Source organism: Ursus americanus, chromosome 17 (genome assembly GCF_024610735.1).
Source record: "Ursus americanus isolate L20-20 chromosome 17, mUrsAme1.1.p, whole genome shotgun sequence".
In the NCBI taxonomy this organism is placed as follows: Eukaryota; Metazoa; Chordata; class Mammalia; order Carnivora; family Ursidae; genus Ursus; species Ursus americanus.
Window position 1 is genome coordinate 21,450,427 of NC_142143.1, and position 574,266 is coordinate 22,024,692.

The 574,266-nt window shown below is 39.9% G+C and overlaps 4 protein-coding genes, 1 long non-coding RNA gene, 2 other non-coding genes and 1 pseudogene across 17 annotated transcripts; 5 read left to right on the forward strand and 3 right to left on the reverse strand.

The window, feature by feature from the left end:
* Window positions 1-60,053: 60,053 nt before the first annotated feature.
* On the forward strand, window positions 60,054-431,533 carry LOC123780713 (ankyrin repeat and sterile alpha motif domain-containing protein 1B). The gene is made up of 12 exons (XM_087868839.1): window positions 60,054-60,386; window positions 123,928-124,026; window positions 152,530-152,682; window positions 349,810-349,917; window positions 351,960-352,139; window positions 370,870-370,944; window positions 377,229-377,357; window positions 379,219-379,290; window positions 395,148-395,234; window positions 403,127-403,264; window positions 419,679-419,846; window positions 430,027-431,533. Exons 1-12 carry the CDS (start codon window positions 60,183-60,185, stop codon window positions 430,132-430,134), a joined length of 1,521 nt encoding a protein of 506 aa, XP_087724965.1. The 5' UTR covers window positions 60,054-60,182; the 3' UTR covers window positions 430,135-431,533.
* Window positions 431,534-441,458: 9,925 nt separating this feature from the next.
* Window positions 441,459-521,354, reverse strand: APAF1 (apoptotic peptidase activating factor 1). 8 transcript variants are annotated; one of them, XM_087868836.1, is made up of 30 exons: window positions 521,216-521,353; window positions 520,507-520,629; window positions 520,189-520,231; window positions 518,576-518,712; window positions 518,111-518,289; window positions 517,726-517,918; window positions 516,867-517,064; window positions 506,809-506,992; window positions 504,469-504,581; window positions 504,236-504,367; window positions 502,279-502,517; window positions 501,717-501,884; window positions 500,428-500,559; window positions 496,757-496,870; window positions 496,098-496,282; window positions 492,570-492,696; window positions 491,263-491,388; window positions 488,811-488,942; window positions 485,355-485,480; window positions 477,396-477,557; window positions 472,464-472,592; window positions 469,873-469,998; window positions 467,467-467,586; window positions 465,070-465,186; window positions 462,676-462,801; window positions 455,643-455,762; window positions 455,197-455,322; window positions 450,320-450,445; window positions 448,310-448,456; window positions 441,459-444,096 (listed from the first exon to the last, which is right to left on the reverse strand). In XM_087868836.1, exons 5-30 carry the CDS (start codon window positions 518,246-518,248, stop codon window positions 443,950-443,952), a joined length of 3,753 nt encoding a protein of 1,250 aa, XP_087724962.1. In that variant the 5' UTR covers window positions 518,249-518,289; window positions 518,576-518,712; window positions 520,189-520,231; window positions 520,507-520,629; window positions 521,216-521,353; the 3' UTR covers window positions 441,459-443,949. The 8 variants fall into 8 exon arrangements, with proteins under 8 accessions (XP_087724962.1, XP_087724959.1, XP_087724958.1 ...); XM_087868833.1 differs by lacking the exon at window positions 521,216-521,353 and adding an exon at window positions 520,749-520,858; XM_087868832.1 differs by lacking the exon at window positions 520,507-520,629 and having other exon boundaries at window positions 521,216-521,354.
* LOC123780533 (small ribosomal subunit protein eS7 pseudogene) lies at window positions 473,500-475,978 on the forward strand (annotated as a pseudogene).
* On the forward strand, window positions 518,634-518,706 carry TRNAK-CUU (transfer RNA lysine (anticodon CUU)). The gene has a single exon. It is a non-coding gene; the product is annotated as a tRNA-Lys (tRNA).
* Window positions 521,355-521,487: 133 nt separating the features above from the next.
* IKBIP (IKBKB interacting protein) lies at window positions 521,488-542,678 on the forward strand. 3 transcript variants are annotated; one of them, XM_045779458.2, is made up of 3 exons: window positions 521,488-522,006; window positions 528,964-529,081; window positions 532,977-535,499. In XM_045779458.2, the coding sequence occupies exons 1-3, from the start codon at window positions 521,831-521,833 to the stop codon at window positions 533,784-533,786; spliced, it is 1,104 nt and encodes a 367-aa protein (XP_045635414.1). In that variant the 5' UTR covers window positions 521,488-521,830; the 3' UTR covers window positions 533,787-535,499. The 3 variants fall into 3 exon arrangements, with proteins under 3 accessions (XP_045635414.1, XP_045635415.1, XP_045635413.1); XM_045779459.2 differs by lacking the exon at window positions 532,977-535,499 and adding an exon at window positions 541,390-542,678 and having other exon boundaries at window positions 521,512-522,006; XM_045779457.2 differs by having other exon boundaries at window positions 521,831-522,006; window positions 532,950-535,499.
* Window positions 542,679-548,325: 5,647 nt separating this feature from the next.
* On the reverse strand, window positions 548,326-554,001 carry SLC25A3 (solute carrier family 25 member 3). Of its 2 annotated transcripts, none has more exons than XM_045779785.2 (7): window positions 553,845-554,001; window positions 552,188-552,309; window positions 550,719-550,898; window positions 550,144-550,325; window positions 549,335-549,507; window positions 548,748-548,858; window positions 548,326-548,666 (listed from the first exon to the last, which is right to left on the reverse strand). In XM_045779785.2, the coding sequence occupies exons 1-7, from the start codon at window positions 553,999-554,001 to the stop codon at window positions 548,506-548,508; spliced, it is 1,086 nt and encodes a 361-aa protein (XP_045635741.1). In that variant the 3' UTR covers window positions 548,326-548,505. The 2 variants fall into 2 exon arrangements, with proteins under 2 accessions (XP_045635741.1, XP_045635739.1); XM_045779783.2 differs by lacking the exon at window positions 552,188-552,309 and adding an exon at window positions 552,482-552,606.
* On the reverse strand, window positions 549,580-549,827 carry LOC123780974 (small nucleolar RNA SNORA53). Its single transcript, XR_006776565.1, has one exon. It is a non-coding gene; the product is annotated as a small nucleolar RNA SNORA53 (small nucleolar RNA).
* LOC123780721 (uncharacterized) lies at window positions 553,902-573,402 on the forward strand. Its single transcript, XR_006776493.2, has 3 exons — window positions 553,902-554,038; window positions 557,654-557,764; window positions 571,306-573,402. It is a non-coding gene; the product is annotated as an uncharacterized LOC123780721 (long non-coding RNA).
* The last annotated feature ends 864 nt before the right edge of the window (window positions 573,403-574,266 follow it).

Sequence of the window (574,266 nt, forward strand, 5' to 3'; positions counted from 1 at the left end):
AGCACTATTTTTAATAGAACCAACTGGGGAAGGTGGGTAGTAGAATACGTTAGCATACAAGCACCCTGTTTTGTCCAAATTAAGAGAAGACTTATTTTTATTATATTTTATATAACACTTCACTGAGTAACTTTTTTTTCAGATAGATTAAATCTAAGAAATCCCTTAATAATAGAACAGCTATATAAAAATGTGAATTACAGTAATTGTTAGGCTAGCATGAGTTAATCTCTATCAAGAGATAGTGTTTAATCAACCAAACAATTGTGTTCTTAGCACAATAGATACTAAAATTTATTTAACACCATTCATTCCAAATAGTCATTAAAAACTAAAATAACCTACATAATATAGATTTTGATCACTAGAATAGGGCTGAGATTTTCTGGTTTTGAAATTATAAGTAATATTCACATGTGAAATTAGGTTTATCTTAAATATGAAATAGTTGAGTATTACTCTGTGGCCTAATATTTGTCTATGATGTATCAATAACTATAACTGGCACATTGTTTTCAATTCAACAAATATTTAAGCTTTCTAGAAGAGGCCTAGAGCAGTGAGCAAGCACAATCTCTCAGTTGTACTGGAATACTTTCCATAACATCTTTCGTATATGATCAACCAACATCTGCTCCCATATGTCCCATGATAAGCTCACTACTTTCAGAGACAATATATTCTATCACCAGAAAGCTCAAATTGTTAACAACTTTATTTTTAGACATAGGTTTGAATAAGCTATCTAGCAATTACTAGTATTGTTGACCTGGGAAAATCATTTCATCAGCCTAAACCTCATTTCTTCATATAGAAGACAGCTATAACAAATAGTATCTACCTTCCCTCAGCATCATTGGGAAAAATCTGATGAATTACTACATGAGAAAGTAATTAGCTACATTCCTAGCACATAGTCGACTATACTGGATGATATCTCCCCTCTGACTTCTCTTTTCCCTTCTATCTATTTTCTCTTAAAATTTTTTTTCCAAAGAAACAAAGGGTGGATGGTGGCCCACTATTTATTTCTAATACATATATGTACCTTCAAGATATGGATGATATTTTTAATAGGGTATACTTCTTACACATTCACCATAAAGCTGGAAAGCAGCTGCCAAGGATCTTCTTTGTAAGATACTTTAAAAATACTAGTTGAGCCACTTCTATATAAATATCAGTGCATTTTACAAAGTTTACCATTAACAACTTCATAGTCTGGGAAGAGAGTAGGAGATATAGGGAAAGGAAAATTCTTCCTCTGCCCTTCAAAGTCTTCCAACTGGACTAAGAATTAAACTTCCGTAAGACGGATTAATAGGAGGGGGAAAAAAATCAACGTTTTACTACATGTGCATGGAGGCCCAAAACTGAAATTGAGACTTAAAGAAATGACCAAGGCAGGCAGCTTTATACTTTTTAGACAGAGACAATAAATTTGTGAAGAAGTGACAGGATAAAGAAAACAGATGTTTGGGAACTTTAATAAGGAATTCTAAGCAGAATTTTGGTTGAGGTAGTTGATCAGTAAAAGAGTAACAAGGTTTGTTTCTACAGTTTTTCTTGGCTTTGAAGTTTCTATCTCTGGTGATAAGGATCTTTTTTTACTTCTCAGAACAGGGCCGGGTACCTTCCATGTGGGAGATTTCTTTCTTGCTTTCAGGGCAACAGGGGATGGTCTGAGTGTTCTTGTACCAGCTGTTTCCCAAGTAGCTCCAGTTCAAACTAATCAGGATGCTATTGTGGTACATTTTGGGCAGGCTGCCCTGGGCCCCTACAGAGGTAAAAGTAATTAAGACTAATTCGAAATATAGCTAATAGACCTTCATAAGTTATGGATCATCATAATGATTGCTTTTAAATACAAATTTGTCTTCCTAAAACATAATGAAGAATTAACTGATAAACATGGATACCCATGAAAAAATTTTATAGTTTATACTGGTTGTTTCTATGATACACTGTCCTGATAACCAAAGGCTTCTCTTCTACTTATATTTTTGATACTCAGATATAAACTTCTAGAGAATTAGGAAATGAAATGTTTTATAAGTTTAAGAACAATGGTACCCAACCCTATCACTGATAGGAATGTATCCTAAGGAAGCAATAGGACAAGAGCAAAATAGAGATGTTCGTCTCAGCATTGTTTATGATCCTTCCAAATTAAAATCAAACCAAATCACCATTTATATAAAATTCATAAAATGAGTTACTGTAATTCTCTATGATCAAATATTAAATATCTAATGAAAAATGACATTAGTACTATATTTATTACCATGGAGATATAGCCATAATTTATTACAAGTGAAAAGAGTAGATAACAAAGTAAATTATAATCCCATTTTTTAATATACATGCATGAAAAAGATCTGGAGGATAGATGCAAAAATGTTAACTGTGAATGTCTCTGGGTAAACTTATCAGTGAGTATTATTTTCTTCTCTCCTAAATTTTCTGAAGTTTTTACAGTGCACATACATCACTTTTATGTTTAATGTCTATACCTTTCAATTAAAAAACTGTATGTCAATTTAATAAACAAATACAATGATAAACAAATTATAATTTATATAATAGACACATATAATTACATATATACAAACATTTATATGTGAAACATAAAATGTTATAGCCATCAATGTAATAATAAAAGGTTTGCCAAGTAAATACTATTAATGAATACATGATTAAGTCTTTTGTCAGTTTTGAGTTAAAATAAGTGTTTCTGTGGCTTTCGTTTAATTTATTTTCTTACGTTACTGCAAAAACTATTTAAGTACACAAATTATTAAAATCTTACTAAACAAATCCCTGATCAAAATGATTTTTTTAATGTCCATTGTCAGTCTGTGTGCATATTCTAGTGACACCCTAGTCCTTGTCTATGTGCACACTGAATTTCTACATATTCATTTTCACATATTTCACAAAATTCTATTTTCCTACATTTTTTTCTTACCTCTTGCTTTATCCCTCTTGTGAATATCCAATGTTAGCATGGTATATATGCTTCTACTCTTTGCTCCAAGTTCATGCTATCACAAACAGATAAGTGATAGGTAGATACATAGATGATAGATAGATAGCTATTGCTTGTGTTTTAAAAACAAGAAATCATGCTATATATATTTCACTGCAACCTATTCTTCTCGTTCAACAATAAATCATAGCTTTACCTTACTTTTATAATCAGTGAAGTAAATAACCTGTGAAACAAAATTGCACTCGTAAAGTTCACCCTCAGAGCGGAAAATTGCTCTGATCGGATTGCTGCCCCAACCTCTGCCCTCACTTGCTCTGTGACTTGGAAAACAACACCTCACACTGAGCCTCAGTTTCCTAATTTGAAAATTAAAAGGTAGGACTAGATCTTTTCCAACTCAATAATTCCATGACTCATACTCTCATCTTCCATTTTATGGGTTGTGCTTTGGCAGACTATCCTTCTTTAAAGCTTTCCACTTCTTAATTTCTTAAGGACAAATGACCAATAAATCTCAAGTATGTGTATTTCAACTAGGTTCTTCTCAGAATGTTGCCAGATCCTCATTTTATACTGCTTCTTAAATACATTAACATAGTAAATTCATAATTTAATTGATACAGGTGTGTAAGATATTTAAATTCTTTGTTTTTTTGTGCAAAAGTGATTTTCTCCTAAGCATCTCAGCTCTTTTAAAAAACCTTATCTTATGCTGATTTGTAGGAGACTTAAATGACTCGCTGAAATCATGCGTACATAAGTGATGCAAATGGGAGTAAATGCAGTATTTCCGATACTATACTTTGCTTCCTTCTGAGTCCACTAAGCTTCTTATAAGAATTTTTATGCCAAAAAAAAGTGGTTAGCATTTCAATAGTGTATACTTTTCATTGGGTTGCAGCTACTGACCAAGTCCTCACAATGGCTTATTTCGTACCCACTGACTGGGCCTGACTGAAGTGTAGTTGAGTACCTCCCTTCCCCACAGGGTCCTGAACTCTGGCTTGCCCCCAAATCTAAGCAAGTACTAAAATGCAGGGCATCTTTAAGAGTTCCTTCAGAATCAGCTGACAACAGAGAGAAACATATCCTATTATACCACTCTGTTCATACCCTCTGCTCAGCTCCACCTGCTTGCTCCTCAAAGTTCCTAGAGTCTTGCTTTACCCTTCCCTATTAAAAAAAAAAAAAAAAAAAGCCTTTTTCTGTTTGGTTCTGAGATGCCTGAAATCCTGAGGATTCTCCCCATTGTAATAATCTTTTTAAGTTTCTCCTTGCCTAAGTCTGGATTTATTTTTATTTGACAGCACAAAAAATTTCTTAGGTCTTCCTGGTTCGCCTTGTGCTTCTCAGCCAGTTTTCTTTTCCTCTGTTGCTATTAATCAGACCATAAAGGGTATTTCCCCAGTGTTGATCCTTAGGGACTATATACTAACTGATTTTCTCTGTATAGCCATTGTTTTGAAAAATGGGTACATGCTTCTATGTGCGTACATGTGTAGGACATGTGGATTATACCTACAACAATCAGAATTGTATATGTGACATAATTATAGATGTGAGATATCTACAGATGGATTTCTTTATCAATTTCTGATACAATTCTGTATCAACCAGGAATTTTCTAAGAAAATTATCTCTTATCTATTCATATCATACCAAGTCTTCGTAATAATAAAACATAAGTGAAATACTAAGGCTTTTTAAATAAAAGTGCAACATACAATAGCAAATACCTTCCACTTACTGTTGCTTACATATGAAAGGCTCATTATAGTGACATTGAGCCTTTATTATAAAAATAAAAGAAAGATCATCTTCTTTTTTTTTTTTAAAGACTGAATAATATTCCACTCTAGGTATATAACACATTTTCTTTATCCATTGATACACTGATGGACATTTAGGTTGTTTCCATAGCGTGGTTGTTGTGAATAATGCTGCAATAAACATGGGAGTGCAGATACCTCTTTGAGATCCTGATTTCAGTTCTTTTGGATAAATACCCGGAAGTGGGATTGCTGGATCACATGGTGGTCCTAGCTTTAATTTTTTGAAGAAATTCCATACTGTTTTCCAGATCGGCTCCACCACTTTACATCCCCACGAGCAATGCACAAGGTTCCCCTTTTCTGACATCCTTGCCAACACTTGTTATCTTTTTTTTTTTTTTAATAATAGCCATCCTAACAAGCATGAGGTGATACTTCATTGTAATTTTGGTTTGCATTTTCCTGATGATGAGTGATCTTGAGCATCTTTTCATGTACCTCTTTGCCTGGAAGACATGATGCTAAGTGAAATACGCCGGACACAGGACAAATACTGCAGGTTTCACTTACGTATCTTAGTCCATCAGGCTGCTCTAACAGAATACCACAGACTGGGTGGCTTATAAACAACAACAATTTATTTCTCACAGTTGTGGAGACTGGGAAGTTCAAGATCAAGGAGCCAACAAATTCATGAATGAATTTAGAGAGCCCACTTCCTAGTTCATGCAGCCATCTTTTCACTGTGTCCTCACATGATGAAAGGGGGCCAGGGAGCTCTCTGGGGTCTCTTATAAGGGCACTGATCCCATTCATGAGGGCTCACTTCCCAAAGTTTCCACCTCCAAATACCATCACACTAGGGATTTGATTTCAACAATTTTGGAGAACACAAACATTCAGTCTATAGCATATGAGGTACCTAAAACAGCCAAACTCATAGAAACAGAAGATAAGAGTGGCGCTTGCCAGGGAATTAGGGGAGGAGGAATGGGCAGTTGCTAATTCAACAGGTATAAAATTTTAGTTTGCAACATGCAGAAGTTCTAGAGATCTGTTGTGCAACAGTGTGCTCTACAGTTAACAATACTGTATCGTGCACTTAAAAATTTGTTAAGGGGGCATAGATCTCATGTTAAATGTTCTTACCACAATAAAAAACAAAAACAAAGAATAAAGCAAAGAAAACAGGACTTTATTACCCTTATTACCCTGTGCATTCACAACACAAACGTCTGCTGCTTGAGCTTCTCAAGCATTTATTTTTTTTATATAATATTTTTTATTATGTTAGTCACCATACAGTACATCCCTAGTTTTTGATGTAAATTTCCATGATTCATTACTTGCGTATAACACCCAGTGCTCCATGCAATACGTGCCCTCCTTAATACCCATCACCAGCCTATCCCATTCCCCCACCCCCCACCCTGCTGAAGCCCTGTTTGTTTCCCAGAATCCATAGTCTCTCATGGTTCATTCCCCCTTTCTCAACATTTAAATAAGCCATTTGTACCTGGTATACTTTTGTTATTTTTTTTCCCAATGGAGTAAATGCTCCTATTCATACCAATGTTACTTAGAGTGGGCCTCTATATATTTATATTCTGCCTATCTTCAAAAAAGACTTGAGAAGGCTTACAATAGAAGATATAATTACAGTAAAATAAGACCCCATCAAAGCAATAGTAAAAGATATGAACCAGATAGTTTAAAAGAGAATTTTTAGATGAGAGAAAAAGGAAAGAAAATATTCCAGAAAACCTAAGGAGAATGACTGCAACTAAGCACACAATTTGGCTCTAAGCTCCTTGGCAAGCCAAGACTGAAGTGCGCTACAGAGCTGTCATTATAAAGAAAATATTATCAAGATATATAGAGAAAGGAACTCTTTCCTAGCTTGAAACTCTGGAAGGTATTTCCCCCTTGGATCATTTTATAAAAGATAGCTAACTAGATTAGGAACAACCCTACCATTAGGGGGAAGGGGAGCATTCTAGCTGTGACTTATACATAGCCAGGTGGGCAGTGATAAGGTAGTGCCTCTGTGAAGACCCTTTTACAGGGGACTTTTAGCTTTCTCCATGACATAAACAAGCACTAGTTCTAAAATACCAGTGTTGTTTTTCCTTACCCTTTCAAAAAAGGCCCTCTTTATTTAACCTGTTCTGTGGGTCAGTAACTTGAGTATCAGGATTTCAGGGGTACTTAATAAAATTACAGCACTAAAATTTCTCATGACAGGTGGGGGAGTTATTAATCATATGTGGAAGAATATGAAATGTGGTGTCAGAAAATGTAAGTTACGGTCACAGTTCCATTTCTTACTGTCTGCATGACCTTGGACAAGTTACTTTATCATTTGAAGCCTTCATTTCCTTCTTCTTCACAATAAGAATAATAGATTTCTACTTATTATAATTAAATGGGATAATTTGCATGAAAGCACTTATAAACTGCAAAGGTCTGTTAGTTATTATTATGTTGCCTTTCCAGAAATCTCTTTACCTTTAAATTAGAGGTCATTATGGTCATTTTTCTCTCCAGGCAGTTGAATGCAGTTTTTAAGCACCTGGTAACATAGTTGCTTTGTATTCATGCATAGACCATTCACCCTCTGGAAGGTTTCTAAAAACAAAACAAAGCAAAAATTAAAAAAAAAAAAAAACAGCAACAAAAAAATAGGCTTTTCTTCTTTTTTTTTTTTCTTAAAGATTTTATTTATTTATTCGACAGACATAGAGACAGCCAGCGAGAGAGGGAACACAAGCAGGGGGAGTGGGAGAGGAAGAAGCAGGCTCCTAGCGGAGGAGCCTGATGTGGGGCTCGATCCCATAACGCCGGGATCACACCCTGAGCCGAAGGCAGACGCTTAACCGCTGTGCCACCCAGGCGCCCCAATAGGCTTTTCTTCTTGAAGAAGTGACCAGTAAAATAGATTTTCTAGTTCATTTTTATATATTAAAGAAAAATGTGTTTACTCTATGAACAAAACAAATAAGGCCATTTCCCCCACTAATAAAAACAGGAACAGAGAAGAATTCCAGGACAATGAACAAAGACCACGTGTGTATGCATTCTTACAGCATAATCGTTAGGTTTGACTGTAGTTCAACTTGTAGTACCATCAATCTCTCCTCAACAAATTTGATAAAGGAGGCAGTAAATTATTTTTTAGAAGATTATGCTAACAACCAGTTGGTTGTGTGTAATCGGGAGCTTAGAGAGCCTGAAGGGAGACAGGTGACTATGCTGCTGTCACAGTCATCCAGACCCAAGAGAAAGGGACAACCTAGACTTAACAGTAGTAGCTGTAGGAAAGGGGAGAGGGGAGTCTGTGAGAGATGTCTGTTATTTACAGATACTTATCCCTTTCTAAGTCAGCAATTACTTGGAAAGTCTCCTGGAAACTGTGAGGCCTCTTGCAGGAAAAATGCAAATACACTTTAAAAGAAAATAATTTCCAATCCCTCCCACATACATATGTGTATATATGCATAGATTGGTGTTTTGCACACACACACACACACACACACACATCCACCTTGAGAGAGGAAAAATGCTTGTAGACAAAGAAAACACAGCATTAATGAAGAATTATCAGTTTCTAAAAGATTTTCCTAATTCCTGAGAGTACTCCAGATTCTGGATTTCTGGAGTTGAAGGTCTTCATACCTATGATCAGGGCTAAAAATATCACCAAAATCTATCAGAGAATGATGTAGAGTCTCTCCTCCACTTGGGAAGATATGAGCATGAGAGCAACAGCAGTTCATATCTTAAATAAACATCAGCCGTAGTAGATTTGGGAAAGGGTTAAATGAAACATTTCAGATTATGAGATGTCAAATAAGAGAGTTTTAGTGTGTATAGGTGTGGGATCTCTAATATAAATTTAAGATACATTTTATCTGCTCACATATTCTTGAATCACACATAATTTTCTGCACATTTTTTGATACAATGATAGGTACACAGGACATGGGGTTATGTGAGGCTGACCCTGTGTGCTAACAATGATTTCCATAAACTTGTGTGTCTCTTAGATCTTGGTCACATATATTCTCAGCTTTAAAATTCTAAGCTGGAGAAAACTAAAAATGTTCATCATTTTCTACTTTTATTTTTTTTTAACCTGAGAAATTTTCTCCATAAAGATTTTAATTTGTGTTTTTTTAGTAGATAATGTATTTGATTCATGATTTATAAATAAGAAAGTGTAAATGATATATAATATTCAGTGAAGAAAGTCTCTCTGTAGTACCTATGACTTCAGATTCCCATTTCTCCTTTTCATATGCAACCACAGTGTCAGGTATATCCTTTCAGGGATATTTAATCAAAACACGAGCAAATATGATTATATATTTTCCACTTTTACTTCTCCCTTTTAAGCTAATTAACAAATAGTACCATACTCTACACACTGTTCTTCATCTTGCTTTTTTAATCTATTGATTTTAATTAATGAAGATCTTTCCATAACAGAAAATAGAGCACTACCTACTATTTAATTGTATGAAAGTACCATAATTTATTTCACTATCTCCTATATTGCTTCTGGTATATTGTTATTATAAGCAATGCTGTAATGAATAACCTTGTTTATATTTTAGATGTGCAGGTATATATATGATGGATACATTTTCAGAAGTTAAATTACTGTTCAGGTCTTATGTATATTTGTCCTTTTGATAAGTATTGCCAATTTGCCCTCCTTAGGGGTTATAAATATTTACCCCATCACCAGCAATATATGGGAAAGTCTTATGTCCTGATCAATAAAACATGTTATCAAACTTTTGGACCTTTGCTTATTTGGCAGATGAAAAATAGTATCTCTGTGCCATTTCTCATATTATGAGTGAAGTTGAGCTTCTTTTCATATGCTTATGTTCCATTTGTATTTACTTTTCTCTCTGAACTACCTGTTCGTACCCTTTGCCCTTTTTGGAGATGTTGTTGGCCTATTTTTATTGATTTAAAGGAGTTCTTTGTCATTAGGCATACAGCCCTGTGTATGTGTTATGAGTTACAAAGATCTTCTCCAGTTCTGCATTTGTCTTGTGTCTTATGGTGATTTTTGCCATGCAGATTTTTAAAATTGTTTTATAGTTGACTTAATCAAGACTTTAAAAATTAATGGTTTCAAAGTTTTGTGTTATCATTAGAAAGGCTTCCCTCACTTCCACATTATCAAAGAATCTTCCTATAGTTTCTTCTAGTATTTTATCATTTTGTTTTTTCTACATGTGCTCCGTATGTAATTTTCTCTTATGTAAGGAACGAGGTATGGATCACACTTTATTTTTATAGATGACTACCCAATTGCCCTTACATCAATTAATGAATTAATCGTCCATGTGGTCCTCACTGATTTGAGATGCACATTTATTATATGCCTGACGCCCAGTGATATTTTGGTTCTTGTTTACTTTCTATTGTGTTCCCCTCCTGTATCTGTATCTATTCACATGTCAACACCACATGAATGTTAGTTCTGTTTCTAGAGTCCATGTGCTTTCCTACCTAGCAAATTCCTGACAGTATTCTAATGCTGTTTAAGTGTTTGAAAAACTACCCACCATCTCTCTGTTTCTACAAGGTTTAAAGATGCCTCATTTAACCTGAGAGGGCATGTGAAGGACCCTGGTTCTGCAGACTCAGACATTAGCCAGAATTTTCCTTCTAACTGACAGCTATGCTCAAAGATTGACTTCTTAGAAGCTTTCTAAATAGGGGCAAGATCCCAGCACACTTCCAGGGTCTTTAGAGGCTGAGATGGCTGGTCTTCACCTGGAGTTTTATTGAAAAAATGAGGGGTCTCCTGGAGAATTGAATTGACTGTCATTGTGAGAGGAATCTTTCTCTGGACTTTATCACAAAAGTCTGTCACTTTGGGCCTTTGTCCAGTCTTCCCAAAGCCCAGCCAACCTCTGAGAGATGAGCACATATTGTGACTTCTCTGCAATGACTGTAATTTATCTTCTGCTTGAATCTGAGACACACTCATCACTCCCTACAACCCATTGCCTTCATACTCCCTTATTCTAAAGCAAAATCTTGTTTATGTGTTGGCTGGCTGGCAGGGAGGACAAGAGACTTCTTTTATTCTTCATTTCTACTTTTATATCAGCACCATTCTTTATGCCTAGAAACATCTGTTTCATGGTTGGGTTCTACCTGCTGATTGTAGTGTCAAAGAAAAATTGCACTGGATGAGGTTAAGGAAGACTTTATTCAGACTGTTGCAATGGGAGGAAGAGATTGAATTTAACTCCCCTGAGAGTTAAAGGTGGGAGAGTTTTTAAGTGCTGGGGTGAGCTACTAGAAAAGTACTGAAAGACAGTTATGGGGAAAGGTTGGTCAATGTAATTAGGTCATCTGTGTTTGTTAATTGATGATTATTGAAATTAGGCTCCTACCCTCCCACAAGCCTGGGAGAGTGGCTATATCATTCTGATGACTACATTTCAAATGGATGGTTTTCAGGCCCTTGGGAAGACTTTCCTTGGTTGTAAAACCAGCAAGAATCTTGGAGAAAATTTACATCTCAAAGAAACAGAGAAATTATTTACAGTTGTAAGTTTTCTAAAGGAATTCTCTAAGAAAATGGAGGTCAGGGGCCTATGATGAGTTAGAAATCCGTCTAAAGTTTAGTCAAGCTGAGGGGACATTAACCCACATTAACTATTCACTAATAACTCATTCTGCCTGTAACTATCAGATCTCTAATGGAGATTCACCCTCTTCCTTGAGAGTATCATCTGATCACTTAGGACACTATATTTGTCAACCAAGCTGGGTTAGAGGAATCACACTGCTAAGGACAGTGGTTTCATATGATTTCATGTTTATGAGTGTTTACATACATAGGCCAGAAAATGCCTGTGTGGTGCAGGTACTCACCATGCTATAGTATTTTATACCATGTTTCATAGGACTCTTATTCTGAATTATAAGAGTAATAATTAACTTTTTAGGAGGCACTTAATATAAGCCAGGTACTGCTGTATGCACCTTACTTGTATTAATTCATGTAATCCTGACAAATACTCTATGAAGTAGTTATTCTTCCACTTTCCAGACTACAGAACAGAGGAACAGAAATTAAGAAACTAGCCCAAGCTCACTTACACAGGAGCAATGGGATTTAAACCCACTCTGATTCCAGAACCCAAGATTTTAACTTCTATGTTAAACTGCCTTGCTTTCTAATCTTTCAAGAGTTTGGCCAGGGTGCTGGGGCAGTATTTTCCATTAAGAATTTCTCAGGAGGTGATATAATGGGGTAAACGGCAAGATCTTAGAGTTTAGCTGGCCTTCTTACTTCTGAGCCTGTGGGCAGCAGGTCAGAACCAGTGACTACAGAGTCTCCCTGGCCTGAACACCACTGCGGCAGGCACTTGCCAGAGAATCCTTTAATGGCCTGTTCTATGAATTAGTAATCAGATATTTTCCATAAAGCACTGTGAAAGAATTCAATAAAGACATCTAGGGAAATTAAAATAAGCCATTTTACTCTGTATGAATTCAGAGGACTTAGGGAGAAACATCTGTCAAGGTCAGGGAAATAGAAGAATGCTGGGGGAGGAAAGGTGAGAAAAAAGATTTTTTTTTTTAATCCAAAAAGCAGAAGTTAGAAGGAGAGCATTTTTTTTTTTTTTTTTTTCCTGAACAGATTTGAAATGTTAATCTTTGCATCCTGGTGTTAATGTGGATCGTAGAGCAGGATGCTGGAGAGGCCCTTCACCTCTCTGGAGTCTGTGTACCTGTGCCAAGATGATATCACTATGGATTCCCTTTTCTTTTTTTCTTTTTTTTTTTTTTTCCATCACGCCCTCACCTTTGGGCCCTTGTCTTGTCACCAGGCTGGGCAATAATGTATATAGAGGGAAAAATATAAATTAGATTTTAATCAAAGATCCATTACTTATTAGGTGAGGCATCTTGTGCAAGATACTTATCCACTCTGAGTCTCCGTTTTCTCATCTGTATAATGGGGATAACTCTTTTTAGAGTTGTAAAGATTGGAAATAATGTCTAAAAAGTGCTACTTATGCAATAGTCACTCAACGGTTTATGAATATTAGTATGTTTCAGTGAGCTTCTTCAATCATCAGCTGAAGAGCTCAGAGCAAACCAGGATAAGATTGAAATCAGGGACCAGGTCTATTTCCTGTGGGTATAGAAACATTGTCTGTAGACCTTGTGGTGGTTGGTGATGAAAAAAAAGGATCACATAGGCAAGGCAAGGAAAAGACAGTTTATGGTTATAGTCAGTATCAAGTTCAACTTAAGGACGTTAAAGATCTTAAGAGGAGATAGGAAGCATAATAGAAAATTCAGGTAGTCAGAGCGAACATAAACCAGATTTTGAGAAACAATTTCCATGAAAAGCAGGACTAGCAGGGAAGAGGACCAGCAGCTGCAAGGCAACTAGATTTCAAGATGTAGTAGGTCCTCAGAATAGGAGCACAGGAATGTAGGTCCAAGGAACCCCTTTATAAGATTGGCACACAGGGGTAAAGAGTCTCAGGGAGAGAGAACAATGAGAGGACAGGACCTTGAAAGTAAAGAGGTTAGCATAACTTTTTTGGTTGCTGTAACTGAGAGACTCAACATAACAGTGGCTTAAACAAGATAAAAATGTACTTCTCTCACGTTGAAGTTTGGATCAGTGGTCTAAGGTGATACGGCAAAAATCATCCAAAAGCATCAAGGACCATGTTCTTTCTGTCTTGTTTTCTGCCACCTTTCATACATAGCTTCCATCTTTGACTCAAGATAATGTCCTCAGCTTTCACCGTCCCTCCCACTCTCCCAATAATGACAGGAAAAGAGGACTACATTGTCATTTTAAGGACACCGCCCAAGGTTGCACACCTCATTTCTCCTCACATACTGTTGGCCAGAACTTAGTTACGCAGCCACACCAAACTGCAAAGGAAGCTGGATGTAGTCTTTGGTGGGGCAGCCACAAGCCCACAAATTCTGTTGCTATTATTTAGAATTATTAAACTTTTATCTATACCATGGACATCAAAACAGAAGTCCAGTTATGAATCCCAGGATCCATGATGTTGTGTCAAACCATGCCTTGTTAAAGGAGATAAGTCAGAGCCTTGCCAAACACTATGTTTCCATTAGTATTTAGAGGAAACCTACAAGTCTCCACCAAGACTTTGGGCTCTACCATACCTCCTGGTCTGTCATTTTATTCCTATTCTATTAAGTGATAGCAAAATTAAGTTGTAAAATACACATTACTTTCTTGAAACTATAAAATCAACCAGTAAAGAAAGCTATAGATTTTTTAAAGAAATGTGTATTTTTTACTTTCTAGTAAAAAAAAAAGAAAAAGCTAACACTAAATATTTACAAAGTCTTGCAAAATGAAAGAAATGACTTAATAAAGCTTGCAGAATACCAAATGATTCGCCACATTTATGAATTTTACTCTGTCCGGAAGACCTAATAATATGCCCAGAGTCCCAGTGCTAGTAAGTGGTAAAACCAGAATTTAAACTCAGCCCTGTATAATGCAAAAGTAAAGCTTTTCCCGTGCACATTTAAACATTATTATAAGCTGCATCGGAGAAAAACACCAATTTGACTATGACACACACTATTTTATCACTTATAATTTTTATTTTATATTTATTAAAAGAGCTCTAATATATTTAGGCATCTTTAAAATCATATATCATTCTTGGGCATACATACAAAGGAAAATATAAGCAAGTTAAATTGCTTCAGATTTTTCTAAAAACATCTTGTGTCCAGATCTGACTCTTCTGAATAGATTCAGTTTTGACTCAGTCATTGGGGTCCAGGCTTTTCCATACAGTATTGTCCTCTGTGCCACCAAGAACTTTGGTGATGAAGCATTTCCTAAAATAAACTATAAAAGAACTAAAAACTTGGGCTTTTAAGTTGGTTTTGCAATTATATAATGCTAGTCTACCCTTCTTGCCCATTTGGGAAAATTCTGACGCTGGTGCATTTGATGACCACACAGGCAAACACAAGGACAGCTAACTATGCTGACTACTGTTGGGCCAACAATGGCTATACAATATCAATTTTAAGCCACATTCCAATTACTGAGTGTTCAAATGTTAAAAAAATAAAAGTGCGTCTTAGAATTTATGAAACAATACTTCCATGTGGTTCTTTAACTGTATTCAGGGGGGTGCTGTGGTACTTACAAACAGTTCTGCTTGCTTACTTAGGTTTAGAGTCCCTCTCCCAATCTGCCTAGGACGCATCTCCTCAAGCCCCCGAAAACCATTTCTTCCTAGGTAGTTCAAAGGTAATCTTCATTAGGTGAGTCTCAGTGGAATTTTCCCCACAGCCCAATTCCTAAACCTGGCAACAAGGTTTCTAGTCTTCCCTGATGCTCTGAGAGTTTCCACAGTTGAGACTTGCAGGCCTCTGAGATAGGCGGAGAGGAGGCAAAAGGGGAATTCAGGGCAGGTAAGTGATGTATTGCAGAAAGGTTGAGAGAAGCAGTTTGGGCTGAGAGGGTGGCGAAACAAGCAGCTGAAACGACCTGCTGCCAGACTGCCAGTGCCTCCTGGGAGCTCAGCTCTGGGCAGAGAGAAGCAGATGCTGAAATGGCGCCATAGCCATCGGAAATCCTATTAGAGGAAACAGGTCACTGGCAGGCGTAATTGGCCTTTTGTGAAGCTGCAGGAGTGGGAAACGAACCTCAGGAAAGTGACAGAAAAAACAGCAGAAACTTCCATAGAACCTGCTGAGCGGTTCAAAGACAGAACATAGGGTGATGGGGGGAGAACGCGAGATCTGGAGCCAGACAGACCTGGGTGGGAATTCCGACTCGGGCACTCACTCTCAATGCAGTTGTGCATAGGGATGCTGATCTTTGAGCACTGCTCATTTGCCTGCTCTAAAAATGACATAGCCATCATCACCATGTCACCAGGACGACTAGAGGTGAGACTGGGAAGTAATGTAGCACCGAGCAGGCACTCAGGAAGTCCAGCACTTTTCAGTGTCATCTGCCTGAAACAGGAAGTCTAGAGATACCCACGTGCAGCACTAGGCCCTGAAAACATCGAGGGGAGTCTCTCATTCCTTGAAAACTGGGAATTATCTTTAACCCTTGAAAATGATAAGTTTGTATAATTTTATATTTGGTTTCCAAAGCAACCATCAATGCAAAGGCCACATAAGTAGAAATCCATATCAGTTCAACAAACATTTACTGAATGCTAATTATGTGCTAGGCCCTGGACTAGGTTTTGCAGATTGAGCAAACATGAGCCAGACAAGAAAAAATACAAATGCCACGGGCAAACCAGTGTTAACAGAAGGAGTAAATACTTCTGCCAACATGCATGGTCAGAGTAGGCTTGTATGGGGGGCAAGTGAGCTGCTGGAATTTGAAGCTTAACTAGGCTTTTAACTTACAGATGAAGATATATATGCACATACAAAGGCATGGAAAAGTGTAGAATAAACATAGGAGATTGTTGGTTGGAATTTGAAATAATAGGAACAGAAGATGAAAATATAGGTTGGAGCCTAACGGTGGCAACCCTTTCATTCCCAGGCTTGTCTTTTTCAGGAGGCAGAGCTAGTGCAGGTTTCATCATCGGAGCAGTGTTTGGGAAGAATTAATCTGGCAGCAGCGTGGAAGAACTGTGGCCGCCCATGTGTGCAAATGCCACATTAGACAAAATCAGTATGCAGAATGGACTTTTTTTCTTTTCTGCTTGCTTGTTTTTCCCTGTAGCATGAGGCTCTGAATTGTACTTTATGGCAGATTCGATTGCCTGGGAACTACAGAGAAAGCCAGCACTTTGCCTTAGGTCTTCTTGGGAAGATGCACATTGGGGTGAATGTTTCTTGTCACTTCACCAAGAGGTTTGGGGTTTGCCTGGCAGAAAAAAAACTGTCAGCCTGGGTTGCTAATCCCTCAGGAAAAGATGAATAACAAAGCAGAAGAGCTCCAGGTCTGCTCTGACCCAAGGCAGTAATTCAGCCTCATTACCACTTCAATGGGCCAGTCAACAAAAATTAGCATGGCTTGCCCTCCACTGGATGTCGTCTGTTCTCCTTTGTTCTTGGGTTTCATACAGCTACAGAATCCAGAGATGAGAATGATCAGCCAGCAGGCAGAACCGCGGGATCCTTCCTGGTTAAAATAAGATAGTATCTGTCCTTGGAGATGAACTCAATCCAGAAGGAAAGTCATTTCAACCACAAACATTTCTAAGAATTTACTGTATGCAAAGAATGGTGAAGGGCAGAAGGAATCTAAGAGGACTTTTCCGTTCTCAGGAAGATTAAGGCTTAATTTAGGGAAAAGAGTTGTACTGGAATAACAATGATACAAGATAGTGTTTGACGAAATCTCATGGGTTACACATAATGGAGCTTTAGGAGTCCAGAGGAGCAAGATTTCACTTATTGGTGGTGCTCAGTACAGAAAGAGGAAGAATATGGAGGAGATAAAATTTTAAACTGTGACTAGTCAAAGGAAGCGGTATAATCGACTTTACAGTCAGAATGACCTGGATACAGCTTTCTGCTAACATTGCTACTAGCAGTGTGAACCTGGAAAATCATTTAGTTTCTCTGCCCTTCATCTATAAAACAGTGATAGCAATCATCTATTTCATAGACTTCATGTGAGGATTCAAAAAAATAATGCATGTAATGTGCTTACTTATGAAGAACTTGACTTGTAGTAAATTAACATTAATAGTTGGAGTGTTATTTTGTTATTGTTGGATAAAGCTCCACAAATAAGAGCAATTTATTCTGAAAACTAAAATCACAGACATATCAACCACCTAAGTAGTCCTTGGAAGTCCTGAGGGACCCAGATGGTCCTGGGGGACGCAGATACTGATGGATCTCCTGAGACTAACAGCATCTAACATCTGGAGGTTTTCCTCTGCCTATGAGAAGTTTCTACCACTAAACAGCTATATAGCCTCAGTCAAATCACACACATGCACACACACACACACACACACACACCGTCTGCCATGGCAGTCTGTCAGTTACTTCTTCTTAAAATGAGGAGAATAGGCCTTTATTTGGAACCACATGGAACCACAAACAACCCTGAAGAGCCAAAACTACTTTAAGAAAGAACAAAGCTGGAGGTATCACAGTCCCTGATTTCAAACTACACTACAAAGTATACTAGTCAAAACAGTATGGTATTGTCATAAAAACAGACACACAGATTAATGGAACAGAATAGAGTCCAGAGATAAACTCAGGCATATACGGTCAATTAATTAGGACAAAGGAGCCAATACAGTACAATGGGGAAAGAACAGTCTCTTTAACAAATGGTGCTGGGAAAACTGGACAGCTATATGCTAAAGAATATCTTACACCTTATACAAAAATGAACTCAAAATGGGGGCTCTTGGGTGGCTCAGTCGGTTAAGTGTCTGACATTTGATTTTAGCTCAGGTCATGATCTCAGGATTGTGAGATCTAGCCCCGTGTTAGGCTCTGCACTGGGTGGGGAGTCCCAATTAACTGAAAATGGATTAAAGCCTTGAGTATAAGATCTGAAACCATAAAACTCCTAGAAGAAAACATAGACAGTAACTTGACATTGGTCTTAGTGATATTTTTTTGGACTGACTCCAAAGACAAGAGAAGCAAAAGCAAATATAAACAAATAGGACTATAGCAGACTAAAAAGATTTTGCACAGCCAAGGAAACCACCAACAAAATGAAAAGACAACCTACTGAATGGGAGAAGATATTTGGAAATCATATATCCAATAAGAGGTTAATATCCAAAATATATAAAGCACTCTTATCACTTAATAACAAAGAAACAAACTATCTGTTTAAAAGATTGGTAGAAGACCTGAATAGGCATTATTCCAAAGAAGACCTACAGATGGTCAACATACACATGAAAAGATGCTCAACATCACTAATCATCAGGGAAATGTAAATCAAAACCACAATGAGATATCACCTTACACCTGTCAGAACAGCTAGTATCAAAAAGATAAGAAATAACAAGTGTTGGCTAGGATGTGGAGAAAAAGGAACCCTCATACACTGTTTTTGATGTGAAGTTCCATGATTCATTACTTGCATATAACACCCAGTGCACCATGCAATACATGCCCTCCTTAATACCCATCACCGGCCTATCCCGATCCCCCACCCCCCTCCCCTCTAAAGCCCTCAGTTTGTTTCCCAGAGTCCATAATCTCTCATGGTTCATTCCCCCTTCTTTTTACCCCCCCTTCCTTCTTCCCTTTCTTCTCCTACCAATCTTCCTACTTCTTATGTTCCATAAATGAGTGAAACCATATGATAATTGTCTTTCTCTGCTTGACTTATTTCACTTAGCATTATCTCCTTCAGTCCCGTCCATGTTGCTGCAAATGTTGTGAAACCGTTCTTTTTGATGGCTGAGTAATACTCCATTGTATATATGGACCACATCTTCTTAATCCAGTCATCTGTTGAAGGGCATCTCGGCTTCTTCCACAATTTGGCAATTGTGGACAATGCTGCTATGAACATTGCGGTGCATATGGCCCTTCTCTTCACTACATCTAAGCACAGTCTCTTAAGATTCAGTTACACATCTCTTAAAATGGGGGAAAGTAGGCCCTAAGAGTCATAGGGGAGACTATTACGGCTGGAAAGGCTTTAGATCATCTACCCAATCCTTTTATTTGAGGAAACTAAAAGCCAGATAATTTAAACAATTAGTCTGTGATTTCCTGACTCCTAATTCAGTTTTTTGTACATTATTTCTTCAGGGGGGACGATGAGGAGCCAGACTTCATCTAGTCACAATTATCAGCCAGAAACTACTAATTACCCAAGTTGAAAGCATGATTTAAAATAATAAAGTTCTAGGGGCGCCTGGGTGGCATAGCGGTTAAGCATCTGCCTTTGGCTCAGGGCGTGATCCCGGCGTTATGGGATCGAGCCCCGCATGAGGCTCCTCCGCTATGAGCCTGCTTCTTCCTCTCCCACTCCCCCTGCTTGTGTTCCCTCTCTCGCTGGCTGTCTCTATCTCTGTTGAATAAATAAATAAAATCTTTAAAATAAAATAAAATAAAATAAAATAAAATAAAATAAAATAAAATAAAATAATAAAGTTCTAGGGGTGCCTGGGTGGCTCAGTTGGTTAAGCATCTGCCTTCGCCTCAGGTCATGATCCCAGGGTGCTGGGACTGAACCCCGCATTGGGGTCCCTGCTCAGTGGGGAGTCTGCTTCTCCCTCTTCTTCTGCCTGCTGCTCCCCCTGCTTGGGTTCACTCTCTCTCTCTCTCTCTCTCTCTCTCTCTCTGTCAAATAAAGTCTTAAAAAAATTTTTAATTAAATAAATAAAATAGTGGTTCCTTTGTAATATGGGAATATATTTAAAAAATAATAATAGTAAAGTTCTAAAGCAGTCCTCAGTTATAAAATGTCCTAGGGCCGTGGACTATGGAAAATCAAATATTCTTAAGAGGAAGGAACAGTGGACATAAAGCACACTTTCTTTTCCTCTCCAGTGGTATTCTATAAGTGAGGAATCATAAACTCATAGAGGTCAGGTAATTTGTCCAGAGTCACACAGCTAAGAAGTTGCAGAGCCACACTTAGAACCCAGTTCTTCTGCCTTCTAAACAAGAGTTCTTGCCATTATATCCCTTCCTCTTAGAACAACTGATTCTAAAAACAGGGAAAAAGATGGTAGATGTAGAAGATGTTTATGACATTTCATTGCCTTGGCAACGGTGTATCAAATTCAAGCACTGTGAGTCACCTGGTAATCCAAACCCCTGCGGTGTCTCTGCTTTTAGGTTTTAGAAGGGGAAATTGTCACATACAGCCATACAGATTACCACAAAGTACTTAAAAGAAAGGGAGGCCTGTAAATGCAGGCATGCGCTTGAGTGGCTCCCTGTTGCTATTACACTTATTTAGGGCTTTCAGGTGGCTGAAATCATTGTGCATAAATGATTTACCATATAACATAAAACTGAAAGCTTGATCTATGGGAATGCAATGTAGTTTTCGGATGAAGACTTCATTTCACTCACCTCAAAATAACTCCCAGTGTTTGCCTCCGAGACCCATTGATTTATGTTATCTCTTGCTCTGTAACAGTTCGGATTTGTCACACTTAGCAAAGTAATTTGGTTTCCTACAGGTTTTATTCTGTTTTATAGACGCAAGAGAATATTTTGTGTTTGGTAGCATGAACACATGTCCTAAAAATTTTAGCCAGCATCTTTAGAAGGGTATGGATTTATTTTTAGCCATATGCCCCCATCTGAAAAGTTTATGCTGTTAAACATTGATATTACTTGAAAAGTTATGCCCAAGGCATATTGCTTCTTCTTTCCTACCTAGGAATTGAAATGCTTATAAAGCTTACTGAAAGTTTACCAGGTCCCTGGTTTATATCTGTTATGCAGTAACTAAGAGAAATAGATTTATTTTTTCAATCAACCATACAATTTTATTAAGCAACTAATATTGCCTTGCATTATTCAAGACGATTTGGTGACATTGGATTGCACAAGATACGCTCCTATAGTTCCAATTCTGTTTTAACATAGTGTTACTCGGTACTTACAGAATGACGGAAATCACATTAATAAGACTCAACACCTGCCTTCAGGTTGTTCACAGTCTATCTGGGGAAACACTCATGAAACAAATTCCTCAACGTTTTAATATGGTCTGATTAACATTCAACAATATGGTAAGTTCTGTGAAAGAGATAAATATAGGCTATGTTCTAGAAGTCCAGAAGAAAGGACCGAGTAGAACCTGAGAGCATAAGGCAGGGCTCCTGAGGGAGGGAAAGCCGGCGCTCAAGTTTGAGGAGGGAAAGATTTGGTCAGATGTCGAAGAGTAAGAGAAAGCTCTCCCAGACAAAGGGACCAGGATGATTAAAGATGATTTCCAGAAATTAAGTATTGTTGGAAACACAAAGTGCAAAACAGGTAGGACCCTGATCATCAAGAATTAGTAACACTTTGCTTTGCTAAGGAGCTCAGGCCTACCATATCCTAACGTCCTCTTTCAACCTGAGTGTATAGTACAGGTTTACAAGTTACTCAATTCAAGGTAGTTGTTATATTAGAGGCCCAGTGTATTATGCCTTTGAGTATTCACATCCCAGTGTAGTTCTCTCACCTTGAATCTGGGTTGGCCGTCTTTCACCAATAATGTGGTACAAGTGAAGGGTTTTAGTTCTGGGGCTAAGCCTTATGTCCTAGGACTCTTGAGGGCTCTGAAGTGCTGTGTGAAGAAAGCCATCTAACCTGCAGAGAGGCAATGTAGAGAGGACACAGGACACATAGAGAGAGAAGCCTAAGGCCACATGAAAACACAGAAAGCACAACTTTCCCAGTGATCCCGCGGCACTAGCAGCTGAATACATCCACATCAGTGACCTCCAATAACACCAGTACAAGAACTGCTTGGTTGAGCCCAGCCCATATTGTAATATACTGATGAAATACAATGTTTATTGTTTTAATCCTACAAGATCTGGGGTTATTTGTTATACAGTAATAGATGACTGAAAACAAAATGTATCTTAAAAGTCATACAAATACTATACACATTTAGTAGTATAAGAGGTGTCTGTGAGCTAGAGAAATTATTACCTTCCCAATTACCATTTTATTCTACCATTTTGTTAACAAGTAAGAATTTTTACTAGTTGAGGATTCAGTATAGAATAGAATGCTTCCAAATTCCAAAGCAAGAGTGAACTAATTGCCTGATGTTCGAGTACTGAGTTGAGAGTTAATCATCGTTTTAGTCACATGTACTTTCTCTATTAATAGAGAGATAGGGCTTTCCACTAAATAGCCAGTGGGTGCACACATCACAAAGAACCACAAAAGGATTATGGATGGCAAATCCCTGAAATGAGTTCTGCCGCACTCCCAGAGGATGAGCAGAAAGGAGGCTGACGGTGGTCATCTAACTGACCGTGAGAATTAGGCACTTGGCCAGTTGGATTGTTATTTGCTGTATCCAGTTACATTCATAGTCATATTGCTGTCAAGCAAAGTCAAAGCAGAGAAGGAGAAGAGTAAATCCAAAGAGAGGCTAGGGATTGACTGTCTACTGTTCAGTTGTCATAACTGTGAAGAAATATGCTGACCCTATTTTTATTTAGAATTAGAAGAAGCCACAATTACTCTGTTGAGTTCTTACTACACTATTAATTATTTGTAGTTGAAATTAAAACTTCTTCTACGTTTGACTCCTAGCACAGTACCTGGTACATGGTACTTGCGTGATAGGTATTAGTTGATTCGAACAAATGAATGAATGATAAATGAATGGATGAATAAGGTTCAAACTTTTACAACCTTCCTATTCCAATTGGCAGTGTTTATTGTATTTTATGGTTGTTAATAAGTACCTGTTTACTGAGTAATTGGAAATAGCTAGCCAATAGCTAGCCAATAGCTATCCTTCAGATAAAAAATTTTAGCGTAAACTGTAGATAAAGCCTTCCTCTCTTTATCACCAAACTCATGTGATTTGACTGTGGTAAATATTTGTTTTTCTTTGTTGAACTCTTTACTGAGGAAAAATATTTACTACTTGGCTTCTTTTGCAGCAAAAGAGAAGGGAATATATACATGCAAAATTTTTTATGCAAATTTTCTGCACACCTGAAAAATCACCTAAGTGAAAATACCTAAGTAATGGCATAACACTAAAATAACTTTATTTCTAAGGACTAGGTCTCTGAAAATATAATAAATTTATTCAACTTCTCCAGAAATAAGAAGCTTTCTTTAAAGTACTAAATCAATACTCATCATGATAGCTTGATAATAACACAGTATGTTCCGTATTAATCATTTTCCAACATATCCACCTACTGGTGAGTTAAGAGTATTTATTTATTCAGTGCTCATGGGAAACTTGACTGTATCTTCAGAGTTCCTAGTTTTACTTTTCTACCCAAGAAATAACATGTTTCAAAGACATCCTGTCGCTCTCATGGACTGTGAATACTTACTCTGGCTCTCTGACTACATTTGTTAATCAATAACATCTTATCATAGTCGGAATATGATAAAATTCTTACAATGACCTATAAGACTCTGCATGATCTGGCTCCCAGCTACCTCCCCTATCCATTTCTTACTATTCTCCTTTTCTTTACTCTGCCCCACAGCAAAGGCCTTCTTATTGTCTTCAAACACTAAGCTCACTGCCACATCAGGCCCTTAATATGCTGTTCCTACTGCCTACAACAACACTTCCTCCAGGTAGTCCCATGACTCAACTTCCATTCAGATGTCTTTTCAAATTGCACTTTGGGAGAGGCTGTCTCCTTCTAACTTTCTTTGTTAAGCCATAGCTCTTAACATTTTATGGGTTATAGATTCTTTTGAGAATCTGATGAAAGCTAAAGCATCTCAGAAAAAAGTGTGATTGCCTACAAAATTTTGCATATCATTTTGGGAGCTTTACTGACCACTTGAGGCCTTTCCAAATACCTCTTTAGAATCTGTAAATCTAAGATTAAAACCCTAATCTAGAGGTAATACCAATTAAGTGTTCTATTGCCACTAAATTCAAAACCCAGCCCAGAACAGGAACCAAGTAGCAATTCCCTGAGCTGTTGAGAGTCCTGACTTCTACAGATATTCACCTAATTATTTTCTTCTGAGCATTTCCTGGCACCTTCAAACATTCAACAAATGCTTATTGAATGCATAGGTGCCTTGGCTTGATCAAGAAAGAAAAAGAACAGGGGCGCCTGGGTGGCACAGCAGTTAAGCATCTGCCTTCGGCTCAGGGCGTGATCCCAGCGTCATGGGATCGAGCCCCACATCAGGCTCCTCCGCTATGAGCCTGCTTCTTCCTCTCCCACTCCCCCTGCTTGTGTTCCCCCTCTCGCTGGCTGTCTCTATCTCTGTCAGATAAATAAATAAAATCTTTAAAAAAAAAAAAAGAAAGAAAGAAAAAGAACAAAGATTTCTGTGCTTATGGAGCTTATATTTATTGCCTGACCCTAAGAACTGCCTAGAATCTTCACTCTGTTGTAAAATTGTACCTCTTTTACTCTCCAGTGACTTACCTGAATTTAAACAAGCTGAGGAAATAACACTGGGTCTTGGCTGTACCCCCATTAGCTCCTGCTACCATCCCTGCAGAGGTCAGTAACTTCCCCACCTATGTGTAGAACAAAGGGAAAAAATTACTTCGATAGACACTTATAAAATTAAAGTACTAATGACACGATGACAAAAAAATAATAATTGAAACCAGTCTGCCATTCCTGCCTAGAAGGACTGAAATCTACCACATGGCTCTACTACTTCAGGATACTAAAGACAACCATCTAGCCATTCTACTGAAACAATCTTACAGCAAGGCTACAAAAATTCTCTAATTGACTTGGGAACAAGGAGAGCAGTAAACCTGGAGGTAGGTATTTAGATTGAGGTGAAAAAGTTTGTCAGAATCATAAACATTCTACCTAATTCAAAATTTACCGTATTAACAGGAAGCATTTCAACTGTAATGTGTTATCTGCTCAGAACTGAATAAATTAAACTAGAATGCAAGTCTTTTTCTACTGTTTGTGCCCCAATCTTGGCCTCCTGCAGAAGCAACTCTCTGTAGAATCAGTGTTTCATTTAATTCATCTTCTTTAGGGCATTAACCAGAGTGCATCTGTGTTAATCCAACAGCCAAGGGACACTTCTGGTCTGTGACTGTGTCACAGCTTTCTGTTTCCACAGTTAGGCCTGTGCTGTTCTTCCTTTGACCTTCGTCATCACTCTCTTTCTCCTACCTCCTCCCCCTCCCTGCCTAACACATCCTCTCTGATGCTTTAGATGAGATGACATCAAGGCACTTGCTCTGTGATAGTCACACTTAGAGCAGCAATCATAGAGACACACTGAGTATGTGTCTGTCCACAGCCTCCTTAAAATAGGAAAAATAGGATGAGCCACAGGAAGATGAGACCTGAAAGATGGCAGGTAGCTTTTATGCCTTCTCATTTTATTTTTTTCAGGAAAATAGAAAAGCCCAAAAGTTCTGTTTCTCTCCTGAACCTTATCAAGAGACAGACTGACTGTGTGCCATGTCTTACTCATTTTCTGCAGTTACATTACAAATTTCACCATCCATACAAATTTCACCATCTCTGTTTCCAGAGAAACAGAGCCAGCAGGATACATACATACATACACACACACACAGAGATATGTATCATATATTATTTTATTATTTGTTATCCTATTTTATAATATGTAGCATATATAAATACATTCTCTACATATCATATATATACAGTTGGCCCTTGAAAAACATGGGTTTGAACTACATGGGTTCACTTATAGGTAAAGTTTTTTCCATAAATACAGTACATTGCTGTAAATGTGTCATCTCTTTTTTATGACTTTCTTAACACTTTCTTTTCTCTAGCTTATTTTATTGTAAGAATACAGTATGTAATACATATAACATACAAAATATGTGTTCATAAACTCTTGATGTTACTGGTAAGGCTTCCAGTCAACAGTAGGCTATTAGCAGTTAAGTTTTTGAGGAATCAAAAGTTATATGTGGATTTTTGACTGCCTGGGGGATCAACAACCCTAACCTAACGCCCATGTTCTTCAAAGGGTATATATGTATATGCATGTGTGTATATGTGCATACACACACACACACACACACACACACACACACACACACACTCCACTGGGGCACCTGGGTGGCTCAGTCAGTTAAGCATCTGCCTCTTGATTTTAGCTCAGGTCATGATCTCAGAGTTGTGAGATCAAGCCCTGGGTCAGGCTCTGCCTGGGTGTGGAGACTGCTTACGATTCTCTCTCTTCCTCTCCCTCTGCTCCCCTGCCCACCATCTAAAATACATATGATTGGAAGATAGATAGAATAGTTTTATTATAAGGAAGGAATTGACTCATGCAATTATGGAGGCTAACAAGTCAGAGAGCTGTAGTTGACAAGCAAGAGAGCCAGGAGAGCTGATGTATAGTTTCAGTATGAGTCCAAAAGCCAGCAGGTTCGAGACCCAAAAAGAACCAATGTTTCACTCTGAATCTGAAGGTCATAAATGACCAGTGTCCCAGCTCAACAGTCAGGCAGGAGTTCCCTCTTAGCCTTTTTGTTTTTGTTTTATTCAAGTCTTTGGTTGATTGGATGAGGCCCACCCAGGTTAAGAAGGGAAACGTGCTTTCTTCAGTCTACCCATTCAAATATTGATCTCACCCAGAAACATCCTCACAGATACACCCAGAATAATGTTTGGTCTGAGTAATGCCTGGGCACCTTGTGGACATGTCAAGCTGACACATAAAATTAACCACCACACCATCCAACTTCACATGCTTCAATGGCAGAAAAGAATCTGGAGACAAGGGAGGACATGGTCAGTTCTTGTCACTGATTGCTGGTCACTGAGAACTGGCAATGGAGTGTCAAGGCTGGCACTTTTTTTTTTGGTATAAAATCCAAAAGAAGCAGATGTGCCCTGTTATCTTTCTTCTGCTCTGAGACTATTCAGTTTAATGGTTTGGAAGGCTAAGGTGACAGTAAAAGGATAAGAACACTTTTTTAAAAATCCGTAGCTAACAATATAAGGAAGTGCTTAATGGAAGTTTTTGTCTTTATATTCTATATTGCAAGTGGTATGGTAATTCTCTGTTGCTGCATAACAAACTATCCCAAAACTTAGTGACTTAAAACAATAGACTTTTATTATCTCTTGCAGCTTCTGAGTCAGGAATTATAGGGCAGCTTAGATGAGTAATCATTGTTCAGGATCTCTCATGAGGTTGCAGTCCAGAAACTGGCCAGGGATGCAGTCATCTGAGAGTTTGGCAGTTTGGTGCCAGTTGCTGCTGGGAGGTCTCCTCCATGGGGCTGCCTGAGCATCCTCATGACATAAAGCTCTTTCCCAAGAATGAGAAATTCAAGAGTGAGGTGGAAGCAGGAATGTCATTTATGATCTAGCCTTAGAAGTCATACATTGTCACTTTGACAAAGTCCTTTTGTCACATAGGCTAGCCCTAGTTAGTGTTAGAGGGGAGTACCCAAGGAAGTGAGTTGAAGGAGGCAAGAATCATTTGGGGACCATCTTGCAGTCTAGCTCTACATAAATGTATCGGTCACATTCTAGGTGAGAACAGTAGGTATTATTAATTAATGCCATTAAAGAAAAGACCACATTTTCCAAGTTCATTGATGTATATAGGATCCTATCCAAAGCCTTGCTACCTCAAAAAAGATTATGATCAATTTCTTACTCCCAAATTTATTAGGTCAGCCACTGACATAGGAGGAGATTATATTAAGTAATTGAGACAAAATTTTCTTGTAATAAAAATGTACCTGCTTCCTTCAATGTATTTGAAAATGTTCCTAGTATTGATTGATTTCCAACATGTTTATGTTGATGCAAGTTATATCTAGAATGCCATATTCATTTTCTCATTTTGCAATATGTTGGAGATTTTCCAATTTCCAACTCTTTTGCATTCCTATGTAAATGTCAAAGTTAAATAATCAATGTGATGACTTTTCATGCATTCACCAACAGTTATTAAAATGTACTATGTGCCCAACATTGTTTAACCTGTGGTATACATTGAGGAATAGGTTAAAGTCGCTGGCCTAAAAGAAATTTACAGTCCCATGGAAGAGATGTACCTATTCTAAGACAATTTCAATACAGTATGTTAAATACCATAGTAGATGTATGCACAAAGGACTCTGTGGCCGTAGTGAAGAGGTACTCACATCTTTCCAGAGGCTGATAATAAGGAAGGCTTCAGAGAGGGGTAACACCTGAGTTACATTTTGAACAATGGTAGTTCACCAAATAGACTGGGATTGAGTGGGATAGGTCAGTAGGGAAGACATTTTACATGAAAAGGCCAGAATATGCAAAATAAGAAAGTGATGGGGTTCAGGACATGCTATTCCAAAATATGGTGCCTTGGCATATTGAGTGTTTTAAACTGAAGGAGTTTGAGAAAACAACAGAAGTAGGAAGGTCACTGACCTTCTCTGCCCTTACCTTTCTTCTTTGAAACAGATCATATGCCCTCTGGGTATAAGGAGCATCCTAATGTCTGAAGACAAAGGGATATTTTAAGAATACTAACCAAAAAAAAAAAAAAAGTCCTTAAAAACAGGCCTTGTTAAATTTCTCCCAGGTCACTATAATTACCTCATACTTTTAAAAAAAGATTTTATTTATTTATTTGAGAGAAAGAGAGAGCATGAGCTGGGGGAGAGGCAGAGGCAGACTCCCCGCTGAGCAGGGAATCTGATGCAAGGCTCCATCCCAGGACCCTGGGATCATGACCTGAGCCAAAGGCAGATACTTAACTGGCAGAGCGACCCAGGTGCCCTACTTCATATTTCTTAACATACCATATTCCTCCACAACTATACACAGGTCTGTTTCTTTGGGTCTTCACTTCCTTATGAAGGCTCCTGCGTCATATAAAATGTATGTTAAATAAACTTTCATGCTTTTATTCTATTAATTTTCTCCTTTGCCAGTTTTCAGACCCTGAGACGGACCCCAAGAGGGTCAAAGAAAACTTTTTCCTCCTCTACAAAAGCATGAAATAGCATGGCCTGTGTATTAGTTTTCTATTACTGATGTAGCAAATTACCATAGACATGGTGGCTTAAACAATATAAATCTATTCTTTTTCAATTCTGGAATAGGTCCAAAGTCTGACACAAGTCTCACTGGGCTAAATCAAAATGTCAGCAGGACTGTATTACTTTCTGGAAGTTCTAGGGAAGAGTCCATTTCCCTGTATTTTCCAGTATCTTCCCACATTCCCACATTCTTTGGTTTGTGGCCCTCTCCCCCCCATCTTCAAAGCCAGCAATGGTGGGTCAAGTCTTTCCCACAATGCCATCTCTCTGTTTCTCTGATCTGGGAAAAGTTCTCCACTTTTCAGGACTCATGGATTAGATTGGGCCAATTGGATAATCCGGGATAATCTCCCCATTTCAAGGTCCTTAACCTTAATCACATCTGCAGCATACCTTTTGTCATGTAAGGTAACATATTCACAAATTGCACGAATTATTAGGGTGTGGACATCTTTGGGGGCCACTATTCTACCTAGGGCAGCTTATTCAGAAAAGAGCCAAATAGGCTGTAGAGTTCTTGGGAGTAAATGGCAAAAGATTAGGCTAGAAAAGTAGGCAGCAGCCAGTGCTAGAAAATCCAAGAGTGTTAGGCTAAGGGAACTAAATATTACTTTGTATTACTTTGTATAAGGGTTATTTGTGTTTCCATTTATGCAACATTCCTCGGCCCTTTCTTTTATTAATAGTGTCCCCGTTTTCCTTTGTAGAACTTCCCCGTGGGCATTCCACATACTGTGGTTTTGATCAGGCTGCCAATCATAGTGTATTTCCCCCCTATCCACAGGATTGGATGTGGGACTCAGGCTTGTCTTCTTGGCCTTTGTAATTAGTCCAATGTGTAGACATATTAATCCAGACTTTGCCTTGGATTTCAGATCCTGGAAGAGCAAGTATCTCTTTTGGCTTCGAGGTTGCTAACTGGGATGATATAAAAGCCTGCAATTATCTGTGGCCTTGCCCTCTCATTTCAATCACTGAGAGGAAGCTCATCTGCTTGTAAGAGATGCAACTACCTAAGAGATAAAAGAAGCAAGAAATAGAGATTTTAGGAATGATTTAAATTCCTGGACCTGGAACTGTCCATTTCAATGGGTCACTTGCAACTAAGAGTCCTGAGTAACTTACCTTACATGCTGTGAGAACTCTGTAAGGATGAAAGCAATGGAGTGACGTGGTCAGGTTTGCAATGAACAGAATGGCTTGTAGTAAAGACAGTCATTGCAGTCTTCCAGGTGACAGCTGATATGTGGTTCAATTAGAACAGACAAGCCACTGGAGCGAGAATTCTAGTATGGGGTGGCCAACAATGTCAAATGTTTCAGAGAACAAAAGCAAAAAGCAGCCATTTGATTTGGCAATTGAGTGGCAATTATTGGCATCCTTAAAAAGAGTTGCTTAAATGGGCTAGTAGGAGTTGAGCTGTAGGAGATTGAGGAGCATTGTTTAATGCTTTAAACAATATTTTTATTGTTATATTTGATTATTAAAGTAAATAATTTTCATTGTAGAATATCCAACAAATGTATAAATAAAGAAAATAAAAATGACCAATAACCTCATTAACAATAACTACTACAGATTTGATCATTCCCTTCCAGATAATATGATTCTGCATTTATCACTTATAATTCCATTGTTAACAATTCCTCTTATCATTAAATATCCTTGAAAACGTGACTTCTGTTGCCTGCACATTATGCCCTCAAATGTGGATGGTCAATTCTATAGATATCTTTGAACATAAATTATAAGATTATAATAGTAAATTATGGTAGAATAACTTTAAAAAAACCATTGCCCCTTTTTGTGCCTTAAATTTGTACCCCCCAATCAGTGCACTAGTAATTCTATTTCAAGTTCATCTTTATTTTAAGGAGGATTTTTTGAAATTACCAATTGCATGTGCATTTTTACTATCATGAGCAATTGGCTTTCCCTCTCCCTCTACTGAAGGAGCAAAGTGTGTCATTTAGCTCTCTTTTGTTCCTGAAATAGTAAAAGAATTCTTTTTTTCTGTTTCCTTTTATGTCTCTTAGATGTGGCATCCTGTTTCCTACTGAGCTTTTTTGACCCAACTCCTACAAGCTTTTGCTATTTCTCTGTGATCTCCTCAGGAATTTGCCCTACATTCCACTTTCTATGGCATTTCCATTTGTGCTTCATCTCCCTGTTAAGTTCTTTCTTAAGGAACTTTTATAATCCTTGCCAATTGTTTCTCATTGCAAATGTAACAGATTGTGTGGCTGCACTTTTGGAAGTGTTTTGCTTGATCCAGTCAAAACCAGCATTTTTTACCATATCAGCACTTGACACTCTGACATTCTGTTATTAGAAGTTCATGTTTAAAAGCACCAAAAAGGTAGATGCTCAGAAGAGATTTGTATATACAAAGAAACTAATATTTTTTATTATGGTATTAGAGTTCTGTACCTTCTCTGACTAAACGCTGTATCTACTAGAAGCCTACAATTAATAAAATTAGCAAAATATAAAATCCGTGGCAAAGTACCGGTCATGATTCCACCTTTAATGTTTCCTTAGATAACTAAGAATTCAATAATATAGTAAAGATTTAAATAAAATGCAGCAATTAAAGCATTTAAGGAGCAAAGTATGACGGCATTTCATTCCACACCCTTTTTTCCACTAAAAGTTCAAAAATTCACACATTTTCAAAGTTTCTCCTATAGATTTACCAACACGACTTTTTAAAAACTTTTCTTTGTGGGAAATTTCAAGTATACAAAAGTAAAGAGAATACTATTATGAACACTCATGTACCCATCACCTAGCTTAAAGGCCTATCAGTACATGACCAATCTTGTTTTCCTCTATACCAACCATTCACTCCCTATACACACCCAGAATCATTTTGAAGAAAATTTCACACATTATACCATCTTATCTGCTGATACATTGTATATAACTCTGAAAGAGGACTTAAAATATAACCAAAATACCCTTTATCACACCTAAAGAAAAATCAAGCAATAATTCCTTAATATAATTCAAGATCCACTTGATATTTAAATGTCCCCAGTTGTCTTAATTCATTTTTTAATCTTTAGTTTGTTGGAATCGGGTTGCTGAGAATGTAAATATATTACAAGTGGTTGATAGGTCTCTTAGGACTCTTTAAATGTATAAGTTCACTACATTTCTTTTTACTTTGTTCCTTGAAGTTTATTTGTTGATAAATAAAAGACATCTCTCAATATAAAACTCCATTTTAAAAATAATTAATTCCCTGTTTAAGCTAAAGGCAGTGCCATACAATAAAATGTGTGAAGGAAAGGGTGGAATCTGTCTTCACTACTGAAATCCTAGCATCTAGCACACTGATGGGCACTTTGAGGTCATCAGGAAATGTCTAAGCTCATTTCTGTTGAGTATAAAATTCACTCACTCATTCATTCATTCATTAAACAAATATTTATTGAAGACTTGCTTTATGTTAGGCAAATATATGTATTTATATGCTTATCCAATACAGACATCAATTTCAAATGTAGCTTAGGTCTTTAAGAGGTTATAAATAAGAAATATTCCCATGAATAGATGTATTCTGACTAATCTTATCTTTAAAAAATTTATTATATCACATACAGAGCCTGAAATAAATAATAAAGGGAAAATCTGTCTTCTTACACTGGTTCCCCAGAGAGTCAGTGGCTCAACAGAGAAAACTGGAAGAAAATAGGAGTAATTCATCTACTATGTGCTAAGTACCTATAATTATTATACACAAGGATTAAACATATTGAAGATATTTATAATTTATTCCAGGTGTAAGATAAGCAATGAAAACCAAAGGAAAAGTAAAATCTGAAGAACTAGGAAAATACATCCGAATTTGATGACATGGTGTCTGAAAGATAAAAGATAGGAAAGAGTAAGGGTTAATTCTGAAATTTCTAGCTTTCGATACTAGAAGAGTGAAGTAGTATATGCAATTATTATGTAAAGTAACACATAAAAACCTTTCAAAATATTGCACCCTAATCCTATTTATTATATTGAATAATAAAAATAAGACAGAAAACTTTTTAATGATTTTTAAGAATAGAACTATTAAAATAATTTGGTAATCTTTTATGTAATAGTCACTATAATCTGTAGCCATAGAATTTAAGCAGATGCAATTTTATACACAGATGGTTTATGTCACACTTTAGTTTGGGTAAAATATATTTAAATACATTTTCCAATTATTTAAAATGTGATATTACAAGCACTCCTTTCTAGCATGCCTGGTGCAGTGGTTAATCTTTTGTTATTGGAAATGAGCCCATTTATATTTGTAAAATGCTAAAGAAAGAAATAATTATGCACCCAACTCTGGTTTTTAGGAACAGATTTTGTAACTTTAATAATGTATTGAATAGGACTGAACTTATCTACCAGATAATACAAACTTGTTAATTAGAATGAGTCATAAATAATTGAATTGATGTGCTGCCAACAGCTTAATAGCCTGGAGAAATAAATAAACTCTCACTAGATAATCTATATATCTTATTGATTTATTGAACCCCCCTCAAAATATTTCAAAGTTAGTAGGAAAATCATAAAAGGAAAATTTCAAGTCATTTTGGCATTTTTAACCATAAAATTCCTGTCAAAGTTGATGGATGTTCCTCAGGATTACGGAGTACCATCTTAAATATCTACTGTTGCTATGATCTTATTACATAACATTCCCTTCGCTCCCAATAGAACGTGAGCCTATTTTAAAATGTATAAAACAATTAACATTATCAATATTATCACCACTGAACTATATCATCTTTGTGATAAAAGGTCAGTTTTAGTTCATTATATTCATTTCTTCGAGGCTTAACATACATTGGAGAGACTTTTATATATTGTTTTCAAGCTATTTTTATTGTACATTAAAAAAAAATTGGGGGAGGGCGCCTGGGTGGCTCAGTCAGTTAAGCATTTGCCTTTGGTTTATTTCATGATCTGGGGGTCCTGGGGGTGAGCTCCCTGCTGAGCTCCCTGCTTCTTCCTTTCCCTCTGCCTGCTGCTCCCCTTGCTTCTGCTCTCTCTCTCTCTCTCTGTCAAATATATAAATAAAATCTTTAAAAAAAATAGAAAATTCAGAGATAGTTTGTCCTGGTTTACATCCTCTGGGTAGCTCTCCCACCCACGATCCTCTCAAGGCAAGGATATAGCTCTGGGGTTGTGAGAAGAGAATGAGGTCAGAAGTAGACTGAGGATTGAGAATAGCTTTACAAACGGTAAGTTTTGATTTGGCAATCCCTCTGCCTGCCGCTCCCCCTTCTTGTGCACGCGCGCTCTCTCTCTCTCTGTCAAATAAATAAAATCTAAAAAAAATGTAAAAGTTTAAAAAATTTAAAAATAAAAATAAAAAAATTTATCATTTGACTGTAGTTGACACACAATGTCATATTAGTTTTGGGTGTACAATGTGGTGATTTAACTTCTCTATATGTTATGCTGTGCTCACCACAAGTGTAGCTGCGATCTGTCACCATACAATGCCATTACATTATTGTACATATTTTAAAATGGCGTAATAACCTAGGGCCCTTATGAAGAATCAAAGTCAATGACCTCATTCTTTCTAAACACACAGTCTTAGTGATGCTACAATGCACTGTGTGTCACTGATCTCATTCTGATGTGATTATTGGAACAAACATGTCAGGTCACAGCTACATGTTGGACATACTATTATTCCTTCTATTTGATGGTTTTTGTATAAATACAATCACTGTACTTTATATCTGCTGAGCACTCTTCAGCTGTCCAATTTATAAAATATGTGTATTGGAAAGCATGTACCAGCTACTAAGCATAGTAGTTATATGAATTATTTCCATTCAACCACAGAACAATCCTGTGACATAAGCATAATTTTTAAACTTTATGTCCAAGAAAAGGAACCTAGTCTCGGGATGGCTAAGTAATTTGACTAAGATCACACAGCTAGTAAGTGGGAGAAGAGATTCAGGTTTGTCTAACTTTATTCTTCCCGTCATTCTCTCATAAGACAAATGTTTATTGAGGATACGCTGTTTACAATGTTTTGCACTAAGTCTTGATGGAATTAAAGATGAAATCTTGGAACCCCGAATCTTAACACCATTGTTGTCTACAGGTGTTCCTCCTGATAATACTTTAAAATAGACAAAATAGGCATTACTCTCCATAATCTATAGACCAGAAAGCATAAGGTCACATAGTAAGTGACTTTTAGAACTGGGATTGGAATCTGGAACTCTGACTCCAGGTCCAGGTAACTTTTCTACTCTGAATTTGGGGCTCTAAATTGTTTGTTCTGGTCATATTCTATGCTTGAGCTCAAATAGAGCGAAACTATAAAACCTATCTAATCCCCTACGCCAAACTCAAGTCTCACATCCTCCATGAAACGTTCCCCTCTCTCGCATATTGTCTCCCATTTCTTTAATCTTCAATGGTTTGATAAGGCATTGATGTAGATTCTTAACATATTTCTTAACTGTTTTGCTAATTAATGTACGCTTAGAGCCCCCATGAAATTATAATCTAAATCAGAAAATACACTTACTTGTGCCTTATTTATCATGGTGTTGAACACAGTGTTTACTACAAAGGTAAAAATGGAGTACTTGTTTAATGAATGATCAGACTCTAAACAACAGGTGAATTAATACTCAAATGATTGAAAACTATTCTCTGTTCCTTAGAAAACCCCCATTTGAAATGGTAAGGCCCCTTTTACTTCAAGACTATGCCTTTTAGATTTGATATTACAAATAGAATGTATGTTTACAAGCACTGTATTTTGATATATTTAATTTTCTACTGACTTTGGCCGTTAACTTCTCTTGGGTAATATCAGGGATAAATTTCCCAAAATGTGCTCCATGGATCATTAGTCCTTCAAGGTGCTCTGATTAAAAAAATATATATATATGGAGGGTAACTTTTGGCCATATAAGGTCTGGACACATCAGTGCTAGATGCCCCTTCTTGGAGACTGATAATGCAAATCAGTATTTCAAGGTTTCATAGAATGTCTTATTATTATCTTAACTATATTAAAGTAACCTGTCTAACTTCTCTTATCCCTGTTTTTCCCAAGTTACTTGACCACTGGATCCTTTTTTATATCACTCCTTTTATTTTCTCATAGAACTTTAAAAACCTTGACAAACCTTGTGTTAGCCCCTATCCAATGGTCAAGTATTACCTACAATGCAGTTTCTTCTATGTGCCCAACATCTGGATCATCCATAATAGCAGCACTGAGTGAAGTACTGATGATGTCATCACTGTCTCTAAGTCCTTCAGTTCTGGGTGCAGCCACTTCCTGTTCTTTCCAAATATTTCATGTAATTAATAACTAAAACTTTCTCTTGAGAAAAAGTCTTTCCTTCCCTCACTAGAAAAGTTACATTTGTTTGGATCTGCAAATTTCAAATTAGTCAATATCATCCTAGACATGAATGTTTTCTCTTGTGAAGGCCACCTTGATTTCTTTATACATTTAAGTTAAAACCAAAGGAAAATACTTCTGTTCATTAACCTGCTGTTTACAGTCTTTCACATGAAGGCTGTAAAAGCCAGTTCTGTTTGATCATTGTCCAAAGGAAAGCTGAAATCCCCTAGAACAATAAGCCTGAAGAAAGAAAACCTAGATTTCAAGTTCAGTAGGTAGTTGGAGCTGTGGAAAGACAATACACAAGTCTGAAAAGTGATAAAGTTTTGTTCCAAGAGCAGGACATTGGGAATAAAAAAAGTCAAGGTTTCCTTCAACTCAGAAACTCTTATTCCTCGCTGCTTTCAATTCCATTCAAATCAAGAAACACTCACCATACCTAAGTGATAGAAAGATGAGGAAAACATTTTCTTTCCCTCAAAGAATGCCCCCCCCCCATCACCACCAATTTCAGGTATTAGCTCTGGTCTTGGGAAAATTAAAGGCATCCAGTGACCAGCTTTGGTTGTCTAAGAAATAAACCTCCAGCAATGAGTCTGTATACATTCAGCTATTTGGGAAAAGTACTGTTTAGAACTTTTGTTTAGAAAGTTTTTCTAATGAAACTGAAGTTATATATCTGATTCCCGTAATCATTTATTCATTGAAAAATATGCGTTTGAATGAAACAAAAATATATACCCACTTTGTGCAAGGCACTCTATCAGACACTACTGGGACAAAGAGATGATTAAGACATGGCTTCCATCATTCAGGTGTTTAGAGCTGATGAAAGATGTAAAATACATACATAAATACTACACAGTATCAAAAGTGAAGAGTACTATGTAAGAGGCACAAATAATGTACTGTGGGAGTTTATAGGAAGAAGAAATTATTCCTACTAGAGTGTCCCAGAAGGCCTTACAGAAGACGTGGAGGAAACTTGAAGGACCAATAGAATAAAACCATGAGGAAATTGGAAATGAGGTTGCAGGTAGCCACATGATACAAAAGGTAGAGAGGATAGCATTAGCAAAAAGAGGGACACAGGAAGGCGTTCTCTTAACATGGATAGAAGGGAATATAAATGAAGTTGGAGTAAATCAAGCCCAAATAATAGAGAGCCTTGAAGCCATATAATGATGATAATGCTAATAATAAATAACAATAGTCATAGTAGTAATATACTAGCACATGGATTTACCATATGTCAAGCAAGATTCTCAGTATTATTTAATCTCTCAATCCTATAGGATAAATACTCATTATTTAGATTCTTCTAATTTTGTAGGTGAGGAATTGGACCTACAGACAGATTTGCCTTATAGTCACATAGGAGTTTGCTCTTTACTTCTTGAACTTAGAAAAATTGCTAAAGGTCAATGCTAGGTAAGCTGTTTCATGGCCCTAAACCACCCTCCAGTTACAAAATGCTATTAAAATCGAGGGCAGGAAGAATGCACAATTTTATTCTAGAATATATACCAAGTTAAAATAGATAATTCTACTGAGATTAGGCATATATTCTTACTAACTTATGTCTTGTGATCACATTTAGTTAATCCATAACATGCATTTGATTTAGAGGATCACTGTGGTTCGTAGAGTGAACAGTGCAATCTAAGTTTCATTTTATTATTGCGAACCTCTTTCCTACATTATCTTTGTTTTTGGTATTTTTTTGTCATGCTAAAGCATTATTTTTATTATCCTCGTATGAAGTTAGTAATTGATAGTTCAGAGGATTGGGAATGAATTGAAGAGATATCTGGTTTTGGATCCACAACTGAGCTAGCTTTGGCCTTGACAGGATTTCATAAACCTTTTTTTCCCTATTGTTTTACTCAAAGCACATTGAAAACTACAAAAATGCTGTTGTCATCGTTGTTTTATTACATGAATGGTCCTAAGTTACTTATCTGTGACCCATTAGGTGAACTATGAGTACATAGTTATTCTCAATTAAACCATGTTTGGTATAGTCCATAGCAGAAGTCCACCTTTGTCAAAACCAAAAGAGAAGAAAATAGAAGCTCAAGGTAAAATACTAGAGTCTATCCTTGAAAGCAACAAAAACCCATGAAATAAAACATACATATTGAGATTAAAAACATAGATACGTTCATGTAAGATTTCAGGCTCTGAACCTAAAAACAGGAAAGACAGGAATATTTTCACATATTAATACCACCGCAGTAGAATCTGGGCAGACTTTGCTAAATATTCATGGGAACTTAAAGATGTTATTTGACTGCTAGAAGAATCCAACATTGAACAAAGTGTTCTGTGGACACTGTAGAAAGCAACATGTTGGAAATTGTATTTCTATATGATTTCTTAAAACAAAATGAATGGGACTATAGCAAAGCAGTACCACAAAACAGTGATTTTTCTAATATTAGCTGGCCACGTAAATGCTACTGAGATGACTTTGTATTTTGTTTTTCAAAATTTGTTTTAGAGTCCAGAGGTATTGAGAAAAAGGCTTCCTTCCCTGGCCACCAATTTCCTTAGATCTATCAACAATTAATTGTTGTTTTATACAGAGAGTAAAATACTGTTCACAAGACCAAAAATAAGAAATGAAACTATTATTTTATGATGTATCTTGGACCTTAGAGCTCAGCTTGGCTAAGCAAAAGTGTATTTTCAAAATATAAAACTTTTTTTTATGCTTGCAAAACGTATAGGGGATATACCCAAAAATCCAAGGGAAATTCAAGTTTTAGGTACAGGTTGATCTGAGTTCTCAGAAGAGTTTATTGGAACCCAGCCTCTTTCCCTTTTCTCAACTCTGTGCTCCTCTAATTAGGCTCCTTTCTTAGGTTCCAAAGTGGTATGAATAAGACTGCTAACACAACCAACCCTACATCTTAACAACTGTATGCGGGGAGGGCGGGGGGGGGGGAGGTGGATTAACACAATTGTCTTGTTTTGAGTTTAATTTTATTGTCCTGAATTGGGTCATGCGCTCAACCCTAAGTGAAATACTCTGGCTGGGGGAACATAAGTGGCCAGATGTATTAGTTATCTATTGCTGTTTGTTATACAAACTACCACAAAATTTAGCAGCTTAAAACAACACAATTTTTTTTTAATCTGATGTTTCTGTGGTCAGGAATCTGGGCATGACTTAACTGGGTTCTTCTTCACACTTTCTCACAAAGCTTCAACCTAATATGTTGGCCAGAGCTGGGGATTCAACTGAAGAAGGATCCACTTTCAAGCTCACTGACATGATTATTGGCAAGATTTAGTTCCATTTAGGTTGTTGGGCTGAGGGCCTCAGCACCTAGCTGGTTGTTGGCCAGCAGTTTTCCTCAATTCATTGCCATGGGCCTCAACATAGCAACTTGCTTCATCAAAGCCATCAAGGGAGAGGGTTTCCTACTAAGGTGGAAGTCAGAATTTTTGTAATCTAACCATAGAAGTGACATCGCCACGAATGTTGAGGTATTCTGTTGGTTAGAAGCAAGTTATTCAAAGGGACGATTGCATAAAGCCATTAATACTAGGAAAAAACCATGAATGGGGCCAGCTTACAAGACACTTACCATAACATGTGGCCATCCCTGAAGATAGTGTGCAAGAAACTGGGAGTGAGTGAGGTGGTAAGGGCCCCTGGGAAAATTGGGGTCATTATTAGAAGGCAAGGGATGCTACATGGTGAATACAGCTGTCTGTGACAGATTCCCTGGTTTGGCTCTGAGTTGTATAGAATACAGAAGAGAAAGCTCTTTTTCTACCTCCATGACTTTGAATCATTATGGATCTCAATGTTTATTTTAAATTACCTAATTATATGTTTGCATTATGGGATAAAGGTGTTTTGGTCTGTTAATTCAACATTTCTAAGCCAGTTCTATTCCTTTTTTATTTTGGATTTATATTATAGTTTTCAGCCAATGGCTCTATATGAAATAGATTAAAATTTCTGTATGTGAGGTTGCTGAGATTATCTTAAATGTGAAGGATTAGACACAGTCTTCAGGTTTAAATTCTCTCAAAACCCATCTCACTTTACCTAAACATTTTGTGGTTGCTGGGGAAAAAACAAGTCTTTAGCCCTGAATTTTCAGGTTTTTAGTAGAAAATGGAAATAGGTATTAACCTGGAGATTAAAAATATTTGGGGGAGGGAGTTTCTGTTTTATAGAAATCATAGATTTAACAGTTGACTTTATCAAGAAAGTAAACAGATCTCTTTCACAAAAGCTATTTACCCTACCCATGAGATTTCAGAATAGTTAAAATTGTCAGGTTAAGATGAATAGATGAATTCAGTGTCTCATCTGTTTTCATACTTAATCATGATGCATTTGTTAAAGAGTGATGAGTGTTAATTCTGACCCAGAGTTTGAGAATTCTTTCAAAATCATGGATTTCATAGATTTTAGACAGCACGTGACTGACTTGGCAAGTTGATTTTTTTGAAATTTATGACTGGATAGTCAATTATTGTTAATAATATCATATGTATCATGTTTATTATAGATAAATACTTATAGCTAAAAATGTACAGCCAATATGTATTGTTACCGCAAATGTTTTTATTATTATTTTCGCTATTATTTGTTCAGTTCATGCTTTATGTCAATTACCATTTAAGCACTTTTCGTAATTATCAATTCTTTTCATCTTCAGGGTAATCGCTTTTTTTTTTTGAAGTCATGTATTAATTTCCTTTTCACCACTTTGTAATGCATGCACAGAACGCTTGGAATTTGGGTATGTCTTTCTGGCAATCAAAGAGTTTATTTACTATGACTATCAATTAGACAAGGTCTTCTCTATGGGAAGAATCAACCCCATATCTAACTTCTACAGATGAGGGATAGCAGACTAAGTTCCTTTCACAAGAAATTCACTCAGTCATTGAACCAGGGCTTACTCTGAAAGTTTCTAAGAGACTGAGGACGTTTGGATTCCCCTCTACTTTAGAGACTGTCCCTTAAAACATTTACTTGTGTCATTTTGTCTATTTTCTCTACAAGAGGGAGAGCCTTACAGGTTTCCTGTATCTCCCTATTCCAGTTTCCTCCCTGCATTATTCTCTCTCTCACATCCTCCCAGATGATGTTTGTGTAATAAAAATTTGATCACATCTCTCTGTTCTTGAGAAAGAAAATAGTTACTCTTTTTCATGGCAAACAAGTTCCTTGATTACCTGTCTCCTGCCTATCTATCTTGCCCTATTTCCTGTGTCATTCCCCTCATTAGGCATGTATATATAACTTTTGAATTCCAGAATAATGAATCATTTTAATCATATTTTATTCAAGCATACTTTTCTCTCATGCTATTTCCTCTGCCTGGAATGCCATTGCATTAGGATTCTCCAGAGAAACAGAATCAATAGGATGAATGGATGGATGGATAGATAGATGGATAGATAGATAGACAGACAGACATAGATAAATACAAAAGAGGAGATTTATTATAGGAATTGGGTCACATGATTATGGAAACTGAGTTCTACAATCTGCCATCTGCAAATTGGAGAACCAGGAAACCTGGTCTAAGTCCAAAGGCCCAAGAACCCGGAGTGCCAATGTCAGGGTGCAGGAGGAGATGGATGTCTCGGTTCAAGTAAATCCACCCTTCTTCTGACTCTTTGTTCTAATAGATCCTCAACAAATTGTATGATGCCCCCACATGTTGGTGAGGGTGGTCTTCTTTATTCAGTCTACAGTTTCAAATGCTAATCTCCTCCAGAAACACTCTGACGGTTATACCCAGAAATAATCATTTCACCAGCTCCCTGAGCATCCCTTAGCCCAGTCAAATTGACACATAAAATTAACCATCAGATCCATCTTCCTTTTATTTGCCTCTCAAACTCCGGCTAAATCTTCAAATCACAGATCAAATGAACTCCTCCGTAAGCTCTCTACCCAACCCAAATTAAGCATCCTTCCTTTCCTTCTACATTTTATATATCTTGTATACATCCATTATAGCATTCATCATCTGCATGGTAATTTTCTCCCCACTAGCTTCTAAGATCTTGGAGAGCAGTACAGTTTCCCTTTCCTCCCTGGGCCTAATACAATGACTGGCACACAGGAGGCCTCAAAGACTTAATGCTGTAATTAGCTTCTTCTCAAAGAAGATTCAAACATTTGCCAGAAGCCTTAAAAGAAGGAAAAAAGAGAATGAAATCAACGGAATTTCTATTTTTTTCCAATCAGGTATGGCCTATATATATGTATTTTTTGTTGTCTGCCAGAAGATTTTAGCATTTTAAGCTTAAATTTCACTTCCTATTTTAGATCATACCCCAGCGCATAAGTTGTCAGATCTGTTTTGTAAAGGCTGGTATTTCTTAAGTGCTTCATGAAGTTTTTAGTTCAAAATAAAATTTAAGGCCTTGGGGAAAATGTAATCTGAGCTCCTGACTTCCCTTAGCATTTAAACACCAGAGCATGATCTTGGAGTATTTTCCTATTTAAATCTTGGCTTTATGATCCAGAACTCTGTTGACCCACAACATTCCATAATTCCTAAAATGACTAATCCCTTTCCTTCTTCTGTTTTCTGCCACCTTTGCTTTGCATTTCTCTCTTTGTATTTCAGAATGGTTGTGTTTTATCAGTGGAAGAAGCATTGTTCTTATTGCATTGTCTCTGTTCCTGCTAATTTTCATTGTCAATTTTTCTCCATAAAGAAATAGATACGTAGATTATGATTCTCAGCTCAGAGGACATTTAGGATTGGAAAAATGAGATACTGATACTTCTCAGTTAAAAACAGAATTGTCAGGATCCTTCTTATACTATCCTACAGGAATGAGCATTGTTTACTCCTAGCTTTTACACCTGTATTACAAGATCTAAAAGACAAGAAAACAGCCTCATATAGACTCTAACACTATAGTTATTAATTGAATGTGCAATTTCTCTCCCAAATGTGAGCATAGTTTTCTTCAGAATTTCAATGGGGCTTTTTTACCAGTGTCTTCAAAAATGACCAATCTTTATTTGACATGTGTTGGAATAAATAACTAATAGTGCCTTTTGTTGATTACAAAGCTGGAAGTCAGAATTACCCTTTCTTGCCATTCCTTGCTCTACCTTTCTTCTCTTTCACCTTTTGATGCATGTGAAGACCTGGCTGTTGGTGCATGTTAGATAAGATAAAGGCCCTAATGACATCCTGGGTTTGGGGAGTCTGGTCACAGTACAGTGCAATGGGCTTTCCTCTGTTGGCCAAACTGCACACCCTCAAAACAGAGAGAACTATGTGAGGAAAAGCACTGATGGCTCAGGACCAGTTCCTTTGATTCAGAGACTGAATGAACAACACAAGTATATATTCTCCTGACAGAATGGATATCCCTACCATTTCATTAGCTCTTTATAGTTCACACTGATTTTTCATATATGTTATTTCATTTCTGCTTCAAACAAAACCATAAAATAGGTGGAGTGAAATGTCAGTCTCACTTTCCCGATGAAGAATGAAGCCCCAGAAACTTATCCAAGCAGAACAGCACTCTCTTTACTGTTCCACGATCCATCTCAAAAATAGAAACAACAAATATTTACACAATAGAGAGGAGACAAGACGCAAACCCAGGCTGACTGGCTCCAGGACCGTGTCTACACCACCCCACTGCACCCCCGCTTATCTGAGGCAGCGTCTTCCTGGACACACAGCACAAGCATCCGTGCTTTGCAGAACAGACAGGCTGAGCCCCCAAGGTGGAAACAACACTGAAGCTGCCTTCCCTTAGAATCACAGAAAGGCCCTTTGTTAGAGTGAAATAAAAATATCCAAGTGATAGGATTTACCCTTCTTTCACCTTTCATTATTCCCCCCTACTTTATCCTCATTGCTTTACACTTGAGAAGCTAAAAATAATGAATGCAAAGTGATGGGTGAAAAGGAGAATAAACAGGAAAAACTGGAAAACCCTTCTAAAAAAACTTGCTGGAATGGGTGTGGGTGAACATTCTCCCTCCTGAAAAGGACATGTTTCCAATCCTGTGCATCTGGAAGCGAGAAGCAGGCTAGAGTAGCAGCTAAGAGCTTCAGCTCTGGAGGCAGACTACAGGCTCTAGTCTAATTGGGCAACTTTGAAAACGTATGACCTTTCAATATCTTATTTTCCTTCCCTGTAAGAGGAGATGATAACCATAGTATGTCCTGGGGTTGTCATGAGAATAATACGAGCCAATACGTGTAGAACATTTAGAACCTGACCACGGTAAATGTGTGTTTGCTTTATTTTATATAGTGAGATATTTCAAAGGCCTGACACTGCAGGTACTCAATAAATATTAGCTCCCTTCCTTTATATATGGTTTAGACTGCTGGAAAGACACAATCTTTGAAAAGTATGTGCCGTATGTCAGTTACCTTGGTGCTAGGATAAACAGGTATTTCTTACATTTTGGGAGGTTTCTCTCTCTCTCTCTCTTTCTTTCTTTCTTTCTTTCTTTCTTTCTTTCTTTCTTTCTTTCTTTCTTCTTTCCATTTTAATTTTTGTCAGGAGGCTCTTCTCTATCCCTTCCTAAATGCCATTTTCCTACCTAACGAATTTGATAACTGCTGCCTCTGCCTGATCCTTTTACCCACCTTACCTGTTTCATCAGTTCCACTGAGTAGCACCTATTGAAACAGATAGTGTGTTAGGTTTTTCTTTTGCTCCTGGAAACTGTAGTCACTTAAGGGGTTTTCTCTAATTCATTTCTCCACTCCCTACAGTCACAGTAAGAAGTCATGTTTCTAAGTTTTAATTCTTCTCATATCAAATGACATTTTCTAAGTGGTAAATCAGTTTCTCCACTAGCCTATAAATTGTGTAATGCAGGGATGTTCAAAGCCATATCCCCACTGCCTAGCAAAATGCTTGGAACGAGAGGTACTTTATCATATTTGTGGAAGAAATCTGTCAGTGCTGAAGGAATGCATAAATTATAGAAAGACGTATCCTCTTACCCAATTAACTAGAACCTAATTAAGAGATGTCTGAAATTAATCAGAATATCAATTGCCTTGTACTTTGAAAGAGAAAATCAGAAACCCAAACTGATATCATGTATTAATTTAATACTATATCCTAGAGTAAGTACACATTCATCTCAATCTCCTAAGCCCTTCATGGCTACGCAATATACAGTGAGAACAGTTAAGAACATGTCAAAATTAAACTAGGACTCCACCCTCCCAGTATCACTATGCCATTTCAGTATAGAAGATACCAGCCTTTAAACTTACTGCCTCAAATTCTCTTTTACTAGATGTCAGACTGTCTTACTTCCTCACTACATTCCAGTCTGCGTCCAAATTTCACCTTTTCAGAGAGGCGTTCTCAGACAAATCTATCTATAAGTAACTTCCCTCCCCATTATTCTTTATTTCCTTTCCCTACTTTATTAGTTTAACTTTTTTTAAGCTAAATTTATTCAGGTATCTCCTACCTACAGCAAACTGCACAAATTTAAAGTGTACGGTTTGATGTATGACAAGTGGATGTACATTGAAACCATCACCGCAATCAAGAAAATAAATATCTGTCATCTCCAAAAATTTCCTATCATTTTTTAATCCCTCCCATTCCCCCTTCTCCCATTCCCAGGTAGCCACTGATCTGTTTTCTATCACTAGAGATAAATATGCATTCCCTAGAATTGTATGTAAATGGAATCTTACAGAATGTAGTCTTTTGGGGGGAGCCTGGTTTCTTTTACTCTGCAAAATTATTTTGATATTCGTCCATGTGTTGCATTCATCAACTGTTTGTTCCATTCTATTGCTGAGTAATATTCTATTGTATGAATATACAACAATTTCTTTATTTATTCACTTGATGATGAATATTTAGGCTGTTTTGAGTTGTTGGCTATTACAAATAAAGCTGGTATGAACATTCAGGTACAAGTCTCTAGAGCATATGCCTTCATTTCTCTTGGGTAAATACCCCGCAGTGGAATGGCTAGGCCATATAGTAGATGTATATTTGACTTTTTGAGAAATTTTCAAACTATTTCCCAAAGCGGTCATACCATTTTACATTCCCACCAACAGTGTCTGAGTGTCCCGTTGATCCACATCATTGTCAACATTTCGTGTGGTCAGCCTTCTTAATTTTAGACACGCTAATAAGTGGTATCGCATTATGGTTTTCATTTCCATTTTCCTGATGTCTAGTGAGGTTGAACAGTTTCCTATGTGCTTATTCAAACATCTGTGTATCTTCTCTGGTGAAGTGTCTGTTCAAATCTTTTGCCCATTTTAAAAAATGATATTTTTATTATGAATTTTGAGAGTTCTTTATATTTGCAATACAGTCTATGATTTGCAAATGTTTTCTTCCAGTCCACAATTTTGTCTTTTCATTCTCTTAATGATGCCTTTCAAAGAGCAAAATTTTAAAATTTTGATTAATTTTAATGATCATACTCTCTTTTGGAATTGTGCTTTTGGTGCCTAACCCAAGTGCAAGACTTTTCCTAATTTTTTTGTATTTTTTCTTCTAGAAGTTTCAGGATTTTACATTTAGGCCTATGATACATTTTGAGCTAATTTTTGTATATGGTGTGAATATGGATTGAAATTCATTTTTTGTGTATGTAAATTCCTAGTTATTCCAGCATCATTCATTAAAAAGTCTCTCCTTTCTCCGCAGAATTGCCTTTTACTTTTATCAAAAGTCGATTGATTCTCTGTGTGTCAGTCTGTTTCTAAACCATCTATTCTGTTCCACTGATCTGTTTATCTATCTTAACACTAATACCTCACAGTCCTGATGACCATAGCCTTCTGATAGGTAAAGTCAAGTAGTATGCCTTCTCCAACTTTGTTCTTCTTCAAAGTTATTTTGGTTATTCTTGGTCCTTTGTGTTTTCATATAAATTTTATGAGAAGCTTGATAATTTACACATGCACACACACATGCGCCCACATATACACAAGCCTCCTGGGATTTTGATTGGGATTGCATTAGATCTATAGATAAATTTGGAAAGAACTGACATGTTAACAATGTTGAGTCCTCCAATCCATGAATACAGTGTATCTTTCTATTTATTTAGGTCTTATATGATGTCTTCCAGCAGTGCTTTGTAATTTTAAGTATACAGGTCTAGAACATCTTTTGACAGATTTATTCCTTAATATGATTTTTTAAAATTTCAAGTTCTATATGTTTATCAATGGTACATACAAATACAGTTGGCTTTTGTACATTGTTTTCCGCAACATTGATAAACTCACTTATTCCAGTAGCTTTTGTGTGGATCTCATAAGATTTTATACATAGAAAATCATACCATATGTGAACAGAAATGTCTTCCTTCCTAATCTGGGTGGATTTTATTCCTTTTTCCAGATTTATTGTTCTGGTTAGAACCTCCAGTACAATATTAGATGGAAGAGGTGATAGTGCACTTCCTTGCCTTATTTCCTGATCTTAGCAGGAAAGCATCCGTCTTTCACAATTAAGTGCAATGCTAGCTGTAGGTTGTTTATAGATGCCTTTTCTCAGGTTTGAGACATTCCTTTCTCATTTGTTGAGTTCTTATGAGCAATAGTTGTTGGCTTTTGTCAAATGTTTTTTTAATGCATCTACTGAGATGATTTTTCTTTACTAATTAATATAGTGAGGTGCATTAATTGATTTTTTAATATTAAAAAAAGATTTGTATTATTGGGATAAACCCAACTTGGTCGTGTTGTACTATCTTTTATGTATTATTGAATATTATTTCCCAAGATTTTATTTAGAATGTCTACATCTATATCCATGACAAACATACGTCTACAGTTTTCTTTTCTCAAAATGTTGTCTGACTTTGGTATCAGAGTAATTATGACCTCATATAATGGGTTGGCAAGCATTCTCTTCAATTTTCTGAACACCACATCAAAAACTAATGATGTACTATACAGTGGCTAACTGAACATAATAAAAAAAATTTTTCTGGAAGAGTATGTGTAGAATTGTTATTATGTCTTCCTCATATGTTTGGCAGAATTCACCACTGAAGCCATTGATGAGGCTTAGAGTTTTCTTCATGAAAGGTTTTAACTATAAATATAATTAGTAGGTAAGAGATATTCAGTTACGAAGTTCTTCAGGAGTGAGCTTTGATAGTTTGTGTCTTTCAATAAATTTGTTTGTTTCATTTTAGCTGTTGCATTTATTGGTACAAAGTTATTAATAATATTTATGATCCTTTTTAGTATCTGTAGATGCTGTAAGACTGTGACTTCTCTCATTCTTGATATTGGTAAATTGTGTATTCTCCTCTTTTTTTCCTGATTAGCCTGACTAGTTGTCTTATCAATTATTCATTATCACAAATAAAAGCTTTTATTTTCATTGATTTTTCTTTATTGATTTTCCTGTTTTCTATTTCATTTACTTCTTCTCTAATCTTTATTTCCTTCTTTCTGCTTGCTTTTGGTTTTATTTTTTCTCTTTTTCATATTTCTTAAGGTGGATGCTGAGATTATTGATTTGAAATATTCTTTTTTCTAATATAGACATTTAATGCTTTAAATTTTTAAGTACCACTTTAACTACGTCTCACAAATTTTAATACGCTGTACTTTTTTTATTCAGTTCAAAATATTTTCTGAGTATATGAGAAAGTATTTTAACAAAACCATAAACAAATGAAGAGAAAAATCTCAGGATGAAAAAGGTTATGAGTATATGGAACAGTGGTGACCAGTGAGTCTTCACAATAATTAAATCCAAATTGATATGGGTAGACACATTGGAAGTGTTCAACATAAATATTCAGTAAGAGCTCATTATATAGAACAAATATGCTATAAGGAAAATTCTAGTAATAGTCTAGAACAATATTTTCCAAATGATTAACAACAAAATGTAAGAATTAGTTGGGAATAGGACATATTGATAATGGTAAGGAATTCTAGAAATTACAACATGTGATTGTAGGAAAGAAAGAATCGAGAAAAGAAGATATTATGAAAACTTATCTTACTGGAGTAGGAAGGAAAAAGAGTTATGGAAAGGGAAAGAGTTAGTATCTTATTTTCAAGTAATCCTAGAAAAGTATGTCTGATAGAGAAGGGAAAGATACAGTAACTATCAATAGAGAAGAATCACAGAATCTAGAAGTTAAAAAGAGAAAAACAGAATGAATAGAAATGTCACCAGACCAACAAAAATTTTAAAAAGGAAAATGAGGAAATAACAGTGTACATAAATATAGAAAATAAGATGGAATGATTAAAATCAAGCATGGCTGTCATTATCCTAAATTGTACTTGTCCATTAAAATGCAAACCACTGGAGTGCCTGGGTGGCTCAGTTGGTTAAATATCTGGCTCTTGATTTTGGCTCAGGTCAAGATCTCAGGGTCCTGAAATTGAGCCTGTCTGGGGCTCTGAGCTCAGCGGGAAGTCTGCTTCAGGGTTCTCTTTCTCCCTCTGCCCCTCCTCCTCCATTCGCTTGCTCTCACTCTCTCTCTCTCTCAAATAAATAAATAAGTCTTTTTAAAAAATGCAAACCACTGGACTATAGTTTTTTAAATTCCAGGTTAAAACATAATTACAGTTATAGGCTATTTATAACAGGCACATTTTTTAAGATGATAATTTTAAAAGTTAAAAATAATGGGGAGACACCAAAAACATGATTCATAAAAGTAAAAATTGACAAATTGGACTTCATCAAAATTAAAAACTTTAGCTCTGCAGGAAACTCTGGAGGAAAAGATAGACTACAGACTAGGAGAAAATATTTGCAAATCAAAAATACAACAAGTGACTTTATCTAGAATATATGAAGAATTTTCAAAACTTAGCAGTACAAAACCAACCAATCCAATTCAAAAATAAACAACAGACATGAGCAGACATTTTACCAAAAAGGATATACAGATGGCAAATAAGCACATAAAACTATGGTTAACCTTATTAGACATGAGGGAAATGCAAATTAAAACCACAATGCAGTATCACTATGCACCTATCAGAATGGCTAAAATTTTAAAAATAGTGATAACACCAAGTTTTGGTGAAATGTGAAGAAACAGGATCTCTTGTGTGTTGCTAGTGGGAATATAAAATAATATAATCACTTTGGAAAAAAATGATAATTTATCATAAAACTAGACATGTACTTACCAGATGAGCCAGTAATTGCACTCTTGAATATTTATCCCAGAGCAATGGAAACTTATGTTTACACAAAAACTTGTACACAATGTTTATAACAGCTTTATTTGTAGCAGGTGTAAGGGTAGAAACAGCTGAAAAGCCCTTTAGCGGGTGAATCATTAAGCAAACTGTGGTATATCTATATCATGGAATGTTACTCTGAAATAAAAAGCAAAGAGCTATTGATACACAGAGTAACTTGTATGGATTTCAAGAAAATTATGCTGAATGAAAAAAAGCCAATCCCATACATACTGTATAATTCCATGTATATAACATTCTTGAAATGACAAATTGATAGAGATGGAGAACAGATTAGTGGTTGCCAGAAATTAAAGAGCAGGAAAGGGAGGGAGAAGGCTATGGGTATGAAAGGACTGCAGATCCTTATGATGGTGCTGTCTTTATTTTGACTGTGGTGATGTTCACACAATCTACATGTGTTATAAAATTGTGTAGAACTAAACACATAGGCACACGCAAATGAGTGCATGTAAAACTGGTGAAATCTGAATAAATCAATGAATTTTATAAATGCCAACTGCCTGGTTGTGATATTGTACTATAGTCATACAAGATGTTAAGATTGGGAAAAAATGAGTAAAGCCTATACAGAATCTCTTTCTTAATAGTTTTTATAACTGCCTGTGAATATATGATTATCTCAAAATAAAACATTTTAAAAAAGAAAATGGAGGGATATCTAGAGATAGAGAACTGAATAAAGAATGGTGTATCTACACTGTGGACTATTATGTAGCTATTTACAAGAATAAATTACAGCTTATCACTTACTTGGTGGAATTTCCATAAGGCTTTGTTGAATGAGAAAATAAGTTCCCAAAAAGTAAGGGTAATATGATTCTCTTTTTATGAAACAAGGCCTACAAATATGTGTGTGTATTTGTACATGTGTGTCTGTGATAGATTTGGCAATGGATAAATATATGTCAAGACACACACTAGTTTGTTAACATGAATTACCTTGAGGGAAGGATGGATGATACAGATGGTATGGGCGACCTAGGGGAAGGCATAACCAAAGAAAATGGAAAAAGAAGAAAAACTAGAGCACTAAAATACCAATATATAAAACAATAATAAATTATATGTATATGCAATTTGTGTATTTTGTGTTCTTGTAACTTTTTAAGAATTATTTTTGTTTATTTCATTATTCAATAATTGAAAATTTGTTAAGACATAATTTACATATTACTCAATCCACCCATTTGAAGTGTATAATCCGGTGTTTTTTTTTTTTTAGTATATTCACAGAGTTGTACAACTATCCCCAGTTAATTTTAAAACATTTTTATCACCCTAAAAAGAAATGTCACATCTATTAACAGTCTCTCCTCTTTTTCACCCAGTACTCCTTCTCCAGCTCTAGGCACCACTAATCTACCGTCTGTGTCTATAACTTTGCCTATTCTAGATATTGCATGTAAATGGAATAATATAATTTATGGTATATTTTGGCCACTTTCATTTAGTATAATATTTTCAAGGTTTAGCTATGATTTAGCATCTATGAGCACTTCATTTCTCCTTATTGCTAAATAATATTTTATGAATATATCTCATGGTATTTATCCACTCAAGTGTACAACCTTGCCCATGAGCAGTTGTCCTGGTATGACAGTGGTTATAGGAGAGTTTTCTGTTTCTTGTTCCCTAATCATTCTGTAAAGCTCTCTGCCTCATTTGGTCTCACACCTGGATATTATGCTCCACTAATTGCCAGCTTATTATTCCTTTATTTTTGACAGTTCTCTATGATAAGAGTTGCTCCAGAGTCTGGTCCAATTAAATTTGGTTAGGAGTACTTCTTGAGGCCAGTCTTTGAAGTTTGTTCTGACCCCAGGAGGCCATTTCTTAACTGTCTCTTCCTGGTTCTCTAAAACTAGCTGCCCTACTGTTTAGCCTGTAGTCCTAGTGTCCTTTTAATTGCTTACCATAAAAATCTCCATTGTTTTTAACAATGCCCTTAGGCTTGAACTTCCTCATACTGTTTCAAATAAAGTCAATTTCTTGGAGAGAGATTTAGAGCTCTCTGCACTTAAGGACTGACCTATTTATGGACTGACATATTATGACTAGTTCCCTTTGGCAGAATCATTGGGCCACTGTTCTGGGCAATGGGCAAAGGTGGTAGTCTCTGGTCTTCTCATCCTCTCAGCTCTTGCCCTTCTGGGCACGGGACCTCAGCTCTTATAAGCAAGCTGGGTTGAGGGCAATCAGGACCCCAATATTCCTACCCTTTCACAACTGTGATGGAACATATAAAATGGGGGCTATGTAGAGGAAAGGAGCCCATGACCTCTCAGTCACACTCAGCAGGAATTTAATCTCTGAGCCTTGGAGTCCAGTAGAATTAGAAATGTTGCTGGCAGGGTTGCCTGGGTGGCTTAGTTGGTTAAGTGTCTGACCTTTGATCTCAGCTCAGGTCTTGATCTCAGGGTTGTGAGTTCAAGTCCCTCAATGAAGCCTACTAAAAAAAAAAAAAAAAAAAGGAAAGGAAAGAAAGAAAGAAATGCTGCTGGCCTATCCCTTTTGATAAGATATCATATCCTTTGGATGGGAGCTGAGAGGGAGTCTCATCTCTTGGGCACAGCCACTCAGAGTGGAGTTTCAAGTTGAGCTGGGAGAGAGAGGAGAAAAGGAACATGTTATGGCTCAAGTGCCACAGACTCTATTCTTACCAAGTTTCAGTAGATTTTCTTGAATAAATATGTTTTTCATCCTCTGTATATTCTTAGAACAATTTGCAGAGACTTAAAAGGTTGTTTTATTATACAATATTCAGCAGTTACGTCTGTTATGTGGAGGGTAAGGTCCATGGAACTTTTCACATTGCCATTCTGAAAGTGGCACCTCCAGATTATTTTTTTAAAAGACTGTGCCAAAGAAAATTCCTGGTTTCATTACGTACTCTGAGTTTCAGTTTCCTTATCTGAAATGGGGCTCATAATCCCTATCACACTGCTAGGACATAGTATCTCTAAATAACTATTAATTTATGTTTTCCCTCCATTTATCTCACTCCGGGGATTCAGAGAAGTTCTAGTTGAATAAAGTTGTCTGCCCAATAATGTATTGTTATGCTTGAAAAAGTTTAAGACTCCAAGAAAGTATTTCAAGTAATACTTGAGGTGAGAAATATACTTAACCGCTATAAAAGTGATCTTCAGACTTCAATCAGGGTCCTTTTAGAGGTTTGGCTCATGAGAAAATACTTTAACAAAACCTCAAACAGTATGACTCAAGATCTCATTCTTCTTCCTCTCTCTCCCTCACCACCTCACCCTACCCAGCTCTCTCCCTACTCATTTCCCTCCTGCGTTATAGCTTTTCACTGACACATGAGAATTACTGAATAGAAACTGAATGACTGAATAAAGAATAAAATTTAATTTATACAAAGATTTGTAGTGATTGGTAACTAGTATTGTCTCCAACCTGTATTTGTTTTTTAAAAATTGAAGTATAGTGACACACATTGTTACATTAATTTCAGGTGCACGACATAGTTATTTGACAACTCTATACGTTATGCTATGCTCACAAGTGTACCTACCATCTGGCACCATATGACACTATTACAATACCATTGACTCTATACCCTAAGCTGTGCCAAAAGCCTGTATCTCCCAGGCCCCTTCACCCATTTTGCCCCTCCCCTCTGACATCAGTTTGTTCTCTGTATTTATGGGTCTGTTTCTGCTTTTTATTTGCTTGTCTCGTTTTTTAGGTTCCACATGTAAGTGAAATCATATGGTATTTGTCTTTCTCTGACTTACTTAACTTGGCATAATACCCCCTAGGTCCATTCATGTTGTCACAAATGGCAAGATCTCATTCCTCCTTATGGCTGGGTAATATTCCATTGCACATCTTCTTTATCCATTCATCTACCAGTGGACACTGGGGTTGCTTTCATATCTTGGCTATTGTAGATAATGCTACAGCAAACATAGCAGTACATATATCTTTTTAAATTAGTGTTTTTGTTTTCTTTCAAATTACTGGATCATATGGTAATTCTATTTTTAATTTTCTGAGACATCTCTATATTTTTTTAGTGGCTGTACCAATTTACATTCCCACCAACAGTGTATGAGGGTTCCTTTTCCTCTATATCCTTGACAACCCTTGTTATTTCTTTTCTTTTCAATACTAGCCATTCTGAAATGTGTGAGGTGATATCCCATTGTGGTTTTAACTTGCATTTTCCTGATGATTAGTGATGTTAAGCATCTTTTTATGTGTCTATGACCATCTGTATGTCTTCCTTGGAAAAATATCTATTCAGGCTTATTTATTTATTTGACAGAGATAGAGACAGCCAGCAAGAGAGGGAGCACAAGCAGGAGGAGTGGGAGAGGAAGAAGCAGGCTCATAGTGGAGGAGCCTGATGTGGGGCTCGATCCCATAACGCTGGGATCATGCCCTGAGCCAAAGGCAGACACTTAACGACTGCGCCACCCAGGCGGCCCCTCTCTGCATATTTTTTAAACAGGTTTTTTTTTTTTTTTAGTGTTGAATTGTTTAAGTTCTTTATATATTTTGTGTATTAACCCTTATGAATATATCATTTGCAAATATCTTCTCTCATTCACTAGGTTGCCTTTTTGTTTTGTGTATGTTTCCTTTGCTGTGAAAAATCGTTTTATTCTGGCATACTGCAAATAGTTTATTTTTGTTTTTGTTTGACTTCCCTAAGGAGACATATCTAGAAAAACGCTAAGGCAAATGACAAAGAGATTACTGACTACGTTTTCTTCCAGGAGTTTTATGGTTTCATGTCTCAAATGTAGGTCTTTAATCCAATTTAAGTTTATTTTTGTGTATGGTATAATAAAATGATCCAGTTTCATTCTTTTGCATGTAGTGTCCAGTTTCCTATTTGTTGAAGAGACTATCTTTTCCCCATTGTATATTCTTGCCTTCTTTGTTGTAGATTAATTGACCATGCAATCGTGGGTTTATTTCTGAGCTTTCTATTCTGTTCTGTTGATCCATGTGTCTATTTTTGTGCCAGTCCCATGCTGTTTTGATTATTGCAACTTTGTAGCATATCTTGACATCCAGGTTTGTTCTTCAAGATTGCTTTGGCTATTCAGGTCTTTTGTGGCTCCATACGAATTTTTGTATTATTTGTTATAGTTCTGTGAAAACTGTTATTGGTATTTTGTTGCATTAAATCTGTAGATTGTTTTGGGTAGTACGGACATTTTAACAATAATAATTCTTCCAATCCATGAGCATGGAATATCTTTCCATTTGTTTGTGTCATCTTCATTCCTTTCATCAGTGTTTTATAGTGTTCAGAGTATAGATTTTTCAATTCCTTGATTAACTTTATTCCTAGGTATTTTTTTTAGGGGGGTGCAATTGTAAATGGAATTGCTTTCTTAATTTCTCTTTCAGCAGAGAAATTCTTTGTTGTTAGTGTATAGAAATGCTACCAATTTCTGGATATTAATTTTGTATCCTGCAACTTTACTGAATTCATTTATTACTTCTAATAATTTTTTTGGTGGAGTCTTTAAGGTTTTTCTATGTATATTATCATGTTGTCTGCAAATGGTGACAGTTTTACTTCTTCCTTACCAGTTTGGATGCATTTTGTTTCTTTTTCTTGTCTGATTGCTGCTAGGACTTCCAGTACTGTGTTCAATAAAAGTGGTGAGAGTGGATGTTCTTGTTTTGTTCCTGATCTTATGGGAAAAGCTCTCAGTTTTCCACAACTGAGTATGATGTTGGCTGTGGGTTTGTTATATATGGACTTTATTATGTTGAGCTATATGTTCCCTCTAACCCCACTTTGTTGAGAGGTTTTTTTTTTTTTTATCATGAATAGATGTTGTATTTTGCCAAATGCTTTTTCTGCATCTATTGAGATGATCATATGGTTTTTATCCTTAATTTTGTTAGTGTGGTATATCACGTTGATTGATTTATGGATATTGAACCATCATTGTGTCCCAGAATAAATCCCACTTGATTATGGTGAATGATGCTTTTAATATATTGTTGAATTCAGTTTGCTGATATTTTGTTGAGGATGTGTGCATCTAAATTCATCAGGATATTGGCCTGTATGCAAGCCATGTTTTTATAAAGCAGTCTGGAGGTTGAAATAACTCTTCTCCCTCTCTCTCTCTGTTTATTAAGAAATGAAAATCCTATGAAAGCTATTTCCAATGCCATTGATTCATTCATTTAACAAAGATGATTTAATACCTAGGCTGTGTGTGTGTGTGACACTCTTCTGGGTACTTGGTCCCTAATATGCATCTTAAGAGATGAGATAGGATTTTAGGACTTTAGCATATGCCTTACCAAGCCAAAACATTATTACTATATTTGCATAGTCTTTTTGTAGCCTATACACCTGCTGATAGTTCAAAATGATCAGAAGGATCAGTGTGGATGTGACCTTAGGAAAGGCTGTAATTAATTCCACCTCATACCAGCTTTAGAGCTGGCCAAAGACAAATAGTACCTTGTTTTTAACTTTTTATACAAGTAATGTTGAGAAACCAGAGCCCCTTAAACTGCTGCAAACTTTTTGAGCTTCTTAAAAGATCTAGAACCAATCAGAAATAAATTATAACCAGGTGAAAAAGAGGATGAGGATGTTAAAAATCCAGACCTGAAAATTCTATTTTAAAACCTACCCATTGTCTTTTAAATGAAGAATTAAGAGACTTGGGATAGAAATTTTTTAATGAAATGTTAAACCTGAAACTAGAATTCCATGTAGTTTGGATTATGAAATGAAAATTACATTATTTGGTTTAGCAGGTGCATACTGAATCCTTACTACAGGCAGTATTAACCACACATAGTTCTATATTGGAGAAATAAGTCTTGTACACAAATAATTACAATATTAGAAAATATTTATTCTAAGAGAGGTTCTAAAAATGCTATTTAAAACAGATTTTTAAAAAGCATTTATCCCTGCTGGGAGGGATTATGAAAGATTAAAGGAAATGTCATCTGATCCAAAGCCAATGAAGGGGCAGAAATGTGGGGACATAACAAAACCAACCCAAGTATGTTACAGGCTGCCTTTAGAGACCAGCCAGAAACCCCCCCTGACTGGAGTACTGGGGAAGAAGAAATAAATGTAGACGATTTGTAGCAGATCATGGAGACCCCAAAATGTCATTAAAGGAGCTGGGAGTTTATTTTGAAGCCAACTGAAAACCATGGAAGAGTTTTGAAACAAGGCATAATTATCAAAACTATCCTAGAGAGATTAGTCCAACACCCATGTATAAAATAGATTTTAAAATATCAGAGATAGGAAAACCAATATAGACACTATTGTTGCATCAGGTCACATGGGCCTAGACATCTTATAAGATAGCAGAATCAAAGTAGATGGCCGTTCCACAAACATGAAAAAGGAAATAGAATCCAGGGAATGGATGCAAAACACCCTGGTGAGGAATGACTAGAACTTGAGAATGCATGTCAGTCCGTGAAAGAGGGAGTCCAAGATGTTTTGAAGTTCAATGTCTGTGTGCCAGGGAGGCTGACAAAGTTCTTAAAAAGAGAAAGATAAGGTTTGGAGAAAGAAGAAAAATAAGGTTTCATTTATTTAATAAATATTTATTGAGCACTTACTATGTGCCTGGCACTGTTCTGGGGGGATGAGAGTTATCTTTGATTTTTAAAACACTTTATGTAGAAAAGGCACTGTTCCCACTGTTTCAGTTAGAGCTGGAACGAGTGAGTAAGAGTCAGGTAGGGAGTAAAAGATCTAATAAGTGGAGTCTTCCTGATAAGGAGTAAGAGCTCCATTCTAGGCAGTATTCAAGCATAAATCGGATAATAATCTTCTGAGCACCCTGTGACAAGGGATTTCTGCCTTAAGAGAGAGATTAGACTAACCCTTCTTAAAGTTCTCTCCCAATCTTAAGTAAGAGTCTATTCTTTCCTATGATTTAGTCCTATGGGTTCTATTATTTTTTCTATGGGTTCTATTATTAATCTCTGGTTTCTCTCAATTATTAAATAAATTACCCAATCTGTCTGCCATTCAGTAAAACTCACACATTTGCATCTGTTATTCTTGAATTATTTTTGGTTAGGGCTCTTCTTCTTTATTAAAAATCTCTACCCAGTGATGTTACCTTTATAGCTAATTTAGAATGCTAACCCTGGTAGACTGGGTTATAAATATCAGAGGGGAAAAGGATTTCTTGTGCCTAATAATATTTTTGTTTGGGAGAAGCCCTGCAAATGAGAAATGAATTATCTTGACTTCAAGATCGCGATGCAGTTTCTGTATTTTGCAGTAATTCAGAAGGGAAAAAATTATTTCAGAGAGGTTCATTTTGATACAGCATGTTAAAGAAAGAGAATAATTATTCTCCAAGCCCTGCAAAGCTTTAGATCAGAAACATTTTATCTGTGCTGCAGTTAGAAAAGAAGAAAGGAAAGAGAAGAAAAAGAGAGGAAAAAGGAAACCTGTAGTGAGCTCCGCTATAAGCTATAGTTAAAGCTTTGCATTTCCTGGTGTCTTTTGAAACGTAAAATTCCACAACAAATAGCCCTGTAACGTATAACCAGGATGAAGATTCAATTCAGATTTAAGCACTTTGGTTTGCTTTTGAATCTTGCTATTTTCTGCATTTGTTTTGACTGCTCTCATCATTCAGGATTGACGCTTGGATGGGTGTGTAGGAGGAAGCAGCAGCAGCAGGCTTACAGCTTGCAGACAAAAAAAAATCTGCCTTATCTGATGGCTATTATTGAAAATGCGAGGTGTAGCCTGGGCTGGGTAATGAAGGGGAGCGAGCGAGGGGGAGCAAGGAGCATGGAGCTGCATACTGATGAGTGTAGGAGTACTTGATAAAAAGAATTCTGGCTGCTGGCCGTGCCTTGCTCATTGTGGAGTACTCCAACAATCACATAGAACGCAGACCAGCCTAAGCTGACAGCTTGATATGCCTTCTTCTGCTGCTTGGTTTTGGGGGCTGTATGACGTACTGGTCGGTAGTAAAGATTAATATGTAAGAAATGTGGAGCTAGGATCAAGTCATACTCCACAGCCTGCCTGGCAAACTATGTTTTACTTCTGACTTTGCTCTCTCGCTGAGAACATTAATCTGTCAAGCTGGCGGGCTCCTTTGATAGCAACTTTCCCAGGAGCATGATGTGGCAATGCCACCTCTCAGCCCAGGACTACCGCTATTACCCAGTGGACGGCTACTCCCTGCTTAAACGCTTCCCTCTTCATCCTCTTACAGGACCCAGATGCCCCGTCCAAACAGTGGGACAATGGTTGGAAAGCATTGGGCTACCTCAGTACGAGAACCACCTGATGGCTAATGGATTTGACAATGTACAGTTTATGGTAAGACGCTCTCTGTGTCCACGGAGCTGCCTTTTGTCTGTCTTTGCTTCTTATGTGTCTTACACGGCTCAGAGGCAGCCTGATTTGCACTAAAACCGGTCAATTTATATATGTAACTGCATCAGAAAATCGGATGCCCTTAGGACGGAACTTACTGTGTACATATAGACACTTGCTGAAAAATGAGATCTATAGGCATCCATATACATATGTATTATGTGAATGAACCGGTGAGAGTACTATTTATAGGCAGTGAAAGAGGATTAACATTTATATTCTCCCTGTCATTCTTTGTGTGATTTTTATAAATTTGTCATCTCAGAATACCCAGTTAGATTATAGCACTCTTCAGTTAATTCTAGATTCCTAAAACATGTTCTTTCATTCGAGCATCAGCATTTAGTGATTAATTAGACTATTTGTTATGTTTACGGGGTGAAGATTATTTTTTTTTCCTGATAATTGTTCGATAAGCAGTTTAAATTATGTGGACGACCTTTAGTTTGTTAGCAAACCGCTTCAGATGGTCAATTATGGAGAGCATTCACTTACTTACACATGCTGATTGAAGAGCACTGAAGTGTTATTTATTACTTTAGATAAAAAAGCAAACACTTCCATCAACTACCTGTCAGTATTTAGAAAGAGAGGCTGGTGGGCTAAGTATATTCATGTACTTCTGAATACTGGTCTGCATGCAGTCTAAAGCTGGTGTGCAAACTTCTCACTGTGATGAATATAGGTGAGGAAGGAGGGTGGGGAGATGTGCAGACCCATAATACAGCTTTCTAATCATTCATATACCTCCCCCAGTGCTCATCAGTTTCCCTTGTTAAGCTACGTCACAGTCCTTATTACCTTTCCTTGCTTTTAAGTTCTCATCACACGTATTACTGATCCCTAAATTTAGACAGAGCTGCATAATCTGGTCATGTAGCACACACATGGCTTGCAGAAATAATTAATAGCTATTTCTAAATAAAATGCTGGGGCAGACACCTGAAGCTTATTAATGCCAGAATTGATAACTAGATATGAGGGTTAGTTAGGTTTTTTTATTTCCACTTGAGATTATTTTTCTCCAAGCTTGACTTGACTATTACAGATTTAAAAATTAGTCAAATTGTTAAACTTCTGCCTCTTTTCCTAAAAAGTGTATGCTCCATGAGCTTTTGTAAAAAGCTATATAAATGTAGGAAGACATAAGAGTCCTAAGTAACTATATACATAGAACTCTCTATGGACCTGCTTTTTACATATCCCTTTGTAAAAAGGGATATGCAGCTATTGTTATTTTTCTCATGTTGAAGAGAACTGTCACAGATTAGACAGACAAGATATCGTGGGTATTGAAATAGGAAAAAAGTGAAATTTCTTCAGTTGCTATGACAGCCTTAGGACACAGAGCAGATTTAGGACAGACTTAGGACACTAAGCAGAGAACACTAAGAATTCAGGGAACTATCAAACAGAATGAAAGTCTTTTCGTGGTTATTTATATTTAGTGCACATTTTGATGTCTTTATTCTTTCTCTCTGTCTCTGCCTGAGATAAGACTTTCTCATCCCCACTCCTCAAACCTTTGTCCAAATTTATTCTGGTCCCATGAGAATCTAGGTAGGTCTTTGGATTCTCTAGATTATTTGGCTACTTCCAAATATTTTAATTCAGCATAATTTTCCTCTGAATATTGGACACAATTGAGCAAATATAACCCCTTTTTGAAAGCCCAAAACTGAAAGGTTAATCAAACAGTTTTCAAATAAGCATTTCGAGGTCGTAAAACAACATTCAGGAATGAATTATGTATAAGTACTCCAAAATGTATCTGGGAGGCAAAAATCCTGGGTATATGTGAAAAAACCAAGGTCTGAGCTTCTCCATAGATTATGGTCTTTATTTTTGCAATTCTAAGTTTTATATATAATTTTCCAGGAAATGAGAAAACATAGTTAATTCAGATGAGTCAATCAAATACTTTCTTCGTGAGACAGAATTAATTAAAAAAAAAAAACTTTGATCATTTAGTGGAGTTAATATGAAAATTGAGCAAACCATAAAATAGTCTCATCAATTATTGCTTTGTATGCTGCTATACATTATTTATTTGCTACTGGTATCATAAAAATTAGTTTCTACCTTTATAAAAATTATTTATTGATTTCCAAAGTCTTATTTATTTAATTATGAATTTAGTTGAAGTACACTAATATGATCAGCCCACTTTAAAAACAGATTTCATTAATGGGGTGAAAAATCTTTTAGACCTGCTTAGTCTCCACTCAGTATCATATTCTAGCTTTTATTTTTCTTGAAGCACATTCTGACCTGCATTTATTCATCCTGTTGCCTAAGCAACAAGCACCACACTCCCATTAACTGTGATGTAGTGCAGGTCTTATTAGCTTTTTAGAACAAGACAGTAGAGACATCAAAAGCTGATAATTAATGTTGCTTGAAACTTCATTGTACATCCATGCATAGATATACTTTATTTAGGAAACAGTCTCAATAGTTAATTTTTCATTTAATCAATATTCCATTAATGAATGTTTTAAAGGATCCCTATAAGTGACTTTCAAAGTATTTATTGAAAGCTTTAAAAAAATTTTTACTAACTCTGTTCTACATACTCTCACACATAAATACAATATATGGATGATTTATTCACAGGGCTGTGATTAACCTTAATAAAGATTTCTTACATCAGTTCCTAGACATAGAAAAGTAGGACCTCCATTTATTTTTGCATATCTATCAATTATGGCTTCCCCTTTGGGCTCTTAATATTTATCCTTGATTTTACTGCTGTGTAAATTTTTTTTCAGTATCTGAACATCAGAATTCCAAACTTTTTCTTTATGTACCTGGTCCTGGTTTGCTGATGTTTGTGCACACGGTTCTGACTTTCCTGTATCCTTAAATATATAAAATAAATGGAAATTGATAAAATTTAAAGACTAACTACAAAACTACATCACGTTACCTAAGACTTTGGGAGAGTTCGATCTATGTTGTAATCAAAACTCCTTCAACACAGAATCCTTCGTCTGAAGACTTATCCAAGCCCTACTTACCTGTTCATGCCCTCTGAAGTCATATGTGGTCAGCTCCCTCCTAGTGAGACATGTGCTACTCACTAGCCTCTGGGAATGCTGCCGGGTCCTAAAATATGTCTATGTTTCGACATTACTTTTTTTTTTTTAAACCAAGGAGTTTAGATATGAAGTGTTTAGTATACAAAACATACGTGCTTCTTTATTTCCTTATTAGATATGTTTCTATCATCGTCTCTTTTTTCCAAGTCTGATGACTGCTTCCTAAATTTTAAGTCGCAAACTCTCTATTCTTCTCTTGATGACTGGTCATTTGTACTCTCCTCTCCCACCCTGGACAGTGATTTCCTTTCCTTCCCCTCTTTTTTTTTTTTTTTAATCCTCAAACGTCTAACTCAATTCCTGCCTTGTTTATGTAGCTTTCCTTAATGACTCTAGTCCTCTGGAGCCTCTCTTTTCTCTGCACTCATGTAGTGGTTGTATTTGGTATGAGAAATTACATTTGGCATGCCATTATTCACTCTCTAGAATTAGAAGTTAAGTTTTCGCTCATATATATCTTGTCTCTCCCACTAGACTAGAAACTCTTCAAGTCCACATTCTGTGTATTCAATTCTCTGGTTATTCTCACAACTCCGAGCGTAATTCTGTGCACATAAACATCACCCCGTAACAACTGGATGCACGGTAGACTTTTGTAGTTGGATCTCCAGCCTCGTTTTTAGATTGGAAGCCTTGTTTTGCCAGTGGAACGTGGAGCATTACTACCCTTCATTCATTTATGCAACAAACTCTCCAAACATTTCATACATGCTAGGAACTGTGTTAATTCCTGAGAATGTAACAGTGAACAATCCATGATCCTTGACCTCTAGCAGGTTACAGTGTTGCTCTCAGACCTATCAGATTATTTGCATGACATTAGACACTCATTCCTTCATGTGTTCACACACACAGGTACGCACATATGTTCTATCACAGGGCTCTTGCCCCTCATCCTTTTATATAATCACCATCCCTCAGCATGTTACTTACTAACAATTGTTTTCTTCAGCAACAAATTACAGTAGGCAATGGAAGCGATAAAATCTATCATAGCAGGGAGTAAAGTAAGATAAAGATACTGATAACAACAAAACACTGACAGTGTTATGGTAGATTTATGGTCCAAAAACTGAATTAAAAAGTTTATATTTTCGGAGGAGGACTGACTCATAGCCTCACCAGGATAACTAGCTGACAGTTATATTTGTAAACTCTAATCAAAAAGGGGGAAGAATGAAATTATGCCAACTCTTTTTTTTTTTTTTTTTTTAGCATTTCCTGTGTTTCTAGCAGTTGCCATCTAGGTTGGCTTAGGATGCTTTGACCATTATTAAGATGTCCAAAATGCATTCTTTACAGAGTAAAAACTAAAATGATTCCAGGAGCCCTATGTGATTTGGCATTTTTGTACACTTGGGTGGGTAGCATTCATAAAGGACTTCCTGAAGGTCAGAGTGACACTGAAGAGTGCAGCCACAGAGCTCTTGGAAGTCATCCATTTGGACAAAAGATTTAAGGAAGATTGATCATATAAGTATTTAGTTGAAATTTTCTTTTCCATTTTTGTGGTGCATTTTACATGCTAATGTACTTACTTCTTTCCTCTTGTATATAACTTTTCTGTAATAAGAGCACCATTTGCAGTTGACCTGATAAAATGACCTTTTAAGCATCTTAGCAGCATGTCATGATCCAAGAAAGAAGTTAAACTTGTGAAGCAGAAAAATATATTGTCCCTAAAGGGTAAGCCTAATAACCCTCGAGATGATTTCTTGTTTCAAACATTGCTTAAGAAAATTTTATAAAGTTACTGAGATTTAAAGGTCCAAGAGAAAAAATACCTGCCACACTCCTCACACCATCCTATTCTGAAGCAGTCTGGGCTCTGAAGTGGGCGGCTTTCCAGTGAACATGCAGCTATCATTTTACAAACTCAGTCTAGTCGTTACACATGCACTTCTGCAACAATTACAACAACAACAACTATATATATATATATTTTTTTTTTCAACTACGGGCATTTAAAATCTGTCGTCACCCAAAAGTCAACGCCGAGAGGGAGTCATTCTTTATCTGGACAACAGCTTAATTACAAATGTAATAGGCAACAGCCTCGCAGTGGTGTGAGAGAGAACTCAAGTAAGACTTCTCATTTCCACTGTCTCGCTTCTCTATGATTCGGTTTACTCATCTGTAAAATCAATCTAATGAGGGATCTAGGAGAAATGTTCTTTGGACTTGCTATTTAATATTTTGAGCTCTTTAAAGTTGCAGGGTACAATATTGGTGCTGGCAGAGCTGTTAATTGTTCTTGTAGATCTCATTAGCCTTTGGAAGGACACTGATTGCTTGTGCAGTGGAAAGTCAGAAATGAGGGCATGTTCAGGGATGACCATCTTAGAAGAATGGCTTTCAGAAAAAAACATTAGCTGCAGTTCTAATCTGGTGATAGCGAGGAGGCCTTTTCTTCCATCTGGAAGTTACTCCAGTTACATTTTTAAGCATTAAAATAAGCTGCCCCATTTTCTAATAACGCAGTACTACAACTCCCATTACTAACTCACGCTCACATGAATTGGCCTTTAATTTAGTCATGTAGCACATTTGCATAATTTCATCTCCAGTATTGCTTTAAATGACCAGCGATTTGGGAAGGGGAATTTACTTCATGAAATAGAAAACTTATTCAAACTGCTGAATTATGGACTAATTTTAAGAAATCCAGCCACGATCAAATTTTTTGCTTCTTTAAAAAGACAGATCTCTCAAACAAGTGTTCACAAGCAATGACCTCCCATTTCTCACTTCTAGTCACCTCCTTAACCCCTATAATCCTGTCTGCTTCCCAGCTCTTCTGCTAAAATTGTTCTCTCTGAAATCAGCTCTGACCTGCTTCTTGCCAAATCCCAGCCCCCTTTCTTCTCACTTCATTTCTCTTGCCCTCTTTACAGTGTCTTATTTTTACCCCTCACTCATTGATATTCACTCCCTTATTGATATTTATTGGGGTTCTGTGACATTACACTGTCCTTTCCAATCATTCCCGTTCTCTGATTCTTCTCCTGCCTCTAAATGTGCATGGTGCTCTACTTGTCCATCCATTAGAGACATTGTTAGTTCTCATGGATCCATAGCTGTGCTACTCTCCCTCTTTCTACCTGGCTTCCAATGCGGCTCAACTACTCATAAACATTTCCATATACATCTATGCATGCAAAGCATTTAGCTCAGACTTGGCATAGAACAAATGCCCAACAAATGTTAAGTATTACTGCAGCTAGAGTGCTCTTTCTAAAGCACACGTTTGCTTTAGCACTGCTCTGCTTAAAATAATTCAGTGATTCTCAATTACCTATGGGAGATTATGTTTCCAAAATCCTTACTATGGCTTTCATATGCAGGATCCTTTATGACCTGCCCGGCCCCAATTTATTTTTCAACCTCCTCTGTTACCATTTTATCTCTACAGTTCTAGAGAACTGTGTCTTTACCTTTCACTGCCTGGCCTTTTGCACATGCTGCTCTCTGCCAAGAATGACCTTCCTTCCCCTCTCAACTCCTCTTTATCCTTCAGTTCTTAGCCTAGTTGTCACTTATTTTAGCTGTCACTTCTTCCCTGGCCCTCCAAGTATGGGTCAAGAACCTTCTTCTGGAGTTCCCTTTCTTAACTACTTATTTCGCTGTGTCATATCACCTATTTACTTGTCTACCCACCCCCACCACTTCGCCCACATGCAAGTAGTAGAACAGGGGTCAGCAAACTTGTTCTCTCAAGGGCCAGATAGTAAATATTTTTAGGCTTTGAAAGTGGTCTCTGTTGCAACTATTCAACGTGCTGTTGTAGTATAAAAGCAGCCATAGACAATATGTAAATAGTGGATGTGGCTGTCTTCCAATAAAACTTTATTTACAAAAGCAGGCAGATTTGGTCAAAGAGCCATAGTTGCTGCTCACACACTTGATTCTTTTTAACTCCTTGAGAATTGGAAATATGTTTTGACCCTCTGTATCTCCAGGGACAACTCATCACTTACACATGGAAACACAGTAAATGTTTGATGAAAGAAAGAAAGAATAAAGCAAATAAGGATGAAGGAAAGGAAGAAAAGAAAGAAGGAAAGAGAAAGGGAGTGAAGGAATCTGGCAGGTGGCTACAGCAAGGTTCCTGAAGGCCTGTTTGGTTTAAAGAGAACTTGGTCAATAGCTGAAGATATTCCGAGCAAGAGCCAGCCTTCAGGAGTCTTATAAGAGCTGGAGAGGGTGTTTTCGCTTGAATCCATCAGACGGGAGTGTATTTTCGGCAAGAGCACTGCACAGGCATAGGAAGTAGAAAAACACAGCTGCAAAGGGAGCCGATTGTTCACTTTCTTTGGAACTCCTTTCTCTTCCTTCTTCACCTAATTGTGCTGCATTGTTCATGATTCAGCTTGAGCATCACTTCCTCCAGGAAGTAATTCCTTATACCACCCTGTCATCTGGCTGGCATAATCACTCTCTCTCTCTGTGCACCCCTGGCACCCCGCCCTTAGCCCTGTGCTAATCTCTGTTATATTGCATTGCAATTATATGCTCAGGTGTCTGCTTCCAATCCTGGAAAGTGAGTTCCTTTAGAGGCAGAGATCAGGTCTTATTTATCTCTGTATTTCTAAAGCTTAGTGCAGTGCCTGGCACATAGTAGCCTCTGATAAAGACTGATTGGATGGATTTAAAGTTCAGTTCGGTTTCATATAAATTATTCCATGTAATTCTTACCATATCACTGTCAATAAGTATTACTTTTCCCATATTTATAAAGAGAATTATTATTATATATTCATAAATGAAACTCAACAAGTTTCAAAAAAAATTGCTCTTCATCACCTGGATTTCAAAACCAAACCTCTTTGATCTAAAGGTCCCTGCTCAATTCACTACGACCACATTATTTCCTCATTCCTCCCATCACTCATTCAGCAAATGTTTGGAGAGCCCCTGTTAAATTGCAGACATTGACGAGGACACCAGCCCTGCCCTTGAAGCACTCCCAGTTTGTCATACTTCTGGTCCTTTGAGGAACTTCTTTATCCTACTTCTTAATTTTCTACCTCGTCCCTACTACTTCTCAAGAGGGCCTCTGCTCTAATCACACTGGAACACTCACTGCCAAATATATACCTTTCCTTTTTTCATAATTCCCCTCCTACCTAACATAACTTGTCTCCTCCAAACTGTCTATTCAAGAAAGACCCATTCCTCAAGGTCTTGCCCCCCCCCCCCACCTCTTCTGTGGAGCCTTCTTCTGCTGGTCTGGACCCTGCCCACCTCTCCAGCTTCATCCTTCACCCCTCTTAAGCTCTAACCATGTTGAATTATTGTAGTTCTACAACCATGCCATACTTAATCACAAATCCATGTCTTTGCACACACTGCATCTTATACACACTATTCTCTGCGCAGAACATTCCCTTCCTGCACTCATCCTTAGCCTGGGTAACTCTGACTTCAAAAGCCCAGCATAGGGTTTCTTCTGGGGAGGCTTTTACAAATTCTGTTGTGGTATTACTCAACTATCCTTCGCTGGCCTCCCATGGCACCCTATATACACCTGTAATGGAGCAGTCTTATCATACAAGGCTGAATTATCTGCTTCTTTACCTTACTCCTTCCCCTGAGAAAAAGAACAGTGTTTTGTTCAGTACTATTTTCCTGGCACATAATAGGTCCTTGTATAGCTTGCTAGGACTGCCATAGCAAAGTGCCACAAACTGTGTGGTTTAAGCAACAGAAATTTATTGTCTCAGCTCTGGAGGCCAGAAGTCCAAGATCAAGGTGTTGGCAAGACTGGTTCCTCTGAGGGACGTGAGGGGAGGATCTGTTCTAGGCCCTCACTTGCCAGTAGCTCTGTATTTTCACATCATCTTCTCTGTGTGTGTGTCTGTGTCCAAATTTCCTCTTCTTATAAGGACACCAGTCATATTGGATTAGCCCCCCCCAATGACCTCATTTTTAACTTGATTACCTCTGTAAAGACTTTGTCTCCAAATAAAGTCACATTCTGAGGTACTGAGGGTTAGGACTTCAACATATGAATTTAGGAGGAACACAGTTCAGCCCATAGCAGTCCTTAATAAATGCATGTACAGGAGTATCCTTTATTATCCATCCTGTTGCCAAGCACAGTCCATAATGGTCACAAAATAAATATTTGATTAATTGAATTAAGCTCAATCTATTTGAGGTTTATATGAGATTTAAAATGTTCAAAGAATCTGATGTTGTTCTTTCATCAATGATAAATGCAGTCTCCCTGATAGCTTACAGTTTTGCACGCATGGGTAATTGTATACAAGGTCATGCTGCTAGCTAATATGAGAAGCAGCAAGACCAGAACCAAGAACTTCCTGCCCCTCTAGCCTTACACTCTTTCCATTTTACATTGCAGCTCTGCTGGCCCCTAAATAAATCACATTTCCAGGAAATATCCATTTGTTTGCCATCCTTATGTTTGATAACTATTTGGTAGGAGAGCCCAATATGACCAATTTAATAAAATAAGTACTGTTTAACAAAAACTTGTTATATATGTTTTTTACATACATTATATTTACCTCTCCCACAAATGTTATGAAGTATGTATTACTATTCCAGATTTACCAATTACAAAACTTAGAGAGAAACCAAATATCTGGTCCAACGCACTTAAGCTTCAAACCCAGGTCAATCTGAGTCCAAAGGGAAAAAAATTTTTCAATAAGATTTGCTGGGTCAACATAATGTAGGTGAGCTGAGAAAGGTGTGGGCTCTGAACAAACAAAAGTAGCATAAGCATTCCTTGTGTTTGGAGGGATGATTCAGAGTACCAAGAAGAGAGATGGGAGAGAAGAAAAACCTTGCCTCATGCAGAGATTAGGAAGTCTAAGGAAAGTCTAAGGTAGTCTAGGAAGTCTAGGAGGTCTAAGGAAGACTAAGGAAACTTCCAACTATACACAGGGTTATAAAAAAAAAAATGGACCTCCAGGTCAAGTCTGTCCTCAGACTATGAGACCATCTAAGTGGGGGTCATTCCATGAATACAGGAGATACTGCATCAAACAGGGGTAGTGTTTGTGGAAGACATGATTTACCCTTCAGTATAATCTTTTCTAAAGTGTAATGGGTTGTCATTATGAATTGCTTATGTATTATTATCCTCCAGAAAACTCAAGCTAAAGAGACACAGAAATAATACCTTCTAGGTCATTGCATACTTGTGGCTGACTTCATCCCAGACTTCCTAATCTGAGAATGTACCACACACATCAAAGATATTGGAAACTATCCATTCATTTAAGAGCGTATGATCTAAGAGCGTATTGAGAAACAAGAGCCCTTATGACTCTACTTAGAAGTTATAGAGATGTATTAGGAGAAAAGAAAAATACAATGAATAATTAATATAGGCCTCTGAATATCAGGTCATTGATTTCTGCCCCTTGAGTCCACAGAATTAAATTTCAGATTGTTAAACTTTTACCTTCTGTCAGACTGAGCAAAGATGATTAGGATTCATATCCAAAGCATTGTGGAACATCTTGTGTTTACAAGCCAATGTCTGTTTAGATGGTTGGCAAAAAGAATTAGGTTTCTCCTTCCAGAGTTTCGAAGGAGATCTGGGAATAACAGGCCTAGAATCCAGAGTGTCTCAAGTTTATTTGACAGGAGTTATATTACACACTCTTTTATCAGGAAGGAGTAATCCTGTAAAGAAGGATCTGCGCATTTAGTATTCATCAGGCCTGTAACTATGACCCATACAGTTATCTGCTAGCTTAGAACAAGTGAAAAGAAAATACAGGCTGGCCAACATTTACTCCAGAAATACCCCCTCTTAAAAAAAAAAAGAAAAAGCAAGCAGAAGATCATTCATATCAATTCAATCATTTGAGAACTGCTGGATAAATAATAATGAGGTTCTTTTGGGGGGAAATGGAATGGAGGGTATGTTATACAGTCAAAAAATGTAATCCACTTATTTCCTGATAATTAATTATGACGTACTAGCAATGAGAATACCATATTTAAATTCCTATTGCACTTTATAGTCTTTAAACTATTATACATATATTATCTCAATTAATCCAGGAGACTAAATAAATTCTATTCTCAGTTCTAGCATAAGTGGTGTGACATTGGGTAAGCCTTCTTTTCTGCAATCTCTGAACAAGCTCAGATATAACCTATTTTTTTTTCAAAACCCTCCCTTAATCCTATGTCTATTCTAGATTCTCTTCTTCCCGTCACAACCAAGCTTCTCCAAAGAAATGTCTACACTTGCTGGCTTGCTCTTCAATAGTCAGGCCTTGATACATTAGCCTTTGTTAACATCCTGAAATTATTTATAACTGGTGACTAATGAACTCTTAATTCTCCAAGTACACTATATTCTTTCCAGTCCTTATTTACTCCATCTTTCTGTGGTCTTTGTTTTTGTTGACCACTTGTTTCCTCCCTGGCTTCTGTATCCATGGCATCTCCTGCCCTAGTAGTCACCCCTTCTCTGGGACTTCCCTGCCTCTTCCTGTCCCCTAGGGTTTAGCCCTTTTCATCTCTTCTCTCTTACTCCACACATTCACCTTAGGCGACTTCACACTCAACAAAGTCAAAAATTTTCTACTTCTATATTGTATCGACACCTCAAATTCAAAGTGTCTAAAAGTGGAAAGATATTTCCCCAAAATTTTTTCCATGAGAAAGTGATCAATTGACTAGAATGGTGATGAGAGATCAAGTGAAGTGAGACTAGAGAAAGAGCCACCAATTTGGCAACATAAAAGCCACTGGAGAACTTGACAAGAGCACATTCAGTGGAGTAAGAGGTACAGAAGCCATAATGCATTGCGTTAAGGAAGTACTAGAGTGCACAACTATTGAAGGAAGCTTTGCTGAGAATGAGGACACAGAAATAAGCAAGTAGCTAAGGGTGATATGGAGGTCAAGGGGAGGTTTTTTTAAACAGGAAAGATTGGAGTCATGTTTGGCTATGAAAAGGAATGATCAGATAGAAATGGAGATACTGATATTGGAGAAGAAAGAAGGACTGAGTGAATGAAAACTGTGAGAGGATTTGAAATCCAGAGATAAGTGGAGGAATTGTCTTTGATGGGGATGTTCCTATTATAATAGTAAGGAAGACAGAAGATGGGTACGTAATGATCTTTATAGAGAGTGATGAGAATATGAAGGTATATTTGCTCTAGTGGTTTCTATTTTCTAGTGAATTATGAGACAAGAATGTGGAAGATTTGAAGATAGAGGAGACATAGAGTCATTTCAGAAAGTGGGCAAGAGAATTTACTAGGAAAATTGAGTAAAACTGCAGGACCATGTCAAGGGTTTGTTTGAGATTTTTAATCATTATGTTCGGTAGGAATTGCAAAGACTACTGCACTTTAAGGTACAGGATTGCTTTCATAGTCTGGCTCCTTCTAGTTGGTGTGAGATCATGGGCTGGTCACTTAACCTCCATGAGCATCAGTTTCCCAAGTGCAAACCTAATTTACAAGGTTGTGGTGAGAACCAGATTAAGGCTAGCAGTGTGCTTTCAGTAGGAATGAATCATGAGGGTGACTGTTCCATTTAGCTGGCAAGCCACTTTGGAATTACTGACAGCACAATGATACACAGAAATTGCCATAAGGCTTCATTGCTCTTGCCTTCATAATACACTGGATACAAGGAAAACGCTTACTCGAATTATGCTAGTAACACCAAAACACTTACAACCCACCTATCTCATGACCTTATATCAAATAACTCTGGAGGATGTTAGAAAGTTATGTCACCTTAATTCACTCTTACTCACCACAGACCCTGGTTAATCAACTGTACATATACTCAAAGAACTGAGCCTTTCTGGCTTAGCGGCCATGCAGTAGTGCGTGCTGTTGGCAGAGTACCGTGGGCTTCCAAGGAACTAGACTGCATTTAGGACTTTCCCTAAGAAACATACTCAAGGACACCCACCTGCTCACAGCAATAAGATGTTCCCTTAAGTAAGGTTGATCAAATTGTGATAATTAATTTTTAGGAGTATATTTAAATATTCAAGAGTCTAGTAGCTTTGTCCTCAAGTATCCCTAACCTAAACTTGCATTCAGAATGTAAAGTATATGAACAAATACTAGGAAGTATATTAATAAACATAGATTATGAAGATTATAGCATTTTAAAATATAAATCTATGTGTTTAAAACCTGCATCTTTTATCCTTTAACATGTGTTAACAATAGAAAGTGGAAAGTAGGTAAGCATTTGTGAGGGGGCTCCCAGGAAAATCTTTTTGAATGGATTTCCTGGGAGACTTATCCATTCATTCCTAAGGAAATACCTATTGTATACCTACTGTACTCATCAAACTGTGCCAATTGTGGCAGAGACTACAAAGAGGCATAATAGAGGCTCCTGTTAAAGATCCTACAGTCTTCTCAGGGAGCGGAGACTGGCCTAAGTTTGCTAAATAGCTGTACACACTCAAATAGCAATAAAGGACAACAGTGTAAGTGTTTTCACAGCATAGGACATAACCATGGGAGAAATAAATGTTAGAATCTATGAATTTCTATGAGCCCTGAAAAGGAGAAGATGTCTGTGAGCCAGAGTGGTCAGGGAAGCTCTCTGAAGGAAATGGGCTTGGATAGGATTTGTGTAAACAGAGAAGAATGGGGCCAATGATATAAGGTTGAATGAAATCATAAGCAAATGTGGTGAGATTGCAAAATGCATGTAGTGTTTGAACAAAAGAAATACTGATCTGGCACAATCCTAGGGTTCATGTAATATCTCTGTGAATGAAAGTGCTACCTACCTGTGAAATCATGGTTCAGATGTTACTCATGCACCATATGGAAAGACAGCTTAATGATCCATCCTATTTGTGCCCAGATAAGCTCACCCAGATGGCAGCACACACGAGCACATCGCACATACAAACAGCAAAGGAGGATGAGCGTAGAAACATCTGCCTGACTGATTGGCCTTCTATTTCCAGGTAATACTGAAGAAAATGGAGTTACTTGAGTTATATTAACTGTTTCTCCAAACAAGCGCATCAGAGGGCTAGTATGCTGTCGCAAAGAAACAACAAATCTGTGTTCAATAGTTTCATATCATCTGGAATACCCTCCTATCCTCCAAAACTAAATTTATTCACCTGTTAGATCCTTTGCTTCTTCAAAGGTATTCCCTTCTTTATGTTACCAATATCTAAAGACGTCATCCTCACTTGCACTTTGGAACCATGACCACTGCAAAAATACCTACCAATCTCCTCATCTCTAGAACTCAGCTTGTTTCAAAGATTCCAGTAATTCAAATGAAGAAGCATTTGCTTAGCTGCCACTTTCACATGCCAGACGTTATCCTGAAGCTCCTAAACACAGACTGATCATAATAATGATGATAATAATAATGATAATAATTATAAATGCTTATATAACACTTATATTCTAGGCACTGTTCTAAGTATTTTACATGTATTAACTACTTTAATTCTTTTGGAATGAATAACATACCCAGCCCCTCCTCTCTTGAAACTTACAATGTACTGGAGAAACAAACATGAAAACAGACAGATTACTTCAGCACGACAACTGATTGGAACTATAATTCAGAGTAGAGTAGAAGCATCAAAATGAGTAGCTTAGGCAAGGCTCCACAGAAGGGGTCAGATTTACACTAACTCTTGATGGATTGGGAAGATTCGCAGCCTGACAAAGGCTGAGTGATAGAGCAACCTTCAGGCAGATGAAACAGCACCTAATTAGCATAGAGGCACATAAGAGGACATCCAGAGGTTTGGGTGCAGTCGGGATGCAGGGGGCAAAAACAAAAGGAGGCAATACATAAAACCAGAGACGTCAACATGGGCCAGATCAGGGAGAGTCCATTTTTTTTCCAATCCAACTTGGATCTCCAGGACCTTGTCTGTGTAACCAAGAATATGTTTATTTATTTCTGTCTTTTGATACGTATGAATCTCTGCATCTTCAGCTCCTTTTAGTTTTATGTGCCTTGAGGAATGGTCATTGCAGGGTCTTCTCTTCCCTTGTCACCCCCACAGAACCTCCCAGTGAGCACTCAATGTCAGTTGACTGACTGGCTAATCACCAGCCTATGGTTGTAGGTGATTATCTGTGCTGCCTGGGAAGGCCGGGTCCAGAGATAGTAATTACATTGGCGTCAGTGGCAACTTCTGGTGTCAGAGATCCCGTTAGAAATCATTTTATTGATACTAATTCAGAAGATTGTTCTCCAGCTCAGGGAAAACAGTGCACATTAAAAAGCTGTAATCAGAGGTTACCATTTCAATAGCAGTCTTCAGAGCCAAAGTCTAGATGCAGAAAATTAAGGCTCCTCAGCTTCCTGTTACCCCACAACCAAGACAATGACAGTACTAAATAGGGTCTTCCTCGTGTCTTAGAGAGCACTCTTTGAAATGAGAAAGGAAGAGGCTTGGCAAAGGGATGAGCAGGTGCCCATGACTGGTTAATTATTTGATTTATCACCTCACCCTCTTCCAAGAAGGTGGTTTACACTAGACACAAGAACAGTTTAAACACCTCCATTGTAGCAAGGGAATTTAGACAGATGAATTGACAGAAAAAGACACACTTTTAAAATTTTTTGAAGTTATGTATATATATAACATCAAAACAAATGTACAGTGTTTATTTTTTATTTAGATTTCAGAAATAAACTTTTGTGATGCCTAAAAAAAAAAAAACAAATAAAACTTAAATGCAAACAATGTCCTATATCTTCTCCCCCTTCCTAACCTCACTTTCCAGAAACAAATACCTTAAACATTTCTGTGCTTAGTGCTTCTGGAAATTATCTCCATATGAGATGCATATATCCTTAGTTCTCACTCTAGACATCATTTACTGACAGAGTAAATGACATGGGAGGTGAGGATTTAGCTCATTTATACCATCATTTTTTCTCTCTCCTACCTGCCTGCATCCCTAGTAGAGGTGCAAACTGAATCTTGGTCCACAAAGTCAGGTGCTATGAAATATCACTTTTAAATGTAGTAAATCAGCTTAGTTTTGTCTTCATGCTAGAGCTAGTATAAAATTCCACCACCATCAGTATTGGCTTCTAATGTCTTCCCATGATACTAGAGACCCAAGTGTTGCTAGGTAAATAGAAAAAATGCTTTGTGGTGGTCCCTGCAGAAGTCTTCATTGTCCAAGCTTGCACTGGTGCCATGAAGTACAGTGTTTCTCTGTCTCCATGCCCCCCATGGGATATGGGAATATTTATCAGGGATGAAAACCCCATTCCTAGGCTCCTACTCCCACCCTGATGAGGGTGGGCATCAATGATCATGGCCACACACCATTCACACAGTGAATGGAACATGAGAATTATCCTAGCATTTACCTCTTATTTATTTTTAATATGTGTTTTCTTTTTCCTGTCATTTCTGATTACTTTTCCTTTCTCTTTAATTTCTGCCTTTATTTGTCCTTAGGTTTTTACAGTCTCCACCATACTGCCTATTTTTCTGACCTACTTTTTCTTAGGGACCCCTTTCCCCAGCCTTCCTGTCCGAAGCTGCACTTGTTCTCTGGGACTGTCTCATAGTCATCATTCTGGAACTCCATTGCACTCTTGAATTGAATCCATTGTTTCTTGGATGTTTCCTCTCTCTTGATTTGATTTCCTCATACTGCTGGAGCATATACTCAAAATAACTTTAACAAAAAGAAATAGCTAAAAAATACATGACAGGTGAATTTCTGAGCCTTGTGAAGCTAAAAATGCCTGTATTCTGCCCCCGTCATTGATTAATATTGTGGTTTAGTGTGTAATTCCAGGCTGCATCTAATTTTTCTCAGAGCTTAAAAGACATTGCTCCTTTGTCTTGTTGCATTTGATGTAGTTGTGGAAAAGTCTGATGTTGATTCCTTTACAGGTGACCTTTTTCCCTCTCAGAAGTTTTTAGGATCTTCTCTTCATCCTTGGTGTCCTGATGTGTCACTAACTTGTGACTGAGTGGGTGTCTTTTTCATCCTGTTTCACACTTGTTAGGCGCTTTAAATAAAGATACATTCTGGGAAATTCTCTTCTATTATTTATTTGGTAATTTCTTCCTTTCATGTTCTCTATCGCCTTTTTGCAGACTTTTACTAGCCAGGTATTAGGCTTCCTCAGTTGTTCCCGCGTGTCACTTATCCTAACATTTACCATCTCTTTCTATTTTATCTTATACTTTGAGTTCAATCTCTAAATTGATTTTTTTCCAAATTGACTTTTTTTTAACTTTGGCAATAATACATTTAATGTCTCGAAGCCCTGTCCTCTTCTCTATTCCTTTTTCATGGCACTCTTTTCTTTTTCCTTACATATAACATTGTTTTGAATCTGTCAAGGGATACCCTTTAGAGGATGGTCATTTTTATTTTGAAATTCTCTCCTTGAATTATCTGTAGACTTAGTCTTTCTGTTGTGCTTTGTTTTTAGCTTAATCTTTCTCAGTCGTACCACAGGCTATCCTTCAATGACTGGTAGCTTGTGGTTTTCTGTTCACATTTCAGGAAGAAGCAGTGGAAAGGATAACGGGAAGCTCTGCACACATAGGCACATTTTTTTGACTTCCAGGCTTCACTCTGTAGTGAGCAGAGTGCCCCTGTAATGATCAGGGTGTCCTAAATACCACCACACTAACTGCTCTTGTTCTCTGAAGAAAGGTTTTTCAGATATCTTTAGAGAATAAGCATCTCTTTTCTTCTTGGCCTGAGGAGAGAGAGAAATGCCTGGTGGGAGGAGGGGGTGGGCAATGAGTGTTGGGGGGAGGGAGGCAGCTGTTCTATACACAAGTGGTTATTAATTTGTCCCCATTTTCTGTCCACTTCTCAGTCTCTTCTTTCACCCTACCCTCCTTCTCTCATGCTGAAACCTCTGGGGTTCCAATGAGCAACCTGGGTTCCTTTTCTGATTCAGGAAACACCCCAGGCTGAGGCTACCTCCACTTTAGTGCACCATTCAATGCTTTTCCATGCTCTTTCTGACTTCTGGATACTTATTGAAACCTCTCATACTCCTATAGCTTTTCTCCAGTATCTTCATAGTTGTGAGATCATGAGGTTTTTATTCCTTTTCAGATTTTTATTGGGGCCTAAGAGAGGGGAAAAAAAGAGAAAAACCAATGGGCTTAGTATACATCTTGAAATAGAAGTCAGAGGGCATAGTCACACATTCTCACTTTATTCATTAAATGACACCAAGCAAGGAAAAAACAGTTGCCTCTAAAAAGCCATAATAATAGCATGAAGCCACAGTTCCTAGCAGAGCCTGGATATTTCTTCCACGGAGAAGGAGCACAGTGCCGTGATGAAAGGGATAGACTCTGCCTAGATTCCAAGCCCAGCCCTGAGACTTACAAGTCATGTGATCTTGGGTAACTTTCGTATTGGCTCTGTCCTTCAGTTTCCACGTGTGGAAATAGGTATGACAATAACTGTATATTAATCCCATTGACTTCAGGTGAGGTTTATTAGTCCATCCATGTAAAGCACTTGGAATAGCAAGCTCAAGTGTTAGTTGTCATTGTCACTATTATCGTCCCAGTGTCAGGACAAGGAGCCACTGCAGTAATATCATATCCTTCTAAGATAGCAAAGTCAACTTTAAGGCATCTCTAGTTAAGTCACAAGTTTTCTAGCTTTTCTTGTCTTGGAATCTTGATGGAAGTGATGGCACAAGCACTCATTCAAAAAATATCAGTGGACCACTATAAACGTGATGGTGGACATGGACTATTATCTTTGCAGCAACCTCTTGAATTAAGGAGAGAGAAAAGAAATGAGAGGTTATGAGGCCAACAGTACTGTGCTATATGGGAGAGGAAATGAGCAAGTATCATAGGAGGGTTTTTTGAAAGCTCAGATGAAGTTGTTTGAAGGAAAGGGATGGTTCCCATTTTCATGATGAAAGGGCTAGAACTGAGTGTGGCGATGACACCAGGTGCTCAGGTTCATGTTACCATGATAACTTCTACTGAGCAGACATGAAAAATTGAAATAAACAACGAAACCATATAACAATGCATGGTTTGCCATGAATTTTGGCTTAAATTTCCAGCCCCAAGCCCTCTTTGAAATACCATTCCTCAACCTCAAACAGTGGTAAAAACGAAACAAAACTACCTCACCTACTGTGAGTGGCCGTTCAGTGTGCTTTATTCTACTAGAACCCCACAACAACTTTTTGGAGTAGATAATAATAATTCTCTTTTAATAGATGAGCAAACAGAGGACAAACTCAGGCTCAGAAAAGATAAGTAACCCATGACTGTTAAGTAGAGACACCCATTTACAAGGCCAGGTACATTTTCATCGCTTTTACTTTTTTAATATATTATTATTTAGCTGTAACAGCCCCCCCTTTTTTTGCATTACACTTATTGCCTTCCACTACTCACCTTTGAAATAAAAATCAACTATTCCCAGTTTTAGACCTAATCTAACCCCTCAATCATTCACTATATTTAGAATTCTGCATTACTTTTTCTAAGTCTTTCCTCCCGTTTCTTCCTCCTAGCTCATGTTTTTAACCAGTGTGATTTCTTCTTGCCAATGCACCTTCCGCTTGGGTCTCCCTGTCCTTCTGTCCTCTGAGGGCTCCTCATCTGGCTTCTTTCTGCCCAGCTCTCACCTGGGTGCTCCCCTTTCCCTCATTCTGCAGCCTCTAGAGAGGCCCACATTTCACCTCCTCCTCTCAGCCCCAACACTAGTTGCAGTTCAGCATTTTTGCTTCCCACCAACATTTTCTGTTGCTATGGAAACCAAGAGGCAGTTCTGGAAGGAGGGGGAGTCTTGGAGCGCAGTCACTGCTGGCCTTGGTGTAGGAGGGAGATGGTAGGCAGCTGGGGTAGGGGGAGGAGAAGAGGAGAGTCTAGAGAACTCAGGATCCGAACCCAACCAGTTTCTGATGGAGAAAGGGACTTCTCCACTCCCTTGATGAGATAAAGAGAAGGCAGGGGGAGAGCAGCCCTGTGCTGGGGCTCGCTTAGCAGCTGCATCTTTCGGATGGTTGAACAGAAGGAGGCTGAGTGGGCGGCCCCCCATGGTGACAGAGCCTGGTTCCCAGGCTGCTTGTAATCTGTCCTTAATTTGCCACTGAGGAAGTTAACTTTATGTAGGTAGCTAAGAAAAAGGAAGGCTCAGGGGAGCCTTCATCACAGAAAATAAATATGCTCCCATTATAAATGAAGTAACAGGATAATGTACAGTCTCAGAAGATGATGAGACAGGGAGAAATGGCCTGTGTCTAATGAAAAGTTTAAGCTAAAAATTAGGAGAAAGAGCTTTACAGAAATGGTTGTTCTGCAAAAACAACTGAGACAAAGTAGAGAGCATTTTCACTGGCACATAATTTAGTCCATGGTTTTAAGAAGTGTATTATTTGAGCTTGGCAAAAGACCTGGAACTCTCAGACTTTGTCATAAATTTGAAGACTAGGATTTCAATATATACTGTGCAATCAGTTTTGTGCCAAAGGGAAGAAATGACTGAGAACTAGAATCAAAAAGTCAGTAAGGTGGACCTGGAAGTGAATTTACCTGAATAAGCATTAAGTTAGTTAAGAAAGCAAAACTAAAAGGACTCATGAAATACCATATAACATATCACTCATTCTTGAAACCAACAACTGTTTTTGAGGGGTTTATTGTGTGTCTGGGACCATACTAGACCCTAGAGACTGGAAGAGCAGGTGGAGAAGCAGGAGGGAGCATAAAACATAAATGAATGAGTAATGGCCACTGGTTTTTCTGGAGCTCCTGACTGAGTGGAAGAGACAGACTCATCATAAACACAATCTTACAACACAGTGTAGCTACTTTTCCACACAGGTGCCTTCCAAATGCTGTGGAACATCATGAAGGTCTTGCTTACCTGACTGGGGGAAGGAGGGAAGATTTCACAGAAGTGGGTCTCTGAACCAGTCCTTAATGAATGAATTGAAGGGATCAGCTGGCCAGAAAACCCAGGAAGAATTTCTGGGCAGAGGAATGAGCATATATCAAGGGCCATGAAGATATGACTGTGCAGAGCATGTTGAGAAATACAGGGATGTCCCTGGAGGCTCAGTGTGTATGTGTCAGGGATGGGAGAGGCAGGAAAGGAGGTTAAAGAGATAAATTAGGACCAGATCACCAGCCCCTCAAATGCCATCTGATGGGGTTTAAACTTAATTATGTAAAAAATGCTAGGAGTAGCACAGTGTCCTGATAAGATTTGTGTGTTAATACTCTGACTTGAGTGGCAATATCAAGGATAGAGGGAGGGAAAAGAAGGACTTTTAGCAGGAGAACTGTTAGGGGACGTGAAAAGTCACTGCCTATAGTAACGGACAAAAGGAGATAGATCAGATTCTGGAATATTGTGACAGAAGAATGGATGAAACATGGTAAAATTTGACTTTGGGAGGGAGAGAGAGGAATCAAGAATGACTGAGGCTTGGAAGTATAAATTCAGCCTCAGCAAGTAAAATTCCTTTTACAAAAATATGTTTGCCACCACCTAATCTGGGTTCACATCCCATTTCTTCAAGAGCTGCAGGGAAAAAAAGTCAATTAAATTTTACTCTACCAGCTTCCCTACCACATGGTTCCTAAATATAAGATTTATCTTTTGTGTTTCACAAAGCAAAATCACATGCTAAGATACAAAAGTGGAACAAATTGCTGAAGATTATTTTTAAAGTTCTTAAGCAAGTGGCAACCATCAGTCTAACCTTGATGTGCCATTTAAACACATGACACTGTGGCAAATGGCAGAGGTCATATAGTAGCATGGGTAAAACTACACAGTGGATTGACAGAATTGATATGTAACCAGCCAGAGATTTTTTTAAAGGTATTATCATGTCCCTCTAAAATTAACCATGACTCAAATCACAAATTGGATAGTAGGTATTACTTGCAATTTACTCAAATAATAAACACAAGAATAAATCTTGGGCGAGCAGTCATCCTGTTCGTGTGCACCTAGAGTTTAAAGTTTTTGCGTTTTTCATTTTTGATGCAGTCATCACTTCAAACCCAAATGTTATAACAACATCTTTGGAAATGCTGAGGAGATGAATGATGACAGGTCATCTTAAGTGGGGTGATCAACACCACTGGAATCTTCTTCCTTCCTTAACCAGGCAGTATTGCCTTGTTTATCTCATATGCAAGTTAGGCAGATGCACTTAAACCAGGTTTAAACCAGTTTTTGAGACTGACAGCAAGATAGAGCACAAGAAGGAGAGAGAACTGCCTTCCAGGTTGTCTGCTCCCAATTTGGGTTCTAAATTTGAGCATACCTCCTCCTCACCACAGGTGGAATAACCACCTCTCCATCTCAAGATCGAGCCTTGCCCCTCCACCCACTCTCAAGTTCAAGCCATACATAAAGCTGCAGATAACTAAACTCTAACCCACTTTACATGACTGCACATCAAACAATTCTTGCTGCTAAGCTGGGCCTGTTGCAGGGCCCCTGCTCTCGCCACTGCGGTGGCCCTGTCTCATTTGTCTCATTCCTGAGCCTCAGTCTGAGCCTCCCTCCTTGAGTCTTGCTCTGTCCTCCATGTCACGTGGCCCATTCCTACTTATCAAAGGTTTTAACCAATGGTTTGCTTTGAGTTAAATGACTGAGACCCTGCCACCCATTGACAGAAATATGCCCTTCAGCCTGGATCTAGGAGGTTCCCTAGAATCCCCTTTGCCACTGGGGAGGGAACACCACCCACATGCATGCACTCGAATGCTTCTTTATCTTAGGCTGCCAGTTGGAACTATCTGCCTAAACTGTGTTTCGCTACTGGTATACTCCCCTCGGGCACCATGCTCTACCCTCAGACTTGACCTTCTGCAGCTACGACTGCAACTGAGTCAGTTCCTTGGCCCTTGTTCTATCCCAGGAGGATGAAGGCTACCTTTCCAGTCCCACCTGACCCATCCTGCTACAGTACCTGTTCATGCCCAGAAGCATCCAGACATATGGCATTCTGCTCTTTAACCATCCTCCCAGCTCCCAGCCAGAGAGTGGCTCTGTTCTCCGGGACATTCCATCTTCTGGCTTTCTCAGTCACCTCCAACTCCATTTCTCCAGATTGTTACTACACAATGCCACTTCTCCTAAGCCTCAGAACTTTTCTTGTTTTCTTGGATCTTGTCTCTGTACTCTCATTCCCTTCTACTGCTAACAGTAGCAGGATTGGATTACTTCCACCCAACAGACTGGAAAATTTCTCATAATGCCAGACCACACGCTGACATTGAGTGGCTGAGAACCAGGTCAGAAAATCAAGTGTTGAAGATTTGTTTCAACCAATTTAAGAGGAATGTACAGATGAACAGGCCAGTTCCTGTTTATTGACTGGAATCTCAGGAGCCATTCAAACAGGGTCAAATAAGCTGTCAGTTGAGGCTAAGGGCTTCACCACAATTCTAAGCATGCATAGCAGCATTCTAATAAGAAATAATGCTTAGATAAAGGCTTCCTTCCCTATTGCCTGGTTGTCTGAATCAGGATTTTAGACGACCTCATTCATGGTCTGTGTCCTAATTTCACCAACCATGTGGTTGAGACAGGACACTAATGATGCTCTCTCTTCATATGGCAAGCTACAATACTATTTATAGAATGTTGATGTTTGAACTAGGCTTGTTCAGAATCCATTACAGTATGCAGCTACTGTGTGGTTTTTAACTGATTAGTAGCATAAGGTAAGAGAATAGTATGCACATTTTATAGTTGAAAAAAAGGTTCAGAGAGGTTGAATAACTTGCCCAAGATCATTCAACCAACTGGTGAAAAGAACTTAGGATTTCTTTGTAGGTGATGTTAATTTTTAGTTTTCAGTGTATGTTTCCAACATAGCATCTTTTTATAATATATTTTATAAGGGTCTTTTCAAATAAATTGTGTTCATCCTTACCTCAGCAAAAGAAGATTCAGTTTTATAAAAGGAAGCATAATCTGTGGAGGGAAATGGTAGATGTGGTCAAAAAAGAAAGCCTCTCAACCCTCTGCTGAGAGAAGTATGGTGTAGACTATGACACCTAGAAGGCATGCAGACATCCATGTATGGGATGGCCAGGTCTTCAATATTCTTAAAGAGGATATAAGGCTGGCTAAGTATTTCTAAGACTGCATGACCCTTTGTGCAGCCAGGTTTATTGACTGGGCATTGCCAATGAATTTCCTTCAGAGAGACAAATGATCTCTTACTGGAGGTAAACTTTTCAGAGTGCTGTTATGTTTAAAGGGAACACCATACTTTTATAAGTCTTCACTGGATAAGGCATCATGTACCCTTTACTTTTCTGATTCTAGGGATTTTCCCTCTAGAAACTCACAGCTAACTGTTTTCTTTTTTGTGAATGCTGATAAGTGATGAGAATCTTTTTGGATCATTGTTACCATCCCAGAATCAAGAAGCATCAGCATTATTGCTGTCAAACTTTAAAAAACAAGTGAGGTGTGTGAGAGAAGTACTTGCAAATGGGATGGTGCTAAATAGTGGACTAAGATGTCATTTTGCCGTTGCCATCTCTGTAAGCATCTCCAGTGCAGGCCTTCTCCTACATGAACCTTTCTCCCATCATAGTCAGCATACCAACCTCAATGTGATATTTTACAGGCAAATTATTCAGTCTGCTAAGGTGGGAGTTTGCCTGTGGGCTTGCTGAGGGTGCCTTGGAGGATTGATATCTTTCAGCAGAAAGTTGCAATTCCACTTTCAAGAAATAACCTCGTCTTACAGCACATGTCAAGTATATGGATTCTATGCCATAACCATCTCCCAAGGTTAGGGGTTTGTTTTGTTTTTTTTTTCTAATTCAGTTTTCATTATGACTCAAGCCTTAGCTGAATGTTTATTTTTCCCCAAAATGTTTATTGGATCTGCTAATATACCTACGATGTCATCATCCACTCACGCTGTTTACACTTCGTTTAGACCAAAAGGGGCTAGAATCTTAGTCTCTTAGAAGGGAATTTGGAGGTGATGTAGAATGATCCCCTTATAAATTTCTTTATACATAAGGAAACCAAGGCACAGAGTGTTTGTGATTTTCCAAAAGTCACACAGCTACTCCAAACTCCTATTGGAAATAGAAGGGTATAAATAAAACTTTAAATAAATGCAGAACTGTAATAGAAGAGCCCAGGCATCCTGAAACTTTGTTTGGTATTCTTTCCCCTTCCCCTGGGCTGCTTCATGTGCCCTGGGGGTGTGGCAGGATACAAGGATGTAAGCGAAGTCATTAGACAAATTGTGACCTATCTTTCCAGTGCATCAGTTTTGCTCAGTGATTCAAAGCAGGGTAAGCAAGGTGGGAGAAGGAGTGGAAGCTATTATTTTTGTGTAAAGGAAAATGGGTATTTTATGGAATTGAATATAAAGTTTATTTAAATGTTAAAATTAAAACTAAAACGCCGTACTTTAAAGAAATTTCAAGTTTGCAGGTTACACCCTCAGACATGCCCTTTCCTCATCTGCTGTCCTGAGGTGCTCATTTTCGTCCCTCTGGCAGTGGGAGTACCTGAGTAGGAAAATTGGAAAGCACTTTGTGGTACCATGAAGCTTACTACTTAGAATAATTAACCTGAAAATAGGTGCCTAGGTCATATATGTTCTCTTCTCCTAAAATTCCAATACTGTTTGCAATGTTTTCATAGGACCCGTAAAGCCTGGGGCCACAGTGAACCACAACCAGATGTTCCAATTAACTTTCATTGAATTTCTCAAGCTATTATATGAAAAAGACATCAATTCAGGAGCTTTTTTTTTTTTTTTGTCTTTTATGTGGTGTCAGAAAGTATCCTAGAATCTTTCCTGTCTTCTAGTTTTCTTTTGTGTTCGTGATATTATGTAGAGAGCAGGTCTATTCTTTTTCTCTTTATAGACAGAAATATCCTTTTAAAGATACTGAAAGTATCAGGTTGACATTAAATTTCTTTTTAAAGAAAAGATCCCAGATTTCTTCTTCTTATCCATCACATGCTACCTTTTAGTAATTTGGTTCCCAGCAGCCCCACCTCCAGGATCCTGAATATGAGAAACTCTACCCTTGATTCCCTCTTCTTTACCTTACTCCAGATCAGTTAGTCACCAAGTATTCTTGATTTTACCTCTGAACATTTCTCAATTCTGTGACCATTAACTTTATCTGTGCAGCCACAGCACCAAATCATGCTCAGAACTCTTACCTGGGTCTAATCAGTAGTTCGATCCAGGACATGTCAATGCATTAGAGGAACGAAGGTCTTGAATTAGCTTATAGTTACATGGTAGGCCAAGCATCAGCATGCCATAATGAACGGGGCCCAGAACAGAGCCCTGGGTATATTTCTCAGACATTACCATTGCTACATTAAGTGTGAATGACTAAGTTGTAAAAATACTTCTTCCCTCTCTTAAGAAAATGACCTCCTTGATAACAGAAACCACATTTTATTCTTTTCTGTGTTCCCAGTACTTAGCTGTATATCTAATACATGATAGATGCTCATTTAATTTTTTTGAATGGATGAAAGAAATCCATCACATTTAAATGGCCCCTCTTGCCTACTCAAAGGTTTCACTGTTTCCCCTCTGTCCTGCATCATCATATTTTCCCTCTCTGTTGATTACCCCCATCAGCAGGCAAACATACCTTACTTAATAGGTCCTAACTTGAATTTTAAAACTCTCTTTACCCTGCATTGCCTCAGCTACTGCCCCATTTTTCAGCTCCCTTTATAGCAAAAATCCCTCAAAAGATCTGTCAGTGGTCACTACCTCCCCTTCTGTCTTGTACAAGAGATGGTTCTCCTGGGGCGCCTGGGTGGCACAGCGGTTAAGCGTCTGCCTTTGGCTCAGGGCGTGATCCTGGCGTTATGGGATCGAGCCCCACATCAGGCTCCTCTGCTATGAGCCTGCTTCTTCCTCTCCCACTCCCCCTGCTTGTGTTCCCTCTCTCGCTGGCTGTCTCTATCTCTGTCGAATAAATAAATAAAATCTTAAAAAAAAAAAAAAGAGATGGTTCTCCTTATCACACTACCAAAACTGCTCTAAAAACAGTCACCAATGACTTCTTCATTGCCAATTCTTGGTCCTCATTTGATCTGGCTTATCAGTAATATTGACTCAACTGATAAACTCTTCCGTTTTGAAATAATTTTCTTTCAATATCCGGTTATCTCTTGCTTTTTCTACTTTGCTAGCCGTTTTTCCTCATTGTTTCTTGTTGGACTTCCCTCATCTTTCCCACCTCTAGCATTGGAGGGTCGAAGGCTCAGTCCTTTGTCTTCTTCTCTCTATCCATGTTCGCTCCCTGGTTGACCTCATTCAGCGCCATGGCCCTGTATTCTATCTGTACGCTGATGACTCTCAAAATTATATTTTCAGACCAAACTTCTCCTCTGACCTCTGAAATCTATGAAGGATTTTTTTATTTTTATTTTATTTTATTTTATTTTTTTAAAGATTTTATTTATTTATTTGACAGAGAGACACCCAGTGAGAGAGGGAACACAATCAGGGGGAGTGGGAGAGGAAGAAGCAGGCTCCCAGTGGAGGAGCCTGATGTGGGGCTTGATCCCAGAACGCCGGGATCACGCCCTGAGCTGAAGGCAGATGCTTAACAACTGCACCACCCAGGCGCCCCATATGAAGAATTTTTTTTATGTATCTAATTGTCTGCTTGACATATTTACTTAGATGTCTCACAAAAAATCTCAAAATTATTATGCCCAGAAGTCCATTCTAGGTTCAACTTTAACAAACACACACACACGCACACGCACACGCACAAGCATGCATGCCCACACTCACATGCACACCCACACATAGATGCTTGTGCTTGCTTTTATTTTCAGTCTTTCCTGAAAAAAAAAATTATCTTCACTTTTCTAGAGCTCAAGATAAAAACCTTGGAGTCATCTTTTGACTCATTCTTTTTCTCCTGCCTCCTGTGTATTCCATCAGCAATTCCCACTGGCTTTACTTCCAAAGTACGTCTAGAGCTGCTGACTTCTCACCATTTGCCCTGCTCTAAGCCATCAACACCATACCCTTTCTATTATTGTACTAGCGTCCTTGCTGGTCTCCCTCCCATCTGATTTCCTGCGGTCTCTTTTCCATACAGAAGCCAAAGTGTTCTTTCCTAAAATGTAGATCAGATCTTGTTCCTCCTCTGCTCATGATCATGCATGGGTTTCCCACCTCAGAATACAATCTAAAATCCTTAGAATGGCTTCCAAGACCCTGTGTGAATAGGTTCTCCCTTCATTTTCTGATTTCATCACCTAACATTCTTTCTCTGAGTACTCCACTCCAGCCACCCAGGCCTCCTTGCTGGTCCAAATCCTGCCAAGCACACTCCCACGCAGGGCCTGTGCACTTGCTCTCCTTCTTATTGAAATGGTCTTCCACAAGTTATGTACAACTTTTACTTGACTTGTCCAAATCTTTGCTCAAATATCACCACGTCAAGAGGCCTAATGTAGCGCTTCTCTCCTGCCCTGCTTTCTTTGTCTTCATGGTCCATGTTACCCTATCTATATCCCCACACATATATTTATTGTTGCTTGTTTAGTGTATGTCACCTCTCTACCCCTCACACCTGACTGCAATCACTTTTCATTATTTTTTATTTGTTTTGTTGTTCTTGTTTTACTGCTTTATTTTATCCCTTATACCTAGAACAGTCTGGCATATGACAGTCATTCAATAAATATTTTTGAGTGCATGAACAAGTTGCCTGGAAAAAGGGCCCATGTATGGAATTTTGTTGCTAATGTAAACTTTTAAATCCCCTACCTTGGCTTTATTAGTACCATGCTTTAAATGACTGAGCTAACAGGCCCGGACAAGGTAATAATATTTCTCAGTTTAAAAAAAAAAAAAAATCTCAGAATGCAGATTGCCAAGACTGCTCAGAGGACTCCTGGTTGTTATAGCAACTCTTAAAATCAGACAAGTTGGCAGGCAGCACACGTTTACAAAAACGTATTTACAGAGCCTCCTAAACATTTTTCTAAATTGATTAGACATGCATTTTGTTTGTTGTCTCATATTAGGAGTTATTCATGTTGCATACACAGTAAGTTAGGGTACCCTGCAATATACCCTAGAAAGAGATGTTATTAGTTATTCTGAATACTCACATCACTGCATCAACTAACTAAAAACTGAATGGAAGATAGGAAAAAACCTACTGATTAAAAATCCTTTAAGATTCATGTAAAAACAAGAAAATGCCTCAGAGTTATAACAAACTAAGCAAACAAATAACCCCAATAAAATTTTATGTTTCGTTTCTTAAGGAATTTCTCCCATTTTCCCTGGATTGATTTTCCTTTTCCAAATCCTCTATTCAACATGTTCTTTTTTTTTTTTTTTAAGATTTTATTTATTTATTTGACAGAGGGACCGCCAGCGAGAGAGGGAACACAAGCAGGGGGAGTAGGAGAGGAAGAAGCAGGCTCCCATCGGAGGAGCCTGATGCGGGGCTCGATCCCATAACGCCGGGATCACGCCCTGAGCCGAAGGCAGACGCTTAACCGCTGTGCCACCCAGGCAACCCTATTCAACATATTCTTGAGGAACATTTTGATGTAACGTCAAATATGGAAGGGAACTTATATTTATTGTATATCTATTAAGTCTCAAGCACTGAGTTTTCCATATATCATTTTATGAAATTTTCACAATGTTATCCCCATTATGCCCAAGGCTTAATTAAAGAGACTAAATAATTTTCTCAGGATCACAGAATTGTAGTAATGGCACTCAAACTCTGGTCTGTCTGACTCCAGTGAGTTATATTTCCACTGTTTCACACTGCCTCACAAGCTTTAAAATATTACAGAAATCATCCTAGTTACCTATAGAACCTGGGGTACGTTTGCTAGGATAGTCCTAAGACCTCACCAACTTTTGGTCAAGTCTGAAAATGATGTTAAGAACTCCAGGATCAAAGGAACAATGCCCACCACCCACATCAGCTCAGCAGTGACCTCAGGAAGCAAATCACCAAGTAAAACTGTTAGTTACCCTTACACTTTGTGGTTCATTGAGTTAAACACGCTTCGTTTGTCAGCATCTCCATAAAGGGAATGAAGGGATAATTCTTTTCATTCACTTCTTGCCGGCCCTTAGCAACATGCTCAGTGAGCAGCGCCATCCAGCCTGTGGAGATAGTTATTATTAACTTTCCTCTCAACTGCCAGGGTACGGCACTGCACGTCCCACTGATCCTGCTTCCACAAAGTTCGCAGTAAATAAACTGGGTCAGGCCATACGCCTTTTCCTCATGACGTGTCACTTTTCTCTCATTCCACATTATACAAAATGCAAGGCCTTTAATGCAGAAATAAACATTCAAAGCTGTGCCTTTGATACCAATTTTATTTAGTACATTTGGGACTTATTCCACGACCTCAATACTTCTTATCCTAGATCATCACATTAACCTTCCAACTGAACTCCCCACCTTCAGCCTTTTCTCTCCAGCATTCATCCTCGCACTACCCTGGATTCACCCTATAAAACATAGCTATGATCCTATCAGTCTCCTAATCAAAACACCTATTACTCATTACTTATTAAAAAAAGTCTAAACTTTGAGTCTGGCGTTTAAGGCCATCCTGATTGGACGGGGGATATATCAGACATCTGATTCTTCAGTTGGTATATCAGACCCCTGTATCTCAAATTGGTTTAGTCATCCTTGCCTTGCTAAGCCTGTACATGCTTTATGAGGCTGTACATTGCACACCATGTCCAGGGACAATCAGTTCCATTCCTAAGACTTTAATGACCACCAATGCCAGGTAATTCCCAAATCTGTAATTTCATACTAGTTCTGTCTTCTTCACGCCAGATCCATTTTTCTATGTGGATGTTCTTACAGGTACTTCAAACCCATCACTCCAAAATCAGCTTCTTCTCCTGCAGTTTCCATGTCAGTGAATGGCACCACTATTTTTTTCAGTCATTCAAGCCAGAAACCTGAATGTCAACCTTGTCTCCATTCTCTCCTCATGGCATTTTCACACTCTGCTTTTTACTATCTGTGAATCGATGTTATTTCTTTTTATCTCAACAAGAATGTTAAATGAGTCCAGGAAACGTGTCTTGTTTACCATTAAATCTCTAGGGCCTACGTCAAGCCTTGCACATACAGGTTCTTAAAATTTTGCTGGTAAAAAGCAACGATAAACCCATAAATCCATTTCTTATGTATTTATTATGTTCACAGATATTGCTATTTTTTAATTATTAGTAAATTAAGAATGTATGAGTGAAAGAAATTAAACAAGAAACACTGAAATAACAACATTGGTATTGCTACATTTTAAAAAATGTACTTAGGGAAAAACAAGGCATTTACGTCAGACTTTGACTCACTGTACCTACGTGTCAATTCCAACTTATAAGTAGGTAGGGCTGACAATGGAAGAGATTTTACAAAACTGTCAGCAAGTGATGCTTAACATTGGAAGGATGCTTTAATAGCTCTATTCTCACCTGCAGCAGCCCCCACAGAACCAAAAAAAAAAAAAATCAAGAGTTTGGGAGTCTGGTGAAGGAATATCAGCAGTATTCTGATATTAACTCTATGGTTGGATCCTCAAAACTTGTTAGTTTCTTGTGGCTGCTGTAACAAATTACCACAAACTGGAGAACTTAGAGCAGAAACGATTTATTCATGTCCAGTACTGGAAGTCAGGGGTCTGAAATCAGTTTCACTCGGCCAAAATCAAGGTGCGGACAGGGCTTCTCTCCCCTTGGAGGCTCTAGAGGAGAATCTGTTCCTTATCTCTTCTAGCTTCTGGTTCCTATTGGCATTCCTTGACTTGTGGCTGCATCACTCCAATTTCTGCCTCCGTGGCCACATTACCTCCTTCTCTTCTGTCTGTCAAATATCCTTCTGCCTCTACAAGGATACATGTAATCAACCCAACCATATAATCCAGGATAATCCCCTCATCCCAAAATCCTTGACTTAATCACATCTACAACATCCTTTCTCCAAATAAGGTAGTATTTACCAGTTCCAAGGATTAGGACCTGATACTTTTGAGGGTCCTGCTCAGCCTACTGCAGAAGCTGAAGCTTTATGTAAGTGCTGGCTTAAAGTAAATGCCCAGTGAATGAATGGTGGTTGCTGTTATTTTGTTGTTGTTGTTGTTGTTGTTGCTCCTACCGTTGTTATCCTGAGACCAAAAATTTGGATCCTGAGCTTCTGGACAAGCCATGAGAATCCCAGGAAGTTCTTCAGTCCTGCCAGCCCTTGACTCCTAATAGTAAAAGATCAGTGAATTCCAAATTGAATATTTGTCCAAAATGTCTGATTTTTTAGTGTTAAAGGTGCCTGTAATCATTTCTAGCTGCTCATTCATTTTCTTCTATCCCTTCTTCATGTGTATGTGCAGTTACTTTTCATAGTGAACCAGAAATATGCATAGTACTTAATCTGAGCATATGAATAGCAGCTCATCAGCAGTCTGATGGGTGGGTGGGCACACAACATTGAAACACATAATATTATATTTTAATTTGCTAAGTAGAATATTAACTTCATTTCTGAAACCTCTTTATGAAAGTGAAAAGACTTGAGTTAGTTACTGAATTTAGCACTAGGCACTGTATAGTCACTCTTTCAGGGAAGGGTGCTATATAAAGCTGCATAATAAAAAAAAAATCACTGCATTAAGATGTTCTCATATGCAGTATAACCAACTTCATTCCTTACTGAGATATGCCAACTTACAGAAAATTCTCAAAATTTTAATGTTATAAAGTCATCTAAATACTTTTGCTTCCTTTTTGGACGAGATAACAGAAATTTTATAATCTAAACCTGATCTAGTATATGTTATATGCATATTATATGCATTCATATTTTCCAGACAACCACTAGATTTATATTGTATAATAATTAAAATAGATATTTTAAAAGATAGCTCTTCCTAGAATTTAATGTTTTAGTATTTGAATCCTAGTACATATCAACTTAGAATCTGGGGTTTTCTCTACAAAGATTAAGTTACATTTGTCTACTTAAATCATGTTATTTAAAAATCCCTGTATCTGAATGTTTATTTTTAAAACTCCACTGTGTAGAAAAAATAAAGATAGGAGTAAAGATAACAACAACCAAAAAAAGACAGATTCTAACCAGAAGAAATTCAAAATATCGTGGGCGAAATATTTATATGAGCAATAGCAATAGTAGCTAAAATTTAGTGAGCACTTGCTCTATTGCATGTACTAAGGGCCTTATTACACTAACAATATATTCACCACAACCGTTTTACATAAATACTATTATTACCTTAGAAAAATTGACTTAGAAAAATTGAGTGACTGGTCCTAATAAGGAGTAGATGTAAACTTTCAGAGTCCATCCCGAGCCAATAGTTTAGAGCGGCTCTAGTGTCCACAACATGGAAGATCCAAACAGGGTCCAACTGGAGCACCAATGAGGAAGCAATTAATTTTGCTCCTGGAAACCAGGGAATACTCTAAAAAAGAAGTTATTATGATGTATCTTTGAGGCTACCAACAGCAACAACACTTATGAATATTTATTATCTGTGAAATATTATTCTAAGACTTCACACTTACTCAACTCACTCAACCCTTAGGGCAATTCTGTGCAATAGAGACTATGGGTATCCCCATTACAATAATGAGTAAATTAAAGGACAAAGAGATCAAGTAACTTATCCAGAGCCACAGATCAGGGAATAGTAGAGCCAGGATTCCCACAAATGCAGTTGGGCTTCAGAGCCATCATTATTAGCCTCCCTGCTAAAGAGCTGAACGAATGTTGAACATTAACATTTTGAAGTCACAGTTGTTGTTTTAAATATTTTGATTTAATTATTCTATTGTTCAACCATTATCACAGACAAAAATATTTTCCAACATAATTCTTATAGAGGTTATGATGAATCATCTAACCACTATGATTTTTAATTTCCTAATCAGTAAAATAAAATGATATCTATCTACCATAGGGTTATTATGAAGTTTCAATATATACATAAGTGTATTCTTTACAAATTGCAAAGCATGCACAAAATATTACATACAAATTATCATTCCACTCACTAGGCATGAAGGCAAAAACTTTAGAAAACCAAAAGCATGTTTAGGAAATTGGAAATCTTAAAACTCAAGAGTCTATGAAGGGGGATCATTATAACTGGAACTGAAGGTCACCTCTTGAAGGATCTCAACTGTCATGCTAAGAAGTTTCTTAATTAGAATATGAGAATAAATCAAAAATTTCTGACCAGAAGAGATACACATTCTTATTTATGCTTGAAAAATAATGGTTTGGGCAATAATTAAGAATCAGAGAGCATGGAAAGAGAGAAGTTCAGTCAAGAACCTCCTACAAAAGTGTAGTTGAGAAAGGGTGGGGCTAGAACAAGGTATGGCAGTGGATGGAAAGAAAAGAACATGTCCAAGATATTACAGATATAAGATACACGTGACTCCATGGTGTGGAGATTGAGGAAAGAGAAGTAAAGATATTCAGAAGTTTTGTCTTGGCAATCGAGTGTGTTTCAGGAAAAGAATCTAATCATATTTGTTTAGCCCACTCATTCATTTAATGAGTATTTATTGAGTAACTCCTAATGCTAGCATTGTTCCAGGTAGCAATATTATGTTATCTTTTTTCATCCTCATTGACAACTTTTTTACTAATCCGTTCAGTTAGGAAGTATTCTGAGCACTGTGTTTTGTGTCGGGTACAAATGAACACATACTTAGAGAGTATAAGTAACTAACCCAAGTTGACATATCGCATAGAGTCAGGAGAGTTAGGAGTCTAACTTATTTATCTGCCTCTTTCTGCTCCACCCCAGTTGTGTAGGGCAGATACTAGGTTTCATTTCAGACATGTTAAGTTTGAGGATTTTGTGGGAAGTTGGAAATGGTGATTTCGTACTCGAGAAAAAAAATCAAGACACAGAATTAGTACTTGATTCTATATTCATGATAGCTTAAGGTTCGTCTGGTTCTAAAACCTTGCATTAAAGGAGGAATTGAAATATATTCTGAAGATGTGTTTTTAAGGGGCCAACTAAATTGGGAAGTAATCTAGTGCAGATTCAGGGTTTCATATAAGGTTTTATTTTACCAACTTCTCCAGGCAGGAAATTATCTGATATCTGTGAGTCCGGTGATGGTGAGAACTATGTCTTACTTATTTTTGTATCCCAGCATCTATAACAGTGCTTGGTATATAAGGTGCAACCAACAAATGTTTGGTGAATGAATGAAAGACTGAGCAAAGAAATAAATGAAGGAATAGAGCAAACAGGATGATGTAGAAAGAGCACATGGCTGGGGTGGGAGAATTGAATTTCCTGTGATTATGTATGTGACCCCTATTTACTCATTCTTAAAATGGTTGATCATAATACCTGCTGTACCTACCTCCTGGGGTTGTGTGAGAGTCAGATGAGTTAACTTTAACAAGTAACAAGCATTTATGGTGCATCTTTTATGTACCAGGTAGTATGCCGGGAACGGGGACCTTCCGAAGATGAATGATTCCTGCCTTCAAGGAACTCACAATGGGAAAATAAATGCAACTAACAATAATTTTTAAAAAGCAAGGCTATGGTCAGTGGGCAAAGGGAAGAAGAAGCCTCTATTTATGTACATAGTATCAGGGAAGCCTTAAAAGAGAAGGTTGCCATGGGAGATGTAAAAAGTATGAAGCATCACCCAAATGTAAAATAGTTGTATTTTCAAATTCATATAGTTATGATCATACACACATTTTAACTATTTTAATTCAGACATTCCAGGGTCTAACCAGTGCACCTAAGAAGATTTTCCTAAGACGCATCAATTCTCAGCATGGGCATAAGGAAAATGTTGTGATTCTGATGCCAGAAGCCCCAGGTTGAAGTTTTAGCTCCATTGCAGAGTTGCTTTGCTACTTACACAAGCATATTGCATGAGCCTCTATTTCCTCTTCTATAAAATGGGGTTAGTAATGGCTATTCTGCTTAATGAAAATCAAAGTAGATACACTATATGAAAGCACTGTGCAAGTTTTAGAATGCCATATGATACAAGATGTCATGTAGGGGAAAATGCTAACCTTTGTAAACATGCTTTTATCACCGATTTAGGGCTATAATTGCTCAATATTTCCAGTAAATCAATCAAACGCTAATAAATCCTAAATCTATAACTAAACTTATTGTCGAAATTATCCCCAAGCATGATGATCTGATGCTATTGACACAAGACATGAGATCATATTACTGCCACCATCATCTTGTTGCCATGGTAACCATAGCAGGCTGGCAAGAAAGCTCCCTGACAGTTGAATTGGAAAGAACAAGAAAATTCAGCCCACTTCCTGCATTAAATGAATTACAAGTACGTGTAAAGAAAGAAAAGAAAATTGCTAACCCTTAATCAACTGCTTTTATTTTTTTAGTCTTATAAGGAATACAGAGCAAGTAGGGGACCTCGCTTTCCCACACACTGGGTTCCAGCACTTTCATAAGGTTGGAAGGTGGCATTTAGGTACTGGCTAAAAAAAAAAAAAGAAAAAAGAAAGAAAAAAAACCTTAAAATACACATTAGCTTATATAATAGTCTCTCTCAAGCTTGTGCAGTATTAAGCGGTGGCTGAGTCAAGCCTCTTTCATGTCTCTGGATTCAGAGCCAAAATAGAAAGCTGTGAGGACACTAGCAAAAGTATCCTTCCAGCCTGAGAAATAGAAACGATACTTTAAAGAAATACCTTTTAATATTATATAAACCAAATAGTGAAGACCTGGAAAAGAAGACTCACTTGTTCTTTTTTTTTCTTCTTTTGATTTTTTAAAAAAAATTATTACTGAAGTATAGTTGACACGCAACTTACTTTTTCTTTCATTTACAAGTCTTTGATACCATTAGAAAATGACATTTTAAATATACTCAATACACTTGAAACTGAATGTTATGCAGGTGGAGGGAATATTTCTATACTCAGGTTATCATTTTAAAATTCAGTGTTGTTCAGAGAACATTTTCCCAGCTCTGGCCATGAGCCAAATGCTGAGGACACCAGATGAATATAAGACATGATTCTTGTCCTGACCATTCTTCTGCGGGCACAGATGTGCAAGCAGATAGCTTCCGGGCAGTGTGCTGTGGGCAGTGATGGACGGCAGTTTGTGCAGGGTGCTCCTGGAGCGCAGAAGAAGGACATCTCAATTCTAATGGAGAGTCGAAAAAGGCCACCTGGAGAAGGAGATGCCTGAGTCAAATCTAGAAAGAAGTATAACGTGGTCATCAGTACAGTGAAGCAATGGCAATTTTCATTGTCTTTATTGGTTTCTTTCCTCTTGAAATATTCAAGGTGCAAAAAGCTGCCCCCTAAAAAGTAAAAATTCATAGCCTACTCAGGTAAATCTAGCATCCTTATTAATGACAAAACTCATATTTCTGGAAGAACATTTTAGTGTTCTCATATTTCTCAGAAGTGCTATTATTTTTCAAACCAAAAAAGAGATGCTTCCTTCTTTATATTAATGTATAAAAACAAAATGAATTTTTATTCTTTACTTTTAAGCTCGACCCAGTGGCACAAAAGAAATGAGCATTAAAAGGGTAAATGAATAAATGGCCTAGAATGATGATAAATATTTTAGAACTCTTCATAATATAATTCTCCAATCAGTGCTCCCACTTCTGTCTCTACAGCAGAAAATGTCAGTTTTCATCCAAGAAACTCTTGGCACGGTTTCTTGGCTGCTTTTGATATCAGGCAGGATATATTTCTATGATAGAATTTATTCCCAACTGCAGTAGGCTTATCTGATTTTATAGTGGCAATTTTACACCTTCTTAAAAATCCAATTCGTTTTAACCTGGGCTGATAGCACCACTCAGTGAGAGATAATTGACCAGTACCCCTGCGGTAAGGAGTTCAAATCTACTCATGAGCTCATGCCTTCACGTTCAGTTTCTCATCCATCTAAAGATACCTGACCAGGTTTCAGTTTTGCTGTCAGAGAACTTTAAAAGCAATGCAAAACGACCACCTACATAAACAGTAATGATGCGGGCATCTACCCTGGACTCAGGGCTGGCTCTCTTTCTTATGTTTACGTTAATGGTCATAAATCCTGCATGTGACTTCAAGTTCTGCCACTAATTAGTTATTTGGGTTTTAGCCAATGAGTTACCTTCTCTGGGCTTAATTTTCCTCACCTCAGAGTAGGGATCATACCACCGCACAGGGTGGCTGTGAGGGTTAAATGAGATTAGTATCAAAGTATTTCACCACCGTGAGAGGGCTGTACGTGGTCCTGGTCATGTCACTGTAGATGGAAGCATCAGTCCACCAGATGCTTTAGTGTGTTGGTTAAGAACACGAAGGCCCTGGGCTTCAGTGTTAGCTCTGGAACTTCCCAACTGTGTAAATTTAGTCATACCACCTTACCTCTCTGTGCCTCAACTTTCCCTTTTTAAAAGGGAGATACATGGATTAAGCAATGAATAAGTGGTAAATAACATTATTAACATTTACACATATTTTAAATCTTAAAAACAACCCTGCAAAGTAGGCAACTTTATCTCTGTTTCACAAAGGATGAAACTAAGGATGAAGAATCATTTCCTTACAAATAAAGGGTTGGATAAAGAATTCAAGGTCCAGAGAAGAGAGGATAACTTCCCCAGGCATATAGGCAGGAAATTGTCAATTGGACCTCTGTCTTTGGTATGTGTGTCTTTAAAGTCCATGTGCTCCCTTACCATGTTCTTTTTTTTTTTTTTTTACCTGTGATGTAACTTTATTTGGATAGAAAAAAACAAGTAATAGAAGTGAAGTCAGTGATTAAAATTCCAGTTTTCTTACTTTTGAAAGTTATATTCTTTTTATAAAATGAAGCCTATTTTCTATGACTCAGTATCACTACTTTCCTTTTTTTAATTTAAATTCAATTAACCAACATATAGTACATCATTAGTTTCAGACGTAGTGTTCAACAATTCATCAGTGGCATATGCCACCCAGTGCTCATCATATCATGTGCCCTCCTCAGTGCTCATCACTCAGTTGCCTCATGCCCCCACCGACCTCCCCTTCCGCAACTCCCTTACCATATTCTGCTACATCTAGCTCAGGGCCTGGCACACAAGGAATTCCATCTATTCATTTACTTTGTTAGTTGCACTGCGCTAGGCAAGGTAACCTTGAAGCTAGCTAAGCCTGCAATAGGAATTACTTAACTTGAACCAGTTAGCTTTCTTTGTCTTTCTGTAGAAGCAGGTGTCCTGAGAGGTAGAGGCTGGGAAAATTCTGATGGCTGAAAAAAATGTAAGGTCCAGAGGTTGGGAAAATTCTATAGCCTGGCCGGCCAATAGCAGCCCTGAGGTATCAAAGAGAGAGGAAGAAGCTGAAGACAGACCACTAGCTCATAGTTCGGCCTTGATTTCTACGTATGTGACAGGAAGATTTTCCTGCTTGATGACAGGAACGCCCTTTTTGAAGCCATTTTCTTCCCTTCCTCTTTCTCTATGACTGATCAGTGCCATATATCTCACATTCACATCCCTTTTGTCCATTCCATGACTCTAGTTTCTCCCCTGTGCTCGCTTAGCTTCTGAATTCCTTAGAGAAGTGCCCATGGAATGTCCTACTAAAAAATGATCCTTTGCTCTTTTACCCTTTTCCTGTCAAATATCCTTTCAATTCCCTCCTTATCCTTTTCAATGTTTTATGTATTTCTATTTATTCATTCATTCATTTATGTATTTGGGGGGGGCAGAGGGAGAGTGAGGGAGAAACCCAAGTAGACTCCATGCTGAGTGTGGAGCCTGACATGGGGCTCAATCTCACAATGCTGAGATCAGACCTGAGCTGAAACCAAGAGTCAGACGCCCAACCAGACTGCACCACCCCGGCGCCCCCTTTTTGATGTTGTTGTTTTTTTTTTTTTTTTTAAGATTTTATTTATTTATTTGACAGAGATAGAGACAGCCAGCGAGAGAGGGAACACAAGCAGGGGGAGTGGGAGAGGAAGAAGCAGGCTCCCAGTGGAGGAGCCCATGTGGGGCTCGATCCCAGAAGGCCGGGATCACGCCCTGAGCTGAAGGCAGACACTTAACGACTGAGCCACCCAGGCGCCCCCGCTTTTTGATGTTTTAAACTCTGCTTCCTACTTTTTTTCATCAACCATTCTTCCACTCACCTACTTTCTTACCTGTTTTCTTTTTAGATCAAATCCTATTGCAATGTTCATACATAAAATTGTAAATTTTAGAAGCATAAACCAACAAAACAAAATGAACATTGCTTCCTTTTTGTACTTATAATCTTGTCTCTGATCTAGTTTATTTTTCCAATATTAGTACCCAACTCAATGACCATGATCATTCAACATTTTTCTATATTCTTTTGCATGCAGAGCTCTTTTTCTTGGAGCCCAATTCCCAAAAGCAAATTTTCTAGGTTAGATCATGCTTTCAGACACTTATTTATTCATTCTTCATTGTTTATTGACTATCTACTATATGTTAGTTACTGTGCTAACCACTGGGGATATTACATAGACTAAGACAGTTTCTATCCCCAAGGCACACAGTCTAGTGGGAGAGATAGAAACCTGGACCACTGGCTAAAATGCATTGTGATCAGTGCATGGAAGCTTGCACAAAGTGCATTTTCTGTCATAGTGGGTTATCTTCATAAGCTGAATCTACTGGAGCTATTTCAGAATTGTCATCTACCATGACAGTGCAATGGAAAAAAATATTGGAGTATAAGTCATAGGGGTTATAAATGCTGCTTTTGCAGTTAAGGTCTATGCAGTTAATGACCTTGCCAGTCCTCCTATCTCATCTATAAGGAATGAACCAATTCTTTATTCTCTCTACTCTTCCTGGGAGGTCTGGAGAAAGTATCAATGAGATAGAGATACAGAGATAGGCATATCCAGGATCTTAAAGGATGGATTAAGTATAATGTTTCTATAGTTAAACAGTATATATTTTGAAGTCATTTTGGGTTTTCATTTTTCCTCCTCTCGCTTCTGTGATCTAGATATCTGTTGTTTATCTACTCAGACCTCGCCGTGCTTTTCTGGAAGTACTTTCTTGCAGGAATACTTTTTTCTTTTTTTTTTAGTGTGGCCTCAAAGAGGAAGAAACTGATTGCCAGGACAATGATGGCTAACCTGCAACTGAGCCTGTGTTAGAACCCACTCAGGTGTTCCAGTCTACAAGCCAGGCCTGGCAGGCTCCATTTTGATGCAGGCTAATGTTATTAGCTGCTAGCTTCAACTGAACCCTCTGAGTATAAAGATTATTAACATTGCATAAGGCATTTCTGTTTTCATTATCCCATACTTTGGTCTAATATTACAAAAAGGAATGCCAGGTGTTCTTTCTATAGAAATAGATATCCTCGAAGACAGAGCCTGTGAAGTTAGGGGTTGTCAAGTAGATCTAGCTAACATTTTAATTTTTGTTTCATTTATAAGTCTGAGGCAACATGGTCAATGTTCCTAACCTTTCACTGGGTATTCCCATTGGCTTCTCTGTGCAGGAGTATGCCAGTTTCCCATTCATATCACTCTTACAGGAAATCATTTACTCAAATAGTTAGGGTATAACTGCTATCCCTCAAAAATAAGAAACAGCTCCTGAGAAACAATGGGGCTGCTATTCATCGTATTTTCCAACATGTTAATTTATTTTAATATCCCAAGTTTAACTTTTTTAGCTACTATGTCTGTCATTATGAGGTAGCAGAGGTGGAGGGAACACTACAGCAAGAGCAGTTATCTGGATCACCATCCTTGCTCTAAGAGTTATTCTTAACATAGTCAGGGCCAAGCCAGTTAACTTACCAGTCTTTGCTTTCCACTGAAATAATATAACTGAAAGCTGAATTTAAAAATGCTCTGCAGCATATAAGTTACGGTTTTAACTATTACTGTCAATGAACCATTAAGTTTTAACACTCCAGAGACACCTTTGGAAACCGGCAACAACTTTAAAGGCACTTTTACCCAGCCCTACTGTACATACTATTTCTGTTATCTAATTACATGGGCTCAGCACTTTTAAAATATCTTTTAAGAAATAATCCAAAATGTGATTTAGAAGCATACACTGCCTTAGGCTACTCAAATGTAAGAGGATGAGAATCCTCTAACCCTTGTCCCAATCTTGGATTTTAACAATGAACCAGTAACCTTTCAGTGCCTTTCCCAGTTAGCTTTTGGAGCACATAGTGGCATTTAAGCAATGAGTACATTTAATGCAGTCCTTTCTAGCAATTCCAGGATATATCTTCCATTACACCATCATGGCAGCTGATGATTCTAAAGAAGACGTAGTGGACTTTGGCTGTGGAGAAACTAGAGTAAAGGGGAATTTCTTTATCTGGGAAATAAGGCTACCAGTAGTAATTGATCCTCTTGCAGTGCCTGTTGGGAAAATAACAAGAAGCATCTGTATTGAAGTAAAGATCTGAGCTCTTGCAGAAACTCCTGGTAATGGATCTGTGAGAGAGAATTCCTCACCCCAAGTCATAGCTTATCTCAGGGGTATGAATATGTTTGTACAGAGCTGTATTCTCAGCCACCACTCGCCTTATTGAGGGCCAATTTCAAAGCTGGGTCTTGATCTGAACCAACCTCTTCAAAATGGGGTCACCACCCATTCTTTCATTCCTAGACACTAAGTTCTATAAGAACAAGACCCACGCCTGATTTTCTTAACATCTCTGTCTCTAGGGCCAAAAATGGTACCAGGCAGTAGAAAGTGAAATTTTATGGTATGACTAAAATAAATGCCTCAGAGCAAAGGTTTGTATTGCCTGTGATCTTGCGTTGTCTGTGGAACACTAGAGCTACACCTCTTAAGGCTTTCTAAAATGGAATCTAGCTTTCTGATTTCTTTGTATTTTGATGTCACATTTATTTTCTAATGCTTCCTGCTCCAGAGGAACTTACAAACTAAAGATGATAGTATGTATAGACAACCAAGCAGATATTTTGAATGCTCCTGGGGGACAGTATAGAGAGGTGACCCTTAAGCTGTCTTAGTGTTTTCCCTCCAGAAGTGTAATTGCATAGAGGTCCTCAAAAATATAATAATATCTACTTCAATTTCTACTTACTTAATTTAAGAACAGAAAGAATAAAAATACTTTTTTAGATGGTCTACCATTACTTTTTTACATGATGAATCTAGGGCTTTGCATCCAACTATTTAAAGATTCAAATTTCAGAGAGGGAGACAAACCATGAGAGACTCTGGACTCTGGGAAACAAATTGAGGGTTGCAGAAGAAAGGGGAATGGAGGGATGGGGTAACTGCGTGATGGGCATTAAGGAGGGCACGTGATCCGGTGAGCACTGGATGTTATATGCAACTAACGAATCATTAAACACTACATCAAAAAATAATCATGTACTATATGTTGGCTTATTGAACTTAATAAAAAAAATAGTAGAGTCAAAAATACCCCCCCAAAAAGATTCAAATTTCTAAGTGTTCAGATTTACAAATAAAACCACACAAAGCCATGATTATTTAACAAATATTCACTGAGCAGTCGCTGTATGCCAGGCACTGTGCTCCAGCTGGGGATAAAATAATGAGCAAATCACCAAAAGATGTTCTGCCGTTATGCAGCTAACAGGGTAACAGGGAGACAAGTTAGTAGATGATGCTACTTTGCAAAAGCGTTTAACCAAGTGGAAGCAAATCAATCAAGAAATTCTGGAAGAAATAATGGAAAGGAACTACTTAAGCAAATAGGTTAAGATAGTAGAGAGAAGGTGAAGAGAAAGAAGGAAAGGCTTCCAGGCACAAAGAGCAGCATTGCAGGGCCAAGGAGAGCGAGGACATCCAACCTTCAATAAACCCCAGGTAATACCATTTAATTCAATGTAACAACTATTTGGTATCCACTATTTGTCTAACCCTCTGCCAAGCACCATGAAAAGTATAAAAGATGCATGCTACTATGGATCTTTCCTTAGAGGATATATGAGCTCATGGGTCGCCCAAAACTGAAGGTCTGAAATATTAAGAACACTTGATCATATAGGATAAATTGCCAAAATCAGGCCTAGAGGATAAAACGTGGTGAAGAACAGATAATAATATTGCCTGGGGCTGATTCTAGAGAAATGTGTTACAGAATATCTAATAAATTATATTCATTATTGCTGTTTGCCATTTAGTGTCTTATAAAAAGTAAGATCAACAAATAATTTCTGAGCACTTACTTCACCTTGCTCATTACCTCCTCCCATCAACACACACACACACATGCACCCCCACACACCCACCCCCACACACACTCATATTTAATCTGTAACCAAGTTGCCCTTATTTTACCTTTATCATCTCTTACCTAAACTATCTATCACAAACCTCCAGTTATAAATTTAAAAGTCTTGGGGATGTAAGGTTCAGCATGGTGACTATAGTTAATAATACTGTACTGCATATCTGGAAGTTGCTAAGAGAGTAGATCTTAAAAGTTCTCATCACAAGAGAAAAAAAACTTTTTTGAAACTATGTACAGTGACTCATGTTAACTAGACTTAGAGTGGTGATCATTTTGCAATATATACAATTATCAAATCAATATGTTGTACACCTGAAACTAATATAATGTTATTTGTCAATTTTATCTCAAGGGAAAAAGAAAAGCTTTTTCATAGATCTACTGACCTCAAATCTTCTTTTCAAATTCACCCTCAATCCTGCTGTCAGTAATCTTTTAAAAACACATATTTAATAATCTTCTCTGCCTAAACACCTTTGAGAACCGCCAGGTTCCCTATAGAGTAAATGCTGTGTCATCAACATGTCATTTAAGCTCTCTCATTCTCCGGTTCCAGACTGCATGTCCAGCTTCGCCCTCTGCCTGTTTCACCCTGCCTTCAGGCCATGGTCTGCCACAGAATGCCTTCTGCCTGTTAAAATCCTATTCACACCAAAAGCCCATTCCTGATATTTATTAGTGTTTATGTACTGGTGTTAATCACAAGTACATACATATTAGAATGCCTTACTGGATTTTGCATCCTTAGAAGACAGAGACTGTTTTATCTTCCTTAACCCCTAGTGGCTACTAAGTAAGTGTCTAGTAAGGATTGGATTAAATTGATGGACTTCAGAAGATATAAATGTGTATCTGTATATGCACATGTATATCTATCTATCTATCTATCTATCTATCTATCTATCTATCATCTATCTATTTATCTATCCTCCAGGAATTTACAATCCATTAATTGTAGTAGGTAGCTATTACTTATGGTGCATTGTCACTACTAGAACAGTTGCCAAAAAAGAAAAAATAATGACCTGCCCTTCAGGGATTTATACTTAGTAGAAGAATGATATGAATGAGTCAAAGAGATGAAGAAGATGAAAAGAAGACAACTTTTATAAAAAGGCATCAGGGCAATTGGTTGGTTGATTGAATCCTTTTCTTGTTCTAAAAAGTATTTAAAATAGCTTATAAAATAACATAAAAGATATCAAATAACTTAAAAATATATGTGTAAGATGAAAGTAAAGCAGAGATATGGGCTATCACATGAGTTGGACCTTCAAAGATCAATAGAATTTTTGATATTGCGAGAAAAAAATTGAGGTGAAGATGAGGACATAAATTGAAAGAGGAGAGATGCCGTAGGCATTCGCGATGGATAAGCTCAGACCACTCACAAGACGGGGTGTCTTGTAAGACTGAGGGATGTGAAGGTAAGATTGGAGACTTGGAGGATAGTCATCAAGGAATTTTTATATGAACCCCCAAGAGAAAGAATTGCCATGCGAGTGTGGTCCATCAGTAGTTAAATGATGTGAATCTGTAGAAAATTCATTCGGCACAGTTACCTAACTTTTCCCACCAGTTTTGCAGCTCAGTTTGAGGAGTAGAGACAGCCTGAGGAATTGACATGTGTCAATGATGGCAGAAGTATGGGAGTGTAGGCCTGCAGGGTCCTCGCCTCCCCCACCAACCCCTTCCTCCAGGTGCAGAGGATGCATTCTCTTACTCAAGGCCTGCCCTGCCCCCTCCATGAATTTCCTCCTCCTCTCCTGTGTCTCAAACTTTCCCTCTCCACTGGTATTCTCTTCCTTCTGCCTGGAAACTTGCTTAAGTGTCTCCTATTAGGAGAAAAAAGAAAGAAAATGAAGCAACTCTCCCTTGATCTTGCTCCTTTTCCAGCTGTGCTCCAAATTCTCTCCTCCCTTACTCGTTCAAACTTCTCAAAAGAGTAGTCTATATTCACTGTCTCTGCTTTTCTTACTTCACAATCCTCTCAGATCCAGCTTTTGTTCCCACGGTTCTCCCAAAAAGACTCCTCCTGTGATCCCTCATTGGCTGTTCTATATTACTAAATCAAAGGAACTTTTCCACTTCCTCTAGGATCTCTCTGCCATATTTAACAGCTGGTTCATGTCCTCATTTGTGAAACTCTTTACCCTTTTGGTTTCCATGGCAACATACTCTCCTTTTCCTCATTACCTTTGTCTTCTTCTTCCCTCCTTCAGGGTGTCTCCCATGGGTGCTTTCCTCCATCTCAAAGTTGCCACCTAGACTCTGGTCACCTCCAAATCGACAACTCAAGCCCTCTCCCCCAGCCTTCACCCTCACCTAACTGCCTGCAGACACCTCCACCTGTCAGTTCCATAGCCCCTAGTTCCCCACTCCACCTCCAAAGTCTTTCCCTCCTTCTGAAGTCGTTTCTCACCTAAATCCTTAACCACCAGTCACCTCAAAAAAGAGACCTGACAATCACCCATGTTCCTCCCTTCCACTCACTTCTACATTTAATCAATAATCAAGTCCAACCAGTTTTAACTCTTTAGTATTTCTTTAATTCGAAGCCATCCTTGCTACTACTGCCCTAGTTCAGACCTCCATTGTCTCTTGTATTATTGTTGCAAAAGCTTTTTAAACAGGCTCCAGCTTCTCACCTCCAGTTTTATCCCTTCAAATTCACACTTCAAATAGCCACTGGTGTATGTTCTCTAAATTGTAAATCCAGCCATCTCATTTCTAGGTATAAAACCATCCATTCAGGGGCGCCTGGGTGGCTCAGTTGGTTAAGCATCCAACTCTCGATTTTGGCTCAGGTCCGACCCCATCGGTCGTGACATTGAGCCCTGCGTGGTACTCTCCAGTGAGAAGGAGTCAGTTTGGATATTCTCTCCCTCTGTCCCTTCACCCACTCAGGCTCACTCTCTCACTCTCTCATTCTCTCAAATAAATAAATAAGATCTTAAAAAAAATTATTCACAAACTGCCCAGAGCTATAGGATGAAGGCCACCTTAGTGTCCTAGTTGACAAAGCTAGCTACTTGATCTCTCCCTGATTAACAGTAAACTACTTGCTGTTTTTCACTCTCACTACACTGTTTGTTGTCTCAGTGCCTTCGTTCATGCTATAACCCATCCATACAATGTCCTCTCCTCCCTGCCTCTGCCATTTTTCTATATCCTGGCTAACTTTTACTAATCACTTAGTAGGTAATAGAGATGCCATCTGCCCCCAAAATGTCTTCCTTGATTCATGCCTATGCCTTCAGAAATCTTTTTTTCTGTATAGCCATGATTATTGCACTTGCTGTCACAAAACATAATTATTTATGTGCTGTCTTCCTCCCTGTTCCGCCCTCATTGACTGTGCTCCTTTAGGAGAGCGAGCATCTTAGTCACCTTTGAATTCTCAATGCCTAACAAAGTATGTGCAGCATGATAAACACTCAGTACATGTTATGAAAGAATAGTATAAATAAATGTGAGATCGAGAGAATAAGTGAATGAATGAATGAGTGAATGAATGAATGAATGAATAAATAAATAAATAAATAAATAAAGGAGACCCAGAAGACCAGGCAAATTACAATTATTTTTATAATTTTAAGCCAATCTCTAGAACTACAAATGGAAACTATATCTAGTTAATGTCTAGTGAAGCATTATCCTTGGGAAGGTTAAACGACCTCCATAGTTTCAAAAAGGATGATTCCCATTTCTCCTTTTCTACTTTCTTAAAAAGATAAAGATAAAGCCACAGATAACTGGATAGAGAGTAAGCTGTTCATGGGTCAGTCCAACCATGCTTCCTAACTTGAGCGTACAGATACTCCAGATATACCTGTGGAGTGATGCAGGCACCAGGTGATTATGCAGAACTTATGCACTGGGAGCATGCCCAACTACATAGTTTGTACGACCCAGTGCAATATGAAAATATACGACCCCTCACTAAAAAAGCGGGAGTAGAAGTGCCATCAAAATTACATAAAGGCTTCTTCCTTTCTTCCTTGTGATTTTCCAAACTTGCTATGGTGTTTTTTATTTACTATTTAGTATTCTGAGTAAAGAAAAATAAAATTTTTTCTTATTAGCATGAATTTTGCCATTTATTTTTATATTGTGAAATGCCAATTTTGTTTTTATTTTTATTTTTTTAAGATTTTATTTATTTATTTATTTATTTATTTATTTATTTATTTGGCAGGGGGAGTGGCAGGCAGAGGGAGAGGGAGAAGCAGGCTCCCTGCAGAGTAGGGGAAGCCTGATGTGGGACTCGATCCCAGGACCCCAGGATCATGAACTGGGCTGAAGGCAGTCGCTTAACCAACAGAGACATCCAGGTGCCTGAAATGTCAATTTTAAACACAAATATCAAAGTATTTAATTTGTATGTAAAATCACCAAAATCACACAGCTTCAGTTTCATAGCTTTAATCCAAAGGGTGACTTGAGCTGGCCAAAAGAGACAAATACAAACCAAACTCAGGAAGGTTGAAGGTTGGAAGGAAGGAAGAAGATTTCCAGGCAAGGGAGAGCTCCCAGGTACAAGATACTTGCAGGGAGTGCAGACCTCACAGGCACCTAGGACCCTGCATCCTAATGTAGACACAAGTGCCTCACTGCAGAGCCTGATATCTGCTGAGCCCCACCTTCCAAGAGCCCTGTGACCAATGCCCAGCACCTTGAACTCGGCAGGGTCTGGGGAAGTCAAGCTAGGCATCTCTTTTTCCTAAGGGCCCATCATTTGAATGTATGGGAGACAGAGGACCTCCAAAGATTTTTAAATCTCTGTGTCAGGACATGCTTGGTACCTGGACCAAGGATAAACTTTGGTTCACTGCCCACCAGACATGCCATGGTACTGCCAGTCAGTGGGGGAATAAGGGACAACGCACCCCACCCTGAGGTGCCATAGAGTATGAATGCCTAATCCCAACCCATCCTGTGCCAGTGCCCACAGCCCTGCTGGAGGTAGAGAGCAGGGCATCAGCAATTTTAGGACCAGGTAGAGAGTGGGGGCCAGGCGGGGCCCAGGGCTAGTGAGCCTAGGAAGCAGTGAAGAGCTTTTCAGTAGAACCCATCTCTGAGTCATGGTGAAAAACCCAACACATACTCCATTGTCCCATCAGTCTTCACTTACAAAGTACATGGTCAAAGAAAAAATGCTAAAACATTTCAAGACAGCAACCACAAAGCATTAAAACCCCAAGCACAGGGCCCTTCTGAGCCTGGGGCCCAGCGGGATGCTCAATTAAGCGGCTTGTCCGTGGCCAAAAAGCTAAGTAAATGGCAGAGCTAGGAATAAAACCTACAGTTGTTTTCCCACCACACATGCTGCCTCTTTCAGAATAGACTATTTCTGGCAAAAACAACATGAAACTAGAAGATTTACAGCTCTATGTTCTTAACGAAAAAAATGGGGAAAAAAGTAGTCCTAGCAGGCATACTTTATTTTTAGCAATATTACTTTATAGTTTATGAAGCAATTCCATAAACATTATGTACCACGTCCCTAAAAGGTAGGCGTCATTGGTATCTCCATTTTACAGATGAAGAAAGGAAGCTTACTTGCCCAGAGTCAGTTAGCTATTAAAAAGCAAAAATGCAATGTGAACCCAGGAGCTCCAAATTCCATCCTCTTTATTAATCTCCAGTTCCTCAATAGAGATAGTGGGAAAGGGAGCTGATGCAGACCACAGGGCTAGTACAGAGAAACTACCCCCATCTGATCTCTGTGAGGCGATTCCATGAGGAAGACACTTGTCTGGACACTATGGAATGTGGGGGCATCTGGTTATCTGCTCCCATCATCCCCTTTATTGGCACCTCAGTTGTCACAGCAGCTCTACCACTTCCTGTGTGATCTCAGTCAAGTTTCTAGTTATCTCTCAACTTCAATTTTCTCATCTGTAAAATGGGAGTATTAATATTAATATCTATTTCATAGAATTGTTCTGAAGATTAAAGTAGTGTCTGGCCCACAGTCAACACCCAATGAATGTTGCCAGTCATTATTATTATTACTATTGTTGTTATTATTATTAATTCAGTGGCTGCAGCTGGCTAAACCCAACCAAGTCTCTGTCCTCTCTCATCATTATATAAATGTTTATTAATACCCAACACTCATTTAAAGAAAATAACTTCCCCCAAACAAGGAGAAATATTCTTCAAACAATATGAGTATATGAGTAGATTTACTCCTAGCTAGAACCTCCAGAACAGATGCTGTGTTAAAAAGGAACATCTGGTCCAATTTTATCATTGTTCAGTTGAGAAAATAAAGTCCCAAGGAAGTTAAAAGACTTTTCCAGGTTTACACAATTCATTAGTGATAAGTCAGTACTCCTAATTCAGTGCTCATTTCCAATGAATGTTGCTTCCATAAGACTAAACATAACTACATTGCTTTATTGCCTTGAAATATACCTCTGCTTTCATAATGCAACATGCTTATGAGAACTGTATATTCTTATTATTTTATTCATTGTAATTGACCCTGATGATCATTCTAATGATTATTATACCATGGGTAATGGTTTAAGTTCATCATGCTCCTTGTACACATAAACTGAAGGCTATACCAGTATTATTTTCACAGTGTGTTCTCTTTTTCCCTGTCGGAAAGGAAATATTTTTGAGCCATATGGGATCCTAATTCTCTGAATGCTTTTAGATTATCAGATGTCTCAACTGACAGTCCTGGATGGAAATCAAATCATGAGAATTTTCAAAACTGAAAAAAATTAAGAACATTTTGGTGTTATCATGTACCGGAAATTCCATCTTTATCTTTTCTTCAATTAGGAAAAAAAAAAATCAGACATCCTGAATATTAGAATTTTCAGCTCAAACTTTTCAACCCCTTTGCTACAAACTTACTTAGTGATCCTTAGACTGGATATTTTTATAAACTTATGGTTTATGTTTTTTGCTTAGTATTCATTCTTTCAAGTTTTTATTTTATTCAAAAGTTCCCCAAAATTTAGGTAATAGGGAAGATGCAAAGATGCTTAAGTCATGATCATTTCTCCCAAGAATTTTGCTATCCAATGAAGAATGTAGGACATATAACATCAAGTAGAAAGAAATAAGAAATTCTATGGCCTATTTAGAATCTTCTTTAACTTAGACAAGATACGTGCATTTTTAATAATGCTCAAATTAATACGAAGGAATTTGTGATGGTTTTGGTACCAGTGAATATTTTGGAAGTAAAACTCAAAACTTCTCTCTTTAATTAGAAAAATTAGACAAGGGGACATTTAATAATATTCGTCATGAGAAAGTGTGTCTCCCTTTCTCCTATATCTTGTTCTTGTTTACTGAAGAAAATGGTAGGAGAAAATGAGAAAAGAATATCCTTCATACAGAGAACATGGGTGTTTGTGTGCCTTGCACAAATTTTTCCTTTGTATTCAACCTAAGGCCAAATGGTGGAGCTACACAACTCTACAACAGCCCAAAGGACTCTTCTGAGTTGTGATTTCACTCAGCATTCTTTAACCCCTTGGTTGGGTTAGCCTCCTGCCTGTCTAACCCACAGTGACCATCTCCTCATACTAAATTCCAGTGTTGTTTCATGTCAGTCCATTCGAGGTGCTATAGCAAAATACCATAGACTGCTTGGGTTATACACAGCAGCAATTTATTTCTTACAGTTCTGGAGGCTGCAAGTCCGAGATCAAGGCACCAGCAGATTTGGTGACTGATAGGGGCCCACTTCCTAGTTCATAGATGGCCATTTTTTTTCTCTGTGTCCTCACATGGCAGAAGGAGCAACAGTGCTCTCTGAAGCCTCTTTTATACAGCACCCATTCCATTCAACAGGGCTCTACCCTCAAGACCCAACCACCTCCCAAAGGCCCCACTTCCAAATATCATCACATTGGGAATTAGGTTTCAACATATGAATTTGGGAGGGTCACAAACATACAGTGAGTTTTCTCAACACCACATTTTTTATATAAAGCAAGCCAAAACAAAGTTTTCATGGGGGAGAAAATCTTTTCTACTGAAGACATTTCAAGAAAAATGCCTTCAAGACCAAAACTAAAATCAAAAATAAATGTGGGGAAAAGTCAGGAATATTTGTTCAACTGTTTCAATAGGGTAATCACCATTCACCACCTGCCAAAGGCATTCCAAGTTACCAAGGACCTAACCACAAACTTTGACATCTCAAGAGTTCAGGGAAAAGTCACACACTCGGGCCAACCTAACAAACCCCCCAAATGTTCTCACTGTTTCTGCTCTGTTAAGATTATAATGTGTTCAAGTTTTAAGTGTAAAAATTCTTTCCTATAAAAACTCAAATTTATGTAAAAATGTGCTTCCTTTAGAACCACAATGACTATACAATCTCTGGATGCCTGTCGTCTTCAATTAGAAGCTAAAAGCCACTCCCAGATTTAAAATCTGTCAACTCTATGGACACTTTGGTAATTTCACATCCAGTAAATGTGAACAGAAACCAAAATCCATAGGAAATAAATTCCGTCAAGTAATTATTTCTGTGAGATTTCATAAGTTTAAGTCAAAATTAGAACAAACAAATCTATAGATGGACACACACACACCCTCCCAATTTTGTTCTGATAACTTTCATTCTTTCTAATATCCTTCTCTACTCCTCTTTGTGGTTATCACACTCAGGTCTGTCTAAGGTAAATTGTGAATACCCTGCTGTCTCCGTTATGACTTCTATTACATGCCATACTCCACATCCTCATCATTATTTCTCCTAACAACAGATCAGCACTGGCCAGAGCCACTTGCATGCAAAATATGGAGACAACTTTAAATAACTTTTCTTATTTAGAGACTAACGCTCCCATAATTCATGCTTGCCTGCTTACAGATATCCAATAGGGTTATTTGTTTTTGGTAGTTAACTGACTGTGAACCCATCTCTGTCACTGTACATGAACAATGACCAAACTTGTCAAGGGAAAGTGCACAGCCACTTTCTAATGGACATACAAGGATACCAGGTGAATTCCTCCTTCTTTATCAGAAAAGCAAAAGTTTTTCCAGAAGTGCCCCAGTGGGCAAATTTTGTCACATGTCCACCCATAGCTTCGAGGGAGGTTAAAACATTTCATTTCTCCAGCCTCCATAATGGAAGATAGAAAGGGAGAAGGGGATCTGCTTACCAACAATGTCTACAACTTAGCAATAGAAATGCTGAGTCCATGGAGTACGGATGTGTACATTTTAACAGGTATTATTCAATCTCTGTCCACAGTTGTATCAATTTAGACACTATATCAAAGGCCATTCTGACTTTTGTCTTTGCCATCTGGCTTTTCTTTTTGATTGAAATGAAAGATTATATTTAGCTTGGAAATTTGACTCCCCAGTGAGGCCAATTCCTGTGGTTCTCCAACAGGTCCTATTTCATCCCATTTTCCTCAGATTTCAGTGTCTCCAGGCTATCGTTTCAATTCAGCCTGTTGAGCTCAAGTTCCATGTCACCCAATTCCTCCATCCATTCTTCACACCATAGCCAGAGTATAGTAAAAAATATATATATATAAGTCAGTTTATGTCCTTCAGTGTTTTCCATTGCACTTAGAATAAAATCAAAGCCCTTATCAGGATCTCTGTTGTCTATGCCCTGTTTCCCCTCCAGGGTCCTCTTCCCCTATATTTAGTCTCATTAGCCTTCTATCTATTCTATCTATCTATTCCTAGAATCTACCTGGCTCTTTTCCCACCTCAGTGCCTTTTACCTGCTGTTCCTTCTACAATGCCCTTCTAATGGCTCTTTCTGTGGTTTGGTTGCTCCTTTTAATCCCTCATGTCTCAATTTACATGTCACTTTCTCAGAGAGGCTTTCCTGACCATTCTTTCTCGCAGAAATCTCCTTTGTATTTTTTTTTTTTTTACCACAGCACTATATTAATTTTCCTTAGAGCAGTTTTTACTAGACATGTGAACTTGGGTAAATTATTCGCTTCTCTGTGTCTTCAATTCTCTATTTGTAAATAAGGGTAATAACTGTACCAAACTCAGAGGGTTTTGTAGGCAATAAACAAAATAAAGCCTTAATATTTCTTGGCCTATATAAAACTTGCTAAATAATAATTACTTGCATTATTTTTGTTTTGTTTTGTTATTTTCCTGTTTTTCCCACTAGACTATAAACTCTAAAAGCAGAGGGACATTGTCTGCTCTGTTCTCAGTGTGTCTCAGGACCCAGCCCAGTGCCTGGCACATAGTAAGTGTTCACAAAATATTAGGTGAACAAATATATGTTGACCAAATGAATTAGTGACAAGTCCTACCTCAGTGGTAGCTCTGATTGTGGATTGGACTCTACTAGCTCATTTCCAGTGTTTAGTCTTCTGTAAGGCTGCCAGATTAAGCAAATAAAAATATACAATCCTAGGTAAATTGGAATTTCTCTGTTTTATCTGGAAACCATACTTTCCTCACTACCACCTTCACCCTTAATAAGCGATACTTTCACTCTCTCGTTCTCTCCTTCCCTGCCTTTCTTTTCTTTGGTCCTCTCCTCCTACATTTATTTGACTATTTCTGAATATAGTTCAGTTTCAGGTAACCTCATCATCCTTAAATCTGTAGATATCCACTCCGTGAGGACAACCATCTCTTTGATGGATTAATGAGTCACCTTTATGACCAGTCTCCCAATTCCCACAGGACTAAATTATCCACCTTCACTGTGACAGGCTCCTTCAGTCTGGATAGCCTTCTCAGGGGACTGCAACAGACTCTTTTCTCCAGATTCAGAACATGTTAAGTTAGGGACACAAATGTCCTTAATACATTCACAGGCATTTTCTACCTTATCGGATAATTTTTAGACATCCTGGCTTTGAAAGAGACCTAAAGAAAAGAAATCCAACATGGCCTTTCCTAGTTGACCAGAGAGATAGTTTGACAAGGCTCTACAGAAGAGCTGAGAAGCACCAAGTCGATGCCATACTGTTATTTTCCACCTCTCAGCACAGTCCTGGCTCAGAACATGAGAAGTTACTTGGTGCTTTAGCCAGACTCTGTCACTTATATTAACATGCTTGGCTCTGGATTGCACTAATGCAGTTGGAAGAACTAACTGCTTAACCTTTCAGAAGGTAAATAATTTATTTGAAATAAAATGTGTTGGAGAAACCATGGCAGTTACTCCCAGTGGTCTGTCAGTATATATGTAAGGCTGTGGTGAAAATAGCATCACAGGAGTTATTTCTTGGCACGTTACACATCCATTGACTGGAATCTCCAACCAGAAAATGTCCTCTACTGAACATTTGGTTCCTTTACTGTAGCAAAGAAACATGAGTGTCACAGTCCGAAAGAATAAAACACTGATCCCAGATCCGTTGTATTTTAACTGTATGAACTTGCTAGATGGTTTCACAGCTCTGGGACTCACTTTCCTTGTCTGTGATATGAAGGTATTGCGTCCTATCTTATAACCCTGTAGAAAGGTTTCTAAATAAGGTGAACAAAGTACCTGGTACTCAGTGAGTGCTCAATGGCTGCTAGTTAACATTAATCATTTTAGGCACTTTTTTCTGCTTCATCCTGTGTGGCTGTATTGGTTATACTCGGGAGCAAATTACCTTTGTTTCTCCAGAGAGGATCACTTGCAAGAGGAGCCTGTTGTAAATACAGAGGTGCCATGTTCCTCTTCTGTTAAGAGCAGGGTGTCCAAATTAACCTAATTGCTGCTCATTTTTCTCTTATGAGGCACTGGGGAATGTTCAGCATATTAGATAGAAGAACAAAACTCAGATACCTGCCAAGATTATGTACGGCCTACCCAAGGAAAAAAATTTTTTTCAACTTCACAGCTTGTGATTGGAAAAGGACACAGGACAGCTGCTAACTGTTTTCATCTCCACTTTTGGCATGTTCTTCTAATAGCTCTCCTGTCACAGTCTGCAGCGCAGTGGGAACTAAACGAGTAGGACTGAGGTGTCCCCCCAGCCCCATCCCTACCCCCTGCTCAGATTCAGCTATTGGGAAAGACCATTTAAAGCATTTAATATCCGCCCTACCCCTTTGGGAATGGTGTAACCCAGCTAGACACCACGCATCAGAAGAAAGAGGGAAGTTAAAGCTTTGCAGTTAGTTAGGGAATGTTTAGAGTAGAAACCCCCCCCCCCAGGTCTCTGCCAGCCCTGATTGCATGATTCAGTGCACAGAGAGGACTGGAGCAGAGGAGGGAAGAATAGGTCAGACAGCTTTCCAAATTCTGTTCTATAAAGAAAGATTCATTTTTACTCAAACATTGTGAAATCAAACATTGTAAAATATATTGGAACACTTGCTTTCAAATGTGAATTTCATGTGGCTCTAAAGCAAAATGCTAATGGTTTAGGTCAAGTCACATTTTTTTACTGAAGCTTTTACCTCCTACGCTAACCCCACTGGAGGCAGTATGGGGTAATAGTTACGAGAAAGGCTCTTAAGCGAAGGGAGCACATTAAGTACCTACCTCAGAGAGCTATGGTGAGAATTACATAAGATAATATATCTAAGGCATTTAGAACAGGGCCTGGCTGGGACACCTGGGTGGCTCAGTCAGTCAAGCATCTGCCGTCAGCTCAGGTCATGGTCTTAGGGTCCTGAGATCGAGCCCCACATCAGGTTCCCTGCTTAGTGGTAAGTGTGCTCTTCCCTCTCTCGCTCTCTCTCTCTCTCAAATAAATAAATAAAAATATTCAAAAAATAAAAATAAAAAAACCAGGGCCTGGCACAGAATAAGAACTCAGTAAGTGTGTAATTTACTTTATGCTTACACCAACTGCTATTAGTGTGAAAATTGAAAGAAGACAGTAGGTGTTCATAAGCTTCATATTTTCATATGCATGTATCCAGAAAAAATGTAAGAACATACAAATAAGTTTTGTTCACAACCTCATTTCTTCTTGTAGGACTGGTGGATTAACATCCTTAAAAATGAATAGGCTTCCTCTTGTATTTGTAACTTTTGACAAAGCAGTACAAATTACTGTATAAATGACTTTGAAGTCTTATACATATTCGTAATTCTAAAATCTATATGAACACACTCAAATGAATTAGAATTATAATTTATGAAATCATCAAACCTTGCTCAATGCTTTAACAAATAAACACCTGATTACTGAAATTCCCTCCCTCTCTCTCTCCATAGCTTCAGAACAAATGTTTCAAAGGGGAAATAAGCTTGAAAAATAAAGAGGGAAAAACTGGTAGTATAAAACTCATTATAATCATGTTAGTTATAAATACTAATCTTAAAAAATAATTCTAAGATATAGCTTATTTATTAAAATACATACTTTACATATATAAGATGCTCTCCAACTTATTGCTCAATAATGTGACATTTATTTGAGTCAATAATCCATGTGGCCTAAAGAATCTAAGAAACTCTCTTCATAAGCTAAGAATGTGAAAATCTAGTTAAGCTGTGACTAAGGAATTCCATTGCATTAGACAGAATATTTTCAAATGGAGGGCTAAGATAGGTAAAGAAGTATACTGTTTTCTTCCACTGTCATTTCATTCATGTAAGAGAGGGAATTGAAATTGGAAGAAGAGCACACACACAAAATTTTTTTAATTTAAAAAAATAAAATAAAATTGGATGAAGCACATCATCCATTATCTGATTACTTATGGTAACCTATGTTTCCATCTGATGAACGAAATAAAGCTTTCCAACACTAATAGGAGAATTATAAATCTGGGACCTATCCCAATAGTTACCATCCTAATCATGCAGAAAAGACTGGCATTCAGTTTACTTGTAAGTTGATATCAAATTGACTCAAAACCTTTACAGAAGCTAAGAGGTACATTATTCCAAGAATATTGTATATAGGTTTATGCCACCACATCATTTATGCTGTAAAAAGTATTAAAAATAAACTAAAATATGTGTTTCTCCATGTGTGAGTTTGCAAGATCTTGCTATCATTCTATTATACAAATATTCTATTTTAAATATTTCAGGCCACACAAATTGTGGAGAAGAATCTAGTTTAGTTAATTATAGAGCAAAAGAAATTTTCTCCAAATTGACAGCATCCTCTCGATTTTTTCAGTCTTGGACTGAAGAGAGAGAATAAGTAACATCCAACTTAAGCTTATATTAAAAAGAAACAAGTTCCCTATGGTCCTTAAATATGTTTCCCTAGCATCTGTAGGGATTTATTATATATAATATGCAACGTGAAGGAAAGTTTGCTAAATAAATATGATATACAATGAGGTTATGAAAACAAAAGGACTTTTCAAGCTGGAGTTCTGAGAGACAGAAGTAATCAGTTTAGATGTATTTGAGAGATGATTTCAATAAATAGCTGTTATATTTCTCATGGAGCATTGAGTACAAAACACTACTTTTTATTCTATTTGGTCATCTTGTTAGTTTATCACAGCTGAAAAAAAATCCAATAATATAAAATATTCTCCCTGGGGTCAGAGAAACTTCAGTTTTCAGCTCTCAGAGCATAAAATGTGTTATTTTTCCTCATTCCATGATTTAAGACCCCCTGAATTAGCTATTTCTTGTCAGTAAAAGAACAGTTATTCTAAAAAATACTGTCTTGGGCCTTTGATCCTTCTAGTAAGTCATTAACTAAGCAACTTTATCTATTGATTGTTATTCCCTAAGTGTCTTGTACAATGTGCCTGGTAGTGTGCTAAGAAAATAAGAAATTACTCCTTGATTTGCTTTGTCATTTTGATAGCATAGATTCCTAGACCCATAAGAAAGAAACACTAAAACACTAATGAAAATAGAACTGCTACTAATTTGTTTTAATGCCTGAAAAATTAGAGGAAGATATGCTAAACATCCTTAATTTTATGTTCATGAACTTTGACTAAGAAACACATCAATTATATCCTAAGGATGACTCATGAGTATTTCCGACTCCCTGTCCTGATTCCCTATCAGTCCCTATTTTTTTTTCCTATCTGTGTGATTCAACTATAGTTTCAATGTCTTTAGTTGTGGAAAGTACTGTCTAATAGAATTTTCTTTGACGACAGAAATATTCTCTATTTGTGCTCTCCAGTACCGTAGCCACCAGCCACATAGGGACCACCCATTTTTGAAATCCGGTTTGAAAAGAATCAAGTAGACATGCCAATTGAGAAGTCTTTCTCAATATTTGGCAGAGATACTGAATGGAAGTTGGCGGGGGGGATGAAACTTATTGCAATGGGTTGAGGAGTAAATGGGAGATGAGGAAGTAGACACAGGATGTGTCCTGGGGATGAGAGTGCAGTGTAGTGGTTGATTAAGCAGCAGACACACACATAACGGAGCTCTACTCCAAAAACCTCTGATCTGACAGTCATGTAAAAAATGAATGGAGGAGGGAGAAAGCTAGAGTTTACATTCAGCTATTATTGAGGCGGGGGTTGGGGGGAAAGGATAAGCTGAGATTTTCTAACATTTAGTGAAAGCAAGTCCTAACATGAGAATAAATTCCAGCTCCCCAGGAAGAATGGAAATGTTTATTGTCTTTGATGGCACATGTTACCCAACTGCAAATGAAACGGTTAGTTGTAAGATTTGAAATATTTGATTCTTCTCTGAAAAGCTGTAAGAATCCATGATATTACAGAATGAAGGTATTCTGTCATTTCTTTTAATAATATTGGAAATTCCTACCTTATACTGAGATTAATTTGTCCCAAAAAAAGTGCATTCTTGTATTTCTCTATAATTACAGTTGACCCTTGAACAATGCAGGTGTTTAGGGTGCTCACCACCCCCTCACCCCAGTTGCCCCATGCAGCCAAACAACTGCATATAACTTTTGTCTCCCCAAAAATTTAACTAATAGCCTACTGTTGACAGGAAGCCTTACTAATAACATAAACAGTTGATTAATACATATTTTGTATGTTATGAATATTATATACTGTTTCTCACAGTAAAGTTAAACTAGAGAAAAGATAATATTATTAAGAAAGTCATAAGGAAGAGAAAATAGATTCGCAGTGTACTATATTTATTGAAAAAAAAGTCAAGGTATAAGTGGACCCATGTGGTTTAAACCCACGTTGTTCAAGGGTCAACCATACTTCTTAAAGCTAACTTTAGGTTGCAAGTTTTGAAACAATAAAATGTAACTGCAATATAAATGTAGCTTCAAATTATACAATCTATATTTACACATACATTTATGTATGTAAATATACTAATCAAAAGTTGGAAATGACTGAAATCATTGCATTTTAGAACTGAATGAGTATTCATTGAACTGCATTTTATGAGTGAGGACCATGAGACCTAGAAATAATATATGACTTAGCTAAGTTTACCCAAACAAGATTCGGACCCAGATCTTTAGACTCCAAGCCTGGTGGTGTTTCAAAAAAAGACTGGTTAGATGATGCACAGGATATTTTTGGTATCTCTATATATTGCAATAAGAGAAAAAGTAGAAAATTTCTAACAGCATGCCTCATTGGGGACAGTGAATCCTTTTCTTTGCATTTCCACAATTAGTACCATTTCCCCTTGGGTACATTCTCACCATTTGCACTGTGCTTCCCAAATTTTCACTCATTTTTCAGAAGTGTTTGATAATTATTCCATATGCTAGGAAATTTGACCCAAAGAGAAGATGTCTAACTTCCCCACAATTTTTTCAAACAGGTTCTTCCTGCTGAAGGTAGAGAAGATGGTACATTGGTAGTTTAGAGGCAGAACAGTGGTTTTAAGGATTTAATCCTTCAAATCATTTCAGTGTTCGAAAACTGAAATCAAATTTTCATCATTACCTATAGATAGTAGGTTTCTATAATTACTGAAGCAGAAGACACGCTGACAGAAGAGAAACACAGACACACCAAAGAATGTCTGTGAGCTGATATTGTGGGCTGCTAATTTAGCCCATGGAAAACCTGATAATAGTCTAACACATAGGTGGACAAAGTTTTTTGTTTCTCAGTGTTTGGTTTTTTTTTTCTGTTTTTGTTTTTTAAGATCCTTTTAACTCCTTTTGGAAGCCCTTTAAAGACTAAAAATCAAATACAGAATGGTATCATATATCCTACTCATGACATACTGGTCCATTTCTGAAAATAATAATGCTTTCTCAAAATGAAGCCATTTATATTCTTAGCCATGCTCTATTGTGTGCACAGAGTAATTTCTTGAGACCAATGTTTCCTGTGGCATTTTGCCAAGACTGGCTTTATTTGTTTTTCATTAGGCTTTTCATTATCATGCTGCTATATACCTGGATCATTCTACCTCCTCTGAGAAGGCTGGGGTAGCTTAAGCATAGGAATGATACGATGAGTAGGTGGGATGTTTTTGTCCCGTGAATGCACATTTTAAATCTCTAGCTATGGTACCATTCTTATGGCTTTAATCTTTCTAAGAAGAATCAATTATCCATTTTATAGTGTAGTCTGATAGTAAATTGTTGACATTCATCTATTCTGTCCCTGTACAGGGAAAGATATTAGTCTCACTTTGTACCACATTAGATTGGCCCATCCTCCTTTATTACATCAGGAAAAGGCATCATGATTTACCCTCATTGCCCAAGCCTGGAACTATTGTGTGTTCTGCATTTCTCCATCATTCCACGTATTCAGTCACTCAGTCAAACTTCTTGATAGTTTCAAACCCACCCATCTCTTTCTATCTCCCATGACCGCCACTACCTCAGTCTAAGCCCACATCATCTCTAGAACAACTGCAGTAGCTCCTAATGTCTCCATCCTCCCAGGATTGCCCTAATTCACTCTCTTTTGCTTTAAATATCTGTCAGTACCCATTGCTCTCCATAAGTATTTGTTCTGCAATTTTTGCTCATAAGTGTTTTTGTTATAAATTAATAAGACAGTTTGATTTGTTCAGAAAAGGAGTGATCTGAATTCTGAACTTCTCTATAGACCCCTCAATTTAAAGGGAAACACTAGCTTACAAGCTACAAAAGACTAAAATTAAGGGACAAAATAAGCAATCTATAAATTTCTATATTAGAATATTAAAGGCATAAAAAAATCATTGAAATCAAAGAAATTCAGGACTAGACTGGTCCTTGGAGGTCATGTGGCTCAACTTTGTCATTTTATAGGTAAGGAAACTGAGGCCCAACCACTAAATTGCTCTAAAACTAAACTAAATTGATCTTTCTAAATTTGGAATCTCATATGTAACTCCTGTTCTTAACAATCTGTCCATGGCTCCCTGTTATGGTCAGGATGAAGTCTGAATTCTCCAGCCTGGCGAACAATGTGCATGTAGTCTGGCTTCGGCTTACCTTGCCAGCCTTATCTTTTGTTCCCCTCTCCAGCTCATTCAAGAACCCAGTGCTTCCGAGTATGCTATGTTCTTTCTCACCCATGGGACACTGTACATAATTTCCCTTGTGTCCTTCCTCTGTTGAGTGCTAAGTCCTAACCATGCTTCAGATATCTGATCAGACATCATCTCCACTGAAAACACACCCCAGGTCCTCTTGGGGTTCCCAAGCGTGTGTCACCACATAGTACATTCACAGCATTCTACCTGCCTTTGAAAATCTGTTTCCATCCCTGGACTGGAAAGAATAAAGATACTTGTGGGCAGAGACCTGCAAATTATTCATTGTTGTATCCCCATATCTTGATCAGATGTCTGGCATTCAGTATTTTAAGATTAATTATTAATTCCCACTTTTAACCCACCTAGTATCTTTCAATTTTTTAATCAGTCCTCCTCTCACAATCTGTTTTCAGGGGAAGAAAAAACTGATTTGTTCATGTCAATGTATAGGTAGATCACTGAAGATCCTAACTGGCAACTCTTCTCAGAAGATTTACATTTTTATGGGAACAGAGTTTTAGGTTACAGGAATGAATCCCCAAAGCAAATAACTGAACCATAAATAGTAAGCCATGAGAGCATTTCTGAGAGGAAGGAAGCTTTCCCAGAACCTTCAACTCAGTCACATAGGTGACCTCCTAATTGCCTTCACCCTCACAGAAGAATGACTGTTTTGGTTTGTAAAAATCAGCTCACTTGTTGGTTATTTTTCTTTGCATTAAATAAATCATTATTTACCCGTAGTAAAAATACCTGATTTAACTTGTAACATTTCTGGGTTTGTTTCAGGGAAGCAATGTTATGGAAGATCAGGATTTGTTGGAAATTGGAATCCTTAATTCTGGGCACAGACAAAGAATTCTACAGGCAATCCAGCTCCTTCCAAAGGTAAGCAATGCTTTCTTAGCCTGGCCCTATGTACAGCAGTCTTCAGTATAGATGAGAAAGAGCTATTAGTACTTAGGACAACATCTCTACATATTGATGCAACTCCCAAAAGCAGTTCTTCTTAGGTCCAGTGAAACATTCAGACTTGTAAGACTGCTGTGGGCCAAACTTGGCTTTAGGTTGAAGAGAGGATGTCATATAGGAAACACCACTGACCAGCAGGGCACCTTCAGGGCTTCTCTTCAGTGCGAGTCCTTATATTGGTACAAACATCAGCCCAGGCCTCTCAGGTGACGGCTCAGGTACAAAAAGACAAGATCAATATTGGGTGGGCGTGGAAATGTTCCTGAATTAGAAGTCTCATGCCCCATGAGAGGTATTATCTCTTGTACAACTCCATAGACTTAGCCTCCAGGGGCAAGAAATCTGCCTAATCATCACTCAAGGAAGACCAAAGTATCACATCCCCATCAGGTTTTTATAGTTTATGTATAAATCCTCCCAGTCTAGATGCAATTTGCCAACCAACATGTCATTTGAACTGTAAGCACTATGTTACCTAGCAACAGTGTTGACCTTCTGTTCCCGGATAAGGTTTCATAGAAGCCTAAAGCAAAAGGTAGGATCTGAGCCCTGGTCTTCAAGGTATGTCAGACTCTAACTGATAAGGAAAAGAAAAGCATTTCAGGGAGCAGCAGAAATCATATAAATATAAATATAAATAGCCAAAAGTATTAAGGGAATAGTGATTCTGCATGATTTAAAATGCAGTGGGATTTGCACAGCAATGTGAATGTCCTCAATCATTGCCATTAAATTGTACACTTAAAAATGGTTAAGATGGTAAATTTTCTGTTTGCCATTTCACCACAGTTTTTAAAATATTTTTTTTAAAAAGGAAAAAAAATCCAGTGTGATTAATACAATTAGAGAGTAGAGAGTATGATCAGAGATAAAGCAGAAAAAGTAGGTTGGGTCACTCTGTGTCAGGCTAAGGAATTTGAAATTTGTTCTGTAGGCACTGGGGAACAGACATGACTGGACTACTTTAGGCCAGTCAGTTTTGGAAGCAACATACAATAGGCGTGAGAAGGAGGGAAAGTTGAAGTAGGGTCAACCAGCTGGGAAAAGATTCAGGGGGCAAGACTGAAAGCAGATGCACAGTTAGACTTGCACCTAGATGTATGAACTTACCATATATTTTGTATTCTCCTCTGCTCTTTTCCTTTCTAATGAGGCTGTAATTTCTCCTCAGAACGAGAAAGATAAATATTAACCACTGTTTCTAAGGAAGCGATCTGATGAAATTTGCCAACTGACAGTGAACTGAGTGTCTACTGATAGAGCTTAACACTTTTGCAAATTCAAGGAGAGTTACGCATACAAAGGAGTTTGATCATACAATTTTCTACAGTAAAAGGAAAAGAATAAAGTGGCCTTAGAACTAATTCTAGAAGTAATTCTTATAAGCGTATTGTTCACCTCACTACTTTTGTATCTTAAAATTACTTCCTCAGCAAGTTTGCTCCTCATTGTCCTCAAGGACTTCACTGCTACCCCCAACACTGAGCCCAGTGTGCAGCCCTTGGCAGGCACTCAATAAATCAGTAAGTGACTACCCCCTTGTCACAAGCCTGCCTGTCAAGTTCAGCTCAAATAGTTCCATACCACTTTCTTTTTGAAACGTTCCCTAAAATGGAACTACTTCTCTCACCTTGGTAATTCTCACCCTAGTCCAAACCTGCCACCATTAACTAGACTGCCACAATGGGTTCTAATCTGTCATCTCCAGGTTAGACTAGAGGAGTCAATTTCTCATTGGTTCTCTCTAGCTCGGATAATTCATAGATACCTAATCTCTGTCCTAGTTACCTTTCTTATCACTCTACATTTGAATTTCCACACAGCATCCAGAATGGTCCTTCTCAAATGTAAATCAGATCATGCCACACCCTGTTTAAAGTCTCCAATGGACTGCCTTGTAACTTAGAATAAAATCTTTATCACAGCCTACAGAAGTCCACAGGATCTGGCCCCTTCCCACCTCCATGGCCTCAACTCTCACTCTCCCATTTTCCTGAACTCTAGTTATGTGGTTTCTTTTTGTTCCAGAATATACCAAGCTCATTTTTGCTTCAAAGCCTTTCCATACCGGTCTCTTTGCCTAGAAAGCCTTTTATTCAGATTTTCATACACTTGAAAATACATCATCAAATCTCTACTCAGCTGCTGTCTCCTTACTGAGGCCTTCAGGACCTCAAAGTCACGCTCCTCGCATACTATCTCTGTCCTTCGTATTACCCCATTTTCGTTTCTCCATGGCACTTACGGCTACCCGAAGTTATATTATTTATGTGTTTGTTTTTTCCTTATTTTTCACCTTTCCCCCAAGATGCAGGGTCCATGAGCTCAGGGACCTTAACTGTCTTTTTCCCTTCTATATACCCAGCCCCTAGAGCAGTGCCAGTCACATCGTAGGCAGTCAAAAATGTTTGTTGAAGGCAGTAATACACTGCTGTCTCTTTCTTCTGAGATTTGATAGCTCTGCCTGTTCTGAAGGTACTAATAATACTCCACCACTTCTGCCTTAGAAACACCCTGAAGGCAGAGACAGTGTCACATCCATCCTTGAATTTCCCAATGTGCTTACCTCAATACATGTGCATTAAAAGAATGAAAGAATAAGTTACTGAAAGAATATTTTCCTCATGGTATTCAAATATACACTTTTTCAAATCAAAAAGTGCTTCAATTTTAAGATATATCTGTAATTGTGTATATGCCATTTGATAATGCGAAACAGAAGAACCTAAACTCAGAATTATTTGGAGAATAAATGGAGTGTTTATTTTTAAGACAGAATATCATCCCCATTAGAGAAAACAATATAACAGAAACAATACAAAATTAAGCTTTTATCAAGAGGCTGATGCGAAAGTGCTTACTATGCACCCAAATGAGTAGAGAATATATAAAAACATCCAAACACGTGTTCGGCAGCACAAACAGAATGTTATAATGCTACAAATTGATGCTTTGCCTTCTTAGGTAATGAGCCCAATCTTCAGATGGTTAATAGTGTAATTTTACTGCCAGCACATTCATTTGCATTCACTCTAACTTTGCACTGCTGCAAAAGGGACACAGTGTCTCTTTGTTTTGTTTATGCAATTTTAGTCTTCAGAATATCTGTGTTCTTCATCTGTCATGAAAAATATTCCATGATTGCTACCTGAAATCCTTTAATTAACATATTGTGTTTTGGAATCCCTGAGATTGTTCCTAAACAGAGAAAAGGTGGTTTGCTAAATGCAGTCTTGATCTGTTAGCACACTTCAAAGCATGTTTTTCGTGCTTTATTTGTATTTGGTGTTTCAAGTTTCAAAGACAAAAGTTTGTTCCTTTGGTAAGAATGGTTTTTCTGTAATATGCCCTTCTTAATATTGAAATATTCACCAACGCAAAGGTCTGCATGTTCTCAAGAACATTTGATACCTCAAACACATGGAATGTATTCTATGTGTTCTAAGCATAGACATAGTTAGAACAGTAAGCACATTAATTCCTCTCTTCCACTCGTTATTTCCCTCTGTCTTTTATAATGCTTGATCTTTAGTAACAAAGTTCAATTATCCATTTTCACCCAGTCTCCACTTTCCTCACCAACCCCAGCTCAGTCTTTTCTTGAGTCTAAAAGTTCTCAGAACTTCCGAAGATCACATTTCACCCTTTTCTTTTTTTAAGAAAGGAAACATACCAGAAGTTTCACGAGAAGGTGGCTTGTTTTTTACTCCCACAGAAACTGTAAGCATATTGGACTTTTTCTGTCCCCTAGACTTGAAGAAATAATCTGATTACTTATTTGCAACACATAATTTGCCTTTTTCCAGGTAAGAATTCCATATGACCAAGTATTTGGATAATCCTCCAAAATCCTTTTTAAAAGGTGTAATGTTTTTTGTCCTTTGACAATATAACACTTGAAAGTCAGGAATTCAGAGCATTTCATTTTAAAGGTTTGCAAGACTTGTGTCAAAGCCCATGTGTCTGCTCTCTTAATCTCTCTCATCCTGAATTCGAGATGTATTTCGGCACACCAGCAATTTTTATGTCACATGCTCGCTTCTTTTTCAGTATTTTCTTTCCTAATATTTTTATGTTTTTTATCTTTGGATTTATTAAGTAGTGGTTTATACTCACTATCCCCTTTACTGTGCTCCCACCGATCCTTCAACCTACTTGGGTCTAACTGGTTCCTGTGCTACCACCCCACACAACCAGTGCTAAAGTTACCAGTAACCAGTAGGGAAGAAAGTCCATATGCCACTTTCCACCTTCACCCCACTTCAGCTTTAGTAGGTTCCTATACTCATGTCAGCTGTCAGTTCTTCTTTTAGACTCCTCATTACCTGGTTATCTTCCTGCCACCCTGATGCTCTCTCTCCTCCCCTGCTCATTTTCCTCAGTTAAATGTCGGAGCTCTTCAAAACTCAAACTCAACAATATTTGATGTCTAGTAAGTGCGTTACCACAGGACTCTTGATCATGGTTTCTGGTGTTCATAGTTTTGCTCATCATTGTTAGCCTAATTCTACTTTACTGCATAATGAACATTTACATTTCAGCTGCTCATTATTTCTAAGTTCAATTCAATTTAATCAGTATTTTTTGGGCTACATACTTTCAATTATTTTTTTCACTGAACGACACTGAACACCTCTGGTTGGATTAAATCACCCCCTTTCCTATCCTCAGTTTGAGATTTTGGTGAAAAAAAAAAAACAGTTATTTGTTATTCCAATAGAAAAACAAGAAACAAGATTCTGCATTAGTTATCTATTATTATATAACAAATTACCCCAAAACTTAGTGCGTATAAAAATAACATTTATTATCTCAGACTTTCTGTGGACCAGGATTCCAGGGGCAGCTAGGCTGAGTCCTTGGTTCTGTGTCTCTAGCAGGGCTATAGTCATCTCAAGACCCAAGTGGAAAGTACCCACTGCCTCACTCACTCACATGGTTGTTTGTAGGAATGATTCTGTTCCTTGGGGGGTTTTGGACTGAGGCCTCAAGTGCTTCACAAGCTGTTGGCTGAAGGCTTTCTTCAATTCCTTGTCATGTGGGCCTCACCATTATGTATCTCACAGCAGGCATCTGGCTTCAACAGCACAGCAAGTGAGAGGACAAGGGCGGGCTAGGGAGACGGAAGTCACTGTCTTCGGTAGCATGCCATCCTTTTGCCATATTCTTTTCACGAGAATCAAGTCACTAGATTAAGTTCACATACAAGAGGAGGTGTTTAGAGATGCAGTGACTATCTGGAGGTGGGATCACAGGGGGACCACCTCAAATATCTGCTCACTGCAAATACACTTTTTAATGGTCCACTTTACAGTCTAGTTTCCAGGTCTATGTTTGTGGTTAAAGTGGAATAACCTATCAGCAATAACAACAAAAAGGGCTTCTTTTATTTCCATGAGCTATCTTCATGGGACTATGATATTCACAATTAGATGATTTAGAAGCCACATTTGCAATTGCCACTCAAAAAAGAGGCACATATCTCTGGTCTGTAGAGTTAGGTGTGAAAGAGGCTGATATGATACAATGATACGCAAATTAGAGACCCCGGAGATATGCCAATTACACATAAAGACGTCATGATCTAAATGCCACTGATCTAAGTAATACACACAAATCAGCAATCCCATAAAACATTACACATTTTCAAACATGTTCGTTCTTCATTGGTGCCTCACCACTGAAAGGAGCATATTTCCATCTATATTAGGAAAGTGAATTAGTCAAAATCTCCTGGACAAGATGTTAAGGATGTTAGCAAACACATTTTTGAAAACAACCAAAGCTGTGGCGCCTGAGTGCCTCGGTCAGTTAAACATCTGACTCTTGGTTTCAGCTTAGGTCATGATCTCAGGGTTGTGAGATTGAGCCCATGTTGGGCTCTACACTCAGCAAAGAGTCCGCTTGGGATGCTCTCTCTCCTTCTCCCTCTGCCCCACCCCCTCCCTCAAATAAATAAATAAAACTTTTTTAAAAATTAAAAAATAAAACAACCAAACCTAGAAGTAAAAGGGACCATGTAACCTTAAGCCTGATCAGAACAAATAGATAAAAGCAACAGTTGACCAAAAAAAGCTTGTGGGCAAGGATGTAGAGATAAACTGACAGGGATTGAGAGCTCAAACACTATTGAAGACAAAACAATATGGAGTGGTGGAAACTGTGGCAAACCAGAGAATACAAACCCTGCCCCTCCAAAAATACTAGTTTTGTTTCCAAACACTTTATTAATAAAACACATCACTGGGAACCAGAGTTAGTTATAGCTGTTACAATGGGATCATGGATTATTTCAGAGCTCAAAAGGATGTGCCATTATGCCAATATGGCTTCCTGTCCAAACCTATGCTCTTAAAGACTCTAGTTCTTTTAAGCTCAAAATTCAGATGTGTGTTAATTCTAGTCTTGATGGTTGATGAAGATGCATATAAGCTTTAGGGAAAAAGTGTTTAGCCGATGTAATTTCTTTAAAAGTCTAGAAAGGAAGGTTCAGTCTTATTTCCCTGTCACTTAGAAAAATGATAGAAGCTCATTCCTGTTTCTATTGCTATTTTTCAGAAGGGCAATGACAAAATGTAGGCTGCAGGCACAGAAGCTCTCAAGGTACATTTGACAGGGTAACTTTTCATTCTCCCATGCCATCACTCACTCTCCATCTACCCTCATTCTTTTACTTGCATTTCTTTGTTTTCACCAGCTGGTATCTTAAACTTTGAAAGCCACCCAATGTTGACTTACCACCCTATGAACATCCGGTTAAAGATAGACTCCTAAACAAAATCCCACACACATACATGCACCATTAACATTAGGGGCCCTAACTTAAAGTTAATATACAATTGAACCCACAGTCAAACCAAAAGCATAGGGTATTCTATTTCCTTTAGGTCTAGTCCTTGGTGAGACAAACTGTGGTGTTCTGAGAGTCCTTTCAAGTTCCATTCAGTTCTGCAAATGTCTTATGATTCTGTGACAAACAGATATGCTCACTTAGATCAGTCAGTTCAGTGTAAAAGCTTACTTACTTCTAGGAGAAGCATTAGGGCTGTTGGAGAATAGGGAAGGAAGACAGACTAACTGACCTCAAAGTGAAAAACTTAGGTAATTTGTAGTATATAAATCTTAAAGGGACAGCAAATCATTCAGATCTTTTCTATTATTTCTTAGCCTTGCAACCCTGATGGCCTACATTTTCCTAGAGTGACCTCTTCCCCCATGCCTCATGCTTTCTGTTTACACGTGGAGACCCATAACTAGTCTGTTGTTCAGGAGTACATTGGGAGAAGGAATGGCTGGTGCTTATAAAGTTCTCTGGGCCCTCTGAAATGACAGAGCCCAGTACATACAGAGTACGAAATAGCTATAGCTGATTGGGCTGCATAGAAAATAGATTTTTCTGCAGTTTCAGAAAGCAAGACGGCTGCATTCCTCCTAAGCTAAAGGGGGAAAGTCTTTTAATGTTTTCTTTTAAATGAATTTATCCTGGAATAGTTTATTATGTAGACCAGAGAGCTGAAATATCCCTTTTTGCTCGTAACCCCCCCCCCCCGATATTGACAGAGCAATAAGGGAGGAATTCTGGAAGTAAATAGGTTTCGATCTATTGCCACCCCCAGCGGCTGTCATCCTTCAGTTTTGAGGAGTTCACCCCCATTTAATAAAGAACAATGGCTCCCTTGGAGTAATACTGCAATCAGTAGTAACAGTAGAGGAACTTTGATATCTGGGCGCTTTCCCTTCCTTACATAATTCTTCCAAGAAGATCACAATTTAGAGCCGCAAAAGACCTGAAAACATCCAGCTCAGTATCTCTCTTGAGTCTTTCACAGGTGAGGAAACCAAGTCTAGGGCGTATTAAATGACTTGCCCTGAGGCAGATTGTTTCTTAGCGACAGAAGTGGAACTAAATCCCAAATGTCTGTGCTCATGACAAGTGCCTCCCGGGCGAATACTGTGCCACATCAGAGACCCAAGGCTCTGAGGACGCCTGTGTATTTGTGAGAGAAACTGTAAAAAGAACAGGAAAGGACCAAAATGACTAAACATAAGAAAAAGAATTGTTCACAATATTGGGCCTTTCTTTAAGTTTCAGGCTTAAAAGGTAGTTTTTGCAACCTCCCTAAATCACTAAAATCCCTTTTCAAAACTGGAAGGGAAGGACCCCTGCCAGGGATCCAAAAGCTCTAAAAAAGTAGGAAAGAGACAGGGAAAAGAAGAGGGGCAGACAGAGACCATGTCAGCTGTCTGTGGCCATTGGAAGTCAAACCACTTCTTTACCCTCGAAGGTGGCCTTCGGAAAGCTATATTAACAGTAGCCATTGCTGTTTCAAAGAAGGAAAAGCATAATGGAATAAAATAAAATAGCTGAAATAATATTATTTATTTTCCTCTTTGATCTGAGTAGAGAGGAAGGAAAGATGGGCAAGAGAGAAGGGCACTCTCTAGCAGAGAATGAAGACACATCTTCAGAGCATTAAGCTCCATGGAGATGACATTTTTAGAAGAATCAGCCAGGAAGCAGTATGGCGTAATGGTTGGGAACATGGCCAGACTCCCTAAGTTTGATTTTACCTACTTCATAGGGGTGTTGTGAGACTTAAATGAGTCAATATTTGTAAAGTACTTAAAATGGAACCCTGGCATATCCTATGTGCTATATTTATGTTTACTAAATAAATTTTTTAAAAAATTGAAGGTGAACCAAGAAAAAAGTGGGGTTCCTTCATCCCATTAAAAATTACTACTCCAGGCATACACAATAAGCAAAGTGAATCTCCTATTATACATTCAGTAGATATATTATGAAACACCTGCCATATGCCAGGTATTCTTCTAGGTGTTGAGGATTTGATGTTAGGAAACAAAACCTACAAGGCCACCGTCCTCTTGCAGCTTACATCCTGGGGGGGGGGGTGTGCAGACAAAAAGAAGTAAACGTGTAATTTCAAGTAATGATAAGTGCTATAGAAAAATTAATTAGACAGGGAGTAGACAGAGTGAAGAGGGTATACAAATGTATTTTAATTTTAGGTGGGCAAACTAGGATTCACACCCAGGCAGTTTACCTGAGGTTCTTTACCACCTCACTGTGTTGTCTAAACATTGTATGTCAAAGCACAAGAAGGATCCTAAGGGGATATTGAGATGACTAAGCTATATACTCCAAGTAAGGCGCTTTCAAAGAATTTGGAATTTGGCAAAAATGAACTCCCGTGAGCTTTTAAATTAACCTAATTTAATCCCAGTTTAGCCACCTACCACTTGGGTCACTTGGGCAAGTTGTTATGTTCGGTAGTCCCCAGTTAACTCCTCAGTGAGATGGAGATGGTAGTAGAACCTACCACAGCAGGTTATGGTGAGTTCCAAGTTCAAAAATCCCTAGGAAGCGCCTGGCATTTAGAAGCACTAAATTAATACTAGGAATAACCACTTGTAATTGTTTAATATGCTCATTAAATTACCAAAGCTCAATGAATTTTTGCCATTGCTCTTGCCTGGTGCCACACAGTAACAAAAATGGACTGACTTCCTGATATAAGTCTCTGGCTAAAAATGCCCATGACTGCGTTGCACAGAGAGCTTTCCATTCTTACTTGTGGATTTCTCACAGAGCAAATTATTCGTTCTCTAGATAAGAAGAGGGCAAAACCTTTGAATCTCATCATCATCCACTAAATTATTTTTTTTTACTACATTTAGGATTATTGTTTAACCCATCAGGAGCTAGAAGAAAAGGTGTTTAAAATCATAACTAGGGGGGCGCCTGGGTGGCTCAGTCGTTAAGCGTCTTCCTTCAGCTCAGGGCGTGATCCCAGGGTCCTGCGATTGAGCCCAAATCCGGCTCTGTGCTCCGCTATGAGCCTGCTTCTTCCTCTCCCACTCCCCCTGCTTGTGTTCCCTCTCTCGCTGGCTGTCTCTCTGTGTCAAATAAATAAATAAAATCTTTAAAAAAAATTATAACTAGGGCCTTTCTATCTAAGAAATTAAGTGAATAAACACAATACTGAGAGAGCATCCTGGTTGCATCTCTTAGGGGTAATGTAATCAGTTCCCTACACTAAGTGGCAAGTGACAGAGGAGTGGATACAGAGAGTACTTTGAACAGCAAGGGCTCGATAAAGATATGCAGCATAGGATGTCACAGAAGTGACCTGAGAAGCTGAGTGGGCAGACCTTGACAGTACAGTTCCAGTAAACTGCTAAAGCCATTGTGATTTCATGGAAAAGCAGAACTATGTAAATTCACAGAAGAGATCTAAAAGAACATATCTCGGGCACCTGGGTGGCTCAGTCGGTGAGGCATCCAACTCTTGATTTTGGCTGGGGTCATAATCTCGGAGTCATGGAATCGAGCCCCAGTGCACAGTCTGCTTGAGTTTCTCCCCCTCTGCCACTCCCCCTGTTCTCTCTCTCTCTCTCTCTGTCTCTCAAGTAAATAAAACTTTAAATAAATAAATAAATAAATAAATAAACAAACAAACATCTCCACCATTTTGAATGTGCCATTTCCCCCCTTTACCATATAATTGAATTAAGTGCTAACTTAATAGTTGAATATAATTTGGCTGTATTTCTTATTTTTGATCAATAGCACTCAAGTGAGAAGTCTGTGTTCAGTTATGTCTACAAATGCATTGAGCATCTACTTATGTTTCAGACACAACACAAGGAGAAAAAGATGAAATTAACAGAGTATCTGCTTTCAAAGAGATTACAGTGTAACAAAGGAGGTTGAAGCAATATCCAAGTGATTTTAAGACAAAGCAGAACATGAATGAGCCATAATAAAAGTTAAAATATGAGCTCTGGATGTTTAATATAAGGGAAGGTCTCTTATGTACAGGAAATCAGGAGAGGGTTCCCGGAGGAGGAGGCGGATGAATCAAAAGGGTATTCCTATGCACCTTAAAAACTTCTTTGCTGTGGGGAATTTTGAGATAGCTCATGATACTCTGAGTGGAAAGTGATCCAAAACATTTGCTTACTTGTTCAGGCGGATAGATACGCTGTTTTTTTCTCATTTGTAATAACCATCCTCTGAAATGCAGCCTGTGCCATTATCAGCTATGAATTTCATCCATCACTTTGCCTTTTGAGCTATAAATCAAATACTTCGAACCCTAGCAGATACCTGTACTCAGCTTCAATGGAGCAGGCTAACCTAGCAACAGGGTTAATATTCTCCTACCCTAAGCTAAGCACTTTTTCATTACCTGGTATTTCTTGTGATAATTTTCTTTGTTGGTGATTAATGAGATTTTAGATTTCCATCTTTTGACTTTGGGTTCTAATCCGATGGTTGCTCTGTAGACCCATAGTGAATACATTAGAACTATGTAAGAATCCACGTTGCCCAGGACCTTCCTGAGCATGCTCAGAAAGACACTGCAGGGGCGCCTGGGTGGCTCAGTCATTAAGCGTCTGCCTTCGGCTCAGGGCATGATCCCAGGGTCCTGGGACTGAGCCTCGCATTGGGCTCCCTGCTCTCCCTCTCCCACTCCCCCTGCCTGTGTTCCCTCTCTCACTGGCTCTCTCTCTCTCTCTGTCAAATAAATAAATAAATAAATCTTAAAAAAAAAAAAAAAAGACACTGCCCGCAAACACCTATGGTAACAGCCAACACGTAAACAGAAATTTTCTGTGTGCCAGGCACTGTTGTAGGTACTATCAGGTTAACTCCACATTTACTCATTTAAATTTTAAAATTAACTAATTCTCTCTTACAGATGAAGAAACTAAGGTGCAGAAAAGTTAAGTAACATTCCTAAGGTCACCCCGTTAGTAAGTGGCTGAGTCCAAATTGGAACAAGGCAGCCTGGCTCCAGAGCCTGTGCTCTCAGCCGCCTTCCTCTACTGCCTCTAACATCAGGGCATCACATGTCTTTGCTCTGTGGCTACCCTGTCAACGTCTCCACCTTTAGACAAATGACTGGCTATTGTCATTGTCTTCCACAGATCTAGAATGTTCTATTTTAATAAGAAGTTCAGCTTTTTTTTTTTAAGTTAACAGTTTTGTTTTGTTTTGTTTTGTTTTAAGTTAACTACTGCTCTTTTCAGAGAAAATGAGTACTCCGTAAACTGCCGGATTCCTTCCTTCATATCTTCCAGAGAAAATACATTTTAGCTTTACTTGTTGTATGAATTTGTGATGGCATAGTGCTAAGTAGATATACTTTAGATGATCTTTAAGGTTATTATTTATGAACCCCCGAGTCCCAAAAGGTTAAAAGCTTTTTCTTCAGTGCATCACCAGTTTTAACCCTCAGTTGCTTCTTTACTTAGAGGCCACCGCTTGTTGGGAAAGGGTTGTATTTACAGTTTTCTAATACTAAGAGGTAAATGTACAATAGAAATTTTTGAAGGTGAAATTTTCTCCACAAATGTGTAAGAGATTATTGCACAGATGTAGAGAAGATTGCTTTCCCCGCCTTTCACCTCTGGGACTCAATTACATCACCATCTGTAAACATTGCCGGTGTCCACTTTTGACAGAGCACTTTCCTAAGTGCTACTGATGTAGACGCAAAGTAACAATTGGCCTTACATCCCAACACCTTAGCATCCCCAGTAGGTTTGGAACCAGATGAAGGGGTAGGGCGACTCCAGACGCGTAATGTGTGCAAACACCCCACATGCCTAGATGTTCATGAGTGAATCCATGCTTTGTGCATCCATTCAATCAGTCAGGTCATTTTGGCCCTCTGCTAGCTTCAGAGATAAGGATGTAAAATTGGATAACATTTTGTCCCTGCATCAAGGACTTCTACCTGCATTTTGGACACAGACAAATACGTCAAAAACTAAACGACTATGTGGGGGAAAAAACTGCTATGGAGGAGGGAAAAGCTAAGTATATGAGGGTCAAGAAAGGTTTTCTGGATAGGTAGATGATGCTTGAGCTGAATCTCAAAGAATTAGTAAGAATTTTTCGCTAAATAGAGCATTGAGGGAGTCACTCCAGACAGAGGACACTGCCCGTGTTCCTGCTAGATCTAGAGACAGTAAGGAGAAATGGATGCCTGTATTCATCCATTCTCTGTCTCTCTCTGTCTGTTCCTCTGTCTCTTGTGCATGCACACTCACTTTCACACACACACACACACAGAGAAAGAGAGAGAGAGAGAGAGAGAGATTCACTTCCTTCCCCATATATTAACCCCAAGAGAAACTATAGAAGAGACTCTTCCCAAATTTCTCCAATCCACGCAAGTTTCTTTTCTTTTCTGGAGCTTATAAAGACATTGGCACTTAATTATTTTCTTATATTCAAATACGTACCCAAGGAAATTACATATTCCTGGAAGGAAGGAACCTTAGACCCTTTTATATTTTGATAATGCCTAGGATGACGTGACATACACATTTTGTGTATAAAAATTATTGTTGAATTAAATAAATAATAACTGCTAAAACTGTAGTTAAGAGCTGACTCTCTGCTGAAGATTCACATGAGTACAGCTGAAAATTCTGAGGCCCTCCAGTGTCTGGGGTAATTAAAAATTCTGAACTGACCAAAAAATTCTAAGACTGTGAGGTTATTAACATTTCCATAAGGGCCAAGATATTGTTTATTGTGAGTGCCAATTGTAGTGAAATAGTTCTTAGATTATTTCCTCACGATAAATACAAAAGGGTTCTCAGCAACTCCAGCCAGGGTTTCAAAATGGGGTTACAAGTCTCTTTGTATTCTAAACCTTACTGAAATCCTTCCTAATGATTTGTCCTGGGTGTCTCACATCACACGTGTACCATGAGCCAGACCACTCACTGACCATGTGACATCTGCTCTTTTCTGCCCTTCTTGCTCTTGCTTATCGCCAAAGCTTGAAGCAGTGCCACCAGGACTTACCAAAAGTGCTCTCAGTGCTGCCAGTACCCGCTGAGGGTGCCAGATCTGCTATTCGTGGCTGCCAAAGCCTGCTTCAGAGCTGCAGGTGCCCAGCGTGTCAAAGGTACTGATGTTTGGGCCGCTGGCTACAATGCCCAGTATCTTCCCATCAAAAGCACCTTAACCAGTGCCAACTGAATGTTCTGCCAGTGCCATGAAGCCTGCCAATGCGGGCACCATCACCAAGCACTGGTGCCCAATGTTGAGGGCACCCATGTCTAAAATATAGCACCATCTCTGCTTGCTGATGAAGTTGTTGGTGCCAATTATGCTGACTCCTTTTGTTCCCAATGTCCCAAAAATGTTTCATGATGCAGCTTTTTTATTGAAGCTTCTTCTTCTTAAGGCTGATCCATGGGAGCTAGGCCAGGGCCTAGTCAGAGTGCCAGATCCTGAAATCCATTCAGAATTAAACATTCCCTGTGACACTTGTCTGTTGTCCTTTGAATCAAATACATATGCATTGGCTGCCTTCTTTGAGGGGAAAAGTCTCTTGAGGACTCTGGATTCCTCATTGAAAACAGACCCCTGCAAGACCAACCCTGCCAGTTATCCATACATTCCCACACATGATAGATGAATATGGTTCTGTTCCGTTGAAATCCTTACCACACAGCTGTAGCCATCAAGCTGACAGATTCCCAGTCTATGTTAGAGAACAAGGATTGGGGCGCCTGGGTGGCACAGCGGTTGAGCGTCTGCCTTCGGCTCAGGGCGTGATCCCGGCGATCTGGGATCGAGCCCCACATCAGGCTCTTCTGCTATGAGCCTGCTTCTTCCTCTCCCACTCCCCCTGCTTGTGTTCCCTCTCTCGCTGGCTGGCTCTCTCTCTGTCGAATAAATAAATAAAATCTTAAAAAAAAAAAAAAAAAGAGAACAAGGAACATTTTATTTTGTGTTTCAGAAAATCATCCAGAATCTGACCACTTCTTACCACCTCCACTCTAGCACCCTGTCCAACCCATTAGCCTCTTTCTCCTGGATTACTTGCACGGCCTCTGAGCAGGTCTCCCTCCTCCCAACTCTTGCCTCCCTGTGAACTATTCTCAACACAACAGCCAGTGACTCCACTGAAACATAAGCTAAACCATGTCACACTTCTGCTCAAATACTCTCACTGGCTCCCTCTTTCTCTCCTTCCAAGACCTTCAGAGCTTTACTTTCTCTGGCCCCTGACTACCTCTCTGACCTGCTCCCCACTGCTCTCTTCCTGCTCTAATCCCTTTGGTTTCCTTGTTATTCCTTGAACAGACTACCAGTCTCACTCCTTCCTGAGGACCGCAGCCTTTCCTGGTCCCTCTACTTGGAATCTTCTCCCCTTGATTGCCAGCACAGCCCCTTTACCATCTTGAAATCTCTGTTCAAATCTTGCTTTCTGCATGAAGCTTCCCCTAACCACCCTGTCCATTCCACGCCTTCCCTGTTCCACAAAGACTCTCCAGCACATCCAATCCTCTTGCTCTAATTTCTCTTTTTTTCACAGCACATCACTTTCTGACATAATTTCCCTATTTACTATGTGTGTTAATTCTTACCTGTCTCCCCCACTAGAAGGTAAGCTCCTTAAGGACTGGCACTTTTACATGTTTTTTGATTGATGCACCCAGAAGAGTGCATAGACTACAGTAGGCATGCTATAAGTATTTGAGAGAATAAATGAATGAGTAAACGAGTGGATGTGTGGTAGAGCTCCAATTTTGTAATTCCTATACTAATTTTTGGCCGCCGTATGAATGATATCCTTTGTACTTCCCTACCCAGGCAGAACATAAGTTACTCATTTGTATACTGCTAACTTTGGTTTTTATGGTACATTTATCTGTTTGAAGTACTTCAGTGGGTGATGTGATTATGCACATGCCTGGAGGCTCTGAGAAAGGACATGGTTTTTAAATATCAAATAAATAGAACTGGCATTCAGAACATTCATTATTTTCTGAAGACTCAAGTTTGGGGAATTTTTTGTTGAGACTATTAACATGCAAACAATTTTCCTGACTGATAGTAGCATTTAAAATTTCTGTTTCAAGAGCAAAGCAGTGTGCTCCATAACCACCGAATATCTACACGAATGTTAGCAGATATGTACCTTCAGTGGGGGAAAAAGTGACCCTGTGTCTTTTTCTAAATATAATTCATATCACTGATGGAGCTTGAAAATATGAATGATGGTGAACATTGTTCAGCACCTTATTCTAGTTACAGTAAATTCCCTTCATCTTCAGTCTGAGTTCTTGTTTTGTGAAAGACTTTTGCAGCAAGGAACTACATCAAAATAAATAGTGATATTTAACAAAAGGATCTAGGTCAACATATCGCAACAAGGATTTTACAAATGAAAAGATGGTAAAAACATGTCCTTTTACTGAATTAAAAAAAAATGTTTTACCAAAAACTTCAGGGTGAAGTACAACAAAATCATTCAATAATATCATTCAACTCCAGTGACCGTGTTTACGTGTGTACTGAGTAGTGGTTCTATTGATCTCTTCGCCACGACCCCACAGGTCTTATCTGGCAGATAATTGCCGGGTTCTCAGTAATGCTGCTAATAGCACTTACTCTGTGCACGCCTAGAGATGAAGCTGAAAAGACCCGTGTCTGACTGGCAGTCCCCTCACACTACTTGCAAGGCGATAAAGAGATGGTTGTGTCGTTGTTGCTGTTGTTGTCATTTTTTTTTCCTACCATGATTTATAGAGCTTGTCTGTTTTGGCAGCTTCACTCCTTTAACTTGTGGTCAGTCCAGTACCTTTGATCAAAAGGGGAGCCCCCTAACCCTGATGGCTAGCGGCTGGACTAGTCTGGCTGGTGCTTCTACTTTGTTCACCAGCCTACTCTTCTGTGCTCCTGGAAAGTGACTGCCCCTGTGCCTTGAAACATTTCTTATTTATGCACACTTTGTTGTCCATTGCTCGACTGCCAGTTTACTCTGTGGTTTAAGGCTTGTCGAAAGAAGGGAAATGTCAGGGTCTCTCTGGACTAGACTTCAGTTTTTTTCTTTTATTCATGAAATAGAAATCACAGGGCATTCAGAGACAGTGCCCAGTTCGAAGCACTTTACATTTTTTCCCCCAAAATGTAGTGCAGAGTAATTTCCAGCTATGATTCCTTCACTGCGTCTGCTCTACACCTAAAGCTGGGAGTCTTCAGTGTCTGAACACTCAAGAGACCCCATGTCGCCAAGGTTCAGTTGCTGGCGGGGGAAAAATACAGATGTTATCATTATCTGCAATTGTAAGTCCATAATGACATCCCAACACAATTTGCTTACAAAGCTCTGAGGGTTTAAGTTTCTTCCTATTCTTTTATAGAAATTGTATCCATAACAGAGTATGATTGTAAACAAAAGGACTTCGAGCAACAGATTTGTGCACATTCCATGTCTCCTTCCCCTGCCGTGTATGTACAACCAGAGACCTATCACACCTCATTTCCCAACAACAGTCACAGTGTATTAATCCTTTCAGTTCCCACAGAAGGAATCTCATTACATGGGGTACCCAGAGCCTCGGGCTCCATAAAGGGTATTTTCCCAAAGATCACCTAAAACCCCTCACAAATGAGATAATGCATGTGAGATCATTTTGGGATCTTCAAAGTCTCACGTGACTGTTAGGTGATGTTCTTATCATTAGTAGCCCTATCCATTCTATAGATGTGTCTCTCCCAGCCAAGTTACACTACAATAGCACTTAGATGGTGATGGATAGACTTTTTTCTGGGGCCCCCTGGCCAGTGGATCTGCCTTTCTCTTTCATGTTCAGTCAGTCTTTTAAGAGCCACTGATGAAACAGCACAGTGACGTCTAAGCCCAGTTCTCAAAGCCTACAGGAGATCTGATCCTCACACTACTCAATAGACCTGCATTTGGACTTGGCAGCACACAGCCTGCTAGCACTGCTTGTCCTGGTTTATTTTCAGGGCTGCTGTTAGTCCGAGTCTTGGGTAGCAGCAGGACAGAGCAGAAGAGGCTAGAACAGGGAGCAGGAATAGAGGGAGGCACCCAATGATATCAGCTGTCTGTATTACAAAAGTCGTATCGGAGAGTCTGAGAGTACAAAGTACATCCAGTGGGAAAAGAGAAGCCATGGGCCATTGCAGCTTCATAGGCAAGTTTAAGTTGCTGAGCCTGGTACATCAGGGCTGTTGAAACCAGTAGGTTTACGTAAATGATAGTCAAGCTTGTGTGTTTGTACCCAGGGATGGCTGCCCTTGCCCACATGAGGACCTTTACCAGTACCTCTCATACAAGGATACAACTCTCACTGATTCCAAGCCAGGTGGCTTCTAGACCCTTACAACTGTTTTAACATAAAAATTATCAACTCCCAAGTTACTCCAGCTATGCCTGCCATGCTATAATTTCCAAGAAAGGCCGGCAAAATCCCAAAGCAAAAGGCAAGCCCTCTACTTCTTCTCAATCTCCATAGCACCCTTGGACTCCTTCCCTTATATTTCAAATCTTCCTCAGCCCTGAGTCCTCATTTCTCACTCCTCTCCATGCCTTTTCCTGGTGCTTTCTAAAACCTTCCATCTCCCTCCTTCTCTTCCCATGCAGACTCCTTAAAAGAATAGCTCTGATTGCAGTTTCTACTTCCTCATCTCTAATGCACACCTCAACCCAAGGCAGCCTCACCTCAGGGCTCTTTTCCATAAAATCCTGGCGACCTGTTTGCCAGATCCCCTGAACCTTCTCCTTCCTCATCTTAGTCGACCTCTGTGCGGCATTCCATCCCTGCTAACTACAGCCTCTTTGAAACCAAGTTTCCCCCATTTCCCTTCTTGTCTTGACTGTTGCTTTTTTGGTCTCCTGAGTATGATTCTTATCTTTCACTTTGAAAGTGTTGGTTTGTCCTCACACCACTTCTCTTCCCGTGGTGCACACCCTCCGCAGTCTCATCCATGCATGATTTCAGCTCCCACTTACGTTAAAAATATCGAAGATCTATTGAGCACTTCTGTGTGCCAAGTACTGTGCATTGTTTCACTGAATGCCTACGACTCCTGCCGGAGGTAGACATTCTTATCACTCACATGACTAATCAGGAGATGGAAGCTGAGGAAGGCTGAGTAGCTTACTCAAGGTCATACAGCCGAGAAGTGGAGGAGCAAAGACTCCCACCTGTACTGCGAATGTGATGCCCAAGGTTACGTGTCTCCTCGGACTTCTCCCCCAGATTTAAAGTGCAGTTCCACGGCATGTTTAATTTCTCGTGTCTCAGAATTATTCGTGTCATCTCAGTCTATTTTCTCTTCTTTCTCCGCTAGTAACACCACCCTGTGACCAGGTACAAGGAATCAAAGCTAGAAACTTGAGGTTTTCCCACAATTTTCCCCTCTTCTATCTTGCGTAATTATCACAAAGTCATGATAGTGTGATTGACAGAAAGATGGCAACAAACGCAGTTAAAGGAAATGAGGTTTCTTTGAATGGCAACGGCTGTGAAAATTAATGGCTTCACAAAACAAGAGACCATGCGACATACTGTCAAGGGGAAATGTAGGCTTCCTTAAATGTTATGTATGAAATTACCTTATTTTCAATTCTGTTTGTATTAGAGGAAAGGCGAAGCTGCTAGAATAGAAACCTCCATAATGTAGTGGTTTAAAGAATAGAACATTTACTTCTCCCACGTAACAGTCTTGAAGTACGCAGTCCAGGTTTACAAATTGGCTCTGCTCTGTGTGATTCTGGAAGGACCCAGGACCCTCCATCTGTCGCTCTGCCATCCTCTAAAGCACTGATACTCAAAGCATGGTCCACGGACTGACAGCATTAGCATTAGCAGGAAGCTTGTTAGAAATGCAGAATCTCAAATTCTCCCTCCAGCCTATTGAATTAGAACCTGCATGTTAACAAGATTTCCCACGTGATTCTTTTGTACATTCAGGTTTGAGAACCATTTCCCAAACTCTAGGTTGTTATCTTGCCTGTGTAGTTAAAGCTGGGCTGCAGGCACTGATGTTCCAGCCCATGAGAAAGGAAAAAAAGCAATTCCAGACCAAGGAACCTATCTTTTAGGTTGAAGGTGACCTGGAGGTTACATGCCTCACCTCCTCTAACTCCCCACAGGCACAAATATATTCTCGTAGAAACAACCGGAAACAAAGGTGGTGTTATCTGGGGCGGGGAGGGGTATTTGTTTATTCATTTATTTGGTGTATCTTTTCTCTAGTAAGCCCCGTTACTGTGGAAGAGGAGGAGACAGTTTTTAGAGGACAAGAGATCTCTGTTTCAATTCTGTAACACTTTTCAGACCCTAAAAATAGCCAATTTGTTATTGACTTTCAGGCTTCTTTATTCTCTTGATCTAATTACCATGTCAATATCGTAATGCTGACTTAACAATTTACTGTATTCAGAACTATTTTTTTTTAGATAGGGGGGAGGGGCAGGCTCCATTCCCAGCACCAAGCCCAACGCGGGGCTCGATCTCACCACCCTGATATCATGACCTGAGCCAAAGTCAAGTCGGATGCTTAACTCACTGAACCATCTCGGCGCCCCGGAACTATTTTTTTTATGTAATCCCAATCTATTACAATATAATATCTTTTGCTCTTTTTAAATCCTTTTCCTATTTTTATTGCCTTCTTGCTACAGCTTTCATCCTGTAGCTCCATCAGTTTGTAAAATATTATCCTTGTCTGAACAGAAAAAAAGCTAGTTTCAGGAAGAGAGAAAGAATCACAGGCAACAGGGGCACCTGGGTGGCTCAGTGGTTAAGTGACTGCCTTTGGCTCAAGTCATGGTCCCCGGGTCCTGGGACTGAGCCCAGCATCAGGCTCCTTGCACAGCGGGGAGCCTGCTTCTCCCTCTCCCACTCCCCTTGCTTGTGTTCCTTCTCTTGCTGTGTCTCTCTCTGTCAAATAAATAAAATCTTTAAAAAAAAAAAAAAAGAATCACAGGCAACACATATGTGTCCATACACATATGACAAATCCAGAATATTTCAAGTAAAACTGAGAAATTAAGAGGAAATAAAACTGTAGTGATCGTGTAATCTTACAAAAATCTTCTAGATCAATGGTTTTCAAACATTTCTTTTTAAAGCTCTTGTTCCTCTTCTCACCAGTATAAAACACTTAAAATATGGGTTACCCTGACAGAGGTAGACAAGGCAGTCAGAGCTGCCCATTCAGCTGCCCCTCACTAGCTCCCTTAACGCCCCACAGATTCCACAGAGCACTCCCTGTCCTGGGGTCAGTAATCTCTGCCTGCTAGTTTGCCTGTGATGTTAACAGTATGCCCTCTCTGAGGCCTGATTTGCTTTAAGAGTCTCCTAGAGGAAAGTCAACGCGCATTTGGGCAGAATAACAAAACGCTGAGAGCAATAAGGAGGGTATTTAGTAAAATGTATCAATAGATCTCAACGTTTTTTGAGACTGAAGCTTCTTTCACTGCTACCTCCAATTTCTGTCCCAGCTTGGCTTTTCCTCCCACTTTGGGATTCAGCAAGTTGAGTCAGATCACCTTGTCGAGAAGCTCTGTTAGGAATGCCTACTGCCTACCCACCACTCTGCCTCTCAGGTTATAGACTGTGCCTGACTCCCATTCATGCTCGGCCGCACTGCAGGCCCACCAGCCCAGGAACTCTCTGTCTAGCTTTGTCCTGCCAGGTATTCCTACTGGAACAGAATGCCATCGTTGGTAATTTGAGAAAGTCACAGTGCTCCTTGTGGATGCTCCAGACAGCTCATGAAAGGAGTGTGGCTGCCATCTGAACTTGAGCCTAAAATGTCCTTGTTGTCCTTTTTGTTTTGTTTTGCCTTTGGCCTCCTTTTTTATTTACTGGTTAAATAAATCTGACACCAATTTGATATTAACTTACAAAAGATAGGATTGCAAGATGTAGGAATTATGAAGGACCTTTGAAATCATTGGCCCAACCACATCATTTTACAGATGAGAACACTGAAGCTTGGAGAGGTGAGGTAACTTGCCCATCGTTACACAGCTTGCTAACAGTAGAGCCAAGATGCTGGGCTATGGAAACAAAGCCCAGGGTATTTTGTAACACAGCATCCTACCTGAACTTAGTTGTAATCATTTTAAATAGTTGTACAACATTAATGTTAGGCATAAAAATAGCCCTGATTTTCATAAGATGTAGCACAAAATACAAATGTCCTTTTCAAGTGGATGCCATGCCACTGAATTTGTCACTTTATCTTCATGTGTTCATTAAATCACTTAATTTAATAAACATTTGGCAAATGCCTGCCATGTTTGGGATGCTTCACTGGGCACATAAGAGACAAAGTTGGCTAACACCTTGTTTCTTCACCAAAAGGGTGACAGTCTAATCAAGAAGACAGATACGTCTCTAGCTATAACAGAATTATATGCAAATTACTACAAAAATCTAGGGAAAGATATGATTAATTTTTTTAAGATTTTTTTTTATTTATTTATTAGACAGAGATAGAGACAGCCAGCGAGAGAGGGAACACAAGCAGGGGGAGTGGGAGAGGAAGAAGCAGGCTCATAGCAGAGGAGCCTGATGTGGGGCTCGATCCCATAACGCCGGGATCACGCCCTGAGCCGGAGGCAGACGCTTAACGACTGCGCCACCCAGGCGCCCCGGTATGATTAATTTTGACTTGGGAGTAAGAGTAGCATTGGAGAAGGCTTCACAGAAGAGGCAGTATTTAAACAGGGCCTTTTAAGAAAGGATAGAATTTCAAAAGGAGAACAGAGGAAAAACAGTATTCCTGGCAGAGGGAATAGCAGGAGCAAAGGTACAGAGGTATAGTAGTTATAAAATGGATATGCCCCAAAAAATTATACTCCTAAAATAAAGAATTTCATAGTTTAGGGTTAGCAAGGATGTAGGACATAGATGTTTACTAGATGACAGCCTGAAAGTTTGGGAAGGATGTTGATGTTAGCTTAGCTCAGCATCCCTAGTCTTTCTCAGTCTCATGGAGATGACTTTGGACTCATAAATTAAAGAGTTTGAGTTATTTTATGTGTTAACTTGGCTAGGCCACAATACCCAGATATTCAGTCAAACTCCAGTCTAGGATGTCTCCATGAAGGTATTTTTTTAGATGAAATTAACATTTAAATCTGCAAGCTCTGAGTGAAGCAGGCAGTAAAGCCCTCCATTATATGGATAAAAACAAGACTGAGGTCCTGCACGAGTAAGAGGGAATTCTGCTTCCAGACCATTCTCAGGCTTGAGCTGCAACATCAGCTCTTTCCTGGGTCTCCAGCCTGCTAGCCTGCCCTGCAGATTTTGGACTTGCAAGATTTCAGACTTGTGTATGTGTGTATACACATCCCATTGGTTCTATTTCTCTGGAGAACCCTAACTTATATAAATACCAAGGGTTTTGAAATAAAGAGTGACTGTATTAGTCAGTTTTCCCCATAATGTCAAAATTTCAGTGGTTTATAGCAACAAAAAATATACATATTTATTTTTCTTACTTGTGGGTTTGTGGGACAGCTGTAGTTCATCTAACTTCAGCTGGACTTGCCCAAATTCCACTGAGCCAGGGTAGACTCCAAGCTTTCACATTTAGGTTTGCTCCACAAGTCTTCATCTTGCTCCTGGGACCAGCGATTGTGTGACAGTTCAGCCACTTGTTATTCTTGTAATAGAGCATAAGAACGCAAAAGGATGAGTAGATCGCAGGAGTGGAGAGGCCTCACCTAAAAACTGCCACACTGACACTTCTACCTGTACCATTGGCCAAGCAAGTACATGGCCAGCATCAGTGGGATGGAGAAGTAACTCCAATCACAGTGGGATACAATGCAGATCTCTTGGCAAAGGGTTCAGAGGCATAATTCTAATACAAGAAGAACGTGAATAATTGGAAACAATTCCATCTACTCGAGTGACCTTGTTAGATATATTTCTGAAAAGTAGCTGTCAGCTGGGTTTGGGATGGTATAAATAAGTTAACAGACGTAAACCTTTTTATAAAACAAAATGGAAAAGGAAGGTAGTGAGGGAAAGAGAAAGGGATGAGAGAGGAAAGAAGAATCTTGATTGGAAGTTGAAAAGATTAGCAGACAAAAGATTCAATATTATGCAATTTCAAGATAAGCATGGGCAAACAAACAAATAAATAAAATAAGCATGAGCCTAATTTAAAGCAGTGATGAGGGAAGAAAACTAAGGGTTATTGAAGACCTGTTTTATTCAAAGTTCTGTGCTAGGCAATTTACTACTCTATACCGTATACCATTCACAACAACACTTGGGGCAGATACTATTGTCAGATTCCAAAGTCCATTTTGGAAGCAGGGGACTGAAATCAAATTTATGAGACTTGTTGGTCTTATTAAATATGATAGTAAAACAGAAAGAGGAAAGTAAGATGATTCACCAAGTAAGCAATCTACTTGGGCAATGATGGGATGCTTCCCCACTAACTGAGATTGGAAACACAGAGGGAGGGCCAGTTTGTGAGCGGAAGGAGATAAAGTTTTGACTCACGTTGTGTGATAGCTATAGGCCATCTATGTGAGGTATCCTACAAATGTTTGGAAATTTGTATCTTAAAGCTCAAGAAGAGAAGCTAATCCTGGAAAAACACTACAGAAATAAAGGCAAAAGCATTAGCAGCGTGGAAAATAATATGAGCAAAGATACAAAAGTGTCTTGCACACACGGTTCATGTTCATGGCATGGCTAGCAGTTTAACACACTGTTGAGACACGTGCCCGTCTACGCATGGCAGAGTAGTGTGGGATGAAGTTGGAAAGATAAGCTCATACCTGATCTCAGTTGCCCTAGAATTCTGGAATAGGACATTTTCACTTTTATCAAGAAGGAGCCACTAGAGGTTTTTGTGCCAGTGTTGACTTAAAAGCCTGGCTTTTTGGAAAACTAATGCAGCAGCAGCATAGAAGCTGGACCAAAGGCGGGAGGCCAAGTGGAAGGCTATGCGTTAGTTTTCGTAAGCACTAACAAGAGCTGAAACAGGGCGGTGGCGGGAGGAACAGAAATGAAGGAACAGATGGAAGAATTGCTTCAAAAGAAATTATTGTGCAGCACGGGAACCATTCTGCATATCATTCAGTACGTGTCAAGTTAATTTTGTAACTTCATTTGGCTCCAATGCTTTCCTCTCCTCAGGTATGCAGAGCCTTCATAATTTATTGGTCATCCGCTTGCATAGTTTTTAATTGCAAGTTATAACTTCCTTGAGGAAGAGACTCGGACTGTTTTGTTCGGTCCTGCTCCACGGCTTTCAGAACAGGCACCGACTAAATATTTATCGAGTGAGCGGCTGGCTGAACACTTTCCTGCACATGGCAGTGTGTTCATTTCCAGGTTCTCTTTGCTCTTGCTCTCTACTTTGCCCCCATCTCTTATCCTCCCTCTCACCTCCTCAAGGCTGCTCAGGGAGAACTTGCCTCACAGGAGGAACCAGATTACTGAGAGTCTGCATTCAGACAGATACTGATGGGCTTTTTTCCTGATCCTGCCTTCAACCAAGTTCAACTGCTTCTCTCTTTAGAATTTTTAATGTCATTCAGACACATCCAGTAACTTTCCAGTCATGTAAAACATTGAAAACTCAGTTCCAATCCATGTAAGCCTCTACTTTTATTCACTTTGCTCCTCCCCGCCACTGCTCCCCAAGTTTAGGTTTCCCCCAAGGGACTGGCACCTCTCTCTTTTCTGATTCCAAATTCCCTGCCGTTGAAGCAAGAAGGAGGGATTGGAAGGAACAACAAACTTTTTTCTACTAATTGGGTTTGCTTTGCAGAGCTCTGGTTGGTATCCCCACCACTGCTCACCACTGGCTAACTGTGACCATCAGCCAACCTCTGTGTGGCAGGTGACCAGTGATGACTCTGTGTGTGTGTGTGTGTGTGTGTGTGTGTGCGCGCGCACACACACATGCTTCGCGTGACCTACGGGGACCCCAGTGCAGAGTTCTCTGGTATGGGACCTCTGACTCTACCCTGGATTGATTCAAGGCTCCCTGAGCTCATCCCCAGGATCTGCCGCTGCGGTGGTCAGGTTCTGGATGGCTAACAGTGAGACCTTGCCAAGCTGTTGATTTCAACTGCAGTGAGCCTCTCGTCTTTCCTTCTTGCCCTTTCTCCAGTTATTTCTTTCTGTCAACTGGAGCATTCAGGGAGTTTCCTGGGCTGCCATGATTAGTCAGGATAGTAGCATTTGCTCAACCATCTCTTCATAAGTCCTGGAGAATGTCCCTAGCCCCAGTACTTTTATAACTCCGTGGTATGTGAGGGTACTTAGTAACTTTGTGCCTCTGCTTTGGATCCTAATCTCCAATTGTACACACAACATTCAGTTATTTGCAACTGCCACTAAACTTCCTTTTACAAACTGTGAGTTGTCACTCACATTTGTAGCTATTGCAGAATAAATATTGTGTTAAATGTTACTGAACAAAGGTTCAGTAAGTAGCTAAAATGGGTCAGTCCAAAGTACAAGTGACACACAAAAGTCTGATGCCATTTAAACTCAAATGCAAATGATAAATTATACTGTAGCTCCCAATAGAGGACATTTAAACCTCAAAGTGGAAAATAGATTGGGGCATGGAACAATAGGAAAAAAGAAAGGAGAAAAAGTAATTTAAAAATGAAGGAGTAAATATAATCCCAGAAGAAGAAAAGGGAGATAAAATGGCAAAAGAAATACTTAAAAATATAATTGCCTTGACCTTTGATTAAGCCTGTCCAGGAGGGGGGGTAAAAAAACAGCTACAAATTCTATCCTGGGGACCTGTGGGGAATTTGCGTATCGACTGGATATTAGGTAATATAATTTGGTCAACGTTAGATTTCTTGAGTGTGCTGCTACTGTGGCTATGTAGGAGAATGTCCTTGCTCTTAGAAGATGCATGCTGAAGCCTCAAGGGGTGAAGTTTCATCATGTCTGCTAAAGGTTCAGGGGAAAAACGTCTTCCCAATGGTTCACCTAAAATAAAATATGTGCGGTGTGCATGTGAATGAGGAAGTGGGTATAGAGAAAAGGTAGAAACACAATGTGGCCAAATGTTAACCTTGGGTGAATCTGGGTCCAGGGTCATCTGAAAGACATGGACGTGCTCCTCTGGGCTCCCTCTTCAAAGAGGGAGAGTGGTCAGTAGACAGCCTCTAGCTGTCAGCGTCTATAGGGTCTGCCTCTGCTGCTGGGTGGCCTCATTAGAGTCCTGCTTTCCCCATGGCAGCCACGTCTGGTGAGAGAGATTGGTGGGGCACAAAGGGCCAGTCATGCTGCCAGCACAGGACCTCAGCAGCATGACCTGTGCCAGAGCTCCCCCTGCATTCACAGAGGCTTCGTCAGGACCCATCACAGTCTGACTCCTCGTCTGCCTGACCCTCCTTCTCGTCCCTCCTTGCATAGATGTTGATCCACAACCAACACCTCGAATCCAAAAAAAAAAAAATGAAAGAGTAAGAAGAACCTCCAAAATGAGAACGCTGCATAGTGACAGAAAGCCTACCATGTTTAGCATTAAAATCTGAATCCCTGACAGCCAGACTAATCTTTCCTCCGAGCAAATCAGAGTCATCTAGATTTACATTAATATTTATCTCCTTGAATCTGAAGGAGGAGGGAAATCTATGTATTTTGCCCAGTTGTGCTTTTCCCATCGCGAATTGCACTGAAGGCTCACCTCAGTGGATGAGGCGCCAGCTGTCCGTAGCAATGGAAGCCTAGATGCACAGTGTGGCATGCAGAGCAGCGCAAGCCTTCGGAGTGACTTACTGCGAAGCCAAGAACCAGAAATTCAACTCAAATTTCAAATAAAAGCTAAAAAGACTAGAATAATCATACAAAATTTTAAACCCAGAAGTTTCTCTTGCTTAAATTACTTTCACACTCCAATTTAAACTCAGAAACATTATGCTGCTGTCACACTTCTTTGTTCTCCTAAAGAAAAAAAAATCTGTATATAGCTGACAAAAAATAGGAACCTGTCTGCCAGCAAGTTCTCTATTCATGTCTAACATACTGTAGAGTCTACGCAGAACACATGGTCTTTAAACACCAAAAAGCCTCTTCTTTACTGGCTTTAACGCTGCGGTATGTTTCTCCAGCATGTTTGCACTACCTACAGTACATGTCTTGCATAAGCATGAATTCCTTTGGGTGTTTGAGTCGTGCAGTATTTTCACATGCTTTGATGTTGTGCATATGAGAATTATCATCTACATTTTGGGAGTGCAGTTTCTTGTGCCTTCAGCATTAAATTTAATACTGTTCAACTGCCATGATTTTAAATTTCACCCAACAGAATGTCAATAATGTCTATAACAGAAGTTTGACATATTTCGTTTTCTCAAATATGAAGTTGGTGTAGCAGCTAAATCAGAAATTCTTGGGTGCATTTTTGAAAACTAATTCGCTGTGAAAATTATTAGTGACTTAGAATTGTGTGTAAAGCATTTTGTTTTTCCTTATTTTCTTATCCAAAAAGATCCGTTGCTTCAAATCAGATAAATTTCCAAGTGGCAAGATACATTCTGTTTGTTGGAACTCGAAGTAATCCTCATCCTAATGTGATTTTCTTAATTACAGATGAGACCCATTGGCCACGATGGCTATCATCCCACTTCTGTCGCTGAGTGGCTGGATTCCATTGAGCTAGGTGACTACACCAAAGCCTTTCTAATTAATGGCTACACATCGATGGACCTGTTGAAAAAAATCTGGGAGGTTGAACTTATTAACGTAAGTTGGTCTCTTAAAGATACCTTATCCATTCAACCCTTGGTAAATGAAATTCCTGTTGTAGGTGGGTAATGTTTTCTTTCTTTGTTACCGTTTGAACATCCATCAGGAATTTACAGGTATGCCTTCTGCTTTAAATATATATCTGTCTTGGTTCCAGTCAAGCTCCACAGTCATTGTCTTTTAAAGTTTTGATGTGGGGAACTAGGAGGACTCTCAAGGTGTTTTGCATTATCCAAGAAAACTTCCCAAGCATTTTGAGGCTTCCCATTTTAGTAAATCTAGTCAGTTTGGGATATGGACATGATAACAAATAGGCTCCCATCCTGATCTTGTTAAAGATTAGAGTTCTCATTTTTAGTTCCCTATCTCTATTATGTTTCCTTGTCTCTAATCCCTGGCTGCATATATAAACACCATTCTTGAAGACATTGCTTTTCTTCTAATTAAATAGACTGCTATAATATCAAAATTTTATTAACCAGAGCTTATATCTAATCTTAAGTCGTCTCTGTTTTATTTATATACTTGGCATAGGTTTTCTATAAAAACTGGCCAACATGTGTTGCCATGTATTCAAGCCCAAAGAAATCAACTAGATCTGCATAAATAGTTTTAATACTGATATTTTACTTATTTCATTTTTACTGCTTGTTTATGTCCAATGGCATCAAGGAATGAAAGAATGAAGAGGTAACATGTAATTATCATGCCTTCACATTGTAATTGGCATCCTGAACATTTCTTTCCCAAAATGAGTGAAAAATCATTTAATCTTTTAGAGAATTTCTTAGATTTAAATTTTATATCCTAAAACTTTAAAAAGCACTCATAACCTGAAAGATAAAGCACATAAATTTCTGCCGGTTCAAAAGAGATTCGTTCTACTCTTTATGCCACTTTCTCGCTACAAGTCCAGTCGTTGTGGATTGCATGCCATTAATTATTTTAAATTATTGTTATTTGTAGTAATTAACTCTTCTTTGCTTTTAAAAGTCTGTCTTAAAAATAATATCTTTTCTAGAACATCTCATAAAAACTGTCCTTTGATCTAAAAATCACAGTAAATGGACAAATTCTTGGCTCCTTCTTCTAATTTGCCATCAGTTACTCTTTGCTTTCTGTCCTTACTCCCTCACAAAAGCTATCATTATTTCAGCAGAAACTCACTGTCTGACTGAAAGCCTCTGATTAATTTTGTTCTTAGCCTGCATGGCAACACAGTGGAACTCAAGGAGAATGTGTTGCATTCTGGTTGCCTCCAGGAAATTTTAGTTCTCCACCGAGAATCCAGTACTCATCTGATGGCTACAGTTAGCCATTTGTTAAAGGGAGACCTTCCATATATCAAACAAACATGTTTTCAGTTAAGTGACATTCTAGTCAATTATACAACTTGACAAATATCTCTGTATAACGTCTTCTGAATAATATTGTTCCCCACTGAAGAACAAATACTTAGCACATGAGTCACTCACTTAATGGGCATTAGCAATAACCCCTCATTGAAAAGAAGGGATTCCAATAGAACTCTATTATAAAATGTTTTCTTTGAAGCAAGGATCATTGAAGCAGGACCAGAAGTCTCTTAAAATCCAAATGCTGGGGCTAACGTTTAAGATGTGAGTTTGGACCAACACTTTACCCAGTGCTGGGGGGACTGTGTCCCTTGTGGATGACTCCAATGACCATTGGTCAGTGAGGCTGTGAGGCCCCAGGTTTAATGCCAGGGCTCAGGAACTGATCTACCACCACCCACATGCCAACCAGCTGTGAGTTGGGACCGAAGAATAGCCTTTTCCACCCATACAGACTCTTCAAGCATTTTCCCTTTAGCTACATTTGCTAATACAATCCGTCTTCAATCCTATGAGTCATACCTGTCACAGCATTGTTATCAGAACTGGAAAACATAGTCACTGTGTCTTAGATCTTGAGGCTAATTCTTCTGCCCTGGAGTACATCTGCATCTAATATCAACCCAGTATATATTTTCCTTAAGCTGATAGAATTTAAAGTCTGTGACATCTTTATGGGCAAGTTTACACTCTTGAGGAGGCTTTGCGAGTCATTTCTTCCATAGATATATTTATTATAAACAAAAATTAATCTGTACCTTTAGACTTGGAAATCAGAGAACAAAATTTTTATGCCCGCCAGAACTGCTACAAGGGTGATACATTTGTTGGTTCTGGGTTGTTGGGTTTTAAAATGAAAGAAAGGCACAAATGTGTGCCTTCTGGCTTACAAAGCTTTAGACTAGTCTCAAATTCAAGACTTTCATTTTTCCCAACTACTAAGGGAAGACATCCAAATATAAAATAATCTCATATATAATATATGGGCCCAGTAATTCTATATTAAGTACCCATCACTTGTTGTTTTCTGGCCTGAAGGGAATGTGCAGTCACTTTGATTTAGAGCAAAGCTTTTTAGAGAAATTCACATCCTGAATCTTTGTAACAGTGGCTCATTTTAAGGAAGTCATTTGGCTTCAGTCACTGTTGTTCTATGTAAAGTGAAAAGTGCAAGGTGGGGAGTTGTCTTTGACACAGGGGTCTCCTGGTGGAGGGGAGGAGAGCAGAGGGTGAGGAGGCTGGCTGCTGCTGTAATTACAAATATGTTTAGCATCATTAAATAGTATTGATTAAGCCTCCAATTTCATAGGGTATTTTGCTTGATGTTTGAAAATAGTCACACATTCTCAGGGAGTGTAAGTCTATTCAAAGTATTTTCATGAAGAAATGAAAACTATACCAAACTGATATTTGAAAAGTACAAATACATTTGAAATTGTAATCTTTTCAAAAAGATCCCAAAGATCTTTTTTTCTCTTTTCTTTTTTTGGTGGAGTGCATTATTGCCTTTGAAAAACATTTTTATTTGATTACCTAATGAAGATTTTGGTCACAAAACTACCCAAAGTATAGGGATGAGGCAGATTAGTAGAAATCTCATTTCTTAATGTCAATGTTCTCTGCAGTGGAAATCAAGCAGAAAGAAACTTTTAAGATGTAAGTTTTAAATGACCATGTGTGTCTAGACTTAGAGAATTTAGATGCCCATAATTGTTCCTTTTATTCCCTAATCTATGCTTCCTATGCAGAAGCTCTTTTATGAATAGCTTTGTTTTGCCTGTGTCTGCTACTATCATTAATAACATCATTAATACTACTCTTACTTTTGTATTGATATTTTAGTGTTATATGAATATATTGAGAAAGGTTGTCAGGCAGATTGTTCCCTGTGCAGATGCTTGCTTGAATTATAGTCATCTCCAAAGGCTTGTTGAGAGAGCTAAAGACTAGTTAACAGTGCTTTAGTACATGAATTTTCTTTACTCAGAAGGTTACTCAGGCCTTATACACGGTATTACCACGTTTACACAGCAGTTCCCACTGCAATTGATAACCTCAACCAAAAAAGTATGATAATTAATAATTAATATTAATATTTAACAATTTATTTTACCACTGAGTACCTACCAAGAGGATTTTGGTTAGATGAGATAAATTTGAACACTATCCAGTTTATTAATGTGTGAATCTTAGTGTAGAGCATGTCATAAATTTCTTCCCAGTGGCTTTACCATTATTTACCAAGGAAATAATTCTAGCCAATGCTTATGATACCCTACAGTACTGATAATGATAAAAGTACGCACCAAAGGGCTCCTGGGTGGTGCAATCCATTAAGTGTCTTGACTCTTGGTTTTGGCTCAGGTTGTGATCCCAGGGTCGGGAGTTCAAGCCCCATGTAGGGCTCCATGCTCAGTGTGGAATTTGCTTAAGACCCTCTCTCACTGTCCTTCTCCCTCTGCCCCTTCCCACCGCCACCCACCCCCATTCCATTCTCTCTCTCTTTCTCTAAAATAAATAAATCTTTAAAAAGTACCCACCAAAAGAACAAAATAAAAATCAGCTCTAGTACATTCTTAATTCTCTGTTCCTAAGTACAAGAATAGTTTTAAAAATCTAACTACAGTTGTTGGTTGTGTTTTAAATAACTTTGGGTAGAAACAAAATAATTAAGGTAGCAATACCCATATGTGTCCCATGAAAATCATTTGACTTATTTTTGCAACAGTAAGTTGATTAGAAGATCATTTGTTTCTTGCCTAATAGCTCCTGAAGCTATACTTACATTACTTTTTCATTTAGGACTGTCAGATTTTTCTGGTTTCGGTTTTTCGGTTGTTGTTGTTTGTTTTTTTTTTTTTCTCAATGTTGTTGATTTAATTTCTACCTTTCCAGAGAAATTTTGTGATAATCTAATCACTTAGAGAGGTACTAAATATCTTTAAAATTTAACATCCTAATTTTGTGTTGAATCTCTAATTGTGTGACTTTATTGGCTTTAAAATGCTGTAGAAATACAGTATCGGTATCAAATTCAGACTCATTACTTGCTTTGCTTTTTATTTCATGATCAGCATTATAAACTCTCACTCCTATCTACCCTACTCTCATTGCTGTAACTGCTATTAAATTTACTCCCTAAAAGTCTTGTTTGCACTGTGCACCTGAGTATGGGTGTCTGTGTCTGTGTACATGTATCAGATAAAGGGAAATGGTAACTCATACTCAAGAATAATGAGCAAATTCACAAATTTCAGGGAATGTAAGGGGAAGATAAATTTTATAATTCCATTTCCAAACCAATTATTTTAAGTAAAAGGTTATGCCTTCACTATAGGACATTAATAAATGAGAAAAATATTCATTTTTCCACATCAGGGAGGCTACCTCGTTCAACACTTCAAATGTTAACAACTTTAATCAAAGCCAAAGGCTTTAACTAAATAACTGGATAGGAGTATTCAAGTGTAGAACAAACTATAAATTCTCTGTGGGGGTAAGCGTTTCCCTCCCACCCTTGTACGGTACAGCTGGCTCTTCACAAGACTTCAGGGCCGCTAGGTACAAACTCTGAGCTTCAGACTCGTTCAGTCTGTTATCAGGCAAAGCCCCCGAACTCCATCCCCCTCACTCACTGCATCTGAACTGCAAGCTTTTGCAGGGATTCTCTGGAGGCTTCCCTCCTTTGGCTCAAGTTTTGGGAAAAGCACCGTTCTCCCTTCCTACATGAGAGGAACAATCATCCGCAAATAAATACTCACTTTCCAGTGATTTTTAGCCCTTTCCTCCCTGGCCTGGGGAGTGGAGATGGGCTAACACTGGCGCTATTGGTTCCACTATCTTTCAGCATATTCTGCATATCCGCACCTATCATGCTGCTCTCAACTTTGGAGCCTTGACCTACACTGAAATCGAATTATACTACCTAGGATACACCGAACCATGAGAACTTCACTGCAGGCAATATAGCTGTTCTTTTGCATCCAAAGTACATTTACATATTTGCAGTGCCTCAGGGTCAATATGATGGAATAGGCATTATTGAAGTGTTGATGCCAGAATTAGTATCCCCCCCGCCCCCACACACACACAGAAACTAAACACGGTATTTGGGCCTGAAGAGAGCACTCAGCAACAAACGAATTACATGAAGAACTAAAACCCTCTGATTAGAGCCATTTATGAACCACCTCTGTACAAAAAGGAAAATCGTGTTCTATCTAGAAATGTCTACCTTAAAAAAAAAGTTATTTGAGTGGACAACTGTTGTTTGTTTTCTTCCCCTCCCCCACCAGATGTCATTCACTCTTTTCCTGACTAAAATGAAAGCATTCCTAATTTCCTCTGAAGAAGCCTCCTATAGTCTTCTGTGCCTAAACATTTGACCTAAGCCAAGCACAGCATTCAGCCTTCTCCCCTACACTCGTGGGCTGCACAGTAATCTTCATTAGGACCATTATTAATTCTTCATAGTTTGAGGGTCCAATGGAAAATGAAAATATGGGACGCTTTGTTCAAAAATTATTAAAAGATTTTAAAACAATGACAGCAGAGCGTTAAACCAAGCACAGATTCCTTCAAAGGGCAGGTCCTTGTGTAACCTCATACATCATACAACCCACAAAGCCATCCCTGCTCTTCATTCCTTCATGTATAACTGTATCTCCATCTGCCATCATTCCCCTGCACAAGCTCTTCCTTTAATATTTTTTATAGTGTGGGCTGCTGGTAAAAAGACTTGATTTTCCAAAGCTGTTTTTGCTGAGTATAGAATTCTAGTGTAACAGTCCTTCAGAGATGGGGATCCACCATCCCCTCTCCTGCATTATTTCTAAGGAGACATCTGCTGTTATCCTTTCTCTTTTGGGTTCTGTTGTTGTTGCTCTTCCTCTGTATATAACTTGTCTTTTTTTTTTTTTTTTTTTCCTCTGCACCTAAGAGTGTTCTTTTTATTACTGGTTTTGAACAATTTGATTATGATGAAACTTGATGTCATTTTCCTCATGTTTCCGGTGTATAAATTATTTTTGAGTTTCTTAGATATAAGGTCTATAATTTTCATTGACTTTGGAAAATTTTTGGTCATTCTCTTATTTATTTTTTTAGGTTTCCCATTAAATTCTTATATTTCTCCCTTTTCCTTCAACTTTTCAAAACTTTTTTTTCTAGAAGTATACACACAAAAATCCATATAAATCATAAATGTATTGCTTAGTGAATTTTCATCAAAAAGTTACACACCTGTAACTAGCTCCCAGAACAAGAAATGGAAAATTGCCAGCACCTAAAAGGCCCCTTCCAGTCACTAGTGTTTTTAAGAGCAGAGTTCAGCGCACTCACTTTTGTGCATATGTTCTTGCATGGGGCTTCTTTGGTTTGCAGCACATTGCACGAGGTTTTAGGACAGCGAATTCTCTCTCATCACTGTGCAACATCCTGAACTTGTTTTAATGGCTTTTTTGAGCTATAACTCACAAATCATACAATTTGCTCATTTTTAGTGTACAATTCGATCATTTTTAGTATATTCATAGTTTATGCAATCATCACCATGGTCATTTCTATTGTAGCCAAAAACACACAAAATTTGCCATGTTAAGCCTCTTTATGTAAGTACAGTGGTGTTTACGCACATAGTTGTGCAACAGATCTCTAGAACTTTTCATCTTGCAAAACTAAATCTATGTCCATTGAACAATTCCCCTGTTTCCCCTCTCCTCACTCCTTGCAACCACCATTTTGTCTTCTGTTCCTAAGAGTTTGACTACTACTCTAGATGCCTCACATGAGTGGTATCATGCGGCGTCTGTCTTTTTATGACTAGCTTATTCCTCTTAGCATAATGTCCTCAAAGTTCATCCATGTCATGGCCTATGACAGGATTTCCTTCTTTTTAAGGGTGAATAATATCCATTGTATGTATATAACACATTTTCTTTATCCATTCATCTGTTGATAGACATTTAGATTGCTTCCACCTTTTGAATATTATGGACAATGCCACAATGAACAGTGTGCAAATATCTCCTCAAGGTGCTGTTTTCAGTTCTTTTGGATATATACCTACAAGTTGGATTACAGTCATATGGTAATTCTATTGCTAAATTTTTGTAGAACAGCCATACTGTTTTCAATAGTGGCTTCTCCATGGCCATTATTTAAAATATTATTTTCTGTCCCACATTCTCTCTCCCTGCTTTGGAAACTCCAATCATATGTATATTAGACTATTTGAAGTTGGGCCACAGCTCATCAATGCTCTGTTCATTTCTTTCAATATCTTTTCTCTCTGATTCATTTGGATGGTTCCTATTGTATGACTTCATGTTCACTAATCTTTTCTTCTTGTAATATCTAATCTGCCATTATTAACACCCAGGATATTTTTTATCTCCGTGATTATAGTTTTAATCTTTAGAAGTTAGACATGAGTCTTTTTTACATTTTTTCATATCTCTATTTAACATGCTCAATCTTTCCTCTAACTTATTGAACATATGGAGTGCAGTTATAATAACTGTTTTAATGCCCTCGTCTTCTAATTCCAATATCTGTGTCAGTTTTGAATTGGTTTCAGTTGATTGCTTTTTCTCCTCGTTGTTTTTGGCATGCCTGGTGGTTTTTATTGCATGCCAGACATTATTAATTTTACTGTGTTGGGTGCTGGATATTTTTGTATTCCTGTAAATATTCTTGAGCTTTGTTCTGGGACATAGAAAAGCTCCTTGGATATACTCTGATCCTTTCAGATCTTGCTTTGAAGATTTGTCAAGCAAGCCGGAGCATCGTTTAGTCTATGGCTAATACTTCCACTACTGAGACAAGATGCCTCTGAGTCTTCTAACAATGCCCTGTGAGTTTCCAGATTTCCCAGTATGAATAGTGCAAACTACTACCTTTGAAGTCTATGTCCTATTCCCACTAATATTTTCAGGTAGTTTTGTTTTGTTTTGTTTTGTTTTGTTTTGTTTTGTTTGATCTGGCCTCAGTTTCCTCATATGCATGTGCTGATCAGTACTTTCTCTTCTTTAGTACTCTATTCAGAACACTGCAGCCCCTTCAGTCTCCCTAGACCCTCACCTCCATCCTCTCAATTCAAAGAGTCTTTCAGGCTCCCGGGGTTCCACCTTCTGCACCATGGCCTGGAAATTCTCTCAAGGTGGTAAACTGGGGCAACTGTAGGTCTCTCTTTGTTTGTTTCTCATCTGTCAGGGATCAATGTCCTTCATTGTTTCATTCCAATGTCTTAAAAATCAATGTTTCATATACTGTGTCGGGATTTTTAGTTGTTTCAGGTGAAAGCAGGGTGGGGATAAATACAATCCCTTTTAATCCATCTTGGGCAGAAGCCCAAACCCATGCTACTTTGGGTAATCTCTATAAGCTAGAGCCCACAGCTAAACAATTGAATCAAAATCTTTGGTGATGGCATCTGGGCACTGGGAGTTTTTTAAAAGCTCCCAGGTGATTTTAATGTGCTGCCTGGGGGGAAAACCACTGCTATAATCAGGGGGAGCCATTAAGGATTTTAATCAGGAGAATGACATGATCAGAAGAGTAGGTAGGGGCCAGAAGCCAACACACTCAAGAAGGAAGAGCTGACTAGGAGGCAAGGAGCTGAGTCAGCCAATTCTGCTATACAGTTTTTCAAGCCACAAATGTATTAGGCATGACAGGAGTAAAGCCTGCGTGTCTCCTTAGAACCTGAGAGTATCCCTCAGTTGGAAGTACATAAATATAGAGTCGATTTTCATTGTTATATCCCTACACATCAAGAAGAGGATAAATTATAGTCAGTACTTAAAGGAAGTTAGAACAAATAAAATACGTTTCAGAAATGCTTTTTATAGTGGCTAAAACTTTTCAGTTTGACCCTTACAAGGCTAAGCCCTGGTTATGTAAAAAAATGTACTTACTGTTTATAAAGTAAAGGTAGGACATATGATGTGTGCCCGTGTTTCAAATGCGCCCTCTCTTCTTTCATCTGTACCTTGAAATCAGGTCACTTAACTTGGAGTCCTATATCTACCACTCAGTATGGGACCTTCCATCACTTACCACCTCTGGGCCTCAGTTTCTCATTGGTAAATAGAAAATAACAGTATCCACCCCCACTGGCTTCATAGGTTTTCTGTGAGACTCAAAAATCACATGAGAGCTTTTGATTACCCAGCCCTTTCTCTTCCCTCCCTCTTTTATTGTTCTTTTGCCTCTCTTTCATTCTCTCTTCCGCAGCTCTGTCTCCCAGCGTTAGGCTGGGAGCTGGCCAGCTCCCTTGGAGCCTGCTCTCACAGCTTATGTGCCATTTGTTTCTTGCTCTCGGTGCTCACCTGCTGGAACCTAGAAAGCCCTGTCGAACGTGCAAAGTCTGGTCTCTAGGAATCACTGCTCATCCTCTCTCTTGCCCCCTTCCCAACTCCAACCCCTCTCAACATCCTCTCTCCCAACAGGTATCATCTTTCCCTGCCAGCCCTGCCTAAACCCTCATTGCTTAGTGCTGCTCAAATCTGCACTCCTGGAGTGGGTGCATGTCAGGTACAATGACTCTCTCAGCTCCCGTAGCAACATTCAGGATAAAGCTGCTGAAGATCTTGCCCCAACTTTTTCCCCCTGACAACGCTTAGGTACAGAATTACTAATTTCTTTTGTTTTTTCCCCCAACTACACAGCTTTGACCCTTGACTTTCAGCCACACACTCCTCCTATTCTTGAAACAGAACACCTTAGGTCAGAGCAGGGGAGTGGCTCAGAGGTTAGGGATGTACTCATTCTCAATTTATCGTCCCTAATCTTAAACCCTTAAACCCTGTTGCAAAATTTCAGCTTGATGATCTGTAAGAGTGGGAACTTCTGACTGCTTTTTGAAATAGTTGACATTTTCTTTACATTGAAATTGCTTCTTTTAAATATATAGTATTATTAATTATAATGAAGTCAGTTAACTTTTTATTCTGCATTTCACTCAGATTTCTAATACGGTTTGAGGACTTTTGTTTCTTTAAGAACTCTTTGGAGATATTTAGGGCAGAGCTTGTTGCTAAGGAGATCGTGTATGTTGCAGTTAAATAGATAAATACAGTAAATTGTTCCTACGCTTCTAGGAGCTTTGAGAGGGGAAAAATTTTAATGGATTATTCCTATAGTGCAGAAAATACAAAGGACAAAATCCTCCATAAAATGCAAATACACTTTTTGTGCTATCCTGATGGAGAAATGCTTTTGGGTCTTCCTTGGGAAGAGATCTGAGATCATACCGAAATGATAAACCTCTGTCTTCTTAGAGGAAATGGAAGCTGAAGAGATATTTTTGTTTAAAGATAATTATTAGGAATTTTGAAGCCTGACATAATGAGCTATGATAGAAGAGAGTGACAATAAATAAAGGCTCAGAGTAAATAATAAAGATTAACATTTTTACTAAAGTATGTATATAAGATTAGTGTTAGAATCAGCCCACTATGAAAATAATTCGAAAAGCTGGGAAGGAGAGATATTAAGTAGGTGATTTTGTAGCTTGGGATTTATATCTGCTTTTTAAGATGTTTAAGGTTGATTTAGAGTTTAAGTCTAGCTGTTTTGCTAAAGAGATATATTATGTTAAGTTGAGTATTGTGGTCTCAAATTATTTTTGAACTCAAGCAAAAAGTTATTACCTTGAACCTCAGAAAGCATGTACATGCCTTACTGTACAAACCTTATGCCTGGCACCCTGCCGCCACCTGGTGGCAGCATACCTAAAGTACATAGCAAGTGACTAAATCTTAAAACAATTCCTTAAATGCAGAAACTAATTGCAAATTCAGTGCCAGTTTTATATCAATCCCTGTGAATAAATAATATAATAAAACATGAAACAGAAGAGTTTTAATTTTGTAGACATCAAACACCAAATTCAAACACCGTATGCCTAAAACTGTGTAACAAAATGGGAAAAACCGTCTACTGTGCATTCCACCAATTAGATTAATTTAGGATAACAGTGTCCTTTTAAATATGTGCATGTGTGCATGTGTTTAACATAAAAATATGTATATTTTCTAGTAGAGTCTTACTTTGGTATAAACTGCTTTGGGGGATATTAGATTTTCTAAAACTTAAATAGGATCATTATCTTTTTAAAAATTCTATTTCATGGTAGCTGTGGGAGAAAATACAATAAGTATTTCATAGACTTTACCCTTAAAAGAACTTCCAGACTAATGGGAAAGATGGACATTTACACTAGATGTAAGAAAGTAGTATTAAGGGGAACTAAATATAAAAGTGGTTTCTGCTTCCCAAATTGGAACACAGGGTCTTCTCCTGAAGGGGGTGGAGGTGGGCAGGAGAAAAGGTGAGATGGGGGGACCAGAAGAGTAAGCAGTAAGCATCAATAGTAAAAGCATAGAGGCTCTAAAGGCAGTCTTCCAGGGTTTAACTGCCCATTTTATTTCTGATCATTTAGCTACCTTATGCAAGTCACTTAACCTTCTCTAAGCTTCCCTCTAAAATTTCCTTGCCTCTAAAATTTGAATAATATGGGGCGCCTGGGTGGCGCAGTCGTTAAGCGTCTGCCTTCGGCTCAGGGCGTGATCCCGGGATTCTGGGATCGAGCCCCACATCAGGCTCCTCCGCTGGGAGCCTGCTTCTTCCTCTCCCACTCCCCCTACTTGTGTTCCCTCTCTCACTGGCTGTCTCTATCAAATAAATAAATAAAATCTTTTAAAAAAATAAAATAAAATAAAATTTGAATAATAATATTATCTATCTTCTAGGTAATATTGTTTTCAGGATTAACTAAAATAACCTAGTGGAGCATTTTGCACAATGCTCTTGCAAATAGAAGGTACTCGATCTTTGTTTCATGGTAGCCAAATGGAGGGGCAGCTTCCAAGCTCCCCAGATTTGTGGGATGCATTATCAGTTATCCATTGCCACAGCAATGCTATGCAACAATCTGTCTGAAATTGCAGTGGCTTAAAGCAATAAGCACTTGTTTAGCTCACAAGTCTGTGGGTCAGTAATTTAGGCTGGACTTGGCTCTAAATTTCTTCTGATCTCAGCTGGCTCCCTTCACATCTGGCAGTTGGCTCTGGTCTGCTGATCGAGGTAGTGTCAGCTGAGACAACTGGGGCAAGCTGGCTCTACTCCAGATGCCCCATCCTCTAACACGCTCTCCCTGGCATGTCCTAGGGCAAAGACAGAGAGAAAGAAACAAAAATGTGCAAGCCCGTTTTCAAGCCTCTGCTCACATCATATCTGCTCATGGATGGCCAAAGGAAGTTATATGACCAACTCAGAATTAAGTTGAGAGGGGAGGCCAGAGTTCACCTCTTGACAGGATGAGCTAAAAATGCAGAGTAAATGGCTTGGATGCAGGTCAGAATGAAAAACTGAGACTAGTGCAATCAATTCTGTACAAAAGAGAAGTTTTGATTAGAGAAGAGAGAATTTTAGAAGTATGGATGCTTTTATCATTGTTTCTAAGTCTCCAATCAGAATACATGAAATCGGAACCATCTCAGAAAATCTAAAATGATTAGTGGTGCTAAAGTGTGGGGGCCCACAGGAAAAAAATGGGTAGGGTACTATACTAATGGACCCAGGGCTTAGATGTATGTAAAAGTTGGGGACAGGACCCCCCCCCCGCCAATATTTAACAAGTAGAGGATAGTAACCTGGATGATAAATATGCCATATAATAATGGATTTGCTGGATCTATAAAAGATGAAAAATTGGTGAATTAATTGGCCATGAAACTAAATTATTTTAGCAAATTAAATCCTAAAGTATTTGCCTAGTGGAAAATCATTCTCATGCCTTGCTCAAGTACTTGTTGTACACCAACTCTTTGCTCAGAGTGAGTATGCAACAGATATTTTGGAGGAGGGAGGAAATTATATATTTAATTTTAAAAAGTACCTCCAGAATGTATAAAGAACTGTCATATTCAATAATAAAAGATAGACAAAAAAAAATAATAAATTTATGAACACACCCTAGAATGGTTCCTAATAAGTCGTATCCTTATCTAATCACCTCCCTTTGAGTGCAGGTAGAACTTATGACTTGCTTTTCACCAATAGAATATGTGAAGGTGAAGGGATGTCAGTTCTATGATTACCTTAACAACAAATTTTTTTAATTGAATGTAGTTTCTTAGGTTAGTTGCCTCCTCTAGATACAAGAGTAATAACAATAATAACAATTGTACAGTAGTAGGAGTTTCAGTACCTTGTCCTCCATCTTCCCCTTTATTAAATGTCAATCTCGCTCAAGATTTTGTCCTCAGATCTCCTCTCTTCAATGCTAGGCTCTTGGACAATATGACCTATGGAAAGACTTCAACTGGCGCCTTCAAGTTGATGGCCTCCAAGCACACATCTATGGTTTTATTCCTGATGTCCAATCTCTCAGTTCACACAACATCTCAAGTTTCTTATTCACCTTCTCTCTCTCAGTGAATAAGAGGTGCTATGGAGTTGTGCTCGACAGCAAGATTTTCATCCTGGCTCTGCCTTATTATTAACCACCATGAGCATTGTAGACTGTATTTTGTTTACCCCTGTATCCCCAGCTCTTAGAACAGTGCCTAGCACACTGTAGGTGGCAAATAAATATTTGCTGACTGACCCAAGGGTGCTTACCACTGACGTATGCTGACACATTTCATCTCACCTTAATCTTATGAGATGCGCACCATTGCCACTCCCATTTAATAGATTGCAGTGCACTGCATGTTTGCTCCCCCCCACCCCCCATCACATTTATACGTTGAAACCCTAATCCCAAGGTCATGGCATTTGGAGGTAGAGCCTTTGGGACGTCATTAGGTCATGAGGGTGGAGCCCTCGTGAATGGGCTTAGGGCCCTTACAAGAAGAAGCCAGAGAGCTAGCTCACTTCTTCCACCACGTAAGGACACAACAGAAGCTGGCAGTCTCCAACCCAGAAGAGGGCCCTCACCAGAACCCCACCATGCTGCACTCTGATCTCAGCCTTCCAGCCTCCAGAACTGCCAACAGAAATAAATTTCTGTTGTTTACGCCATTCATTTTACGATCATTTGTTAAAACAGCATCAGCTGACCCAGATGAAGTAGTGTGAAAGGAACTGTTGGGTTTTAGTGAGAAAAGCCATAAGTCCTTTCTATTTTACATTCACAAATGTCTTGAACACTGAAAGGAGCTGGACTAGGCTGGTCTTGAAATGGAGACACATCCAACAACAGAATGAATACAATACCCACAAACTTTTCCCTCATGTTCTTGCCCTAACAGCAATTTTCCAACAATGTTGAGCCTAGATGGCTGCCTAAGGTAGCTCCATTTCTTCCTCGTGGCAGCCACTGGTTACATATGTCGCTCAAGATGAACATGGGTGCAATGTCTGAGGTACGCTGCCATAAATGATCCCGCATCACCACCACACACATGTGCGCACACATACAGAGAGAGAGAGGGTGGCTCTGTTATCACCTCCCAAATGCCAAAACTATATACCCACTGCCCTTCAGAAATTGTACTAAAGAAAAGTCCATGCCCAACCTACCTCATGCATTGGTCCTTGAAAGCCTAGAGAGTCGGGACAAGATGGAAAGTCTCAAAGTAAATAAGGAGACCCCACAGAGTGCCCTTTCCTCCACAGTCTCCTCCAAAAGTAGGTAAAGAGACCATCCCTCACACATGTCTCCTTGACACTGGCGCAGCAGAGAAGAGTAAGTTGCAATGCAAATGCCACCTGAGAGAACTGAATCTATAGTCATTCTCACTTCCTGTGGACTAACCAGATTAATCAGCTGACCTAGAACTTCGCCAAGAAGTGCAGGAGTTGGTGCTTTGGATTGAGAGAAAGGAGGAGAGAGTTGTAGAGCAAATTTAGAAGTGCCGAGAAAAGCACCAGAGGGAAAGCAGACGTGGGTGGCAGGGTGGAAAAGAGGCTGGACTCAGAGTGAGATAGGCCAAATTCTAGGGCTGGTTCCTTACTTCCTCTGGGGCAAGACACTTAACCTTATAATAGCCCTTTTATTTATTTGGGTTTGTCCTTATCACCCCTACCCTTGCCAGACACCAAACTCTTTGAGAACCTGTAGGCTCAGCTGTATTCCACCTCCAATGCCCTTCACAGAACAGGTACTTAAAAATATTCATAGACCACATCACTGCCGGAGAAGAGTGGGGAAAGAAAGAAGGAGCCACAGGAAGCAAAGTTGTCAGAGTCAAGCTTTACCTACTTGATGGTGGAGGGCCCAAGAGAGACAACTGTCTGTGGCACATATGATGAAGAAACATAAAACAGGGTAAGAGGGACAGAAAGTGACTAGATCTTAAGGAGGCTAGTCAGAAATGACTTCTCCAAGGAGGTGACATCTGGGCAGAGATCTGAATGAAATGTGGGAATAAGCCATGCAAAAATCAGCAGTCCAGACTGAAGGAACAGCCACTGCAAACACCCTGAGGCAGGACCATGCGAAGTCCATCTGAGGACCAGGAAGGAAGCCAGTGTGGCTGTCATAGCAGAAGCACAGGGCAAGGCTGGCAGGAAGTGACGTCAAAGATGCCCCGGTCATGTGTCTTATGTAGAAGGATGGAGTTGTATTCGAAGTGTGAGTGGAAGCCTTCGGAAGGGTTCAGAGTAAGAGAGTGTGACATGGTTTGGTTTATGTTTTAAAAACTCATTTCACTGCTGTGGGAAGGACAGACCTGGGATATGGGGGTGTCAGCAAAGGGAGAGTGAAAATCTGGCTCGAGACTCTCCCAGTAGCTCAGGCAAGAGATGATGGTGCCTTGCACTGAAGTTGTGGTGGAGACAGTGAATCAGAATGGCCCCTGGAGACAGAGCTGGTGAATTAGACATTGACTAGAAATGAGAGGAATTGAGGATAAGCCAAAAGTCTGTGGCCTGAGCTGTTTCCTGAGATTGGGAGTATTTAGGAGGAAAATTCTGGGAGGAGAAATCAAGAGTTCTGTCCAACATGGTTAAGTTTGAACAACCTACTACACACTCCAAGTAGAAATGTCTAGAAGCCATTTTACAGTTATATAAATTATATTTAAATATATACATTATACATTTATTTATTTATTTATTTTATTTATTTATTTAAAGGAGTATGTAACACCTCTGCTCTCCTTTGCATTTGAAATAAATATTTATGAACTATGCCTGAGAAAGCCCAAAGTGTGGCCAAAATGCATTTCTGTGCTCTTTACCCTACATGGGGCCATACTTTCACACACGCCTTTTTCTCCTGAGAACCTGCTAGTACAACAAGCAGGAGGCCTGGGGCTCGGGGCAGAGAGGTGTGCACTCCCTCCACAGCCACCTGCCAGGCGGCACGTCTTCAGCTACTGACCTGCTATCCATCAAGGAGCTTGACTACCTCTTTAAGATGGTATCCTCGAGTAGAAATAAGAGAATGACTCTGGACTCAAAAAAAATCAGCACCGACTTCACACGCAGTGAGTGACAACCTGCCCACCGCAGGGCTGTGAAATGTTTCATAGCTTTCCAGCTGACTCTTCTCCCAATCTGCCTTTTCATGCTGATCTGAGAGCACCTTTCAGCCAAACAAACCAACCAACCAACCTCAGGGCCTTTAGCCCTGACTTTTCAAAATCAGACATGAAAACACAATGACCTTCTTAACTTGAATTTTAAGTGATGGCCTTAACAAAATTATCTTATTTTTCATTAAAGCTATTTACTTCGCAGTCATCGGTCCATGCTCCATATCTAGCCAAGCACTTAGATGCTTTTGACTAAATTCAGCTCCCTAACCAAGGTTAGCAGGTTGCCCTGAGAATGTTTTGCTCAGTCTACCATAGGCGTGAGACACAATGGTGAGTTACAAGTTTTCATGCAGACACATCTTTGCTAACATGTAAATGGGCTGCAGAGAACCTTGAATGTAATGAGATAAATGAGATCTGGTGTGTGCACAGCACTAGACATCTCAAGATAAAAACATCTGCTCTGTTCTAAATAATCTAAAATGCCACTTATTATGAGATACACAATTATTTTATGTGTCCCCAAGAAAGAAAAATAATGGTGATAGTCAAACTAAGACACAGTGCCTTATGGTGTTTCAGTCCCACACATCACCCCCCGCAAGAGCCTTGTAGAGTTTTGACATCTCATTCATTTAGAGGGTTTTGTCAGTTTCTCCTGACTGTTGAGCTCCCTGGCAGGTAATAGGTCATTTTCTTCGTGTAGTGCAGCGACAAAGCAGAGCACGGCTCCATGTGTTTATGGATATCTCCTTTCTTCAGCTCCATAATGTATATGGTTACTGCTTTTAAAGAAAAGATGTAATTGCCTCTTCTCCAGTGAAGATATTTGCTCCAGTGAAGATATTTGTACCTTCTTAAGTACCAAATAGCTGCTCGTATTAATCCCAAAATATAGTGTGATCTTTTTTAACACAACTTAAATGCTCATTATTCTCACCATGTGTCGTCACAACAATGCAAGTGGGCTCAGTGGACAGTGTGAACAGCTATGACCAAGAATGCTTGCACGTGTGATGTCAGTCATACCACAGCAATTATGAGGCACCACTGATGTAAGATCCGTTACCAGTTCAAAGATGGCAAAATGAGGGGGAAATGTGTGTCTTAAAATTAGTGAAGTACGGTTTAAGCAAGGCATTGTGGGAAGAGTGCACAAAAAGAAAACAGAGTTAGGTCTTGAGTTAATATTTTTCTTTGCTTAGGAAAAAACTCCCATTCTTGACCATTTCCATAGATATAGGATGATATTGTGTTCATCTACCAAGAAAGACCTCAGATTCTGTCAGGATGTGGCAGATGAAGTCACTTCAGGAATCTGACTTTCTTGGTCATGATACTTGTCAGGGATTGACATCACTGACTTACACCGCGCATTTCCTCATTATCTCCTGCTTTAAAATCACTGTGCACGTAGTGAAACTATCAAAACCACCCTTAGGGAGAGGAGGCGCAGGCCTTGTGTGATTGGAATATTCAAAGCAAGGCAACTGCAAAGCCAATGCGGTACCTCACGACAGCCGGGAGGATAGGATTGCTGCTGTCGGAGTTGACAGGCTGTCTGTATCAGGACAGCCCTGAGCAGCTTACCCAGAGGGACTTCAGTCCCTTTCAGACCAGAACAGAAAGACTTGCAGCCTGACCTTTCCAGAAGCCCGGCTACTTGATCATCATCAAACCCAGTTGCTTTTTCTTCTTCTTCCTGACATGCCCTTGCTCTGATTACAGACTGGGTATCATCAGATTCTTTGCAAACTCCAAATGTGTTCTGACCTCAGGGCCATTACTGTTGCTGTTCCCTCTGCCTGGACCCTTTATGTACATCTTCTTCCTCCTTCTGCATCATCTCAGCTCAATGTCACCTCCTAGGGTCAGCGCCACCTTTGACCACTCAAACTCATGTCTCCCCACCCTCCATCAGTTTCCTTCATGATATCCAGAATGTTTGTTTGTTTGTTTGTTTGTTTGTTTGTTTTTATAGCCCTGAATCTCCTCATTTTTCTACATGCTAATGGCCCAGCTCCATTACTGGAACATATGTTCACCTCTGCATCCCCAACACCTGGAACACATAGAAGGTGCTCAGTAAATATGCGATTAATGCACAATTGAATAAACTCAACTCAATTCCCATCTAATCAGCAGTGTTTTTGTTTTGGGGGGGTTTGCTTTGTTTTGTTTTGTTTTGTATTTGGCTTAATAGCCTGTCCTCCTCCAGCTCCACTTCTCCTTCCTATCTTTCATCGACAAGACCTCACACTTACGTGCCTCTGTGACTCCTTGGGTTACACTGTCCGTTCTTCCCTGAAAGCGGACCCACAGCCGTAGACGCCAGGTCTACTCTGGTCTCTGCCCTCACCTTCTTCTGTTCAGGGCCTTCCTGACAAACACCTCTCTTCCCTTGTTGCTCTGTGTGACTGTGCAGCTCCGGTGGCCTGTTTGTTACTGAGGTGTCTGTGAAGGTCTAAATGAGCAGCAACAGCGGTGGTGTCTCACACGCATGCCAACAAAGCGCTTGCTAATGGCTTGCCAGATCCTGTCCCCCTCCCCCACCATCATTCCTTCTCATGCCCGCCAGCGTGGACTTAGCACCCCAAGGTTCTTCCCAAGTAACTGGAAGCTGAAGGCATTTCCAGTCCTTAGCACTTCGCTAGGGCATAAACAACTTTACTGCTGAAGCTTTTCCTACTAATAGCCGTCACTACTAGCACGGATTTTTTTAAGTTTATATTGATTTCTACTCTGTGGAAGGGGAATCGAAGACACATTAAAAGCTCCTGACTTTGTAGAGGTTATAGCTGATGACAGTCAAGCATAGGAGGCTCTTCTTGCTCTGACTGTCACTAGCAGCCTGTGTATGTGCAGGGGAGTTAAAGCAATAAAGATGCAAGTGACCTTTGTTAATGGATTTGAATTTTGTAGAGTGATCAGGAGATACATTTCTACAGACATTTGGCCCCTGCACCGTGGAGTATAAATGGCACATTACACTTAAAATATCATACACCATGACTACTTAACTATAAACCTGCAGATAAGAAGCATGCCTTATATATCCTTGTGTTTTCCACAAAGACTTACACTTAGTGCATGATTACTTGATTGAATAACTGAATGGTGCTGAAGAAGGCCAACCATTAGCAAGAATCTAGGTCAAGTTTTTAATCCTCCCTATGCATAAGAACCACTGTGGGAGCTCTTAAAAACTATGGATTTCCAGGCCCTTCCACAGATATTTGTATTCAACTGGTTGAAGTAGGACTTACATATACATTTTTTTAAAGGTCCCAAGTTGATTATAATGTATAAACAGGGTTAAAAACCACTGAACTAGATAGAAAGCAATTCATTCCCTAAAAATAATAATGGTAATCCAGTCTATGTTAAAGATTGCGGTTAATAAATCACAAGAAATGTTTTGCCTGGGTGATGTTAAATCTGGTAAACACCTTACTGACATGATGTACTTGCCTGTCTTAAGTCATCGATTATTTACTTTAATGTGAGAAATAAAGCCTAAAATGTAATAATAAATACAATTCTTTACTTTAAAATATTAAATTCAACACATATTTTGAGGAACAACCTTAAATTCTAATCCAAAATTAAATCATAAATATTTCTTCTCCTGAGTTAGAAAAATGAGACCCAACAAAGAAAAACAAGACAAATGGAATAATATTTCTAGAGAAGGAAGGAAGATAATTATAGTGTGTTGAATGGTGGCCCCCCCAAAAGATATGTCCACCCAGAACCTGTGTGTGTGACCATATTTGGAAAAAAGAGTCTTTGTGGATACAATTAAGGTAAAGACTCAGGATAGTCCTGGATTATCCGAGTGGGTTCTAATCACGCAAGTGTCCTTAAGAGAAGAAGTAAAGACACAGACAAAAGAGAAGAAATAGAGGAGAAATCCATGTGAAGATGAGACAGAGATGTTGACACAAGTCAAGGAACACCCAGAGACAGCAAGGTCATAAATTTCTGTTTTGAGCCACCCAGTCTGTGGCCATTTGTATAGCAGCCTTAGGAAGTGAATACAATAATGTTCTTGAAATAGTAGCTAGAGTATCAGTTTTAAATGTTATGGCCCAGAATTTGTTAAAGGAACTGTAAGATTCAGTAGAGCATATGTTAAAGGGAGACTGTCTTCAGTCAACTGTAAATCATGATCCCTGTGACAGATGGTACATGACCTCTTCCCCTCCACCATGTTGCTGGGTTGAAGTACAAATGTGGGCTTCAAAGGAATTGGAGCCAGATACAGAGAAGGACATACCTGACTGTGAGAAATATTTAAGATTAAATTTGGTAATTAGGCTTCTGCTTTTGAATGATACCATAGGTAACCAAGCTCAGTTTCATTAGTAGGACAATGTTCTTATTTGTGGTTTGAATCAGTCAGGAATGGTTTCAGCTTCAAGTAACTGAAACCTGATCAGTAGTGCTTTAAATAATTCTAACGTGTATTATGCCGGCCAGTAAGAGGCCTGGAAGTGGGCTCTTGCCAAGTCCCTCCTGACTTTTTGCTCTACTTTCCTTAGTGTAATGGTGCTTTGTCCCCATGCTTTCCTGTTTTTCATCTTGTGGTTGCAAGGTGGCTACAGCAGCTCTGGGCATTACACCTGCACACACAGATGGATGAAGAGGAAAGGGTGTAATGATAGACATATGTGTTCCTTTTATCAGAAAATCAAAAGCTTTTCCAGAAACTTTCCAGCAGACTCAGATTTACACCTCAATGGCCAGCCCAACTCTAAGGAGACTGAGAAAGTATTTCCAGCCTCTGTAAGAGAAAGCAGGCAAGGGAGAGAAAATTGAAATGGATTTTGCCCAGCATCTGCCACAGAGCTAAAGGAACCACTGTCAGAAAACAATGGCACTCTGGAAAAGTCTAATACTATTTATCAGTAACATGCAATTGAACGAAAAATTCTCAAACCCTGAATTCCTGAGTAAATGATGTAGAACTAAAGAAGAAAATCAAATTTCTTTAATTAGTTTGACTTGGACTATTTCTAAAAGATATGAAATGATTTCCTTTATGTAAGCTTTCCCTATAACCCCATCAAACTTTTATAATTATCCAAATCTTTTATCCATGTAGTCTGTAAGGCATTTTAGATTAAGAGCACCAGAAAAAGAGTAAAATCTTACAATTCCTTTTGAAAGCCAAAACAGAAGAGAAATGAAAAAACAAAGAAGGAGTACTTTAATGTGGAACTGATTTTCTGCCCCTTTCATCCTACTGTTCGTGATCTCTTCTTGGCCCTTCTTGCAGACATGTGGGTGATTCCAGGAAGAGGGATATAGAAAGAGACAACCCAGAAAGCTGGAGAGAGATGTTTGTCTTGCTTACATTGTGGCCTCAACACAAATGACCCTTCTTTGCATACGTCTGACTGTGAGTCAGTGAGAGTCTGCAGAGCAGAGAGGGTCTGATAAGTCCACCTCGTACTCTTTTACCACCAAGCACTATGCTGAGTGCTAGAGACACACTGGTGAGTAAGCCTCACTCCCAAGGTCTTCCCTTTGAAGAGTTCATATGGTGGGGAGGTGAGAAAGTAGGACACTGAGCAGAAAGCGCCATGTTCAAGGTCTGTATAGGAAACACATGTGATAGGGATGTAAAACCAAGCCGAGGGCAGGACAGGGTCAGGAATGTTTTCCCGCAGGTGGCATCCAGTACGAGAAGGCAGAAAGGAGGATTCTGCTCGGTTAGGAGGAAGCTGCAGCTGGGTTGGATGCTGAGATAGGAATTTAATTCCTTCCTCCGAAGACAGGAGAGGGAAAGACCCCAGGGTAGATCGGGGAGAAAGGGAAGGCAGTGGGTTGTTGACCCAATGCACCAGAAGGACCCAGAAATGGAGCATCAGAAGCAGGACATGCAGAAGCGCCAGCTGCCCCACCATCACTATGACGAGAGCCGCATGAGGCAACACGAGGTGGCCCCAGCTTCTCCCGGACGCTGCCTTCTTGGCGACTGCAGCCATAGAGATGACATGGTGTCTTTGGAGTGTGCCCAGGCCGACAGCCACCGTCACCCAAACTCACAAAACAAGAGTGAGGAAAGAGGAAAGCCTCTCCATTTGAGCCTGAGGGAAGAAAACGTAAGAACCGGAAACAACTTTCAGTTCCTTGACTGTTCCCTGAGGCAGGAAGTGAAGATAAATCCCTGTCACTTTCTGGAAACATTTTAACAGGGCTTTATAGCTGACAAAGCTTTCACACATTCCAGACGGCTGTTTTCTCTAACAGTCCAGTGAGGTAGACATTTTACTTCAGAGGAAGGGGAGGTTCAGGGGACACCAAGGAACATTCACCCTTTTAGAAGGTGGTAGAGCTAAACTCGAGCTGGGTCCATCTGCGTCCAAGTCTCTTTCCATAAAGGACCCAGCATCCCTATAGTTAATCTGCTTTTCGACTTCACCACATCCTGTTCAAAGCTGCCTTCTCCCAGAACTTCTGTTACACATAAGTACACCTCACGTTTCTGGGTTTCTTGCCAAAGAACTCAAAGACTATCCTTCTTATGCATTGTTAGTTTTCTGTTGAAAAGCCTTCCTCTGCTCCATGTTCTCTTATTCTACCTGCTGTAGACAATAATCGCCTTCCCCGCCACTAACCCTGGCAGATACTTCACTGTGGATTGGGTTGTTGAAGGAGTGCACGGGAGCAAGGAAACTGGGTTCCAAAGCGTGAGCAATTCACCTTACTGCCTAGGTGACCAGTCCTGGCCACTTGCTCTGCATGATCACCACCTGCCTCTTCTCCTGGGGATCAAGTGGGTGGTAATCCCCTTCCCCAGTGGAAACAAAGTTGAGTATTTAATTTAATATACAGCCTGTGTGGGGCGCCTGGGTGGCTCAGTTGTTAAGCGTCTGCCTTCAGCTCAGGGCGTGATCCTAGCGTTCTGGGATCGAGCCCCACATCAGGCTCTTCTGCTGGGAGCCTGCTTCTTCCTCTCCCACTCCCCCTGCTTGTGTTCCCTTTCTCGCTGGCTGTCTCTCTTTCTGCTGAATGAATAAATAAAATCTTTAAAATACACACACACACACACACACACACACACACACACACAGCCTATGGCTCAAGATGGGAATAAATGAAAAAGTGATTTTAGTGGCTATTTCCCATGTCAACAGTGGACTTCTGTCTTGTACTATCTGTACCTTGCTAGGGAATTGGGGATTTTATCTTTCAATTTGGATAATCCCACCTCAGAATAGAAGCAGCACGAATCAGTACAAGCAGTCTAGTTTAATATCATTTTTAGTACAATTACCTACCATTGGTTAAGCCTAGCAAAATGCTTAATTTCTTTTTTATTAAAAAATAATTATGCATATTTGCAAGTAGACTTGATTTATTGAGCACAGACAATAATTATAACTCCCAGTTTGGATTTTCTCTGATTTCTTTATGTTGTTTTTTCTCTCAGCTGCATGAAATATTTATTTTAATGAACTTGGTTGCAATCACGGGTACCCACGTTCTTTTTAAAGATAAAATATCATTTAGTACTTGTTAAAGGAGTTATAAAAATCCCAAAGCTGCACCTCCTCTAATTGTTCTTTCTTTAAAAAACAATTGAAGTTCATATTGAAACACCTGTATGACATACAGGAGTTACTGTCCTGACCGTGAACAGGGATCTATTTACCACTTCTGAGCTGCCCTGCATGATAAGCAATTTGAAGAATAGAGGTAAATTTTTGTACATGATTTAAATTCTGTTTTCCTTTTGCACATATATGGTTTTATCTTCCTCATCCAATGATTCTTTTTATTGAAGTAAAATAACCTTCACAGGTGACCATATTCTGAAATTCAAGAAGGAAATAGCTCAGTAGGAGAAGGCTTATAATTTTCAATTTAATGACAACATTTTCTCTCTAACCTTTGATCTCATCATCTCCCTGGCCTCTGGATCCATAAACAGAATAACGGCCACAGGATGTCTCAGGAGTTTGATAATAGAAGCTAAATGAGAATAAATGTATAATACATGTGTACATTTAAAAAACACACTGTCTTTTGAAGCTATAGCAGTTGTTATAACAATGCTTGACAAATACATTTACTTCCTAAAGCAATACCTTGTTCTTCCCAGTGAGCAAAAACAATGCATATCTTTGTTATTTCAAACAATAGAGAATGAAATTCAGAGTCTAGGAAATTATGTTCAACTTTCACAATTGAGGGGAGAATAAAAAATTATGAGGATATAAACATCAACAATGATAAATGTTTATCACACCTCTATTATGTGCAAACCGTAAAAAAACTTTTTTAAATTGAAGTATAGTTGACACACAACGTTACATTAGTTTCAGACGTACAACGTCGTGATTCGACAACCCCATACGTTTCCCCCATGCTATGCTCAGGTGCAGCTGCCATCTGTCACCATACGACACTATTACAGTACCATTGACTAGATTGCCCGTGCTCTACCTATCATCCCTATTACATTTATTTCATAACTGCAAGCCTATTCCTCCCACTCCCCTTCACCTATTTTGCCAATCTCCCCACCTGCTCCCCTCTGGCAATCACCAATTTGTTCTCTGTATTTATGGGTCTGTTTCTTTTCTTTAAAAAAACTTTTTAAAAATAAATGTGTGTAGATTTTTCTTCATTGCTGCTGAAAAGGAGACTAACAGCCTATTCCTTGATTATTCTGCAAAAATATTTGTGAAGTCCGTAAATCTTTGTGCATATCGTAGGGTGGCCATAGCAATAATTACAACAACTGACATATTAAAAGCACCTTGGAGATTATAGAGTAAAGTACATCTCTTATATAATCATATTCATTTCTAACGATACCATTTCAGGAAGACAAAATGATTATTAGTTTTCTGCTTTGCATGTAGGGAAACTGTGGCTCAGGGGAAGTTAAAGAAATTGCCTAAGGTCACTGCAAGAAGTGCAGACAGGCCTGTCTGATTCCACGTCTCTGTGCTCCGCGTCATGCTGCAACTCAGCCTACCATCCTGTGGGGGTGAGTCATGGCTCTTTGGCATACATTTTTCAGCCATGGAGTTGTAAACCTCTTTAATTTAGTGGAATATTTCCACTCCATTGAAGAAAGCAGTGAAACATGCTGAAGAGAGTCCTGGACCTGCAGTCCCCTCAGCAGCCGTGAAAGCTCACTAGGTTGCTCCCCTGGAAATGAGGGGTTTGGATGCATGATATCTAAGGACTTCTGACTGATCAGCATATAGAAGCCCTCAGATAATCCGTTAGTAGATGCCACTGTGTTATTTCTGACTTCTTTCTTACTGCCACCTTGGCTACTAATCATAAAGTTGAATAAGGAGGGAATTAAAACTGCAGAGATGTCCAAGCTGGTGGTGAAGGTCAAATAGGAGTCTCCAAGCTGAACAAGGAGGAGAAGAGAATCCAGGTGCAGTGGGCAATTAGCTGTACAGACGTATAAAACAGTGTGGGGCATTGAGGGAACACTAAGCTTTCAGTATTGCTAAAATGTAAAGTACAGAGAAGCTGGTGCTAAGTCCTGAGAGTGAAGGAAGGAGAGGAGATCCCACCTACATTCACTTCCTGTAACTAGAGGCCCCCCCTTGCAAGGCTCCAAGGTGGAAAGGGGAGAAGTCTCAACTTTAAATCAAGATTGGGGTTCTTTGTTGTTACATGGGATGAACATTCGTAATTACTAAACAGAAATCGTGTTTCCTATCTAAAGTAACCACGGTATTGTTTCTTAACCTAAGAGCAAGTAAGACTGCCCAAGTTTTTATCCAGCAGCAGGTAACAACTAGCCCCACTGAAAAAAGTTTTAAGTAATAGTTGGGGAGAAAAGTTGTTTTGTGATCACGACCATGAATCACATCTGTTCAATGTACTTGTTTTATATCCATACATATGAGTCAACCACATAATAAGTAGACTAGAACAGAACTCAATCTTTTTTATCCATAGTGGGTGGAATGGTAGTACCGCAAGGTCACTGTTCTATGTGCCTAGCATTGTAAGTGCAGGAGTTTGGGATAAATGGAGCCTCACTTCAGAGCATTTTCAGAAGCAGATTTTAGAATAAATGTCTGATATGAACTTTTAAAATGAATTTTCCTCTCCTTTAAAAAAGAATTTGGTTCTGCAACCCAGTCCTTGATTCCCCTTCCCCAATGTCAGTTCATTGAGGGTTCTGATTAAGTGGGTTTGAGTAATTGAGGTTTGACTCTGTTAGTGATTCTTAACTCTGGCTGCACATTAGAATCCCAAAGCAAGGCTGCACCCCAGAATAGTTAAATCAAAATCTCTACAGCAGGAGCCAGGCATCAATATTTTTGAAAGCTCCCTGGTGATTCCAAAGTACAGCCAAGCCTGAGAACCAGAGATCTGGGTTCTTTTGTATTTATTTATTCATTTTGAGAGAGAGAGAGAGAGCACGAGCAGGGGGAGGGACAAAGGGAGAGGGAGAGAAAGAATCTCAAGCAGACTCCCTACTGAGCATGGAACCTGACAGGAGCTAGATCTCACGACCCTGATATCATGCCCTGAGCCAAAAATCAAGAGTTGGACGTTTAACTGACTAAGCCACCTAGGAGCCCCTCAGAACTGTATTTTTTTAACCAGACAAGCATTCGTATAAAATTAGCTGCCTGCTCTCCCTAGAACTTGTATATTACATATGCTACCCAATTAAATATACATATATATATATTATATATATAATATAAATATTATTTTATATATATATTAAAAATATATATATTTCATATATATATATATATATATAATTTTTTTGAGAGAAAGCGTGCACAAGCCAGGGGGCAGAGGGGGGTGTGGGGAAAGGCAGAGGGAGAGGAAGAGAGAGAATCTTAAGCAGGCTCCACACCCAGTGGAGCCCCACACGGAGCTTGATCTCACCACCCTGAGATCATGACTTGAGCCAAAATCAAGAGTCAGATGCTTAACCAACTGAGTCACCCAGGCAACCCAGCCCTATTAAAATATTTAATGATGTATCAAAATAAAACTCTAGAAACAGATCATGAAGACAATGAGGTAAGCTTTGCAATCATCACATTCAATTTAGATGAAAGTAGAAAATAATTTCATTTTATTCAGTGTTTATAGTACTGGTTTTCCAGTAAATAGTGAAGGAAATCCATGTACACAAACGTAGTAGCATTTAGTACTCACGATTATTAATTCAATAAATAATGTTGAACACAGTGAATTAGCAATTATATTACTGGTCAAGATGTTTTTTACTGTATGTTTAAGTAAATTACATCTAGAGAAATCAATCATTATGTGTGAAATATGTCTTCAACATATTTCTAATAGCAAAACCCATGGGAAATTATATAGAAATGCACATATTAAACATTTGAAGTACCTTATGATTCCATTCTTTAAATATGCAGATTGTTTTGATCATTTGATGTTAATATAGCAAAAACATGCTCAGGAGAGTTGAACCTGAACTCAATATATAATTTTTTTTTTTTTTTAGTTCTCTCTTGTAAAAGCCAAATGAGAAAACCCAGATACACAATGACCCAAACTTCAAACTTAAAAATTAGAGAGTGATCATTCACCTTCAAGCCACCTAGGAGCCCCTCAGACGTATAAAATTAGCTGCCTGCTCTCCCTAGAACTTGTATATTACATATGCTACCCAATTAAATATACATATATATATATTACATATAATATAAATATTATTTTATATATATATTAAAAATATATATATTATATATATATATAATTTTTTTGAGAGAAAGCGTGCACCCCCAAAAAGGATTTCTGCTTTACAAAAGAATTTATCTTAACATTTCTTTAACCACAAGCCAGATAGCTTTATGCAATACACATTCTCCTAAATGCTCTCAATACACCGTGAGATCCTAGCTATTTTAAGTAGTCCTGTGTGAATCCTTTTGTTATGTAAATTAATCCCCCATATTGATCTGTTTGTAGATTTGTAAATTTTTTCCTATAAATATGAATTTGCTTAAAGCATCTTTTACTTGTAAAAAAGGTCTTCTGCATTTAAATTTTTGGTTGCAAAACAATAGATTTCCTGTTCATGGGACATGGCAGAATAGTTAGCCTGAAAATGTCTACTAAAAATAATATTTTAAAAATCTTGATAAAATAAAACAAATATATATGCATTTTTCATGCACTGCAGAGGCCAGAGACTAGGAGAGAACTGAAACTGACAGCAGTAAAGCCCAGATCTGATTCCGTGTCTGTGCTGGAAGAGTGCCCTCTAGGTAATCTAGAGGCTTGCACTGAAGGTCAGGAGACAAGGCCAGTTGTCCCTTTGAGGTAGGGAGTTGGAACTGAGAGTACCCACATAGTCTGGACCCTAGAAGAGCTCCACTCTTAATGTAAATATAAATGTGGATCAAAAACAACCTGCCTGCTGGCATAGGGAGATAACAAGGTAGCATGTCTTCTCAGCCTGGACTCAGAGCAGGAGAATGGAGAGTCTTCCTTGAGAACCCAGAACTACGAACAACTACTCATTTTAAATTTGAATTATTGATCTATAAAGCTCTAAGCTGAAAAAAATTACATAAAATTGGTGCCAGGCTAGAGATGCCTCAAGGTGCTAAGAGAAATAAACAAAACAACTCTGAAGTTTCATACATTCAACTAAAGTAGCATAGTATAGTGGATTTATACCAAGTCATCCTAGGTAAGTTGGAACTACATTTCTCAGAATTCCTTTCCTACTATGCTTTTGCGTTGGAGTCAACCACAAAGAAAATGAGCTTGAGAAATAAAAGGCACAAATGAAGGAGCAGCCATTACACTCTGAAAGTCAGTATAAGACGCAAAGCACTGGCAGTTTGCACATGTTGTTGCTAATGTGTTATCTCACCTTATTTGTGTTGCGGACCACCTGGGCCCACAGTTTTTCAGTTCCCATTTCCTTCTTTGGCTTCCCTGAGTTTGGGTTGAGTGTGGGCAACTCTATGGTGAAGGAGGCAGGCTTTTGCAAGTCACTAGCATCATTGAAGTTGGAGGTGGTGAGAGGTAGTATCAAGTTCCAATTTGTCCCCATAGGTTCTAATCTGACCTTGTGGATTCCAGTTTGTCCGTGCTCTGTTCTACTTCAAATCTAGTTCTTCTTCCTGATTGCCTGCCTAGCTGAGCTATCTATGGTGACCTCGGGTCCAACATCACATACAGAGGCAATAGCCTTACAAAGACTTTTTAACCAGCTCCCCAATCGCACAAGGTATAATATCACTTATAAATCCATTACTCAATTTCGTTTATAATGATCTGTTCCCAGATCAACTCCTGACTGGTACACATGAGATTCCTTCACACGAACTCAAAACTAATTATGAACTCAAGATCTAAACTTACAAAGCACACAAGGAATAAGTTCTGTCTTATCTTTTTTCAAAGGGTCATGGTTTTCTCATTTGCATTTCTTTCCTTCCTCATTCTCTCAATTTGTTTTCCTCGATCAACCAATTTCCTTAATCATTTAGGTTTTTAAAATACCGTATTAGATGCAGATAAAGAGAATATATGAAGTGAAAGATAGATTTAATAAATTTACCCCAACTTTAGCCAAAAATATGACAATAAGAGGATAAGGCATAAGGATAGATATACCTAATGACCCCTCAATCCCATTCCTAGATATATCTCTCAGAGAAATTCTCAAATGGATCTATAAAAACCATGTAAAAATATGCTTATTTGAACATTGTAAAGTGGGAAGTTGAAATTTCCAAAAACTGCAAAACGGCTAAGTGAAATGTGCTGATGCATATTATCAATTAAGATGCAGCAATTAGAAGCAGTGAACCAAAACAATAACACCACCACCAAAAAAAAAAAAAAATAGTGGTGAACCAGATGATCACACAGCAATATACCTAGATCTTAACAATAGAATGCTGAATATAAAAAGTGAGAAATAGAATAAGCTACAGTAAAATAATAGTTATGTAAATTGAAATATATACACACAAATCTACACTACATATGGGAAGTTGGTGGGGGGATGGGTGAAATAGGTGATGGGGATCCAGGAGTACACTTGCCGTGATGAGTGCTAGATGATGTGTGGAATTGTTGAATATTGTACACCTTAACTATACTGGAATTTTTAAAAAAACTACACTTCATATTTTTTAAAGTATCTAAAAAATGTACTAGAGTAGATTCCTATGGGAGAAGAGAAATGTGATTGGGAAATGAGAATTTAGGGAAAAAAGCAAAAAACCAACGGAGAAACTGTACAACCACTGATATAGATAGTGTAACATGAACTAAGGAACATGATTACCTCAATTCTCAGCCCTTCAAATAAAAACTAAACAAACAAACAAAAAAACAAAAAAATATAGAGACACATATACATTTATATGAATAAACACATTATATGTGTATATGTAGTATATGTGTGGGTACAGTTGTGTAGACATAGATATGTCAAAAAGAGAGACTTGGAGTTATAGAGTTAAGACAACTGATAAGATATCTGATAAGAGTTTTATAAAAAGAATATTAAAAAATGGGGAAAGTATATTTTAATAGATAATAACTGGAAATTTTCCAGACTTGATTAAAGACAAGAATCCTAAGCAGGGTAAATCAGAAGAAACTCACAGGAGACACATCATACAGTATCTTTGGTGAAACACAGGAGACACATCATACAGTATCTCACAGGAGAAACACAGGAGACACATCATACAGTATCTCACAGGAGAAACACAGGAGACACATCATACAGTATCTCACAGGTGAAACACAGGAGACACATCATACAGTATCTTTGGTGAAACACAGAGCACCAAAGACAAAGAGAAGACCTAAAGAAGAACCAAAGATAAAGACATTTACCAAGGAGAAAGAGGAAGAAAAGAAAGAGAAGGAGGAAGAGAAGGAGAAGAAAACGGATATCTCAGTAGAAAAGTTACAGTATTTCTATCCCGCAGTGCCCACAGTTATTGGTCATGCCACTTCAAAGAATGAAGAGGTAGATGACAAAGAGTGGTGGCAGCTGGGAAAGTTTATTGAGCGATACTACAAAGCTCCTGGAGAAGGAGGGGACCTGAAAGGGTTGCCATTTTGACGTTTGAATCTAGGGGTTCTTATGAGCTATTTTGTGGAACTATCCTAAGCATCCTGAGTGTGGGCCCCTTGTAGATTGACTGCTAAGGTCATCTACCTTATTGGGTTATTGTTCACGTGCAGATGATCTTTTGGGCTGACATTTGGAGACGAATTGCCTCAACTTGTGATAGTGTCCAATGTTTTATGGTTAATTGTTTTGCCTCAGGGTGTTTTGCAGAAGTACCTCTGCAGAAGCTACTAGATAGGACGCTATTGTGGTCTTGTCTAAGCTGCAAAACAGGAGCCTAGTGCAGTTTTGTCTTAGCTGTCCAGCTCCCTGTTTTCTTGTTGGGGACCTTGGCCCTGACTACTGAAGAATCCAATTAACTCCTAACAGAAACAATTTAAGCCAGAATAGAATACAGTAACTTCAAAGAATTTTATACCCAGCTGTCTAAAATCCAAGAATACAAATGAAATGAAAACATTTCAGAAAAAGCCTAAAAGACCTGTTACTAGCTGACACTTTTTTAAAAGATTTTATTTACTTATTTGAGAGAATGAGAGACAGCACAGTAGGGGATGGAGAAGGAGAAGCAGGCTCCCCGCTGAGCAGGGAGCCCAACATGGGGCTTGATCCCAGGACCCCAGGATCATGACCTGAGCTGAAGGCAGACATTTAACCAACTGAGCCACCCAGGCGCCCCTAGCTAACACTTTTTGAAAGAATTGTTGAAGGATGTAATTCATAAATAAGAAAATTGAAGTCCAAGGAAAAATGAAAGGCAAAAAGGAGTGGTGAGGAAAGAAACTGATACACATGTAAGTAAAATTTAAAAAGCATTGACTACATAAATCAACAATAAAAATAGTGACCAATTACAGTGGTGTAAAAACAGTATACCAAATATTAGTATACTGGCACACTATTATGTAAAATACTGGACAACAATAATATGTAAAACAGAGGGGAGATTGATCAAAGGAATGTATGATAGTTTAACATTAGAAAAATCTATTATGTGATTATGTTAACAGATCAAATGTCAAAAAATATATCAATAGAATCTGATGAACATTTGACAGATTTCAATACAGATTCAGTGAAAAGTACTCTGAATAAATTAGAAATTGAAGGAAAATATCTTAGCCTAATTACCTATGAAAGACATGCTTAATGGAAAACTTCAGCATAGCCTTGAAATTCACTAAGACAAGGATGGCCACTATCAAAATTATATTCAACATTGAAGGTAGAATTCTTAGGTGGCACAATAGGAAAATAAAAAGAAATAAACCATATTAAAATAAAAGGAAGAAACAAAATAGCCATTATTCACAAATGAATGTATTAGTGTGTTTGTTAATGGTAACATGAGCTACTGTGGCAGATAAACTACAAATACTCACCGTTTTAACTCATTAAGTTTCTCACTCAAATTATAGTCCAATGTGGGAGCTCCCTGTAGGCAGCCTTTCACAGGATTACTCAGGAATCCAGGGTCCTTTCCATTTTGTGTCTGTGACCTCCTTTAGGACCTCAGGGTCTCCTCCAATTAAATGGCAAATGATAAGAGAAAATGAATATTCATATGTGGGAAGTTTTGTGAAGTAGATATAGTACCATATCTGTCCACATTACGTTTTCTAGAATTCAGTCACATGGCAGAACAACAAAAGAAACTGGGAAATGTGGTACAGCTATGTGCCTGGGAAGAAAAGGAAATGAGTTTCATAAGCATCTCTGTCTCTGCCATGCTTTCTGTGCAGAAAGTTCAAGAGAATCTGCACACAACCTTTCACATTTATTAGAAGACTTGAGCGAGATTGGATATTATAGAGTGAATATTTGCATAATGTATGAACTTTCAATTCAAGGAAGACTCAAATGATAAACGTATGAAAGGGTGCTTACCATCACTAGTCATTACAAAACTGTAAATTAAAACAACAGTTTGAGATGATTTCATACTCCTCAGATTATGAAAAATTTTAAAGGTTGATAAAACCAAGTCAGAATGTGCCAAAACACGAACTATCATATGTTACTTTTGATTGACACATTATTTATTTTGATATATTCATATGTGCAATCAAACTACAGCTATTTTGTCTCTTTAAAGGAACTTTATATACTCCACTCTCTCTATTTTGGTTGATTATAAAATATCACCCGTATTGGGCAATTTCGTTTTCCTTGTTTCAAAGTTCTTCTGGGGGTTTCAAGCAGTGATACCTTATAATGACTCATGTGATTTGCCTACACCTATGAAGTACCCAGTACCTCCAGTTTGTTTTTCATATGAAAGAAGACACTTATTTTACCAGAAGTTGCCAATGCTCTTAGGAAGCTTCTAAAAGAGAAATTATCCTTACGTGTTTCATACCATCACTTGAAAACCATCCTCCACAATGTGAAAATTGCTCACAAGATTCCTATTCTTCTGGAATTTAATTTTCTTACTTTTTATAAATATTTCGGACTCTATTTTCAAAACAAATGCTTTGTAAATTCCTGGTGGCAATAAGATTAGCCTATACTTTTTTTGAGATTGTAGTTTTTTATTTTTTGATAAAAATTATATATTTAAGTCATACGACATGATTTGATATATATATACTGTAGTTGAGCTAACATATCTTCCCCTCACATAGGTGCCATTTTTTGTGTGTATGAAAGCATCATCTCTCTTAGCAAATTTCCAACATTCAATAAAGTATTATTAATATAGTCATCATTCTGTACATTAAAATTAAAACTCTAGACTTATTCATCCTACATAAATGCAAATTGTATCTTTTGACCAACATCTCATTTCCTTCAGATATTGTATTTTTAAAGCAGAGAAGAAAAAAACATTCAGTGTCAGTAAAATACATGTTAACAATTTGGTGTAATGGAAAAAAGATGAGCTGTGGAACCATCTAGACTTGCAATTCTCTGAGAGTAGTTTTGCAACCTGTGCAAATTTAACAACTCAGACCTTTAGTCTTGACGCTGCAAAAAATGGAAATATTATATACTTCAGAGAGTTGTCATAAGGATTAAATGCAGGGCGCCTGGGTGGCTCAGTCAGGGGCAAACCTGGAGTGGTAGGGGGAAGAACACAGAATCACAGTCAGAAGACCTCAGTTCAATATGACTTGACTACTTACTAGCTTTGTGTCTGTAGTTCGGTTTCCTCATCTTGATTACCTCCCAATTTCATGCTGTTGTTGTAGGAGTCACATGAAATAACAGACAGCCAATTCTACTATAACACTGGTTTCGGAGACAAGTTTTTCCAAAATAATATATTATTAGAGAACAATGAGCATAATATGAATTTCAGTTTGCTTATGCGCTATTTAGTCCATGAGAAACACAAGGTGAACACAGTTGCACCCAGCCAAACCCAGCCAAATAAGAATACACAAAACAGACCTGCACACACCTCAGACATTTACTGTCTACCTCAGTTCACCACCTGTGCTAGGAACCATACCCATCCACACCGGCTGATACAACTTTCCCTTTGATTTCAGATCACTTTGCTTCCAGCATTTCACAAAAACTTGCAATTTGCAGCCCTTCCAATGTCTACATCCACAAGTAAACTTAGGGTCTTTTTCAAAGGAAAGTGTCATAATTATCGTAGGATTCATATATTATGTGTGTGTTTATGTCTGTATTTCTTAATCATTTGACATGTGTATAACTGTGCTATCCTTTTTTTAATCAGCTTATCTTTTTTGAATGTATCCCTGACAAAGTCTTGAGTATTGTGTCCCTAACCCCAGGTTTCCCAGAACCTCCATGATTTTTATTGCTTTATTTCTATAACACAGTGACTTTTTGAAATATATATGTTGTATCATAACAGAAATAGTGCATGTGAAAATGCTTTATTTCTCATATCATCTTTTGACTATGATAGTACAATGAAAGTATCTATTATTTCAAGAAAAGAAAAAATATCACTTTTTGAAATAGTTTCAGCTTTTCCTACACTTACAGGAAATAGGTTTTGACACCCTGCAATCAATTGTTGTGTCCACAATTTTAGCACTTCTTCGACTAGTGAGTATTTGAGTAATGGACCTCCAAATAGCTACTCTGAGATTATGTCAATCACACTTGATTTTTCATGTAAAAATCCCAGTTCTTCCAACTCAAATATACACTTATTTTTTCACTTATGCAACCAATTTTTAATAATTCAGATTATCTAATAATCATCTAAAAATTCAGGGTCTGACTACTTTGTGTTTGAGGTTTTTTTGTTGAGTAACAAAATCTAGTATCTTAAAACAACATAAAGTTATTTCTCAGTTTTTGTGGGTCCACATCCTCTGTGAGTCTAGGTGCAACTTAGCTGGGTTCTCTGCTCAGGCTCGTAGGCTACAAACAAGGCATCAGCTGGGGCTGAGATCTCATCTGAAGCTCAGAGCCTTCTCCCAGGCTCAGATGGTTGTTGGGAGAATTCAGTTCCTTATGGTTATAGGACAGAGGCCTGCAGCTCCTAGAGAGCCCTCCTCTCCATAGACAGCTCACAACATAGACCTCTGTTTCTTCTTCTAGACCAGTAGAATAATCTCTCTAATGCCTCCTGTTCTTTAAACAGTTCACCGGGTTGGGTCAAACCCACCCAGGATAATCTCCCTTTAACTCAAAGTCAACTGATTAAGGATCTAATTACATCTGCGAAGTTCCTCTTTGTCATGTAACCTAATCAAGAGCCGCAGTCCCATCATAATCACAGATCCTGCGACACCCAAGGAGAAGGGGATTATGCTGGCTGTGTATATCACGGGCAGAAACCTTTTTTTTTTTTTTTTTAAAGATTTTATTTATTTATTCGACAGAGATAGAGACAGTCAGCGAGAGAGGGAACACAAGCAGGGGGAGTGGGAGAGGAAGAAGCAGGCTCATAGCAGAGGAGCCTGATGTGGGGCTCGATCCCACAACGCCGGGATCACGCCCTGAGCCGAAGGCAGACGCTTAACCGCTGTGCCACCCAGGCGCCCCTACGGGCAGAAATCTTAAAGGCTGTCTTAGAATTCTGCCTACCATGGTAATTAAATTATCCAGGCTCTTTGTTTCTCCTCCAAATTTTTGTACATTTATTGTTATTAGCATTCATGGCATGAAGGTACAGTGAGAAAACACCTTGAAACCCAATCATGTTGGTTTTAAAACTCTTTAAAGCATTTAATTTCTTTTGTAAACTAAATCTATGTGCTATGGAGAGTGGTTTGATAAAGCCGCTTCACCTACTGGCTACTCACTGAATTTCTTCCAATTAAGTAATGGAGGAAAGTCACCTCCTTGTGTGCATCCAGCCTGGAAATTCAGTTCCAAACACACACCTCTCTTTTCGCTATATGGTTGACATTTGTACTCATCTTTACATTTACACAATGGATAGGACTGCTTTTTACCCTTTTGCTCTGTTTCATACAGTGTTCAGTTAGTGTGTGTGTGTGTGTGTGTGTGTGTGTGTGCGTAAACTTCTGGACTAAAAGTCTGCTGTCTGCAGAGACATTATGCTATAGTGCGGGAGGGGGTGAATATGAGCATTGAGTCAGGGAGATGAGGGTCAGGAGTATACTGTAAGATTAGTGCCAGATTGTTTTCATCTGCCAGTGCCATTTGTGTACATTTTTATTTCCAAAGAGAACTGTGCAAATTGTGACATGGGACACCATAGCCAACTTAATCACTTTTTTAGCTCTATGACCTTGGGCCAGAGTCTCACCCTCTCTGAGACTCAGTTTTCTCACCTGCAAAGTAGGGGCAATGTATACTTCATAAACATGTGAGGCTTAACTGAAATATTTTATATACAGTATCTGAAGCATGGATACTCAGGATATAGCAGTCCTTATTCTTGCCCCGGTGGCTCCCAGGAATAGGAGTTCTGATGTTGAAAGTACCTTTGTGAGACAGAAAAATACTCATAACAACAACTCACAATTACCCTGTGCCATGTGCTATTCTAAATACTTCATATGTGTTAATTCATTTGATCCTTACAACAATCTTATGATGCAGGGAGCAATATTATCCTTGTTTTATATATGAAAAACTGGGACACAGAGGGATAATACCTACCCACCTTGAAGTTCCCAAGGTAGGATGCGGCAGGGCCAAGTTGTAGCCTTTGTGAACCCCACAGGCTAGCTGTAAAGTCAATGCTCTTAATTGTTTTACTGCTCTCCCTCTCACAAGAATCACTTCAAACACCAAATAATGGGCCAGGACCCCAGTGAGCTTTCAAATCGGTAAAGACTGCTCTTGGGGTTTTCCTGTCTCTCTTTGGTTCCTTCCCCTGTTCCTGGCCCCTTGCTTACTGTCTCTTTTGCTGTTACCTCCAGCACCTTATTTCTCTTACACGCGTTCCCAGTGGGCTTTGCTCTAACTGAAAAGGCACACTATTACTGCTCTTGAGGCAGCAGCTAATAAAGATTTCTGGCTTTAATTCACCCAGTATTTCCTTTGCATAGATGACTCAACTCTTAAACAAAAAATGGCGATGTAATCCTTTAAGAATCAGGAGGCTAATTATCTAATGGTAGAATAACATGAGGGAGGAAATTGTGACAGGAGTTTCCCCAGAGCCGTTCAATTGTCTTCACTAACTTCAAGTTCTGCCTGGCATCCCTGACTTTCTGAATGTGAGGCCCACTGTACCCTATGGAGAGCTAGAGTTCTTCATGGTTAGGAACCAGGGAAAGGATTACCTAATCCCTGGCCACGGGAGACACTGAGTTGGAGAGCTACGTATCCTAGAAAAGATGCTTGCCCTCTCCAGAACAGGGGATTTGATGGCTAAGGGAGAACCACAGTGGATGCTGAGTCTGGGGGGGACCATAACCAAAGAAGGAAGGGTGGGGGACATAGAGCCAGGAGTTCAGAATCAGTTCCCCATCCTGACCCTCTTCCTTGGAACTGAAGACTCATACGCCCAGTCACTTCACTCTGTTTGCTCATCCTTACAGAGGCTCCAGGATTTGCAATATATTCTACTAGGACATTGTGTTCAAAACTCTGAGGTCCAAATAAAAGAAGAACATTTAGATTTACTTTAAGTTTTCTCTTCTGAGTGATCTAGATGCCTGTATGAAAAGGGTAACTTGCACACGAGGCAGCTGAACAAGTTGTTTCAAACAGATTCTTTTCTTCACCTTTCATGGCAGCCCGAAGTAAGCTTCATAACTCCTCGGTAAGGAACGGCCATTAGCATCAGTTTTGACCGTGTCCTCCCCCATTTCCTGGTGCACCAGCCTTGACAAATGTAAACCGTGACTGAACTAACAATATTTGCTAATCCAGGCTAGCTCCAACATTCTGTGTAATACTTGGAGTCCAAGTGGTATAAATATTTTTCACTGCCATCTTCCCTGAAGCTAACTCTCCTCTTCAACCCTGCCCCCCTGCACTCAAGAGCACTGGTGGGTTTCCCATGCAGTCTGTCCTTTCTCAGTAATGAACACAGAGCAAGCTGGCTCTGGCTTCACACCATCTCCTCTAGCATGAGATCTTGCAAGAATTCTTTCATGTTTCCAGCATATGAACAACACCCTTCCCTAGTTTCTATAAATTTTTTCTTTTATATTTTTGGAGCATTTCAATAGCAGTTCGTAAGGAGAAGGATGTGATTTCAGCATGTGATTTCACCAGTTAAACTCCTGGACCAGTAGTCAAGCATTCAGAACTGGAAGGCTCAGATCCAGATATAAGCAGGTTGAGCTGAGAGGGTGAGCCCTAGTGGCTGACCTCAGTGTCAGCTGGGTTGTAGGAGGCTTTCCAGGCATGGAAAAATACAGTCCCAGATTGGGGCAGGTAGAAATGCTACCAAAATTCTCAGGAAACTAAAATTGTTTCCTATCTTCTAATATTCCAAATTCCTCCTCTCTGTTAAAGTTCTGTCATTGGCATTAAGACGATACTGATTTTCTAGGTTTTTTTTGTCCCTCATATTTTAGTTTATATGGTTGTTGTTTGGAGGAAGGAAAGGAGATAAGGAGGGAAGGGGGAGGGAGAAGGGAAGGGAGAAGGGAAGGTAGGAGAAGGGAAGGTGGGTGGGAAGGAAAAGAAGAGAGAAAAGGGGAAAGGAAGAGGGAAGGAGGGAGAGGAGAGAAATCTCTTGATTTTTTTTTTATCCTAAGGCTTTGATCAAAGTTTATTATTATTATAGGATATAAAAGAGAATTTTCCTTTTGTCTGAGAATTGGTGCAGAGGGCCCAAAACTAGAGAGGGGGTTAAGTATTTCACATTACAAACAGAGTGCCTACCAGATACCTTCTTCAGGGATCACTAAGAAGTAGAACTCTTCCTACGATAACAATGCTTCTCCTCCCCTTACCCAACCCTCGTGCCAGGAAGGTGCCCACCAGGCAGGAAAATGCAGCCAGTGCAGAAATAGCTGATGGTGGCTGTGGTAGCTGAAGGGGGCTGAACGGGTTTGAGCCAGAGCCATATCTCTCATGTGAGGGACCCCAAAGAATCCACACATGTCCAGTGCCAACACCTGGACACACACCCCCCCAGAGAGTCTCAACAGTCACTGGTATAATCCAGAGAAGCGGCAAAAAGAGTGGAGGGAGCAAAGAGCTGTTAACCCATCCCATCCTCTCTCCCAGTCTCCAAAGGAGAGGAATTAGGTCTTGCAGGAGGAAGACGGAGGTATCCTAGAACCAAAGAAGGCCCATGCTGTGAAAAAATCATCCTGAGCACCCCCACAGCAGCCCCTTGAGTCACAGGTCTAGTCACAAGTCTAGCCATCGATGGAGCAGTGGGAAATCTTGACCTGGATGTGAGGTTGGAGGGTTCAACTGGACTGGACAGAACTTTCGGTGACTAGGTGCCTTCCCAACATGTCAGAAAGTGGCAGTCATCAAGACGAGGTGGGAGATTCAACACAGCAGCTAGGAACGGTGACTCTAGCTCTCCCCTCATCATGGTCAGACTCCCCAGTAAACAAGCTATAGCAGTGTAAAAAAAAAATCTGCTGCTGTCTTCATGACAAGTCTAGGGGGCCTAGTATTCGCTGAATCTTTGCATCTGTTTCCATAGAGACATCCCTCCTGCCTACATATTTTCTAACTCACCAGGTCTATGATTTCTCAAGTACTTTGGTGCCAGAGGAAATAATAGGATTCTTTCATAACCAGTTCCTGATCATTTTCCTCTAAAAACAGCTGGTGGGTAGACAGCTCCCACATCACATCCTTAAGGTGACTATGGATTAAAGAATAGCTTATTTGGAGAAAAACAAAAAGAGTGAAGCAAAAGCAAGAGAAAATCCTAACTTATTTTTATGCCTTATTATACCACCTCAATGTTTTGGATTTTAATTGCAGAATGTATCTGTTTTCATATAGTTTTTAGCAGAGTGATTGAGAAGTGGAATAGCTTAATAGTTAAGTATTTACGTGGCCTCTGGGGTTCACTTGCCTTATAGATGAGCAATTAAAACTGAGTTGTTTTAATTCAGTGCCTTGCTTTCCTCATCTGAACAATGGGGGTATTGGTAGTGTTTATCCTAAGTGACAGAGGAATGAATGAAATAAGACATTTGAAGTGCTTAGAACAGTGCCTGGCCCATAAGAACGCAATATTAGCTTTTCATAATACCTGATACCACTATCATCATGGTTGTCAAAATCTACAAGCAGATTTCAAAGCGTATTTGAGATTCTTAGCCTCCACTTATTTCTGGGATTTCAGAAGGAGTTTGGTGCTGAGCCCAAAAATGGCAGGAGTTGCAGCCAAAGGGAGGAGGCATGTTTCTGGTCATGAGTCTGTGGTTATTAAATCAAACTGTCACCGTTTAACCTGCTTTGCCACATGGCATTGCACAGCATAGCCCACATTCAGATGGGCCCCGGGAAACGCTTATAGGAAATGGGGGGGGGGACCTCTTGTACATGCCCACCTGTGGGGCTCTACCGCTCTTCTAGTAAGGAAACAAATCTGAATTGTTCTGGTTACCGTGACTCCCTCACGGGCAGAGACTGTATTCCTTCTGTTAGCGTTAGGCACTAGTTGAATGAATAAATAGTTGTGGAATGAATGAACCAGTGACCTCCTCAAAGCGCTGGTGCTGTTGGGAGGGATAAGCTACAGCCAGGGGAAACGAGGCTCTAGTAGACATAGTCTTTCAACAAGTTAAGGAGATAAGGCTTTAGTTAAAACTCCATGGTTCCGAAGGTTTGGGCTTTTTCCCCAGGGCCCCGTGTAGTCTGTCTTAAAGTGCTTCTGAGTGGTTATACGACCCAAGTTATGGAGTCTGACCTAGAAGACTATGTGATGCTCTAATTTAGAAGACCCTAGTTTTATGAGGCTCAATCATGAAGCTTTGTTTGGAGAGGGTAGAAGAGATGCGGGTTTCTCTGTCTGCAGTCATTGGAAGAAGACCCGCAGCATCACAGTTCATTTCAGCTTTCTATTTATTCCGGTGCAGAGCTGCTACGCCAAACCCTCCAGCTGTACCGAGTGCGCTCACTGTGCGGAACGCCATCAGCAAATTGAGTGTTCTCATATGTTTTTGACTCACATCTACTTTGAGTGGCGTGGTGTGTGTGTGCGTGCGCGTGCGTGCGCGTGCGTGCGCGTGTATGTCCCATCTGTATTAAGGTTTTCTTTTATGAGTCTCGTCCTTATAGAGCCCAAGGGCAAATACACATCCCGAATGCACGTCCATTCACTCTTCAAATGGGGATCTTGCTTTCTGTTTGCTTACCACATTCAAAAATGCACACAAAACTCAAGCCAAAGTCATCCGGAAGGAGAAGGAGAGATGAAAATACATGATGGGGGTGAGGGGAGGCTAGATTTGAGGCATTCATGTCAAGTTGTGATGCAAATAATGTTCAGGAACATGGCCATCAAAGTTAATCCTTCCTGTGGAGGCATCCACTTTAAAATCCCATGACTAAGCCTTTTATTCGTTTCCTAGTCCCATTGCTTTCTGCCCACGTGTTCAGGAAGGATTAGAAAGGCCCTGAGCCTCCTCGGAGCAGCCCCGGGTGAAGGCAGATGCAGGGGAGCCTGGCTGTCCCACGGAAAGCCAGGCTCTTACACGTGTCCTGCCGCAGCAGCGCGGGGCGCCCCGCGGAGCCGTCACAGCCACGCTCTCCGCTCGGCGGCTTGTTGCTTGCTTCACGCACAGGTGATGGAGCCTGCTCCTCCTGGGAACCTGTCGAGATACGTGCCTATTAGGACGTATCAGCTTCTCTTCTGTCCGCTCTCCTCTTCATTTTCTCATTTGTTACAGCAAGGGGCTTTTTATGACAAGAGAATACTTGACTCTGTGGGAAATCTGTTCCTGCTTCTGCTTCTGCCCCCACCGGATGTTCTTATCTGCTCCTTGCGAGGGCACAGGCAATTATAGAGCAATACATCTTCACCCACATAATTTCAGGCAAATATTGTAAAAGGCGTGCAGATGGCACTGGAGAAAAACCTTCTGTCGCTTCTATCTCTTTAGTTTAAAGGAGGAGATAGCAATTTCTTTTTTAGTGAGCACCCTAACAGTTCATTCATTTATTCAGTGAGCCAACAAATGTTTATTCAGTGTCTGCTTGATGCTGGTATGCGTGGGCCTTGCATTCGATACTTAGCACCCGAACACCAACCACCCGCCACGGGAGATGTTTCATGCCATCTCACACCCACACAGAACCCGCCTGTCTTCTCTTGGGCTCTCCTTCATTTGCCCCCACCCCTTCCCCCTTTTCTCATTTTTCTCAAGCAGAAAAAAAAAAATGAATCATCATATTGCTTCTTGGGTTCAAGCCATAACCCCTTGGGTCTGACCTTCTATTCTACTCATTCACTCATTCAACCAAGATTTATTGAGAACCCATCAAGAAGTTAGTAATAAAAATAACAATTTACCCTTATGTGGTATTTACTTTGTATATACTGTTATATATATTATTTCATTTGTATATTATTTCATTTGATCTTTATGACAATCCTATTAGGAAGATATTGCTATCATCCCTGTTTGCAAAGGAGGATATGGAAACAGAGTAAAATAACTTGCTCCAAGTCACACAACTGTTATAACAGGCATTCTTTTGTGTAAGAGTAACAGAAAGCCCAAGTTACAGTGATTGAAACAACTAGACATTTATTTCTCTCATATCATGATGAGCTGGGGGGTCATTTGCTCTCAGTGCTGGTTCTGTGGCTCACAGACGTCAGGTCTAGCATCTCCGAGAACTGCCTGACATTTTCCCTCACACATGGCTGCCCTGTATACAAGCATCACATCCACATTTATGTGAAGAAGAGAAAAAGGCAGTGCCATCAGCCCTTGTACCTTTCAGCAGGAAGTCAGAGGCTTTCCAGAATCCCTAACCACTTTCTCCTCACCTCTCACTGGCAAGGTCTTGTCGTTTGGCCACCCCAAGCAGCCAGAGACCTGGGAAAATAAAATTCAAGTTTTCTTTTTTTCGAGCCTCTAGAATAAAAGACAGCAGGGCAAAAGGGATCTTAGACTGTTTGCTAAGCCAGCCACTTGGCCGGATTTATGCCATGGGGAGTGAGGATTGAAGCAGGGTGACAGCCCAGGAGGTCTGTGCCCAGTGCACACAGCTCTGACCAGCAGACTCTCCTGCACATTAATGGTGCTGGTTGCTCCACGGACGGTCCTGCCTTTATGGAGCCGTGAAACAAAGGAGCACACAGGTGACTTGACAGTTACAAATTCCTGTAAGTGCTAAGAGACAGAGTAATAGGCTTTTCAGCATATCAAAAACAGCTAATAATCTCATTATTATCCTCACGGACCCTGCGAAGTCCAGCAGCCTATCTTGGGAAATGAAGCGCTTTATGTTGAAGCCCTTCACCTTGACTTCTCGGAAGTCCTATCTTCCCCTCTCTCTGCGCTCCATTCTGTCTACTAGTGTTGGTGTTATAATTATTCATGTACATCATCTTTTTCTGCCCTTCCAGTTTTTTCTTCATCTTTTACTCTTTTTTCTTCCTCTTCTTCCTTTTCTCTTCTTCTCCTCACACATTTCTTGACATTTTATTGGATAGTCCAACAAGAAAAGAACTTGGGCTTTATTCTTGTGAACTGAAATTGTTCCCACCTTAGCTTCTAAAGCGTTAGGAAGAGATCATCACTCTCATAAAAAAATCACAGTCTGAAATTTCAGTCCTCAGGGAGTGTCCACCTAACCTCCTACACACTGTAAGGGAGAAGAGAGTCGAGTGGGGATTGTTAGTAGACGAGAAGAGCAGCAGTTTCAGCCACTGCCAATGTCTTCTGCCTACAGCCAGCCCCAGCCATGAAGCCTCGGGGGAGCCCAGCCCATCCACGTGCCCTTCACACGTGGTGCCTGCCTGAAAAGCACCCCCTCATAGCCTGAAGCCTACCATCTGCTTAACAGTTAAACTACCCACTCACAGGTTAAAATTGCATCGACTTTCCCATTCCCCTTACATCCTGGTGTGGTCTTTTTCTTTCGATGCATAATAAATTATGATATTTAATTAACCTTTGACTCAGCATCAGAATTTACTAAAATTTGACATTTGATAACCCTTTGCATTTCACCAAAGTATTTTTCCCAGAATGTTTGTTATTTCTCTGACCTATCATCCCAAATTCCAATATGATATACGAAACATCTGTCACCACCAAGATGCAGAGGCCCAGCGGGCTCAGTCATGGGATGCATAACGGTCAGGACACACTATAACTGTATGAGCTACTTTGCTCCGAAACAAAACTGATTATAAACTCCAGCTTGTGTATCCACGAATTTATATAAAGGTCAAGCAATAGTGTAACTCCTTGGCTGTGCCCTATAGATTTCCCTACTCTTATTATCGAAAAGATGACTCTACCATGAATGCAGATGAATTTCCACAGGTTACCTTGCTCATCAGTTTTCAAAGAACATGTAAAGATCCAGGTGCACTTTCTATCTCAGCAGCCATGTGTTTAACTCTGACTGTGCTTCGGAATGCAGCAGCGAGAGAGCTGGTGAGTGTTTGGTGGGCAGAGACTTCTCTTCAGCTATTCAGGGACAGCTTTGTATTGAAGATTAACAATTACTATTCCTGTTATAAGCCACAAAGAGACCATAACCACTGATTTCACTTTAGGGCTTATCAGCAATTACAGTTTAGCAATTCTAAAGCATAAGGATTGTGCAGTAAATGAAAAATCCACTAGGTGGTTCTGGTGTTCTTCTAACCAGAAGCAGACCGTGCTAAAGATCTTTCTCTATCACTTTATATTCCAAAAGTAAAGCAAAATATGAAAGTGAAAATGTTTTGTTGTTGTTATTTTACATTCGTTCTAGATTATATGTGAGTGGATTAGTATTTGTAGTGCTTGATCAGAGGCTAAGCCTGGAGAGTGTTCAAGGTTTTTGTCTCTTTTTTACTCAGACACATGGAGGCTATATTTTAATCTTTTAACTCTATTTTTATGACTAATAAAACATATTTATGCATCTATGCTCTTATGACATATATACTACCATTTTCTCACTACTCACTTGGCAGTCTCTCTCCTATAAAAACACAGCTTCCAAAGGATGCAATGTATTGATATTTATATATGCAGCTTTCCTTCAACTCAAAGCAATACAGTTCTCATTTTTAACATTCTTGGTGATTGTTTTCATTATTATTTTCAGTGACCTTATCTAAGCATGATCCAGGTTTACAAGTTCCTCTTAGAATCCTTATTAGAAAATCTTCTTTCATGTTTTAGAATATGATAATAAATAAAGCTAGCTCTTAAAATATGCTTAAATCACCCTGGCTCCAAAAATCATCTCAAATTCTTAATCCTCTGTCAGATTTCCCTTTAACTCTTCCAGTTCTTTCTTTCCAATGTCTTTCTAGTTTCCAGTTATGATTATCATGAAGTGTCACCTGCCTTTCCCCAAAGCAGCCTAGGTAAATACCCATGGTGCCAGGCTCTCAGCTGAATCCCCAGGAGAGATGACAGCTGTTTCTTCCCCCATCACACTGGGAAAATGGCACAAGGACCAGTTGCACATAGAACAGCAGATAGCTATCCATTCACCTTTGAGAAGTTTCCAAACCAGAACACAGGGCAAGGTGGTATGCATGAACATTATCAGTGGTAGTTAAAATAGTAGATATTTTTTTTCATTTTAAGAGAAAAGAAATGTGGCCAAATCTAAAATGAATACAAACTCCAAAGAACTTTGAAATGAACCTTTTTAACAAAAGAAATTAAGGAAATTTCAATAATAATTATATGAATTCATTGGAATGCATTTAAATATCAAAAGATAGAATGTAGTTCTCTGAGATGCTTAAACACTAAGCATTTTCTAAGTGTTTTTTGGCTACTTACCATGCCGTTTAAGTGTTTAAAAAAAATGTGACCAATACGGAGATTATGATTTTTTTAATATTTTGTGTCATTTTCAATGACAAAAGTAATCATTTTTACCTCAATTAATCAAACAAAACAGAAATGTATGGAATACAAAGTGAAAAGATCTTCTTGCCATTTTCTTACTCCCTCTACCTACCTGCCCGATCCCAGTCCCCAGAGAAGGAGGGTAATGTCTGTTTAAATAGTTTGGTATATAGCCTTCTAGTAATTTAGAATGGCAATAGCATATAATGATGTGTGGTAAATTTTAAATATATTGATGCTTATATTTTTGGGTATGTTTTTAGCATATTTTTGGTATGTTTCTTTAAAAAAAATTGATACATACTATGTAAATTGTTCTAGTTCTTATATTTACACACTTTTTTAACCAAGGAGTATGCCATTACTGCATTATTTCCCGTAGACATTCCTTTTTAAAAATTGTTTTTTACTTTAAAAAAGCTATAAATAAATGTATAAAACTTGATGAGTTCAGAGATAAAATCTACACCCATGACACTATCATCACAATCTATGCCATAAACCTAAACATCATCTCTAAAAGTTCCCTCCTACCCTCATATTTATTATTATTGTTATTTTGCGATAAGAACATGCCATATAAGATCTACCCTCTTACCAAATTTTTAAGTATACAATCCAGTGCTGTTAAGAATAGGCACTGGGCTGTACAGATCTTTAGGACTTACTCAACTAGGGTAACTGAAACTTTGTACCCTTTTATTAGTAAAAGTACCTCCCTGTTTCCTTCTCTGCCAAGCCTTAGTGACTACCATGCCACTCTGCTTCTATGAGTTTATTTTAGATTCATCATACAAGTGATATCATGTAGTATTTGTCCTTTTGTGTCTGGCTTATTTCACTTAGAATCATGTCCATATTGTCACAAATGGTAGGATTTCCTTCTTTTTGAGTCTGAATAATATTCCATTGTATTTATATACCATGTTTTCTTTATCCATTCATCTGTGGATGGGCATTTAGGTTGCTTCCATGTCTTGGCTATTGTGAGTAATGCTGCAGTGAACACAGGAGTCCAGATATCATTTTGGGATCCTACTTTTAATTCCTTTGAATACATACCCAGGAGTAGGATTGCTGGATCCAATGATAGTTCTACTTTTAATTTTCTGAGGAACCTCCAAATAATTGTGGCTTCACCAATTTATATTCTTACAAAGGTGTACGGCATTCCCTTTTCTCCACATCCTCACCACCATTGGTTAACTTTAGGTTTTTTTGAGAAAAGCGACCATAATAGATGTAAGGTGGTATCTCATTGTGGTTTTGATTTACATTTCCTTGATGATTAGTGGTATTGGTCTCCTTTCATATACCTGTTGGCCATTTTTATGTCTTCCTTTGAGAAATTACTATTTAGGTCCTCTGCCCATTTTTAAATTAGGTTATTTGGTTTTTTTACTATTGAATTTAAATGACTTTATTTATTTTGGAGATTAACCCTTTATCAGATATGTGGTTTTGGCAATTATTTTATCCCATTCCATGGGTTGCCCTTTCATTTTGTTGATTGTTTCCTTTGCAGTGCAGAAAATGTTTAATTTGATGTAATCCCCTCGTCTATTTTTGGTTTTTGGCACCTGTGCTTTTGGTGTCATATCTAGGAAATCATTGCCAAGACCAGTGTCATGAAGCTTTTTCCCTTTGTTTTCTTCTAGGAGTTTATAGTTTACGGTCTTATATTGAAGTCTTTAATCCATTTTGAGTTGATTTTTGTATATGGTCTAAGATAAGGGTCCAATCATTCTTTCGTATCTGGATATCCAGTTTTCCCAACACCACTAACTAAACATACTACCTTTTTGCCATTGTGTATTCTTGGTAACTTTGTTGAAGATTAATGGACAGTTATTTGCATAGTTTTATTTCTGGGCTCTTTATTCTCTTCCTTTGGTCTTTATGCCTACTTTTATGTTAATACCATACTGTTTTTGATTATTGTAGCTTTATATTATATTTTGAAATTAGGAAGGGTGATACATCCAGCTTTGTTCTTCTTACTCAAAATTGCGTTGGCTATTCAGGGGCTTTTGTGGTTCTATACACATTTTAGGATTGTTTTCAAATGGCATTGAGGTTTTGATAGGGATTCCAATGAATCTGTAGATTGCCTTCTGTATTATGGACATTTTAATAATATTAATTCTTCTGATCCATGAACACAGGATTTCTCCCCATTTATTTGTATCTGCTATAATTTCATTCATCAGTGCCTTATACTTTTCACTGTACAAGTCTTTTACCTCCTCGGTTAAGTTTATTCCTAAGTATTTTATTCTCTTTAATTTATTGTAAATAGGATTGTTTTCTTAATTTCCTTTTTGGATGATTTGTTTTTAGTGCCTAGAAGCGCAACTGATTTTTGTATGTTATTTTGATTACTGAAACTTTGCCAAATTTGTTTACTAGTTCTAACGGTTTGGGGTGTGTGTGTGTGCATATGTGTGTGTGTGGTCTTTAGAGTTTTCTACATATAAGATCATGTCATTTGCAACCACAGATAATTTTACTTCTTCCTTTCCAATTTGGATGACTTTTATTTCTTTTTCTTGTCCCATTACTCAGCTAAGACTTTCAATACTATGTTGACTAAAAGTGGCAAGAGTGAGCATCCTTGCCTTGTCCCAGATCTTAGAGGAAAAGATTTCAGTTTTTCACCCTTGCGTATGATGTTAGCTATAGGCTTTGCATATATGGCCTTTATTGTGTTGAGGTTAAGTCCCTCCTATAACTAATTTGTTGAGAGTTTTTATCATGAAAAGGTGTTGAATTTTGTCAGATGTTTTTTATGCATCTATTGAGATGATCATGTGATCTTTAGTCTTCATTCTGTTAATGTGGTGTATCAAAATGATTTGTGGGTATTGAACCATTCTTAGAGCCTAAGGATAAATCCCACTTGGTCATGGTGCGTGATCCTTTTAATTTGCTGTTGAATTTGGTTTGCTAATATTTTGTTGAAGGTTTTTGCATCTATGTTCACCAGGAATAATGGGCTGTAGTATTCTTTTCTTGTGGTGTCTTTAGCTTTGGTATCAGAGTGATGCTGACCTCATAAAATAAGTTTGGAAGGGGTCTCTCTTCTATTTTTTGGAAGAGTTGAAGGACTGGTATCAATTCTACTTTAGATGTTTGGTAGAATTTAAATTCTTAACCTTTAATAAACATCTATCCATTTAGTAAATCTATAACCTTGAAGTTATGACCAATGTAGCCCAATCTTAAAGTGGTGTGGTAGATAAATAAATACTACATAGCAACCAAACAGTAATTCCAAAATATCTCAAGATCTTCACTTCAGTTATCAAGCACTTTGAAGAGCATTCGTCACTCACACAGTATTTAACATCCCCTTTCTGAACTAGTCTGGTTCACTTAAACATGTGGGGCTGGGAAGAAAGTAAGTCGGCAGGCTCTTCAGTGTGTCTAATGAGGAGAAAGGCTGGGAGGACTTAGACCCTAATATTTTTAGTCCTGCCACATTTGTCAGTTTAGAAATTTTAATTCTGTACATTAAGTAAATCCCTTTATATTACCACAATCACTGAAAGTTTTTGCATAGCCTCTGATTAAGATCCAGAGTTCCTTCATGATGATGGCAATAAGTTGTAAATGTTTCTTCTCTGTGATCTTCAATTTCCTAAAGCTTTCTTACCTCATGCCCATTCTATAGGATTGAAAAAAATCAGGTTCTAATGTCTATATTTTTACCTTTAAAAATTGCTCCTTGTGTTAATTTTGAAATAACAGCTATAATACTGAATCTTTCTACATGAAAACATCATCCTTTCTTTATAGTAGATGAAACCTTTAAATTTTGATACACAGCAAAATTCTGAGCACAAATTACTTCTGGTCAAGTTTCACAGTTCTTTATAGTTAAGGATCCTTTCAGAGATGAATCTTAGTCTAATAAAGTGGCTCTTGAACTCTAGCACATGTCAGCATCATAGGAATGGCTTATTAAAATACATATTCCTGGGCTCCACTCCCAAATTTTCTGATTTAGTAAGTGTTGGGTGGGTCCCAAGAATCTGAATTTCTAACAAATTCCTAAATGATGTTCATGTTATTGATCTGGAGAATTCTATACTTTGAGCTTTTTGGATCTGTAGACAGAGTTTTCATCAAATATGGAAATTTTTTGGCCACTATTTCTCGAAGTATTTTTTTTTTCTGTTCCCACCCCTCTGTCACCTCCCTCAAGTTACACGTATATTAGGCCATATGAAATTGTTCCACAGCCCATTAGTGCTCTGTTCATTTTTTTTAGTCTTTGATTTCTCTGTTTCATTTTGGTTTCTACTATTATGTCTTCAAGTTCATTAATCTTTTCTTTTGCAATGCCTTATCTACTATTGGTCCCACTCGGTGTAGTTTTCATCTCAAACACTGTACCTTCTTTCTTTAGATGTTCAATTTGAGTCTTTTTATATCTTCCATGTCTCTACTCAACATGGTCAGTCTTTATCTTTTTGAACATATGGAATGCGATTATAGTAACCGAAGAGTATGTCCTTGACTATTGGTTCTATCATCTGCATCATTGCTGGATCAATTTCAATTGATTGTTTTTTATTCCTAATTGTGGGTTATATTTTCCTGCATGCCTGAAAATTTTTTATTGGATGATACACATGGTGATTTTGCCATTTCGAATGCTGCGTAGTTTTGCATTCCTATAAACATTCTCAAATCTTTTTTCTAGGATGCAGTTAAGTTACTTGGAAACAGTTTGACTCTTTTGGGTCTTGCTTTTTTTCTAAGATCTTTTTTTCGGGGGGTACCTGAGTGGCTCAGTCAGTTAAGCTTCTGCCTTTGGCTCAGGTCATGATCCCAATGTCCTGGGATCAAGCCCCACATTGGGCTTCTTGCTCAGTTGGGGAGCCTGCTTCTCCCTCTCCCACTGCTGCTCCCCCTGCTTGTGATTTCTCACTTTCTCTGTCAAATAAATAAATAAAATCTTAAAAAAAAAAAAGATTTTTTTTTTTTAAAGTAATCTCTACACCCAACATGGGCCTCAACTCACAATCTCAAGTCACATGCTCCACCAACTGAGCCAGCCAGGCACCCCTTGGGTCTTGCTTCTAAAGTTTATAAAATAAAGCTAGAGCACCATTTAGTCCAGGGCCTGTTTTGCCTACTACTGACTTAAAACCCTTCTGAATATTCTACCCAATGCTCCATGTGTTCTGCTTTTGGGAATAGGAACTATTCCCAGCCCCAAGAAAGTTCCAGCAATTATTCTCTGTAGTCCTCTGGTGGATCTTTCCTCAGCCATAGGTATTTTCTTCACATGTATGCATGAATCATTTCCATTTGATGATTCAAGGGGACCATCTGCATGTCTGTGAAGTATGTGTTCTCTTGCTCGCTCTCTCTTTCAACAGCTCTCTCCTGTATTCTTCCTTTCAAAGAGCACTTCTATATTCTTCCCTGTAAACTCTAATTGTATTGGTTTCCCTGGGCTCCCAGTTCTGTCTCCTAAGCTCCAAGAGACTGCAGGTTCCATGTAGGTACCCTTTTCCTGAGCTTCAACCTGGGAACTCTCTCCAGATAGTAAAAGGGGCAATCATATGGTTCCTGACTCTCAGGGATCACTATCCTTCATTGAGTGAAATCCAATGTCTTAAACAATCCATTGTTTTATATATGTATATGAGCTAAGTTTTTCAGTTGTTCCAAATCGGAGAGTAAATCTGGTCCCTGTTACTCCATTTTGGCCAGAACCTGGAGACTACTCATTGTCAACCACTGACCTACTGATTAAAAGCATGCATTCCAGAGCTCGGCCACCTAGATTTCCTTCCAGTTCTGCTACTGATAGCTATATAACATCAGGCAAGTTATTTAGTCTCCATTTTAGTTATTTGCATTCAGTTCAGTTTTCTCCCTTTTAAAATGAGAGTAATAATGGTATTCCATAGAGTTATTGTGATAATTTAATAGATTAATATAGGAGATGTGCTTAGAACAGTCTGGCACCAATATATGTTAGGTAGTATTATTATTATACAAACAATAAAGGTTATCAAATTATTTAAAAATTAGATAAATAAGAAATTTTATTCAAGATACAAACCATACGTGGTGAGAAATAATTTTCTTGACTAAAATAGCACTTATTTCAGATAGTCTCTTTAACTCATTCACTCAGAAAGTTTAAAACAAGTTACATATTAATTACTGTTCTTCTCATAATATACACAAGTGTTATGAACTGAATTGTATCCCCCCAAATTCATATGTTGAAGTCTTAACCCCCAGGACCTCAGAATATGACTGTATTTAAAGATAAGGTAGTTAAAGAGGTAATTAATTTAAAATAAGATCCTTAAGGTGGGACCTAACCCATTTACCACTAGTGTCCTTTAAAAAAAGGAAATTAGGACACAGACATGTACAGAGGGAAGACCATGTGAACACGGAGTGAGAAGACAACCATCTATAAGCCAGGGAGAGAGGCCTCAGAAGAAACCAGACCTGCTGACACTTATTTCAGGCATCTAGTGTAAAGAAATGTGAGAAAATAAATCTCTGTTGTTTAAGCCACTTAGTCTGTGATACTTTGCTCTGGTAGTCCCAGCAAACTAATACAAGCATCCCTAGTAATTGAAAGTTGATATTAAAAAGGCCATAAATTGGGGCACCTGGGTTGCTCAGTCGGTTAAGAATCTGCCTTCAGCTCAGGTCATGATCTCCAGGTCCTGGTATTGAGCCCCACAGTGGGCTCCCTGCTCAGCACAGAGTCTGCTTGTCCCTCTCCCTCTGCCTCTGCCCCTCCCTGATGTTTGTGCTCTCTCTCTCAAATAAATAAACAAAATCTTTTTAAGAAAATAGTAAGGCCACAAATTATTATCTTCATGATCTCCTGCTATCATTGTGTTATAAGGCAAATTTTTAAACCTCACTAATACAGATTATAGCTATATAAACATAGATATAAATTTATATAGATATATGTCAGTGAATAAATAATTTTACATATTATATATGTCAATTATATATACTCTTTAAAAACAGAAGCATATGTAAAAGTAAGATATTATGGGTATTTATGATATTTAATAAATCAGTTTTGTATAAAAAATTATTTCATAATTGAAAACCAATATTATTTCAATATAATTATAATTTACTTTGACATTTCAAATAACATTTCTACAAATAGGGCTAAAATGAACGTGGTAGACCTCCAGTAGGAAAATTAAATATATTTTGCATGTAATTAGTAATGTATTTATTTCACAGAGCAAATTAATAAAGTAAAATTAATGTTGATCAGATTTTTAAACAGAGTTAAAAGTATTCTGTAATTCACAGCTTTACCCTGCACAATATTCATCACTTTGCTGTTAGCACTTAACCAAAGAAATGACTCTTTAATTACCAAAATATATCATAAATGAAAAATAAAATCTTTCCTGCAACTCACTGTTTCCTTGGAGTATTTCAGCAATCCATTTGTGTTCATCTGTTCATAAGAACCAAAGAATTCATTCAATTAAGTTTCAAGCAGCAAGAAAAGCCTGTAATGGCTGATAAATATTTGGAAAGATGAGTGCAAAGGAAATGCCATCAGCATGACCTACAAAGTAGAGGAATGTTTCAAAAGAAACCAACTACAAAGAAGCAGTCTTTTCTATTACTCATTGATAACTCCCAACGGTGATGACAAATCAAAAAACCTTCCGAACCATGTTTCTTCCGTGTTTTGAAGATGTGAGGGGAAGAAACAAACACTTAAAAATATCTTCTTTTGTACAAATAAACTGAGCCAAGGATGTCAAAATAGGTCAAAGAGAGACATTCCCTGATAGCTCTACAAAGATTTTGTAGATGAAGTAGAAACTTCAGAAACTATTTGAGGGAAGGGAAAAAATAGACAAGTATAAGACAAATAAGCTCCTTGTTTGTGGAGCTTTCATTCTGGTAAAAAGAAACAATAAAACAGGTAAATAAACAGACGAGATAATTTCAGATAGGGAATCAAATAGGCTAGTGGACTGCAGCAAGGCTAGAACAGTATTTCAGGTTGGGTTGTCAGGGAAATTCTCCTTAAGGACAGTGCATGTGATCCGAGTTCAGAATGATAATAAAGAAGCCCGCCTTGCCAACATTTGGAGAAAGAGCAGTCCAGGCAGAGGGCGCAGCCGTGTAAAGTTCCTGAGATAGGAATAAACATGACATTTGGGATCGCAAAAGGAAAATCAATGTAACTAGAGTTTGGTGGATGTCAGATCATAAGTACGGAATGGTGGGCAGGAGCCAATCATACAGGTGGGTCTCGTTCATCAGTTTGAGACCATCTGTTTTGTAACCTCTCCCTGGCCCATGCTCCATGACCTCTGTGGCCTGATTTGATCATGCCATTCATCTGTCACTTCATATGTACCCTCTCCTATTGTTATCTTTTTACATGTAAATATTCTATTTTCCCAAACAGATTATAAGTTCTCTAAGAGCAGGACTGAATCTTCTTATCTATAGATTCCCACAGTGCTTTGTTTATAAGTTTTGTTTATGTGTGTGTGTGAGAGAGAGAGAGAGAATAGGCACTATGTACACAGAATCTACTAGTGGTGTAGAATTTAAGCTCTAGAGCCAAACTGTCTAGAATCAACTCCCGGATTTTATTACGTACTAGCTATGTGACTTCAGCAAGTTAACTTCCCAGTGGTTTGGTATTCTCACCAATAAGTGGGAGAACTGTACCTGCCTCACACGGTGATTGTGAGAATTACACAGGTTACCAGATTGTATAGCATGCAGAACATTTAAAGATGGAAGGTACAGGGATGAGATTAGAAACGGTCCCAGCAACAGACTGAGAACCAGCAATTCAGTACCCGTGTATATAATCGGATTACGTCTTGCATATATTCACCAGGAATTGTACAAGAATTTTCATGACAGTATTAAACTGAAACTCCATGGAGTGCCTGGGTGGCTCAGTCGGTTAAGCATCTTTCTTTGGCTCAGGTCATGATCCTGGGGCCTGGGATCGAGCCCTGTGTCAGGCTCCCTGCTCAGTAGGGAGCCAGCTTCTCCATTTCCCTCTGCCCCCTGCTCATGCGCTCTCTCTCTCTCAAATAAATAAATAATCTTTAAAAAAATTTTTTTTAATGGAAATTCCAAAGTCCATCAACAGTAAATAGATAAATCGTGACTAGTCATAAAAAAGAATTTTATACAGCAGCTTAAATGAACAACCTAAGGTAACACACACAATATGAACTAACTTCAGGAATATAATGTGATGCAAAAAAAAAATTGCAAAAGAATATATACAAATGATTCTATTTATATTAATTTCTCACATTCAAAAATATACGAAACCTAACAATATATATTTAGAGAGACAAGCATATGTGATAAGACCATCAAGAAAAACAAAAGGATAATAAAAACAAACCTAGGAGAGTAGTTACCTTGAAGAAAGAGGGAAGGAGATGGGGTCAGGGAAGGGGACACAGAAGACATCAGGGATAATGATAATGTCCTTTTTCTTACTCATTAATAACACAGGGTACACGGGTGATCACTGTATTATCAGTACTTTTGCTTTTCAAAGGATAGTCTGCAGATTAGAGAACACCGGCATCACCTGGGATTTTTTTTGTTAGCCCTGCAGAAACAGGTCCCACCCAGACTGCCTGAATCAGAATCTTCATTTTAACAAGAACCCAGGTAATTTGTTTGCACATTAAAGTTTGAAAATCACTACTTTAAAATTTACATGAATTTCATGTCTTTTTTTGTGTTTAATAATTATTTAATAAAAACTACTTTAAGGTATTGATTCATGTTTGATATCAAATTCTAGTTATCTCAGCATCCAGATCTTTGAATAATCCAATTTCTTCTTCTGATTAGCCCATACACTTCCTATCAAAAATGAGTACGAGAATGACTGCAACAAATACTGCATCTAGAGCCCAGTTCAGTACCTGTCACAAAACAGCTATTTAATTAATGATTGATGATTAACTGTTATTTCGTTTCAAATGTCCCTTCCTTTGGGGCACTCATTTCAATATCTCAGCAGATTGAAGTAGCCTCTGCAAACATATTATCAAAATCAACTTACTTAGATTATATTACATGCAACATTACCTGGATAACAGTTTTCTTCAAGAATTATGATACAATCATTTCTACTCTCATGTTGTCTGTAGGAATTGTTTGGTCTACAAGTATCTAAAACAGACTTGGGACTTAATGTTTCTGGCCATAATGGAGTATCCAGGTCTGGACAACCACCCATTATAAACTGGATGAAATATATGGACCACCTGTGCTCAGATACTGGACTATAGGCAGTGTAGGACTATGATCTTGAAAACAGGGAAACATATGGAGTGATTTCTATGATTGCCCCAGATTTCTGCCTGGAGGCAGTTATGGACTATGAGGAGAAGGAAAGGTAACCCAAAAGAGCTTGGCTTCCTTGCTGGCTCAGTAGACAGAGATCAGTTTGGGGAAGCTGAGGCTAGAGGTTGCAGGACAGAGATCTAGAAAGTAAAGGGCTATGCAGAAAAAAAAAAAGCTTCAAAAATATGCCTAGTACATGCTAAGTATTAGGCCTTCCATGAGTAGAGTTAAATTCCACTAGCCAAACAAAGAAAAACCAGAGATTTGTAAGAACAATTCCCAGAATTTGTATAGGGTAGGAAGACATTGGATCTCTGACTAGTCAGTCTGGAGAGTCCTCTAGATTACCTGGGGCATTAAGTGGAGACCCCAAAGGGATCACACCTGAATAGTAGGGCTGACCCAGACTAGAGAGAATACTTCTCTCACCCCACTCTGGCAGAGCTTTAAAAGGGATTTGAAGTAATTAAAGTGCTTAACAAATAATTTAGCTGCCTGCCAAGAAAAAAATAACATTTTTAAAGGAAGTCAAAACCTAGATAATGAACAATGGAGCATATTTAATCTTCAGCATTCTATCAAAAATTACCACACAAGCCAAGAGGCAAGAAAATGTGTCAAATTACAGCCAGGAGAAAAAATTGAAACAGACCCAGAGATGACAGAAATGGTGGAACTAGCACACAGGGATGTCAGAATACCTATTATCACCACGTGCAAATATTTAAAGAAAAAACGTAACAGGAGAAGAAAAATAGAAGGTATTTTTTAACCCAAATGGAATTCTAGAAAAAATACATCCAACTTGAAAAATTTGCCATATAGGATTAAGAGCAGCTTAGATACTGCAAAAGAAAAAAGTCTATGTACTTGAAGACATAGCAAGAGAGTTATCCAAAATCACGAATATCGATTTTAAAATTTGGGGAAAAAAAAGTATACTTGTAGAATAATATTAAGCAGTCTAATTATATGTGTAACATATATATGTATTTTTATGATTATATAATATGTTTAAAAATGAGGGTGAGATGTTGAAGAAATACTGGCCACCAAATTTATAAATTTGATGAGAGCTATAAACCCATAAAACCCCAAGCAGGATAAACACACACACACACACACACACACACACACACCAACACCAACACCAACACCAAGACAGAGCATAATCAAATCACTAAAAATCTAAAAGCATCCAGAGGAGGAAAAAAAAAATTACAGGCACAGGTACAAAGATAAAAAATTCTGCAGGCTTCTTGTCATAAATCATACGAACCGTAGGACAACAGAACAAATATCTTTAAAGTTCTGAATGAATAAAACTGTAGATTTAGGTGCTACATCCAATAAGTATATCCTTCAAAAATAAAAGTGAAATAAATTTTTTAGGCAAACAAAATCTGAGATAATTCATTTCCAGCAAACTACACTGTTAGAAATGTTAAAGATGTTTCTTTCTGTTAGAAAGAAAATGATACCAGAGAAATCAAACCTACATAAAACAATAAAAAGTGTTGGAAATAATAAACATATGGGTAAATAAAAGATTTTTTCTCATTTTAAAAATTTACAAAAGAGATACTTGACTGTTTAAAGCAAAAATAATAACAATGTATCATGAGGTTTAACATACACAGAAGTAAAATATATGATAATAATAGCATGAAGGATGGGGGAATGGGATTATAACTATTGTAAAGATCGTGTTATATTTCAAGTGGTATACTATTTGAAGATAGACTGAAATAGGAGGCTAAAAATGCGTATTGTAAACCTCAAGACAACAACTAAAAATAAATAAACCAAACAAAGTGGTTTAGTTAATAAGTTGGTAGTGGAGATAAAATGGAATACTAAAACAGATCCTCCATTAATCCACCATAAGGCAGAAACTGGGGGAAAAGGAACAAGAATAGAATAAATAGAAAACAAATAGCAAGATAATAGATTTAAATTCAACTCTATCAATAACTACATTAAATGTAAATTAAAAGACAAAGACTGGGTTAAAATATTGTTAAAAAACATGACCCAACTGTATGCTGTCTATGAAAAAATCTAAATATAACGACATAGATAGAACAAAACAAATTGGACTATACTTTTCCTTATTTGGAAATTTAAGGTCTTTATAGGTTTCTTTCCCACATATCATAGTGTATCCTAATATGATAAGCTCATCAATTATAAAATCTTAAATATTATCGAATCTACATCTATCTGTCTATCATCATTCACCAGGTTCTTTCTTAAGTTACCAATAATGCCTATTGACTATATGCACATGAAATTTCAACTGTTATTTCTGATCATTGACTTTTAGAGTGATATAAAATATTGTATTCCTATACTTATATTCTACAATCTCCACTGACCTAGGATATCCGTCAAGAATAGTATGTTACTTTCCTCAAAGCATAAGAGATTTTTGTTCTCCTATGACAACCACTTTTTGGTATCAAATATGACTGTCTCAGCCTCTTTTTTATTTGATTTCTAAATGTGAAATCATATTGGTGATCACATTTCAGAGTTTCCATTATAATGTGTGGCATTTAAACACACTGAAAGTGAAGCTTGCATTTTCATGTTATACGTGAATGGATAAATGCCTTCAGTTTTTTACAACTAAATTTAAACTTTCTGGAATCTTTGCCTTTAGAATGTGCTAATCATATACCACAAAATGGCTCTGACTTCTACAGAAAATAACTCAGCTAAAGATGCTATGTTCCGTCTTTGCTGTGAAATGCAAATTTCTCAAAAGATTGAATAATATTTTCTTAATAAAATATTTTTAAATTTTACATTTAGGGCACTAAAAATATTCTCTGAGCTGCTGGAATTTTCAAATATTAGAACTGATAATTTTCATTCACCTTAAATCTTTGTCTCTCAGAATTTTATTGAACAACAGTGAATATATTCTATGAATAGCCAACAATACTCTTTTGCTTACATTATTTATTTTCATTGTATTATCGCCAGCTAAAGATGCTCATAAGTGTTGACACATTTTCATCGATTGCTTGTTGGAGAAATGTCGATATTTTCTTTTAACTTCTTTGTTCACTTCCTTTCCATCCAACCTCGTCGTGACTTTGAAGCCATTGTATACCTGACATGAAAAGAAAATACCTTAGTGGGTCTAATAGCTAATTATTTCAAACCAAAACATAGAATAAATAAATAGCCTTTAAATCCCAAACTACAAATGAACAATGTTTCCAACTGAGAACCTTTATCAATTCAGACTCTGGTATTGTTCATCAAAATGAATATGATTTCATATGTGTCTTTATGTACTCCATTTTGATAGCAAGTGTTTTCCTAAGCTGTGTGCATTTTTTAAAGTTTTTACTTAAATTCAATCCAGTTAGTTAACATACAGTGTAATATTCGTTTCAAGTGTACAATATAGTGATTCAACATTTCCATACATCGCCTGGTGCTCATCACAACAAATGCACTCCTTAATGCCCATCACCTAGTCAACCCATCCCCTGACCCACCTTCCTCCTGGTAACCATCGGGAAGTTAAAAGTCTGTTTCTTGGTTTGCCATTCTCGCTCTCTTGTTTTTTCCTTTGCTTGTTCATTTTGTTTCTTAAATTCCAAATGAATGAAAGCATAGTATTTCTCTTTCTCTGGCTGACTTATTTCACTTAGCATTATACTCTTTAGCTCCATCCATGTCATTGCAAATGTCAAGATGTCATTCTTTTTATGGCTGAGTAATATTCCATTATATATATATAAATCTCCATCCCACATCTTCTTTATCTATCTATTCATCAGCCAGTAGACATTTGGGCTATTTCTATAATTTGGCTATTGTATATAATGCTGCTATAATACTGGGCTGCATGTATCCCTTTGAATTAGTAATTCTGTATTCTTTGGTAAATTCCTAGTAGTTCAATTGCTGGATCATAGGGTAGTTCTATTTTTAACTTTTTGAGGAACCTCCATACTGTTTTCCTCCATACTGTTGCACTAGTTTGCATTCCCACCAATAGTGCGAGAAGGTTCCCCTTTCTTCACATTGTTGCCAACACCTATTGTTTCCTGTGTGGTTGATTTTAGGCATTCTGACAGATGTGAAATGATAACTCACTGTAGTTTTCATTTGCATTTCCCTGATGATAAGTGATGTTGAGCATCTTTTCATGCATCTTTTGGCCATCTGGATGTCTTCTCTGGAAAAATTCATGTCTTCTGCCCATTTTTAATTGGATCATTCATTTTTGGGGTGTTGAGTTTTATAAGTTCTTTCTATATTTTGGATACTAACCCTTTATTGGATATGTCATTTGCAAATACCTTCTTCCATTCCGTAGGCTGCCTTATAGTTTTGTTGATTATGTCCTTAGCTGTGCAGATAAGTAGATGAAGCCCAATAGCTTATTTTTGCTTTTGTTTCTCTTGCCTTAGGAGATATATCTAGAGAGAAGTTGCTACAGCTGATGTCAAAGAAGTTACAGTCTCTGTTCTCTTCTAGAATTTTTATGCTTTCAGGTCTCACATTTAGGCCTTTGATCCATTTTGAATTTACTTTTGTGTATGGTGTAAGAAAGTGGGCCAGTTTCATTCTTTGGCATGTTGCTGTCCAGTTTTTCTAACACCACTTGTTGAAGAGACAGTTTTTTTCCAATTGGATGTTCTTTCTTGCTTTGTTGAAGATTAATTGACCATATAATTGTGGGTTCATGTCTGGGTTTTCTCTTGTGTTCTATTGATCTATGTGTCTATTTTTGTACTAGTACCATACTGTTTTGATTACTACAGCTTTGTAATATAATGTGAAGTCTGGAATTGGGACCCCTCCAAAAGCTGTGTGCACTTTTTTAACCAGTGAAATTTTGTGGTGTTTATATAAAGTATGTTCTCCAATCTTTATTTAATAGAAATGTGTCTGCTTGACTATGAGTTTTCTTCATAAAAGACTTTGTCACTGTGGCTTCTCCTCTCCTAACACCTACAATTTGATGGGTATATTCAATCAGTATCTTCCTAATTGCAAAAGAAAAAGAGCACCTAGCCAGGTTCAATTTTAGTTTATTTCATACATGCTCTTCTTTGACTCAAAAACCCTTGCCTAGACAAGATCCTTAAGGTAATCTTTCACTGGAAGTGTTGGCCTAGGCATCACCTCTTTGTTGCATCTTCTGAAATAATGTGAAAAAAATCAAGGAGACTCAAGTAACTCTTTTCCCAAGGACCTCCAGAAGTATCAAGACTGGTCTTGGTATGCTTCTGGGAAGTGCCTGTCTGAATGCATTCCTGCCCTGCCACAACCCTCACTCCCACCCATGTCCCACAGGCTGCTGCTTTAGGAATAAGTTCCTCAGCTTGAATTAAACAGCACCCATTAGTGTAATATGTTTCACATGTTATTAACATGATATGAATATCAAGTATGTGGAACATGTCAAACCTATTTCCTTTTTTTTTCTCGTATAGCTTCAATTGTTTTTTCACTTTAGGCACATACAAGCTGGCTAATCTATATTCTTTTTTAAAGTATCCACCCTTCATTTATTTCTACAAAGAAGCGATTGTCAGTGACATACTTTGGAAGTGGGGTAGACTACTCACATGACCCCGAGTACACACAGTTGCTAGACTTCCCTACCATTTGTGAAGCTTCCCTGTTGTTTAGGCCATGCCTCAGTCTACAGGTACTAGGTGATCTGACCCCTGTCTATACTCCTTGCTCTCTCTGCTCTAACCATACAGACCTTCTTCCTATTCTGAAAATCACATTCAGCTTTCCCACTATAGGTTGGGATTTGCTTCGCTTTCACCTCAGTCTAGAATGTTCTTTCTCCAGACAGTGATTGGGTTTTTTTTTTTTAATGATTTTTTATTATATTATGTTAGTCACCATACAGTACATCCCCGGTTTCCGATGTAAAGCTCGATGATTCATTAATTGCGTATAACACCCAGTGCACCATGCAATACGTGCCCTCCTTACTACCCATCACCGGTCTATCCCATTCCCCCAACCCCCTCCCCTCTGAAGCCCTCAGTTTGTTTTCATAGTCCATAGTCTCTTATCAGACAGTGATTGTTGATTTTTTCACTCCATTCAGGTCTCTGCTCAAAGGCCACCTCCTCCGAGAGGCACCCCTGATCACCCTACCTTAAAAAAATAGCACCCCCTATGACTTTATACCCCTTCGTAGCCCTTTCCACTATATTACATATGTGTGTCTTTGTTCATCACCCGTCTTCCCCGCTAGAAAGTAAGTTCCATGAGGGTAGAGACTTCATTTTGTGCACATTATTCCAGGGCCTGGCACACACTAGTCACTCAGAAAACATTTGGTGAATGGAAGGCAGGAAAGAAAGCAGGCAAGAAGGCAAGGAGGGAGGGAGGAAGAGAGGGAGCAGGGAAGAAAGTGTATTATCCTTGTTCAGGGTGGAATGTTCTCTTTAGTTCCTATCACAGTGTGCCAGTGTGGCTTCTGGTTACATTCTATGGCTTTCTGAGCTACTCCATTTGGGATTACACCGTGAGGCCTACCCAGACCTCCACCCTCATGAGTTCCTAGTGCTGAGTCTCTATGGAATTTACTCTGTCTGTTGTGTGCCCTCCCTTACCATCTCTACAGGGGGCTACTTCATGATGCTCTCACAGAAGCGTTTGCCTTTTTATACTATTTATACTATTTCTCCTTCAGTTCAACCACTCCAGCAGCTTCTATAGTGGGCTTGGGCCTTGGGAGACAAGGTAAGAATAGTAACACTTAATGCTTATTAAGTATTTATTATGAGACAAGCACTGACTTAAACACTTTGCAAGTATTAACTCATTTAATTAATTCTACGAAGTACTGTTATTTATATTGCAGTTGAATAAATAGACCAAGACAGGCTGGGTAACTTTCCCTGATCATCCAGAATTTGAAGATGGGTAGTGTGTAGCTCTAAGGCCCATGTTCTTAACTATTATCCATACTGATAGAACACGGACAGCACTGAGCTGGGATTTAGAAGACATAGATGCTTGCCCTTCCTCTGTGATCTTACACAACATTCTTAACCTTTTTGAGTTAATAACTCAGAGGTAAGGTATACTCTCCTCACCTATTAAATCAAAAAGTTCGACTACATTATCTATAAATGCCTTCCATCTCCAACATTTCATAACTGGCTTACAGTGAGTTTACAGTGAGTTGTTTCAACTAAAGGGTAACTTTTGGGTACACTCACCTTCTCTGGCTCTTATCAACTATGTGGCAACATCATAAAATGAAAAAAAAACATGATCTGGGTTCAAATCTTAGCTTTGCCATGTCTCAACTTTGCAGCTGTCAGTAATTTATTTGATCTTCTGAATATGTGGGTTTTTTTTTATTTGTTTGCTTTTTGTTTTTTTCTAAAATGAATCTAATATTACCCAACTTACAGGATTTTCTCAGGGCTTTAAAGAGATGAAGTATGTAAACATGACTGGTAAACCTTAGGTACCCAATAAAAGTTAATTTCCCCCTCACTTTTGCTCTATACAAGTCTTGGGTGTTTTACACGATGTCCATGTTATCAGACAAAAGAAGTGAGTACCAAGAAATTTTGAGATCTGTTTTAAACTTTTATTTGTGACCAGACATTTGCTTTGTAAAATAAAACAAAAAAATTTCAGGTTCCCCATAATTTTTAATTTTACTCTGTTTTCTGTAGATGCTGAAAATGACTTAAACTTTATTAGGACCACCAGAGCAGGTTACAAAAACACCTAGGTTGCATTTTAGGAGCAGGTGATATTAAGAGACACTGTGTCAAGCTAAATACCAGCATTCCTATTACGTAGCATTAAAGGCATTTCTTGGCAAGTCCAGACTTCCATGTCTAACAATACTGTCTTTAATATTTGTTTTGATCTCCTTCTGGCTGCCACAAAATGCCATTTTTAAAATACCGTCCTGTTACACTAATGCACAGCCTAGTAAAATGTAATAGAAAGTAGACTCAGAAGCCCTGGGTTTGCTTCCTAGCTTCACAACTTACTAGCGATGGGCAGTTGGGCAATGTTCTCCACTTGGTAACTTCTCTGCACCTCTGATTCTTTATTTGAAAAATGAAAATCATGATACAGTCAACCTTACCACGTTGTTATGAAGCTTAAATGAGATAATGTATGGGCCTGACACAAAGTAGCCACTTGATGAAAACCGCTCAAATCTGATTGAGGAACACAGATAGGATCATTCATTCTCCAGCCCAATTAAATAAACACATCTCAAAACCATGAAAGATTTTGAGAAAAAAAATCAAATGCAACAAGTAAGATTACTATTGCAATGTAAGCAAACCTAATTCCTATCACTTGTCTCTTATCAGCGTAATGCAATGAAACAGCTAATGCCTGAGCCAAAGCTCTGTTCCTAACTACCATGAAATGACTCCAAAGAGCGAGGCAGTCCTTCTCTCTTTTGAATCACTGAATCATTCCCCTTCTGGAAATGGACAGCAGCTAGAACTCCTGTATTCCATGACGGATTGTCCTTCAGCCGTTGTTCAGGCAGAGGGACAACCATAATTAACATAGAACTCTGTTTCCTGCTGGATCCTAGTGAAATGGGGGTCCCGTATATGTAGGAGTAGATGATCCAGGAGTAGATTCTGTCAATAAGGTCTAGAGGACTCACAGTACTCTTCCTCTGAATGTTAGGTGAGTCTAGTTATCCATTCCCTGTCAAAGACTCACTGGAATCTCCTTATTCCATATTTAGCCTAACTTACAACAGTTTATACCTTCTCTTTCCCCCAAATTTTGGAGTTGATTTTATAATAACAATAACAAACATATTTTTAATTTGAACATTCCTTAATCAGACAAAGAGGAATTTCTAGGATGGCTTTTTCTTCTTGGTTGTTTGTCTTTTTTGTTTTTGCTTTAACAAATATTTACTGAGTGCCTACTCTACACCAAGCACTTTCACATGGATAATCTCATTTAATGACAGCAGGACAGTAGTTGTCAAAAATATGGGCTTTAGAGACGGAAAGATTTTGGTTCAAGTTCAGGTTCCACTGCTATGTCTACAGATTTGTCATTATCATCCCCATTTTGTGATAAAGAAATTGAAGCTAAGGCAGATTTTAAAACTTAATCAAGATCACCCAGCCATCAAGAGGCAGAGTTGAAATTTCAACCCAAGTCTGCCTGACCAAAGTTTCTGGTTTGTCAGGATTTCCTAGTTGTTCTTTCAGTGTGGAGACACTCATCACACGCTGTGGTTCTGAAAATGTTGGATCACACTTTCCTTTGAGAATATTAAAAAAATCTGTGGGCTTTCTCCCCCAACATAGAATATATGTTTATTATATGCACATATTATGTAACACTTCTAATTTCAGGAGGTTAACAAACCTTTTGAAACCCAACCCCTAGAAGTCTATGGAGTTTAAATTAACTCTTACTGCTAAGCTGTGGCAGTTGTCATAGTGTCCGGGAGCGGTATCTTGTCAGTAATGGGTAACCTTTCAGGAAGTGGTGACAGATCGTGAGTCACACATAAAAGGTAACCCATTCTTAGTCATTCCATATATATTTATTGGGCACCCCCTCTGTGCTAGGCACTGTTAGAGTCACTAAGCAAATAATAGAGGATGAAACTGATGAAAACATCTGCTCCCCCAGGAGCTTACATCCTAACTGGTGTTTTTTTTTTTAAGATTTTATTTATTTATTTGACAGAGAGAGAGAGAGAACAAGTAGGCAGAGCAACAGACAGAGGGAGGGAGAAGCAGACTGTCTGCTGAGTAGGGAGCCCGATGCAGGGCTCAATGCCAGGGCCCTGGGATCGTGACCTGAGCCAAAAGCAGACACTTTAACTGACTGAGCCACCCAGGCACCCCTAAGTGGTGATTTTTTTATATGCTCACTCCCCACCCATAAATGGAGTTCCCAAGTTTCTCACCCCTCATGTTAAAATCTGGGCACACCTACTCCCTACTATAGTATATAGATCAATTTTGATCTACATGAATCAGATTTTTTTCAATCAGTATAGTTAAATTGAAGGACCTTACCTCAACACAATAAAGGTCATAGATGGAAAGCACACAGCTAGCATCTTTACTCAATGAAAAACAAAGCTTTTCCTCTAAGATCTGGAACAAGACCAGGATGCCCATTCTTGCCACTTCTATTCAACATAATACTGGAAGTTCTAGCCAGGACAATTAAGCAAGAAAAGGAGGGGAAAGGCATCCAAATCATAAAGGAAGAGGTAAAATTATCTATGTTTACAGACGACATCATTTTTATAGGTAGAAAACCCTAGAAACCACAAAAAATATTAAATCAATAAACAAATTCAGCAAAGTTGCAGGATACAAAAATCAAAATATGAAAATCAGTTGCATTTCTTTTTTTTTAGATTTTATTTATTTGTTTGTTCATTTATTTATTTATTTTAGAGAGAGAGAGCACAAGTGGGGGGATGAGCAGAGGGAGAGGGAGAAAGAGAACCTCAATCAGACTCCATGCTGAGCATGGAGCCCAACACGGGGCTTGATCCCACAACCCTGAGATCCTGACCTGAGCTGAAATCAAGAGTCAGATGCTTAACTGACTGAGCCACCCAGGCACCCTTAAAAAGGAAAATTTTTTTAAACCCCATTTACTGTGACATCGAAAAGAATAAAATACTTAAGAATAAACTTAACCAAAAAGGTGAAAGATTTGTACACTGAAAACTGTAAAACACTGTGTTTTGTGCCAGGCTCAGCCTATTGATAATAATGCCATTGGCTAGAAATGACTGGGTGCACTCATCTAAGCTCCAGCGAGCTTCCCACAGACATCTCCCCTTTCTAAACCAATGTTACAACTGGACCAACCCTTGTGGTCCTTTCTATGATTGCAAGATGCCCTTCAGCAATAACTATTAGGAAACTTTGAAGAAGAAGAAAGAATTAATTATTTTCAAGCCCTGGAGCATACAAGGCACACAGGCGGGGGGGGGGGGGGTGGGGATGGTGGGGGGGGCAGGGAACAGAATGAGATCTCCAATAGAGAGAGACACAGAGACAGAGACAGACAACAGGGACCTGAGATTCTGCTTTTATTGGGATGGAGGGCAAGGGCCTAGGATTTCTTGAGCTCACTCTTTATTGGTCAATTCAAAACACAAAGCAGGAACTTGAAGCTCAGGAAGAGAAAAAAAAAAAAACAAAAACAAGTGGCCTCAAATGGTCAGTTATCAAAATCAACTAAAATCTCTAAAACAAGGACCTCAGTGTGGGGAGGTGGCCTGGTTCTTTATCTACAGTGTGCCTGGCATGTGTTTATTCCAGATAGCCTTTGTTGAAGCAGAGACCCCTGTGAAGTGGATGCCTGGGCAATCAAAGCTTAAGTCAAGCACTTGCGTTTCAAACAGAAAAGCCAACTATCAGGGCTTACCCTGCACATTGATGAAAGAAATTAAAGCAGATACAAATAAATGGAAAGACATCTGTGTTCATGGATTAGAAGAATTAATATTGTTAAAATGTCCCTAGTATCCAAAGCAATCTACAGAGTCAATCCTTATCAAAATCCAAATGACCATTTTTACAGAAATAAAAAAAAATTATTTCATGTGGAACCACATAGTAACAAATAGCCAAAGCAGTTTTGAGCAAGAATAACCAAGCTGGAAACCTCACACTTCCTGATATCAAAATATAATACAAAGCTATAGAAATCGAAACAGTATAATATGGGCATAAGAAGAGACATAGAAACAATGGACCAGAATAGAGAATGCAGAAATAAATCCATGCAAATACTGTCAACCGATCTTCAACAAAGGTGCCAAGAATACACGCTGTAGAAAAGATGGTCTCTTCAATAAATGGTCTGGGGAACACTGGATACCCACATGCAAAAGAATGAAATAGGACTCCTACCTTACACCATACACAAAATATCAACTCTTGGATTAAAGACTTAAACATAAGACCTGAAGCCATAAAATTCCTAGACGAAAATACTGGGGAGGTTTCATAACATTCACCTTGGCAATAATTTCTTAGATATGACACCAAAAGCACAGGTGGAAAAAAAAAGCTACTAAAATAGAAATCAAACTAAAAGTTTCTGCAGAGCAAAGGAAGCAATTAACAAAATGAAAAGACAACTTATGGAACAGAAGAAAATATCTGCAAACCATATATCTGATAAAGGGTTAATCTCCAAAATATATAAGGAACCCTTGCAACCTAATAGCAAAAAACCAAATAACCAAATTTTTAAAATGAGCTAAGGACCTGAAGAGACATTTCTCCAAAGAAGACATATAAATGGCCAGTAGGTATATGGAAAAAAACTCAAAATCACTAATCATCAGGAAAAAGAAAATCAAACCACAATGAGATATCACCTCACACCTGTCAGAATGGCTCTTAGCAATAAAAAGAAAGGAAAGAAAGAAAGAAAGAAAGAAAGAAAGAAAGAAAGAAAGAAAGAAAGAAGAAAGTAAGAAAGAACAAATCTTGGCAAGGATGTGGAGAAGTTGTAACATCTTGTACACTATTGGTGGGAATGCAAATGGTGCTGCTTCTACAGAAAACAGTATGGAATTTCCTCAAAATATTAAAAATATTAAAAATAAAGCCTCCATATGATCCAGCAACACCACTTCTGGATATTTAGCCAAAGGTAATGAAACCAGAATCTTGAGCGATACTAGCACTCCCATGTCCCTAGCACACTAATCACAATAGCCAAAATGTAGAAACAACCTATATAGCCACCAACAGATGAACTGATGAAGGAAATGTGGTACATACATACAGTGGAATATTATACAGCCTTAAAAAGAAGGAAATCCTGCCATTTGCGACAACATAAATGAAACTAGAGGACAATTATGCCCCACTTACATGATGACTCTAAAATAGTCAAACTCATAGAAGGGGAGATTAGAACAGTGGTTGTCTGGGGCTGCAGGGAGGGGGAAAAGGGGAGGTATTAATTAAAGGATACAAAATTTTAATTATACAAGCAGAATAAGCCCTATACATCTACCATACAGCGTAGTGCCTCTAGTTATTATTGTATTGTATACCTAAAAACTTGCTAAGAGCCTGGATCTTTCGTTGTATTTTTATCACAAAGAAATAATAATAAAGAAGGAAGGAGGAAGGTTTTGGAGGTGATGGATACGTTATGGTGCAGATCGTGGTGATGGTTTCACAGTATTTACTTATCTCCACACTTGCCAAGTTGTGTATATTAAATATGTACAGTTTTTTGGAGTCGGTCATACCTCAATGAAGTGGTTTAGCAAAAAAAAGTTGACACACATTTGAAGGGACGGAATTACTAGTTTATAATTTTGCATAAGCTTGTAGCAAAAAGGGGTGCCTGGGTGGCACAGTCATTTAAGCGACCTACTCTTGGTTTCAGCTCACTTCTTGATCTCAGTGTCCTGAGATTGAGCCCCACATCTGGCTCCGTGCATAGCATGGAGTCTGTTTGAGATTGTCTCTCCCTCTTCCTCTGCCCCTCCTGCTCATCCTCTCTCTCTCAAATAAATAAATAAATCTTTAATTAAAAAAAAAAAAAGATTGTAGCAAAAAAAAAAAAAATAGAAAAGGTGTCATTTCTATTTTCACTTACCCAGGCAGTCACTGAACAGATATGGATTGAGTGCCTCCCGTGTGCCAAACCATCCTGCAATCGGCAAGTTTCCACGGCCTTTTGTATGCCACAGTTGTTTGTATAAATAAAAAAGAAAGGTAGGAAACCTAAGAGCATTCTAGAGAATAACATTAAGGGTAGGAGAGGTGTCATGGAGGGAAACAAGGACCAGAGTAAAAACATGAAAATAAAACAAAGAAAGAAAGAAAGTGATAAAGTAAAATATAATGAAAAAGAAAATGATGGAACTCATGGGAGGAAGTGAGAAAACTAAATATATATTGAAAAGAGTCGTCACTGGTCTTGAAAGCAAACCTCCATTAGAGAAACAGAGGGCAGTACTGAACATGGCAGTGACTGCACTGAACAGAGCAATGAATAGAATAGTACCTGGGAAGCTTTCAGAGGCTGGGCTAAGACTGAACAAAGGAAGGGATGTAAAGATCAGATGGTCTGAATACCGATTTCGAATTGCTAGTTATGTGCCTGTGTGGATGACTCATTGTTTCTCATTTTCTTCCCCAAAATCTCATCTTTTGTAAATCCAGAAAAGCTGGCTATATAGTTAGATAAAATGAGCCTGGGTCATTGAGGAGCTTCAGTTTAATAACAAGTACAGTGAATAGGATTCCATTTATCTCTCCAAGCCCAGAGAAGTCCATCTTATAAAGCATTGGAAGCATGTCTCTGCACAGTAATTCCCAGAAATGCATTTCACAGCCTTTAGTCGAATGAAATTAGTAGCTTATTTACATCCCCAGAAGGTTTGCCAGGCACTTCCTCTTAAATGCAATTTGCGTTTAAAATAATGATCCCATGCGGTATTTTTTCATCAAATGAACTTAAAAGTAAGCAAAAAAGATATTTCTGTTCCACAAAATCAATCATCTGGGATTTGGTGGAGGTTCTTTACTTATTTATATAATATGATTCATCTATAATGGTTCCTTTGGTTTACTTTGATTATTGGTTGGTGAAGGCAGTATATTTACGGAGAATATGAGGGTGGGGAAGAAAAGACAATTAAAATAACCAGAAAATGAACACAGAGGGTTTAGCCCACATCTGGTCATTAAACTTCTCAGTGTTGCAGCTTAAATTTCATTCTGCCCATTTACCAGGAGGTGACACTATGAGCCCGTGCAGTTTTCTCTTCCCTGCTAGGCTGTGGCACATGGCCCTCTTCCCAGTCCTGCGCAGATCACTTTGACATTTCACTTCTGCTGGGTGGTTTCTGTCATCTTCTGCTCGAGAAAACTGAAGGCCAGAGAAGCTAAGTGACTTCCCAGCACTCCCCGTTGAAGTCAGCAGCAGAGCCAGGCTACAGTTCCCAGGCACATCCTTCCCCATCCGCGTGGCAGCAGCTCAGATTTTCAGCTCTGTTCCAGGTTTATTCACTAGGACAGGAGAGTGTGGGTGCTGCTGAAGAATGTTCTGGGGGTTGGATGTTACTGTGAGAAAACCAACGCATCATTAGAACGTGTTCTTATGCAGTTCTCATCTCGGACTGAAAACTTAGTACAAGGGACATTCTTCAATTTTATTAACATATCAGTGCTGTGCCTAAAAAAAAAAAAAAATTTGCTTTCATGAAGTAAAAGGAATAAGTAAAGCAAAGTTCAGTTTTAATGATTTTCTTTTCTTTTTATGTTTAGGTTATTCTTTCCTGGTCCAGAAAGCCCTTATCTTCCCGGTTCACTTCCCCCTGCCCCCCTCCCCGCTCCGCCCCCAGGTACAGGAGCCAACTGTTCTTCTGGTGGGCAGACAGCCTTCCATCATCAGTCTCTGCATTTTATTTAAAGTCATAGGACCCAGGTGGAACCAGGAGGTCTATGATTTTTTCCTAAGAGGTTTTAGGGAGATAAAGCTGCAAAGTTAGATCCCGTCCCTTCTCAGAGGCTCTATGGGAATGAGGAATATGTTTTTAATTCTTTTCCGTAAGTACAAAAGGGAACCACAGTGGGCCTCCAACCTCAGCCATTTCAACCTAACTGCCTTCCTGATTTTTTTGTCTGACATGACTTATCCAGAACAGTGGTTCTCAAACTTGAGCGAGCATCAGAGTCACCCTGGAGGTCTTATTAAAACACAGATTGCTGAGTTTCACCCCCAGGGTTTCTGATGCAGCAGGTCTGGGGTGGGGCCTGATAATTTGCATTTCTACAAATGCCCAGGTGATAACAGTCTGGGGACCAGGAGAAGTACTGGCCTTTAGCAATGGTTTTCACCTCTGGCTACATTAAGAATTATCTAGGGGAGTTTTTTTTCTTTTTTTAAGAGATCAGTGTTAGATCCCAGTCCCAGAGATACTCATTTAGTTGGTTTGGGTTCGTTTTTACCACTTTTCTAGGTGATTCTTCCAACTGTGCTCCAAACCCTAGGAGACGCTGTTAAGTGTCAGGTTTCCTTTTATCATCAGCTTCTCTCCGTGAATGTCTTTGGGACGCAGCTTGAGCAGCGCTTCCTGCGCTTTCCACCGTAAGCTCTCTGGTGCCACCTCCTGTTTTCCCAAAAATGTCCTCTTAAATAGCCTTCAGAACTCACCCCACCCTTAGTCTCTGGGGACGAGCGTGGCGATGCCCCGACCCCCTTGTCTTTCGGATGAGTTCACCTCATTTCCTAACAGGAAAACAAATCAGTGCTCTCTGGGACAGCTTGGTGAGGCCAGGTAACCAATCTCCAGCCTGGACAGGTTTCCAGGCATTTTGAGAAAAGAGTACACAATTGAGGTGATCAGTTTAGGGCCTTCATTTCAACACTTGAAAGTGCCTCATAGTTTTGATGCAACTAACTCAATTATTAGGGAGCTTCACACAGCTCGACAGTTCATTAGATTTTTATAACCAAACAGGTTCTCTCGTCCTTCCTCAGATAATTTCAATGACAAGATGAAATGAACCCTCTTCTAACATAAGGGAGATTCTACCCTTTAAAATTCCCTGGCCCAAGGCCTTTAATACTACTTCTTAACATTTAAACAAAATATTGTCTCGAATTTTCTTTCTTTCCATTTTTGTGTCTCATACAATGTGTACATAGCTCTTAGAGAAATTGTCCTCTATTCCTACTTTCAGTGCCCTGAAGGAAAGGGCTTGGATATTCATTTCATGTGTGTTTCCTGAAAGGCAAAACCTTATTAGGAAGACAGTAATAATATTCCCATTATTGCATGGCCATTACTGTGTTATAAGTGATGCTTAGACTAAACAGCGTAGAGTCAGAGTCATTTCAAATAATAGATCACGTTCACAACCAATTAATATGTGGCAGGAATATGGGAAAAAGTCATTTGACTTTTTCAACAGTGAAAACTACTGATATTGCAAGGTGCCAGGCACAATGTTGGGTACTTTATCTGAGTCTGGTACAAATTAGGAGACTGAAATTCAGAATAAGACATCTTGCCCAAGGTTCACAGGTAGAGTCAGGATTTGAACCTAAGCAATCATTATAATTGAAATCGCTGAAGGCAGGATCACTATTGTATTCCCAGCAACTAGAAGTATGCCTGGCATGCAGGCACTGGATAAATACCTTTCGAATGATGAAATGAATAAATGAATCTGACTTCAGAGCCCATGGTGTCATCCACCAGATATTACTGTTCAAATGACTGGCCTTGGAGCAGATATCTAAATCTTGGCTAAGGGGCTATGGAAAAGAGGCACATGCCACCCAAACTCTATCAGATAACAGGTGGAACCCCCCTCTTTAGCTTGGCACGTGGCCGAAGCACTTACATAAGTCTGTGGCTCAGCTTTCTGAACAGAGATAGGGCAAAGGTAGGGAAGAAATTTGCACTCTCAATAGTAAGTCCAAGTCCCCGGGGTTGAGCTCTTAGCATGCCCATACTCTGGCATTTAACTTGTCTATTATACTCAGCCAGCAAAATCACTAACATGCAACGATAGATACTGACAACCATGCAAACACAGCAAGGAAATTTCATACATCAGATCGATAGGAATCTAATGTAAAGCTTCAGGACTGACACTTTTTTCTTGTCCGTTTACTACATGACCTTCCTTCCCATACTATTAAATGTGCAATTTTTGTTATAAAGTATAACCACAAGTGTCATTAAGTCATTATAATTATTAAGCAAAGCACTCTTAATCATCACCTAATCATAAACCTTCATAATCAGGATAGTCCCCTTACTTGACATGATTTTAATTTATAAAATGTCTCATTGATAAATTGAAATGTGACAAATTAATAAATAATCAGCTACATGCAGATGTAACTATATTTTAAGTAGTAAAGGAACAGGGTTCTCTCTAAATAAATTTTAAAATATTAACAGTGGCTCTGCTAGCTCTTCTGCACAGCAAATTGGTGTCCTTCATAAATTATTTAAAGTGTAGCTTATAAATATATTCATGTGATTTTATAACCCTGATTGACAATCACTGATGAAATACTGTCTTTAAATATTTGGAGCAATACAGAAAGAAAAGACAAATCTGGTTACAATGTTTAGGTGTGTGTATTTGTGTGTGCAAATGTGGGCAAATATGTGTAACCAAACATGGGCTAGCAGTCATCATGGAGGGCTCACCCTACTGTACCAATATGGGAGCTATGGTTTTTATCATAGCCAGAGTGGCATTATACTATTCTTTAAAATGCTTCAACAGTGATAACCTGGTTGTGGACTACCTAATCACACTAGAGATAAGGCAAGAAAAGTATCAGATATCCATTTTTAAAACCCCATTATAAGATATACTACCATGTGCAGCCTACAAGTAAGTCAAAAGGGAGAGAACCAAGAGTTTTTTAGGCTCTTTTCCTGGAGTACTTGGTTTTAGTGCTGTTGCATATTGACAAAATATAGTTATTCTCCAATGGAGCTTTCTAAAATCATCTAAATGTATCTATGTGTACATTCAGAGAGAGGTGGGGACATGGAGAAACAGAGAAGGAAAGAAAAAAGAAGAGCCGTAGAGGTTGGGGGCAGAGTTTCTAGGATTTCTTAGCCTGAGCAGAATGCTCACTCCTATACTAAAGCACCTCTTCGGTGATGGGTACAGACAAATGAGGAAGGTTTTTACTTTTCTTGGTACTCATCCTCGTTATCTACACCCCCCCATCTATTTATACATCTCTTAATCCTTATGTATTCTCACTCCCAAGCCATGTACCTTCTGTAGGAGTTACAAAGAAGAGCAGTTCAGGAAGTATGGGCAGCTGTATATAAGGCAGTCATGCTGCCATGTTTCTGTACAGTGGTAACACTGAGGGATGGCTTGAAAGAGCCTTTAACCTCCCTTTATCAGTCCCCCACCAAGCTACTATGTGTATGTATTATTATTTTATTATACAATAGTATATATATTACATATATATAATATTATATATTGTATAATACATATACTAATATATGTATTAATTTAACTAAAACTTGTGAGCTTGCTATGCAACTCAGCTTTAGGAAAAGTTCCCCAGCACCTTTATCAAGGAGATCACCACCCCTAAGTTTTTACGATACAAAAATTCTGAAACAGCCGCTGCATGTGAATCCAGTGCATTGGATGCAGTCGCCCTGTGGCAAGTTAACAATTACTTATCCCATTTGTGGAGCCCAAGAACAGAGGGACAAATGCAGAAAAAGGAAGCTTTTCTGCCTCTTAGAATCAAGAAGAAAATCCTATTCCTGGAGCTATAATCTCCTAGTATAATATACAATACTCTAAACTGAACCTGGGATGTATTTAGAGATAATCTCGCTTCCAGAGCTATAAAGTTATTCAATACCTTTTGAGGAAGGAAACATTTTTAGATGAAAGAATGAGGTCAAGAAAAGTGCTAATACAAGGAAATGATGTGCGCTGAATCTTAAAAGGTGAGTTGGTGTTATCTGCGAGGCAGTCAGGTGCAGGGAGGGGAAGGTAGTGATAAACTCAAAGCAGAGGGGTCAAAGTGCAAAGGCACGGGAGTGGAGAAGGTATGGTTCCATGAAAGCAGGAACTAAGGTGGCCACATCCAGCATTGTATCCCCAGAGCTCATCATAGTTGCTTGTAACATAGGAAGCACTCTCCATATATTTGAACATTCAATGAACAAATCAATTAACTACAGGTAGTGCAGTGTAGCTAATGGATAGGAGTGGTGTGCGTGTGAAACTCAATAAATCTGTGAGGGAAGTAGGGCCAGATCATGATGATTCCTGTAGGTCAAACTCTGAATTTGTGGCTTTATAGACAAAAGGAGGCCTTTGAGAGACTTTTAAGTGGACAAATGACATGACCACATTTGCAATTTAGAAAATCACCGTGAGAGCTATGTAAAGGATGAATGAGAGACCAGGAAACCAGGTAGGAAAAGATTGACACAATCCAGGTAGAGATAATGAAAACCTAATTTTAAAAAGCAACAGTGAAGATAGAAGGGAGAGATGGATTCTAGAGACAGCATGAAGGCAGGATTGGTAAGGTTTGGTGACCAGCAGATGCGAGCATGAGGAAAATGAAAGAGATGCTTGCATGTTTGGTGGTACTGTTCTCTACATTCACGAACAGGGAGACCAGGTTTGGGAGAAAGAAAGCGAGTTTCATTTTAGACATGTGGAGGGTCTAGGGAATATCTAAGGGGAGGTGACCAGCAGGTGGTCAGGAATTTAGGCAGGTGTGGTAGGGGAAAATGTTGATTTTTGTCTAACAGAGAGTTAAGCACTTGATTAAGATCCTGCTTATTCATTCACTCCACAAATATCCAGCTGCCTCCTCAACATCTTCACTTGTCTAAAAGATATGTCAGACTCAACATGGCTCAAACTAAATTCCTAATCCTCCCTGAAACACTTCACTGGCAGCCGTCCCCATCTCCTTTGATGGAAACTGCATCTTCCTAGTTGCTCAGGCCAAAATTCGTGAATGCCTGGGTCCTAGACGCCTCCAATTCCAATTACCAGCAAACCCTGTTGGATCTACACTCAGAATATATTCAGAAATGTGGCCACTCCTCACCACTTCCACCGCTGCCTCTCTGATACAATCCACCGTTATCTCTTGTCTGTATTACTACAGTGGCCTCTTAAGTGGTCTTCTGTCTCCACCCTTATCCCCCTCAGGCTTTTCTCAGTATAGCAGCCAGAGATCCTATTAAGATGTAAGATCTAACCTCATCTCCCTTCTTGTGCTCCCCTAAGCTCCTTGTATTCCAAACCCAGGAAAACTTTCCCACTGTTCCCAGTCCATACCAGCACTCGCCTACCTCTTGCCCCTTGTACTTGCTCTTCCGTGCTCCAGGATGCTCCTTCTCAAGGTAGCTACATATTTCACCTTCTGCTCATCCTTGCGTAAACCTCACTTTCTTGCGGTGCTGCGGAAAATAAAAATCAGACCGCTGAGAAACCAAGCAACACTCTCAGAGAAGTAGGAGAACTCAGGTTTATTTTATGCCAGCGGACCCAGATGAGCTTGTGCTCAAAATTCTGGGCCCCGGGCAGCAGGGTTATAGACCTTTTATAGAGGAGTGCAAGGGGTCAGGTTCCAAGGGCTATGCTGACTGCTGGTAGGTGGGTTTAAACTGAGGGGGTTGCTTTAGGTGGGAACAGCGGTCAGTTCAGGAACTCATGGCGGGAAGCCTGTTTACAGAAGCAGAAATGGCGGTTATCTCTTGCTTCCAGTGGGGCTTCTGGTTCTCTCTCGCTATTGTTAGTAACTTTCCATCTTCTGGGGCCTGCCGGCAGGGCCTGCTCTGAATAATATTCCTCTTCAACAGGGAGTCTTCTTTAACTCCTTATTTAAAAGTATACTTCCCCAACATCTTTCTCTAATTTTTTTCCTACAGTGCATATTGGGATTTAATTATGTATTTCATTTATTTTACTTATTGTCTTTTTGCTCCACTAGAATGCAAGTTCCGTGAAGAGAAAGAGTTTTGTTTTGATGAGTGATTTTTTTTTCCTAGCATATATGATAGCCCTCAAATAGAATATTCTATTCTACAGGTAGAATGTCTCCATATTCCATCTCAGTCACTCAATAAATAGTTGCTGGAAGGAAGGAAGGATAGACTGAAGCTGTATGTGCTGAGCATTATCAATTATGGACAGAATATAAAACACATGTCCCTGCCCTCCTTGCAGTCTTCTGGTAGAAAGAAGACACATTCCCATGCAAAAAGTTAAGGAACTGTACAAATGCATGCCGGAGTCACCTACAGCACTACTGTGTTCTTTGGGCCTCTATGAACTCAGGCTTGTGGAAGATTATAGTGACACTCTCCGCTCTCAGCTTTCTCTTTGCTTCGTTGATGGACAACATTTTCCACAAAGCAGACATGTCTTTACTAAGCTCAGCAGAACCTCATATGTTTTTCAGACATAAAACAGAATCGTGAAACAGCATGTACCCTCCAGCTACATAAACACCACTTTGTTCCATAGTCATTTACCTTATGACTCCTTTTTGTTTGGTGAACTTGTTAGAGGAGAACACTTTGTCAGGTGAATATTGAGACATTTATAATTGAAAAGCTATTTTTATTTGGGTCTCCCTTTAAGTCATTGTCAGTTGAGTGTAATAGACTCTTCACATAAGAGTCTTGCATTTCTTTCCTGCTTCTCCTTTCAGCCTTCATATTTCTCATCTTCAGTTCTCAAAAATTGAACTATGGTAGCAATGGAGTGAAAACAAAGAAGCAGATCTCTGGTTTGGAGAGTCTGTCAGTTTATCTGTTGTATAAAGTATGGTGATAAATATACAGACTTTACACCATAATAAGTAACTATACAGTAAATGGACACTCTAGTAAGAAACGTCCAGCAGAGGCCTAGGTTTAATGCCTATAATGTATTCATGTAACAACTTATTCATTCGTTTATTAATTCAAATCAGTCAACATGTGTTGACTATGTGTCACTGATGCGCAAAGTGCTATTACTGAATGAGTGACTAAGACATAGCTACCTGTCTAGGTGGCAAGAAAGACATTGCACAGCTGTAATGCGAACAGAAAGGTGTTTTAATGGGGCATGCCCAAGATGCTACAGGGGTATAAAGAGATCATCACATGAGAGACCCGGCCCTGCTTTCTTTGCGAACTGTCGGTGCAATCAACTGAGCTTCTCTTCGTGGAAACAACAGCGAAAGCTTACATTCACTTTCTAGGAGTCTTGGGGGTTTTTTCCCTCTTAATAGGACAATTAAGGAAAGGACATTGAAATTCATTTATTAAGCACCTACTTTGCCATGAAATTGTGTTTGAGAGAGATGTAAAAGAAAACAGGTTTCTACACTTCAAGGGTGTTGAGTACAGATACGTATAAAAATCAATGTATAATTAAGTATTATTTACATATCTAAGTGGAGTAGACCAGGGTTTCTCAATCTTCATGAATCTCTTCAGGCATCTTGCTAAAATACAGATTCGAATTCAGCATGTCTGAGGTGGGGCCCTGAGGTTCTATAGCTCCAGCCAGCTTCCAAGTGGTCCCAATGCTGCTCATTTGACAACACATCAAGTGACAAAAATATTAACAATAAGGGCCCAACAACTTTGGAGATGCAGATTTCAATATTTAGGAAAAACCATATCAAAAAGATGAGTCAGGAGTTGGGCCTTGAATGAAAAGGAACAGAAAAGACAGACTGGGGAAAAAAAAAAAAAAGGAATAAACTGAGTACCAGAGTGAGGCAGTGGAACATACATTCTGGGAGCATGAACAGAAGACTTTTCCAGGGGCAAAGAACTCCTGTGGGGGAGTATTATACGACACAGATGGAATACTGGGGGAGGCTTCCTATGCCAAGCTGAGGACTGAGAGTTTTATCCTATGATCAAACGGACACCAATAGAATTTGGAGGTGGGGAACGAAGTAACATAATCCGGTTTACATTTTAGGAACATTAATCAGGCAAATATTATTACTCTAATTTAAGGATGAGGCAGCAGATGCCCTGGCTTAGAAGTGTGGTGATGGAAATAGAAAGAAAAGAATGTGCCAAGGTGAGAAGCTCTCAAGAAAGATGCAATCTTTGCTAAAAAGCCTCTAGATCCTCAAATGGACGTGGTAAACATTTTAAAGGAAGAATTGATAAGACTTAATGAATAAACTACGAAGAATGAAGACGTTAAAGATAACAAAGACTTAAACCTTGATAATTAGAATGGTCATTAAACAAACTAGTTTGAGAAGAGGGTAAGTTTGGATTTAGATATCAGAAGTTTAACGTGATGGCAGAACTCCACATGGAAACTTCTGGCAAACCATAATTGCCATGAGGTGGAGATCAGGGGAGGGGTCATCACAACAGACAAAGACATTAGAAAAGTCAGAGGGTGGTGATAATTAAAACCTGAGGCAGGAGTAGGTCCCCGAGGGAGATACTAGAGAGGGCTAAAAGCAGACGGCCAAAGACTAGACTCACAGGTATGTCCTTATTTAAGGAACAGGAAGACAAAGAGCCAGCAATGCCAAAAGAGACTGCTAAAAAAAAAAAATTTTTTTAATAGTCCATTATTTGTAGTATCTATACTGAACCAAATTTTTTGACTGATAGGACTGTTGACTCCATTGGCAATGTGTGAACACATTTGTATTCCATTCTTCGCACAGCCAATGATAAGCTTTTCCTGATGTGTCTTCAGAAGGCCTGGGTTCCAGCCTGTTTTGTCTCCTACCCTCTCTGTGGCCTCTGTCACCAGTCAAAAGAGATAAAAATACTGCACTATTACAAGCCTCATAAGTGTTATAAAAAATGACATTAAATTTTTTTTTAAATCATAAATTTCTATGAAGCCTTTTCTAACTCATCAAGAATAAATGTAATTTGTATGCCATACTCAAGCTATTGCTCAACTTAGATTACCAGGAGAAAAGACAAACAGACTTACTTTCCCAAATTAAAATAGCCAGATCGAGGTTTTTAACTGTATTCACCAGATTTACTGAGGGCTTATGGTATGCTCGGTACTGTGACGGCAGCGCACCAGGTACAGTTAAATCAGCATGGGGCCCGCTTTGGCAGGACTTAGAATCTGGTAAGGAAGAAGAGGAACAGGAGTGGTGAATGATCAACCATGAATCAGTATATTACAAATGCCGTAAGACCCATAGGAACCGAGTCCATCTGATGTTCAGAGAAGAGGAAATTTCTGGCTAAGGGAGAGAGGAAGAAGGCCTTGAATAAGGGTAAAACTGTGACAGGTGGAGAGGAAAGGAAGGGCATCCCATGCAGGCCCAGAGGGAAGAGGGCACAGGCAGGGCTGGGGCCTGGCAAGGAGCACAGTTAGGGGAGCAGCAGGAGATAGTCAGATTGTAAAGGGCACAGCTGCCAGGCCAAGGAGTCAGGACTTGGTTCTGTGGACAGTGGAGCATGGTGAGGGCAACGCCGGACCTAGAGAAGCAAAGTAACACAATTACATCCATACTTAAGGTGGTTCAGCGAAAAGGGTGGGCTTTAGGGGGAAAAAATGGAAACAGTAGAATTACCAAAATGCATGGATGTTTTTAAGTTGCTCATTAAAGTAGGGGACAGCAGTATTCTATGTAAACTACCATAGGCTTACCTTCCCCCCAAAAGTAATTTCAATGGGAACATGGACTTCACCCCTCTCTTTCCTTAATAATCTGTGTTTTATAGTTGAATGTGAAGTTCTAAAATATATATACTGTTCACTGACGCCAGGAAGATGGGCCAGGGCAGAAAGCCATGTGCCAGCTCCAGCGAGTCAGGGCAGAAAGGTGATGGGAACAGCTGAAGCAGAGGTTCTAAACCTTTTGGGGGCCATAGATTCCTTTGAGACTGCACATAGTTCATGTATATGTGAAATCCTGCATAGAATTTCAGGGGGTTCATCGGCCCCCTGAGCCCTATACATCGAGCACCAGACACTCCTATTAAGAATCTCTGAGCTGGAAAAGACAAAATTAAGGATGGCCCAGAAGTACCATTAGGAAGTAGCACATAAAAACCCGCCATTACAGAAGTCGGGATGATCTACCCCAGATGTTTCCAACAAGGCTCCGCGCCAGAATTACCTGGGAGGTAATTAATTACCTTGGAGGCAGGCAGGACTCAACAATCTGAATGTTTAACCGAGGTCATTGTGGTAAGAAAGCAGGTTTTGAAATCTCTAATCTAGTTTCTTTGGGACAACAGCTATAAATCCTTCCTAGGCCGATTGGACACTCTGCTGTTTCTAAAGATCTTAGGAGAGATCCTTTGATATGGGGCTGAGCTCTTGGGGGCTGAACCACTTAAATCAGACCTTAAGGTCTCACTCAGCACAGCTTCATTGGCTCCTTTCACTTCATCCGTCACTCAACATGGTCTCCATGCCCTCTAGGTAGACAACCATTCCCTCCTTTAGCCTTTTGCAATCCCAACCTTCCCCCCTGTGCTTGTAGTTATAGTTTCTGGCCCCATTATCATCATAATGGCTCTTGACCTCTCAGGGCCTAATGCTAATCTCAGCTTTCTAGAGGCTATCTCCTGAGAATGAGGCATCCTGAGGTTCCTACTAGACATCCTCCTGCAATTCCAGGGTGACTTGTTCAGAAAGCCCCATGGATCAGGAAATAGGTACATTCCCTTAACTGACCATTTACCTCCATACTATTTCTTGACCCTGATTCTCTGGCCATTTCTCTGTCTCTACAGAAGCAATGGAAATAGCTAAAGACCAAAGGACTAGAGAATAAGAAGGCAGTCATTTAATTTATGCCTCTGATGTCCAGTGTTCCTGGTTATTTCAGGAAGAGAACCTATTGTAGAGTCAAGCTTTCTTATCCACCAGCCAAGCTGAGCCACCTGGAGCACTGTGGACCAAGGAGGCTCACCACAACCTCAAAGAGTCAAAACTGAAAATTCGAGTATCAAGCATATTCTCTGACTTAGTACCTCCTAGCTTTGAGTTTTCTTGGGTGGTTGGGTTGAGTTGGGTGCCAGTGGTTAGCCAGGACAGATGAATGCAGATGGCTGCACAGACCTAGGAAGCAGCAGACACCGTGAGGCATGGCCTCCAACGCTGTCTTCATGTGGTTTCAAACACGTTAGGTTTCCAAACCACTTAAAAGTAGCTCATGCTTGCACCTCAGCCTTTCAGAATATTATCTGTTATTCTGTTCCTGACGTAGCAGAAAGGGAAAGGATGGGAAGTCAGGGAGATCAGGACTGTGTGCTTTTGGGCTTCTTGCTTAATCTCCCAAGAGCTTCAATATTTCTTTTTTTATTTTTCTTTATTTTTTTTTTGGTAGGGTTTTTTGTTTGTTTTTTGGTGAAATGGGCAAGATTATTCCTACCTTATTGGGTTGTTATGCTTATTAATGTGGTCCATGATACAAAGCACTCAGTGTCACTTTCCCCCCATCCTCAGCTCCATCATCCAGATCATTAGTCAGCTTACAGCAAGGTGCTAGGACTTGGAATCTATCCCTGAATACATCTCTACCTGCTATCCCAGAGCATAGCCCAACAATAAGAAGCTAGGTGATCAAGAGCAAATTCACTTAACCACTTAAAACCTCAGCTTCTTCATTCTTAAAATGATGGGTTTGTATGAATGATCTCCGGCTCTTTCCCTCACTGATCCTGCACGAGAGGTAAACCAACCCTCTCTGAGTTATCACCGTGCAACAAGTGTGGCTGCAGCTGTGTCCTGTGTTGTAACCACAGAAAATAGCCCACTAAGATTCAGAACAGAGGGGAAAGTATTTAAGGATAAGCAGCAGGAGACCTAGCCATTACAGCCAGGTAGAAAGATACAAAGAAGAGAGATAATGTTAAATTACAATTGAAGTGAAGGTGGAAATCACATTGACAAAAGCAATACTGGCCCAAGAGGCTAACAGCAGATTCTGCGATGTGAGACAAAATGTCATTTCCGAAGGTTTTTAGTAATTGTGCTTCTGTAAGAAGATTTGTAATTACAAACATGAATAATCCTCGGCATCCATCATTTCTAAAGATAGAGGCTGTTATTCTGTTCCAGATGAAGAGCTAAAGAATATCTCACACCGGTTGGTACATGACAAGGCAGGAACAACCAGGCAATTAGGATGATGCATCAGCAGAGTTGGAGTCCCAATATCCCATATACAGATGCTGAATCCATCGACAAGGAGGGGACAACACCATCCCATCAGCAGCAGAAGTTTCCAGATAAGGGGAAACCATATCACACAAAGGAGGAGGACATTACTGCACAGGGTAGAACATGACCACTTCTGTCCTGCCTGAATAAACTCTCAAAGGCAATGAAGGACAATTTTACTTTTAAAAGGCAGCCAAGAAAAATATTTTTAAGTGACGGAGATGGTGGATAGAAAATATAGGGGCGTCTGGGTGGCTCAGTCGGTTAAATGTCTGCCTTTGGCTCAGGTCATGATCTTAGGGTCCTGGGTTGAGCCCTGTGTTGGGCTCCCTGCCCAGTGGGGAGCGTGCTTCTCCCCTACCTCTGCCCCTCCCCCCGGCTCATGCTCACTCGCTCTCTCTCAAATAAATAAATAAAATCTTAAAAAAAATTTTTTTTAATGTAAATCCCTTAACACTGAGTTATTGGTTTGCCTGTGAACCCTATGCTTTGTTGGGTTTTTCTATGGTTTGTGACATTCACTGCTTATAGTAGATGATAGGCAAGCCAGGAAATTTAAGAGACAATGAGTTAGATTGCTTTCAGGTGGAGTCATCATTGCACCTGCTTTCTTTCTCTCACATCCCACATATACTTTGTCAGGAAATCTGTCGGCCCTGCCTTCAAAGCACATCCAGAATGGAAACCACTTCTCACCACCATCACCACCACCCAGAATCAGGACTGCGGGCTCCCTGTACCTCCTTTTACCCCTCCAAAGTCTGTTCCCCAACATGGCAGCCAGAGTGATGGTTTCCACTCTTATGCTCAAAAACCCTTCAGTGGCTCCCCATTTCACTCAGAGCAAAAGCCAAAATTCTTCTTCACTGGCCTAGAAGGCCCTCGGAGCTCCCTGTCAACCTCTGTCCTCCTTTTCTTCACTGCCAGCACATCAGTCTCCTTTCTTCTCCCACACTCCAAGGAATTTGCATTGGCCATTGCCACTAGAAGTTTCTTCCCCAAATATCCACCACACATGCTCACTTCACTTGAGAGTTTACTCACATTGCACCTTTGCAATGAGGTGAAACCTGGCCACCCTTTAAATTATAGTTGTCTACTCCCATCTTTATATGCTACTCCTGCCACTCCCTATTTCCTTCATCTTTCTCTATGTATCACCCTCTAACATCCTTATTGAGTTTCCTGATTTATTATATTTATCATTTGCTTTTTTATCTCTTCATACTAGAGGGCAGGGACCTTTGTTTTGCTTTCTGGTATAACCAAATGCCTAGAACAGTGTCTGATACACAGTAGATATTTATAATTATTTGTGGAATGAATGAATAAATATAACAGAAAATCCAACTCAAACTGGCTTAAACCAAAACAAAATACTGTCCCATATAACTAAAGTTCAGAGATATGTGGGGACATCAGGAGGAAGTTCTGCTTCCCTGTGATTTTTCCAGGTCAGTTACTTCATCAGGCTGATAACAAGATGGTCACAAAAGTTCTAGGACAAATTTGGGGTGGCCCAGGCAGGGGTAGGTGGGGGGATGGTTGGGTGGGGAATGGAGGATGACTCTTTGAGACTCTCTTTTAAGAGTGAGGACACTTCAGCTAGAAGCCCCAGCAAACTTCTGCTAGCATCTCATTGGCTCAAATTGAACCAGTCTTTGTTGCCAGGGGAATGATGTGCAGTCTTTTGCCTCACTGGGAAGAGGGATGGAAAAAGCAGAATGGATTTAGCTAAGATTAATCAAAACCCACCTCAACCACATGGTCACCTCACAATGGGGGAGGAGTGGGATAGATAGATAAACCTAGTGTTCACTTCTCAAAGTTAACCAGATAAGAGAGATAGGCAGACAGACGTTATGGAGGAAAGGGTTTGATCAAAATAGTGATGCCGGAAAACTGAACATTCTGAAAGCATCACAATTGACTTTCCTGGTGGTGATGCTCTCAATTCAGTAGCATATGAGCTTTGTGACTTCTGGGACTTGCTCAGGAGTATTGGAGGTGTTTATGTGGACGGCACAGAAACCCTACTCACGTGTGACAGTCTCACACCATCCCTGCTGATCCATATTCACACAGCAAATATGTTTAGGAGTGAATATGAACAAATTTGTTATTGCTTCTGGTTTCACTGAAAACCAAATATAACAAATATTTCACACTCTTACAAGTCTGGAGATGGGGAAAAGGTGACTGAAGTATGGAATACTCTTTGTTTGTTAAATGCAGGACGTGGGATGCGATGGGAACATGTGGGACATGGAATCTGAGATTTCTGCTGTGTTTTGCTTCTGCATAAACCACACAGAAAAGCTTATCGCTCCTGCTGATTTCCAGTCAATGATCATTCCTCCTAGAATTTGGCAAAAGTCTATCTCTGCTATCTGTCGAAAAAAGCTGTGGGGAATGGGAAAACCTTGTCTGATCAAATTAGAAAGCTAAACAAAATTTCTGAGAGAGGAATAATTAAGAAGAAAAAGTTTTAGGCATAATTTGTATGCACGACATCAGGCAAATGGTGGGCAGATTATAACAGGATTATATCTGTTCATACTGTGAATGGGACTTCATGGAAATAACTTATTAGCAGTTAGATTCCTATACATAAACTCCCACACAAGTGATACAGTGGTGATCTTAATCTCTTAAATCCATGTGGCAAAGAAAAACTTGAAAGTTTTGACTCCAAAATTACTTCATTCTATGCTGTGACTCTCTGGGTCATTTTGGAGTAGTTTTTTGTTTTGTTTTAATCTTTTCCGTTCCTCCTCTTCTTCTTCTTCTTCTTCTTCTTCTTCTTCTTCTTCTTCTTCTTCTTCTTCTTCTTCTTCTTCTTCTTCTTCTTCTTCTTAGCAGTCAGGGGAACAGAGTTGGAATAGGGACACAGTTTTTAAAATGACTGACTATATTTCTTAGGTTGTAGGTACTTAGAATTGTATATATAGTTGTAGCAGACAAAATAATGGCCCCCAAAGATACATATGTCCTAATCCTATAACCTATAGGTACATTAAGTAACATGGCAAAGATGAATTAAAGTCGTAGATGGAAATAAGTCTCTTAAACAGTTGACTTTAAAATAAGGAGATTATTGGGGTGCCTGGGTGGCTCAGTTGGTTAAGCATCCGCCTTCGGCTCAGGTCATGATCCCAGTGTCCTGGGCTCCAGCACCCCCCCCCACCCCTGTCAGGCTCCCTGCTCAGCAGGAGGTCTGCTTCTCCCCCTCACTCTGCCCCTCCCCCTGCTCAGGCATGTGCTTTCTCGCTCAAATAAATAAATAAAATCTTTGTAAAAATAAAACAATAAAACAAGGGGATTATTTTGGATTATCCCAGTGGGCCCAAAGTAACCACAAGGGTCCTTGAAAGTAAAAGAGTGTGGAAGAGGGAACCAGAGAGATGGCACCATCAGCCTGACTTCGGCAGCTTTGAAGATGAAGGAAAATGGAGATGAGCGCAGGAAATCGGACAGTCTCTAAAGACGGAAAATGCAAGGGAATGTATTCCCCCCTAGAGCCTCCAAAATAGAATGCACCTTGCTGACACCTTGATCTTTGCCCAGTGAAGGCCATGTCAGACTTCTGAACTGCAGAACTGTTAGAAAATAGATTTGTGTTGTTTTAAGCCATTAGTTTTGTAGTAACTTGTTACAGCAGCCATAGAAAACTAATACAGCTATCATTTTATAGAATCACATATTGCAAATAGAAAGGTACTGAAATAGTCTTGAGTTTGGAACCTTCTCAGATGCTTAACGAAATAGATTAAAGGCTGAACGAGATCCGGTACAATCCGCCTTATCAAACGCAAGCACATTTCAGGAACTGAGCTCTGCTATCTGTGTTTATGGCCACTTCAAGAAACAGCAGCGTACTCCCCAATAATCACAAGCCAGAAGACTGCTGAACAGAAGGTATGATTGTAAGACTGTAAAAGGAAACACGAATTTTATTTGCTTTTCATACAGAGGCAGATTCTTATTCCTGTGATCTCTATTTGCCTGAATATAAGAAATCTTTTCCTTTTTTTAAAAACTGTGAAATTTTCTCCCTTGAACTCCCGCCTTTTGGGATGAGTTTTGGGATTGTTTCTGACATGGGCTTTCATATTTAAAGATAAGTGGCAGGAATCACTATCTATTGGGGTGCTTGATGCATAATCATTCCATGTATATTGGAATAAAATACTTATTTGTTCACTGTCAGAGCACTGCCCTAGGCAGGTAAATAAGCTCCCTTCAGCCCTTGTCTTCCCAGAACTTAAGTCTAGTTGGGAACGCAGACACCTACGTAGGTCATTACAACACAGGTTGTGAGGAAGAATTCAAAACATTCTTCAAAATTATGGCTCAGCGTGTTTTCTAAGCTACTATCCGGGTATAGCTTTGGCTTTTCATTTTAAAACTTGCCAGGCCGCAGCTGGCCAAAAATCCTTTAGCTATCCTTTCCTTGTATATATCTTGCCCCTCACATTTTGCCAACTCCCAACGCAAGAAAAATAGTATTTATTAAAATAATACAAGTTCATTTTAGGAATCTGGGAAATTGCAGAAAAGGATAAAGAAAAAGTATTTGTCACCATACTTCTATTACTCTGAGGGCATCTGCCCTCAGTTTTTTATACAATCAATCCTCTTATTCAGATTCCATACTTGTGAATTCACCTATTCACTAAAACTTCATTGTAGCCCCCAAACCGATACTCTCAGTGCTTTCTCAGTCAGTCAGGGAACCCGGGCATGTGCAGAGCAGCAACAATGTTGAGACCCACCCAACACCTTCCCAGCTGAGGGCACTGCGGTTTGGGCAGGGCAATGCTCTGGCTTCTTTTTTCAGCTCTCAGGCTGCAAACAAGTGTCCTTTTTGCAGTTGACCTTAATGCCATGTGTTTTCGCATTTTTGTGTTTTTCGTTGGTGATTTAATTGTTTAAAATGACCCCCCAGCGGAGGGCTGAAGTGCTCTCTTGTGCCCTAAGCACATGGAGGAAATACATGTGTTAGACAAGCTTTGCTGACACTAAGTTACAGTGCTGTTGGCCTTGAGCTCGGTGTTAATGAATCAACAACGTGTAGTACGTAAGGTGTCTTTAAAGGTAAACCCACATAAAACAATGTTATATATTGACCAGTTGGCAAAATCATATGACCAGAGGTTGTCTTTTCTCCAGGAACACTGATTCAGTATTGGCTAACACAGCATTCACAGTTACAGAACATAACTACCATCAATAGTAAGAACTACTGTATTTTCTTTATGTCAAAAAAGAAAAGAGAAATCATACCATGTCGGGTTTGGTCAGTAAACCCTGAGATGGCAAATGAAAAGATTACTCCAGACACCTTGGTGGGAGAAAGGAGAGGCCTGGGGACCAGACACTCCAGTGGCAAAAGGCCTAGAGCCAAGCTTCGTCTCCACTTTTACTGGGGTCTTATCAATACACCAAGCGCAAGCCCAAAACAAGGAGGCAAGGAGTTCATGGAGCACGTGACCACCACAGGTGCCTGTTTTTCTTCAAAATTTAAACAGTGACTGCCTAGATGAGGACCTTGAGCCGCAGTAAGAATCTGGCCACTTTCAGCCAAGAAACTTCAAAGGAGGCCCAGCGTTCCGGGCACTCCTCTGCTTTTCAATTAGTCCCATCCAGGGAGGCATATACAGGTCCAGCTTTGTCTATCCAGGCACTGTGAATTCCCACAATATCATATGCTAATTTTTGTAACCCACCTTTTTTTTTCACTTAACCTACATTCTGAACACTTTTCAATGTTACTACATATTTTTAAATATGATTTTAATGATGTATTTGACCAAATGGATCTCCTCGATTTATTTGTTTCTCTCTTGCTAGATGTTAGATTATTTCCGAAGATCATTCTTATATGTACGCTTTGTGTTTTTCTTTCATTCATTCAACAAATATTTATTGAATTCCAACTATATTTCAGGCCTCATGCATAAGGATACAAAAATAAACAGGATGGATATCTGTCCTCCTGAAGTTTGTAATCAACTGAAAGGGACAGATAATAAGCATTTACACAAATAATTCATTAGAATAGTAATAAATGCTAGCAGGGACAAGGACAGGAAGTTACAAAAGCACACAAGAGAGTCTGTTCTTAATGAGGGAGTAGTTCCCTGATAAGTGACATTTTCAGCTGAGCCCTGAAAGAACTCAGGATCAGAATGTACTAGACTCCTATATTAGAGGTAGAGGGAAAGGGTTTTTCTTCATCTCGTCTTCTCTTCCTCCTCACCCTCTGCACAGCACAAGCCAATGGTGCATCAGTATGCTTCGCCCTACCTTCGTGGGCGTATGACCACAGGGTCAGGCTCCTGTCTGGCTGCCTGCCCACACCCATTACCCAACCCTAGAGGGAAGAAGGGTAGGGGGCCCATCAGGCTAGGCTAAAGGATGTGTCTGCCTGGATGGGATGAGCACATAGCAGGACCAAGCTGGCAGAAGAGTGGGGGTCAGGCCTGCCCAGGGTCGGGCCTCGACTCAGCCGTGGACTGAGGCAAACAGAATGTACTGCAGCTTGGCAATGGCTGGGGCCAGCACAAATACAGTCAAAACCGCTTCCTCGTGCCCTTTCTTCCAGTAGAGCAGCTGCTCAAAATCATATTTTGCTGTTGTTTGAAAGTTCAAATTCAGAGTGCAAGTGGCCATTCAGGGATGTAGGTATAAAATAGGTGAACAAGTCAGTAGTATTCAAGTCAAGAACCAGTTAAAACCATCAGTTGACCTCATTCCACACCTTAAGGACAGCATTACTTTAAGAGGTCCAAGTGTCCGCTTTGCCAGAAAATCTTTGAAACCATTTTCTTTGAGACTATTTCCCCACGAAATGTGTCCACACAACTTGAGACAATGTGAACATCAAGGAATTGGGATGTGCAAAGCTTAATTTTTGGGGAATTATTGGGGGGAAGTATCAGTCTGAATTATATTAAGCAGAATTTCAAAGAAATGTAATTTGTACTTTCTGAAGTGTTAGTACTGAGTCTTAACTGCTAACTAGCCGTTGCCACTAGAGGTCCCGCCTGCCCGACTTCACCAAACAGATAAGCATTCTTTGTAACTAACTAGTCCCTGGGTGGTGCGATTTGTAACGCATCACTTAAGTGCTTGAAATACATATTCTCTTAAAAAAGATTAACTGCAGTAATCTTTGGCATGCTGCAAATTTGCTCAGCAGATTCTTTCAACACAAATGAAATTTCAGCCGATTATAGGCTAAACTGTTATCAATTCCAAAGCAGCAATACCCCAATTAGTATGCAATGCAAAAAGCTAACTTCTTGAAAGCCTTAACATCCAGGATGCAAATGAATAGTGACTTATATACCAGCCAAACACTGTGATTCTCTAAAAAACACTATGATGACAACATATGCATAAATCCTAATGAGGTTTCTCCAAAACATCTTTACAGAAACTTCAAATTCCATACCCTCTGGACTCCTATTAGCTGCTGCTCACCTAAAGTTTTCACCCAGAGAGGCGGTTTAAAGCTGATTTGTCACCTCATCCAGCTTTCTAACAGTCCCCAGGTGAAAAAGAGGAGAAGAAAAGTGTTAGTTACAAAATCAGGATCAGAGTTCATAAACTTTTGCCTTTGCTTTCTATGTAGTCTAGTTGAAATTCACTCTTTCCCAGAGCCTGTGTTAGAAAGAGCCCCCTCCCCCCACCTTCTCACCAAGGTCTTCTCCATTCATTGCAAATGGCAAGCACATTTCCACTTTGCTCAACCCTCAGGGGCTCCGTGCTCCCTGACCTCACAAAAAGTTCGTCTCCTGCTCTGCCTTTGTCAATATCTTCAGCTGTTCCTTCCAAGACATTGTTCAGGTTCTGTGACATGATCTATTCTTAATGAACCCATGCTGGGAAGTCTTAAACTTTCACATTTTCGTCCAAGTGACTCCATAGTTTGGTTTCAGTACAAATAACTGCAATTTGTATGTGTCCCCCCCCCCCAAGGATAGATTTTAACCTTCAAAGCCAGAGTATTAAAGACTTTCAGATCGGCAGTTGCATTTGTAGGAAGAGCACTCATTCTGTCCCAGGTTTTCCTGAGTCCCTTTATTTTTCCATCCACGGCACTTGGAGCAGTGGTTCTCAGCCCTAGCTGCACATGAAAATCATCTGGGGAGCTTTTAAAAAGCACAGATACTTGGACTTCATCCCATATCAATTGAATCAAAATTCCTGTGCGTAGGGCATTAGTATTTTTATAACTCCCAGGTGAAATGTGCAGCCAGGGTTGAGAACCAGTACCTCTAAGTGTCAGCTAGGATTGTTTCGCTCGCATGACCTGATCAAGATTTCTAAGAAAGACATCTCATTGAAATCCATGGGGATTTAATATATGTTAATAATAATGGCACTTTGTATTATTTCTGGAGATTTTAAATTTTATAGTCCTCTCACAACTCATTTGCTGCATAATCAATATTTATGAAATACATATTAGTTGCTAGAACAAACACCATACTAGGTGCTAGAACAAAAATGATGAAGAAGACATGACCTTGCCCTTCAGAGACATACAGACAAGTAAGTGAGATCAAACAGATCCACGTCTAGACGAATTGCCTGTGCCGTAGATAGAGTATGATAGAAGTCGGAGGAGGGGGCGCCTGTGCCGTAGATTGAGTATGATGGAAGTCAGAGGAGGGGGGCGCCTGTGCCGTAGATTGAGTATGATAGAAGTCGGAGGAGGGGGCGCCTGTGCCGTAGATTGAGTATGATAGAAGTCGGAGGAGGGGGGCGCCTGGGTGGCGCAGTCGTTAAGCGTCTGCCTTCGGCTCAGGGCGTGATCCCGGTGTTCTGGGATCGAGCCCCACATCAGGCTCCTCTGCTAGGGGCCTGCTTCTTCCTCTCCCACACCCCCTGCTTGTGTTCCCTCTCTCACTGGCTGTCTCTCTCTGTCAAATTAATAAATAAAATCTTTAAAAAAAAAAAAAGAAGAAGTCGGAGGAGGGAGCCATTTGATACACCTGGGAGGTTTGGGAAAGGACTCACGCAGGCGGTTACTCCTTTGCTGAGTCTTGAAACATGAGTAGGGGGTCTCCAAGTGGAAGGTAAGAGGCTGAGAGATGTTTCAGGAATTTCAGGCAAAGGGAGTGGAATAAGCAAAGACAAAGAAGCTATGAACATATTAGCATGTTTGGTTAATTAGGTAGGAGGAGAGGCACGGGCAAGAAATGGGTATAGAGAGCTCATAGCGGGCTTAATTCCACAGTAAAGAATTTGAACTTTATCCTGGAGGCCACTGAACCTGCAACATTTTTCATCACACACCCCATCAGTAAAAAAATTTTAACAAAACCTCCAACATTTATTTATTTATTTATTTACCTAAATGTAATGCTATATTAATTACAAAACATATGCCAAAGATAGAAATTTTCTAAAGGCCAAGATCAAAAATAACTATAACTGGAAGCTCTGATATTGTCCTCCTTCACTCCAGTGAATCACCTTGCATATCCCTGGAGTATGTATACCCCACTTTAAGATCACTCCAGCAGACATGGAGAGTAAGCAACGTGACTTGATCTGTACTTCACAGACCCTGTGAGATAGGTAGGGCAAAAATAGGAAAACTAAGCCCCAGAGATACAGAGTGACATGTCAAAGTCATGCAGCTAGTTACAGCATAGAAAGGACTGGGACTCACCCTGAAGACCCAGACCAATATTCCTCCTACTACCTCAATTAACTACCCTGAGCTGTACTCCTCACCACAATTTCTGTGAAGACAAGATAGAGGCTTTGGACAAGATATAGCTGTGTATTCAATTATGTGATCCTTCCTTGTCTTACCAGAATATGTGAGAGATTCTGACAAAGGAACCGCAAAACCTCATTGGGATGAGACGGCATTACTCCCACTGTATTGAGATCTAGGAAGGGAGTCATTTACCTGAATGAATGCGGAATAGAATGGTCTTAGTTAACAAAGAGCTACCGAGTACGTGTAAGAATAAATGATCAACATTTAAAGATGGCACTATGACGTGACAGATGGAGACAACACTGGCTTTGGAGTCGGGGGTCTGAGCTCTAACCCTAACTCTGCTACTTGGTATGCCCTGCATGAGCTTGGGCATCTTGCTTAAGCTTACTCACCACGGAGGGGCTGAATAATTTCTACCCCCTAAGACTGATATGCAGATTAAATAAACTTTCAATAGATGTTCTTTTTTCTCCCCTTCCTCAAAAAATAGAATACCACAATTGGGCTAGCCACTAAAAGTGGACTGAACATTGAATATACTTGCATCCAGCTTGGGTCATGCAGAAGGCATTTGAAGAACTTCCATTAAATGTTATTATTGTAAATTAAAGAAATGCTTGCTTCTTGTTGGAAAGACTGTTGACTCAACTAGTTTTTTGTCTACAGAATAATAGCTACCATTTTTTGAAGGCCTACTAGGTGCCAGGATTTCATTAGCTAGTCTACATATAATATTTAATTTTCACAGCACAATTTGCAGCAAGTATTATTGTCTTCGTTTTATAAATGAAATTAATTGGTAGAGGGCCCACAACTAGAATCCAGTCCTATTTGTTCAAAATCTTCATTAACTATTACTTTAGGTTAAGGAGTATGAATCTAAAACCTCATTTCACAAATTCTTTCACAGAACACTAGCTTCTTGAAATATAAACATTCATTCCAGAGTGAAGACTGTTTACCATAGCTGCATCTGAGAAGTTCACAAAAACACTCTGTATTATTAAAGATTCTGTGAAGCTCTGCAGGGAGGAAACCAATTTATTTTTATTTACCCGAAATTTCTCAAATGTATTTGTCCATAGAAACATTTCTGGTTTCCAGAATTGTATATTAATATCACCCAGGAACAAATATTCAATAACCACAAGTTTGGGAGATGCTTATCTAAAGAAACCATAGGGCGACTTCTATTTGATATGTTGGGATTATCAGAAAGCCAAAGACCGACGAAATATTGTTTTCCTAACCCTTTGGAAAATTTAGTAGGTATGGAACAGGGGAGATTATGTGGCTCTTTTTCTATGGCAACAATTCCACACAGATAAGCCTTTAGTCTCCACTGCTTGCCACTCATCAAGCTTGGTCACTTTCACCAAATATGAAATGTGTTTTTAGAAAGACAAAACTAAAGGTATGACGGTTCTGAACATCCTGGAGTCATACCACCCTATTCAGGTGAGCTTTTCAGAACAGAAGGAATGACTGTACTGCATACCAAACAACTCATGAGAGAAAACATCTCTTCTTACACAAGTGGCTATGACTAAAGAAATCTTGCTCCTTATGAAGAATTCTCGGTGGTAGAGCTGCAGGGCTGATTGATGAGTGCTGCCTACCACAGTAGGGAAATTGCAAAGAGAAACTGCGCGCACAACTGAGAGGAACACACTGTGCTAATCTGCAATTCTCCATGGTCCCCTGCTGAGGTCTGGAGGCTCTAGAGGAAGGGCACGACAATGGAGAGAAATCAGAGAGAGATGGGAGGGGGTTGTCGCCAGTGAAAGCCAGGAAGCTGAGGTTGGTGCATTTATGCCTCTATTGCACTGAACTCTGTCAGGCAGCCGCTGAACAACACAATATAGATTTAGAGCTTGTTAAGATCAGATGCACAGGTGTGTCCCTTCCCAGTAATCCACAGAGGCTTTGAGAAAGTACAATCAGGGTCATCAATTTCTATCCGGAAACAGTGCCAACATACAGTTTCCTTAAAGAAATGGGAATTTTGTTTTAGAGTGTTGAAAAACCAATCCGAAAACAGAGGTTAAGCTTGAAGAGATAGATGCAGTGATGAAGGGCAGTATTAATTGAGAAAGCAGCTGTGAATGGCTTTCCCTTCCTAGCACATACAGAAGTGTCTAGGAAATATATGACAACATTATAAGCTGAATGTGGGTTCTACTTTTCCCCCAGAGACCAAAAAAAAAAAAAAAAAAGATTGTAACAAGATATCAATATACATTTTAAAATGGTAATACAGCGTGTTCTATCTCAAATTTTAAAGACTTCACCTATCTCTAAAATATACAGAGCCACTATTTGATGAAGATATACTATCCCCAAATATAATCCTAACAGAAAAAAGGAGATAGGGATCTCTATTAACTTGCTGCTTAGTATTTACCCAGAATCTCAAATTTGGTTATTTGGTCTTCCCTTTATTCTCCTATAAAGAAGTCATTTTCTTTTAATACTAGATACATTCCCAGGTCATAAGAAATGAATTTTCCCCTTTGGCCAGTAACCAGAGGACCTTAAGTGCCCCTGATTTTAAAGTTTTACTTCAGTTATGTTCAAAATAGACTGAGTTTGAAAGATATTGTTGATTAGGCTCCATATTTAAAGTGTAACAGGGGATGTTAAACTTTACAGAGCATTTATCAACAACTCAAGTCACCAGTGTCCATGATGGACAGAATCAGGTTGATTTCACTTCCCAGGGTAGGAGAGTAGCCTAACAACTCTGATTATCCTCGGGCCATTGCTCCTGGTGCCTTAACAGCCATTGCTGAAATGTCATTTGCTGTCACCATCATTTTCTGCCAGAGAAGCCAACACAGTAACCTTCTGAATTGCCCCACTAGCAAAAAAGAAAAGAAAAGAAAACTACAAGTGCCTAAATTTACACCACATCATTTTTCATAATAGCTTTATTAAGATATAATTCACATACCATTAAATTTAATCTTTTATGGAGTACAATGGAGTGGGGTTTAGTATATTCACAGAATTGTGCAATTGTCACCACTATCTAATTGTAGAACATTTTCACCATCCCTAAAAAGAACCTGTACCCATTAACCGTCACTCTCTAGTCCTCTTTCCGTCCCACAGACTGGGCTATTCTTATAAATAGAATCATACATTATGTGGTCTTTCCATTTGTTTTCTTTCACTTGGCATAACGTTTTCAATGTTCGTCCAAGCTGTAGCATATATAAGTACTTCATTCCCTTTTATTGGCAAAGTTTTATTCCATTGTATAGATATGCCATATTTTATTTATCCGTTTATCAGTTAAAGGGCATTTGGACTGTTTTTCCACTTTTTGGCTATTATGAATAATGCTGCTAGAAATCTTCTTGTACAGATTTTCATATAGACATGGGTTTTCCATTTTCTTGGGTATATACCTAGGAGTGGAATTGCTGGGTCATATGGTAAATCAAAGTTTAAGTTGTGGAGGTACTGCCAAACTATGTTCCAAAGAGGCTGTACCATTTCACAATCCTACCAGTAATGTATGAGGGTTAAAATTTCTCCATGTCTTTGTCTACAATTGTTATTGTCTTTATTTTTTTATTTTAGTCATCTTAATAGATGCAAAGGAATATTTCATTATGGCTTTGATTTCCATTTCCCTAATGGCTAGTGAGGTTGAGAACTTTTCACGTGTGTATTGGCCGTTTGTATATCTTTTTGGAGAAATGTCTATTCAAATCTTTTGGCCATCTTTTATCTGGGTCATTTGTCTTTTTATTATTGACTTATAACAGTTTATTACATGTTGTGGATAGGAGTCTCTGATCAGATTTATAATTTGCAAATATTTTCTTCATTTCTATCTTTTTACTTTCTTAATGATGTCCTTTGAAGTACAAAAGTTTTTAATTTTGATGAAGTCCAATTAATTTATTTTTTCTTTTGTCACTCAAGCTTTTGCTGTCATATCTAAGAAGCCATTGCTGAATTCAAGGTCATGAAGATTTATTTCTGTGCTTTTCTTAGGAGTTTTGTAGTGTTAGCTCTTTCATTTAGGCCTATGATTTATTTTGAATTAATTTTTGTATATCATGTGAAATAGGGGGCCAAGTTTATTCTTTTGAATGTGGATTTGCAGTTGTCCTCAATCATTTGTTTTCCGATTTCCCTTCCATTGGGTTGTCTCAGCACCCTTGTCAAAAATTAATTGGTCATTAAGAGTTTCCTTCTGAGTTTTATATTCTGTTCCATTATTCTATTCTGCCACTACAACACTGTCTTGATTATAGTAGCTTTGTAGGAAGTTTTATTTTATTTTATTTTATTTTATTTTTTTAAAGATTTTATTCATTTATTTGACAGAGACAGCCAGCGAGAGAGGGAACACAAGCAGGGGGAGTGGGACAGGAAGAAGCAGGCTCCCAGCAGAGGAGCCTGATGTGGGGCTCCATCCCAGAACGCTGGGATCACGCCCTGAGCCAAAGGCAGACGCTTAACGACTGCACCACCCAGGCACCCCTGTAGGAAGTTTTAAAATTGGGAAGTTTTTTTCTTTGTTCTTCTAACTTTGTTCTTCTTATTCAAGATTTTTTTTAAACTCTGAATTTTTCAGTTCTTTGTGTTTCCATGTGAATTTTGGGATAAGCTAATCAATTTCTACAAATAAAAGCAGCTGAAATTTTGATAGGAATTGCACTTAATTTGTTGATCAATTTGGAGAGTTGCCATCTTAACAACATTGTCTTTTGATACATTTCTACTTTTTTAGGTCTTCTTTAATTTCTTTTGACGATGTTTTATAGTTTTTAGTGTACAAGTCTTTCATTTGTCTTAAAATTTATTCCTAATTGTTTTGTTCTTCTTGATTCTAATGTTTAAAGAATTATTTAATTTCATTTCCGAGTGAGTCATTGATAATATATAGAAATACAACTAATATTTCTATATTCATCTTATATTAGGCAAACTTGGTGAACTTGCTGATTAGTTCTAATGTGTGTGTGTGTGTGTGTGTGTGTGTGTGTGTGTCTATTCCTTAGGATTTTCTACATAAAAGATCATACAATTTGTAAAGGGAGATCATTTTACTTCTTCCTTTTCAATCTGCATGCATTTTATTTTATTTATTTATTTATTTATTTATTTATTTATTTATTGCCTAATTACCCTGACTAGAACCTCCAATAGAATGTTGGATAGAAGGGACAAGAGCATATACATCCTTGTCTTGTTCTTGATCTTAGAGGGAGAGCATACAACATTTCACCAGTAAGTATGATTTTAGCTATACTGTTTTTGTATATGGCTGCCCTTTGTCAGGTTGACAAAGTTCCCTTTTTTTTCTAGTTCAAATTATTGTACTATGAAGGAGTGTTGAGCTTTATCAAATGCTTTTTCTGTATCTATTGAGAGAATCATGTCATTTTTGTCCTTGTTCATGGTGTATACATTCTACTTGCTCATGGTGTATAATCCTCTTAATATGTTGCTGGACTAAGTTTATAGTGTTTTCTTAAGAATTTTTATATCTCTATTCCTAGAGATATTGGTCTATAGTATTCTTTTCTTGTGATGCCTTTGTCTCATTTTGGTTACAGGGTAGTATTAGTCTCATAGAAATAGTATGAAAATATTCCCTCTTTTTCTGTTTTTTGGAAGAGTTTATGAGGATTGGTGTTAATTCTTTTTTAAGCATTCAGTAGAATTCACCAGTGAGGTCATTTTTACCTGGGCTTTTCTTTGTGGGAAGTATTTTCATTACTCATCTAATCTCTTACTTGCTACAATCAAATTTTCTATTTTTTAAGTCCATTTCAACAGTTTGTGGCTTCTAAGAATTTGTCCATTTCATCTAGATTATCTAGTCTGTTGGCATACAATGGTTCATAGGTTTCACTTATAATGGTTTTTATTTCTGTAAGGTCAATGTCCTCTCTTTCATTTCTAATTTGGTAATTTTAGTATTCTCTCTGTTTCTCTTGCTCAGTCCAGATAAATATTTGTCAATTTTCTTGATCTTTTCAAAGAATGAACTTTTGATTTTGTTGACTTCCTCTATTGTTTTACTATTCTCTGTATCATTTATTTCTACTTATTTTTTTAATTTCTTTTATTCTCCTTGCATTGGGTTTAGTTTGCTCTTCTCTTTCTCGTATCTTAAGGTGGAAGTTTAGGTTATTGATTTGATATCTTTCTCCTTATTTAATATAGGCATTTATAGCTATGAATTTCCCTCTAATGACTGTTTCAGCTGTATCCCATAAGCTTTGGTATGATTTATTTTCCTTTTCACCATCTCAAAGTATTCTAATTTCCCTTATGATTTTTTGTTTGCCCCTTTGGTTATTTATGAGGCATCTATATTTTTCAAATTTCCCCCAAAGTCCTGTTATTAATTTCTAATTTTATTCCATCTGTTCAGAGAATATACTCGCCATGATTTTGATCTTTTTAAACTTTTTTTTTTAAGATTTTATTTTTAAAATAAAGGGGGAGAAAGAGCACAAGCAGGGGGAGCAGCAAGTAGAGGGAGAGGGAGTGGAAGGCAGAGGGAGAGGGAGCAGCAGACAAAGGGAGAGGGAGAATCTTCGAATCTAAGGTATTTTTCCAAAAGATAGCATGTAGTTGGATTATGTGTGTGTGTATTTTTAATCTATTCTGCCACTTTCTTCCTTCTGTTTGTAGTGGTAAGCCCTCACATTTACTGTAATTTCTGGTAAGATTAGATTTATATCTGCCATTTTGTTATTTGTTTCCTATATGTCTTGTGTCTTTTTGTTCCTCTATTCCTTGATCCCTGACTTTTTTGTGTTAAATAGATATTTAATAGTGTTGTCATACAATTTACATCTTCATTGTTATAAGTCCATCAACACTGTTTTATAATTGTTCCTTTATGCAGTTGTCTTTTAAATTAGATAGAAGAAGAAAATAGTTACAAGCAAAACATACATTTGGACTGTCTTTTATTTTTATAAATGTGGTTACCTTTACTGGCGCTCTTTCTTCCTGCGCAGTTAAGTTCCCATCTAGTGTCTTCATTTTATCCGAAAGGTGTCCCTTTACTATTTGCTGTAGGGCAGGTCTGTCAGTAACGAATTCTTTGAGTTCAGTAATGAATTCTTTGAGTGTATCTGAGAATTTCTTAATTTCTCCTTTGGTTTTCGAAGGATAGTGTTGCTGGATATAAAATTCTTGGTTGACAGTGTTTTCCTTTCAGCCTTTCGAATAACTTATTCCATTGCCTTTGAGACACTATGTTTTGGGGTTTGTTTGTGGGGGTTTTTTGGTTTTTTTGTTTTGGTTTGTTTTGGTTTGGTTTTTTATGAGAATCAGCTGCCAGTCTTACTGAGGATAACTTGAACCTGATGAATCACTTATGTCTTACTATTTTCAATATCTTTCTTTCTTTCTTTCTTTCTTTCTTTCTTTCTTTCTTTCTTTCTTTGTCTTTGTCTTTGGACAGTTTGACTATGGTGTATCAAGGTGTGGATCCCTTTGAGTTTGTCCTACTTCGATTTATTGAGGTTCTTGATTGTGCATATTAATGTTTTTCATCAAATTTGGTGAAAACACTTTCAACGCTCCTTTCTCTTTTTCCTCTCTTCTGAGATTCTCAGAACAAACACTTTCTATGCTCCTTTCTCTTTTTTCTCTCTTCTGAGATTCTCATTGTTCTGAGACTCTGGGTGTATTGGGCCATGCCTTTAATGCTCTAGAAGGCAGTTTAAAACTCTGCTTTAGCCTCCATATCCTGCTTGCCCAGAACCTTAAGGATAGCCAGAGAATAGATTAGGGCTTTCTCAGATCTTTCCTGGGCATGTACACAGCTCTGCATATGTTCACGGACCTCTTTATCAGGAACATGTTGGAGCTTTTCAGAATCCCCTATGGACTCCTTATTCTTCAGTTTTTCCCATAAAATTTTTGGTAATCCTCTGTTTAGCCCTAACTTGTATCATTGCTTCTGGCAACCGTGGTGTTAAACAATTGTGGCTGATTGCTCCAACAAATGCCTTGGGGGTATGGTATTTATTATAATAAACATAATAACAAATTTTGATGGAACAAATGAGTTCAGTGCAAGGTATCTGAGGAGATGCTATAAGAGCTGGGCATGACTTATGGGCTATAATTTGTCACACAGAGAAAGAGGCAGGCAACCAGGCAAAGACAGCATCCCTAGAACCCATAAAGTGTTGGGACCTGTTAGTTCAGGGTGACTAATGCCCAGGAAGAAGTTGTGGCTGGAAAGGGAACATGAAGTAAGATAGTGAGGGACTTTCGTTAAGGAAGGCCTTGGCCGAGGGAGACTAAGAAGTTTAAACTGTAGTTCTTTAGGTTATGGAAAATCATAGAAAGTTCTTGAATAGAGAAATCATTCATATTAATTTATTGAACAAATATTGTCTATTGTATGCCTGGCACTGTTTGAGGAGAAACTCATACTATGAGTTGAAGCAAGGGAAAACAACGCAAGGTTGGAGACAGCTTTGGAGCCTGGAAGGTAGGAGGTAGCTGTATAAGGGTAGTCAAGGAAAGTCATCTCTGAGGAGGGAACGATCACTGAAATTGGAGCAAACTATTCAGAACTTCGAGGAAAAGCAAATCCAGGGAGGAGCAATGCTAAATTTGAATACCCTGACGCAAGAATGGAATTGCACTTTCAAAGAAACACAAAAAAACTTGGGAGTAAAATAAGGGAAAGAGTGATAAGAAATGAGGTCTACTGTGTAGACCAGGGTTAGGAGTTTTAGTTTTATTGTAAGTAAGGGTAGGGAAGCATTGGAGGAATTTAAGCAGGGAAGTGATGTGATCTGATTTACATTTTCTAAAGGTTACTGGTTGCCTGTGTGAAAAATGGACAGAAAAAGGACAAGAGTAGAAGAAAGGGTACACATTCATTTGAGAGATTACAGTGGCCAAAAAGATGTAGTATTAGTGGAGCTGGTGGGGTGTGCTTGGATTTAAGATATATTTTAAAGGTAAAGCAACAGAACTTACTAAGCGATTGTTAAGAGAAAGGAAAAAACCAAGGCTGATTCCTACATAGTGAGCTTAAGCAACCAAGTAAATGGTAGCCAATAACGGAGAGGGGGAAGAGGGGCAGAAGGAAATGTCAGGGGTTTGGTCTGGGGCATATTAAATTTGAGATGTTAATTAGCTCTATTACTGTAGATGTCAAGTGGGAAGCTGGATAGTTGAGTCTAGTGCTCAGGAGAGAAGTCGGAACTGGGTATAAAAATTTGAGAGTAACAAGCTGAGAGATGGGATTTGATTAGTCACTTAGGAAATGTTCACTACAATGAACAAATCTGTCATTTATGAATAAAATATCAAGGTTAAGTTATATTTTAAACATCATTTTTATATAGTCTGAATATAGATTTTTATTTTTCCCTTTATATACTCCAATCTCACCATCAGTATTTTCTGCTGCTTCATTATAAACCAATTAGCTTCATATTGTTACTATTAACAGTAATAGCCATTAAGTGCCTCCTCAAGGCAAACACTGGATGTAGAACTGCTTAAGAAATGTACTCTTTCTGTTCTTATGCAGAAAGCTTATCAGCTGTGGCGTTCTACATTATGCCATTCTGCTGTAGTTCATTATTCTTAACAAAGAAAGTGTCAGTTGCACATAATGGAGCTGTATTTTGTGTGTTATAGGTCACTTCGGTTCGGAAAATTTTTAAGCAATCACTTCTTTGTCTCCTTGTTCCGTCTGGACTTTGGATATTAAATTTTTGCAACAGGCTCACCATTTACATTACCAAATAATGTACTTTGCCTTCCTACTCATTTAACTATGGAAATTAGTCTGCATTATTATTTGATAATCAGTTTCAAAATACTATCTCAGTTTGGGGGTGAGGAGAATAATTTTCCTATGTGATGGAAGCTATTAAGTGAATTGATTAAGAAACAAAAGGAACAAGCCTTGATTCTGAATTCCCTTCTAAAAGTCCTGTAGCCTTATTATAGAAAGAAATTTTCTTCTGACATCATCCCACATCCGAAGATTTAGCAGAAGGACTGCATGACCTCAAAATAAAACTATATCAGTTTTGTATTTGCATCTCTGAGGCAACGTGTCTTCAGGTTGGTGACCTATAAGAACAAGGTAAAACTGGCCTATGGGGAACAAAATAGAAAGGAAGGACAGAGGGGCTTGGGAGAAGCTACTCCGTTTTCCCAAAGTCAAATACACAAGAAACACTTGGAGTTAATATGTATGTTCAAAAGCAGATTATGGGGGCACCTGGGTGGCTCAGTCGGTTAAGCGCCCAACTCTTGATTCCAGCTCAGGTCATGATCTCGGGGTTGTGAGATCGAGCCCCACATCAGGCTCCACACTGGGCATGGAGCCTGCTTAAGATTTTCTCTCCCCTCTCCCTCTGCCCCTCTGCCCCTGCTCAGTGCATGTGCACTCTCTCTCTCTCTAAAAACAGGACAAAACAAAACAAAACAAAACAAAAGTAGATATAGCCTTTTGTTATAGAAGGGAATCAAAAGGGAAAGAAAAACTGAGTCCCATGAGGAAAAGATTAGATTCTTAAAACCCATATTATCTACCTTATTGAGCATAGAAATAAAAATGACACCTCTTTTAGACACTAGAAGCTTATTCTCTGGTAATGTGTGAAAAATAGCAACATGGAGGGATTATTGGTGCATTTTATCTTAAAATTACGTTGCAGGCCTTTCTGTGAAGTGAGGAGCTGCATGCAGCCTAAGCACAGCAGTAGTGGCCCCCTGCTTTAATTAGAGCACTGCTGCCCACTTTCCTCCCAACCTGAGGGATGAATGGGAGAAATAGGGAGAATCCAGGTATACGTGGTAACATCCAAGTCTGGGGCCCACCACGCCTGATCTTCACTTACTTTCATGTCTGTTGCTTACTTGCAGCCCAAGTGGGGCTGGGACAAGAAGACAAAGCATAAACCTATTTTTATTTTTTTTATTTTTATTTTTTTGACTTTTACAAACTGTTTATTTTCCGTCAACCTCATTCCCATTCTCATAAACCTATTTTTAATGAATGTAGAAATAAATGACTTCTTTGGTATCCCCCAGAAATATGAAGAGCAAAAACAGACAAGGAGAGGGGAGGCATTAGGAAAAAAAAAAAAATAGCCCTGATAAAAGTAGGGAAGATGAGAAATGAAAAAATGGCTCTTAGTGAGGAACTAAATGACGACTCTATTAGGCTCTGCTTCCTCTTGATGCTGCAACATAGTCCTACTTCTTCCCCCACTGTCAAAGGTAGGTGGGGGACTTTTTTCTCTTCTCTAACTTTTATTTATTTATTTATTTTTAGAGACGGTGCGAGTGGGGGAGGGGGCAGAGGGAGAGGGAGAGAATCTTAAGCAGACTCCAGGCCGAGCGTGGAGCCCTACATGGGGCTCAATCTCACCATCCTGAGATCATGACTTGAGCTGAAATCGAGTCCGATGCTCAACTGTCTGAGCTACCCAGACACCCCCTCTCTTCTCTAACTATTGGTTGATGGCCGTGAGCAGTGATGAAGTGATCAGCTACTGTTTCATCAGTTATCCAAAGTGGTTTCTACAGATTCACTCTGCATTTATAGTATGCCTCCTCTATTCAGGTAGGAAATAAATTTTTTGCATTGTGCACGAATTATAGAACAAAAGTCATTAGAAACAAAACCTTTAAGAAATGTTGGGTTTATTGATTAAAACTGTGTTATAACAGGCAAACCAAAGCCTTCCTTCACACATCAGCAGATCAGCTTTTGGTGCTGAAGCTGTTCTTGGATGCTGAGGAACGAAACTCCGAGGGCATCACCTATGATTCATAATACTATTATGCATGTTTTTCCAGGAATTTCTAGGAAATTTTTATTTTTACACAGAAGTCCACAAATGAGTCAGAACTTAAGTGCATAAGTGCAACGTTTATGTTAAGATCTCAAGAGAGACGTATGAATGTAATTCCTTTTCTTATGTGGTGATGTATTTACACTTATCTTTCTGACGAAGCAATTAGAACCAGTGTACAAGGAGCAGGGATTTATGTCGTCAAAGGGAAGTCCACAATGACTAGCAAAAAACCCTCACTAAAAAGCGTATAGATTCCGTTATATTCGGAGTGCTAGAGGAATAAAAGTTAAAGTTATAAAAAGGGACAAGATGCTTATATTTGAAAGTTCACAAAGATGCCTCTCAGGGTATGATATTATTAAATATTAACATCACAAAATAAAATTACAGAAAACTCTAAATAATGAAAAATACAGTTCTCAAGCAGAGATGCCACTAGTGGGTAGATATACTAGCACCAAGCAATTGCAGAGCAGTTCTGAATGTGCAAAAGGAAAGGTCTAACTGAACCATTGTTTCCTTGTTGATGTCTTGAAGTAATAAAAATTCCAAGAGCAGAGAGTTCTCAGCTCGAGGTTATAGGACAAAAATATTTTTGTTCTGCAGATGTTTTTCCTTTCAGATCCATTCTGAAATGTATAGAAATTTGGTTCAGACTGTGGAATTTATTAAAATCTGGGACTTTAAGCTCACCAAGAGAAAGTTTCTACACTATATGTCAAAAAATCCCTTCAAATTAATTCTTACAGTTACCATCTTTATAGATAGACATACTCGTCATTTATAATCACTTTCCTCAAATTAATTTCCTCAGTGAACATGTTTGTTAAATAGATTCAACCAAAACAGACCAAAGCAGGTAAACAAATGATAGCAGTGGGCCATCCAGTGACTCTTGAGTCACCCGCACCCTCCCTGCTTTCTGTGTCGGAGGGTAGAAAACGTAGGCACAGCACTACTGGAGTCAGGTGATGTTCCTTTTAGAATGAAAAGCTTCCTAAACGTCAAGCATTTGCTTTAAGACCTCATTTAGAACACAGCATAACTGACAGAGTCTACGGAAAACACAGTGAGCTGCTCGAAGGGGCAGTAGAGCATTATAATACGGCTATTAAGATGAACGCCTCGTGGAAACACAGTGGCAAATGCAAAGAGGAAAATCACAGAATGCGTTCAAGAGATCTGAACCCCATGTCCTAGAGAGAGCACTACAGGCCTGCCCCTTCAGGTAACTTCGGTTCTACCAGACGTGGTCGAGTCTGTTGAGGGCAGGAACTACATTGTCTCAGTATTTAGAGTGTATGCTGGCATACGGTGTAAACTCTGCCGTGCGTTAAGGGCTCCTTAAATGTTTGTTGCGTCAGTAGAAAGCATGAAGGGAGAGAAGAAATCAGGAAAGAAGAAGGGAGGCAGGGAGAGAGGAGAATTTAAGAAGGAAAGAGAGAGAAGAATGAATGGCAGGGGGAGGAAGAAAGAAGTACTTTTAACAAGACCTAGTAATTTTTTTTTTTTTTGTCTCCCTGGAATAGCCAAGTATATTATGTAAATGTACTAGATCTTGTTTAAAATTGAAGTTTGTGTTAACTTGCTGCCATCCACAGCTTCTACCAGGGGATGAAATTGGTCTCCACTCTTGTGGAATTTAATTTACTTAGCACTTAGGAAAGCCGCAGACTTTCAGGTTTACGGTGTGCTTTGAGATCGACGGTTTGGAGATAGCTCTAAGGAGAGTTCACTGCAAGTCAGCCAACTGTTTCTGGCTGCATGCGGTTGACGAGATAAGTGGCCAGGACTTGCTAAAAGTGTTCTGTGTGCTTAGTGATACGGCTTTTGGAGTAGACACATCTCCACATTCACCCTCAAACAACAGCCCCGACTGCTGGCAGAGTTTTATCCAGATCTAGAGGCCTGGCCTTTGAAACACATCTGAAAGTGCTTTCTTCAAACAATCTGAGCAACCTGCATGGTTTGTCCTCTGCTCTTCCAGATGTGAAATCTGTAGGGAAGCTAAACCAGAGTAGGAAGACACAGGCATGATATATCTCACTATGTTACCCAGTACGTACGTATCATAGTACGCCTTTCATTCATCTATCTAACAGGTGAGCCACGTTAGTGCACGTGTCAGAAAACATTACAAGGAACTCATAGACCACAGAGCATCAGACAGGAAGAAACAGACTAGTATAAGCCGAAGTTTGGTTAGAGGCAAAGCAGATGCTATGAGAATCCTATCCCTATCCCTGAGAATCCTCTGGAAACAGACACTCAGTAAGTGTGGGTTGTTTGGGCCACACATTGACTTGAAGCCTAGGGGTCAAAGTGTACACAGCCGACTTTGAATCAGGCTCTTCTATGGATTAGCTGTGTTATCTTAAAAGAATTCCTTAGCTCCCCAAGATTTAGTCACCTTACCTGTGAAGTGATAGAATAATAGAAGTATAATCTTTCAGTTCATTCATTTAACAACTATTTGCTGTGTATAGAAAGCATCTCACTATGCAAACTAAAAACAAGGGCTTGGTTTTGATTACCGTCTATCCTCAGTGCCTAGAACAGTGTCTGGCATGTGGAAAGTCTTCAAAAAATATTTCTGAATGATATTATATAACATAGTAGGAGAAACAGGCTTCCTCGGTTTGAAATCCACCTCTTCCACTTAGCTGCATCGCCTCAGAGCAAATTACCACCCCCACCCCCACCCTGTGCCACAGTTTTCTCATCTGTGAAACAGGAGGCTGATAATAGAATCTACTTCCCTGGGTTGCGTGAAGATTAAATGAGATAACATATATTAAGTACTTAGAATACTGTCAGGCACTGTGCTAAAAAAAATTCCAGGTGCTTGATGGGGCGCCTGAGTGGCAGTCAGTTGAGCGACTGACTCTTGGTTTCTGCTCAGGTCTTGATCTCAGGGTGGTGAGATAGAGCCCCGCCTCAGACTCCACACTCAGCATGGATATGCATGGTTTTCTCTCTCCCTCTCTCTCTGCCCCTCCCCACCTTTTATTCTTAGTTATGGCTCCTATCCTCAATGAGCTTGCCTACTGGAGGATCCAAATCAAAACTGTCAATTATAATACAGATACAATATCAGTGCAAGAACAGATGACTGTGGAATACGAGCAGGTGCTTCACAGCACAATTTGTGGAATCAGTGAGTACTCCTTAGAGAAACTGGCATATGCATCCTACATTCAGTTTCTAAAACCAAATCCTCTCACCTAATGGAAAAGAAACCTGCATGTGGTCATCAAAAATCACTGTCTGCTACAATGTCTCACAGGACAAGTGTACCAGCATTGTTCCTTTTCTCTTCCTATGATTCTTACATTATGGTATCAGGTAGGACTGCCTGGTAAGGTGCCCTCATTCCTCTAGAGACCAATCTCTAATACAGTGGCTTTCAAAGCGTGTTCCTATGGACCCTGGGATTCTACAGACATTACCTGGGCAAAACCCCCTCTAAATCACAGGAAAACTGGATTAAGAAAGGATCTCTAGAACCTCTACCCTGCACTATCTGTAGATCTAGAAATTTGGGTCTGATTTCTTTGGAAAAGATCACTCCACTGTGAAAGTTAATAATAATTTTTAGAAGTTTAAAATTCACTGCCTTAGAGATTCTTCTAAGAAACCCATATCGGGGAGAACAAGACACCCTGCTCCCAAGAAAGGCAAATGCTTGGCAAAAGGAAAATTTGAAAGGCTTCTAAACAGGGAGTTTTCTCCCTGACATATTTCCCATGGAGAATCAAGCAAGATATTTCTTTTTAATGCAATATTGTAGGAAACATGGTTCAGTGAAAAAAACATCAAATTTACTGAACAGTGAAATATTACAAATCTCCTTGAAGTATTGATTCATGATCTTTTACTTGGTTTCACAGTGGATCACATATTCCAAAAAGGAAACATAAATTCACATAAACAAATTATAGCTAGAGTTTCATCTGTAGTAAGAAAAAGACATGGATCAATCCATTGAGTCTACTCCATTTGTAAATCATTCTGCATGTGCCGGCTATTTTTAATATCTTTGGAAATCTAGAGAGTCATTAAGTGACGATAGGTGCCAGGAGTTTCCAACCTCATTTCTCTACAACAGCAAAAAACAAAAGAAAACAAAAATAAAAAAACAAATCTGAAATATTTTAAAAGCTTGCCAAATTTAAATAGTAAACATAGAAATACATCCTATCAATAAAAACCATTTAATGAAAACACAGTACTTCCATTACTCTTTGTTTAAAAGATTTTATTTATTTATTTAAGAAAGAGAGCATGAGAGGGGGGAAGGTCAGAGGGAGAAGCAGACTCCCGACTGAGCAGGGGCCCTGATGCTGGGCTCTGTCCTGGGACTCTGGGATCGTGACCTGAGCCGAAGGCAGACTCTTAACCAACGGAGCCACCCAGGTGCCCAGTACTTCCATTACTTTTTAATTTTATTTACTGATACTTAGGTTAGCACTATTATCCCTACACTATTATCCCTCGGATTATTCTAATAATTCAAGCATGTGTAAGGAAAGAGAAATAACGCATGTTGAATGTGTACTATATACTGGGCATTTAACACAAAGCCAACTGCTTGGTGTAAAGTCATTTGGTAAATCAATAAATAAATCCTTCCCATAATTTAGCTCTTTTTTTTTTTTTTACAGTTGAGGAAACAGGTTCAGGGGGGTTTTCCAAAGTTTCAGATATGATAATAGCCAGGATTGAAACTCAATTTGTCTTCTAAGACACCCATATCCTATCCAATACATCAGAGTAACTAGTACAATAATTGTTGTATTGCCATCTGTTATGGGTTGAATTGTGCCCCCCACTCCTATGTTGAAGTGCTAACACCCAGTACCTCAGAATGTCATCCTATTTGGAGATAGGGTCTTTACAGATGTAACTGAGTTAAAACGAGGTAATTGAGGTGAGCGCTACTCCAATATGACCAGTGTCCTTATAAAACGGGGTAATTTAGAGACAGACATGCACAGAGGGAAATTACCATGTGAAGACAAAGACAGAGATTAGGGAACGCTTCTACAAACAAAGGTATGCCAAAGATTACCAGCAAACCATCAGAAGCTGGAAGTATGGTGCAGATTTTCACTCACAGGAACCATCCCTGCCAACATATCCTCTTGGACTTCTGGCCTCCAGAATGTGAGACAATGAATTGCTGTTGTTTGAGCCACCCAACTAGTGGTACTTTGTTATGGCAGCCACAGTAAATGAATACACCGTTACTTCAGAGAATGAGGTGTTGAGCTGGTGGACTTTTCCCATTTGCTGAAGTTTCCCATTGTTGAAATGGAAAGTCCATAATGTGGTCACTCTTTTGAGTGTTCCCCTACCTTTTACTCTCTTCTGGAACTTGCTATTACATTAAATACGCTTGTAATTGCATATTTTTAAAAATATAGCCAACTACTTCACCAATCAGCTTCCATCCAATCATCACACTTTGTTTTTTTTTTTTTTTTAAAGATTTTATTTATTTATTCGACAGAGAGAGAGACAGCCAGCGAGAGAGGGAACACAAGCAGGGGGAGTGGGAGAGGAAGAAGCAGGCTCATAGCAGAAGAGCCTGATGTGGGGCTCGAACCCATAACGCCGGGATCACGCCCTGAGCCGAAGGCAGACGCTTAACCGCTGTGCCACCCAGGCGCCCCCAATCATCACACTTTGAAGAAAACCCTCAGCCCTACATTTATTGCAGCGTTACTTACCATAGCCAATATACAGAAGCAACCCAAGTGTCTGTCAATAGATGAATGGATAAAGATATAGATATAGATAGATAGATAGATAGATAGATAGATAGATAGATAGATAGATGATAGATAGATATCTGGTGGAATATTATTCAGCCATAAAAAAAAGAATGAGATTTTGCCATTTGCAACAATGTGGGTAGACCTAGTGTGAATAATGTTAAGTGAAATAAGTCAGAAGAGAAAGCAAATACCATATGATTTCACTTACAAGTGGAATTTAAAAACAAAACAAAAACAAAACCTTAAATACAGAGAACAAACAGGTGGTTGTCAGAGGAGAGGTGGGTACAGGTGGGTGGAGGGGAGATAAAGGGGATTAAGAGGTACAAACTTCCAGTTATGGAATAAATAAGTCATGGAGATGAATGGTACAGCATAGGGATAGAGTCAATGGTTTTGTAATAGTATTGTATGGTGACAGATGGCAGCTACGTTTGTGGTGAGCACAGCATAATGTATTGAGTTTTCTAATCATTGTTATACACCTGAAACTACTGTAACATCCTGTTTCATCTATCCTTCAATTAAAAAGAAAGAAAAAGACCCTGGGAAAATATAAGTTGAAGTTGCCCTGGGTACCAAATAAATACAAACTAAAAAAGAAAAGAAACATTTCTCCCAAATGACAAAGTGTTCTCTTTTTAAAGAAATCTAATTAGATAGTTTTGAAAGACAGGCAATTGGAAAGTGGGCGTTGGGGTCCAGGAGGTACAGTGTGTATAAGTGTCCCAATGGTAAAGCAGTACAGATGCAGCTTAAGAATTGAGGGTTTCTGACTCTTCGTAAGAGTTAAAGTAGGTCGAATTATTCTTACTCAGTAGGTTCTGTACTGAGCACGCAAATGATGACATCCCCGCCCTGGATCATATACTCTCCCTTATTATGTGCTTAAATGGGTCTGTGTGTGCTCAATTCTTTGCATTGTTTATTGAAATTCATTGATGGTTGACTCTACTAGAGAACAAGCATTAACACAACTCAGATCTTTCTGGAATAGGATGATACAATTCTGTTTTTTTATTTTGTTTTAAAATGTTCCTTCATAAAAATTCAGATACACCAAAATAAATTCTAAATGAACAAAAGAGTTATATGCAAAAACAAAAACATTTTTGGGGGGCGCCTGGGTGGCTCAGTCGTTAAGCGTCTGCCTTCGGCTCAGGGCGTGATCCCAGCATTTTGGGATTGAGCCCTGCATTGGGCTCCTCTGCTGGGAACCTGCTTATTCCTCCCCGGCTCCCCCTGCTTGTGTTCCCTCTCTCGCTGGCTGTCTCTCTCTCTGTCAAATAAATAAAATCTTTAAAAAAGAAAACATTTTTTTGAAACTAGGAGGACAAAAAACAGAGCCAAGTATTTTCCTGATCTGGAAAGGAGAAAAAATATTATTTTCAGAAAGAAAGAGAGAAAAAAGAAAAGAAGAAAGAGAAAAAGGGAAAGATCAATAAATTTGACTATATATTTGAAAAATACGAAACTTCCATGCCTCGAATAAAAATTAAAGGCAAAGAGCAAAGTATGGAGAAGCATTTGCAAACTATATCAGTGAGCATTGGTCTTGTTTTATGAAGATATCTTGTAAGTCAATAAGGAAAACATAAATGTCCCAATAAACAAAATGGACAGAAGACATGAACAAGCTCGATTCACAAAAGAAGAAATAAAAATGCTCCATAACATACGAAAAATATGTAAATACTGGAGAAAATAAAAATTTTAATGGTTAATTGACCAAGACTCAGTATTGGTAGAGTGGGCTAAAGCATTTTGTTTACTACTGAAGGGAGTGGAAAATCAGTACGGTCCTTCTGTGAGAAAGGATTCATACTGTCATAAGAGCTATAACATGTGTGTAGCCTTTGATCTGAGAACATATTACAGGAAATGATCAGAAACGCTACCATTACTGGTGTACAAGGATAGTCATCATAGGATTTCTTGTAATACAGAAAAAAATGAAAATGGTCGAACATCGGGGAATGGTCGAAGTAACCGTGGTGCGTGCGTCACAGTACACTCGCTTCCGCGCATTCTCTTTCCACTACCAGCTAGCTTCCTCGTGCGCCACTCCACGCCCTGCATGCCTTGCAGTTCCTGTTTACTCATAGCTTCTGCCTGCTTACGTCTGCTGCTTGCTCTGGTCCCGCGTGGCCTCCCTCTCCTCTCCTTTGAACTCCTGTTTGATCATCTTCTTAGTTTCTATCTCTACAGCTGAATCTCTGACTTCTGTGTCTACCTCCAAACGGAAACTCCTAAGGGAAAGATTCTGACTCATCTAGCCAATTTACCACCTTCTCTGTGAAGAGGTGGGGAGCGCAACAGGGAGGAGCACTGGTAGTATCACCGAGCCAAGAACACAGCTGCCCTGTCAGGAAGGAGTCCTTTGTGAAGGGACCATAAACATGGCCACTACCATCTTGGCCCGTTTACCAAAGTTCCACTGCCTGTGTAATACTCACACCAAAATAACGTCACACTGAACTCAAATAGCTGCTCTGCTTGTTTTCTTTCTTCGTTTTCCTTAGAAGGGCAGGGACCATGATTTATTCAATTTACTAATCCCAGCACAATGCCAGGGCCTGGCACTCAATCGGCGTTTGTTGATGATTGAGTTGTTATAAGAATTAATGGAAATAATGAGGGTCAAGCACCTAGTGTGATGCCTGGCATGAGGTAGCTGCTCAACAAATGCTCCTTCCCTCCCTTCTCCCCTCCCCATTCTCCCAAATCCCAGTCCTCTTTTGTTCACGCTGGATTTGCTCCACTAAGTGGTCCCCAGACGAGAGCTACTCACTAATCTCAGAGCTGGAAGACATTTATGTTACCATGAGATTCATTAACTGGGATAAATAACTCTTCATCCTGAATGCTTAGAGTAGTTCAGCTGATACCAAATAAAAAACAAAACAAAAACCTCCCAAACTTGCGATCCTACCTTTTGTATTAATTTGACTTTTTTTTTTTTTTTTTACTGTCTTCATGCATATGGGGGTTAAGCAGATACAGAAATAAGGGCTAAATTACTGAGCTCCAGACAGTGATGTACAGTGCACTTCCCTTTAACTGAGACTTTAAGTCAGCAAAACTTTGGGTTTGCAGGAGCACTGGCTTTCTGGAGTGGGAGGGAAGAGCCCTGACATTTATGAGTGTAGTGTTTGGGAGATTGAGCCCCTGGAATCCACACTGCCTGGGTCCAAAGACCCAGCCTTGCCATTTGTTCACTGTGTGACATTGAGAAAGTTGCTTACCCTCTCTCTGCCATCAGTTTCCCCATCTGTAGAATGGTAATAATAGTAGTTGAACCTTAGGGTTGTTGTAAAGGTTAAGTAAATTAGCAGTTGCCAATACTTGGCATATAAGAAGGATGTATAAATATTTGCTAATATTATTGAGGTCTTGATATGTCCTCAAATCCAAGGATTTTCACAAACATACTCTTTTAATCTTTGTAACAACACTGAGAAATGTTCTAAACTAAACTGAGGTCTAGCGAGGTTAAGAACATCTGTGCTATTCTAACCGAGTGAGTTTCACCCAGGACCATGTTCAACTACCATGCACTGATAAGGCGTTCCTGGCCATTGATGGTCTATGCTGTCTATATTTTGTTAAATATTTTTAATACCATCCCCAACAGCCCTCATCAATTTTTCATGCCCAATGTCAAACTGTAATTCCATTCTGAAAAGAAAACACTGTTCTTGACCTGTTGGGTCGAGAGTCCAAACATGTTTGACCTCTTTCAGAATGTTTCTATGTGACTATATTCATTTACTCTGTGGCAATTTGAAGTCATTTCTTCCTCCATGGAGTATGTTGGGTAGATTGCTGCCTCCCGCCACCTCCTTTTATTGCTTCTCCTTAAATGTGGCTGTCAGGGTGGAGAGCAGCTCTTCACGGATGTGGAAAAGTGCTCGGCAGCAAGCTGATTTAATTGACATGTTCCTTTGGACCAGCCACTGAGGTATTTGTATATTCCACTGTGACATCGTCGTGACTTATCTTAGCTGTCTCCTCTAAACCTTGGATTGCTCCCTGTGGCTCAGTGGCTCAGCAATGAATCATTCTTTTTTCCTATATATTATGACTATATCTTTTGTTACTTCCTGGATAATGGAAGAATCATGCACAAGGTTTTCCTCTGAGAGGAAATCAGAACACTTAGCAAACACATCAGTAATTGTCCAGCCATGACTTAACCGGGCTCTGTGATGATGGAGGGGGTGTTGAGTAGAAAGGCAGAAAAGATGAGGCCTAAGACCTGATGAGAGAACTCCAGAGATCCCCTTCCGTCTCCGCACAGTGTTATCTGGTGTGTCTGACAGACCAAAGTTGCTTCAAGAGGTGGTGGCTGAGAGCTAGGTGCCCGTTTATCACTGTGTGTTCCTGGCAAGTTACTCACCCTCACCGGCCTTCAGTTTTTTCCATTGGAAAAATTAATTCACTTGTTTATTCATCAAGGGAGTGAGATTAGATGGAGAGAAGGAAGAGGCCAAGGGCTGTACCTTGGGCCATCCAACATTTAAAGGACAAGAGTATGAGGAGGAATTAGGGGAGGCAGAGAAGGAGAGGCCAGAGAAGTAGGAGAAAAACCAGGAGAGTGTGTTCCTGAAAATCAAGGAGAGGGGTGTCAGGTCAGTCCTGGCAACCAGTTTTAGCAGCATGGAGCCCGCTGGTCATCTTGACATGTCAGTAGATATGACACCTGATTGCAATGAGTTAGTGAGAGAATTGGAGACCCTAAGTACAGCCTTGAGGAGTTTAACTATAAAGGGGGACAAAACTGGGTTGAATTGCAATCTGATATTTCATACTAAAATGCCTCGAAGCGTGAGGTGGATGTATAAATAAATGCAGTGGCACATTATGATAGGAAATAGTGCAGAAGGTGGAGAAATAAAGAGGAAATGTCCTGCCTAAAGGTGTTCTAATAAAAATAGAAACAAATAATAATAAGTGTCAAATAAAACATACCTCGAGGCCACCAGTTTGCCATGCCTGGACGAAATGATCTCCAAGGGCCCTTCCAGTCTAAAGTTCTACAGATCTAAGCTGTGAGGAAAAATTAAGTCCAGGTCATGTAATGTTGAGCCCCTGAGCTATAAATAGTCTTGCTTCTTTCTGAACTGGAGCTAAGTATTTGTCGTGATTCCCCCAGGATTTGTGATAGAATCCTTTTTGTTCTTGATCTGCCTGTAAAAGCTGGAAACCAGTCGCAAAGTGGAGACCTCTCAGCATAAGGGTCCATCCATCAAACAGACAAATATTTATGAAGCAGCAGCTCTCCATGGCAGGCACTGTGTCCTTTACCATAGCATCTCAGACCATCTCCGCCTTCAAAGAGTTTATGGATTCGTGGAGAAAACAAACAAGTAAATAGACACGCGGCATTGTGCTCTCGCACAGAGAAGCACAGTGTGGACAGTGGAGGGGGCACCTCACCCGGGCTGGGGGGCAGGATCAGGAAGGCTTAAGGGGAAAAAAAGAATGATTCCTGGGCCGAGTGTTGAAGATTAATTGGAGTTCGAGAACACGGAAAGGGGAGGGTTGTAAACATGACTGCAGGGCTAGGCGGTTAGTTCTCTGGCAGCGTGTACTGGGACTGCTGCGGCGAGTGCTCGGAACCCCTCTACTCTGAGTGGTGCTGAAGGACGGGCGCTCAGGAGCCCGACTGCCTTGGTTCAGAATCTCCGTGCTGCCACTGACCAGTGACGTTGAACAAAATTCTTAACCTCTCTGCCTGTAAGTTTCTCTGTCTCTAAGATGGAGATTATAAGAGTACTTACTTAGTAGGACTCTGGTGAGAATGAAATGTGTTTAGTAAAGCATTTAGAAGTGTACGTAGGACCAAGTAAATGCTCTGCGCTTGCTGTTATTATCAGGGAAAGCTTGCAGGAGAAGGTAACACATAAAGGAAGAACAGTTTTCCAGGGAAGGAACCGGCAGAAGGATGTTAGAGGCAGAGAGAGTCCCATAGGCAAAAGCTCCCCGGGCCCTAGAGGTGCATCAAAGGGTAGAAGACGCCATTCTGTAGGCTGGAGAGGTAGATACGGTCAGGATCAGAGGCTCGTTTCTAACTTTGCTGCTAAGAAATGTCTTAGGCAAGAAGAACCTGCAGGTTAGCTCTGATCAAACAACAGGGAGACAGCCTGTGGCAGTGGGTGGGAGGTAGAGGAGTCCCTCTTCTAGGGCAGGAACAGGGGCCAACCGCAGAACAGACCTGTGACCTCGTCTGCTTCACCCACACCAGACTGTAGGAAGCACACCGGGCATTCTCATCTGGCAGGAATCCAGTAGCTCATCGACCCCGGATAAACGCTGTCTTCGGTTTAAAAGACCACAATCCTGAATTGATTATAGTCCAGGGTAGTGCATTAATTTCTTACAGCAAAAGTAATCCGACTCATGCCCCTGCTTTTCCTAAGGAACCATTCACTACGTTTTTACTCAGTAAATATTTGGGGAGATTTGTTCTCGTAATCTCAACATGTAGATTAGCTACTTGGGACGGTCGAGTCTGCGCTACAGCCCGTACATCCAAACCTCCTCAGGCAGTGTCGTGCTTTTTCTAGGTCCCTGAAGACTCTGGAATCATCTCAGTATCGTTATCTTGATTCTTTGACTCTACAAATACAGTGACAGCTGTTCTTCACAAAGGCGTACATCCATTTTTTAACCCTAGGATCAAGCAGTAAATAGTTTTATAGTAAGTAATCCAAGGGAAATTTGGCCAGGATGTTGTCATTAATATAAAGCTCATCAGTAAGATAACACAGTTAAAAGAAAATCTACCGCAGGATTTTTATCTCCAGATGGTGGTGATGGGGGTGTCACTGAAATCCCGTAGCCCTTCCTCAATTCTCCATATGTTGACAGAGAGCTCATGCAGACATCTCCATAAATGTTACCTCTGTGTTTTAAGACTTCTGCCAGTATTCTGCCTTACCACTCTGTATGATTTTCACATTTGGCTACTTCAAGGACTAGGATGCTTCTTTGTTATTTCATATCTCCAAATCATATATTGGCACTGCTCCGTTGGTGACTGTTGGATCCATGATCAACCAAACCACACTAAAGTCAGAAACACTGAACTGATTGGCTGTAAATGCTTCTCTTGTGTCAATGAAGGCGTCTGGGATGGTTGTGGCTTCATTAATGGTTACTGTTCTATTGTTTGACCATCACATTGAAACTAATTTTAAATGCACTATTTATAATAAGCTTCTACAAATTTATTACCTGGATTCTTTCCTCTGCTGATTTACACATTGCTTTATAGTTTGCGGTGACACTATTTCTGATGTATTTCATCTCCTAATTAGACTAAGTTTTCTGTTTTTCTGAACATGCAACATGTTCTCTGTATTTCCCATTGAAGCTAATTCTTTTTCTTCTGTTCTTTCGGGATCCTGATGATCAAATACATTTCAGGTACCAACAAGCTATATCTTTTGCTCCTTTGCAATTTTGTCCCATTTCCTCTTTTTTTTTTATTCTTTATGTTTTAAATATTATTATCAATAAGAGCAAACATTTATTGAATGTCCATCCTGCAGTGATGATCCTATGCTAAATAAAATGAAGATATATAAAATGGGAAAAATCACTATATATACACTGTGTGTGTGTGTGTGTAAATGTTCACTTCCTTTGTTTTGTTAGTCTCTCATCTTATTTAAAGCAGACTTATATTTCCTTTTTGCCTCCCTCCTTTTGAATTCTAAATGGTGCGTGCATGTGTGTGTGTGTGTGTGTGTGTGTGTGGTATTGCTGATAGTACTTTGTGATCATATCTTGTTCAAAAAGCACAGACAGGCACAGAGTCTGTCAGGAAAAGTTAAAAAACCTCTACCTTCCCAGCTAACGGTGGCCCACAGGCTGCTAATTAGCTTGATGGATCAGTACCTGGTCTGGTTATGAATGCTCAGAAGCCCATTGGCTGCTGGCAGCTGATCCCTGACTCCCTGAGGTTTGGAGATGTATCAGCCCAAGCGGAGAGAGTTGGCACTTGCTTAAAGGGTAGCGGTAGCCAATTATTCATGCGCTCCTTTGGACTTGGCTTGGCTGGAGGAAGAACCATGCTTTCAGACACATTTGAGGCAGCCTTTTCTTGCACAAATGCTGCATCTACCTGGCACATTTTTCCTTTCTGGTGTCGTTACGGTACAATGAGTAATGTCAGTACAACCCTACAATTATCTAAGGGATAACTAATTTATGCCGTGGTTTTTTTTTTCTTATGTTCTTGTTCTTCCTGCCCTTTTCTACTTTTTATTTGCTAGGAATGTTTTTAAAGTCAATTCGTCTTATTCTTCTTATTTCAGTGGGGTTTTAAAAATACACACAATGTGCAATATTTGGTCTATATGACACCGAAACTCTAGATAGTCTCCTGAAGTTTCACTGACCAGAGGCATCAAGTAGTAGGCATGGAATTGTGTCTCTGCTTTGCCACTTAGTAGTTGTGTGACCCAAGCAAGTTTCTTGGCCTCTCTGAGCCCCAGATATCTCACCTGTAAACTGCAAAGACCAAGTCCTACATCAAAAGGTTGTTGAAATGATTACACTAAGTCACACTAGTTTCTTTCCCTTAGTAGTTACTACCCACATTGATCATCCCTCAATGTTGAATATCTACTGTGTGCAGAGCCTGGTGCTGGAGCTCATGGGAAAATATAAACTAAACAAAATATACCTAGCCACTGTTACACCCCTCAAAGTGCATGGCCTGAACAAAAAGTGAAATCATCCAGAGGAAACAATCAAAGAATAATGTTATAACCCAGCACCAGCTCTATACTCATCTTCTGGCAAATGCATCCACACATGCTGTCTATTTTCATTTCCGCCAACATGGATGCCAACCTCAATACCTCTTTGAGACCCTCCACCTGTTAATCTAATCACACACAAAAGCATTAGTCAGTTACTTAGTCCTTACTGAAGATTTCAGATGGGAAGGTGGGGGTGTTTACAGCATAAACCCAACACAATTTGTGTAAAGAGTCATTTAATATTTCCAATCTCTAAATGGCATATTGTCACTCTTCCCCAGCAAAGCCTTTGCTGTCAGTGACTCCTCTTTCTTTACCACCTTCCTCCTGAGAACATTGCAAACTCCTCTCCTTGTCATTAAGTGCAGAAGTTGAGCAACCTTCTTATCTGAGTATGTCTATGGAAAGGTTTCACCCTTTTCCTTATAGAGCTTATCAACTTTTTTCTTCCAAACAAATGCAGCACTAGAGTAATGCAGGTGAACACAATTTTCTCCATCTCTCTATACACACATCATCTTATTCCATTCTCCTAATATCCTTCTGAAGGTAGTATTGTATCGGTTTTATGATGAGAAAACTAAAACTGAGAAGTTGGAGACCACCCCAATGTATAAGCCCTCTGCCTCGTACACTTGTGAGCACTAAATAAGGTAGCATATTTTTAAGTGCGTGCCCCAGTGCAAGTCACAGAGAAGGAATGGTGGCCTCCAGTAACAGAAGTAATAATGGCAGTAGACGTAACAGTAGCAGCACCCTTGTCCTATCTAGCTTGACGGTAGCATAATGAACGTCAACAACAGGTTTGGCTACATAGTTTGCAGAACCCAGTACGAAAGCAAAATGTGAAGCCTGGCCAGGGGCAAGGAAGTCAGTCTCCCCTTTTCACAGGCCCACCACCCCAACCTTTGGCAGATGAGTGGCCCCCCCACCCCCACCCCCTGCCAAGGGATAACAGTCTCTAGGCCAGTATGTGCTTGATATTTGGGTTGGCTGTGAGTGAGAGGCCCCTCCCGAGTCACCCAGCGTGTTGCCCACCAAACACAACAGGAATTGTGGCTCGAGGCAGGGGTGGCTGTTGCCTTGCCTATCCCAGATGCCACAGGGTGGGTGACCCTCCGCACCAAGACTACCCACCAGCACTGGAGGGAGAAGAAGGCCAGCCCCTCTCTAGCCCTGTCAGTAGCTCCTGTGTGCTGTTCCAGGCAAAGATCAGTGGTGGTTGTAGGGTGAGCCAGAGAGCGGATCAGCAGGCAGCACCCCAGGCAGCAGAAGTAGGGAGCAGACAGCCACAAACTCATCCCAGGAAGGCAGGATCTCATGTAAGCTGGGGTTCTAAGCCCTCAACACATGGTCCATAGTCCCATCAGACTTCACTTACAAAACACAAATTCGAAGTTAAAAGTATTTGGAATGACAAGATCACAACTACAGAGCGAAGGCCCTGTGGGAGAGTACTAGTCACATGTCCGTGAGGCCAGCCCTGATCAACAATGAATATGCAAGTGCTTTAAAAACTTTTAATGCTGTATAAACGTAAAGTATTATTGCTGTAATAACCACTATGCAAAAATAATATTAGGTCCTAGCAACTCTTTTGGACATTGACTTAGTAACCCCAGTTTTGCAATAACAAAAGAGAGCCCTAATGCATTTGTTTTTCTCCCAGGGAGGAAGAAATGCTTCCAGATCCTTCTGAATGAAAGGGTGAAACCATAGTTTCCAGGGAATATCCTTGCACTCCCCACAAATCTGCCTTGCAATAGATGTGTCAAGGCAGAGACCCTGATTCCTCCACACATCAGAATTATGGATCCTCCCCTCAGCAGGAAAAAGGAGCTCCTACCCTGGAACTCCCCTCAGCATCTGCTTCCCTCCACCCACCACCCCAGGCCTCCAGGAACATGGGGTTCTCTGTCACACACTTTCCATTAATTCAGACTTTCAAACTCAGGGATGTCCCATTGCCTTGGTCGCTCCTTGGTTCTATGGGTACTGGGCTGCAGACCTGACACTCTCACTCCTTACACATAGATTTGGTTCCATACATTTCAATATAGCAGATCTGCAGGGGCATTTTTGATATTAATAAGAGCATCCAATGATTCAGAATAAAGCAGTTATTAAACAGCTTCTTGGTCAACATCATAATTAGAAAAAGCAGCTGAGAGAAAGGGGCGAAACGCCAACTAGAACATTCTTATCTTCCATACCCACCAGGGACCCATTTAGAGCAAAGTAGTAATTTACCAAATGATAGCCTAATGTCTTGAAAGAGTTAATGTGGCTTTCCATATTACTTCTACCCAGACAGCCACGTCTGCCCCAGGGGTACACTGACTCATGCTAGAGGTCCTGACACAAAGAGTGGCTTTTCCCAGCACTACACTACAGACCCTGCCCTAGTGCTCAATAGAAAGGGAGTAGCTCAAGCTTCTTTGGGAGAATCCCACCCTCAACCCCCTCCCTGCCCCCACCAGAAACTTCAGGGAGGCGGTGTTCTTTCTTTCCTGAGGTCTTTCTCTTGTGACCTAGTGAGAGTGGCAGCAGGCACCACCACCAAGTGTCAGGCTGGGCATTGCTCTGCAAGGGAGAATGTTTCAGAGCAAAGCTGTTACCAGTCACTGTTCCGACAAAGCCCCACTTCATAGCAGCTTGCCTGATGCAGCAGCTGTAGGGTCATGGGAGAATACATGAGACTGGGAGTTAGGAATTTTGAATCCTAGCCATGGTTATGCTACTTACTAGCTGTGTGACCTTGACCAAGTCAATGGACCTCTCAGGGACTCCATTGCCTCATCTATCAGATAAAAGCAATATTAGCAATATCAGCCTCTGGGTTATTGTTTTGTGGATCAATTAAAATAGCATGTAAATATATTTTGTCAACTAAAAAATATCTTGGGGCACCTGGGTGGCTCAGTTGTTAAGCATCTGACTGTTGATTTCGGCTCGGGTCCTGATCTCAGGGTCGTGGGATAGAGCCCAAGTAGAGCCCTGTATTGGGTGTGGAGTCTGCTCAAGATTCTCTCTCTCCCTCTCCCCTCCACCTCTCTCAAATAAATAAATAAATCTTAAAAAAAATAAAAATCTCTTATAACTGTTAATTAAGGAAACATCATGGCATAATGAAAAATCATGAATCTCAGAGCCATACATTCTGGATTTCATTCTAGTGCTGTTTGATCTTGGAAAAATTACTTAGTCTCTCAGAGCCTTTACAATTCCTTCATCTGGAAAAAAAGATGGTACTAAAGTCATAACAAAGACCCTCCAGCATTGTTGAGGTAGGTGCGTGTAAAGGCCTGGTGCTTGGTAAGTACACAAGATCGGGCCCCTGGATGGCTCAGTCAATAGGGTGTTGTGCTCTGGGGTGCCTGGGTAGCGCAGTCGTTAAGCGTCTGCCTTCAGCTCAGGGCGTGATCCCGGCGTTCTGGGAGCGAGTCCGCATCAGGCTCCTCTGCTGGGAGCCTGCTTCTTCCTCTCCCACTCCCCTGCTGTGTTCCCTCTCTCGCTAGCTGTCTCTCTGTCACATAAATAAATAAAACCTTTAAAAAAAAGGGGGGGGGCGTTGTGCTCTTGACCTCAGGCTTGTGAGTTTGAGCCTCACATTGGATGTAAAGATTACTTTAAAAAATATTCCTGTATAACCAGAGTAGGTACACAAGAAATCCGCTCCTTCCCTTCATGTCTCTTTCCCATTCCCAGACACATCTTCCATAGGTATGCACTTCTTTTCGGATCCTGGACCTCAAAGTCGGAACCCTGTCCCCCAAGGCTCAGGCTGACTCTGCTGCAGTCTCATGCTGAGTTCTCTGGCTCCCTTCCTCTGCCTCCCAGGGTGTTGGCAGGAGGAGACAAGAGAGAAAGCAGTCTTGAGGGCTGAACATAAGCATGTTATTCTTATGTGATAAAGGGCTATACAAAAATTGCATATACTTTTAAAATATTTGCTTCTGTTGTGCATCGAATTCTGTTCTTTAAACCTGATTCCATTTCAATATTTTAAAATGTATAGAACTGTCACGTGCCCCCTGTCATTGACCCCATTGGTTTACGGTACCTGTGGAGACAACCTTCATCTTTCCCCACCCACATTGTCGTCCTGTTTTTTCACCACCTGTCTAATTTTTGGAGGTCATCCTAGACTCCATCTTCTTTCTTGCCCTCAACCTCCATTCAGTCACCAAGGCACGGAGATGCTACACCTTTATCTGGTCCAGCCTCATCCTCTTTATCCCCACCTCCACGGCCCTTACTTCCTTCGTCCAATATCATTTCTCATCTGGGTTTCTGCAGTGGCTTTCAAAATAATTCTTATATCATAATGTTTTGAGAATTAAATGAGATAATAAATTTACATTTATTAGCATAACATAGCACATGGCCCCTAGTCCCTGGTGGGTACAAAATAAATGGTAAGACACAAAAGTTTCAGAGAAGAAGATTTGGCTCAATGTAGGAGAACTGCAGGAGAAAAAGCCCCAAAGATGGGATAAGCTTCTTCAGCTGGTAATGAGCTCCCTAGCACTGGGAGAGTCCAAGTGTTGGTTGAGTGACTCTTCATTAGAAGTTATAGAGGAGATTGAAACAGCATTAATTGCATTTAAGTTCCCTTCTGAATAAGTCAGGAGACTTTCAGTTACAAGTGACAGAAACCGAACTCAAAAATGCCTGAAGCAAAACTAGGAATTTAGTGGCTCCTATTGATAAAATCGAGAGATTTCTTTCAGGCAGAACTAACTGAAAGAGCCTTGAAAGCTATCACTGGAATCACTCAGTCTCTCACTCCATGTCACCGTTCTGCTTTCCTCTACACTGGCTTTACCCTTAGGCAGACCCTTTCCATGGCAGCTTGGCATAAGGCCCTTGGAAGCTCCAAGCATTAAGCTCAGCACCCTGGCAATGTCAGCGTCCCCAACTTAGAAACCTCAATGAAAAGAGAGCTTCTGTTTCCCAGTATTCCAGCAGAATCCTGGTCCTAAGCTTCCCTGAAAGAGCCCCTGTGACTGAGTGACAAAATCTTGTGATGGCCAGTGAATCGTGGGTCTACCCTCTGGTCTTCTAGGATTTTCTAGGATTTCATGGCTGAGGGCTGAAGAAGTGGGTCTCCAGTGAAAAATCACACAACTGCTAACAGAAATAGAAGGGACTGGGTGTCGAGCAAGAGTAACAGTGAACATCAACCACGACTTCCTATCCTAAGATTCAGTTATTCCAATCCAAAATTATTTTCAATATTTATAGTAATTCTTTCTCCTTTTGCCCCTCTAGTATATGTTAGCACCCTTAATGGACACTGCTGGAGAATTAGCATAACGATATACGCAATCACCATCAAATAATAGTCTATCTTGTCCTACATAAAATCCTGTGGAGAGAAAAAAAAAAAGCAAATCTTTTTTATGAGTCTACATTAGAAAAAGTTTCTGTCCACTCCCAGGGGCAGGAGCTGTTCCTCACACTGCTGATAAGCACACTAGAAGGTACTTTGGGAAGGAGTTCGTTACTTAGTTGAGTTGGTAAGTTGGAGTAGTCTCTTGATTCTAAAGACCTATGAATTAATCCTAGGGTGAACTTAATTCTCTGGTTGAATAATTATTGTGCACGGTAGCATGCTAGATTTTTACATGAGTGCACTCATTTAATCCTTAAAGAACAATTATCCCTATTTCACAGAGGCAAAACCTGAAGTGCAGCAAGATTAAGCAAACTCCTCAGGGTCTACAGCTAGCAACTGATAGATTCAGATTTGAACCCAGGTCTGAGCCCACGGCCTTTTCCTATACATTTATATTACCTCCTTGAGGACCCCAAGTATAATCTCCAATGTGCTAGAAACCACATTTTTCTGAATAAAATTTAGATCTCACAGTCTGACTCACTTAAAGAGGGTTGCCCTGCGAAGTCTGGAATGTATGCCCACTTAGTAAAACAGACATCCAGATCAGGTTAGTGGAGGATTACCCTCTCATGGCTAACCTTGAAAGTTGCTGCGAGTGCTGAGCACAGCCGCTCTATTGGCTAAAGGTGTTAAAAGGATGAAGTATTTAACACCTGTGTTATGTGGCTAGGTCTGATTCCCAGGGGCTGGTTGTGAGCAAAAGCTGCAAGCAAATGTCTTAGCTATGGCTCAGTGGAGCTGTGTGTGGCTCAGGCCTTGAATGTAGTTAACATCCAAAAGAAGTCCCTAGGTCTTAATTCAGAAGACTGGGGCAGAACATTCCTGGCAGATGGGCCTCTGTGTTTACATTCATTCCCCCTGGATTCCAAGCCTGCTTGCCTTCAGGAAAAAGTGTAAATCCCTTCTGCTGGGTTGTGTTAGCTTGGTAGTAAATATACCCATGGTTAATAGGCAGTCTATAAATTGTTTTAAATTTGCTATCCAAATAAAGGAATTTTTCCATAGCAAAGTATGATCATGCAATAAAAATAATAAAATCTATGAGCGGTGGAAGTCAGCCTATACCTAATTTATCTCATTAATATCAAGCAAGCCCTGAGTGTGAGGGAGAATCGTACTGCTTCTAGGGCAGACATACCCCACCAACAGCCACACACACCCGTTCACCACTCAGAGCCTCCCCTGATGCGTACCTCTTGTAGAATTCCTTGATCCTGTTTCTTCCCTGGTACACAGGCTCTGTCTCTCTGGCTTGTGTCCCATCCTGTCTATCTACACACACCAACTTTGGTTTTTCAAAACTCAACAACCCCGCTTTCTACATATTGAAAGGTAAGGTTCCACAATATCATGATTATAAGTCCATATTCATATTTTTCAGTAGCTTAGTTCTGAAATGCCTTTTTATTAGAAACTTGTTCACATTATTAAAAAGATTTATTTGGGGGTAGAGTTTTCTAAAATTTTTCTAGCCTAGCAGTGGGTCATGTTTTATCTCACAGTATAAACTGGAAAATGTGGGTGCTGTCCAGAGTACTCCGATAATTCTACACATAGTTCTAGTTGATGGCATTCCACTCCCAAGCCTTCCAAATACCAGGAAATCATCGGATAGCAAACCCACATCTCTTGTCCTCCCCTCTCTCCTGAGCTTCAGATTTATATTCCTTTTGCTTTCTGCATGTGTCTATGTGGAGAACAACTAAAATTCAACATGTCCCGAGCTTTCTTTCACTTGTTTGACAAATATTTTCCTAAAGGCTATTTGGGGTCAGAAGGTAAACATAAGTAGAACATCGTATAAGCAGGGTCCCTGACTTCATGCAGTCTTATAAGGAGATCGATAACTAAACAAGTAGTTACCAAAAAGAATAATAATAAATGCTATATTAGGAAAAGTAAAGTTACTGTGAGAACAGAAGAATTTTGTCTAGGCCAGTGCAGAGATGTATAAAAATTTTCCTGGAATAAGTTACATATTAGTTGAAATCCATAAGGATAAACTGGATTTACTCAGAGAAAGGGCTCCGCAAAGTTAGAGTCCATCGGTAATCCACCTTCCTATCCCTCAGCTCCCAACTCAAGGTTTGACATCACAGGCATTCGGTAAATCTTGATATAATGAGCAGAAGTATTTTTATGTCCCTACCTTTAAAAAAAAAAGCATTAATGTGGTATAAAGGATCACGGGACAGCTCTGTCTAGTGAATACACAAGCAAATACAAAACTTAAAATATGCATTTGTTAAATGGAATCTAAGTTATCAGAGCTTTGATATGAAGTCAAAAGGTTCTCCCTCTCTCTTACTATCTCATCACCTTTTAATCCTATTTATACCCAAGAATTCCTCCCTGGACTTGTTTACTGACCCGAGATATTTCCAGCTTTAAGTTTTGTATGCCCGGCATTATACTTCTCAAGGACAGAGGCAGCTTCTATGTAAGTAGGTTTGTGCCATGCCTGCTTTTAAATAATTTTTAAAGTATTTTTTCTTTGCTTAAAAATGCTCAAAACAAATTAAAAGCTGTGAGTTAAATAATGTAAGATATTAAGATAAGCTAACATTGAAATAAGAAAGATTTTTTTCCTTCAATATTTTTAAGTATGAAAGGATTTCTTCCTCTAAGAATCTCAAGGCAGTTCTCTTAAATATATAATTCTAGTTGGCTTAAGACCAACAGTAATAGGATTCCTGGGTGGCTCAGTCAGTTAAGCATCTGCCTTCAGCTCAGGTCATGATCCCAGGGTCCTGCGATTGAGTCCCACATCAGGCTCCTTGCTCATTGGGAAGCCTGTTTTTCCCTCTGCCTGCTGCTCCCCCTGCTTGTACGTGCTCTCTCTCTCTCTCTCTCAATCTGACAATAAATAAATGAAATCTTTATTTTAAAAAAAAAGACCAACAGCCATAAATAAATTTGTATTACATCATGGAATTACGTGTTGATCCAGGAAAACTGATCTTCCTAGTTTCAGATGCTAACTCCATCTGGATCTATTGAGAGAGAAGGGCCTACCTTTTTATTCATTGTCTTCCTAACCCAGGAAGTGGTCTTCATACTAGATTTGCATGATTCCCCTACATAGCTTCAGTTAAAATAAAAATCAACACTGGTGGCTCATTTTGCTTGTTTTCCTGGAAATTTTACTAAAATATGGAAACCTTTCCTGGTTGAGGTTGCTGTCATTGAAGGCAATAGGCATCTATCTCTACACTATTTCAGAACTCTTAGACATTTTTATCAAGGTGCATACCTCGATACTGTGAATGTGAGAGGTATACAATAAAGGTTTTGCTAAAAACATTTGAGCTAACATTTGGGGGGGAGGGGTTCATTATGTGCCAGATACTACAGTTAGTACTTTACAAAGTGTGCAAGTTAGGGCTCAATCAGAGAACTAGAACCAGTAGTAGATATACACCAGGAGATTTATTGCGAAGAGTTGGCCTATGTAATTGTGGGAACTGGCTAGGTAGTCTGAAGTCTATAGGGCAGGCTGCAACTGTTAGGCAGGGGCTGAAATTGCCATTCACAGTCAGAGCTGCTTTTTCTTCAGGGAAGCCTCATCTCTGCTCCTAAGGCCTTTTAACTGATTGAATCAGATTATCTAGAATAATCTTTCTTAAAGTCAACTGATTATGGACTTTAATCACATCTACAAAATACTTTCACAGCAACACCTAGATTGTGTTTGATTAAGTAAATGGGGATTATAACCTAGCCAAATTGGCACATCAAAAAGAGCACCACACGTGTAATCTCATTTCCTCCTAACCATAGCTCTATGAAGTAATTTCCATTATTATCATATATAGTTTCACGAGTCGAAAAACTTAAGTAACATACTCAAGATTACAAAACTATTAAGTGGAATAGCCGTTACTTGAACCCATAGGTCTGATTCCAAAATTGGGAGCTTTATTAACTACTGCACAATACTACATCAAAACAAAGGAAGAAATGATTGTAATTCTATTCCCCTAAATTTATATGAAGGGACTCATATTAGTGTTTTACATATCTCTTTGAGAACTTACCGCCATCTTCAGACTTTGTGAGAGTGAATTATTCAACATAGTCTTCTGCATACTTTTTCTTTAATCTGAAGAAAGAATACAGGAGATGGGGGAATTCCAAATGTTAGTCCTTTCAGATACAAAATTGCTGTTCTTAAATAAGTAGTTTATGTTAGAGAGGATTACATTCCTGATGACTTGGAATGGAATGGATGCTTTACTTTTCATGGGGACATAGGGAAGTTGGGAGTTGGTGCTATAAGAGTCTTTTCTACATTGTTTCATGTTTCAAGGAAAAGTATATTAGTTAATATAACCAGTGTATTGAAAACAAAATGTGGATTCCCCCAAGTAAATGAACATGAGGTTATAGTTCATATTTTAAATAACATAAATAAGAAATTAACTGATTTTCAGCAAAAATATAAAATTACTAAAGGAAAAATAAGTCTGGCATTGAATATCCTGGGGTACCATAATATTATGCTAAGTGTCTGAACAAGAGGCAAGAATTCATGGTTTTGTTCCTGTTTCTGGTTAGGGTAGTCCTTGGGCAAGTGACTTAACCATTTTTGGCATCAATTTCCTTTTGTACAACATGAGAGGGTTTCAGAAGATGATCTCTTATATTCTTTATGCTGGCCTAGAGCATTAAAAATGTCTAAAATTTCAACTATAAGTAGGGGCTATTTTAGTGCTGAAGAGTAAAAAGTCATCCTTCTGTGAATTATGTAACGTTTTTACCCAAACCAGTAGGAGACTACACTAATAAAGCCCTTAGGTTTTAATATGCATACCTGGAGGTTATTGCCAAATTCCATTAGTGCTGGGATGAAGTTTCCAGGTCTATAGTATTTAATATGTGAGCTGATTATGCTGAATGGAGCATTCGTATCAGCTACCATGGACAGCAACTCTGCCTCCCAGCTCCCTCAAGAAGCTTTCACTAGCCAAGCACAAATGCTGACAAAGAATTAGATTTCCGTCATTCTCTAGAGGTGGCTCAGACACAAAAAGGCCTATAGGTCCCAAATGACTGTGGAGTGCAGAAGACTTGGTACAAAAATGAGAACACGCCTCCTTTCTATAGAGCCTATAGTTCCTTGCTAACAAAGGGCATCTTTTTGACAGAGCCCAAAATTGTTCCTGGAGAACAATATCCAGAAGAGAATGATGCCCTGGGGAATGTCATTCTTCAGTCATTCACAGGATTGGGAAACCAAGAAAACACCTATCCCACCCCAAGTTTCACGTGTTTGGCTGCACGGTGAGAAAGAGAACTAAATGGCCTAACTCCCAAACCCATTGAAAGCTTGATGATCTCAAAAAAACCAGAGAGATACAAACATGCCCCAGTCAAGAAGGCAGATCATGTCCAATCTGTTTCTCTTTCTATATATGTAAGATGTAAGATCAAAAAGCTTCAGGAACTCCTTCTGTGAAGGAGAAATCATTTGTATATAGTTAAGTGCTCACACTCGGGGGCCTCACAGGCCTGCTTCTTGCTAAAGGGGTGGCTTCAGAGTATGCAATTAACCTGAACCTCGCAAGAGCACACAACGACATGAAAATAGACCAAAGAGTGGACATTTCGTGTTTCTTGTTTAAGGAAATGAGGGCTGTCCCATAACTACTAGCTGCAGATTTCACTCAGCCTTTTGTTGTTCATCTGTAAAGTGAGGATAATAATAAATCTTACCTCATAGAGTTCTGAGAATTAAATGAGATAATTTACAGACGCCTGGCAAATCCTAAGTGCTCAGTAAATGTTGCATAGTATTTAAAAAACTGATTCACGTTTCTATTTTAGTGCCTGACGTTTGCAGTTGATCAAAATCTTTGTTTCCTTTGGTCTTAAAGCAATAAATGTGCACTCTGAAAGTTTAGAAACTGAAAGTACCCTGAAAAACAGACTGATTAGTACCGTTGGAGTTCAGTGGAATGTTGTACATTTCCTTAAATATTTGAAGTATCTCATTCCAAACTATTTTTCACAGACAGTTTGGGTGCTGTTACCTTGTTTCAGACGATGGGTATCCTTTGTGGGGATCTGCAGTTCTTATCCCAGACTAAGTGGGCAACTCACACTCTTGGATGGAGCTTTGAAACACCAAGAACTGAGGTGCGTGGTTGCCAGATATGTTCATTCAAATGTTATGGAATTAAGCAGTCTGTAAACCACACAATATTTGTATTTATTTATGGCAAGGAAGAACTATTGGGATTTTTAAAAATGGGTGAAAAGCTTTGTCGTTTGAGGTCAGGTGTCTCTCATTTAATTGTCATAATTTTGAAGAGAATAAATTTATACAACTGTCCGTAGTAGTACAATGGTAACTTCGGTGGAAACCAGGGACAGGATAAAGGGTATTTGAACCGTACCAAAATCTTAACTGAAAATGTTAGCCGTGGCCCTCTTAGTCTACAGGGGGCTGATCATTCCCCTCTGAGAACAGCTGGAATGCTAGTCGCTCGGGTGGTGCCACCAGTCCACACAACTTGAGGATGGCGGTGGCCTCTCCAGCGTCGTGGGCTCGTAGCAGCTCGGCTAGTGGGAGCAAACCGTAGGTGGCCTCGGGAGTAAAAGCAGGACCTTCTTTCTCCCCCTCTTCCTCCTCCTCCTCTCCCCAGCGGCTGCGACGGCAGTGACGGCGGCGGTGGCGGCTCCTGCCACCGCTGCTGCCGCTGCCGAGCTGGTCACCTGGGCGCCTGCGGAGCTGCCTCACTGCTGCTGCGGCGGCGGCCTCTCGGAGCGCGAGGAGGAGGCGGCGAAGGGCGAGAATATCCATAGTAACACAGGATGCGCCGGGCGCCGAGCAGGAGCGAGTGTGGGGGGAGGAAGCACCCGCGCGCCGGCAGCCCGCGGTGCTAGGCGCCCTGCAGCCCCCGCGCGCCGCGCCCGGGCCCGCGTCGCTCTCGCAGTTAGGGTCCGACTGAGTGGTAAGCCCTCCCTGACAACTAAGCCAACACCTCCCACCGCCCCAGCCGCCCACCCCCGGGAAGCAATCGCAGAACAATGGAGAGAGCCGCCAGCAGCCCTGGAGACGGCACTCGGGGGAGGACGCGCCGCAGCCACCGGGGCTGGCGCGCGCCGCGTGGGGCCGGGCGCGTGCGAGGGCGCGCGGCGGGGTGGGGGGCGCGGCGGGGAGCGCGCGCGCGCGCGGGCCCGGGGAGCTGGCGCGGAGAGCCCGGCGCTCGGCGCAGCGCGGCGCGGCCAGGCTCGGCGCCTCTCCCGCCCCTCCTCGGCGCGCTCGCCCTCGCCTCGCCGCTCGCTTTCGCTGGGGGCGCCCAGAAAGATGCTCAGAGGCAACGGCTAGGGGAGCGGAGGTTCCAGCCACATGTCCGCGTCCACGGGGGCCAGAGCCCGCCAGCCCTCGCGGATTCCGGCTCGCAGCCAGCCCACGGCCGCTGCCGTCGCTAGTGCCGACCGGCTCGGGTGAGTAGCGGGGTGGCAGCGGGCGGCGTGGGGCACGGCTTCCCCCGCTGCCCACGGCCCCTGCTCGCCAAGATGCGGTTGCTAGAAGTGGTGCGGCAGCTGGGGCAGGAAAGGAAAAAGCAAGCCGGGTCTGAAAATCCGGGAAGGCTGCGGAAAGGGTTTGCCGGGGCATTTGTTGCAGCCCAGGCTAGCGGTCTCTACTGTGTGGGCTTTTTTTTTTTTTTTTTTTCCTAAACGTGGTTTGGTTATTGGTTTTCCCCCTCGGGTTGGGCACATTTTCCCTTTCCTCATCTTCGCGGTTGCGTTTGCGAGGAGTTTGAAGCGGTAAATTACTGGAGGTCTCTCTAAATGGTTTGACTTTCACGAGTATATATTTTCCAAAGGTCATTTGTTTTCAAAATTAAAAAGCCATGACAACCCATGTAATTTCCAGGTGCGCTTTGACTCATCTTTGAGGAGTAGCAGGAAGAATAGACCCTGGCAGGGTTGGTCTTGAGCGTGCCCTCTCTCCTCGTGTTCTTTATACACTGATTAATCGGAGGGGGACGTGGGCATGGACTTTCCAATGGAACGCCTTGGAGAGCAGTAAGAGAGCAGCAGAGACTGCAATTTGCTGCTTTCGTGAAGGTCGGGTCAGCATTTCTATTGAAATCCCAATTTCCGTGGTTGTAACTTGGATGTAATTTTACTCCAGGCTAAAACTTGCCAAAGCCAAACAAGGACTTGTTTTTATAAGGATACTGCCACTGCCGCGTGTTTTTTTTTTTTTGTTTGGTTGGTTGGTTAGTTTTTTTTTTTTTTTTTCTCTCTCCTAGAAAACCAGCTGTCTGCAAACATGGGCCCCTAAAACAAACAGGCAGCTCAGGAAGGCTTTGCATGTTTCAGAGATTGATTAGGAAGGCTAGCCCTCGCTGCAGTTATCATTTCTCCTCTCTAAGCGACAGAGATACTAGTTTTAGAAGACTAAAAATTCAGTCCCCGTGCTGCATATATATACCCAATATGTGGTATCTGTAGAATGGAGTCACAAGAACTTTGAGGTCTTTAATGATTCTTAGACACGTACATTAGTATCCTTGCTATATGGACTCTTGCATCTGGAAAGAGAGAATTAGAGGAAATAGTGTTGGAAGAGCAACATGAGGAATTTAGGTACAACTGAAGACTTTTCTGAACGTTGACATAAGCTACCAAGGGAGTCTGTAATTCTCTTCTGAGAGTCTTTACAATAGGGTAGATTCCTATTGAAGTTTGGAGCCAGAAGGGAAAGAGGAAAGAAAATTAGAAAACGTCTCTGAGGTTGCTTCGAAACCTGTGTGTTCTTTGTACTCTGCAGATGATCTTAGGCAAGGAGATGCCAGTGGTGTCTCAGTTATTTGAGTCCAGACTGTTGATGGCTCTATGACAAAATAGGCTATAATGACTTGTGCTGGCATTATTCCACCATAAAGGTCTCTTCTGAAGTGTTCCGTTCTGTTGTTCTCAGTCGTGAGTAACTCTTGGTGTGATGGAGTGATCCTCCTGGACTCCGATGGTGGAGAAAGGAGGAACTGGTATAAATGAAATTAAAACAGATGCATGCTACCTAGGAGACTTAGTGACAGTGTCATACAAGCACATTGTTACAAAGACTTTTTTTTGAAAGCTTCAGCATGCAGGGGGAGATACGATTTTTGGGAAGAGTGGTGAAGAATTAGAGCTCCTCGTTCAAAGATAGGAACTTTGTCCTGCAGTTGCTAATTGCCAAACTCAATTTTACTGCATTGGAGTTACTTTGCTTGATGCACTTTGGCACTTTTAGTAGAAGCAATATTTTTTCCCTTAAAATATTGATAGTAGGGTGACTATACATCCATATATCAGGAATGAGAGACCCTATATATTGTTACATTTCTACTAAGGGGAACCAAAGACAGAGAACAGAGTATTTTGCCTCTACTTGGAGATCAAATCTCCATTAAAATAATTTTGAAATACAGCATGGTGCAATATTAAGTAAGATACTTTGAGTAATGAATTTTTGATGAAACTGTATCAATGCGTTTCATTTATTTGTCAGCAATTTAAAATGACAATCGCTGAGCAGTTACTAATAATCTAAAAGTTTGCAGGTGTAACCAATTCTGTATACGTGTTTTGAATTCTGATACATTTCTTGCTAATAATTTACTGCAAATGGTGCAGTAGGTGTGAAATGTTAGGCAATTGCTTTCTTTAAAATAGTAGTATTTGTTTAAAGTTACTCTGCATGTACCAAATAGAGTATAAACTAGTAGACAGTACATTGTATAGGAAAGGTGCTCCCAATAATCATTTGTGATGTTATTATCCTCTTGTAATTGTTGGCAGATATTTTCCCGCTTATTATCAAGTCATTCTCATTGCATCATTCATTGAGTAAGCATTTTTGAGTGCCGTGGGTTTTAAAGCAGGCTTATCCTTTCTCTAAATGTAAGGCAGACATGTTCTCCAAATGTTTTATTGAAAAAATGCTTTGGTGTCGTCAGTGTTTATAGCACTGGCAGAGTCTGTAGAGACACTGGGTAGAGTTTATTGATGTCCCTATTTCTGACCAGATGCTGTTGTCAACATATGTCCCAGGAATACCCATCAAGCCAGTTAATATCCCGGGAGGAATGAACAATTAGCAAAATTAATTTGGAGATCTGCTTGATTAAAGTCATTAATGGTCACGCGTAAAACATTTGTATTTCCATAGATATGTTTGATTTTTACATATTTTGGACTTAAAGCAGTAACTCAGACTTAGGATTTCCAAGTACCAACACCAGTAATCAAAGTACTAGGTCTTTCATAGGCCACCAGTGTCAGCATTTCTCCATGACAGTGGAAGTGCGAACAGAATCCAGATTTAACAATTGGCTACCTATTTTTTTCCTTCCATGAACAATAAACAAGAACAAAGCATAAATGTTTACCATTAACTTTAATAGCAGTATATATCAATAAGCCTTGGGAAAAAATTGTTGCATACGTATTTCTTTGAGTTAAAGATTACATTAGCTATGATGTCTTTACTTTTGTATTAATATTTGATTTCTTTAAAATGATTGTTTTCAAAGTGCAGTACTGTCAATATATTTAATAATTTGCTTGAGAAAGAACATTTACATGAGTGCATTTATCTTCCCACATAACTGTCAATAGTGCATTGTTCCAGAAATCTATTTTTATGTAGATGTAATTTTCATGTAAAAATTAACCTTTCTTATAATTCTAGTGTGAGATGAAAACCATTCTTGTTCATCTGATTTCTGCTTTCTCTTCATGCAATCATGAGATGGGGTTTTTTTGGAGTCGAATATAATTAAGCTGAGTCATTTTTTTTTCCTTTAAAAATTTGTTGGGATAGATTAGCTTGTTCAGATTAATTCCCTAAAAATTTCTGTCTTTAGCCCATATCCCCTAGTTCCAGTTGTGGTATTTACAGAGCAAAGACTTATGGACTGTTGACTGGTGGTTTCTCACATTAGAACAGGAAATGCAGAGAAGACCAAAGCAAAACTTGAACTGGAAGAAGCAAAAATGCATGTTCTGATCTCCCTTGGTTACCAAATGCTTAATAGTACAGTTTTAGGTAAATTTCAAAATAAAGTTCTTCTATGAATGGCTTTATGGGTACATCTCTTTGGGGTTTGGAATTAACTAAACTATAACTAGTAACCTCACAGGACCAACCACAAGGACACGCTCTGGAAGATCAAGAATTGCGTTGAGACTGCCCCTTGGCCATATGTTTAAATGGTACTTGGGTTAACATTGGTCAGGGTTAGGTTTTTGTGGCTCTTGGCAAGAGAAAAAATTGTATTTTAAGACTATTTGAGCATCCTCTCATTTTGACACATGTCAGTTAGAATAATTTTTTGGTAACCATAAGTTTTATGGTCTGTTTTTGGTTTTAATTAAGGCTTCAGAGTGACTCGCATAGAGCTGTAGCTGCAACAGGTGGTATGTTTTGTGTTGTGTGATGTTCATAAAAGTCTCATTTCCCTGTGTTTAGAAATCATGACCATGTTGTAGTTATTTTTCTAGAAATATAAAATGTAACTGTAAAAATAAGCTGCTTCTCTTTATCTCCATGATTCACTTCTCCAGAAAAGACTTGCAGACCATATGCAGTATCTCTTGGCTCTTAATGCATTTTTTTTCTGTCCTGTCAACTTAGTATAAAAATAATTGGTTCCAATTGTTTTCTTGTAGTATAGCTTTCCCTCCAGAATGGAAGGTCTGGCATTGCCTCCTAAACATCTCCCAGGGGTTGGTTGATACTCCTGATATGAATGATGCTATTTATTTCACCCTACTGGTAGATTAGTCATAAAAACTCATGCCAAACCAAATTTGGGACAAAGCTTCAAATTAAAAATATATAGTCCCTCCCAAGTTTCAACATTGTTTACACACTGGCTCTCCCTTCTTTTACCCACCCTGAAGTACTCCTATCAGGAAAGCTGTCTTGGAAGATGAAATTTCCTCATAGCTAGTGGGGAACCTCTTCTCCTCCATCGTCTCTTGACCACTCACCACCGACTTTTTCTCTCCTCTCATTCACTGCTCTTAGTTCAGGTAGCTTTCAGATCACATACACTCCTTAATCCCTTTCCTTGGTCCCCTAGCCTAATGCCTCCAGAATACCACTCTGGTTTTTCCTCTTTTACGTTTTTGATACAAACCATGACTCACCTCATGAGCATTCAGGCTGGTACTAGTTATATGTCTGTTATCAAAGGAGCCAAAAGCTATACGTTTTTAAGTGAGCTTATATGCAATAAAAAAACCAGGACCAGAAAGCTCTCCAGCCCTTGAAAATGCTCTGAAGTCCCCTTCAGAATACCCACGAATGTCTCCACCTACATGAAAGATAAATAATAGTTGTCATTTGTCCATATTTAAATAAGTTGAAATGTTTTTTAATTATAGATTATGCCAATGATAATTCTTTGTGTTAATTTTCTTGTATTTGTTGCACATATGCAGAATTTTATTCCATTGTGGGTCCAGTAGACTTTTGTGGGCTAACTTTGATATTCGATTATCATTTATACTGTAGCTTATTTGAAGGAACATGCATTCTGAATTCCAAGCAACTGACTTAAAAGAAAGCTTTGCAAATACAACCCTTCTTTTAGAGCCAAGAAACAATCTCTGTGTGTATTCATTCACTTGAGAAATATTTATTGGCTGTCTGCTATCTTCTGGAAATATTTATTGAATGTCTGCGTGTGTAGGACAGGAGATATACTAGTGAACAACATAGACAAGGTTCTTGTTTTCTAGAGTAGATAGTGGGGAAGGAGCAACACAAAACAAGTAAGTCCATAAATAAATGGGGAAGATAATCTCAGGTAGTGATAAGTGCTGTGAAGGCCATACTGCGGGTGAAGTGCTCGAGAGTTTCCTGGAGGGGAAGGATGCTACCTGAAAACATTTGCTCAGAGCAAGTATCCCAGAGACAGTGCCTCTCAGAGACCGGGATGGTGAGCAGGACCCCGCCATGCAGAGATGCTGGGGAAAGAGCAATCCAGGCAAAGGGAACTGCATGTGGAAAAGCCTTTGGGGGAACGAGAGCACTGTGTTTGGGCAGCAGAGAGCAGTCCAGTGAGGTTGTGGGTCAGCCTTCCCAGGCATGGAATTTGGGTTTTATTCTAAAAACGGCGTGGAGCAAGTGGGAACGAGAGCACTGTGTTTGGGCAGCAGAGAGCAGTCCAGTGAGGTTGTGGGTCAGCCTTCCCAGGCAAGAGTTTGGGTTTTATTCTAAAAACGGCGTGGAATTTGGGTTTTATTCTAAAAACGGCGTGGAGCAAGTGGGAACGAGAGCACTGTGTTTGGGCAGCAGAGAGCAGTCCAGTGAGGTTGTGGGTCAGCCTTCCCAGGCAAGAGTTTGGGTTTTATTCTAAAAACGGCGTGGAGCAAGTGGAGAACAGAAAGCAGAGGTGTGATTGCTGTACCTTTGAAAAGAATCCACTGTTTGTTCTGGGAAGGCTGGATAATACTAGGGCATGAGTGGACACAGAGAGACCACATAGAAGACCATTAAAGTAGCCCCGGGGAGAAATGACAGTGATTTGGACTGGGCTGTGGCCGTAAACAAGAGATATGTGGAAAGAGTCACAATATCAAAGTGGGAAAAGCTTTTTGAAATTCTGCAAATATAGGAAAAGACAAAGAAGAAAATAACAATTCTCGAAAGCTCACACCACCCAAAGTAAAATCTGTTAATATCTTGGCATTTTTAAGGAAAATAATCACTGTATTGTTTTTGATATTTTGCTATGTGATCATATTTACTCAGACAGTGCATGCAGTGCAAATACTAAAATCTTCAGCTTACCCTAAATCCCACCACCCAAAAATAACCATCTATAACATTATTAGACTGACAAGCATTGCAGGCATCTTTCTATGCATATATGCAAAGGGATTGATAAATGGATGCAAGAATAGAAAGAAATACTTATATAACAATGGCAACAATGGAATCATACTGGAAATGCTCTTTTAAAATAAAAAGCATTAAAATTTAATTTCTTATATTTAACAGCAGAAAAAAATGGAGGTAAGAAGAAGTAAATAATTGTTGAACTTTAGGCAGATGTCTCTTTACTACAAGAATTATTTCCTAAAAGATCTCCCCTTATGGTTTAAAGAAATGGTTATTAAAAATACTAAGAGGTTTGAGCAGGAGTGAATTGAGATTTTGTGGGACTTGAGAATTGAGAATTTGGGACTCCTCTTTAAGAAAATGGAGTATAATTCAATGGAATATCACACAACCATAAAAAGGATGAAATCTTGTCATTTGCAAGAACATGGATAGATCGAGAATGTATTATGCTCAGTAAAGTAAGTCAGACTGAGAAAGATATTTTACTCATGTGGAATCTAAAAAATGAAACAAATGAATAAACAAAAAGCAGAATCAGATCTATAAGTACAGAGAACAAACTGAGGGTTACCAGAGGGAAGGGGGTGGAGGGGATGGGCAAAATAGGTGAGGGGTGTTGGGAGATATAGACTTCCAGTTTTGGACTGAGTAGGTCAGGGGAATGAAGGCACAGCACAGGGAATACAGTCAATGGTACTGTGATAACGCTATGTGGTGACGGATGGCAGCTACAGTTGTGGTGAGCACAGCATAAGGTATAGAGATGTTCAATCACTGTGTTGTATACCTGAAACTAATGTGACACTTTGTCAACTATGCTCAAATATAAAAAACTAAAAAACAAAAAGAACAAAGCCACCGGTAGTGCTAATACCTCTTTGGTTTGTTACCAAAGTCATGATTTAAGAAATTATTAAACTTAAACTTAGAAAAATAAAAAATTTAAAAAAGAAATGAAGTATATTTTACAAATTGTACAAAAGCAAGATCTTATGAAAGCTTTGCTGTAGAAACCCCCCCCCCCCACCGCCATACACACACCCCGAAGCCTGGGAAAAAGCAGATCATCCAAGTAGGTGAAGGGCCTTGGCACTTAAGCCTCAGTAGCTGTACTGTAAACCCACCTCACACTTGGAATCATTATGTTTTTTAAACTACAAATTCCAATTTTAAATACATTATATTGATTCTGTGTGAGTATTGATATTCAGTGTGTCAGTATACTGAGTATAACACTCTCGTGTTATGCTTTCTCTCCCTCATAATGTTGGTTTACTAGCATTCATGGCTGCTGTGCAGTCTGAGACCACCCTTTGTAGATGATCTGCTTTTTCTGCCTGGACCCCTAAAAATTCTTTCTTTCTCATCATAGGTCAGTAGCACAGCTAGGATATATCCAGGTGTTAAATGTTTGGTGTCAAAATTTTCTGCATTACAGTGTGCTCTTTAAATTTGCTGATCTTGTGTCCTATCTTTGAATACACTTGCTATTCTATTTGTAGCGTTACGTACTTCAGGGACATCAATTATCCTTATTTTGGATCATCTTTGTCTCTCTTCCACATTTATTATTTCTTTATAATCTTTTTGTTATTTTCATCTGCATTCACAGTGAGTATAAAAATCCTTTCTTCTGTGTCAGTAATTCCATTTTCAGAAGTGTCTGCTCTGTTTCCTGATGTTTCTAATTTACTGATTAATTCTGAAATGATGCTATTTCTTCCCTGGTTGTTTCCTTCAGTCCACAGTCTCTTCATCCCATTCAGTTGTTTCATCATATTGTCGGTAAGCTTCGATTTTTACTGAAACCATTCTTCTAGAGTAGAAAGTTTCTGTGAGGGTTTCCTTCTTTTTCTTTAAATAAGGTTTTTCTGGGTTTAATTCCTTATGCTGTGACCCTTACATTTTATTTTCTTCCATCTCTCCCTCCCTCCCTTCCTCTCTCCCTCCTTCTTTTCCTCCTCTCTTCAGCTCCCCTTTCCTCCTTTCTTGAATATTGACCATGCTGTTTTTCTTCATCTTGCTGGTGTTTGGGGGAACTCTGCCCAGACATGGTCTAAGTAACTTCTTAAATCACTTCCCAGTGCTTTTGGGACCAGTTTGCTTCCTTCTTTCAGATATGTTTTACTGCCTGGGTCTCTTCACTTTTCTGAAGCATGAAGAGATTGCAGAGTGGGGTAGAAATTGTAGAGAGAGGTAGCCCAAGCTATATGCAGTCTTGGTTACAGATTTCCTGGGCTGTGCTTTCTCACATTTTGCTGAATGTCCCCCATTATCAGCCTTCTTTTCACCAAACTGGGAGGGAGTGGGTGGGAAATACCAAGAACAACCCTTGTTTTTTTTTTTGGTTTTTTTTTGGTACTCAACTAAAAGGTTCCAGTTGAGCCAGTAGCCACCCTGGAAATAACCTACAATGTGGCAGGTTTCCTCAGTACTGTGGGCAGCCCTGAGTCTTCAGTTCCACGGAGTCAGCCCTTTGCTCCCATTTTCCCATCTCACATGTTTCCATTAGTAGAGAGAAGAAACAGATAAGGATATTCACTGACTGTGCTTTTCTCTAAATTTAGGATTAGTAGTGAGAACTTTCAGAATTTGTTGACTCACCTCTCTGGGTAGTGAGAACAGGATTAAGAGCCAAGCAACACTGTGCCTTTTTTTTTTTCTTCTTTTTTTTTCTTTTATCCTGCTCCAGAATCTTCTGTTTCTTTCCTTGGTCACTGGTTTTGAAGTTTGTTGATCTGTACTTGCCTTTTCTTGATTCGTTACTGTTGGTTTTTTTGTTTCGTTTTGTTTTTTGTGTTTTTTTCCCTAATGTTCACTGTTCTCTTCACATTTTGTTAGGAAGTGAAGTTCTGTGAGGCAATTTATATTTGCCATCTTAAATCAGACTCTGGGATATATTTTGGAGATAGAACATAAATGTCTTGCTGATGATTTAATTTGAAAGATGAAGGAAGGGAAGGAGCTATGAATGACTCCTAAATTTCTGGTCTTAGCAACTGGGTAGGTGATGAGCAGATTGGACTAGCGCGGGGGAAAAAAAATCAAGAATTCTGTTGTAAGATTTTTAAGTTTGAGAAACTTGACATCCAGGTGGAAATGTCAAGCAGGTGGTTGGATCTACTGGTCTGAAACTCAGGGAAGAGATGCTCAGCACATAAGTGGTATCTAAAGCCATGTGCCCGGATGAGATCGCCTAGGGAGAGAGAATGTAAACATGGGGAATCTTATAACGAATATGCACTAATCAAGATGTGTTCATGTATGAACTCTTTTTAGGCTCAGCACAAACTGTTCTTAATGTAAAAAATGTCTGAAATCTTTCAGTATAAACGTTTCAGGTTAGTGATTGGTATGAATTAGTGAGAAATGTAAATCAGAGAACATTTTGAAGATGGGAAATTTTAAACTTCTAGGTCTACACAGTAACTAGTAACTGAAGTGTTGCCTTTCAAAGATCATTGAGATTTGCTTTTAGCTATTAGCACTTCAATTATATATAATTGAAAGTGATAAAGATTTGATTTTAAACAAGAGGCTATAAATTATTAGTTATAAAGGCTTGATTTTTTTCTGTTTTCAGAGTGATTCTATATATGCATTTTTATTAAGTCATTTTTATAATTAAAATACAGCTTTTGCTCTTAGAAGATGTACAGTATAAAGACTTTCTGTATTTTGAGGTAACATGGTTAGTGAAAAGAACACTATTCCGGAAATTAGAAAACAGATTCCAGATCCAACCCCTCCGGTAATAATTACAATAATAAAAAAATAACAGTATCAAACACACATAATCCTTTCTTGTGACATGCACTGTTCTAAGCACTTTGCATATATTTACTTTTTTAAGAAGTTGTAGTCACACGGCTTCCAGCTACTTAATCTCTCTGGACTTTACGCTCCTCATTTGTAAATCCAGTTTTCCCTCTAGCTCTAAAATTCAGCATAATGTATCTTAAATTGTACAATTTATATCATGAAACATAAAAATGTTTTAATGATCTTATTAACCAAAGCAAATGGAAATAGACTCTTTTATAGGCAGGGAAGATGAACTGTTATATAACAAAGGTTAACCAGCATAAGGAGTAAATTCCGGAGATTTTGGTTGACTAAGACCCCATCACCACAAACATCTTCCCTCGGCTTTTGCTCATGCTGTTTCAGATTCTTCCCTTTGTTCTAGGTCACATCTGCCCCTGTCTCCTTGCAGCCTGTCAATTAGAAATTACCCAGCCTTTCTCTGAACTCCCCGTTTTTTGTGCCTTGTTTTGGGGTATTTGCTTACGTATGTCATATTGCCTGTGAGCGTCTCAGCTATTTGAGGGTAAGGGACAATAATCTTTACGACGTCTGTTCATCCCTTTTTAAAATTAGTAGTCTCTCTATAGACAAAATACATAAAGCGAAATGAAATTTAGGCTTATTCTCTACAAAGTGAAATAATTTTATTCAAACTAAAAACCTATGTTATGAGAGACGTTCACTTGGGAATCAAGACATGAATCCCAGCTGTGTTGTTTATCAGCTTCTAGTGGCCTTCAGATGGGTCACTCTCTTAGCTTCAATTCCCATCCGTCACATGGCGAGATAGGTATGTCTGTTCCCTGTGTTACAGAGCCATGAGCGTTGAATGAGATAATATATGTGAAGTACGTCTGGAAAAGAAAAGCACTGGAACCTGGTAAAACACTTCCATGCTTCTCAAGCAAGATGTGGGGCACATAACCAGTTATCTTCAACCAATTTTCTGAAGCATTGGGGTTTGTGAACTGCTGCCTTCCCCAAAAACCCACACCCCAAACTCAAACAGATAGTTTTCTGCTTTGTTATTGATTTTGAGTGAATATGATTTATTTAGCACACTTAATGCAGATTACTTCTCAAATCAAAGAAGATGAGCTTTGTAGTAATGTGAGAATGAGTAAAATCCAATGAAAACAGTGTAGTGGATTTCACTACCAAGTACTTAATTTATAGCTTCATTCTTTTTTTAATTATGCTTCTTTATATTAATTCCATGTAATCACTTGAAGAGTTTTTTTCATTGTGTCTGTCTGCACACCTATAAAGGAAATCATAATATATTATGTCAACACAGGAGTGCAGCGTAAGCAATGGATTTGAGGTACCGTGAAGACCTTGGCAGTCACAGCCATGTCTAACCACAGAACATTCTCTGCTTGTTGCAGAGCCCCTGGCACACGGTTTCTCTCTCTCCCACAACCACCGGCACGCAGGCCACGGCCGGTCACCTGCATTGCACTCCAGAGGGAATAGCTTCCACTCCGTGGGCCTTGAAGACTGGCCAGGCACTGCATTTTATAGACCGAAGAAGTCAAATGATATAATTGTCACAATCATCCAGAGAGATTTTGTGTACAGACAGCCCAGGAATCCAGATTTTTAGCCAAATTAAAACAGAACTTAGATTAGCTGGCAAGCCTGACTCCCCCAAATGATAGAAATTTAATGTGTTAAGCTGTTATATGCAATGTAAGAGTAATTGGGATCCCTGACAGTGAACTAATTACTCAGAACTGTTTTATTATGTTTTAAACAAGCAAGCATCACCCTTTCAATAAATAGAAATCTGTACATAAGATCTTGTTGGAAATCCTGTGTCTGTGAAACAGTACAAATAAAAAATTAGTGACGTATGGTGATTCTTTTAAAAAACAAAAACTGTGCAGGACGTTGTTGTTCATGACCAGTTAAAATAAGAGATCTAAATATTGACTATTTTCATTACTGCATGGTATTTCAAAACGTAAGCCATGGATGTATCTAAAATAGTTAGCATGGGTACCTTAATATATACTTTGGCTTTATTAACATATGTGGAGACTTATGGACATCCTTTCTACCTAAAAAAATGAGGATTTTTTTTTTTTTTTTTTTTTTTTTTTTTTTTTTTGCTGTATGGCAGTTACTTGCCCAGTTGCTAGGTAACAAGGCAGATCTCTATAGCTTTATCTGAACAGGCAGCACATGATTTTTTAGTGACAATTATTTATATCCAATATATTAAAGTATGCTGTATTGATAATGATTAGATAAACTGTTGATTTAGCTCCTGTGCGTTTGCAAGAAAGTGTGCAGTAATTCGCAAAGCTAGTTTTGTTCTAACCTTTTTCTAAAAGTGCTTATTAATATTCACCCCGAAGAATGATCAGTTTTCTTGCAAAGCAGCAATAGCTAGATTGTTGATTTGATAATCCTTCCAACTGGCTGATCACAAGCAAAAGCCTTGCCACACCTTTCTGACTAATTATACTGCACCTCATCTAAGAAGGGGTGTTTTGTTCTTCAAGGCTGTCCATTCACGTGTTACAAAGTTTGAATTTTGTGAAAATTGTTTTTACTCTTTATATTGCTTGTCATTCCTCATACTATAATGGTTCAGGAGATCTAGCTCTACACTGAGAGGTAGCAGTTGATTTAGAAGGTATTCTTATTTTAAAAAATTAACACTTATTGTTTTATTTTTTTGTCTTGTGGCACAGAGCTGAGAAGCCACAACAGCATATCATCAATGTTACATAATCAACAATGGTGTCTTGTTAGAGATGTTTTAACAAAAGTTACCATTAAAGAAAAGATCTGCAATTTAGAATTATAACCAGTGAATTTCCATAGTAAGGAAGGGAAGAAATTATCCCTTTTCCACTGTTTGTGGATTTTGCCCATAATAATTGCCTTTCATCAAATGGATTCGTTTACTCAAATACTTCTTCATACATGCCAGGAACCATGAGAAGTAGATGTTTATTCCAAATTCATTTCCTCCTTCCATTTATATTGGTAAATTTAAATCATTATTAGATAGAATGTATACATTGAATTAATAGCTATTTGTGACAGTCTTTTTCAAATAAAGTCAAAATGCTTTTTTATACTGTAGTGGAAAAAATGTATTTGTTGAACTTTGCACTTTCATGGTAGAATGGCTGTAATTAGTCTGTCAACCATGGGATAATTAGAAATTATGGCACAATATTCTTTATAGCATAAGAAATGTCACAATAGGTAATGTTGGTATTCAAGTTAGTCTTAAAATATTTAGTTTATGTATTCAGCCGTAAAAAGAATGAAATCTTGCCATTTGCAACAACATGGATGGAGCTAGACAGTAGCGAAATAAGTCAGAGAAAGACAAATATCATATGATCTCACTCATAGGTGGAATTTAAGAAACAAAAACAAGCAAAGAGGAAAAAAAGAGAGAGAGAGAGAGAGAAACCAAAAAACAGGCTCTTAACTGTAGAGAACAAACTGATGGTTACCAGAGGGAAGGTAGGTGGGGCGTGGGGGGAATAGGTGATGGGGATTAAAGAGTACACTTAACCATGATGAAAAAAATAAAATGATAAAAAAAATTTAGCTTATAGGACAGTAACATTAAAAGGTCTTGGAGAATATTTGTTCAGAAATTATTCTTTGATAACAGCAGAAAGAATGCATTCTCCTGTAGAATCAGCAAACACAGAGACAAAAATGAGTTATTACCTGTATGTTGTGTGAACTGAAGATAACCTGTGTTTACAAGTCGGCATTCCAAGAAGCTTGTTTGTATAGACAACAGTTTAATGTGGAAAATTGCACTTTACTAATACCTACTAATTAAATGCCTGTGTTCAGGAAAATACAGCCCTCACTACCTGGAAAGCTATAAGAGCCACGTGGAATGATTGATTGCTCTGAATTTCTGTAGTCTTGAGTAAACCACAGGCAAGGTATACGTTTTATTGACTATGGACTGAAGGCTTAAGCAATTTACAAGGTAATTTAGCAATAATTTATGTGGCTCTGCCCTCCACTGTTCAGTTATCACCGTGGCATTTAAATACCAAAAGTAAAATGGAAATCAACCCTCTGGTTTCCTCTCCACTTTCCATATTCACCCTTAACATACAGGCTTGCCTCGTTTTTAGAAAACATGCTGTTACATAAATCATCGTTTATTATAAAATTTTTCTAATCGTTTCTGTCAGGGAGTCAAAGCCGATGTCTGTTTGCCATATAACAATATTTCTCTCCTTAAAAAGGGATTTACTGGAAGATTTCAATAGTTTCTTTCTCTCTCTCTCTCTGTAAGTAATGGGAGGAAAAAACAAACTGTATTTATACAGAACTTTTTAGGAACCTATCCATCCTGTGCAGCTAGGTATGCTTGTGAATTCCAGTTAGGGTTGATTTACTTTATATTTCTTATTTCCAGTTGGCATATTGTTGTGGAAATGCATCTCCATGTGACTGCTCCCTCGCTTTGTGTCTTATTTTAAATGCTTATTATTTAAGTGGAATTTCATCATCATGGGTGTCTTTTGTGGTTGTTGTTGCTAAATCATTTTAAATGATTCTAATGGAAATCTTTTTTTTTTTGTTCCTCTGGATCCCTGAGCCAGTCTCCTGTAGAGAAACTAGGTAATCCTCAGTATGAACTCTTATTGTCTCACTTTAAGGCTCTACTTTAAAAAAAGTCTCTATGGCCATAGAAAATAAAACTTAAAGATTTGTCAGAAGGTCAGCATCCCAGGATGTGAGGCTACATTCTGCAAAGTGTTGGAGATGGTTTTGTTTTGTATTGTTAACATATATTTTATACTTTTAATCATTATTTATCATACTGTGCACAAAAGCAAAAAGCCAAAGCATCTCAGTATTCAGCTCCCTTTTTGTTTACCCAGGCATTGTGGAAATCTTGGCTGAGGGTGAGAAGAGTATTGAATAATCATTTCAAAAGCAAATGTCATTTCTGATGGAAAACAAATGATTCTGTGTGTGTGTGTGTGCGCGCGTGTGTGTGTGGGGGGGGGTGTGTGTGTGAATATGAAGATTCCAAGAAAATTTATTTGTCCAATAATCAGGGTGCCTGAAAGCCTAAATATATTTATCCATACTATGCAGAATAAAAATTATTTTTAAGTATTTAAAGATTATGTTATGGCACTTTTTCTCAGAAGACCTGCAGGCACTGTTTAAAGAATTTCCACCTATGGTTTGTCAAATGCCACAAAAGCATAGGAAGAATAGGAATTGAAATTGGGGCGGTGGTAGGGGGAGGAAAGAAGTAGGAGAAATACAGAAGGTAAAATCAGGAAGAGCAAAAAGGTCACATTTGTATAACATGTCAACAGAATTCCTGGTGCATTTCTTCAGGAGTGGGGAGGAGTGGGATTGCTCGCCAGACCCCTGGCTGCGTCTTAGCTCCACCACCCCTGAGCTTGGTGTGCTTTGGGGAAAATCACCAATCTGAACCTTCCCGAGCCTTGTTTTCCTCACGTGTAAAGTGGTGATGTTGTCCACCCTGCAGTTTTTCTGAGGACTGCACATGGACAGACAGGGAGACACAGCCCCGCCGACGTACAGTAGGAGCTGTATCAATGTTAGCTGCTACTTTTTTTTTTTTTTTTTTGAAGGTTCTTCTACTCATTACAGGCATTTTTCTTTCATCCTTAGCCTCTAGATGTCAATACATCACCAAAGTTAGGACCATGAACGATGCTTTCAAAACCAACAGATCTGAAAATTATAGCCAGGGAAGGAACTTAGAGCCCGAAGCAAAGGTCGAGTGGCTGACTGCAGCCTCTGCACAGAGCCTGGGGCTGCCACTCACACAGAGAAGACCAAGACGTGGTCTCATTTACGAGCTCTTTCGTAGTCTCTGCTTTTCTTTTAGTTTTTTAAAAACATTTTAGTTATTTATTTGAGGGGGGAGGGGCAGAGGGAGAGGGGAAGCAGGCCCCCTGCTGAGCAGGGAGCCAGAGAGAGGGAGAGACAGACAGACAGACAGACACACAGACACACACACACACACACACACACACACACACACGCAGGGCTCAATCCTAGGACCCCCAGGACACAACCTCAGCCGAAGGCAGAGGCTTCACCGACTGAGCCACCCAGGTGCCCCTAGTCTCTTGTCTTTAAAGAAACATAAAAATCAAGGCATGAAAAAATTTTTTGTTGTTCTAAAACTACTTAGATTTTGAAAGTCCCCTTGTATCAAAGAGGGTATAAAACAACTTGCTTCCAGATTTATTGGCTAAGCCATCATCTCTCAAGGGGGTGCTCTGGCCAACAGCCGAGTTGATTGAACAGTAAAAAAAATATACGTCATCATATCAATTATGTCATCTTCATGTCTCCAATCTGTTTAGTTGATTTCGTTTCACCAAAGTGATTATATTAACTGTTTATTTTAATAAAAGCATCAGCAACGTTTGCCTCCAGCTTTCCCCCCCTTCCTACTCTCCTGTCATTGGGTCTTCTTTCCCACATATTTATCCTGTATCTGTGATGTGCCTCGGTCCATATTAGGCATTAGTTCTAATAACAAACAGCACAGAGTCGTGCCCTCAAGGACCTTTCTCACCGTGGGCGGGGGAGGGGGGGTAAACAGATCAATTATAATAGACTTTGTCATCAACACAACCCTCTGCCGGCCTTGCCACAGGTTAGGCAGTGGGGCTTTGTAAGTGTCCAGAGGTAGGACAAGATACGGAGCTACCCAAACTGGGATTTTTTTTTCTTAACTTTTATAAGATACTCTTTTTTTCCTCCTTTTTATACAAGCAATACATCATCATTATAGAAAAAAATGAGAAAATACAGAGAAGCAAAAAATAATAATTTGCTATCCCTTGACCAGATGACATTTTAGAATGTATCTTTCCAGATTTTTTTATATATAATTCTAATTAAAACATTACAATATCTTGTATATACTCAAGCCATTTGGATGTAGAAGATAAAGACTGAGTGACAGGTTTCGTTCTTCCAGTAGGCTGTCAGCTGCTTAAAGACAGGTACCGAGTCTCAGCACCCTTCATGTGCTATATTTATGCTCAGTAAATATGTGTGGGGTAAGTCATGCTGGGGATGGAGGATGGGTTTGTGAATAAATAGCTAGATTGTTTTATTTCTCACTTAAAATTTTAAGATTAAAAGATGTTGTCACATTAGCAAGTGTGACACTCATTGCATTCTTCTTGACAACAGTAAGGGTTATTTGACAATTCTTAAAGGATGCCTTCCTGTTCTCAGCTTGAATCCTTTGGAACGTTTCCATATTTTAAACAAGCAAACAAGACCAAAACCACCCCTCCCCAAACAAAACACGACAATAATAATTTTTAAAAAAAGATATAACATTTAAAAAGAGATCACATTTTCTGTTTGTGGCCTTATTAATTCACTCATGCTTGCCACATACAAATCATTGAAGAAAGAGGAAGGAAGCAAATTTGGACTTCCTGTGTCACTAGTTTTCACTTACTAAATATTCCATCTGTTGTACTGCCCGGGTGACGGGTCAGGAAGTATTTCCTCAAGTTGTTTAAAAATAAGCTTTCATTAGTGTTGTTTTTCTGTTATTTCTTGTAATGCAAAGTCAACCTGATAATGTTGACAGCAGTATGTTTGGAGAGATTGCCTGTCTCATGAGGAGCTTAGGATAATAAAAATCAAGACGACACCTCAGCTCCTTCTTGGGTGGAATTTCTAGTTAATCTGTCCCATCTGAGACATCTTTTTCCGTTATCTCCCTAGTCAACAGGAGGGATCCATTAGGCTATAGGTAGACCACAACTCAGTATCGTTGTGTTTGCCAATCACTGAACTACCTAATGTTTTTATGAGTCATTCAGACCGAAATTGGCCCCATTAGATTGGCTGTGTTCTTATTCTGGTTAATTACATGTCATCTAATGGCATAATTTATGCTATATATGTGCTTGGCCTTCGGGTCATGCATGATTTGCTATATATGCATAGTGACCCGAAGGCTAAGTGCCTTTCTTTATTGTACAATAAAGTCACAGGGAAAATAGAACTTATATACCTGTTTTAAAATACCACTTCTGAAAGGCTGTTTTTGGCTTTTTACAATGCTTTGATGCATTTTTAAAGAAAGCAATCTAAAAATGTCATATGATTTCTACCTGTGCCCTAAAGCCGTTAAATAATTATTTTCTGTGATTGCTCTTGTCTTCAATTTAATTAACTAAAAAAAAAAAAATGGTATTCCCATAGTTTCAGTTGTGAATGTCTTTCTACACATTCTTGATCATTTTAGTTCATTCTAATGATGTTCTCTATTGTCAAGTGAAACAAAAAAGATTAACCACCTTAGCTTTTCAGGCTTTATTTTTTTTTTTTTAAGATTTTATTTATTTACGAGAGAGAGAGAGAGAGAGAGAGAGAGAGCAGGGGGAGAGGGAGAAGCAGACGCCCTGCTGAGCACAGAGCCTGATGCGGGGCTCAATCCCAGGGTCCTGAGATCATGACCTAAGCCAAAGGCAGACACTTAACGACTGAGTCACCCAGGCGCCCCCTTTCAGGCTTTAGATAAGTGTTCTTTCCTACGTGAATTCAGCAAATTCAGTTCAACAAGTAATTTATTGAGTTCTGGGATGGGCATTATGCTAGAATCCCAAAATGCAAAGATGTATGAGGCCTGCCATGTGGGGAAGGAACAAGCATGTAAACAGACAATCTGTTCAGTCACACGGTAGGTGACAGGTGCATTGGAGGCGCTAAGGAGGCATACTCAGCTTTACCTAGAGAGTGCCTAGAAGACTTCTCAGAGGAAGTGACAATTGAGATGAGATGCTAAGAATGGTGAGAAGCTTACCAAGAAAACCCGAGAAGAGGGGCGCCTGGGTGGCGCAGTCAATTGAGCATCCAGCTCTTGGTTGTGGCTCAGGGCCTGATCTCAGGGTCGTAAGATCGAGCCCTGTCTGGCTCTGTGCTCAGCGTGGAGTCTGCTTGAGACTGTCTCCCTCTCCCTTTGTCCCTCTGCCCCATTCTCCCTCCCTCCACCTCTCTCTCTCAAACAAGTAAATCTTAAAAAAAAAAAAAAAAAAAAAAAGCTGAGAAAAGGATGAGAGGAAAGGGCACATTCAGCAGAGTAAAGGCCATGTGTAAAGGTCAGAGAGACACGCACCACGTGGCCCCTGGTGGGACCCGCTAGTAATGCAGTATGGGTGGGGGTCAGGAGGAGTCCCAGGGGGCTGTTAGGCTTTAGCCTTTGCCAGTGAGAAGCCACTGAAGGGATCCTGAGCAGAGGTGTGGTGTGATTACACCTGAAGTTCGGGAGGTCAGGTGGTGCCCTGTGCATTCCTCATCCTTTGCCCTGTTGTTTATACTTAAAGACCATCCCCTCCTTCAGTTTTCATCACCATTCCCGAAGGGCTTGATCGAAACTATCACATTTTCTAGGCCGATGAGCTGGGAAAAGCTGAGTTTAAGGGCCACAGGTGGCCTACTCCAGTTACCTCCTGGCTTGTCACAGCCGGGTTGGGGTTGCATCCTAACTGTCGTCCTTTTCTGGGCCACTTCTTCCTCCTGCACGCTCCTCACAAAACCAGTGAGCGGCTGCTCACAAGCCCAGACTTGCCTTGACAATGGAGGCAGTCTCTGAGCATGTGGATGGTCTGGGGCCCTTCACCGAGAGACCTGACGGCTCCTGTGCGTCCCGGGCTGGCATCAGAGAAGTGAGACATGCTTGTCACCATTTGCAGACACATAAGCAATTCCGATCGAGTACAGTGAATGTCACAGGAAAGAAACGAACCAGAAAGGAGGGGAGAGAGATCAGGGAGCCCTCCTGCAGGAGACGGCGTGTATATCTCCCAAAGGAGGAAGCAAAGAAGGGCAGAGAGCGATGTCCAAGTGCCAGGCAAACAGACAGACTAGCTGTTGAGAACTGGAGGTGCTTCAGGCCCGACAGACTAGCTGTTGAGGACTGGAGGTGCTTCAGGCCCGAGTCTGGAGAAGGAAAAGAGAGCTGATAAGGAACCGAAGAGATCCCAGGCCCTGCACGCCCTGCCCCCAGAGGGTTTGGAACGGGGAGTTAACACAGCCAGTTGCAGAGAGACTGTTATGAGAGCAGAGAGAGTGTGCTGGAGGAGGTCAAGATGGAGATGGGGAACTGCCTCTGTTTCCCTCTGTTACTGAGCTCTGCCGGCGATGCTGGCAGGAAACGAGGGGCCCTGGAACCAAGTTAGCGTCTGTGGATCTGAGAGACACAGATGGCTCTGAAAGGGAGGCAAGGAGGCAAAATCGCAGGAGGTTAGAGATTGAGTGGATGTAGAGACGTGTAAGAGGGCAAAGTCAAGGATGAAGAGAGACGGGCCATCGTCCACAGATGACACAGTGTTTCGGGGCATGCCACTGTTGGGAAATGGGGTCACACTTTTGGCTGGATGTGAATGCCATACTGCAGTCATATTACCCTTCATGTGCCTTCTGCTCCTTGGCTCGTTTTTATATCTGATCAAAAAATGAAACTACTTTTTGGGGCGCTAGGGTGGCTTAGTCGGTTAAGCATTCGACTCTTAATTTCGGCCCAGGTCATGACCTCTGGTTCGTGAGGTGGAGCCCCAAGGCAGGCTCCGGGCTCAGTGGGGGATCTGCTTAAGATTCTCTCTGTTCCTCTGCCCCACCCCCCCCCCTGCATGCTCTCGCACACGCTCTCTTTCTCTTGCTCTCTCTCAAATAAATAAATCTTTTAAAAAATGAAATTCCTTTTATAAGTTCTGTGGAGCTCTGCAAATTGTTTTCACCTCTTTTTTTTCCTCCAAAACCTATGAGGAAGTTCAGACAAGTGGCAATATTCTCATTTTGTAGATATAAATCAGTCGTGTGCAAAACCCACAGCTCGGGTGGCGGAGTAGGACTGGAATCTTCACCCTATTTCTTGCTTCTGAACTGCATTGTCTGCTTTGAAGATATGTCATGAGATTATGCGGTCCTAGCAAAATGGAGTTCCTTTTTTAGTTTTCAACAAGCAGCCATTGATGAGCATGTTCAGACAAACATGAAGTTTTTCTCTGAAGCTTATGTCTTTTAAATGTGTCGTCTGCTCACAGTCAGTCTATTTTGGAAGAGTCCACAGTTGTGGAAGGTTCACTGTGTGCTGCACATAGTATTAATTCATTTAACCATTCAGTTCTGTGAGGTAGATACTATAATTATCCCCTTGTTAGTCAAGTAAACTAAGGCACTGAAATAGTAACTTGCCCAAGGTCACCGAGCCACCCAAGGTCATCCAGCCACAGGCATTTGGGCCAGAGTTTGAACCCAGGCATCATGGCTTCAGTGCTTCTCACTTAGCTTATAGTAAATACATGATGAGTGGACAAGTTTAGGGCAGGGGCACTATTTTTCGGAAACTGCTCAGGAGCATTTGCTTAAAGATTTTTTTTTTTTTTTTTTTTTTTAACTTTGAAAAGATATTTCTGAAAGCAGCAACACCAAACCTTCACAGTGGCATCCTGGATCCTTTCAGAATCGATCATGACTACACTGGAAAAGATTCATTTATCCAGAGATAGTTGCAGCCAAACTGGACCTCATTGAGGAACAGATTAAAAGCAGGACAACCTGTCAGAGAGAAACTGGATAAGTTGTCCCTTCCCCAGAGTAGTTCATTTAAATTGCGTTAGTAGTTTTATTACTAAACTTGAGGGTTAAAATTCACGATGGCAAAATCCTAAGATAAGTAAAAATTAGCCCTCTTGAACCTAAGAAAATATTTTGGGGCAAGGTACGTAATGTCTCTTCATTATGACATGGTATATAAGTCATTAGAATCTGTTTTGTATCTGTATTACAGTTCAAACATACAGCAAAGAATTTCGAGGTACTTTTCAGTGTTATTAATTTCTAGATTCTTTCTCCTTTTATGTGTGTATTTTCACATGTATTTTTCCAAATATATTTACTTTTCTAAGTATATAAAAATGTGTTAGCCTTTATTTTTCTCTGTGCTCGGATCATTTTAACCAAGTTTCTCACCCCTTTGTCCAATAAATCTCCATGTTTCCTGTCTGCTACTCTGATCCTTCCTTTTCCACACATCATTAAAAAGAATATTCTATCTACCCTAAAAAGCAGGAGCCCTTGTGTCACCCCTTAAACACCTTCCTCCTAATGAGATTGATTGCGATGTATTGTTACCCTTCATTTATTATCTCCTCAGTCCACGTTCAAGCCAAAGTCGCTCAGTTTTGTGAAGGAAATTGTGTGAGACGTTCTTCCAAATGCTCTAATAAAATTCAAATATATCACATCTGCTCCATTCCCTTAAACTAGTAATCTTGTAATTCCATCAGAAAAGCAATCAAATTTGGCATGCTTTTTTTTTTTTTCCTTCATAAAGCTCAGCTTCTTATTACTTTTAGGTTTATTTCCTCTAGAGGTTAACAGATTTTTTTATTACTCTCACAATATTGCAAAGTTGCCAAATTACAATTTCCAGGGTCACTTTCATCATTTGAAAATCAGGGCTCTCTTTTCCTTTTGCCTCATTTTGTGCTGCCTAAATATTTGGATTCCTGTTGATTCCACACGTCTTATCCTACCCAGATCCATTACTTCTAGGGGATGGTGGTCGAAGTGAGGAGGAGCAGACCGAGGATGGCCTCCCTGCTGCCGGCTGTTAGAAGCCATCTTCCCACACCATTTCCAAGCCATCCTGGCTGACATCCGTCATCTCTTGCTAGCCAACAGGTGTCGGCTCCATTCCTGGGTTCTGTGATCTGTAACCTGCCTCCCCGTTTACACGTTCTAGTCACATTAGCTCATCTGTTTTTGCTGCCCTTTAGAAGAGAACTCACTCAGAGTTCATTTTTATCTGCTTGGGTCCATTCTCTCATGTCTCTGTTTATTGGCAAGTAAAGTTATTTTCACCTCCAGGCCTATGACTGTCCTTCAACCACACATGGAGTAGTGTTTGAATGTTTGTTTTCTTGTACTTCACGATGAGGGCATTGTTTTTAGGTTGGATGCTCTGGGGCCTGGTTCGGAACAACTGCCCCTCTGATTCCTTCTCTCAGGTCTGACCAAGGCTACACCCCGGTGTAGCCCTGATAGATTTTATCGTTCTGTCCTAAGGTCTCCGTATCTCTTTTTCCATTTGCTCGTGGTTAATTACTTTCTTCACTGTTAATGAAGAATTCATTGATAGGTACTTTCTGTAGATTTTACTTTATTTTTCAGCTAGGTAACACTTAAGTACTTTCCTCCCCTCAACAAACAAATACAACTATATTTCAAACTGTATTAGGGACTTAATTATTCCATACTTATTCCTGGAGGCGTGGAGATCTTTTTATTTCATTTATTCATTCATTTGTTCATTTATTAAACCAACATTTAATGAGTACTTCCTAGCTGTCAAATACCGGGCTACAAAGATGATCACTCCTTTCCAAGCATTCACAACCTCGTGAAGGTGTCAGCAATGGAAACAGTCCTAAGTCAGTGTGATGGGTGCTGTGATGGACGTGGATTTATAAGGTCTGGTAGGGGTTCCAGCCTGAGGAGGTGAAGGCTCTGAGGAAGAAGAATCCGATTGTAGGTGTGGGGAAATCAGGATGAGTTTCATGGGCAGACAGGGGAGAAGGGAGATAGTGTTTCATGGGAAGATGTAGTCTTACGGGATGGGTACTCTCAACTTATCCTGATTCCTCCTTCCAGATCTGCCCATCTTTGTATTACTGGCAGATCAAGAAGAAACTAAAAGTCTGTGGGAATGAAGCATGAGAGACTATGGACTCTGAAAAACAAACTGAGGGCTTCAGAGGGGAAGGGGGTGGGGGAATGGCATAGGCTGGTGATGGTAGTAAGGAGGGCACGTATTGCATGGTGCACTGGGTGTTATATGCAACTAATGAATCATTGAACTTTACATCAGAAACCAGGGATGTACTGTATGGTGAATAACATAATATAATAAAAATATTATTATGAAAAAAAAATAAGTCTGTGGGAAACCCAGGCACAGAAGCTGGAAGGAGAAAATAAGTACTAGGTTTGTGTATTTGTTTGTAAGCGTTGCTATAACAATACCACAGACTGGGTGACTTAACAGAAATGTATTTTCTCATAATTCTGGAGGCTCAAGATCAAGGCCAAGGTGACAGAAAGTTTGGTTTCTTATGAGGCTCTCTCCTTGACTTGCAAATAGCCACCTTCTTGCTGTGTCCTCACATGGCCATTTCTCTATGATGTTTATGTCCTAGTCTCTTCTTTGTATGAGGACATCCGTCATATTGGATTAGGGCCACCCTGACAACCCCATTTTAACTTCCTTAATTACCTCCTTAAAGGCCCTGTCTCCAAATACAGTCACATTCAGAGGCACTGAAGATTAGGGCTTCCGCATAAGAATTTGGCGGGGGCTTGGGGAAGAGACACACTTCAGCCCATAACAGTTTGTATTTAGGTTTTGGTAGTGTTTGAATCAACAGCATAACTGGTTTTCAGAGTCACTTGACTTAACTAAAAGAATATATGATGAGCTGTTATCTGCTGAGCAAAGCTATTTAAATGTTTTAAATTTATTCTAAATGTTACTATAAATATCCTAGATTTCCCATGTAGCTCCATTTAGAATTAAAATATTACAGAAGGGATACCTCATTAAATACTAAACTTTGTCCCTAACGGCCCAAGACACATGACAGTGTATAAACCTTTTAAGACTGCAGTGGAAGCCACATCACACATATAATCTCTGATAAAATGATTAGGCTCTAAATTGCTTAATTTCCAGTAATTTGTTCTCATTGTAGAGATAAATTCATTTATCTTGATTTAGATAGATCATTGTATAGAATTTCAATGTAGGTAAGAATATAGTTTAAGAAAGAACAGCTCCTCAGAAAATGTAACTGCTTCTTGGCTCTCCTTTACGGAAAAAAAATACATATTTTGTGAGATCTGAAAGAATTTGAAATGTCTTTGCATTTTCAGGCATTCATAATTTTTCTAGTGTTGCCTTTGGTGGTCTGACAGGAAAAGCTGTGTAATGATCAGAAGATGTCAATTCTAATTTTAACTTGGACTCTCACTCCTTCATGATTTGTGCAAGGCATTTAATTTTCCCGAGCTTTTGTTTTCTCCTTGGTCAAAAGCAGATGATTATTTTATGTATATATCTCAAGCTTATTTGTTTTTTTAAAAGATTTTACTTATTTATTTGTCAGAGAGGGAGAGAGAGAAAGAGCACAAGCAGAGAGAGTGGCAGGCAGAGGGAGAAGCAGGCTCCCGCTGAGCAAGGAGCCTGTTGCAGGACTCGATCCCAGGACCCTAGGATCATGACCTGAGCCAAAAGCAAACGCTTAGCCAACTGAGCCACCCAGGCGCCCCTATATCAAGCTTATTTCATCTTTTACATTCTTGTGCATTTTTCCAGTGTAGGAATTATGTTATTGAATTAATATGCAAGATAATACTTTGGGGCGCCTGGGTGGCACAACGGTTAAGCGTCTGCCTTCGGCTCAGGGCGTGATCCCAGCGTTATGGGATCGAGCCCCACATCAGGCTCTTCTGCTGTGAGCCTGCTTCTTCCTCTCCCACTCCCCCTGCTTGTGTTCCCTCTCTCGCTGGCTGTCTCTATCCTGTCGAATAAATAAATAAAATCTTTAAAAAAAATATGCAAGATAATACTTAGATTTTAAATATCAGGACTTATTTTTAAACATTAACATAAATCATGCGTTATGGTAGAAGAGAGAAAATTGTGGATGATAGTATTTATACAGGCAGAAAGTAATAATGCCTTGCCAAGATGGAAGTGACTTAGAGAAAAAATTTTGAAATTCAAAAGGTGTAAGGTATAAGAAACTCCTCAGGTCACTTACATTACATGAAGAAACGGTTAAAAATTAGACCATTAAAGTCATTCTTAAGGTAAAATGAAAAAGATGTCTTTGAGGCAAATTTTAAAAGGGAAAAAGACCTGGGCCCAGTTCAAAGAGGTGGGAGGAAATTTAGATCCACTGAGAAAGGGAGAAATGGCGACACCTTCACCGTCCCTGCCCCAAGTCTGAGTCATCAAAGAAGGGACACAGGTGGGCACAGAGGAAGTCTCCTCTTATAAAATCTCCTAAAGGGACCCTTGCTGTTGTTGTCCCGCACAAGTATTTCGTAAGCACCAGTGGCGTGACACAGCACTGAACACAGCACCAAGGGAGTGGTGGTTCTGGTCCTGCCTCCTGGGCACCGACACCGATGCGCAAGGGTATGACCGATATCCCTGCTCGTGGACGCTGACAGCCAAGTGTTGGCATTGGTTGACTAGGCCTTGTTAGTAGTAGGAAATGGAACTTGGTTAAGGGCCCCTCCCACTTCATTTCTAGTTAATTGGAGACAATTGAGTGGATGGCGTCAAATAGCAGGACCTTAGCCTGGTTCCTCATCATCTCACAGCTGGGCTCCCAGCTGCCCTGACATCTCCCAGGCAGTCCTGAGTTCTGTGGCGTACTTAAATAGGAAGGGGGGGGGGCGGAGCGGGGAGGAAGGATGGATGGAAGGAAGAAATAGGAAATAACACACTTCCCAAAAAGCTCTTCTGTTTGCTTCCTTTCTGTCTGGCAAAATGACTTCTGGGACAACCACCCTTTTTTGGACCGTGGACCTGGATCTTCCCACCCCTCAGCCAGGCCTGCTACTGAGGCCAGTGGCCCACAATCCTTTCTGCTGTTCAGGAAGCATGTAACCGGCCGGAAATCAGCATCTGGATGCTGATCTTGAGTGTAAGCAGTAATCACAGCTAACATTTTCGTTAGTATTTTTCACACGCTGGGCCTCTTTGAAGTGCTTTAGATGGATTCTCACTGAATCTCCCTACCACCTCTAGAAGCTGGGTACATTATTACCTTTCTTTTACAGATAAAAGAAAGTGAGGCACCAGCACCCCTATCTCCCTTATAGCACAGGAGGTCAGGCTAGAGCCTGCGCCTGGAGTGTCCCTCTTAGTTACTCACACCAGATGAAAACGATAGACAAAGCCCTGCTTTTGACAAGACTACTTTCTGGTTTTCTGGGTATTTTAGCATATTCCATCGTGAGCTCTTCGTGTGAAGCAGAAGGTCGCATTATCCCCATTTTACAGAAGGAAGTGATACTCAAAGGAGTTAAGTGGCAGTGAGTAGACAAGAAGTAATGGACAAGGTTTCTTTCAGTTTTAAAGCGCGAATTTCCCACAGAAGACAAATGTTGGCAAATATATATATATGTATTTGTGTATGTGTGTGCACGTGTGTGTTATTTTGTGCTATTTGTAGCTCAGAATCAGAATATTGTGCAACTACAGTTAGACTGATGGTTTTTAAACCTACTAGAGATGATTGTCACAATTCTGGAAACGTCTAGAAATCCGGGGTTTTAGTTATTTTAATTCCTGTCAGAACTCGGGACTAAACACTGAACGACAGGCCCGCAGACGTATCTTCAGCACGTAACTACAAGCAGAATCTCGCAGCTCTTCTGTCCTCTGGGCTGACACAAGTCTCATTCTGACTCAGTCTTTCAATTTCCCAGTCAAAAGCTTCTCCCCTCTGGAAGCTTTGGGTTCGTGCCCAGCCTTCTTTAAGGAAGACCTCCCTCTCACCTGGGTGAAAAATGGTGCTGGAGGCAGAACTCTCCTCCCCAGGCCCCAAGTCTAGTCATTTCTCAGTAAATATTTACTGAGCAACAAGCATATGCCACGCGCCGTGGAAGACCCTGGCGGTATAACCAACCATGGAGAGACACATGAAAATTCCGGTCCTCGTGGGGCAAATGCTCAGGTGTCTTTGGGGACATGACACAGGAGAAGCAGAAAGTGCAAGAGGTGCTCTGCCAAAGAACAAGCCACTGGCATCCCTGTGCTGCATACCTGAAAGTAACGTAACGTCGCACGTCAACTACGCTTCAACTAAAAAGAGAGAGAAAGAGAGAGAGAACAAGGTGCTCTGGGACAGGGGGAGTGGGGCTCCTGACCAATCGTCTTTGCGCCCTTGGACGCACTTAGTATCTCCAGAGCCTTTGTGTTTTCCATCTACAAAACAGGTGTACGGCACATCTCTGAAAACGGAGGAAGATGAGAGCACAGCACAGGAGCTGACGGAGCACCTGAGGCGCACGAGGTATGGGGTCCAGGTTAGGTCTCCCGCACGAAGAGAACTTTTTGCTAGGCCTTTCCTATCACAGTTTTCGGCTTGTAGGAGATTGAATAAATAGCGACAAATCTTCAGTATAATTGCCCCCGTTCGTGAAGCGTTGATCGTTGAGGACCGGGCCACATGCCGCATGTGTCGGCTCTGTCATCCAATTCTGCACGTTTACTGGTGACTTCAGCTCCACTTGGGTTCCTCTCTTCCTTCCCAGAGATAACCAGCACATTCAGGGAAGTCTGTTTTCCATGTATTTGGTATTTTTTTTCCCCAAGGGACAATTAGTCGTGCCATCAAGATTTGAGATAATGGGGAAAACACCTTGTTGACACAGCCAAAGACTAATACCAGAATGCTCTATGCATATTTAAAGCCGTCAGAGGGTTGTTTGGTGGTGGTTTGTTTTTTGAGGACTTCTTTCCTGACATGTGCACCATTGCAGAAGATTCTGAAACTGTGTCTCTGCAGTATGCACCAGCCATGGGCTCGTCCACCTCCAGACAGCTGGATTCCTAGTCTGTAACATGAGGCAGCCACTCCTGGGACGTTCCAAGCAGCCCACACCTAACACCAGTGTTCCCGTTCCATGTGCAGCCCACACTTGGCTCCTCTCCTCCAGCCCCCTCAGGCCCAGGGTGTGCTCTGCCATGAATTACAGCTTTATTTATCTGAGCCTAAGCCTCTTTCCCTCTAGACTCCGAGCACCCAGAGCGGCTGAAACATCAATGCAGAATGCGTTTTAATCAGTGGTGTGAATGGAGACGAAAGGAGAAGCCTGTCAAACTGAGGCGTCAGGGGAAGATGTTCTGCTAAGAGAAGGTGGGCTCTCGGGAATAAAACACCCAAGTGGGACTCAGAGGCCGCTTCTCACTCGGGGGATGCAGACAATGCTTGCTTCACCTCCCGTAAATGGCAGAAGCATGAAGAAGTAATATCCGGAAAGAAAACTGATTTACAGTCCAGGAGACGTAATTTGCTGTAAGAAGTTTATGAAAGGAATGAAGATGACAGCTGCCTTTTTCCTACTGCTGGTTGCTGATTGCATTTGGTCATTTTTCATTTTGATTCAGCTCTTTCCTGTCTGTATGATATAACTGTTACGTTTTTATGCCATTTTAGATTTTCTTTTGTTGTCACGTGTAGGAAATGGATTACATTCTTCTTGTCTGTGAAACCAAAGAGATTGTTTTGCTTGGAGATGATCTCACACTGTGTGGACTGAAGAGTACAATAGAGATCAGGTGCCAGAAAAGTCTATGCTTGAGATGAGGTTTATTGTAATGGCTCTAAGAGGGATCAGGGTAATCCATTTGCCCCGAAAGCTCATCCTAACCCATAGTGACAGAAGCAGCACAAAACATTACCCCACTTCTCTAGATGGCTGCCTCGTGGTTACAACTCCTGCTTCTGTATGAAATCCCTTGGAGAGGAGGTTATATGCAGTTTCTACATTTATTTTTTTCACTATCCAATCCACCTCTATAACCTCAGCTTTCCACATGGGGTTATTCATGAATTCAACGAACGTTTATGTTGCACCTCCTATGTGTCAAGCCAGGTGCCAGGTGCTGTGATACATGTGGCGGGGGTGGGGGGACCATGATCCCCACCTTTGCTTAAAACCTAGTGGGGAGAGGAAGAAATCAAGAGACCATGGAGCCACAGTATGAAATTGCTGCAGGAAAGATGCCACGACTTTGGTGGAAGTGTAACAGAGGGCACCTCAACCAGAGAGGGAGGTCAGGAGAAACGTTCTGGAGGAAGTGACACTGTAGGGAGAAAGACAGACGAGGCTGAGCTGGCCAGACCGTGCTTCTTCCCCAGTGGGGAAGGACGGTTGGGGGAGGCGTTCCAGGCAGCACCCACAAAGGCACAGGGGCCAGAGAGAACACTTTCCAGCCAAGCTCATGTCGGGTCACATGGCCAAGCCTCGAGCACAGGTGAGACACGGCAAGACATGACTCTGGAGCAGTGGGCTGGAGGCCGGTGGGAGAGGGTCCCTAAAGCGTGCTTGAGGACTGCACGCACCAGCCCAGAGGCAGTGGGGAGCCGTGGAAGAATTCTAGGCTGGCAACATCTGTAGTGCTGAAAGCTCATTCCAGTTGCAGGGGAGGAAATAACTGGGTGTAGGGTAAGACTGGACTTAAGAAAACCACCTGGAAAATTGTCATATTAACATCAGTGAGAAAGGACCAAGGCCTGGCCTGGGATAGCAATGAGATGGGCAGATTGGGGTTCCTTGGAGTGCTATAAATGAGGGAGCATGGTGACTCTGCTCGAGCCACGCTGGCCTTTTAGCTTCTCCTCAGACGCAGCGGGGACATTCCTGCCTGGGCCTTTATGCTAGCTGTTCTCTCAGTCTGAAGCAATTTGCCCCCAGATACCTATGTGGTTCTCTCCTCATCTCTTCAAATCTTGGTTCCAATGCCACCCTCTCCTTTTCTTTTTTATTAAGATTTTATTTATTTATTTGAGAGAGAGAGAGAGCATGAGCAGGGTGAGGGGCAGAGGGAGAAGCAGACTCCTTGCTGAGCAGGGAGCCTGATGCAGGGCTTGATCCCGGGACTCAAAGGCAGACACTTAACCGACTGAGCTACCCGGGTGTCCCCTCAATTCCCCCTTCTCCTACCCTGACCACTCTGTTTAAAACTGCACCTCATCGCCCCACACGCATCTGAATTGCTGTCACCCTGTTTTTCCTTGTGTCATTTATTCCCCTCCTGGAATCCTCTGTAAGTTTAATTATTTTTATGCTCATTGTTTATGATCTTTCTCCCCTGCTAGATAGGCTCCATAAGGGCAAGAGTGCTTTTGTCTTGTTTTGTTTTGTCAGTTTGCTCTTCTATCCTAAGCTCTAAAACAATGCCATGTACATAGTAGGCACTCAGCTAACATCTGTTGAACGCATAACTGGATGGATGTCGGGGCTGAAGATGGGAGAAGAGGCATGCATGGTGCTCAGTTTTCTGGTTCAGGCAGGTGAGGGGGGAGAGTAGGTAGAGAACTCATTAAAATGGGGGAAAGAGAAGAGGAACAGGAAATGGGGAAGATGACAGGTACCTCTTGAACCATTTGCCGGGTGCTAAGATCAGGCATCTCAAGGTAGAAATGGAAGAGGGCCTGAGGAAGAGCAGGGAAGTTTTGGAGTAGAGGCAGAGGGCTGACTGAAGGCCACGAGAGGTGTTCTGCATGGTCTGAAGGCCCAGCCACACTTGCTGTCACGAATGTGTAGCGGCTGCTGGCAGGACTTTCCCCCAGCAGAAGGCAGCACTGTGGGCGTAGAGAAGACGCTTGATTTGGTTAGAGGCCCAGCACTTGCAGGGCCAAAGCAGACAAGGGAAGTAGTAAGTTGGAAATGTAAGCGGCCTCCTGGAGTTTATCCTGGATAAGGAAGGACGGGAAATCATGAATGGGATAAATGGCAAGGAAGAAAAGGAGGAACTGACGGAATGAAGGTCCAGACAAGGTCTAGCAGCCTGTGTACTGAGAGTCAGAGTGAGCAGTGGAGGGACGGAAGAAAGCAGCCAGTCGTTTTCCGTCATCAGCCAAGGGATTTTTACTGGGCACTTTATTAGTCAGAGCTCTCCAGAGAAACAAAAACCAATAGACTATGAATATATAGAGATTTATCTTAAGGAATTGGCTCACATGATTTTGGAGGCTGACAAGTCCAAAATCTGCCATCCAAGTCCTAGGGCCATCAGGTTGGAGACCCAGGGAATAGTCTGTGTTTCAGTTCATGTGCAAAGGTCGTCTGCTGGCAGACTTGCCTCTTGCTGGAAGAGGGTCAGTCTTTTGTTCTATCCAGGCCTTCAGTTGATTGGCTGAGCCCCCCTCCCCCACCTTATGGAGGGTAATCTGCTTTACCAAAGTCCTCTGATTTACATGTTGCTTGCATCTAAAACACCCTCCCAGAAACATCCAGAATAATGTTTGACCACCTATCCGGGCACTGACAAGGAACTTCTTGTCTGAGAATCCATTGGTGGTGCATCTTGCAGAGACAGAACCTCAAAATCTTCTGTAGGATGCACATGTTAGGAAAGAAGTCCTTAAAACAACACCACCTCTAATGGCTTTACATGAGCACAGAGCAGCCAGATATTAATCTTTGGCTGTGTAGACAAGGTGTTGCCCAGATTATCTCACATATCGATGGCATGAGTAATTTTCCCTTGGAAAAAAAAAAATACCAAATTCCTGAAAAACAGACTTCCCCAAATATCCTGGTTATCTTTGGGAAGGAAGAGAAGAACCCTAGCAGAGCTGACACTTAATATTATTACCCACATCACGCTGAGACTGTCGGGGCACCTGCTGCTAAAATAGCCGTCATGGGCCCAGGTCTCCTTGGGGAAACAGGAAGGATAGGATGGTTGCTTGCTTTGAGCCACGTAGAGTCTGTGGGGAGATACGGGCTTTTATGGCTGCTGAAGTGAATGACACCACTGGCATGCAGCTCAGTGAGCTCCCGGGCTACCTCCGGAGAATACAGACTCCTTTTTATGTTGAAGATAAATCTAGCGCAATGCATGCACTGGGTCAGTAACATAAACTATTCACAGATACTTTTCCAACCCTTTTGTGTCATCTACATTACAGTGAACTTTCTATCAAGATGACCATGGAAAAGAATTCATTAGTATATATAGACTATTTCCCTACCCCAAGAATTTCTCCAGGTACACCTGTAGCATTTTATTCCTCACTTGCTAATGTACCACTTTATTTTTGTTCTAATTAGTTGTCAGTGGTCCCTAGTTGATATGAGAAAACAACATAGTAGGTTTATCTACCAACCAAGTTGATGCAAAGAATAACAGAACTTATTTATATAGAAGAATGGCCTTGTCCGCTCCTCCTCCCAACACTGGACCTATACAACCAGCACACTTTGTTCAGTGCCTCCTTTAGAAAAACATTAACAAATAACGTTCGTGCACCCCAGAAGGGGATTAAAAGTGTGTGCCATAGGGGCACCTGGGTGGCTCAGACAGCTAAGTGTCTGACTTTGGCTCAGGTCATGATCTCAGGGTCCTGGGATCGAGCCCCGCATCAGGCTCCCTGCTCAGCAGGGAGTCTGCTTGTCCCTTCCCTTCTGGCCCTCCCCCTGCTTGTGCTCTGTCTCCCTCTCAAATAAATAAATAAAATCTTTAAAAAAAAGTGTGTTGCCATAATCAGACTAACCAGGATCCCCACCTAGCCAGGCACGGGGGGGGGGGGGCTAGAAATACCTCACTTGGCCATATTCAGAGCCATTTGGGGTTTGCAGCCTGTAAGGAACATCGGTACTCTAATTTGCATGCCTGGTGCCTCCTGTACATTGCCTGTGGAGAGCCCATTAGCAGCAGAGGTCACGGAGGCTGGGGTCCCGCAGAGCTGCGGGAAAACCAAGCTGTTTTGTTCTTCTCAGGTGAGAGAGGACAGAACCTCTTTATCATGGTTATTATGGTTAATAAGCATTTACTAATAGGATGAGGGGCTGAACTCCACTCACAGAGCATGAACACTTCATTACACAGAGCAAGGCTGGAAGGGCTTATAACCCTGAAAGGATCTAAAAAAGCGTATCTTTGTGATGAGGGTCTCCCAGACACAGATGAGTCAAGGACCTAAGAGACGGTGACATGACTGGGTTTCAGACTGCATGGTATATTGCAAATGGGTTGGATTGGAGATCATGGTGAATGATCTGTCGGTTTTCATGTAGGGACTATATCGGGTCATTAAATGCAACTGTCTATGGTCAAGGTATAGTATTTTATACTGTGGCCAAAGAACATTCTTTGGGAACATATTCCTATCAAAATCTTCACTTTGCACATCACATTTCAGAGCTCTACATGAATCTTGAGTGTGTATTACTGCATATAAGATGTAAAGCAAAGTTGTTCTGAACAATTTTGGGATGGGGAGAGGGAGAGTGGGGGATGTGCATTATTGATTCATGCTTGACAGTGAGAGCCTTTACTCTTGGGTTATTTTTTTTTTTTTCAGTAAACGGGTTTCCAGACTGCCACGTTTGTTCCTATTAATCCATTTCCCCAATATCTCCAAGTCAGTCATTGCTAAGTGACATTATTCAAGCAAAGGATTTTGTGTAAAAATGTCTATTCAGTTTTAATGATGAAATTTCATATTCTCATAGTTGTGAGGCTGAGTTTGCAGAGTACTTACTCTGTGCTAGTCCCGTTAGCGTGTTTTGTAAGCTCATTTGATTCTCATCCAAACAGTCCTTTGGGATAGGACTTATTATTATTCCTACTTTACAGATGAGAAACCTGAAATGCAGAGTGTTCTAGTAACTCTCCCACACAAAAACTGCTGGGAAGTGGTAGCACGGGGTCCGAACTCAGTCTGACTGACCCCAGGGTCTGGGCTCTTACACCTCGTCAAGGTCAAGTCATCAATTGGTTTTACTTTACAAAAAGGAAACTTTAACATCTGCGTAACTACACCAAAATCTTATTACACGGAGGGATGATTCAAACAATTTAGAATAAAAGAACCGACACAAACCCTTAACCTTTAGAAACAGGTACAGCAAATTTGTCTCTCAAAAATCATTACTGAATTTTAAAAAGAAAAAAAGAAAATGAGATTTAAAATATTAACAGCATTTTAAACATGTGGGAATGGGAAGGTCAAGATTTTTTTTTAATCATCTGTCACAAGAGAAAGGTAACCCCAAATGACAGTGTTACTTCACGTCATTCTTTTTCAAAGTGCAAATTTCAGGCGCTGTGATTTGCAGCAAAAAAAGAAAAAAAAAAAGAAAAGCAGCATATCAGAACTCTGAAGCCCCAAGATTCACTCCTGGCTTTTCTGTTAACTCTGGGTGACCTTGAACACATCACCCTCTGAGTCTCAGTTTCCACAAACTTAAAATCTTTTTCTTCAAGTCATCACCGGAGTTTGTGCCAGCTCTAATAGTTTTTGACTTATCTTCAGACTAGATATTACTGTCGAATTTTTATATGGTGTCTTAGAATCAAAACTAATTATGCTCTTTTCTAAGATGATTATTGTGGGGTGTTTTTTTTTTTCTCCTGATGAGATCAACAGCTGGGCAGACCTCTTTTTCAAACACTGTTAATTGGTCACATGAACTCCACCATCACAGTGGATCTTTGGTCATTTGCTGAAGATGGGGAGGTGTTCTCTTCCGTCCTCCAAAAGACACAGATCCTCCACATGGTCCAGAGCCATATGGGAACCATGAGAACAACAAGCAAGGGGGATGATCTAGTAAATAAGCAACACTCTCCCTTCCTTCCTTCCTTCTGCTTTTTTTATTTTTTCCAGAGACACTAAATCAGTTTCCCTTTATATCAGAAATTAGGCTCCAAGAAGGTCCTCCCAGAAAATTGGTAAGAGAAAGGCCAAAATCAAGATATGGAGTCTGATCCAACCATATTAACAACATCTCCACTAGAGCTGGAAATTATGAAATAGCATAAACTCTGAAGTAGAAGCTGTCTTGAGGTTCCTAAGAATTTACCATAGCTCTGGGAATTTAGTGAGACTCTAGTGTGAAGATACAAGTTCCCTCCCACCTGACCTGACCCTGGAGATGAAGAGGGGTTGGGGAACGGGATACACGGTGAAGTGAACCAGGTTTCCACAGATCTGTCAATAACCCTTTTATGGACTTCAAACCACTCTGTTCCATCGCCCCTTCACCTCTGAAAAATAAAACCGAAAAAAGTAAATAAGTAAACTCATGTCAATGAAAGGGAAGTGAGAGCAATTTTCATTTTTAGGGCCTTTAGTGGAGAAGCAGTTTGAGGAAGTCTGTGTTCCTGCACCATCGACAGCGTGACTCTTTTTCTTTTGAAAGGCCGGCAACATCTTGCTCTTTTCCTTCCCTTCTAATTTCGTGCATTTTTAAAGTGAGGGCTGTAGCGTGCTTTTTTATGAAGGTTTAATGAAGACATTAGTATTCATTCAGTAAGCACAAGGTGTGCGTGTATCTCTAAGGAGCAGAGATAGACAACACAGGGTCAAACTTACTGAAATAAAAGTATGGCATCCTTTCTTGCAATTCGGAGGCCCCGAGTTTGGCGTTTATGTGAAGAGCATACAGGACGGCTTCAGCATACAATGAGGAGTCCGCCGCCCCTGTTGAATTCCTTTGTTCATAGAATATATTTCAGTGCGTTCAGCATCCAGGTGTATTAGGATACTCAGGACTGTAAAAACTCGTAGGTTTTTAAATCTTCAAGGCTGCAGAAATTGCATGCATACATTAACGGCGCAGGTTTTCAAAATCATCTTGGAATGAGGGAAAACGTGAGTAGCCTACGAGAAACATATGGTACGAACTGTTCATTCCATTTGCATTTGTTTCTGAGAGCTGTACTTATTGCAGCTTATAAAATCAATTCAATTTAGCTTTTGCTTCTCTGTGCAATAAATTATTTTCTGTGTAATAAAGAAAATATGAGCCAGAAATATGGATCTGAAAATGTTTTTGTCACAAATCAAGGTGTCAGTCTGTTGACCCAAATATAAGCAAGACTGAAAAGTCTCCCTACAGAAAAGCCAAAATTTGGGGGAGCTTTTCCCATTTTGCTTACACTGATTTTAAGAAAAATAGAATATATAAATGTCAGATGTGGAGAAGACCACACAACCTATAACTTTTACATCTCCTGGGCTATACTGATCTAAATGTTGTCTTATACATTCATCAATTTGAATTCGATCAGCTACAATGCACGGCATAAAAGATTTATTTTCCCTGTTGTTGTCACTGAAAACATTGAATCAACATCCAAATTATACTTTTCTGATAAAATTCTTAATCTAACAAGTCCTTTCTGTTTGTTGTCATTCATAGCTTTACTTCTGATTCATTATTTATCAGAGCTCATGTGTTCAATCGCTATAAACTGTTCATAATGGCTTCTTTGTAGCTCTTAGATTTCTCTAATCTCCCCACAGTGAATTACAGTAGAACTCAATTCATTTGTTGGCATTATTAAATAGTTGATTAATGCCCAGGTTTTAAATTGTTCGTCTTTTCTTATTTTTATAAAGAACTAAAATCAGGATTTGCTGTTTTTGCCAGAAACCAGTGAGAATTTTCAAAATATTTCTCTTTGAAGCCTCGGGCTCTGATACCCTCACATATGTGAATGTTCTATTGAAGTCGTTTTGGTAGCTTGAGCCCCCATAACTGTCTGTTCTTACTTGTCAGGTTAGAAGTCTGGGCATTAGACCCCAAAGCTCTCCTAGACCAGCCCTTATTTTCCTCAGGAGCTAAATAGGTTCATGAGAATGAGAATGTCTTCAGCAAAATGTATCACAACAACCCAGACCCAACATTTTTTAGTAAGTAGAACGTCTGTGAAAATAAGCATTTACTCACTTGCCAGAGATCCCAGAAAGAGACAATAACCCTAGAAGATGCTGGAAGTCCTCCTAATATAATTGGATAATGTATGTTCCTCTCTTATCCCACGGGAACCAGATGTCTCACAAGACTCGCTTCCTGAAGGAAAACTGGGAGACGTGCTAAGGCTGTGTGTGTAGTCAGATCTGCCAGAGAGCCCAGGTCAGACATCACAGTTTGCAGCAGTGCGAAAGAAATTTCTCATCCTTGTTTCATGGCTCCTTCCTGCCCTGGTGGAGTGAGGGTCAGATTCCCTAGCAAAGCATTAAGACACAGAGTCCAACCCCAGACAGTTCTTCCAGCCTCACTTCTCAAAGCACCGCTAAAAGGTGCTTCTTGTCTTCCATCCAACTGGCCAGCTTTTCCTCTAAACACAGCATATACAACCCAGTCACTCTCTCCTACTCTGAACTATGCTTTTTCGTTGATTCCAGAGCTTTCTTTCTCAGGCCTTGGGGATGGGGATGGGGGTGGGGGATGCAGGGAGAAGTTGGGGAGCACACTGAATCACTAAAACTGCCCAAATCTGTCTGTGCACCAAACACTGTCAGGAATCTGAATACAACTGAAAGTGTAACTGTCATCACATAGGCGGGTTACGGTGTTGTTTAACACTAAGGGGAAAGCACTGTAGTGTATTCTACAAAGTGTCGTTGTACACGTGTTTATATACATCTCCCTCTCTTATTTTATGAGCCATTCATTTAACTTTCTGTTTTTAAAGTAGGTATGATGTCCTTACACATGTCCTCAACTGACTTGCAAATACATTGCGATCAGAAGCCATGCCTTCATTCATTCATGTTTACTGATCCCCATAAATAGCTGTTCAGCCCTTACTTTACGCTTGTTAACCCTCTGGGCCGGTCACCTTCGTTCACCCAGTCAGTGGCATTGCCTCTCACCACACCAACAGCAGGAAGGGAACGAGGCATATCTGTCGGAACTTACTGCCGGGGGGGGAGGGGGGAGCAAACCTGGGGAGGTGATGGGCAGGTTTATGGCGTAGATTGTAGGGATGGTTTCACAGGTGTGTACTTCTCACCAAGTCATCACGTTATCTGCATTAAGAGCACAGCTTTTTGTATGTCGATCATGCTTCAGTAAAGTGGTTTAAAAAGAAAAAACTTTGTGTTTCTCCCTCTCTAGACGTACCCAAGAGACACCTGGACTTACCTCCTCAGAGAAACACGTGTCCCTCCTTCTCTTCAAAGCCAGCCGTTCTGTCTCTGCTCCGGGTTCATCCCCCTTCCCCCTCTCTGAAATCCATCTGTTCTTGTCTCCTTCTTTTAGCCTCAGGCTCCCTGCAGTGTCACCCCATGTCCCCACTGCTGAGATCACTGTGCTTCAGCAGTGTCAGGGTGTCTGCTGTTCTCTCGGCCTTGCTCACACCACACCCTGCGTCTGCCACATGCTGGTGCATCAGCCTGCAGCACGCCTCCCTTCTCCCCGTGGACATCCTACTTCTCCTCCAGGACCGTGCTTCAGCTGTCCTTACCTCCTCGAAAAACGTCCTTGGTCCTCTCAAAGAATGACTTTCTAGTCTGTGCTCCCATGGCATGTTGTCTTTTAGTACAGGCCGAGTCACAGCTTGGCAGGGTAATTTCTGATGTACGCACACGCTTCCCCGTTGGATTGAGAACTCACTGCATGCAGGGGTATGTCTCATGACTCGTATCTCCATTGTCCGGCTTTCTCGTGTCGTTGATATTTTAACAAATGCTTGTGGAATAATTGTGCTTTCTTTCCTCTCGCCAGGTAGGACTTGATAAAAGTAAATACTCATGTCATATCACGTCATGTGTGTTCCGAAGTAGAATTTTTCTTTGATAATGTGCCTTCCTAATGATTCTTCTACACATAGAAGAAAATATGCTTTAATGGTTATTTTGGCTTTTCCTCTTTGCAATCATCTGGCCTCTTGGGCTCATGGAGATTATTCAGGATCTGCCTCTGGCCACCCTCCCCTTGTCCTCATGTTCCGTGACCCAACCCCATGTAACCTGTAGAGCGAAGAAGCAAACAACTACACTGACCACTGTCCTCATGGTCATATTAAATAATAAAGCATAAGGAAAGGACAGTGTTTATTCATTCTGCATGTACGCACACAGACATAAATCATCTCATTTTGTTAACATAGCAACTTATACATGTGGTCAACACACTACGTGCTTTCGGTAGATCTGTGAAGGAGGTATTATCATCATGTCCATTTCACAGATGCAGAAACAAGCTGGGAACGGTGCGTACCTTCCCTGAGATCCGGCCTCTGAATGTCGGAGCTGGGAATCAAACTCGGGGCTGCCCTGCTTCAAAGCTAATGCATTCTGTTGCTCAACCTGCTTCAAAAGTAGGGAGAATTGATTCACATTAATGACTGTATGGTTTGTTTGTGTGACTGTGGTAGATTATTCATAGCTACACTATGTATACATCATAAAAATATAAATTATTTATTAAGCCATGATGTATCAGGCCTCATGTATGTTCCTAACTGCTGATATATGCCCCTTACAGAAAAACATTGTTCACTGAGGAATTATTTATGTTTGCAGCCCTCCTCTTAGAGGACATCCCATAATTCAGATAAGAAAATCAAGACCCAGAGAAGAGCAGACCCTCCACAAAGGTCAGAATGATAGAGGCCCAGAGCATAACCCCGTCCTGGGCTTTCGAGTGCAGGTCTGACTAGCTGTGCTCTCCGAGAAACACAGTGCGCCAATCAGGTTGTCTTGAAGGAGCAAAGGTGACACTCCCATTACCTAAGGATCCCAAACACAGACTAATTTGGGAGGGACACCCGTTTCACATGACAATGCCAGTTGTGAAGAGAAGATGCGAGACATAGCAAAGGCATTTTGCAGCTCAAAAATACTTGAAGACCTTTAGTCTCTAAAAAGTCATGGGCTAAGAGCCTGTTTTGAATTCTGCATCCCCCCTTCCCAGACTTTTTATACTGATTGTATATTTACTTAACCAGTCCCAGCTTTTAAGCCAGTGGAATGCTAGAAATTGTATATGGGTAGGATTATGAAAAAAAAAAGATTATTTTAGCCTTCCTTTATTTTCTTCACAAAGCTATATACCAGGTATTTCATATTGTTTGGGTGGAGAACCAGAAGTGATCATTTTCAACAGCAGAAAATTAAATGTATTCCAAAATATGCTTCTACTTTCAAAAATTGATAAATCAGCACATTAAGCAGCAATAAATGACGTGTGGGGCTATTTAAGGCGCTGAAGCCCTCCGGGATGAGCGGATCAGCAAAATACAACACCACAAGAACAGGTTTGGGTACTGTAAATATGGCTTCTGCGCATTTCACCTCTCTTGACAACTATAGCAAGGATGTAGAATTCATGTACCTATCTTTAGAATTGTCAGGGAAGGTATTTACTGAAAAATAAGTATTTTGCAAGGAGGGAGTTGGTCAAGAGATTGTCTCTAAAAGACAAGAACTATTCAGTAGGAGCGGGGAATAGGTGGAATCTTCAGTGACCGCCATTTTAGTCAACGCTGGGGAAGTAAAACCACCATTCCCCTAATTCCGTTTCCAAGTGGAAAATGCCCCCCACCTCTTTTAAGCCGCCTTTTGGCAAAGCTGTTGTGCCATCAGAAATATATTCCTGGTATCTAAAAGGTGTTGTCAGAAATATGTCAGAAAAGCCATTGCCATGCGGAACTTGGAATTACATTCTAAACAGTCACCTGGCTTTGGCTCTGTAGTAAAGAAAATGCAAGGGTTGCGATCTAATAGACTGAGTTGCTTGCATAACCTCCCTAAACCTGTTTCCTCCTTTATAAAATAGGGGATAATATTACTTTCCACATAGGTTGTAGGGATCTGATGCGATAAATTACGCATAAAGCCTGGCCTGTAGGCTAGTTTTATAGGGCTTTCGAGCCATATCACTACGTAGCATCTACTCCTTTTAAGCCTTTACAATTTATTTCAGTGGTAGAAATGCAGCGGAACAAATGCAGTTAAAGCACCTCTCGTGCCCTAGAATATGTAAATTGTTTCCTACAGTACCATTTCCTGGAGTAGTTTCTCTTCCCACCCCTGGCACATTGCTGATTCCCCTGGCAGTCACACCACCCACTGAATGGTTCAAACACTTTCCCGGTCTACTTTGAGCAACTGTGAGTCCTTCTGTCTGCACAATTATTTTTATATGCCATACATATTTAATTAGGAGAGCAAGGAAACTACTCCAAGGTTGAGGAATAGTGATGTGTGTGTGCTTCTCCTCTGGGGCTTGTGTGTGGACCAGTTTGGTTGGCATGTCTTGCTGATGAGACCAGAGAGAGACGGCCTCAGTCCACACATGAGCACACCCATTGCTTCATTCCTGGTCCCTGATCCTAACTCAGCCTAACTATGGAACAGGGTCCCCCGGGGGTGCCGAGTGGCCCTCTGTCTGCCTGTCACTTGTCTTAACCATCTCCGGGCTAGCATATTTGTTCATTAGAACAACACATAGCTTCTAACAGTCTACAAGATGCCAAGCCCATGCGAGGTGCTGGGCTGAATCAAGTAGTCATGCTTCCTGCCCTCATGGGGCCTACATTCTAGTTTGAGAGGGAGACAACAGATAAGTAGATGAGTACATATAAATTGTAAAAAGAACCACATGAGAAATGAACAGAGAGCAGTGACTAGGAGTAGAGGAAGGACTTCCTTAAAGAGGGCAGCCATGAAAGGCCTCTCCGATGGGGCAGTCTCTGAGCCGAGTCCTGAGTGAGGAGAAGGAGCCAGCCCTTTGAAGCGTGTAAACGCTGGAAGTTTTGGTGACCTACAGTGGGCCGCTCGGCTGGGAGCTGTGGCTACGAGAATGTGGCCTCTGCTCGGCCTGCACCCATGGCGATAGGACCAAGGGACACATCACCATCCTCTCTGTGGGTCCTTGCTGGTATTCAGAAGCTTTGCCCAGCACGGGGACGAAGCGCAGCCTGCCCAGTGGCCACTTGCTCCCCACCCAGCGACCATCCCAAGGGGATTTCGCAGACACAGGTGGTATGAATTTAGGTTTATTCAAGATCCACGCCTCTTTGAAAAAGGATTGAAAGCAGTAAAGCTCAGCTGTGTGACTTTGGAAGGCAAAATTCATTGTTTTCCCATACTTCAAATCCAGACTTTCATGTTTTAGGAAAACGGACCCGTAAAGACAGAAACACAGTTCAACAAGCTTTCTGAACCATGGGCGAGAAGATGGCTTTGCCAGTCACACAGTCCAAACACAGCATCCAGCTCCTGTCGCCTTTTGCACTTTTCTAGAATTCTTCAACAAGAATCTGAACATACTTTTTTCTTGTTTTTGTTTTTTTTAAGATTTTATTTATTCATTTGACAGAGAGCGAGCACAAGCAGGGGGAGTGGTGGGCAAAGGGAGGGGGAGAAGCAGGCTCCCCGGCCGAGCAGAGAGCTGGACAGTGGGGCTCAATCCCAGGACCCCGGGATCAGGACCTGAGCTGAAGGCAGAAGCTTAACTGACTGAGCCACCCAGGTGCCCCCCTCCCTCCTGTTTTTTTATATCACCTTGTTTTTGTAGAATGGTTTATATTTTTCAGAAGATTTTCACATCTTTTTTGGTTCCTCATGATAACTCTGTGAATGAGGAAGGCAGGTGTGGAGTATGAATGAGGCAAAAAGTTAACAGAACTTAAACTTTGGTTTCTTTGCAAAGTATCTCCCCTCCCCAGTCATGAGTTTTCTGTGAAACATGGACTATGCCTTTCTTTTCATATGGAATATATCTTATTCAAGTGTACATTTTAACAGGGGAGGCAATGTGATGGAGTGATGAAAGCGCAGGCTTTGTGGCAGAAAGGCGTGCGTGCTTGTGTGTGTGTGTGTGTGTGTGTGTGTGTGTGTGTGTGTGTGTTTAATCAGGGTGCGGCCTTCTAGTTAATCTGCCATCTTAAGCCTCAGTTTCCTCCACTCCCACCCTCCACCCACACGCCTGTAAACAGGGATAACAACACCAAACTCACAGAGGGTTTCTGGGCAATAAACGAGGTAATGAGGGAAACACCAAGCACAGTGCCTATGTGAGGGTCCTGTGCCCTCCCTGGGCCACTTTTTCCCCAACACTCGGGAGAGGCTGAGCCCAGCAGCTGCGTGAAGAGTAGTACTCGCAGAGCCTTGCCTTCCCCGCCAAACCCGTCCTCCTCCTTTCTGCAACACCATTCTCCCAAGCCCAATTTTCTGGAGTCATCCTCAAAAAACCTCCCTCTCCTTTACCACCTACATCCGATCCTCACCCTCCCTGCCCTCTCTGCCGCCTAGGTAATTCTCAGATCTGCTCCCTCCTCTCATTGCCCTTCATTTATTCATTCAGAGACTGTTTGTTGAGTACCTACTATGTGCAGCCACGACGCTGGACTCTGAGAACAGAGTAGGGAACAAGCCTTAATTCCTGGCACTCGTCCACGCTCCGATTATTTCAGTGTACTTGCCTACGGACAGGATCTCCTTACTCCAATCCACTCTCAGTATTGACATCAAAATTACTGTTATAAGTAATAGTGATCTCAGAGCTCATCAGTTCTGATCTCATCCTTTTCCCTTCTTTAAAACCTTCATTGGTTTCCCAGAGATTTCAACAGAATAAAAGCAGCCCGTATTTCCTGAGCACGCACTATGTGCCAAGCATTGTTTTAAGCACTTTATGTGTATTGTCTAATGAAGTTAGAAGATCAGAGGCCTTTAGAATACTCTTAAATCTGGCTGCAGCCCACCTTCACGACTTCCTGCCCTGCCACTCACACGTCAGTCCTTCCTTGCCAAACATAAATCAGATTTTAAAACCATAAACGGACACATCATGTGCTTATGTCCTTGCGCATCTCTGCTCTCTTGCATGCTATTTCCTCTGCCTGGAATTCCCTTCCCTTAGTTTTCTACCTGGAAAACTCCAACTCAACCCTGAAAGCCTTTCTGCTACACCAGCAAACCCTCTGCATCTCCCCCAGGCTCAGGCGGCCACGCTGACCCTGCACTTTCATAACACTGTGTGTGCCCTACACAACGTAGCATCACTGACACCATACACCCTGGATGTGGATTTCCTGATGAATAACTGCGCACCACAGGCTCATTGCTGGGGGCCCGCACCATGATGTGACTCTCAGAACAGAAGCTGCCAGCAGGGACCTAGAACTGTAGGACTCCAACAGTTCTGTCAAGGGCACAGGCACCAACTCTTAGAAAACCCGCTGTGGTCCCTTCACAAGCTTTCTTCCTTTTGTGCTTTGCACTTTAAGGAGTGAAAGTAGTAGAGCTCCATGCTTGGTTAGCTCTGTTCCCTTGTTCCATGTAAGGTTAGGTCTTGGTTGGGCTGGGTGCTGTGAAATGGAAGTACCGGCAGGCTGGGCGGAGAGAGTTGGAGAGCATCTTTGTTTTTCCTCTAAAATGTTGCCTCTTTGGTGTCCCCCAACTCCATTTTGTGGGAAATAACTTACTAGCCTCCAAAGGAAGCCTTCTGCCTAATTTTTTTTTTTTTAAGTAGGCTCCATGCCCAGCGTGGAGTCCAATGCGGGGCTCAAACTCACGACCCTGAGATCAAGACTTGAGCTGAAATCAAGAGTTGGACACTTAACCGACTGAGCCCCCAGGCGCCCCTGCTTAAATTTTAATCAAAGATCAAACTGAACACTTGGAAAAGGAGTGTTTGGCAAAGGAAGACCAGGCACTTATAGTTTCTGATGTTTAATACCCAATTATCCATCTTCCCAAAAGTCTCCATTTGTGGGGAATATGTCAGTAGATCAGGAAGTATGGCAACAGGAAGCTTTTTGACTTCCTGAGATGTAATTCAGCAGAGACCTAAGCAACAAAGAATGCTTAATGTTGACCTTTTGGAAATTGATTTTTTTTTTCATTTAATGAAGAAAGGGTTCTAAATAGTAAGTAAGTCGTGGGGTGTCTGTCTGTCTCATTTGGAAGTCCAGTAAATTTTCTGCAGGCATGAAGATTTAATCATCAAGTAAACTGAATGAATCAGACAAAGCCCATTCGTTCTATTGTCTTCATGATAATTCAGATTCCCCAGCTTCCTAATAAACTGCTTGGCAGTCAATCCAAATTAACCAGAGATATACATCTGTTTGACCTTGCATATAGACGAGATATTAGCCATGAGGCCATTCCAAGGAATAAATTCAAATTCTAACTTTAAACACTCTTGAATTTAAGCCCTTTTATATTGAGATGAATAGTTTATAAAACCTTTTCTCCCTACAAAAATCCTCATAAATGAGTGCAGTGTTACTATTTTAAAATTAAGCCTGTCTTTTTCAGCTTCTACATGACTAGAGCTTTTGCAAATAGCCATGTAAATGATTACAAAATAGAAAAAAAAAAGTGTTTGAAAAGTTGCATTTTATTAAATTCCTAGCTAGATGCAAATTTTTTTCCCTCTCAAATTCGCAATTTAAATTATTCAGTTTTTGGTTTGCCCAAATGCAGTCTTTTTTTAGGAAACAAAAAATAAGCCTTACTTATGTAAGATTCAAGTGCTTCATAAAACCACCATGTTAATAATACTTGTTTTTTAAATGTTGTGTTTGGAAAGGTAGCATCGCTTTTTCCCCAGCTTCCTTAATTAGCATTTCTCATACGTGACATTTTCCTGAGAGACACTGCATTTAAGGAGCTTAGGATCCTGCAATGATTTTTACCTCTGCTCGGAGTTTTCCCTCAGGGAGGCTTCAACATGTTCTGTCCATGTTCATGAGATATAAATATCATTCTTTTTGAATCTTGCTAAGAGAAGAGATTAAACCTAAATAAAAACAAGAAATACTGGGGAAAGGAAGCCACTTTCATCTCAAAGAATTAAAATCAGAGATTTCAACGGTTGAGGCGATTTGTCTGAAAGAATGTTGGTAAATTCCTCTAAAAGTTGGGATTAGAGTACTTCTGTGGCAGTCGTTTTTGATCCATTGGAAGTGAACTTTGGCATTTAAATTCTTCATCAAAAATCCCAACTTACTTGAATCCTGTAAAGACTTGAACCAAGGCTTTCAATAGGAAGATTTAATTTAAGCATGGGTGGGGGGGGATGATGTAATCAGTAGGTATGATAATAACATTGTGGCATTTTCATTATTAATTATGCATTTTATGGATATCAGGTGTCTACTATGTGAATAACATATTAATTAATTAATGACATGCTCTATAATCTCATCATTCTAGGGCAGTGTAAGAATACCAATTTTTCATCATATACGGTTTTTGTGTCCAGCTTAAGGTTACAATTATCTTGAAGGAAAAAATGAGTAATTCCTCACTGTATGAATGACATTATAGGTCGGTAATGAGTTCAGTGACAATTGTATATTAAACTCTATTTTCTACCAAATACTAAATCACTATTTATTACTTGATTTTTCACCGGAGGCTTGTAAATTGTAATGAATTATATTGGCAAGTGGGGATATTACTTTTCCATTTGATAGATCAACATCTATTTTTTAGAAAGCATTGTTCTTTTTTTTGCTTTTCTGTCTTGAGCTCATAAATTTGATCGACAAGCTTACAAGCCTTACACAAAATAAATATACTATGCTTCATTTTTTATACAGTATACTAAGTAGGTGTTTTTTTCTTGGAGCATAACTCATTTGATACTGTCATTCAAAAGTCTGTGACTATTATTTGTTTTGAGATTTCTCTGTCTGGGTCTGGTTTGGTTTGGTTTGGTTTGGTTTTGAGCCACCTTCTAATATACTACATGCTAGGAATACAAAGAGAATAAGGCTTATTTCTGCCTTCAAGAAGAAAGATTTTGGCCTCAAGGAGACATGTAAACACCTAGCTATAGCTTGGTACGATAGGTGACAGGGATGGATGACAAGGGTGTTGGTAGAAGTTTCATCTTTCACAAAAGGAATATTTGAACTTGGCCTTGAAATATTGAAAGATGAGTCGGGCTCCACCGGATAGAGAGGAGGTGACAGACATTCAAAAAGAAGATGCAGCTCCTATGCCTTAAAACCCTGAAGGAAGCTCCCACTTTATTGCAGATTAAGTGCTCTAATCCCCGAAGAATCCTCCGCCCCCAGAAATATCACTTCTTTACATGTCTTTATAAGACAGTTTACAGCAGAGGTTCTCAGCTTACCCACCGCTCAGTCGTCCTGGGCACTCACAGTGACCATCCCTCTCCGCACAGTAGGGGAGGACAGGACCAGCCCCATCAGCAGCCAATGACGCCATCGTTCTAATGACGCTCTACTCTCCAGCTTTGTCAATCGTGGCCGTCCCAGGCAGTGAGAAAACTGAAAGGTGTTCACCACCCCACAAAGGATTATTTTTTACAGTAAACCCTCCATTAACTGGAACTTTTAGATAGCTGGGGTTGTCAGCCCTTGCTTTCAGTGCGAAGAGACAATGACAAACAGTGGCTCCTAAGTATTTATTAAAAGAAGCAAGACCTTCTGGGATGTTGCTGGGGCCAATGTGCATTTCTCCTCAGCCACCTTCTGTGGCAGCACTGTGGCCCAGTGACAAATGGTCTTCATAGAGCATGACTCAAACACCATGTAGTATTCCAAATATCCAGGAAAAATTGAAGAACAGTCAGCAAACTGCACTTAGGCAAGGGAGGAAAAAAATATGTTTATGTATACGTATTAGACATACATAGATTTTATATGTATATTATGCCTAATATATATTATATTCAATATTTAGAATTCTTCCTAAATATTTTTATATTATATATATATATATATACACACACACACATATAATATATTTAGGGAGAGTATGTATTGTATATTATATAATATTTGGAATTCCAAGTATTATATAATGAATATAAAACAAAGAGTGTGTATTTTATATATAAATTTAAGAATATAGATTTACATATCTATATTATATATAGACATACATATATATGAATATATAAGCATATATATATTTAAGAATTCCAATAAGGATTCCAACAACAATGGGGGGAAAGTGTCATTCAACCATAAGGTACACTAATTTAAAAAATTAAATTAAGTGAAAATTTTGTATATTCTATATGCATGTCATTATACTAAGGTTACTTAACACAACACCTCATTGTGTAAAGGTAATTGAGGTTTTAATCATGTAAATATGCAACACTGAACCACTAACGCAGCCCTTGAAAATTACCTTAATTAAAAAAAAATGTTTTCATTATCTGGGAATCATTACTGTCTGACAGAGGTTTCAGATTGCCCTCAAATTTCCCATTACCTATTCCTGGCCAGGGCTTCCTCTTCTGACATTAAGGTTTTGGAAACAATAGTGAGAGTGAAAGGAATAGAAGGAAAATCGACAGAATCATTCCTGTGGTAGTTATATAATGAATAAACTTGAAAAGACTTGGATAAACTGCAGGGCTCCTACTATGATAAATAAAATACCAGTCATTTCGAGAAGCCCTCAACCTTACAATTAAAACCGAGTATCTGGGAAAAGATCAACAACTCTTGAGCAGACGTGGGCCAAGCACGGTGCTAGGTGCTTCTATTAAAATGGCCTCACTTAGGCCTTGTGGCAACTCTGAAAGTGAATATAAGGAGCATGAATTTTGGAAGTCAGAACTGGGCTGAGATCCCAGCTTTGTCACCTACTTTGGCAAGTTCCTAAAATTCCTTAACCTCAGTTTATTCATTTCTAAAATGAAGATGTTACCAACCTTGTAAGACTGAAATGAGAAGGTCAACAGGCTGATCTGCATTCTCTGTGTGGTCGCTGACCCTCAGTCTTGTTTTCTACCAAACCTCCTCTTGTGTTCAACTGAGAACTCAGATACTTCTTTGCACTGTGGAAAAGCAATCTCTTCCGCCATCTTGAACGCGCACCGTTGATTTTTTGGGGGACCTTAGTGAAGAACATTACATTTGTCCTTGTCGAATTGCAACTTTTTGGCGTTAGCGTGGCCGTTCAGCCTATTGAGGGAATTTTGAATTTTGCATTGGCCTATTACCGTATTAAATATCCTTCACCGCTTTATGGCATTGAGCAATCTGATAAACGTTCCTCTTATGTCTACTTTGATGCCATTAATAAAAATACTGAGTAGCGCAGAATCCAGGGGCAGAGCCCTGTGGCATTCAATCAGTGGTCCCCCTACAGACTGTGACAGAGTCATTCATCACGTCTCTTGCATGTAGTTGTACAGCCAGCTGTGAATCCAGTTAATTTTTCTCTCATGGAGCCCACCATCTTATAGATAACGAACGACTTCATCAAGTGCTTTATTGAAACCAAAGATACTAGATCTGTGGCATTCTCCTGGTCTGTCAACCTCACACTAATAACCCTGTCAAAAAGGGGAAATTAATACCATGTGACAAAACCTTGTTTTTAACGAGACCACTGAAGTTTGGAAAGAAGAGTGCTGATGGCACAGGGGTTGTTCCCAGAGAAGAGACACCTGCCCCGTTGCTGAGTGCTTCTGGCTGTGGCATTGCACGGATGAGCGGACCACACCCCGGGAGAAGGCTCAGTCCTTCTGGTTGAGAAGCTGGACTTAATCAAACACCAAAGTTGTCCTTTATTGAGATTCATTTTATGCCAGGCACTGTGCTAAATGATTTCCACGTATCTCATTTAAGCCCTATGTTAAGAGGTTACTACTATTTTTAACATTATTTTGACTAGTTAGGTGAAGCTACGCAGATTCAATAGTTGACCCAAAGTCATAGATATTAAGTGCTGGACAAAGGCTCACCCCCGTGTCATCCTGACACCAAGCTCCGTTCCTAATAGCTGTGCCCTCTTGAGCAGATCCTTGTGTCTCGGTGGTGGTGATTTAATTGACGAGAGAACAGTGTTATCAACAAGGTGTCTGATCTATTAACCTACGGTGGGAAGAATTCTCTCACTATGGTCAGAGTCTCCCCACCAGCCACCTTCAGCACTTCCTTTCCTGGTGACGTGACTGTGCTTCCCAGTGCCCATGGTGTCGGAGGGAAGGGAGCTCTGGGGCTATCTCAGAGGGCTCAGACACGAGGTCTGATGGAACAGCCTCAGCCCAGGGGCAGAGGACACCTCTCCTGTAATCAAGGAGCTTCCTTCTCCGGATGCAAGCCCCCTCTCCCAACAGTGCTGCCGAGGCCGGGCTTTCTGGGTGTCTTTTATCCATTGTTTAACTGTTTGGGTCTGCCCTCCATGCCTGCTTCCGTGCCCACCCTACTCTGACATACACCTTCTTTGTTTAGCTGGGTGTCGGTATCAAAGATTAAACGACAGTCAGGTTGCCAGTCTATTCCATTGGCTCTTCCCGGGCCAGAAAGTCGTTCTGTCTCCATTCACGCTGTGGGTGTGATTAATTTAGTCCTTAGAATGCAGCCTGTTCCCGAGTGCTTGAGGGAATCTCATTATCACCACCTGTTAGCCCTACAGAATCTATGGGGCTGCTCGTGATCACTACCTTCTCTTCAGACATGTGCAAACTGTTGCGGGAACCATTTAGAAAGCGTAAGCATTCTTACCCCAAAATGTCATGACTAGGAGAATTAAGACACTTAAAAGATACATTTGGCAAGTCATAAGTACTAGTGCACTATACACCTGTAACAAAGAGTATCCTGCTTGCCCAGTAGTCTAGAGGTAAACAGCGCGAGCACCCAGAGCAAAGCCGCCCTCTTGGTCACATTTCCTTTGAAATATACTGGACACCCTGCAGTTTACGGGTTGCCCACCCTTTAGCTGGTTACTGGTACCTTCCAGGAGAACAGTGGTTTCCGTCTGGCGCAATCTGAATTACAGCCTTCAGGAACGGCCTGATCTATACTATGCTTACTGGATACTGAGTGCTTTCTCCCAACATTTTTCATTTATTTTTTAAAAGATTTTGAAAATTTTTTTAATGTATTTGAGAGAAAGAGAGAGAGTGAGAGCATGAGCAAGGGGGAGCAGCAGAGGGAGAGGGAGCAGCAGGCTCCCCACTGAGCAGGGAGCCCAATGCAGGGCTTGATCCCAGGACCCTGGGGTCATGACCTGAGCCAAAGGCAGACCCTTAGCGACTAAGCCACCCAGGTGCCCCGTGTTTTTCATTTTTTTAAACAGCTTTGTTGCAATATAATTACAGATCATAAAAGTCACCCATTTTAAGTGTACAGTTCAGTGACTTTTAGTAAATTTGTACAGTTGTTCAACGATCAGCGCAATCCAGTTTTAGAATATCTTCATTACCCTAGAAGGTTCCTTCATGGCCGTTGCAGTCATCCCTACTCCCGTTCCTATCCTAGGCAACCACTGATCTGCTTTCTCTAGAAACATTATATAAATGGAGTCATACCACATGTATGGCCTCTTCCACCTAGCATGCTAGGGCATTATCTTTCGTCTTTTCCCTTTTAATATTGAGTAGTACTCCATTGCATGAATATATAGATTTTACTTATCTGTTTGCCAGTTGATGGGACATTTGGATTGTTTCCAGTTTTTAACTATTATGAATAATGCTGTTTAAAAATTCATTTACAAATTTCTGTGTGTACATGTGTTTTCCTTTCGCTTGGGTTGCTACCTAGAAGTGGACTTGCTGGGTCCTATGGTAAGAAACAGGGTCATAATGTGAGATACTGGCAATTCTCCAAAAAGTAGATGTGCTGCTTTACAACTCCTCTAGCAAGATGGGGGTTCCAGTTTCTCCACATCCTCACCATCACGTGGTATTGTCAGGTTTTTTTTTGTTTGTTTGTTTGTTTGTTTTAAGCTGTTCTAGTGGGTATATAGTGATTCCCGGTTTTATTGTTTTGAGATTCTCTAGGAGTTGAGGAAGCAGATGGAGGTGAGGGTAATGATGGAAGTAAAGGGATTATTAAGAATCTGTCCTCCAGTGTCATCATCCTGCTTTCTCATCTTGAGCCTGTCCTCGGGACCCACAACATCTGCTTTCCCTAGAAATACTTTTTTAAACCCCTAACATTCTTTTTTCCTCCACACATGGGCTGAAATACGGCGAACACCTGATTCTAAAGTGCAGTAATAGCAAGCCAAGCTAAGTAAAATCCATGGATGCACTCTTTAAACCTTCACTTGAACTAGTTTTAGGTAGATTTTTACCTCCTCCCACACCAACTTCTTTTATCAGAACTACTGACAAGAAACAGAATTGACTGGCTTGAATTCGTTGCATCCTTCAGTATTCTACCCACTGATGGAGGGCGTTATGTCATTAAAGTAGCTGCACAGCAGCACGAAGGAGGCAGCCAAAGAGCAGAAAAGAAGACCTTTTATTGTCCAAAAACTGCATAACCCCCACCTACCTAGGATCGTCTCTTGAGATGCAATTTGTCAAAGCTTCTCCTTACAAATATGTATAGTCGTGTGTTTTGCATATTTAGTTTAATGTGTAGTTATGTGGACATCTGTTAATAATGAATTTTGTTAAACGTAATATCACTTAAAATACTGAGACTATGGGTCATACAATATCATGGATGATAAGTTTTATGATCTCAAAAAATGAACAAAAATCAGTTGAAAAATACCCTCAATAGCCATACATTTCCCGCATAGTTAGCGGAATACAAGCCAAATTGGCCTCTCTACTTCTTAAGACGCAGAGCATTTTTATGTATTAATAATGCCGCAAAGAGATTTGCAGTTTTCAAATGCTTTTAGCTCATGATCACATCTCCAAGAATAACTTCGGATGTGGGATATAGCACAGAGTTCCCATTTTCTTTTGCAACAAATTTTTCCTTCAGTAATCTCAACGATTGGGTTATTGAGCAATGCAAACCAAATTTCTCCGATGAAAACCTAATTTGCAGCAAGCTGTACTTAAAAGTAACTTACAGGGAAATTAGTTAGGAACTGATTGGTTGGTTGGTTTGTTTGTTTTCTTAATCTTCTGGAGCAATGTTTATGTGAAAATATAATCAGAAAATTAGTACCTTCATCAAGAGGTAATTCAGAGAGCTTTACAAATAAACCTAAGATTCTCGTTGATTACAAAAGAAGGCTTTCTACCTCCAGAACCCTTAAATACTCAGAGGCAATTATACCAATAAGGTCTCTTTTTCCATGCAAAGATTATCTCATTTCCTCATAATTAGTATTTCCTGTTCATTGAGACAGACTGTATTCAGAAAACATACGTTCCCCCCCACCCTTCACTCTCTGTCCTTTGCGCTCTCTGGGGCTATAAAACTTGGAACCTCTTTTTCTCCCTGTAGGTTGGCACAGTCGTATTTTGATGACATCTATTATGCAAACTGCTATGTGCTGATTATCTAGTAGCAGTTGCTATGAAAAGTATTAGCAGAAGGACGAGAAAATCTGGAAAATCTAGTCAGAGGGATTTTTTTTCTTTTTTAATGAAGTGTTAGAGGTAAAGCAAAGGAGTTCCAGATGATAGGAGGTAAGTCAGATTTCCCTCACTCGTGGCAAGACCATGTAAAGGAATTCGGTACTGAAGCTCAGAAAGAATAGAAAACTGGAGAGTAGAAAGGAAAAAGCAATAGGACAGGGACGCTCTCTTCTTTTCCTCTTTGTCTTTCAGAGATGGCATTGTCCACGGCAAAAGGGATCTGAGATTTTAGGGACGCCCCTCTAAGAGGTACTTGTGTCCTAGGTGCTCTGAGGGGCTCTAGGATGCAGTGACGCCATATCTGACTTTGAACGGGTAGGACACAGACCTGCGCTAAGAGCTAGCTAGCAGCACAAGCCGGGGTATACCCAGTGTCAGCAGCCCGCAAATACTGGAGCAGTTCAGAGAGGGAGGTTGCAGTAATCCAAGGGGAGCAAGGAAAGCTTCAGGTGGATCTTGACTTCATCCTTGCAAGACTCTAATGAAAAGGAGAGCATGGCATTCATATCTGTATCATAGACTATACGGATGTGTTGTATATGTAAGCCAAAGAAATGTGCATGGCACAGTCGGGGACCTGGAGGAGATGTGGCTGGAGTTAAAGATATTTTAGATTAACAAGAGAGAGGGCTGGGGAAGTGAAAGGCATGGTTCTTGATCTAAAATCTACCGAGAGATTATAATAATACATTTAAATAACAAAGATAATAGTAAAAATGTTGCTGATACGTTTATTCAAGGATAGAGTAAAAATGTTTAAAGTTTCTGTTATACTTAAAAGAGAAATCATGCCTTAGGTCAGTGGTTTATGATTTCTGGAGCTTCCTAGTCATTCTTACTCAATTCACAGAAATCCCTTTTAGTCTTGGCATGCTGTGTAGACGCGTATATTTAGATAGATGGATGGCTGATAGATATGTAGGTAGATGGATGGAGGGAGAGGTGGATGGACAGGTGGATACACGAATACACACACATATAGATAATAGGAAGATAGACACACCCATTTTTAAAATATTTTTTCCATCTACTGGATTGACAGCCCTGGAGGACTGAATATTTTTTCTTCTTTGTGGCTCACAAATTGTGTGACGTGGTAGTTATGTAACAAAGACATCAATAAATGTTTGTTGAATAAGAATATTATTGTCCCTTTAATATCATTCAACTTTAATATCAACTCAAAGATGTTAAAGATCAGGGGCAGCCTGGGTGGCTCAGCCATTAAGCGTCTGCCTTCGGCTCAGGTCATGATCCCAGGGTCCCTGCTTGGCAGGAAGCCTGCTTCTTCCTCTCCCACTCCCCTTGCTTGTGTTCCCTCTCTCACTGTCTCTCTCTGTCAGATAAATAAACAAAATCTTAAAAAAAAAAAAAAAAGATGTTAAAGATCAGAATGTCATGATGTTCTGCTTCGGAGCTCCTTCTAGCCACCATATTAAACCAGGCATGGATTGATATAGCCCAAGAAATAGGAGAGAAAATGTCACAGTCAAAAATCAAATGCAAGTTCAAACGAGGATCTCTGGCATTGTGGGAGTTGAAATTGGATGACACACAGGCACTTTTGCCTCGATGCTTTCAGGTGGAAGGTGTTTAGAAATCTTTACCGGGGAGGTGGGGGGGAACCTTTCACATTTAATTGCAATTTTAGTTCTGTAGATGAGAACAAAGCAGGTAAACTTCCGCCCCAACTTCCATTCTGGGCATTTAAGAACACCAGAATTCCTTCGGAACACTGCGGTTTTGTTAGAAGAGGCCACCCTGAAGCCAGATTCGCGCTCTAGTCTTGCTTAGTTGGCAAACATCTAGAAGAGAAAAAGGGGAGTTATCTACCCCATTAAAAGTGAAGGAGGCCCTCAAACTGAGGGCTTCAGAGGGGAAGGGGGTGGGGGAATGGCATAGGCTGGTGATGGGTAGTAAGGAGGACACTATTGCATGGTGCACTGGGTGTTATATGCAACTAATGAATCATCGAACTTTACATCAAAAAAAAAAAAAAAAAAGGGAAGGAGGGTTCCAAACAGGATAAAGCTGTTTCACCCTAAATACCATTTCAATTAAAAAAATCCCCCTCTAAATAAAAAACTAGAAATAAAAAGGAGGCAGCCCCGTGGCCGTGCTAAGGCGCGTCGCTCATGTGCCCCGCGTTGCTGCATGTGTAACCCCCGGAGTGTTCAGCTACATGTGTTAGCTCACGTCTGTCAGCTCAAGCTGAACTCCGAAATATAACAAATGCAAAACGTGACACCGAGGAACATTATGTGGATTTGTGATTTTCCCTGGAGGACTTGGTCCAGCCAGCAATAAATGGATTGAGATTTCGTGCGGAACATGGAGACAGACTGTCGCTACATGACTCTTGTTCATGACTCATGCGCATTGTCGCAGTTTTCTTCAGTGTTTTTTATATTGTGTCCATGTAAACATGGCCATGAAAATGGAAATGGTAGAGGGATAGGATTAGTCATTTATTTATTTATTTTTTTTAGTACATGGAAGGTTTGCTATCTGGAAAAGAAGCACGATCTAAATTTCCAACAGTAAGGGGAATGGTTACTCAAGTATGCCACGCTTCTCTAAAGCAGTAACATGGTAATACGGAGTTACTTAAAATGCCTACTGAGAGTTGGATATGTGGGAGTTTTTTACTTTAATATTGAGTGAAAAAAGGAAGGTGAAAATGGTACTTATGCTATGGCTACTATAAAATATAATCATGGGGACAAAACGAAAGAAGTATATTTATATGTTCATAGCCTGTGGAGAACTTGTTCCTTTATTCGTTTTCTGTTTCTGTCTCTACAGTGGGAAAGCAGTATTTTTATCATAATCAAAACATTGTTTAATTTTTAAAAGCGGAGAAAGAAAAAGCATGTTTCATTTACATCATGTCAAATTCACATGTAACTTGTATTCGATTTAAAAAGCAAAGAGAGAGATGTCAGTATGCTGACTGTCACAGGCGCTGTGACATAGATTCTGATGTGAGCCTCTTCAGTGTCAGGTAAAGTCACGCTATCGTCTAGCAGAAGTCCTACAGCTACACCCAGAAACGTAAAAGACATAACATTACAGCGCTGTCACTCCACACAGTTATTCTATGGCCGGGATTTACGATGGGGTTTCTGAAGATGTCCTGTGTAACTGATGATACTGGAGAAAATTCCTCGAGGCAGCTGCTGACTCTGATGGATGGATGCTAACATGAGGCGGGCCCATGTTGGTTCAACAACACTCCTTGCCTTTGGCCCACATTTCTCATGATAGTTGTAATAAAAACCATTAAGAAAACATGCAGTCACTTTTATTCCTTATCTGTTAGAATTCAGCAGCTGGAACCACATTCTTATGCTCATGCGTATAGTAATTTTTTCTTAGTTAATGGTTTGACCGTGTAGTTATTCACGTCCGGTTTCTCTGGGTTTCCTCTGTGTATTGCCAAATAATCCGTGGCAGAAACTCAATATTGGTTTTTGAATTGAACTGAATTGGCTCAATACCTTAGAATAACTAAATCCCCACTATATTACCAGTACTTTACCCCATTGTCCCCATTGGGTTCCTTTGACAAGTAGTTCACTTCCACCTGAGCAGTAATAAAAACCATACAGAAATCTTCTCTACTCCTGTAATCATTGCTCTGGCTTTTTGAAAACCAAAGGTTGGCAAACTGACTGGTCATTAGTTACGGTGCCTGGGGTGATAGGAATCCACTACTACCCTGTCTGCTTATGATGATCAGATATTAAGTTGTTCTCACACAAGGCAAACCCAATTGCCTTTGGACTTGATTTTTCCATAACGACTATTTTTCTTTGGAATAGTGTCTCTGTTATTGTCTTGCCAATCGGATCTCTTATTGTCAACTTGGGAGATTTGTAGCCAAATGTCACCCTCCCTAGAACTCTACTATTAGCCAACTTGGATCGAATCTTGGGTTGTTGAGGACTTCCTGTCCTTTGTCTATATCTACATGTCTATATCTGTACGAGGAATTCTGTAAGGTACCCACCTGAGCTCTTTTGGTCTGAAGCTCTAACACGTCTGTGAGCCTTGTCCAGAACTGAAGCTATATTATTTTAATGGTTTCAGATGATCAAAACCCAGTATAAATGTTTTGAACATGATAATTCAAAATTTTAAAAGTGCCATTTTAAGAAGCCTCATAACACGTGGCCAGCGGTGTAGCTAAGGCCAAATGGTGGAGAGGTTGATAGCAAGAAGAGCGTGGTGAGGGGCGCCTGGGTGGCACAGCAGTTAAGCGTCTGCCTCCGGCTCAGGGCGTGATCCCAGCATTATGGGATCGAGCCCCACATCAGGCTCCTCCGCTATGAGCCTGCTTCTTCCTCTCCCACTCCCCCTGCTGTGTTCCCTCTCTCGCTGGCTGTCTCTCTCTCTGTCGAATAAATAAATAAAATCTTTAAAAAAAAAAAAAAAAAAAGCGTGGTGAGAGGTAAGGAGCAGGTGAAGAATCAGGCACACATCCCGGCCATGCTACCGTTAGCAACGTGACCTCAGAATTTCTGTCTCAGGTTGCATCTCTAGACTAAGAACGGTAATGTTATTGGAAGGATTAAATGAGATATTTGCACATATTTTTGCACTTGGCACAGTTTCTAGCACAGTTAGAACATAGCGAATGTTCAGTAAATGGTAATCATGGATATCTTCGGTAATACGGGATCATTGCTAATAAATAAGGAGCGTTACCCAGATGTTTTCGACATGAATCATCACTGTGGTAATTTGCTCATTCTAGGTATCTGTCTGTCTGTTTACCTGATGTAGTTTTGAACGTAGGTGAGTCCGGAGCTGAAGGCCAAGAAAGAATTCGTGCGCCATCTTTGGTGCAAAAAGGTGGTTTTATTAAAGCACAGAGCACGGGGCAGGACCCGTGGGCAGAAAGAGCTGCCGTAGGGTCATGAGGAGTGGCCCATTATATACTTTCAAGTTCGGAGGGGGTTAGGGATAGTGTAAGCCTCCCAGGTATTTTGGAAACAAGGCTTCCAGGATCCTGAGGGGGCTAGCTACTGTTGGGAAAGTTCGTTGATTATTGTTTAGTAAACCCTCAGTCAAGAGACTCTCCGTATGTCTATCGATGGGTCATATGCTTGGAGGACATGTAACTTGGGGGGTAACTATAAAGGAAGTTTCCAGAGGAGTATGTTACAGTTGACTTACAGGATCCCTGGTTTGGGCTAAGATTGCCTTTTGCTCTTAGCAAAGTATTCACACCGAGGCAGCTGAGTCCCTAGAGGAAGGTCAGTTCCAGGGACTTGTCAGTGGGCTGTAGGCAGTAAGGAAATTTAATAATTTTTCTTTTGCCTTTGTTTCCCACATCATACCCTCTTCTGGGTCGTTCTGTGAAAGGCGGCAGTAGAGTTCCAGTGTAGAGGAGTGCCTCAGTTTCCCTCCCATTGGGGATTCAATAGTGTGCATGGGAGAATAGCATACATTCTTTTAGATTAGGTCCTAGTATTCAACTAATAACTAATAACTAGAAACCAGACCGTTCGTACCGGGACATGTCTCTTCAATGGGAGTTTTTCCAAGGTTAGCCAAATCTCTGCCGGCAGAACACCAGCAGACCTGTGGGACGCGATTAACTTTCTGAAGATCACCAAGTCCCTGTCTTTGTGGGTCAGGATTTCTGTGCATCCTTAGAGTCCTGCCCATGGCGCCAGTTTCGTGCATCTTCTCTGTGCCGGGCCCTGTGCTGGTTATTCTCACAGTCTCACTCTTCGCCTTCCCAACAATGTGGGGACTGGCATTCACTTCCTCACTGTATAGGTGAGAAAACTGAGACTGGAAGGGTCAGGTCACTTGCCCCAAATGGAGTCGGGGAGTAAGCCAGAAGCAGCAGTGGGGGTTACACCAGCTCAGTCTTTCCGAGTTATTTGTTACTTAGTGTCAGTTATTTGTCACAATAACTTTGAATGTCTTTATTATTATAAAAAGATTTCTTAGCAGGACCCAGGGGCCCAAGGTAGCAGCGTGAGCATCAGGTCCAATGAGCTACTGGGAAGAAGACAGTGGGGATTTTACGGGAGGAATTTATATTCAATAGAAGGCTTTTGGCAAAGTAATTGAGAATACGAATAAAAGGGAATGAGAAAATGTAGTGTTTTTAGACTTGCAAATACATTTGAAAAGGTTAATGTTGTGTTTTTCTGAAATGGAGGAATTCTTTGATCTTGATGCTTTAAAAAAAGAGAGAGAAAGAAAAAGAAAAAAAAAACAATGCAAAAATATCAGGGCATCTCTCCAATCGTCTACCCAATGTTGCCTGCAAGTCATCGGCACTGGGACCACAATTATTTAGCATATTTATAAATCATCTGAGCAGTATATGGTGAAATTCCAGATTTGTGAAAAGTGCTGAACTCCTCCAGGTACGAAATGCCAAGCCCGCTAATATAAATGCGGAAAGACAACACAGGGGTGCCGAGTAGGCAGAATTCTGGATGGCAGATGGGCTTCTGCCCAGACAACCTTAGGGTAAGGGATTTCAGGGGAAGTAATACAAACCACCCTTCCAGGATTCAAGGGCTTTGAACCCTCAGCTATAACCAAGTCGGTGCATATTTTTGTCCCTAGTTATCCTACTGCAGCTAAAAGGCCAGCCAGAAATCAGGAGTGCTTAGAAGGGGACATTTAAAAGGGGCCATTAGGCAGAAAATGATACCCTGCTCAAATGTGAAGCCATGGTTCACTTCTACCTGCAATGTTGTGAGTATTTTGTTCCATAAGCCTTAAGCAGCTGCGACGGGGCAGGAGAAGGTGCAGAGACAGACTCAGAACTGTGGGGAAGAGGAGCAAAGATCGGGATGAAGGTTCACAGAATCGTAGTGACACGGTGCATGTGGACACTCACCTGGGTTTACAGTTGCCATCCCCGTCATCGGCAGACACGGGTCAGGGAGCAGATATGAAAGGAATAGAGCATACTGCTGGTGTAAAATCTCCATCCGTTTAGGCAGAAAGACCAATAGGCTAACTGACAAAGAGGCAAATAAAAATTCAAGGTAGCATGGGATGAATGCCAAAGAAATGCCTACCTCTCCCCTTTAAAACTCAAAAAGAGGGGTTTTGGTTTTTGTTTTTAGATCAGTTACACTATGGGTAGTATACTTCATGAACTAGTAACCCAAATAGTCCCAGTTCTGTCCTCAAACTACACATGGGCAGAGAAGAGGTAAATACATTTCTTATGAACGGATTTATAATATGCTATTTTAAAGTCAGTAATATTTGGAGATGTGCCCACACTTTGCAGTTTACCTGGGAGTAAAACGAGTTTGGGAATCCAGCAAACCTGACTCAAATCCCAAAGCCACCATGTACTGGCCCTTAGATAGGCTACTTTACCACTCTGAACTTCAGTCTCCTCTTCTGAAAATCAAGAAGAACCCCTTCCAGAGGAGGATGTTGGGATGATTGAAAGGGGTAGCATTTGTAAAGCTCCGGGAGGGGATGGGGACTGAGGCTGTCTGCAAGTCATGGTTCCGTTTGTCACCTCTTCCACAGTGTGCCCTTTGTAGCACTGTCAGACTCTGAGTCCCATCATGGGGAGCCTTTGAGTCTTCCACCAGGTGGCCAGTTCTTGATTCTCACCCTACTCTGACTTCCATCGACATTAACATTCATTCTCTCATATTCATTGAGCCCCTGTTATTTCAGGCATTGCTTTAGGCATTTGGGAAATCATACTGACAAAGATAGACAGGGCCCTGCTTGCAGGAAGTTTACCTGGGGGACATGGAACACACACACACACACTGAACCTCTAAACAAAGTCATCTCAGAGAATGATAAAAAGAGGATCATAGGTTAGAGTGGGACAGGGGCTGAGGACATGGTTCTTTAATGAAAGGAGGGAGAAGGCTTTTGTGAGGAGGCAACACTGGAGCTCCAGAGGGACGAGAAGGTGTCATCTGAAAATCTTGAGAGGAGTGTTCCAGGTAGATGGACAAAGGGGATAGAGGTCCCAAGGCAAGAATGAGTACGGAATGTTCAAGGAGCAGAAAACACCAGTGTGAGCATCCTGAATGAAGGGACCCTGAGGGAGGCAGAGGGCAACCAGCTCTATTGAGCCTTGGAGCCAGGTCAGGACTCAGATTTTATTTTAAGAGCAATAGAGGGGCGCCTGGGTGGCTCAGTTGGTTAAGCGTCTACGTTCAGTTCAGGTCATGAACCCAGGGTCCTGGGATCGAGTCCCGCTTCGGGCTCCCTGCTCAGTGGGAAGTCTGCTTCTTCTTCCCTCTCTGTGAGCTCTCTCTCTCTCTCGAATAAATAAGTAAAATCTTTTAAAAAAATAAATAAGAGCAGTAGAAAGCTCTTGGAGAGTTTTCTGCTGGTAGGGGAAAGACTTGACTAACCCTTTGGAAAGCGCTGTGGTTGTGGAGTGGAGCGCTGGACTCTAGGGCAGCTTGAGCGAAAGGAGTGGTGTCTCTTCTCTCTTTTCCCGCCTCCCGTCCTTTGCCACCCCCGACTCTGCCCTTGCCATTCCCATCTTTCCAGACAAGGGCCCACTCTGACTTCACACTGCGTCTCTCAGGGGGAAGAGGTAATGGCACAAATCCCTTCATTCTTTCATCTTTTAGGACATGTAAAATATTGTTTCTCAAACAAAATATTTAACCCAAATATATGTCGTTTCAGGTTTTAAAAATCAATTTGATTGGCCACAGGAAACGTATTTTGGCCTCTCTCGGAGACAGGCTGCACGACGACCCACCACAGAAGCCCCCTCGGTCCATCACCCTCAGGGTAAGTGCCCAGCTCGTTTGTTTTGTTCTCCAGTCTTATCCTCAACAATTATCTTGTGCAATAAAATAAAATGACTGAAGCATCAGTTTGGGAAGCGCAGGCTGTTTTCCACGTAGCTTACCTTATTTGTATAAAAAACAATCTCACTTTTGATTGTACTTTGTAAGATGAGGTTTGTTTTTCTCAATTGGTTAAGTATCTATTTCTGAGATTTAGATGTGTATCTGACAAACCACCACCTTTAAAGAACCGCTCCCTCTCCTCCCTTCCCACACTCCCATCTGCACCAAGTGAGAGGAAATGAGTTTTCTGTCAAACTCCTCAAACCCACAGAAAAGAAATCAATCGAGGACCACAATTAAGGAAGGATCAATTTAAAGTTAACCTTAGGGTCTTCTGGGTTTTAGGCAGGGCAAGCTTGTCAGCTTTACCCACCTCAGAAATTAAGAATAGAGAATCTAGAGAACAGTTACATTTTAGGTTTATGGGACAGGAAAACTAGAGAGAACCCATACAAGGGAGAGAAAACTAAAGTGGAAAGAGAAGGAAGGCAGGAAGGGAAGAGCAGAGAGAACAAGAAAACGAGAGTCGATCGCCAGCAAGATGGTAGCAGACAAGAGCGGCCAACAGGCACTGGTGTTTTGTGAGGCCTATTGGAACTTTTCAGAAATTCACCAGAAAGCTGGGATCTCCATGACCGCTTGGAGAGTTCCAACTCTGTTCTCTTTAGTTAGTCCCGCACTTGCTTCTGCTCCCTCTTCTGCACGTGTCAGGAAAGGCAGTGATAGCAAACTGTGTGCGGGAGCCCGGCACCGAGATGGAACTCCCAGCAATGAAATGCCGTAGAAAGCCTCTTATCAGTGAGCTTCAGCAAACAGCCCAACTACGGCTGCCAACGCAGCGGAGGACTGGGCAGGAGAGGAGCTGTTCAGATGTTGAGTCTGATTCCGTTTTAAAGGAGAAGAAGTGCACCACGATGTCAGGGAGTGCAGGAGATGTGGCTGGAGGAGGGAACCAGGAGGAACACATTGAGCAAATTGGGACACACTGGGACATTTGGAGACTAGTTGGGGGCTTTGGGAGCAGTGAAAGTAGAAATAGGACCTATTTTTCTTCCCAGTAAGGGAAGCCTCAAATAAGTTAGGGGGGAAATAAGGCTAGAAAGGGGTTATTTGTCTCACCTTCATTTCTCTACACGGAAGGAAGGAAAGTGTAGGTGCCATCAGTGTAAATATCCTAAAATGCCTCTTTAGACAAGTAACTCCTCCTGCTTACTCTCTGAGCCTCTCCCTCTGTTTCCCTGGAGGAGATTAAGGAGAACAACAAACAGATCAAAGACAGAGATTTCCCCAGAAAGAGTGCAGGATCTTAATCTGTCAAAGGAGGCCCAGAACATCTGGGGGAGAAGTGGCCTGGAGACCCAGCACAATCCAACCCTCCTCTGACTTGCAGACACTAGAGCCCAAACTTCTGCCGCCCCTTGTCTTCCTTCTGACCAGTTTCCCTCAGCTTGAGTCATCTTTGCTGTTGACACGCATCCTCTGTCATTATATGCATTGCTCTGCAGTCCGCGTGTGACATGCTGTGTCTCCATGCTGTGTCCTCTTCCCTGCCCCATTGCCACACCACCCTTCGATGGAGAATCAAGACCCATTAGGTCCCATCGGGGCTCTCTGTTCATGCGTCTACCACAGTGAGGATACTCTGTCCACATGAAAACATACTGCCCTCGTCAACACACGATAGTGTCAGGGGTGCCCAACATACGTGTGTCTCTCTCCTGAACTCCTATGTAGCACTGGGTGCAAGGAAACAGAGCCTGATTGAGTATCCTTTAAACTTTTGACCTGAAATACCTAGGGGGAAAAGTGTTGCCTAGATCACGCCATTAATAAAATGGCGGAACGTCATCCATTCCTTGGCAGTTGAATCAGAAAATGACTCCCCACCCCGACAATTTGTCTTGTCAGTATTTCACGATTGTGAAAGCAAAGGTTAGCCACAAGAACATGGTATTTATTTCATGATGTATTTCCATTCAGGATCCCAGTGGTAATCACACTCCTCCTCAGTTGTCTCCATCACTTAGCCAAAGCACTTACACCACTGGTGGCTCCCTAGACGTTCCTCACATTATCATGCAGGGCGATGCAAGGAGGAGAAGAAATGAAAACTACTTTGATGATATTCCCCGATCAAAACTGGAGAGGCAGATGGCCCAGGTAAGGTATTAAAAGCCTCTGTGATGTTTTTGCCTTTCCCCCATATCAAGTAATGCATTATGATATTGAACACTAGCTCACAGTGAGCAGATGGCTGTTGTCCACCCAACTGGAATTTTACCATTTTATGCTATGGCTTTCATTCCCTACTCACTTGAACCAGACCAAAACAGACCTTCCAGGGAATGGAATGTATACACAGATCCTTGTTATCCGTTCTTAGGGCAGAGATCGATCTCATTGCACCTAGAAAGTCTTTGGGCCAAAGGGAGTCATACCATGTAAGAATCGAATCATAATGAAAATGAATAATAAAAGTCTGAGTTATAAGACATAAGTCAGTCAGATGACAGAGCAGAAGTCGGAGGGAAGTATTAGCTCCTCGTGATGTGGTTAATTTCCTTCCAAGTTAACATACTTGTGCAGAAGTGCATTGGCTCATATTGTCACCTCGAGGAGTTGAAGGTGATGATGCTGCCTGACACGAAGAACTGAAAAAAGAAACCTTTCTGTTTGGACCTTTCCATGGTTTTTGTAGAGATGTCGTGTCTAGCCTGCCCTCAGATTGCTGCTCAGAAACTTGAGTCAGCCATAACCAAACAGCAGAGCTGTTCTTAACACCATTCAGATGGCCAGCTAGCTCTAGAGTCTCTCTGAGAATTCAGGGTTTGGATTTGTTGATAACGACTGGCAGAATCAACTCTTTTCATCTGCCTCCTAGGTTCAGACTGGTGTGTTAAGAGACTTCTCTCTGCCTCCCACACCTAAGATGAGAATCTTGAGGTGAAAATTTGACTGTAATTGCTTTGCTTTGCTTGTTAAATATTTTTCTAAACTGTTTGGTGAGATTCTGTTTTGAAAAGCCTTCGGTAAATATTCTGTGCTGCCTCTCATGAAAGAAAAATGTGAAGAGAATGTTCTGGAAACCATGGCTCTTCTGCCTGCAAATGCCCTGGAGAGAGAGGGTCTGGTATATTGCAGCTCCCTTCAGCTCTCTCAATATTGAATTCTTCTCTGGTTCTTTGTGCAGGGAATGGCAATGTTAGGATTACGGACAATCTTTTATTGAAGGGAGATGAAAATGTACGAGATACAAGAAATGAATAATTTTCCCTTTCTCTCTTGTTAAGTATTAGCTTTTAATCTTTATTTCTATTTTCACTGATGTTCTTTTAAAGAGTCTGAAAGCTTTTTCCCCAAGCTGTTCAGATATTTCCTGCTACTTGTTAGTATTTATGGATCACATATCTGGTTAAATTTCTCTAATGACAGCATTTCAGAGACATGGTTTGTTTTAACTTGGAGCCATGTCGTCTTTATGTATTAGTACAAACTGGGTCTTTTCTGAACCTTTCCCTTCCCTGGGAAAAGGAAGATTCTTTGTTAAAGACCATTAGCTATTATTGACTCTGCCAACTTCAAAAACAGAATCACCTATCTGAGATCCTCATATAATCTATGAAATTTCTGCATATAGTATGGTTTTTTCAAAGAGGAAGTTAATTCCTCCCCTGCCTGCATGTGAACACTCAGGGGGAATCCTGCAAGATTGCTCCCTTACCTTGTCCTCTTCATGAGATTCATAAACTAGGGCCGGTATTGAATAGCCCAGCTGTTTTCCTGTCACTCCAGTCAGAAGGCGTCCCTTCGAGGAGCGGTCTCACCCTCGAGAAAGTTGAATGAACTTGTATCTGGCCAGGTGAGAAAGGTCCAGAAGCAGAAAGAGGCTGAGATAAGTGGGTGGACGGACGCGGTGAGGCACGGAGGGTCTGTGTGGATGTGCTTCTTTTCCTCGTGTGTACTGCTCGCAGTGATCGAATGACTGGTGTAGACATAGGCCACCGTCAGCAGCCAGGAGCGTATTAGACCTTTCTGAGATCCTGCCGCTCCGCACAGCACTTTCACTGCAGAGAAAATAGGAGACAGTACTACAGGAATCTGATCAATAAGAACAAAGGATTCTGGGATCGCAACTCTTTCGGTTGTGTTAATTGCAGTTTTTTGTTTCTCTTGAGAATGTTTCCTAGTCTAGAAATGCCAAAAAATCATGGAGAAATGAATGTGTACCTTTTAAAAATAGTTTCAAAGCTTTAGCCTGTCAAAATACGAAGTACTCCGTGATTTTGTTGTTGAACAGTTTTATTTAAGTACTTTTCTACCACTCAGCCACTCAACTGATGCTTTTTCTTATCCTTCCTTTCCTGGGCATTTGCTGTAATGATTTTTTAAATCCATTTGCTTTTTTAACAACCTGTCATATCCACTCTAGACCTCATTCTTCCCCGAGGTTATATGCTTAGCCAATAAAATTGAGTCTTCCTAAAGACTTGAATTAGAAATTAAAATTCGAGGGGCGCCTGGGTGGCTCAGTGGTTAAGCATCTGCCTTCGACTCAGGGCGTGATCCCGGCATTCTGGGGTCGAGCCCCACATCAGGCTCCTCCGCTGGAAGCCTGCTTCTTCCTCTCCCACTCCCCCTGCTTGTGTTCCCTCTCTCGCTGGCTATCTCTATCTCTATCAAATGAATAAATAAAATCTTTAGGAAAAAAAAAAGAAATTAAAATTCGAGTAAGCAAGCAGCTAGTCACACCTCCTTCCAACCAGGAGCTCAGTCCCTGAGGTTCCTTCCCAGGGACTTTCTCCCAAGGGGCTTACGTAGCAGCGTGGGTAGGGCTTGCCTCGCCTGTCTCTTTCCCACCGAACAATACAAGTCCATCAGGCTTTCTTACTTGAAGGAAAGGAAAATGCAAGTAAGAGAAAATCACCAGCCCAGATCCATGTTCCCAGAAACCCCTCTACTTCACGTAGCAGGGGCCCCACGAGAGTGATCTGGAATTCTAGTCATAGGCCAGAAACCTCGAGTTCTTGGTGGTGGCAGTAATTCGGAGGATGTTGCCTTCTTGAGGTCTGCTCAGTCGATGTTTGCAAGTGCTTTGCTTCACTTGGAAAACCAATGCTTAAAGTGAAATTGAGATAAATTCAGTGTCCCCTCCGCTATTACATTTGTTCACTGGCAAATGATTTTCAGAAGTAACACTAGGGCGATGCTTAATTGCTTGTGTTCGACTTGAACCAATATGAAAAATACCTGTCTTGGAACACAAAGGACTTTAACTATTGTGGCTGTTGTTTGCTTTTATTCTGATACAAGCAATATTCTGGCATCAAATTGTCTTAAATGAATATGTGAGAGACAGAATTGAGTTCAGGACTAAGAACATTTTTTAACCCACTGAACGTAATGATGTAATCACATCTAAACAGTGGGTTTCCGTCACGCTGAAAACATTGCTTTTCTAGCCTACAGTTCTAAATTGGACTCATTAGCTCAGAAGCCCTGCAATGCTCCCACATCACCACACCTCTAATACATGAATGTCGCACTCACATTTGTATAATAACAACTCAGAGCTTTTATATTTTCCAAGTGCTTTCGCATCTGTTACCTCATTTTAGGGCAAACGAACTACCCATACAATCACCCATGTGCCTATTTCATGAGGCACGAGAGCTTCTCAGTCCGAGTTCTGAGGGAGGAAAAAGCAAGTGAAAATATGGAAAACAGATTAGAAGGGGGACAAATATTTCCAGTATTTAAGGCCAACTCGCAATCTTTGGAAATTTTCTTCACTGTTATTTAGAAGTCAGAGTGCTCTTGGGTTCCTGGGTGGCTCAGTCGGTTAAGCGTCTGCCTTCGGCTGAGGTCATGATCCCAGGGTCCTGAGATCGAGTCCCACTTGGGGCTCCCTGCTCAGTGGGGAGCCTACTTCTCCCTCTGCTGCTCTCTCTCTGTTTTCCATGAATAAATAAGTATTTTAAAAAATAATAACTCTTAAAGTGAATAATAAAGGAGAGTAGCGGAGCTAATAAAGTTTAGGGACCACATTCTCCAAAGTTAGGAAGAAAGGAAAAAGGGTGTCCCTATGTGAAACTTACCACCATTTACAGAAGGCCTTCATTTACAAAGAATACTTACGGAAAAATGAAACACTGCTTCTATTTTCACAAAATAAAAAGGGCTCCTAAGTAGTAAGAGAAATACATATCTTTGCCTAAATTTTAGCTTGATATTAATGAAGAAAATCCATAATGTAGAAGTCCTTGTGGTTTGAAGGCTCTCATCTAAATAAAAATATCAGTATTGGGGGGCGGTTACCTTATCAGATGCACACAAACCTGAGAAATAGACATTATCCACATTTTGGAGACAAGGAGGCTGTGAAACCACGTGACTTGCGTGGTCCGGGTTACACAGCCAGAAAGAAATCAAATCAGAACTTGCCCGGGGATTATCTAAGACACTGCAAAGGCTTTGGGGGAATTGCTCCTCAATCAGTAGAAAGTTGATTCAGCTGGAAGTCTGATGTTTCTTGATCCAAGCAGTATTACTTAGTAAGTACAAGTGATCACTTACTTCATTATTTGAAAGCATTTTGCATATTATATGAGTTCTACAAATATCCGTTCTTTTGATATTGTCAAAAGAAGAGAAGTGGAAACGGGGCCAGATAGAAGCCCTGCCGTGACCAAATCCATGCCTGGGAGTCCACGTGCTTTATCTTATCTAATTCTCACAACGGTGCATCCTATGCTCCAGGAAGCCCAGGTGGGTGAGGGGTTGGCCTCGTGGCTGGCGTATGGCAGAGCCAGGCCTCACACTCTGCCTACCTGACTATTTCCTGGTTCCGCTATGGCTCTTGATACCCTGTGGTATCTTCCTTAGATGATATAAAGTCAACGAGTACGAATTTCCCCTGTGCTACAGTAGATTACAGGTATGTCGGCAGAGCAAGCAGAATGAGGAGAAAAGCATAGTTTAGTGGAAACTTATTGAATCAGCTTTTTTATGTATCACCATAAAATCCTGTAATGCAAAACTCTAATGGTTATTTGTTGAGCCTTTTAGTGGAGACCCCTCTCTGCACATCTTGGTAGAGCCCTGCCCTTCCCCTGTGTTTGTGAAAGCTTTGCACGGAGATATGCGGCGCACACGGAGAAGTCCTTGTGTGTGTTTTCTGCAAACAGTGGCCGCTGTTTCCTTAGGGGCTTCGTCCGTTGGAGTTCTCACTTGGTTTCTTTCTGGCCGTGCAACTTGTACCAAGTCATGTGGTTTCTCTGAACTTCAGTTCTCTTTAAAATGTGGATAAAGCCTGCCTCTGGGATTTCTGTGTATCCGACAAGATAATTAATGTGAAAGCATATTCTAAACTGTAAGTCACTGTATTAATACATAGATGATACGACTCTCAATTCAGGTATATCACCTGTCAGTCCCTAATTCGAAGGTCCCTGGTTCATCACAGGGCCAGTCAATGCCAAAGATATTAGAAAGGTAGGTGCTCACTCAGATGGTTGTAGCATTCTATAAACCATCTTTTTGTTCCAGTATTATCCATGCTTCGAACATATATGGACAATGGAATTGGAATTTTGCTCTTTATTGTTTTAATTGTATAAACATGAAGGCTGTCGAGGAACGTCTCTCATGATGGAGAAGGGGATTCATGAAATGACCACAAAGCCAGGAGAGGCAGAGGATAGATGGAATAGTTCTCTACAAATCTGGGCTACAAAAGTATGTGGCACTCCTTAGTCCCCATCACCTGTTTAACCCATCCCCTACCCCCCTCCCCTTGCAAGGAGCACCAGGTGTGGATGGAAGTGTCGAATCACTTGCACACCTGAAACTAATATGTTAACTAACTGGAATTTAAATAAAAACTTTTTTTAAAAAAAGTATGTAGCAAAGAATATCTTATAGTAATGGCATGTTATTAATATTTTAACATAGTGAGGTAAAACATTAGTGAGAAAGAGGGATTATTTTTTCCTTAAGTGAAGTTTAGAATTTGTTTGAAATACAGTCCACAAAATTAGCTAGAGAGACATGGCTATCTCAAGCAAGGAGGCAAACGCTTAGCCGTCTTTGGGAAAGAAGGAAGATGGTAATGGGTTCTTTCATACTTTCCCAGGGAGAGAAAGTCTATTGTTTCTGGAAATTCTACCCACTGCTTTGGCATTATGGGAATTCACAGGATCAGCCTTTAGAAAATAGCACAGCTATGCGCAAGGAACAGCATTTTACAAAGCGATTTTCCCCCAAACTGATAAGTTTTCTTATTAGTGTGTTAACATCAGATTTTTTTTTAATGCTCCTAAGTTAACGGCTAGTTTTTAGTATAGATTTTTATCACCTAACCACTGCTCAGAAAGGCTCAGCCTGTCCATGGCTTCAAAAGTTTCTTCCACGAGGGTCTAAAGAGCAACTCCTAATGCTTAAGCACAGACAGATAATATATAACCAAAAAAAGAAGGTTAAGAATAAACTCAGTAAGCTCTTCTATCAGGAGCTTCCGATTTGACAGCTTGTTGGGTTGACAAGCTGACATGCCAGCTTCAGAAATGACTGGGGATGTTGATGATATCTGTGCCCCGTTTCCTGCCGAGAACTCTAGACCACCAGCCATCGACTCCCAGGGCATTACACCACGCAGAAGTGGAAAACGTTGCTTTCACAATTGGAATTTAAACCTGACGTGTGTTCACTTTGTTTATCAATATGGACAGTTAATCGCCTCTTCTCCCAATATACACTGCTCTCTCCCTGTGACAACTTTGGGGTGGGAAATTCCAATGTGATTAGTGTCTTTTGGGAAACATTAAAGTGTTACTGTCTATCCTATACGTCAGTTTGGTTTTTTGTTGTTTTTTTTTTTAATCATGGGAAGAAGTGGGAGAATCACTCAGAGGGCTTCGTTTTTAGATTCTGATACTCATCTTCCAAGTCTGGATTCTTTCATTCTCTGTCAGGTCCATCAGTGAGGCAAATTCGACGACCAGAAGTTTGTTCTGACGCATGCCAGTCAGACCTCAACAGCTCCATTCAGTCTGCTAGAGAAGCTTTGATGTCTCCGCCTTCCCTCGGTGTCCTGGTACTTACCCAAAGTGAAGGTTCCCCATTAAAAACAGACCACGAATTTTTTTTTAATCAGTATAAAACAACCTATTTTCAATCAGTTATTAGAATCAATTAGAAATCTGACAGTATCTAAAAACCCTATTTCGGTGGAATTGACCTCGTGATATTTAGTGGTGCCTTAGGCGTGCTGACAGTGAGCAGCTTCTTTACAAAGAGGCACACCAGGCTCTTTTCCACTTGTTAAATCTTTGGAATGTTTCTCATTATATTCAGTCCAGTTCTTGGGTTGCGCAGGTCAGAGTTTTGGCTGTTATTATCTGACCTTGATAAATTTCAAGGGTAGGAGAATTCTCTTATCCTCCCTCTCCTTCTTCCTTTTCTTCTTCCAACATGTAAAAAAAAAAAAAAATGAAGACAAGGTTTTTTAATGTCTAGAGGAAACAAGGCTGATTATGCAGTCCTTTCTCAGTTAATGCCATTTGTAGATGACTGAAGTAATATACCGGGGGGGGGGGGGGTTTCTTCTAGATACATGCAAGTAACGAAAGACCTCAGGATGTCTTAAGTTAAAAACGGCGTGTATTTGAATCATTTCACCGCCAAGTCCAGGGAGACCTGGGTCCGGGTGCTCCTATGATGTCTTGCTCTTGGCTCTTCGTGTCTCAGCTCTCCTCCCCTCTGGGTTAGCTCTTCTCCCAAACAGGCTTTCTCTATATGAAAGAGTTTCAAATCCGATTCCTATTCAACTTGAAACTACAAGAAAGAGGGCTTATCTTTCCAAGAGCTCCCCAAAAAAGTCCCAGGATTGAGTCCCATTTGTTCAGATCATCCTGTTTTGGATCACTTATCTGTCCAGAGCTAATTACAAAAGAGGATGTGTGTGTGTGTGTGTGTGTGTGTGTGTGTGTGTGTGTGTGTGTGTGAAGGCACAGGTCATGTGCCTGGAGGGGGTTTTAGCTGCCTCCATGTGCACCACACAGACTGAGGGGTGGGAAGGGAGCCCCCCCATGGACAGTCAGAGTGCCATGACCAGAGATGGAAATGGCTTCTATGCAGGCAGAAATAGCAAAAGTGGGCCCCTGAATAAACCCATCCTGACATTCTGAGAATGTCTGGTAGAAAATTGTCTTATCACATGAGTATTGATTTTGGTGGCTCATACTTATAATTTGATGAGCTTTTTTAAAATACCAGATTTGAAGCCATGAGATCAGGGTTAACAATCCCATCTCTGGTATCTCTTACCTCTGTAACCTTGAGCAAGCCTTTAAGCCACTCAGAATCTTAGTTTTCTCTTCCTAAAATGAAACTAATGGCCATCTCATTATTTTTTGTGAGGCACAAGTAAAGGAGTAGTTGTCCAAGTATTTTACAAACTCTAAAGCTATACGTTTGGGTTGTTTTATTAGAAATTATCATTATTTTGAGAACACTTCTACAGTATGCTTTTTCAACTAACAACCTGGAATAAATACACTGTAAAGTTCGTAATATTTAACTGTGTTTTACAAAACCATTTCTATTCTCCAGCTCCTAAGCCCAAACTAATACCTCTCCACTGATACAGAAACAATAGTTCTAATTTAGGAGTTCGAATATTCAAGAATTTCCTATCTGTGTTATAACCCAGTTAGCGTTGGAGCTCTTTGGAAAGGATTTATAGATGATACCCCTATTTAAATACCTTTAAATACTTTATGAGTTAGCATGCATCAAAATCTATCAGTATATTTTATACTTAAAAATTTTTTTCTCTTACAGTGAAGGGTATGTTGGCTATGTAGTAGCGGGGCCTGACTCTTCCTTCATTTTAAAATTCCCTATAATAAGCACTCTGTAAATACTTGTTGACCAGATTCCTTTACACAAGGTTATAGGCACCACAAAGCCACAGGTTTCTAGGACCCCAGATTAGACACAAATTGGGATGGTCTTGGATCTTCTAGGAAAAGCTATCTGAAGCAGTAGCATGTCCCCTGCCTAGTAGATCTGGTAAGTGAGCTCATCACCATTATTGTCAGAGGCAGCACTAATTAATACAACTTATAATGTACAATTATTACAACGCTCAAAGCATGGAGAGTTTATGTTGCTTACCCAAGGCCACACAGATTGTAAGAAGTGGAGGCAGGATTTGGACCCAAGCAGTCAAGCTTCCCACCCTGTGCTCTAACCACTGTGTTGATAAACGCCTGCACTGTCTCTATCCAAACTTCGTCCCAGCAGACATGACACGTTCTAAAAGTTCTAGAACCCCAAAAGTCTCTAGTGCAATGTTTTGAGTCCTGTGATAAATTCTATTAATAATACCTAACGTTTTATGAAAATGTGAAATTAGTAGAGAATTGAACCTCCAAGGTAGCATGGATAAACTTTGTCAAGAAAATCCTTCGCTCTTGGCATCTATTTTCTCATTCTTTACAAATCAGGAGTAGCAAACAATTGCTTCTTGTAAACAGTTATGAAATGGCGTGACCCCTTTTCTGTAGGGGTCTCCAATGAGGTTTGAATGCAGCATCACAAAAATTTGCAGTAAATGTGTTAATGACTAGAAGATTCTTCTGCACTTCTTCTTTTTATTATTATTATTATGTTAGTCACCATACAGTACATCCCTAGTTTTTGATGTAAAGTTCCATGATTCATTACTTGCGTATAAAACCCAGTGCACCATGCAATACATGCCTTCCTTAATACCCATCACCAGCCTATCCCATTCCCCCACCTCCTCCCCTCTTCTGCACTTCTGCTAAAGAAAAGCAGAGAATCTGAGGATGGGAAGGGGCCGGAAAATGTATCTAGTCCTGTGACCTAATGCAGCACCGCTTCTAATACACCCCTTAATAGACAGCCTTAATAGACTACCCTTGTCACTGGGAAGGTGACCCCAAGTTTGTGAAGCAGTCCCATCACCGTTGGGAAAGTTCTGATACAACTTTTGCCTTATGTTGAATTGAAATAAGCCTTCCTAAAACTACTACCTAGTTAGTTAATGCTGTCCTTCAGCAAACATGAAGAATAAATCTGTTCCCTTTGCTGAGAATAGTTCTTTAAGACTAAAGAGAATTTGATGTCTTCCCCTCACTCTGTTCATCATCTGCAGCTCCTTGCCAGTATTTCTGAGAAGTAGGATGTGGACCCCACAGCATCCTGATTCCCCAGCTCTGGGCACGTCTGCTTTGCGGTAGTTCATGCTTAACAGCAGTAACAGCTTGTTCATTCCTGCTGAGCTTTTCTTCACAAAAATGCCCCAGGCTTTACCAATGGCCGTGAGCCATGCCTCCCTCCTCAGCTCTCAGCTGTGTGGGGTGTGTGTGTGTGTGTGTGTGTGTGTGTGTGTGTTTAACCTTAATGCAGGATTTTACATTTACATTACTCCTTTCCAGCAAAAACAGTTTTATCAAGTTGTTTATCCAGTAACCCTAGTCTATCAATGTCTTTTTAAAGCTTGGTCAACGCTCAGTGTATCAGTAGTGATACCCCAACTATGTCATGTGCTAATTTAAAAAGCTTACTTCAAACAAGCATGCCTTTCCAGTAATTTCTCCAGTGTGGTGATTTCAGCATTGAACAGAGAACTGAGGGAAAAACTGCAGTCTTCTACCAGAGACCTCTTGGGTTGGCATCATTCAGGCTCATCATTCAACTAGACCTCGTTTTTCCATATTTTCCCCACGGATAAGATGGGGAAATAGTGGGGTCTCAACATTGGTGAATGGCCTCGTCCAATACCTTTTCGCTACCAGAGGCAGGAAGCAGTGTTGAGCGTCTAGCTAATCAATGGGTTTAAATAAAGAAAATGACAGCCTCAGTTTGCAAGAAAGGAACATAATGTATGAAAAGCTGTTACAGGCAAAGAACAGTATTACGCTGCAAAATCCGGTTCCTTCGCAGCAATTCACGTTATGATAAAAAAGCTGATCACTGCTTTTCTGAATGAGTTATTAATATTTCTGCTTCTTAGTTGTTCTGAAAAATGTGTCAGTAATGGTGGCATCCAAAGTCTGAGGTGGAACAAGTAGAACAGCCCATATTGCAATAAATAGCATGATCCCAGTTGACTTAAATTCCCCGCAACGTGCAGAGAAATGGGGGAGCTGTACATTACGATCCTGATAGCACAGTGTTCCTTTTTTCTCTCTGCTTTCGTTTTTCTGAAGAAAGCTCATAAATAATTGTGTATTGTCATTTAGGGCTACAACTGCATATGAGGGAATGCGGGTTATATATGATCTCTGCAAATGAATAACAGAAATCACCTAGCCTGTGTGTGCTCTCCTACTTTGGTAGCTGAGGGCTTATTTTATGTGCTGTCAGTACCAGAATCAGTTAACAAGGAAGGGAGGGAGAAAGGAGGGAGGGAGGGAGAGAAAGAGAGAAACCTGTAAATTTGGGCATCATCGGAACCTGTATCGTGCCAGTGGACTTAGGATGGGGCCAATAGCCGTATTTAGTTCTTCCCACTTTTGGTAGATTGCTGAAGGCTGATGCCAGCAACAGCGGGTCACACAGAGAGAACTGTTGGCCTGACTTTTCACTTCCAGCAGGCAATCTGTCCAAGAATTGCCCCATAGACGCAGGGGAGGTCATGATCATGAAGGTTTGGTAGGACTGCTCTTCAGAGAGGTGGAGAAATGACAGGAAACAGCATTTTCTTGAGTCCAGTATTCCCTGCAAATGAAATAGTCAGTCTGAAACTTTTTTTTAAAAAAGGGTCAGTGGCAAGTATGTAAATAAATAAAATATAAACAAAAACCAAAAACCCTGAACTGGAGACATTCGAGTGTAGTTGAATCTGTGTGCGAATCGCAGAGCCCACGGTTAGGGGAGAGGAGGATGGTTCCTGAATCGACGGCAGGGAGAAGGAAGGGATCCGAGGCTGGCCCGCGGCCTCTGCACAACTCAGGAGAAACCGAGGATTATGATTTTCTGGTTTCCAGGCAGTGTTTCCGTTAGTGCCCGTGGAAGAAGAGGCTGCGGGGCTGTCCTTGCTGGAAGAAAAGGTGCAGAGGTGTCGGGTGCATTAATCCTCGCCCGAACCAAGTCTCTTTGACCCCATCTTTTGACAGATCTCATTTTAGTCTCTGCTAAGGAGCCGCTGAGTCTGCTGGCTGCTGACCGAGCGTTCCTTTGTTAGGGTGCCCTTTCTTTTTTTTACCTTTGAAGCTGTTTTGGTCGCTCTTCAAGTTTGTTTTTGTTTTATTTTAGAAGCGCTGTCATCCAAGAGAAGGAATGGACTTCATTATACTTTTAGCTTTCACCCTGAACCTTTCCTATTTCTTGTCGGATTCTTTCTGGTCAATTTTCAAACACCCCAAAGTGTGAAAGAATTATGACAAATATAAGGGAGAAACAGAGAAAAAGGCAATTTTTTTTCAGGGCTAGACCAAGCCAGAAAATTTCATCTCTGGTAGAATCTGACCGGAGGGCTCTATTCATACAGGTTTCTTTATTAAACTAGCTACACAGTGTTCGCAGATGCCTGGAAGGTTTTCAGAGCCTAATTGGCGTTGGTGAGTAGATTGAGCTCTTGTCAGCTTGTTCCATTCCAAGACCCACCGTCAGGCTCTGAATCCCAGTTTACTACTGGTCCTAATGGTGGGAAAGGGATTGTGTCTGTAGCAATGTGCATTCCGTAGACAGTCACTTTGTGACCCATGCCTTGTGCTCAAAGGAGGCAGTAACTATCTTGGAATGATGTCATGGTGCCAGGGAGACAGATTCCTATGCTCTAAACTTTTTTTAAATGTTCAATTTCTGCTTGAAAGAATAATCCTTTTAAGTGTGGAAAATGTAGACTGAATTTGGACATAATATGCTAGGTGCTCAGGGAAGGTGACATTGGAGTAGAGCCTGCAGGAAATGGGGAAACTAGTCCCACAGTAGTTGGAGGAAGCCCATTTCAGGCAGAAGGGGAGACGAATGCAGAGGCTTGAAGCAGGAGTGTGCGCTGCTGTCCAGAACCAGGTAAACCAGAGGAATAGTAGGAAAGGAGAGCAGAGAGGTGAGGCCAGGGCTGGGTGCCAGAGGATGGAGATGCTCACAGGCCATTCATTGTCAGGACTCTGGATCTCCCCGTGAGGTCAGTGGAGCAGAGAAGCATGAAGCAGCTTTCATTTCAAACAGATCACGTTGGCTGTTGTATTGAGCATAAGCACTAAGGGGGCAAGGGTGAAAGCAACGAGACCAGTTTGTAAGCTAATGGAATAATCCAAGTGAGAAAAGGTAGTGGCTTAGACCAGGCAGTGATAGGAGGGTGAGAAGACTTTAGAAGTCGATTCAACAGGACTTGCTGCTGGATTAGATGAGAAATGTGTGCAAAAGGATGTGACTCCCACTGGAAGAAGGGGGTTGCTATTTGCTGAGACAAGAATGCTTATGGGGAAGATGAGGTAAACAGGAGCTTGGTTTGGGCATTTAAGGGTAAGATGCCTATTAATCCTCAAAGTAGAGCAGTGTCAAGAGGGCAGCTGGATATCCAAGTGTGGAGCTCAGGAGAGGTCTAGACTGGAGATACGAATCTGAGAGTCAAGACTGGGTGAGACCACCTAGTGCAGCCAGAAAAGGGAAAGGGATCGAGGATGGATGCTCCGGGGACCAGCAGATGACCACTTATAGGAACCGGCAAAGGAGGCCAAAAAATGGAAGGAGCAATCAAGTGTCACAGGTCAAGGAAAATGAAGCGTCAGATTTGGCAGAGTGGAGGGTATAGAGAAAAGCAGTCTCTGTAGAATGGGCTCAACTGAGGACAGGAAAGGGGACATGGAGACAGCATAGGCACCTCTTGGGGGTTTTTGCTTCTTAAAGAAGAATAGAAATTGAGTAGAAGCTTAAGAAGGAGGTTGGGTCAAGGGAAGGAGTCTGTTTGCTTTTAGTAGAAGATGTGACAGCACTGTTCGAGGTCCAGTAAAGAGGGGGAAAACGGATGACGAAGAAGAGAGACTAGATCATCAGCTGCTGGATTGCTGCCAGCTGAGCAGAAAAGAAGTCCACCCTTAGGAAGAAAACCTTGAAGATAGGTACTACGCTTTACGTTTTGTCATTAGATTGGAATGCAGATGTGTTGTATTTTCTGAACTGAATTCCTGGTAACCTGAGGTACATGGTGGTGACAAGAACAAGACTTGTGTTATATTTTAAGAAAACATTCCAGAGTCAGCACAGAGGTCTAAACTAAAGGTAACATGATATGCCTTTGCTTCATCAAAGAAATCAACCTTCAATTATTGACTATATCTCCATTATAAGACTACTGTGTCTTTCCTTAATCCCCATTTATTTGGATTTCATGGTAATTCAGGTTCAGATAAACTAAGTTAGCCTGAGAAATAAGCAAATGAAATTTGCAGAGGGATGTTTAACACCCATTTATAGAATTGTTTCCAGGCTCTGTACAAGCAGGCCTTTAACACATAGGTATACTAATTTCAGATGTTCCTTCTCTCTTCAACAAAGTGAGCAGCCCTTTGTCAGCCTTTATCAGGAAAGGTGAGAACTGTTCTACCAAGAAGTCTGCAAGATTAATATCTGGTGCCTTTACCAGAAATGTGTCGACAGTGACATCATTGACTAAAAGCACAAGTGGCAAGAACAAAGCCGACCAAGTACAAATGATAACGAATAGTAGTAATTAATATTCCTGTCTTGCTCCCTGTGTTCTAGGTGCTAGAAATTTAGTTGTGAAAAGTTCCCTCTCTCATGAAGCTTAACATGAGCTGCAGAACAAACTGACAAAATAAGTAGGTCAAGTACTATTATTATTCTTTACCGATGTAGACTTAATTAAAACTTAGATTTAAGTCACTACTGTTCCAGGAATTTGGGCTCCCGATGAAATCTTATCACCAGTATTTTCTTTCTCAGAACTGTTCAGAACTCAGCACTTCAATACAAGTTGTACCGTGAAATATTATCTTCATAAATATAATGAAATTCTGTGATGGAAATTTCTCTTGCATTAAAAAAAAAAACCCATTCCAACACTCAGTCTAATAACCATGTGTCTAGAAGAAGAGCCATTTTATCTTATGAAGACGCCAGTTTTAGCGAATCCACCTAGAGTAACTGCTCTTTGAGCCTGATAAATTATTTACTGCCAACAGAATTACTGTGATATCTGAAATGTATCAGCATTTTCTTCAACAACCTCCACAACTAAAACACAATTAACTGCCTTTATTTTCAACTCTTTTTTTAAAAATCTGACTTTTTACCCTTTGCGTTGAGTCAATTAATTGCTGGAACTTATAGAGGTTTTATTTTTTCTAAGTGTAAGACATAGCTTATAAATGAAAATAGTTATTGTAACATCTTTAAAATGTATATAAGGCACATGCAAACTCTCTTCAGGGTATATGCCTAGAGGAGAGTTTTTTTTCTTTATTGAGAAAAATTTTATGTGAATTTTAAAGAATAAACTAAGTGATGCATGAGACCCTCTCTTCCCTCAACTCTCTGGTAACTCTCTCTGACTATTGGAAGATAATATTCGTGTGACAAACTTTAAGTGGGAAATTTCCTATAGATACTAAGTACTGAACATTCTCAAGAGAAATCTGCCGATAATGGAGGCAGCTACCCTGTTCAGGATTGACCAGAAAGTGGTGAACCCAGCCGCAGTCAGCTGCCTATGTGGACAGGCAGAAGACTGGTGTTGGGGAAGGGCAGAGAACTGTCTCAGCCACTGAGGAGAGTACACGGAAGAAGAGAGAGGTGTCCCCATATACTCAGAGCCTAGTGGGAAGAGCTCTAAGAGGAAGGCTCATGCAGAGTGGGGGAACCTCCCAGAAGGGGAAACTGGCATCTCATTCTACAGTCGGACTTCTGATAGGCAGATGTGCCAACCTGAGCTGAAGAAGAGAGAACTGGAGGGATATGTCCCAGCAGAGAGGGATGTGGCCACAGAGCAGCCTGCCCTGCATGGCCAGGCTGTATGTATGTGTGATGTGGGCGGGGTGCAGGAGGAGGCCGGGTTATACCCGCTCCCCTGTGTCCCAGCCAGTGGGTGAGCATGGGCTGTAGGAGGGCTGAGTAGAGGTTGGAGGAAGTCAAGCTGGCGACATATTTCTCACAACAGGAACTGCACAGTGGGGACCCCCAACCCCTTCCCCAGCAAAGCCCTCCAAAGATCTCACACAGATACACAGTAGAACCTGGGTGGGACAGGATGGTTGCACCCCCTACAAGAGGACATCGGAGGCCATGTTAGCGTTACCCTGGGAAGCAGTGCAAGCCGTCAGAGAATTCAACCATAGCCGGATAAGAAAAGAGGCCCTTGTCCTTCTCCTGTACTCTCCTCCCCAACAAAGGGCATGAAGGAGGTAGAGCTTGGGGTGGTGGGTATCCACGATGGACCACACCACCCCACTCCTCCCTACTCCTAGTGGAAGAACGAAGGAGAGGAGGACAAAGTACAAATCAAGCCTCTTCTAACCACCCTGGGTTTTTTTAAGCCTCAAGCCTGGCCTAGGGTGAGGGAGGGTGACATCTGAATCCGATGACACTGGCGTTTTATACAAAATGGATTCTTAGTGACTCAAAGTGACTAGGAAGTTATGAGGTCTGCCCCAAATGTCGGGTGGCCTGGTACCCATCAGGGAGGGGAGACTGGGCTGGCCCCTTTGGGGAATAACAATTTTGGAGCCCCAGTGGAGTTGAGACTGTTCCTGAAAACTGGTGCTGCTTACATATACTTGTTCCAGGGTCGGTAAAACCAGTTCATGTAACAGGAGACTCCCTTTGCCTCCTTTGCCTTCCTGTGAGGTCAGTGCCGCACTGGCACTCCTTCCCAGCCATCCCAGCAGGCTGACGTGTTGTGACACTCCCTTGTGTCACCTGAGCAAGCCACTTACCCTTTCTGAATGTCGGTTCTTCACCTGTCAAATGACAAGTGGTTCCTGGGTTACTTCTAGCATTAAAAGCCTGTGGAAGTTGGGGCACCTGGGTGGCTCAGTCGCTTAAGCGGCAGACTTGATTTTGGCTCAGGTCATGGTCTCAGGCTCGTGAGATTGAGCCCCACATCAGGCTCCGTGCTCAGTGGGGACCCTGCTTGAGATTTTTCTCTCCCTCTCCCTCTGCCTCTCTCCCCCCCCCTCTCTCTCTCAGATAAATAAATAAATCTTCTTTAAAAAAAAAATAAGTCTGTGAAAGTTGTGAAAGAATGAGCTCAGAACTGTGGGAGAGCATACTGAAAAGGTGAAAAGGTACCCGCCGGCATGCCTGTTTTTGCCACTTAAGAATGTAACCCCACCAAAGCATGGAGGTCGTGTATTTAAATCAGACGGCAGCTGGTGTAGGTGAGGCTGGAGGCTGGAGGTGGAATGGGCACAAGACTTAACTTGCTAGAGATTGAATTTTTGAAAGGTAGGAAGAGGAAGATCCCGTGTGGAGAGAAAGCAGTGAAGTCTAGAGAGGGAACTGAGAGTAGCAGAGCTGGTTTAAGTGGGAGGTGGTTGGAGTTGCCTTCGGTCAGACCCCAGGGATCTTATTTCCTTAACAGAATGCCAATTACCTAACAATCTGTCCCCAGCAAGCCATCCAGATGACAGAAGGGATGGAAAGCAAAGATGTCTGGGGAGCGGGGGATGCCACTGTCACCGGACAGAGAGATGTTAAATTTCTGGTGAGCGTTTCTGGGAGGGTGGAGGTAGGGAAAACGTTTAGCCAGGGATAAGTTTCTTTTCCATAATTCATTTGCTGATGCGATTGTTCTTTGCCGGGCTTCTAAACCATATTGTGGTTATGTTCTTATCTCCTTCCTGCATGATCTTTGTACGGCCTGCTTGTGAATTCTGGGGATGTTCACGGTGCTTACTGAGTAAGTTTAGGCATGCTGCCATTTTCTGTGATTCAATTTCATGGTGTCTTTTAGAATGATGGAATTCAGGAAAAGAGCTCTATAAAGATCAAGCCAGGAGTCTCTTCGGTTTATTTGGTGGTTTCTGCTGTAACTCCTGGGAGGGGGGTTAGCTTGGCATTTGGTTCTAAGCAAGCAAACATTATTGCCTTTTAATAATTGTTAATTCTTAGCTTGTTAATGGTGTGGTGGAGAGTCGGGATGATGGAGCTCATTATGGGCTCCCCAGGGCTGCTCCCCAAAGTGTCTGCTTTAGTAACAGACCCCGGCTTCCTGACCCCAACCGCTCCCTGCCCTAGAATCCTTCCTGCCACCTCCCCCACCATACCCTTCCACTGCCGAGTGACCAAATGATGCTTCCCCCCTTGTCAACCACAGTTCTGCCCTTGAGAACTCTGGAGGGAGAAGGATCTTCTAGGTTTATCAAATGGAGCAATGACTAAGTCCGGAAAGTCATTTTATTACATGGTTTGCTTTTGGTCATCGAAGATAAGAAAACAAAAATATTTATTCTGCTCTAGTCTTTTTCCCATCTTTCTTGAACTCCATGAAAATATTTATCCTCTGAAATGAATGATGTGAAGAGGGAAGGTATTTCCATTGTCTTTGGCAAATGTAAAACAGTTTGCTTTTTCCAAGATGCGAATTTATTGGTAATCTCCCTTAATATAAAACTAATGCCTAAATGGTCTTTTTTTTCCTTCCCAGCCAACCCAAAATGCTTTTAAACAAAAGAATGAGTTGGAAGCCAATTATTAGACCTGGGCATCCTAAAACATTTTTTGAGTGTGTGTGTATGTGTGTGTGTGTGTGTGTGTGTGTGTGTGTGTGTGTGTGTGTTTAAGAAATGTGATTCTTTGCTTTTTATTATTTTCCTCCTTCCCTTCCTTGATGCTACCTTGGTAGCTGCCATGTTCTAAATATTGACAAGATGAGATAGTTTTCTGTTTATATCAGCAGTCGTCTGTCTGTGAGATATGGACGAATCAGAACGCTGGATTTCCTTTCTCAGCCATCCATCAGGTTCATAATGTAAGGTTACAAATGGTTATTTTCTTTCCTGAACTTGCGCTATGTAATGTGTTGCAAAGTGTTGTCAGTAGCTACAGGTACTGTGTCCTGGCAATGCAGAAAAATCTGTGATGTCTAATGACTCCTGAGATCTTGTCTCTTACACTTCATTCACTGTGCCTTGTGACCCGTTGACGTGCAAACATTGTCCTAAAATGAGAAACATACCTGATTTTTAAAGTCTGCAGTTAAAATCTGTCCCATGTGAGTTTTGGCTTTCATCCCAGGTGTCTGTGTTAACTTGCTTTTACAGGAAGAAGGAAAAGGGTAAATTGATATATATATACGCACGTGTATATATCAGTGTTATTCTTCCCCATCTCGTACTTCCCCATGTCCATGGGCTAGTCAACCCATTGTCTCCAAAAGTTCTCAAAGGTTCATGTGCTTCACTTGTGAGAAATATTTGAGTCTGATTTGCACGATATTCTGTATACATTTTATGCAAGCGTGGGAGGGATAGCCAGGAGAGGCACTGTTACAGCTACAAAGTGGTTCTCAGCCTTTTTTCCATTGGACAATACTGAATTGATCTTTGGAATGTGTGTGAAATCATGACCCATTTTACTCTGAGCTGCGTAATATTCAAATGTTCTCAGCTTACCTCTGCATACTTAAAAAAAACAACAACAAAACCATTTTTGTTTGGGAAGTAGACATTTTAATGTTTGGTCTTTTCTGTTTTGTATCTTAGAATACAATCCTATTTTCATATCCTATTAAATTTTTCCCATTGGCTAGCCCGCTGACTGAGAGGTTGAGACATTTGGTTGAGAATCACTAGGCAGAGCTCTCAGGGCAGCATGTGAAGGGCCTCCTTTCGGGGTGCCACGTCAGGCACACCCCTCCTGTGCATGGGACTTCTGGCTCTTGGGCTCATGGGGTCTGTACATCGCCTGGTGCTCCAGGGACCCAGCAGTCCCTCCCAAACCCATAAATGCTAACGAGTGCTTTTTCATGTTCAGAAGTGGCCATCTCTGCTCTTTATCATCAAAAGGAACAAATTTAGTATAACCAGCTGCATTTGACCAAACTAGCATTCTTGATTCTGGAAGATTTTTAAAAGACCTGCTGTAGCATCCTGTTTCCGTGTGTGTGTGAATGTTTGTAGGAGGCCCTTCCTCACATTCACATCCAAACCCATGTCTACATATTTATAAGCGTAGAGCTCTGTGGAGCATTCTTCAAAGCCCCAGAGATCGCAGACGATAAATGTTATCACATACATCTTATGGACGTTTGGGTAGCTCATGTCGGATCGATATGTGTCAGAATTCTTGCAAGTGAAACCCTAACCTAACAATCATCATTTAAAATCATTTTCGTTTTTCATTAAGTGTTCTGAAGAAATAGAGAATAATGTTTGTTAATATTCAGATCTAAATTTATAAGCAGGTAGGTGGAAACCGTTCCTAGTAGAAAAGATTTAAAAGCTGCTATTTAAAAAAAAATATCAATTAAATCCTCATTTTTAAAAATTTCAAAAAGAATAATGCAAGGCTTGGAAAATGCCGCACCTTTCTGTTCATGTTAGGAAGCTAAGTCATCACCCTGGCTTTTAGTTATTTACTGACATCTTTAGGAAATGTTTTTCTCAAGAAGAAAATAAGGATAGAGACAATGTTCCCTTCATAGGCATAGAGCATAGAGCATATGTGGTATCTTCAGTTTCCTTGTTTGGAGGAGAGAACTCGGCATCTGCCTTACGTATCTGGTGCATTTAAACCAAAAGCCATGCAGTTTTAGCACCTCTTGGAATAAAGCAAAGTTTAAAGGCTGCATTTTAGACTCTGACATCCAGTAAAAACCTATTTGTAGACTTTTGTGAATTTTTTTCCTGGGTTATAACTAAATTCAGTTAGTGGTTTTATACTTTTCAGCTGGTGGGATAAAAGATATTTGATTTTATTACATCACATTAGGTGTGGCCCCGCTGCAGCCCTTCACACCCGGCCAGACTGCACATGCCGAACTGGCAGTTGGTAAATACTTGTTCAACAGAATCAATTTTCCATTTAAAGCTCTAATCTCAAATTACGTTTTTTCTTTATATTCATAGTTTAATTTTTATTTGAGTGGGAAAGGATACTTAACGATGTCCATTTTCCTTTGTTTCACTGATAATATCCTAAAGGAAACACATACGTACATACCAAGTAGGTGAGGTTTTACGCCATGAGCCAATTCTTGGAATATTAAAATCATTCAATACATGAACATAAAGGAAAGGTTTAAGTATTTTAAGCTCTTAAAAAAGTAGCCTGAAGACATTTAGTAAGAGTGCCTTGAATCATTGAATTTCTCTTCTGTAATTACTTAAGCCTTTTAAAGAGTACTGCCAGTCAGTAATAGTTTAAAACAGAATTTTACCCCAACCTTTTCCTATTTTATTTTGTTTTTCTATTTAAATATAATTGCATCACTGTTACCTGTGTTTAGAGCTACTGTTCGTTAAGGATAAAGTTTGATTATAAACCATTCTTTGAGGCAAAAGACTTTTTAGGTCTGTTTGATTTTTTTCATATTTAACAAAATTTATTTAAACCGGGAAATTATTAAACTAATTTTATTAATTTACCTGGATAATTTTTATTAATTTACCTGAGGAAATACAGGTACCATCTCCATATGAGTGTACTATTTTACAAGACCTAACGAGGGGCCTCCCAGTTTGGAATTATTTTCTAGCTAGGGTAGAAACCCTAATTTGCCTTTTGGTTTCTTTCACTGGTCCCTACAGGATACTGCCCTACCCACTTCCTCCGCAGCTCATTCCTGCTGCAGTCCAGCCTCCAGTCCCGGTGAGCCCTAAGGCACCCTTGCTCTCTGAACTCGTGTTTTTACTGTCAGTGGACCCATGGAAGCTGTAACCCGCCCCCAAGGCCCAGGCCAGACCTCCCACTGGCAGTACTGTGTCACCAAATCTGTCTGTTCTCATGAAATTAACTCCAGAGAGAAGACTCAACACCTACAAGTGGAGTCTTAGAGATATTCTTTGGTCTAAAGCTAAACACAATAATAATAAGTTGATGAATTTCCAGGAAGCAGATAAATTTATTTTTTTTTATAACTTCAATCTTAACACGTTTCCCTCCTTTGAAAATGAATGTCTGGAAATGGGCCTAAATATGACGAAACTCAGTTCCTATTTCCAGAAAGATAGATTCAGTCCCTATATAGAGAATGTAAAAATACTTGGACCGGAGCGATGTTTCAAGGCCACAAGGAACATAAAGTTAGGATTGTATTTCTCTTCCCAATAATTTCCTCCCCTCCCCCATAGCACGTAGGGGAGGCCCTGTCAGATCACTCTGAATTCAAAGCAGGCGGCTTGTGATTTCTGGACCCAGTGGAGTCCTGGAAGAGCAGATGATGGCGCTGCCTAAACTGAGTTCAATGGATGTGCCACGAGTTTCTTCACGGGGTTATCAAATAAGAGGTTGGGATGATTTCCAGACTGAGGTGGTATGTGCTGGGGCTTGTTCTTCCCAACGTGGCTGCTCTGACTTCTGTGGATGATGTCAATATTTGGATCAGCATTTGGCTGTAGTTCTGCTTTACATGTATGGAACTCCCATTGAAGTTTAATTATGAAAGTGCCTGAGTTAATTCAACAATTAGAGAATGAGTTTGCATATGATTTGCATGCTTAATGTACTAACACCTGAAATGTCCCCATAACCCCAGCTTCACCCCACTCATCCTCACCCCCAGCCCTATCCCCAGCCTTTGCCCCGCCACCTGTGGTACCCCCAGCTCCTGCCATGTCTGTTCAGGCTGTTGTGAGAACTGCCTGTTGAGCTCGGCCAAGGGATACCTCAGCTAAACCAAGACAGGGCTAACGTGAAGATCTGACGCTTGGTTTCAGTGGTCACCTCAGCAAACACTGGATCGAAAGATCTTTTAACGTCAACCAGCTCCTCCTCTTGTATCATTCCACGGAGTTGCGTGCAAACTTCTGTTGTTCTGTTAACAGTGTTACCCGTGACTTAAATGTACAACACCTGTTTGCTGTGTTGTTGTTTGCTTTATCGAGGGAGGGGAAGAAGGTGAATGGGGCGGACTAGAGGATTTGCTGGATTTGGGGAGAGCTTTTAATTAAGAACTCCTACCTGCATGTTTCCAGAGTTTTAACTATAGGTATTATCACCTAAAGGTTATTACATTCAGCTTCAAAATAGTATTGAAATCCGCATTTTCTACATTTTCAAATTTCATCCTAGTTTTTTTTTTTTAAGAGCAAATCACAGCCAGTTGAATTAAAGACTGAGAGATAATACAGACCAGATGTTTGAAAGGGAAGGAAAAGATCATAATAGGCAGCCAGAGGAAAACTTTCTCCTAAAATTAATCGCAGCCAGTCTTTTTTTTTTTTTTTTTTACAAAATTAAAGTTATAAAGAGAAAATTCAAGAATGAGTCAGGGATGGGTCATAAGATAGACAAAAGTGCTAAAGTAATTATTTCAGGTAAAGTCTTAACAATTTCAACAGACAGTAGATAGGAGAACCAAGCCACATGCAAGTAAATTAGCAACTAGAACAAAACTAACACACGGAAGGGCTTAGACTAGAGCATGAGGAGCTCCGGGGAATCTGATAGGCCACATGCTCCAGTGAGAAGCCAGTGAGCTCGCAAGATACTAACTGCTCTTCCCGAGTCTGGGAGTGACCCATCTCAGGAAGAGCTTCAGGTTCTCTGCCTCAGTGAAAAGGCCTGTGCATTCCTGAGGGGCTCGAGAATTTTCTTCTAGTTTTTCAAAGGCAGAAACTTCAGAAAGCAAAGCCTGTGCCTAACTCTTCCCAGCATCAGCCGCCCCTCATGTGCCCCCTAACGTAAGTCCAAACTGCTCAGAGAAAATTAGAATGCTAGTCCTCTTCCCCAAAACACACGTCCCGTTGAAGCCATTCCTGGAGACTTGTGGTTTTTAACCTGTTGGAGTTTCTGATCCTTTCAAAGAATTTAATGAAAGCTGTAGACATTTTTCTTCCCCAAAATATACACTTACATCCAAAATTTTGCATTCTTATCCTAGATTCCTTGAAAATCCTCCTTAAGAAACCCTACAGTATCAACCCATTTGCTAGTACTGCTGTGGAACTTGGCCTCTGACCAAGGTTTTACTTGGTTTGGGAGCTCATGAGACCTATTTATATTCTTCCAACTCCTGAGAAAGGTTAATTCCTTAATTCTACAAGAGCAGCCGAATCCAGGTCAAAAGAGAGTGGCTTTGGAAATCTGCCTGTTGTCTAGTTTTTGTTAATGTCCATTTGAGAACAAAGAACTGAATTTCGAGAAATTAGAATCTTTACCAAGGAAAAGAGTGAGAACTCCCCCATATATAATATCTAAATCAGACTAGAACCCAGAAAAGACCTGCCAACACCAGCCTTTGGCTTTATAGATGATCATACTAAGCCATTATAGTGATAAAACTGGTCGAGGCTAACCCATGGACAATGATAGATGAAACGATGGGGTGTCTTCTGTCTTAGCGGGTATATGCATTATATGATATGCCATCAAATATGCACGTGCTTGTATTTGTGAATTAAGATCCTCAAGTACGTGCATATGCACATATGACCAAACTTGGCACTTAAATGTTTATGATTCGTTTGTGCTCTAGGTTTTCTGAGAAAGGTAGCTGAATACATCAAGACTGTCACAGTGGCATTTTATCAACACCAGTGAATTCAGATGAGGGAAACTAGCCATCCATTCGTAAATTCTTCTTCTAAAATGTTGTTTAGAATCACACTTATATTACCTTTTCTCCAGAGATCTAAAATCATCCCAAGTGCATCGTACATGTCATATTTGGAAACTGAAATTCATGGAACTGTATATTCTGAATGTAAAAGCAATTCAGACTAAAAAGTTCAAATAACCAAACTTAAAACCAGAAAATTCTTTCAAAGGTCATATGTTCTTTTTCTGTTGTAACAGAAAATTATGAATTAGTGCATCATTTATGAATATTTCCATGTTTCATTTAAAATTCACTTAGCTTAGGGTGTAAAAATGGAATAACTTTTTTCACACCTCAGAAATTAACTCAGCTTTGGGAAATATGCTACCACATATATAAACCCATAATAAATAGTAGAAGTATTTATAGACATATAATACACCCCAACGCATTTGCCCATTCCAGCACACGTGTATAAGATGAAGTCAGGCTAGCAATAGGGAATGAGCTTTGCCGACTTCCCATATTACCTCTAGAATAAATGTGATTTTCAGACAGGAGACTGGGGAGAACCTTCCATTACCTTGCGACCTCCAAATGAAGCCACGGCCTCAACTCCAGTACAATACTGGCAACATCACCCAGAAAAGCTCATCTTCCAATCGTGTGATTACAAAGCTTTTGTAAGTTACTATAAATTCAGTATTTGGGTACCAGTGGGAATAGAGGGTGTACTTCTGGCTTGTTTACTTTTATATTGAAAATATACCAAAATGTCCATCACTGAAGCTCTAAAAGTGTTCTCTCCTTTTTCTTAAAGTAACCTTTTCTATACAAAGTCCAAAAAAATAGAGTTTTATAATCCCTTTTAATCTTGTGTGTTTAAGGTCTATTTTGCCTTCTTATACAGTTGTATATTTTAAATGAAATGTGATAAAGCACAATCTTAAAATGGAAATGAATATAAATATAGCACAGATAGACAACACTCACCAGTGATCTCAAAACACTGGGTCTACTACCAGATTTTTTTCATTAGGATTGTGTTACTGGGTACTTTTTTCTAATAGGAGAGGGAATCAGGCTTGGCTGAGAATCACAAGTAATACGAACAAATGTTGAAAAAATACCATAGCTTTGGGGACAGGTGGTTGTCATGACTGCAGCCGGAAAAGTAAAATCACCTCTTTTAGAGAGAAATGTTTCAATTAGGACAAACTTCCCCAATAACTGAAAAGGCAAGGATTTCTCCGAGATCATTTTCCTTAATTTGATTAAGACGCGGGCATTCTGGTTGTTGCATAACAATTTCGGCCTTTTTTTCATTTTGTTATCTATACGGATTTATTTCAGCAGTAATCGCCCCAAAACTGTGGAACCGAAATGCCTCCTTCCTGCCAAGCTCTAACGCCAAACCAACCCCTGCGCCTTTCGAAACACGCCTTTCCCCGGGCCCGTAACCACGCCCTCTGCCCCGCGCCCCTAAGGGCACGCCCCTCTGCGCGTCGGGCATTTTCTGGTCTGCGCGCCCGATTCGCAGCCTTGGTTTTGGAGCGTGCCAGGGTTCCTTCAGTCATATCAGGAAAAAATTATTTTAATTCGCATTAAAAAAAAAGACACATAGAGCTCTTTCTTTTTCTTTCTTCCTTTTTTTTTTTTTTTTGGAAGGAGATTAGGGAGGGAAAAAAATGACAAAAGAAAGAAACCCTATTGAAGCTTCAAAAACTTGAAGAGGAGTCAATTGATGGAAAGGCAAAACAGATATTTTGCTACAAACTCTTTGCTCCTCCCGCCCCAGGCAGAACTTGGAGCGTGAGTGGCGTTTTGTACCAGGGCGGTATTGGGTCAGATCACCTAACAGCAAAGTGATTGGTAATTCTTGGGAAGAGACGTTCTCATCTCTCTCCTACCCCATTCAGCGCCCCCACCCCCACCCCCGCCAGTGTCGGTTTGCACCAGGAACTGGGCTCTCTCCCTCCTGGGACAACCGAAATGCCATTCCCCCTCCCCGCAGGCTCCTATCTCGTGCCCATCCCATTCTCAGGTGGATCAACCCCTGGGCCCACAGCTGTGAATGAAAAGACCCCAAACTGCATCTCCGCCTGAGAGCCGCCTAACGTTAATTACCTACGCAGCCAACTCAGCCCAAATGGGGTGCATGTCGCTTAGCTTCTCAGCTGTCTCATACAACCCTGTAATTACGTAGAGTAGCGTGATTTATTTTTGCAGACATTGCTGCCTCAAAAAAAAAGGGGGGGGGAACATTTTTAGATGCCCCCATTTTGCAGTTAAATATGATTTGAAAGATGGCATCTTTAGAAAATGCTGCAGTTTTATTATAAAGAGCAATTTACGGCTCTCAGAACTGCTTAATTCTCTCTCTAAAAGCATTTGTTAGGATTAGTTACTGTTAGTTTTTTAAAAGTTATTCAACAACTTTCAGCCAGGAAACCCAGCCAGTAGGACTTCCACAGTTTGGTTTTAAATTGCAACTCATATTTAAACTCTCTTTTCCATAAATCATTGAATTGTTCTGTATTTTAGTATTTAGGTTCTATGCTGATAAAAGAGCTCAGAGGGACAGAATCAACCCAAGATGCCTGTGCAAAAATGCGGGTAAGTTTGCCAAAGAATTTTATTTCTAGTCGCTGAAATACTAAATACCGGGTATGGTTACAAATTGCCACTTTTCAAATGACTATTTTCTTCATCTGCTGGTCTGCTGAATCACATTGCTGTTACATAAAAAGGTGTTTGGGCTTTGTTCATGTTTATGCTTGAGCTTTATCTCATGTAGTGGGAGTCAATGTCTGTTGGACGTGTTGATGTATTTATGCCATGTTGCATTTACTCTTATTTTTAAAGATTTAAAGTTAATTGTATGTACACTGGTCATTCTCCAGATTAAGAGAAAAATGATCTTTAGTTTCTTGCAAGAAAACGCGTTAAGCACCTACCTGCGAGTCTGAGAATATTTACTGTAAAGACCACCAATTAACTAAAAAATTATCAAATGCTCAAGTATTGAGAGCCTGTTATATAAAGCTAACATTCTTTATGAGGCTTCTCAATTCTGGGGTTTTTTGTTTTGTTTTGTTTTTTGGTGTGGTTTTTTTTGTTTGTTTGTTTTGTTTTTTTTAGTATAAGAAGAAAACATTCAACTCTGAGTAAATCACGTAAGGGCACTACATGTTGACAAAAATGGCAGTTGTAAATGTCTGTGATCCGTGGCTGCTGGATTCCTAGGCGTCTCTGTTAGCCAAACCGAGTCTTACTCCTGTACATCCACTGTATTTTGTTATTGTTTTTTTAATGTGTCCCTCATCCTTGCTTCCTCCATAGCAGATGTACAGAGGCTATAGCCATACCTGACAGTACAGCTTAAGAATAGTAGACTCATTCCATATAGCAACTAACCAGACTCAAATTTAAGATTGTTAGCAAGTGAACCCTAACTCTTATTTGTGGCTAACATATGTTGTTTTATTTTACATGAGCAGTGTTGGGTGGGAAATATTTAAAAATTAAAACAATTACGAAGGCAAATATGTAATATTGATTGCTCATGGAAGCCAAGTATGTGTGAATCTTCATGAAATTGAGACCTCCAAATGCGATCGCTGATTTAATATTCAGATCAGTTCAATAGCAAGAAAGACTGAAATTAGTTATCCTTCTATTTGATACAGAGTTATATTGTCAGTGCCATTGACTCTTTTAACCCAGGTACTGTATTTAGAGGGAAAAAGCTGTGATAGGGATCAGGAACTCTGTGTTCTGGTTTTGTTGCTGCTTACATTGCCTTGGAAGTCAGTCTTAGTCATCATTGTAGTAGCTGCTAATATTACTGAGTAGTTAGAATGTATCAGTCTTCTGTGCTGAGCTGAATGCTTTGCAAGTTTATCCCATTTAATCCCACCTAGAGTTTAGTGCCATCCTTATCCCCATTCTACACTTGAAGAGACTGAGGCTTGGAGAGGTTAAAAAACTTTCCCAAGGTCACATAGTGAGGAACTTGCCAATCTGGAACTGGAACGCAGGTCTGTCAGACTCCAGAGCCCAAGCGTTTAACCACTATGCTCTCCTGCTTCTCCCGGGCCTCATTTTTCTTACTTAGAAAATGAGGACATTGGACTAGATGCCCCTTAGGGGTCCTCGTTCGTGGTTTTGTAATTCCGGGAATCTTGTATTCTAAATGTGTATCTGATCTAAATTATGTCACCAATGAACAATAAGAAAATGGGAACATTTTTCAGTCATCAAGCCTCGTAATAATTTTAGAGCTATTTATGAACACGTCTAAGAAATTAATTTGGCATCTCTGATTTAATACTATTAACTCCCTTATCTGCGTCCAGCTACTTCAATGCTGTAATCAGCATAAGTAGTGCATAGAGTACAGAGCACCATTTAAAACCAGATTTGTGATTTGAATTTCAGTCAATTTCTTGAAATTAAGTGGATCTGAAATTCCATTCTGATAACAACAGGAAAGCCATTTTAATAATGTTGGTGGAGAATAATTTAGTTAAATACTTGTCTGTTGCTTACAATGAAACCGGAAAGGCCGTCTGTTTAGAAGCCATTCTGTTCTTTGGGGCAAGTTTTTCTGGTTTGCTGCCCATGTTTACTTGGGGTCGTTTACATGAGAATAGGAACTTTATTGCTTCTTAGAATATCACCAACTCTTATTTCCCATCCTGATTAAATAAATATCAGTCTTGGGTACAGTAGCTACGGTTGCACTCACTGGGTTCGCTAGGGCCTTTCCTAACTAGAAGCACAGGCTTGCTGTTATCCAAGACTATGGTGTTGTGAATTAGAACTCTCACCAACTGAAAATGGTGTGGATCTCAACTTGCAGTTAATTTTCGGTTTGAACCTCAAGTTGCTGTTTTCTCTGTTTTCAGTAGGGTGGCCTTGCAGCCCAAAGTGCCGGAATCATCAAGTCCACCCAGGGGAAATACTGTAGGACACCGATGATCTTAAAAGTTGATATATAGTAATATCATTAGGCCTAAGTACCATAGATAAAAACTTGACCTGGTTTATTCTTTCGAGGGGGCGGGGGGAGAGCTTTTCAATTCACCGTTGCGTTTTAGTTGAAATTAACATTTCTTTCCCACTAAGAAGTAAATCAGTAATGGTCCTTTATTCTGAGAGATATTTCTGTAGTGTACTTCGTTAACAAAGATGCCTAAGATTCAGCTCCTGCTCCCACTGACTTCACAGTTCAGTGGAGGAGTCCAACGCGTTAACATTTAGCTCCCCCAAGGTAGGCGAAGTATCACTGTAGAGAGGTCTTCATGCGTCCGGCAACCTGCAGGAGCATTCTAGGTGGTCTCCAAAATGACCTGCAGGCAGGGCCTCCTAAAGTCAGTTTATTAGCACCAGTAACTGTTAACATCTGAGAGCCGTATAGCAGGCCTTGCGCATGTGATCATGTGCGTTCGTCCGTTTAATCACAGGGTAAGTATTGCCGTTGTCCCCACTTTTCATATGGGGGAACCAAGGCCGACGAAAGTTAGGTAACTTGCCCAAGGTTACCTGGCCAGGAAGCAGGGCAACCAGGGTTTGAACTGGGGTGATTTACTTTTACCACCAAACTCCAAATCCTAGGCTGTACCACCGCTCTGATGAGCCAGTGGAACATTTATTGTCCTGAGTCTTAAAATAGTTGAAAATGTGGATCATTTCTATGGATAAAGAAAGAGCTTTAAGAACCCTCAAAGACTCTGTAAAATTAGCCAAATTAAACCATTTAGGTATAGACATATGTAGTAATTTGGGGTACATTCCAATCTGTTAACCTAAATAAAAATTTCAGGAGTGTTTTTACTGCACCCTAAGCAACTACATTTTTTCCACAGTACTTACTTAAACACATGTACTTTGCCCCCGCACACACCAGACACAGTTTTCCCTCTTCAGAAACATTTGGAGTGTTTGGTAGTCACAATCGGTTAATTTCTAAGTTTGGCTAAACCTGTTTATTCATCTCTAAGGTCCCCTCCAGTTCTGAAACAAAGATAATTCTACACTGATGTTCTGGTGTTTAATTAGATACATACTATTTCAATCACAAATAGGCCATCATAAACTAAGTGTGGGAGATGATAGTAATTCACATCATGCTACAATATGGAATCACTTCTGTCTGTGTTCAGGTTAGCCAGCCTTTTCCCTCTTCGACCTGTCTTACGGTTTTTCTAATAGACTTGACTCTTTAGAACAGTTTTCGGTTAGCAGAAAAACTGAGCATAAAGCACAGAGTTCTTGAATATATGCTCCCTCCACCACCACCACCCTCACAGTTCCCCTTATTAGTAACATTTGCATTGGTGTGGGACCTTTGTCACAATTATGAACCAATATTGTTATGTTATTAACTAGAGTCTGTGCTTTACATTAGAGTTCATTCTTTGTGTTTTGGGTTTTGACAAATGCATAATGTCCTGTATCTCACAGTATCACAAAGAATCGTTTCAGGCCCTAAACATCCCGTCTGCTCCACCTGTTCATCTCCTCTCCTCTGCTCCCGCAGCCCCTGACAACCACTGATCTTTTCACTGTCTCTATAGCTTTTCCTTTTCCAGCACGTCATATAGCTGGAATCATACAGTATGTACCCTTTCCAGACCGGGTTCTTTCATTTAGCAATATGCTTTTAAGCTTCCTTCTTCTATGTCTTTTGTGGATTGACAGCTGTTTCCTTTTAGTCGCTGAGTAATATTCCCTCATATGGATGTACCACAGTTTATCCATTTCCCTATTGGAGGCCCCCTTGGTTGTCTCTAGGTTTTGCGTTTATGAATAGAGCCGCTATAAACATTCGTATGCAGGTTTTTATCTTAAGATTCTTTTCCCCCTGGATCCAAACCCTCTTAAAATTATCTCCTGAATTGTGTTTTGAGAAAAAGAATCAATAGGAAATTGCATTAAACCCTGATAATTTCTATAAGCAAAATCACAATTTTTGTCTTATCGTTCAGAGTTTTCTACAATAAAAGCCTAAGAGATGAGCTATGCCTTGACACGGAGGCACACTTTTAGGAAGATTGAGTTCTGTGAATTATTTCTCTCTTCAGTAGGACAACACGGTTGCTTAATTCCTTTAGTGCAACAGATTTACAGACATTTCTAGTTAAAACCTAAAAACATGTATTAGTGGCGTGTGAGGAGTCGTAAGAGACGTCTGTTTAATCTAAGCATACTCCTTTAGTGCTGCCTTTTACGTTACTCAACTTTATGCTGAGTTTTCCAGCTAACTCTGTGCTCAGAGAGAGTCTTCATTTTTGAAAGGACTGCCGAGGGGAAGTATTCGCTCCACGATCCTGAATACGATGCCCCCAAACGTGTTCCCCATTGAACACAGAACCTTCCTTCTGTCACCCCTCATGTCACACTGGACAAGCGCCTCGTTCCTCATGCCCCGTGCCCCTTAGTGGGCAGGAACGGTGTGTATTGGATCCCCAGGGCCTGCGATAGCATAGCTACCTTTTAAGGTGGTTTTGACGGTTCAGTAAAATAATGCCTGTAGTAGAGAGTCTCGTTCAGTAGAACCTCGAAATCACATTGACCTCTTCCTGCAGACGTTCGAAAAACAAGTTGATGGGTAGACTTGCTTTGGATTATTTCATTTGTTTTCCCTCAACTAAAATACCAGTGTCCCAGTCATTTCCCTGGTTTTCTATCTTCACAAACATGTAAGAGAGTATTCAAAAACTTAGGCATCCTGCACGTTTATTTCCAGTTTTTAAAGGCCATCGCCGATAGGGAGAGAAAACGATGGGAAACCATAGATACGATGGTAAATGTAATTTTGCAGTTTTGTCTTTTGGGAAGGTAACTTGTTCCTTAATCAATTGGGAGTTAGCTTGCCTCTTTTAAATAATGTGTCCACAGGACTGAACTTTACAAACCAATAAAGGCCTTTCGGTGTTTTCTTTGGTGTAAGTAACTCCCACTTGAAATATTCCAAGACATACAGTAATTGGTGAAGGGCCAGATGAGGTTCTGTTCCTTTTTGCCTCCCCAGACTTACACATACCCCATCCCCCAGCCCTGAATTTTGCCTCAGGGACAATTATCACTAATACACAGTAGTCAGTCACTTCCCTAATTAGATATACCATTATGAAACCTGTGCTACTGTACGAGGCGGGCCATTATATTCAATTTAATACTCTGTGAAATCTGACTTTCTCTAATCCCATAGTTGATGATTAGTATTGTTCACAGGTGTCTATGCTCAAGGAAATTTCTCTTAAAATAAAGGAAAAATATCTGTTTTCAACTACAATCAATGCAAGATAGGAAGTATTTTAAAGTTATTTTTAAGTCAGGAATAAGCAGATCTGGCAAATTACGGTTTGGGAATCTTTATTTCCCAAAAGGCTTAGCCAGTTCAGATACCAGAGTTCAGGTTTCTCGTTGAATCTGTTCGCCTTCACTTGTCTCATTTTTAAACTTTCAGTCTAGAGGCAATTCTAAAGTTGAATTTTCAGATATACAGATTTCCAAATAATTGTGCCTTGGTTGAAGTGTGAAGGTTGTCTTTTTTCTGTGCTTGTAAGGAAACAAATTAATGTTGGAGAACGGATGGGAAAGCTTGAAAAAAGATTTTAGAATTAGATGGAAATTTTAAGAAGCCTCTTGGACCTTAGAAGAGACTCCTGTTAACACCCTCACTACGTCACATCACTGAAAGATATCGTGGGCCTATTACTTAGGAACCAGGCTGGGGAAAAAAACCTTGTAAACAGCTGTTTTTTTTACAAATCTCCATTTTCCCAAGTTTCAGGGAAAAACCAAATATTTCTTCTTTTGCTCCCTCCCAAGTACTACACGAGCCAGGTCAGGACAGGTCTAAGCCCACAGGTGTGAGCGTGTGTTAAGATGACCATACACACAAAGAAACAGCATTTCTAACTGCCTGCTGCCGAGCTTTGCTCACGCATACGTGTACTTTTGCTTTGTGATTTTGTTTTCCTGGAGGTCCTCCCAAAGGAGGACTCAGCAGTCCCAATCCTTTCATCCCAGTCGTCTTCATACCCAAGTGCTCTTCATTTTTTCTTTGTTTGTTTCTGTTGCTCTTGTTACTGGTTCTTTTCCCGTGTGACACCCTCACTACTCCACGGCACAAGAAGATGTGATGGGCCACTCTGTCTTTAATTCCCACTTTGTCTTAAGCTCTCTTTCTAAATGTATTGAGTCCATTGTCCTCAGTCCAGATGTGTGGCTCTGCTGAACATTCACTCCTGAAGCCACATGTCACTGCTGTGGTAGCATGCAGCCCCAAGAGGAGTCCGTTAGGCTCACCGATCTCGATTTTACTTCTCTCTTTTGCTAGTGGGATGCCAGACTTCGGAAAGCAGCTAAGTGAAAGCATCCATCCTCAGAATAAGAGTAACAGCTAGAATCTATTGGTACTCACTACATGCTAGGCACCGAATTACGTAATCCTCACAGCTCTCCAAAGTAGATGCTGTATTAACATACCCATTTTACGGATGAAATAACTAAGACATAGAGGTTAAATACCTTGACACACAGTGGAGCCAAGACAGGAATCCACACATGCCCTTCTGTGCTCCTATTCGCTGTAACACAGTGCTTTCTGGAGTAAGAAGCTTAGCGGTGGGTCCCTTCATAAATTCAAGGTGACCACACACACACACACACACACACACACTCTGCAGTTGTATTTATATGTGATGGATTAAACAAATTGGTGTGTTTTTCACATGTTTACAATTAGCTTTTTAACCCAAAGATTACACATTTTTAAAATTTTACATTTTATTATTGAAGAAGCAGTACACATTCATTGTTATCCGGTTTTAAAATAGAGCTAGGGAAAGAAGAAATAAAAGCAGCTGTAATTTTGTCACACAGACATGGTAAACACCTCTCTGTTAACACCTGGTTCATGCGGGAGCCTCCAGGGTGATTTTTCACGCATTCATAGGCACCCTTTTCCTACAAAGAAATAGAAATATTCAGTGCCTACTGTTTTCTGTTTTGTAATCTATTTTTAACATAACAATATATTCTAAAATATGTTTATTCCGATATATATTCATCTTCAGTATTACTCGTAGTGGTTGAACAATATTCCAATCCATAACTGAACCAAACTTACTTAACCAGTTCCCCTTATTGGTCATTAGGTCACTTTGAATCTTTTCAAGTTATAACCAGTCCTGTGGGCAACATCCCCATACCCAAATCTTGTGCAGCTGGTCTGATTATTTCGACTAAATGTAGAATGGCTAGGTCAAAAGTATACATATCTTGAAACTCTGGGTAAGTATTGCCAAATTGCCTTCCAAAAAATGTGTTCCAGTTTACACTCCCAGAAGCAGTGCACAAAAATGTGTTGATGTTTGCTCGTCACATCTCTCAAGGGCATGTACTTAATATCTTGGATGTGCTTAGTTGAGGGAGGACAGGGAGACTTTTATGAGAAACCATACATCTTCAGCGTGACCCCTGGGCTTATCAGCTCTGTCTGATCAACATCTATTCTAGATGTAACTCCGGAATCTATCTTTATGACCTGAACTCTTTATTTTATGAAGAATGTTTTATACTTTCGCGCCCCTGAGAAACTATGGAAGGTTAAATAACTCTTGTTATTTGCTCTGAAGACCAAGAGCTGTAGCTAAGTGCTAACTAAGGATTTTTGGAAATCACTTGTCAAGTGGAGGATAGTGTGTTTTGATAAATTAACTGCTCTCTGAATTAATGTAGGATGCAGTACAACTGAGTTTACATGCATCGTGGAGAACAGCTCTGACGGTGACTTTCAATCAAAAATCAACTGTATTTTTAGAGCAGAAGTTCTCAAACTGTGGTAGCAGCAAGCATCTGGAAATTTGTTATGAATGCAGAATCTTTGGCCCTACCTCACCTACTGTCTTAGTTTGTTCAGGCTGCTGTGATAAAAATACCAGATTACAGGGAGAAATTCATTTCTTGTGGTTCTGAAGGCTGGGAAATCCCAAGGTCAAGGCACTGGTAGATTTAGTGTCAGGTGACAGCCCTCTTCTTGGCTCATTGACAGTCATCTTCACTGTGCCCTCTCACAGTAGAAGAGGCCTCTCTTAGAAGCCCACTAACGCCATTCAGAGCTCTCTTCTCACAATCCATGCACCTCCCAAAGGCCCCACCTACTAATACATTGGACATTAGGATTCAACATAAGTTTGGAAGATCCCATTCAGTTCATAGCACTTACTGAATCAGAAACTCTAGGTGTTGGAGCCCAACGATCTGTTATTTAACAAGCCTTCCACAGGATTCAAATGCTCAAAAAAGTTTGAGAACCATTGCCTTGGTCCACTGGGCATCCCTGTTAGGTCTGCTGTGTGGACAGGCTGCCCTGGTAGAATCATTCCGCCATGGCGCCTGGAAACCAGCCGGGGCCAGAGGAGTAGAGATGGAGGGCATCGCCGTGTGCTGTGCTAGATTCGGCCAGGGCGTGTGAGTTACTCTTGCCAGTGCAATAGCCGTGTCTGGTGCCCGAGGAGTCGTTTGAGTGGCCGCCTGCCCACCGTCTGCTCTTGTCACGTGGTCTGAGCGAGGCTCTGTATTCACCCAGCCCTCGTGTCGAGTTCTCATGACCAGAAAAGCCCTTGAGAGGTCATTTAGCCTCATTCCCCAGCCAAATGAGACTTACCCCTAAGTCATTAGTGACAAATGAAAGTCCAAACAATTTTTAAAGACGTCCAGAGGGAAAAACTTCCCAGCTGCCCCTAATAATCCTCCTGCCCTCTCAAGAAGTCATTCCTTCTCCGTGCCTGCAGTTTGAACCGGTTTCCTATTACAAAAATGAGCACCTAGCCCTTCTCTCCTTAAGGCTGACAAATCACAGAGGTCTGTGAAGCTTTCCCATCCCATAGGAATCTCTTGGCATATCTCTAATCACATTTGTGGTCCTCCAAGTTCTTCCAGGGCCTTCATGCCTGGCTCTGGGCACCAGGGCTCTCTGAAAACTTTGCCGAGCTCTTTGTGCGTTGAGAGGCTGGTACCGTGGTTCTTTCTTATAAAGCTGGCTTTGTGCTTGTTACCATACATCAACTCATTTGCTCGTTCACTTAATAATCATGCACTTTAGCAGCTGCTAGATTGAACCCTATGAAATTGCTGATACTCAGCCATTTTTTTGATCCATAAAAATGGCCATGTCATAGGGTTCAACCTAAGACCATATATACTAGTCATTATGAGGGAGACAAGAAACAAATCAAGAAAGGTGTGGGCCATCGTCCAGGAACCCCCTGAAGAGTGAGGGAAACAAACAACCCCAAGAGCAGGGCAGTGAACCTCAAGGGAGAGTAGCAGAGGTTCCCAGGGCAGGCCTGGGGAGCAAGAGACAGCCATCGTGTCAGGCTGGGGGGCCACACAGGGCTTTCCCAGAAAGTAACATTGAAACTGAGCTCCAGAGGGCAAAAGTGCATTTCAAATGGCTGATCTGTGTTCTGCGCCCTACCTCTTATAATCTCTGCAACATTACCAGTTTTTGTGCATTTTTTAAGTCGTTTGAAAGTCACTTAGGGCTACCAAACATAATTGATCCTATTTTAATTTACTTGCTGAAACTGAATACAATAATTAAGCTTTGAAACGAACTAAAGAAAATATTATATGGCAAAATTAATAGTTATGACTCAAAGCACTTGAATATCTAACTAGAAAGCATTCTCAGGGTAGCCATGTGTGGGTTAAAAATATAAGTTGGATGGCAGTAGATGGTCCGGAGAGCTATTTCCCAGTCTGTGTTTAAAATACACTGGAAATGAGCAGAGTATTGTAAGAAGGAAGGGCTGGTGATCACCCCTCCCCCCATGGACTGCCTCATTCCGTTCCCTCTCTGTACTGGTTACGGGGCACAAATAATTCTCATTAGGAGACTAAACATCACTCCAGCCTCAAACGCAACATTACAGCTCACAACTGAAGTGCTCCCTGTCGCAAACCTCTTTGCTCTCCCTCACACTTAACGAAAATCGTGCTCTGAGACCAGACCATCCCTGCAGTCTCAAAAGGATATTCTCCTGCTGTTGATTCTGCATTAGAAAATGAGAAACTTTTTCTTTTCAGGCCACGCTATAAGGATAAAATAAAAGCATCAATGGCCATTTCTGACTTGATACAAAGATTCCAAAAAGCTCATAATTTATAATTGAAAAAGGAAAAGACAAGAGATGGTATTGCCTTCTTTGGTGAATCCAAATATCCCTCTTTAAAAAAAAAAATGTTTAAAAGTGTTCAATTAGGGGCGCCTGGGTGGCACAGCGGTTGGGTGTCTGCCTTCGGCTCAGGGCGTGATCCCGGCGTTCTGGGATCGAGCCCCACATCAGGCTCTTCTGCTATGAGCCTGCTTCTTCCTCTCCCACTCCCCCTGCTTGTGTTCCCTCTCTCGCTGGCTGTCTCTAAAAGTGTTCAATTACTTTACCTGTTAAGAACAATGTCTCAGGTGTGCACCTCCAGATACAAGGGATATACAATCCCTTTTCTGTATAATGCTTATAGATAATACAAACCCACGTGCTAAATATAAAGCTGGTCTTGCATTTAAGATTCAAAAGTTGCGTTTTAGTTTAGGTTTCAGAAATGTAGCATCCCTGTATAACTAAATATTGTTTCTCTTGGAGTAATAAAAGGATGATAATCTTATTTTGAGAACTTGTGAACAAAATACAATCAACTGTCACTATAATGCTTTTTTTAGCAGGAGAGCAAGATGCTATAAAGGTTAAGTTAGTTTGGGGCATTACCTGGGAGTATTCAGCTGCTGAGGTATCTGGAGATCCTCCTTACAAATCAGTCTCTGCTGTAGAGCTGGCACTGAAGGGGAGGGAGTTTGAGGACTGGAGGAAGCCTCAGAAATTCCACAAAGAGTGTGGCATAGAAAAAAAAAACTAGAAACAAAAGAGAACCATAACATAAGATTTGCCCCCAGCATTTTACTGAAGAAGAGAATTCCGTTTATACAAATAAATAAGGCTTGAATGTTTTAACATCTGTACATATACGGGAGCATTAACTATCCAGAATCCCAGCAAAGCTTGCAGGTAGATCACAGAGACCACCGTTGCCCGAGGGCAAGCCCTTTTAACTTGCGCAGTGATGTCCAGCCTAAGCGGCTCCGTGAACCAAGAAGAAACCCGTAACTGCAACAACATAAGAGCAAATGGAGACAGTGAGACATGGGCTGCCTGTGATTGGACTGAGGCCCTGCTCACTTTTCGATATCTGTAGAACCCTCATAAAATGGAGTAGGCGCTTATTGGATTTTTTGCCTCCCTGATTATTCTCCCTAAGACTTCGTGTATTTGCTTTCTTTCTGTGTGTTTTCATCTTTCGTTAAAATAACGAATGAAAAGCCCTCTTTGAAAGCTCTGTCAAAGCACACCAAGAGAAAATCCCCTGAAAGAGGTTGGATTTTTAGCTCTTACAGAATCATAAATGCCTTCAAGGAGGGGCATTACATTGAAGGCCAGCCAGGGCCCCGAGTCCTCTTGTCAAGGTGCTCAGTGGGACTCCTGACTGGGAGGGGTGGCCCCCCAGCGCCACCTGCAGCAGGGGCCTCCCAGGACGGCCTCATTAGGAAAGCAGGGATCCTGGGCACCCATGAAAGAAAAAGAAACGATCGGCTTTTATGTTTTCTTCATTGTTCAACTTGAATGAGCGAACACTGTAGAATCTTCGTATCTGGTCAGAAATCACCACTGAAGCCTTCATTTTGGCCCAGCGCCTGTAACCTGGCCCGGCTGTCGTTCCAGCTCTCCACTCCCTCCCCTGATATTCGGTGCACAAATCCCTGGGTTCCTTCCTCTGCTGCCACCATTCTCCTCAAGCTGCTCTTAAAATGAGCAACACATTTTTCTAGTTGCTAAAGCGAGGGATTTCCCCCAGGAGACCCAATAAAAACAGTAGCCGCTACGTGTGCCAGCCACTGTGCTGGGCTTCGATTTTTCAGACTTTTTCCCGGTCCTTGTGGCCTCGACGCGGCCCCCACCTTCTTCGGAACGTGCCTCGACTTTTGCGCCGCGGTGCTCGGCCGCCTCCCAGCTCAGTTTCAGCTGCAGTGACGCGGACAGGGGCTGCTTCGCCCTCCTCGTGTTCACGCCTTGAGCCACCTCGTCTGCTCCCAGCTCCTCAGGCACCCCCTCGATGCAGATGGGTTTCCCGATCAGATTCCTACTTCTCATTTCCTGCTGGACGTCTCCACCTGAGTATCGAACTGAGCATGCGCGAGAGGGTTTCATGCAAAAGCCTCTTCCCCTGTAGTATCCGCTTATCTCCGCGAAAGGCCTCTTCATCTGTGACCCACTCTCGCTCACTCATCTTCTGCGGCACATGGGTTAGCAGACCCGCCTGAGTCTTACTCATCGGAGCTATGGCTCCCTCTTCAATGATGGTGCTGCTTCAGCTCGGGGGCTTAGGGTCCCCCGTTTGAATTTCCATCTCCCCTTCCTGCCTGCCTCCAGCCTCAGCTGTTCCAGTGCATCCAATCACCCACACTCTACTTAAAAAACTTCCAGTGGATTCTAGCCTGGCAGAGTAAGTCACAGTCTTCCACAGTCTTCCAACCTACTGTACCAACCTCATCTTCCACCAACTACCCAAACTCACCATATTGTTTCTCATTTTGTGTGTATGTTGATTCTTCTGCTAAAACAGCCTCGTTTGTCCTCTTTTAGCACCTGGAAAATTCCTGTTCATCCTTTAAGAGCCAGTTCAGTCAGCCCTAGCAGGCAAACAGTGCTTGTTGGATGAGTAATGAAGACTTGCCCCACTCTCTCCTGCAAAGTGAGGCTCTCTCTTGCTCGGTACTCTGGAGGCCCTCTGTCCACATCACTGGTGCATTTATCAACCTTTGTGTTGTAGCTTCTCTGTGTGGCGTGTAGCTCATCGTTCCCACCCCTTTTTCCCACTGAGCCCAAGCACCAAGCTCAGAGTCTTCTCAACACAACACTTGGGAACGCTGCTTTCCGCAGACTGTAGTTTGCACACAATTTGAGGTCTGTTTGACATGGCCTGAAGCAGACGCAGAGTTTTCCCAACACAGTGCACTGCCTAATATAACCACTCAATTGCTGAAGGGATAACAAATGGTTTTGCTTTTTCCTTTTTTGGGTTTTTCTTAGTACTAAATGGAATGTTGATATTTTAATCTTATGTTAGCTATATATTGTTTCATGGTATGGCTAGATCTGTCTGATAGAATATATTCATGGCAAGAAACGAATGAGGTAATTTGTTGAAATCCATTGTTACTCTTCGCAAAGAATCCTTCACACATACATTCAGGGCACCAAGCCACTGCCCATGCCAGCTATGGCCCGCCCTCCATACAGATCTCAGCCCACGATTTTGCCTTAAAATCCGTGCACTGAGTGTTATTTCTTCTGGCTTTACCTTTGATTTATCTTGCGTACTTTTTAAAAAAAGATTTATTTATTTGAGAGTGAGTGAGAGAAGGAGCAGGGGGAGGGGCAGAGGGAGAAGCAGACTCCCCACTGAGCAGGGAGCCCAAAGCAGGGATCCCAGGACTCCAGGATCCTTACCAGAGCTGAAGGCAGACGCTCAGCTGCTTGACTGACTGAGCCACCCAGGTGCCCCTATCTTGCAGTTTTAAGAGTTGGTTGAATCTTGCAGTTTTAAGAGTTGGTTGAATAAAGCATTAAAAAGATAAAAGTATTTAAATTTCTTTGGCAGAGTGCCTGGGTGGCTCAGTCGGTTAAGCGTCTGTCTTCAGCTCGGGTCATGATCCTAGGGTCCTGGGATTGAGTCCCACATCTGGCTCCCTGCTCAGTAGGGAGTCTGCTTCTCCCTCTGCCCCTCCCCCCATGCTTGCTTTCTCTCTCTCCCAAAAATAAATAAAATCTTTCTTAAAAAATCCCTTTGGCAATCACAAAAGAAAACTAGCAAGTTTGGATAATTTTAAAACTAGTTAAAAAACACTTCAGGAGAGCCCCCTTTTTCTATACTGTATGAAACATTTAATAAATACTAAATAGTAACACTCTTACTGATCCATCTTCTCTGCCTGTGAAACAAGTGTAGTAGCTATCCCAAAAATGGGTCAGAACAATCAGGAAAATGTGAAACACCTTTTCCATGCCTAAAGTGAAAGATGTAACATAATTATTATTTTTAAGTTCAGTGAGTTTCATTCACACTATCCAACTTAAAGCCTTAAGTCTGGTCACATTTCAGAATTTAAAAATGGAAAATTGGGTAATATTTTCTCCCAATTCGCTTACTATCCATAAGACAGGTGGTTGTGGAACACCTGCAGTGAAAGGTTCTGGTGTGTCAGTCATGAGGCTGTGGGGCGCGGGGAACAGTGATGAGGGGACAGGAAGGGCGAGATGGGGTCTGAAAAGCCCGCAGCTGTTCCTACAAGAGCGTTTCACTGTGTCCACGTTTACCTGTAAAGCCTGTTCTCTGTGTACTTTCTCAGGACTTTGTGCTGTTTGCGAATTATTGAAATGGTTTCCTCACCTTTTTATGTATTTTCTCTCTTTTCTTCCCACCTGTCTTCTCTGGAAAATCCATCAGGCTAACTGTCAGGTAGGTTCTTCTCAATGTTTAATGTGATTATTAGGAGGAACCATAGTGGGAAATGAAGTACACAGACTATCGGTGACCCGTGATGAATGATCAAACTAAACAGAAAAGGCACATCCTAAATTGTGGAGAAACTTTTCACAGATGCATGAAACTCGAGAAGCTGCAGACACTCTGCACTGAAGCCGGTGTGCACATCTCTCATCAGAACGTAGCCTAAGGAAATTTGGCGGCTCTAAACGAGGAAGTAGATTATCTGGACTGTCTGGTTTTCCTGTGGCTCAAAATACAGACTGTTCTGGGGGGCTTCATCGTTGTAGGGTGGTATTCTGTCCTGCGTCGTCACTAGCAATGGTGCTGTAAATACACCCGCTCTTATGGATTTGGTCAGATTCAAGAAAAATTCCCAATGATGTGTTTCAATCCCTATTTTAACTACATGATTCAGACCTACGTCGTGCCTGGAAGAAAGAGTGACTGGGGAAAAGGGGGAGCGGTGGCATATGTTTTGTTCATGCTGAACTCACCCTTGGAGTTAACTCTGACATGGTTTAACTCCAGTCAAAGAATGGTTGCTTGAAATCACGGTAGGAGACAGAGCTGTTCATTTCTCCCTTTGGTGTCAGGGAAAAGGACTATTCCTTCACCCACGGCAAGCGGCAGAACAAGCTCTTTTTAGATTCTCAAGTGCAAGACAGACACTTTAGAAGCCCCAACCCTAGCTGAGCCCAAGAGAAGAGAGACATACATTTAAATTAGTGTGTTTGGTGTGTGTGTGTGTGTTGTTTTTAAGTTGGGCTCATTTTTATCTTTCAAGAGGAGAAATTATGTGCTTCAGTTGCCATGCAACACAAACTGCTCTAACAGCTTTCTAATTTTAATTTCAGAAGTCTACAGAGCAAATGAAGAAGGTCCCCACTATTATTCTTTCGGTCTCTTATAAAGGAGTCAAATTTATTGATGCAACAAATAAGGTGAGTAGCGCACCTCTCTTTGGTTTAGACGCCAGCTACACTCCTGAGCATATGATCTAAAATCCTTTGCTCCCATCATGCCCAGCATTTCCCATATTATTCACGTCCTGCCCCCCACCTTTCTGCTCCCTGAACACAACTGTAGATGCACACACACACACGCCCACACACGCACGTGCCCACTCTCTCACTCACTCATACGTATACACAGAAAGGCACATTTCACCTGGGGGATTTCATCTAGGGTTCCTGTACATATTTTGCTTTTTCTGTGGCGCCTTCTCTAATAGACTGTGGCCACTTAGAACCTGGCATTTCCCTTTGGATCTAGACAACATCATAACAGAAAAAAAAGTCATGTATAGAATGAAAATGCAGCAATGTCCTCGTTCCTCCACCAGAGGAAAATGTTACTAGCCAGAGGACTAGGACATTTGTCTTCCCATTTCTCTAGAGATACATATGCCCTTTCTTTGGATACGTGAAGTGAACGCCTGACGCAAGGAACACATTCTCAGACTTTTACATTGTATAATTGTGTCTATTCTCAGCTGTTGAGATGGAAGAGAGGATTTAAACTGTATGGTTTTCTTAAGAGGCACAATCAGACAAGAAGCTCAAGCCGTGCTGTGCCTCTGCTGCGATTTGTGCTCATAGTGGAGACAGTTCGGGAGCTCTGAGGTCAAGTGTGTGAACAATTGGGTTGCATTTTATTTAAGTGTTCTAGAGTTCCTTTCTTGGCAAAGATGACAGGGCGCCAGGGCTTGACTAGAACGCTTGGGTGTGACCGCTGTCACCCTCCATAAACAGCCAAACCTGACCGGTTCCTCCTCACAGAACCCCCAGATGTCCACGTGTTTTATTCCTATATCCTCCCCACTGATAAACTGTAGAAAGAGGGGAAATGAGGCAATCCCCATTGGTGAATAGCGTTTATTTTCTGGACCCCCTACCCGGTTTCCCTACGTGTACTCACTCCATTTTGGAGAAAGGGAATCAAAGTCACGAAACAGGTGAACTAAACAATAGTAACTTAGGGCCAGGGCAGCTGGCTTTAGACACCAGAGGGGAGTTCCACGGGCAGTGACTCCTGGGTGACTATAATAACCCTGAGCATCTGAATCAACCAATTCAGAGGTTTCCTGATTTGTCTAGTAGAACAAAGAAGATTGCTGTATCAGCAACACGCAAGCCCAGGCTCCCCGGATCTCCTTAGGAGAACCACCTCCCAGTTTTAGAAATGGTTCTGAAACCTGAGCAGAAAGCTTGTAACCCAGCGCGATCATGCAGGCTGATGATCTCCAAAGCACGGAGTCAGACGCTTTCTGAGAAATGATAGTTTCAAGCCAGCAATATGGGGTCGACAGTTACTGTTGTGGGATTACAGCTGTGGAGATTCTCCTCAGAAGAATCCCAATTGATTTGCTTTTTTATTAGTTGGAAGCCACTTTTAGTTACTGGTGCACAAACTTTCTTTATCCTTAAATTATTGTCAGTTGGTTTTTAAAGTTTCAGAACTTTATGGATCGCTCCTTGACAACACCATTGCTGTCACAGTTTCTAAGGTTCAAGAAAGGCCTTGGCATTTGGGTGTTTTCCCTGAACTGAAGCAACTCTCTCTCCATTTGCATCTGAAAACCATGAACAGCAAGATATTTCTAGTGTAAGAGTCTGACACTCCCTTAGACGAACAACCCCAGCCGTCTTGGGTTCTGACAGTTTCTCAACAAGTGGTATTCGCCCTGAAAGTTCCCAGTCTTAAGGCTGTCATTCCGTGAAGCTCGTGGTGTGACTGGATGCGTCTGTATTATTAACATCCGCTCGAATCCACTCTCCACGAGCAGGGGGGGGGAGCTCTGCCAGTCCTGCTGCATTTGGCTTGCGGACATATCAGGGGCTCTAGACCCTGACCCTCCCATACCTTGAGACGCTTCCGCTTCAGTCGCCAGTAAGTAGACGAGTTATCCAGAAATGCCTGCTCACCCACGACTGTTCTGTGGAAGTGTGAGCACTGAGAAAGACACAAAAGATAAGCCTGTGTGAATAAAAACACTAAAGGAGGACAGCAGATCTTTCAGGTTCTTGCAGTGTGGTCCTCCGCGTATTTGCAGAATCTAGAGCAAAGGCAAAGTGCATATGTGGGTGGCAGGCAAACCAGCCTCCCTCTGACAACATGTGCCTGGTGGCTTTTTCAGGAATCTGGGGACATTGACTTCCACACTGACAACCGTACAGTGTCCCCATCCCAGTGTCCTGCTGTGCGGCCAATCTAGCCTGATCGAACAGTGGGTAGGGAGAGAGTGGGTGACTCAGGGCCACAGTCTGGCCGTTGGTGTGTGGGAAGCAAGGCAGGGAGATTGGATTAGAACAGCAGAAGGAAGAAAGAGTGTCAGGCCGCCCTGGTGGGATTTGACAGCAAAAGCCTGAGAAGCACCGGCACCAGCCGGAGCCGAGGGACTGGTTCCGAAAGGGCTCGAGGATGTATTGTTGGAGGCCCTTCTCGGGCCGTGTTGGGAAGGGAGCTGTGCTCAGACAGCTAGAGCCCAGCCGCGTCCGCGCACCTTCATAGGCCGCCCGGCTCTGTGGCCCGGCCTCAGGCCTCTGCTGAGTGACGGCCCTGCAGCCCTACAGGCAGCTGGTCAGGGGGACCGGCTGAACCTTCCCCTGACCTCCGCACACGTCTGCTGTCCCTCCACGGCCACTGTCTACCCGTTAGTTTGCAGTGTGCTGTTCTACATTTCTGTGACCCTCGTTAGACCGGGAAAGATGAGCCCTCCGGCAAAGCACTTCTTTCCTTTTACTCTAAGTGCGTGACTTCGGCCGCTCTGTGGGGAAGGGCTAGGTGCCTAGACAGAAACTTGTAAACATATTGCCTAGAAACTTAGGAAACAAATCCAACCACTAATCCTGATATAAGAAGGAAGAGCAGAAAATAGTCTTGAATTGAAAATGGAACTTGGAATAGACCTAGTCCTCAGCTGCTGCAGGTAAAGCCCATCAACTCTCCGCAGACCCACAGCCCGGAGAGAACTCCAGCGAGGCATTCGGCGCAGAGCTCTCTGACAGCTTGGCTACGGACCCGTCTTCAGACCGACGGGGTCTTGCAAGAGCTCATGCAGTCCCCACATCCAGCACTTGGCTGAGAGCGGGTTGCGTTTTGCCTTCCCGCCCTGACCCCCTCCTCAGCCTTCTCATCCAGCTAAATTAGGAACAGTGCAGTGCTGGGATTTGGTTTTTGTTTGTTTGCTTTTTGAATGCCAGCTTCAAACAGGGCTTATGCTGTTTTTTAAGCACAAAATAATTCAGAACATTTGTTTAAACGAGTGCTTCTATTTTTTTTTTTTCCTGTAGCACATACTTCCCCTTCTGAAAAGCTCAGAGTCAGATGAAGAGCCCACTAAGCATGTGTGCTCTTCTCATTTGCGTCAGCCTTTCTGCGGGTCACCCCTAGGCAGCCCTGGGCTGAGGTGCTGCCTCTGTTTCGGACACTTTCTCCCAAGGGGCACTGTGTTCTCCTAGAGAAGGTCTGGCCTGAGGAGGAGACTCAGAAGGGTCCTGCCTGGCAGAGCCAGGGGTGAGGGAAACGGGGAGAGGCTGGCTCCTAGGCCCCACCACCACATATCACACACCCTTCTGAGAACCTGTCTGTTCACTGGCTGGACCAAACCCTTCTGTGCTGCACCCACCAGCCAGGCACCCTTTTAGCTGTTTTTCAACATGATGAAGGCAACAGACAAGAAAAACAGTCTGTCCCTGTTGCAGAGGGACAGACTTTCCATCCCAAAGAAGGGGCAGCGTGAGCCCCTCCTCACTCTTTGTTTTGAGGCTTCTAAAAGCCTTTTTGAGCCTTTTAGAACATGCTTAGATACGGAGGCCGAGCAACAGAAGAGGAGTCCATTTTAAATGGAGATGCATCACCTGAACCTTCTGTTGACTCCACTGTTCAGTGATGGAGAAGCCACCACCTGCTGCGTGGCCAGAGGTGGAAAGAACGGTCCCTCCTTGACATCTTCCCCGAGGAGGAAACCAACCATCCAGTCTCCGGCTATAGTGTCCTTGGTCTCGGACGCACCTTCCGCACGGAGAGCTGGCCTCACTCTTGTGTAGACAGTGCAGAGTGATGGCAGCGTTTCAACAATGAGGTCTCCGGGCTTCACCACATTCCAGCCCCACAGATAGCTCAGGAAGCTCTGTTCAAGAATACCTCCCCACCTAGGCTGTCCATGTGAATTCACTTACCAGCACATTTTCAAAGGGCCAGTTAGGGTGATGAAACATCAGTTATTAACTGAAGGTAGAGTACGTTTGTTAGCCTGCCCTCCCTCTAGACCACGGCAACAGAGGAATAATTTTTCAGTAGTGGGAGAGGAGGCTGATTTGGAAACATGGAGCAACACAGAGGAGGGCAGTCCTTGGTGGGCAGCTAAAGGACAGCCCTGGGCTCCTGGGGAATAGAGAAGTAGGTTACATAAAATTGGGGGAAAGGCAAGAAAGACAGGAAGAATGTCTTAGTCCATTTGGGCTGCTATTACACATTACCAGACTGGGTGGCTTAAATAACAAGCAATATTTCTCACAGTTCTGGAGGCTGGGAAGTCCAAGATCAAGTCACCAGCAGATTCAGTGTCTGCTGAGAGCCCATTCCCTAGCTCATAGATGGCATCTTCCTGTTGTGTCCTCACATGGCAGAGAGAGCTAGCTAGGTCTCCCTTCTCTTGTAAGGGCACTAATTCCATCAGGAGGGCCCCACCCTCAGGAGCAAATCACCTCCCAAAAGCACTGCCTCCAAATACTATCACATCAGGGCTTAGGATTTCAGGATTCCTAAGATTACAAGATATGAATTTGGGGAGGACATAGACATGTAGTCCATAATAGAGATTTCCAAAGATACACTTTACCAACTTTATAGTTTTGCCCAGGGCCATGATGCTATCACACGCCATTGAAGATCGTTGAGAAGTGACATCTTGTGAATTGGCAAGATTCAGGGACTTCAGCGTAATAAAAATCACAGGGCATTTTTTCACTGTAATACTTTCCCAAGAAGTTGATCTTCCAATCTATCGTATGCTAGTAAAAGATCTCAGGAACACAAAATGCCAGTTGAGTTAAAAAACAAAACAAAACAAAACAAAACTGGAGCCAATGCTCTATTTCTGGTGACAGTGGATCTTGGGTAGGTGACACCAGATCCACACTCCCTGAGGTAATGGCAGCCCCCAATTAAGATGACGGCAGAAGCTCTCAGCACTTGCTAACATCATCCCTGTAAGACTGTAGATTCTTAAATTCATTTTAAGACCCACTAGTTCCTTATTTAGTTTTCTACTTGAAGAAATGCTATCTGAATGCCAGAAGAAGATCATGACCTTCTATTTTGAAACTGTATCTTGCAATAGAATGTTATTTGTTTATGGGATTCCAATTTCAAATTGGGTTATTTTTGACAGCGCTGCACGTAGCGTCAATATACAGGCCACAGTGAAGAACGTCTTAATTTAATTTTCTTTTATGTGTTAATTCTGTAATTGCTTCCCAACCACACAGCTCAGTAGAGCGAGGGACATGAAGTGCTTGCTGGGGGTGCTGGCAGGGAAGGACATTTTGTAAGCGTTTTTAGGCATTGATGGGTATACGTGGAACATTTTATGGCCAACAGGTTATTTAAGACTGTGCAATTAAAAAGCAATTAGCATAACTAACGTATTGAAGGTTTTAGATCTCTGACAACTACAAAAAAAACCATAAAGGGGGGTACTATAAGATAAAAAAGGATTGCACAATTATGTGATTTTTTTTTTTTTTAAACATCTGTGTATCCAAAGAAATTTCTAGCAGGGTTTGCAGCCAACACGATGCTCCTTGGTTATTTTGTGCTTCAGAATATTGGTACTTAAACCTTTCTTCACTTACCTCCCACCAGTTACTCTTAGAGGCACGTTGGGATGAGGGGGCTGGCAAGGAGATGGCATGAAGAAATGCTAGAGGGAAGAAAATGAAATTGTTAAACCAGGGAGAGGGCGGTGGAGATGAGAGGCCCTGCAGTGTATGAAAGAGCCTGAGATCCATCATCAGACAGCCTTACATTTTAGTCCCGCCTCTGCCACCTGCCCTGCATAAGGCCCTTAGAGTACCGTTTTCCCCACCTGTAAGATGAGAATGACAGCCGCAGCACCCACTCATAGTTCTACACGGTCGGCGTAGTTCGTGAGGTGGTCGTCCACGGGGCCCGGCATTCGGCCGGACATCCAAGACCTGAATGATGCAGTGCGGTTGTTCGGCTCATACCACCTCTCCACCCCCGCCTCTACGGACTCTTCAAGAGAGAGCACCTCGCACTGTCGGTGGGGATGCAAACCGGTGCAGCCACTGTGGGAAACAGTATGGAGGTTCCTCAGAAAATTAAAAACAGAACTACCATTTGATCCAGTAATTCCACTACTATTTAGCCAAAGAAAAGCACTAATTCAAAGGGCTCTATGCACCCCTATGTTTACAGTAGCATTATTTACAGTAGCCAAGGTATGGAAGCAGCCTAAGCCTCTATCAGTAGGTGAATGGATAAGGAAGGGGCGTGGGGGGGCATTCATCTACAATGGAATGTTACACAGCCATAAAAAGGATGAGATCTTGTCATTTACAGCAACGCAGAGGGACCTAGAGGGTATTATGCTAAGTGAAGTAAGATCAAAAAAGACAAATGCCGTAGGATTTCACTCATGTGGAACTTAAAAAATTAATAAATAAACAAAAAGCAGAATCAGACCTATAAATACAGAGAACAAACTGAGGGTTGTCAGAAGGAGGTAAGAGGATGGGCAAAATGGATGCAGGGGAGTGGAAGATACAGACTTCCAGTTATGGAATGAGTAGGTCATGGGAATAAAAGGCACAGCACAGGGAATGTAGTCAGTGATACCACAATAGCATTCCATGGTGACAGATGGCAGCTACGCTTGTGGTGAGCCTAGCGTAACATATAGAGAAGTTGAATCACTGTATTGCACACCTGAAACTAATGTCACATGAAGTGTCAACTATCCTTTAAAAAAATGTTTTAAAGAGAGAGCACCTTGATGCTTCAACCTGCCCACTTCCTTCTCTATCTGCCTTTGCTTCAGGGCAATAGGGGCAGAGCACAGGACAGTAAGCAGCAAGATGGGGAAGGGTTTAAAGTAGGTAGAAGGAGGAAGGGAAGAATGAAGGGGGGTAAACAGAAGGGGGAATGAACCATGAGAGACTGTGGACTCTGGGAAACAAACTGAGGGCTTCAGAGGGGAGAGAGGTGGGGGACTGGGCTAGGCTGGTGATGGGTATTAAGGAGGGCACATATTGCATGGTGCACTGGGTGTTATACACAACTAATGAATCACGGAACATTGCATCAAAAACTGGGAATGTACTGTATGGTAACTAATATAACAAAATAAAAATTATTAAAAAAATAAATAAAATAAAAATAAAGAGCTCTTTGGGACAGAGTTTCTCCCAGCATGCAGAATGTGGCAGGTGATCCTTTCCAGACATTATTAGCAGAAGGCAGCCCTGCCTACTGGTAGGTGTATATGGGGAATGAAAACCATAAAATGCTTAGTAACTTCTATTTTTTTAAAGCGTGTCTGCCACCCAGAGTGCTTCTGCTCACAGCACCTGGTGAGAACCACTGCTGCAGGATATGACCACATTCGGTTGTTTTTAATTAAATGAAAACATTCCTTCCAGACCTGGTATACATTTGCCCACAGATAGTGTGTTGGATCACTTTGAATGTTGCTGGTCTAGAACATTCTAGAAAGGGGAAAGCCAACTGATTCCAAGTCATTTGCCTTGGTTCTAAAATATGCTGGTTTGCAAAGGAAAACAATAGTCATTTATTTCATTTATTCCAGAACATAATTGCTGAGCATGAAATTCGTAATATCTCCTGTGCTGCGCAGGACCCGGAAGACCTCTCAACATTTGCTTATATCACAAAAGATTTGAAGTCCAATCACCACTACTGTCACGTGTTTACTGCCTTTGATGTGGTGAGTACTGTCTTTGGACGAATTAAATATTGACCCAAATGTACCTGCAGTTTGTTGAAAGCTCAACTTGCAGTAAAGAAACTTGGCTTTTTATCAAGTGTTAAGGTATGCCTAACGTAAGGTATTTTGCAGACTCGGTTTTTCTGAGCTTTTTCTATCTTGTCACTCATCCATTAAATTTAGAACTCCGCTTCTACTTGGTATCCAAACTTCTATTGCTCCACTACTAACTTCACTTTTCAGATTTGACACATCCCTTTCTTTCTTTGGTACCAAAGTATAGTAATGCCTCTTGGTTTTTCTGGTGGCCACTTCTAAAATAGTAGGGTATAGTCGTCTAGGATTGTTGGGAAGGAAAATGATTTCAGTGCCCCATATGTTATTTGCGGCCTCCTATATTGAAAAGTAGTCAAACGAATTAGACACCTACGAATAATAATTGGGAACACCAAGGCTTGATCTGTTTGCTTATTCAGAAGTTAGTCTTGTAACGACATACTTACAGTATTACAACACTCACAGTCCTGTTTGTCATTAGTCTAAATATTAGCCCTTTATTACAAACTTGAGAAATGAAAGCAATTCTAGAGAACAAGTGTTCCTTGAAGGTAGGTAGATAGATACCCTCGATGTGGTACAAATTCTTGAGGCTCTCTCTACTACAGTATATTGGGCATTCTGTATTTGAAACTGATAGGGCAAGTATGGCTGCAACCATGAAATAATTTGTAATCAGAAGAATTCTAAAATGTCCCTTTAATTTGGCAGTACTGCTCTGTCCAGTGTGTTTGACATATACATATTTAAAGAACTGCACAGTAAGTGCAGTATTACGTATTCTTGGAAAGCCAGCGCACAGTTCAGTGTCCTGGGTGAAACTTCTTGGAGCAGGCTTTGTCAGCTCTGGCGAACGCCCAAGCACCAAAGACCCATAATCCAAAATACACACCGTTCTAAGGCACATCAGCTCACGCCCAGAGCATTTGTGTCATGCTGCAGGGGCTCATCTCTTTCAGTTTTTGGAGAATGAAAACAGGAAAGAATGTTCATGTGTCTTTAAAAAAAAAAAATCCCTTCTATTTTGGGAGGTATGTGAAAAACAATATAAAAGTGGTACGTGGTAAGAGTAAGAACTACAAAGCAAAGCCCTTGAAGGCTGCTCTGAGTATCTGGCTGTGTCTGTTTGCATGAGATCGATGGTGTTGATTCAAGTCATTTCCGCATTAGGTTTCTGGTGCCTTAAACACAACTCACCGTTCTTGTGAAATGCCGTTGTTTCTGTAAACAGCAAAATTCCATTCTCTCCACGCATATTTTGGTTTGTGTGAAACACCTTTCACTGTGGCACCTGGATTAGTGTCAGAGAAAGAACAGGCAGATCAGAGTTCACAGCCCAGCTCTGCTTCCTGCGCCCTGGTCGTAGACAAGTTGCAGGACTTTTCTGAGTCTTGAGTTCCTTTGTCTATAAACCAGGTGCAGGGATGTGTACCTCACGGGTTTTCATCAGGATCGAAATGAAGGAACATATGGAGACTGCGTCATAAATAACAGGTGTTCGATGTTAGCTCCTTTCCCACCTCTTCCCTCTCCTTGCCTACCGACATCACAATCGACAGCCCGGTCCCCTTTCTGCTAAAAGACATAAAATAGATCTGCCACAAGCATGTTTATGATCCAGAGTTTTCCCACTGCTCTTGTAAAAGGACTGAAAAAAAAATAGAAGCAATAAATAAATAAATAAAATAGAAACAAGAGAAAGAAAATAATTGACTCTGCAGGCCTTAGAACGGTCTATTGCCTCCATGCAATGTTCGCACGGCATGTCAGCCTTAATATCGTGATGGCCTTCAGGATGAATCCCAGACTTTCCTTGACTACTGCGGCATCTCTTTCTAAATTGGTTTTTAAAGTAATATATAATTGGCCTTTGTGATCACACCCCAAACATTGTCCTATATTCAAACTAAAAATGATTCCTATGAGCCATCGGCCCCCTTGAGTTTTTGGCAGTGTATGTGTGGTGTCAGAATACCGAGGCGAAATGGGGGGGAAATAGTCAACTGTTTAGTTTTAGGATTGACATGATGTCCCCGATACATTTGGAAGCATGTAGAGAATTGCCTCATCTTTTATCTTTTCACCCAGGTGTTCGATTTACGGTAGACCTTCACGGGCTTAGGATTCTGGTATCAGCTCCAAGGGATTTTCATCATATACCACAAATCCACCATTTTAATCCTCTCTAGGTGAACACAGTTTGTCTAACTTCAAAAATAGTAACAAAGACCACCAGCCTTGACCTGGGCCTTTGAGCAATTTTGAGATGCAACAAGCTTGGCTTGCACTAAAAAAAAAAAAAAAAAAAAAAAAAGCCTTTTTGAGCATGGATTCTGTATCTTTATATAGCACAGTTCAATATTCAGTCCAGTCTGGAAGCCTTAAAATTTTTTTGATATGAGTCACTCTCCTAGGCTTGCCCAAATGGCAAAAAAAAAAAAAAGAAGAAGAAATAAGAATGCCTTAAGTATACATTTTATCTTTTAGCTGATATGTATGCATACATATACATTTTTTTATTGCAAAGTTATTGCTGCTTTGACCCTGTAAAGCTTTTACAGGTCAAAAAATGTTTTTATGATTATCTGCTGTCAGTGAGAAAAGTCGGTGATGTCTAGAACACTTCCAGTTTATGGAGAGTTAGATTTGAAATTCAGAGTATTTTTCCCACAGAAGTCCTGTGGTCTGGGAAAGGAGGCCCAAGTCCCCCCACAGATCTACCATGTGAGTTGAACATAGTTCACTTACTAAGGGACGTTACCAAGGCTTTAATATGCTCAGATGCTGGGAGGGGGTGGAGTGCGCCATGTCTCCCGAGTTCATCTGGCTGTTGAGCTTTTTTCGGAGAGCACCTTGCAGGGGTGGCATTCTACAGAACATACTTTAGCAAATGTTATACTTTAGGATCTCTAAGCCTGTTTCCATTACTTAGAATCTATCCTAAATTCAGCTTGTGATAGTTTCAGTTTTAGATGACAGGTAGGTGAAAATAAAAAGACTGGAGCAAACGCAGAATTAGGGGGCAGGTTCCCATGAGAAAAGCTGGTATGTACCTACTGGCAAGCACCTGACCTCCTTGCATTCTAGACTCTCACTGTCATGACAGTGAGAAAACCTCTCATCCACTGCAGAACAGGCGTCTTCCCAAATCCCACCTTCCAGGCAGTGAAAACTTAGGGGAAGAGGCAGCTGTAGGACTGGGTAGAAAAGAAGGATGTGTCATGATCTCAGATGGCCGAAGGGGAATACCATGCAGAGAGAATTGCCAAGGCGGGGGGTACAGGGAGGGGGATGAGTGTTTCATTGGCCACCAGATCCCAAAGCTGCAGTGATCATCCTTAGAAGGACACTATGAGTAAGAAACAGATATAACCAAGGTAACTTGGAACCTGTCATATTCTGTATACTGTTCACTCAATCTAGATTTCTAAGTAATAGAATGAGGTAGGTAGGTCAGAAAGATTTTAATGCATGCTCTGTGGGACTACCAGATTTACTGCAAAAATCAAGAAAGGACCTTACTGAGTAGTTATAAAATATGAAAGTTTTTTTTAAAATAGCATTAAAAGCCATGACTGTTGCTAGACCCTTGCTAATTCTCATTTCTCTTTAAAGAATATGTTTGCAGTCTGATATTTTTAACCATGCTCCTTTTTCTCTTACGTGCGACTCCCGAGTTCTGTAATCTTCGGTGTGCAGCACGCGGTGTGGCTCAGGCTGGCTCAGGAATATGCAGGGAATGTCGAAGTCATGACGCCAGTGGGTGGTGGATGTGGGAGACGAAGCTCCCGCTTTCCTGTGCTTTCTTGGCTGAATGTGGGCCACGAGAGGAACTAAGCTGGAGAAGCAGAAATGACGGCACGCAGGCAGACATGTTTGGTGGACTGTGTGATAGCAGCTGATAGTACTCTGCCGTCAGCACGGACCAGCAAGCCAAAGCACAGAGGGAAAAGGACGGTAGAGTCAGCCGCACCGTCCTGACCAACGGGACCTACGCCAGCTTCTGACTTTGCCTCTGCTAGGAGGTTCTGGCTTGGCTTTCTCATCTGTTTAACGAAAGTAAAATTCCCGAGCCCCCCTCTCTTTCCCACTTGCAGTGAGATGCAATTGGCAGATGACTGTGTATGCGTGTTTGGTACCCCACATCATGATTTATGTGTATATTGTGCAGTGACCACTAGAACAGCTCTAGCTCCTATCCGGCAACCTCGCAGTTAGTTTTTTCCCTTGTGATGAGAACTTTCAGATCTACTCTCTTAGCAACTTTCAAATACACAGGATGGTGTTGAGAACTGTAGCACCGCGCTACCCATGACACCCCCAGAACTCGTAACCGCGAGTTTGTACCTTTTGACGCCCTTCACCCGTAGTACCCGTTTGCAAACGGTAGAATGTGGGGTAGCTCCAAGTCCCCGATGAGACGTATTTATGACTGACGTCGCAGAGGTTGTCGGACAAAGTGGGAACTTGGTGCAAGAAAACGGTTGCTGTTGTTGTTGACGCCAGCTGGCCTCTGACGGCTAAATTAATACTGTACGTGCAGCTCCGTGGTAGCTTTCGTTCTTTCTCATTTTCTCCACCGAGAGTCACCCTCCACCTCTTTGACCGTGAGACTGTGAAAGTACATGGCAATAGAAGAAAATGTGAAAGTGCATAGAGCCCTTCGGATGGAACTGTAACACCTCCCCTGGCTTGTCTGCCGTGTGTAATAGCAACCGACAGCAAAACCCAGGCCGTCCCCTGGCCGGCGAAACTCCTCAGCAAGTCAGTGTCAGGAAGAATCCTGCTCCCAAGAGCAGCGAGGGGCTCTAGTTGAATTTAAAAATGGCGCATTGGCAGCCCAGTGGTTCTTTTTTTTTTTTTTTTAATGATTTTTTATTATATTATGTTAGTCACCATACAGTACATCCCCGGTTTCCGATGTAAGGCTCGATGATTCATTAGTTGCGTATAACACCCAGTGCACCATGCAATATGTGCCCTCCTTACTACCCATCACCGGTCTATCCCATTCCCCCACCCCCCTCCCCTCTGAAGCCCTCAGTTTGTTTCTCATAGTCCATAGTCTCTCATGCTTCATTCCCCCTTCTGATTACCCCCCCTTTCTTTATCCCTTTCTTCCCCTACCGATCATCCTAGTTCTTATGTTCCATAGATGAGAGAAAAGCCCAGTGGTTCTTATACACCACCACCTGTTCCCTCACCGAGAAAAGGAATAAATTAACACTGTCAGGGTGCATTTGTCTTTATCTTTCAACTCCATTGGCATAAATCATTGAGAATTAACCAAGTCACAAAGTCAAAGGTGGGTGGATATTCAAGGAATAATACTCTTTTTTTTTTCTCTCTCATCCCTATTTTTTGTGGGTGAGGGAGGGATGGGTGTTATTAGTGCCTTAAATCAATCCCATTTTTTGTGAAGTTAGAGCAAAAGACCTTCTGGCATTTTTTTTTTCACAGATTGGCCGCCTTTGTACATGTGTTCATATAATATAGCCTCCTCCTGAATGACTAAAAGTCGCATGTCATGTTTAGAGGTGTGGCCTTCAGAATCAGGTCAGCACCTCTTAGCTTTACAGTTTGGCCAAGAACGAATCCTCAGTTTCCTCATCTGCAAACAGAGGTGGACGACAGTGCTCCGCACTTACAGCTATGCTAAGAATTAAATGAGCTACTACGTGTCCATTTCCAGCCCAGGGCGTTCAGTCATTCTCAGCTGCTGGGGACAGGAGAGGGAGTAGTAGCCGTTGCCGTGGTGTTTGTGTTCTTCTTGTCATCAGAACCTGTATGAGGATTTATGTCCCAGGTTTTCATATACAGCATGTGTTTGCTGCAGCAGTATTCCACACTTTGAGGGAAAAAAAATCGAAGTCCATTTAAATACATTTATTGAGTGCCTGCTATGAGTTAGGCACAGGTCCCTGCTCTCCAGGAGCTCGTAGTTCAGTAGAAGAAGTAGGGACATAACAAATAGTTGCAGTAAAATCCCACCCATGCTATCCTGGAGCTGGGCCAGCACCTAGCAGGCCTGGGGCTCCCGGAGGAGGCGTGCTCGGGCTGGAAGCTGAACGCTTAGTTTGCATGAACATGTGACAAGTTGGGAGGCATGACAACTCATTAATTCACTTTGCAGTGGTGAGCTCAGGGCATTAGACACACATCTGTGATAAGCAAGAAAAAATCATTTATATTTACTGTGTTTATTAAGCCAAGGAGATTAACGTGTGCATTTGAGAAAGATTTTCAATGAGAAGGGTTAAAATAAAAAGGGTTTTGAATTTGGGAAGTGCCCCTTTTCAAAGGCATCACAAGTTAGTGGCGGGGTTACTGTTCCACCGGGAGCTTTGACTTTTGAAGAGTGAGAAGTTGAAACCTAGCAAATCTCTCTTTTGACACCCTTTCTCCAAATCCCTGCCAAGTAACAGGGAAAAGATCACTGTGTTTCCCTTCTGCCCTGGCAAGCCAGTCCTCCAGCATGGCTGCCCGAGGCCTGCTATCCAGCCAACTTAGGCTGTGGTTCCATGAGGATAGGTGGGTGACCACGGGGCACAGGTGCGTGACCGCCATGGTGAACCTGGAACGTTACAAGAAAGCAAGTCCTGTCTTGGGGAGGAGGGCCCAAACTCCCTGCTAAGTCTGTGCTAAGCCAGTGCGCACTCAGGTACTCAGGGTGAGGCGTGAGGTTAAACTGTAGCAGGTAATGGCGGGATGCTCTGCCACCTTTAAAAATCTGGTTTTTGAAGAACATTTAACAGCAGGAAAAGCCATTCATCATTTAATGTTGCGTGAAAAAGCAACTTCTGAAACCACACACCAAGTATGATTCTAATTTTGTTTTAAATTCACATACATATTTATATAGCATATCAAAGTATTTGTGTGTATATGTGTATATATATACATATGTGTGTGTGTGTGTATATATATATATATATATATATATATATATATATATATATATATGAATGTAAAAAGAAAATAAACCAAAATGCAGTATTGGCTATATTCCAGCAGAATTTTATAGGTGATTTTCTGTTTTCTTCTTTATATATTTTAAAAATTGTCTACATGTACCCCTGTTATAGTTAGGGGAAAATATTAACGTCATGATTCTTTCAGTGAGCTGAAATCAGCCCTAAAGAGGCTATCTGCACGTTGACCAGCCAACATGTCAGCCCTGGACCAGACGCCTAACGTAAGACCTGTGATGGGGCAGTATTTATTTCTACAAATATAATCTATCAAGATTGATTTCTGGCTTGTACTTGAGAGAACTAACTATAGGTAGAGTTAAGGAGATGTCAATGAATTCTGTGAATATGCTCAGAATATTCTCAGAGTTATTTTTGCCTCAAGACGTGGGTGAAGCAACTTGTAGATGAAGCTTACCCGAGGCCTTAAAAAACAAGAAGTACAAGCAAAATACAGCCGAGAGAGAAATTCTGGAGACCCCACTGAGGACCCAGATTGAAAACCACTTTCCTTTGTCTTCAGGCCCTGTGGCATTGCCTGTACTGGTTTGGCGTGTGTGCACTCAGGTCGACCTGCGGGAGAGAAGAGAGGCGGCAAGAATTGTCTCTGCCGTCCATGTTCACCCTTCTCTAACCCTTAAGTGCAAGTCCTCTGATCTTAGGGACCTACCAAGCAGCTTCCTTTTTTCAGTTCTTCCAACAAACATTTGTTGAGCACCTAAGGTACCCTAAGCCTTAAAGACACAAAGTCAGATGAGACTAGAGCCCTCAAGGAGCCCCACCAACTGAGAGGGTCGGACCTATAAAGAGAAAATACTAGTAAATACCATGCGGTAAGTAGAGCCATGTCAAGGTGCTGCAGGGCTGCCTGAGGAGGGACACTTGGTTGAACCTCGGGGTCAGGAAAGGGGATTAAGAGAGGACTCCTAGAAGATAGAATGCCCCCGGTGAATCTTCAAGGATGAGAAGTAACTCACCAGCCAGATGTGAGAGATGGGAAAAGGGTGTTTTGCCAAAAGCCAAAGCCATTTTATAATAGACAAAAATACTTGGCCTTTTGGAATTGTTTCTGGGGTGATTGTTGCCACGAGGACATCCTGTGAGATGAAGGCCAGCCCCTTGGTCACCGCATCTCTAGGCACTGGCTGATAGATTGTCGAGCCCGGCAGTCTGGCCTTTGCGTAATATGCTGCTATTTAACGTGGTGTCAATTCACATACATCTCTAAACTGAATCCATGGTTGGCTAGGTGAGGCATCAGCTTCTAATCATACAGTCCTGGATCCCCCAGGGTACAAAGGGACCTCCAGGTCACCTGGACCAGCCCCCAGTCCCAGTGCCATCTCAGTGGCGGGGATGGGTCCCATAGGTGGGTAGCCCATGGCGGGTCTGGCCCATGCAGGTGATCTAGGCATGGTCTCGATGCACCAACGTTGATGTAGCAAACCGGAGGCTCCTCATAATGCCCTTGGCCCCTTTGCCCCATCCGGGCTTCCATGCGCAGACACAGCCCGTTCCTTGACTGTGTGTGTTTGCATCTTCTTCAGGTGTGGGTAGCCTCTGCTGAGCCCCAGAGGCCAAAGAACAGCCAGGTGTGGGCCTGTAGTTTTCTGGGGCTATGGAACTAAAATGTCCCTTCAAATGCACTTACTGAAATGTGGTAGTTGTCTTTTTAATGCTAATGGAAAACGCCAGTAGGTAGGCCAGAACGGTCTACTTGTAAACAGCAGCCTCCCAGCCTGGGCCAGCAGGGCCCTCTCTCCCCATGGAGATGAGAAGGCCACACATGATGTGCCCTGTCAGCCATTTTGGCAGTAACAGGTTAAACAAAGTGAGCTCTCAAACAAATGTTTACATGAAGAAATGGACACCATTTATACCGTATCTGTTTCCGTAAAGTATTTTAAGGCCGCTTCCATAAATAGGTGTGATAGATCTGAAATTTAGGTACACACAGATCTGAACTAGGGACAAGACCTACTAAAAGGAAGATCAACACCAAGGGGAAAGTTTTCACATCGATATGCAGACCACAGAGTTGTACTCTGGAAGAACTTTTTGTCCTGGGTCTCCGTGGCAGAGTATTGTGCGATAGCATCTTACTAACATTCATACAGTGAATCTCCCGAACACGAGACTCTTCCTTTCAGGCGCCTCAGTAACAGTGGAACACCGGCAGACTCACGAAAGCAAGAAGGCAGGAACCCAGTGGCACGAAATACTGGCTCATCTGAGGTCAGATCTGGGTTTGAATCCTGCCTCTGCCCCTTCCTAGCAGTTTGAACTTGGCCAAGTTAATCAAACTCACTAATGCTGAGCTTCTCGCACATAAAATTGGGGGTGGTGATTCTCGCTTTACAAGGTAGCTGTATGAGGAGTGTCACTGTGAGGGTGAGCTAACCCACATCAGGCACTGAGCAGGTCCCTGGGGCGCAGTGAGCAATGTCACGTGGTAGTCGCTGCTAGCACGGCCTCATCAGCCCTGCGAGCTGAAACAGAGTACGGTCCGGGCACAGGCGGTCCAGCGCGGTGCAGGGATAAAACCCAGCACAGCTGGGAGAGTGGGCTGAGTGCGTGCCTGTAAGTCAACGCCCACATACAGGTTTTCAGCTGCGCTTGATCGAACTTGGACAGCAGAAGGCTCAGCTCTTTGCTCTGTACCTGGGGTAGAGGTACTGGGGCTCCAGGTTAAAGAAAGAGCTAAGTATTCTAAAATTCAGCTGAGCAGATGTTAGAATTGACATCCACTGTGAAAACTGAGGAGGCTAAATGAGATTCTTGGCCAAATGGATGGCCAGCCCCTCTGGCACATGGAGGCAAGCCAGAGTAACACCTGCAAATAGGGCCTGGGTTTTGCTTGGAACAGTTTCCAGCCCTCTCTGCCAAAGAATGAAAAGGCACCTAGAACCCCAAGGTGATGGGTAAAGAATAAGTACACTGTTTTTGAGCTAGAATATTTTCTCGTTTTTAATTATCAAAATGGAAAAGCTTATTCTTTTTTATGACTAAAATTATTCATCTTCATTTGAATAAAGTTCAAAACATACAAAGAAATACAAAGAGAAAAGTCATCCGCAATCTCAACACTCAGTGATAACCATTAACAACATTTTAATATATATCCCTGTTTTCTATGCACATAGATACCATCTATGTTTGTACACATCCATGTATTTTTACTTAGTCTTTCAACCAGTTTTTTTTAAATGACTCAATTTTCATTTTAATTGGCTGACTAGTGTTCCACTGTGTGGATCTATGCAGTGTATTTAATTAGTCCCCTATTTATGAAAATTTAAAACATTATAATGAATATTCTGGCAAATATGCAAGGCTGAATCCTTCAGCCTAAAAAATGTTCAAGCCCCTACTTTATCAAAAATGCTTGGGCTTTTTTTTTTTTCTTCTAAAAATGAAAGAATGCTTTTGTTTCCTGTCCCATCCTGGGCCACCTCCACAGTTGCCCCTCCAGGCCTCTTGATGATGCAGATAAAGCTTATTGCTAGGACAGAACCAAAAGGCACCCCTACAGTGGGACACCCCAAACAGAATCCCAGACTGGATGGACAAGAAGGACACAGTGGATTCCCAGGGGCAAGCAGGGTCAAGAACCGGGCTCTCCCCGAATTTGTTTGGAGGTTTCCAACAAGGAAGGGAGAAGGAAACCCCTCACAGGAGGGATGGGATGCAGGCTGGGGCTACAGTTACTGGGATAGTCATTTTCGATTCCACCTGCCAGTGTTCTGTGCTTGTGGTGAGAGCTTATTTACTGTACAGTGTGCTTAAACATTTCTAATTTTTATGAGCTGGTTCTTCCTTTATAAGCTGACTATTCAACATATTCACTTCTTCCTTTATTATAACGATCATCAGGTTATGGAAATGATAAGTATTAATTTTTCAAATAAAACACAAAAGGATAAAGCAGGGGAAAAAAGCATAAAAGAATCCTAGTGATGCATCAGTTAACATAAATACCTGGGTGACCAGAATTTTTCCTAGAGGACAGATTGCCCACATCTCTGCTGCACTTTTTCTAACACCAAACTGAGCAATGTGCTGGGTGCAGCCTCAGGGACTAGGATGCAGGACAATGAAGGACACCTCCATGAGCCTCCCCTTTTCCCCATCATTCAGTGAGCATTCCTGGACACTTGCTGTAGGCCAGGCACGGGCCAGGCATTAGGGACTCGGCCCTGATACATGGAAGTCGCTCAGTCGGTATCCAAGGTGGTCAACTGCAGTCCTGACTGCCTTGAACTCACAGTAAATGCAAGCTTGCCTACACAGCCCCAGTTTGCAAAAAAAAAACAAGTTTGTATCCCTTGATTACTATTAAGATCTATCCTTAAAATATGATGGCTCTGCAAATTCCTCTAATGTAACAATTCTTAATTCACAGAACAGAATCCCTAGGGGAGAAGGGAAGGGCTTTAGAGATTGGGGTGTTCTCCCTGAGGTGGCTGTGCCCATTGACTCGGGATTCCCTGCCTTCCTCCTAAAGAGCCTCTGCTGGAGAGAGTGTTGCCCGGCTTCCCTCCTCATGGAAGGGGCACTGCCGCCGGCTGAGAATCCTTGTGATGATGGATCACAGGAAATCACAGAGGACACCCTTTGTCTGGAGGCTGTCTCTCCACTGGTCCTGGCGTGAGACCCAAGCAAATTATGTACCTGTAGGAACCCTCACCCTAGTCAAGATGCCCTCCACCCAGGAGCTTCTGTATTTAATATTTTTAAGCTTTTTTTTTTTTAACCAGTTTGCAGAAGTCATTTATCTTAACTATAGTTCTAAGCTATAGTGGTCAAGAGCAGGGCCTTCCAACACCTGGATTCAAATCCTAGCTCTGCCAGGTGCTGGCTTCATGACCAAGTTATTTAACCATTCTGAGCTGAATTCTCTCACATGTGAAATAGGAATAACAGCTCCATGGTTATTAATAACCCCTACAGGTGGTGGTTGTTAGGATTCAGTGAGAGAGTCCACGTGAATGAAGCATGTCCTGCGCTATATGGCACACAGAAAGTAATGAATGTCGCTGAAACTGTCGTTGGTTAAGTGTAATCGTGAGTGATTCTCAGATCAGTCCAGTGAAGTCACTACTGCATGTTATTATCTCCATTTTTAAATTAAGAAAAATGAGGCTTAGAGCATGCTGTCCCCAGTCATCATCCCGCATGCCTGCAAACAGGCTACCCGCTTTCAGTGGTGGTCTTTGTAAGGTAGAAAATGCTCGAGGCCAATTGCCATAATAAATGTGATTCTAGAAAGAGACTCATGCTGGAGAAGCCAAGGCAGGTATTTTCCAGTAAGCCAGGAAGGGCAGAAACAGAGACAGGTGGGGTTACATCATTGGAAAGATGTAAAGTAGTGAAGGTAAAGTTAAAGGAGTTTGAATTTATGCTCAAGGGAGGCAGTGACTAGAGATGAGTAAATGGTTGTGCCAACTTAGAAGGACATTCCAGCTCCGTGGTTTGGGCTAACGTGTGAAGGGACACCTTAGTGCTTACTGTGATGCTGTGACCAGGACGGGTCACAGGACTCCTAGCTTCCCCACGGCCAGGGCTAAGGGTGGGGTGGTTCCAGGAGTGACTCCCCAGGACTACATACTGTCCATCCCAGCTCCCAGGCTGGCAGTTCCTCCTCCTGCTGCCTAAATGAGGAGCCAGCCGCTGTTAGCATCACATGGTGTTCCAGTTATCTGTTGCTGCTTAACAAACCATTCCAAAACTTAGTGACATAGAAGAATATCCATTTCATTAGGTTTAGGATTCCGTGAGTTACGGATTTGGGCAGAATATGGCAGTTCTGCCCTTTTCTGCTCAGCAATCTCGGGCCTCTGCTGGGGTGGCTCAGTGGGCTGCTAATGTTAGGACAGCTCTACTAGGGCCATCTGTCTGCAGTCTTGCGTCCTCCCTGTGCGGCGTCTCCCAGAGACTGAATGTCCAGGATGACTCCTTCGCTGTGTATCTGGAGGCAAGTTTGGGATGACTGCAACTGCTGCTTCCTACCAGGCGGTCTCTGCCTCTGGCTAGCTTGGACCTTCGCACAGCACGGTGACCTCGGGGTGGTCAAATGTTTACACATGGCTGGATTCCCTCTGAGCAAGTGTTTCAAGAGGCCTGGATGGAAGCTACAAGGCTCCTCACAACCAAATCTCGGAAGTCCCAGCATGTCACTTCTGCAACATTCTGCTAATTGGGAAAGTCAGTAGAGCCAATCCAGATTCAAGGAGGTAAAGAAACAGACTCACCCTCTTAGGAGAAGGTCATGGCGTGTACACAGGGCAGCAGAATTGATGGCAGCCATCCTGGAACAAGCTACACATGTGGGTAGAGTTGAGAACATGGGCTTTGAGCCACAAATACTGGTTCACATCACAGCTCTGTGACTTTCTAGCTCTGTGATGTCAGGCAAGTTACTTAACCTCTCTGAACCTCTATTTCGTCACCTATAAAATAAGGATAATGGTATTTTGCAGATAACTGTGGTAATACTTAGATAAATCTAGTGCTTGGCACACTCAATTCCGAACACCTGTAAAGTCCTTACTTAATGGTAGCTATGCTACCGAGAGTCATACCGCTGGATAGTATATCTGTACTGTATGTAGGGTAACTGTAGTGTACCTGTAGTAGGGCTGTTTCTCTAGTTTGTCCTTTGGCTGCCCATTCATTCATTCAGCGTGCATTTACTGAGAGCCTGCGGTGTGTCAGGCACAGTCTCGGGCACCGGCCTCCCCGCAGCTGCGAGCAGAGAGTGGCTGGGCCTTCAGGTTTGGGGGCAGCATCTCTAGCTCTTCAATGCCAGCCAGCATCACCAGGGTCGGCAAGCCTGGCTCACAGGAGGAGGCGAGGCTTGTGACCTCAGCCTCTCTGATACTGCAGTATTCACTTTTGGTCTCGTCCTAGTAGAAACTCCTACCCTCACAGTAACTGTCCTCTCATTTAAATAGTGGGACTGTTACTAAGGAGAGGCGGGAGAAATGAATCTTCCTCCCCATCTCAACACGTGTCTGCAGGTTGATCTGATGAGTGTTCCCCTCAGGGGCCCTGGTGTGTCAGTACTCAGCACTCCAGCCCCATCAGAATCAGTTGCTCCTCATGCCCATGGGCCCTCCCTGGCTTTCAGAATCAAGACCTCAAACACTGAGGTGACAGAAGAGATAGGAAAGGTAACGGTGTCCAGCTCTTTACTATACCTAATTATAAGGAAAAAACTCTGTAAAGCATTCGAAAATCAAGTGAAAAGCAAGACTCAAGAAGAACACAAGCCAAACCAGGAGAGGCCGTTTGGCACAGTCTGGTCTCAGTGTCTTATTTGAGCAGTTTCCTAACACCAAGAACTAATTAAAAATGAAAAAGCAGGGCTTCTAACCCGGCACCTTTCAAAAACCTTTAGGCTTCCCATAACAGTCATGTGAAAAATCTCACTTGCTCAAATGAGCCTCTTTGACTTTCATTTGATGACACTGGAGCTTTAAGTAAATCTCACTTTCAGGAATTTGTTTTTAGGTTAATGATACAGGAATTCACACTCATTAAGCTCCACTGTTCCAGTAGCTAAAAGCTGAACATTATAGAACTGCTGAATCTGCCATCTTTCCCTTAGTCCATTTGCCCACCCAGAGCATGACTATCTGCTACATAGCTCTGACAGACGGACATCAGCCAGCTCCACAGTCGTGCTGAACAAGACCAAGAGCCCGTGACTTCACATGGAGACTACAGAAGTCAAAAGCCCCAGTCTGCCTTTCAGAGGGGTCCCTTCTGCACGCTAGGAGGCAAAGCTGACGATGACGTGAGTGCCAAGTGTAGGCAGTCGAAGGGTTCAGCCCTCTTTGTGCAGTGATGGCCAGAGCTGTCTGCCAGCCCTCCTCCACTATCATTTGTCGGTGCACTGCTAATTTACTAGTCTGACTCATCCGTGGAGGCAAACATGGGATCAGTGTTCATTGCAGGAAGTGCTCAGTTGGCTGTGCAAGTTTCAGTGTCTCCAGCAAGCACACGTCTGTCTTGTGGGGCCATCATTTCTTAACACGTCACTCAGAGAAGACACCTCCTCTGTCAAAACAGATTTCAAGCTCGGAGGCATTTTCCCTCCTTCAGTCTAAGACCACAATAGCCTGGCGTTGATCTGAAATCTGGTCAGTGCACAAACCCATGGGCCTCTTCCACATGGCCTCCAAAAGCCAGCCTGTTTCTCCTTCACTGTCTTCATCAAGTGGGAACAAACCCAAACAGTTCTCCCCATCATCATGGGGATTGAGCTATTCTGTGGCTTGATTTCGAGGGGCCAGATTGGTAGGGGCCATAGTTGGAAAAGCACATAAACAGAATGCCATTTCTGTTTTGAAAAATGAATAGACATTCTAGGGACACTGATCAGAATGAAAACTTGAGACAGACCATGCCTGCTCTCTGCTGGTGCAGTGATTTTAAGAAAGTTCTCTGTGACTGACAGGCATCTACCTGTTTGGTGTGCTGTGACCTCAGGGGCATTGTCAAGACCCTGCCTCTCTGGGGTTAGACAACGTCATGTTTTCTCCGTGAGAGACGACCAGATGGAGCTGTGCTGGGAAGAGAAGGCAGAAACCAAAGATACGTTTCTGGAGAAGAGAAAAGAAAGCTAGAAGTCGTCTTGAAGGAAGTGATTGAAGGTCCGAAGAAAAGAACCTTTCTCCCAGTCACTGCTTGGCATGGCATTTGGGCCTGACAGAATCTCCTGTCTCTTGCTGATTTGATGATAAAATATGGAGTGGACCCACAGGGAGAGCAAGCGCCTCAAGAAATAGATGGATAATTGGCTCTGTTTGCATGCTGGCTGCTGTAACTGTGAGACACCACACCAGCATGACTAATGCCTCTCTCCTCCGCCTAAATTAGATTTTGATTGTGCTTTAGAGATGTTCACTGAATCACAGATGTTTGAGGTAAAAAGATCCAAACTTCTCAGGAACACCTCCTGTGGAGTGTGTGGGCTCGTCGTCACAAGCACGGCTGAGGCGCTTCCAGAACTCAGATGAAGGACCGTAGTAACCCCTTATCTTCCAAGGCCTGGGAGCAGACCAGCTGCCCATGAGGGAGGCTCTGAATGGAATAGGCTCCTGGGGCCAGTGGGTGTGGGCCTGCTCCCCATAGGGTGAAGTTGGGGGTCGGCTCCTTAGCGTGGCTGTCAGCCAATGCATCGCATGCTAGCTAATGCCTCATATAGACTCTAGATTGGACCTGGGGTTTCCTGTTCTTCACAGATTTCCACTGACTCACTGCCACACCAGGTGGACTAGTTCAAGGTCCTTGCCAGTTCACCTCCCACAGTGTTCCTCAGCTACTCAACTTGGCCAACCTGCGGTATGCCATAGTAAATGCTTTTCTCTTTTCTCTTGCAGAATTTAGCCTACGAAATCATCCTAACACTGGGACAGGCATTTGAAGTTGCTTACCAACTCGCACTACAAGCAAGAAAAGGGGGCCATTCCTCTACACTTCCAGAAAGCTTTGAAAACAAACCCTCCAAACCCATCCCCAAGCCTCGTGTCAGCATTCGCAAGTCGGTGGTAAGTAGAAACAATACAGATGTTCTGAAAATCTTGAGCTGGAGGGAGAGGAAGCGGTTAAGCAGGTCCCGAGTGATGTGGGGGGCCTGCCTTTCTCTGTCTCCCTTGGCCTCATTCTCCTGGCATGTGTCCTTCATCCTCCCAGCCTGGTTCCTGCAAAGTCTCGGGGGACCATCTGTCTGAACCTAGAGTCTCTCAAGAAAATTCCACTTTCTCTGTCACCTGTGGCAGCTCTGTGAGAGGTGGACTGGGTGCTGCTGCTTCCTTGATGAATCTTTCCTGAAGGTTCAGGCAAGCTTGGGAACAATGTTCCCTGAGGCTTCACGCCATCCCACCAGGGGCCGAAACCTCTTGCGAGCCACAGGCCCTTGGAGAGGTTGGCACAGCTTCACAGCAGGGCGTCCCAGGTGCCTGCTAGAGGGAGCTAGCCAGATGCACAGGCTGTGCCCACGTCTCGGGTCAGAGCAGAGCGGCCCTCTCCCCCTCTGCCAGAGGCTTGGATGCCAGCTTGCGGCAGGCTTTCTCCCAGCAGCTGGGGCTTCCTGCAGAGCGGTGACTCTTCAGAGGGTGCAGCCCCTCCTTCCTCCTCGTCATCTGCCTTCCTCCAGGAATTTCCTCCCCTTCCCTCCCACAAGCTCTGTAGACATCTTGTCCTAACAGACTTTTATGACTTCAAAGCGGCCTCCTCTGGTAGTAGCAATACCCTGAAGCTGGAGCGTTCCCAACCAGCCTCCCATCTGGCTTCTGCTCCGGCTGCCGTGTGTCATCCTAGGAACGCTGGGGCTCGGGACAGACAGGAACCCCCAGATGCCTTGCTCCCACACCCACATATCCCTCTATCTCTAGCTCTCTCCTCCCCACCATCCCCCTCTTGTGGGGTCATGGGGGAAGTCTAAGATCTTTAATGTTTGTCAGGAAGCACCTGCCTTTGTGACCATGTGGCTTCTTGTTTTCTTTTGGGCCTCTACTCCTGCCACCATTCTTGGCGACTTCAGTCCCTTCAATCCCTTGGCAGCTTCAATGGGGACAATCCCTCCAGCATCTAGCCTCTGCTCCTTGACTACTCACCTCAACCCCACTTCAGCCATTCACCCCCATGCTCATCCCTCATCTCTGAGCATCACCAGTAACTGCATGTCCTCTGAAAACCTTCCCCTCAGACACCATGGTCCCGTCACCTCTGCACCTACCCAGCCCCACTGGTTCCCAATCCTGTTGCACTCCCACAAACCCAGACTTGTATGTTCAGTTGCTTCTTTAATATCTAACACACATCTGAAACATACAATTTGGCTATTGTAAACAATGCTGCTATAAACATATATCTTTCCAAGTTTTCAGATTCTTTGGGTAAATACCCAACAGCGTGATTTCTGGGTTATATTGTTAATTCTATTTTTAATATTTTGAGGAACTTCCATACTGTTTTCCACAGTGGCTGTACCAGTTTGCAATCCCACCTACAGTGTATGAGTGTTCCTTTTTCCCCATATCCTCACTAACACTTGTTTCTAATGGTTTTGATTTTAGCCATTCGGACAGGTTTGAGGTGGTATCTCACTGTGGTTTTGACTTGCATTTCCCTGATGATGAGTGATGTTGAGCATCTTTTCATGTGTCTGTTGGCCATTTGTGTATCTTCTTTGCAGAAATGTCTATCATGTCTTCTACCAATTTTTAATTGGATTATTGGGGCTTTTTGGTGTTAAGTTGTAAAAGTTCTTTATATATTTTGGATACTAACCCTTTATCAGATATGTCATTTGCAAGTATCTTCTTCCATTCAGTAGGTTGTCTTTTAATTTTGTTGATTGTTTCCTTTGCTGGGCAGAAGCTTTTTATGTTGATGTAGTCCCGGTAGTTGATTTTTGCTTTTGTTTCCATTGCCTCAGGGGACATCTAGAAAAATGTTGTTATGGCTGATGTCAGAGAAGTCACTGCCTGTGGTCTCTTCTAGGATTTTCATGGTTTCAGGTCTCACATTTAGGTCCTTAATCCATTTTGAGTTTATTTTTGTGTATGGTGTAAGAAAGTGGACCACTTTCATTCTTTTGCATGTAGCTGTCCAGTTTTCCTGGCAACATTTGTTGAAGAGACTCTTTCTCATTGCATATTTTTGCCTCCTTTACTGAAGATTAATAGATCATATCATGGGTTGGTTTCTGGTCTCTCTCTTCTGTTCCATTGATCTATGTGTCTATTTTTGTGCCAGTACCATACTGTTTTGATTATTACAGCTTTGTAGTGTGTCCTGAAATCTGGAATTGTGATACCTCCAGCTTTGTTCTTCTTTTTCAAGATTGCTTTGGCTATTCATGGTCTTTTGTGGTTCTATACACATTTTAGGATTCTTTGTTCTAGTTCTATGCAGAATGCTGTTGGTATTTTGATAGGGATTGCATGAAATCTGTAGATTGCTTTGGGTGGTATGGACGTTTTAACAATATTTGTTCTCCCGATCTGTGAGCAGGGAATGTCTTGGAATTTGTGTCATCTTCGGTTTCTTTCATCGGTGTTTTATAGTTTTCACTTTTTTAAAAGATTTTATTTATTTATTTGACAGAGAGAAAGACAGCCAGCGAGAGAGGGAACACAAGCAGGGGAACTGGGAGAGGAAGAAGCAGGCCCCCAGCGGAGGAGCCTGATGTGGGGCTCGATCCCAGGACCCCGGGATCACGCCCTGAGCTGAAGGCAGACAATGACTGAGCCACCCAGGCGCCCCAGTGTTTTATAGTTTTCAGAGTAGATCTTTCACCTACTTGGTTAAGTTTATTCCTAGGTATTTTACTATTTTTGGTACAACTGTAAGTAGGATTGTTTTGTTAATTTCTCTTTCTGGTACCTCATTATTTGTGCATAGAAATGCAGTTTCTGTATATTGATTTTGTATCCTGCGACCTTACTGAATTCATGTATCAGTTCTAGTAGTTTTTTGGTGGAGTCTTGAGGGTTTTCTATACATAGTATTATGTCCTCTGCAAATAATGAAAGTTTTACTCCTTCCTTACCAGTTTGGATGCTTTTCATTTCTTTTTCTTGTCTGATTGTTCAGGGTAGGATTTCCAGTACCGTGTTGAATAAAAGTGGTGAAAGTGGATATCCTTGTCTTGTTTCTGATCTCAGCGGAACAGGTCTATCATACCGTTGAGTATGATGTTAGCTGTGAGTTTTTCATATGTGGCCTTTATTATGTTGAGGCATGTTCCCTCTAAACCTACATTGTTGAGGGTTTTTATCATGAATGGATATTGCACTTTGTGAAATGCTTTTTCTGCATCTTTTGAAATGATCATATGGTTTTTATCCTTTCTCTTATTGATGTGATGTATCACATTGATTGATGTGGAAATATGAACCATCCTTGCATTCTGGGAATGAATCCCACTTGATTGTAGTGAGTGATTTTTTTTTAATGTATTGTTGAATTTGGTTTGCCAGTATTTTGTTATGCATTTTTGCATGAATGTTCATCAGGGATATTGGCCTGTAGTTCTCTTTTTTGGTGGTGTCTTTATCTGTTTAATATCAGGGTAATGAGGGCTTCAGAGAATGAATTTGGAAGCTTTCCTTTCTCTTCTATTCTTTGGAAAAGTTTGAGAAGAATAGGTATTAACTCTTCTTTAAATGTTCGGTAGAATTCACCTGTGAAGCTGTCTGGTCCTGAACTTTTGTTTGTTGGGAGTTTTTTCTATTACTGATTCAATTTCGTTGCTGGTAATTGGTCTGTTCAAATTTTTTGTTTCTTCCTGATTCAGTTTTGGGAGGTTACATGTTTCTAGGAATTTATCTAATTTCTTCTATGTTGTCCCACTTGTTGACACATAATTTTTCATAATATTCTCACAATTTTTTATTTCTGTGATGTCAGTTGTTATTTCTCCTCTTTCATTTTTTTTTAAAGATTTTATTTATTTATTAAAGAGAGAGACAGCCAGTGGGAGAGGGAACACAAGCAGGGGTAGCGGGAGAGGAAGAAGCAGGCTCCCAGCAGAGCAGGGTGCCCGATGCAGGGCTCGATTCCAGGACCCTGGAATCACGCCCTGAGCCGAAGGCAGATGCTTAACAACTGAGCCACCCAGGCGCCCCTCTCCTCTTTCATTTTTGATTTTGAGTCCCCTCTTTCTTTTTTATTTTTGATGTGTCTGGCTAGAGATTTATCAATTGTGTTGATCTTTTCAAAGTACCATCTCCTGATCTGTTGTTTTTTTTAATTTTCTATTTCATTCTTCTCTAATCTTTATTATTTCCTTCTTTCTGCTGGTTTTAGGTTTTGTTTGTTCTTTTTCTAGCTCCTTTGGGTGTAAAGTTACATTGTTTGTGATTTTTCTTGCTTCTTGAGGTAGGCCTGTATTGCTATAAACTTCCTCTTAGATACATCTTTCGTGTATCCCAAAGATTTAGCACCATTGTGTTTTCATTTTCATTTCTCTCCATCTATTTTTTTAATTTCCTCTTTGATTTCTTGGTTGACCCATTCATTGTTTAGTAATGTTTCTTAACCTCCATGTATTTGTGTTCTTTCCAGACTTCTTTCTTGTGGTTCGTTTCTAGTTTCATAGTGGTGTGGTCAGAAAAGATGCATCGTATAACTTCAATATTTTTTAATTTGTTGAGACTTATTTTGTGGCCTAACATCTATTTTGGAGAATGGTCCATGTGCACTTGAAAAGAATGTGTATTTGTTTTAAGATGATTATATCTGTTAAATCCATCTGGTTCAATGCGTCATTCAAAGCAACTGTTTCTTTATTGATTTTGTTTGGATGATTCATTGATGTAAGTGGGGTATTAGAGTCCCCTACTACTATTGTATTACTGTTGATTACTTTTTTTTTTTAATATTTGTTATGAGCTGCTTTATGTATTTGGGTGCTCCCATGTTGGCTGCATATTTACAATTGTTGTTATCTTCTTGTTGGATTGTTCCCTTTATGATTAGGTAGTGTCCTTTGTCTCTTGGTACCATCTGTTTTGAAGTCTATTTTGCCTGATATAAATATTGCTGTCCTGGCTTTCTTTTCACTTCCATTTGCATGATAAATGCTTTTCTATCCTTTCACTTTCATTTCAAGACTATGTGAGTGTTTAGGTCTGAAATGAGTGTCTCGTAGGCAGCATATACATGAGTCTTGCTTTTTTATCCATTCCATCACCCTATGTCACTTGATTTACATACAAAGTAATTATTGACAAGTATGTAGTTATTGCTATTTTGTTTTGTAGTTCTCTGTTCCTTTCTTGTCCTGCTCTCCTCTCTCATGGTTTGCCTGCTCTCTTTAGTAATAAAGTTAGTCTCCTTTCTCTTTATTTTGCATATCTATTACCACTTTTGTTGTGTGGTTACCATAAAGTTTGTATGTAACATCTTATGCATATGGCAGTGAGTACTAAGTTGATGGTCACTTAAGTTTGAACCCATTCTAAAAGCACTAATTTTTTTTTTTAAAGATTTTATTTATTTGTTTGACAGAGATAGAGACAGCCAGCGAGAGAGGGAACACAAGCAGGGGGAGTGGGAGAGGAAGAAGCAGGCTCCCAGCGGAGGAGCCTGATGTGGGGCTCGATCCCAGAATGCCGGGACCACGCCCTGAGCCGAAGTCAGACGCTTAACCGCTGTGCCACCCAGGCGCCCCTAAAAGCACTAAATTTTTACTCCTCTCTCCCCATTTTAGGTGTATGGTGTCATATTTTACATCCTTTTATTTTGTGAATCCCTCGACTGATTTTTATAGGCATACTTAATTCTGCTTTTGTGCTTCCTACTTTTCTTACTCCTGCTTATAGTCTTTCCTTTCCACTCTAAGAGTCCACTTTAATATTTCTTGTAGAGCTGGTTTAGTGGTCATGAATTCCTTTAACTTTTGTCTGGGAAACTCTTTATCATCTCTCCTATTCTGAATGATGGCCTTGCCAGTTAGAGGTTTTTTCTTTCAGCACTTTGAATATATCATGCCACTTTTTTCTGGCCTGCAAAGTTTCTGCTGAAAAATCAGCTGATAGCCTTATGGGGCTTCCTTTGTATGTAACTGTTTTCTCTTGCTGCTTTAAAAATTCTCTAGCACAACTTTTTGCCATTTTAATTACAATGTGTTTTGGTGTGGACCTCCTTGGTTTGATTTGTTGGGGGCTCTCTGTGCCTCCTGGATCTGGACTTCCATTTCCTTCCCAAAATTAGGTAAGTTTTAAGTTATCATTTCTTCAAATAAGCTTTCTGCCCCCTTTTCTCTCTCTTCTTTTAGGATCCCTATAATGCAGTGTTATACTGAATAGTGTCACTGAGTTTCCTTAATCTAGCCTCATTTTTTGTTAATCCTTTCTTTCTCCTGTTCAGCTTGCTTGCTTTCCACTACTCTGTCCCCCACATCACTGATCCATTCTTCTACTTCCTTTAGTCTATTTATTCCCTCTAGTGTATTTTTAATTTGTTATTGGGTTCTTCATCTCTGATTGGTTCTTTTTTATGTTTTCTATCTCTTTGTTGAGGGTCTCACTGAGGTCCCGTACTCTTTTCTCAAGTCCAGTAAGTACCTTTATGACCTTTATTTATTTATCAGGCATATTATCTCCGTTACTTATCTCTAAGAGTTTAGTTGTCTTGCTGTGATTTTGTCCTGTTCTTTTCATTTGGGACATATTCCTGTTTCCTCATTTTGTCTAACTCCCTGTGTCTGTTTCTGTGTGTTAGGAAAGTTAGCTATGTCTCTTGCTCTTGAAAGTAGTGGCCTTATCAACAAGAGGTCCTATAGTGCCCTGCAGTGCAATGTCCCCTCTTCATCAGAACCTGGCACTTATGGGGTATTCCCTCTGTGTGTTGTGTGCACCTTACTGTTGTGGTTGAGCTGCTTTTGCCTTCAGTCCAGTTGTCTTCTGTGGCTCTCTTTACCTGTTGTGGGCAGGGTTTGGTTCCCTGTGTTGTTAGTGGGCCAGTCTGGGGCAGCCTTGGGCTTGAGTTGGGTTAGACCAGGTATTTTCCAGAGCTGCAGGAGCACTGCACGGAAAGCATTCTCCCTGTGTTGTCCCCTGCATTTTTGTTGATGAGTGGGGCCTGTAGTCAGACCAGATATCTGCCCCCAGCCCACTCCTGGGGCCACAGTCAGATTGCTTGTGTGGTTTTATTCCCCTTCCCCCAGGGCAGAAGTCCCTTTGAGGTGGTGCTGACCCCTGTCAGGGCTGCTTGTATCCTGCCATGCTTGTGGTGTTGCTCTGGATGGACTCGCAAGGCCAGATCGGGGGGTGGGTCCACAGGAGAGCGTGGGGGCAGGGCATGCTGTTAGCAAGGTAGGTGGAGAGAGTTCTTGCTGCAGTGGTTCACACGGGTGTACCCATATCCAGGCTGGGGGGTAGGAGAGGGAAATGGTGCTTGCCAGTTCTCTTGTTCTTGAAGTCTCCCAAAGATCTCGGCCCCTCCAGCACATGCTCTGAGATTAGTAAGCAAGTCTTCCTCCCTCCTGTATACCCCAGGTGTTTTTCAAACTGCTGCTTCTATGCTGTATCTTGGTGGGGTATTTGTTATGCTGCCTCTTTAAGGGCAGGGACTCAGTTTCCTGTCACTCTCTGGCTCACTGATTTTCAAAGTTCCAGGTGTGTTAAGCCCCACTGATTGTAAGAACTCATGATGTTAAGTCCCTCTGGTTTTCAAAGTCAAATGTTACAGGAATTCATCTTCCCAGTGCATGTCTTCTGTGCCTGGGGTGCCTGGTGTGGGGTCTGCTCCTCTCCCCCTCTGCACCCACAGGATCCCTCCTTTAGGTCCTGCAGGTGTTTGGCTCCCAACTGCATCTCTGCCCTTTCCACCCTCTTCAATGTGGGCTCTTTTTTACATTTAGCTGTGAAAAGTCTTTTCTGCCAATCTATAGGTCATTTTCTGGGTTATTTACACTGATGGGGGTGTTCTCTAGATGTATCCATGGGATGAGGTGAGCCTAGGATTCTCCTCCCCTGCCATCTTCCCTGGAAGTCCCCAGAACAGAATTCTTGTTTTTCCCCTCAAAGCTATTTATACTCTGTCTTTCCCAGCTCAGTAAATGGCATAACCATTCACCATGTTGCTCAAGCCATAAATCTAGAGGTCATCCTTAATTCCTGTCTTCCTCCAACCACAGTGTACAACACATGAGCAGATTCCATCTACTCAACCCCTAAAACATGTCTCCGATCCACCCATTCCTCTCCATTTCCTCACTCTTCTCATCCAGGCTACCACCACTATGCTCTCCAGAACTACTGCAGTACATGTCCTAACAGTCTTCCTTATGCAACCAGAGTGATCCTAAAACACACATCAGATCATGGCACCACTGCCCCAGGTACCTAAACCTAATTTCCCACCGTGCTGCTCTCTGATGCTCAGGCCTTCCTATTCCTGCAACAGACCAAAGCTTATTCCTACTTGAGGCCTTTGTGTCACCTGTTCCTTCCACCTAGCAGAGTATCCCCCATCTTTCTGCACAGCTCACTCCCACTTGTCATTCAGGTCTCAGTTACATGAAGAGGCTTTTCCTGGGCCATCCATTCTGAGGTAGATACCTAGTCACAATCAACTATATACCTGCTTTTAATTCTATTTCCCCCCTGCAAACAAACAAACAAACAAACCTGTAAGTTAAATGTCCAGTTTTCAGAATATTTTTGGATTATCTCTTAGACTATTACATTCTTTCTCAGATGGCAGGTGCCTCCATCTGACTTTACTCTGGTCTCTATAAACTTCCAGAAGAGCACAACTGGGTTAGGTGCCATGAGGGCTCATAAAATATTCATTGAAAAGCCTTCACTGAGAAATACGAAAATACATAGTGAATAATACTGATGTCCTTTAACTGCCGCAACATCCCATCCCCCTCAGCTGGTGTCCGTGTTCCATTTCCCTCAGGTCCAGCTGATTATTGTTGAGAAATATTCCATGATTCCTAAGAATATGTGAAGTCCTTCCCACAGCCTTGTGGAGATACAAATGAGACCTTCCCAGGCTTTCTTGCCCCAGCATTCCTGAGCAGAGCAGGTGGCCAGGGCCAGGGCAGATGTAGAAACACCAAAAGGTGAGGGAGCAGTGCAGTGAAAAACTCCCTCCAGGGCCCCTCCTGAGAGCTCACAGCTCAAGCATTACCCAGGAATGGCCTGTTTGACTTTATATGCACAGGGGCTAAAATGGTTTTAACCATTTTATAGCTCAGCTCAGTCTGGTTCAAGGCTCAGCTTGACCTGGCCCTGCTCACCTTTTCACCCTCCCATCTCCACTCTCCGACCTAACTGCAGCTTCTCAACCAGCCACTTCTTTTTACCATAGGAGCTTTGCACATGCTGTTCCCCCCTTTCCCTGCTCCCTCACCAGGCAAACTCTAGCTCATCCTCCAGCTGTTTAGACATTACCTCATTCTTTTATAATATCTATTCAGTAAGTACTTATTGTGTACCTCCTATTATTTACTGGGTTGCCAGGAGCTTTTCTAAGTCTGGGGGAAACAGTGAAGAGAACAAAATCCTACATTGCAGTGGAGGATGAAGGAATAAATATATGATGTGTGTGGCATAAGGATTATAAAGAACAGAGCAGAAGAGAAGAGAAGTTAGGATGCTATTTTGTATTGGGTGAAGAGGTGAGGAGGTGATGTTTGAGCTGTGACCTGAGTGACATTAGGGGGCAAGGCATGCAGGTGTCTGGGGAAGAACATTCCTACAGAGCAGATGATGGGAGCAGAGGCCCTGGGTGTGGTCTTGGCATGCAGGGAGAAGCAAAGTCAGTGTGGCTAGACTTCACCTTGAGGAATTCGGGTTTATTCTGTCATGGAAATTATTGTAGACTTGAGAGCTGGAGAGTGACATAACCTGGTTCACCTCCTCTAGGAAGTCCCCTGGCTCCCTAACTGCAGAGCACCCTCCCTCCCTCCATCCCCCTTTCTCAGTATTGAAGTGTTTCTGTGTTTGCTCCCCATCTGTGTGCCTTCAAGAGCAAGGGCCAGGTCTCATTCACCACCCACCCTTTGAATGTCTTGCATACAGTCCTTATGCAGTAAACCTAAATGAAAAGGACAAACACACGATTCTCACATACCTGTTGGTCTGTGACAGGACTGCAGTCCTGTCAGGGCCTAGTACTGGTTTCCAAGAAGTGTTAGGAAGCATGTTTGCACCCCGGTACAGGTACCGTATAACAGGCATCAGCCTTTCTGTTCTAAAGCAGATCGACCCATCTGAGCAAAAGACTTTGGCCAATCTGCCATGGATCGTGGAGCCGGGACAAGAAGCCAAGAGAGGAATTAATACCAAGTATGAAACCACAATTTTCTGATACTCACCATCCTCCTGTCCTCGCGGTGCCTTGCACGCTGAGCAGTCCCGGAGCAGGCTTCCCTTCGCGCCTCAGTTTCCACCCAGCCCAGGAGGAAGACTGCTCTGTTTGTGTGGCCTTGTCATGGGCGAAAGGCTGCTGGCCATTCCTGGGGACGTTCTTTCTGCACCAGTGACAGAAAGTGTGCAACCAAGACTTTCCAGCCGTAACCCCTGAGAGGCATGAGTTGAGATTTTTTGCTGACTCTCCCAACTCCCCTCCCTGCCACCACCCAACGTATTTCTAATGACTTTGCCCCCAACACTGCTTTGCTGAATTTGGGGATAACACCTTTTTAAAAAAAGGTACAGGGGATCTCTAATACTGCCTAAAAGTATAAAAATCTTGGATTTTTCAGTCAGCAGTTTTAAAGGTAGAGTCAGAACAGAACTACCCAGAAAACACCTGTAAAGTCGTATCATTGAGCACCATTTCATGCATAAGACAAAAACCACCCCCATGATTGCCAGGAAATCCTGTTTCCCAATTTCTATATTTGTGGGTTTTATATGTAATCAACCATGTCAGATAAAGAAAACATTTACATCTATGGATTGATTCAAAATTTAAGAATGATTCAAAACAGAGGAATTTATTATGCACAGAAAAGTGTGTCTTGTATTAAATATTTTTATTAAAAGAATGTTTCATTAATGCACTGATAAGAAAACTAGGTTTAGTTGTGAAGGATGTTTCTGGTTTCATTTCAAATAACTAAATTTTTACTGCTACCACCAAGAGGACTGGCTTGGGTGTGGCAAAGTGCTGATGACACTCCCCAGAGCAGGAGATTAGGGCAAGCAGACTGGCATCCGACCGAAAGTGCTGACGCAGCCATAAGCTGCAAAGATTGTTTTTTTTTTAACCTTCACAGTGTTTTAAAGAAAACGTTAAAAAACAAAATGTAGGGCTCCTGCTATCAAGATTTCTGTCATGGAAACCTTGTTTGAGAAAGGTGTTAATAAAACTCTATTGCAAAAAGTTTTTTCTAGAAAAAATACAAAAAAAAAAAAAAAAAAGAGGAGAGATTCCAAAGTAATAAAACTCTTTTCTTGAAACAAATAAATGTTTGCTTACTATTTGATTAAATAAAATTTACTTACATTTCTTTAAGGTATTTTAATTTTTTTAATGTCTCTGTGGAGTATTTGTATGATACCATAATGTATATTTATGTAGAATCAAATTATATAAACAGTACCAATATCATTATAGAAAAAAGTAACATTTTAACGTATATTGTTCTAACTGATCATATTGTGAATCATTTTGAAGTTCATTATAGCGATATTGATAAATTGTGGGGTTGTCTTAATGTTTTTTTTTATTAATATTATTTCAAACCCGAGGATTATCAGTTATTCATCAGTTGGTGAGTTTTAAAGAAAGATAATTAAATTTTATTTCAAACTGACAAATGTAAATGGATTTAGTTCAGTGTTGAAGAATTTTAATACAATATTAAATTACTTGACCTGAACAGTTCCTTGTATATATTTTGCCTATTCACTGTTGATATGTATGTAGTAAATGGAGAATAAAATAACACTGAAGTATGGTACCGAAAGGTAATTGTATAGGAGCAAAGTAAATAGTAGCTTTGCTGAAACAGAAACATATGTGTAAATATGCTTGGGCTTCCAGTTATAAATTTTGTAATTTTTGTCATTATTTATATCCTATAAAAAAAAAGCACACAAAATAAAACGGAAATTGTACAGCCACCGGTGCTTGGCATCATTCTGTGAGCACCCTCCCACTTCCATTTAGGAAAAAACCCAAAGGCCCAGCCTCCTCAACATCTATAGCTAAAGGGATTTTTTTTAATTGGCAAAATTGAGAAAATTTACTCATTTCTAAGTTCAGCCAGTCTGAGAATGATACATTGGCCTTTAAATTTCAGCCAAAAAATCTCCAATGTCTTTAAATATTACAGTAGGCTACAAGGAGAAATTGCCGAAACAAATTTCTAAAAGAGCAAGGACCACCCAAATAGACTGTCTGTGACAGTACAGATAGCTTGTTTGGAAAAACATCTACACGTTTGTCTCAGGTTGGGCTGCTAAATGAGATATCAGACTGTGTGGCTTAACAAATGTATTTCTCACGGCTCTGGGGGCTGGAAAGTCGAAGATCAAGATGCTGGCAGATAGGTTTCTCTCTGAAGGCTCTTTTGGTTTGCAGGCATCTGCCATCTTGCTGTGTGGTCATATGACCTGTGTGTGTGTGCACGCACACGTGCTCACTCGCAGAGAATTAAGGTAGCAGCAAGCTCTCTGGTGTCTCTGCTTATAAGGGCACTAATCCCACTCTGAGGGTCCCACCATCATGACCCCATCTAACCTAATTATCTCCCAAAGGCCCATCTCCAAATACCATCACTTTGGAGGATTAGCCTTCAACATACGAATTTTGGTAGGGGTTAAAATTACATAACATCAATCCTTCCATTTTTCTAAAACGTGTGCTGCAAGTCAAGTGATCTAGGGCCACGTTAGCATTTCACATTCCATGTCCTGTGACTTTCAGGAGAGCTCCCCTGCACTGCTGGATCGAAGTCTGTTACTCTTTGAAACACACCAAAACAAACAGGGTGCTACCAGCCTGACATGCACAGACCCATGGCTTTGAAAACACTGAAACCAACCTGAGAGGGGATGCCATTCACAGAGGCAGAGTGGGCAGGTTTCCTGAAGAAAGGTTTGGGCTGGAATTTTAGATGGTAATGCTTCAACTCGGCTAATCTGGCCCCTCTTTATCTTTGGTAACCACCAAGAGGTCAGCAGTCCTCTTCTCTCTGTGGATCAAATGCTTATTTGTATCAGTTATGGTCCCAGCATGAAGCAGATGGCACATTCCAATTGGGATATTTTAAGAGTTGTTTAATAGGATACTTACATAGGTGTTGGCAGCATGTAGGGGAACAGACGGGTGGAACAGTGTCCCTGGGCTGGTAATTGCCTGAGGGAGAACAGGAAAGGAGAAGGCTGTGTGGAGGGGCTGCCAGACAGGCTGAGGGACATGGCCAGCTGTAGTGAGGGAGCCAGGGATTAAAATACCCTGATCTCACTATCCACCCTGCATTACCTGAACCCACTGGAAGCCAGAGGACAAGGAGCTCATTGATATGGTCTACACAAGGCAGGGAAGAAGAAGGAGAGGTATGAGGGGCAAATGGAAGAGAGCCAGCCCACATAATGAAGAAGAGATATGCAGCTGATTTCTTGAAGGGGAAGTCTGACACACTAGTAACTGCAGTATCCATGGGGGATGGGGATCCTCGAATGCTCATATTATTCCAAAAAAGAACTTGAATTACTCTTTTTTTCTTACATTATATTCTATGATAAGTTTGGGTGAATGAACCCTATGAAAATTATGCCTAGTTAATTCATTAGTAAGTCATGGCCCCAATGGTTTTTCTCAAGACATACCAGATTTTCTGTTGGGAATATTATTGGGGCATATAATGTTTGGATATGATGGGCCAGAACACAGGTTTAGATAATGAACAAATGGCCAAATTCTCAAAAATAAAAATTCACACTTGGACCCCAAGTAACATTGCTCCTAAGCTACTTCCGAAAAGAAATGAAAATGTGGTAAATGGGCTAGCCTTCAGAGTTCAGTCTTCTCCCACAGAACTGGAATATAATGACCATGTTCAGAAGTCTATATGGAATAAAGCCTTTTTTTTTAAGACACTAAGTTTTTCAGTTCTCTTTTTATATAAGGTATTCACTGAGTATGTTTCCTATGAAAATCAAGCAATCTGACAGTAATAAACACATTTTCTTAAAATATAATTGGGGAACCAGCCAATGTAGGCCAACAGAGTCTATCTGCACCAAGGCTGCATCAACCTGCCCCCTATTCCATTCCTGTCCCCCCTACACCCAGCCCACCCCACGCCCATTTACTGCTGTCTGTGCAAATGTACAAACAAACCCTGGCATCTGGCTGCCCCAGCAACAGAGTCCTGCTTCCCACAGCAACCAGCTCCAAAGCAGACAGAGAATTTCCTTAAGCTCATTGCCCAATCACCATCCTGCATACATTAGTACCCATGAGCCAGGTCTTATTTTTGTGGGGGAATTAACCCTAAGAATTTGGTGCAGACCAATTCCACTTGCTTCCTCTCTTCATCCCAGCTCAATCTACTCACTGAGAACTTGCTCTGTGTTCAGCGTGGCACCATTCTACTTAGAACCGCTAATGCTAAGATGACCATTCCTGAGCCAACATACTGCACACTGTGCGTAACTCAAAGAATTATAGCTACAAATTATTTATCATCAAAATTGTTTTACTCTCCAAAACCCCAGAGACCTAGGTTGGTAAAAGCTGCATAGGCATTTAACTTTCCAAGAGTAGTTAATGACCAAGGACATAAAGACTTAGACTGAAACAGACTCTGCACTGAACAGCTCCGTTAGGGTCACCCCAACAGCTGAGGTTTTCTCAGGGGTTCAGACAACTGAGGAGCATGCATGTCACAGACTGCACGAGTGCAGCAGAGCGAACGTGCAGCTTCCAAGCCCTGCCATTCAGGAGACACCTAAGTTATGTTTCAGAGGGCAGTACGAGCAAGCTGCGCTGGAGTCCTTCTTACCCATGACACGGTAATAAAAGCCTGTTCAAAGCAATCCATATTCAATACTCAATTTAATTGTCCTCCGGATATCTCAGTGCCTCAGTCAAGCATGCCGACAGCGGCTCCCTGAGGAGCCTGCAGCTCTCCCCCTTACTGCCTCTCCTCAATAAGACACGTGAGAAGGAAAGTCAAGAGGCCTCCAAGTAAAAAGCAACATCAGCTGTTTTCTGACATATGAGAGGCTGATTTCTCTCCGCTTATCAAAAGTGTATGCTCAGTTTTCTGAGAGAAACAAAAACAAAAACCCCAATGTGCTAAGTGTTGAGTCAAGGGAGACTGGGAAGTTCAGGAATACCATGTGAGCAGGCCACTTCTGGGGTGTGTGTCTGGGTAGCGAGGTACAAAGTTGCAAACTCACATGGCTTCAGAGCCACAGGTGACATGAATGAGTGGGGCTGTGATGATCCACAGAGCACCTGCCTCATCTCAGGGGGCAGCTGCTACTTACTTTCAGCTAATTGTTGCCAGGCAGAAATGAAGACCCTGGGTCAACAGATTTTCTAAGAAATCAGTATTTATGCAAAATCACCAGATTTTCAAATGCTGGCAACAAATTCAGCATTTAAAAAAATAAGTGTGGGCCAAATAAAACTCATCTGTGGGCTGGGCGTGATCCATGCATCACTTCTTTGTGACTTTCTGGATTCCAAGCTTCAACAGCCTCACAGCTAGCTAGATGTCCAGTTACTTATCAGAGGAGGAACAGTGCGTTTGTGGCTAGAGTAAGGGGGTGGAGGAGGCAGAGATGCAGAGTCACTGACATTTGCTGGACTGCTCTTATACACCAGGTTGGTTTATTCAGTATCAGGAACTGAATTTAGGGACTAGTAGCAAAGACCAGAAATAACAGTCTCTTTAACAGGGAAGGGCTGAATTTTTTCTCATGTAACATGAACTTCAGAAATAGTAGAGGGCTGGAATGGGAGGTCCACAAGCTCCTTCTACATTCTTATTCGGTCACCCTTAGCATATGGCATCTGTAAGGTCACCTCATGCTCACAAAATGGCTGCTGGAGCATTATCCAGCACATCCACATTCCAGATAATAAGAAGAATGATAATGACCTATGGTCTCCTGACTCCCAATTGAGTACAGCAATCTTTTAGGAGCTTTCCTGGAAGCTTCAAGCCACAACTCATTGGCCACCCCTACACAGGCAGCTGGAAAACACAGCTGTTGATTTTAGCTGAGCACACTACAGCCCCCCAACAATTCAGGAGTTGTTAGTGACGAAAATGGAGAGACTGGATATTAGGATGGCCACCAACAGTGTCTGCCATGATGGGAATAATCATGGTACTAGGTCAAAAGTGAAAGCAAGTACACAAAGGTGAGACACCTGGATAGAGAAAGCCATAACCAGAGCCATGATGATAATAACCCTAAAATAGTTGCTCTATAAATTAGCCATCAAATCCGAGCAGGAAAGATCCCCTCATCTCTGTTAATACAATAGGCATACCAACCGTCTGTGCTGCCCAGCAACACTCCTGAGGCTGTCCTAGCAAAGCAGGCACGGCAGCACACTGTAGAAGCAGTCATCAAAGTGTAGCTGGCAGCTGGACAGAAGACGGCAGTGGCCTGGCCATCAAGGGCGACACAGCAAAGGGTACTGGTTCGCAACCTCCACTGACCTCTGAAATCACCTGGGAACTTTAAAACAGTACAGATGCCTGGGTCCCATCTCCAGAGATTCTGAATTAACTGGCCTGGGATGAGGTCCAGGTTTAGGGAGGTTTTTAAGTTTTCCAGATAATTTTGGGGCAACAAAGTGTAAGAAGCTTCACCCCTGGATGGATGAGGCCCTCCTGCTCCCTGGGAAGCAGGTCCTTAAGAAGATTAAAACATTTGCTGAAAGTCACACAGCTAGGACATTAGTGCAGCCAGGATTTGAACCTGGATACACTTGACAGCCAAAGCCAGAGTTCTACCATACTCCCAAGCACCAGCCCAAGCAGCAAGCCCAAGGTCTCTTCTCCATTCTCATTCCCAATCCTCCACCACTCGTGGGTGCATGCGCATCCCAAAGAGAAGAAAGTTTCAGACAACCCAAAAGAAAGCAGATGACAGCTTTCCTGCTGAACAAAGTCTGTCTCCCGCGAGCTAACAGCCAAGAAGATAGATCTACCATGAGACAGAAAAGGATGCCTAGAGAAAGCAAAAGTCACAGGTTCCCACTTTGTAAACCGTGGAAACACGGGCAGTAAAGGAATGGAAGTTTATAACTGAAACAAAAGATAATAATGCTATTGAGACCTATACCGGATGCCTGACATATCTTTCAAGCCTCACAAAAAACTCTGCAATCAAGTGTTGTGGTCCCTATTTGACAAATAAGGAAACTGAGGCTCTGAGAGGCTACACCTTTTCAAATGGAAAAGGAGAAAAGAAAATGAAATCGAGGTGGCAGAAAGCATGTGGATCCACTGACCCCAGGGCTGCCGCTAATCTCAAATGAAACTCCTAAGAGTTTCAAAGTAGAAATAAGCATCTCAGGGGGGCAGGCCATAAGGCTGCCACCTTCCCTGCTCAATGCTTGAGTCATCTGAGAATTGAGACCAGGCTGGGTAGTAGCCAAGTGCTGACAAACCCAAAACATCCCCCAACCTCTGCCATCCACCTGGCTCCTATCAGAACGGACCCTGCTTCTTTTTTCAAAGAGCAATCCCTGCAGGGCAGAGATGGGCTAACCAGAAAACCAAAAGTAGAAGCTCCTCAAGAGCAGGGACCACCTCAGGGCTTAGGATCAGTCATGACACATGATCTGAATGCGTGAAATAAATAACGAAGTCAAGTCACAACTGAAATGATGCTCCTGCATCCTCTCATCCAGGGCCTTTAGTGAGGTGGCCAACTGCATGGACCAAAACCCCAGCTCCACCACTTTGCCGTGGGGCTCTGGTGACTTAATCTCTCTGCACCTGTTTCCACATCTAGAGAACAGCGATAATACCTTGCAGCCCTGTTGTGAGGATTCAATTAAATAATGTGTGGGATGTGCCCAGCATAGGGCCTGGCACAGAAAACACTGGTAAAAAATAATAGTTCCTCCTTCCTTCCTCCTAAAAAGGATTTGTTAAGGTCTCAGAAAGTTATTTGACAGAGTGGGGCAAATAAACACAAGGTGAGGGGTTTAGAATCAATGCTAACTGAAGATGAATCAGAGATGAGAAACCTAGATCTCCAGAATCTTCTCCAGCTGCTGAAACCCAAGCCTTGACCCTAGACTGGTGTTCATCTGCCATAAACCCAGGAGGATTCCACTTCCAATTGAAACTGACATTCAACTTGTAGCCCAGTGGGTCTGGGTCTCTCTATAAAGAAAAGAAAATCAGGTTTGGACTGTGGCCCTAGCTTTGTCACCGATTAACTGTCTGGGGTGTAGTTCTTCCTCTCTAAGCTAGGACTGCAGAGTCTGCAAATCCACTCAAGTGCTGTGAAGATAGAATAAGGGCTGGGCAGTCCCCTGAGGGGGGAGGCAGTGAAGATTTGAACGGATGGTGAGAAGGTGCGCTCCGGCTCCTCCCAACAGCCACCTCTGTACTGAGCAAAAGGCTTCACCCAGCTACTGCGTGTTTTCCAGTTTGAGCAGTTGCTCAGAACTACCCCACCGAAACTTGGGCCTGATGTGCTCTCACTAGTCACTTACTCTAGCCCTGGGTTTTGGGAAATTACAAAGGCAGATTTTCTGTTCGCTTCTCTGTGATACTATTCCCAGTTCTGAAGGCCTGACCTCATAAATGAACTTACAATGAACACCAGCAGCTCATTTTCCTGAATCATAATTTAAAAGAAAATTTTCCAAGTTTTGGTCTTCTTACAGCATCAGACTTAGAAATAATATGATGTTGATGCCAAATGACTTCAAAGACCTGGTCTCTGATGAGTCTCACGTTTGATGCACATTTTTCTGCCCCTTCCCCATGAATATACACAACTACACAATAATTCTATGGTTAAACTCATAGCCCAAGAGCAGCTGATATTCTAATTCAGGCATTTAATAACTGTATAGTATCTCCAAAGTTTTAAGGGGAGGGGTTATGAGCAAGGAAATCTATACAAGTGACAATCTTCAGAGACCAAGAATTATGCAAAAATCATTTCCTCCTTCTCTAAAGGTCAGTAAGTGAATTATAATAAAAACAATGTTGAATAGATTGCCATACTTGCCAACTTAAACACTTCAGGGACATGTTTATTCATTTCATATAATCTAGAAGCAAATCTTTTTTATTCAAGTGAAGTTTTACTTTCCTCTAATGATGCTTCACAATAAAATGCCAAACTAAAACAGAAAGATAAAGACAATGCCGGTGACGTGCTACTAAATTAGTCCCTTGATATGCTAGTGCGGACGGAGAACAGAGAGTGCGCTATGGGCATGCAAGCACACATACAAGAATTTCAATCATTCAACAAATACTTATTGAGACTCCAAATGGAGCCAGGCTTCTGTTAGACTGTGGTGTAAAAGACATAGACCTGGCTTCATGGAGCTTACGATCTAATGATGGACTCCAATAAGTAAACAATACAGGGTGATAAAAGCCATGGCAGAGAAAAGAGGACACTATGAGAGGGCTGGGCAAACCTTCAGCAGAAGGGTTATCTCAAAGAATATATGAAGGATAAGAAGGAATCGGGGGAAAAATTAGGCAGGAAATAGGCAGTATAGAAGAGAGAACAGCATATACAAAGACCAAGAAGCAATAGAGCACACAGCAGGTGCAGGGTTGTAGAGAGAAGTGACAAGATTAAGATGAGCACTGTGGAAAGATTAAGCAGAGGGACATGACTGGTGGCAGAGACAGCAGTCAGGGAACTGCTGCCAGGTCAAAGGTGACAGGACCCGAATTACACCAAGGAATGTTTACTGAGCACTTTTTTGGCCCAAGCACTGAGGTAAGTACTTCATGAGTGTTATCTTATTAAATCTTTACAACAACCGTGAGAAGAAAGGATACCCATTTTACAGATACAACAACTGCTGATATTTTCTTGCTTTCTTGTTCTCTATTGTTCCCAATCTCTCCCAACAACTAAAGTGTATTTATGTACTGCCCTGGCTAATACTTAAAATAGTGCTTGGCACGCAGTAGAGATGCAAGCCATATGGGAAAGACAGGCAGGTGGCTGAACAAACAAACAAAATAAAGGCATTTTGCCCAAAACCACAGAGTTAGGAACCCACGCCCACTGCATTCACTATAACTTAATACATCACGCTGCAATTCTTGTTCTTTGTGGTCCTTCTCAGTCTCTGTGCTGCTCCCTCACCTCACCAACCTCAGCCTGCCCTGGACTCTGGCTTAGGACTCCAATCTTGTCTATCAACATGTGTTTCACTGCTGATCTCATCTAATCCTGTGGTTTTAAATACATTGGATTCACTAATGATTCTCAGATTTATATCCCCATCACAGATTCTTCCCATGAACGCCAGACCCTTTTGCCCAAACATCTACTCAACATCCCCACTTGGACGTGTAACAGCCATCTCAAACTTACTATGTCCAAAACCCCGCTCCTTTCATAACCATCTTCATCTCAGATAATGGCAGTGCTAATCTTCCAATAGCTCAAGCCAAAGAGGCCAAAACCTTGGTATCATTCTTAATTTGTCTCTCTCATCCACTGGCAAATCCTATTAACTCTTATCATTAAAATCTATCCAGAATCCAACTGTTACAACCCCTACTGCTGCCACCCTAGTCTGGTTGCCTTCATTTTGCCCAAATTATTGCAAAAGCTTCTCACTGGTACCCCTGCTTCTACCCTTGCCTGTCCCCCTTTTCAACTGATTCTCAATTTCCCACTGCCAGAGGAGCCAATTAAACCTCAAGTCAGATCACTCCACTGCCCAAACTCCTCCAGTAGCTCCCATCTCAGCCCATCTCAAAGTCCTTCCAGTAGCCTAGGAGGCCCTGCATGGTGATGCACCTCTTGTTACACCCCCCCCACGCAGTCTTCTCCAGCCACACACCGGCCTCCTTGCCCGCTCTATAACGGAGCAACCCACCCACTGTTCTGTCTTTGCACTCACTGAACTCTCGCTCAGGAACCTCTCCAGATACCTGGATGACTCACTCCCTCACCTTTCAGGTCTGTACTCAAGTGTCACCTTCTCAGTGAGCAACTCCATCTGAAACTGTAATGCTTCTCCCCTCCCCACTTAAACATATCAACTAATAAGGCTATAGGTTCTACTTATTTACTTTTTTTCTGCCTCTCCTTGGCCCTAAACTGCAGTAAGAAAAAGACCGTTTGGCTCCCTTCTATATCCCCAATTCCTACAAAAATGCCAGGCACATGGTAGATCTCAATAAATATTTACTGAATGAAAGAATGAAGGCATGAGGGGTGCCTGGGTGGCTCAGTCGGTTTAGTATCTGCCTTTGGCTCGTGGTCTCAGGGTCCTGGGATCGAGCCCTGCGTCAGCCTCCCTGCCCGGTGGGGAGCCTGCTTCTCCCTCTGCCTCTCCCCCTGCTTGTGCTATCAAATAACAAATAAAATCTTAAAAAAAAAAATACATAAATGAATTCTCTTCTTTACAGGCTCTTTCCCATGCCAGTCACACCAGGTAGCAATCATCAGAGATAAACTGAGGAGATAAAATTTTAATAAAATTGAACTAGACATAGTTGATAAAGCATTACTAGAAAGGATGACGGCTTTAGTTTGAAGAATCTGTCACATTTGTTTTCTAATCAACAAAGTTGGACAAGCAAGGAGTCTGAAACAATCCGAAAATATTTTTCAAAAATATTTTAGGAATTTTATTTTTTATAAAATTTTTTTTACTTCATGTACTAAAATGTATACCGAAGCAAAAAAAAAAAAAAATCATGTGACCTCTATCATAAATACAAAATAGTTTTCAAAACATACAAGATACACACAATGTAAAAAACCTTTACATATACAAAATGCAATGTAATTTCCATTACAAAAAATACAACAAGGGAAAATGCTTGAAAAAAATGCTCATCTGCAAGCACAAAACAAAACCCTCCCCTTGACTGACCATTTGAGCTGCCCTGAAACATGCAGCTCCACTATACTAGGCTTCTCTTCTTCCTCCAAGTTACCTTGTTTTTTACCTTGCCTTTTTGTCATGTTACCTTTTCTTCCCATTTCTATTTTTATTTTAAAGACAGAAGCCAATCAAGGTTTTTTAAAAGCCTATATACTTTAATAGTCAAGTGGCTTTTAATTCTAAAAGTTAATACTTTATACTCTGAGTTATAATCAAGTTCCTAAACACTGTATGCAAATCAAATTATGATTTGGATACTCTAACACAACATATCATTTACAAAAATCTTTTCATAAAATTAAGATTTTCACATCACATTTGCTTAAATCACAGTAAGCCTACATACTAGTTCCTCAACCCATCATAAAAAACCAAAAGCCAAACCTCCTTAAGAATTCTATTTATGGCTCCCTTAAATGTTAAATAGTAATATTTAATCTAAAATACATCTGGAGTGGTCTAGGCCCCCGCTACCTACACCACTTCTAATACACATCAACAACAGAAACAGCTCACTACTTACCTACTATTAACACTAATACTCATTTGATTTCGTTTCTTTTGCAGCAGCAAAATTTTTGAATTTTGGTTATTTTCTTATATGACCCACACCTATTATTAATTTATTGCCATTTCCCTTAACAATATATTGTCAGGGGAAATGGAGATTTAAACTGCAATTAAAGTTCCTAATCAGGAGGTTAAAAAAAAGCTAGTTACTGATGCTTGATGTACTTTTTTCCCCCGTCAAGAGCTATGTTTCCTGATTAACCTTGGAGGGAGGAAAGAAGGAGGGAAAAGGAGAAGGAAAAGAGAATGGTTGGTAGGTTAAAAGTGACATCTTCCAGAGTCACTATGACTCTTCTGTTACTGAGCAGAAAACCATAGAGAATTCTCTTGAAATTCACTGAAAACAGCACTGACAATGCCATTCATCTGAGTAAACAGACTTAGAAGAAATTTTTTACTATATTTCTTAGAAAAATTCTTGTAAAACTTACAATGAAAACTGGCTCCTCCCCAAATATTCTAATCTACAAAAATTCAACTGCAGAATCATTGCTTAAAAAAAAAACAAGAAGAAAGTGAGGATTAAGAAAGGTCAAGTTCAGGGGCGCCTGGGTGGCACAGTGGTTAAGGTTAAGCGTCTGCCTTCGGCTCAGGGCATGATCCCGGCGTTACGGGATCGAGCCCCACATCAGGCTCCTCAGCTAGGAGCCTGCTTCTTCCTCTCCCACTCCCCCTGCTTGTGTTCCCTCTCTCGCTGGCTGTCTCTATCTCTGTCGAATAAAATAAAATAAAATCTTAAAAAAAAAAAAAAAAAAAGGTCAAGTTCAGTCAAGTAACAAGTCTGGTACATAAAAAACCAGAGCAAGCAGGACAGCACCCAACTCAGAGACTGACCACTGGAGTCCAGCCGCAGCACAGAGCTGCCATCAGCTAGTGAGAAAAAGGTAGACCAATAAAATCTATTCTCTTCAACACGTATAATTTTTGCTTCAAAAGAACTTTTGCTTCAAAGAACTTCTGAAATCCAACACTCACTTATCGAGTGAATTAAAAGAAACGTTGCGAACTGTGCAGGCAAACTGGAATATTTTTAAAGCAAATTTAAGGGCTGCAAATAAGCGCCAAGATTATAATTGGAAGAACTATCCCCCTTGGGGTAAATGTGGTTCAGAAAGCAGGTCTGCTACCCTGAGGCACACCCTGCATAATAATAGCATTAAAATACATATTTCCTCCGAGTTATTCTCATTAATTATGTCAACCAATTTGAATGCATCAAGAGAGAATTTTACCAACAGTATAACAAGGTACGTATTTACATTTTCATTTGCATCTTAAGGACAAACTGTTAACAATAATGATGATGATTATGAAAAACAAGATTAAAGGTGTGTTCATTTGGGAAAAAGCTACATTAATATTATTCATCCAACCACAAACACTTTTGTGATGAATGCAATAACTGCAAAACCATTCACAGCTTTACAAAAAGTCGAAATACAGAGAGTTTCACTAGAATTTTTTGCAATTCAAAATTAAAAAGAGTTCAACTTACATTAATCCTTAACTACTTTACTCTAACATCTGTAAAATATATAAAATGCCAAGATTATCAACAGTCACATATGTTTTGAAGTCAGGGGACACGTATATTTTCTTGAGACAGGTTCCATTGGTGTAGAAGGTCTGTGAGGACTCCCCAGTGACAACATTCCACCACTGTTCAGAGAAAAATAAAATTCTCATTAGATTGGTAATTGCTGTGTGTGACAACTGTAGTGCCAGCTGAATCCTTCACCCTATCACCACCTCCCCACTCCCAAACTTAGCAAAAGCAGGGAAAAAAGTCTAAGGCTTAATGCTGAATATAGTATAATCAATCTGGTCAGCCTTTCCCGATTAATCCTGGTGACTGCCTCATAGCTACCGAACACCTAGCCCCACTGCAAGGCATGCTGGGAAGATGTGCAGCCTATTGAAAGCTACAGACACAAGGCTGCACGAAGTCCACTCTGGCCATGACTACACTGAATTCTGCTGCCTGTGTGTCTTTCTCATTGGGATGGACAGAAGAATGCCCCTCTTTTCTTTAAAAACGTCCGTTTGCAGACACAGACTGGTAGACACTGAGACTATTTTCTATTATAGGCTACCAGACATAATATTCTCTCTACTGAATCTTCCTTTTCCCAGGAATGATTCAAGAGCTGAATACCAGGTTTCTCTATAAAACAGTCTATACATTTATTTCCTAAATAAATACTGAACATCTCAAATGCAGCAGGTGCTCTGGCCAAATCCTTCCTTTCTCCTCCTGCTAACTGAATTCGCTAAGATTACAACAGTGCTCACAGTCATTTACCAAATGGAGATCATAAAGCTTACCCGTGTATCTCACAGCTTAAATAAGGGCAAAAGAGACAATGTACATGAACACCTTTTGAAAAGGCACACTGAGATTCAGAGCATTATGAACAAAATAATGGTGTCACTCACTTTTGTATCTGGGGCAGTGCCTAGCATTCTAGCAGTTGACTGGGTCAGCTATTTGTGTTCACTCAGTAATAGTAACGGATAAAAGTATGTCCCATTGGACTTCAATAAGCTTCACTGAAGCAACTTGTAGGAACTTGAAATTTTTCAGAACTGACAATTTTGCTTTATAAAATAGCAATGTAAACAAGACTGCAGAGGACACAGTCCACCTACTTAAGAGAAGACTTGTTAGTTTTTAGTCACTAGAAGCAAATCATAGAGATAGTAAGGTCCTTAGAGATCACCTAGTCCAAATGCCTCACTTTACAAATAAGGAAACCAGGGTTCTGAGAGAAAAAAGTGCTCGTCACCCAAGATGATACTGCTAGCGAGTGGCAGAGGTGGGACAGTTTCTGGTACCTAATCTAGTTCTCTCACCAGCTTTCTCCCTATTCAAACAAACCACTCGGAAACACTGCATCAGCCACTAACTTGAATATGGACTAAAAAACAATGACGTTAAAAATAGCTAACACAGGGAATTTTTTGGGCAACAAAACTATTCTGTATGATACTACAATGGTGGACACATATCATTATACATTTGTCAAAAATCACAGAATGGGGGTGCCTGAGTGGCTCAGTCCGTTAAGTGTCCAACTCGATTTCAGCTCCAGGTCATGATCTCAGGGTTGTGGGACTGAGCCCCATGTCAGGCTCCACACTCAGCGGGGAGTCTGCTTGAGATTCTCTCTCTCTCCCTCTCCCGCTGCCCCTCCTACCCCACTCACACATGTGTGCTCTCTCTCTCTTTCAAATAAATAAATAAATCTTAAAAAGAAAAATTCACAGAAGGAACACCACTAAGAGTAAACCCTAATGTAAACTATGGACTTAAGGTGCTAATGATGTGCCAAATGAAGTTCATCAATTGTAACAAATGTACCACTCTGTTGATACTCAGGTGATAGCGAGGCTGTGCATGTGTCGGGGCAGGAGATACATGGAACTCTATACTTTCTGCTCAATTTTGCTGTGAACCTAAAACAGCTCTAAGAAATAGAGTGAATTAAAATAGCTAACATTTACTCAGAGTATACTATGTGACACTATGTATGGGTGCTGTGTTAACTCCTTTAACACTATGTATACTAACATGTATTAACTCCTTTAACCCTCCCAACTCAGAGATAGATATTATTATACTCATTTTACAGATGAGAAAATCAAAGCATAAAGAGATTAAACAATCTTGTGTAAAATCGCAAAGCTAATGAGGGGCAGAGCCAGGCTTTGACCTTAGGCAATCTACCCAAGACTGACTCTCCTGACCATTACATTCTGTGGCCGCTAAGTAATGGCACACCTGTGTTTATCACCATGTATTCCATATTTCAAATCAGACTTTCTTCTCATAAGCATGGTTTAATGTGAATTTGTCATTCTAGCAGTATGTACTCCACGGCATAACACAAGTAAACAGCTAAATTATATTAATTTTTAACTTTATAGATAGAAATAACTTTGAAAGTTAAGAGCTTTTTAGCTACTGGATATCTACTTTATCTTACTGACATTCGATTCATACAGCTTGGTTTCCTTAGTAAACAGACTCAAAAGGCACATTTCTTTGGACACTACAGCAGCTGTTCCTTCTTACTTATAATTTGCTCAGTGCTTTTGATAGTCTCATTAACATGCTGGGTAGATGCAGGCTGGGCTATATCATAATCAGTTGAACCATGCTAGTAATCAACCAGAGGGAAGAAAGCCTGTCACTTAAACATACAGATTGAATGTACGGGCTATAAGTTCTTACACCCTTAAGACATAAACCTCTATAGTACAGACACCCATTCTGCTGCTTATTTCAAGGTTCTCCAAGAACTCTAGAAATCTGCTGATTTCTGATTGCTATCACATCTTGTAAGCCAGATTCATAATTAGGGGATAGCCTTCTATGGGACCCAGAGTATCAAATGACATGGTCTCTAGAAGCTCAGGGTCAAAGCTGAGCAGTTAAGGTTTTCAGCAGTTAACAGAGCTCAAGACTCCCTGCTTCCAACCCAAAGACCGCAGTGCTGCTCCACTAAGCACTATCCTCAGAGCAGTCTAAGAATCACAGTTTATCTCTACACTAGAAGAAAACAAATGGTGATAGTTTCACAATCCCCCCCACCCATAACTAAAGATGTGCCCAAAAATGTATATAATTTCAATGCAACATTTTATAAAAAGCATTGTATTTTCAACGCAAACTCTTTGAAAACGGTTCATAACAAACATCCCCTCAGAGAGCTAAAAATTGTCCTTTTTTATAAACTAGATTTTTATGTTGAGTAAAACTGCAATTATGTGGGTCTCATATAACCAAAAACTTCATTCATTCAAATATTTTTTAATCTCTATACTGTGTTAGATAATTAATCAGAATCAGTTCCTCCACTTGAATGTTTTCAGGAAGAAATAAAAGTACAGTAAGATCTAATTTATTAGGGATCTATTTTAAGTGGTCAATACAATATACAGGATCTTCAACCCCTTTTACAAGTGAACCACCATTCAAAACACTCACCTCAAGCATCCCCCCTCCCTAAGAAGCCTCTGCTAACTCCATTATCTTTATGCAGACATGTCCCAGAACCCTCCTATACTTTAGAGACTATTTACTGTCCGCTTCCCCCAGACTATAAGCCACCAGAAGGCAAAAACCAAGTCTTAAACACTGTGCCATATGGCAGTGTCTTAGCACAGGGTGGGCAGTAACACATTTTGATTGAGTGGATGGGTAAATAGGGGCAAGCACTGAAAAATGACACCGAGGCACCACAGCACATTCAATCCTTGGCCTCTGTATTCTCTAATAGTCAGTTTGCACAAGCCACCTTACTACGAACTTTAGGAAACACAACCTCCATGATCATAAGTTTCCTCATCCATAAACTGAGGATAATAAAATTTAAGCTTCACAAAGCTGGCTAATGAGATGATGTAAGGAAAGCATTTTGTAGGCTATAAAATCAAACAATAGGCTGCTGCTGCTATTATTATCACTACCACTACTGCTATCACTACTACTAAAACTTAAGAAATTTCATGAATAAATTTTTTTCCACAAATAAATTTTTAAAGACTTTCAACCAAGAGTTAACAATTAGTGATGTGGAAAATAAAATTAAACACTCAACTTCCTAGTCATTCTGATCATCTAAGTATGGGGCAAATTGAGAGCTCTGGACAGAGAACATTCCTAACACTGTCAATCAAAACTTCCAAGAGAGCTGAGAAAAGCAGCCTTACAGATCTCAGTCTCATCACTGCCAAATGAGGATAACAGTAACTGCCCTTCCACTCTGCTGGGTTGTAGGAGGCCGAACTGAGAAACAGGAAGTGAAAATAGCTTGCAAAGTAGGATATAGGCTGCTCTTTTCTTTCACAGTCTTTGAGGAACTCTTACCTTAAGATATCCTCCAGCAGAGACAAGCATTTTGCTATCTGGAGAAAAGCAAAGGTCAGTCACCCAACCTCCATGCGTAGCAGCTCCTTCTTCTATGGAAATCGGAGCACACAAATGAAGCAGTTCACCATTTGAGACATTCCATATCTATACAAACAAGATATAAAATGCATGAACAGGGTCACCCAGAAGTTTTATACGTCTATCCATCTCTTCCGGAACATATTTGGAAATCTTTCTTAAAAATATAATTACAATTCAATGATACCTTAGGAATTTTTTTTAGATTGCATTCTCTCCTGTCCAAATTTTTTAAAAAACACTAATTATAATAAAAATGCATTACCTAAAATATTTATCATTAACCATACTCCAAAAATAAAACAAGAGACCTTAGAACAACTGGTCAGAATATTGTGACTTTTTTCATTTAATAAAAAGAAAATAATGGGAGAAGCAAGGAACAAACAAAGGCCTAACAAACTACCTAAAAAACAAAAACAAAAAAACCACAGAATTCTAGTCCAGTATCTACCACCAAGAATTCTGACAGAGGTCATTCAAACACCTAAGTCATTCAAACATATTTTAAACAATAAGTCCCTGCAGGACCATATATATATATATATAATATAATATAATATAATTTTATATATATAATTATATATATATTTTATAATTATATATATTTATAATATATATATAATTATATATAATATAATAATAATATATTATATAATATATATATCCAATTACTTACAGATGCTAATGCTTCCATTTATTTCCAGCGATAATTAATGTATGAGCAGTACTCTAATTTTTCAAATAAATGCCCATCAGAATAGGAAAAGGAAATACAAAGGCATAAACAGCAAGGGAACATAACGAAAACCATCATTTATAAATGCTTCCCTAGAAAATCCAAGAGAATCAAATGAAGAAACTCATTACAAAGAATTTAGTAAGACAGCTAGATATAAGCTAGATATATATATACACACACACACACACATATTTAACAGCTTTCCTACATTTTGAATAATCCAGTAGAAAAAATTTTTGTTTAATGTATTTAAAAAAAATTTTTTTAATAACATGCATTTAAAGAAAGAGAATTTATTTCCTCAGGAGTTTCTGAAAAATGAAATACTCCTTCATAAGCAGTAAAGGAGCGCTCTCATCCAGGACAAGAACTCAGAGTGAACTGAACGTTCCCAAAGCAGCCCTGCCACTTCAGCTGACACGCATTTATTAGAAGAGTCTTACAGAGAAGGCTGGTAACTTAGTCCTCAAGCAAGAGAATCTTAATTGTCCTGGAAAGCCTATCTGATAACGTCTCCATTCCTGCAAACTACATACTCACTCATGAATTTTAAATCTTCCTTTGTAAAAAAGAAAAAACAAAAAAACAAGATGCTTCTCAAATACACTGGTTACTAACGCAGCCATCCCAATGCCCAAATTTTTCCCATCAACTGCTGGATCCTTCTTACACAACCAGAGAGAGGCAGGCAGGCTCATGAGGACTGCAATAGGCCACACTGTAAATGTGGACTGTCTAATGGATATGGTTTCATTAAGAGATCTTTTCTTTCAGTGCTGAAAACAGTAGAATTTGCTGTTTATTCATTTATAACCTAATTAACGATTTATAAAATAATTTTCCTCAAATTCTGCCACTATAAACAACCTTTGGTTCAGGTCCAAGAATTCCAATGAATCATTCTCAAGCTAAGAGCAGACAACCAACTGCGGATAAGCTGGTCATTTGCCTCCTCGCATGCACAGACTCTAACTCATACACTTTACTCTAACTAAAATGAACTCTTTTCTGCAGAGGAGGGCAGCTGTGAATAAAACGTGCGCAGGAAACAAAGCAAACGATGCCTCATTCAACCAGAACCCCAGGGCCTGTGCTTCCCAGTCACACTAACAAAGGTCCCCAGTGTGGCACAGAGCATTAGCAAAGCTACAGAAAGAGCAGTGCTTTCATGTCAGCAAACATCCTACCCTGATTTCTCCATTGTCATCTCCAGTCGCCAACAGAGTACTGTCCACAGAGAAGACAGAGCAGCGTACACAGCCTTTGTGGCCCCTCAATTCATGAAGAGGGGAAAGAAGGTCAAAACTCCAAATCTGGAAGGCAATTGGGATTGTTTAGGAATAGTAAATACACTCAACATAGTACTTGCAAACTCTGTCCTGAGGGCTAGTTAGCCATAAATTCAATCATATGGAAATTCTAACATTCAACAGTTCATAAATTTTCATTAGATAAGGCCCAAGCTCCAACTTGCAACAATGTTTTTTCTGACTTTCCCTTTACTCAAGTTAACTTCAGCTCAAGGACCAAAATCACAGCTTCTTAAACTTTAGACTTAAAAGAAAGACTAGCCAATGAGTTAAGAGCAGTCTACAGAGTGAAGTCAACTTGAGTGTGAGTCTGGCTCCCCTACACTGACTAGCTCCTCATGGCGTAGGACAACCCACATTAGCTTCTCTAGCTTCAGTCTCTGCACCTGTAATATGGGACAACAGTGCCTGAGGTGTGAAAATTAAATGAGATAATAGTGAAATTCCTAGCACAGGGTCTAATATACGGCAAGTGTTCTTTAAAGGTTAGTCACTATACTATCCTACTGTCTCAGCAGCCAAAATGCTGTTCTTTCCTTTCCAATATTCTCCCTTGTGGTTCTGTCATCACCATTTAACAAGAATTTACTGAAATTACCATGTTTCAGACTCTGTGAACTAAGAACTGGTGATACTAAGATGAACTGGATACAGTCCCTGTCCTTGAAAACTTGATAGTTTAATCATGAATACAGACTTATGAATTGTTAAGTGAATAGTTATACGAAGTAAATGCGCTAAGAAACACGAGTAATATGGAACACTGAAGGTAGACCAGCTCACCCTTCCTGAGGGCCAGGAAAGGGTTCATTGAAGAGCTGACATCAAATCTAGGTCTGGAAGAATGAGTCATAATGCTTCAAGGTAAAAAAGGAGAAGCTTGTGTCAAGCCAAACCACATGCACAGAAGATGGAGGTAAACGTAGCCTGGCACAAAGGAAACAATGCAGCAGAAAGAAATGGTCACGGGCAAAGGAGTCTGGCTTTTAACCGCGAGGTCACAGGGGTTGTTTCAACTGGAGACTCAGAGGCAGGAAAGATAAAACTGGAGGAGGCACAGACCAGAGGTAGGTCCACCAATGCAGGAAAGCCTAATCTTATGGGTGGGGGCAAGTAGGAGAAGAATGAGTCAAGAAACACCAAGGAACTAATCATGACGAGATTGAAGCAGTGATCAAAAACCTTCCAAAAACCAAGAGTCCAGGGCCTGACGGATTCCCCAGGGAATTCTACCAAACATTCAAAGAGGAAATAATACCTATTCTCCTGAAGCTGTTTCAAAAAATAGAAACAGAAGGAAAACTACCAAACTCATTCTATGAGGCCAGTATTACCTTGATCCCCAAACCAGACAAAGATCCCATCAAAAAAGGAGAATTACAGACCGATATCCCTGATGAATATGGAGGCCAAAGTTCTCAACAAGATCCTAGCTAATAGGATCCAACAGTACATTAAAAGGATTTTCCATCATGACCAAGTGGGATTCATCCCTGGGATGCAAGGGTGGTTCTACATTCACAAACTGATCAGTGTGATAGATCCATTAATAAGAGAAGAGACAAGAACCATATGATCCTTTCAATTGATGCAGAAAAAACATTTGACAAAATACAGCATCCTTTCCTGATTAAAACCCTTCAGAGTGTAGGGATAGAGGGTACATTCCTCAATTTCATAAAAACCATCTATGAAAAGCCCACAGAGAATATCATTCTCAATGGGGAAAAGCTGAAAGCCTTTCCCTTAAGATCAGAAACACGACGAGGATGCCCACTCTCGCCATTATTGTTCAATATAGTACTAGAAATGCTAGCAACAGCAATCAGACAACAAAAAAGAATAAAAGGTAGGGGCGCCTGGGTGGCACAGCAGTTAAGCATCTGCCTTCGGCTCAGGGCGTGATCCCTGCGTTCTGGGATCGAGCCCCACATCGGGCTCCTCCGCTGTGAGCCTGCTTCTTCCTCTCCCACTTCCCCTGCTTGTGTTCCCTCTCTCGCTGGCTGTCTCTATCTCTGTCAAATAAATAAATAAAATCTTTAAAAAAAAAAAAAAAAAAGAATAAAAGGTATTCAAACTGGCAAAGAAGAAGTCAAACTCTCTCTCTTTGCAGATGACATGGTACTTTATATGGAAAACCCAAAAGACTCCACCCCCAAATTACTAGAACTCATACAACAATTCTGTAATATGGCAGGATACAAAATCAATGCTCAGAAATCAGTTGCATTTCTATACACAAACAATGGGTCTGAAGAAAGAGAAATTAGGGCATAGATTCCATTTACAATAGCCCCAAAAATCATAAGATATCTCAGAATAAACTTAACCAGAGAGGTAAAGGATCTATACTCCAGAAAGCACAGAACACTGATGAAAGACATTGAAGAAGACACAAAAAGATGGAAAAACATTCCATGCTCATGGATTGGAAGAATAAACATAGTTAAAATGTCTGTGCTACCCAGAGCAATCTACACTTTCAACACCATTCCAATCAAAATACCAATGACATTTTTCAAAGAGCTGGAACAAACAATCCTAAAATTTGTGTGGAACCAGAAAAGACCCCGAATCACCAAGGAAATGTTGAAAAAGAAAAACAAAGCTGGGGGCATCACGTTGCCTTATTTCAAGCTATACTACAAAGCTGTGATCACCAAGACAGCATGGTACTGGCACAAAAACAGACACGTAGACCAAGGGAACAGAATAGAGACTCCAGAAATGGACCCTCAACTTTATGGTCAACTAATCTTTGACAAAGCAGGAAAAAACATCCAGTGGAAAAAAGACAGACTCTTCAATAAATGGTGCTGGGAAAATTGGACAGCTATATACAAAAAAATGAAAATTGACCACTCTCTCACACCACACACAAAGATAAACTCCAAATGGATGAAAGACCTCAATGTCAGACAGGAATCCATCAAAATCATAGAGAAGAACATAGGCTGTAACTTCTTTGACATTGGCCACAGCAACTTCTTTCACGACACATCTCCAAAAGCAAGAGAAACAAAAGAAAAAATGAACCTTTGGGACTTCATCAAGATAAAAAGTTTTTGCACAGCAAAGGAAACAGTCATCAAAACAAAGAGGCAACCCACAGAATGGGAGAAAATATTTGCAAATGAAACTACAGATAAAAGGCTGGTATCCAAGATCTATAAAGAACTTCTCAAACTCACTACACGAGAAACAAATAATCAAATCAAAAAACGGGCAGAAGATATGAACACTTTTCCAATGAAGACATACAAATGGCTAACAGACACGTGAAAAAATGTTCAAAATTAGCCATCAGGGAAATTCAAATCAAAACCACTTTGAGATACCACCTTACACCAGTTAGAATAGCAAAAATTGACAAGGCAAGAAACAACAAATGTTGGAGAGGATGTGGAGAAAGGGGAACCCTCTTACACTGTTGGTGGGAATGCAAGTTGGTACGGCCACTTTGGAAAATAGTGTGGAGGTCCCTCAAAAAGTTAAAAATAGAGCTACCCTATGACCCAGCAATTGCACTACCGGGGATTTACCCCAAAGATACAGACGTAGTGAAGAGAAGGGCCATATGCACCCCAATGTTCATAGCAGCATTGTCCACAATAGCTAAATTGTGGAAGGAGCCAAGATGCCCTTCAACAGATGAATAGATAAAGAAGATGTGGTACGTATATACAATGGAATATTACTCAGCCATCAGAAAGAACGATTACCCAGCATTTGCAGCAACATGGATGGGACTGGAGAAGATTATGCTAAGTAAAATAAGTCAAGCAGCAAAAGACAATTATCATATGGTTTCACTCATTTATGGAACATAAGGAATAGCAGGGTGATCAGTAGGAGAAGGAAGGGAAGAATGAAGGGGGGGGTTAAACAGAAGGGGGAATAACCACGAGAGACTATGGACTCTGGGAAACAAACTGAGGGTTTCAGAGGGGAAGAGGGTGGGGGGACTGGGATAGGCCGGTGATGGGTATTAAGGAGGGTATGTATTGCATGGAGCACTGGGTGTTATACACAAACAATGAATCATGGAACACTACATCAAAAACTAATGATGTACTATATGGTGACTAACATAACATAATAAAAAATTTTTTAAAAAAAGACACAGGCACCAGATGTGGGACAATTTCATCATCAAAATAAATATTAATAGTAATGGATTTTGATCAATTTAATAAAACAGCAATTAATCCAAAAAAAAAAGGAAGAAAGAAAGAAAAGAAACACCGAGGAGTAATCAACAGAATATGAAAGACAAGAGAGAGTCCCACACAATTCCAAGGTTTGTAGTTTGGAAAGGTGGTTAAATAATGAGGTCATTAACAAAGATAGAGAAAAAAGAAAAGAATGGAGTAGTCAATGAACCCAACCTGCTAGCATCATTTCACTGGAATGTGATTTTCAGAACTATCAATTTATGTCAATTACATAAACATTTACTGTGGATGTGCAATTAAACGTAAATCCCTTTCAGTGCTTTTTATCGCCTATAACAGATAGTAGAAACTCCATTTTACTGGTAATAGACAAAAAGTCATCAGTAAGGCAGAAATCAAAGCCCTCATGTTATTCATTTATCTGTTTGACACAAACTAAACGCCGATGCCATCCTCCAAAAACTCACAAAATATGAGACAGACACGTAGACAGAAACTTACTATTTTATACATCATTTGGACTCAATACATAACCAATACCAAACTTTTATGCACGCACATTTCAACTAATTGACCTACCTTTGCAGTCTTGTCAGCAGATGTAGATGAAAACTTGGTAGCGTCAGGAGAAATATCACAAGAAAGTACTGTATCCCGGTGACAGACAAAGTCTTTTTCTATTCTTCCAGTAATAATACTCCATACCTTCAAAAAAAAAAAATTCAGAAGTTGACACTCTTAAGCACATTTTGTATTACTGAGCTTAATCATCTGGAACACACATCTTTTATAAAGCAAGAGCTTCAGCCCGCTGGTTGTTCCGACCTCTTTAAGTGCCCTTTAGTACAGACGCTCATCAACACACAGCAGATGTAGGTGATGCAGTAAACAGAACACAGGCATGAGAAAAGAGAGACCTAAAAATTTAAGTAGTTACTTACCATCCATCCGCTTTCAGCTTTCAAAATATAATCATTCCAGTAGTAGGATACTTTTTTAAAAAAGAAACCTGTGTTTCAAATTACCTTCACTGTTCCATCAAATGACCAGGAAAGCAGTTTTGAATTTTTCAAGAGCTTAAAGTCTTTTACTGTTTCCTGATGGGCTTGTAGAAAGACGTATTCTTCTGATTGCCAATTCCATACCTGAATTTCAAAGCAATAAGTCTGTTATAACTCTCTCCTCAAGATATCCCATTGCAGGAGTGTGGTAATATGTGCTCAACTGCCTAACATCTTTTGTCCTCATGGCATTTCAGTAAAACAAAGAAGAGTACCAAGAAAGAATACAGTATTCCCATTTTACAGACAGAGAGAAGAAAAGCTGGGATTAATTATCTTGACCAGGAGTAAAATAAAATATTTTTCCTCCTAAATAAAATTCATTTTCTTCAGTTGCTTGGAGAGTAGCTAATGATATCAGAAGATAGGCAAAAGCGACAATATTCTAGTGAGCTCACCATCTGATTAAATTTTCCAGAGAAAATTATCTTTATTACATATTCAATTTCCTAAGCCCCACAAGCTAGGCCAAGACTGAAGATCCTAGCTCCACCAAAGCTACTGAATCCTACTGGCCCTTCTGCCAGGGAAGGTCAGCTGACCAGAGCAGCTTCAAACTAAGTCATGGAATTTCTAAGTTTCAGAGATCTTAGCTATCAGCTATTCCCTAATGCAATCTTCAAATTGACAGAAGAAGTAATACAGTACATTGTTTTTCACATGGAACTCTAGGAAGAATTCCTCAGGCATAAGGGAGAAGAAGAACTTGAAACCATGGAGACAGTGCATTCAAAGAAGGCTTGATGTATGGGCTGGAAGTATGATTCACAACCTGAGAAGGGCATTCCGAATAAAGGGAACGAATGCTTGAGTTAAAGCACAGCAACAGGAAAACGTGGAAAGATTATGGGGACTGGTTCATAGTTCAATCTGGCTGAAATACAGGACATACAAAAGAAACAGGGGAAAAGGTTGGGAAGAGATTCAAAAAAACAAGCCCAGTGGGCCTGATGAAGCTGGATTTCTGAGCTGTGGGCAATCAGGCAGACTGGAACAGAATTTTCTTCTATTTTTTAACATCAGGAATAAAAAGATAAAGAAAAATCAGCAACCACCACACGTATGCACATTAGTGATATTCTGGGTCAAGCTTCTGACTGGTGAAGGTTCAACGGTAGAAATGTTTTTAGGCTTTTCCTATCAGGCTTAGGCAAAACTGTAAAAGAAATGACAGTTCTCTTATCCCCTTCTTTACTCCTTTATCCTCCACACTTAGCAGCCACCCTACCCACTGAGCCCTGGCTCTCAGATCTCTTTCTCCTGTCTCCAAGTGCTCATTCACAGAATCAGGATATTAGGAGTAGGGTATCTGTATGAGGGCAAGGGGACCCTAGAAGAGGAGCTGGAAGTAAGAGGAGTTTTAAAGAGAATGAATTAGGAATTTCAGCATTTTAAGAACTCAAAGAGATATGTTGGGGGAAGGGGAAGAAAGAGAGGTTTCCTGCCTCCCCAAATCATATCAGAAAGGAAAGGTATTCCATGCGACTAAACATAAAATACCCCAGACCATTTCCACTAGGAACTTTCTGGCTCTCTCCTACTTTCTGGGCTTTACTGGACTAGAGAAATAGTGGCTACTATGAACAGCTCTTCCTGAGTGACTAGCACTGCCATTCCTAGCTGTGTCTGATTCAGTGTTCAATCCTGACTTAAGTTCTTACTGCTGCCCTCCATATCAAGAAGTCAGAGAGCGTTCCTGAGCAGATGTAACACAAAATTTGACAATTGCTAAAGGAAGATTAAGAATAGCCTTAGCAGTTTTTGTTGCAGAAGATTTCTGATAAGGCAGTGATGACAGGGACACTTTTTTGTTGGACTCAAACACACTGTACTAACGGAATCATCTTACATAAGAGCTAAACTTCCACCAGCATTAGCCAAATGTATTAAGGTTGAGTTTGGGGATGTCTGTACCATAAGCTATAATTTTTGCAATGCATATACACTACAGAGTTTTTTCAGGGTATAAATAGTAAAATTAAAATTTTAAAAATTCCGAAGATCTTCTTATATCTAAGAGAGTCAATATACTCTCATACATTGGCTCAGGTGAACATGGCTACTCTCTGGGCTTTATTTAACTCAAAAGAAAGGATCAAAAACTACCATAGGTAGACCTCAATTTTCACAACTCTAAGTGCTATAAACAGGTGAGTTGATTTTGCAAATCTTGGCAATACCTTTAGTTTAGCTCAACAAAGATTTACTGAACTCCTACTAAATTCCAGGCAAGCACACTGGGGACACAAAGATGAATAAAATAAACCTCCAAAACAGTAACTATGTGACATGTGTATAGATTTGCTAATTAACTTAATCACTGTAATTATATCACAATGTGTACCTATTATATCAAATCATCACATACATCTAAAACATATACATTTTTGTCACACCTCAACAATGCTGTGGCGGGGGGGGGGGGGGAGACAAACTTCCAATTAATTATTTGCTAAAAAATTAAAACAAAAACCCAACTAGTCAATTCTTGGAAATACCCCCCAACAGTTTTATTACATGAATGTATACTCATTAAAAAATTTTAAATGTAAGAAGTACTCTGGATAGAGCACAAAAAGAGGATGAAACACTACTTAACTCATATTTCTAAAAATAATCTAACTCTGATCCTAAAAATATTCCTAGAAATTATTTCTTCCCCTGGCTGAGAATATCTGATGTTCAAGCAGGTCATTAAACCTATGAATTTAGCTTCTGACAGAAAATCTATACAGTATACAATGTCTCAGCAGAATCAGCAGAATTCCATCAGATGTAGTTTAGTTTTACCCATTTCAAAGCCATCTGGAGAGGAAGAAAGGTGAATATCATGCTGAATTTCATAGCTAATACACCAGTATCATGGGAACCTGCAGTAAGTTTCTCACTGAAACCAAATTTCATTCCAATCCTACAGAACTCACAAAGATACAACATAAAAATATTTTTTTCAAAACAGTTTCTTTTTAATGTTTATTTATTCTAGTAATCTCGACCCCAATGTGGGGCTCGAATTCACAACCCAAGATCAAGAGTTGCATGCTCTTCTGAGTCAGCCAGGTGCCCTGTCTAAACAGTTTTTAATACTATAACCATTGCTACTACAGGATATACATATGTATTAAACAAAAAAACAGTAACTTCTGTTGAACATATGCATTTATATCTTCTTCACTTCCAAAACCCTATTACAATGACAAAGTCAAGAGAATGGGAATGAAGACAACAACAAAATGTTGGAGCCTGGGACACCTGGGTGGCTCAGTTGGTTAAGCGTCTGCCTTCGGCTCAGGTCATGATCCTGGGGTCCTGGGACTGAGTGCCACATAGGGCTCAGGCTCGGGCTCCCTGCTCAGCGGGGAGCCCGCCTCTCCCTCTGCCTGCCACTCTCCCTGCTTGTGCTCTCGAGCCCTCCCTCTCTCTCTGACAAGTAAATAAATAAAATCTCTAAAAACAAAAAAATGTTGGAGCCCGAAAAGCAGGAGAATGGTAACTGACTTAACCAAGAAAACAGAATCCTAAAAGCATTACAGAAAGACAAAAGCAACAAAACAGACACTACAGAACTCACCAAATGCTCAGAAACTGAGGTCACTGAGGACATCAGAGGTGGGAGTAAGGGTGGGGCGAGGACCAGAACTATGAGGAATTGTGGGAAGATGGCAACCATGCAGGCGTAGTTTTTTTAAAACTCCCTGAAGCCTCCATTAAAAGCAGACGAAGTAATTCAAATAGCAAAACCAAAAATGCACAAACAAAACCATGTTAACTGACGAAGTATCCCCACAAACCCCAAGATACAACTGAGTAGAGACAAACCGAGAGCTGCAAGGCTTGCATTCCAGCACCTACATGGGAAGAAGCAGAGAACAGCATGGAGAGTCTGACAGAACTAAAAACAAGAGAATTCCAAACAGCCCAGTGACATTCACTGGAAAGTGCAGTGGACCAGCGGGAGAGCAGCAACAGACACTGAGTACAAGGCAACTATAGAAAAGTCTGGAAGGGCTAGACCAGTCTGGGACCTATGAACTCTCAAAATTAACCAGAACAAATACTATAATAATGAGGAGAAACTTCGGGAAACAGAATCAAAATTGAGTAGAACAGGATAATGACAGCAAAGGAAAGAGAAGGTCTAAATAAAAATGAAGGAAGGAGACAGGGCACAGCAGTATCATAGGAACAAGGCCGTATTTTGAATGCTTTATGAAAACAAAAGGAGGAGGAGCTGGAGAGCTACAAAGCTAGAAATGTTGGCATTGCCCACTCCTTCAAGGAGTTCAGGAAAATTAATTTTGTGTAAAAAAGGAAAGAACTATCATTGAATACAAACAAAGTTACTATGAGAAAAAAAAAGTGCAGAAAATGTTCCTCCAAGCAATGAGAGCAAGCCAGAAGGAAGACTCTGAATTAAAGGGTACCAGCACAACTGAGGACAGAATTATAGTTTTGAGAAGAGGGGGATCAAATGAAGGTTTACACACTAAACAAGGAGACACGTTACACCTACCTCTAGGGCTCTTCCCCACTTAGCTCTAAGAACCTGTCAGCCAGATGTATAACCTCTGCAGAAAGACAAGATGATTCCTCTCTACGAATCTGACAAGACCAGGAAAAAAGACCTAAAGATATGGACAAAGATTCCCCATTCAGACCATTTTTCAGAAAAGGTCTCAGTCAACACAGAGAGCTTTCAATCAGCCTTTCAGTGTCACTTCTGGTAGCTAATGATCACCACACAGCTGAGGAAGACCTTTAAAACAAAAGGCCAAAACAACCACACAGAAAAAAATACCTTGAAGAAATAGCAGCTATGAATAAAAATGAAATTTTGAGGAAAAAATTATACATGATTTCTATATTATTTATACATCCATCCATCCTCAGAGAAAATATTACATCCATGAAACAAGAACACAATGTTCTTCAAAAGGAAGAAGAATGGACTCTTCAGCATTAAAAACAGTAGAAACAAGGAGCGCCCAGGTATCTCAGTCAGTTAAGTGTCCAACTCTTGATTTTAACTCAGGTCATGATCTCAGGGTTGTGGGATCGAGCCCTGTGTCGGGCTCTACACTGAGTGTAGAGCCTACTTAAGATTCTCTCTCTTCCTCTCCTTCTGCCCCAGCTCCAGCACTCTCTCAATAAATACATACATACATATATACACAAATAAATAGTAGAAATGAAAAACTCAATGAAAGGACTGGTAGAGAAAGCTGAAGAAAATTCCCAGAAAATAGAGCATGTTTAAAATGATGAAATGTAGAAAAACAAAATTACATGATCAGTCCAGGAGATCCACTATCTGAATAATGATTTTTAGAGAAAAAGAAAGCATTCTGGGGTGAAGAGGGATCAAAGAAAAAAATTAAATTTGAATTGAAAACCATTAAGTTTCCAAATTGAGAAGGGATCACAAATATCAAAAACAATGGATAAAACAAATACACGCCAAGACCCATCATCATGAAATTTCAAAATTCTAGGAACAAAGAGAAGATCCTAAAATCTTCCAGAGAGAAAGATTAGGAATCAGAATGGCTTCAGATGTCTCAATATGAGCTTTGGAACCTTGGGAGAAAATGGAACAATGTCTTCAAAATTTTAGGGTAAAATAATTGCAAACCAGGCAAAGGTAGAACTGTCCTAAATTGCATTAAGGCAGAAAACACATTCCTAGTACCCTTAGTCTACTTAGTTATAATGACATTAATGACCTAAACAAAATGTTATCATAATTGTATTAGGATAATGGGATTGATAAAAGAGTGTGTGCATATATGTCAAAGGTAACACAGGTGGGAAAAGGAAAAAAGCTAAATTTTCATCTTAATACGTTCATCTTAATTTTCAGTAAATTCTCAAACACAGAAATTGGTAACATTATAAGAATGGGATATGGGGGCATGAGATAAATATCAAAAGAAACATCTAGAAGCTAAAAGAGGTGCTTCTGGGGGCGCCTGGGTGGCACAGCGGTTAAGCATCTGCCTTCGGCTCAGGGCGTGGTCCCGGCATTCTGGGATCGAGCCCCACATCAGGCTCCTCCGCTATGAGCCTGCTTCTTCCTCTCCCATTCCCCCTGCTTGTGTTCCCTCTCTCGCTGGCTGTCCCTATCTCTGTCGAATAAATAAATAAAATCTTTAAAAAAAAAAAAAAAAAAAAAAGAGGTGCTTCTGGAGAATGAGTAATGGGGGGGTCTATTTTCCATAATGAGCTTTGCAATACTACCTAAGTTTTGAAAGTATGTTTTTATGAAAGTTTCAGTGCACAAAGTTAATTTTTAAAAGAATATATAGTAGGCTTAAGGCCTCGGTATCCACAATCCTTTATTATGACAAACTATTCTTTTTTCATAGGATTTCATTCCTATAATAAACATTTTATCCTTAAAAGAATAAAATTATTTCAGAGGGATGCCTGGGTGTATCAGTCGGTTAAGTGTCCGACTCTTGATCTGGGGTCAGGTCATGATCTCAGGGTAATGAGATCAAGCCCTGTGACAGGCCCTGTGCTCAATGAGGAGCCTGGTTGGGATTCTCTCTCTCTCTCTCTCCTTCTGCCCCTCTCCTGCTTACACGTGTGCACTCTCACTCTCTATTAAGAAAAATAAATAAATAAAAATTTATTTCAATCGGATTTTACTACTATCAAGAAAAGTAAAGGGAAATTATACAAATGTGGCAAAAAAAAAGTATATTTACTGATACAAATCCAAATACCAAGGCAGGCAGGGGAACTCAAATGACTCCTTGACCTTCAAAATAAACAACCTTCCAGTAGAAGTTTCCCAAGTCAAATTGTCTGCCTCACCCACAGGAAAATATGAAACATGAATGGGTTTCATCTGAATCTATGTGTACGATCTGAATGTATGGCCACAGTAATATGATCTTAAAGAAATGTTTAAAATGCACACCAGATCTGAGCCACAACCAAAGTGTTCCTTGCTAGTGTATTACATATGTTGGAAGTTAATCCTTCCCCTCACCTGAATTGAAGAATCATCAGAGCTTGAAATAAGAGTCTTCCCATCATCTGTGAACTGGATGTGCTGCACAGTTTTCTTGTGCCCAATCCTGGATTGGAAGATTCTGTTGTTTAGGAGTTCTAAAATCTTCAAAATAGAAATGCCCAGAAAATTAGTACCAAGAAATTCAGCAACACGCAGGTACTACACCCCAAAAACATAAAATTAGACTACAGAAGAACATAAAATTTCCATCTCATAGTGCTTTCATTTTAATTAAAGGCACACAAATGACTGGTATATACGTATGCACAAGCGGAGCACACACATATGCATGCACACACACACCCTAAAATAAAACACTCCCTGGAATGACCAGATAGCAGTAGGAACCAGTGGCCCTTCTGAGAACTCAACTACCCAATTCATCAAACAAGTGGCAGCCTGGACTCAGCCTCCAAAAAGAAAATGACATTTAAGATGAACAGAGAGGAGAGAGAAGAAAAAATCTGGATGAGAGACAAGGCAAGCTCTTTATAAAACAACACAGACAAGGAAAGATAGGGGGTAATGAGGGAAACAGGTAACAGGAAAGAAAATATGAGTAGGCTGGGGAAAGTATATTAAGAAGACTTAAAAGGGCTAAAGACTAATATGCCAAATGCAGAGATTAAGAAAGTGGTAACAGAACTCAAAAACTAATGACTATGTCAAAAAGGCTTTCAAGTGAACTCACCACAAACAAAACAAAACAAAACAAAGTTCTTTTGCCCAAATCAAATGTACTCAAGGAAGCCTAAGGAAAATACAAATGATACTAATATAGGACATTGCAGAAATTCAAACCTAACCTGCATGTCTGATAAAAGGCTCTTTATAAAGCTAAGGGAAACTGTGTGAGTGAGAGCCTTCCCCAATGAGCAGGGCACACAATCTTACAATTGCTATACAGCAAAGGAAGACTCGCATCCTAGTTGAGCACAGAGGCTCGGAGACCTAGGGGTTTGAACTGTAGCTCTGCCACTTACTGATTTAATGAAAGTTGTGGAAACTAGGAGTTTAGACATCTGTAAAACAGGAATAACAACACCTAACATACAGGGTGTTAAAATAATTCTATGAGAGAAACTGATAAACACCTAAAAGTGGTAGCTGCTGTTATTTGATACTAGGCCCAACCACATGAAAATGCCATTTTACAGATTAAACAGAGCCAAATATGATTCATTTATATATTATTTATATTATTTGATGACTTTGAGGAGGACAGGGATATGGATGAAGCACATGTGTGTTTTGCGAATTATTTCCTCAAACTATCTGTATGGCTTCCTTCAAGACGCTTAGTAAAAACAAAAAGAATGTCGGCCTGGTTTGGCAACAAGGTAAAAAGAAAAGGGGGATGAAAAGATCCTTTAAGACTGAATAATATACACCAGTTTGAGAGATGAGACTGAGCGGGAAGACTAAGGTTCACTTGTAAATGCACAACCATCCCTTGCTTAAAAACATCCACAATATACTTTCTTTCAGTACAGCACCCACCTTCACAATAATTTTCACAACAACAACAACAAAAAAAAACCCCACAAAACCTTAACTCTGAATCCATGCCACAATGGCCAAATATATAACAACACTGACATCACTTTCTAAATGCTTCCTTCTTCACTTTGTGTATAAACATATAGTCTCCTCTTTGTGGAGCAATATGGACTAGAGAATATTTGTGTATTTCTTTATGAAAATAAATCCAAAGAGAAATAAATGTGGCCACTGCCACAATCAATAAATTAAGAAATAATTCTAAAAAGTTTGCGTGAGAAAAAGTGAGAGAAGGAATCAATGTTCTTTGAAAAACTATTATACAGCTGAAGACAATGTGCTTTGTGATAAAATCATTTTTATTATACTTTTTTTGCATTTGTTAAAAATTTATTTAGTCTTCTTTAATAAGTTAAGGATTTCAGGTGGTAAAGAGATATACTTCTAATATCAAAAGTAAAACAGAAAGGGTTGGTGAAACAGGTAAGCATGAGGCAACCCTGCACAGACATTCCCAATGAACCTTATCAGTACCAAAATGGAAACTTACACCAAAGGCTAAGGAGAGAAAAAAAATGCTCTTTGCACAGATAGCTAAATCTCTTGGAGTGTTTGATACACTTGGAGAACAGCAAAACAACCAGGTAGAGAGAGAATAAGAACACAAAAACACAAAAAGTATGAGGAAGAGTAGTAAAGACAATCTGAACAATATACCACCAACAGGACTGTAAGATTTTTAGTCTAAAAGAAGAATAATATATACCACACGAAGATTTCTTTAGTATGAGCTACAATGCCAGACACATAATTAATTTTAAATAAAAAACTCTCCTGCACAGAAGGACTCCGAAGACTAGAACGAAATACCTCAATGGCTCCATCTTCACCCCCAAATGCAATGTACTGAAGATGTGGACTTAAGCAACAGCAACTAACTTGAGCTTCAGTCAGATAATCAATCTGACCTGTTTTTCCATTAATGAGCTAATGAAAAATAAGGCACAATTAGTTATTAGGCTATAAGAGCAGTTTCTGTTCTTTAGAACAGACTTCAATTGAAAAAATAAAATGAAACAGAAAATAACCAACAAGAGCTCCCTGGGGAACAACAAAGCTCTATCCTAGTCTCAGCAGCTACATTTAGCACTTCACGCCTTCATTTCATTTCACTTTTGTGGTTCAAATACATTTTCATAAAATAAAATGAGCTTTAAAAGGTTTAAAAAGCAGCTGCTGTGCCCACCACCTGAGACACATCTGTCTGATTTATAATCCCACAGCTAGCTCCACACCCGGTTTTCCATTTCTTCACAAAGCCCATTTTAATAGGGCTATCGTTTGTTACAGTACATTTTTCAGATATTTTTCAAGGGGGCTAGTGAAACGGGACTGAGGATACATAAAAAGCCATATTCAAATAAAAATGGGTTTTATATTCTCTAAATCGCTCACAAAACAGTATAAATTAAGATTCTCTACCTTTTTGAGTGGGGGAGAAAGGAGCTTTGGAGAAGAACCTATAAGCATAATTTGGGTGACGGGACTTGTAATGCTTAAACTAAGATTGCCTAACTTCGTAATACATACCAATGCTAACGATTATTTTTTTAAGTCTCATTAATAAAAGCTGTCTCATCACTCGATTAAAACATGTGACCCAGAAAATTACATCTCAAGCTTAAATCAATTGTCAGCTACCTCTCTCTGTTACAATCTGAAAGTCTTAAATCACTTTCAACATGAAATAAGCAGTCATATTTCTTTCAGGTACAAAGATTATAGGGTATCAATCGAGGTACTCTTTATTTTACAATATCTTACCCAGCAGATTCTGATTAGATATTCAAAATGAAGACTGAAAATGCTAAAAGCTGAGTTTATCTTCCTTTCTCTCAAAAATCAGTTTCCACATTTTCCTAGTGACTAAAAACTGTTTTGTTCACTTAAATGGAACTACTGTCAGTTTAACTAGCCCATAAACTCTCCCACAATCACTGACATAGAATAAAATGATACTTTCATAGTCAGACTTCTTTTTGAAGTCTCACAGTTATGACAACTATTAAAGAAAGGTTGTACAAATTTAATAAAGGTAATACAAACATGAGGACACTGAACTTGACAAGAAAACTGCAATGAAAAATATCCCAAGTCTGCTAAAAATCAGTAACAAGGCATGAACATTCAATTCCACACCCCAATTCATCCCAGGAACACAGGGCATCAGGAGCTCCACATCAACATATTAAGGATGATAGTAAAACTTATAAAATATAGAAACAGGGGTGTCTCACACCTTGACTCTAACTCCTGACAGTAGACAAGGAGAAATGACCACATGACATAGACAGTTTACTTCCATGTATCTGTCTCCAGAATTTGGGTTCCACCTTCACCCTATAACCAGCTCAGACTTCTGAATATAAAAAGGACCTTACAGGTGAAGAAAGTGAGGCTCAGAGAAGTGTACAATTTACTCAAACATCACATAAAACTAGCTGACAGCAGGGACGCCTGCGTGGCTCAGTTGGTTAAGCGGTTGCCTTCAGCTCAGGTCATGATCCAGGGTCCTGGGATAGAGTCACCTCTACCTGCTCTGCTGCTGCTCCCCCTGCTTGTGCTCTGACAAATAAAATCTTTTTTTTTTTTTAAAGATTTTATTTATTCGGCAGAGATAGAGACAGCCAGCGAGAGAGGGAACACAGGCAGAGGGAGTGGGAGACGAAGAAGCAGGCTCATAGAGGAGCCTGATGTGGGGCTCTATCCCATAACGCCGGGATCACGCCCTGAGCCGAAGGCAGACGCTGAACCGCTGTGCCACCCAGGCGCCCCTGACAAAGAAAATCTTAAAAATAAAAACCTAGCTGACAATAAAGCTTAAGCTATACCTGTACCTCCTGAGTGAACAGTCACTGTTCTTTCCACCACATCACACTGAGCTTTACAGCTTGTTAAGCTTTGTCCTACCCTCAGTCTGTCTCAAGTTCTCCTCCTGGACTCCATGCAAATCAAGGAACGTGATCACAGATACCAACAGGAGAGGAAGGAAGTGAGACAAGGTATCACTTTTTTTTAAATTCTAAATACGAGCATATCTGAACCTCGGCTCAAAACCCACATATTTATTCAACTAATACGTACTGAGCACATGTTAGATACTACACAATTATGCCTGATCCCAAGTTCAAAACCAAACAAGAAAAATGTGAATCGTGAGTTCAACCAAAACAATATTCCCAATTGTTTTCTAAAAAATATACTCACCTGCAGGCGTTTTATATTGTCAACTGCAAGAACCATCACTTCATTTTCTTGAAACACAACATCTATTTCTTGCTTTAACACTATAGCAGAGTTCTTACATACTTTTTTTGTCTCCCAGAGCTAATTAAGAGATCAAAAAAACTAAAATAAGATAACCATATCCTGAAATATGTAAAGAGAAGGCTTAGTCTTAAAGCAAGATACAAAACATGCTTCATACTCAAAATACCTATGATGCTAGAAAATTTTCAATTATTAGATTATTATTCAACAACAAATATTTGTTAATTACATGCTATAACAAGTAGTAGTTAGTGTGAAGAGTGATGGGTGCTAGAGCCAAAATGCCCAAGTATGAACTCTCATTCCACCTAAAGTTGTGACTTTGGGCAGATTACTTATTAACCCAGTATTACTCAAAGAACTACTAGTCCCCACACTGTCTGATACCAAGATAAGGAGCCTGTACCAGAATGTAAATCAACTATATCATTAACACACTGTCAGCCTCTGTCTCCCTCTAAAAAAAAAAAAAAAAAAAAAAAGTAGAAATAAATGACAGAAAATGGAATGCTTAGTGATATAATTAATCTTTTTTTAACAAGACTTTCTTGATGACGGAAGCAGTGAGTTGAATTACATTCTGGTTTGTTTATTGAGACTGGCACTTTACGCAGAACTGACTCAACCTTCCTGTGACTGTTTCCTCAGCTGCAAAAAGGACTGCTGTGAGAATTAGCAAAATACAGTACTTCACACAATGTCTAGCATACAGTAAATACTAAAAAAACTGCAGCTACGATGTGTATAAACACTATATTAGATGCAACAGGGATAAACCAGGGTCCCTGGCCTCAAAGACCCTACAGCTGAAGACGTGTGAACAAGCTGGAGGAGCAGCGAAGTACTGAAGGTGAGAAGTAAAGCAAATCTGTACTTAAATTCGAAGTAGATAAGTACCATAAGAAAAGGACATAGAGTTATAGGACATTAAAGGAGAGAGAAATTCCCCCAAATGGAATACTAGGTAGGGCTTTGTAGAAGACTTGGGGGAACATATAAGATTGTTAAGATTTCAACAAGGAGAGAGACAGGGAAACAGGGTACTCCAAATATAAGAAACCACATAAGCAGGGGCGCCTGGGTGGCATAGCGGTTAAAGCGCCTGCCTTCGGCTCAGGGCGTGATCCCAGCGTTACGGGATCGAGCCCCACATCAGGCTCCTCCGCTATGAGCCTGTTTCTTCCTCTCCCACTCCCCCTGCTTGTGTTCCCTTTCTCGCTGGCTGTCTCTCTCTCTCTCTGTCAAATAAATAAATAAAATCTTTAAAAAAAAAAAAAAAAAGAAACCATATAAGCAAAAGCAGCAGGGAAATACAGGGTATTGTGAAAATGTGAGCAGTCCAGTGTAGGTTACCTATAGGAATAAACCAAAAGACAGACTGGAGCAGAATGAGGCCATACTGTGGAGAAGTTCAGTGTAGACTTAGGAGTACCTACTTACTTTTAGTAGACAAGGAAACCACTATCTGTTTTTGAACAAAAATGACATGACTGTATTGTACACAAAGAAAATATCTTGAAAGCAGCATGTAGAAAACCAAGAAAGAAAAGACTATGGCAAAGACTAATACATTAAGAAAGGCAACATGTTGGGGTGCCTGGCTGGCTCAGTCAGTACAGTGTGTGACTCTGGATCTCAGGGTTGTGAGTTCGATCCCCATGTGGGGCGTAGAGATTACTTAAAAATAATAAAATCTTAAAAAAAAAAAAAAAGAGAGAGAGAGGCAACATGTAATGAGCACCTAAACTTGAAATGAAAAAGTAGAAACAGGGGCACCTGGTGGCTCAGTTGGTTAAGCATCTGACTCTTGATTTCAGCTCAGGGAATGATCTCAGGGTTGTGAGATCAAGCCCTGCAATGGGCTTGCCATGGGCTTGCACTGGGCGTGGAGGCTGCTTAAGATTCTCTCTCTTCCTCTCCCTCTTCTCCTCCCCGCACCCACCTCTCTCTGTCTCCCTCTAAAAAAAAAAGAAAAGAAAAAAAGTAGAAATAAATGACAGAAAATGGAAAGGCAGAATCCATTAGAATTGGCAAGTAATTAGATATGGAAATTTAAAGTGGAGAAAAGAGTCAAAAATTAAGTCAATATATTACTTAGTAATATACTTAAATTAATCAAAACACAGTTTAATCACTGGATTTCTCTAGCATCTGGCTGATGGTAATACTCAATGAACATGTATGGGATGAATGAGACTGTTATAGTCCATGTAATAGCACTTTTCAAGGATAAATATTAATACAGTCGTTTCTTGTTTTAATTCCCCCAATACTGCTCATCAATTTCTTAGTTTCTTAGACATAGACATCAATGCCTAAAATGAAAATCTCAGTATTTCTCACCCTGATTGTCTGGTCATCAGAAGATGTCAAAAATGATGATCCATCAGGAGAAAACATCACACAATGAACCCAACTTAAATGTCCTCTGCAATCAGCCACTTTTAAACACGAGTCCATATTCCACAACTACAGAATAAACACAGCATATAGGAAATCACATTCATAAGCATTTTGAACATATCAAGAATACTGAAAATAGCAAAAGTAAATCAGTAGTTTCACTTCTATGAATATAGGCCAAAAACAAACTAGCAAAAACACAGAATGACTTGTGCAAAAGATTATTCACTGCATCTTATTTTTAATAGCAAAAAAATTGGAAACAACCCAAATGACCATCAACAGGGAACTGACGGAATAAACTACATAATGGAATATTATCTAACCGTAAAAACACCCAGATCATAGCTAGTCACCGGGATATACTGTTTACAGAAAATAAGCAAAGAGCATACATATTTCTACAGAAGAGCATATATAAGGGTGCCTGGGTGGCTCAGCCCGTTAAGCATCTACATTGGTCTCAGGTCATGATCCCAGGACGAGTCCCACATCAGGCTCCCTGTTCACCAGAGAGCCTACTTCTCCCTCTGCCTACTGCTCCCCCTGCTTGTGCTGTCTCTGTCTCTCTCTCTGACAAATAAAATCTTAAAAAAAATAATAAAAATTAAAGTAAATTTTTAAAAAAGCTTTGATTTGAAATCATGCAAACATTTTATCTAAAAAATAGACTATTTTCCACTGTCATCCAATACTCAACTAATGGCAAAACCCTACAATAAATGAATCTGCTAATTGTACATGTACACATTTCTGTTACTCATGCTTATTATGAATTGTCAATGTCTGCCACCCTGGCTGTATTTTGTCCTGAGTTCTGCTGTAAATTACTCAAATATATTCCAGTCTAATGAAGTACCATTTGTGCCTGAGTTCTTCTCATTACACTCTGAATGACAGACCTAACTTTATAATTTCAGAACAAGCATGGACAAAACAAGTACTTCATCACATGCCCAGTGGTTTTCAATCAGTGAGTTCTATGGTTGTAAATTAATTGTATGAAATTTTCTTTGCCTTATCACTAGAGTCCAAGCTCCTGTGGACATACAAGAGCTAAAGGCCATAAAGAGCTAAACCTGGTTCCATAACTAAAAAATCTCCCTTGAAAATTCTTCCCTTTTTCTTTCTTGTTCTTCCCCATCATTTCTCAGAGCCCCCAAAATCAGGTTCCTATTTTAAGAAAAAAGACAATGTTTCCTGGAGCTTCTAATAGCAGAGGATAGGGATTTTAGAAGTGACAGGAAAGGCTGAAAGAAGAATTGCTCCTCTACTCCTCCTTAAAATCCTGACAAAATCCCAGAAAGAGGAAATTTCCAACCACATCTACCTTGAAGATCTACAGGTAAGGTGCAAGATCTCCTACCACATCTGAATCTTTCAATTCAAGGACTCCGCTGAAGAGAACACCACCCACAGCACCCTACTTCTTCCCACCATTTCAAACAGGACTGGAGTTTGTTCACACTCACTGCCTATGCTTCCAATGGGTAGATTCTTGGCAGGGAAGTTCTTCAGTGTTAGTTGCACTATACTTGCTTCTGTACTTGGAATTAAGTAGAGATTACACAGCACACCCACTCACTCTCATCTTATCTGTATCTCCATGCTGACGGGCTACAGCTCAGAAACTCTCCCCCAACAGCTTTGCAGTAAGGAACAAAGTTGTCAAACTCACTAAAAATTGCTGAAATAAGCACAGAACACTAAAGAAGTGCTTGCAGTAGTCAAGCTTCCTTTGAAGAGAGCCTGTGCACCAAGTGGATTTCTCTATTTTCCAGATAAAGGCCCATACCCACCTGCTTGGACTGTCATCACAAGAACTTCAAATTACCTGATGATAAGACCCAGTCAAGGAATAAGTAGCAACAAAGCTTGGAAAAACTAATCCGTCTTTGGGGAAAAAAAAAAAATCAGGAATTCACTGTTTTTGAAAAAAATTAATATAACCATTCACTGGGTAAAATTCTTCCAGGACCAGTTAGGTATAGACTCTGAATATAAAATCTATCAGATAAGTACAAAATCACAAATATGAACAATTTATTATAAGAGTCATTTTACGCATTAGTGCTTACCAATGAACATCCTAGGGTTAACCAATTCTAAATTGAAGTGTTGTCTTATTCTTCTCAGCGATCTAGGAAATCTGAACTGGACTCATCTCTCATCTTTTCTTTTACAGAAGATCCTTTCTTTCATATTATTTAAGAGATACCATGTTTCTGCCTAGGAAACCAGTGTTCATTCCACCGTTTCCCCAGAACTTGGCACACGCTAGCCATTCAATAAATATTTGGTGAATGATACTGTCATTCCCTGTCATACTATCAAATCAAATCTTCAATCACTGCTAAAGTAATAAAGCTGGCTATACAGTTTAATATCCTAAAGCTACAGGTCATTATGCTGTGAAGAAAACGCTCTATTATTTCTCAAACATCCTCAGTAGTTAATGGTTTAAGTAGCCCATTCTTTGGCATCCTTGTACCTCTGGAGACCCAACTTCACAGAGTAAGTGAACTACTCACCTCCACACAGCACTGGGACAAAGCCACCACTGCCAAATGATTTTGCAGGGAGAAGTCACAATACTGGATGGTGCCATGATGGACTGTATGGATTTCTGCCAATAAGCCACTGGTATGAATGTCAAAAAGCTGTCAACATAAAATAGGTATCTATGAAATAAAACACTTTTAAAAATAAGCTATACTCAAAATGAATCTAAATTTTTAAGTCCTGAAAAAATACAATTACTGATAACTGGCATAACTATTGACAGTCATAAATAAGATATAAATCAATACACACATACTTTTAAAATACTGCTCATCTTGAAACATGTTTCCTATACAGAAAAATTTATCACAGATAATCTCTCAAGCTGGCCTAGGGAGAAATAAAACCTTTGTGAATAAATGAATGGACTAGCCAAATTAACATACAGAACGGTTCTCCTGAATGCTTGTTTATTCAAAAGAGGAAAATGGATATTCATAAATGAAGATGATCAAAATAATATAGAACAGAGTCTTGCTAAAATGAAATTAGCTCAACTATTTCTATTTCTCTTCAGAGCTATCAAATTACTCCATTATGATCATTTTCCCATTCTGAACCAAAAAAAGCTATTTTTGAATAATGCAAGCTTCATTTCAACTTTTGAAAGATTTTTAAATGTTGAATATATCCTTCTGAAGTTTTTGCCAAATGATTAAAAACATTTATACCAATATATAGTATTGTGATTTAAGACCAAGGCATAGTCCAGGGGGGAAAAAAAAAGCTTCCAGTAGGAGCCATGAATATGTTTAGTGAATGCACAGCCCTTCAAGCATGCACAGATATAAGCAGCACAGCATCAGAGGCCAAGAACAAAAGACAGGAAGCCATACTTAAAATGCCTCCCAGGACAGGTCATTCTTAAAAATTAATGGTGGAGAATGACAGAGGAAATTAGCAAGTATGGAATAGGCAGCTGTTTTAATTATTGGGTGTTAAGAAGTAAAGACCTAACAATCAGAGTAGGCTAAGAGAAAGGAGTTCAAAAGAAATAAGAGGAGAATGGAGAGACCAAAGAGTAAAAAATTGGGATCGACATGCAGTTAAGAGTGATTTTAGGGTAGCTTTATTTTAGCAGATAAAATAAAGACCCAGTCAAGATTTTTCAAACAAAGAGGCATTTCATGTAATATAAAGCTGTTTTCCTATCTCAGTGGAAAAGATCTTTTAAAATGATCAAACTCAAATGTAAATCAAACCACGAGATACCACTTTCACCTAATAAGATGGTTGTAATGTTTTGAAAAATGGAAAATAACAAGTGCTGGCAAGGAGAAAGTGGAACTCCTGTACACTACTAGTGGGAATATAAAATGATACAGCTTTTCAAAAAAGTTGCATTTAGAATTACCATATGATGCAACAATTCTACTGCTTGGTGTGGATACAGAAGATTTGAAAGCAGGGGCTCAAACAGATTCCTGTACACCATGATCACTGTATCATTATTCACAACAGCCAAAAGGTGAAAACACCCAAGTGTCCATCAACAGATGAATGCATAAACAAAATGTGGTATATCCATATAATGGGATATTATTCAGCCATAAAAAGGAATGAAGTTTTGTACATGCCACAACATGTATGAACCTTAAAAATATTATGCTAAATGAAACAAGCCAGATACAAAAGGACCAATATTATATGATTCCACTTATATGAAATATCTAGAATAGACAAATTCATAGATTAAAGGTTATGGGGGGGGCAGTGGAGCCTGGGTGGCTCAGTCAGTTAAGTGTCTGCCTTCAGCTCAGGTCATGATCTCAGGGTCCTGGTATCAAGCCCCACGTCTGGCTCCCTGCTCAGTGAAGAGCCTGCTTCTCCCTCTCCCTCTGCCCCTCCCCAACCCTGCTTATGCTGTCTCTTTTGCTCAAATAAATAATCTTTTTTGTAATAAATAAAGAAACAATAAAAAAATAAAGGTTACCAGGGGCTAGAGGCAGAGAGGAATGGGTAGTTATTAGTTTTTGGTTACAGAGTATCTGCTGGCAGTGATGAAAAAGTTTTGAAAATAGTGTTGATAGCTGCACAGCATCATGAATATCATTAATATCACTGAATTATACATTTTAAAATAGTTAAAATGCCAGGATGCCCAGGTGGCTTAGTCGATTAAGCGTCAGCCTTCAGCTCAGGTCATGATCCCAGGGTCCTGGGATCGAGTCCCACATTGGGCTTCTTGCTCAGCAGGGAGCCTGCTTCTCCCTCTGCCTGCTCTGCATGCTGCTTCCCCTGCTTGTGCTCTCTGACAAATAAATAAATAAAATCTTTAAAAAAAAAAAAAAAGTCCCTCTCTTTTAAAAAAAATAGTTAAAATGGCTAATTTTACATAGATACATTTTACAACAAAAAAAATTTAATCTTCAAATCTTATAAATGCAATGATTCCTTTTATGTTCCTACAAATTTTAACTTAAGACAAAAGGAGATATTTTTAATTTTGTGCTAAATATATAAACCATAAGCACCCAAGATCAAAGGGTCACAGCAACTATATCAATAATAATATAAAGAGCTCCTCAGGGAGTATTTATATAATTATGTGGTGTATTTCAATTGTGTTCTTTAAAATTGTACTATCAGGTGGCCCAGTTGATTAAGTGGATGACTTGATCTCAGCTCGGGTCATGATCTCAGGGTCGTGAGTTCAAGCAATGCATTGGGCACCATGCTTCACGCTAGGCATGGAGACTACTTTAAATATATATATATATAAATACATACACATACATATATATACACACACGCATATATATACACATATGTATATATATACACACACATAATATATATATATATACATACACACACATACATACTCACACACACTATCTCGGGGGATTTGAGGAGCTCTCAAGAGACTTAGGCCTCTTCCTCAGTCAGTGCTCTCACCAAGGAGAAGGCCATTTTCTGTTCAAGCACAAAGATAGTGAAGCCCAATGGCAAGAAGCCAGATGAGTTTGAGTCCAGCATCTCCCAGGCTCTCCTTGAGCTGGAGATGAACTCAGACCTCAAAGCCCAGCTCCAGGAGCTGAATATAACAGCAACCAAGGAAACTGAAGTGGGTGGTGGTCAGAGAGCTATTACCATCTTTGTTCCCCTTTCTCTACTGAAATTTTTCCCAGGAAATCCTAGTCCATGAATTGGAGAAAAAGTTGAGTGGGAAGCCCATTGTCTTTATTGCTCAGAGGAGAACTCTACCTAAGCCAACTTGAAAAAGCCATACAAAAATTAAGTAAAGTGCCCCAGGAGCCACACCATGACAGCCATTGCATGACACAATCCTGGAGGACTTGGTTTTGCCAAGCAAAATTGTGGGCAAGAGAATCCGTGTGAAACTGGATGGCAGCTGGCACATAAAAGTTCATTTGGGTAAAGCACAGCAGAACAATGTGGAGCATAAGGATGAAACTTCTCTGGTGTCCATAAGAGGCTCATGGGCAAGGATGTCAACTTTGAGTTCCCAGAGTTTCAGTAAAAAAAAAAAAAAAAAAAAAAAAAAAGATTAAATAAAACATTCACAGTAAAATAAATAAATAAATAAATAAAATTGTACTATTTCAGGTGTGGAGAATAGAAGAGGCTGGTAAAAGGACAGGAACTTTTAGTTAGAAGATGAATGAGGTCTGAGGATCTGACGTATAACATGGTGACTATAGTTGATCATACTGTATTGTATAAGTGAAATTAAGAAAGCAGAAATTAAATGTTCTCACCAAAAATAAATAAATAAATAAGTATGTGAGGTGATAGATGTATTATTTAACTCCATGTGGGAGGAATCCTTTCACAATACATACAAATAATAATTCATCACGATGTATACTTTAAACAACTTAAAATTTTATTTGTACCTCAATAAAGCTGAAAATAAAATAAAACTGTAATATCTCTTATTCAAGTCTTTGAAAATTACTATTTGAATAAAACGTCACGGAGTCATAAATCAGAATACCTACCTTTCCAAATCCATGGTATAACGTGGGACAAATTATTTGGCTGCTCTGAACCTCAACTGCCTCATTATCTGCTGTGTCCCTTGGATAGTTATATTAAAAGAAATAATATGTGAGAGCACTCTGAATACTACAAATGTAAGCAATTATTACATTTGGAAAAAAAAAAGGAAAGCATTTTGTCATTCACTATTTCTACATATTGTCCTCATTTACATTACAAAAGTCTCACAATATTCTTCAGTTGTTAACAAATATTTCTATCACAGTCACCAAATCCTGATAAATTTTAGGGGTAAGAAAGCACTTTGAGGGGCGCCTGGGTGGCACAGCAGTTAAGCGCCTGCCTTCGGCTCAGGGCGTGATCCCGGCGTTATGGGATTGAGCCCCACATCAGGCTCCTCCGCTATGAGCCTGCTTCTTCCTCTCCCACTCCCCCTGCTTGTGTTCCCTCTCTCGCTGGCTGTCTCTATCTCTGTTGAATAAATAAAATCTTTAAAAAAAAAAAAAAAGAAAGAAAGAAAACACTTTGAAAATCATCTAAACCGATGTATTTAAAATTGTAAAAAAAAAAAATTGCAGAAAATATTCCATGTTTTCAATAAACTTGAGAAACACTGGACTAACCAACATAAATTATTTCTGTATTACAGAACTTCTGGAGGCCTTACATGTTGGTATATACTGAGTGACTCTAACGGGGGAAAACAACACATAATGTTTCCCAAACCTGTGTGACCATGGAGACCTTTCCTCACAAAGCCTATTGACATCCCCTGAAACACAGTTCTGAGAACTATGAAGTTAGGGAGACTGCCCAAAATCATATAGCTATACTTTCATTATATCAATAAACAGTGTACAACGCAAAAAATCAGCTGACATTTTCATTTTCTTTAAATCAGGCTAATTTTGGCTTGTTAAAATACTGATACTTACAAAGATTTTATTTTTTGCTGCCACCATTATCCTAGCACCATCAGCAGACCATGAACAACATTTCACTATCACTTCCATATCCTCTTGAGGCTCCTCTGAATTTAGGAAGAACTGCTTCACATTAATGCTTTTCCTCTCATTTGCTGATTTCACATCCCAAAGCTTCAGATTACAAAAATAAAAAAACTGTTTAAGTTTGTTTAAATCTCAAATCACACCTCTAGAATTCTACCTGGATCAAATGCAAATATTCACTTTTTCTAATGAATTGTTTTCTTATGCATGACTTTAAAAATTAAGTACTCCAGCTTCATTCAGCACCTTCTTAAAAAGAAAAAAACAAAAACAAAAAAAAAAACTAGAAGCACTGCTTGAAATGCAAAATGCAGAATGTAAAACTAAATAAAATGTTAAAAATTCCTTGCATGCTGTGGAGGAGGCTACAGATTAGGTGTTGACAGTAAGGATGAGAGTAGAAGAAAGGCAAGAGGAGACGCACAACTGGCCACTGCTGCCCTCTGCTGTGCCAGGCATGAAGTTCCCATCCACTTCATGCACAGCCTGGACACCACACACGGCCCAGTTCAAACCAAGTTAGAAACCCAGCAGAGCACCCAGGAACATAAGGAAGTCCCTGAAAACAGAAAATAAAGAATATGCTGAAAGGAAGCAAGACACCTTGTGTGTTTGGCGGGGCCAGACGGAGCTCGAAAACTGGACCCTGAGAAGTAGGATACAAAAGACTCTAAACCTCACTGACTAGCAGAGCCACCTGAACAGCACAAAAGAAAAAGGCCTTCAAGAAGACCCATCTTCACTCCCCTGGGCCTTGAGCAGCAACCCAGCTTCACAGAGTGATAACGGCTGCCATGCCCAGACCAAGGGTTGGCCAAGGGCAAGGACAAAAAAAAAAAAAAAAGGAAAAAGAAAAAAAAGCTGTTTCTGAGGCTTTAACTCAGCTTCCAAAGCACAGCTCCAAGGTAAAACCAGATTTGTCTGACCAGGCACATTTTTAAATCTCTCTCAAGTTTAGAGACGTATGATATACACTAAGGAATATAGCCAATACCAAAACCTTTCCCCTTGCAACAAAATTGGATGAAGCAAGAGACATCAGGTACTAAAATAGCCTTTCTTGATACTTAGAGAGAAAAAACAAAAAACAAAAACCCTCCATATAAAAGCCAGAAGCTTCAGTAACATCAACTAGGATATATGAGAAATCATACTGTTTCCCTCTTAATATAAAAAACAAAGAAACCACTGCCTAAAAAGAAAAAAAAAAAACTAACATAAGCCAATTTCATTAAATCTGTCTAAACTGCATTCTGCATCTGGACCTGACTTCAGCTCCTATCCAATGAGTGGTGAAATTCCACGTATCAAGGGACCAAGTAAATACCAGCATTTGATTTTGAGTAAGTCACTACACTATATCAAGGGCCCATGTGCACCCTGGCCCTTGTGTGTTTAAATGGCAATTTTTAAATAAAACTCACATTTTGAAATGGTTTATCAACAGGGCCTGAAAAACACATGCTGATCAACATGATACCCTGCAAAATGCTTAGAAGATTACAGAGCCATTTGGGACAGGAAATAATTTTACAGTTCTTGATCCTCTCAGAAGGCAAAAGCTTTAGAAGACTTTGACCTTGAAATGCTGTTATCCAACATCATTTTGCAGGACCTCTGCTTACTACCTGTCACTGTATCAGCATGAACCAGCTAACGATACTGGCTTAACAGCGCTGTGGGAAAGCGCCCACAAATACGGCAGTTCTCACCAAGAGTGCAATAATGTCTCTCCCCCGCTGCTAGTGCTCTGTGCTCTACAATCACATTTTGATACACATGAAGTCAAAATCCTGTCCCTGAAGACTTTTAACATTTCTTTCTTTTAAGTTTGGAGAAGTCTTAATTTGATTTGAAGGGACACAGCAAAGGTTTATCATCATGAACACATTAACCACTATTCTATAAATAAATAAATCAGGTATAGATAGCTCTCTCAAAGGGTTTACAGGTCAATAAAGGAGGTAAGACAAGCCCGTAAGTGACTCTAAGACAAGGTACATCAAATGTGTCATTTGAGAGGAAAAGATACAGCCCAGTGGGAATGTTAGACCCAAGCTGTGGGCTTGAGAGAACAGTTGTTGCAGAGGAGGACACCCTGAAGATCAGCCTACTGTAGACCAACGTAGGATGGACAGAATTTCGACACTAGAAAAACAAAAGGAACACTCCATGGCCTAGATTCTAGGCTAAAGGGTCAGCTTAATAAACTAAAGTACAAAGGGGAAAGCAAAGACAATGAAAAGGGAGAACAGGCTGCAGTCTGGGTGCAGCATCAGGTGCCTGAACACATCCTGGACACGCCCTCACCTGTTCTCAGAGCACCCTTTTACTATTTCCATCGCTTGTCTATTCCCTTACCTCGGTCTCCAACTGGATTCTGAACAATTATTAGGAATTAATTGTTTGGTGTTTTGTTTTGTTTTAGTATTTAAAACCCAAATGCCAGTGTCTAGCACAAAGTATTTAATAAATAATCAAAAAATACATTTTAAGTGAAAAGACAGATTCTTCTCATGTTTCAAGCACAGGTGAGTAGAAACAACAGTGTTACTGAAGGAAATAGGGTTCAGGCTCAAGATGCAGATAGAACACATACATTTATCTTCATACCCTCCCAAAATCCATGTAAAACCAATGGTAAAGAGAATTTTTCTCTGTAGGCGTAGTTCATAAGGCAAAGGAGAAAGGAAGAAGAGATAACAACAACAAAACTGTAAAGGCTAAAAAAAAAAAAGCAGAAAGACAAACAATAAGGAGACTCCTAAAAACTACATCCTGAGTCCACCATGGGGAAAGCCAAGAAGCAGCCCAATTCATACCATAAAATTCCTAAAAGGCTGAGGAACTATTGCACCAGGTACCCTCTGATAAGGGTGGGGAATCACTACAAGTCCCTTGAAATCCCCTCCCCACCTATGCAATCCAAGTCACTGTATCCCCACTCTAGCTGAAGAGTAGAGGGTTTTTCTATACCTGGCACAGTTGAGAGCAGGGTCACCATTCTGAAAATAGGGAAATTGAGAGAGAGTCTATATCCCAAATGTTGAGATCTCTACCTAAACATCTTCTTCCCAACCAGACTTACACCCTACAGGTAGAAGACCAAAGACTAAACTTGCCAACCAGACTTACACCCTATAGGCAGGAAACGGAAGACTTTTCTCTGAATATCCAACAAGATCAAGACAAAAAGATCTAAGGAGTATGACGTTAGGAGTTTACCATCAAAAATGGCAGGCAGATAACCGTACAGAGAAACTCACAATCAGCAAGCTCACAATTCCCTATCAGCTTTTTGGTGCTGCACTCTTAAATATGAGCAGGATATATATCTAATACATATACAGATCTTCCTCAACTTACTATAGGGTTACATCCCAATAAACCCACCGTAAGTTGAAAATGCATTTAATAATGGAACCTACTGAACAGCATAGCTTAGCTTTGCCTACTTTAAACATGTTCAGAACACTTACATTAGCTTACAGCTGGGAAAGATCATCTAACAAAGCCTATTTGATAACAAAGTGTTGAATATCTCATGTAATTTATAAAATACTGTACAAAAAGCGAAAGACAGAATTGTACTATAGATACAGGCAGGTTGCAAGTGTATCGGTTGTTCGCCGTCCTGACTGCATGGCTGACTGGAAGCTACAGCTCACGGTCACTACCCAGCATCACAAAGGAGGCTCATACTGCATATCACTATCCAGGAGGAAGATTAAAATTCAAAATTTGAAGTACAGTTTCTATTGAATATGTATCACTTGGTTTTGGCTCAGGTCATGGTCTTGAAGCTGGGGGATCAAGCCCCAAGTCAGGCTCTGTGCTCAGTGCAGAGTTAGCTTCAGATTCTCTCTCCCTCTCACTCACTCTGTCTCAAATAAATATTTAAGAAAGAAAGAAAAAGAGAGAAAGAGAGACAAAGGGAAGGAAGGGAGGGAGGGAGGGAGGAAAGGAAGGGAGGGGAGAAAGGACAGGAAAGGAACGGAAGGCAGCCAGGCAGCCAGGCAAGCAGGCACCAAGTGCCAAGCACAATAAATGAAGACAAACCCACACCAAGGCACACTATCATGAAATTTTTAAGAAGAAAAAATACTGGGGATAAAGAGAAGGTCTTTAAGAACAAACCAAGAAAGAAGACAAGAAATCTAAGAAACAGGGTTTCAAGTCAAGAGAAAAGCAAAAGGAATCACCAGGATAATAAAGGGAGATCCCAAGATGGCAGCTGGATGCTGAAGTAGTTTCACCAATCAGAATGGAGCAAGACCCAGAACCCTCCAAGAAAGTTATTTCCAAGAAGAGAAAATTTATCAAACACCTGATAAGTTTGAATAACTTAAGCAATTTAGACAAGGGATAATTTGAAGGTGAATTAGTGACAAGCACATTAGAAAAATAAGCATAATGTGTTAAAAAAAATTACAATGTTAAACGTACAACACATTTTATCCCAAGGAAAAACAAGCTGTATCAGAAAGGAAAAAACTCATACTACATGACTCAACTGTGACCAGTTACAATGATATAAATCCTGGATGTTGATCTAATCAAAATCACAAAACATACAGGAACCACAAAAGGGGGTCAAGTTTGGGAAGAATATAATATGTTCAGTGTGGAGCACGGTAAGTTTGAGGCACAGTGTATTATCTAAGTGAAAACGACTAGCAGATGGTTAGAGATGCAGGACCCAAGCACACAAGAGAAATGAGGGCTGGAGGTAACACAGCTGAAAGTCACTCACAGAAGAGATGAGAGTTCAAGCCATGGGACTGATGAACCAGGATGAAAGAAAGGTAATGAAGCTGGTATTCAAGGTTAGATGCTTGAGGAACAGCTATATTTAGTGGGCAGGTAAAAAAGATAAAGAAGGGGTCAGAGAGATAAAAGGAAAAAGTAGAAAACACTGATGGCAGAAGAGGAGAGTTTCAAAAAGGAAATATAGTTGGTTGATGGGGGAAGAAGTGAATACTGGCAATACAACTAAAAGAGTAAGTCTTGGATAAAGAAAAATATCAGATGTCACACTAATCCAAAGAGCATTAACCTTTACAACAAAAAGAATGGAGACTGAAAATAAAACTGGATTTTGCATGCTTCAAGGAAATACAAGAAAGATGGGGCCAGGCTTAACAAGTTTTAAATACTGAGTGAATAGTGAGGAAATGGAAGCAAGTACAGGTGGCTTAAGAAGTCTACCAATAGGGGCGCCTGGGTGGCGCAGTTGTTAAGCGTCTGCCTTCGGCTCAGGGCGTGATCCCAGCGTTCTGGGATTGAGCCCCACATCAGGCTCTTCTGCTGGGAGCCTGCTTCTTCCTCTCCCGCTCCCCTGCTTGTGTTCCCTCTCTCGCTAGCTGTCTCTCTCTGTGTCAAATAAATAAATAAAATCTTTAAAAAAAAAAAAAAAAAAAAGAAGTCTACCAATAAAGGGAAAAACAGAATGACTATTTCAGGGGATAACCTAACCCATGAAGAATCAAAGGTTTTTCACTTTTTGGTTTTAGAAAGGCCCAAGAACATGTGTAGGCTGTGGGAAAGGATCCCAAAGAGAAGAAAAGCTAAAGATACAAAAAGAAAGAAAAAATAATCAGTGAAGCAAAGTGTGCAGGGGAAGAAGAAAAAAAGGAGCAGCAGGCATAAGTAGAGAACTTTCTGGGAACTGAGATGAGAAAAAAAGAAAGGGAGTTGGGACTTTTATGGCAATCTTTGAGGAGACTTATGGAGGAGAACTCTTAATGGGTGGTGTCAACCCTCTGAATAGATAGGAATGAGGTAAGGTAATCTCCAGAGAATGCAAAGGATGCAGTGACCAGATTGGGGGCTTAAGAACAACAGCAGAAGTCTGGAATTGGAACTATGATGGATACAGCAAATCAATTAGGAATGAACGGACCAGAACTTGGCAGCAAAGAAGGCAAGTTGAGCTACACACCTTAAATTTATAAAACAGATAAATAGTCTGGTTTCACAAATGTCTTGAACATTAAACAACCTAATAATAACAGAATAGTGCTAAGGAAAATGAAATATTCCCAGAACTTGGAATTAGCAACAGTGATAAGATGGAAAAACTTGACTTGAGATATAAAATGTCTTCTTCTGAAGTGATTCACTTAACAGAAAACAAGAAATAACAGGCTCATATAACTGAAAGATTCTCTCAGAAAAGGGTTGTCTTAACCTGTCCAAGTGCATTCTGAAAAGCCTCCTCTGGTATGGATTGTCCTAAAGGAAGAGACGGGTATTTAGTATTTGTAGATAACATGTCATAGAAGTCAAAATCTATTTACCTGAATATTCTACCTAAGAATGCTCCCAACATCTACTGACAGCCAGAAAATTCTTTAAAGTAGAATTCTACCCAGAAAGGGCTCCTAGATGCCCTGAAGTAATTTATACAAAAACGAGTTCTCTTCAGTCAGCAAAGAGAGATCAAAGATTCAACCAGAGGATCAGCATCAAGAGACTTCACCTTCCTGTGACTGAGGAGTTCCTATCAACATTAACAAACCTCCTTCTCCAGTGGGTCTAACAAACAAAATAGTGCCCGAGAGGGTTCAAGTATTTCCCTGGAAAAAATATATGTCAAGAAAACGTATTGAGTGCATGTTTTGAGTACAATTCTATAGTATGAACTTAATAGAGTACAAGAAGATGCAAGCTCTCCGCAGATCATAAATCTATATTCAATCCTATCAAAGAAAAGAAGACATATGAAAATGACTGAACTGAACAGCACAACACATTTACAAGTGGAAGTGAGAAGATAAACTGAACAGTTTCTATCAATATATATAGATAGAGATGGATGGATGTACCCAGAACCAGATAGAGGGATGTGATAAGAGGACACTTTCTGAAGAAGGCTTTGCATAAAGGTTTAAGGGTCGTTAAAAAAATATGGGCAAGTGAATTGGAGGCCAAAAATCCCAATAAAGACTAATGAAATATATATAGGAACAGTAGCTTGACATTAGCTACCAAATTATCTTGCCCAGAACAATTAGTGTTAAGGGGGCTAGAAGAAACAAACTGGACAGGAACAGAGGTAGCAGAATGATGGAAGGTAAAAAGCCTTATAAACAGCTGCACCTGATGAGCCTGGGTTTATCACGATTTATAATGTGGTACTTTTGTGTCCCAACTGAAGGTGGCAAGATGAAAATAGAGATAGTTACTCTAGCAGTTCTGTACCAAGATTAGGAGAGATGGAGAACACATCTTAGAAAGCTGCTATCAAATATAAAGAGATGACAGCATGAACCACAGTAAATACTACAGAATGAGAGGGGAAAAGGTAGACCGAAAGACTAGGTCAAAGATGGATTGGACTTAAGACCAAAGAAAGAAAGGAGAATCAATGAAGAGGAGACTAGAATGATGGCAGAGACAGGAACAATAAAGAAAGTGGGATTAGGATCTTATCTGAGAAGGTGAAAATTTAAAGAATTTCATTTTTTTAGGACTACAAATTTCAGGAGGCTGAATATACTTTTTTCCCTAGTTCTGAATTTTTCCTGCATAGGACTTCTGAAGAACAGGAAAATATAAAATAAATGGTCTTTACAAGTAAAATAAAATAACATAAAATAAAAGTAGGGCCTTTACAAAGTTCACCCCACAGACCTCAAAATTTTATGAAGCCATAAATACACACTTAAAAATTAAGAATTCAAAATATATGAACTTTAAACCATAAGGCAGTAAACCATTCATAATCATTATAACAATCAATTACAGTTATATTAAATGTGCTCCTGGAAGTTGAAAGAAAAAGCTCTTCCTGTAGAAATGAGAAAAAGAAAACCCTATTTCTATAACCAAATCATAAAACCACAAAATTACAACCAATTTTAATAATAAACAAAAGCGTACCTTTAATGTTCCATCAGCTGAACAACTAGCCAAAAGCTTATCATCTGGTGAAAATCTGCAATGATTGACTGAATTTGTGTGGCCAAACATGGTATTTCGACATTCTTTTTGATTCAAATCCCAGAGCTATTTAAGAAAGAAAAAGATAACTAAAAAACTAGTACTGAATAAGGAAAAGTTAGAAATCCCATAACGTTCCTTCCCTCCCATTTAAGCTTTTTCAATTACAGAAAAATGTTCAACTCATAGTAATGCAAAGGTGTCAAACACAAAGGTAAACTTGTGATTACCAAGTAATGGGACAGCCCTTAGATCAGCACCTAAATCTGTTAAGGGACCAAAAGCTTACCTAGGCTTTTAGTCTGAGCACTAAGTAACTAAATAATTACTGCTTATTTTAACAAAGTAGTTTGGAATCGTTATTATTTTATTCAGCTCTCTAATAAGTAATACATAAAATGCTACCAAATTTTTTAGTTGCTGGGTTACCCAAATGGTCATTTCTAAGGTTTCCCAATGCAAATCCTGACTCTACTTATTAGGCTAAAATCTATTAATGCTCTAAATAATGACTTGAAAAATACGAAGATAGCAAAGATAGATATAAATACATTTGACAGGAAATATAAGAGGCTTGAAGAGCAAGTTAACACCTCTAGGAAGCAACCAACCAAATCCAGAATCCACAGGACAAATGACTCAATTTCTCTAAGTAATCAAAAGAGGCAGAGGGAAAGGAGAACTTCTATAGAATAAAAGAGATTTACAAGACATAACAACTAAATGTCACCTGAAATTTGTATTGATTCCAACAAATTTATGGCAGAAAGATATGGTTTTGGGGGGGCATTTGGGGACTCAGTCAGTTAAGCATCTGCCTTTGGCTCAGGTCGTGATCAGGGTCCTGGGATTGAGCCCTACATCAGGCTCTCTGCTCAGTGGGGAGACTGGTTCTCCCTCACCCTCTGCCCTGCCCCTGCTTGTGCTCTCACTCTCTCTCTCAAATAAATAAAAGTCTTTAAAAAAAAGAGATATATATTTTTTTAAGAATGATGGGGAAGGGCACCTAGATGGGTCAATCAGAGGAGTGTGTGACTCGATCTTGGGATTGTGAGTTCAAGCCCCACGTTGGGTATAGAGATTACTAAAAATAAACAAACTTAAAAAAAAAGAACAATGGGGAAAAGTGAACATGGACTAGACAGATCACAAAACTATTATTATGTTAGGTGTGACAATGGCATGGTACTTCGGTTTAAGACCTCAAATATGCCAAAAAAAAAAGGGGGGGGGAGGATGAAGAATAAAATAAGATTGGCAAAATATTAGTAATAGTGAGAGCTAGACAACGGATACCACAAGCTTTTATTATTGTATTCTCTCCTTTTAGGTATGTTTGAAAAGTGAATAAAATATAAATAAAAAGGGCTATAATCCTCTCTGGGGATTTATGCTAACTATATTAAACATGGAAGAAGAAATCATCCATCCCCAAAATTAATATTGACAAAAATCCTTTGGAAATGACCAGTGAGGTAAGTCCTGTTCTTCATGTCCACCTCCAACCTAGACTTCTTTATCCTAGTTCCAGGTAAATCCAATTTTTCAGATACGGCAAGTCACATGGGGCAGCTTCAGATTTACATATTTTCATTGCCTTCTCTCAGCTCAAGAGTCACAAGAAGTGAGTTCTAATTGTCCACGTGGTAATACAGGTGTGGTATGGCAGATCTTAAAGTAAAACTTGTCCTTAATTAAAATTGTTGACTAACCAATAGAACCCATAGATCTCTCTTAGCTCTCACATCCTAGAGCTTTTTGTCTGTAATTAAAATGAGGAAACATAAATTTCTTCACCCTACAAAATGTTAATAAGAAACATCGAAAATTAATCATAAATAATACAGAAGTCTTAGTTTTTTAGAGATGGATTTATTCAATAAGGTAAAGCATATCTGAGGAAAATGAGCTATGATTATAAGACTACATTAGTCTGTTATTTTAAACCAATCCAGTGTTTTCAAATTGGGCTATGCAGGCTTCTAGGGATTCCAGAAACATGTCTGAAAGGGGCTACTAGGAGGAAATAAGAGAGGGAACAAGCGAGTGTACAAAAGCAAGCTTAGGGGCACTTGGGTGGCTTTGTCAGTTGAGTGTCTGACATATGCTCAGGTCATGATCTCAGGGTCCTGGGATAGAACCCCGCATCAGGCTTCTCGCTCAGCGGCTGAGCCTGCTTCTCCCTCTCCCTCTGTTCACCCCCAACTCCCCCACGCATGCACACACACTCGCACACACTCTTTCTTTCAAATAAATAAATAAAGTCTTAAAAAAAAAAAAAATCCAAGACCACACCCCACTTCAACCAGAGCAATGGGCTTTATCTCTTACACACTGAGCTTCTCTGTAAGTTTTCTTTTGGAGGAAAAAAAAAAAAAAAGATAAAGTTTCAGCTTCCTGAATTGAAGGGGAAAGGGAGGACAATTTTCAATATTTTCTAAAGTTTTTTAAAATACTGTACTTAAATGTCAAACACAGAGTCTATGAGGTTTTTCAAACTGAAATGGTTTGCCCAACCCTCCCAAAAATATAATGTCCCTTTGCAAAGATGGTGTGACATTAAAAAAGACAGGGCAGAAACCAAACCAAAAAACAATCCAAAGGAAGTTAGTGAATCCTTCTGGAACCCCCGAGAATTTGATCTAGCTATCTTCAATATGCCACTTCAGAGAAGAAAAAGATATAATCTTTTATAATTTGTAACTACAAAGCATTATCAAACATATATGAAATGCATATCTGTTTTTGGTTTTAGTTTCTTTTTTTTTTTTCCTATCAGCACCTTTTTTTTCCTTCCTCCTTCTAATAACAGAACCTCTCTTCTGAATCAAGCCCCACCTATAATTCAAGTAGAGCTGACCTCACCTCATTTGTCCCATTTCTACATGGATAAATTTGTAATCTTTGACCAATTCAAGGATTCCATCCTACCGGCCCACTAGGGTTATTTAACAATGAGCATATAAGCCAAACCAGTTCAAATAGTCTTCTTTAAAATTAAATCTATGGGACCTGGGAAAAAGTAAGTTTCTCCTCCTCTGTGACTATAGCTATAAGACCCATGTAAGCCTGTAAGTGAGAACAGCCATATTTCCTGCCACACAGAAAGAACATGCCTGAACCAACAAAGAGAGAAACAGAGCCTAAAGATGGAGAGGAGATTAGGCTCCAAGAATATAATTTAAGCATCTGGAATCAGTTATGCCTAAAGCCATGCTCCCCCTAGACCTTTCAGTTACATGAACTAATAATTTCTTTTTTTTTTTGGCTTAAGCTAGTATGGAAGTTCCTATCACTACAACCAAAAGAGCCCTGATTAATACAAGAGAAAATCGAAAAAGATGTTCTGATGCATCTATCAAATTTGTTTACACAATTCTCATTATCCACACTTACTTTGAGGAAGCAGTCACTTGATGCAGTGGCTAAGAGAAGGTAATGACTGTTGTTGGTAAAGTGGCAGCAGTTGACTTGCTCTGAGTGCTCATCATAGATATGCACTAGTTCCCCTGTCATAGAATTCCAGATCTAAAGAGAATAAAGAATAAAATTTACAACTACCCCTTACTATGAAAGGGAGAACAGAAGAGCAAACAGATGTGAGCTGTTTTGTGGCAGATTTTCCCAGTTGGATATGAGGCTAATGAATACCCACCCCTTCTCTAAAATATGTCCGTATTTTTCCAGGATGTTTTTTAAAAAATTACTTGCAAGTCTACACGTGTGCCCTTTTATAGCACAATTAGAATCCCATGAAAACTTTACATTCTTCAAGGGCAAGACTGCATATGTTCACATGAATGACAGTAGACAGAGAAGTACTATAAAAGGGATGGAATAATGGACTTTAGATCAGAAGGATTAAGTCCAAGTCCTGGCTCTACCATTTACCAGTCCTTAATTTATCTACATCACAGTTCCCTCCTCTGTAAAATGAGTATACTTATACCCATCCTACACAATTCAAGCTACCAAATGAGATAAAGGACATGCTAAGTTTACTGCTGACTTCAAGGTATCAATAAAAAGTAAAGGCAGATGGATCAGTGAAAAAAATTAAGGCTTTAGATTCTGAGGGAAACCTAGCTTTGCACCCTGGCTCCCTTACTTATCAGTTAATGTGAGCTTGGGCAAATGACTTCATCTCTGAACCTATTTCCTCACCTGCAAAATGGGATCAATACTTATTCTGCAAGTTGTAGTGAGAAATTGATACTGTAATATAACAGAGTGTGTAGTATAGGGCCTCACACAGTGTTAAATTCCCAAGTAGAAGTAATCATCATTCTAGTTACTATGTAAGACAACAAAGCAGTGTGTTCTAACAACAAACAAAAGAAATAAATTACCCAGTCTTCACTGGGCTCTGAACTTTTCGGAGGTATTAATGTCCCTCCCACAGTATTTTTTTTTTTTTTAATTTCTAAGTAAGCTCTATGCCCATTATGGGGCTCGAACTCATGACCCCAAGATGAAGTATCACATGCTCTATCACCTGAGCCAGCCAGGCATCCTGCATTTTTTAAATCTTATCAAAGCACTCACCAGAGGTCCAAAGTATTTATTTTTAGAAAGTTCTTTAATAGACATTTGCACCTCTTGTTTTATATTTTGAGTACTTAGAAAATAGAAACTCAGTGTTATCTCCTTTTATTCCACATAGCTCTGACTTTGGAACTGCGCAAGACTGGCCAACTCCAAGTGTGACTCGGTAGTGGCTATGGAGTTAATCAACTGGTTGGTTGCAAAGCCACCTAGAGTTCAATCTATCAAGAAGTAGGTTTTTCCAAGGTCTTAATTTGTCTGGACACTCCCAAGTCTTCTTCAAGTAGGTACAGACCCCAGGAAAACTTCCAAACCAATTTTCTTGCTCCCAGGTCCACTAAGACCCACCCCATCTGGCCAGTTTCAACAGTTCTTCCTTCTTTCCTCCCTCCCTCCTTCTTTCTTTATCCTTCTCTTTCTTCCCCTCTCCCTCTCCTATTTATCTGTCTGCCTATTTATTTGCAGTACTCCCACCAAGTCAGGATCCACCTCTTTTTAAAAAGCCTAAAGCAAGGGGCACCTGGGTGGGTCAGTCGGTTGGGCATCCAACTCTTGATTTGGCTCAGGTTATGATCTTGGGGTCATGAGATCGAGGCCCAAGTCAGGCTCCACACCCAGTGGAGACTGGGATTCTCTCTCTCCCTTCCCTGCTCACACATGCACATGCTCTCTTAAAAAAAAGAAAAAAAAAAAAAAAAAGCCTTAAGTGAGGTGTTTGGGGTGCCTGAATGGCTCTGTTGGTTGAGTGTCCAAATCTTGATTTGAGCTCAGGATCATGAGATGAACCCGGCATCAGGCTCCACACAGCATGAAGCCTGCTTAAAATTCTCTCTCTCTCTCTCTTTCTCTCCCCCCGCCCCTCCCCCACCCCAACCTCCCCACTCTGCACTCCCTCTCTAAAAAAAAAAAAAAATCTGGGTTGCAGTTCATAAATTATGTATTTTACAACAGGAATCCAATCTCAGACAGTAATTTTGTGCAGCAACACTTTCAATCACAATGCCCTCAAAGATTCCAACTGATATTTATCCCATAGACCTATCAATAATAAACAGCAGGGAAATTCATTAATTTGTAATTGTTTCTCCCAGCTGTCTGGTAAGTATCTCAGGCTGAGAAACCTAGACATTTTTGCTGGTGCTTAAAAATAGTGTTAATTTGCAGTGGATAAAAACTGGTTTGCCTCAAGTTAGTAGATCAATAGGCAAGAGTCCTTTACCCCTACTTACCCTAGTCCCTCTACTATGGAAGAAGAAAATGAATTCTATGGTAATTACAACTGAAGAGAAAAATATTTCCGTACCTTCACTTTTTTATCCACTGAGCAGGTTGCTATAAATCTGTCATCTGTAGAGAATGCACAACAAAGCACTTCATCCTCATGAGCCTTGATTTCTAGCAGTTTCTCTCCTGTTTCAGCTTTAAACACCTGCACAAGCAACAATAAAGTTTTTTACCATAAACCAATGGCCACCATTCGAAAAAATCTTTCTTTAAAAGATCTTAATCCACATTATTTTGCAATAGTAATGAACTTTGGCAAAACCACTCCAAAAAACAGAGTATCTGTCAGAATTTATATGCCTTAACATACAGAACTATCCCTTATTAAATGTTTGTAGGATCAATAAAAAGAGTTAGCAGAGTATAGCTTCAGTTCTTGAGATTAGTTTGGCGAAAGTCTTTTTCTTTTTTTTTTTTTAGTTTGGCAAATTCTTAAACAGAAAACAGTTCATTCAGTATGTTTTCTTTCTGGGGCTCAAAAGCCAAAATTAATAAAATTAGTAATAAAGCACACATATAAAAATAAGGTTTATAGTCATAATCTTGCAAAGACTAAACCTAATCTAAATATCAAAGTTTTAGCTAATCTGATCCTGTTTCCTTCAAAATCAAAAGGCAGAGCACAAATTTAAAGAAAACCACTCATTCATGTATCCCAAAAACAAACGAGAACTTAAATTCCTTCAAGCACCTTAGGAAATATCTAGTCCAATTCCTATTTATAGGCAGAAATCTGTGTCTGAACCTGTGATAAAGTAGGTATTTTGGGGCGCCTGGGTGGCACAGCGGTTGAGCGTCTGCCTTTGGTTCAGGGCGTGATCCCGGCGTTATGGGATCGAGCCCCACATCAGGCTCCTCTGCTATGAGCCTGCTTCTTCCTCTCCCACTCCCCCTGCTTGTGTTCCCTCTCTCGCTGGCTGTCTCTATCTCTGTCAAATAAATAAGTAAAATCTTTTAAAAAAAAAAAAAAAGTAGGTATTTCACTTAATCACTGTTTTTTAATCAGAGCTCTGTCCACTGTGCTATGGAGTCCTTACGTCTTTTAACAATTTGCATTCCCTCATTACGCTTAGAGGGCGCATGGATGACAGTAGCTGACCGCTAGGGTAAAAGGTACTTTTATGTCACCTGGCAACTTTAAAATTATGAAAACACACAACCACATCTTCTAAATTTCCAGAGAAAGCTTTCATAAAATGTTTAAGAGATTTGGATTTCTCTACTTCTAATGTGCAATTTTCTTCAATTTTCAGATTTAAATATATTCTAATATGCACAGTATTGGGTACACGCCTCTTTGAATTTTTCTCAAGAGATATGTTTTACCTGTAAGGTTTTATCAACTCCACAAGAAGCTATTCTTTGACCATCCTCAGAAAAGCAAGCATGGTAAACAGCATCTGTATGGGGGCGGACAACTAAGCGGGAAAGATTCTTGATGTTTTTTTTGTTTCTACATACAAGGAGAAAATGAACAGAAACCCAGTAAGTAAAAGTAATTTTTTTCAGTAATAAAGTAAACTGCCTTTTAACATTGTTGTGTTGCCAAAAATACAAAATTCTTAAAATTAAGTTACCACCACGTAAATGACAGCACATATCTCCTGAAGGAAAAAAGCATTACGAAAGTGGCTTTTTAAGAGAAATGCTACCCTATATAAAGCAACCTGTCAGGTGCTGCAAATGTCTCTGAGTTGGGAGAAATCTAACTAATCAAATACATGTTGCTTTCTATTTTCCTTTGATACATTAATGATAACATGTGCAGAGAAAACATTATGTAAGGATACCTTCAAAAAAATCTCCATTGTTTTTAAAGGGAAAGAAGCCAGGGCGCCTGGGTGGCTCAGTAGGTTAAGCAACCCGACTCTTGATTTCAGCTCAGGTCATGATCTAGGGTTGTGAGAGTGAGCCCACCACACGACTCCATACTGGCCATGGAGCCTGCTTGAGATTCTCTCTCTCCTTCTGCCCCTAGTTGCTCTCTCTCTCTCTCTAAAATAAAAATTTTTTAAAATAAAGAAGCCATAGCAAAACGAAGCTCATTCCCTAACTAAAGTATGACACTACACCCACCGTTAACGATGACGTACTTTTTTTTTTAAGATTTTATTTATTTGAGAGAGAGCAAGTGAGCAAGCGAGCACACGAGCAGGGGGAAGGGGCAGATGGAGAGGGAGAAGCAGGCTCCCCACTGGGCAGGGAGCCCAATGCAACTCAGGGCTTGATCCCAGGACCCTAGGATCATGACCCGAGCAAAAGGCAGACGCTTAACCGACTGAACCACCCAGATGCCCCACAATGATGTACTTTAAATTTGCTCTTCTCTAACCACAATTATTCATAGAGGAAAAAAAGATAAGGCAATATCATTTTCTTTGTATCTTAATCTACTGAATACTAACTATTCCACTAGTGCAGTTAATATGTTATTTCTCATGGGTTAAAGGGGTAAAGTATCAGAACAGTGTCAGAATTTCATATACAAACACCCCAGTCACTTTGAGTAAAATAAATATGTTAACTGGCATTGTGCTTATTTTAGGAGTCAGATAAAGAGCAAATCTACTTCTACTACTTATTAGGTATGTAAACTTAGGCAAATTATTGAACCAGTAAGTTTCCATTTCCTCATATGTACAACAAGAGTAATGATACCTGCTCTAAACAGTGCCTGGCACGTAAGGATGCCACTGTTATTATTCTTTAAAAATATTAAGCACACTCTACTCCTGAAACCAATATTACACTATATGTTAACTGATTAGGATTTAAATAAAAATCTGAAAAATATTAACTACACACAAGATAGACCAAATGAAAAAAGGGAACACAAAAGGTAAATCAGACTTAGCTCTTGCCTAGAAAGTATTATAGTTTACTAGAAGCAATGAAACAAACACCTATAAGAACTAAAGTGATGAGAACCTAGAAGAAAACCAGGTAAATTACTAGCAAAGATTAAAATATTAGACTAAAAAAGTACTCTCTCTTTCCCCTTGTTGTAACTACTCAATTCCCCAAAGGTCAGAAAAGTGACTGTCGCAGTGATGGGCTGTAACAGATGGCCAAAAAGTATTAAAGAAATAACAAATGAATGCATGAACAAATAATTTCTTTGAAAGCTATAATTCAGTCAAATTTAAGCTTATAGCAATCTAAACCTTTCTACAGGAAAAAAAAAATCCTTGTACTCAAGTAAAGCATTCTTTGAATACGACCTGGTCAAACCCAGTTAAAAGATTCAGCTGTGAATGACTAACCATTCTGTGAAAGAACATCACAAGTTGAAACGCAGTTGATGGAATGGGAAGAAAAAAAAAAAAGAAAAGCAAGAAAAAGCAAAAAAAAAAAAAAAAAAAAGTCAACAAGTCATAAGAGAACATGAACTAAACCTATGCTCATTTGATTATCAGACCAAGTATTAATTCTATTTCAACCACTAACCAACACATCATTTCAGTCGATCTTCCACAAATTTCTTTTGCAAACCAACTACCAATTATATGGACCAGGCAAAATGCTAAATGCCATTCTTAATAACTAATATTTATTGAGGACTTTCTATGAACTAGATATTGTTCTAAGCACTCTCTGTGTGTGTATATGTTTGTATACACACATACCTCATTTAATCTTCTCAATAATGCTATGAAAGAGCACTATTAGGTGAGAGAAGTTTAATAACTTTCCCTCATTATATAAAACCAATAAAGCAGGGCTGGGTTTCAAGGCCAAGCAGTCTAGAACCAAAGTCTGTTAATTTTAACCTCCAAACTATTCTAAACTACAGAATGTATGGACTAGTAACAGAGAAAAATAGGCCATCACCATAAAGTGAAACAAATGCTATGATATAAAGTGAGCAAGTATTCTACAATACAGACAGGTTTACCCTAGCTTCAATGAATTAGGGAAATCACCCACGGCAACCTATTTGGAGAGAGGGCCCAGGACTAATAAATATTGCAGATATCAACCTAGAGTTCAATTCAGATATAAATTATACATGTGAAAAGACAACCATTCATGTTCATTATTTCTAGCTATAAGAGAAGCATGGCATACAGAAGGCGCATGGAAAATAAAGCTAGACAGACCCAGGAATTAAATTCCATTCAACAAGCTACACGAGCTGAGTCAAGTCTCAACATCTCTGTGCCTCACTTTTCTCATTTATAAAATAAAGCAAATAATATTTACCTTCTAAGGTTTGAAGATAAAATGAGTAATGTGAACATATTGTATAGAACAGGCATTAAAAAGATGAGTTAACCATCTCCTTTTTCTAATTGATAATATTAAGGCAAGAGCAAAACTGAACAGTCTCTTTTAGGAGTTAAAATAATCAAAATTCAGTGGAAGTTTAATCAGGGCTATGTGAAAGGCAAAGGGCTAATCACTTTATATCCAATATCTCATTTCAATCTTCACAAAAATAATATCTCAAAGAACTGCTATCTCTATTTTATATATGAAAAAAGAACAACCTGTAATTTGTTTCAAATCACAAAACTATCAGGTTTCAGAACTGAGACGCCAATCAATGTTTGTGGCTTCAAAGCCCATGTTCTTCACTAATAAACTATGTTACAATAAGTAAACCATCTGGTATTATTATTTAGTATGACTGGTCAAAATGCCTACAGGCAAACATCTATTTCTATGGACTCTGAAAATATGTATTTCTCCTATGCTCACTTCTCCAGAACTTTTCAATAAGTAAGAATGCTTATTAAAAGTTCCAGCCCTTTCCAAAGTAGTTAAATCTTCCTGGAGTGAACTTATTCACTACCTGAAAAATAATGGCACAGTTAGCACTCCACTCCCTTTGGTTTCTCCTAACCTACTTACATCCACTCCAGGTAAAGCACTCCATGATCGACCTCCTGCTTGGCCTGCAGCTTAGCTTGCTGATAAACTTCTGAAGTTTCTGGTTCACAGAGACCCAGTTGTACAATATTAGGAAATGGCTGTCGTCCAAGAAGATGTCCATTTAAAGATAAAAATTCCTGGAAATTTTCACAGACTGCACAATCCTATGAACAAACTGAAATCTCTTAGAAATATAACCAGAACCAAAATCTGACATTTTTCTGTTTCTGTGATCTTGTCACTTTAAAGGCTTAAATGAGATATTCTCTATGTGAGCTAAAATTAAATAACCAACCATGAGGTAACAAATATATGGTGACCCTCTCCAGATTTTTAAACACAGTATAAAAATCTCATTATCCAAGTATTACTTTCTTAATACATTCTTGTGTAAAAAAACAAAAAACAAAACAAAACGAAAAAACCCAGTGGTCACTTTACTTCCTCAACTTTCAAACCTCAATCCCATCTACATTCCCAGTAGGCTAAGAAGCAAAATAATGAGAATAATCTACGGTCAAAGTGAGGAAATTATGTCTCTTTGTCCTTTTTTATTCTGTTCATCCCCACTATTAAACCTAGAATTAAGTGACAAAATGAACTGCCTTTTAAGAACTTATTTTTCATTCCAATTATACCTTTTCATCCAATATATGCCTGTATTCCACAAATTCATGAATCAGATGAGCAGGGCCTACAAGTTCAGTTTTTGCTTTAATCCAATCCAGGGAAAACATTAAAGCACAAAGTTCCTCAAAAGAAAAAAAAAAAAAAAGATGAGGATACTGTTAAAGACATCAAAGAATTTTTTTTTTTAAAGATTTTATTTATTTATTCGACAGAGATAGAAACAGCCAGCGAGAGAGAGAACACAAGCAGGGGGAGTGGGAGAGGAAGAAGCAGGCTCCCAGTGGAGGAGCCCGATGTGGGGCTCGATCCCATAACGCTGGGATCACGCCCTGAGCCGAAGGCAGACACTTAACCGCTGTGCCACCCAGGTGCCCCGACATCAAAGAATTTTAACTCTACCATCCTTATCTTTTTTTTTAAATAAAGATTTTATTTATTTATTTGAGAGAGAGAGCACAAGCAGGGGTTGGGGGGGGCAGGGGAGAAGCAGACTCCCAGCTGAGCAGGGAGCCCGACTCAGGGCTCAATCCCAGGACCCTGGGATCATGACCTGAGCCAAAGGCAGACGCTTAACTGACTGAAAGAAACTTAGCAGATAACTAGAATTTAAGGACAAAAAGGAAGCTATTTTAAAAGGAACCAAAGAAACATAAAATGGACCACACACCTTAAATCAAAATAAATTTTAGCTGGATTAAACACTTAAATATAAAATAGAAAACCTCAAAAAATTCTAGAAGATACAAGTAAATATTTTTGTAACCGTAGGATGAAGGAAACGTTTATAAACATGACACCAAAGCAAAAGTACAAAAAAAAAAAAAAAAAATAAGAGATGTGCACTTAACTACATAAAAACTCAAAAACCTTCAATATAGTTGAAAACAATATAAATAAAATTTGACAAAAAAGAAAAATATTAATTTACAGCACATATGATAGATGAGGGCTTAATATTTTTTTATAGAAAATTCTAATAAAATAAGAGAAACACCTTAACAAAAAAATAGGTAAAAGCAATGAATGAGACTAAATGCACAGAATAAAAGGTACAAATGGCCAAAAACCTCAGCAGTAATCTAAATGAAACAACAAAGATTCAGCGTTTTTTAATATCAGATTTCTAGGGACGCCAGGGTGGCTCAGTCGGTAAGCATCTGCCTTCGGCTCAGGTCATGAACCCTGGGTCCTTGGGTCGAGCCCCACATCAGCTCCCTGCTCAGTAGGGAGCCTGCTTCTCCCTCTGCCTGCCATTCCCCCTGCTTGTGTGCTCTCTCTCTCTCCCTCTCCCTGACAAATAAATAAAAACTTAAAAAAAAAAAAATCAGATTTCTAAAGACTAAAAGCAGCAATAAGAATATTAGCTGGAGGGGCGCCTGGGTGGCACAGCGGTTAAGCGTCTGCCTTCGGCTCAGGGCGTGATCCCGGCGTTATGGGATCGAGCCCCACATCAGGCTCCTCCGCTAGGAGCCTGCTTCTTCCTCTCCCACTCCCCCTGCTTGTGTTCCCTCTCTCGCTGGCTGTCTCTATCTCTGTCGAATAAATAAATAAAATCTTTAAAAAAAAAAAAAAAAGAATATTAGCTGGAGTCAGAGGAAATGAACACTCTCACATACTGTGGATAGTGATGTAACTCAAAGCACCCTTCTGGAGGACAGTCTGGTAATCTGTATTAAAATTCTAACTGTACATACCATTTGACCCAGAAATTACACTTATAAAAATGTGTCCTAAGAAAATAATCAGACAAGTGTGCTTAAGCAATCTAACTGTCCATACGCCAACTGATCAATATACAATGAAATAGTACGCAGCTTCAAAAACCTTTCCACTCTACGTAAATTCAGGTAAAAAGACGACCATGAAATACAGTTAAGTGTGAAACAAAAGAGATATAATACTATTTCTATTATGATCCTATTTTGGGTTTAAAGAACAAGTATGTGGGGGCGCCTGGGTGACTCAGTCGGTTAAGTCTCTGACTCTTGATTTCGGCTGAGGTCATGATCTCGGGCTTGTAGGATCAAGTGCATCAAGCTCTGCACTGGGCTTAGAGCCTACTTGGGATCTTCACTCTCCCTCTGAGCCTCCCCCTGCTTGCAAATGTACTCTCTCTCTCTCTAAAAAAATTAAGATTAAAATTAAAAAAAAAAAAAAGAACAGGTATGTGTACCTGAGCAGCAAAACACTCTGGAAAACTACACACAAAAGCATTAGCAATAACAGTCATTTTCACTTTCCTTTTAGTTTTTTTCCCAAATTTTTCCAATGAAAAAGCCTTTAAAAATTAGAAATTATCTTAAAAAATCAGGAAAAAAAGGCTAAAAAGGTAAGAATAAACTGAATCCTCTCACACTATCATACATACCAAGTTTTAAAAAGATGTACTGACCCAGTAATCCCACTTCAAAAAATTTTCAAAGGAAATAACATAGGTGCAAAGACAAACAACATTGTTCATTACAGCGTCATAAAGGCAAAAAACTGAAAACCTAAATGTGCAACAATTACAGTTTAAGTAAATTTGGCACAGATATTTATTGGAATACTTTCATTCCAAAGTGTACATTATTAAACGTAAACTATATTTTGCTAGGTGAAAAAAACGGGGTATAAGAATACACCATTTTTTTTAAACGAGAGAGAACATACCTAAGTATAGATAAATTACTCAAAATACAAATGGTTTTCCAAAATGTTAACATTTTGAATAGTTGGTAGTCATGATTTCAAATGTAATCTATGTGGTGATGATTCCCAAATTTTACTTTTAGTCCATAATTTCCCCCCAGAATTCCAGATTCATATACCCACTATATACTCATTATTTCCAGTCAGAAGTCTTAATACATATGAGACAGTATTTTCAAAACAATTTTCCCTTTAGGCCCTGAAAAATACCCGGTCTGCCCACAGACATCCCAACCTCAGTTCAGGGCAACTCCATTCTTTCTGTTGTGCAAGCTTGGAGTCATCTTACAATGCACACCAAATCCATCACAAATCATGATGATTCTGTATCATCACTTTCTCCTTCCGTGCTGAGCACTTACTACTCCCAACACAGGGTAAATTTACCTCCCTCCCCACAGAATGTAAGCTCAATGACAGCACGGACTTTGTGCCTATGGTATATCTTCACAACGAAGACTAGTGCCGTAGCTAACAGGCACCCAATAAACACTTGCTGAATGAAGGAATATAACTTCCCATTCTCCATTTCCTCTCAAAGCCTAAAAACACAAATCCATACTGCCCAAAAAGGAAAGCTACTGGTAAGAAAAGAGCGAATTTTTAGGTGGTTCATTTACTACAGTTACTAAGGTACCTTTTTAAATCACCATAGGTAAAAAGTATAACAAAAACAAAAATACTTACATAGGCTATAATCCTATTTTTACTAATAAAAGAAAATTCTAAACATAGGATGAAATAAAAGTGAGATAAAAATAATAATTTTTAGGGCACCTGGGTGGCTAAGTGTCTGCCTTTACCTCGGGTCATGATCCTGGGGTCCTGAGTTGGAGTCCCACTTAGGGCTCCCTGCTCTGCAGGGAGTCTGCGTCTCCCTCTGCCCCTCCCCCACTCGTTTTCGTGCGTGCGCTCTCTTTCTCTCTCTCTCTCAAATAAATAAATAAGAGTTAAAAACCAATAATAAGTTTTAAATGGGTCACCTTACTTTGTGCATATTGGCACTAGCCATGTGGTAGGCCAGAAAATTGTACCAATACATGCAGTCCTCCTGATCTGGTGAAAGAGTATGTGGCTGGTAATGTTTCTGGAACTGAGTGATTATCTTCTTATGCAGATCCTGAAACCCAAATGAAACATTTTAGAGGACAGAAACAATTTCATAACCTAAGCATCACAGTAACTACAGCTTACAAAGCTTTTTAAAAGTGTGCAGAGAATCTACCCACAAAATACTTATTAATTACAAAAGGAAAAAATCAGTAGCTTCACAGTGGAGAAACTAGCAGGTACCACTTTAACCAAGTGATCAACATTAACATCACTGACAACAAGACATATCGACACCCTGATATGATGCACTAAGAAGGACGCAACACGACTTCTGTAGTACTCTTGCCAAAAATATATAACCTTACTCTAGTCATGAGAAACCATCAGACAAACCCAAACTAAGGGACATTATACAAAATAACTGGCTAGTATTCTTTAAAAGTGACAATGAGGGGGCGCCTGGGTAGCGCAGTCGTTAAAGCGTCTGCCTTCGGCTCAGGGCGTGATCCCGGCGTTCCGGGATCGAGTCCCACATCGGGCTCCTCCGCTAGGAGCCTGCTTCTTCCTCTCTCACTCGCCTGCTGTGTTCCCTCTCTCGCTGGCTGTCTCTCTGTCACATAAATAAATAAAATCTTTAAAAAAAATAAAAATAAAAAAATAAAAGTGACAATGAAAGATAAAGAAAGCAAAGAATTTTCAGAGACTTGAGGAAATTAAGGAAACATGACAATTATACGCAATATGGGATCTTTTTTTTTTTTTTTTAAAGATTTTATGTGTTTATCTGACAGACAGACAGCCAGCGAGAGAGAGGGAACACAAGCAGGGGTAGTGGGAGAGAAAGAAGCACGCTTCCAGCAGAGTAGGGAGCCCGATGCAGGGCTCGATCCCAGGACTCTGGGATCACATCCTGAGCCGAAGGCAGACGCTTAACAACTGAGCCACCCAGGCGCCCCACAATATGGGATCTTGATCTGAACCACAAAAAGGGCATTAGAAGGAAAGCTAGCAAAATCTAAATAAAATCTGTGAGTTATTAACAGTAGTCTAGCATTGTCAATTTTCTGTTTGATAACTGTATTATAATTATGTAAGATGTTAACATTAGGGGAAGCTAGATGAAGGTACATGAATAAAACTCTCTCTGCTGTTTTGCAACTTTTCTATAAGCCTAAAATTATTTCAAAATAAAAAAAATTTAAAAACGTACAAAGATGCAAGTACCTGAAGCTGGTTGCGATTCTTCTCTATAAGGAAATCTACTTGAAGATCATGTAAATAATAAGAAAATGATTTTCCATTCCGATCACAGAATAAGAGAGACTTATTAACAAACTCCTGCAGTATGTCTTCAACTTCTTCAGTTTCCATGTCCCAGAGAATACACAACACCTAGAAATCATTTTAAGCATTGAATATACCACAAAACTACAATTACCAGGACTGCAGATAAGGTGTTAACACACATGCACACACAAATCGTATCTTAAAGCCCTGAATAACAGTACCTCCACTTCATATGAAGAAGCTCAACTATTCGTCAAGATAGAAAATAGAAGTCAGATGCTTCTCCAGCCTCACTAGAACTGAGAATAGGAAATAATCTGAGTTCAACATCAAGCTCATGATGGAGACTAAGAGCTGTGGGATGTTTACACCCCCTCACCCCACCTCAGTGACACAGGTCTTAACCTTCTGATATCCTCTGTAACAACATCCTTGGTACTGTATCAAAAGTTACATGCCATAAATATCCAAGGACAAGGATTGTTGGTCCTTCTATTACCTTTGTAGGCACCTTAACATCCTTCTGAAGGATGGAAAGATCTGTGTAATAATCTTTGATGTCCTCTCTGAGCATTTCAACACTTATAGACATGGCTTCATCCAGAGCCTCATAATCATAAGAAGAAGATTTCCTTATTCTCTTAAACTGCTTATTCTGAAGTTGCCTGAGGTAGTAATCCCAACGGTTGGGAAAATCACGTAAAAGTGCACCAATTAAAGACACTACAAGAGGAGAACCTAAAAACAGAACAAAACAACAAAGTCACTGCATTAATATTGTCTCATTTCAAAATTACCACTGAGTCACTCTATTCTTAAACAATCTCTGCATGTTATCCAAAGCCTTAAAATATTTATAACTCTTGGATTCACTTTAGATATTTATTCTAATAAAGCCATTAGAAATAAGAAAAATTCCTCTAAGGATATTCATAACAGCATTATTTAAAATAGTGAAAAATCTTAAACAATAACAGAGAAATGACTGAATAAATTGAAGTTACCACAATATTATGCCATTGGTAATTTTTTTCAAAAGATACTTAATGACATGAGAAATGTTCAAGATTTGCTATATGAAAAGGCAAGATTCAAATTATGTATTCCACTGTAATCTCAATATTTTTTTCAAAGTTTTATATGTCCTAAAAGACTGAAAGAAATGCTCTCATGACACTAATAATTATCAAATTATGGGTAAATTCTTTTTTTTTAATCATTTCACACATTTTTTCAAATGTCTCAAAATGGAAATGCATCACCTTTATAACGAATACAAAGTGTTCTTTTCTAACATATTTCTTAAGTCAGTTAACTCAATTGGAGTGCCCGGGTGGCTAGTCAGTTAAGCATACGACTCCTGGTTTCTGCTGAGGTCATGATCTCAGGGTTGAGATCATGCCCCAGGCGTGGCTCCCCACTAAGTAGGGAGTTGGCTACCCCTCTCCCTCTCCCTTTGCCCCTACCCCTTGTGTTCATGTGTGCAGCTCTCTCTCTCTCAAATAAATCTTTTTTTTAAAAAAGTCAATTAGGGGCGCCTGGGTGGCTCAGTCGTTAAGCGTCTGCCTTTGGCTCAGGGCATGATCCCGGAGTTCTGGGATCGAGCCCCGCATCAGGCTCCTCCGCTGGGAGCCTGCTTCTTCCTCTCCCACTCCCCCTGCTTGTGTTCCCTCTCTCGCTGGCTGTCTCTCTCTGTCAAATAAATAAATTTTTTTAAAAATAATAAAAAATAAATAAAAAAAATAAAAATAAAAAAGTCAATTAACTCAAAACCAAGTATCTATTTGATGGCAAAAGAAACAAGGTCTACTGAAGTATTAACAACAGTGGAAGAAGTAATGTTAAGAGCTGACAGATGTGACTTTTTAAATTTCTGTATGTCAAATAAATACTATAAATGAAATTAAAAAGCAGACAAAAAACTAGGGGAAAGTATTTGCAAAAATATGGCAAAGAGCTAATAGCTTCAATAGTTAGAATGTCTAAAAATCAATTAAAAATACTTCTATCACAAAGAAAAATTGAGTCAAGGATAATTTCTTGAAATGCAAATATTCAATAAACCAGCAAAAAGTTTAACTTCACTAATAAAAAATGCAAATTAAGAGGACAACACCAGTTTTTACCTATCAAATTAGAATACTATTTTTATAAGATCCCAACCAAAAAATGTATAACTGTCTCTGATTCTCACTATATTTTTTATTCTTTGGCAGAAGTCATGTCTTCATCTAACCCTTCCCACTAACATATTATGGGCGTTCATTAAATATTATTTTAATGAATAAATGAATACCAAAATATTATTATCTACTTAGGGTGTCAGAGAAGAACCTAAAATACTAAATATTCTAGTAAAGATTCTGGATGTTCATGTGCTAAATATTCAATAGCTTAATTCACAAAAGGGCAAAATTAATCTCTCTATAATTCCTTCATACACAAAATAACCATACCTTTACATTCTTTTATAATACTGTGAGCTTGCTCTGGCAAATCTGCTTTCTTCATACTAACAAAAAGGGATAAAATTTCAAGTCCTTTTTCTTTTCCTAAGCCACTCTCCACAGAGACTACGTATTTAGGACCTGCAACAAAATCACAAGATATAATAAATAATTTGGTTTAAATATATTTAAATCTAATTGAATTAAAACATAAAGGAAGTAAAAAGTAAATTAGTCCTTACCCATTACTGAATCTGTAACGCTCTTGTCTCTGGTTGTAAGAAGAATTTGACACTGATTGTCAAAAGCTTTTAATACCCAAGGATCCCAAATATCATCCAAGATCAACAGAGACCTAGTTAAAAAAAAAAACAAAAAAAAAAAACTATTGAATCAGTAATGACATTTATTATTTTAAGCCTCTTTTAAAAAAGGATAATGCCACCTTAAAAAAGGATAATGTCTTAAAATTTACAAAATAAAGATGCCTATTTCATGGCTCTTCCTCTTTTCTTTGCTATATTCCTTTCACAATATACTGAATCAAATAAGGACAAAAAATTAGAGACTTTCCTCTCTTCCCACCCCAAAACAATGAATGCATTTTAAAGTTAGGGAACCTATAAAAAGTGAACTGTGTGTACCTTGTAGGTGTTAAAAATTGGTTGCCGAGTGCCTTAAAAGAAGTATCCAGGTAATGAGATTTTTCTAATTCAGTCTTAAAGCACCAAAACTAAATGAGAACTGGGCTCAGGTTAGCATTAGAATCAATCATATAACAATAATGATAGTTGACCATTTTTTACCTACAAAACTAGCAATTTCATATGTTCCAACCTGATAAAATGCACTAGCAAGAATACTACCCTTCATTTGGTACACTAGCGGGGTTTTTTCCCCATCCATAAATCAGTTTGTTTATTTCTAATGACAAAGAACCTCTGTGCGAATTCTTGATTGGTTTCTCCAAAAACTTTTTTGAGCTCAGCAGAACAGATGGAGAAAAAATACAACTAAAAGCTGATAGCATAATTATACACTAGCATTTTTATTCTAATGGCACACTACATCTGTGCACTACAAAAAAAGATTCTGGGTACACATACAGCCTGGAAAATTGCAAAAGTATAAACCAAAATGCTGAGAGAGAGACAAAAAGAATGACTTTATAAGCCATGGTCTGATACATCTGATAGCACTTACAGTATTTTTCTAAATAGAAATCACTTTCATTTTCGCACAGTAGGGAAGCAGGACTAGGGAAAAGTTACTGCACAAGTGGTAATATTTAGTGGTCTTGAGGCCCCTGGGGGGTTGAGTTGGTTAAGCACCTGACTCTTGATTTCAGCTCATGTCATGATCTCAGGGTCGTGAGATGGACCACCGCGTCGGGCTCCATGCTGGGTGTGGAGCCTGCTTGAGATGCTTTCTCTCTCTCTCTCTCCCTCTGCTCCTTCCTCATCCCTATCTAACAAAGCAAAGCAAAGCAAAACAAAACAAAACAAAACATAGTGGTCTCGATCCCATTTCCTCAGGAAAATCAATACCAGTGGCTACCAAGAGAAGGGAACAAGAACAGAGGGATCTGGAAGAGAAAGAAACCAGAAAGGAGCTTGTCCTCTGTAGAATCACCTAAGAGGCTTTTCCCAAATTACTACTCTCACCCAATATTCTGATATTAATCCCCTTACCAATTTAAGAATCACAGCCATATTCAGCCACTGCTACATATGAAAGTGTACTGCATCATCAGCTGCACCAAGGCATTAAAAAAAAGTTTAGAGCCATTACCTAATTGTCACCCAATTTACTGCTGAACTCCCAGGGAAGGCTTAATTCATCCTTGTACTTGCAGCACTTGACCCAGAACCTGGCACAACACTCGATGTTGGTTAAATGAACCAACGAAAGAATGGCTGTTAGATCAGGGAGATCAAACTGTTGACTGAATCCCAGCTGATTAACTACTGATTAGTTACTAAGCTACTGTCTGCCTTCTGGCTAATGAAAACTGTGAAACAGTTGATAACAGTGTCTGGCACATAATTATAATGATATTTATCGAATGAATTAAAATAAATCAAACTCTTCAAGTTCACAGAAGTAGAAGAATTACATATATATATGTAAAAAAAAATATATATATATATACACACACACACACACATATACACACCCCAAAACTAAGACAACACAAGAGAAGGGTCCCATTAAATAAATAATCCTTTTACCAGGTGCCTACCTTTATTCAGTCTCTTGTTCAATGTCATCCATTAGAAATAACAGATTCAAAGTAAGAAGCTTGCATTTTCTAGCAAAGACCCCTCACAAACTCACTTAAGAAATACTTCTTGAGTACCTCGGTGGTATATAAGAGGCAACATAGTAGGTAGGATGCAAAGAAAAGTAGCAATTCCAGGCCAACGGCAGCCATTTTTTAATATAAGACAAAGAACAGCAGAAAAGCAATGCTTCATTCCTAGATCTCTACTGAACAGCAAGAAAAGATATGACATTCTCAAAATGTCAGTAGTTAAATCTCATTGGGACTTCATGCACCAACTAAATTTGACTATCTGTACCTTGGGTGTTTGCGCAGCATCAGAATGCGAAGACGGTCTTTAGCCTCTTCGATATTGAGTGGAAGCCTCTGAGAGAAACTCTCATCCTGATCCAACCGTGTGCAAAGATTCTGCAATTTCATCAGAAGTCCAGATTTGTCTTGTTTCCCAACTGAAACCCAGTGCACACCCCCTGGGAAACAACCTAGTGAAGAAAATAATAATAAACGTAAGGCCTTTGAACAACAGTCCTCCTTTGAAAGATTTTAGTGACAAGTAGCAGATTTGTTCCAATTTTCAATCTCACCTTATCTTCAATTTCTCTTGATTCAGGGTATAAATTTTGCTTGTAGAGTATTGTTGAGCTTTATAACCTGAATCTAAGAAAAGCTGAAGATGTGAAGAAACTGAAGTTTGAAGTAAATCTGCTGTTTATCAGTAAAATCTTACCAAACAATTTACAGTCTCAGTCCTATGTCATCAGTGATCACTGTACAACACAGTTTCTTAACCTTAGTACTCTTGACATTTTGGGCCAGATAATTCTTCGTTGTAAGGAACTTTCCTATGTATTGCAGGATGTTTAACAGTCTTCCTGGCTTCTACCCACCAGATGCTAGTAGCATTCCTCCACCCTGGTTATGACAACCAAAGATATTTCCAAACATTGTCAAATGTCCCTTTCAGGGCAAAATCACCTCTGACTGAGAACCACTAATATCCGGGAACACGTAACTCATTCATTATAGTGCCCATATAGAAACGTAAAGTAGGAAGTTAGGTTGAAGTCTGGCTCTACTGCTTACTGGCTATGCAATCCTTAGCAAATAACCTCACTTTCATCTGTTATACTGGAATAAGATGGTTTACCTTACCTATTTCAGAGTTACTGTGAGAAATTAACGATAAATCATACTGAATTTGCTATGTCAACTGTAAGGGGTTATAACAGACAGGATTATTAATGATATGGATGTAAGAGCACCTTGCAAATATTAAGCTCTGAACTTGTTGGCACCATATAAGAATGGACATTATTATTACTGTTACTATCAACTGTTATCATCATTATTATTGTTAATTAAGCCATAGTATATCATTAAATACCTATTTTTACTTACATAGGTATAAGGAACCAAAAATCTTAAGCCTTTATAGACTATACTTAATCAGTTCCCCCACATAAACACAAAAAAATGCTAGAGGGGTCCCTGTGTGTAAATATGGTGAGCAGTAGCATTAGAACATACCAGTATCATTAACCATTAAGATTTATATTATGTGATTGTAAATAGTATAAGAAAAAGCAAAAAATAGGGGCGCCTGGGTGGCACAGCGGTTAAGCATCTGCCTTTGGCTCAGGTCATGATCCCAGCGTTCTGGAATCAAGCCCTGCATCAGGCTCCCTGCTCAGCGGGAAGCCTGCTTCTCCCTCTCCCACTCCCCCTGCTTGTATACCCTCTCCCACTGCCTCTCTGTCAAATAAATAAATAAAATCTTTAAAAAAAAAGAGATGAACACTTAACTGACTGAGCCCCCTAGGTGCCCCACAAGCAGACACTATTATTATCCCATTTTACAGAGGAAACTGAGGTACAGGAAGGTTGAGTAATTTGTCCAAGGTTACACAGATAATAAAGCTGAGCTGGGATTCAAACCTTCAGCACCAGTGTTCAACTTCTTTTTTTTTTAAATATGATACGTTAGTTACCATACAGTACATCATTAGCTTTTGATGTAGTGTTCCATGATTCATTGTTTGTGTATAACACCCAGTACACCCCAATGTTGATAGCAGCAATGTCCACAATAGCCAAACTGTGGAAGAAGCCAAGATTCCCTTCAAACAGACGAATGGATAAAGACGACGTGGTCCATATATACAACGGAATATTACTCAGCCATCAGAAAGAACGATTACCCAACATTTGCATCAACATGGATGGACTGGAGAAGATTATGCCCAGTGAAATAAGCCAAGCAGAGAAAGACAATTACCATATGGTTTCACTTATCTGTGGAACAATGTTCAACTTCTAAACTATTCTGCCTCCTCAAGGATATTCACTGCAACATTGCTTGCAACAGGAAAAAGCTGGAAACAACCTGCAATGTCCATCTTAACCACCTCTTCCCAAGCCTGAGGCAGGCCCAACTAAGGAAGGAGAAAACTTTATACATAAATGAGGTTTGGAGTATTAAATAGGACTTGACATTTTAATTATCGAAATTAGATTGCTGGAACGCTAACTGGTACAGTCACTGGAAAACAGCATGGAGATTCCTCAAAAAGTGAAATATAGAACTACCCTGGGGCACCTGGGTGGCTCACTCAGTTAAGCATCTGCCTTCAGTTTGGGTCATGATCCTGGGGTCCTGGGATCAAGCCTCATATTGGGCTCCCTGCTCAGTGGGGAGTCTGTTTCTCCCTCACCCTCTGCCCCTTCCCCCCATTTGTGCTCACTCTCTCCCTCCCTCTCTCTCTCAAATAAATTAATAAAATCTTCAAAAAAAAGAAATAGAAGGACCCTATGACCCAGCAATGACATTACTGGGTATTAACCCAAAGTATCCAAAAACAGTAATTCAAAGGGATACACGCATTATCCCTTTTACAGCATTATTTACAATAGCGAAGACATGGAAGCAGCCCAAGTGTCTACTGATTAAGGAATAAAGAAGATGCGGTATAGGGGCGCCTGGGTGGCACAGTGGTTAAGTGTCTGCCTTCGGCTCAGGGCGTGATCCCAGCGTTATGGGATCGAGCCCCACATCAGGCTCCTCCGCTATGAGCCTGCTTCTTCCTCTCCCACTCCCCCTGCTTGTGTTCCCTCTCTCGCTGGCTGTCTCTATCTCTGTCAAATAAATAAAATCTTTAAAAAAAAAAAAAAAAAGAAGATGCGGTATATATACATAATGGTATATTATTCAGCCATAAAAAAGAATTAAATCTTATCATTTGCAATGACATGGATGGAGCTAGAGAATATAATTCTAAGTGAAATAAATCAGAGAAAGACAAACACCATAGGATTTCACGCACGTGGATTTTAAGAAACAAAACAAATAAGCAAAGGGAAAAAAAAAGGGAGAGTGAGACAAACCAAGAAACTGACTCTTAATTATTGAAAACAAACTGATGATTACCAGAGGGGAGTTAAATAGGTAATGGGGATTAAGGAGTGCGCTTGTCCTGGATGATATATGGAATTGTTGAATCACTATACTGTACACCTAAAACTAATATAACCCTGTAAAAAATTAAGTCACACAACAAAAAAAAGTAAATAAAAAGGTAAGTGTGGGGGCACCTGGGTGGCTCAGTCGGTTAAGCATCTGCTTTCGGCTCAGGTCATGATCTCAGGGTCCTGGGATCAAGTCCTGCATCGGGCTCTCTGCTCAGCAGGGAGTCTGCTTCTCCCTCTCCCTCTGCACCTGCTCATGTGGTCTTTCTCTCCCTCACTCTGTCTCTCATTAAGATTTCAAAAGTGGTATCATTTCTGGTATTGACAAGGACAAGGATCCAGTCTGTGATCAGGAAGTATATGGATAAAGGGAAGTAAAGAAAATGGTTACTACAGACAAAGACATCAAGAAACTGAGAGGCCAAGGTTTTGGACAACTCATCCACATAAATATGGATATCTTACTAAGAGTGTCAACAGGAGAAGAACTGAAATTTATAACTAAGATCTTCAATCATCAATGAATGAGAGCAATACCATAACTGGGAAAGATCAGAGAAATCAACCTCAAAGGACAGACATGAGCTGGAGAAGGGGGTATTAATGGTCTGGAGGGGGTAGCAGAAAAGCCAGGACAACATCCACCCACTTCCTGGTGCTGAAATACATGGGATGTAAAGGAAAAAAAGTTGCCACACCACAGAGTACAGCTGCGGAGGAATTCCCTCTAGGAATTGTCCAATTTCAGATAAGGCAAGGAGATAAACATTCCAAGAACAGGTTGATAAGACAGAGGAGTTTCCTGATCACAGAGGAGGAAATGTAGAGAGTAAGAGAGAAAAGCTTGGGAACGAGAGGAGGAAACCTAGATCAGAACTGACAATGTACGGAGTACTAACTACATAAGAATCTAAAAAATAACAAATAACCAGGAAACAGAGAACACTTCAGGGACTAAGGTAAAGACAGTGCTGTGAAGCACAGTTTGATCATCACTGAAAGCTTCTGTAAGTTCCCTTAGACTTCCTTCAGCATAAGTCAACATTTATGAAACAGTAAATCTCTGAGCTTCCCTTAGTGTTACACCTGGTTTCTGTGTGTGCATAGGTTTGTAAATGCACCAGAAAAAAATCTTGGAAAAACTCGCTCTAAACTGTTAACCATGATTACCGCTGCTGAAAGATTTAGAATTTAGGAGAAAAGGAAAAAAGGCAGGTAAAAAGAATTTTTACTTCTTTCTAAATGAAAATACACTTGTAATATTTTTTTAAGATTTTATTTTTAAGTAATCTCTACACCCAACGTAGGGCTCGAACTTAAAACCCCAAGTTCAAGAGTTGCATGCTCTACAAACTGAGCTCGCAAGGCACACCCTACTTTTGTAATATTTAAAATAAATTTTAAACTACCTGTTGCTCCTAAGGTTTTATGGGGGTTTTTTTAATGTGTCCATTCTATTTAAAATTTCTTAAAAATCAGGGCACATGGGTGGCTTAGTTGGTTAAGTGGCTGACTCTTGATCTCAGCTCAGGTCTTGATCTCAGAGTCGTGAGTTCAAATCCCACGTTGGGCTCCATGCTGGGCAAGGAGCCTACTTAAAAAAAAAAAAAAAAAAAAAAATCTTGCAAATCATCCCAGAGTTAAGGACAAGGGAAAGAAAGTACCTGATATACCAAGCTAGTAAATTTTTCATATTTAAATTTATGTACCTATTACCTAGACCAAAGGTCTTTCTCTTCTGAAGACAAATACCACATGATTTCACTTAAATGTAGAATCTAAAAAACAAGTAAGCCAAAAAAAAAAATTTAAAAAAAGCAGAAAAGACCCGTAAATACAGAGAACAAACTGATGGTTGCTAGAATGCAGGAATGAGGGCAAGTGGGCAAAATGGGTGAAGGGGAGTTGGAGGTAGACTTCCAGTTATGGAATGAATAAGTCAAGGGGATGAAAGGTACAGCACAGGGAATATAGGGCATGGTATTATAATAGTACTGTATGGTAACAGATGGTAGCTATACTTGTGATGAGTATGGCATAACATGTAGAGTTCTCAAATCACTATGTTCTATACCTGAAACTAATGTAACATTGTGTGTCAACTATACTTCAATTAAAAACAAAATTTAAAAAAAAAAGAAAGGTACAAAAGCAAATGTTAAATGCTTTTTTAGTTAAATGCTGAAGTATTAATTCCACATTTCAGAAAGAATATAAACATCTTGACTATGGGCACAAGAGGGAGCAATTTAGCCTTGAATGAGGCTTAAACCTGTAATTCATTCAGAGAAACTCACAGAAAAACTGCCTTTAATCAGAAAAAATTAACCCCATCCTACTTTCACATGTGACTTATCCTGGTAGCAATTAAAAATCTAATAGAATCTGGCACGCCTGGGTGGCTCAGTCAGTTAAGCATCTACCTTCGGCTCAGGTCATGATCCCAGGGTCCTGGGATGGAACCCTGTATCAGGCTCCCTGCTCAGTGGGGAATCTGCTTCTCCCTCTACCTCCCCCAGCTTGTGCTCGTGCGCTCTCTCTCTCTCTCTCTCAAATAAATAAATATTGAAAGAAAGAAATCAATCAATCTTGGGAAGGACAGAACAGTTAGCCTCTGGAGAAAGCTTTCATACTTTAAAAACTCAGCATATAAATACAACAGTGTCAATCGTTTAAAATATGTGAACTCTTCACAATTGCCCTACCCCCAAAAAATAAAGGGTTGAACATTCAAAAGGAAATTGGCTAACATAAAATGTATAGGCATAAATAGTTAAGAACTTTTTGTAATAGTTAAGAACTTAATATTCTTTAATTTTTACCAAACACCACCCCAAGATAACAAAAATTCTATAGAACCACAGTTTTAATGAAGTTTGTAAACTTTATAGTTATCTACACTTTCAAAAGAAAAACAAAGGTTTTATACTAGAATTAAATTGCCAAAATCCAATGTTCCCTATATTTTAAAATGGACATAAACTCCAGAGATTAAAATTTATCTTTAGAAAAGTATCTACTTGGGGCACCTGGGTGGCTCAGTTGTTAAGCATCTGCCTTTGGCTTGGGTCATGATCCCAGGGTCCTGGGACCAAGTCCTGCATCGGGCTCCCTGCTCATCGAAGAGCCTGCTTCTCCCTCTCCCTCTGCTGCTCCCCCTGCTTGTGCTCTCTTTGTCAAATAAATAAAATCTCTAAAAATTAAATAAATAAATTGGAAGGATCACCTATGATGAGGTGTGATATTGTGATCAATATATTTGGTCTTCGTCATTGTTCCTGGCACACAGCTATAAAACCCTTGTAATTTCGTAAGTAAGAGCCACAGGGGCACCTTTTATAATATTTAGTTTGGTTCCCAGTTCCAGAAATAGTTCCGGAGCTATCAAAGTGAAATTATTCATAGAACAAGCCCCTTTCAACCACACCTGAGATTGTTAATGAAGTTATTTTTGGAAAGCCTTGATATAAGCTAAGGATGGGGACTGTTACCAGGGGAACCAACCATATAGATGGCTGGAACTTTCAGCCCCACACCCCAGCTCTCTCAGACCTCTGGGGAGGGAAGAGAGGCTAGAGACTGAACTCAATCACCAATGGCCAATGATTTAATCAGTTGTGTCTTCGTAATGAAGCCTCCCAAAACCGGGGTTCAGAGAGCTTTGGGGTTGAAGGTGTGGACAGAATGGTACAATAGAGAGGGCAGGGAAGCTCTGCACCCCTTCCCATTTACTTTGCTTTATGTATCTCTTCCATCTGGCTGTTCCTGAGTTTTATCCTTTTATAATGAACCAGTAATGTCGTAAGTAAAATGTTTCCCTGAGAAAGCTGCTCTAGCAAATTAATCAAATCCAAGGAAAGGGAACCTCCAATCTATAGCCATTTGGTCAGATGCACAGGTAACAACCGGGACTTGTGACTGGTTATCTGAAGGGTGGCAGGGGGAAGAGGAGGGCCCTTAACCTGTGGGCTCCGTCACTATCTCCATGCACATAGTGTCAGAATTGAACTGTAGGACACCCAGCTGGTCTTGAAGAATTACTAGATGTGTGGAAAACCCACACATCTACTGTCAGAAATGAAGTACTGCGGCAGTTGTGTAGAAGAGGCACGATGGAAAAGTGTGTTTTTCCTTAGAGGACAGAAAGGAAAAGAAGGATGGGAAATTTTTAAAAGGAAACAAACACAGGAAGAAATTAAGGCTTATACAGACCCGATAAGATACTGGGTGTGAACTAAGGAATGATTAACTCAATCCTCTACACGTGATATCTCACAGAAGTATGAGTGCTATTAAGCTCACTATGCACTAGACAATTGCTAGTATCTCTGATATCTTCTCAAATCAAGGGGTTAAAAATCTATTCTGAGACCACAACTTATACAATATGATTCCTGGGCTTATTCTGTAAGTTGTTGGTCATTTTAACCCCTAAAATTGAAAACTCGCCCCAATAATCTAGAGTGATTTAAACTGAGTTGAGGGGCACACTTTAAATCTTTAAATTAGTATGTTATAAATACTTTTAAAGGAAATTCATCACAATATTGAAAGGAAAATCCATTTCTTCACACTAAAAGAACTTAAACCAGTTTTTATCCTGAAACACTCTTGGTGATCAACTTTGCAGGAGAATGAGTGAATGAATAAGTAGTCAAATAAATCCTTAGCCCTAAGACTTGCATGGAACTGAATCCCACAAAACCTCTCTAATGACAAAGGGTAAAAAAACAAGGAATTGGGCATATTTCTGACAAAAATATGATCAACAGCGCTGATAAGGGCTATGAAGTACAAACTAAAGCCCAGGTGAGTACAGCAGATGTGCCCTAATCTCCCTCTTTCTAAACCTCTTAGAGGCTCATGATTTATTCCAACATTTTGTCATCTCATCATAAACTCTAACTGCCTATTATGTATTATAAACAAAAAAGTTATTAACAACTAGGAGTCAGGAACAATTTTTAAATTCCCCTTGAAGTCACTAATGAATGGATGCAACCAAAGACTGATGGAGCTGTGTAACTATTCCCAGTGAATACCCTGGGAACCCACCAGATTCAGTAAGGTCAGCAATACCTGCTAGATGTCCTAAATGCTCTTCTGCACAGTATGCCCTGCCCCATTCCAGTAACTACTCAATACCTTCCCATCTTCCCTACTCTCCCATCCCTACTTAGTCCACCTGGCAAACTTCTATTTTTTCTCCAAACTCCGGTTAAAATGTCATGTCATTCAGGAAGCCTGTCCTGTCCATCCCCTTCCCCCAGAGAGATAACACTTCCTTCCTTTGCTGTAACTGTACCACATACTTGTTTCTACTGCTCAATTTATCACATATGATTTGTTTACATGTCTGTCTCCCCTCCCTTTTTTTTTTTTTAATGTAGCATGCCCTTTTAAGGGAGCTCTTCTTTTTTTTTAATTTATTTTATTTATTTGTCAGAGAGAGAGCGAGCAAGCACAAGCAGGGGAGGGGCAGAGGGAGAAGCAGGCTCCTCGCTGAGCAAAGAGCCCACTGTGAGACTCGATCCCAGGACTCTGGGTTTACGACCTGAGCTGAAGACAGATGCTTAACCGACTGAGCCACCCAAGTGTCCCCTGTCTCCCCTACTTGACCGTGAACAAAGCTCTTAGGTGTAAAGATTGGGCCTTCTTTTGCCAACCTCCATAGTAGGCTCTCAAACATTTACTGAATATATGAATACCTGAAGCAAGAAAAGATAGTCATTAGATGTACAATGAATCTATAAAGCCTATCAGCAGGCGCACCTGGCTGGCTCAATCTGTAGAGCATGGGACTCTCAATCTCAGGGTTGTCCGTTTGAGCCCCATACTGAGTGTAGAAATTACTAAATAAATAAATGCCTATCCTCAAAAACCCACTGGTTGCTATAGTCACCTCCGATTTTTTTTTTCTTGGGGATTACCCATTAGACAAGTTACTAAAGATTTTTATTTTTAAAGATAAGCAACTGATAGAACTAATTACGAAATGGAATTAATAGTTTAATACAAGATGCCAAATACATGGGAGAATCACCCACTAGGACAATCATTAATGGAACTGAGTTTCCAAAAATCTCCTTCTCTACAGGACTCAACTAACAGGAGGATGTTAAGTCTAATACTTCCTAAAAGGAAGGGATATAAGCTAGACAACCTTTGAAGATCCTTTTTCAACTCTACAATCCCCTCCAATTGTTAAGAAATAAGGAGAAACTAACTTCAAACCAGTGATAATAAGTAACACCTGATAATATGTGAATTTATTAGCCTGGTTAGCCAAGTCTCCTTGTAACAGGCTAGGTACAAAATAAATTCCAAATTTAATCATGCCTGTGGTAGGCAGAATGAGAATAACAGCCCCGGAAGATGTTCACATCCTAATCCACAGAATTTGTAATTACGTCACCTTACATGGCAAAAAGGAGTTTGCAGTTACAATTAAATAAAGGATTTGGGGATGAGATTATCCTGGATCATCCAAGGGCCTCTAGAAGAGAGAGGCAAAAAGGTGAGAGTCAGAGAAAGAGATGTGATGACAGGAGAGATGAGAAAGAGAGAAAAAGACCTGAAGATGCTATTATGCACCACCAGCCTGAAAGTGGAAGAAGGAGCCATGAGTGCAGGAATGCAGGCCACCTCTAGAAGCTGGAGAATGGAAGGAAAAGGATTTTCCCTAGAGCCTCCAAAAGAGCTCAGCTCTGCTGACACCGTGACTTTAGCCCAGTAAGAACTACTTTGGACTTCTGACTTCCAGACTGTCCAATAACAAATGTGTATTGTTCTACGCCACCAAATTTTTGGTAATTTGTTACAGCACCAATAGGAAACTAATATCATGCCTAAAGACTACCTCTTTAGGCAGCAACACATAGTAATCAAACTTACCATCTAAGAAAAAATGATCTCGAACAGCTTCTGCAGCTAGAACAGACTTCCCGCAACCTGCCATTCCATATATGACGACCCATCCTGCTTCACCATTTAGTTTGAATAGGTTCTGCCGAATTGCATTCACCAGCTCCTTCCTGGTAACAAAAACAACTGGCCTCTGGGGCACGCCACCTTCACACAGGACTGTCTTTACTGAAATCCAAAACAAAACAAGTATGAGCGAATAAAACTTCGAAATGGCTACTCAAGTGATACCATAAAAACCCAAAGAAAGCAACGCAGAGGCTTTACTCAGAACTTCCAAGAGAAGAAATGTGACTAGCATACTATCCTCAACATTCTTATTTCTCAGAACATAACAAAAACATACTTTTCGAGATGACTGCTGACAATGCAAAGCTCCATCTGCCTTTATACACCCTATTCCTCCCTGAATCTCCCATCTCTTTTTCTCATATCGAAGACTAGAGAGGAGGGTGTAAAGGAAAGACTATGGAATTCCTTTAAAGAACATAAATTTCTAAAGACTCTTATTCTTTCCTTCAACAGACTCCATTTACGATAAGACAAAACTGCAGCAATGTAGGGGCGCCTGGGTGGCACAGCGGTTAAGCGTCTGCCTTCGGCTCAGGGCGTGATCCCAGCGTTATGGGATCGAGCCCCACATCAGGCTCCTCTGCTATGAGCCTGCTTCTTCCTCTCCCACTCCCCCTGCTTGTGTTCCCTCTCTCTCTGGCTGTCTCTATCTCTGTCGAATAAATAAATAAAATCTTAAAAAAAACAAAACAAAACAAAACTGCAGCAATGTAGCCATTGTGATAGCAATGTGACAGAAGATATCATGGATACAAACCATATGAAGTTATTCCACCAACTGAATCTTTTCCACCATTGGAAGAAGAGATGACAGGAATGCCACTATGGAGAAGGGCAGCAAGATCTTTATACCCTTCATGTATGAGAGCATTGTAGAACGATATGTAGGAATAATTATCTTTTTTAAGTATCATTTTAATTAACAGAGCTGCTCGCTGCTGTTGAGTGGGCTAAAAAAAAAAATAAGTAGTTTAGTATACTACAAAGAATATGTTTGCAACATAAGTTAGTGGAGACCAGTGCAAGTTCTGAAATAAATCTAAGAAAATTTTTTAAACTCAAATAATTGTATCAAACATTTTTAAATAAAAATTGGAAAGAAAAAAAAAATTTATAGCACAGACTTCCTCCGAGGGCTTTACCTCATTTTTTACTTTTTCCTCCTCCGATACTGTTAAAACTCCATCATTAATCATACGATCCATGATGTAGGACGTTTTGATGTCTTTTTCCAGGGCTTCTCTATGTTGAAGCAAACAGTTTCGAGCTTTTGCGTCCATCCTCCCTCAAATTTTTCACTCTCTGAACTGTCAACCATGAGCTAGGGGCAAAACATCACAATATTTGTCAGGGTAATAAAGATATAAAAAGATGTGTAACCTCACTGGTAATCAAGAAAAAAAGAAAATAAGATTTTTTTGCGAAGATTTTTAAAAATGGACAAAAGCCAAAGCTTTCAAAGGTGTGAGAAAATGAGTATTCATATGCACTACATGAGAAGAATACAAAAATGGATACAACTTTTCTGGAAGGCAATATGGTAAGACAGAAAAGCATTTAAAGCGAGTATTCTCTCTAACCCAGAAATCCCACTTCTAGAAATTTACCTCAAGGAGACATTCACATATGTATGCAAAAATATCCACAAAAAGAGTTAACAGGGGTGCCTGGGTGGCTCAGTCGGTAGAGCATGTGACTCTTGATCTCAGGGTCGTGAGTTCAAACCCCACACTGGGCATGGAGCCTGCTTTAACAACAACAACAAAAAAAAGTTAACAGAGAATGTTTAGGTGAGGAAAAAAAGATGAAAACAGAACAAAAAAATTTTTCAAAAAAAGATGAAAATAACCTAAATGCCCACCTGAGTATAGATTTAAAAAAATTAGAGTATGTATATAAAATAGAATATTATACAGCCATTTAAAGTAAGACATTTCTCCATGTACTGACATAGAAAGATGTTCACTACACACTGCCAATTAAAAAAATTAGAAATATGATCCCACATACAGCACAAAATATATGTTGGTATCATATAAATACATAGGGAGATGTTAGGAAGTCTATTCAACCTAATATACTTGGGGTTACTTCTAAGTAGCAAGAATTGGGGGTTCCCCCTTTTCTTTTTTGTACTTTCCTAGAGTCTTAATTTTTTCAATATACATTATCATTTTTATAACTTAAAAAACTTTTTAAGATCTTTATAAATAGCAATCATACTGAAATCCTAATGTTTAGAAACTTCTTATTGTCTTTACCCAACATAAGACTAAACAGAGCAATGTTCTCACTCAAGGTGTTAGCTCTAGGTCTTTATCTGTAAACACATTTCTCACATGCTTACTCCACTAACGTTAAGTATGACAAAGCAGCAGAAAATACCCACTGGTGTCATTCAGATTGAGAGGACACAAAGAGGGGCACCTGTGGGCTCTGAGCAGGTTGAGCGTCTGATTCTTGATTTTGGCTCAGGTCGTGATCTCGGGGTCATTGGGTGGATGGAGCCCTGTATCAGGCTCCATGCTTAGCGTGGAGCCTGTTTAAGATTCTCTCTCTCCGTAGGAGCACCTGGGTGAGGCAGTCGGTTAAGCAACCGCCTCAGGTCCTGATGGCAAGGTTGTGAGATCCAGCCCCGGGTCAGCTTGCTTAAGTTTCTCTCTCCTGTTTCTCCCCCCACACGATCTCTCTCTCTCTCTGTCTCAAATAAATAAATAAATACATCCTTAAAAAAAAGTTTCTCCCTCTCCCTCTGCCCCTCCTTCCCACCCCCCTGAAGCTCTCTAAAAAATAAATTTAAAAAATAAAATAATATTCTTTACAGCATAATACTCTAAGTTTCTACTAGCTTTATTTCAAACACAATGCAAATTTTTCCATGGGTATAAAACCCAGATCTGATTCATGTTTTTAAAAACATTAACAGAACTCTACCCAATGTTGTACAGTGAGTGTCTAAATGTGTTCAATAATTTATTCAATAAACATTTCAGCCCCTCCTATATGCCAGGCCCTGAAGTCTACAAAGAAAATTAAATCATATCCCTGAAGGAATTCATTATCTGATGGGAGAGAAAAATTTAAAGAGATAATTAGAATGTGATGCCCTCAGTGCAAAAATACAGATAAGCACAAATAATGTAGCGTGCACAAGAGAGGAGAGATAATCATGAAGTTTCATTAATGACTATATTGGCAAACAGAGAAATAGAGCACTTGCCTACACTTTCAAGGTTCACCAAATGCCCAGTACTAGCATGAAACTGAAAGATAAAAGAAAAAGTTATCATCAGAATCAAGGCTATGGTATTTTTTAAACGTTACTAACGTTTTATGATCTCAATTTAGACAAAATATTCCTTAATTTTTAGTTAATCTTTTTGGTTATATCGAATTGCTACTCTGAAACAGACACCTCTGACAACCTGAAACTAATTTCCAACTTTCCCCAGCCCTACTCAAACATGTAAATTTTAAATACGTTTTTAAACTCTGCACAAATCGTGAACAAATTATGAACAAATTCTCAGCGTCCCACCTTTTGTAACCACATCAAAATGTAAAATCAGACTCTTCAAAGATGTGAAATAGAGCGTGAAGTGCAATTTCATCCAGGAAAACCGTAATAGTTGGCTGCTTCCTCTTTCGGTAATTTCTCTTCCTGGTACAGGAGCAGGACGGTTATCAATTATTCCTTGTCCCAGAATTCTGAGTCCCTGAAATCGGCTACTGAACCTCCAGAGAACCCAGCTCGGGCAGAAAAGCGAGGCGCAAACTTACCCAAACCTCTGCACGAAGGTCTTACTGGGAAAGGCAGCCCTGCAGGGACAGACCGCGAAGTCCGGGTGGGGGTGGGAGTGGGAGTGGGCTGGGGAGGGAAGCAATGGGGGCTTCCTAAAGGGAATGTAGGGAAGGGCGCACGGCCCCGGGACAAGTCCGGGCCTCACAGGTGCAGCTCCGGAGCCTCCGCAGTCCCAGGCGCCTCAAGACCCCCGGAGAACTCTGACCCGCGGAGAGACAGACGTCACCCCCGCGGGCCGACCACACAGTGCCGGGCAGCCGAGGTGAGGCCCGGTCTGAGGCCCGCCCTCTCGTGGACCCCACCCCAGACACAAAGGGAGGAGGGCCACTCGAGCTGTCGCTCTTTCCTTCCAGCAGCAGCTGCTCCCCGGCCGGAGTCCGGCGCCACTCTGGACGCCGCCTCGACTTCAAGTCCTCGCGGGTTGCTGACGGCCCAGACTCCTCACCTTCGGCTCCGTCGCCCCTTCGGCCCAGGAATAAAAGAACCAGCGTCCACTTGAAGCCTCCTCCTCCCCGCCTCAGAACCGCGGAGCAGTCAAAATCCGCTGGGCCCGCCCAGCCCGGACAGCGCGCGCCCGCGCACGCAAATATACACACCCCGAGCCACCGAGGAGCGGCCGCAGCCGCGCGCGCCTAAGAAAGCACCCTCCGCCCCACCCCATGGCGGGGGCGTGGCTAGGCCACGGGGGCGCGCCTCTTTCCGGGGACAGAGGACAGAGGCGGCGGCGCGCTCCACGTGGCACGCGCTACCCTTCCCCGCTCCTTCGCTGTCCCGCGATCCGTGCGCGCGGGGAAGCCACGATTTCCTCAGGTTTGCGGCATTAATGGAAAGGAGAAGGAGGCTCGCCAGGTGCTTCTGCTGGAGGAAGTAGACAGGGCGGGTGGCTGGGGGACGCTGTGAAGCAGTGAGAACAGCCGGGAGAAGAGGGGGCAAGTTTGTGGGCGGTGCCAAGTCCAGGAGGGGGCGCGGTCACCGCCGAGGCGTCCCCGCGGAGGCTAAGGCGGCCACGTCCCGACCCCCGAGGTGAAGAAGCCGCCCGGGGCTTGTCGCGTCCTCAGAAATGTCGGAGGTGAAGAGCCGGAAGAAGTCGGGACCCAAGGGAGCCCCCTCGGAGCCGGGGAAGCGGAGCGAGGGCGGGAAGAGCCCCGAGGCCCGGGGCGGTGGAGGTGGGGGCTGGGCGGACCCCCGGACCGGCGTGAGCCTGCTGTCGCTGGGGACGTGCCTGGGCCTGGCCTGGTAAGTGGACGCGAGGCCGCCCGGGCCCTGTGTCTGGCCTCTCGCGGTCGCCCCGCTCTTCTCGGGGCCTCGCCCGGCTCAGCGTCCCGCTAACCTTCCATCCCCAGACCTGCGGCTTCTGTTCCTCTGCCCCGACCCCAAAAAAGGGACAGCCCTACTTTTTTTTCTCTCTCTCTCTTCGCTCGTTTCTTACAACTCACTTTTCCTTTGGCCTAGTAGTGTGCTTGATCACTCAACTGAAGTTGAACCTAAGGCCTGGGAACGAGTCAGCCATTTCTTATGAGATGCGGATTTAGCCAAACTTTATTAAGCGCCTACTACACGTCGGAAGCTTTTCCGTTTTTGTAAGCCACCATTTCCTGTCCGCTGCACATTTGCCTTGGACACAGTTGCCGCACCCTCAGCCCATAAATCCCTATTGGCAAGGTTTGCAGTCTTTAAAGAATTCAGTATGATCTCGGGGCAACAAACGTTAATGACAATATCAGAGTTTGGAGGATTTCTCATATTTCCATCATTGTTAATGTGTTATGAATTTAAAGTGTATTCCTAAATTACAGATTGAATTTTAGTACTGTAAAATGACAAAAGTGTAGCATTTGTGTTCACCTAAAACTGAACATCTGTAGTCTTTAAACCAAGTAAATAGTGACACGTTGTAGAAAAAATGAGTATTAGAAATAACCTTAAGGGGTGCCTGGTGGCTCAGTCAAGCGTCTTCCTTCTCTCAGGTCATGATCCTGGGGTCCTGGGGTCCTGGGATGGAGGCCTGTGTGGGCTCCCTGCTCAGCAGGGAGCCTGCTTGTCTCTCTCCCTATGCCTTTGCCGCATGGCTCTCGCTCGGGGGCTCTCTCTCAAATAAATAAAAAATAACAAGACTGATGCTTTAAGTTAGAATTTCCTTCCACTTTTCACTGATTTTTAAAGTATTTGGAAGATAGTTATTCATCTTCAAGAGTAATAGAATTCTAGGAGGGACCCTGGGCCTCCTTTAGTCTAAACTATTTCTGATTGTAGTAAATTTTGAATTATACTATACTGGTGACTCATCCTGAGTCAAAATTAATAAAATATTTGTTACAATAAAGTGAATGTTATTAAATGTTCTTTTCAGGGGGCACCTGGGTGGCTCAGTTGGTTAGGCCTTGCCTTTGCTCAGGTCATGATCCCAGGGGATGGAGCCCCATGTCAGGCTCCCTGCTCAGCGGTGAGCTTGCTGCTGCTTCTCCCTCATCCTGCTGCTCCCCCTGCTTGTGCTCTCTCTCTGTCAAATAAATAAATAAAATCTTTAAATAAGTAAATGTTCTCGTCAAAAAAAAAAGTTCATCTTAGTAATATGGCATTTTATGTAATATTTTTATTTTGATCTTAAAAGAATAAATTTACCCTTTTTAATAAATTTACTCTTGTAAGTTGCTTTTATGTCTTAAAATGCACGACCTTCCTTAGGTAAATAAAAACCCTTTTAGGGGCGCCTGGTCGGCTCAGTCGTTAAGCGTCTGCCTTTGGCTCAGGCTGAGGGCGTGATCCAAGGTGATCCCAGGGTCCTGCGATCCACTGAGCCCACATCGCACTCTGTGCTCCGCTGGGAGCCTGCTTCTTCCTCTCCCACTCCCCTTGCTTGTTCCCTCTCTCACTGGAGGTCTCTCTCTCTGTCAAATAAATAAAATCTTAAAAAAAAAAAACAAAAACCCTTTTATACTGAGAAAGTTATTCAGTAACAAAGCTAGTAGCCTAAAAGATACAGATCTTCCTTGACTTAGGATGGGGTTACCATTGTAAGCTGAAAATATCATAAGTCAAAAATGCATTTAACACCTACCTCATCTACCAAACATCATAGCTTAGCCTAACCTATCTTAAGTGTGTTCAGAACACTTAACATTAGCAGACACTCGAGCAAAATCATCTAACAAGCCTATTTTATAATAAAGTATTGAATATCTTATGTAATTTACTGAATACTGAAAGTGAAAAAACAATGCCTGTATGGGTACAGATTGGTTTGAAGCGACTATGGTCACGTGGCTCACAGGGAGCTACTGCTGCAGCCACTGCCCAGCATCAGGGGAGAGGATCCGACCCGGGAGAGGATCAGGATCTCACTGCTACTCTGGGAAGCGGTCAAAATTCAAAGTACAGTTTCTACTGAATGCATATCACTTACACACCATCATAAAGTCAAAAAACTCAAGTCAAACTATTATAAGTTGGGGATTATCTGTATATGTTGCTTCTCTCTGGAACCTAATACAACCGGTTTGGGTTATTAAATTTACTAATTCTCTATTACCCAAAGAGTCATATTCATGAGATAAATTACATCACAGAATGTTCAACTTTTCAATAATTTAGTTACTCTTCAAGAAAAGCACTAATACAAATCTATAGGGGCACCTGCGTGGTTCAGTCAGTTAAGCATCCAACTCTTGATTTCAGCTCATATCATGATCTCCGGGTTGTAGGATCAAGCCCCAAGTTGGGCTCTGCACTGGGCATGGAGTCTGCTTAAGATTCTGCCTCCCTCTCCTTCTGCCCCTCTTCCCCCCCCCCCCGTCTGTCTAAAAAAAAAAAGAAATCAATAAAGGAAAACCTGAAAAGTAGACACTTTAGTGCAGGAATTTACTGTTAGTCCTGATAGTAAAGACACGAGTTACATTGAAAATCTTCACTAACCTCATTTTTCATCTTTTTTTCTCCTGTTTTTTTGTACGTGAAGTTTTATCTGAAAGACAGGATTATGCTTTAAATGCCCTGATTTTGTTTTAAGATCTATTTATTTGAGAATGAGCAAGAGAGAGGGAGAGAGAGCACACAGAGGGAGAGGGAGAGGGAGAAGCAGATTCCCTGCTGAGCAGGGAGACCGATGCAGGACCCCAGGGATCATGAGCTGAGCTGAAGGCAGACGCTTAATCAACTGAGCTACCCAGGTGCCCCTACATGCACTGATTTTAAATGGAATATGGTCGCTATTTTCCTGAACATTCTGTATTGTGCCTGAAAATGAAGCTATAGTATGAAACATAGGGCTGAATGGGTACTGACCTTAGTGGCCCTGAAAGCCTTCTCTTGCAGAAGATCCATAGTGATAGCTTCCTTTGTTTATTTGCCTCCTTTTCATTATTAAGTTGAAACAATCAGAGAAATCCTGTAAGTCCTCCATCAGCTGTCTGCCACCATCTAAGATTACTAAAGGAGCTATGTAGTTCCCTAAGGAAATGAACACTGTTTCATCCTACAGGCCCTAAATCAGTATGAGGTGTCTGTAGACTGCAATGAATTCTGAAGGAGTCGAAGATTCCTTCTGTAAGGCCCACACTAAACTAGCCAATTAACCTGGGACCCTTTTTCCCATATCCTTTTCTCATGTGATAATGAGAAGAGGCCCAAAAACAGGGTAAGAGAGTTCTCTTCCTGTAAGTGGTCTAATCCATCCATTCCATCCTTGATTTACTATAAACCCAACACTGATTTCAAAGGTGGACAGGCCTGGGGCTTCCATCCGGTGTAAGCAGGAGGAAAACCTGATCCTTTGTACCACTATAAGTTTGTCAGAGGGTTGGAAAAGCAGCTGCACAAAGCAATCTGAAAGAAATGGCCAACAGACTTAAAAAGAGTAACTGATGTGTGGTACCCTAACTGCACGAATTTGAACCTATTTAATCTACAACAACCCTATGAAGTATTATTCTCACTTTACAGATGAGGAAACTATAGCAAAAATAAATACCTTGCCAAGACGACTATACAGCTCATAAATGGCAGAGCTAAAATTGCTCAGTTCCATACTCTTACCCAGTATGATATGCCCTCCCTTTGATACTAACCTAAGAGGAGGCCAAAACCCTAGGGAAAAAAAAAAAAAAAAATCCCTCGTCCAGAACTATTTATAGTCCTTTTCTAACTAGAAGCTAGAGCCCTTAGCAGACCCTAACTGTCTCATCTAAACTGAGGAAGACAGGGAATAAGGTGGCCTTGAACTTCTGTTAGAATATGCCTCTGATTGGTTAAGCATCTGACCTTTTTTTTTTTTTTTTTTTTTTGTCAGAGAAAGAGTGAGCACAAGCAGGGGTAACAGCAGGCAGATGGAGAAGCAGGGTCCCCACTGAGCAAGGAGCCTGATGCAGGACTCGATCCCAGGACTCGAGGATCATGACCTGAGCCGAAGGCAGATACTTAACTGACTGAGCCACCCAGGCATCCCACATCTGACTTTTGGTCTCAGCTTAGGTCTCAATCTCAGAGTTGCGTGTTTAAGCCCCACGTTGGGCTCCATGCTGGGTGTAGAACCTACTTAAAAAAAATGTATATATATATCTGTATATAGATACACACACACACACACACACACCTCTGATTCATAAAAGGAAACAAAGCGCTTTGGACACTAACCTGGATACCAGTTTCAAAAATTTAGATTTTCAGGACTGAAGCTACCTTCTGTCAACATTGACTTCTAGAAAATCATCCTCTTCCTTAATGTTAAATGAGTTAATATTTATAAATAATTTTAGAATAGTGCCTGGCACATCCAAGTGAAAAATAAAATGAATGTATTTTAACTCAGCACATACAAACCACTTTTCATTTTTTTCATTACTACCGGAGTCAACTTTATGCTTGTTTTTTCTTTTTTTTTTTTTTTTAAGATTTTATTTATTTATTTGACAGAGAGAGCAAACACAAGCAGGCAGAGTGGCAGGCAGAGAGAGGGGGAGAGGGAAGGGGAGAAGCAGACTCCCGAGGACGACAGGCTCGATCTCAGGATCCTGGGATCATGACCTGAGCTGAGGGCAGACGCTTAACCAAGCCACGCCACCCAGGCACCTCTATGCTTGTTTTTTCTTATATGCATTATTATTCATATGTAATAATGGTGAATCTTTTTTTTTATTTTGTTGAGAAGCTAACCATGAAAAAAAACCTACACATTATCATCAGAGATGATATTTGCACTAGCATGACATAATTTTCTTCAAAGTTTTGCTTAATATTTGAATTTTGAGAAGAAGTCCAGAAATAGACATTAAAATATTTAATAAAATGGAAAGTGCTATAATGTGTTATAGTATTGTATCAACCTTCACAAAAAGTCTCTTACAATAACAGTTTTATTCTGAATAAACAGTCTAATCTACAGGATAAATCCCTGAGGTAACACTGCAGTAATGAGTGAAAAAACTAATCTCTGAAATTAGACTTATTTCTTCAGGGTATTCTCCATCCTTGGTCTCTGTCTGATGATCTCAGATAAGCCTATACTCTGAAAATAATCTCTTAAAATCCAAGAATGAAACAGCCAATATAAAAAAGAATTAAGTCTACACATTCATCTTTGAAAATTAGAGTAATGGCATTTTCTAATAACCAGAAATGTTATTTAAAAGTCATTTTAGCACATAGGAGAAAAGTCAATCTATGCTAGTTATGTAACCTGGGCTTACTTACTTCATTGTTATCTCATAGGACAGACACTAGCCATCATCGAAAGAAACTTATTTTATGGGGTGCCTGGTCGGCAGTCAGTTAGGCATCTGACTCTTGATTTCAGCTCAGGTCGTGGTCTCAGGGTCATGGGATCGACCCCCCATTGGGCTCTGCACTCAGCTGGGAGTCTGCTTCTCCCTCTCCCTCTGATCCTACCCCCTACTCAGGCTCACTCACTCTCTCTAAAATAAATAAAATCTTTTTTTAAAAAACTTATTTTATCTGATATTGTAACATTGTTCAAAAAAACAAAAAGTCCATTTCAGTTTTGGATAGTTTTATAGCAAGTTAGCCTAATAACATCTATGAATTTGAAGCATCACACCTTTGCAATAATACACAAAGCTTAGAAGTCTTTCATCTGTCCTTTGAGTTTTGCGATCTTTAAATGTATGTCTTTCAGTGGAAGTCAGTTTCATAAAACACTATCAACTAGTGCTTCTCAGCTTGACTGAGTACTCAGATAATCTGGGGAGCTTTTAAGATTTCCAATATCCAAATCACATCTTAAACCACATAAGTCAGAATTTCCGTGGGTGGGACCCAGCAGACAAGTGACTTCAATATGGAGCAAAGCTTTTGAACCACTGGTCTATGTAGTTTGATTTAAGCACTCTCTTCATAGGGTTCTGCCCCACCACTTTTTGATGACTCAATAAATACACGAAGAATTTCAACTGCTGCTTTTTCTGAGCCCAAAGAATTGAGTCAAAAGTAGATGAGCCAAAATGGTATTAGATCCAAAGCATTTCTTTTGCATTTGCTTATCTCAAGTCCTATACAAACAAAAGTCTATTTATTGTTTCTAAGATTGGGATAACTTATGTTTCCGCAACCTTTACTACTTACCAGATGAAGAATACACTCCAATTTTAGAATAGCATCTAAAGTCCACCTATATGAAAAAAATTAAGTACACCTACATGACTTGTATATTGAGTATAACCAATTGTAGAGATTATAAACCCTGCATTGCATATATGTTCTATTGCCACTTTGACAATGACTCCTGTTTTTGTAGTTTTGACTTGTTATTTTTCAGCTTCTAGTCATCTCTCTGTTCCGTTCCACTGCTTTATTTCTTGCCTACATTTTAATTTAAAAATACCTTTTTTATATAGGTAACTCTTGCTTCTACATTTCAGTATGAAAACACCTATTTTCTAGATATTGCCCAAATATGGCCTTGAGAAAAATAATAGAGATCTCATATCTTATTCTAGATAATTCGTCATTTCTTCCTCCAAAATATTTCTTTGCATTCAACTATCACACCATCTCACTCACTGGACTGGGACTTGAACAGTATAGAGTTTCGCTTTCTATTAATTTGTCAAAATAAACTACTAAAAGCTGTCACTACTCATACCAGAATTTATGTTGTCCTTACCAGAAGTATAAAATGTTCCTTTAAAATTCAAACTTAAATGGATGTGAATTAGGAGGTAGTGATTTTTTTTTCTTTTCCAGGTTTGTATTTCAGCAGTCAGAAAAGTTTGCAAAGGTGGAAAGCCAATACGAGTTACTGAAAATAGAAACCAACAAGTTCCAAGGACTTCAAAGTAAAATCAGTTTAATTTCAGAAAAGGTAATTAATTATTAACTGGCTTACTTGGGTAGATTTTCCCATTTTTCTTCCCTACTACCACTCTTCTACCCCAGTTCATACTTCCTTTTTCCTGCCTTTTAGACCATTACTGCTTTAACTCTCACTGGTTTTCGTACATTTCTCCCTTCAGTCCAATTTAGACTCAGATTATTTTGAAAAGATGGGTTTTTTTTTTTAATATAAATGTTACTGTTTATATTGATGTGACCCCAATTTCCTTGTTAAATATCAAGTGTCTAGAGCACTGAAAATGTGATTGGTCTTCAGGTATAAAATTAGAATAGCAACAGCACTTGCTGGGCAAAGGTCCATCAGGTTTTTTCTTTCTTTACTTTCTAGTTGGTAAATTTGTATACATCTGCATATCAAAATGACTAAAAATAAATATTGGTTTGGTAGTCAACTGAAAATTAAAATCCATGTGTATGTTGTGTTTCTTCAAGCTGCAAACGCAGATGCATTATTACTGGAATTCTTAGAAATGTGAGACATAAATTTTTAACTACCATGCTTCTCAGCAGAGGTCAGCTGCAATCAATGAGGCATCATGCAGGACTTGTCTGGCTACCAGGAACCAAGCTATGATTGGGAAACATACCTTCTTTGTTCATTTATTCGTTCACTAAACCTTTACTCGTGTCATAAGGTAGACAAGGACTGTGCTTGGCACCACGGTGAGCAAGGATTTACAAAAAGAGAAAAATGAAATAGAGGGTCTGAGTTCCTGTGGCCTCATGCATAGAATTAGTATATAATCAATCCCCCAGAAGAGAAAAGCCATAGATGAAAATTATGCATCCCTCACGTATGCCAGGGGATTCCACAGAGGGTGAGCCCAGGGGCTTTGGGAAGAAGCTACATAATGGTACAGGAGTGGGTATTTTGACGTAGGGCTCAAGTTGGAATCTGATTTTATTTGTTAGGGGCTCCTCTAATCAGAGGGAACAGAGTTACAGAAAAATAAATCCCAGGAGATAGAACTCCATGTATTTAAAAGCTATTGAAAACAAATTTTGAAGAAAGATGTCCTTTCAAAATGAAAAATTTTGTGGCAATTAAAATGCTTTTTGAGGCAGATTTTTAAAATATCATCATTATCCAAGAAATACTCAGTCTTTGCAAAGCTCTTTCTCTCCCAGTCTTCCCTAGGAGTAATTCGACAATAGCTGCCCTTTTGCAAAGCTTGTCCTAAAGGCCAGGATAATCAGTAGGAGGGGAAAACAACCAGATGTGGGCTCTCATCACAGCTGTGTAACCTTGGAAAAAAATCACTTTAATTTCTCTTAGCCTCTATTTCATCATTTATTAAGTGAGAATAACAATATTTTTATAAGGATCAGATGTGATATAATATATATGCAAACTTGAAAACTTTAAACAGTAATAAATTTAAGGTATTAAACTCTTTTAAAAATAAATGAAAAAACTATTAGGATATATTGACAGCCCATAAATGCAAATTATTGTAGCATACTAGTCACTATATATTTTCAAATTCAATCTTGAGACCTTTACTGTTCTGAAAAGTTGATCATGTATTTGGGGTCTGCTGGGTCTACTGCCTCCGGATTATAGTGATGCTTGGTGAACAGCCTAAACAGGAAATTACGATAGATGAAGATAAACTTAACTCAAAAGGCTGATAATAAGACAGCTAAACTTAAGAATATTGCTGATGTACAAATATTTCTCAGAATTGATTTTTTAAGGATCTTGTCTAATAGCTACATGTGTACATTTATTTTTTAAAGATTTTATTTTTAAGTAATCGCTACACCCAATGTGGGGGCTCAGACTTACAGCCCCAAAGATCAAGAGTTGCATGCTCTATCGACTGAGCCAGCCAGGCACCCCTAAAAATAACTTTTAAATAAGGTTTCAGAGTGGTCTTTTTATATTAGTCAGTACTGTTACACATTGTTTCTATCACCTGGGATTGCTTCAGGTCTTGATTGGGGTGGGCCCAGATTTATGGCCATTCTTCTTCCTAAATGTCAACAAACATGTGTTTTATACCCTAAGACAGGGGAGGTACAAAAAGGCACAAGACATTCCTTCCCCTAAGGAATTTAGAAGCTCTTGTATCTTCACCGGACTAGTAACATCACTCTGTTCAAGTGTCAGATTTCAGTCACTTCTAAGCCTTTCCTCATTCCGCTCAAGACTCGGAGCATTCATTCTCCCCATGCTAATTCTATCGTGACAGAAATAGTAAGTTTGTGAGTTTGTGTTGTTATTAATTTGCCTCCTTTTCTGCTCTTTAAAGCAAACACTCTGTCTTTATATCCTTAGTGCCTAATAATGGAACAGAGGATAATCAATGAATCTTAGTGGGACTCCAGAATATGTGATGTAAAAGATCCAAAATGCTGTCTCCTCTGTCAAATTATGAAGTCAGGAACTATATTATGTCTATATTTTGATATCTAGTGTCTAGCACAAGGTCTGGCACAGAGTAAACACTCAAAAATTCTCTAATTTTGTGTGCCGAGTGCCAAACAGGTGTCAAATACACAACACAGTAGGTGCTCCAGGAGTTTGGGCTATGGAAGAATGCTGCGCTAAGGAGCTGAGATCTGTTCTGAGCCTTGAAGGAAAGACACACTGAGCTAAGCAACAAGGAGGGGAGAATAGCATAGAGATAAATTTGGGACTTTATCCTAGAAGTATTAGGAAACATCGTGGGTTTTTTAATGTCATACCATGATGTGCATAGCGGTTTTTAAAAGCTTCATCTGTCTGTAGTGTGTAGGATGATTTAGAAAAGAAGTAACTAGAAGCAGATATCAGATAATACTTCTAGAATATTTTCCTTGATCCTTGAAGTCTGGTTTGGGTGCCCCATGTAAGTGCTTCCATAGCTCTTTCCCCCTCATAACACATGTAGACTTGGCTTTCTCCCCAATTACACTAAGCTTCTTAAGGACAGAACCATATCTTGTACAGTATTATGCCTTCAACACAATGCCGTAAACACTTAGTAAGTTAACGATCATTCCAGGCCTTCCTGTAGTCTCTGAGGATCTACGTGAGTATAAGCTAAAAGAGGTCCACAGCCTCCTATATTCTGGACACATATGAGGAAATGCCAGGAGCTTACCACAATTTACAGATACTTAGCACATGTTACTATTTGATGTGAGTTGCCTCACTAAACCGCACTTTTATTCATTTTGCCTTTGTTATATCTGTAAGATCTGATTCTGGTACCTTCTCTGTAAGAGGTCAGTCAAGAGATTTTGAGGAAGAAACTCTTCCAGAATCAAAAAAGCCAAATAACTGTAAGAATGACAACTAAGTTGCTTTCCATTGGAGTAAGAAAAGAAGGAAATATGATATACTTCAGACTTCTTTAACATTATTTCTCTCTTGAATGTCCCTCCATGAAAATGTACAGATATTTAGGTTTATAAATTCAGGTGTGTGTTTTTCTACCATAGTGCTAATCTATTACATTTGTTTTAAAATCTGTTAGAACAACTACTGAAGTAATGAAAGTTTTTGTCATTATGGCTCTGATATACATGGATATTTTAGACATCTTCAGAATTTGAACTGGACATGTCATTGTTAAAGTGTATTTCCCTAATATAAAAGATATTAAGGGGCACCTAGGCGGCTCAGTTGGTTAAGTGTCCAACTCCTGATTTTGGCTCGGGTCATGATTTCAGGGTCATGAGATCAAGCTCCATGTCAGGCTCCACACTGGGCATGGAGCCTACGTAAGATTCTCTCTCTCCCTCTGCCTTTGCCCCTCTCCCCTCACTCGCTCATGCTCTCTCTCTCTCTTAAAAAAAAAAAAAAGTTATTAAGTAGCTTTGGGAATTGTTTTGTGTTATAAATGCAGCTTGAGTCTACTGAAACTATCCTGCAGGAAGCTACATCATCCATGTCTTTGGTGACCCAGTTTGAGCAAGAAGTATCCAGCCTCCAAAGTATTATGCATGACATCCAAAATAGTGAAGAGTTGCTCACCCAAAAGATGCAAAGCCTTAATGAGAAATTCCAGAATGTTTCAGATTTCTGGAAAAGAAGCCTAGAAGAAATGAATGTTAATACAGACATTTTCAAATCAGAATCAAAACAAATACATTCTCAAGTTACTGTCCAAATTAATTCAGCTGAACAAGAAATAAAATTGCTCACTGAAAGGCTAAAAGATTTGGAAGATAGCACACTAAGAAATATTAGAACAGTAAAAAGACAAGAAGAAGAGGATCTTCTACGAGTAGAGGAGCAGCTTGGCTCTGATACAAAAGCAGTTGAAAAGCTAGAAGAGGAACAGCATGCTCTCTTTGCCAGAGATGAAGACCTGACTAATAAACTTTCCAACTATGAACCCAAAGTTGAAGAATGCAAGACACATTTGCCAACAATTGAGAGTGCTATTCGCTCTGTTCTCAGAGTCTCTCAGGATCTGATAGGGACAGAAAAAAAAATGGAAGACTTAACTACTCAGATGTTTAATATGGAAGATGATATGCTAAAAGCAGTATCTGAAATCATGGAGATGCAAAAAACCCTTGAAGGAATTCAGTATGACAATAGCATATTAAAGATGCAAAATGAACTGGATGTTCTGAAAGGAAAAGTTCATGATTTTATGGTATATTCAAGTACAAGAGAAAAGGGAACTTTAGAAGAATATAATTTAGAAAATAAAGGAATTGATAGTGACTTTTAAATGCACCACATTTATTCTGATGACCATATTATACATAAAGTTATTAGTTCCATACTTTTCTGTTATTTTGATATGCCTTTTATCCTACATTACTGGCAAATAAGTGACACATCCACACACATGGATTATCCAGATAATGAAAGCTTATCTATTTAAGCAATAAAATTTATCTCATTTTTTGCATTTTAAATAGAATTTCCAAAATATATCCCCACCTTTTTAAAGCAATATACTTAATATTTTAAATGTTTTTCTAATAAGTAATGGACATTATTATGAGTTTCACCTATTATATTGGACCCAAATATATTAACACCTCTAGAAGCTATTGAGGAGTGGTTCCTTTCTCACTAAATGACCCTAGTTTGCTATTTTCTCAAACCTATGTCTATTTCTTATACCTTTTCTGTCACCTAAAGATGTGACCCATTGGCCCGCTGTTACTGTCAGGTTGGTTGGTAGGAAATGTGCCTGCCTAACCAGTTCTGCATTTCCTTTGTAATTTACTGCAGGCTAAGATCCAGACCACGAAGTTCATAGACATTTTGTCTAAAACAAAAGATAACATGACCAAAGGAAAACATGAAGTGATTTGCTGTGAATCAATATGTACTTTTTGAAAACTGTGGAGCCTGGGAAACATTTTTACTTTTTATTAAGGTTCTAAAGTGTATTAGAGATATTTGTAAGAATTTTTAAATAAGAGTAAATATAGGTGTGCCTGACTCTTGATCTTGAAGTCATGAATTCGAGCTCCATGTTGAGCATAGAGATTACTTTAAAAAAATTTTTAATGAAAAAAAAGAGTAAATATGTTCTTATTGAAAGTTTTACCCATGAATTAAGTGTGTATGAAGTATGGACTTTTGGAATATCTTTGTTTACCTGGGATTTTTTTTTTTTTAAGGTTCTAACTGTGTTACAGACTCTTGAGTTTGCTAGATACATGATCCCTAGATAAATTATTCTACCTACAATAAAAAAAAAGCCAATATACCTGTGGCCTGTTTTAAAGAGGAAAAAGCAGCATATTGAGAAATTATGATAACTATGGTAATTAAATGTACTCCATTGTTTTAAAGAGTTCCCAAACTAATTCCCCAACCAAATTTGTTTTACATGATGATTTTATTTTACTCTAAATCATATAATGGAGTCACAAGGAATAAGATGTGACATACTGGGATGTGATTAAGGGGAGATCTAGTCAGATTTTTCCAGTAAGATCATTGGAAATGTGCAGGGTTGGGGAAGCACATAAGACTTTTATTGGTAACTGGTGTATCAAGAGTGTTCAAATTTGGTGTTGAAAACTGAGTCAACTGCATATAGAAGTATTGTTCCTACTTGTGTCTTCTTGCCAATAACCAACTGTAGTCCCAGTTTTATAATATAATATCAGTGGAATTAAACACAACTTGAAAGCAGTCAATTGTGGTCAGGTAGTTTTATTATGTAAATTTGCACATTTTTGGAAAAATCCCAAACAAGTTCTACTTTGGGGTTAGGAGGGCCTATGATAGACAGCCATGGGTCATAAAAATAAGCCTGAAAATATGCTACTATTAAAGAGCATATTACTAATTTCTGGAATCTTAACATTAAACTCCTTGACATCTGAATGTCTAAGTTCTTGTCTGTGTGCACTGACAAAATTGTATTTGTTTGCCTTTATTTTAATGCAAATAAAATAGATTCTAAAGTTCACTAGAACTTTGTTGTTTCAACCTCCATCCCGTCATGGCAGATGTGATCTCTCATAGTTTGCTTGTTTGTTTAGCCTATCACCAGATTTGATGCAACATTATTATTAACTTGTATATAGCATAGTAGTTGCTACAGAAAATAAATGGAAACCAGGTGACCACTGTGTTCTAGAGTGACAGTTACCAGGGAAACAGAAACTACTCTTCTACAAGTATTTCATGAGAAAACTATTGTGTGTATGTATATTCATATTATGTACATGCGTATATGTATATTTTCCTTTACTCAGAGGTTTTCCTATAAAAAATTGTCAGTAGAGAGATTTAGATATACCTAATTTTTCTTCCTCTGTTCCTTACATTCATTTATATAACACAGATACTTAAAATTTCAAAAACTTCCCTGTGTATCAAATATTAAATTACATTGTTAGTCTTTCCTTTAAGGAAGATTACCATATTCTAAGACACATTTTTGTATCTTGTAGTTGATAATAAATTCTATATCAATCAATTCCTGATAGAGAGTACTACTGGGTCCATTTTCTAAATTTAGTATAAATAAATCACTTTTACAAAATAAACACCTATTTTTTTTAACTTTTGGATGCAAAGTTTAAAAGTATATTTATAGTAATATTTCCTTAAATTTTGCCTAATGATTAGAAGCTGTTGACTAAATGTACTTTTATATTTTATAATGAAAAATGTTGATTTATTAGCCTTATGGTTTCACAGAAAACTAGTAAGAAACTATTATTTTTTTTCTCAACTATAAGATACTAGTTACTACTTACTAGTAAAAACTAGTAAGATACATTTTTAATTTCAGTCTGATTACAGACCTTTCTATGAATCTATAATCTTGATCAAAGCTTAATATGTCATTAATAATGATACTAAAAATTTTTTAAATGATGCTGCAAATTCACCAAGCACATGAAAAAAGATTCATTTCTCTATATACTTATGTGCACAGTTAGCAAAAGCTCTGCAAATTTACCCAGCTTCTGTTTTTTTCAGTTCAGCTATGAACTATTAATTTAATACAAATCAAAATGCTCCATCCCAGCTTTCACAGCAAGGGAGGACAGAACTAGCATTGGAGGCTATTATGTGTCAAACATTGCTAGGAAGTCTACATTCATCATCATCACAGTACAGCTCTGTGCACTGAGTACCTACAATGACCTTTATTATCCCTACTTCACACTACAACTTTGCTAGCCATGACACCCATTTTAAAAATGAGGAAACTGAGGCTTAGCAAGGTTAGGAAACTCGCAATCACACTGCTAAGTCTGTCCAACTCCAGAAGCCACTGACCTCCCACTGTGCAATGCGATCTGCTACTATTCAACCAGAGGGAGAAAATTACCAGAAATCCATCTTGAGAATTAAAAAAAAAAAACTGTAATTTGGCCAAATGTGTCCACTACCCTGTTGTCATTAAACGAGACTATAAGTCACCCAAAAGTTGTAACAATGACCTAAAATTATTTGGGCCTTGGGCATAAGAAGGAACCAATAAATGTTTAGGGAACAGTGGGAAAGCAGTGGTGGAGAAAGAGCCTTAGACCAGAATTTTCTAAGCTAGGCTTTGCCACTAACTGTCTGTCCTTGGGCATTTTATTTTGGGGCTCAGCTTTTTAATTTGTAAAATGAGGAAATTATATCAAAAAAATCTCTAAGACCCCCTTCTGGCTTTATGTAGTTTTTAATTTTAGAGATTAATAAAATTTCCGGGTTCTTTAGTTACAGCTAAAAGATCCTTTAGCAAAGTTTTTGGAAAGCTCATTGGACCCAGAAATCATTCCCTTGAACCATGTTGCTCTACTTGTAGATCCAGACAATATTTAACATTATAGGACAGCATCTAGCTTAGTACCTTGTATATATGACAGGAATTCGGTAAAAATCTTTTGAGCTATTGGTGGACTCCAACACTTCTGTCCATTCTAGGCAAGTAGTTTTTAAACAAGCCTTAAGTAATTTTTAAAGATAATTCTGTGAGGGGCGCCTGGATGGCTCAGTTGGTTAAGTATCTGCCTTCCGTTCAGGTTGTGATCCCAGGGTGCTGGGATTGAGCCCCCAGTTGGGCTCCCTGCTCAGCGGGGAGCTGGCTTCTCCCTCTCCCTCTGTCTGCCACTCCCCCTGCTTGTGCGCGCTCTCTCTGTCAAATAAATTTAAAAAATCTTTAAAAAATAATAATTCCGTGAAACAATTTCAAGTATGTTTCTATATTCCTACACTATATTCATAAATATTTTAGTAAAGATCAGTAGAAGTTCATGATGAATTGTTTTTATAAGCTACCAAGTGAAACAGAGAGCCTTACCAGCAGTTTCTTAATGATCTGATCCTTCCAAGAATAAAGTACGTTCTTTCTAGGAGTCTTAACTGTGTAATGCTGTTAGGCTACATTTACTCTACCGAGTAGATACATTAATAAACAATAACCTAGCAATGAATTGGATGAAATAAGCCATCTACTTCCTTCACCCTTTGTAGTCTCTGTTTCAGCAAATACACTTGCAAAACCTTTCTCTTAAAAATAAAACATGCTTTTGCAATCACTACTTGATTTCCTTCCCATTTGTGGTTGCTCTTTTTTTAAAAAAAAAAGATATTTATTTGAGAACAAGAGAGCGCACATGGGCACGTGCACTAGTGGGGGAGGGGCAGAGGAAGAGGGATAAGCAGACTCCCCGCTAGGAGAACCTGCTGTGGGGCTTGATCCCAGGACCCATGACCTGACCTGATCTGAAGTAAGAAACTTAACCAACTGAGCCACCCAAGCACCCCTATGGTTACTCTTTAATGTCATACTCATAATAACATTTCAACAGTCTAACTTCTCTACCAAAAAACATTTGGGGCCACCTCCCCTCACCAATAATTAACGTAGCATAAACTTGAGAAGAAAAATCCTAAAATGTATTTTGAAATCCAACATATATAATGGGGCAAAGAAGGGGAATTACTACTTTGAGATAACTGTTCTGCTCCATTTCAGCTTGTCATTTTTTGCAGCTATATTGTTACTCCTTTTTTAAGCTGCTATAAATATAATTTTCTGAACATACTAAATTTTTATTTGCATTATATAAAACCATGTTAATGTTATCAAAGTAATCTCAAAAGATTAGCTGAGTAAACCAGGCAAATGCAATTTTATAATGGTAATTCATAAAAAAAACTGATATACACAATTATTTTGGAAATAAAACTTGATGTCTTGAGATGAAACTGTAGATCTTATTTTGTAAAACTGCTTTTCAGAGAGAGAGAGAGAGAAAGAGAGAGAGAGAGAGCATGTGCGCCCATGAGTGGGGGAGAGGCAAAGGGAAAAGGAGAAAGAGAATCCTCAAGCTGACTCCCTGCTGAGCGCAGAGCCCAACTCTGGGCTCAGTCCTGAACCTGAAGATCATGACCTGAGCCAAAATCAAGAGTCAGTCGCTTAACTGACTGAGCCACAGGCGCCACTTTGTTTTCTTATTTCAAATCATCTATTCATTGACATTTTCTTTCCCAAACTAAACTACAAACACCTTAAAAGCAGAAATTGTTCTTGATCATACTAGCACATACATGCCCAGTAAACACTGTTGGATCCAATTAATGCTTAGGGCTTTTTAAAAACAAAATTTTATTTTTTTTAATTCAAGTATAATTAACACACAGTGTTAAATTCGTTTCAGGTGTACAATACAGTGATTCAACAATTCTATACGTTACTCAGTGCTCTTCATGATAAGTGTACTCTTAATCCCCTTCACCTTTCACCCATCACCCCCCCGACCTCCCCTCTGGCAACCACCAGTTTGTTCTCTATATTTAAGAGTTTGCTTCTTTGTTTGTCTCTTTTTTTCCACTTTGTCTTGCTTCTTAAATTCCACATATGAGTGAAATCATATGGTATTTGTCTTTCTCTGACTTATTTCACTTAGTATTATATCCTCTTGATATATCCATGTACACGGAGTATCCAACTAGTTTTGATTATTAGTACACAGTTATAGACAATCTCCACTTTAAAACAATGCTTTCCAGGGTGCCTGGGTGACACAGTTGGTTAAGCACCGACTCTTGGTTTCGGCTCAGGTGGTGATCTCAGGGAGCTGGGGTCAAGCCCCACTTCCAGCTCCGCACTCAGTGGAGTCCGCTTAAGACTCTTTCCTCTCCCTCTGCCCTCCTCCCTGCCTCTAAAATAAATAAATAAAATATTTTAAATAAATAAATAGTAAAACAATGCTCTCCTAGAAAACAAGTTGAAAGTTAAATGTGTGAAAGTCATATGATCGACTTACACATTATAAAGGGGACTCCCTCTTTCAGTGTAATCACAATGTGTATCTGTCTTCGGACATAGGCTTTGACAATATATTTTACATATGTCCTTTAATTTTTTTTCCTCCATAGCTGAGCATACAATCCACAGTCTTCAGTTTATCTTCTTTTTGAAGTTTACTAGTTTTACCTGACAATTCCTGTTACAATTTTCAGTTTTGTATTATGAGATTATATCTCATATATAAACTATTATCACTAAATCCACACTTTCTTTTTTTCTTTTCCCTCTTAATATTATTAACACTCGACAATGCAATAAAATTTCAAACACTCAGGAGGAGGAATTAAGATGGTAGAGTAGTAGGGAGACCCTATGCTTACCTCATCCCTGGAACACAGCCAGATAAATATCAAATCATTCTGAACACTGAGAGAACAAACTGCACATCTAGAAGGAGAAAAATGGCCACATTGTGAGGGGTTAGCTAACTAGAATATTTTAAATAAAGACTTGCAAAAAATTTCAAATATTCAAAAACAACAAAATATTCAACTTCTCCAACACTGCTATTTAAACACACACACACGCACACACTCACATGTGCACACAAACATTACCACAAACAATGAAAATAGCTTGAAATACTCCCAGGCAGTTGTGTGGCCCAAAATGTTCATCAACTAGGTGTTAGATGGGATGAGGAAACAAAAATGTTCATCAACTAACATATCCAGGTTAAACCAAAATGACAATTTACAGGTGGATGGTAAGGAAGGAGGATGGCATGGAAATATACAAAAGCTGAGAACCACTTGTGTTTGGAATCATAGGATTTTAGAATTTTGGAGATAGTTTTTTTGTTTATTGGTTGTTTTGTTTTTTACATATTTATCTTCTCTACTAAACTACTAAACTGAGTTGAGGTCACAACCCAAGCTGTACTCATCTTTATATCTCTCACACTTGTTATGTCTAACATAGTAGGAACTTTAGAATTAGTTAATTGCATTATTCAGGGTCTCAGGATAAATACCCCAGAAAATTATTTATAAAAGTAATAGGACCTGGCTGGCTCAGTCAGTAGAGCATGCAACTCTTGATCTCTGGGTTATAAATTCAAATCCCACGTTGGGCGTGGAGATTACTTAAAGATAAAATCTTTAAAAGTAACAGGACAATAAAGCATATACACATGGAGTCTTGAACGTTGGTCCCTTCATTCTAGCACTAGAAATAGCTACAAACAAACTTGTGTTTCAAAAATTATGTTGCCTTGTTTGACCCCCACAAATCTACCAAAGCTCATCTAGAGGAAGCTTCCTCCTCTCTTCTCCAGCAAGAAAAAATACCTCACTGTCTCTCATTTAGCTCATTTTGCCACCGTACAGAGGACTGATAGTATAAAAATAGCTGAAAAATGCTCTTTCCAGTGACATTTTATGAAATTTCCTTCATGTTTTCCTTCTTAATCATTAGTAATACACTTGATACATCTTTTACCACGCTTTCCAGAAGAATGGTAAAGTTATAGTTCAAAATTCAACTTGAATTTTATATATTAAGCTTTTAACCAATTTAATTATGGTATTATATTTTCTTACAGTGTCAGAAGTCTGAAGCTATCATGGAACAGTGGAAGTCTTTTCAAATAATTGCTCATCTAAAGCGTCTACAGGAGGAAATTTATGAGGTGAAAACTTGGTCCAACAGGATAATTGAAAACCAGAATATATTGAACAACAATTTGACATCTCTTTCTCAAGATGTGACAAAAGTAGACCAAAGTACAACTTCTATGGCAAAAGATGTTGGCCTCAAGATTACAACTGTAAAAACAGATATACGACGTATTTCAGGTTTAGTAACTGATGTAACATCATTGACAGATTCTGCGCAAGAATTAGAAAATAAACTAGAAAAAGTAGAAAAAGATACAGTAAAAAACATAGGTGATCTTCTCTCAAGTAGCATTGACCGAACAGCAATGCTCCGAAAGACAGCATCTGAAAATTCACAAAGAATTAATTCTGTTAAGAAGATACTTTCAGAGCTAAAGAATGATTTCAACAAGCACACAGATAGGTTTTTAAGCTTAGAAAGTGACAGAGCTAAAGTTATGAAGACAGTGACTTTTGCAAATGATCTAAAACCAAAGGTGTATAATCTAAAGAAGGACTTTTCCCGTTTGGAACCATTGGTAAACGATTTAACACTACGCATTGGGAGATTGGTTACTGACTTACTCCAAAGAGAGAAAGAAATTGCTTTCTTAAATGAAAAAATATCTAATTTAACAATAGTCCGAGCTGAGATTAAGGATATGAAAGATGAAATAACACACATTTCAGATATGAATTAGTTTGAAATTATTTAGATGAGACTGAAATAACTTTTTAGTAACATGACCTCTGTCATGTTATAAAAAGACTGACAACTCAGAAATAATGAAATTTTGGAGCAAATATCATTTTGTGTTTGATTTGAGACTGAACAAAGGAACCCTCATTTAAATGGAGTTGCAAGGCCAGAAGGGGGAGTTCTCATGCCATACCTAACTCCTTGCAGCCCCTGGCCAAACAGGAAGAAGCCCATGCTTTACTACCCCAGCAGGAGGAAGATTTTCTCCTAGACACAGCAGCCTAGCCAGCGAGACACTGTTGCAATTCAGTCAACGAGAAGCCACCACACTGCAAACTCCCAGTTCACGCCAATGGACTTTTTGTTTAGAACAGCCCCTCCCAACTGCCCCCTTTCCTCTATGAAAAAGCATTCCTCTCCTTTGTTTTCTGGGCTTGCCTATGGTTTTGCCATAGCTTGCATGTCCTGAATTGCAATTCTCTGTTATTCCTGAATAAACCCATTTTGCTGGTAAAATAACCGGCTGTTTTATTTTAAGGTTAATAGATTCTATTCTGAACAGTAAAAACAATATTTTAAAGGGTTGAGCAGTTGATTTTTCAAAAAACATATGCTGAAACGTATACTTGTAATTTTATATAGCAAGAATCCTATGCATTCCCAATACACACTCTCTCTCTCTCTCTCTCTCTCTCACACACACACACACACACACACACACACACACACACACACACACACACAAGTGGGGAAAAGCAGGATCCGCCAGTCTACCACTAGGAAATCTAGATGGGGCAGGATCTGAACCCCACTTGCCCCCGTGGACTGCCAGGGAGCATATCCCGTATGGTGGGAGCCCTAACTAGAGAACTGTCCGTCAGGATCAGGGCCGTGGCGTTCACTATCCAGTTAGAGGAAGGGGAAACTAGAAAGGTCACAGCCGGGATGCTGCAGGAAAAGAATCATGTAACGCTTCCTGGGTCTTCCATGGCGTTAGGAAATAGGTAAAGATGACCTAAAACAGTAGGGAAGTGGTAGCCAGAGCAGGGTTTGAGGGAGAGGCATCGTAAATCACAGGGGCTTGCCAAGCCTCAGATGGAGACTGCCCTAAAGCAACACAAGTCATGTGTGGTGATGATGTCACCAGGGCCGCCTAAGCAGAGAAGGAAGTTCTAACATTTAAAACACATTATATAATTCTATGAAATTCTAGAAAATGCAAACGATAAAGGCAGAAAATAGATCAGTGGTTGCCTAGGGATGGCAAGAGGTACAGATTATAAAGAGACACAAAGAAATCTCGAGGGGTGAAGAGTATTTATTATCTTGCTTATGATAGTGGTTTCACAGGTATATACATGTATCAAAGTTCATCAAATTGTACTCTTTGAACATGTCTAATTTACTCCGCATCAAATATTCCTCAATAAAGTTATAAAATAAAGTACAATGATCTTTAAAAAAAACCACACAGCATTAGTCCCAGTTTCCTATGCCCAGCATGAAGGGTATCCAGATGCACAGAGTGAGTCAGAGTATGTAGCTAACTTCCATGACAAAAAGCCAAGGCTCTGGGATGAGCCATTCCAGAATACTTTGAAGTGACTAGCTCTGTTTGATTCATGTCTGATTTAATATAGTAGAAACAACATTGAGATTTTGAAATCAGAGATAGCTGGGGTCCAATCCTGGCTCTGACAAATTTAGTGCATATGAACTTTAATTTCTTAATCTGTAAGTAAGAACAATAATATCTGCCTTACAGGAAGGACTGCTGTGAATTTTACCATTAACATATCCAAAGTGTCTTTGCACATAAAGGGCAAAGCCATTAACTAATATAACCAAAGTTACATAGTATGGGACTGGTTTTGTAAATAGCCCTATACCCCACACGGGAAGTATCACCATAGCACATCCTCATATGGTATCTGATGTTCATAATGATACTAAATGAAATGTAAATCATGTTCCATGTAATCATTTTGATAAGACACAATATTTTAGACATGAAAAATATTTAAAAAGAAAATATTTAAAAAGAAAATTTTCAGCACTTCAAAGTATAAATTCAGCTATCTGAAAATTCATTTGTGAGGAATATTTGTTTCTCTCAGTGCCAAATAAATGAAGCACTTATCTTGTTTGGTGCTGGTTCTACTATTATTGAAATAATGACTCACCAATCTCTTGGTAATTTGGGAGCCAGGCTGAGCAGGACTTTCTTGAAGGAGCCTTGAAATCTGAATTGTCAGTAGGCCTACAGTCATGTTCTTGTCTTCAGGTCAGGTAGCTTTTGTGGCAAATACAGGAGAATGGAAAGCTTTGGTCTGTTTCCTAACAGAAGATATAATCATATCAATAATAGGCATGGTCTCTTACGGGTAAGTCATCTTAAGCTTTCTAGGAAATTTCCCTGCTTTAATATCATTTAAAGCCTAACCACTGGGGATGCCTGGGTGGCTCAGTCGGTTAAGCATCTGCCTTTGGCTCAGATCATGTCCTGGGTTGGAGTCTCGCATTGGGCTCCTTGCTCGGTGGGGAGCTTGCTTCTCCCTTTGCCTCCTGCTCCCCCTGCTTGTGCTCTCACAAATAAATAACCTTTTAAAAAATAAAGTCTAACCACTGTACAGTCAATAGAATCAGTAAATAATTGTTTATCCTCTAGTAATAACATTGGGCACATCAAATGTTCAGATGTTAATAATTTCTTAGGAGTTTTAACCTTGATTCATATAGCCCTCTGTGTTGAGATCATGGCTTGAAATAATAAGATACTGCTCCTTGAATGAATTATCCTTCATCCTCAAACCTTACATACGCTGTATTCCACAAAGCAAGCCAGCTGACTTGTACCTCGAATCACAGTAATAGATGGGAATTATATCTTGTATAGGAGACATAGCCCCTAAACTTTCATTCAGTATAACTAGCCTTTCTTAAGTGACTGTTGCACAGATGGCACACATGCCAACTTTTAGTTTTTTTCTAGGAAACTCAAGGCATATTTTAATAACCAGAAGATTCATAAACCATATCAATGCTGAGGTTAACATCTCACACACTCCTATGAACACTTCTGAGAATGTGCAGTCAGGGCTGCCTTGTAAGATAAATGATTCAACAGATACAATCTGAGGTTAAAATTGCTGGGAGTAGCTGACTTACTAAGGTACTGCATCATTCTTTGATAGATGAGGAGCAGCATAGCATTCAACTACGACCTACAGCTTCCTTGATATTTGAAATGTTTGTTTCTTAACCATGTGGTATCTGAGATTTTTAAAATTCTGATTTATCTCATAAATGATAAAAATGGTGATTATAGTTGACCCTTGAACAACGTATTTGAACTGCACATATCCACTTATACACAAACTTTGTTCGATACAGTATAATACTGTAAATGTATTTTCTCTTATGTTTTTAATAATTTTCTCTAGCTTACTTTATTGTAAGAATACAGTATATAATACATATAACATACAAAGTATGTGTTAATCGACTGTTATCAGTAAGAGTTTCTGTCAACAGCAGGGTACTAGTTTTCAGGGAGTCAAAGTTGTACATGGTATTTGGTGGTGTGTGGGGGAGGGGAGGAATCAGTGCCCCTAACTGCCTACCCCCCACCCCCAAGTTGTTTAACAATCAACTGTATCTAATTTCTTATGCTACAGAAACAGCATGTAGCTCCTAATTAAGCAGCAAGACTATATACCAAGCTTCATTAACACTGTGGACATTTTTCTATCATCTATCCCAGAAATCGTTATCACAAAAACGTTAAACTCATTTTAAAACATGGTCAAAACATTTCAAGCTTTCACACAATGAAGATTTGGTTCAGCTGTTAGTTCTTCTGTTCAACTTTGTTGTGTATGTCATAAGGTATTTATAATTCAGCAAAACTCCGGCTTTCTGAGTTTTAATTGTTCCTAACGACGATTTGAATCATGTTTGACTCTCCTGGAAACTACTACACACTTCTACCATGTCCTAGTGTTAACAACATAATTCAATTAGGCTATTAATCACATATACTCATTCCACTGGGTTCTGCATCATGGGATTGACATTTCCTTAAACCAAATGTGGAAAAACAATGTTATTAAAACATTAGAATCTTTAATGAATAAATTTTAAAATGTAAAATGGGAATACACAAAATCTTAAGTGGGCATTTTCCTAGAATTTCTAGGCTGAAATGGTTCTCTCTCAGAAATAGCTTTGAAATTACCTCTTAACTACAGATAATGAGTGACTCTTGACAATGAACACAGTATACTCGATACCCACAAATAAACTCAATTGTCTTTCTTGAAAATAAAACTTGCATCCAAGGTTGGCAGTGGAAATCTCTTATAGTGAAAGCTGGCTGAACAGCATTCGCTGTTTTCCAATCCAGTCTACTTTTGGATTGGCTTAATATACATGTATTTCCATTCCTACACCTTCTTCTTACATGACTGACACTCCTTCCAGCAGGAGTATCTGTTCCTTTCACTTCAAGATGGGATTGAATCTTCTAGGACTTCTGATGTTGTAAGAGAGTATAGTGGAAGTGATGCTATGACTTCCACATCTAAATCCTTAAAAAGATCCAGCTTCTGCCTGGCTCTGCCTCAAAGCCCTGAAATAAATCCAACTGCCTTAAACCCACCGTGCTGTAAAGCTTAAGAAAAGACTGAGCCACTAACGGAGATGCTTAGAGTATCTCTCTAGCCCAAAGGAGTGAAAGCCTTTATTTTTAAGCAAGCTCTGCATCCAACGTGGGGCTTGAACCTACGACCCTGAGATCATGCTCCACCAACCGAGTCAGCCAGGCACCCAGTGTGAAAGCCTTTAAAAGAACCTCCGAGCTATCTGACTGTAACTTCATGAGACCCAGAGCCAAGATCCAGCAGAGATGCTCCTGAATTCCTGAAATTGTGGTATCAAGCCATTAGATTTTAGCTATTTGTTACACAGCAATGCTAATCCACACTGGTGATACCAGTTACCATAGCCATCACTTATGTGGGCTCACACTACAGCTGTACCTTTTAAGTGTGGCCTAATTGCACCCACAACCCTCCCTTTCTCTCTGCAACACATATAAAGTTTGTAATCTTAAACAAGACCAAGTGATGACAGAAGTTAACATGCAACTAATTATATCTGGTTCCTAAATTTAGTTCACTAGCCGTACAACCCAAGTTTGTAATAAAATCATTTCTCTCCCCAAGACTCCTTGAAACTTTCTTTCCCTAAGGCCCCATCTATATACTTTATACAGGGATTGCCAACCCAATCCAGATACTGGAAGATCTCAAAGTAAAATGTAATCAGATTTGACAAATTACATTACAGATTGGGCTTTCACACTTCCTAACCAAACATAAGAGAAAACTAACAGTGTCTTACTTTCTAGGCGATTTTATGCTCCAATTTTTGTAATTTAGAAAGTCAGATTTGTTTGAAAATAATGTTACCTAAAGTGGTTTTAGCTATCAAGTGCTTCGGTCCTTTTAAAAACTATCATTCCGGGGCGCCGGGCTGGCTCAGTCGGTAGAGTATGTGACTCTTGACCTCGGGGGTTGTAAATTCAAGTGCCGCATTGGGTGTAGATTACTTTAAAAAAATAAAATCTTTAAATAAATAAAGTAACTAAGAACTATCATTCTAACAATCAGCCTCATATACTTTTTTCAATTTAATTTTTAAAGTTTAAATAATCTCTACACCCAACATAGTGCTCTAACAGAAAACCCTGAGATGAAGAGCTGCACATTCCTCCAACTGAGCCAGCTAGGCACACCTAGATCTTCTTTTGCAAATGAGGATTAGCAAACTCATTAGGATTTTTAAAAGTATAGTAGTACATGTTGCAGAAATTTGATTACATGCTGAAATTTACTTGTTAAAATATAACCACAAATACGTATCCATATTTCAATTTAACTACAACTAAATCAAGTTTTTTAAAATTCAGGTATGTTTCCTTTATTTTTGGGAGTATAGGAACTTCTGTGTGACAAAACTTGACACATATAGCAATTAATGAGTGGGGATCAGAGTACTGAACCAACCGTGATTAGTTTACATTTTTTCCTTGAGGTTTTAACTTACACTTAATTCCTTCCATTTTAGGGTCAATTCTTTAAAAACTAGCTTTAAAAAGAACCACCAAGTCACAGACAAATCATGAATAGTTGGGTTTATTTCAACAGTGGGTTTGAAACTCTTGCCTTAGGCAAGAGTACTACAGTAATTATACCAGGAATAGACAATTTCCTACACTGTTAAATATATAAAAGTTCCTCTTGCACTTTCCTCAACACTGATCAACAAGCAGATTCAGTCCACATTTGCTTTGATCATTCTACTGAGTTAACCCAAGCTTCTTCTTCAGAGACTCTGGCATTTCGGGTGGAGGAGGGCGAGGGAGCCTGAAGTAGACCTTCACAGAGTCATAGATGAACCACTGTAGTGCAGTCAGAGTGCCAATCATGATGATACGGGCAAAGAGTCCCTTCCATACACCTGGTTGAAATATGAAACATGAATGAAAAACGAAATATACCCAAGTGTTACTCTTTGTTTGGGGGGGAGGGAGAATCCTACCTTTAAATCCAAGTCTCTGAAGGACTTGAGAAGCACTGCTACCTTTCTCTTTATTCAACACAGATACCACGGAATCAGCAGGGTGAGAAACAATTGCACAGAAGACTCCAGCTGAAAAAAGTCAAGATAGATAACCCAACATGGGATTAATTTTAAAAATTCACATCACAACCAACAACCTCTTCCTGACTAATTTTTAGTTCTTAAAATCAGATTTAGAGACTGACAAGAAAGTTATACAGCAGTCTACCCTATATAAAGCAGAACAATCCTTCAAGTTTTTATATTCACATTTTAATCAACTTTCCTTTGTGTTAAAAATGTATTCTTGAAAAACTAGACCAAAAAAAAAAAAAAAAAAGGTACAGCAGTGAAATCAATGTATCCCCCAAACTTAATCAAGACATGCAAACCTGAAAATAATTCAGAAACTAATTAACAAGTTTTTAGGAATCCTAAAAGGCATAGAAAACGCTATGGGAAGATAAAACTTCTTTGGAATTTTTTTTTTCTCACAATAAGAGGCCAATAATGGAAAGGATTACTTGTCCTTAATTTCACAGACATACATGTTGCAAGTAACTCACCTATGTAACCTGCCACAAACGTTACAACCAGTTGCTCTGGCTTTGAACATTCACTTCGGGGCTTGGGAACCACAAACTTGTACAATGCTTCCACAGTACGTTCAAAGCAGGCAAATTTCATCATGGTGTATGGTATCTGTCTCATCCAGAGAGGAGCAACTCCCTTGTAGAATCTAGGAAACCAGGAGACTTATTTCACCCAGTTGTTATTTATTCACCTAGCAGAGATTTTCATCATTAACAGAAGTGTCCGCACACCAGTCGAGTCCCGATAGCAAAAAATGGCAGCACAATTGCATGTCATTTCTATCAGAACCTACGACTAACATGCAGGTGTATTTCTCTCACATGCCAATGACTCAAGCACCTTTGACTATACAACCAAAAAAGTTGCTGGATGTTTCTCTTACTGGAACTACCAGAAACAAGAAGTTTACAAGTAGAACTCAGTTCGAGCCTGACATCCACAAAGGTGGATCTAAGGAAGCATGTTGCCAGACTATATGCAAATTCTTAGCTGTGAACACCGATGACAATTCTCACAAGCCCTTCCCAAAAGTTAACAATTAATGTCAAATATCAAGTCATATGCAGATTGACAAACGTTCTTACTTTAGAAAAAATCTTTAACTCAGGGCTTAAGCCATGTATCAACTTATCCTTGCCCCTGGAGTTTATGTTCTCTATAAAAGGTATAGAGACATTAACATAATAGCTTAAAAAAAAAGTCTGGTAGGTTTAATGCTAACAAATGCAGATTCCTTAAATGAGTATTTCTATACTGTAACTCTAGACAAATGTTCACTTACGCTTTTAAGCCTTCTTCCTTATACATTTTGGGAGCTGCATCCCTCAAAGTGTTGGCATAACCTGGTTGGGTTTGAATTCGAACCTTAGCAGCTTCCATAGGAGCCAAGGCAATGTCAGCAAAGAATTCAGCACTGGCAGAAGCAGCCAAATACAGTGATGTGCGCCACAGATAGGCATTTTCCTAATTGAAAAACATAAGAAGGAACGTGTACTGCTACTGCATTGGCTGTTTACAATTTCAATTAAGAGACAGTTATAGGAAACAGTTACATTTCAGACCACCTAACAGTGTTTATCATATGGTCCACACATGAGACTGAATGTATGTCCTCTCCCATAACCTTATCAACCACAGCACAATGTGAATTATTTTTTGAACATCTAGGTGCCGGCTATAGGTGGCCCTTGAACTACACAGAGGAATCCCAGACCTTCTCTTTAAAAAACTCAAAATCCAACTTACCTGGAAAGCAGCACAGTATAATAATAATAATAAAGACCAAAAAAAAGACCCTTTTTGGTCTTAAAGTAGTTAAAGCTTAGGACTTTCAATTTTTAAGTTAAAATTACATACCTCCCCAAGCATGTTGCTATACAAGACTTTGAAAACTTCATAAAAGCCAAACTTGCAGAGCCCCTGCATAGAGTAGCCAATGAAGGTCGGAGCCCATCCTTTAGCCAAACCACGAACACCATCCTCTTTAAGTGTAACTGAGAATCCATTAAATATGCCCTTGTACTTCTGGGGGTCCACCTTTATTTAAAAGAAGGAAGAAAAAAATTAATTAAATGTACCAAAGAGCTATCACTTCTAATAAATATTGAATTTCACTATTATTAGTTTTTCCTTTGGTTCTAAAATAAACTTCAGTAACTACACAAAAGGTACGGGTAAACACAAATTCACTGCATATCAACTTAATATCTATAATCATCTTTGTAAATTTAACTTTATACATTAAGGCCTAGCTTTCTTTCAGTCAGACTTAAGTTTTGGCGGGTTAGTTAAGAGGGCAAAATTCCTAAAAAAAAAATACATGATAAAACGGACTCAAAATTTTTCACCATCCAACTCTACCACTTCTAAAAAATTAGTTTTAAAGCTACTGCCTGAGTAAGAGGTAAGTCTATATCCTGATGTATGCTAGCCCATTAAGAAGTTTATATTACAAAGTTTTATGAACGTAAGGCAAATGAAACACAAGTTAAAAAGGTAGATCAACATAATGAGAATCTGTCTTTTAACTTAAATTCACTTCAAGACACATGCATACGTTTTAGTGAAGGTATATTTCACATCCATTCTATTAACTAATGGGAACAGAAAAAAAATCTTAATTTCACTGTATCTGCCAGTACTACAAGGGCCGGTATACGTCACCTTCCTCTCCCTGCTAACATTTCACCTTCCTTTACTTCACCTTCCTCTCTCTCTTAGGTAAGTAGACTTCTAATCCTGTTTGGGACAAATAAATTTTTGACGTTTGATTATTTTTGTTTCAATAATCCTAATTAAGATACTCTAATCATAAAAAACTCTTATGTAAATAAATATACAAGAAACTATGCCTACGAAATTTTAATACTAAGACAGTGAAGAGTATTTTTTCTAATCTACATAATGTTCTGCCCTGATCTTATCAGTAAATAAGAGACACGAAGTCACTTCAAAAATACACTAAGAAGGAATACCTACTCTGATATATAACCGCTTTAAAATGACCATTTGGGAGCATGAAGAACCAGCAGGCCTTGAAGAGCAACTCTAGTCAGAATTGAGCACAGCAGCAAAATACCATTTATAGCCAGGGTTTGAGATCCAAAAATCTGCCTACAATCTTATTTTAAAAGAGGCATTTCTTCAATTTAAAACACTAATTAAAATAAAGATCACGAGTTAAGAAAATTTGGGTTTGGTTTTCTACAAAAGTTTCTAGCAGTTGTGATGTCTTCAAATTTTTTCATTTGTGAAGTTCTTTTAAAATTATTTGGAATTAAGTCACACATGAAAGATACATTTAACGTTGCCATCTCAATACAAACCTGCATACGGCATTTCACTAAATCCAGAGGAACGACAGCAGTGTGTGTCAGACCACAACTTAAGACCCCACCAAAGCCACACAGTGCATAAAACTTCATGGAGCCATATTCGCAACTGTACTCTGTAGTAAGACAAGACACACCATGCATTTTAATATAAAACTCATGTTACTGGTTATCAACTTACCTCTTGGATAATTAGGTTTCCACACAGCTTGTTAGTAGATGTCTATGCCGTACAACTTAAAAGCCATGCTTCAACAATATGCTTTTAATCCAACATGCAAAACAAACCTGCATTCTGCATTTAACCAGATCTAGAGGAACCAATGCTGTATGTGTTGTGCCACAGCTAATAATTCCTCCAAGTCCACAAAGGATAAAGAATCTGCCAGATCCATAGTCACAGCTATACTGCTCTGTTTGATTGGAAAAAAAAATCAAGTGAGTATTTCTTCAGAGATGACTAAGGCCATGGGAATGAAAGAGAACTATGATTCCCTGTGAAATAGTACTATCACAACTTAACAGCTTTGGCCACTGTTGGAAGATGATTTTCCACCTAGTGTTAAGTAACAAGGCATTTACTGCCAAAATCAAAGAATCATTGAGATTACAATAGTTCTGAGACACTAGCTCTTATTCTGCCATATTAAAAAGTCTCTGACAACGTTAATAGCTCTTCAAATTAAAATCAAACTTCAAATTATTAACTGCTGATAAAAGCACACTTCAGAATACAAATCAAACTTAAGAGGAGCACTAGACAAGTAAAAGCTTGCAAACTTCTAAGTGTACCCCAGCCACTAATCAACACTATCCCCACTTAAAGATTCATGTAAGCATAAAATGAGATAAACATAAATTCCTGAAGTCAAATACATTTACTACAGAACAGTGTAAGGATTTTTCCACCCACACTAAAGACATAACAAAACACATAAATGATTTAAAAACTTTAGATTTTACAGGCATATAATGTAGATAACATTTACAGAAATCCTTCAATTTGGTTTTCAGGTTTCTCTGTCCGCACACTCCACTGGGATTTAAAACATACAAGTTCAAGTTCAGTCTAACCAAAAAGATTCCTGAAAGACTATTGGGATCCCTACCAATTACTTATCTCCTTTTTATTCCCTATCTGGGGCTTCTGTCCTCTCTTTTACCAATTACATTAAAACGAGAGACCCAATTATCTCATACACTTCGTGTTAACAAATATTAGCCTTCGGTAATGCTTAAGAGAGGAACGAGTATTTTTAAGAAGAAAATTAAAGCCAAATCAAGTAATAGATAATAGCTATAAAGAACTGCAGGTGGCCAGTAGCTAGGAAGGAGACTTTACCCAACACGTAGTCTACTGACCAAGCGGGCTCACGGCGGCGAAGATAAGGAGCTAGTCACGGCCTCTATAACTCTATTCTCCCGAGGACGTGGAGGTCACAGAAGGAACTGTGCCTGGGCCCTTCCACGCCCTTGAGAGAGGGCCAAGGATCCGATACACGGCCTAGGACTAAAAGGGCTGACATCCTAGGGCAAGCAACTAGGCGCCGTCCTGTGGTGCAAAAGGCCAGGTGCGTCCTTCCTCTCTGTCCTCCAGGCCACTAAGGCCGAGGGGACATAACGACCATATCGGGGGCAGGTCTAAGCTCACCTTCCACAGCTGCTGCTGCCAGATTGCGGGAACGGCGGGGCGGGCCCGGGGGCCCCGCGGGGCTGCTGCGGGAGCCCGTGAGGCCATCGTGTACCAGCTGTAGGTGGGGCGCGTTGAAGGGGTTCGCCCGCGCCAGATGCGCCACGGACGAGAACATCTTCCTAAGGGAAGAGAGAGCAGCGGTCAGAGTAAAGGTAAGTGGCCCCTCAGGCCGCCAAAGTCACCGGCACCATAGGACACCTACACGGGCCTTCCTTCTTCCCGCCTCCGCGCCCTTGAGGAGGTCATGGCGGCCTCCTCCAAGGAGATCGACCAGACCTACAGCCTACGCAGCTCCTCAGAGGGGCTCCGTTCCCCGCACCCACCAGGGGCAAGACCCAGCACACTCACTTCCTAAGATGGCGAACACACAACCGCTCCCTCGAAAAGGCTGCGGCTCACAGAGGCCGAACGTCCTCCCGACCCTTAGATCTGTGCCCTTCGTGCGTCGTCAGCGTGACGCACATTACGTGTCACTGCAGCAGGCGGCACCCATTGGCGGAAAAGAGCGCCGAGGCCGTAGCGTCACCGCGTTCTCCTAGCAACCCTATCCCCGCCCCCGCCCGCCCCAGCCCGCCCCAGCTCGCCCCAGCCCTTCCGGCCCGGCTTCTGCTCAGGAGGATTCGTTCTGCGCAAGCGCGCATTCCGGGGCCGGGTTTTTGAGCGGTGTAGGATTGTGCTCGTGACCTCGTCTTTTTGTCCCTTCACCTTCAAGCGTCTTTTCCCTGACGTCGGGGCTTCAGTTTTTTTACGTTTAAATGAGTCCCAGCATAGTAGTCACTTAAACAAACAAAAGGAGGGGGGGGAAATGCCAAATGTGTGATGATACTTTATTTCGGTGTTGCAGTCAGAATGTTCCTGAAATATTTTGTGTTACAACACCTGCCATTAAGGTACTTTTTTTTTTTAAATCCATCCATTGACATTACACATAGATATGTCTGCATTTTCCGTTAGGCTAAAGGGCAGTATTTTAATAGAAAATGTGCAGCAAGAACTCTTTAGACAAGATAGCTTGGGGGTTCATCACAATAGTTCGTATGACCTATTAAAACATTCAGTAAATGCATTTTAACTACCTGGGGGTACATGGTTGAATGACAGTGAAAATGACTGGCAGCAGATTTTGTGTGTTCAATAAATTTAGAAAATCTTCATGAGATTCAGTTCAACACAAAAGGGCCTAGTTTAATTGGGCAGAGTTTAGTAGGGGTCAAACCCTGTTAGAATTCTGGCTCTGACATTGTCCTGGCTCTTGACAAAGTAACCTTGGAAATTCACTGCATCTCTATGAACCTGTTTCTTAAATATAAGATGGAAGCAGAGGGTAGCCCCATGGGCTTGTGCAGTTACATAGGGCCTGTGTTAAATTTAATGCTCTGTTATCACCATTGTGTAATTCTTTTTTTTTTTTTTTAAGATTTTATTCATTTATTTGACAGGGAGGGAGGGAAAGAGAGAGAGAGGGAGAAGGAGAGAGAAAGAGAGAAACAGAAAAAGAGAGCACAAGCCCCTGGGGAGCGGCAGGGAGAGGGAGAAGCAGGCTCCCCGCTGAACAGAGAGCCCAACACGGGATGGATCCCAGGACCTGGGATCAGGACCTGAGCCAAAGGGAGATACTTAACCAACTGAGTCACCCAGGGTGCCCCATCCATTTTGTAATTCTTAATAATTTATGAACAAGAGGCCCTGCATTTTTCATTTTTGCACAGAAATTACAAATTACAAAGCTGGTCCTGGATGAGAGTAACATCTATCTTGCAAAGTTTATGAGAACTCAATGAGACAATGTCTAAATGTGGGGGTTTGAGTCAAGAAGCAGGGTTGGGGAGAGGGTTAGCTGTCAGTAAGTTATTAAGAGGATAGGGTAATTCTTCCTAAATTGACCTAACAGGATTCTTGCTGAAGGCAGTCCAAGGTAATCAGGTATTACCTGGAGAACGAGGAATTTGATAAGGTATTGAGGGTAATCAGATATCAAGGCTGGTTAGGGTGCCTGGTGGAGCGTGTGACTCTTGATCTCACGGTTGTGAGTTCAATCCCCATGTTGCGTGTAGAGATTACTAAAGGAATAAGTAAATAAAATAGATATCAAGGTGAGGAGGTTTTTTTGTTAAGCTAAGTTGATAGAATTCTTCTTTTTCCCGTTTTATTTATTTTTTTTTCATCATGATAAGTGTACTCTAATCCCCATCTCCTATTTCATCCATCCCCACCACCCACCTCCCCTCTGGTAACTATCAGTTTGTTCTCTGATGTTAAGAGTCTGTTTCTTGGTTTGTCTCTTTTTTTTTTTTTTCTTAGCTCATTTGTTTGTTTCTTAAATTCCACGTATGAGTGAGATCATATGGAAAGACAACTTTCTCTGACTGACTTATTTTGCTTGGGATTATTCTCTCCAGCTCCAACCATGTTGTTGCAAATAGCAAGATTTCATTCTTTTTGACAAAATTCTTGCTACAGGTAGGCCCTTGGAGGATATGTCCAAGGACATGCCTAGTTGAAAAGGGCTTAGAGGGGTGCCTGGGTGGCTCAGCCGTTACGCGTCTGCCTTCGGCTCAGGTCATGATCCCAGGGTCCTGGGATCGAGCCCCGCATTGGGCTCCCTGCTTGGGGGGAAGCCTGCTTCTCCCTCTCACCTCCCCTTGCTTGTGTTCCCTCTCTCGCTCTCTCTCTCAAATAAATAAATAAAATCTTTAAAAAAAAAAAAAAAGAAAGAAAGAAAAGGGCTTAGAAGAGGCTAACTAAGGTTTGGTCAAGGAGGGAGTCTTTGTTGCACACCGCTTGGCTCAGTCAGTGAAGCATGTCAATCTTGATCTCGGGGTTGTGAGTTCCAGCCTCACATTGGGTATGGAGATGACTTAAAAATAAAATCTTAGAAAAAAAAAAGGAGAGTGTCTCTGTCAATACTTTTCTATTCAGGGGGTACCTGGCTGGCTCAGTTGGTAGAGCATGTGACTCTTAATGTCAGGGCTGTGAGTCTGAACCCCACCTTGGGCAAGGAGCCTACTTAAAAAACAATAAAAAAAATACTTTCCTATTCAGTATACCAAGTCTTGCATTTTAATTTCATTTAATATGAGCCACTACTGAATTTAAATTTCAGCCAAACTTTTAAGAGACCTTCTCAGAAATTTGAGCTAAAACAATGGATTGAGACACTGTTAACTCTACCCATAGCAATAAATTTGGTTTGGTCTACCATTATATTTCTTCTGTTCTATTTTAGTTATCACTACTTATCAAATTATCCTAAAATTTAAGAGCATAAAACAACAAACAATTATCATCTCACATTTTCTGAGGGTCAGGAATCTGGGAGAGGCTCAATTGGATGGCCTGGCTCAGGGTGTATCATGAGGTTGTGGTCAAGCTGCTGGTTGGGACTGTGGTCTCTGGGGCTGGAAGATATGCTTCCAAGCCCACTAACTTGGCCATTGGCAGGACACTCCAGTTCCTTGTCAAATGGATCTTTCCATAGAGCTGCTCATGGCACAGCTTTCCCAGCATGAGTAATTCAGGAAAGACAGATAGCAACCAAGAGAGAAGCTCAGTGCCCTTTATAACCTCATTGCAGAAGCCATCACTTCTGTATTTTACTGATCACACAAACCGATCCTGATACAATGTGGGTAAGGCCCTAGGGATCACTGGGCCATCCTAGAAGGTGACTACCATGCACCCCACCCCACATTCTGTCTCCATCCCCATACATGTTGCTCAGGTTTCTGTCAATATATATCTTGCACACTATTTATCTTACCTTCTAGGATCTCCTGCAATGGGTATAGAAGCTATGGAAGGTGTTGATGATAGGTCTTGAGGAGGATCAGCAGACCCTACAAGGCAACTAACTACCCCAGGAGAGGCCAATTTTACAGGTAAGGAGAGACTAAGCTCTTCAGGCAAGGGAGGAAAGGCCATCAATACTGGCAAAAGAGGCCTCAGCAGAATTTAGAAGTTTGTGATTCCAGTTTCATCAGCCTGCCCATAGGTTCCCATTCCCATGCCAATATTCAGGATCTCACTGCTGCTCAAAAAACAAAAACAAAAATTAATTTTAACATGAGACCCTCGAGATTGGAAATTCAGTTGCATTGTAAATCAGGATTATATTTTGGATTTGGTTTTTAGAAAGTACAGCCTTGCAGAGATACAGGGAGACAGTCACATAAGATTTTCTTTTTCTTTTCTTTTTTCTTTTTTCTTTCTTTCTTTCTTTCTTTCTTTCTTTCTTTCTTTCTTTCTTTCTTTCTCTTCTTCTTCCTCTTCTTCTTCTTCTTCCTTTTTTTTTTACGTAAGATTTCTGATCCTTTATCTTGAACTGAATGTTTAAAGCCCTAAGCTCATCATTTCCTTTCCCCCAGTTATCCAACATAATTAGGATAAACCAACCAACACCATTATACTACTTATTTTCTTTTAAATAATTTATGGAAGTATCCACATGGTTACCCAAAGCCTTGCCTTCTTTAGGCACTTGATTGCAGGTATCCATAGGTGATGATTTAAGAAACTGTTTTTGCTAATGCATACCATGGACAACCAGTGTCACTTTTGTCATTGACAACTGGTCATCGGTGCCTTTAAATCCAATCAGATCAGATAGCCCAGAACAGATTCATAGAACGCATTCTTAAGTTTTAGTTCTTCTGGAATTATTTCCAATACCATTGTCTGGATCAGAATTTGACCAGAGAAGCATAAGCACTATGAGTCATATGAAAGAAGAGGCTTATTTTAGGGACCAGGTCTTAAACAATTGTGAGAGCTGGAGAAGAGGTTGCCTGCGCGTCTGGGGTTGGACCTGAAATTTCTGTAAATCGATAGAGCTTAGAGTCAGTCAGGAAAGTTGGACATGAAGTGAGGATGAGGAGGGACAACATGGAATCCACAAAGACCAACTGGATCCCACGAGGATAAACTAGACTGTGCCTCTGTCTCTTGACACCTACAATCTCAGTAACGCAGGTCCCCGCAGGAGCCATGCTGCAAGTGCTCATAGGAGCCAAGGCCCTGCTCGTAACTCTGGCCCAGGACTCAGAGAAACTGAAGGAGGTCCTGGATTGCTGAAAGAGCTCCACACATGGCTGCTGCCCCGCTCCCAGGTAAACCAACAGATCAGCATCCACGTGCCTGAGCTGCCACAGCGCCTCACATCTCACACTGACCTTCAGAGTGTAAGGGCTTCCCTTCTGCCTTTGCAATCTTGCACAAATTTCCCTTGTGGCCAGTCTTAACACAGAAGCATATCTGAGAGAGAAAGAGAATTTAAGATGTTAGATAGAGATAGGATATTCAAGTGGAACTTTCCTACAGGCCCTTGTAAACCTAGAGCCAGAGGTCAAGGTAGCACTGATAGATTTGAGGATCATGCCTGTTGGGGGGAATCACAGAAAACCCTTAAATAATTCCTACTACAGCCATCTAATAGAGGGATGTAACAAATGATGCAAGGTAGACTAAAGTCCCTTTTCATATCTTCCTTGAGAAAAAAAGGGCAGCACCCTCTAGCACCTTAGTTATTGTCTTTCTTGATTAGAAATCTTGTTTGTTTGTTTGTTTTCATGTCTCTGTAAAGAGAGTAGGGAGAAATTTGTCTCTTTCTGTCTGAAATAAAATAAAATGGACTTCACCATGGGGCTGTAATTTCCATTCTGAAAAAAGTTTTAAAAGGTCAAACCATCCCCATCCTTCTTTGGAAGGGTATCCTAGGTGGAGCCTAGAGCGCCTTGGCTGTAAGACGAGGGGCGATCCCTTTACCAAAGTGTACCCCAAGAGCACCAAGTGCACCCTAAGTGCACCCCAAGAGCTCTGGAACCCAGGTTCAAACTCCTGAAGTCACGCATCTTTGTGCAGGGGGATGAAAACTGTCTAAGTTAAATCCGCATATTCAGGGATATTGTATTTTATAGGAAATAAAGTCAGGGGAGTGCTTTTACCCAATCTTTACCTCTTGATATTTTGGAATCTCCTTCTTTCTGCAATTAAAAGCATAAAATATGGTTTGGCTCGGAGGAGAGGCATACCTAGATGGGGCCCCTAAGACAGTCCACACAGAAGGTGCACACATACATGGCAACTTGAGTCACTCCTTGCCTATAACCCACCACTCGGACAGCTTGTACGTGAGGCCCGGCCATCACAAGTTAGAAGTTCCCAAATATGGTTTCTCATCAAAGCACCTGGGGAGCTTTTTAGACACAGATGTTCTCAGGCCTCAAAAGATTCTGCTTACTAAGTTTGATGAGGAGGCCTGGAATCTGCCATTTTTTACATTTTTTAAAGATCCCTGGGTGATTCCTGTAAAGGAATTCAAAGCATGAGCCCATAGAACAAGTCTGACACAAGTTTCCTATCTGTAAAATGAGACAACATCCTGACTTACCTGGTTTGCCATGGATGTGAAGTGCTCAGTTACTAGAACGGAATCCTGGCTGATCTGGTTTGCTTCCAGCTGACAGTTCACATTGTTATTGCACCTGCAAGAACAAGGTGCAAGGCTGTGGTGTGTACCATCGGTACGCCACACGAAACAGGGCAACTGCTTGAGTATGAAAGGGGACAGGGGAAGATCAGCCACTCAGAGATGGCCATAGTCACAGATTTGGTAAGAATACAGGCAATTTTTTAAAAAGATTTTATTTATTTGACAGAGAGAGAGGCAGCGAGAGAGGGAACACGAGCAGGGGGAATGGGAGGGGGAGAAGCAGGCTTCCCGCCGACAGGGAGCCCGATGTGGGGCTCGGTCCCAGAACACTGGGATCCTGACCTGAGCCAAAGGCAGACGCTTAACAACTAAGCCACCCAGGCGCCCACAATACAGGCAATTTTAGGGAGAAATATATACACCCAGAAAACAGCAAGTATGAGAAGTAATGAATATAAAATGAAGGGATTAGGTTTTACTAAAAGGAGTAGAAATAGTTCCATTCAGCCTTAGAGATGTAGGACAGAGTATACCTAAGTTTCTGTTTATGCCCTGGGTCATTATGAACTGAAATGTAATTTGTTGTAATTCAAACCTCATGTCACTTATGATATTTTGCTGTACCTGACTAAGGGGCCTACTCACAAATGAATACGGTGCAATTGCAGTCAACCCTGAATGAAATTAAAACTTGCATACATAATGAAACTTCAGAGAAAATTCTTGAATTCTGCTATTATATCTCTAAACTTGGAAGGTAGTCATTTGGGAAGGAATAGCTTTAGGAAATCAAATGCATTCTTCAGAGAGCAGTAACTTCAAATGTTAGTAGAATTAACTGACTTTATTCTTATGAAAAGAACTGAATGTTGCTGATTGCTACACAATTACAAGTAACCTACTACCACTAGCAATTCCTCAAATTTTCTATAATTTGTGCTGTTTTAAAACAGGTGGAAAAGAAACATATTTTTCTTTTGATTTTAAGAATGCCAATTTGAAAAATATTTAGGGGTGCCTGGGAGGCTCAATTGGTTAAGAATCTGCCTTGGGCTCGGGTCATGATCCCTGGGTTCTGGGATAGAGCCCTGCCTCCGGCTGCCTGCTCAGTGGGGAGTCTGCTTCTCCCTCTCCCTCTGCCTGCCGCTCCCCCTGCTTGTGCTAGCTCTCTCTCTTCCTCCCTGTCAAATAAATAAATAAATAAATAAATAAATAAATAAATAAAATCTCCCCCCCAAGACTTTATTTATTTATTTGTCAGAGAGAGAGAGAAAGAGAGAGAGTGTACAAACAGAAGGAGTGGCAGGCAGAGGGAGAGGGAGAAGCAGACTCCCCGCTGAGCAGGGAGCCCTATGTGGGGCTTGATCCCAGAACCCTGGGACCTTGACCTGAGCTGAGGGCAGATGCTTAACTGACCGAGCCACCCAGGCGTCCCGAATAAATAAAATCTTTAAAAAAATATTCTTTTTTTAAATATTCTTCTAAAAAAAAAAAGAAAAAGAAAAATATTTAAAGCATCTATCATTTAAATTACAAAGTAGGAAAAAATCAAAATAGAGTTTTGTCAACTATTTCATTTACTCGCCCAAGGAAATTTATAGGTCAGAATAACTTGTTCCTGGGCGTTTGAATGATCAGACTAGCTGTCTGAATTAAATAATCAGTATTATTAAAAATAAATAAATAGAGGTGCCTGGGTGGTTCAGTTGGTTAAGCGGCCAACTCTTGATTTCAGCTCCGGTCGTGCTCTCAGGTTTGTGAGACCCAGCCCTGCATGGGGCTCTGCGCTCAAGGCGGAGTCTGCTTGTCTCTCTCTCTGTGCCCTCCTCCCTACGCTTCCGCCCCGCTCACACACTTGCTTACATGCTCTCTCTCTCTCAAATAAATAAATAAAAGTCTTCAAAAAAAATAAATAATATTATTTACTTCATTATTTAAGTGGTATGGCTGAAGCTTGGGACCAATTTTTTATTTTTTAAAAAAATATGATAAAACACCTGAAGTCTGTGTAAATGGAAATGTAATTACTCTTAAAAAATTTTTTTTAACTTATTTATGTTTTTTTTAGTAATCTCTACACCCAATGTGTGGCTCAAACTAATGACCCTGAGATCAAGAGCTGATTGTTCCTCTGACTGAGCCAGCCAGGGGCCCTGGAAATGTGATTATCTTAGAACTAAACTGCTATACATTCTTTGGACGTTCGTGGAGTCCAGGATTCCTTACACTGTGTTACTGCACATGAACAGTATTATTTGCTCCAATATCACTAGTGTCTTTTTTTTAAAAGATTTTTATTTATTTATTAGAAAGAGAGCGCGCACAGGAGCACAAGGTGGGGAGGGGGATGGGCAGAGGGAGAAGGACAAACAGACTCACTGCTGAGCAGGGAGCCCTACCATGCGGGGCTCCATCCCAGGACCCCAGGATCATGACCTGAGTGGAAGGCAGACACTTAACCGACTGAGCCACCCAGGAACCCCTTACTACTGTCTCTCAAACAAATTGTACCCAGCCCGAATTTTCTTTATATATTACTGCTTTCATAATTTTATTTACATGAACACATCTCCTTCTGAGTTATGTCAACAAGCTTCAGTCTTAAACACTAAGAACTTCTTATACCCTATTTTGCTATGTCCCAATTTGTTGGCTACTTGTAGACATTGTTTTTCTGTTAAGACAATCTCCCAGTTAGGTCCAATCTTTCAGAAATATCTAAGAATCCACCCTTCTTGCCCATTTGTCAATATATATTGAAACTGCTCAATGTAACAATAATCTAAACAACTTAAAGATTTTTGGAATACCATTTACTCTAAGAAATATAACTAAAAAAATAAATAAAAGCAAAGAAAGGTAACATCACCTATATTAAAGAATTGTTGAAACATTTGAGATTTTGCCTTAACATAATGCTTTCAAGGGTAATTTTAAAAAGTCATAGGCATGTTTTGACTGTTAAAATATGTAAGGTAGCATGATTGTTAAAATATGTAAATATGGGGCGCCTGGCTGGCTCAGCTGATAGAGCATGTGACTCTTGATCTCAGGGTGGTGAGTTCAAGCCCCACATTGAGCACAGAGCCTACTTCAAACAAAACAAAAAACAAAAGAAAAAAACAACCATAAATATGTCTAGGAAAAATAGAAGTATCTTAGTACACTAATTTTGAAAACCGATACAATGGCTAGATCAGTCTAGGCTATCTTTTTTTCTAATAAGATTTTATTTCTTTAGTTGAGAGAGAGGGGGAGAGGGAGCACAGGGTGGTGGGGGGAGGGGGGAGAGTGGGGGGCTGTGGGGAGGGAGAGAGGGAGAAGCAGAAGCTGAGCAGGGGTTCTGACTCAGGCTCCATGCCACGACCTTGAGATCATGACCTGAGCCAGAGGCAGATTCTTCTGAGCCACCTAGGTGCCCCTAGGCTATCTTTTAAAATTATCTAATATCTAGGGTACTGTGAGTATTTCCAAAGTTCTGTCTTTGGCCTCTCTTCTTTTACATTCTCTTCCCAAGACTCTCCTTTACTCCCATGGGATTAGCTTTCATTATTTATGGGAAAATTCTCAATATTTTATTCTTCATATTTTCTGGCTTTGTGTTCTTGTTTACTTTTTTAAATTTTGAAGTAATTTTACAGAAAAGATGCATGACTAGTACAAAGAACTTCTATATACCCTTCCCTCAGTTTCCCCAGTTGTTAACATTTTGCTACATACACATATGTAATACACTTATATGATCGTGAATATGCACGTCAATCTACGTGCATGCGTGTATGCACGTGCGAAGACATATTCTCCTGAACCAATTGAGAGTCAGGTTAAATACGTGATCCCTCATTACTCCTAAATACTTCAGTGTTCATTTCCTAAAAGACAAAGCACAGCCATCGAAATCAGGATATGAGCGTTGGTATAATACTATCATCCAATCCAGAGGTCCTATATCCAAATCTCCCAATAACATCATTTATAGCTTATACAAAAGAAATCAAAACAAACCACAAATATTTTTCCGTCTAGTCCAGTATCCAGTCCAAGAGCACATTCTATGTAATTTTCATGTCTTTAGGCATCTTCCGTCATTCATGACCTGGGCATTTTTGAAGAGTATAAGACACTTATTTTGAAGTACACGACAGACAATTTGGATTTCTCTGGTGTTTTCTCATGATTAGATCTAGAGTATGCATTTAGGGCAGGAATATCATGGATGTGGTCCTTTGTTTTTTTCAGAGTATCATACCAGATAGCACATAATGTTGACTTGTCTAATTACTGGTGAGATGAAATTAAATATGTTATTCTGGGGTGCCTTGATGGCTCAGTCATTTAAGCATCCGACTTTTTTTTTTTTTTAAGATTTTATTTATTTATTTGACGGAGAGAGAGACAGCCAGCGAGAGAGGGAACACAAGCAGGGGGAGTGGGAGAGGAAGAAGCAGGCTCCCAGCAGAGGAGCCTGATGCGGGGCTCAATCCCAGAACACTGGGATGACGCCCTGAGCCGAAGGCAGACACTTAACGACTGAGCCACCCAGGCGCCCCATAAGCATCCGACTCTTAATTACAGCTCAGGTCATGGTTTTGGGTTGTGGGATCCAACATGCCTCAGGCTCCATCCTCGGCAGGGGGTCTGCTGGAGATTCTCTCTCCTCCCTCTGCCCCAACCCCCACTTACTCTTTTTCTCTCTCTCTCAAATAAATAAATAAGTATTTTTTAAAAAGATTTTATTCCTTAAGTAACCTCTACACCCAGCATGGGGCTTGAACTCACAACCCTGAGATTAAGAGTTGCGTGTTCCATCGACTGAGTGGGTCAGGTGCCCCTGGGGAGGTGAAATTTGATCACTTGGTCAAGGTGGTGTTTGCCACGTTTTTTCATTGTAAAGTTACTCTTTTTAGCTGTAACTAATAAGTAATTTTCATCTATCATTGATTGTTGCCTGAATCAATTATCGTTGAGATAATTGCCAAATGGCGATTTTCTAACTCCATCCGTCCTACATTTATTATTCTACAGTAAGGAAGTGCTTTACTTTCTCTTCATTTATTTAGTTCATTCTTCCTTTGGACTAATGGATTCCTACTTTATTCAATGAGTTATAATCTAATACAAACATTCTTTCTTTTGATGCTTATATTAACACAGATTTGGCCAGTAGAAACCTCTTTAAACTGATCCTGCATTCTTTTGATAAGTCCCCATCAGTTTTTGAGCACTTTGTTACTTTCTGGTACAGCAAATGTTCCAGACTCATCTTACTTATTTATTTATTTATAATGTTTTTTTACTATTATTTTTAAGTTTTTATTTAAATTCCAGTTAGTTAAAATACAGTGTAATATTAGTTTCAGGTGTACAATAGAGTGATTCAGCATTTCCATACACCTGGTGCTCATCACAAGTACACACTTTAGTGCCCATCGCCTATTTCATCCATCCTCCCCCCCCCCCAATTTCCCCCAGACTCATCTACTTTCTCTCCCCCAGCTCTAGAATCAGCCATTTCTCAGAAGAGCTCTGGTTCTCTTTAGGGGAGAATAGCATTTGATCTGAGAGCAAAAGGTGCTTATTGCTCTGGGGTATTATTGCTTCTAGGCTCTCTCAGCATAGATACATACATACACATACACATGTATCTCTCTCTCTTCTTTTAAAACCATGAGTTCAACTAACACCTCCAATTCCAAATCAGAATACCGCAGGACTCATTCTAGCTTTTTTTCCTTTCCACGTTTGTGACTCCTTTCTCTGACAGAGATAAAATTGGTTTTCATTATCTTCAATATACTGCCCGCTGTCCCCTTGGCATCAACCTTACAGATCCTACTGGCCCTGGCTACCTGACGTGAAGAAAAGAAACCAATAAACCGGAGAAGAGAAACCAATCAAGATTTTTTGCAGAAAAGAAAGAGAAGGAGAAGAGAAAAAGGAATCGAAAGCAGCTCTTGCTATTTCAACATAGCAGATTAACGTCTTATCAGTACAACACAGTAAAAGTTTGCCTCTTGCTCCTATAAAGTTTAATGCTGATCAGGTGGTTCTCCAGAGAGTTCCCCTCCCAGGGGTGACTCAGGGATCCAAGCTGCTTTCATCATATGGTTCTGCCATCTCAACACGTGACCACTCCAGGTTTGGCCAAAGGGGAAGAGATGATCAGGGGAAGGCACACCCACATTCAGCTGCCTCACAGTGAAAGTGACACATCCTTTCTGCTCATGTTCCTTGAGTGAGAATTAATCTCATGACACTACCCAGATGCATAGGACTGAGAAAGGGAGAAGAACATATGGATGGACCAGTAACAGTCTCATTCTTAACCAGTGTAGACACACTTGAATAGATTCTGTTTATATCTAGATGACAGTGTAGCTTCCTGATGAACATTCGAGGAAGGTAACAAGGAGGTTGACCAGGAAACAATGAGTAAACCTATTATGTACAGCCCTTAGATATACACTAGTAAAATGCAGCTGTTGTCTATAAAAAATGACCAGGTGTTGGATTAGTTTATTTAAAGCCACTTTTGGGATGCCAGGGTGGCTCAGCTGGTTAAGCGTCTGCCTTCAGCTCTGGTCATGATCCCGGAGTCCTGAGATCAAGTCCTGCATTGGGCTCCCTGCTTAGCGGGGAGCCTGCTTCTCCCTCTGCCTCCTGCTCCCCCTGCTTGTGCTCTTTCTCTCTCTCTCTCTCTGACAAATAAGTAAAATCTTTTAAAAATTGATAAATAAAGCCACTTTTTTCAGGCGCCTGGGTGGCTCAGTCAGTTAAGCATCTGTCTTTGGTTCAGGTCAGGGTCCTGGGATCCAGCCCTGCATCCAGCTCCCTGCTCAGCAGGGAGCCCGCTTTTCCCTCTCCGCCGCTCATGCTCTCTCTTGCTATCTCTCAAATAAATAAATAAAATCTAAAAAAAAAATAAAGCCACTTTTTTTTCTAGCAAGAGTTTGTAGTTAGCAGGATCATGTTCCTATAAGAGCCATTTTTAGTCCAAAGGTCAATATATTCTTTCCTAGTGGCCCTTGTAAACATCCGGGTTATTAGGAAGTGTTCATTAAAAAACTGTAGTACAGGGACACCTGGGTGGCTCAGTCAGTTGAGTGTCTGCCTTCGGCTCAGGTCATGATCCCAGAGTCCTGGGATCGAGTCCCACATTGGGCTCCCTGCTTGGCGGGGAGCCTGCTTCTACTTCTGCCTGCTGTTCCCCCTGCTTGTGCTCTTTCTCTCTGACAAATAAAATCTTAAAACAAACAAACAAACAAACAGTAGTCCAAGGTACAGCTCTGTGCTTCCTCCTTTAATTATAATCTTTTTTTTTTTTTTTTTTAATTCTGAGATAAGGGGCACCTGGGTGGCTCAGTGGGTTAAAGGGTCTGCCTTAGGCTCAGGTCATGATCTCCAGGTCCTGGGATGGAGGTCCACATCGGGCTCCCTGCTCAACAGGGGGAGTCTACTTCTCCCTTTCCCTCCCTCTGCTTGTGCTTTCTCTTTCTCTCTCTCTCTCGCTCACTCTCTCAAATAAATAAAATCTTAAAAATATAAAATTCTAAAATAATTTCAAATTTAAAAAATGTAAGAATAAAGAATTCTCATATATACTTCATCCAGATTTACCAGTTTTTAACATTTTGCTGCATCCACTTTAAAGTTTCTTTTAAATCTATCCATCCATCAGTGCACCTGTCATCCATTCATCTATATAATTTGAACCATTTGAGAGTAAGTTGCAGACTTATGATGTTTTACCCCTAAATACTTCAGAATGTCTTTCTTTATTCCCTTTCCTTCCTTCCTTCCTTCCTTCCTTCCTTCCTTCCTTCCTTCCTTCCTTCCTTTCTTTCTTTCTTTCTTTCCTTCCTTCCTTCCTTCTTTCTTTCTTTCTTTTTCTCCTTCCTTCCCTCCCCTTCCTTCCTTTCTTTCATTTGGATTTTATTTATTTGCCAGAGAGAGAGAGAGAGAGAGAGAGAAAGAAAGAGAACAAGCAGGGGGAGCAGCAGGCAGAGAGAGAAGCAGACTCCAGGCCATGCAAAGAGCCCAACAGAGGGCTCGATCCCAGGACCCTGGGATCATGACCTGAGCCGAAGGCAGATGCTTAATGGACTGAGCCACCCAGGTGCCCCTCTTAACATCTTCTTAAATATTTTATTTATTTATGAAAGAGAGAGAGAGAGGGAGAGGGCACATGTGAGTGGGAGGAGGCGTAGAGGGGAAGAGAATCTCAAGCCGACTCCATGCTAAGCATGGAGCCTGACGCGGGGCTTGATCTCATGACCCTGAGATCATGACCTGGGCGGAAATCAAGAGTCGGTGCTTAACTGACTGAGCCACCCAGGCGCCCCTTAACATTTTTTTTTTTTTAGTTGACCATTATACTCTAAGAACAAGCTTTCCGTTATTTATTTATTTATTTTTTATTATCAGTGTAGACTCTGGATTCTATTACAGTGGGTTCTGGTTATAATATAATAATATAATATAGAATAGAATAGAATAGAATAGAATAGAATAGAATAGAATAGAATAGAATAGAATAGAATAGAATAGAATAGAATAGAATAGCTCGGAGAGCCCCTCCAAGCTGGCTTTTGTGTTCTTTTAACATGTCCCATCACTTTTTGAGCACATCCTTACTTTCTGATGCAAGATATTCCTGGCTCACCTGTTCTTTCCATACCCTGGTCCTGAAGTTAGTCATTTCTCCTTGCATCCTACTTATTTTGGGCATTCTGAACTGCAGAACTGAGTTAGTCCCGTTCGCTAAGGCTGAGGGAGCACCCCTCCCTTACATTATCTAGAAGCTCACACAAGGGTCTGTTTTGCTCATCAGTGCATTCTCAGCACCTGGTGCCAGCTGAGCGTATGAAGCGTTCCATGAATATTTGCTGAACAGTTTACACGCTGCCAAGCCTGCTGAGAGAAATTTATTGGAGATACGGTTTCAATTTTAAGTTCAAGGATCACCTCCAAGTAGTTACGTTCTTCGCATTCATTTGTTATGGCCGCTTGTCAGGCTACAGATTCATAGCTTAAAATAGACTATGTGTCCTACCATTTACCTTGATGTTTTTATATTGTATTATAATTTTTTAGAAGCCAGCAGTTAAATCTATAAAATACTTTCACTGTCCCCTTTTTTTTTTAAGATTTTATTTATTTATTTGACAGAGGGAGACAGCTAGCAAGAGAGGGAACACAAGCAGGGGGAGTGGGAGAGGAAGAAGCAGGCTCCCAGCGGAGGAGCCCGATGAGGGGCTCGATCCCAGGACTCTGGGATCACGCCCTGAGCTGAAGGCAGACACTTAACGACTGCGTCACCCAGGCGCCCCTCACTGTCCATTTTTCAACACAGTCCTATGTTTAAGATTTTCTAGATAGCTAGGAGCGATTTCAGTAAATGTCCTTTTTACCGAGAGTGAGGCAGTGTGGACATTCTATAAAGACTGAGGTGTTGGGGCGCCTGGGTGGCTGAGTCGGTTGAGCATCTGCCTCTTGATTTCGGCTCTGGTCATCATCTCAGGGTCTTGAGATCAAGCCCTGCATTGGGCTCCATGCTGGGTGTGGAGCCTACTTGAGATTCTCTCTCTCCCTCTCCCTCTGCTCCTACACCCCCACCCACTCACATGCTCGCTCTCTCTCTCTCTCTCTCTCTCTCTCTCGGGAAAAAAAAAGAAAGACTGAGGTGTTAATTGATAAACTGAAATTAGTCATTCTATCAGGAAAAAAAAAAAAAAAAAGAAGCCACACTAGTTATTTTAACCGAATGTTTAATATGCAATTGGGTAAACAGGTGCTGGAGAACTGAAAAGGCACAGAGAGAACGCTGAAGTCACACAGATAATAATTACAGAAAGCAGTAACTACCCCTAGTGCTGGAGGAACACAGGGAAGAGGGAGGGGTTATCGGAACTTAGTAGCTAGGAGGAGGGGCCTTCTGGAACGGGGAGCCAAGCTTCTGAGAAGGCGTGGCCTGGCTGTTGCTGGTGTGTCTGAGGGGACTCAGTGAGGCTGGTTCCGGAAATGCTAGGAAATAACTGTTGCTGTCAGAGTGAAGGAGTGAAGATGTGAAGGATTCCATTCTGTTCTAGCACCCCCTATTGGTGGAACCTAAACGAGTTTGTTGTTTGTCTCAGCCCTATTACCGTAGAGAATAGAAAAGGGGATTTGGAGCCAAGAGACAATCACTTAAAACCAGCATAGCAATTACAGAAGCTCTGTTTTTAAAGCAATCTGTTATATCGATACACTTGGACTCTGAAATACTACGCTATAGACAGAACATTTGAATGTATACTTGATGGATTTTACATATATATGTATATGACTGAACCACCCAGGTGCCCCTCAATTTGACGTATTTTTAAACTCAATTCTTTGTGTTCAATGTTTGTTAAAGTTATGTCAAGATTTATATCGTTGGGGGAGCCTAGGTGATTCAGTCTGTTAAGCATCTGACTCCTGATTTTGGCTGAGGTCATGATTTCAGGATCCTGGGACCAAGCCCTACGTGGGGCTCCCTGCTCAGCGGGGAGTCATCTTCTCCCTCTCACTCTCCTCTGTGTGCACGCACTCTCTCTCTCTCAAATAAATAAATAAAATATTGGGGCACCTGGATGGCTCAGTCAGTTAAGTGTTTGCCTTCGACTCACGTCATGATCCTGGGGTCCTGAGATCAAGTCCTGAGTCAGGCTCCCTGCTCTGTGGGGAGCCTGTTTCTCCCTCCCTCTGCTGTTCCCCTGCTTGTGCTCTCTCCCTCTCTCTCAAGTAAAATAAATAAAATCTTTAAAAAAAAAATTATCTTGTCAGTGGAGGGTAAATTAACAAACTGATTTAAAAACCTTGATAATCAAGTTATATAGGAAATTATACGTCAAAATTAAGGTTGCTTATTTCCTATTTACTGACTTTCTATTACTCTACCTTTATGCTCATTTTAGTGTAATGACATGAACGTAATGATTGGACTCTAATAGCTTTTTTCTTTTTTTAAAGTAGACTCCGTGCCCAGCGTGGAGCCCAATATGGGGCTCGAATTCACGACCCTGAGATCAAGACCTGAGCTGAGATCAAGGGCTGGACACCCAACCGACTGAGCCACCCAGGCACTACTGGAGTCTAATAGCTTAAAAAAAAATCTTAAGTAAATTCCATGCCACATGTGGGGCTCAAACTCATGACCCCAAGATCGAGACATGCACACTCTACCGACTGAGCCAGCCAGGAATCCTCTAATAGCATTTTTGATACAGCATGCAATAATAGCAACTTAACATTTTTTTTAAGATCTTGTTTTTAAGTAATCTCTATACTCAACTCGGGGCTCAAAGTTACAACCCAGAAACTAAGAGTTGCATGCTCTACCAACTGAGTTGGCCAAGAACCCCTAGCGAGTCAACATTTTAAGTGTTATTTACAAGTGACAGACTCTCTTAGTAAAGTTCTCCAATAGTAAGAAATACACATTCCTCCCCCCCCCCCCACCTGAAAGTTCCCCTTAGGCCACTTCACTTCTACAAAAGACCTACATTAGTACCTGTTTTTCACTAACCAAAAGAAATCAAAAGAGGATTTTTGTTTTTACAAAATGCGGAGTGCTTCTTTACTTTATGCCATATTGGCTTATAAAAGGTTTCATAGGAATACTGTACTTTTGGATGGGGTGGTTGTCAGGGGAGGGGGAATCTATATTTCAAACTACAGTGAGTTCCACAGCGACATCTAGTGGACCCTTTTTGTAAAATTGCTTAGACTCGGATATTTCTGATAGTAGCCCGAGGACATAGGACTCGTCACTATTTTTAAAATTCTTAGGTCAACAGCTTAACCAAAGTCTGCTTACTAATCCTTAGATTACGGTATAAGATGTGGTATTGTTTGGGGTTCTCAAGGTACTTATCTATTTAGTATGATTAAAAGATCCAAATAGCTTCAAAATGACTCATTTACAAAAACAAAACAATCCATGAAGTGACTCTTTACTGATAATGTCATGTAACTTTTTCCTGTTACACTGATTTGGAATGGTCTTAAGAAAAGTGTCACTACTACTATGATACTGTAGAAACAAATACTTGAGTGTTTTGCCGCCAAACCAATTGAACTGAACAAAACTCCCTTGAAGCCCTTCTGGCCCCTTCACCAAAGAAAAACTTGAACTTACTCTGTTCTCTGATTATGACTGCCCTCATTTTATTAATCAAAGCTATCCACCAAATCCTCACTTAACTGAGTTGAGTCTGAGTGTTTGCCGTTACTTGGTTGTGCCTGGTTTGACATTCCTTTGTTGCTATCACAAGTAAAAGATAACCCTTTGGTCAGCTTTGGGTTCAAAACTTCCATCTTGGTTAGTAGGTGTGTGGCCTCTTGGAAATTACTTAATCCATTTGCACTTTAGTTTTCTTAGTGGCAAAATGAGAATTTAATCTGCTTCCTAGAGATGAGCAAGTAGTGATGAGAGTAAGCATTCTTATTTAGTTCCTAAAATAACTATTTAGCAACTATTTAAAAATTCCCATTGCTTTATTGTTTTTGTTTTTTGAATAAAGTGAAAGTCTTTTGTTTTGTTGTTAAGTGGAATATATCACTGTAGGTTTTTGATAGCTAACCTTTATCAATTAAAGACCTTCCCTTCTATTGTTAGGTTGCAAAGTTTTTGTTTTTGTTTTTTTAAATAATGAGTGGGCCCTGAATTTTTTTAAAGTTTAAATTTAATTAATTAACATATAATGTATTATTGGTGAGTGGGCACTGAATTTTATTGAATGGTTGTCCTGCATCCTTTGAGATGATTACATAGTTGAAATTATAAGGAGCAATATGTTAAAAAAGACACAGGATTATGAGTCCATGATTTTTTGACTATAATTAAAATAACTCACAAAACCAGATGAAGCTTGAAAACATAGTGTGTCATTTGCGATTAGAACAAAAACTGCATGATTAGCACAAAATAACTATGAGAATATTTAAATAACATTTTCTATGTTTGCCCCATTCATTTTACTCAGGACACAATTTCAAAATTCAGACTCAGACACAACTTAGTTTTTTTTTTAGAATTCTTAACTGTGGTTAAAAATGAAGAGAGTATTTGCTGACTTAACCATTTTTAAGCATACAGTTCAGTAATGTTACGTATGTTCACGTTGTGCAATACAGCTTTGAAACTGTCTTACCCTGGGAAGCTCTATTCCCATTGAACAATTCCTCGTTACTCCCTCCCCGCAGACGTCCACTTTCTGTTTCTATGAAATTTGGCTACTTCAGATACCTCGTATACGTGGAGTTACACAGTATTTGTCTTTTTGTGGCTGGCTTACTTCACTTTGCACCATGTCCTCAGGTTTCTTCCATGTAGCATGTGACAGGATTTCTGGACTTTTCAAGGTGAGATAATACTCCATTGTGTGAACATCACATTTTGTTTATTCATCTGTCAGTGGACATCTGGGCTTTAAAATTATTAAGTTTTAAATTTTAATTCCAGTATCGTTAACACAGTGTGGCATATTTCAGGTGTACAATATAGTGATTCAACAATTCTAAACTTTACTCAGTGTTCCTCGTAAGTGTACTCTTTAATCCCATCCCTGTTCCCACCTCCCCTCCTGTACCCATCAGTTTGTTCTCTATAGTTAAGAGTCTGTTTCTTGGTTTGTCTTTTTCCTTTGTTCGTTTTGTTTCTTAAATTCCCCATGCGTGAAATCATATGTTGTTTGTCTTTCTGACTGATTATTTCACTTAGCATTGTACTCTCTAGATCCATCCATGTTGTTGCAAATGGCAAGATTTCAGTCTTTTTTATGGCTGAATAATATTCCAATTTTTGTGTGTGTATATACCACATCTTCTTTATCCGTTCATTAATCTATGGACACTTGGGCTGCTTCCATATCCTGGCTATTGTAAATAATGCTGCTATAAACATAGCACGTATCCTTTCAAATCAGTTTT

Bases quoted from the DNA above. Each gene is read 5' to 3' on its own strand.
- LOC123780713 (XM_087868839.1), top strand. From the start codon at position 60,183: ATGATGTGGCAATGCCACCTCTCAGCCCAGGACTACCGCTATTACCCA. The intron at 60,387-123,927 runs GTAAGACGCTCT...GGTTTGTTTCAG, and splicing joins TTGACAATGTACAGTTTATG to GGAAGCAATGTTATGGAAGA. The intron at 403,265-419,678 runs GTGAGTACTGTC...TTTCTCTTGCAG, and splicing joins TGTTTACTGCCTTTGATGTG to AATTTAGCCTACGAAATCAT.
- APAF1 (XM_087868832.1), bottom strand. From the start codon at position 518,248: ATGGACGCAAAAGCTCGAAACTGTTTGCTTCAACATAGAGAAGCCCTG. The intron at 492,697-496,097 runs GTAAGTAGGTTA...CCTTGTATGTAG, and splicing joins GTGCTTTACCTGGAGTGGAT to AAACAAAAAAAACATCAAGA. The intron at 462,802-465,069 runs GTATTTCGTTCT...TCTATTTTGAAG, and splicing joins GTGAAGATGGAGCCATTGAG to ATTTTAGAACTCCTAAACAA.
- IKBIP (XM_045779457.2), top strand. From the start codon at position 521,831: ATGTCGGAGGTGAAGAGCCGGAAGAAGTCGGGACCCAAGGGAGCCCCC. The intron at 522,007-528,963 runs GTAAGTGGACGC...TTTCTTTTCCAG, and splicing joins ACGTGCCTGGGCCTGGCCTG to GTTTGTATTTCAGCAGTCAG. The intron at 529,082-532,949 runs GTAATTAATTAT...TTATAAATGCAG, and splicing joins TCAGTTTAATTTCAGAAAAG to CTTGAGTCTACTGAAACTAT.
- SLC25A3 (XM_045779783.2), bottom strand. From the start codon at position 554,001: ATGTTCTCGTCCGTGGCGCATCTGGCGCGGGCGAACCCCTTCAACGCG. The intron at 549,508-550,143 runs GTAAGTGAACAT...CTGGTTTCCTAG, and splicing joins AAGGAAGAAGGCTTAAAAGC to ATTCTACAAGGGAGTTGCTC. The intron at 548,859-549,334 runs GTGAGTTACTTG...GACTTTTTTCAG, and splicing joins GTTTGTGGCAGGTTACATAG to CTGGAGTCTTCTGTGCAATT.